Source organism: Homo sapiens, chromosome 8, assembly GCF_000001405.40.
Source record: "Homo sapiens chromosome 8, GRCh38.p14 Primary Assembly".
Classification (NCBI taxonomy): Eukaryota; Metazoa; Chordata; class Mammalia; order Primates; family Hominidae; genus Homo; species Homo sapiens.
This window is the reverse complement of record NC_000008.11, coordinates 9426386-10003101: the sequence shown is the minus strand read 5'-3', so window position 1 is coordinate 10003101 and position 576716 is coordinate 9426386. Positions and strand designations below refer to the sequence as shown.

The 576716-nt window shown below is 41.0% G+C and overlaps 1 protein-coding gene, 4 long non-coding RNA genes, 4 other non-coding genes and 1 pseudogene across 15 annotated transcripts, besides 12 other annotated features; 7 read left to right on the top strand and 3 right to left on the bottom strand.

The window, feature by feature from the left end:
* The first annotated feature begins 12404 nt into the window (after positions 1–12404).
* Positions 12405–16814, top strand: LOC105379235 (uncharacterized). The gene is made up of 2 exons (XR_007060814.1): positions 12405–12476; positions 16341–16814. It is a non-coding gene; the product is annotated as an uncharacterized LOC105379235 (long non-coding RNA).
* Positions 16815–71278: 54464 nt separating this feature from the next.
* On the top strand, positions 71279–71382 carry LOC124902082 (small nucleolar RNA U13). The gene has a single exon (XR_007061213.1). It is a non-coding gene; the product is annotated as a small nucleolar RNA U13 (small nucleolar RNA).
* A 12592-nt stretch (positions 71383–83974) lies between these two features.
* On the top strand, positions 83975–99032 carry LOC124902057 (uncharacterized). 5 transcript variants are annotated; one of them, XR_007061167.1, is made up of 5 exons: positions 83975–84047; positions 97068–97167; positions 97737–97943; positions 98474–98570; positions 98915–99032. It is a non-coding gene; the product is annotated as an uncharacterized LOC124902057 (long non-coding RNA). The 5 variants fall into 5 exon arrangements; XR_007061168.1 differs by lacking the exon at positions 83975–84047 and adding an exon at positions 96557–96659; XR_007061170.1 differs by lacking the exon at positions 97068–97167 and having other exon boundaries at positions 97740–97943.
* Positions 99033–99629: 597 nt separating this feature from the next.
* Positions 99630–99714, top strand: MIR124-1 (microRNA 124-1). Its single transcript, NR_029668.1, has one exon. It is a non-coding gene; the product is annotated as a microRNA 124-1 (primary transcript).
* A 58-nt stretch (positions 99715–99772) lies between these two features.
* Positions 99773–103038, top strand: MIR124-1HG (MIR124-1 host gene). The gene is given in 3 exon segments (NR_024281.1): positions 99773–102413; positions 102490–102547; positions 102816–103038. It is a non-coding gene; the product is annotated as an MIR124-1 host gene (long non-coding RNA).
* Positions 104923–105804: an enhancer, noted in NCBI's record as "H3K27ac-H3K4me1 hESC enhancer chr8:9754808-9755689 (GRCh37/hg19 assembly coordinates)". NCBI's record gives its function as "activates a minimal SCP1, AML or CMV promoter by ChIP-STARR-seq in naive H9 embryonic stem cells {active_cell/tissue: H9 hESC(naive)}" and the evidence as "EXISTENCE:reporter gene assay evidence [ECO:0000049][PMID:30033119]".
* Positions 105805–106687: an enhancer, noted in NCBI's record as "H3K27ac-H3K4me1 hESC enhancer chr8:9753925-9754807 (GRCh37/hg19 assembly coordinates)". NCBI's record gives its function as "activates a minimal SCP1, AML or CMV promoter by ChIP-STARR-seq in naive H9 embryonic stem cells {active_cell/tissue: H9 hESC(naive)}" and the evidence as "EXISTENCE:reporter gene assay evidence [ECO:0000049][PMID:30033119]".
* LOC124902056 (uncharacterized) lies at positions 110895–117075 on the top strand. Its single transcript, XR_007061165.1, has 2 exons — positions 110895–113978; positions 114247–117075. It is a non-coding gene; the product is annotated as an uncharacterized LOC124902056 (long non-coding RNA).
* Positions 117076–136091: 19016 nt separating this feature from the next.
* Positions 136092–136195, top strand: LOC124902085 (small nucleolar RNA U13). The gene has a single exon (XR_007061216.1). It is a non-coding gene; the product is annotated as a small nucleolar RNA U13 (small nucleolar RNA).
* Positions 136196–220755: 84560 nt separating this feature from the next.
* Positions 220756–447190, bottom strand: TNKS (tankyrase). Of its 3 annotated transcripts, XM_011543845.4 has the most exons (28): positions 446490–447190; positions 422719–422943; positions 387425–387520; positions 323115–323151; positions 322302–322377; positions 298345–298439; positions 296849–296915; positions 296105–296291; positions 294610–294731; positions 293056–293147; positions 292882–292960; positions 282557–282728; positions 276382–276461; positions 272067–272212; positions 269658–269823; positions 268018–268237; positions 267616–267725; positions 254890–255078; positions 251256–251493; positions 250476–250558; positions 241466–241586; positions 239858–239955; positions 238312–238386; positions 237305–237410; positions 236677–236863; positions 232840–232996; positions 230679–230733; positions 230040–230573 (listed from the first exon to the last, which is right to left on the bottom strand). In XM_011543845.4, the coding sequence occupies exons 1-27, from the start codon at positions 447160–447162 to the stop codon at positions 230680–230682; spliced, it is 3951 nt and encodes a 1316-aa protein (XP_011542147.1). In that variant the 5' UTR covers positions 447163–447190; the 3' UTR covers positions 230040–230573; position 230679. The 3 variants fall into 3 exon arrangements, with proteins under 3 accessions (NP_003738.2, XP_011542147.1, XP_011542148.1); NM_003747.3 differs by lacking the exons at positions 230040–230573; positions 230679–230733 and adding an exon at positions 220756–226452; XM_011543846.4 differs by lacking the exon at positions 230679–230733.
* Positions 221066–221145: an enhancer, noted in NCBI's record as "active region_26988". NCBI's record gives its function as "activates an Ori minimal core promoter by ATAC-STARR-seq in GM12878 lymphoblastoid cells {active_cell/tissue: GM12878}" and the evidence as "EXISTENCE:reporter gene assay evidence [ECO:0000049][PMID:35858748]".
* Positions 261334–261430, bottom strand: MIR597 (microRNA 597). Its single transcript, NR_030327.1, has one exon. It is a non-coding gene; the product is annotated as a microRNA 597 (primary transcript).
* Positions 274143–274202: an enhancer, noted in NCBI's record as "active region_26987". NCBI's record gives its function as "activates an Ori minimal core promoter by ATAC-STARR-seq in GM12878 lymphoblastoid cells {active_cell/tissue: GM12878}" and the evidence as "EXISTENCE:reporter gene assay evidence [ECO:0000049][PMID:35858748]".
* Positions 283408–283457: a silencer, noted in NCBI's record as "silent region_18908". NCBI's record gives its function as "represses an Ori minimal core promoter by ATAC-STARR-seq in GM12878 lymphoblastoid cells {active_cell/tissue: GM12878}" and the evidence as "EXISTENCE:reporter gene assay evidence [ECO:0000049][PMID:35858748]".
* Positions 394182–394231: an enhancer, noted in NCBI's record as "active region_26986". NCBI's record gives its function as "activates an Ori minimal core promoter by ATAC-STARR-seq in GM12878 lymphoblastoid cells {active_cell/tissue: GM12878}" and the evidence as "EXISTENCE:reporter gene assay evidence [ECO:0000049][PMID:35858748]".
* Positions 410471–410690: an enhancer, noted in NCBI's record as "active region_26985". NCBI's record gives its function as "activates an Ori minimal core promoter by ATAC-STARR-seq in GM12878 lymphoblastoid cells {active_cell/tissue: GM12878}" and the evidence as "EXISTENCE:reporter gene assay evidence [ECO:0000049][PMID:35858748]".
* Positions 425509–425628: an enhancer, noted in NCBI's record as "active region_26984". NCBI's record gives its function as "activates an Ori minimal core promoter by ATAC-STARR-seq in GM12878 lymphoblastoid cells {active_cell/tissue: GM12878}" and the evidence as "EXISTENCE:reporter gene assay evidence [ECO:0000049][PMID:35858748]".
* Positions 446186–446845: an enhancer, noted in NCBI's record as "NANOG-H3K27ac-H3K4me1 hESC enhancer chr8:9413767-9414426 (GRCh37/hg19 assembly coordinates)". NCBI's record gives its function as "activates a minimal SCP1, AML or CMV promoter by ChIP-STARR-seq in naive H9 embryonic stem cells {active_cell/tissue: H9 hESC(naive)}" and the evidence as "EXISTENCE:reporter gene assay evidence [ECO:0000049][PMID:30033119]".
* Positions 446846–447507: an enhancer, noted in NCBI's record as "OCT4-NANOG-H3K27ac-H3K4me1 hESC enhancer chr8:9413105-9413766 (GRCh37/hg19 assembly coordinates)". NCBI's record gives its function as "activates a minimal SCP1, AML or CMV promoter by ChIP-STARR-seq in naive H9 embryonic stem cells {active_cell/tissue: H9 hESC(naive)}" and the evidence as "EXISTENCE:reporter gene assay evidence [ECO:0000049][PMID:30033119]".
* Positions 446928–447087: a silencer, noted in NCBI's record as "silent region_18907". NCBI's record gives its function as "represses an Ori minimal core promoter by ATAC-STARR-seq in GM12878 lymphoblastoid cells {active_cell/tissue: GM12878}" and the evidence as "EXISTENCE:reporter gene assay evidence [ECO:0000049][PMID:35858748]".
* Positions 450563–450722: an enhancer, noted in NCBI's record as "active region_26983". NCBI's record gives its function as "activates an Ori minimal core promoter by ATAC-STARR-seq in GM12878 lymphoblastoid cells {active_cell/tissue: GM12878}" and the evidence as "EXISTENCE:reporter gene assay evidence [ECO:0000049][PMID:35858748]".
* On the bottom strand, positions 546276–548808 carry LOC100420404 (DENN domain containing 4A pseudogene; annotated as a pseudogene).

The window sequence follows — 576716 nt, the reverse complement described above, 5'->3', positions numbered from 1 at the left end:
AACAAGGTTGAGCTGGGGCCTCCATGAGCAAAGTTGAGAAGTGGGAATGAATGTGCCATTCCCTAGCGTATTAGTCTGTTTTCGTGCTGCTGATAAAGACATACTTGAGACTGGGTAATTTACAAAGAAAAAGAGGTTTAATAGACTCACAGTTCTACGTGGCTAGGGAGGCCTCACAATCATGGCAGAGGGCAGAAATCACATCTTCCATGGCGGCAGGCAAGAGAGAATGAGAGCAAAGTGAAAGGGGAAACCCCTTATAAAACCGTCAGATCTCATGAGACTTATTCATTACCACGAGAACAGTATGGGGGAAACCACCCCCATGATTCAATGATCTCCCACTGCGTCTCTCCCACAACATTTGGGAATTATGGGAGTTACAATTTAAGGTGAGATTTGGGTGGGCACAGCCAAACCCCATCACATGGTTTAAGGAGGTGGACGATCTTACTCTAGCAAGAAGCTGTATGACAGATGCACATGACAGCAATAACTGAAGCACACCCTAAGAATGACCCTATGCTCTAACAAGAGTGTGTGTTCAGAGTTCCCAGCTAAGGAATCTGGGAGTGGCCAACCTGGAGATTCACTGTCTCTACGAAAGGCAACCGAACCCCTGTTCCATTCCTTGGAAGGCAGGCCATGTAGGGGATGGAGGCCTTTTTTGGGGGTGGGTTAAATGTAGGTTGCTAGGTAAAACGTGCTGAGTTAAAATTGCTACATATATGCTTTCTTTCTTTCTTTTTTTTTTTTTTTGAGACGGAGTCTCGCTCTGTCGCCCAGGCTGGAGTGCAGTGGCACCATCTCCGCTCACTGCAAGCTCCGCCTCCCGGGTTCACGCCATTCTCCTGCCTCAGCCTCCAGAGTAGCTGGGACTACAGGCGCCCACCACCACGCCCGGGTGATTTTTTTTTCGTATTTTTAGTAGAGACGGGGTTTCACCATGTTAGCCAGGATTGTCATGATCTCCTGACCTCATGATCTTCCTATCTCGGCCTCCCAAAATGCTAGGATTTCAGGCATGAGCCACCGCGCCCGGCCTGTATATATGCTTTCTACAAGAAGTAGCACTTCTCCTATCCAGCCTGCCACACTGGACAGCCCGTTTGTGAGTCCTCAATAAACCTCATGTCTCATGCTGGCTCCAGGTCTCTTCTTCGGCCTATTGGAGTCAATAGGGGTTGACAGAAGCAAGGCAAAGGAATAATCATTTTTGAGAACGTGCTGTGTGCCAAGCACCTTTGCAGGCTCATTTAGGTAAATTATTGCACACAGTCCTCCCAACAAGTCTATGAAGTGGATATATGTATCCATTCCACAATTATTTATTGAGCGGCTATAACTTTATTTGCAAGAAATTAGAAGTTAAACTTGCTAGAGGCCATGCAGTCGACAAGTAGTAGAACTAGAATCCACACCCAGAGCTGCCTGCACCAAGCTTATGCTTCCTCCATCTACAAGTTGCCAACTCCATATGAGGAATAGTGTATAGATAATTAGAGTGTATATTAGGGTTCTCCAGAGAGACAGAACCAACAGAACCAACAGGAGATACATATATCTAGAGAGAGAGAGAGAAAGAGAGATGATAAGATATTGGCTCACATGATTATAGAGGCCAAGAAGTCCCATGATCTGCCATCTGCAGCTGGAGACCCAGCAAAGTCAGTGGTGCAGTTTGAAGCCCTCCTGAGAGCCAAAGACCTAATTCTGTAGACTCCAGTCCAAGTCTGAGGGCCTGAGAACTAGGAGTGCCAAAGGCAAGAAGAAATGAACGTTCCAGCTCACGCAGTCAGAGAATGAATTTTACCTTCCTTATTCTTTTTGTTCCAAGCCTTCAACAAACTGGATGATGTTCAGGCACTGGGAAGGGCTAAGTGCTTTCCTCAGTCTACCAATTTAAATGCTGACCTCTTTTGGAAACACCCCAACAGACACACCCAGAAAGAATTTTAACCAGATGTTTGGGCATCCCATGGGACAGTAAAGGTGACACAGAAAATTAACCATCACAGGGTATATTACAGTGGACTAGAAACCCAGATAGATGAGTCTATAATTTTTGCTGCAGACAGAAGCCACTGAATGTCCAGGTAAATAGTAGGTGGTTATTCCAGTCCCCTCTTAATTGAATTATAAGCGCAGTAGCTAGCCATGTACATGTACCTCATAGACCGATGATTATAAAAATGGTAAGATATAGTTGCCATTCATCCAGATTATAGGTGACATGGCAGTGGAATGCCCAATCCTATACTGCATCCCGTATTGGCAGAAAGAGAAATGTTTTATAAAGCACATTATTGGGCTGATTGATGAAACTGGAATAAGGATAGAAATTTGATGAAAAGTATTCTATCAATGTGAAATTTGCTGAACTTGATTACTACGTTATGGTAAAATAATAGAATAGCCCTATTCTTAGGAAATAAACACTGAAATATTAATGGATAAGGGCTGAATTGAATGCCACTCATTCTCAAATGGTTCAGAAAAATTTTATGAATATATGTATACATACATAGAGAGAGAGAGACTATTCCTATACTTGCAACTTCTCTACAAATTTTCAGTTATTTCCAAATAAAAAATTTCAAAAAGAATGATATGATATTTATGGCCACTTTTATTTTTAAGATTTAGGAATTAGTGCCTTGGTCAAATATCTAAGGCCTAAGGATGAATTACTTTTTGAAATAAAAATCTAGTATAATACTTTTTTCTTCTTTAAAAAAAATCAAATGTGTTCAGGATGCAGAAAGAAAGAGGAATTTAATTAGCACCTAGTGTGTTCTAGGCCCTTTACCAAATGTTCTCAATCTTCCAAACACGCCTTCAAAGTGGATTTAATCCCCATTTTGGAAATCATGAAACTAGGTTCAAAGGACTCAAAGTTTCTAAGGTAAGTGGTGAAACTGCATTTGAATCCAGGTTTATTGAACATTCATAATGTCAAGTTGAATGCTCATCACTAAATATAAGGTATGAGAATATCACAATCATCTGATTATTCATAGGTAAAGTGAAAGTGCATTTGTATAAAACATATTACCTTTGATATTGAACAAATGCTGGACAATATCCACCCTTTTCCTGGGGTCATAGTTAGGATTATTTGCCATTGTTTTACAAGGTGTCCCTTCTGAAGCTTTGATGAATGAGGTAAATCACCAACTAAAGCAGCTGAGTCACAAAGCCAAGGGAGTTCTAGCTCCAGCAGAAACTCCCAGCAGGAACCTCACCTGCTAACGGGTGGCTCACCCACCCATTAGATCCCAACCATCACTCTGCATCACACACACGTGCACATGCACACGTATGCACGTGCACGCATACACAACACCCTCCATGTGTACTGCACTTAGTCCCTTACTCCCTGTATTCATCAGGGCTTTCCAGAAAACTGAACCAATAGAATATCTATAGATGTATAGAAAGACTTATTATGAGGGCTTGGCTCACACAATCACCGAAGCCAAAAAGTGTCATAATTTGCCATGTGCAAGCTGGAGGCCCAAGAAAGCCAGTGGTGTCCTTCCAGTCCAAGCCCAAAGGCTGAGAACCAGGAAACTGACAGTGTAAGTCCCAGTCTGAGGTGAAAACCCCCAAACCAGGAGTGCTGATGGCCAGGGGCAGGAGGAGATGGACGTCCCAGGTCCAGAAGAGAAAGTGATTTCCTCCTTCCTCTGCCTTTTTGTTCTATTTGAGCCCACAACAGACTGGATGCTGCCCACCCATATTGGTGAGGGTGGGTCTTCTTTACTCCATCTACTGAGTAAAATGGTAATGTCTTCCAGAAGCACCCTCAACAGACATGCCTAGAAACAATGTGTTACCAGCTATCTAGGCATCCCTTGGCCCAGTCGACTTGACACATAGAAGTCAACCAACACACACCCTACCCACCCAAACCTATACACTCCCAGCTGGAGACACTGTCCTTCCCACCCCATCAGCACCTGTTATCGAGGGCCACAGGAGCTCAGTCCATAGTGACTCAGGACCACCCAGTGTCCCATCTCCACAGGTAATTTCACCCAACAATGCACTTCACCGATTCCATTTCCTTTGTCGCTTTCTCCACTGTGATTCCAAACAGACTTAAATGATGTTAAACCAGGCTAAGAGTGTGTTTGGAGGGAAGATAGAATAGAATTGAATGTAAGAAGTGTCAGTTATCACAGACTTGAGTTCATCTTTTCCCTGCCACGGTGGCATTTGAAATTTTTCTATTACTCATTTAGATTCCAATCTCTGAGCTTCCCTCTTCTTTCTTCCAGCTTCTAAGTCAAAGAGATTTTTCTCAGCAAAATAACCCTTCAGTTACTACCAGGGACAGACTGGTATGTGGGCTAGAACAGATGTACAAGACAAGCTTTACAGGCATTTTAAAGGGTTCAGTGTCAAGATAAAATTTATCTAATACGGCATTTCCTCTGAAGTGCAATTTATTATCCCTTAGATGTTGAACCCCTTATAAATATTAGATTTCCTTTTTTCACAAACCCTGTGTGTTATTTTACCCTTGGTTCAGGACGGGCTTTGAAATTAGATTGACTTGTTTCATTTCTGTCTGTCAATTCCCTTTCTTTACTTCCAATTCTATTTTTTTTCCCTTTGCCTTGAAATGCAATGTATCTTCTAACACTTTGAAAAACAATGTTGATTAGAATTTGCCACTTTTGTGGAAGCTGTTTGTTCCAAAGTGCCTTTCAGCCCATCCACATTCATGAAGTGCCTCCTGGTGAACCCACATCCTAGGAAAACTGATGGTGACCGCAGAGTCACCGTGTGTGTGCCCGCGTGTGACAGTATCTCTGATATCATGAGGCCTTTGCTGTGGCTAAGGGAAGAAACCCAGTTCCTTCTAAAGTTATGAAGACCAACGATCATAGAATATTAGAGCTCAAAGCTGTCATCCTTGTCAGCTGATTCTACGGTAGCAACACCAAGGAAAAGAGTCGTGGTCACAGAGCGTGATCCCAGAAAAGGATGATGGGGTCTTGACCCCCAGAGGACGCCAGGTCATATCACAGTAGCATGTCCAAACAGGTTGACCCAGCCAGGACCTCCTGTGGTAGGAATTAGAAACCCCAGCTCATTACCCACGGATGTCAGAGATCAGGGGGAGATGCATGAAGGCGCAGTGGCTGAGAAAAGCACACCAGAGGGTAGTTGAAGCAAATGCTGGAAATGTGCGCATGGCCTCCGCGGCTTGTGTTCTCTTTACAATGCCTTGGAAGGGGCAGAATTCAGAGACCTTCAGCCTGATTCGCGTGCTCCTCGTGAGGCATTCTGTGGCTTCCCCAAATGAAATTAATCACTGGCTCCAGATACTCCGGCAGCACTTTGTTGCCTTATTTACAGCCCTTGAAATAATGGATGTGGAAGTGCTTTGTAAGCTGAAAAGCACTGTACAAATGTCAGATGTTGGGAGTTTGGCAGGGGAGCAATAGATAATGCATCTCTTCCATTCCTGAGTCAGGGAGCGATTGAGAGCGAGGCACCGGAGCTAGCCAGACGGAGGGCGACAGTCAGGCTGATGACGGATAGCAGCTGGCTCAGATCACAGCCCCCCTGAACTCGCCCACACTTCGCCCAGAATTCAACGGATCCACCCAGCCAAGGCCAATTGCACGCACACTGGAGACAGGCTGAGGAAGGAGTCCAAGCCCCTGGGGGTCCTGGGCGGGGAAGCAGAGCGAAGCCAGAAAGACAGAGGGAAACAGGAAGGATGAGCACAGAGGGCTTCCTGTGCTTCATGCTGTACACATAGTGGGCCTGGGCTGATGCCGAGGACATAGAGATAAATGAGGCCTCAGGGAGCTTATCATCTAGTAGACATTGTTAACAGTCTAAATGGGATAGCCATAGAAGCATGAGGAAGGGTGAAATTCATCCAGCCTGGGTGAGCTGGGGAAGGTTTCACAGAGCGGCTGATAATTGAATTGGCTTTTGGAGTATGAGTAAAAGCTCACCCGATGTAGAAGAGAAGGGAAAGGAAGCAGCAGGACAAACAGGAAAGCTCACACCCTTGCTGGAGTGAAATAGACATGAATAAATGAACACACAAAGGCATGTGAATATACAAAAATATATACCATCCTATCTGAGTTTTCTATACACCAAGATTGAAGTTCAAATTCAGAGTAATATCCATGCTTTTGGGGCCTGACGTGGTGGCTCATGCCTGTAATTCTAGCGCTTTGGGAGGCTGAGGCAGGAGGATTGTTTGAGGCCAGGAGTTGGAGGCTGTGGTAAGCTGTGATCGAGCCACTACACACTCCAGCCTGGGTGATAAAGCAAGACTCTGTCTCAAAAAAAAAAAAAAAAAAAGAAAGAGAAGAAAAAGAAAAAAAGCCGTGCTTTTTATCTTAAGAAAAAGCCAAACAGTTTTGTTTTCTAATCCTACTTTACCATATTTCATGAGACTTTTGGAATTTGCTTTACTGCACAACTCAATCGGAAATAGAAAATAAGAAGAGATACTGTTCCTACTCCTGTTTCTTGGAACATTAGACATTGACATAATAAACAGTAACACTTATTAAAATCTCCTTTCATCTCCTTTCTGTCCTGTTTACTTCTCTCACAGTCTAAATCTGATCAGAACCTCCCTCCTTAACAAGCCCCCTCCGAAACAAATAAAACCTTCTTCAGGTAGGGGAGGGTAATGCCTCCACCTTAATCACTGTGTCCTAACTTAGATGGTTGCAACACATCTGAGATATGTGATATAGATGAGCTATGTAGATGAGAATATGAATTCCCATTCAATACATAGAAAATTTGTGGTTATTCGAGAATAAAATCCACATCCAAACATATTTCCCCCAGGTCTCGGATATTGAAAAGCAAAACATGTGGGCTGCTTTCCTCCAAGTTTAAGTTTTTAGAATCCTCTTACATGCATTTGTCAGAGTTATATTTTTGAGCATCTTCCTTGGTCCTAGGGAATGGAATTGCATCCATCTGTTATCTCAACTTGAGCTTTCCCAAAGCCTAAGGACGGTCCTTGCCTGTAAACTCCAAGATGTCATTTTCTCTGTTTCCATCACACCCACTTCATCAGTCGCTTTCCCTAATTCTCAGGGAGCCCCAGAGCATGTGCCCTTCCCCACCTTGCCTTACTCAGCCGCTCCTGGACTGTCTGTCCAACCTCATGACTCAGCCGGGCTTCACACCAGCGCCCTCAGCAAACAAACACCAATTGGAACTCTTGACCAGAATATTTCTAAATGTCAGCTTGTCCTCACCCTCCACGCAGCTGTTGCTTCTGTTCCCAGGAGCCCATTATTCCACATGGTTATGACTCAGGGCACTGAATCGCTTAAGAAAAAGAAAGTATCTGTAACAAAATGACAAGGAATTGATATATTTAACATAGTGAAAGATAACACACAAAAAAACCATGAAGACCCTCCATCAATAAGTGGATAAACGATTCCCCAAAATTAACTATAAATGATTAACAAACTCCGGTGAAATGTTCACCCTTCCAAGTAATCAAAGCAATATAAATGGAAACAATGATAAGATAAAATTTGATAACAGAGGTATTTAAAAGATAATAAACAATGCTGTCAAGGCTTAGGAAGACAGATATTCTCACACACTTCTGCTAAAGTGGAATAATCTTTGATGAAAGCAATTTCAGTGTATACACTTCCAATTTTAAGAGTCTAACATAAGGATAAAATAAGAATAAAAATATATACACAAGGATACTCATCGTTATTTGTATTAGCAAAAAAAAAAAGTGATAGCCTTAACATCTATTTTTAGACAAATGGTTGAATAAGTTCTTACTGATTATGCTGATAAAGATTTTAATGCATAAGAAAATACATATTTATGCATGTGTCATATAATTATGGAAATACAGGTAGATAAGCAGAGAAAAAAATGAAAGGGAATACACTAACATATTAACAATTATTTGAGTTTAAATGACGAAACTATGGGTGATCTTTTACCTTAAGTTTCTTATGTTGTTCAAATTTTCTCTAATAAGAATGTGTTATGTCTATAGTAAAGTGCAGACATTTTTTTAAAATTATACTTTAAGTTTTAGGGTACATGTGCACAACGTGCAGGTTAGTTACATATGTATACATGTGCCATGTTGGTGTGCTGAACCCAGTAACTCGTCATTTAACATTAGGTATATCTCCGAATGCTATCCCTGCCCCCTCCCCCCACCCCACAACAGGCCCAGGTGTGTGATGTTCCCCTTCCTGTGTCCATGTGTTCTCATTGTTCAATTCCCACCTATGAGTGAGAACATGCGGTGCTTGGTTTTTTGTCCTTGCGATAGTTTGCTGAGAATGATGGTTTCCAGCTTCATCCATGTCCCTACAAAGGACATGAACTCATCCTTTTTTATGGCTGCATAGTATTCCATGGTGTATATGTGCCACATTTTCTTAATCCAGTCTATCATTGTTGGACATTTGGGTTGGTTCCAAGTCTTTGCTATCGTGAATAGTGCCGCAATAAACATACGTGTGCATGTGTCTTTATAGCAGCATGATTTATAATCCTCTGGGTATATACCCAGTAATGGGATGGCTGGGTCAAATGGTATTTCTAGTTCTAGATCCCTGAGGAATCGCCACACTGACTTCCACAATGGTTGAACTAGTTTACAGTCCCACCAACAGTGTAAAAGTGTTCCTATTTCTCCACATGCTCTCCAACACCTGTTGTTGCCTGACTTTTTAATGATCGCCATTCTAACTGGTGTGAGATGGTATCTCATTGTGGTTTTGATTTGCATTTCTCTGATGGCCAGTGATGATGAGCATTTTTTCGTGTGTCTTTTGGCTGCATAAATGTCTTCTTATGAGAAGTGTCTGTTCATATCCTTTGCCCACTTTTTGATGGGGTTGTTTGTTTTTTTCTTGTAAATTTGTTGGAGTTCATTGTAGATTCTGGATATTAGCCCTTTGTCACATGAGTACATTGCAAAAATTTTCTCCCATTCTGTAGGTTGCCTGTTCACTCTGATGGTAGTTTCTTTTGCTGTGCAGAAGCTCTTGAGTTTAATTAGATCCCATTTGTCAATTTTGGCTTTTGTTGCTGTTGCTTTTGGTGTTTTAGACATGAAGTCCTTGCCCATGTCTATGTCCTGAATGGTATTGCCTAGGTTTTCTTCTATAGTTTTTATGGTTTTTCTTCTGTGGTTTTTATGGTTTTAGGTCTAACATTTCAGTCTTTAATCCATCTTGAATTAATTTTTGTCTAAGGTGTAAGGAAGGGATCCAGTTTCAGCTTGCTACATATGACTAGCCAGTTTTCCCAGCACCATTTATTAAATAGGGAATCCTTTCCCCATTTCTTGTTTTTGTCAGGTTTGTCAAAGATCAGATGGTTGTAGATATGCGGCATTATTTCTGAGGGCTCTGTTCTGTTCCATTGGTCTCTATCTGTGTTTTGGTACCAATACCATACTGTTTTGGTTACTGTAGCCTTGTAGTATAGTTTGAATTCAGGTAGTGTGATGCCTCCAGCTTTGTTCTTTTGGCTTAGGATTGACTTGGCAATGCAGGCTCTTTTTTGGTTCCATATGAACTTTAAAGTAGTTGTTTCCAATTCTGTGAAAAAAGTCATTGGTAGCTTGTTGGGGATGGCATTGAATCTATCAATTACCTTAGGTAGTATGGCCATTTTCATGACATTGAGTCTTCCTACCCATGCGCGTGGAATGTTCTTCCATTTGTTTGTATCCTCTTTTATTTCATTGAGCAGTGTTTTGTAGTTCTCCTTGAAGAGGACCTTCACGTCCCTTATAAGTTGGATTCCTAGGTATTTTATTCTCTTTGAAGCAATTGTGAATGGGAATTCACTCATGATTTGGCTCTCTGTTTGTCTGTTATTGGTGTATAAGAATGCTTGTGATTTTTGCACATTGGTTTTGTATCCTGAGACTTTGCTGAAGTTGCCTATCAGCTTAAGGAGATTTTGGGCTGAGACAATGGGGTTTTCTAGATATACAATCATGCCATCTGAAAACAGGGACAATTTGACTTCCTCTTTTCCTAATTGAATACCTTTATTTCCTTCTCCTGCCTGATTGCCCTGGCCAGAACTTCCAACACTATGTTGAATAGGAGTGGTGAGAGAGGGCATCCCTGTCTTGTGCCAGTTTTCAAAGGGAATGCTTCCAGTTTTTGTCCATTCAGTATGATATTGGCTGTGGGTTTGTCACAGATAGCTCTGATTATTTTGAGATACGTCCCATCAATACCTAATTTATTGAGAGTTTTTAGCATGAAGTGTTGTTGAATTTTGTCAAAGGCCTTTTCTGCATCTATTGAGATAATCATATGGTTTTTGTAGTTAGTTCTGTTTATATGCTGGATTACGTTTATTGATTTTCATATGTTGAATCAGCCTTGCATCCGGGGATGAAGCCCACTTGATCATGGTGGATAAGCTTTTTGATGTGCTGCTGGATTCGGTTTGCAAGTATTTTATTGAGGATTTTTGCATCGATGTTCATCAGGGATATTGGTCGAAAATTCTCTTTTTTTGTTGTGTCTCTGCCAGGCTTTGGTATCAGGATAATGCTGGCCTCATAAAATGAGTTAGGGAGGATTCCCTCTTTTTCTATTGATTGGAATAGTTTCAGAAGGAATGGTACCAGCTCCTCCTTGTACCTCTGGTAGAATTCGGCTGTGAATCCATCTGGTTCTCTACTTGCTTTGGTTGGTAAGCTGTTAATTATTGCCTCAATTTCAGAGCCTGTTATTGGTCTATTCAGAGATTCAACTTCTTCCTGTTTTAGACTTGGGAGGGTGTATGTGTCGAGGAATTTATCCATTTCTTGTAGATTTTCTAGTTTATTTGCATAGAGGTGTTTATAGTATTCTCTGATGGTAGTTCTTATTTCCGTGGGATCGGTGGTGATATCCCCTTTATCATTTTTTATTGCGTCTATTTGATTCTTCTCTCTTTTCTTCTTTATTAGTCTTGCTAGCAGTCTATCAATTTTGTTGATCTTTTCAAAAAACCAGCTCCTGGATTCATTGATTTTTTGAAGGGTTTTTTGTGTCTCTATTTCCTTCAGTTCTGCTCTGATCTTAGTTATTTCTTGCCTTCTGCTAGTTTTTGAATGTGTTTGCTCTTGCTTCTCTAGTTCTTTTAATTGTGATGTTAGGGTGTCAATTTTAGATCTTTCCTGCTTTCTCTTGTGGGCATTTAGTGCTATAAATTTCCCTCTACACGTTGCTTTGAATGTGTCCCAGAGATTCTGGTATGTTGTGTCTTTGTTCTTGTTGGTTTCAGAGAACATCTTTGTTTCTGCCTTCATTTTGTTACGTACCCAGTAGTCATTCAGGAGCAGGTTGTTCAGTTTCCACGTAGTTGAGTGGTTTTGAGTGAGTTTCTTAATCCTGAGTTCTAGTTTGACTGCACTGTGGTCTGAGAGACAGTTTGTTATAATTTCTGTTCTTTTACATTTGCTGAGGAGTGCTTTACTTCCAACTATGTGGTCAATTTTGGAATAACTGTAGTGTGGAGCTGAGAAGAATGTATATTCTGTTGATTTGGGGTGGAGAGTTCTGTAGATGTCTATTAGGTCAGCTTGGTGCAGAGCTGAGTTCAATTCCTGGGTATCCTTGTTAACTTTCTGTCTCGTTGATCTGTCTAATGTTGACAGTGGGGTGTTAAAGTATCGCATTATTTTGTGGGAGTCTAAGTCTCTTTCTAGGTCTCTAACAACTTGCTTTATGAATCTGGGTGCTCCTGTATTGGGTGCATATATATTTAGGATAGTTAGCTCTTCTCATTGAATTGATCCCCGACATTTTTTAAAGGTATTTGTATTGGAAATCAAAAGTCCTGCTTACTAGTCCAAGTTTTAAAAGAGTTATCAAGCTTTGTGTAATTCATGTAATCTTTCTGAGCCTAATTTTTCTATTCCAAAAGTGTGGTGGCTTTGTAATGTGTCAACTTGAGAAGAGGGAACTGGTTCCTAAAATTCATTTGCTTGTGAATTCCCAGCTGGGGCAGGTCTCGGAGATTGGGAGGGTAGAGGTAAGGCTGCAGCCATGTGGTTCTCACTCTCAGCAGGCAGGTGCAGGGGATTAGGCAGCTCCCACATGTTGTCACTCACCTGCTGGCTCAGTTGGATCCGGTGAGACAGCAATCAGTCCTCAAGCTGCTTCCCCTTCTCTCACATCCCCATTCGTCTTCTCCAAGTCCTGAACCAAGCGTATATTTACTTCTGTGATCAAGAGTGCCAGCTCCTCCTGCAGGACACCCACACCATCAAGGCCAAGGGCAACAAGAACTGACACAGGTTCAATCCATCCTTAAGGACTCCAACTTGTGCCTCTGGTTCCGTCTCATCCTGACTCTCCCCCAATTTACATATATCTTCCTTGTCCACCCTGCAGGACTCAAACCCCAGGATCAAGTACTAAGAAAACAGCCAGAGAGAGACTTTTCCAATCACCTCCCACAACTGGGTAAGGTCAAATCCTTATAATACATAATAAATAAGCGCATACCTAGCGGCCATGCTTCTCCAATTGAACCATGACTGATATAAGAAAGACGTGGGACTTATTTATTCAAGTCCATGTTTCCATCCAGCCCTGAATTAAGACATGGGGATTTATTTATTAAAGTGTAAGTTTCGTTCCAACCCTAAACTAGAGCATTTTAAAGTAAACTCAAAGTCTCTCTACATCCGTAATCAATAGAAAATCCAGAGACACATCCACTCTACACAAAATTAACAACTGCTGGTTGGACAGTTCAGGGGGAGGTGCCAAGCACACATGGGTATCACCCCTCCTCCCGAAATCCCATGAAAAAGATGACAAGAAGAATTTGAAAGGTATAAACACATAAGAGTCAAGAGAATGGCAGGAGAGCTAACAGTAGGTAAAGAGTTTTAATGGACTGCTAGAAGACATAAAGCAGATGGAAGAATGATGACAAATAAAGGGAAAAGAAGGAAAGTCAGCCTGGAATATAAACGAAGGGGCTGCACGACCTGAAAAAACTCTACTCTGTACTCTGAGATAGCAGGTTACATGAGGCAGTGGTGTGAGAAGTGGTGCTGAGGAGTAATTGAAGGCCTGCAGATGGAGCATGTAGACAGCCCAACCTCCAACTCTTCCCTACCACAGCGCACAAATCTGCCGTAACCGGGAACTTCTCCTACCAAAAATTGAGGACAGTTGATTTTCTCTTTCACTTCTTTTTATTGTGATAAAATACACATAACATAAAATTCATATTCTTAACTATTTTTAAATGTGCAGTTCAGTCGTGCAGGTCAGTGTTTTTGGGTTTGTTGTTGTTGTTGTTTTTGAGACAGGGCCTTGCTCTGTCTCCCAGTGCATTGGCACAATCATAGCTCACTGTAGCTTCCACCTCCCAGCTAAAGCAATCCTCCCATCTCAGCCTCCCAAGTAGCTGGGACTCCAGGTGTGCATCACCACGCCTGACTAATTTTTTTTTTCTTTTTTTTTGGAGATGGGATCTCACTATGTTGTCCAAGCTGGTCTCAAACTCCTGGCCTCAAGCAATCTCCCCTCCTCAGCCTCCCAAAGTGCTGGGATTGCATGAGTCACTGTACCTGACCCCAGTTCAGTGTTTTAAAATATACTCATAATGGTTTTTTGCAGGTTTTTTTTCTTTTTCTTTTATTTATTTTTTATTTTTTTTTTTGAGATGGGGTCTCTCTGTCACCCAGGCTGAAGTGCAGTGGCAGGATTACAGCTCACTATAGCCTCAAGTGATCCTCCCATCTCAGCGTCCCAAGTAGCTAGGACTACAAATGCATGCCACCACACCCAGACAATACATTCGTAATGTTGTGGCAACCGTCACCACCATCCATTTCCTTAACTCATTTAGTCTTGTAAGACCAAAACTCTATATCCTTTAAACAATAACTTCCCATTCCGCCCTCTCTCCAGCCCCTAGCAACCACCATGCTACTTTCTGTCTCTGTGATTTTGACCACTCTAAGTAATCTCATCTAAGTGGAATCATACAGTATTTGTCTTTTTGTGACTGGCTTCTTTCACTGAGCATCAGGTTCTTAAGGTTCATCCATGTTATAGCATATTGCAGAAGTTTCTTCCTTTTTAAGGCTGAATAATATTTCATTGTATGTATAGCTCACACTTTGCTTATTCATTCATCCATCGATGGACAGTTGGGTTGCTCCCACATTTTAGCTATTATAAATAATGCTGTTATTAACATGTGTATGCAAATATCTCTTCAAGATCCTGCTTTCAATTCTTTTGAGTATATACCCAGTGGTGGAATTGCAGGATCATATGGTAATTCTATGTTTAGCCTTTTGAGGAACCACAATGCTGATTTTCATCATGGCTGCACCATTTTATATTCCCACCAACAGCACACAAGCATTCCAATTTCTTCACATCCTTGCTGACATTTATTATTTTTTATAGTAACCATCATAATGGATAGAGATGTTCTTAATTTTTTAAAAAATAAAGATATTTAAGAATTTTTTTAAAAAGTTATTCTCAACTTTAAAAACCATCTGGGGAAAATTAGAGGACCTAATAAGGAGTGTAACCAGAGTCAAGCCCTGCATCCAATTCCATGTAGAGGTGCCCCAGCATAACAGCCTGTTCCCCACCTGTCCCATTAAAAAGGCTGACAGTCAGCAACCCAGGTTCTAGACACAGAGCTCTCAATTCAGTCTCTTTATTGCTTTGGTTTTACACATAGACAATGCACCTAATATTTGCAATGTAAAATTAAAAATCAAGCAGTAACCCCCTCCCCCAAAAAACAGAGCACAGATAATTCAGGATACAGAAGATTACTGAAAACACAAGCAAAACAAAATCTGTAAAACCCAGAATTATATTCTATGAATAAATGAGCCATGAGGGAATAAGAAAGAGCTCTTTGAATTAAAAAATGTGGCTACACAATTGCAGAAATTTAAAGAATGCAATGGAAGGATTGAAAGATAAATTTGGGAGTATCTCTTAGTGTATAAGAAAAAAAGATTTTAAAATATGAAAGAAACTTTAAGAGCAAGGGATCAATACGTGTAGTCCAACATCAGATTAACAAGGATTTTGGAAAGAAATGCAGAGAGGAAGAAACTAGCTAGGAAATAATAAGAGAGAATATACCAGAGTTGAAGAAGGACACAAGTTATTAGATTAAACAGAGATTCCTCTAAGTAAAGGCTCGAAGGATGAAAAAAGACTTCTACCTAGATATGGCATTATGAAATTTCAGAATACTAGGGATAAAGAGATAGTAAACATATGCAGAAAAAAAGAAAAGAAAAAAAAAAGGTTTCTTCCTAAAAGAGAACAGAAGTTAGCTTGGCATCAGACTTATCAGCATCGGTGAATCAGGAACTCAAGGGAGCAAGCTCTAAAGGAAAATTATTTCCAACTTAGAATTCCATATCCAGGATGAAGGTAAAATGGACACTTCAAAGTAGGCAAGGAGTCCAAAGTTTACCTCTCATAATCCCTTTCTTAGGGAGCTACTTGAAATTAGAGCCCAGATAAAATAAGAGTATAAAACAAGAAATAAGTCATGTATTCAGGAGACCAACCAAATTCAACCCCAGAGAGCAGCGAGTAGAGATCTAGATTGGAATAGAAAGACAGAGGGTTCTGGGAATTAACAGCAACAAGAAAAGTATGATTTAAAGTTAGAAAAAGTTGAGGCTTTGATAAAGGCAAGTACTGGAGTATTAAAAATATGTATTTGAACTAAATGTTAGTCACAGTCTCCACTGAAAGGCAGAGTAGTGATAACATTAGACCTACAGAGAATAAACCCTAGTATAGTAATGTGCATATCAGTAAACAACATTTACATGCTTAGAGTAATATAAATAACACTTCCTTTTTTTTTTTTTTTTTTGAGGCGGAGTCTGACTCTGTTGCCCAGGCTGGAGTGCAGTGGCACGATCTCGGCTCACTGCAACCTCCATCACCCGGGTTCAAGTAATTCTGCTGCCTCAGCCTCCCAAGTAGCTGGGACTACAAGCACGCACCACCACGCCCGGCTAATGTTAGTATTTTTAGTAGAGATGAGGTTTCACCATATTGGTCAGGCTGTTCTCGAACTCCTGACCTGAGGTGATCCACCTGCTTCAATCTCCCAAAGTGCTGGGATTACAGGTGTGAGCCACCTCACCTGGCCTAACACTTGCTTATTGCTTATAAAATCCACATACAGAGAAATCCTAGGCAAATCTATGATGGTTACAGAATACAATGAAGCAAGTACCAACCCTGAAGTGGCAGGAAGTGGGGCGAGTCAGAAGGAAGGATGTGAGCAGAAATTGCCTTGCCTTACAGAGTGAAGAATCAGGATACAGTGGACAAAATAAGACATGAAGTGTAAGGATGTTGTTTCAGGCTGCACACGTGTCCCAGAGAAGAAGAAACCAAGCATCGTGATAGAACTCTGTTGAGCCAGGCAAAGTATGAATGGTCTGATCTTCCTCCATCATGGAAAGAAACTTATACTGATTCATCAAGAAGCAGGGATAGAAGCCTGTTTATATTGTTATTTATTTTAGAGACTATAAAAGTGACTAACCAAAAGAACCAAAACAGGGATGGTTGGGAAAAACGTGGTTATCTTTGGGCAGTGAGGCCACCTTGACTGGAAGACTGCCCAAGAGTGAAGGTGACAAAGGAACCAAGATCAGGAGACCAAGAAAAGAGGACAATCCAGATCCAACAATATCGCTAGAGTCCCTTGGTCAAGCTGAATATGGAAATGAGCTTTTCCCTATGTAAGCCAATAAAGTCTGCTTTTGAGTTGGGTTTCTGGAACTTGCCATTAAAAATGCCCAATACATGCCAACTACTCCTCCCCTTTCCCTCCCACCTCCCCTCCAGTTAAGGTCTTTGCCTTCTCATCTTTATAAACTTGCATTGCCAGATGCCTTGTGTATATATTTACATAAGAAGTTCAAAGTTCCTAGGTATGCGAGTTAATAGTGGAATTATTTAATTGATAAGTCCAAGTTTATCTAGCAGTGCTGTAAGGAAGTCCAGGTGCAGTCGCTTATGCCTGTAACCCCAACACCTTGGGAGGCCGAGGCAGGAGGATCGCTTGAGTCCAGAAGCTCAAGACCAGCCTGAGCAATATAGTGGAGACCCCGTCTTTAAAATTTTTTGTTTAATTAGCTGGGCATGATGGCAGATGCCTGCAGTTCCAACTACTCTGAAGGCTGAGACAGGAGGATCACTTGAGGCCAGGAATTGGAGGCTGTAGTAAGCTACGATTTCACCACTGCATTCTAGCCTGGATGATGGAGCAAGACCCTGTTTCTAAACAAGAATAAAAATAAACAGTAATTTTTTTTTTTTTTTTGAGACTGAGTCTCTCTTTGCTGCCTATGCTGGATTGCAGTGCTGCGATCTCAGCTCACTGCAACCTCCACCTCCCAGAGTCAAGCAATTCTCCTGCCTTAGCCTCCTGGGTAGCTGGGATTAGAGACACCCACCACCACTCCTGGCTATTTTTTATTTTTTTATTTTTTATTGTTAGTAGAGATGGGGTTTCACCATGTTGGGCCAGGCTGGTCTCGAACTCCTGACATCAAGTGATCTGCCCGCCTCGGCCTCCCAAACTGCTGGGATTACAGGTGTAAAAGATTTTTAAAAGTAAGGAGGAGGCCGAGGTGGGAGGATGGCTTGAGCCCAGGAGTTCAAGTTAGGCAACATGACAAAATCCTGTCTCTGCAAAAAATATAAAAATTAGTTGGGCATGGTGGCATGTGCCTGTAATCCCAGCTACTTGGAGGTTGAGGTGAGAGAATCACCTGAGCCCAGAAGGCCAAGGCTGCATTGAGCCATGATGAAGCCACTGTACTCCAGCCTGAGCGTCGGAGTGAGACCATGTCTCAAAAAAAAAAAAAAAAAAAAGGAGGCAATGATGATTTGAAGCGACCAGATTGTCTGCCTCAGTTGAGTTTCTGGGTTTGGAGCCTCTCTGGTAGCCACAACAAGAATATTCTTGGATTGAGCCCCAAAGTTCTGCTGGTTGAACAAAATGCATGGCTGTCTTCTTCCATTTTTAGAATCATAGAGTCCTGGAATACCAGAAATGAAAGGGTTTTAGAGATCACCTAGTGTAACACCCCCATTTTTACACATGAGAAACTGGGACCCTGGGAGCTTCCATGGTTTGCTCAGAGGACACTCTGAGGGTGAGTGGCAGAACCAAGACTGGAAGCTGGGTTTCTCCAGGCTCACAGTCCCTGGCTCCTTGTGTTGAGTCTTTGGGGAGGAGGAAGAAAAATGAGAGCAAAATGATAGGGTCAGGACTGCAGAATCAAATGAGAAGCACCAACCGAGATAGGAAGGTTTCTTGAATGACAATGACTGACACCTGGGTCTATGCAGGGGGCCTCCCTGCTCAGGACTTTCTCTGAGTGTGGCCCAGGCTAAGGAATTCTGAGGCCCTTCTGATGCTAAGACCTTGGATCTGGGAGACTAAGACATGTGGACTGGTAAATCCTTCCTGTGTCTTCTAGGTGTGCAGAAGCGCACAAGGACACCTCCCAGCTGGCGTCATTGAGGCCGGCAGCATTTTGACATGTGGGTCAGGGTTCTCTGGGTCATACTGTCATGTTTTGAACTCTTTTCTGTTGGAGAAAATTTTACTATTTTTTCAAACCCAATCAATAGTATGGTATAGTCTTGTTTAAATGTCACATAATCGCACTGAAGAAACATCTAAAGGAGAAAAAAAGAACTACCTTTAGCCTCACAACCTTCACCCTATAACTGACTTCCCTTTTGCTTTTTCTCTTCTGGCCCTTGTCCATGTGCACACATAATTTTGCTTGGTTGTAATGAGAAGACACATACAATTTTGTATTAAAGCAATAAAGTTTTAATGATGTATAGATATACAAAGAAAATAGCTATAAAGCAATATTTATGCAGGTTTGTAGGGGAAAAATCCATTTTAAAGGAGACAGTATGGAATAATAGAACATCTTAGAGTAGTCCATTTGGGATAGTGCTTATAAGACTTTAATAACATTTCTTCTCTTTCCTTTTTATATTGTTCCTTAACCAAGTCATGATGAAATAAATGTTATATATGTTCAGCTTATATTTGTGCCATTTGATTTTTAAAACAATCATGGTGCTTCACAAGAAAAAAAAATATCATAGATCTTGGTGACTTCCACCCCAGTGAGAGGCCAGTTTTCCATAGCATTTGGTTTTATGTAAGCAAAGCCTAATTTTTGTATCCTCTGTCTTGCCATGCAAAATCAGCCAACCTCAAGTAATAAGCAAACAAGCATCGACCTATTATTTACTGTGCATCTAGTGCTGGTCATTATAAGGTTCACAAAATGGTAGACCTTTGCCCACAAGGTCCTTTCAAACTCCTTGAAAAATGGAGGCAAAAGTACATTATTGAACTCTCAGTGAATTGACCTGATGTATTATATATTTAATTGTCTGTTTGTTTTCTGTCTATATTCTCCTTATACTGTAAGAAACATTTGCTATTCCTAATTCTGGAGGCTGGGAAGTCCAAGATCAAGGTGCCCGCAGATCCAGTGTCTGGTGAGGGTTGCTTCCTGGCTTGTAGACAGTTGTCTTCTCTCTGTATCCTCACAGAGCAGAGGCAGTGAGTGAGCTCTGGTTAGATCATCTCTTTATAAGGACACCGGTTCCACCATGGGGGCTCAACCCTGTGACCTCTTCCACACCCAATTACCTCCTAGAGGCCCCATCTTCAAACACCACCGCACTGGGAACTAGGGCCTCAACATGTGAATTTGGGAGGGAACATTCAGTCCAAACCACCCTCCTGCATGCCTGCCCACTGTGGCTCCCACTGTGTGGCTGACTGCCATTTTCTGTTGCACTCATGCTGGGGCTGCATCCTAGCTGCTAGCTTTCTTGCTGTCTCTCCAATTCCAGACTTTAAACGAACTGGTCTTTCTCATTGATGTACCTCCAATAGCATAAGACAGATTGTATTATGTGAGAAGAGGGGTGGTCTTTGTACCTCTTATAACACTTCCACATGGACACACTAATGAGAAGGCTAATGGATACATGAACACTCTGGCTTCCCTAAAATGCAGGCACTGATGGCACCTGTCCCTGTGATTGTGTATTCATCAGGATAATTCATAAAAAGCACAATCTACTTTCCCCAGTTTTAACAGGAAGGGATTTACAACAAGGAATCATATGCCTGGCTCACTGTATCAAAGATAGACTCTACACTGAGTGTATTAGTCCGTTCTCACACTGCTAATAAAACTTACCTGAGACTGGGTAATTTATAAAGGCAAGAGGTTTAATTGACTCAACAGTTCAGCACGGTTGGGGAGGCCTCAAGAAACTTACAATCATGGTGGAAGGTGAAGCAAACACATCCTTCTTCACATGATGTCAGGAAGGAGAAGTGCAGAGTGAAGTGTGTTGGGGGAAGCCCCTTATAAAACCATCAGATCTCATGAGATGTCACTCACTATCATAGGAACAACATGGAGGTAACTGCCCCCATGCTTAAATTACCTCCCACCAGGTCCCTCTCATGACACATGGGGATTATGCGAACAACAATTCAAGACAAGACTTGGGTGGGGACACAGCCAAACCACATCACTAAGCTACCAGAAGCAACTCCCCAAGTCACAGCACAGAACTGTACCACCAAGTTTCCTGCCACAATCAAGAAATTCCTGGTCAAATCAGGAAGCTACCACTACAACCAATGAATCCAAAGCAACACCACATTGCTGCAGTCCAGTCCCCTGCCCTTCTCGGCTCCAAATTCAAGTCTCCCCCTGGTGTAGCTGGTTGATATCATCTACATCACAACCAGAGATGTAGCTGCAAGGGAGTTCGGAAGTGTCATTCTTAGCTTCCCAGACTCTAGAATAATAGGGACTCTAGAGGACCAGAGGTTGAAATAAAGGCTAAGGGATCCCAGCCATGCTATCTTCCACACTGAGAGAGAGGGAGATACGGTTTGGAAATTTCTCCCTTTCAAATCTCATGTCATAATTTGATTTCTGCTATTGGAGGTGGGGCCTAGTGGGAAGTGTTTGGGTCATGGGGGCAGATGCTACATGTACATCTTAGTGTCATCCTCAGAGAAATGAATGAGTTCTCACTCTATTAGATCACATGAGAGCTGGTTGTTTAACAGAGCATGACACCTCCCCCCGCCTCCTGTGCCCTCTCTCGCCATGTGACATGCTGGCTCCCTTTGCCTTCTGCCAAGAGTAAAAGCTTCCCAAGGTCCTCACCAGAGGCCAAGCAGATGCCTGCAGCCTGCAGAACCATGAGTCAAATAAACCATTTTTCTTTATATATACCTCAGTTATTCCTTTATAGTAGTGCGAAACAGACTAACACAGACGGAAATGCACCAAAATTAAGGAGTGGCCTTGTGTGCTCCCTATCTACTCATTTTAGTTACAGCAATTAATCCTCTATAGGTCAACAAACATTTACTGAACCTCTACTATCAGGAACTGCGCTCTGGGCTGAGAACATCAAGATGACTCCCACACTGAGGTTGCCTCTAAGGAGCTTGCAGTCTAGTGGGAAAATCAATTTGATGAACCAGTGGTTACAACACAGAGAAGGGTTTCTAGCAGAGATTTGCACAAAGCGCCAAGGGACCCCAGATGAAGCCATGCACTCTGGATTCCTCTCCTCTGAGAGGATCAACCAGGTGTCTACTGCTTCTTTTGATGTCCCCTGCTTTTCCCCAAGTGTTTTCTCTGAATGAGCTCTGGGGTCAGAGTCAAGGCAATCAGAGTTATAAATCACATGAAAGCTGGCCGAGCTGCCTCAAGTCCTGTTTTGTTGTCATTGTTTTAACAAAGCACTGAAATGACTTTCCTCAAGCCAAAACTCTTTCAGCACGTATTGATACAGCTTTTTTCATACATGCATTTACATGTGTGTTTATGTAGTTCTGCTCGTATCTATGTGCAAGCATCATTTGCGTACATATCCAGCCCATCCTTTGTGTACATCTGTACCCTTGAATGTTTGTGGGGTCACATGTATTTGCATGGAGCTGTGATTCCACATGGGAGTGTCTGTGTGCATGGTATTTCAGCTTGCTTGTTGTTTGTAAAAACACATGAATGTAGATGAAAGTTTGAGGAAGGTCAAATAAAAATAAATAAATTCAGGGAGGCATCAAGGAAGAGAGGCGCAGGCACCACACGTAAGTGGGTCTCACAGTGAATGGTGAAAGTGGCCTTAAGGGCATCTTGTTTTCTTTCTAGAGCTATCTTAGAAATTCTCTTGTATTATTTCCATGTAAAAGGACCCTTGAGTACAAGACTAGTCCCTGAACAGCACCCAACCCCCTGCTCATCTCCTACCTTCTATACTGTGTGTTCCTGGAGAACAGAAACGGATCTTTTTCATCTCTGGAGCCACAGTGCACAATGTCCACCACAAAAGTGGTGTTCAAGAAAGAAACCAGGAGGGAGGCAGAGAGGGAGGGAGAAAACAAGGGAGGGAGGAGGGATTGAGGGAGGAGGGAAGGGGCAGGCTGAGGGGAGGAGGAAATCAGCCCTATTCATCATGGGTGGACAATTAGCCCATGGTAATAGAACTGAGCTAATAAATTGCTGGATAAGATAGATGAGCACTAACCCACTGGAGCAAAGGGTGACCCCCTCTCCGACCCACCCTCATGTCTTCTTGGTCCGAGTAAGCTGCTCCCCTGACCCATCCGTGGACTCTTGGCCCTCGGGATGGGGGAGGCCCTTGAGTTGACCTCCATGAAGTGCATTTATCTACACAGATGCCTGGGCTGCAGTAGTGTGGGCAAAGCTCCAGCTGTGGGCTGAGCCTGGGTCTTTTCTTGAGGTCCTGCTTCTCTGAATGACTTTGGGTAAATCACTTAATCTCTCCGGGCCTCACCTGCAAGCATCCTTATCCCTTAAATGATGTATTGTGTGAGCTCTAAGGTTCTTTCCTGCCCCAGAATCCTGCGATGCCCTGCAGTGCCAGCCAATTCCTGCCTCCCCTGCCATCATGGAGGCTCTGGGTTCTGTTTGTGACAAAGGCCTTGGGAATGTGGCCCTTCCCCTCCAGCCACTGCCTCCTCCCTGGACAGTCACCAGTTCTTGGTAGCCACACAGGCCTAATATTTGAGGAAAACAGTACCACCTCCTGACAAGCAGACAGGATCAAAAACCAAGGTATCCGTACTTAAGCACAGGCAAGCACCAAATCTCAGGCCAGATACAGAGGTCGGCATTGGAGGTTGCTCCAGCAAGTCTATGCCCAATATAATTAAATCCACCCAATCCCAGGCCCAGTCCTTTCTTAGTCAAGCGTGCTCCCGGGGCTGCACAGACACCAGCAAATCCTTCCTAGGTTCCCTTGGCTACTCTGGAAGTCCTCTCCTCAATGCAGCCCCCTTTCTCTTCTCTGTCCTACTTCTCCCAATGGGTTCCCTGTTTCTCCACGTCCTTTTTACTAAGAGAGCATGAGCATGAAGGCCTCTCTTCAGGGAAGGGAAGACACTTCTCGCATTTATCCATTGCACGGACACATTAGCTGCTAGTGATTAAAGAGATCACAGGATCCACTCTCATTTTCAACTTCCCAGGGCACAGGAGAATAGAACAGAGGAGGCTGGCTGCTTCATCTGAGACTGGAAGGGGAGAAGGTGAGTGCAGATGAAGATATTTGCCTTGGGGAGGGAAGAGGGCAGGAAGTCAACTAATATTAATGTTCAAAGCACTTAAGAGCGTTCTGAGAAGGGTCCCCAGGATTAATGCATCCCATCCCTCTCCTAAAGGACTTTCCTGTCTAGTGAGGGAGACTGGCACATGAGATATAAATGGTAATTTGCATAAAGCATCCTGGAAAAAACTGCCTAATGCAGCCTACTGAGGGAGTTCCAATAACGGAGTCATTGATTCTGTCTGGAGAAGAATCAAGATAGGCATCCAAGAGGAAGTAGAACTTGAAGACTTTCAGAGGTTTCTGTCTTGTTGACTAGCAATAATAATAATATGCTACACCTTTGCTGCACCTTGTGGTTTACAAAGCAGCCTTGTGGCCTTTGTTCCATTTGATTCCATTTGTTTACGGGTATCCATGCACTTCCACAGCCATTGAGCCTGCTACGCAGCAGGCACAGCTATGGCTCCTAAGATGAAAAAGCGTAGTGTTGGCTCTCCAAGGTTTCAGAAGGGAAGCAAACAAACAATAAGAACGAGGCTAAGTATGAGTTCTGAAGGGATGCATCAAGTTATTGTGGTGACAAAAGGGAGTGTGGAGCTTAACCCAGGGTTGAGCGTGGAGAGAAAGTTTGGAGATGGAATTAAGATTAGAACGCTTTAGTGGATGCTAGGAATGAGCAGGATGTATAGGGTAACCAGAGGGTCAAGATGGAAGAGAACATTCTGAAACAGCACAAGCAAAGGCAGTGACTGAGCATAGTTAGATGAGTATAGGGAGGAGATGGGGACAGAAGAGCTAAAGATACAAGCAGGGGGGGCACAGTGGCTCACACCTGTAATGCCAACACTTTGGGAGACTGAGGCAGCCAAATTGCTGAGCCCAGGAGTTTGAGACCGGCCTGGGCGACATATCAAAACTCCGTCTCTACAAAAAATACAAAAAATTAGCCAGGCATGGTAGCTCACACCTATAGTCCCAGCTATTTGGGAGGCTGAAGTAGGAGAATCACCTAAGACCAGTTGAGGCTACTGTGAGCCAAGATCATGCCATTGCACTCCAGCATGAGTGACAGAGTGAGACCCTGTCTCAAAAAAATAAATGAAAATAAAAATAAAAAAGATACAAGCAGATGCAAGATCACCCCCCAGGGCAATCCTGGAGCACAAAGGGCAGTAGAGACAACATCAGAATTACTTGAAGAGCTTTTTTAAAATATACACATCCTGGCCAGGCATGGTGGCACACACCTGTAATCCCAGCACTTCGGGGGCTGAGGTGGGAGGATCCCTTCAGGCCCAGAGTTCGAGAACATCCTGGGCAACATAGCAAGATGCTGTCTCTACAAAAAATTTAAAAATTTCCCAGACATTGGCAGGGCATGGTGGCTCATGCCTATAATCCCAGCACTTCGGGAGGCTGAGGTGGGTGGATCATGAGGTCAAAAGATTGAGACCTTCCTGGCTAACACGGTGAAACCCAGTCTCTACTAAAAATACAAAAAATTAGCTGGGTGTGGTGGCAGGCACCTGTAGTCCCAGCTACTCGGGAGGCTGAGGCAGGAGAATCACTTGAACCCGGGAGGCAGAGGTTGTAGTGAGCCAAGATCGTTCCACTGCACTCCAGCCTGGGTGACACAGTGAGACTCTGTCTCAAAACCAAACCAAACAAAAAAATTTCCCAGTCATGGTGGTGTGTGCCTGCAGTCCCAGCTACTTGGGGCGCTGAGATGGGAGGACTGCTTGAGCCTAGGAGTTCGAGGTTGCAGTGAGCTATGATTATACCATTGCACTCTAGTCCAGACCACAGAACCAGAACCCAAGAACCTGTCTCTGAAAAAAGAAAAAAACAAAACAAAACCACACATCCCACATCCCCATCTCCCCTTCCCCAGATCCTAGGATTCCTTGGAAGGAGGTACCTGCAGTGGTCTCACAAACTCCTTTTGAAAATAAGAAATAAAACTGAGCAGTATTCTCCATGCAATTCTGATTTCTAAGCCATCCCCTTCATCCCCTGGGTTAAGATGACTGCTGAAATGCATTTCAGCGTCTCCCTATCACTCCCTAAATCAAGAAGAGGATTCTCTTCCTGTCTCCTGGCCTTCTGGTTAGAATTAACTATGCTGGGCCCAGTGCTACCCACCTGTAGCCTGAAATTTTGGGATTCATGCTCTGTTTTACATCTCCTCTACAGCAGCACCATTAACCAGGCCTCTGTTGAATGACTTCTGTTGACTCTGTGTATTAGTCTGTTTTTACATTGCTGATAAAGACATACCCATACAAGAAAATTTACAAAAGACACAGGTTTAATGGACTCACCGTTCCATGTGGCTGGGGAGGCCTCACAATCATGGTGGAAGGTGAAATGCACTACTTACATGGTGGCAGACAAGAGAACAGAACTTGTGCAGGGAAACTCCCCTTTACAAAACCATCAGATCTCGTAAGACTTATTCACTATCATGAGACTAGCATGGGAAAGACCCGCCCCCATGATTCAATTACCTCCCACTGGGTCCGTCCCACAACACATGGGAATTGTGGGAGCTACAGTTCAAGATGACATTTGGATGGGAACACAGCCAAACCGTGTCACTCTGCTAGACCCTCTGGCTCTGACCCCTGGCCTGTCTAGATTTCTGATAGCTCCCAAGCCCTGTCTACACCTGTCTATCAGTCTGTGCATTGACTCAACAGCTTGGGTTAGGGTCAGCTTAGTCTCATCCCTGGTCCTAGTCAGCCCTATCAATTGCATCACCTGTCCCAAGATGGCAGATTGAAGCTTCCCAGGTTTCACAGGGACTGCAGGATGACTGGCAAGTCTTTTCAGTGGAAGAGGGAGGGACTTCTTTCCAAACACGAGAATGAGAATATACAAAGGAATAAAAAACATAACATAACAAGTCTTAAAAGAATTTGGGACTTGAGAAACTGCAAAAAAACACAGTGTGGCTGCAGCATGTGGCACGAAGCAAGGGGCAGGGAGGATGACGCTGGGAAGCCAGCACAGAATGAGCCCTGGAAGGGCCTTATTTACAGAAGATCTGCCCGTGGGATATAAAACACTTCCATATGTGATCATTTGGGGGTTGTCAGTCAGCTTTCTAATCTCTGAATTATTGGGCTTCTGTTTTCTTAGAAAGTTTCTCAATGGTAAAGTTGTCATTTAAAATTAAGTTGGGTCCCAATAAATAATATAGTGAGTATCTAGTGACACTAAGGATAGTAGAGAGAGGTTGAACTTGAGATTTATGAAAGAAGCAAAATCAGGAGGCTGTTGTGAATCATTGAGGGGATATATTAGCCAAGGATACTTTTGATTACCAGAACATTCAACACAAACTGGCATAAGCGAAAAGGAAACTGGTTTGCTCATGTAATGGGAAAAGTGCAGCAGTAAAGTGGGCTTCAGATGTGCTTCACTGAGAGGGACCCTGGGCCCCGACTCTTTCTCTGTGATCCACTGGGCTCTGCCTCCCTCGGTGATGGGCTGTGTCCTCCTGCTGGGTTTCTTCATGGTAGTCAAAAGGCTGAACTTGTTTCAACCTCATAGTTGTGCACCACCTTCTTCAAAGCAAAAAAGAGGTTTTCCTTTCTTCAGCTATCACACAAAAGCCATTCATTTACTCTATTTGGACCAGTCAGAACCAATCTCAGGGCCAGGGGAGGGCCACACAATGAATGATGTGGACCAACCTCTAAGCCAATTTCTATGGCAAGAGAGATGAAAACATTAAAGGATTTGTTCAAGGGCCTTGGACTAATCAGGGCCCACCATGTGGGCTAGGGGTAGAGTAAACTCTGCTGCAACTGCATAGCAAATACCCAGGGAGGCAGGTGGGAGAGGAGTAATTCCACAAATTAAAATCTGGGCACTGTGAGCAAGAGGAGAGAGAAGGAATGGATATTGGGTAAGAAGCCAACCCTTGTCCATGCTAGAGGGTGAGGAAGGAAAGACTAGGGACTCTCTGGCTCTGAGACTGTGGATGTTAAACAACCTTAACAAAGCCTGGAGATACAGAAGAATTAAGTTTGGGGGCAGGCAGAGAGTTGAGGGAGAATAATAAATTTGTTATTGAATTTTAAGTGACTAAAGGACACAGGTATAAGTGGAGATGTTTGATGATCAATTCTGGATGTTTCCAGGAACCTCACACCAGGGAAACCACCACTAAATGATCCCACTGTTTATCCCAACACTGTGCCGAGTCTCTTTAGAGTTTTGAAAAACTCCACAGTTATTGATTAGCCGTTAGTGATTCCCTCCGTCCCGGCATAATTATTTCCTCTTCTTTCGTGCAACAACCTCCAAATAACTGGAAATGGGGCTGAGCAGGTGCAGATTGGAAGACAAAACACCCCTCTTAATGTGAAAAATTAATTTGTGGCTCTAATTGCTTCAAACTCCAAAGGAAAAAAGAAAATCTCCATTCTCCCAGCATTCAAAATAGAACACAGGCTTTATTTGAATAAAGAAAATAATCTGTCAAGGGAAAAATAAGGACTTATGCTGCTCAGATGTCAATCTTAACAACATTGTAAAGGAAAAGCAGGTTTAATTACAGTCAAATCTACATAGAATCACTTTTGAATGGTGTGCACAGGAGCCTAAAGGTCTAAGATTTAGACGTGACAAGATACTTCAACAAAGGCTGGTGGAAACAGCCAAGTGTCGCGGGGTGGGGTGGGGGAGGCTTGACTCTGGACTGGAGTTGTGCCATACGGAATAGAGGGGGCCAAAGAAAAATATTCTCAAGTTGCCTTTTGAATCTATTAAATCATCACAGAAAATTAAATCTAGACTCTCTTCCCCAAAGTATTTTATTTTCTAGAACACAGCCTTAATGGTTGTCCTGTATCCTTGTGAAGAACACACAAAGAAATGGCCTGGAATTTTCCAGTTTACCAATGTTAAAACAGAGGCTAAGAGAAAGGGCCCATCCGAAGCGATCCAGAAAGCCAGTGGTGACTCTGAACGTGAGGAGCTAGAGCGATACCGCATCTCAGAAGCCAGGCCTCAGAGCCATCAACCAAAAACAGAAGGCAGTTAGTGTCGCTCCACAGAACATAAGCCTACCCTTACCCATCTTTCCTAAGCCTTCCCCTCCCATTCCCCCAAAAAAAGAATTTGCAGAGAAAAGTAACCCATGTCCTCCTAGCGAAGCAATTTCTCTGCACCAGGGTCTGTAAACATTGGAGGGAGGATCTAGACAATTCAAAAGAATATATGCTTTACTAAGCTTGAAGGGACGTACCTCACAGGGCACCTGCGGGTCTGCAGCCAGATGGGTGCCCTCTGGCCCTGTGCCCAGGCCACTCTGCCCAGGCAGTGCAAATGGCCTCTCTTCAGTTCCCATCACTAGTCTAATCATGACTATCCTAGCTCCCTAAGGGGAAAAAAAAGTTTCTTTTTTTCCTTTCTCTCTCTCTCTCTCTCTTTTTTTTTTTTTTTAAGACAGAATCTCGCTCTGTTGCCCAGGCTGGAGTGCAGTGGTGCAATCTCGGCTCACTACTGCAACCTCTGCCTCCCAGGTTCAAGCGATTCTCCTGCCTCTGCCTCCTGAATAGCTGAGATTACAGGTGCCCACCACCACACCTGGCTAATTTTTGTATTTTTAGTAGAGATGGGGTTTCACCATCTTGGCCGGGCTGCTCTCGAACTCCTGACCTCACGATCCACCCGCCTCGGCCTCCTAAAGTGCTGGGATTACAGGTGTGAGCTACTGCACCTGGCCAAAAAAACACGTTTCTATGCCTTCTCTGTTCTTGTTTTCTTTCCCTTCTCTTTCTATTCATAGAAAAGCCACTGGAGGAACTCAGTTCTTGGTACTGTGTATGTCTCCCCACTCCTGTGTTACATCTCCTGAGATCTTTAGGAGCATCAAGAAAACACTGGAAAATCCAAAAAGGATAATAGAACCTATAAATATATCAAGGCAGTAAACTGGGTCTATTATCAACTCCGAAAACAAGGGCTGAGTCACACGTAGCATACGCAGACAGGAGTACTTCATGCTAGGAATGTCTTCCCTTAGGACAATGTTCAGGGACCAGAATGGGGCCTGCAGAAGTCAGAACATTCCAGCTGCTTCACAGATCATTCTCCAGGAACCCCTGAAGAGGTTCCCTAACTGAGGCTAGTATGAAGACAACAGAAACACTGGTTGCCAATCAATGACTGTGCACCATAGAATGACAGTTACACACGCTTCGTTATGCAATTAACATGAATATAATCCTACAAACAACAATAAGAAGTATGTACAGGCTTCTGATATTAACTTCCAGTCTCCCAGCATTAAGTCAGACATGACAAGGAGTTGCTTTTGTCTCATCCCGTAGGGACTCGTTTTCTTCCCACATTATCCAGTCTCTGTGATCTCTGTGTCCCAGGCTGCTCTTGTTCCCTGCCAGTCTGTGCCAGAATGGTTACTTCCTGATATCAGTGTCATTATTATTAATTGCAGAAAATACCTGCCTCTTGGCCTTGGATTTTAGAAACAGGCTGCATCTGCTGTGGTTACAGAAGAGTGCGTACTTTCCTTTCAGTGCTCTCCGCTGAATGCCCAGTTGTCAATAATTTACCATTTCAGGGCTGGCTTTTTCTTCTACATGATTGTGGCTTTGTGTCTCTCTCTGAGTACCTCTGCCTGTGAGCTCTGTGTTCCCCAAACTTCCTAAAAGAAGACTGGGGACGTTATCAGCTTGCTCCTTTTGACAGGAATAGCAATTTGCAAATCCAAATGGAAATTGTTTCTCTTCCCCAACACAGCGAAAACTCCCTCTGTTGTGTTAGAACACATTTGGTAAATGTGCCCCTGACCACAGTCAGTTCTTCTTGCAGCCTGACTCTGGTATAGCAGTGTAATTGTATGAAAGACTCAATTAAAACCATGCAAGTTTCAAGGATACATGATCCTAGATAATCAATCCTATTTTTGCCATAACATACCTTTTACTTTCTAGGAATTGGCAGAGGGTTGGTTACTGTAGGCAGAATCTGTAATTAGTAATCAAATATATTTAAATGACAGAATCTATTCCAGTAGAATGTTTTACCCCAACTTGCTTTAGATCTAGATATAATATCTAGATATGAGGAACCTGATTACAATCCTGTATGGGGTGTTTGGACCCTGGATCTATAAAACAGCACTTCTATCAAACTATATGTGACAGTCCCATATGTAAACTTAAAACAGTTGTTTCTATGAATCAGTAATTAGTATTTGTTCTCAGCTAAAACATTTTGAGGCCAGGTGTGGTGGCTCACGCCTGTAATCCCAGCACTTTGGGAGGCCAAGGCAGGCAGATCACGAGGTCAGGAGTTCGAGACCAGCCTGACCAACATGGTGAAACCCCCGTCTCTACTAAAAATACAAAAATTAGCTGGGCTTGGTGGCGTATGCCTGTAATCCCAGCTACTTAGGAGGCTGAGGCAGGAGAATCACTTGAACCTGGGAGGTGGAGGTTGCAGTGAGCCGAGATCCTGCCACTGCACTCCAGCCTGGGTGACAGAGCAAGACTCTGTCTCAAAAAAAAAAAAAAAAAAAAAAAAAAAATTGAAATGTATTTCCAGGTGGAAACAACCTAAATGTTCATATCATTGGACAATTTTTGCATGAATGGATAAACAGAATGTGGTAGGTACATACTGTGGAACATTATTCAACCTTAAAAAGGAAGGAAATTCTGAGCCATGCTATAACATGGGGAAACCTTAAGGACATTAAGTGAAATAAGCCAGTCACAAAATGACAAATACCATATGAGATACTTAGAGTAGTCAAATTTATACATAGAAAAAGTAGGCCAGGCACAGTGGCTGAATGCCTGTAATCCCAGCACTTTGGGAGGCTGAGGTGGACAGATTGCTTGAGGTCAGGAGTTCAAGGCCAGCCTGGGCAACATGGTAAAACCCCATCTTCACAAAAACACACAAAAATTAGCCAGGCATGGTGGCACATCCCTGTGGTCCCAGTTACTGAGGCTGAGGTGGGAGGATTGCTTGAGCCTGAGAGGCAGAGGTTGCAATGAGCTGACATTCTGCCACTACACTCCAGCCTGGGGGCCAGAGCGAGACCCCGTCTCAAAAAAAAATTAAAAAAGAAAGAAAGTAGAATGGTGGTTGCCAAGGGCCGGGCACGGTGGCTCACACCTGTAATTCCAGCACTTCGGGAGGCCAAAGGAGGGGGGGGGGGGTGGATCGCCTGAGGTCAGGAGTTCAAGACCAGCCTGGCCAACATAGTGAAACCCGGTCTCTACTAAGAAATTACAAAAATTAGCCAGGTGTGGTGGCGAGCACCTGTAATCCCCACTATTCAGGAGGCTGAGGCAGGAGAATCTCTTGAGTCTGGGAGGCAGAGATTGCAGTGAAGCAAGACCATGCCACTAAACTTCAGCCTGGGTGACAGAGCAAGACTCCATCTCAAAAAAAAAAAAAAAAAAAAAGAATGGTGGTTGCCAGGGGTTGAAAGGAAGGAAAGAAAATGAGTTATTGTTAAGAAATACCAAGTTTCAGTCTGGGTAGATGCAAAAAGTTCTAGAGACACTGGGGGGTGATGATTGCACAACCACATGAATGTACCTAGTGCCACTGAACTGTACACTTAGAAATGGTTAAAATGGTGGATTTTATGTTATATGTATTTACCACAAGTTTTTAAATGTGATATAAAAAAGTTCATTTCCAAGTGAGGATTTTTAATATTTCCTAAAATATCTGACTCTGTGGTTAAAATGGCTTCCAAATGACACAGATTAGTTCTCCTGTGATCTTAACAATATATACAGAATACCCATAATCTCACACACATGAGAATATGGTGACATCCAGCTGCAAAGATTTCAAAGTTCAGAGCAACAAACCACTAGGGCTTTTTCTTGGTTTTCTGGACAATGCACCTAAAAGGCTTTTCTGTTCTTCAAAATCCTAAAATGTATGTCTTGTAGTTCTACTCACAGGGGAAGTAGATAGGCTAAGAAGGCAAATGCACGGCAAATCATTCTCCATGACAAATCACAATGAACACTCTGCTTTGCTTTGCTGCTGCAGCCAATGACCCCGGAAGCAGTGTTGTTCACCATTGCACCTCCCAGGGCTCCTCCACCTGGTTCCTCCCTCACCCTGTCTGTGGCTCTCCTGCCTAGACATGTCCTGTCCACTGAACTGAATTGGAGGAAGGAAATGTTTGTCATTAGGAACCAATTACTCAAAGATACAAAGTATATATGTACATACATTTTCCTTTTTTTTTTTCATTTTTCTAACTTTTATTTTAAGTTCAGGGGTACATGTGCAGGTTTGTTACATAGGTAATAAATTTGTATCATGGGGGTTCATTGTGCAGATGATTTTGTCACCCAGGTATTAAGGCCAGTACCCATTAGTTATTTTTCCTGATCTTCTCCCTCCTCCCACCCTCCTCCCTCCTATAGGCTCCAGTGTGTGTCATTTCTATTTTCATTTTCAAAGAGAGATCTCTCTGAAGGCCTCACATTACCTGTTCCAGATAACTTTTGACAACAACAGCTTCAAATAAGGTAAATATTCATCACCACATACAAGCTGAAACGAAAATAAGTCATCAATGGAATCCTAATGAAAATAAGTCCTTAAAACAATCCTTCTTTTCTTTTTTCGGGAACTCTGTGGATGGCTATGCATTTGATTCCTTTTCTCATGTCTGACTCTGTTTCTGGGGGTGTCATGTGGCAAAAAATAAAATAAAACTAAAAATAAAAAAAATTTTAAAAAGGAGGAGGATGGGCTTTTAAGCCAGAGAGAGAGAAATCCCATTCCTGGCCCTCCTGTGTGCCAACTGAGCAGCTCTGGCTCTCTGGAGGCCCCAAGCTGTCTATCTGAAGATGGTAACACAGGCATCCATGCTGCAAGATTGTAGCAAGGATTAGAAATTATGTATGAACAGCATTTGAAGCAGTGTGCAATAATTTATGTCAATGATCGTGATGTCTGCATCTCAAAGACAGTGGCGTATGTCACACACCAATACCTTTACACTGCTCAGTGCAACCACACCTCCCTCACCATTCCCCAGGAAAAGGTGCTCTGCTCAGAGTCTCGGGAGACAGCACACCCAAGGTGGCTCAGATTCTTTCTCCTTAAACTATTGCCTGTTTTATCAGTGTGGAAAACTGGGCAAATAGTACAATCACAGTAAGAGTCTCCCCATCCGTAAATGTTGCATCAGGCCAGGTACAGTGGCTCATACCTGTAATCCCAACACTTTGGGAGGCTGAGGCAAGTGGATTGCTTGAGCTCAGGAGTTCAAGACCAGCCTGGGCAATGTGGCAAAACTCTGCCTCTACTAAAACTACAAAAAATTAGCCGGGTGTGGTGGTGCATACCTGTAGCCCCTGCTATTCAGGAGGCTGAGGTGGGAGAATAGCTTGAGCCCGGAAGGCTGAGATTGCAGTGAACTGAGGTTGCAGCAGTGCACTCCAGTCTTGCGACAGAGACCCTGTCTCTAAATAAATAAATAAATGCTGCATCAGGCCTCAATGCTTGAGACCTAAATCTGACTTATATCTGTTTTGGCCAAATTCCATGCTGATCCTCTAGAGACAGCACCCAAGCCACAGGACTGCTTAGTATTTTCTCCGCACCGCCATGGTTCCTCACTGCTGTGGTTCTCTTTCTTCTTCCCATTTCCCACTATTGTTCTGTTTCCTTTCATATAGACTATATTCCAGAAATATGAACATTAAAGCTTAAGAACAGAGTTCAGCCTGTAATATCAGCACTTTGGGAGGCCCAGTTGGGTGGATCACTTGAGGCTAGGAGTTTTAGGCGAGCCTGGACAACATGGAGAAACCTCGTCTCTACTAAAAATACAAAAATTACCTGGGCATGGTGGTGCAAGCCTGTAATCCCAGCTATTCAGGAGGCTGAGGCAGGAGAATTGCTTAAACTCAGGAGGCAGAGATTACGGTGAGCTGAGATCGCACCATTGCACTCCAGCCTGGGCAACAGAATGAGACTCCATCTAAAAAAAAAAAAAAAAGAACAGAGTTCAGTTCTTACTTAATACAAGTCATTCTTCATCAAAGGAAATGCTTTGCTTATGCATATTCAGAGAAGAATAACAAATATGGTCTGTCGTGTCTTCCAGAACTTGGTATCTTCTTCCTTTACCATTGGTGCTACCACCAAGGGACAGGAATGCATGCTAATCACAGATACTTAGTCAACTCATCTTTCTGCCTCGCCTTGCCCTATCTCAGGGAGCCTTCTCCCAGTGTCCCTGCAAGTGACCTTATCCCCTCAACCACAGCTGGTTGGATCAGGGATGACTACCTGATCCAAGCTGGGCCAATCAGATTCTTTTTTAAGAAGTGATTATTGAAATACAGGAGTTCTAGCTGGCCTCCTGGGAGTACTTAAGCTGGAAACTTATCAAGACTGGGAAGACTATATCGGGTCCACATGGAAGTAGAACTGAGAAATGGGGTCTGCAGAAAGCAAAAATGAAGCAGATAGCCAGAGAGAAGCAGATGAGAATATGCACAGGTCAGAGAGAGAGGGAGAGAGAGAATGGAGAGAAAGTCTTCCTGTCTGAGGGCTTTCTAATTGCTGGTTCCAGCCATTCATAAGACCCAGAAATGTATCCTTGGGTTCTTTGACAGACACACGTATCCTTCTGATGGCTTTCTCTTTTTGCTTAAATTAACTTGAATGGAGTTGAATGTTCCTTGAAAGCAAAGAGTCCCTGTAACAATGCTTCTTATCTTAGCTACTCACCCAATTGGGTGATGCCATCACCATTGCCACCAGCAATCACAATGGAACCCATTCCTCTTGAGGGCAGGGAGTTGGGAGCCAGCACCCCTTAGACAGCTGAGCCAAATGCCAAAAGCGCATCATACTAGCTTGTAGTAGCATTTGTTAGCCAAATGGTGTGCTGGCAAATGTCTAACAACCAACTCACCTGGAGAAAAAAAAAAAACCCAGTTTGAAAGATTTGCCAATTTCCGTGGTGTAAATAGCCCCACCATTGCCACTTCTCATGTTATATTGCTGAACACAGACTTTGGAAAAGATACTCACAGTGGACTCTTGGGGGTCAGGACAAGTGGCTATCTAGCCTACATTTTCTGATTTAGAAATACTTCCTGGCTCCCTTTTATGACTTGGTTCTTGTCATCTCACTCTTGGGTTAATGGTTTAGAGTGTTATTAGCTCTATGTCTTTTATTCTGAACCAATTTAAATCTCTTTTGGAGAAGGCATAGGAAAATCATTTTTAAAATACAGCCTCATTCTTCTCTGAGAACCATAGTTTTATGCCCTCTCAAACACTAAGAGAATAATAATAATACCTAACACTCATATAGCAATTCACAGTGTCTAAATTATCTCAATGGCATGCTATGGTGGCTAGAACATAACTTTGCCATCACACTGACCTACTTTGAATCCCTGCATAAAGGATGCATTTGGTAAATGTTAGATTTCCTTTCACACATAATAACTCATTTGCTCCAAGTATTCATCCAGCCTCAGTGTTGATCTTGTGCATGACAGCCAAAATCAGAAAAGACTCCTAAACAAAGGCTACAACTTTCTCAAGGGATCAGTTGTCCCTTTTAGAAAGGCAGAGCTGGCTCTTTAGCTGAGGCTGGAGGCAGAACACACCTGAGTCCAATTTTAAGAAACCTCACACACTCCCTTTCAGAGACCAGAAGGAAAGCTGGACCCCAATGCTGCACTTCTTCTGTTCTACTTTGAGCTGAGTTTTTGTCCTCTGGTTCTGCTTGCAAGAGACAAATGAGACAAGACTTCATGGGAATCATCTCCCTCTGTAGACTGCCAAAGATGCACATCACCCTAGCAACCGCAGAGGGAGAAATGCCCTTTGCTGGTGTGCAGTGGGGGTGTCTCAGTGGTTCTCCTGTTAGGTTTCAGCTTCAGCTCAAACCATTTCCAGTTTTACCTTTCCAGTGATTTGATAACAAACACTGGAGCATGAACCAACTTGACCCATCATTCCTTCAACTCCCCTCACTCTTGACTATCCGCTACCCCTGGTTTGGAAGAAACCTAAATGTCCCAGGCCCCATTAGTCTCTGGGTCTTTGAGAACCAAGGAGGTAACTTTCCCATGAGCAAATGGCTCCCCAAACCCTGCCTGGAGAGCTTTCAAGTCAAGACAAAGACTTTATCTCATAGCTTCTTCAGTAGGGTCTTGTGTTTTGGACAACAGTTTTGAAAATCCTTAGCAACACATTTCTTTAAGTGGAATCTCATATCAAAGTCCTAAAAGAGATTAAAAAAAAAAGTAGATCTGTTTCTTTATGGCCTTTTAAGTCTTTTTTTCAGATCTCAAAAAAATTAGAAGTTGAATTAGAAATTGAAACTGGTTGAATTGCAGTGAGGGCCCCAAGAGACTCCTGCAGGCCTGAGCCCTGGACCCTCGCTTATTGAAAAGGCCTTAACACATGGCAGGGAAACCCTAGGGCTCCTAGGGCTCAGTTTGAAAACCACTGCACTAGGAAGCTCTTTCTCTGCCTGTGTGCGGGATCAGGAGCATCCAAAGTGAGTTGACAGCTGGGGGCAAGGAAACCGGTTAGTAGTTTGCTACAGTTGATCAAATGAATGTTAAAAAGACCTGAACTACCTACAGGTCTTTTTAGGGGGAGACATTCCAGGGACAGAGTAATTAGGACTGGGCAACTAACTGGATGTGAGAGTCACAAGAGAGGACAAAGATGCCTCTGATTTTTCAAGCTTGTGTGACTGAGAAAATTATGGTAGAAATTCAGTAGAAATGGCACTCAGGAAGAGAAGGAAATAATCCATTTGGTTTGGGGCATGCCATGTATTTTGTCTGGACTAGTTTAGCTTCTCTCTTTGAAACATCCTGGGAGCACTTCTATCCTAGATTGAGAAGGTGACCTGTCCACAAGTTCCCGTAGGAAACCAGGAGGGAGCAATGGCCCCATCATGCCTCCTGGGCAAACATGCATAAGACACAAAGCACAAAAATATGTGCCAGTTGCAAGGGAATAGGACTCCAGGCTGTGAAGTCTATTTACCCCAAAGTCATGGACAAATGGTCAAGATCAAGCTTCTAAACAAAAATGTGTTCTCTCTCCAGGCTCAGCCCTTCTGAGGACATGAGCTGGCAGCATTGCTCTCAGCCAGAATGCTGTCAGATCAGATAGTTGACAAATGTTTGCTCAGAGCCTGCTATGTTGGGGTTAGCCTAGAGAGGTGAGATTACTGGCTGTCCTCAGGATTCAAGCAGCCTAAGCACACAGATGGGGTCACCCAGACCACTGTTTATTCTCCAGAGTGAGTTCATTTGTTTATCTCAGAGTGATCCACAAATAGTGACTTCATGCAGTTATGACCAGGGCTTCTCTGTGCTCCATGACCCAGGCTGGATGCACTTGGCTGTCACAGTTAGAAAGCTGTCACAGGAAGATCTTCTAGTGCCAATCTCCTTTCTCCCTCTGTTTGCCACTGGATCACCAGAGAAGGCAGATGGTGCCCTGCAAACACATCCAGAAACCAGGCAAATGTGACTCACGTTGATAATGGAAATCCAGCAGTGGGCACACCATTGCATGGGACTAACCGCTGCAATGAGATCCCGCAGGGAGGTGGGAGAGGCAAACTTCAGGTCAACTCAAAGAAGAACGACCTTGATGGTTGAGAGCACAGCCTGCAGAGTCAGTCTGCCTGGGCTTGAGTCCTTCCTCCCTCCACCAGTTACCGGCTGTGAAACCTCTCTGTGCCTTAGTTTCTACGTCTTTTAGAAGGGAATAATGATTAATACCTCCTAAGCTGGATATAAGCATAAAGAGAGATAAGCCACATAGAGATTTCAGCACAGCAGTGTCCACATACCCAATACGTGGTGATCATTCTTAAGTCCCATTCCACAAAGGAGTGGGATGCACCAGGGGTAGGAGGTGCCCTACCATGTGGTTTTCCACCCAGCATTTGGACACCTTTGTCAATAAATAATGCAGAGAGATTTCAGTGTGGGTGGGGAGCTGACTCTCTTTTGCTTACTCTGAAGTCACTTTCACAGCTGAGACTGAAATATGGAGTCCAGACATAGCCTTTCTTCGTGAGCGCCTGCATCACCCCATGTTCATGCTGCCAGCATTCACAGGACACCTACTCCGCCCAAAGCATCATGCACTGTGTCAACAGTCGAGGAATTTTAACCCCAAAGACAAGGCAAGCTTGTGTACAGCCAGTCACCGTAGCCATGGCTCTAAAGACCCCAGGAGAAGGACGCAGACCGGGCTACGTGCACTAATCAAACGAGGACTTGTTTTCTATTTCTGCCTTTGGGATTATCTAAGGGATTGGCAGGTCTGTAAATCGCTCCAAGCTGCTTGACCACGCAGACACCAGACCTGCTACCGAAAACACCCTGCCAAGCATGACGCTGTTTATCAAAACAAGGTCTTCAAAAATCTTTTCTCTCAATTTCCACTCTATTTCCTAATCAAGAAATAGATAATCCCAGGAGAAAATCAGCTTGCATTTCTCTTCTTCTCTCTGTCTGTCTCTCAGCCTCTCTGTCTCACTCTGCCTCCTTCTCTCCCTCCTTTCTTTCCCTCTCTCCCCACCCCCTCTAGCTTTTATCATTTTAAGCTGTATGCATGCCATTCTTCAGGGGATTAAAGTCAAATTTAGTCTTCTGCGATTGTTATTACCTACCCCTCGGCTTATGAGATGCATTTGCCTGCATTTGTAATGCATCAATAACTTCCACTCTCCTCCACTTGTAAACAATGCATTATATTAAATAGCCTGTGTGTAGCCTTGTATTGAAACAGACGATAAATTAGGACTTCCAGTTCTTGGTTTTTACTGATTCCTAAACCTGCCAGTTACGTGCCTGTCCGCCCCACTGAACATTCTCTCTAAAGCTGAGAATGCACAAAGCCCTTGTTCACCGTTCCTCCTGTCTCCATCACTGCTGCCGGCTGTCAGTTTCACACCACCAAGCAGATTGTAATTGGCAGGATGAGGTGCCGAAATAGGGAATGGTTTGAATACGTGGTTCTCACCATACACACATGCACACACTCACAAAATCCAAAATTTCTCTCTCTCTCTCTCTCTCACACACACACACACACACACACACAGACGCACATCTTTCTGACTTACAATGTTCTGCAAATTTAGCAACTTGATTTGTGAAGCTTCTAATCAGAATCCACAAGGGCTGCCCTCGTTTTCTAGCCCATGGATTGGAAGCAAGCAGAGAAAGGAAACACAATGCAATCAACACCCAGTCCCATTCTAACACAGCCAGGCCTTCCCGGTCCTGGATGGATGTTGCTTTGGGAATGTGCCCTGCTGGGAGCCAGCCCTTATGTTTTGTCAGGAAGCTTCTCTGGGATCTGAAATCTGCAAACTTCTCAAGAACCGTAATCACCCTGTCCAGCCTTGAGTGAGGTCCCAGAGCAAAGAGCAAAAACTCTGGAAAGAGGAATCTAGCTCAAAGAATCTTGCGTCATTTATATAGATCTTTCCCCTCAGAGCAATGAAAACTCAGCATCAATCTTTCCAGTCGGTGTATTCCAACATCTACCAATCTTTTGCAAACTCAAATCTAGATGAATTGGATCATTTAAAGCAGCGTTTCTCAACCTGGGCACTATTGATGTTTTAATCCAGATCATTTAATTCTTCATCACAGGGAGGCTGCCCTGTGCATGGTAGGATGTTTAGCAGCATCTCTGGCCTCTATTTACTTAGATACCAGTAGTACCTCCTCCCAAGCGTGACAATCAAAAATGTCTCCAGATATTGCCAAATGGTCCTCGCAGGGCAAAATCGCCTTGGTCGAGAACCACAGTGACAGTTATATTTGGTCTTGATGTCTGCCCATCGTTACAGGATTTCACATCTAATAAAGCCCAGAGGGTTCCTCTAGTCGTGTGGTTCTCAGAATGTAGTCCCCAGACCAGCAGCATCAGCATCACCTAGGAACTTTTTGGAAATGCATTGAGCCCCACCCCAGATACATGTAGTCAGAAATTCCAGGGAGGGGGCCTGACAATCAGTGTTTTAATGAGCATCCTGGGTAATTCCAATGCAAGCTACAGTTCAAGAACCGCTTCGCTCCTCCAACCTCTCATTATTACAAATAGAAAAATCAAGACCCAGAGAGGTAAAGTGACTTACCCAAAGTCACAGAGCTTTTTTTTCTTTTTCTTTTCTTTTTTTTTTTTTATACAGAGAGTCTTGCTCTGTAACCCAGTGGCATGATCTCAGCTCACTGCAACCTCCACCTCCAAGGTTCAGGCTATTCTCCTGCCTCAGCCTCCTGGGTAACTGGGATTACAGGTGCATGCCACCACACCCAGCTAATTTTTTGTATTTTTTTAGTAGAGACAGGGTTTTACCTTGTTGGTCAGGCTGGTCTTGAACTCCTGACCTCAAGCGATCCACCTGTCTCAGCCTCCGAAAGTGCTGCGCTTACTGGCATGAGCCACCATGCCCAGCCTCCCAAAGTCACAGAGCTACTTTGAGAGGCAGACTGTCTACCACCTGAACCAAAGCACTTACCACTCAATCACTCTCCCGTGCACCACCCTGGACCACTTCCCCATCTCACGCTTCAGCCCTCTTGCCCCTTTTCTGAATTGCACTATTCTTTGTGCTTGTTTTCCTGATCTTTTACCCTTTGTGAGATATTCTGCACTAACTAGGCTGAGATTGAGTTTAGCAATCTCTGTTTATACTTCCTGCTAGCAGTGGAGCGCATGGCAGTGTGTACGGCAGTGAGCACAGGTCTGCGTGGCTGTTTTGTGGGTGATCTCTGTTTGTGTGTCTATGTGTGCGCCTTTATGGCTGTGGCCATATGCATGCATCCAAGCATGTGTGTGCATGTGTTAGTTTTCTTGGGCTGCCATAACAAAGTGCCACAGACTTACACAACAGAAAGGTATTGTGGCTTACACAACAGAAAGGTATTGTCTCACAGTTCTGGAGGTTGGAGGTCTGAGATTAAAGTATTGGGAGGTTTGGTTTCATCTGAGGCCCTCTTCTTGATGCCTCATCACGCAGTCTGCCCTCTGTGCTGTGCCCCTGCCATCTCCTCTTCCCATAAGGTCACAGTCACATTGGAAGGGTCCATCCTAATGGTCTCATTTTGACTTTATCACCTCTTTAAAGTCCTTATTGCCAAATACAGTCACAGTACTGGGTGTTGGGAATTCAACATACAAATTCTAGGAGGACACAACCGAGCTCATAACAGTGCACAGAAAGGGGACATGAAAGTCAGAGGCTGTCTTTGAGCGGCCACGCTCCCCTCTCTGGCCCACATCTCCAAATGCAGGATCAGTAACCTGTGACCACCACTGGCAGCTTGTCCCTTAATTTGAGGGCCAGTGGCAGGCATGAATCTTGTCAGGCAGATTTCAGGCAGGCAGAAACTGACATGTTCCTTCTTTCAGATCAAAAGACTATAAAACTCATCTCTTGGGGCTTTCTGGAAAACATAACATGTTAATCCAGGGTCACCACATTGACTATTTTTGATGAAAATTCAAGCAGACTTTGTGATTATTTTCCCCCTACAGTTGTCAGAATTAAAAATAGTAATTTTCACATCAGGTGAGCAGAGCCTCTGACCCCCTAGTCTTGTATGAATATTACTAATTTAAAAACACATAGTAAAATAAATAGACTTTCTAATTCAGAAGCAGCTCTGAACTACCGGCTGATTTCAATCCTGATTTGAGTCCAATGTGGATGCATCTGAGTCACTGTAGAAATTGTGTATTTAGGAGGCAGAATGACCCAGGCTGCAAATGAATAACAGAGCTTAAGTAAGAACCGGGAGTCCTGACTTCAACCCACAGGGTTATGTTCAGCCAGGTTTTGTCCATTTCAAATGGCACAACAGGATCTTCCTTGACAGATACCTTGGGGTCAGGGCAAGCCACTCCTCGGCCTTGGGTTCTAGTAGCAACTGAAAGCTAGGACACAGGCAGGAGGAGATCACCAGGCCATCCTTCCCCATCCAGCACTTGAGGTTCCGTGAGCTCCTAGAAATGGGAGGACTTCAGTCCCTGATGAGGATTAGTCCACAGATCTGTGGGGAGAGTGCAATATACAGCCCCAGGTCAAACAGGTCAGACCTGGAAACCTAAATAGCAGATTGGAACATAGGAAATTGCCTTTTTTAAAGTCAAAATGGCCGGGTACAGCGGTTCACGCCTGTAATCCCAGCACTTTGGGAGGCTGAGGTGGGAGGATCATCTGAGGAAAGGAGTTAGAGACCAGCCTGGCCAAGATGGCGAAATCCCATCTCTACTGAAAATACAAAAATTGGCTGTGGTGGCGTGTGCCTATAATCTCAGCTACTCAGAAGGTTGAGGCAGGAGAATTGCTTGAACCCAGGAGGCGGAGGTTGCAGTGAGCCAAGATCACACCATTGCACTCCAGCCTGGGCAACAGAGCAAGTCTCCATCTCAAATACTACTACTACTGCTAATAATAATAATAATAAATAAAATAAAATAAATCAAAATGAGTAGAATGTTGGCAAGTTCATGTAGTTCAACTTATAACATTCATGGGTCTCCCTACAGCTGTCTTATGAACCCTCCATAGCCCCCGACACTTAGAGGACTCAAGGCACTGCTGAAGAGAGGAGAGGATGCAGGAGATAGCTTCAGAGAGCTCACAATCTAATTCAAGACTCAGAAAATCAGACCAGGCACCGTGGTTCACACCTGTAATCCCAACACTTTAGGAGGCCCAGGCAAGAGGATCACTTGAAGCCAAGAGTTCAAGACCAGCCTGGGCAAAATAGTAAGACCCCGTCTCTATAAAAAAATAAAAAACTCATCAGGCATGGTGGTGCACACCTGTAGTCCCAGCTAGTTGGGAGGTTGAGGCAAGAGGATCAAACGCTTGAGCCCAGGAGTTTGAGGCTGCAGTGAGCTATGATTGCACCACTGCACTCCAGCCTGGGTGAAAGAGGAAGACCCTGTCTCTAAAAAAGGAAAAAAAGACTCAGAAAATTAAGTTGGTTCTTGTGTTATTCCTGACTCAGAAAAATCAGAACTCAGTTCTGCAGTTCTCTAGTCTTTACACGGAAGATTCCTTAACACCAGAAACTACTGTATCTGTGAGCTGGTGGATGTCCACAAGCTGTTTGCTACCAGTTCATGAAAAGTAAGTCTAGAAATTGAAAATAATCATTGAAAAACACTTATAACAATTTGACATCGTAATTTTATTTCTGTTGGCTCTAACAGTAAAAAAACGGAGTTTGAATTCTGTATATCTGAGTTTTTATTGCGCTTTTCTTTCTTTTCTTTTCTTTTTTTTTTTTTTTGGATGGAGTTTCACTCTTGTTACCCAGGCTGGAGTGCAGTGGTGTGATCTCTGCTCACTGCAACCTCTGCCTCCCGGGTTCAAGTGATTCTCGTGCTTCAGCCTCCCGAGTAGCTGATATTACAAGCACACGCCACCACACCTGGCTAATTTTTTGTATCTTTAGTAGAGACGGGGTTTCACCATGTTGGCCAGGCTGGTCCTGAACTCCCGACCTCATGTGCGCCACCCGTCTCAGCCTCCCAAAGTGCTGGGATTACAGGCGTGAGCCACTGCGCCTGGCCTATTTCACTTTTCTAATTATTCAATGTTATTGTACTTTAAAAATTATCAGTCCACAATGGATTAGAAATATTTTTTAAAGGTCTTTCACCACAGATACCTGAGAAGTAATGATCTGCAGGAAGGTAGATATCAGCTTAATATAAATAACAATAACTATTGTCATGATGTTTATTATGTACAGGTCCCATTATAAAGTCTTGCAACATAAACTCATTTACTTCTCACAGCAACTTTCAGGTAAGAACTATTATTACTCCAATCTCACAGATCAGGAAACTGAGTCACAGAGAGGAGAAATTACTTTGCTAGTATCGCACAACCAGTCAATCATAGGGCTGAGATGGGAATCCAGGCAGTTTGGCTCTTGAGTCCATGATGGTAACCTCTGCAATGAAACATATGCGATAACTTGATTCATATGTCAGTGGCAAAATATAAAGAAAATCAAGGAGTGATTAACACCAGAACTTGGGAAGGGAGACATCTGTGGGAGGAAGGAAGGTAGGGGACGTAACAGGAGGTGTGCGTGCCAGGCGTCAAAGGCCTGCTTGCATTCTATGCCTTAACATGGTGAGGAATATATACAGATGTTCGTTCTATAATGCTATCATCCTCCAACTGTACACACACATTTTACTCACTCTTTGATGTATATGATACGCCTCACAGTTTTAAAATTTTTTGGAAGGAGTAACTGGAGCTGTCAAACAATGGCAGCCACGGCCTCTGGAGAGGATGAGCGCCCCCTCATGGAGAGGACAAGAACAGCCATTCTCCTCCATCAGGCACAGGGCAGGTGCGAGGTAGAAGGACCTCAAAGTTTACTTCTATTCAGACTCTAAGCTTCTTCCTAAAGTCACATTCTAGAATTCACAGGAAGGAAGAAGTCCACATTACCTGAGACTTCGTAGCCACGCCTTTATAGAGTGATGCAGAATTAACATTTAAGGTTGACAGAAGTGCCCCACTTGAGAAAATATACCAGAGCACAGTTTACAGTGACAGAGGGTACTGAGGGAGTCCTTGGTATATTTCGAGAACTTTCATTGTATGTAACTGGTACATTAATACTGATGCAGAAAAAAATGGGGGCCACTCCAGGAAACAGGTGATGCCACTTGCCTCGGAGGAGACTGCAGTAAAATGCATATTTGTGCCGCACAATAACTTTTTTTTTTTTTTTTTGAGACTGGGTCTCACTCTGTCACCCAGGCTGGAGTGCAGTGGTGCGATCACAGCTCACTGCAGCTGCGACCTCCCTGGCTAATGCAATCCTCCCACCTCAGCCTCCCAAGTAGCTGGGACCCCAGGCCACCACACCAGGCTAATTTTTTAATTTTTTGTAGAGACAGGGTCTCACTATGTTGCCCAGGCTGGTCTTGAACTCCTTGGCTCAAGCAATCCTCCTGCCTCAGCCTCCCAAAGTGCTGGAATTATCGGCATGAGCCCCCATGCCTGGCCTAAGAGCTCCTCTTGATGTGTAGACAGCTAGTGTTGCTAAGGCAAGTCTGGGTGTGAAAGGTTCAAACCATTTTGGGGTATCTTGACAACAGCTATGTGAGATGAAGACTTAGACCCCTAATCACCAAGAAAGCCAGGTTGATGCGCAAGGCAATTCAACAAGCATGTTCCTGAGAGGCTGTAGATCATTGGGTCCCACACCAAACCAGCTGAATCAGAATCTCTTCTGAGTCGAGCCTAGAAATCTGCATTTCTACAAATCGCATCGCCCACTCTGTGCTTCTGATTGAGGTATTCTGGGACCATGGTAAGACAACCAGGTAAATTAGGAACAAAGATTTGTAATCACACAAACCTGGATCAAATATGGTTTCTGCACTTACTTGTTGCATGGTCTTGAACAAGTTATTTGACTTCACTGAGCCCTAGTAGTCCCATCTGTAAAACTGGGTGATGATATTACTTACCTCTCAGAATTACTCGGAAGATTTAATTAGAGATTGTATATAAAATACAAGCACTTGGCTATAATAAGCACTCAAAATCTTTCACGACATTTATTCACTGTCATTTGTGAGTATCCATAATCTGGAAGACAACGTGGGGAAGAGGCAGAGGGAAGAATACCAAAAAAGAACAGCCCCCTCCCTTCAAGGAAATTCTCTCTAGTGGGGCTGCTTTTAAAGCTTTCCTAGGTCAGGAATGGTGGCTCACACCTGTAATCCCAAATTTTTGGGAGGCCACGGTGGGAGCATCACGTGGGCCCCGGAATTCAAAACCAGCCTGGACAACATAGCAAGACCTGTCTCTCCAAAAAATAAAAAATGAACCAAGCGTAGTGGTGTGTGCTTGTAGTCCCAGCTACTTGGGAGGCTGAGGTGGGAGGATTGCTTGAGCCCAGGAGTTCAAGGCTGCAATGAGCTATGCTCGTGCCACTGCAGCCTGGGTGACAGAGTAAGATCTTGTTGAAAAAATAAAAATAAAAATAATAATAATAATAAAACTTTCTTATAAACTTATCAGGAAAATAAATTCTCACCTTTTTTCTAGGGTTATCAAGGCATTACCAGCCTGTGTTAAAGACATTTTAAACCTTTGATCTTATTTGGGAGACACCTTTATAGGTTGGAGGTGGGTGGGAAATCTACTGAGACCGTGTATAAGCCAGAAAACACCTCCTTTGAACCAGACTGGGGACTATGAGTGACATTAAACTATCGATTGACCATAAGTTTACCAGCCTATGCCCTGTTTATCCTACCGACCCCTTTGTGCCAATTGATTTAATGCCAGAAAGCACTACAGCCTTAGGGAATGTGCAACAGTGCTATTGGCCTCTGTTTGTCAAACTCCCTTTTATGGGGACAGTGGCTCCCAGGACCCTATTCCCATCTATCTGCTCAGTAAGAGGAGAGCAGGGAAATCATGTCAGTCTCCTCTGACGCACTTGGACCATGCTCTTGCAAAGCCCATCCCCTCTAAAGGGAAAATGAGCCCCCAGTGAAAACACATCTGATTCTTCAAGTTTCTGTGAGCTAAGCATTTGTAACTACTATTGCTAATTCTCTGTGCCAATGAAGGAATATCAGTAGCAGCTTTATTTCAAAATGATAATTAATCCAGAAATTGCTACCTGGGGATAGCAAGTTCTAAGACTGCACAATTCTTCAAATAAATTACTCTATTCAAACTGACCCAGAGAAAGCTAAAAAGTTGTACACCTGCCCTAATCTGAACTCTTCCCACATCTGTGTCCATTCTAGAGCTAAGCAGCTGTGTCCATTCTAGAGATAAGCAGCAATCCAGGATTGATGGAAAGCCATCCAAAGCTGATTCTCCTTCTCTCTGATTTGAACCTGGTTGGGGCAATACACAAGGGTTTTAGTTCAGAAGACCTCTTAGTAAAACTAAAGACTGCATAGAAGCATACCTGTACATGAGAGCTAGTGAATTCATTGATGTAAGAATTTTATGACCTTGCTAATTATGTGGAGAAGAAATTTAAATCAAGATTTTTTAAGGAGGAACAATAGTTGGATAATCCATCATCAGATAAGTGGCAACTGATTAGTAGGAAAGAGTCATGATTGATAGTTATGATGCTTACCTTGGTAAGGTGGATCTCACTGGATCCTCTGGGTAGATATTTAAAATATTGATGCCAGATCCTATCCCCAGACCAATTACATCAGAATTCCTGGGGATAGGACCCAAGCACCAGTATTTTTAAAGATTCCCAAGTGGTTCTAATTGGCAGCTTGGTCTGAGAATGTTGCCTTTGCTAGCAGAGTTTACTTACCTGAAGCAGTAAATGCTGCTTTTAAAGTAATTTGACTTTTTCCCTTTAGCACCAGGGGAATCAAGTTGATTAATTAACATTTTCCAAACAACAGCAATGAATTAACTGCTGCTAATGTTCAGGCCATGGAATTAGACGTGACTCCCATACATCAGACTCATCTCCCCAGATAGAAGCTTGAACATAGGTTTCCGAGAACGAGGGCTTAGCAAACAACAATCAGAGATAGATTGACCTTAGCTGAGCAAGCACTATGTAGGGAGCAAAAAGACAAAATTACAAGCTCATTTCCACACTCACTCAAATATGTATTCAGTGTGTCAGGAACAGGACTAGGAGCTGGAGGTCCTCAGATTATGAGAATATGACCAAGGCAGAAATTGAAAGTCTAATGGGGAGAACAAAAGGTAGACAAAACTTTCCAGCCATGCAACAGGTGATCAAGGTACACAGCAAGTACTTCCCTCCAAGGGGGGAGCACAGAGGCCTTGAGGTGACAGATGAGGCTTCCTGGAGGAGGAGATGTATGAGTCGATTCTAGCAGGGTGAGTGGAAATCTGCCAGGTCAATGGGGACTAACACACAGGCAAAGGCAGAGAAGAGCTTGAGCAGTTCTGGGAACAGCATGTGTCACAAATGACACTGGAAAGGCAGGCAGAGACTGATTATAAAGACCCTTGTATGTCACCGAAGGATTTTTACCTTAACCTTAAAGGCAGATCATTTGAGTCCTGGAGTTCAAGACTAGCCTGAGCAACAAGGCAAATCCTCATCTCTAAAAAAATACGAAATCATTAGCCAGGTATGGTGGCACACACCTATAGTCCTAGCTACTCAGGAGGCTGAGGTGGGAGGATCACCAAGCCCAGGAGGTCGAGGCTGCAGTGAGCTGTGATTGTGCCACTGAATTCCAGCCTGGGTGATAGAGTGAGACCCTGTCTCATAAAATGTAAAATATAAATAAAGCAGGGAAGTGACATGATCAGATTCACATTTGGGATGACCACTCTGGCAGTTTCGAGAGCCTTGCTACTCAAGGTGTGGTGCACCGACCAACATCATTGGTATCGCCCAGGAGCTTGTTGGAAATTCTAAAAACCTCAAGCCCTATTTCAAACATACTAAATCAGAATCTACATTTTAACAAGCTCCCCAGATGATTCACGTGCACATTAAAGTTTGAGACACACAGTTAAGAAAGGATAAATTTTCATGAGAAAGAGGTGAAACTTAAGGAAGACCATTAAGGAGACCATGGCAGTAATTTGTTAAACCTTTTCTTTAAACAGTTCTTTAACAGTTACATATGGATGAGGACTCCATGTCCTCCAAAATACCCCATTGATAAGTGAAACATTTAAACAATAATTATACAGATAAGCTGAATTTTCTTCTTAAATTACCTTCATTTTCCACCAGATTAGCAAGAATCCCAGAGACACAGCCATAGCGCGAGAACCACATGTCATGTGGACTGAACTATGCAATATGTATTGCCGAATTTCAGAGAGAGATTCAACAGAAGGGAGGGGAGGTCTCTTTGTCTAGTTTTAATGATAGGTAAAGGCATGAGGCCATAGTCTTTCCTTCTGTTATCCCAAAGCCCGTGAGTGGTGTGGACACAGCCTTGATAATAGGGACCCAGAGACTGAGACTAAAGTCAAGTGTGAACTTTACAATTGCTGATTGTGTGTTCTGAGAGACAGAGAAAGAGACAGAGATCTGAAAAGAGAAATGGAAGAGGCTGTGTGTCTTGGGGTAGTCTTTAGTGAAGAAAATCCCCTCTCTCTGATCATGGACAATAGTATTGATGGGACCAAGTTGATTCTCTTTTTCATTAGAAAATAGGCTTCTCCTAGAAGTGAATCTTGAAGAATTTGAAAGAGGGAGTGTGGTCTACTAGGCAAGAAGTAGGAGGTTTAAAAAAACAAACAAGCAGTCTATAAATACATAGACTATAAATACATAGCACACATACACCTCATCTCTAACAATCAGCACGTTATTGAACAGGGTGTACAAATTGGACTTGGGTTAAATTAAATCTATTTTAAGCCCATTCTGGGAGTTTGCTATTTAAAGAAATCCTTTGTAAAGTGGATAATCACCCACTAATTAAGCTTTTGTTAAATCTGGAGTTCTACGAAGCTAAAGTTCCCAAACTGACTGTGCTGGAAAGATCATCCCACAGATATCTGGTAGAGTACAACTTGTCTGTGTGCCAGAGAACCAACCTCTGTTAGGAAACCCACCTTCAAAAAGAAATGGAATCCTGTCCTTGCGGAAAATGAGTGATGGACAGGGAAAAGAACCCATAACGTGGTGACTAGAAGAGAACCTGGGACCCAGGGGTCAAGTGGAGCAGTGGGAGCTGGTAAAGAAACAGCAGATGAGTTTGTTGGCAGCAAATGGGACATAGACAGCAGAGAGAGTGAATGACCACAGAGGACAGGGAGATTATACTTGGATTATTACTAAAACCTTCTCTTTTTTTCTTGTGACAGCATCTCTTACCAATACTAAATCTTTCTTGTCTCTAACCTCCGGATTTCTAAAGCCGATATCCAGAATGTTTCAAAATACATTAATCCAGTTACCTTTGTGGCATCTGTGAGTTCTTAACTAACTAGAGAAACATTCTGGTTGGGTGCAATGTAATATACGAGTAATTTAGTGTTAATCGAGTGATCTTGCATATCTTGACTCTAAGCACCGAAAGGGGACAGCCTTCTCGCTGGCCTCCTTAGATCGCCCTCACAGAAAAGAGGGAGTTTAAATGAAAAACTGAAAGATGGGGGAAGTTTGGTAATTGGGAAAGGGAGATAGGAAAAGGCAATCAGAGTTAAAGCCAGAGGCATAGCTACATAAGACCCTCTCTTTTAATTACCAAGCACAAGTCGTGGGCTCTCCAATGGAAAGACCTACCCAGACATAAGCCTGGAATGGGACCCCAAGAAAGGACCCAGGGTGAGGAGCTGAGGACTGAGCAGTTCCACTTCCCAATAGTGATCTAGGATCACCATATCCTCCTTAGCCACTCACACAGTCCATACACTGGACTCCCTCTGCCTACATCCCAAGACTGAATGAGAAGGAAATTGTTCCTTCGTTCAATAAATATGTATTGAGCCCCAAATAATATTGGGGCAGGAGGTTTGAGAATTACTCCTTTGCCTTCACAAAGAGTTTGCATGGAATGAGAAGGAAATTGTTCATTCGTTCAATAAATATGTATTGAGCCCCAAATAATATTGGGGCAGGAGGTTTGAGAATTACTCCTTTGCCTTCATAAAGAGTTTGCATGGAGTGGGAAGATTATGAGAAAGGCTAAGAAATAGTTCTGTAGGTCAAAGAAAAGCAGGTCTCAATTTAAGTAAATTGGATGTTAGAAAAAAGTTTAGTTGGGCCGGGCGCGGTGGCTCATGTCTGTAATCCCAACACTTTGGGAGGCCGAGGCGGGCAGATCACTTGAGGTCGGGAGTTCAAGACCAGCCTGGCCAACATGGTGAAACCCTGTCTCTACTAAAAATACAAAAATTAGCTGGGTGTGGGGTACACGCCTGTAATGTGAGCTACTCAGGAGGCTGAGGCAGGAGAATTGCTTGAACCCGGAGGCGGAGGTTGCAGTGAGACGAAATTATGCCACTGCACTCCACCCTGGGCAACAGAGCTCACTCAATAAACAAAAACAAAAAAAAAAAATTTTGATCCCAGGGCTGTTAAACATTGCAGCGGGCTCCTTCTAAGGTCATAGAGATAGAGGGATTTCCAAAGAAGCCTTCCTGAGTGATGTGTGATTTGGAGGACAGGATAAATACTTGGTAGCTTCCTCACAGGTGGAGGTGAACCGGATCAGAGCCCTTTTTCTGAGACTGTCATCTGCACAGCCCTCCTGCTGCATCTGCCCCTCTTCACCTCACCAGGTCCTGCAGAAGAGAGAGGCTGGGAGGTCTCAGAAAGGTGGGAGATAGAGAAGCACTGGCCCAGGAAATCAAAAGAGAAATCAAGGGATCAAAAACTCCAGTAGATGGACCAGTGAAAGGGTCAGAAAGGGGTTAAGTAGAGTCGAAAGAAGCTCCATTTAGATTTCAACCAAGATCAGTACCAGCTATTTCTCAAAAGCTTTTAAGACAGCACGTAACTTAGCAACTGACCTATGTTTGTTTTTTGTTTTTGTTTTTGCCCATGTCAGTTTCTCAGTAGTTACTATCAGCAACAACAACAACAACAAAAATGCTTGGAATTGTGCATTTACTGAGAGATGGGAAGCAAGGAAGAAAAATTATGGGCTATGTCCTGTTTGGCAAGGTTGTGTCAAGACAGGACACCAAAAGAGATGAGCCAAACATCCAACCCTTGGGATTCTCAGAAGAAAAATTAAGGCCTGAAGGCTGTCCCTGAGCCCAGAAATGCTCTTAGGAGAGTACATCCCAGAAGAAGGCCCTGGTGGCACATTTCCTTGAGATGCTTCAGGAAAGAAGCACTTGCAGGTTTTACTTCTCACTTACCTAAAAATCAGCACCAAACTAGGCAAGTTGTCTACACAGACTCCTTTGTTGTATTCCACATTTCCCAGACAAGTCATCGCCCTGGACCAAAGAGACTAGGAGAGAGTTCAGACTCTTTTATAGCTGACTTGAACCGCAGCCCTCCATCCTCACCAGACTCAGCTCTCCCCTTAGTGAAGAATGTTTTGAAAGGCCATAGCCTATGAGCTCTCCCAATCGTCAGGGATGACTTTTCACTGGAATGATAGAAATAGCCACATTACTTGCAAATTACACACATGTACACACACACACACACACACACCTTGACCTCTTTGCTGTGCGGCAGAGTCAAGCAGCAGGAGTTCGCTGTGGCTGTTGCAGGGACAGCTCCCCGGCTCCTCAATAGCTAGGTGGCATAATGTGCATATCAGCACCACACTGGCGGACAGCTCATAGCAGACCCATCCTTGCGCTTTTCCCAGAAATTTGTTCAAAACTCTCAGTCGGTCATGGGAGGGAAGCAAACTTCCTAATTGTCCGCTCAGCCACTCCTTTCACTATGCCTTGAGGCAGAGCAAAGAAGTTCTGTGACTCTAATCTTAAGGAGGGCTCTCACGCTTCCTTCCCCAAGGACAGCCACGTACCTTTGAGAGAGTTAGGCGCCTCAAGGCGGGTGGTTACTGCACTGGTTTAGACCTCAGTGATGCCATGAGGAATTCAAGGCCTTTCTATCTTTCCACTGTGCCTTCATTTGCTAATGATTTTTGTCATCTAACAGTCTCAGGATAGCTGACCCTGCTCCAGATGCCACGTCCATATTTAGGAAAGACAGACAGACGGGAGAAGGGAAGTCATTCCAGCCACATCTGTTCCATTTTATTAGTTCTTGAAACACCCAGAGAGTTCCAATTGGGCCTCAGTGGTTAGTACTGTCAGAAGACCACTTCTAGCTGCAAAGGAAGCTGGGAGAGGGAATATTTAGGTTTCCCAGCTTTTGTAGTTAAAAGACATGGCGGGGGCGTGGGGGTTTCATGTAATCATCTAATGCATCTGCCACAAACAAAAAACATCACTGCTGTGAGGCTACTTCCTCATCTGTAAAATGCAGTCATTCTAGCATTTATTTAGTAGGGATGGTGTGTTCTCTACACATGTGATTCTCATAGGATGCAGGACACACAGGCCCATAGATCCCAGGACAAGGGCTGAGAAGTCCCTAGGCACCTCAGGAGATGAGCAAACAAAACTCTGGGCCACAATGTGGTGCTAATGTCTATAAAGAACCTTTGAGGCTACAGCAAGGCACGTCAATATAAATGTCATCAAAAGTGTGAGTCCTTTCTATGGGCAGGAAGGAAGGAAGCAGGCAGGAAGCAGATCTGGGAAGGGCACCTTAGTGAAAAGGAATCAGGATCTTGCTTACTCACTAGGTATTATGAAGTATCCAAGTGAAATGCAGAGCCAATATTTTGGGGAGCAGACCATTAGAGGAGGAGGTTGGTGGGGGCAGATGCAATGCAGGGGGCTGTGATCTCACTGAGAAATCCAGGCATGGCCCATCCACCTGCATTTCACGGTGTGGAGAAAATGGCAGTCTGTCTTTGCAGACATCCAGCCCCAGTGCCCCTTTACATGGTGACGTGCATAGCCACCGTGCCCTTTCCTGGCCAAAAAGTACTCTTCACTGAGAACCGTTTCTGAACAGCCTGCTTGTTGGTATAGCCAACAAAATGAAGCTTCTTTATTCAGCCAAGAGACTGAACTCACATCAACTTTCTACCAGGCACCGTGGGAGACACAGAGAAACCTGGAAGAACAGATACTGACAGAAATGACAACTTTTGTTAAGTACCAACTTCCTGTCAAGCCCAGTGCTAGGAGCTTTGGGTCCGTCACCCTATTTGGATTTCAGAGATCACTGTCACAAAGTGAAAAGCAATAAATTGCCCTGAGAAATGCAGATGATAATGAGGATAGTAATGATCACAACAGCTAACAGATGTTGAGTGTTTACTGTGCACCAGCTACTGTCCTAAGCATTTTGCACGTATCGCCTCCTTGAGCTAATGTACTATACAGAGGTCTCTTAATGTTTCCCCCTCCCTTTCTCAGTTTCCCCCTAATCATCCCAGCTTCCCCTTCCTAAGTTTCCCTCCAGGGCCTCTGAGCCTGTCTTTGGTCTCAGTCCATAAAGTGATTCTGGGAAAGAGAAGAGGTTGGTGGAACTCCCAAAAAGCTGAGTACCCCCCAGGGTGGTGTGGGTTGGTGCCTTGGCCCAAACGGAATTGTCCAAGGAGAAGAGCAGGGAAGAGCAGTTCCCCTGGAGAACAGAAAATGGATGCATTAAGGAAGAGGCAACCTCAGGAAGTGATCCATCACCCGTGTCATCTAAAATGGAGGTGGGAAGAATCAGAGGACAGCGACAGACAGAAAGCAGCCCCCTGATGAGTGCCCAGAAAAATGAAACGATGAGCTCTTCACAGTTCTCCCCACCTCTGACTCGCCGGGTTCCACCCACAGACTCAGAGCCCCTCCCAGGAGCCGGGTGGTGAGGTCAGCCTGGCTCAAGGCGAGGACTCCAAGTTTTAAGCCCAATTAGACTCTCTCTTTGCTACTTGACCCTTGCTCTCTTAAGTAGTGTCTACACAACCCCAAATCATCTTATCAGTCGAATCCGAAAATTCAGCCAGTCATTTACCTAGAGGTCTGGGCTCCAAATCTTTGGACCAGTTTGAAAGGATGCTTTTATTGGATTGATTAAATTGACCAGATGGTTTTTTCCTTCATTTTGGCATGCCCTCAGGTCCATATCTGGTTACAGCATTTGAGCCTGAGGGTAGGGATGAATGAGGAGTGAATATGCATCTTTTAAACACAGGGTTCTGCTTACTGCACTTTGCTTTAATAAATTAGAGTAAGCCCACTAGGTTGCTGTGAACCACATCTATGGAAACAGACTCCTCCCTGTTGATGAGCCTTCTTTAGTAACAACTGCAATTTTTTTTTTTTTTTTGAGAGGTAGTCTCACTCTATCACCCAGGCTGGAGTGCAATAGCCTGATCTCGGCTCACTGCAACCTCCGCCTCCCAGGTTCAAGTGATTCTCCTGCCTCAGCCTCTCAAGTAGCTAGGATTACAGGCACGCACCACCACGCCTGGCTAATTTTTGTATTTTTAGTAGAGACGGGGTTTCACCACATTGGCCAGGCTGGTCTTGAACTCCTGATCTCAGGTGATCCACCCGCCTCAGCCTCCCAAAATGCTGCGATTACAGGCATGAGCCACTGTGCCTGGCCAGTAACAACTACAATTTATAAAGTATTTTACAGTTTATAAGGCCCTTCCACTTATCTATTTCTGCTAAAGCAGAACAATTTCTGAAATATATGCAAGAGGATTGTGGGATGAAACAAGGGGATTTTTCCAAGACTAATAAGGGACTGTTGGTATAAGTTAGAATTGGAACAATATGCCAACTGTAGCAAGCAGCCTCTAAAACAGCCCCCAAATGTCCCCGCCTCCTGGTATTCACACCCTTGTGTAATTATCTCACTTTGAGTGTGGGCTGGGTTTAATGACTCACTTCTGAAGAACAGAATATGGCAGAAGTGATGGTATGTCACTTCCAAGAGTCAGTTATAAAAAGTCCATGGCCAGGTAGAGTGGCTCACTCCTATAATCCCAACATTTTGGGAGGCAGAAGTGGGAGGATTACTTGAGTCCAGGAGTTCAAAACCAGGCCAGGGCAATATAATGAGAACCTTATCTCTCCAAAAAAATTAAAAATTAGCTGGGCACGTTGGTACATGACTGTAGTCCCAGCTACTTGGGAGGCTAGGGCGAGAAGATCCCTAGAGCCCAAGAAATCAAGGCTGCAGTGATCACACCCCTGCACTCCAGCCTGGTTGACAGAGTGCGATCTTGTCTCTAAAAATAAGTGTTTTAAAAATTTAGAAGTTAAAAAAAGCACTATTGGCTGGGCAGTGACTCACACCTATAATTTCAGCACTTTGGGAGACTGAAGTGGGAGGACTGTTTGAGGCCAGGAGTTTGAGACCAGCCTGGTAACATAGCAAGACCCTGGCCCAAAAAACAGGACTGTTGTTTCCTTCTGGGGTTCATGCTTGCTCTCTCTAGAGCAAGGCAAGCACCACGTCACGAGGCAGCCCTATGGAGAGGCTCACGTGGCAACACCTTGAGGCTTGCCAACAGCCAGGAGAGTGAGCAGAAAAGCAGACCTACCCACTTTGGGCTGTGAGCCCTTGGCCAACACCGTGACCCCCTGACTGCAGCCCCATGGGGGACCTTGAGCCAGAATCACCAACTCAGCTGCCCCTGGCAACCTGACCCACTTATAAACTGTGAGATAATAAATGTTTGTTGTTTTCAGCTGCTATATTTTGGGTAATTTTTGATGCAGCAATAGATAGCTAATATCCTGATTTTCACATGTATCAACCCCCCAGCTATTAGATCTCTATTAGATCTCCCCACATTCACTTAGATGTTAGCACACACATTCATTCAGTTCAACAGACACACACATGTAGGTATTTCATACACATTAGGATGCTAAACATATCACTCAACGATAAAATGTTATTTAAATGTACACAAAGGTTCTCAGATGGCATCTTACCCCCGGCTCCCGAAAAAGCAGAGCTTGATGTCAACCTCTTTTGGTAGAGAGAGAGTCCCACTGTGTTGCCCAGGCTGGTCTTGAACTCTTGGCTTCAAGCTATCCTCCCTCCTCAGCCTCCCAAAGCACTGGGATTACAGGCATGAGCCACCATGCCTGGCCTGAAGCAAATCGTATACCAACTCATTGCTATGATTCATTCCCAGAACCACAGCAGTGAGGTGGGGGAAGGGAAGTGAGGCAGGGAAGACAGAAACAAATACAAAGTTGTGTGTTACCGAGGTGGCTACAGGGTCACAAAAAAACACAGCCAGTTGTTTAGTCACACAGGAAGTCTCCAGAAAGACCATACTATGGTCTAAATGCTTGTGTCCCCCCAAAACATATGTGTTGACATCTTAAGCCCCAAGGTGATGGTGTGGAGAGGCCTTCTGGGAGGTGATTAGGTCATGAGGGAGGGGCCCTCATGAATGGGATTCGTGTCCTTATAAGATACCCCAGAGAGCTCATTGGCCCCTTCTGCCATGTGAGAACACAGTGACAGGACAACCATCTGTGAACCAGGAAGCAGGCTGTCACAAACGCTGGATGTGCCAGAACCTCAATCCTGGATTCTGGCCTCCAGAACTGAGAAATACATTTCCATTGTTTATGAGCCACCCAGACTATGGTATTTTGTTATAGCAGCCAAACCAACTCAGACAGTCCACATGCAGCCATGGCACCTTACACAGCCCAGGAGAGCCAGACAAAGTGAGTCATGTATTTCCTGGCTCTTTCCTGTCTCTTGTCCCTTCTTGGTCAAAGTTCACCCCATAGGATGTTAAAATTCCCTACACTTCCCAGTGGCGTTCCCCACCTCCTCCGGGCAGCCACTGGGGAAACCATGTCCTATGGCAAGTGGTCAGGTCGCCCAGCTCGGAGCTGTCGTGGCTATCCCCACAGCAGACATCACGGAGGCTTCACCAAGGTCTGGCCCTCGCTGGGGAGGCTGAGACAGATGGCAGTGTTAGGAGGCAAGGTGACAGAGAAAGCAGCTGGGGTTCTCTGCTGATCAGACAGCCAAGAACCAGAGGGAAGGTGAGACTAAGCAGATCGGGGCAGAATAGAAACTGGATCTGGGGAAGATGTACACACAGATGAAAACCTACTCATTGGGGTGCATGGTTATATTTGAATTGTGCATGGGTATGTATACATTTGATGTTACACGCATTGGCTCAGACTTTCTTATTTGTCCCTGAGCACAGAGCTGAGCCGCCCTGCATGGAGGCTTAGGAGAGGGGTTCTGAAGCTCTCAGCAGCCTTGTCTCGTGGAGCCACCCTTCTCCCTCGGGGGAATGCTACCTTCCTGGAAACTTAATATTGCTAATTCCATTGTCTGATTTCATATCATGATGTCACCAAGAAAACAGGAAAACGGGAGCTGACTCAGGATGCTGATACAACCTGGACCTGAACCACACCTACCATGCTCTGGTGCTGAGATAGCCCTCAGAGTTGCCCCAGATGGAGGCAAGGGGCCAGGCCTCTGTATTCCTGTATCAGCCGGTCACTGTCAAACCAACCCCTGAGAGGGATGTGAGGGAACAGCCTTGGAAGAAACAGTTCCCCATTGCCAAGAGCAAATCCCAGCTCTGAGCCACTTGCAACCAATATTCCCAGGAGCCTGGGGATGGGTGCATCAAGCCCACAAACAGAATCTGGTGGAATGCCACAGTAGCCACTGCAGTTGGCCACCATCTTGGCTAAACTTCCTATGTTAAGAATGACAACTTTGGGCCAGGTGCGGTGGCTCGTGCCTGTAACCCCAGCACTTTTGGAGGCCAAGGTGGGCGGATCACGAGGTCAGGAATTCAAGACCACCCTGGCCAACACAGTGAAACCCCATCTCTACTAAAAACACACAAAAAAATTAGCTGGGTGTGGTGGCGGGCACCTGTAATCCCAGCTACTTGGGAGGCTGAGGCAGGAGAATCTCTTGAACCTGGGAGGCGGAGGTTGCAGTGAGCCAAGATCGTGCCACTGCACTCCAGCCTGGGCGACAGTGCAAGACTCTGTCTCAAAAAACAACAACAAAAAAGTGACAAATTCATCTAACTCTGGTTTACCTCCAAACTTGAACACGCTGGTTCAGCCTAGACTTTTACCTCAGGGTCAAAAAGTCTTCCAATTAGGCATCACAGAAGATTCCCTAGAAGTGGCTTGATTGATCACATGAGGTTTCCCTCTGAGCTCAGTTGACTTCCTGATTCGCTAGAGCTACAGGGACAGGAGCACAGATAACCCCAATTTCCAAAAACATTTTCTGTTACAAATAATCCAAAATACAGGTTGTACTTCCGTAGCCACTATTCCTGGATTTGGTTGTACCTCCCGGAGCAAAGGGACAAGCCCAGCAATTTGCCCCAGGCCAAGAACACTCCGTTCCTCTCGTTTCCCTAAATCTGAAGGCACTAGTAAAATAAAATAAAATAAAACAACCATACTCCTAGGTCAGAAAATCTCACAAAATCCCCCAAATGTGGTCAATCTCCTCTCATCACTCTCCTTCACCTACCTTTTTTTGTTGTTGTTTTTTTTTAAATAGACAGGGTCTCACTCTGTTGCCCAGGCTGGAATGCAGTGGTACAATCACAGCTCACTGCATCCTCAACCTACAGAGCTCAAGCGATCATCCCACCTCAGCCTCCAGAGTAGCTGGAACTACAGGCATGTACCATTGCACCCAGCGATTTTTTTAATTTTTTGTAGAGACAGGGTCTCACTATATTGCCCAGGCTGGTCTCAAATTCCTGGCCTTAAGTAATTCTCCTGCCTCTGCCTCCCAAAGCACTGGGATTACAGGCATGATCCACCATGCCAGGCCCCCACACCTACCCTTTATCCTTGCTCCTACAGTCCATGCTGGAACAAAGGCTGCAGGGCCCTGTCACTGTGCTCATGAAACCCCAAACCTGCACGCTCACCAGGCCTCCAGGAGTCTCCTGCTGCCCTAAATCAGAGCTTCTCGCAGTGCAATCTGAGGGCTTTGGGGTCTGACATGGGAGGAAATACATTCCCTATCCTGGATTTTTGCAGAGCAGCTGTTTTGGTGTTTGTCTTGCTGTTGGTTGTTAATCTGTTTCACATACTGGTCTGTATGTGAAACATAAAATGTTTACTGAAGAAAGGTCAAGAAAATACATTTGAGAACTGTTCCTCTTATTCAATATTCAAGTGATCACCATCCACATCGCATCGACCTCTGTTTCAGTAACTGGGCTTCCTTTCTATGGGCACAAGCTCATCTCTCTGATACTTGCTAATCACCCATTTTAACGCATTTAGACACTGCAAAGCCTCAGCAGTGTCTAGCCGGATTGCGTGGCTGTCTTTTTCATTGCATTCCTTTTACAGTTGCTTTCTAGCATGGCAAGCAGTATTTGCTCCCCATCAACATTTATGCCATAGTCTTCATTTCAAATAAATATATTTCAGATGTTTAAGTGAAGGAATTTAAAGAAAGCTATTAAGTAAATAATAGAGCAGGCTCACAGTTATAGCAAAAACCATGCAGGTGGTAGAGATGAATGCCATCCTCAGTGGAGGAGTTACTTCCTGCTGGGTGTTCCATCTGCGGTCCATCATCCAAGGACGCACTGTGACAGTTCTCCACCTGTTGTGCATAAGAACCAGAGACTTTAGTTCAACACGTTGGAAGTGAGGACCAGGAATCTGCATTCTTAACAGGTGCCTCTGGTTATTCTGATACTTGATTATCCTCTTCCCAGAATATCAATTCCCCAAGTCCACCAGACCAAGAGCTCCTTAAAAGCAAAGACCATGCCTTCCTCATACTTAGCTGCAGAATTTACACATGGCAGCTGTGTTAGCCTGTTTTCACGCTGCTGATAAAGACATGCCCAAGACTGGGTAATTTCTTTTTTTTATTATTATTATACTTTAAGTTCTAGGGTACATGTCCACAAGGTGCAGGTTTGTTACATAGGTACACATGTGCCATGTTAGTGTGCTGCACCCATTAACTCATCATTTACATTAGGTATGTCTCCTAATGCTATCCCTCCCCGCTCCCGCCACCCCACGACAGGCCCCGATGTGTGATGTTCCCCTTCCTGTGTCCAAGTGTTCTCATTGTTCAATTCCCACCTATGAGTGAGAACACGCAGTGTTTGGTTTTTTGTCCCTGCGATAGTTTGCTGAGAATGATGGTTTCCACCTTCATCCATGTCCCTACAAAGGACATGATCTCATCCTTTTTTATGGCTGCATAGTATTCCATGGTGTATATATTGCAGCACTATTCACAATAGCAAAGACTTGGAACCAACCCAAATGTCCATCCATGATAGACTGGATTAAGACTGGGTAATTTCTAAAGAAAAAGAGGTTTAATGGACTCACAGTTCCATGTGGCTGAGGAGGCCTCACAATCATAGCAGAAGGCAAAAGGCACATCTTACATGGCAGCAGGCGAGAGAGAGTGACAACCAAGCAAAGGGGTTTCCCCTTATAAAGCCATCAGATCTCGTGAGACTTATTCACTACCATGAGAACAATATGGGGGAACTGCCCCCATGATTCAATTATCTCCCACCGGGTCCCTCCCACAACACTTGGGGATTATGGGAGCCATAATTCATGATGAGATTTGGGTAGGGACACAGCCAAACCATATCAGCAGTCCTCAAATAAATATTTATGAAATACAGTCAGGCAGGTAAGACAGAATTTACACGAATTGCAAATGTGAAGCTGGGAAAGGTCTTTCCAGTTTGCAAACAGAAAGTGAAACTCAAAGAGGTTAAATTCCTTGGGTATGGCCCTTGGCTGGTAAAAGGCAGAGCTGGAACTGAGGCTAAATATCTGAGCTGCAGGCCAGCATTCTTTCCCTTACGGTCCTAGAGCACTGCTTCTTGAGTCAGTGATCCTCCTAGGTTGGAGATGGAGTTGACAGGACCTTAGAAGATCATGGGGACATATTCAGTTAGCTTGGTCCACTCTATTCTACAGCATAATTTTAGCACTGAATTTTGCATAAGTATAAGGGAGATAAAGTGAGGCCCCCTAGAGAGGTCTGCATGACTGGAGGATAAAGAACAAGCAAATCTACTCTAATGGGTCAGTAGCAAATTCAAAAAAGCATGTACCAGGCACTGAACGCACCCTGGAACCAAATGAATGCAATACCTTAGTAACGTAAAGAAGCTGCATCCCTCCCCAGCTTAGAAAACGTGAGAACCTGTGTAGCCATCTTTATCCCCACCGATGTCCTGAGTTATTGCTGTAATTGCAGGGCCTCATAAAACACATCCCCAGGAGACAGCACAGTGCAGTAGTGAACATGTAGGCTCTAGAGCCAGATGCCTGGGTTCAAATCCTGACTCTGATTCTCACTATCTCAATAATCTTAGTCATTTTTTTTTTTTTTTTGAGACAGGGTCTTGCTCTGTCACCCAGGCTGAAGTGCAGTGGCGCAATCTCGGCTCACTGCAACCTACGCCTCCCAGGTTCAAGAGATTCTCATGTCTCAGCCTCCTGAGGAGCTAGGATTATAGGCATGCGCCACCATACCCAGCTAATTTTTGTATTTTTAGTAGAGATGGGGTTTTGCTATGTTGGCCAGGCTGGTCTCGAGCTCCCAACCTCAGGTGATCCACCTGCCTTGGCCTCGCAAAGGTTTAGATTACAGGAGTGAGCCACCGCACCAGGCCAATCTTAATCAGTTTACTTAGCATTCTCTTTACCTCCATTCTCTCAAGTGTAAAAGTGGGTAAATAGGAGTTCCTACTTCATAAAGTTGTTCCTACATCAAGGGTCAGAACAGTGCCACCTAACATGCAGTAGGCATTTGGTCAGTGTTAGCAACTATAATCACCAATCAATCAATAATCAGCAATCAAGCACCTATGTTAGGCACCATGAGAGATACAGAGCTGCCCTATAGGTACATGCAGTCTGAAGGAGGAGGTGCAAAGTCTACAAAAAATTACTGTAATTCAAGGGGAGACAGTAAGCATCCTAAGGTTGTGCATATAAACAGTTACCATGTAGGAGCATCTACTTTGAGGTAGATAGTCTAGGCATTCCCATTTGATAAGCCAAAGAACTAAGGCATAGTATGGTTACTTTACTTACCCACAATCACACAGATACTGAGTAGCACAGCCAGGCTTTGAAGATGGGCTTCTCTTACTGCAAAGCCTGTCCTCTTAACCGCAGTACAGGATACACATTGCCTGATAACATGCTATATGGTCAGTGCAGCTGTGACAGGTTCTAAATAAACTCCATCAATAGACCAACACTCCTCAGTGGTGACCTCACCAAACCCAATAAATCTCCAATGATGTGCTAAAAAATTAGTAATTCAATTAACTACTTAATTAGCTAGCAGATACGCTAATGCATTAAGAAGCCCATAATACCTAATTATACCTATTAGTACCAGCCTAATACTAATACCATTAGGCTGAGATTGGCCCAATGCATTCCTTGGTACCTAGAACAATGCCTGGTACATAGTATAGTATGCATTCAATAAATATCTGTTGACTAAACTTACTCCTGGTTTATGCTCATTTTTATGTTCAAATGTCTTTAACATTTTTATTATTAGAGTTAGTATTTTGTGTGTAATTAGGTGCCAGACCTTATAAGGACTACAAGCTTCCTAATATTAACACAACATCTGCCCTTTCCTAATTCTTCCATCAATTGATGAAAAACCAAGGATCAAAAGAAAAGTTTATATCTCGTGCAACTCTACCAGAAGCCTAAGAAAACACCTAGTCCAGGCAAGAACAAGGCAGAGACCCTTGGACGGGGCAGGGGCAGGGGCAGGGCCAGAGAGAAGGCTGATGGACTCTGAAAAGAACAAAACTTCCACAGCAAATAACATTTCAGCAGCCTAATTAAGAAAAGTGGACCGGGAATTAGAGATGGAGCCATCTGCCAAAAGATAAATTAGAACAGGTATGAAACCACTGACCCACTTTTCGTGTGCTATGATCTTTAGTAAGCACAGCCACAGTGCAACTTATGTTCCTATCAGCTGGTACGCAGGGAGAAGAAACCATAATAACAAACCATGCTCTAAAATGTGTTCTGGTCTCTTCTACCTTGCAAGGATGTATCTAGTCTCTGCACAACATGAACAGTCAGAATCCTGGCAGGAAATGGATGACAGTGCAAGCCAGGTAAAAGAGGGGAGATAGCAAGAGATTATTCACAGAGGCGGCAGCAAGACTAGAAGAAACTAACAAGGGATGGTGCAGTACCCCGGGGCTAGTAACATGGAGGGTGCCTTACCACTCCAGGATCCAAAGGCACAAGGGATGGTCTTGGTGTCCAGAACCTGGAGAGAGTAGCTGTGTGGGGAGGGGCTCCTTAATAGGAGCTGTGACCTTTGGTTCTTGGGCATGGGGTGCAGCAATACAGCGAGGATAAGCCAGAGGAATAAACACCCTGCTACATTCCTCCTGGTGGTGCCTCCTGTGGGCCAGACCTAACCAGAAGCCAGAGGCCAGGGTGACCCAGAAGCACAAAGCAAGGTCAAAGATGGAGCATGGTTTAGGGTGGGGGCAGGTGTAGATGTGACATGGGTCTTGGTGTTCACGCACCTCCCAGGTATGTTCTCACCTTCTCCGTCCTACTTTCTCCTTATATAAATCACAACAAGGAGAGACCCCATGATCTCTGGCTTCTAGTTGGGTTTAGCCAATGGCAAAAATGAGAATGTGATCACGGTGTTGATTTTTCTGTTGTCTCTGGCTGCCGGTGCCCCTCCATGGAGAGAGGCTGACTACATAACTGTTTATTGAGGTCCCAGGAACCTCTCCCTACCCTAGTCCCTTCCAAGTATCACATGATGTCTTTTACACGGTATATTAGTCTGTTTTCACACTGCTATAAAGAACTTCCTGCCTGGTCAACATGGTGAAACCCCATTTCCACTAAAAATACAAAAAATTAGCAGGGAGTAGTGGTGGGCGCCAGTAATCCCAGCTACTTGGGAGGTTGAGGCAGGAGAATCGCTTGAATCCGGGAGGCAGAGGTTGCAGTGAGTTGAGCTGAGATCATGCCACTGCACTCCAGCCCAGGCGACAGAGTGAGACGCCATCGCACACACACACACACAAAAACAAAAAAAAAAAAAGGAACTTCCCTGAGTGATATGGTTTGGCTGGGTCCCCACTCAAATCTCATCTTGAATTCCCACATGTTGTGGGAGGGACTTAGTGGGAAGTAATTGAATCATGGGAATGGGTCTTTCTTATGCTGTTCTCATGATAGTGAATAAGCGTCATGAGATCTGATGGTTTTATAAACAGGAGTTCCCCTGCATAAGCTCTCTCTCTCTCTCTCCCTTTGCCTGCAGCCATCCACGTAAGATATGACTTGCTCCTCCTTGCCTTCTGCCATAATTGTGAGGCCTCCTCAGCCATGTGGAATTGTTAAGTTTATGTAACCTCTTTCCTTTGTAAACTGCCCAGTCTTGGGTATGTCTTTATAAGCAGTGTGAAAATGGACTAATACACTGAGACTGGGTAATTTATAAACAAAAGGGGTTGAATTCACTTACTCACAGTTCCACATGGCTGAGGAGGCCTCAGGAAACTTACAAGCATAACGGAGGGGGAAGCAGGCACCTTCTCCATAAGGTGGCAGGAGGAGAAAGTGAGCAGGGCAAACTGCCCCTTATAAAATCATCAGATCTTGTGAGAACTCACTCACTATCATGAGAACAGCATATGAGAAACTGCCCCCCATGATCCAATCACTTCCCACCAGATTCCTCCCAGAATACGTGAGGATTGCATTTTGGATTACAATTCAAGATAAGATTTGAGTGGGGAAACAGCTAAAGCATATCACAAGGCGATATTTTTCTGCAATAATACATTCTGATTTTCATATATCTTCCATTTTCAATGGAAGTTAGTGAGAAGCTAGAATTTATTTACCAGAACTCCATTTTTACATTTTACAAACCCTGTTGGAATACATACTTTCCAATACCTAAATGATACCTGGGAAGGAGGAGAGTTCACAGTAATACATGTTTATGATATTATACAAATGGGGAAAGATGTGAGCCAGAGAGAGAGCTTCCTTTCTCCAAGAAAGGAACTCTGCCATGGGCTGGCTCCTGACTTAAAGCGTAAGTAAATGTTACCCAGTACAAACGGTAAAAGCAAACTGGTCATCAAGCTTAACTATTCAGTAAATACGGATAGAGGGAAAGTCAATCCAAACAGGATTGAAATCTTATTGTTCTTTCTCACCTTAAACAAGAAAATTTGCATGGCTCCCAATTGCACATTGGATGAAACAAAGTCTTAAGCATAAACTCCAAAGTCCTCTGAGATCTGAGTCCAACCTGCTCTTTCTTCTTCCCTTGCTCTCCAAATGAATATCCTAAACCCCAGCTACCTGGACCACTACAGCACTGTTCCCTGTCGGTATCCTGGGCTTTACCTCTCTGTGGTCATGTAGTCCCCCTCCCTTAAATTATGCTTTCATCTTTGGCTGTCCAATTCCTACTTGACATCCAAAGACTTGTACAAAAATTTTCACAGCAGCTCAGTTTTTAATAGTCACAACCTGGAAACAACCCAAATGTTTATCAGTGGATGCATGGATAAACCATGGCACATCCACACGATGGAATTCTGCTCAGCAACAAGAATACACTTTTGATACGTGCAATAACATGGATGAAATCCAAAATCATGATGGGTGGAAGAAGTCGGATAAAAAAGAGTATAGACTGTATAATTCTGTGACCATACAACTCTAAAAAAATGTCAACTAATTTATGATGGCAGAAAGGAGCTCAGTTGTTGCCTGGAGATATCAGTAGAGAAAAGGATGGACTTCCAAGGGACTCAAAGACTCTTCTGGGGGGAGATGAAAATATATGTTATTCTGATTGTGATCATGATTTCAATGGTGTACACAAATTCCAAAACTGATAAAATCAAACACTTTAAATATGTGTGGTTTATCGTTTACCAATTATACCCCAATAAAGGTGTAAAAAAAATTATAAACAAAGTTAAACCACAAACTGCAAAAACCACTGCAGCGAACCAATAAAGGGGTATTATCTACAAGGTAATGAGGGCCCCAACAAATCAATTAAAAATACAGATGAAGCAATGGAAAATGGGTATAGAGCACATGCTCGAAAAAAACTGTTCTGTCTCAACAAAATGTAAAAATTCACCTTATTTACCGATGGCTTTGAAGGAACAGCAATATCTGTAAGGATCACCGGTGAGAATGTGGTCCTTCAGGTGGGAAGAGCACCCCTCACAGAGCATCCTAACCACACCTCCATCATCCTAATCACACCTCCATCATCCTAACCAGACCCCCAGCATCCTAACCAGACCCCCATCATCCTAACCACACCCCACATCCTAACCACACCTCCATCATCCTAATCACACCTCCATCATCCTAATCATACACCCAGCATCCTAACCACACCCTCAGCATCCTAATCACACCCCCAGCATCCTAACCACACCCCCAGCATCCTAATCACATGCCCAGCATCCTGGCCACACCCCCAACCCTTCTAACTCATCCCTCCAAGCTCACCATCCTAGGTGCTACCTGGCCTGTCAGATCATCAAATTCCATATGTGAAACAGAAGTCCCACCCCACATGTACATATGTCCTTGAACTGTATTTTTTCAGTCCAGTCGTTTACCAACTTTCCATTTTGTTGAGTTGTTTTTTTTGTTTCTTGGTTTTTTGAGTTTTTTCTTTTTCTTTTTTTCTTTTTTTTTTTTGACAGGGTCTTGCTCTGTCATCCAGGCTGGAGTGCAGTGGTGCAATCATGGCTCACTGCAGCTTCCAACTCCTGTGCTCAAGTGATCCTCCAGCCTCAGCCTCCCAAGTAGCTGGAACTACAGGAGTGCACACCAGGCCCAGCTAATTTTTAAATTTTTTGTAGAGGCAGGGTCTTGCTCTGTTGCCCAGTCTCATCTGGAACTCCTAGGCTCAAATGATCCACCTGCCTCAGCCTCCCAAAGTTCTGGGATTACAAGCATCGGCCACTGTACCCGGCTTCATTTACAGTTCCATTACTCAAACCCAATGCAGAGAAGGGATTATTATAACCCTCAGGCCAGGATAGAGCTCCACCGAGGTTTGGACCACAGTGTGCATTGCTATGGTGAAGGCATACCTATCCTCCCCGCTGTGGAAACACAAACTCCTTGAGGCCACAAGGGCATCTGTTCCTGCCTAGCCCCTCCAAACGGAGCACATGACTTCCTGCCCTGCATCCAGAATCATATCTCGAGTTTTATTACGGCACTTTGCAAAACACTTCCAAATACTTTTTTTTTTCCTTTTTTTTACTTTGTTGTTGCTGCTTTCTTTTCTTTTTGAGACAGGGTCTCCCTCTGTCACCCAGGCTGGAGTGCAGTGGTGCGATCATAACTCACCGCAGCCTAGAACGCCTAGGCTCAAGCGATTCTCCTGCCTCAGCCTCCCAAGTAGCTGGGACCACATGTGAGCACCACTACACCCAGCTAATTTGTTTTATTAGTATTATTATTGCTGTTGTTGTTGTAGAAATAGGGTCTTGCTAGGTTGCCCAGGCTGGCCTCGAACTCCTGGCCTCAAGTAATCCTTCCGCCTCCGCCTTCCAAAGTAGAGGGATTACAAGTTTGAGCCAACCCTCTGGCTCGAACATTTTTCTTATTCAAGTTTCACAAGAACCCGGATCTGGTATCACAGTTAATGTTATTATCACCCGTATTTCGAATTTGATGACTGCAAAGACTTGCAGTTGAGTGACTGTCCCCGAGGTTGTCCGGTTCATCGGGAAGGGGACCTGAGCCTCCCGCCTCCTGCCTCCATGTGCATCGTTTTCGCCAGAGCCCCGACCACTTTTGGAAACCAGAGCTGCAGGCGAGTGCCGCTTTGTGGAGGGAGCTGAGGCGAGGCGAGGAGAGGCGTGCCGGGGTGGGCGCGGCCGGATGCAGGGCTGCAGGGTTCCTTCTCCCTCTTCCGTCCCCCTCTGCCTGACGGTTCCACTCCGCCCGCCCGCAGCGGACTGAAACTGACAGGCCCTCGGGCGAACTGGAGCAGAGGCGGGAGGGGGCGGGGACAGGAGGCGGAGCCCGCCTGGAAAAATCCCAGGTGGCCGTGGAAGGAATAAGGGGGAAACAGGAACATCTATAGGAAAAGAGACATTATGTGCACATTTTGTGTCTCCTCGGCTCTCCACCTTTTCTCCCTTTAAGCCTTTATTAAAGGGAAAAAAATGAACAGATAAATAGTTCGTTTATTAATTATTAACAAACAAGTGGCACTAATGAATAGCATCATTAAAGGGCATTTTGTGAATATTAATGTGTAGATATATTCTAAATAAGGTCAGCCAAGGTCTTTCCCATTCTTGTTCAAAAGTCATCTATCTTAATTACACCCCGTCCCCTAGCCCCACAATCACAACCCCGATTCGGCATTTCCTGTAGTCCTTAATCACATAGGACAGTATTAACACATGATTTTGACATTTATTTTCATTGTCTGTCTCTGTGCACTAGAGCACACGTTTTATAAAGACACAAATTTCTGTGTTTTGCACACTGATGTGAACGAGTACCTGATGATGCCGTAGGTGGGCAATAATTATTTGTGGAAAAAATAAAATAGACCGGGTGCGGTGGCTCATGCCTGTAATCCCAGCACTTTGGGAGGCCGAAGCAGGTGGATCACTTGAGGTCAGGAGTTCAAGACCAGCCTGGACAACGAGGTGAAACCCTGTCTCTACTAAAAATACAAAAAATTAGCCGGGTGTGGTGGTGAGCTACTCAGGAGGCTGAGGCAGGAGAATTACGTGAACCTGGAAGGTGGAGGTGGCAGTGAGCCGAGATCGCGCCACTGCATTACAGCCTGGGCGACAGAGCGAGACTCTGTCTCAAAAAAAAGAAAGAAAGAAAGAAAGAAAAGAAAAGAAAAAGAAAAAATAAAATAACACTATAAGTGACAGTGAGAGGGGTTCCCTCCATATGCCACCACCCACGTCCGGTATTCTTCCTTTCTATCATCAAGGGCTTGCGAGAGAGGCGAAGGGAACCTCGCCTCAGCCATGAGCTATGTCCTTCCCTCTGAGCAGGCTCTGGAATTCTCCACTGCAGAGCTCCTGGCTGCTACCCCCTGGCTCTCTGATGCCTTGGGCAGCATCCTCCCATGCAGACACATAGTCAGTTTCACAGTGGAAACAGCCCAGTGCTCTTATTTTACAGGACCTGGTGAGACAGAGTGGCCTTCCCAAGGGTACACAGTGAGCTCCTGAGTTCCTCTCTCCCTCTCTACCAGTGCACAGACACTTTGTCGGTCGGTGGACAATGGCCTGGCCCTTGGCAAATGCTGGAAGGTGGAAGCTGTATTGAGGTCTGGCAGCCTCCGCTGTCTGTGTTCTCTTCTCCTCTCACCCCAGTGCTGGTCTTTCCTCTTTCAGCCTTCCCAGAGCCATGATGTACTCAGTGATTCATCAGTGATTGCATTTGTCCAAGCAGACAAAACCCTTATTTGACTCCAGACTCCAGGGGAGGAGGCGCTGGCATAGAATTGCAGTCATCAGGGAGCTAAGTAGAAAGATATTTTGCAGAGGAGGATCATCTCATCCAAACTCTAATACGTGCTTTTTCTAAAGAGCTTTCAACTTTTTAAACCCACAGGACAGAGCAGAGTCCAAAGCCAGCGAGAGGAAACGACTGGCCCAGGATCTCTCTGGGAGTCAGGGCTGTAGGAATCCAGGTATTCTGATTCCCAGTTCTCCATCTACAGATTTTCTCTTCCCTCCATTATCAATATATCTTGAGCAGAGAAGAGCCGCATAAACAAGGAAAATTTCCGTCAGGTTTTGCCTGGATCTTTCTAGCTCGAAGTAAGCCTGACATATGGATGCTTATTCTCACTCCTACCTCGAACCTCATCATCAGAGGCTGCCAGAGTGAACTTACAGCAAGAGATAAAAAAAAAAAAAAAAAAAAAAAAACAGTCTTTAAAACAGGCCAGGTCCTTTTGTGGTTCATAAGCATGATGATTGGGTTTTCAGGCGATTGTGTGAGATGTGCCTCATTGAAACCTTGTTACGATGTCTGCCCATTACCCATCTGATGGGAAGAAAAAGAAAAAAGGCCAGGGACAGCAGCTCACGCCTGTAATCCCAGCATCTTGGGAGGGTGTGGCAGGAGGATCAGTTGAACCCAGGAGTTTGAGACCAGCCTGGGCAATATAGCGAGACCCCATCTTTAAAAAAAAAAAAAAATTAGCCTGGTGTGGTGCACACACCTGTAGGTGGGAGGATCACTTGAGCCTGGGAGGTTGAGAGTATAGTGAGTTATATTTGTGCCACTGAACTGCAGCCTGGGCAACAAAGCTCGACCCTGTCTCAGAAAAAACAAACAAACAAACAAACAAACAAACAAAACAGGCCACAATGATTTCTATGTGTTGAGCATCTAATATGTGCCAAGCACTTCCAAGTATCCATCCTCTGGCATAATCTACACAACAATCCTGCAACATCGGCTCAGAGACCACAAAGCCAGGAAGGATCAAAGCTGGCATTTACACTGAGCACTGCATGACACCAGAGCCCACGTTTTTTGCTCCTTAAAATCTTAGCTGCAGTGGGCAATGTCAAAATGGAGAAAAAGGCCTTCAGGGAGATGACCCTCTTGTTCCTCAGAGGCTGCCAACTCCAAAGGAGTCCCTTCCATCCCACATTTCTGGGTTAGGTTTTCCACAGCTTCTGTTGCCATGGTATTAGGGGCTCTTATCACCATTTGAAAGCCCAGAAGAGGAAAATAAGAGGTTCAGCTCTTTGATTCAAGAGGTGACCAGTTCAGTGGCTGAGCATGGTGGCTCACACCTATAATCCCAGCGCTTTGGGAGGCCAAGGCAGGCGGATCACCTGGGGTCAGGAGTTCAAGACCAGCCTGGACAACGTGGTGAAACCTTGTCTCTACTAAAAATACAAAAATTAGCCAGGCGAGGTGGTGGCCACCTATAATCCCAGCTATTGGGGAGGATGAGGCAGGAGAATAGCTTGAACCTGGGAGGCGGAGGTTGCAGTGAGCCGAGAGCCGAGATCATGCCACTGAATTCCAGCCTGGGTAACAGAGGGAAACTCTGTCTCAAAAAAAAAAAAAAAAGAGCTGACCCCGACCAGTTCTTTTAAAAGATCAACTCGATCTGGTCTTTGAATGAGGATTAGAAATTAGAGACAGATGATGGCATTTGCAGGCCTCGAAGTTATTCAGCTTCTTGCTCTAAGAAGTTCTGTTTACTTTTCAGACATGATCTCATTCTCCTCCCCAGGATCATAGTGGGAGAGCAGAGAGGGGACAGGGACAGTTCTCTGTAGGGTCAGACAAGGAGTGAGGCTGATGCCTCCACCCCTGTGGCAGAACCTGCTCCCTCTCTTCTCTTCTCCTGCCTGGCGTGAAAGCTAAGGCTATCACACCACTGGCACTGTTACAGGTAAGTTGGAATTTACATGAGAGCCATGGTTTGCCCCATCAAGTTTAAAAGATCAAGAAAAAGGGTCAGGTGTGGTAGCTCATGCCTGTAATCCCAACACTTTGGGAGGCAGAGGTAGGTAGATCACTTGAGGTTAGGAGATCAAAACTAGCCTGGCCAACATGATGAAACCCCGTCTCTACTAAAAATACAAAAAATTAGCCAAGTGTAGTGGCAGGCACCTGTAGTCCCAGCTACTTGGGAGATTGAGGTAAGAGAATCGCTTGAACCCAGGAGGCAGAGGTTGCAGTGAACTGGAATCTTTCCACTGCATTCTAGGTGAGGCAACAGAGTAAGACCTTGTCTAAAAAAATAAAGAAAGAAACAAATAAGCCCCCAGGTCTCTAGACTATTAGAGCTGAGAAGGACATCCCTGTTCTAAGTTTATCCTCCTACCCAACACCCACCTGGCATCTTCCACAGGGGCAAACAGTAGCCCACAGAGATGAAGCGAATGGAAGGGAAGGAGTTTCTGTTCAAAACAGCCTCTAGGTATCATGTCCCCCTTTCCTGCTCCAGTGAGGAACATTTTCCATGCCCCTTATAAGATGCTCAGCGTATGCTTTGTTTCATCATTCTCTCATTTGATTTTCTCCATACTGTGGTCTGTGTCCCTCCAAAACTTCTGTTGAAATCGTAACCCCCACGGTGATGGCATTAGTAGGTGGGGTCTTTGGGAGGTGATTAGGTCACGAGGGTGGAGTCTTCAGAGTGGGATTAGTGTCCTTATAAAGGAAACTACAGAGAGCTCATTCACCCCTTTTGCCAGTAGGGATACAGCAAGAAGAATTTGCCATCCATGAGCCAGAAAATGGGCCCTCACCAGACACCAAATCTATCTTGAGCTTGGACTTCACAGCCTCCAGAACTGTGAGAAATAAATTTCTGCTGTTCTTCAGCTAAGCTGCTTATGGTCTGTTCGTCAATTTCCCCATCTGTCACATCTCCATTGGTTACAGCCGCCCAAATGGACTAAGACCCTGTGTGACGCTGCTTGCTCTTAGCACAATGATACAGTGAAAAGAAAACGCCCTTTGGAATCAGACAGACTTGGGTTTAAAGCTCAGCTCTCCTTGCATTGAATAGCTGTGTGATTTTAGCAAGTTATTTAATATTTCCTCAAACTCAGGGCTGAGAACAGTCTGGACAGGCCCATTTTAAATCCAACACTCTCTGGTTCTCTGTCCTAGATTACTTAAAATAAGGTACTGGAGGACTCCGACTCTTTGCTTTGTGTGTTGATATTCTAGTACTTGTATTTCAAATGTTTTTAACATTCAGCTTTGAATTCCATGTCTCAAATTTACCACGTTTTTATACTTAGAAACTGTGGTTTACATCACATTGACCAGTTCTCAATACAGAGGGATCTGTTGGGAGTTCTGAAACAGAGACACGTACCAATTTCCAACTTGGCCAGACCACTCAAAGATGAAAGGAGAAGAGACAGAGCTCTTGCTTATGGAGCATGCTTTTTAGTAATCAGCTTCCCATTTTGTAGGTAAGGCCAAGGATGTCAAACGGTGTTTGTTTAGGCATCTGTGAATTAGCACTCCCAGCTCTTAGCCCAAACTGCAGAGGAAAATTCATTTGGAATTTCCAGTAGTCCCAGCCTTTGGCAGCATATAAATTAAAAAGAAAGAAATGGCCTGGGGGTGCAATTCTAGAACATCCTAGCACAATCAGTACACTCAAAAATTGAGCACAGTAGACACTATTTATTTATTTATTTATTTACTTATTATTTTTTGAGACAGAGTCTTGCTCTGTCGCCCAGGCTGGAGGGAGGGGCACGATCTCAGCTCACTGCAACCTCTGCCTCCCAGGTTCAAGTGATTCTCCTGCCTTAGCCTCCTGAGTAGCTGGGATTACAGGCATGCGCCACAACGCCCAGCTAATTTTTGTATTTTAAGTAGAGATGGGGCTCCACCATGTTGGCCAGGCTGGTTTCAAACTCCTGACATCAGGTGATCCATCCACCTCGGCCTCCCAAAGTGCTGGGATTACAGGCATAAGCCACCGCACCCAGCCTAGACACTATTTAATAAGAATTCATCCAATACTTTATTCATATGTTTAGACTAAACGCTCTACTTACCTGTTGTCAGAATCACTCTCAAACTGGTAGGGTTTGGAGAGCTAAGTAACATTCTAATAATTCAGCAGCTGTAAGTTTTCACACTTAAAACCTTTGGTGCCCAACAGGCCTGAGTTAAAATCCCTGAGCAGGCCGGGCGTGGTAGTTTCATCGTTAAAAGTAACTTTATTCTTGTTTATATCATGGACTTCCCCAACCCTGAAGGAGAAGGAAAATATCTATCCCACAAAATCTTGCACGTGGGAAGTGCTTCGCATTATTTCTGGGCTGTATGTTATTATTGGATCTATTTGAAATATGGAATTAATCTCCTTGTAGCCTCTTTTGTTCCTCAGTTTCCCCATCTGTCATTTATTTTCTAGTTTCTATCTAGTGGTGTATCAGTCACCTATCTACAGGTGTGAGGAATCAAGCAGTCTCTAAACATGGCTTCCTCCATTGTCTGTCACTCCTGTGAAGCAGGCAATACCCCAGAGTCAAGAGGAGGAAATTATTGTTCCAGCTGAGAGGTCATAAGTTAAAGAGCCTTGCATAGAACGGTAAACATGATATCCTCTCAAAATGCTCCTTGCAGGAAGACTAATAAATGTCACCCCAAGGAACCCTTTATACACAGGATCTTGGGCTTCAAAACTGGATTCCAAGGAGTTTTGAGTCCTTCTATTAAGTTGGCGCAAAAAATAATTGCTTTTAATGGCAAAAACCACAATTACTTTTTGCACCAACCTAATACTTGCCAAAGATCTCCTTCCCCGGTAGGACCTTTGTTCAATGTCACTACAGGACATCCTTCCTACCAAAGCAAAGAAAACAACACAAATCAAGCAATTAAGTTATAAAATAAGGCTTGGCACCTAGAGGAAATAGGACAATGATTAAGAAGGAATCCGAACACCTAATAGAATCCACAAACTGGCAGACTATGTCCTCAACCTACTGCCACCGAATGTCATCTGACACAAGTGGCTAAGAATGGCAGGAGTGAGTTTTCAAAATGCTGTTGGTTGAAGAAGCACCATAGATTATTTTGGGGTACTACTTGTGGGGTTCAATAGCAGGTCAAATTTGCTTTGTATCTCTGACAAATGACCTAGACCCATCTCCTGACAAGCAACTGAGTCTATCAGAATGCGTTTAGCTGCAAGTAACAGAAACCCCTGTTCAATCAATAAAGAACTTTATTAGCTCACATAACAGGAAGGCCAGTAGAAATGCAGGTTTTCAGAATTGATTGATTTGGTGGCTTGGCAGTGTCATCAAGGACTCGGGTTCTTTTCATCTCTCTTCCCTGTCATCCTCAGAGTTGGCTTTAATAATAGAATGGCAGGAATAATTCTTAGCATCTCATCCAGACCCTTCATCATCCTTTAGAGGCAAGAAAGCCTTTTCCTGAGACCTTGCAGTACTAACCACCAGCCAAGGGGAAATATACCCTTTCCCCAGTCAAAACCACTCTGGAGCTGAGGGTGAGGTCAGCTCTCCACAGGCACATGGTTACATAGGGAATGGAGGATACATGAACAAGATTGGGGTAGTGTTAAAAAAAAAAGAGGGGGGAAATAGAGTGATCATTGCACAAACCATGCTAGGACACAACGGAATGACTACTGAGCGATTAAAAGCCTGTAGGAGCATATAGGCAAGAATTGCATTGTCCTCAGACTGAGTAATGATATGGCTTACCCTCCTTTCGAGGCAACACAAGGCAGTCTGTCTTAAGAATGCTAAAGGAAAGTCAAATCATCCCAAAGATGTGACAGCAATGAGTGGAAGTGACATGAAGGGAGCTGGGGGATGGGTGGAAGCACATGACAATTACTCATACAGACCCACAGGCTTTCTGCAAGGTCCTGAGCTGTCTCCCTGCCCATGGGGAATGGCGAGGAGGGGATGTGTCACTGGCTGTTTCCAGCAACACTGTGACTGCCTGATAAACCAATGGTGTCAGTGTGAGTGTCTCTGGCTTATTAAGTTAATGGAGGAAGTAAACTTTTTTTCTGAATATGGAATGGACCAAAGCCAATCACAGGCAATAGCCAACTCAAAGTAGGATGACAAGTTTCCCTTGGAAGTGTCCTGACATCACTATCTGCAGACTCCGTGATGGGCATGATTTGACATTTTTCTAGCCCACAGTGATTAAAAGACAGAAATGCGTATTCCTTCCCATCAAAGACTTTGTAGGAACGATTATTATTAATTATTATGGCTCACTTTACAGTTAACAAAACAACTTCCCATACATGATCCTATTAATTTCATATAACTTAGGTATTTGTTGTTATCCTCCTTTGTAGTTGAGGAAACTGACACTCAAGGAAGTTAAATAACACACTCAAGATTACACAGTTGGTGAATAACTCAACCTATACCCAGAATGGCCTTTCATAGAGGTAGAACATCTACTTGTCTTTCTTGCACAATGTGTGGCATCTCTGAGGTCCTGAAGGGTTGTAGAGGCTATCTTCCACCTTGATCTGAAATTGAGCTTGACTTTCCTACTAGGAGGAACATCCCATTGAGCTAAGGCACCACGTCTCCAAATGAGTCCTACCGAAAGGTCCACATACTGCCTGGAAAATGGAAAAGAAACTGGAATCCTATTCTCTGCCAATTATACTTTAGTGGGCTGCCATGCCTTCCCTTCAATCCAGAGCTATGTAGCCAGCTCTCACATGGAAATCAGAGGGCCAGGGGTCCATGGAAAGAAACAGTTACTTAGATGTAAGGGAATGAGATCAGTTATGAGGAGAAGAAAGAGATGCTACAGGATTTTATCCTCCTTCTCGTAGGAGTGACGCAGGCTGCTGGAAAAGGAAAAGGGAGCCTTAAAACCCAAAGGATACACAAAAGGGAAATGATTCCAAGCCTGGAGGAAAACCCACAGGAATCTGAATTACACCTCTGGGTGCTGAGCCTTCCTTAAGGCCCCGAGTTTCAATCATCAGCACAGCTTGCCGAGGACATTGAATCAAACATTCAGAACTTCCCAGTCTAAACAGCGGCAGGCAGAGGTCCCAGCTTTGTCTCCAAGGGGACCCTCTGGGCGCTGTCTTCGGTACTGAAGCAGCACAGCCTGATGCCTGGAACACGCAGAGGCATCAAGGACCTTTCCAGGCTGCTCCATGCTCTGCCTCTGATTTAGCTTCAAGGTTGTAGCAATCCCTAAGCCTGGAATTCAGCTGCTTAAAAGGCAGAATTGGGACAACGTGCCTAAATCTCTACCTCTAGCTTTACTCCCATCACTGACACCAGCTTCTTGAAGGCGTAGAAAAATTTTTGAAGCTTCAAGAACTGTACCAGCCAAACTGCCAGGTCAGATAATTTGCCAATAACATTCCAAAAATCCACTTTTCTAGTCCCATTTTCCCTCTCAGTGGATCTTCCTTTCCCCATCTCAAATGCTGCTCTCTTACACTGGGCCTCTTCCACATCGCGCTTCCAACCTCCTCTTGGAAGAGGATCGGGGAGATATCTTTTATAAACCAGAGAGAATTTAAGTCAGTGTGGGCCTCCGTTTAAAACCTTACATTCAGCCAGGTGCAAGGGGTCACGCCTGTAATTCCAGCACTTTGGGAGATCGAGGCGGGAGGATCACTTGAACTCAGGAGTTCAAGACCAGCCCAGGCAACATGGCAAAACCCCATCTCTACAAAAAAAAAAAAAAATACAAAAATTAGCCAGGCTTGGTGGTACATGCCTGTGGTCCTAGCTACTTGGGAGGATCAGATGGGAGAATCACATGAGCCCAGGAGTTTGAGGCTGCAGTGAGCTATGATTACACCTCACCACTCTAGCCTGGGTGACAGAGCAAGACCCTGTCTCTAGAAAAAAGAAAAGTAAAAAATGAAAACCCTTGCGTGCCATGGAATGAAAAGTTATGCTGCCACTTGGGAAATGTATTTTGAAGGCAATAAAAAGGTATTTCTCAAGGCTTATAATGCCACACCCATGGGCAGCTTCCTATTGTCCATACACATGACCAATGTTCATTACTCTCATCATTGCACAATGTAAAGGGTTTTGGTATTATAGGGAGAAAACACATTTAATTTACTGTCAACCAAGAATATTTAGTTATTCAAGTGAAACACAAGAATGACCAAGACACAATCTCTGTTCTCAAGGCATTCCCAACTTAGTTGGGGGAATGAATGGTGGATTGCAAACTAATAACTTACCCACCAAGACATAAGCCAAGTTTCATAGGAGTCCAGTGACCTGCCTAGAGGACCTAGGCACAAATCTTGAGAAGGAATTTACTAGGTTAGCAAAAGGGGAAAGAAAAAAAGTACAAGTTTTGAGGTTAGAAGACCTAGGTTCCAATCCTAATTCTGCCAACTAGGATGTGATCTTAGGACAGTCATTTTAACTTATTTTTCTTTATCTGTAAAATGAGAATAATAATAATATCGAGTTTCCATAGAGATGAATTGAGGTAATAAAAAAACATACTTTATAAACTGCAAAGCACTATTAAATAAAAAGTTAACCATTTCTGACTGTTCAAGTGACAATGCCTAAGCTTGTATGTAAGTGCAGTGAAGGTAGGGCCAGGTCCCCCTAGCTAGTTACAGTGCCTGGCATAGCATCATGTTCTCAGGGACATGTATCAAGAGCCTTTTGATTGCAAAAGAGCTCTGACTTGGGGAAGAAAAACTACAATGTTTGTCCTCAGTGGCCAGTTCTGCCCAAGCCACCCCTGGGGTGTGGGGCAGAGAGGTGCAATGGAAAAAGGGCAGCTTTCACAGGAGGAGTTGGCCTACAACAGTAGCTCCAGATGGAATTTCAGCTGGAAGCATACAGAAGCAGCTGAGCTCAAAGAAACGACTGAGGTTTTCTGGACCTCCTCTCTGGCTAGTGGACGAGATGCATCAGAGAGAAACAGAGGACAGGTGGTGCAGGCAGAAGGTAAGGAGAAGGGATGAGTAGAAGCAAAAGAGAGGTCACGATGGAGGGTCACATTCCAAATCTTTTGCTTGGGTGGAAATTTTTAAGGAATACAACTGTCACTGTGTATCTCCCCATCCTCATGAAGAAATACTTTTTAAAAAGAAGATAACCACAGATTATTAAAGTTGGATGAGACCTTTAAAATTATCTAATCCAACATCTTCATTTCACAAATAAGATTAGGGCCAAGAGAGGTGAAGTTCAAAGTGAAAAAAAAAAATGAGTTCCTGATGAAACAGAACAAGGAGTCAAATCTGATCCACAGGTCACTTTGTTTCTCACTACTCAATAATTGAAAGAAGGTAAAGTTTGAGGTGCTGTAACAAATAAACACAACACTGTGGAGACCTAATAAATAAATAAATAAGGGTTTTTTCCCCACATTAATGTAACAGTCACAATATGAGTAGCATATTGGTTTGGATTGTCCAGGAAATAAACTAATTAGGAGACTTGCATGCTAGAGGTTTACTGGGGAGTACTCCCTGGAGCAGCAACTGGGCAGAGAGATTGTTGCAGTTGCAACAGAAGCTTCAGCCAATGCCCCATGGGGCTCTGATGTCCCTTTAGAGTTGTCTAAAACTGAGGCATGTCCAATTTAACTTAGCACTGTCCAATCATTGGATGTGGGATGCTCCTGGGGGAGGGAGTGCAAATTCTGGTGACGCAGCTCTCTTTGGCCAAGAGCAATTCCTAAAGATGAATTCAAATGTGACCCATCAGGTGCTAATGCTCCCAGAATCTGGGAGGATGAGTGCTTCAGGACTAAAGGGGAAGACCTGGGAAGCCCTACCACAGTATCAACTACAGTAGTCCAGGTTTGGGGTTGGAGATAGGACAGCAGCTTTGCTCCACATAGTGATTCAATGATCTAATCACTGTTCAACCATCCCTTAAGAATCATCATTATCCACATGTCCAAAGCTGGTCATCATCATGTCTAGGTTTATGCCATGGGAAGGAGAAATACAGCACGATAAAAACACACTACTCTATTAATAAACAGACCTGGAAATGGTTTGGATTCCATTGACAAGAACTCAGTCACATGACTACACTTAATAGCAAGGTAAGCTGGGAACTGTAGTCTTGCTAGGCAGCATGCGCCCAGCAACAGTTCTGCTGTTATCAGAGAACATACTAAGAAAGAAGGCCCTAAAGTGCCGTTTATTTTTCGGGGACTATATGGTTAAAATGATCTCTTCCTGTTTTAATTCCTCTTTTTGGAGGTGGAGAACACATACTCCTTGAGCTTCTTCTACCCTGTTATTCTTCCTGGAGCCAAATTTACTCCAGAGATAATCACTACCTCCAGTGGCCAAGCCAGACTGTTCTCTGGATGGGGGTCTTTCTTGATTGCCCTTAGAGTGACCCAGAAAACTATCAAAGAGTCCTTTAGAGACTATCACTCTATTCCAGAGAAAGCTGGGGTTCTAGATTTCTCCAGGAAAATCTGCAGGGCACAATGACTTCAAGTCTGTGTCCCCACCACCCCCGTGAATGTCATCCCAGGGTGAGCTACAGAGACTCGCCCTAGGAAGCCTGGCCTAAGTCATAATTTATGAATATTCTGTCTCTCTCTCTCCCTAAGTCTGTCTGATCATAAGCAGCATCTCTTCTGCCTCAATACCCAATATGACTTGATCCCATTTATTTCATATCAGAACACTGTAACTTAAGTGCTGTTGAAGAAAGAACTGATGTTTTCAAGATCCAGAGAGGGACTTCTGAGTCTTCCATCTAAACTCCTAGAACTGTTTTGATAGTTCTGGTTCTCTGCAACTCAGCAAAGCCCACTGAGAATACAATGTGGAAGCATTTTTCATTCTTCCGGTTTATAATCCTATGGTCATACTAAACCCCAGAAGGCATCCTTCTCCTGGGTCTCCAATCTGGAGAATGAGGAATGGGAATCTGCATTTGAGATGTTTGTAGCAGTCATGCAGGGGGCATCGCTGGAGTCAGAAATGTCTATATATGACCATGTGACCAGCCTACCCTGCCCAGGACTCCAATCACAAAATAGGAATAATCAGGCCTATTCTTTTGTGTTTTTTGGTTTTGTTTTGTAATGTTTTGTTTTGTTTTTGAGATGGAGTTTCGCTCTTTTTGCCCAGGCTGGAGTGCAATGGCACAGTCTCGACTCACTGCAACCTCCGTCTCCCGGGTTCAAGCGATTCTCCTTCCTCTGCCTCCTGGGTTCAAGTGATTCTCCTGCCTCGGCCTCTAGAGTAGCTGGGATTAGAGGCGCGTGCCACCACGCCCGGTTAATTTTGTATTTTTAGTAGAGATGGGATTTCACCATATAGGCTGGGCTGGTCTCGAACTCCTGACCTCAGGTGATCTGCCCGCCTCAGCCTCCCAAAGTGCTGGGATTACAGGCATGAGCCACCGCACCTGGCCTATTGGGCCAATTCTTATTGTGAGCACCAATGAGATCTATCCTTCCTGAAAGTGTCCTTAGAGCTGTAGGTGAGTACAGCTCTACACATGAAGAAATTCTTCCAGATATCAGCATCCTCACTTTGGTTTAGTCCATTTTGGCAACTTACAAAGCATGTTTATATCCATTAACTCAGTGGTTTTGAAAAAAAACAACAAAAAAGGTGCAGCTACCCCAGGAGATATGCAGAACCATCCATGGAAATGCAGGAAGGAAAATATCAGAGCCTACCTATAATCTAAAATATCAGAAAGGGAGTTTTATTAATATTCAATATGTGGGTTGACACTGATGACTTTTTTTGTCTGTGTGTCAGTAGCCCAAGTGTCACTTCCAGGAAACACATTATCCTGAGGGAAGAGCAAGAGTTCCACAATGTGAGAGGGGTAAACGAAGTTCCAGATTATACATACTGGTTTTAATTAAACTCACCCCCAACAAAGAGGATGCTTGGCTTAGAAAGATTCCTGCAAAGAAATCCCTAATGAAAGTGAATACTAATAACACGAGCAACCTGACAAGGTAGAACTGACAGGTCTACTCCTGGTTAGAGCTCTTTGCAACCACATTACAAGATTACAATGACGGCTTATTCAGATCCAATATGAAGTTGGCCAAAAATTTTTTAAATTATCACATGGTTAAAAATGTGATTTAATATCTACTATTATTAATAATGAACCTTACCCTAAATGTATATTAAGACTTGAGATAGTTGGCTAATGGTATAAGTGCATTATATAATTTACAAATATATAAATATACATACATTGGGGGGCAGAGTAAAATTTTTACCAATGGGGATCATAAAAAGATTTAGAGAGCATTGTCATAAGTCATCTAAACAATTCTTTTTCTAATTTATATTTTTACTTTAAGTTCTGGGGTACATATGCAGGATGTCCGGGTTATAATCACACCGTGAGTCATATTATTTTGCAGATGAGAAAACTGAACCTAAGGGTGGCAAAAATGCCCGGAGACCATCGGCTACAGGATTTATGTGGAAGCGAAGACTAGCCAATAGAACTGGTACCCCAAAAGCTGAGTGAGCAATTCAGGGAGACATCTGTGGAAATTAAAACACAAACTCCTCCCCCAAAGCTAATGAGTCCTAGGCTCTGTCCTGTTCTACTCCAAATGGATTACGCCAGGAAAGCCAGCACCACAAAGAATAGCTCATTCTATCACCCCTGAATGATGTTGCTCTGAACCCTAGAAGCCTGCAGAAATGTCACCCTTTAAGAGAAAAGCAGGCATTTGCCCTAGGATGCTTTAAAGACCCTGTCATCATCACCATCAACAAACACTTAGAAATGTTGCCTTACTATGCAGGTCTGGAGCAGGAAGAGAGATCAGAATCCCAAGCGATTCAATCTGACTGCAAAAAGGGCTCTGATCTGGGCAAAAGCCAAGGTTTCTCACATTCATCCCTTTGGGGCTTGCAATGTTTAAAAGTAAATTTCCCCCCACCACTAGTACCCACTGTGTGGAACTAGTCATGAGAAGAATGGATACCCATTTCCCTCTGCAGCAATCCGGTCTGCCTCCCGAAGCTCAGAAATGTGCTGTGCTCAGCATTTCTGTGCTGATGCAGCATCCATGGTAGAAAAGGCAGGGGCGGCCGCAGCGCCGCAGCAGCAGTTGCTCTAGGGGGTGGAAATCAGATTGCACCATTCCTACCTCATTTGGCAGCAGAAGCATCGAGTCACAAGGAGGATGAGGTTCTAGCCCAGAAGCAGCTGGGCTATGTCATTCTAAAGGTGGTGAGTAAAATGGCTATTCACTGGGGCATCAGGTTTTCTTTCATGCTATTTCCCTGAGTGGAGAATCTGGGTCTAGAAGGGGGTGTGTGTGTGTGTGTGTGTGTGTGTGTGTGTGTGTGTGTGTGATGGTACACATGTATGGCACTTACATTTTCACTGAGCAGCAATACTTGCAAAGCTGTGAGTGCAATAACTAAACAGATCATGGTGTTTTCAAGCGGGAAGGGGTCAGAAATCACGTATTCAACCCCCTTGTTTCACAGAAGAGGATTCTGAGGTTCAGAGAGGTAAAGCCGTGAGATTACAAAGCTTGTAAGTGGCCACCTCTAGAACCCAGTGCTCCGATTCCTGGTACAGGATTCTTCCTATTGCTCTACATGGGTGAGCAGTGACTGCCTGTGTGCCAAGTGACCTGTGTCCCCGGGTATGAGACTGAAACCTGCATTTGCAGCATTAGTGTCACTGAGACACGTCTCGATGTTTCCAGTAAACATGGGAAGCCATTTCTGACTAACTGCAACCTGGGGTGCCGCAGCAAAACAGCAGCACGTGTTTGCTATAAAGTGCTCCATCCTAATGGCTACCTCCTCCCCCGAGGTTATTCTCCAGGTCACGTTGCAAACAAAGTGTATACGGCACCAGCAATTCTTCCCAGCAGAGTCAAGTGGGCTGTTGATAGGGCTGGAGAGTGTGTTTCATCAATGATATCCTCCTTTTCTTGCAACAAGTATTTGCTGAACACCACCCATATGCCAGGTTGTGTGCAAGCCACTGTCACGTTCTTTATGTTATTTAAAGCTCACCATGCTTTGCGAGGTATTACTATGCATACCTGACCAGGAAGCAGACTGAGCCTAGGTAAGGTTAAACAGTGCAAGCTATTTGAGGTCTCTTAAAAATTTCTAGTTTCCCTAAGAATTATGGTTTTAAAACAGTTATTTTCCATGATCTTCCTTACTAGAATCGCCATTGCTCCTAAACTGGAAGGGGATGTTCTTTCCTTAACAAAAAGCAATTATCTGCAACACTTTGGATCAGATGTGCAGTCAGAGAAGGGAAAATGACATTGAACACTGGAGACCTTGACTCTCAGTTAGCAACTGCGTGAGCTTTTGAGGTTTTCTCCAGTTTTTCTCCCATTTCTCTGGGTTCTCTTTCAAGTTAAGATTGCACAATATGTTCAGGAATCTTGGCTTTTTAAACCGGCTCTACCCCTAATTATGTGATCTTGAATAAGTCACTCTACTTATTTGGGTCTCAGCCTTCTCACTGACAAACTGACGACTAAAAGAAAATGATCTCCATCCTCCCTTCAAGCACTGAAATGTATACGTAGGCATTCACTCATTCACTCACTCAAGCATTATCTTGCGTTTCCATGACATGCTAGATGTGACACTGGTGGTGGAAGGATTTTAGAAATAACCTCCCCCAGCCCCACACCCTTCAGCTCTGGAGAGGTTATTTGCCAACAGTTATAGTTCCAGTCAAGCCCCATCAAAACTGCCCAGCATGCGTTCCAGGAACTAATCATTAGTTCAAATCATTCAGAGTTGGGAAAAAATTTACTGTGTCCCTCTGCTGGCTCTAAATGATTTAAATTCTCGTTCCTCTTGCCATTTCCTATATTAACATTTATTCAGTGCGTAGTCAATAAAACACAGTGCCAGGCACTATGTTAAGCAGTTTTCATGCATTACGTCATTTAATCCTGACAATAATCCTATTCAGTACATAATATGATTAGCCCTGATTTACAGATGAAGAAACTGGCAACTTGACCAAAGTTGCATAGTCAAAAAAAAAAAAAAAAAAAAAAAAAAAAAAAAGCAGTGGGGATAGGGTTTCTGTTTGGGATGATAAAAAAATGTTCTGGAAATGGATGGTGGTGGTGGTTGCACCACATGTGAGTATATTTAAGGCCACTGAATTATACAATTTAAAAAGGTTAGGATGGCAAATGTCATGTATATTTTACCACAAAAAAAGAAAAATGTAGTGGGGGAACTTCAGCCCAGATTAGCACCCAACTCCAAAATCACCTACCCTACCCTTAACCACTCCTCAGCCAGTGCTACCAGACAGGACTCAGAACTCAGAAATAGAGTAGGTGCCTCTACAAAACCAACAGCTGAAGGGATGTGTTTCCTCTCCAAAGAAGGGCTTAAGAAATTTTTCTTTCAATTATTCTTTCTTTTTTCTTTAGTTTCTTAGCCACAAAATCATGGCCCACACATCAGGAAAGCCCTCCTTGCCGCTGAAGGTAGCTTATTCCAAACGATCACCAGATTCCCAAGTCTGGGAGAGTCCGAAATCACTTCCACTCTCCTTCTCCCATGTCCTCCTCTCCCTATAAGCCGAAGCTCTGTCTACAAACTCAATTCCACTTCAAACACATCTAGATGCCAGGTCGCTATTTTGCATGAGGTCCTGGCTTACATGTTGTGGGGGAGCAGAGATGAGAAAGATACCGTTTCTACCTCAAAGACTTTACAATCTAGCATAAAGGGCAAAATACGCAAATAGCTACGGAAGGAGAAAAGTCATTCAGTAAAATTGCAGAGCACCTGGGCTAGATGTGAAGGCTGCAGAGAGGAAGAACACACCAAGCTAGTCCCCTGCAAAGAGAACACAGAGTCAGTGAGAAGGGCCCTCAGAGGAAAGGCGACAATCAGCTGAGAGGGAAAGATACTTGCAGTGGAGGATGTTTCTCCTCATCAATAAAGCAGCTATGGTCTTTTTCAGGTGGTATTAGGATCGAAATCTCACCATCTTTTCCCCTTTTTTTCTTCCTACCTTTCTATTTCTCCTTCTCTTTTTTTTTTTTAGGCTTAACCTGTTCTTTTTTTAACTTCTTTTGTTGAACACTTAAATCTTCAATCTTTAGTCTTTCTTCTTTACTAATATAAGTATTTTAAGACTGTCAGTTCTCCTCTGAGTGTTACTATAACTCCATGACACAAAGTTTTAAAATGTAGTCATTAAATTAATTAATCAAGAATTTACAATATAATTTCTTTTTGGAATTATGAGTTATTTAGAAATGTCTTTCCCTCCACCCCCAGATTTATGGGGAGAAGTATGTGATTTGGGGGGAGGGTTAATTATTTCTAACAAAATTATATTGTAGTCAAATGACACGGTTTGTATGATGTGACATCACAGATTTGTTGAGACTACTTTAGTGGGCTAGAACACAATCAAGTTTTATAAATGTCCCACATATGCTCAAAAAAATGTGATTGTTTTAATTATTGAGAAGAAAAATTCCAAATGTGTCTGTTAGAGTACGTTTGATAGTTGTGTTGTTCCAATCTTTTATATCTTTTCCAATTTGTCATTTTCTCTCCAATGTTGCTTCTATTTTTTGCTTTTCTATTTTGAAGCTATGTTTCTAGGGGCATACAAGTTTAGAGTTGTTCTCCTAAGTAGTTTTTCTTTTTCATTGTTTATTATATACAGCCCATCTTTGTCACCAATAATGTTTATTGTCTTCCAGTCTATTTTATCTAACATTAGCAAACTGTATCAGCTTTCTTTTGATTAGTGTTTACTTATCATTACTTTTCCATCATTTTTGTTTCATGTTTTTGATGAATCTCTTGTAAACAGCATATAGCTAGATTTTCTTTCTGACCTAGCTATATTTATTTCCTTTAAGCTCTATGAGGCAATTAAAATGATACTCTAATATCTTGTCTAAAATTTTTAGCTACTAATTTCCAGGAGGTTGTCAGGCTTCTTATTGCCAGAAATGAAGGGTTTTGGACCCTATTTTTCAGAAGCTTCATAAGTATTTTTTTGACATTCTGTCCCTTAGGATGTTAAAAACTGGAACTTTCCCTCATTCAGCCTGTGTTGTTCCATCACATCAAAAAAGCTCTTAATTTCATCTTGTCTCTCCCAGACATCTCCAAAGAATTTCACATTTATATCTAAATTCTTCTCTTTTTCTTCTTGTAATGGTTCATGCTAATACATTGTACCAGCAATGGAATGATGATAAAGTGGCTACTGTGGGGTGTACTTCCTTGAAAACAGACATTAACTTTAAGTATCAGGTCCCCCAAAGGAAAGAGAGTTTCTTAGACCTTTGGAAAACATGATGACAATCAGCCTCTTCTGCTAAACTATCACCCACAAAACATCAGGGAACTTCTCTGGCTTTTATCAAGAATAAAGCCAATGATACTAACAGCCTTTATTTGCCAATGGCTGCCTTTTTCTTTTCTTTCTTTCTTTCTTTCTTTCTTTTTTTTTTTTTAAGGTAAAAAATATCTTCAGCTAATATTTGTTGAGCACGTCCCAGGACATGGCACTGTGTTAAGTATTTCTTTATGCACTGTGTCATTGTATTCTGACAATGACTCTAACATAGGTGTAACTATTACCTCTCTTCAAGGGAAGCTCTAAACGTTTGGGGTTCTAGCAGGGCCGGGCTAAGGCTGGGTGAAAAAGAAAGGCAACAGACTCTCCAAGTTACCTCAGCATAAAACTCTACCTCTTCTCACCGGTCCCTTCCTCTGGCTTCCTGCGAGGTCGTGCAGTGCTTTTGTTTTTGATTTCTAGCTACCTAATCAATAACTCTGCGGCCTTGGGCTAGGAAGATACTTCACTTCTCTGGACCTCAATTTCCTCACCTGCCAGCTCTAAGATTCTCTCTGGTCTCCCACCACCCCACACACAGTGGGGTCAAGACCGCCAATCAGCTGAGAAAGTCAATGTCCCCCGCTCCTGTTCAAGCTCCATTTCTGTAGGAGTTTCTAAAACCCTGCCTCAGGATTTTAAAAGCTCCTCCTGGAATTCTGAAAGGAGCGGTAGCAGTGCCTCCCCATTTCCTTATGTGCTGTTCTGACAGTGCTTGTCCAGTCATATGGTGGGTCAAAGATGGGATCGATATGAAATAATCTTTCCCCGGGCTTCCGTCTGGCTCAGGCTGGGGCCAGCCATGGACCACACAGGCTGGAGAACGGCATGGAGCATGGCAGTTCACTGCTGGCCCCTGCCGGCTCTTCTTCTGGGGCTGGGAACCACTGACAGGAGCTGCAGTCCTCAGGCTCACCTTGGTCCACCAATTTTTTTTTTCTTTTTTTTTTGTTTGAGATGGAGTCTTGCTCTGTCGCCCAGGCTGGAGTGCAGTGGCGTGATTTCACCTCATTGCAACCTCCGCCTCCCGGATTCAAGCAATTCTCCCTGCCTCAGCCTCTCGAGTAGCTCACTTTGGTCCATCCTTTAGAGAAGAGGCAGAAAGATGGAGAAACACAAAATTGGGATTCACTGGGTGTTCTCTCAGTAAACGACAGCCCTATGGTGTCGAGACTATCATTGTCCCCATACTGCACATGGAAAACTGGCCCAAATCACCGAGGAGGTAGGGCCTGGAGCTGGGATGTGGATTCTCATCTGTCTCGGCTCTGAGACCCATGCTTGTTCTCTCACAGGGTGTCGCGTCTACAGCAGAAGGGGCCAAGGAGCCACACAAAACCAGCACCGTTTCAGCATTGCCCAGAAGGCATCCGCTGTCTCCCCCAAACATCCATGGCTCATCTGCTTAGGGGTTCTCAAAATGTTAACTGATGGTCCGGCCTTTTAAAAATTCCCTTAAGAGAGTAAACATAGTCAGGTGCCAGTTGCTGAGTCGAGATCTTGCCCTACAAGCAGATTGGCTGAGGAGTCCGGAGGGATCCTCATGAAGGGGGAGCAGGAAACAGAACAAAGAGGAAGGTGGAGCAACAGGGTAGGCAGAAAGAGCCCCTCCACTCTTCATTTACCTGGGAGGGAATAATTTAGCCCAAAGTTTCTGTCTGTGGCAAACCTAGAACTAGAATCCAGGTCTCCTGCCTCCCAGGCCAGCAGTCCCACACCACATAGCGTTTTGCCAGCGTGCTGGCTCCTTTATTGGACAGGGAACTCTCTTGCTAATCTTCTAGTTGTAGACAAATGACTAGTAAGGAATTTGTAATGAACGCCATCTTTTCCTGTCCCCCGGCAGCTCCATCATTTCGAAGAAAAAATATATATATTAAACAGAGAAGCAAATCCCACAAAAATGAAGTTCCCATCATTTAGAAAAAAATTTCTTCCTGCTTTTTCTATCCCTTGTGTTCTGTTGTTTACTATCAACTCAGGGTATCTGCCCAGGCACCAAAAACCAGGGAACATCTTTGCCAAGCAGGGCGTCTTGCCTTACCAGCCCGGCTTTAGGGGAGACTGGAAACAGGATTATCATCCAGAAATACATTCATCCTGATTTACAGCCTGCCACCCCAAGAATTTCTCCGGGCAATGTGCCCCCAAACGGGCTGCTAAGTCCTCAATTTCCCAACCTCCCTTTTCCGCCCCAACCCAGGTGGCCAAACGCTGTGACTGTTAGGATGCTGTTTAAATGCAGAATGCTATTATCACTATATATCATTCCGATCGGCTTTCTAGGTCGTACTGAGGATATCAGAATGATGCAAGGCAACATTTTTATTATTTAGGATACAGTATACTAAGTTTATGTTGATTACTCTGAGTATCATCTTTGAAAGATAACTAGCATTAAAGTGTTGATAATGTTCCACTTTTGCAATCATATTTGCATAGTGTACAACAGAGTTTAGCAGGAAAAAAACGATCTTAAGTGATGTTTTTCATCTGCTCTGTCAGCCTCACCCTACTTATTTCAACTTGGTACATGAGGCAGGACAAATACTTAGCATCCTTTATATCAGCTTTACATTATATAATGTTATTCTTGTTCCTTCTGGGAAGACTTCAGCATGCAGTTGTAATGGAAAAAGGAGAGTCTTTGGGGCCAGTTATATCTGGATCCCAATGCCAGCTTCTGCACTTGAGAAAGTCACCTCTTTGTAACATGGGGTTAGTGTGGATCTGAGATTGTAGATAATATAAGAAAAACATCTAACTAGCCCTGTGGCTGGCATGGAGCTGCCATACAGTGGCCCTTTGTCTTACGTACAATGTTTTTAAATGCCTAGTTACCGCACTTTGAAATTAAAGATTGAAAGTAAGCCAATGTTCCCCACACTGTACTTCCAGCTGACGACACTCTCGCCTCCCAGCAGAGTTATATATGCAGATAATCTGTTTGATGCTGCTGAACACAGAAGGGACACTGATTTTATTTTATGAACAATAGTTAAATGTCTCCTGAGTGTCGGCTACTGGGAAATAAATATTCTAGATTTCATCTCTTCATTCATTCATTACAAACAAGCTATCCTGCAAACGACCCCCTCATTCTTCCTTTTTCCTTTTTCCATCTCCTTTTTTTTTTCTGTTACAATCCCCCAGGCCTACCACAGTCTTTTTGCCCAATTAGATGCTATTTTTCTTTTTTGTCTTGTCACCACCTAATGTCCAAATTTATTTAAATCATCCTCAGACACAAACCTACAAGATCTGAGTCACATTTGAGGGGTTTTTTCCCCCTTCTAACTTGTCAGCTGCCTCATTTATGATTGACAAGATTTCCATTTCAGTCATCGCTACTAATTCTGCTTCAAATCTGTATATTTAATGAACACACCAATCGGCACTTCATTATTAGTCAAGGCCATTTTGTCAAGTGTAATCCTCTGATTTTATAATGTATAGTACATGGTAGCTGCTTCTAAATGAAATTCAAAGAAAGCCTTGTCCAGTTTGCATTATAACAATATCTGGCATCTGAATACGAGCACTCCATCCTCTGCATGGTCTCATGCTTTATGCATATAGAACATCGTTTTCATGCTCCCATCAGACTCAAACACAAGCAAGTCTTTTCTCCTTGTAAAGGTATGTTGAATTGTATATCTCTGCACAAAGAGGAAAAGAAAAGCAGTTTGCCTGCACCAAAACACAGTCCAAGTTCTCTAAGGCAAACACAATCTGACACATGCTAAAAATTGCCTGAAGCACTGGTGAGTTATAGTTCGCCTCCCTGGGGCAGATAATTCATTAAGAAATAGCCTCATGCCCTATGTAGCAACTGAACAAAAATATTTACTTGTGGTAATATCAGATGATAAGGGTAACAGGGTTCCTTTCGGAACAAGGAGGGGAGAGGGAACCCCTGCAGTAGATGCCCATCATGAGCATTGCAAATGAATCATTAGCCTTCATCCTGCAATCTAGGTCAGGATGGGCGCTAAAGAGGAGGGCTTTTAAATCTGCTGCAGGACTCAGGTTGAATCTGCTTAGGTGAAAACACAGAAAGCATTCAGTTATGCTGTGCCGGGCGCACTGAGGGGAATAGAAAAATGCTTTCACCTGATAGAAAGACCTTTTCCTGACCCAGAGGGTAATCAGAAATAAAGATGGCGATACTTTCAGATGAATGCCACTTAAATGCATGCGCCCACACACACACACTCTCTCTCTCTCTCTCTCTTTCTCTCTCTGTCTCTACTTTTCTCAAAGCTTTCCATGTTCAACTTTTCAGACCCTGAACACAATGTCTGCCAGATAGATTTTAAAAGGGAGGCAATATCTTCCAGACTCAGAAACGTGGATTCTGTTGAAAAACAATAGAATCACACACTGTTCGTGTTGAAAGGGACTTTAGAAATCATTTACTCATGTTGAGGAAGAGGATAGAAAACAAGGAAAGTGACTTACTTGCACAAGATCACACACGTGTCCGAGACCACAGCTTATTTTTCTTTTGGGTCTTTTAAAAAATATATTCCTTTTTTGTGCAATATGAATAATTTATTAAGTAATCCAGAAACAAAACAAATTGACGTGGTGACTGTCACCTGATAGACTGAATTTGTGTCGCAGACTCTTGCCCCCAAAATGACTGTGAAAGAACACTATGTTTTCCATAGCTGTGTCTTGGGCTGGGGGAGTCCTTCCTCAGAACCCCAGTCCTAGCTTTAACGTGATTATTTTCTAGACACGTTGTGGCTCTTAAGTCACTGGGTCAAAGGCTCTGACACTTCTGTGTGGCTCTTGCCCTATCCATCCAGGGTCACAAGAGGTTGGCTGGGTGTGTTTTCCTAAATACCTCCTGAAATATTGCTAAAACTAGAGACATTTAAATAGAAAAAAACTCAAATTTCAAAATTCAACCCAAGCTAAACACTACATGAACACACTAGGGTCCACTATTTGTTTTATTTGCCAAAATCTTTAGGAAGCTTTTCATGTTCAAATACATGAGGAAAAAATACATACTGGCAAGAAATGAAGAGACTCAGGTTTTGCTCTTAACTTCACCACTGAAATTGCTACAAACCACCCACATGATCTCTAGAAGCTCTTTTTCCGTCTCTCTGGGCCCTGCTCTACTCTTTTATAGTAGTAAGGGGGGCACCAAATGATCTCCAGGGTTCCATCATTAGTTATGCTATGCAAATAATACCTCCAAAATTGTTTTTTTAAAGACACAGTAACTGCAGAACTCTCTGTAGCTATTTCCAAAAACGTGAACTGACATTCAAGGAACACAAAAACACTTCAGTACCTGCTACTGTACATAAAGGTTTCAAATGAGGGAGTTTCAATATTGAAAGAATTTTCCAAAACAATGTTGACTGACTTGGACTAAAAGCTTATGTATCTAACCATCTAACCACTATTTTCCCCTCATTTCACTTTCCAGATTGATTTGTGAGAGTTTTTTTCTCTCTCTTTTTCTCTGTCTCCCTTATTTTTAAAACATTTGTTAAGGCCTGGAGAGACTGCAAGGGGTTATGCACAAACAGATAAGTAAGAACAAGCCCGGTCTTATCTAGACTGAGCATTGCACTAGGAACAGAGTTTTGTATCCCGCTTCTCCAGCCACCACCACTGAAAGGTTATAGAATATTCTATTTCAGGACACCTTTAAAAACGAGAAGCGCATTTAAAAGTACTGCAGAATGTTATTTTGATTTCTGCCACAGAATGAATCACTCCTCCTGAATGCAAACACCAGCAAAGAATGCGTTAGAGGATCCGCCATCATATTAAAAATTAAATCCGGCCGCATTTCATAATGGGCTTTCCTTTTTAAAGCACGGTTTCATCTTCTCACCATGGAAATTACACTCTGATGGCTGTTCTTTATGGTTAACACAGGCATCGGCTGAGGTCAGAACCCTGCTTCTCTGAACAGGGAACCACAAATGTCACTGACACATGGTACGCTTGGCAAATAATATATTTCTTTCCTGTGTCTTCAGTTTGTCTAACGTCATGCTTGTGGTAAGCTAAAGAGAGTTTATTTCTCGGGTTGTCCTTCCTTCCTTTGGTGGGACCAGCGGGAGGCACGCAATATACAATGAATTCAAAAGTGCATCTCTTTTGATTTTTGTTGTTGTCTTTATTTTAACCTCCAAGAAGTGAGAGATTTAACTCAGTCTTCACCCCAGGCTAAGCTAATACTTAGGTCATGTCTGAGCTCTCTGGGGAACCCTCGCTTTATACCATCGGAAGGGCAATGATGTCTTTTCACGTGGAGCAGCACAGCTGTCCGGCCATATGGGCCCCAAACAGCCCAGTCAATCGGATTTGGGGAGGTTTTACAATATAATTTCTTAACATGTTAGTATTTGGGGTGAGTTTGATCAGGAGCATAGACTACTCTTAAGCCCAAAGGTTTAGGTTTTAAGAAGCCATCACAAATGTCCCAGCATCCGATCAGGCTGGTTAAAAAGAGATATGAAATCCGTGACTGGGGGAGGGGAAAGGACTTCTGACCCCCTGGTTGGAGCAAGCCCCAGGGGTATGCTCTAACTATTAATTCAGCATCAGCTGCTTTTTTTTTTTTTTTTTTTTTTTTGTCTTTTTCTTTTCTTTTTTAACCCGGGGCTCATCATTTAAGGCGTTCCCACTCAGGCCTGCAGAGCCTGTTACAAAACCATTCTCTCCTCCCCTCCCCCCATGCCGCAAGATGAGCGGCAAATACCCTGCATTGCAGCAACGGCGAGGAGGGACTGCCAGAAACCGTCCTCAATCTAAACAAAACCAGGCCTTTAAGAAACACTACGGAAAAGGGAGCAGCAGCGTGTCCTACTGTCCTTCAGTCCAGGCCAACTCGGGTCACGGCCCCATCCCTCCATATACAAGGAGTTCCGAAACTATCTGCGAAAGGAATTCTTAGTGAATAGGAAACAAATTGTCCTGAAGCTAAAAACCCTTATCAAAATGGTGGGAGTCTTGAACCAAGCCACTGCCAGTGTAGTTTTTCCACCACAAAAGTATTTTAGTTTGAGGGAAACGTTATCAGAATGGTAAGTTTTTCCCTGAAAGACAGCCCAAATGATGGCTTTTTCCAATCAGGCATGGTCTTCAGAAATTAAACATCAGTTGCAGGCAATGGTTTATTTCTTATTTTTCTTCTTCTTTTTTCTTCTTCTCCTCCTCTTCCCCCTCCTCCTCCTCTTCCTCTTTTTTCCTTCTCTCTCTGATTAAACCAAAGCTTTCTGCTTCTTGAAATTCACAAAAACTGCTTCTTTTCTAAGCTTCTAGTGGTGCATTGTTGGAAGCAAAGGCTAGTGCTGAAAGGGTTTGAGATCGCCATTCTACTTATATTGGGACAAACACCCAATAATTGACAAGAGCCGAAATGGCCTCGAAGCGAGAAGGGCCTCGCCCGGGTCACCCTTCGTGCAGCCACTCCTGCTGGGTGGGCGCCTCTGCTGCGACCCTCGCGGGCTGTGTGGTTTCAGCAGGGCTGCTTTTAGCTGGCGGGGCTTGTTCTCCCCATCTCTAGTTGCCCTGAATCCAGCAGTGCCCAAGAAACACTTAGACCTCTCTCTCTCTCTCCCTCTCTCCCTCACTCACTCTCTTTTAAGTCATCAGAGAAGAAAAGCCGGAGTAGGGGAAGCAGATGGGCCCTGCGTGTGCGTGAACCGCGCGGGTCAGGGCTGCCCCTCGTGGCTGAGGCACTGACCCCTTGGAAAGTCCGAAGGTTTCTCATGGCAGGCGTTGGGTTATGGTTGGGGGGCTGGGGCGGGGGGTCGTCTTTAGTTTGGCTCTTATAGGCGGATTCATTCTGAGTCATTCCTGAAGGCCAAGCTCACCCTGTGCTCCCGGAAAGACACAAACACCGCCACGGCCACCACAACAAAAGGCGCCTCCCCGAAGTAGGTCTGATGTCCGCGGGACGGGTGGGCCCGTCGTGGAGCGCACTTCTGCGCCTCTAATCTCGGGCGTCCATCTGGCCCGGGCGCGCTGGAGGGCTCCGGGAGGGGCGGGGCCGCGCGCCTCCCAGGCGCGGGCACGCGCGCCGGCTCTCCTTCATGTTCACCTTGACTGCGGGGGGGCGGGGGATGGGGCGATCGTCCCCCTCTCCCCGACTCCTCTCCCAACCCCCCGCAGCTGTCCTGCCCAGACGCCCGCCCAGGCGGGGTGGGGGAGGCTGCACCGGCGCTCAGGTCGCCGCAGCGGCCCGGCAGCCGCCGCAGTGATGTCAACCGCATCCGCCGCAGTCCCCGGCAGCCCTAAAACGCGCCGCGGCCCGCGGAAACCCCAGCCCGGCTCCTCCCGCCAGGGCCGAGGAGGAGAGGACGCGCGGGTCCCCGGAGTCCCCCACTCCGTCTGCCTAAGCCGTGGAGACCGGGAGTGGACGCACGGCGGTGCCTGGACCCCCGGGGAGGTGGAAGAAGAGGAGAGGGAAGGGAGCTGTGGAGTCAGGTGTCGATTTGACGCCCGCGGCCGCCGAGGGGACTCTGCCCGGCACTGGTGCCGCCTGGGGGGCGTTCAGGGAGCGTGGGGCGCCGACCGCTGCAGATGCGGCGGCGCGCGTGGGCTCGGGCAGGCGCCCCCTTTTCCCGGGATAGAAACGGATAAACGGAAGCGCGTGTGAGTGTGGGGGTGCGAATCGCCACCTCCGGCCTTGGCTTTCCCGCTCTTCCGAGCTCTCCCACTTCTCACTTTCCCCAAATCCGCATTTTCCTTGGCACAGCTCTCCCCGAGCACGAAGGAGAGGGAGGTACCCGGGGGCAGTGAGAATGACGTGTGCTGGTGCAGAGGGGGTGGGGGTCTGCGGGCCTGGATCTGTGGACGGGCTCCTAATCCTCTTGTTTTCGGAACCGTCAGCAGATGCGGCTTCCTTTACCTGAATAATCCTTTAAAGGAGTAATAATTTTTAAAAAGGAGCTCGACCTCAGCCAAAGAGGACGGCGCACGAGATTAGGGCTTGGTAAGGAAAAATTAAAAGGCTCCCAATTCTCTCTGTCCCTCTCTGCCTTCCCCTCTACCCCTCCCCCTCCCTCCTCCACCCTCCCCTCCCCTCCCCCTTCTTCCTCATCCCCTGCAATCCGCGCTCGACGCGAGTTCACGCGAAGGGCTGGATTTCCAGGCGGCTCCGCAACTTGCGCGGCGCGGTGTTATTATTCATCCGAGGGTGCTGCCTCCTCAACCTTTGCCTCCTGCGCCGCTCTCCTTCCCCCGGCCGCCGCCGCCAGCAGTGCAGTCCCTCCGGCACGCATGCTCTGGTTCACCAAGAGGGAGACTGATTTTTTTTAAATCATGCTCATCATCATCATCATCATCATCATCATCATCATCACGTTCCTTATCATGGTTATCATTTCCTCCTGCCAGGTGGAGCGACCACCAGCGCCGGCTCGCCTCCTGCGCCTTCCCCAGCGAAGGCAGCAAGCAGTTCGGGCTTGGCCGTGGCGGCCGCTCCCAGGATGCTTCCTGCACCTCCAGCATCCCCCCCCTTATTCATCTGCCTGTGTATTATCTCGATCCTTTTCATTTCAGTAGATCCACTGCCTTTGGTTGGGCCGGCTGAATCGCTGGGGACTGCGGCCAGTCTCTTAAAAAAGGAGAACAAAAAGCCGAAGACCTTGTGTGGCCGCCGGGACAAAGCACCTTGGGTTCGGCGAGAAGGGACGCGCAGGAGCGCTGAACCCAGAACACGCGTGGCCGCTGCGGAAGGGCGTCCGCCCGGCGTGCGGAACGCTGAGGGTATTCGGATTGTCTTTTATTTGTCCCTGTGGCTTGCTTTCACAGTGTCTACGTAGGAGAGGGGTCGGGGTTGTTGGGGTCTCTTTTTTTTTCTGGGAGGGGTAGCTGAATTGTGGGAGACCTAGGTGGACTTGACTTGGCTTTCCTGCTACTCTGCGTCTCCTTCTCAAGATGCGGGGGTTGGAAAGGGGACAGGGGACTCAAGGCTTAGAAAAGAGAAGGAGCCCTCTGCTGCCTGGAGGGCTAAGGGAGTAGAGAGTGGAGATGGAGGTGAGTAGGGATGGGCCAGCCCGAAGAGCACTGAGGAGGAGAAGGGGTCTTCTCCTCCCTCGGGTCCAGTGGATGAGTTTTGCTGGGAATGAGAATTCGGGTGTCTGTCGATAGGAGCGCTGAGAAATTGATGAGAAATTGACATGTCCGTGCACATGCATGAGGCGGCGACAGGATTTGTGTGTAAACAGTGTGGAGAGGTGGAGGAGGGCATGGGGGTGGGGGCTTAAAATGATGTCTTATTGTCCTTTTGGCTTTAGGGACTCTCATCCTCTGTCTCGCCCCCTTTTTTTGACCCGGGGATCCAGCCGCATTATACACGAGTGACCTTTTAAATCTACGTCCACCCTTTACCTGGTAAAGCCCGCTGACAGTTGGGGGTGGGGTGGGGAGAGTGTAGGGGTGCTCTCTCCCTCTCTCCCTCCCTCCGCCTCTCCTCCCTCCCTCCCCCCTGCACTCCTCTCTCTTCCTCCCTCCCACCTCCCTCGCTCCCGCCCTCCCTGCTGCATTTTGCATGAGCTATCTAGGTCATTAGCATTTTAGCGTATGCAAGACTTGACAAAGCTGATGAGGGGCCAGATGGGCCTCGCTCTTATGGTTTTTTTTTCTTCTTCTTCTTCTTCTTCCTCTCTCTCTCTCTCTCTCTGTCTCTCTCTCTCTCGTCTCTCTTCCTTTCCCCCCTCCACCACTTGGGACCTGAGCGAGAGGACTGCAGCAGGCGAGTTCCGGAAGGCTGAATCCCCAGGTCCCAGCCCCGGACCGCGGCAACTCGCCCCTGCGGCACGCCCGGCCCGGCTGCGCCCCCACTCAGCGATGGAGGTAAAGAGGCGGCGGCCGCGCGCCCTGCCCCGGCTGCCGCTGCCGAGTCCCCGCTGCTCTCCTTGTCCTTCGCTCTCTTCTTCCTCCTCCTAGTCCCCTTCAGTTTCCTGGGCGAAGCAGAGGGCGACATGGGTGGGTGGGTTGCTGCGCTGGGGCGAGGTGGGGTCGATGTTGTTTTTTCATTGTCTGGAGCTGCAGGGGAGGCGAGGCGCGGGGAAAGGGGCGAGGGGAGCCGGGGTAATTAACACGGGGGAGGCACCCCTCCGTCTCCCACTTCCACCCACACCCCCATCCCTCCACCCCCTCCGCTTTGCAGGAAAAAGCCTGGATGCGAAAGGATGGGGGAGAACAAAGAGCCTTTGGAAGACGTCGCTGTTATCTCATTGTCTGTGTGATTGGGGGAGCTGCGGCGGGGAGGATGCTGTGGTCCCTTCCTCCGGCGTTCCCCACCCCCATCCCTCTCCCCGCTGTCAGTGCGCACGCACACGCGCCGCTTTTTATTTCTTTTTCCTGGTTTTCTTATTCCATCTTCTACCCACCCCTCTTCCTTTCTTTCACCTTTCCTTCCTTCCTTCCTCCTTTCCTTCCTCAGGAGAAAGGCCTCTCTCTCCGTGTTCACAGCGGACCTTGATTTAAATGTCCATACAATTAAGGCACGCGGTGAATGCCAAGAATGGGGCTGGCTGAGCACCGTGGGTCGGCGAGGGCCCGCCAAGGAAGGAGCGACCGACCGAGCCAGGCGCCCTCCGCAGACCTCCGCGCAGCGGCCGCGGGCGCGAGGGGAGGGGTCTGGAGCTCCCTCCGGCTGCCTGTCCCGCACCGGAGCCCGTGGGGTGGGGAGGTGTGCAGCCTGTGACAGACAGGGGCTTAGAGATGCAAACAGACTCAGGGAGAGAAACAGAAGCTGATTCTGTGACAGAAGCAGATCTGTGCAGCACAGATGCGGTGTGCGTGGGGAGGGGGTCGCCTGGGAGCGCATTGCGGAGTGCTTGTGTGTGCAGATTTTTCTCTGGGCTCAGGACTCATTGTATGTGGGTCAACACCTTCCTCCGTGACTGTGTTTTTGTTCTGAGCTGAGTTTTTTGGTTTGCCCTTAAAAAAATAATAATTTGGCATCCAGAGACTGGCAGACTGCCTCAGGGCCTGGACTGCGGATATATTGTGTTCTGCTTGAGGTTTGGGGAGGAGGGCAGGCGGTAGGAAGGGAGAGGGGGAGCTGTTTGTCACACTTTGCTGTAGAGCTGAGAGCACCTGACAAGCTTAAGGAAGTCGTTGGGCTATGTGGACAAGAAGGAGCCAGCTCCCAGCGGGTTCACAAGCTCTATCGGAGTTGAAAGCGTGGTCATGGCTCTAAGGAGCACCTCACGCCCTCCCTGTAGCTGTTATTGCAGTTTCAGGCAGAGATCCAGGAGCTGCAGAGGAAGGGAGAGGCACAATAACCTACATGGACCCAAGGGAGACATGTGTTCCTTTAAAAATGTGAACAGAAGGAAAAACAGAATGTGTGCAACTGGGGGTCTGAGGAAAGACTGTTTTGAAAGAGGCTGTCAGGGAATGGAAAGGGTTAAGCTTTTCATCCTGAAGAACCTGCTTCCCAAATCAGGCCTTCCTCCCATCACTAGACCCTGAGCAGCAGCTGGTCCTAGAGACCCCCCTCGTACTGCGCTGCCACAGTCTCATCCCATTTCCAGCTCTGTATTAACCACCAAGCTGCAGCGGATGGGGCAAGACCTAAGCTCATTAATTTCCAGGTGGAGGAAATGGAGGAGGGGCAGGTCCCTGCAGTAGAGGGAGGAGCAGAGAAAGGAGGCCAAGAGCTGGATCCTTCTGCCCAGGAAGCCTGCTGCATCCCTTCCCCCGAGCATGGCAGAGGCCTGGCTTTGCAAGGCCAAGGCCATAAGGGATGCTTAGGAGATTAATTTGATTCCTGACACAATAATCAAGCCCTAAGAGTCTCCACTGAAGCTTACTGAGGACTTCTTTCCTCTCCAAAGCCTCAGTCTAGCCTGCTAAATAAATTAGTATTCAGTGATGCCTTGGATCAGGGCCCCTCCCCGGCCTCAGTTTCCCCAAATATTTATTAAGTACCTACTGTGTGCAATCCTTGTGTAATTATTAACTCTTAGGCTCTTCATTTGCCCTCCTAAAGCAGTGTTTAGAGTCAGGCAGAGGTTAAGTGTGTTGCACCTCACCTAGATACTTCCAGAACCTTCTCTGGGTCTGCAGAATGTGGCACAACCTGCTTGCCCCCGCAGAGAGAAAGCTGCAGTGCACATCCTGCAGACTGCAGGTGCTGGGCTGCCTCTGGAGTCCCAGAAGGCAAGCTTGGCTGCAGGACAGAAAGGGAGAACAGCTTCTCTCACCCCTGAGCCTTCACAAGCCCTTGTCTATTTGCCGTTGCCTTCAAAATATACCTCCCCCGAAACCAGTAGCTTTCTGAGTCCTGGTGTCCCCTCCGCCCTTTCTGGACAGGTTTGGGAAGAAGAAAGCAGTCAGTGCTGGGCCTTATTGGGGTGTGAAGCGCCTTGCTCTGCCCCTTCTGCTCACTGTGAAGGCCGCTGGATGCTTCTCTTAGGCATGGTTTAAGCCTCCGATTACTAAACCCCTTGCCCCACAAACGTCCACATTGACGAGCCTCTTTTTAGTAACTGCTTCCCCGTAATTCCTTCAGAGGTTGCTGTACCCTTCGCTGATGTGCTGCCCTCCTGTAAAACCTCCAGATGCCTTCCCACGTAATGCCCCTTTCAGATGCTTTAAGCTGAGAGCTTAAACCACAGGTACCATGGCTGACGCCTGCCAGGTTTCTGCTGCAGATAATCTATGATGGGAGGGGCATATTTTTTACTTCATTACTTATGTAAACTCTTGTTCCAGAAAGCTTTAATGTGTGTGGGAGTGTTCTGGGTCTATTAGGTCTGTGCGCATGGGTGTGGGCATTTGCCTGTGTCCACCGGGTGGGTCTCATTATGAAATGTATGTTTATGTAGGGCTTTAATGGCTGAAAATGGCAAAGAGATGAATAGACCACTTGGCCCCATGTGTAATTGCCAGGCCCCTTCTGTGCTCAAATGAGGTGTCCGAGTGAAGGTCAGCCCTTCCCTTCTGTATTTGGGGCCTATTTATGCCACCAGTAATTTTATAAGAAATCTGAATAGTTCTCCCCTTTGAGTGCATTTAACTCTTTAGTATCTTCTCTCTTACCTATTTGAGCCCCTCTAGCTACAGTCTGGCTTAAATGAAAGGGGAATTATATGCTTAAGAAAAAGTAGGACACGGTTGAGGCAGTTTGCTGACTGAATACGCGAAGAAGGACCTGATGGGCTCATATGCACCACTGCCATCACAGTCCCCATCGTGATGCAAGCTTATATGATTCTTGAGGTAACTCTACCAGATACTTCCAGATTTAGAAATGTGTCAAAGGAAAAATTGGTGATACTCTTCTTTCCCCTGCCAGAAACAGCCCAGATCTCCTCTTAAGCGGAAAAGAGATTGACCTTCTAGCAGAGGCAAAGGTAAACTCCTGTAAGTTACTTCTGTTACCAAAGGGAGGGGGGCGGCTTTTGTGAATGTATGAGGAGCTTTTGCCAGAGAGATATTCGGAGGAGGGGTGTGCCCATATGCACACATATATTTTCCCGCATAACCGTATCCAATGCTAGCATTTAGAGGAAGGCATTTAGCCACCAAAAGTCCATCCATCTATGCTGCTTCCACAGAGAAAACATTTTCTCTTTCCTCCTCTTGAACTTACATAATATCCTCCTCCCATTCCAACCTTAGAATGGAGTCTTCTGGGGGCAGCTGCAAAGCGTTCTCCCTAGGACAGATGGAGCCTCCCTTTCCTCATCTACTCTGTGGGTGGTTTCAGGGCCCACGAGTCAACATGAGGAGTTGTGCTGGTGGTATGTGTGTTGGAGGCTGGGCTGGCTGATTCACAGTGACGAGGATGTCAATAATAACAAGAATGAGAATGATGGTACCTAATAAAGACTTTTTTTCCCAAGTCCCATCTACAATTCTTTCATTGGGTGTTTTGCCAAGTCTTTCTCAATCTCATCTCAGCTTTTTTTTTTTTTTTAAAGAAAATGTATTCAATACTTAATTGCATCACAAATGTAGACATAGAAGAAAGGACTTCAAACGGAATTTATGGGAGGCAATGTGTGCGGCTTTTTGCCTTATAGAGCTGTGTAGAAGGTCTGGAATGATCTTCCAGCACCAAATTTAGATGGCCTCAAAAAAAAAAAAAAAAAAAAAAAAATCAGGCCTTATTGAGGGCAAGGAATGTTCCAGGTCAGAAATAAAAGTGTCAGCAACTCTCAATAGGTTCATCTTTTTATTTCCTGTCCTTCTCCCTTTTGTCTTAAAATAGAAACGCTACCAAGACCTGAGGGCCTGGGTCAGGGGCCGGGAAGCCCAGAAAACAAACTTCCAGAATCACTAAGGGCTTTCTCTCTCAAAATTACAGTGGGAGGGTTCTTTTGAAATTCAAATCCAACCTATTTGTTGCTTAAGCACACACAAAATACTGAGACCTGGGGTCCAAGAGGCAATACTTCCGCTGCAAGTGCATGTTGCAACTTCGCGTGATGTTCCCAGGGCGGTTCTGCGGCAACTTGCGGCTCCGCGACTGTGGGCGCGGGCCCCATTTCGGGCCCCGTCGGCCGGGACCGCGCCCAGGGCTTCTCAAGTGACTCGCTTCCCAGCACGCAAGAGGCATTCTCGTCTCTTTCTCTTCGAATGCACCCGAGACTTCTCCATGAAGCAAGGAGAAGATGAGCAGGCGCTGGTTTCCCTTTTCTTTTTTGCTCCCATTTCCCAGTCTTGATTTTTTTTTTCCCTTTCTCTCTCTCTCCCGAATCATGCAGACCTGGAACTCCTAAGATTCGGGTCCTCCTGCAGTTCCCAAAGCTTTGGATCCATCCGAGGTGTGGGTAGATGCGGGTTAGTCTCAGGGTCTTTCTAGGATGAGCCCCAAGCCCAAGTTCTAAGGCGAGGGGGAGGCGAAGAGGTCAGGGCTACAAACGCCAGGGACTGTCCCCGGAGAGGTCATTTTTCCATTTTCCATGCACATCGATTTCACTCTAGCGCCAGATGGACACTCGACGGTCAACGTTAGAGATTTTTCCGGAGTCGGGGGCAGGAAGCGGGACGAATTGAGACGAGGGTACATCCTTTGCTTCCAAGGGTGGCCGAGCCAGACCGAAGGCCTGGGCGGGAGGTCACGTCCTCCCCTGGCCACCCACAGCGCTCCCCAGCCGCAGGCCTGGGCCTAGAAGCCGCGCCCTCCCGGCCGTGCAGCCGGTCAGCCTGTGCGCCCGGCGCCCGCAGTGCGGCTCCGGGCCTCTCTCTGATCCACTTCAGTACCTGCGGCCTCGAGGACCCCACCGTGCATCCCGGAAAGCCTCAGAACTTGCAAGAAAGAGGGGCTGGCAGGTGCAGCCTGGGAAGAGGACCCCGCCGCGAAAGCGCTTGGGGGTTGGGTTTTATTTGCTGGAGTGGGGGGTCCGTCTCAGTGCATCCTCCTGGATTCCCCATTAGGACGCCCCGCCCATACATCCAGCCTCCTCTCCCGGATACCCCCAGTGACCCGGCCAGGGAGCGGGCATCTTCCCCCAGGACCCAGAGACGTGTCCTCGCCATCCCCAAACACCGTCCTTCCCCACCCCCGCAACCCTCTCCACAGAAGCCAAAACCACAACAAAAATCTTCAACCCACAAAGAAAAAGACACATTCCTCCTTCGGCCTTAGTCAGCGTTAGTTCCAGATCCGAAGCCGGAGGGGACGGAGCCGCTCGAAGTCGGTTGGAAGGAAGGCGCAGAAGGCTCTTTCTGTCTCCATGAATCTCCTTGCAAATGCAACCGCTGCTGCCATTAGGACGCGGTCTCTGTTTGCAAAAAAAACTCAATTCCTTCCATTTCCTCATCTGTTGGGTCCATCAGCGTGCAGTGAGTGATGCAAGGTCCCTTTGGGTCAACAGGCCGTCCCCTGAAATAACTTTCAGAGCCCTGGCCTCAAGGTCATGGGCCGGGTGGCCTCTACAGGCCACAGGTCAGGACCAGGATGTGCCTGACTGAGGCTGTGCCACCGAGAGCTTCGGACGTGCAGAAAGGTGCCCTGAGCTGCACGGGGGGCTTCTGTCAGCCCCCTCCCACTCTACACAGATTGATGTGGCAATATTTATTCCCATTTAATTGAGACACTGGTTTAATTTCAGATTGCTTCGGCTTAAGGCCCAATGGGGTTTTCTGCAGCTCTTTTCCCCAGTGCCTCTACAGAAATTAATTGCTGTTAATATCCAATTTTGGCTTTATTATTCGTTAGCCAATTATGTATCCCATAGCCCAGGCCCCTTGCTGCTCTCAGCCTTTGCTGGAATCAGCTCACACTATGCCGGGCTTCTGCTTTTCTGCCTTCCCCTCTATTCAAACTCTGTCCTCCCAAGATGATTTACCGGCCCGTCAGGCATTTTGCTTGTGTCCCAGCGCTAGCTGAGCTGGCGGAGGTGTCTTTAAGACGTTTTCCCCCTTTTGAGGGAAATGTCTTCTTTGCAGTGGACATAATTTCCATTTAAAAAGGAATCTAAGCTTCTCCACTCTCGCTTCACTATCCTAAGATTTGCTTTCTCTGGAGCCATTTTTGGAGAGCAGTTTTCCATCAAAAGCAAGCAAGGTGCCCCGGCATCAGGGCTCCCCTCCCCACCTCCCTAGGAGCCCCTCCGAGACTGTCTTAAAGCCACCACATATACATAACACCATAGATTCAAACAGGGTGCTTGGAGGATGTCATTCCACATTTCAAGGAGGGAAACTTGAAAAAGCACTATTTTCAGAGATGAGGAGGGCAGCTCTCCCCTCGTCCCCCACAGAGGCCCTGGAAACCATTCCAGCCTTGCACTGCGCAACCCTGCTTGATGGAGCTGATGCAACTGGGGGCGAGAGCCTTTAAAAAGTGTTCTTTTGCCTTGGTTTTTTGTGCCTTGAGTTCACAGAAGCAAACACTTCCCATCACTGGTGCTCTGGAAACAGAAACATACAAGTGAGAATCCTAACGACAGCAGAGGCCCTTCTTTGTCTGCTTCCTCTCCTTCCCCCCTTGGAAAGAATGCCTCCCATGCCTTAATGTGCCCTCACACTTATCTCTAGCAGTTCCGTAACAACCTGCGCAGTGTCGGCATCAGAACCGAATGCAGAGAAAACAAAACGTCAGAGCCGCTGGCTTGGACTGCGGCCCCTACAGATGAAGCCCGAGGTGGGAGGTTTTCTTCTCCGCCTGGAAATCCTATGGTCAGATTTGTCGTAGGGGGGAGGTGGGTGGTGACTGTGGTGGAGGGCTGGGACATTGTTAAGAAGGTGCCTTACGCAGAAGGCTCAATAAATACCACCCAAATTGGATGTAATTAAATTAGCAGCAGCTGTCCTGCTTTTCCTGTTGAAAGCTACAATTAGGCATGAAGGCCTCCTGGGCAAAGGCTAGTTAGAGTGGCGTCCTAGGAAAGGAGGGGGCTAACAGTGTTTCTGGTTCATCTTCTATCCTCAGCCCCTGCCTAGCTTGTCCAGAGGCATGGAGTTTCTTTTCTTTTCTTTTCTTTTCTTTTTTTGTTTGCTCGTTTGTTTGTTTTTGAGATGGAGTCTGGCTCTGTTGCCCAGGCTGGAATGCAGTGGCATGATCTCGGCTCACTGCAACCTCGGTCTCCCAGTTTCAAGAGATTCTTCTGCCTCAGCCTCCCGAGGAGCTGGGATTACAGGCATGCATCACCATGCCTGTCTCATTTTTTGTATTTTCAATAGAGACAGGGTTTCACCATGTCGGCCACGTGAATTGGTAATATTCCAAAAATATTACCAAAGGACTGCCTATGGTCTTGAAATCCCGACCTCAGGTGACCCACTCGCCTTGGCCTCCCACAGTGCTGGAATTACGGGCAGGAGCCACCGCACCCAGCTGAGTTTTATTTTTAAAATAGTCCAAGCATAAAGACCCCACATACCGTGCCCAGTCCCAGACAGAATTTCTGGGAAAACAAGAGGGAAAAAAAAAAACAAAACTCTTTTTTAGAACCCTTCTATCGTCCTTCGAGAGCACTTTAACTTTCAAAGATCCTCATATTCAAATCTCTCTTGTCACCACTCCAATTCACATCTCAACCGAGGCCTTTCCCAGTGGGGTATGCCCTCTAAACAAGACTAACAACAACAACAACAACAACAACTATAATCAACTTCTATTTCCTTCTACTCTCCTTCCCCCAGCCCCTTGAAAATATCTATACTCTCAATGCTCAAGAGGTATTAGGATAAAGACAGTGAGGTTAAAGCATTTCATACTAACACGTGAGCCACTTGAACAAGTCTTCTAACTTCCCCAGAGATATTTAACATTTTAGAAGAGGTGGGCATGGTGGTTCATGACTGTAATCCCAGCATTTTGGGAGGCCAAGAAGGGAAGATCACTTGAGCCCAGGAGTTTGAGGCCAGCCTGTGCAATATGGCAAGACTCCATCGCTACAAAAAAAACAAAACAATTAACCGGGCGTGATGGGGCACAATCCCAGCTACAGTCCCAGCTACTCAGGAGGCTAAGTGTGGGAGGATCGCTGGAGCCCCAGAGGATGAGGCTGCAGTGAGCTGTGTTCGGGCCACTGTGCTCCAGCCAGGGAGACAATAGTGAGAAACTCTCAAAAAAAAAAAAAAAAAGAAAGAAAGAAGGAAAGAAGAAAGAAAGAAAGAAAGAAAGAAAGAAAGAAAGAAAGAAAGAAAGAAAGAAAAGAAAAGAAAGAAAGAAAGAAAGAAAGAAAGAAAGAAAGAAAGAAAAGAGGCACTTACCTACCAAGTCTAATTGTAGGAGTTTCTTATAAAGGCTCCCAAAAGCAGTAAGGAAGAATCACATCAGAGCCTCCACTTTCTGCTTGAGGATAACATCATTGTTCCTTTGTTCCAGACACATGGGTGCTCAACCTTTTAAACATAACACAACAGGAAAACACATGTAAAGAAGCCTAATGAATCCTCATGGCTTGCTCTGTCCTCTGCCTCCTCTATTAGTACCAACTGGTAGGAGCACCCCAAGCTTTTGGCAGGGACATCTGTGATGTCGATACCTGTGATGACAGGTAGATATCAGTCTAGGTCAAGGCTACTGCATCTTTGCAAATTTGAAGCCAGCCCTTTGCATAATCGTGAATTCTGATTTTGCTATTTCCAAGAGTTGTTTTTTTTTTTTTTTTTTTTTTTTTTTAGACAGAGTCTCACTCTGTCACCCAGGCTGGAATGATGTAGTGGTGCAATCTCGGCTCACTGCAAGCTCCGCCTCCCATGTTCAAGTAATTCTCCTGCCTCAGCCTCCAGAGTAGCTGGGATTACAGGCGTGCACCACCATGCCCAGCTAATTTTTGTATTTTCTAGTAGAGATGGGGTTTTGCCACATTGGCCAGGCTGGTCTCGAACTCCTGACCTCAAGTGATCCACCTGCCTCGGCCTCCCAAAGTGCTGCGATTACAGACATAAGCCACCGTGCTCGGCTTCCATGAATTATATTTAAGGAATTATTTGATTAAATACCAGACTATGTGACACAGTAAGCCCACTTCAACCTGCTAACCCAAGGTAGATGCAAAGTGGCTCCAGGCAAAGCTGGAACTTGGGACTGGACACTTCCCTGGGTTGGTTTTGGTCACTCTCCCATCCTCAGCCAGCTCCTTCCCTTGCTTAACCGGAACTCTCTCATGTCCTTGCAGCCCCGGCTCTCCAAGCACCCTGTCCCATGTCCCATTCTCAGTGCATCTGAGCTTCCCGCAAATGGCAAAGCCAGCACCCAGGAGCAAGTTCTCGTGGGGCAAGAAGCAGATGTGTTAGGACTTTCAGGGAGAGTGAGAGCCTTCCCAGCCTCCAGCCAGCCTCTTAGAAAACTTTGCCTTTGGAAATGTCAATTATCTCTCCCTTCTTTCCAGCCTTCTACTCCTACCTCAGCATCTTGCCGCCTTCATGTGGACAATTAATCAACAGCAACAGCATAGTGTGAAGGTTGGTAGCCTCGCTTATTTTTTTTTTTTTTTAGATGGAGTCTCGCTCTGTCACCCAGGCTAGAGTGCAGCAGCATGATCTTGGCTCACTGCGACTTCTGCCTCCCAGGTTCAAGGAATTCTCCTGCCTCAGCCTCCTGAGTAGCTGCGATTATAGGCGTGCGCCACCATGCTTGGCTAATTTTTGTATTTTTAGTACAGATGGTGTTTCACCCTGTTGGCCAGGCTGGTCTCAAACCGCTGACCTCAGGTGATCTGCCCCACTCAGCCTTCCAAAGTGCTGGGATTACAGGCATGAGCCACTGTGCCTGGACTGGACTGCTTTTCTATTGTACTAAACCTGTCCTATCTGATTCCCGAATCACTCATCACACTATTGACCAAAACCTATCCAAGACAGCATGTGGGAGCAGCTAGGAAAATTATTTAATGTGATCCCAGGGCCTCTCAGAAGCCCAGACAGACTTGGTACCTTCCTTTTTTTTTCTTTTTGAGGCTTCCAGTACATTCAGAAATGCCAAATCAGAGCTATAAAAATTACTGTATGTATAGCATCTTCCAAAAATATTACCAAAAGGAATGCCTATGAGAGCCTTTGAGACTGTAACACTCTGTGTGATTCCGTGAAAAGCCCCTGGATGTTAAGGCCTCAGCCCCCAGAGAAAGCGAAGCCCGCTATGACCGCCAGCCTGGTTATCACATTACGTCTGCTTGGTCCCCGGCGCTACCACCAGGCTGTGTAACTGTGCGTAGGTTGTTAAACCTCTCTGAGCATCCTCTGTAAGAAGGTGATATAATGATGCTATCTACTTCAAAGGGTTATTGTCAGGAGGAAATGAGATAATGCATGTGAAAATATTCAGCATATCACGGAGCGCTGTTCAATAGAAATAAAACACAAGCCATATGTGGTGTTTAAAATTTTCTAGTAGCCACACATTTAAAAATAAAAAAGAAACATATGACATTAATTTTAATCATATATTTTATTTAACCCAATACATATAATCAAAAATGGCATGATGGTGCACATCTGTGGTCCCAGCAGCTCAGGAGGCTGAGGGGGAAGGATCACTTGAGCCCAGGAGTTTGAGGCTGCAGTGAGCCATGATCACACCATTGCACTCCAGCCTGGGTGACAGAGCAAGACCCCATCTCAAAAAATAATACATATTAATGAGAAGTTTAACATTCTTTTATTCATACTAAATCTTCAAAATCTGATGTGTGTTTTATACTCCCAATGCATCTCAATTCAGATGCTAAATTTTCATCAGAAATACTTGTTTCTTATTTAGATTTCATAAGATTTATATAATAGTTGAAAAAGTACATTCACATACCCATGTTAGTTCCAACCATTCTTAAATATTTTCTAATAACTGAATAGAGTATCTGTTTTCAAATTTAAATTTAAATTTAAATTTAACAATTAAATTAAATTTTAATTAATTTAAATTAAAATTTAATTTAAATTAAAAATTCAGCTCTTCAGTTGCACTGAGCATATATATGCTATGTATATATTATATATATATTTTATATATATTTATATATAATATATTATAAAATATATTATATATTATATATATTTTATATATATATATATTTTTTTTTTTGAGCCAGAGCCTCACTCTGTCATCCAGGCTAAAGTGCAGTGGCGTGATCTTGGCTCACTGCAACCTCCATCTCCTGGGTTCAAGCGATTGTCCTGCCTCAGCCTCCCAAGTAGCTGGAATTACAGGCATGTGCCACCACGGTCAGCTAATTTTTGTATTTTTAGTAGAAATGGGGTTTCGCCATATTGGTCAGGCTGGTCTCGAACTCCTGACCTCAGGTGATTCACCCACCTCGGCCTCCCAGAATGCTGGGATTACAGGCGTGAGCCACCACCGCCAGCCCTGAGCATATTTCAAGTACTTAATAGCCACATGGTTAGTATCTACCACACAGTGCAGGTGGAGCATACTATTTGGCACATGGTAAGTGCTCAGTAAATACTCACTGCCATTACCCTTAGGCCCAAGGAGCAGCTCCTTCTCTTTTTTCAGATGCCAAATCTGAAGCCAGGCCTGTCATTTGTTCTGTGCATGGCCTGTGTAATGGATGAGTCCAGGCTCCGCATGTTCAGGGCCTCTTTGGAATATGTCTTAGTCCTTTCTGGGTGCTGTAACAAAAGACCACAAACTGGGTGGCTTATAAACAACAGAGGGCTAGGCATGGTGCCTCATACTTGTAATCCCAGGACTTTGGGAGGCTGATGTGGGAGGATCACTTTATCCCAGGAGTCTGAGACAAGCCTGGGCAACATGGAGAGACCCCATCTCTACAAAAAAATAAAAATTAAAAAATAAGCCCGGTGCGGTGGTGCATGCCTGTGATCCTGGTTACTCAGGAGGCTGAGGCAGAAGGACTGCTTAAGCCCAGGAGGTCGAGGCTGCAGTGAGCCGTGATTATGCCACTGCACTTTAGCCTGGGCAACAGAGTGAAACCTTGTCTCAAAAATAAAATAAAATAACAGAAATAAATTTCTCACAATTCTGGAAGCTGGGAAGTCCAAGATGAAGGCACTGGCAGATTTGGGGTCTGATAGGGTCCACTCCCTTGTTCATAGATGGCGCCTTCTCACTGACCTCACATGGCAGAAGGGGCAAAAGAGCTCTCTTGGGCCTATTATAAGGGGACTAGTTCTATTCATGAGGGTTCCACTTTCACAACTTCATTGCCCCTCAAAAGCCTCCACCTCCTAACACCATCACCGCAAGGGGTCAGGATTTCAACATATGAATGGCGGGGGGACACAAACATTCAGACCATAGCAGGGAACAATTTTATTTATGTTTTGAGATAGGGTCTCATTCTGTTGCTCAGGCTGGAGTACAGTGGCACAATCACAGTTCACGGCAGCCTCATACTCCTGGGCTCAAGGGATCCTCCCGCCTCAGCCTCCTGAGTAGCTGGGACTACAGACATGCACCATCACCCCTGGCTAATTTTGTAAATTTTTTTTGTAGACAGGGGATATTACCATCTTGCCCAGGCTGGTCGCAAACCCCTGCACTCACATGATCCTCCTACCTTGGCCCCTCAAAGTGCTGGGATTACAGACATGAGCCACCGCACCCATCCAGGGTAAAATTTCACAGTCCCTGAAGGGGCCATTTTCCAGGAACATCTTCCTGACCTTTCCCACTGGGATTCTAGGAAGGCTTTCGGGCTCTCCAGGATTGTCTTGCCATGCATGTGTGTGTAAGGAGCAGGGATAACAAGCCTTTGTGGAGGGTTATTCTTTGAAACAATAACCCAGTACATCTGTGCAGCAGAAATAACAAGACTAGCATGGTCACACTAGTGACTGATAGCTGTTCCTATTCACAAGCCAAATGAGGAGAAAATAGACATGGGTGTGGTACATGTTCCTAAATTTAATTCTGTGCTAATTTCTCATTCCATTAATAACCAGGGTTCTCATCCTCCCCTATAGTCATGTTTTTCAACTACTCTTTATTGAAATTGTGCTGCCTGTCAATCACCAATGTTAGCTAGGTGGAATTTGTGGATGAATAAGGCTCACGCCCTTCCTGCCCTCAGCAAGCACACAGTCCAGTAGATAAGACAAATACATTAGCAATTATGACAAAGCAAATATGAGCAGTCCCATACAAGACAGACAGTCAAAATGCCAGGAGAGTTCAAATGAAAGAGCCATGTTTTCCAATGAGAGGGCTGGGGAAACCTCAAGAGGCAGGTGGGATCTGGGGTGGAGGGAACACCCTAAGTGGCAAGATTAGCATCCACTCCATCCCAGATGTGAGGAAGTTTTGCAGAATTAAGCATAGGTACAATGACAATATAGGAGAAGGAAAGTTTGGGGCTAGATTGCAGGTGGAAATTGCTGGGTCATATGGCAATTCTGTTTTGCTTTGTTTTATTTTGTTTTGTTTTTGAGACAGAGTCTCACTCTGTCACCCAGGCTGGAGTGCAGTGGCGCAATCTTGACTCACTGCAACCTCTGCCTCCCGGGTTCAAGTGATTCTCCCGCTTCAGCCTCCTGAGTGGCTGAGATTACAGACGCCCACCACAACGCTCAGCTAATTTTTGTATTTTTAGTAGAAATGGGGTTTCACCATGTCAGCCAGGCTGGTCTCGAACTTCTGACCTCAAGTGATCCACTAGCCTCCGCCTCCCAAAGTGCTGGGATTACAGGTGTGAGCCACCGTGCCTGGTAATTCTATTTTTAATTTTTTGAAGACCCACCATACTACATCATTCCATATACCCACCAACACTGTACAAGGGTTCCAGTTTCTCCACATCCTTGCCAATCTTTGTTATGGTGTGTGTGGGGTGTGTGTGTGTGTGTGTGTGTGTTTATAGTAGCCATCCTTAAAGGGTGTGTGGTGGTATGTCATTGTGGTTTTGATTTTCACTTCCCTAGTGATTAGTGATGTTGAGCATCTATTCATGTGCTTCTTGACCATTTGTTTACCTTCTTTGAAAAAATGTCCAAGTCCTTTCTTTGCCCTGTCTTAATTGGGGTGTTGGTTTGGGTTTTTTGTTGTTGTTGATGCTATTGTCATGACAATCATTACTTTGGCAAATTCCAAGGCAGTTTTCTTGTTTGTTTTTGTTTTTTTGTTTTGTTTTGTTTTGAGACAAGGTCTCTCTCTGTCACCCAGGCTGGAGTGCAGTGGCAAAATAATGGCTCACTGCAGCCTTGACCTCCGGGGCTCAAATGATCCTCTCACCTCACCCTCTGAGGTAGCTGGGACTACAGGGGCATGCCACCATGCCTGACTAATTTTATTTTACTTTTCATTTTTAGTAGAGATAGAGTCTTGATATGTTCCCCAGGCTGCTCTGGAATTCTTGGACTCAAGCAATCCTCCTGACTTGGCCTCCCAAAGTGCTGGGATTACAGGTAAGAGCCACCATGCCCAGACTCCAGTGCAGTTTTGACAAATGAGGTGGAGTCAGCAGCCCATTACCCACTGAATAAAGCCTAACTCTCCTAAGTCCTGCATTGGGTGGTGCCCTGCTCACCTGCATGCCCAGTGATTGTCCTGTGCCTCCCCACCACCTGGTTTATTTGCTTAAATCCTCAAAACTCCCTCCTTGGTTGGGTTGCTGAAACCCTTCCTACACCTTTCCTGCCTCCGATTCCTGAGAGCTACATTTAACCTCCACAGGCTCCTATTCCAAATCGGATGAAGCACTGAAAACAAAGCACTTTCACATCCTTCACCCTGATCTGTAGCATATTCTTCAGAACTCTTATGATTTCAAGTGACAGAAACCCAATCTGAACCAGCTGAAACACTCAGAGGCATTTAGTATCTCATGGAACCCAGTGCCCCAGGGACAGGCGGAAACGCTGACTTGAACATCTCTTTCTGAGTTTCTCATCTCAGCGCCTCTCTGCAGATGTTGAAATCTTCTTTTTTTCTGCTAACTGGCCTCTGCTTCCCAGGTTCACAGCAAGAAACATGGCCATTGGGATGTCCCAAGCTTTGCATTTTATAGCCCAGCTTAGGTCAGGTGGCCACCCCTGTGCCAGTCAACTTGACCGAATGGATGGAAAACCTCAACTGATCAAGCTGGAGTTAAGTGCATGCAGGGAGCACCTATGGTAACTGCGGATGGCAGGGAGGGCAGCCACCTAGAAAAAGGTACTGCTGGCCAGGTAAGACCACAGGTATCCACAACTACCACCAATCTGCTGTGAACAGTTCCTCTGAAGTTGTGCAATAAGCAAGCCGTGTGATGCTGGTCTTGGTAGAATATCTTATTTCTAAACTCCAAACCATCAGATTGGCCTCTACCTCCCCATTTGCCCTCCTCAGAAGATCTTGACACCCAAGTTCACCCCATCCTCTGGAGTCCTGTGGTTTGAAATACTGACCATTTGTCCCAATCCTGGAGCCAAGGTCCCAGCATGCTCTGTGTCCAAGTTCAGATTACCACAAAAGCTGGTTGTGAAGACCACAAGTTGTTACCTATTTGTTTTTTAACCAGTTGTATATACAACATTTGGTGCTTTTCACAACACCACACTACCTCTGTCTTACTGTACTGTTTCTCTCCCTAGCAAGCTACCAACATTTCCTCTCTCCTCCCTAAAACATGAAAAAAGGAGAGAGAGAGAGAGAGAGAGACGCAGGTAATGCCTATACTCTCATCTCCTAAGGGGTCCTTGAGACAATGGATTCCAAAGAGCAGTTTGGAACATGAAGAAAACCCCAATGGGGAGGCCCTGCTCCCAAGTCTCACTAATTCTGGATTTAATTCTCCCCTGTGGGCCAGGTGGTGAATTAGTGGCCCTCCCACCCTACCTTCTGTTTTCTATGATCTCGTCTCATCTAATAAAGGCTCCAGATCTGAAAGTCTCTGAGACCAGAACCTTAGTCCAATTAAACCCTGCTAAAGCAAACAAACTTGGGAAAGACAAAGAGGTGAAGAGGTTAACAGCAGACAAAACCTCCACTGACAAGCTAAATTAGCCTTGCCCACCTCAGGAGAAGGTGTAAGGTGGACAGCGGAGACTGCTGGTAGTGATTAACATTTGCTCGAAATTCTAAGGAGCTAATTTTTTTTCCAAGTTAAATGTTAACCTGTGAAAAGAGGAACAGTAACTATGCGAAGAGGAATGTGAAGAAGAAAACAGAAAGACCAGCCTGCTGGGTGGATGTCTTCCTCCCAAAGTAGTCGAGACCAGGGATTCTGAGGAATAGTTTTCCATTTATCCTTCATCATCTCCATTCAACAGGGCCGCTGAGCTCCAGATGAGCATGGAAAGATGGAGGAGCTGCCAAACCTGACTTTGGAGGCCCTGGTCAGGAGCCCGTTGGAGGCCTTCCAGTTTTACACCCTTTGTGAATTTGTCCGTGGGGTGGGTTTGTTCTGATGCCATGAGTAGCTTCCACTGGAAAAGGCACCATCTCCACCCAACATTTTAGGTATGCTGGTGCATTGGGAGGACATTCTTGGTGCCAATAATCGTCTGAAGATTCTTTGCTATCCTTTGGTAGAGGCTCTATTTACCACAATGAAGAGTAGAAAGATTATGATGTGAGTGTGTTTTGGTGTGTGTGTGTGTGTGTGTGTATGTGTGTGACTATTAGTGAAAACTGCTAGTAGTATGTCAGTGTGGAGAGAAATTCAGTCCTCCCGCAAGTGGTGAGGCTCAATATTAAGGGACAGAACATCAGTGAGCACCACATTAAGGCACTATTCTCGACATCTGGGAAGAAGCAAAGAAAAATGTGTCATGCCTCTTACCTTTTAGGGACTTATAATACAGGAAAGAGAAGACTTGTATAAATGGCTAAAAATATACTGAGGAGTATAACTAATAACTAATGCAGAGTGTGCTGGTAAAAGGTTGTGTGGGTTCAGGAATGTCAAAAGTTGCAGCTGCTGTGAAAGCCAATATGGCGGGTCCTCAAAAAATTAAATGTAGAATTACCATATGACTCGGCAACTCCACTTCCGGGTATGTTCTTAAAACGATTGAAAGCAGAGACTCAGACAGATAATTGCACACCCATGTTCACAGCAGCATTATTCACAATCGCCAAAATGTGGAAGCAACCCAAGTGTCCACTGGCCAATGAATGAATGAGTAAAACATGCTATGTATCAACAGTAGAATATTATTCAACCTTAAAAGGAAACAAATTCTGGTACGTGTTACAACATAGATGAACCTTGAGTGGAAGAAGAAAACAGAAAGAGCAGTCCGCTGGGTGGATGTCTTCTTCCCAAAGTAGTTGGGATCAGGAATGCTGAGAAACAATTCCCCATTCATCCTTCAACATCTCCATTCAACAGGGCCACTGAGCTCCAGGATGAGCATGGAAGGATGGAGGAGCTGCCAAGCTTGACCTTGGGGACCCAGGTCAGGAGCCTTCTGGAGACCTTCCAGTTTTATGCCCTTCGTGAATTTGTTTGTGGGATGAACTCTATGAAGTGAACTAAACCAATCACACACAAAAAATAAAACTGTATGATTCCACTTATATGAGGCACCTAGTCAAATTCAGAGACAGAAATAAAAATGGGGGTTGATAGGAGAGGGGAGGATGGAAGAGTGGGAAGTTACTGTCAATGGGAACAGAGTTTCAGTTTTGCAAAAGAGTTCTGGAAATGAATGGGGTAATGACTGCACAACACTGTGAAGGTACTTAATGCCCCTGAACCACATACTTAAAAAATGATTAAGATGGTAAATTTTATGTAAGTGTATTTTACCACATTTTTTTTTTCAAATTCATGTAGTTTCAGATGAGACTTTATAGAAAAGGTGGCACCGAGCTGCCTGAAAGAATAGATGAATTTCAGTATATAAAGAAGAGGAAGAAGGACATTAGAGACCAGGGGAAGGACATGAAAGGATCAAAGGCAGTGAAGTATCCATGGGTACGCACAGTGAGTGGTTTAAGTTTCCTGGAACAAAGGGTTCCAGAAGGAAAACAAGGTCAGCCAGCCATTGAAATCCAGACAATGGCGAGCCTTGAAGGCTAGACTAGGGAGTTTGGATTTTATTCTCTAAGTCAGCGCATCCACCGTTTCCATAGTGTTCCACAGGACACTAATTCTATGAGATGCTCTGAAAAAAGCAGAGGAAGGGAGCCATGGACAAACAGGTTTGAGAAAGGCTGCATAGCCCTATGGCCAATTTGCCGTGCACGCTAGCTTACATTGGTAAATCCTGGCGTAAAGATATCTGCCTCATTTTGCTACAGTCAGTGTTGCCCAAACTTGTTGGATTATGCTGCCCTGGGATTCTCGTGACACCTATTAACATCCTTCAAAAGCATTCCACATGTTTAGAGAAACGTCTCCCTAGGAAAGGCAGCTATTGGAGCTTTTTAGCAGAGGCATTTACATGGTCAGAGTGCTGCTTTAGGAAGGCTAATCAGATGGCAGATTGCTGCTTGGATTGAGGGGGACAGAGACAAATGACTAGAACTGTGGATATGTCATTAAGGACTGGCGCATGTCAGATTTCTAGTGTCCGAAACACCGAAGAGATATTTCAAGCACCGAGAAGACACCCTGTTACTGAGATCAAATGCTGGCAATCAGCCGACTCCTCCGCCTTCCCCAGATTTTGACTCATCCTACCCTGAAGCACATAGGATCCACCATGGGTTCACGCCCCTCCGTGTCTCTCAGCCCCCAGAGGCACATGAAGTGGTGCGTTGGAGTGACTGGTGCCAGCTCATGGAAGCCGCTACCTGGGAGTTTCCCAAGAACCATTAGTAGAAGCCTGCCATGGTGGGGCCACCTATACCGTGGAAATCAGCCAATGCTACAAATGAGAGCTTTTGTTTGGGGGGGATCCATTTACCAGCACACAACTGACCAGGTGCCAAGTCGGGATTAAATGTGTAAAGGTTATATTAGAGAAAGCACTTGTGTGAGGAAAAAAAAAATGGGAAGGGAGGTAAGATAGGCTGCGATGGCGTGTCCGACAGCAAACCAGGGAAGGGAAGAGAGAGGAGAGAGGGAAAGGAGGTGGCGTGGACGTGTCCCAGACTGCATGCCCTCTAAGGAAGGGTCAGCGAGTCCTCCAGCCAAAGTCAGCTATCCGTGGATGTCTTCCAGGAACCGGCGTTAGATCCTTGCAGCAGTCAGCCACTCACAGGGAGCTGCCCGCGGGGAGGGCAGCCCAGGGCACACAGCCATGGATGTCTGCGCGCAGCCGCCTGGGCCCTTGATTTGTTGACGCTTCTCGTTGATGATGGTCCGTGAGACGCATGCTCATTACCACCACCGCCCACCCCCTTGCCCCACACAGATCTATTTCTCCAACCAGGAAAGTTCAGAAAGCAGCTCCTCCAGGGTTCCCAGGGGCCTTTCTTCCTGAGCGACAAACCACAGCCCCCGTGACGGCCGAGGGTCTTGGAGCATCCTAACCCCTCCTCCGCCCTGCATTTAAATTCCCCTCACCCTCAGCTATCAGGTCAGTAGGTGTCGGTAGCTTACCTGATGGGATGACCCTCATTCCTGAAGGGTCTAAATTAGAATCATACCCTGCTCAGTCTGGAGTGACTGCACCTGCGTATTCACAGATACAAGTGGGTGAGGGAGCCGCAGGAGGCACCTGAGCCCAGCCCCTGGGTTCTGCCCCTGTTCCTCCCCGCCCCCACTAGGTAAAAAAGCCCCTGCCTCCTGCTGCTGATTAGGTCAATAACGCATGCCAATAAGATGATTTCTCTTTTAACCTGCTGATCCTTGCGAACGAGGCATCCTGAGTGTCCCGGCAGCAGCTTCCACTTGCCGTTCAACAAGACCCTTGCTGTGTCTCCTGGCCAGAGTGTGTCCTCTTTTGGATCCGGACCTCCAACCCTGCAGAACCCAGAGTCGCAGAGCAGGAAGCCCCAAATCCCCCAGTGGGTCTTAGAGACTGGTGGTAAGTCACCTCTGCTTCTACTCCTTGGTTTCCAGACTCATGGGTCTTTCCTTTTGGGGACACACTGACATATACAAGTCTTTGCACACTGAAGGATGGTACCTCGTCCTTGTGGGGGTTTCCTCTGAGCCAGCACTTCAGTTGCTCCTTGAAAAGGCCATGCCAGCATTCTATGAGGCCAGCTGCCCTAGGGGGTTGCAGTGTGTGATGCAGTGAGCGAACCCCATGGTCCTGGGCTATGAGGTGTGTCTCTTAGTTGGCTGTTGTGCTGTGTGGGACTCATGGCTATGGCTCAGGCATTCTATAAGCCCCCAGATGGTAGTGCTGGCTGAGATGCTCTGGGCAGGAAAGGCAGATCCATTCCCAAAGTATCTACACCTGTGAAGACAAACCACTGGCCCTTTTAGGTTGGTGTCCTAGGGTAATAGCGCCGTAGCAGGCGCAACTGTGCTGCTGACATTCAGAGGCACAGTGGCTAGACTGGTAAGCCGGAGCCATGCCATTGACCTCTTATAGCCTCCATCTCCACACCTCAGCCATCTATCTGTTCGTGTTCCTGTCATGCCAGTTCTGGGGTGGACACTGACAGCCAGCATCACTGGGCCAAGTCATCTTGTCTAATTGATTGTTCAGAGGCTCTTCCATGATGGATGTGTCCTAGTGGACATGAATATGTGCAACAGAATCCTTCACACTGTATGCCCACTCTCAAGTGTACGTTCACACACCTCAGCCCCAGACCTCCTTAGTCACTATCCAGGATTTGCACAAATTCTCATCTTGGGCCACTTTTATTTCCCTATGCAAAAGGTTGATGACACGGTGCACTGTTCACAACCCTGTCTCCCAGGAAGAGCTTATCTCTCCACTGAGTTTCAGGGACACCCCTAAATCTGACTGTCATCTGTTATTTTTCATTTTTATTTATTTTTATTATTATACTTTAAGTTCTGGGGTACATGTGCAGAAAATGCAGGTTTGTTTCATAGGTATATACGTGCCATGGTGGTTTGCTGCACCCATTAACCTGTCATCCACATTAGGTATTTCTCTTAATACTATACCTCCCCTAGCCCCCCACTTGCTGATAGGCCCCAGTGAGTGATGTTCGCTTCCTTGTGTCCATGTGTTCTCATTGTTCAACTCCCACTTATGACTGAGAAGATGCAGTGTTTGGTTTTCTATTCTTGTGTTAGTTTGCTGAGAATGATGGTTTCCAGCTTCATCCATGTCCCTGCAAAGGACATAAACTCATTTTTTATGGCTGCGTAGCATTCCATAGTGTATATGTGCCACATTTTCTTTATCCATTCTATCATTGATGGGCATTTGGGTTGCTTCCAAGTCTTTCCTATTGTGAATAGTGCCTCAGTAAACATATGTGTGCATGTGTCTTTTATAGCAGAATGACTTATAAATTTTGGGTATGTACCCAGTAATGGGATTGCTGAGTCAAATGGTATTTCTGGTTCTAAATCCTTGAGAAATCGCCACACTGTCTTCCACAATGGTTGAACTAATTTACGCTCCCACCAAGAGTGTAAAAGCATTCCTATTTCTCCACATCCTGTCCAGCATCTGTTGTTTCCTGACTTTTTAATGATTGCCATTCTAACTGGCGTGAGATGGTATCTCATTGTGGTTTTGATTTGCATTTCTCTAACAATGAGTGATGATAACTTTTTTTCATGTTTGTTGGCAGCATCAGTGTCTTCTTTTGAGAAGTGTCTGTTCATATCTTTCACCCACTTTTTGATGGGGTTGTTTATTTTCTTGTAAATTTGTTTAAGTTCTTTGTAAATTCTGGATATTAGCCCTTTGTCAGATGTACAGATTGCAAAAATTTTCTCCCATTCTGTAGATTGCCTGTTCACTCTGATAACAGTTTCTTTTGCTGTGCAGAAGCTCTTTAGTTTAATTAGATCCCATTTGTCAATTTTGGCTTTTGTTGCCCTTGCTTTTGATGTTTTAGTCATGAAGTCTTTGCCCAGGCCTAGATCCTGAATGGTATTGCCTAGGTTTTTCTTCTAGGGTTTTTATGGTTTTAGGTCTTACGTTTAAGTCTTTAATCCACTTTGGGTTAATTTTTGTAAGGTGTAAGGAAGGGGTCCAGTTTCAGTTTTCTGCATGTGGCTAGCCAGTTTTCTCAACACCATTTATTAAATAGGGAATCCTTTCCCCATTGCTTGTTTTTGTCAGGTTTGCCAAAGATCAGATGGTTATAGATGTGTGGTGCTATTTCTGAGGCCTCTGTTCTGTTCCTTTGGTCTATATATCTGTTTTGGTAACAGTACCATGTTCTTTTGGTTACTGTAGCCTTGTAGTATAGTTTGAAGTCAAGTAGCATGATGTCTCCAGCATTCTTCTTTTTGCTTAGGATTGTCTTGGCTATGTGGGCTCTTTTTTGGTTCCATATGAAATTTAAAGTAGTTTTTTTCTAATTCTGTGAAGAAAGTCATTGGTAGCTTGATGGGGATAGCATTGAATCTATCCTATCCATGAGCATGGAATGTTGTTCCATTTATTTGTATCCTCTCTTATTTCCTTGAGCAGTGGTTTGTAGTTTTCCTTGAAGACGTCCTTCACATCCATTGTAAGTTGTATTCCTAGGTATTTTATTCTCTTAGTAGCAATCGTGAATGGGAGTTCATTCACGGTTTGGCTCTCTATTTGTCTGTTATCGGTGTATAGGAATGCTTGTGATTTTTACATGTTGATTTTGTATCCTGAGACTTCGCTGAAGTTGCTTATCAGCTTAAGGAGATTTAGGGCTGAGACAATGGGGTTTTCTCAATATACAATCATGTCATCTGCAAACAGAGACAGTTTAACTTCTTCTCTTCCTATTTGAATACCTTTTATTTCTTTCTCTTGCCTTATTGCCCTGGCCAGAATTTCCAATAGTATGTTGAATAGGAGTGGAGAGAGGGCATCCTTGTCTTGTGTCAGTTTTCAAAGGTAATGCCTCCAGTTTTTGCCCATTCAGTATGTTACTGGCTGTGGGTTTGTCATAAATTGCTGTTGTTATTTTGAGATACATTGCATCAATACCTAGTTTATTGAGAGGTTTTAGCATGAAGAGCTGTTGAATTTTGTTTAATGCCTTTTCTGCGTCTATTGAGGTAATCATGTGGTTTTTATCACTGGTTCTGTTTATGTGATGTATTACGTTTATTGATTTGCATATGTTGAACTAGCCTTGCATCCCAGGGATGAAGCCCACTTCATCATAGTGGATAAGCTTTTGGATGTGCTGCTGGATACTGTTTGCCAGTATTTTACTGAGGATTTTCACACTGATGTTCATCAGGGATATTGGCCTGAAATTTTCTTTTTTGTGTTTCTGCCAGGTTTTAATATCAGAATGATGCTGGCCTCATAAAATGAGTTAGGGAGGATTCCTTGTTTTTCTATTGTTTGGAATAGTTTCAGAAGGAATGGTACCAGCTCCTCTTTGTACCTCTGGTAGAATTCGGCTGTGAATCCATCTGGTCCTGGACTTTTTTTGGTTGGTAGGCTATTAATTACTGCCTTAGTTTCAGAACTTGTTATTGATCTATTCAGGGATTCAACTCCTTCCTGGTTTAGACTTGGGAGGATGTATGTCTCCAGGAGTTTATGCATTTCTTCTGTATTTTCTAGTATATTTGCCTAGAGGTGTTGATAGTATTCTCTGATTGTAGTTTGTTTTTCTGTGGGATCACTGGCGATATCACCTTCATTGTTTTTTTATTGCATCTATTTGATTCTTTTCTCTTTTCTTCTGTATTAGTCTGGCTAGCAGTCTATCTATTTTGTTGATCTTTTCAAAAAACCAGCTCCTGGATTCATTGATTTTTTGAAGGGTTTTTCATGTCTCTATCTCCTTCAGTTGTGCTCTGATCTTACTTATTTCTTGTCTTTCGCTAGCTTTTGAATTTATTTGCTCTTGTTTCTCTAGTTCTTTTAATTGTGATGTTAGGGTGTCAATTTTAGATCTTTCCTGCTTTCTCTTGTGGGCATTTAGTGCTGTAAATTACCCTTTACACACTGGGTAGAGGGAAATTTATTTAAATGTGTCCCAGAGATTCTGGTATGTTGTCTTGGTTCTCATTGGTTTCAAAGGCATCTTTATTTCTGCCTTCATTTCGTCATTTACCCAGTAGTTATACAGGAGCAGGCTGTTCAGTTTCCATGTAGTTGTATGGTTTTGCGTGAGTTGCTTAATTCTGAGTTTTAATTTGATTCCACTGTGGTCTGAGAGACTGTTATGATTTTCATTCTTTTGCATTTGGTGAAGAGTGTTTTACTATCAATTATGTGGTCAATTTTAGAATAAAAGTGATATGGTGCCGAGAAGAATGTATATTTTGTTGATTTGGGGTGGAGAGTTCTGTAGAGGTCTATTAGGTCCACTTGGTCCAGAGCTGAATTGATGTCCTGAATATCCTTGTAAATTTTCTGTCTCATTGATCTGTCTAATATTGACAGTGGGGTGTTAAAGTCTCCCATTATTATTGTGTGGGAGTCTAAGTCTCTTTGTAGGTCTTTAAGAACTTGTTTTATGAATTTGGGTGCTCCTGTATTGGGTGCATATATATTTAGGATAGTTAGCTCTTCTTGTTGCATTGATTTCTGTACCTTTATGTAACGCCCTTTTTTGTCTGTTTTGAACTTTGTTGGTTTCAAGTCTGTTTTATCAGAGATTAGGATTACAACCCCTGCTTTTTTTTGCTTTCCATTTTCTTGATAAATATTCCCCCATTCCTTTATTTTGAGCCTGTGTGTGTCTTTGAACACGGGGTGGGTCTCCTGAATACAGCACACCGATGGGTCTTGACTCTTTATCCAGTTTGCCAGTCTGTGTCTTTTAATTGGGGCATTTACCCCATTTACATTTAAGGTTAATATTTTTATGTGTGAATTCGATCCTGTCATTATGATACTAGCTGATTATTTTGCCCATTAGTTGATGCAGTTTCTTCATAGTGTTGATGGTCTTTAGAATTTGGTATGTTTTTACAGTGGCTGGTACCAGTTGTTCCTTTCCATGTTTAGTGCTTCCTTCAGGAGCTCTTGTAAGGCAGGCCTGGTGGTGACAAAATCTCTCAGAATTTGCTTGTCTGTAAAGGATTTTATTTCTCCTTCATTTATGAAGCTTAGTTTGGCTGGATATGAAATTCTGGGTTGAAAATTCTTTTCTTTAAGAATGTTGAGTATTGTCCCTCACTCTCTTCTGGCTTGTAGTGTTTATGCAGAGAGATCCACTGTTCATCTGATGGACTTCGGCCTTTGTGGGTACCCCAACCTTTCTGGTTGCCCTTAACATTTTTTCCTTCATTTCAATCTTGATGAATCTAACAATTATGCATCTTGGGGTTGTTCTTCTCGAGGAGTATCTTTTTGGTGTTCTCTGTATTTCCTGAATTTGAATGTTGACTTGCCTTGCTAGGTTGGGGAAGTACTCCTGGATAATATCCTGAAGAGTGTTTTCCATCTTGGTTCTATTCTCCTTTTTACTTTCAGGTACACCAATCAAATGTAGGTTTGGTCTTTTCACATAGTCCCATATTTTTGGAAGCTTTGTTCATTCCTTTTCATTCTTTTTTCTCTAATCTTCTCTTCTCACTTTATTTCGTTAAGTTGATCTTCAGTGTCTGATATCCTTTCTTCGACCTGATCGGTTTGGCTATTGATACTTGTGTATGCTTCACGAAGTTCTCGTGCTGTGTTTTTCAGCTCCATCAGCTCATTTATGTTCTCTCTAAACTGGTTATTCTAGTTAGAAATTTGTCTAATCTTTTTTCAAGGTTCTTAGCTTCCTTGCATTGGGTTAGAACATGCTCCTTTAGCTCAGAGGAATTTGTTATTACCCACCTTCTGAAGCCTACTTCTGTCAATTCGTCAAACTCATTCTCCGTCCAGTTTTGTTCTCTTGCTGGCGAGGAGTTGTGATCCTTTGTAGAAGAAGAGGCATTGTGGTATTTGGAATTTTCAGGCTTTTTGTGCTCGTTTCTCCCCATCTTCATGGATTTATTACCTTTGGTCTTTGACATTGGTGACCTTCGGATGGGGTCTCTGAGTGGACGTCCTTTTTGTTGATGTTGATGCTCTTCCTTTCTGTTTGTTAGTTTTCTGTCTAACAATCAGGAACCTCTGCTGCAGGTCTGCTGGAGTTTGCTGGGAATCCACTCTAGACTCTCTTTGCCTGGGTATCACCAGCGGAGGCTGTGGAATGCAAAGATTGCTGCCTGATCCTTCCTCTGGAAGCTTCGTTCCAGAGGTGCACCCACCAGATGCTAGCCAGAGCTCTCCTGCGTGAGGTGTCTCTCGGCCCCTACTAGGAGGTGTCTCCCAGTCGGGATACAAAGGGGTCAGGGACCTACTTGAGAAGGCAGTCTGAACCTCAGCAGAGCTTGAATGCTGTGCTGGGAGGTCCACTGCTCTATTCAGAGCCGTCAGGCAGGGACATTTAAGTCTGCTGAAGCTGTGCCCACAGTTGCCCCTTCCCCCAGGTGGTCTGTCCCAGGGAGATGGGAGTTTTCTGTGTAAGTCCCTGACTGGGGCTGCTGCCTTTTTATCAGAAATGTCCTGCCCAGAGAGGAGGAATCTAGAGAGGCAATCTGACCACAGTGGCCTTGCTGAACTGCAGTGGGCTCTGCCCAGTTTGAACTTCCTGGCAGCTTTGTTTACACTGTGAGGGTAAAACCACCTACACAAGCCTCAGCAGTGGTGGATGTCCCTCCCCACACCAAGCTTGAGCATCTCAGGTTGACCTTAGACTATTGTGCTGGCAGTGAGAACTTCAAGCCCGTGCGTTTCAGCTTGCTGGGCTCCATGGAGTTGGGACCCGTTGAGCCAGACCACTTGGCTCCCTGGCTTCAGCCCCCTTTCTCTTCTGATCTCAGAAGCTAAGCAGGTCAGGCCTGGTTAGTACTTGGATGGAAGACTGTCATCTGTTTCTAGTTTGCTCCCCATATTCAGCCAACCCATTTGCAAAACAAGCTTGGGATTTTCCTCCTCTTTCAGCTGGTCATGCAGGATCTCACATACAGTCAGAGATGATGTGATGAATGACAAGGGAGTCTGCACTACTTGCTTATATAGCTTACTCATGCCCTCTGGGCCAGGTGAGCCCCAGCCTGGGATGGACCACTTACATGGTATGATGGGACTGCAGCTGTCAGACTTATGGTTTTGCAGGTCAGACAGGACCCAACTCACCATGGGCAGTTCCCAATGCATGATCACCAAGTACCCCGTGGGCAAAATGGTCGTGTTCCATCTCCACTATAGCCCGGTAATATGCTGAAAGCTGATTCTCAAAGGCTGTATCAGTTTCAGAGGATGATGGCACAGCCTCACTCCAAAGTTCCAGCGGCCTCCATTGCAATTCTTCCAATGTACCTGCCGTAAGCTTTGTATTGTGCTTTTTCTCACTACTGACACCTCCACCACCATAGGATCTGCCAGAATTCATGGCCTAAGCAGCAGGGCAATTGCACCACAGTCTGGACTTGCTGAAGCACCCCTTTCTACTCTGAGCCTCCACTCGAAGATGGTCACCTTTAGTGTCCCTCAGTATATGGGCCAAAACTGTATTCCTAGTTGCAGAATATGTTGCCTCTGGAACCCAGAAAGGCCTGTAAGGTGCTGGGCTTACTTCAGTGGGATAGAGGATGCAAGATACACAAAGGTTTTTTTTTTTTACTTTGGAGGCCCCTGACTACTGGATTCCTAAAATCTTCACTGAAGTGGCCAATCCCTAGCTCTTCACAGGGCTTACTCACCCCCAACTGGAGTGCATGTGTCTTACCCAAGCCTCCAGCATACCAGCCACCTCTTCCTCATTTTGACCAATCAGCAGGTTGGCACCCATGTAATGATATAATCTAGATGTCTTCAGACTACACGATGACCAAGAACAGAAGAGTTCCTGTAGATGTAAGACAAAACTGTGAATGCTTATTATTGTCCATCTCAGTAGAATACAGTGTTTCTGATCCTCTTTTCTGATTAGAATGGAAAAGAATGCATTCACCAAATCAATGACCACCTATGAAGCTTTGCTAATCCATCCTAACAGTGATGCCATGTTCAATACAGTCACTGAAATCGAGGCTACTACTTGGCAAAAGTCCATAGTAGTCTATGGTCATTCTCCAATATCCAACCAGCTTTTGCAGAGTCCTGACTGGCAAATAACCTGGGCCACCACTGTTATATCCTTAAGTTTTAATGACGGTATTAATCTTCCCCTCCCAACCCCTGCTATGATATTGTTTTTTATTACTTTGGCTGGGTGTGGGGTGTGAGGAGGTCAGTTCAGAGATTCCATTTGGACTTCTCGACTATGGTACCTTCATAATCCACAGACCAGGGCCTGATGTGGAGGTTACTCCAACTGCCAGGTACACCCATTTCAGTTGTGCACTTCAGGCCTGGAGAAATGACCACTGGTGGATCTGCAGACCCAGTGGGTCCACTGTGAGCTGGAGTTTACTGGAACTCCATTTATCACCTGGACCTCATAGACCTCCACTCTTAGAAGGGGATATGATGACACCTTGGATCTCTGGCTATCAATGTCATTGCAAATCCTGGGTCCAATTGTCCTCAAAATATCTGGCTATTCCCTTTTTCCCAGTGTACAATCTCATCCAAATAAATTAAGTCCCTTTGGGGAAGGATTTGGGGGAATCCTCACAAATGCATACTTGTCTAGTATTATAGATTCCTTCTTTTCAGGGACTGTCTCTTCAGTCTGTGGGTTTCTGATATTAAAATTGGCTCAGGCTTAGGAATTGAACAAGGGACCTTGAATTTTTATTCAAGCCCACTGGACCTCCATTCTTGCCTTATTTGTCTTGTCCTTTTCTTTTCTTTTCTTTCTTTTTCTCTCTCTCTCTCTTTCTCTTTCTCCCTCCCTCTTTTCTCTCTCCTTTATTTCTTCCTTTCTCTTTCTTTTTTTTTCTTTCTTTCCTCTTTCTCTTTCTTTCTCTTTCTCTTTCTTTCTGTCTCTCTTCCTTCCTTCCTTCCTTCTCACTTTTTTTTTTTAAGAGAGAGGGTCTTGCTTGGTTGCCCAGGCTGGAGTGCTGTGGCATAATCATAACTCACTGAAGCCTTGAACTCCTGGGCTCAGGCAATCCTCCCACCTCAGCCCAGTAGCTAGGATAACAGGTGTGCACCATCAAGCCCAGCTAATTGCCTTATTTTTCATTAAAGATGTCATGCAGCACACTTTCTGGCTGCTTGTCTATCTTTTAGAGATGCCATGTTTCACAAACCACTTCCATAACTCTCTGAGGGTCAAGCCCCATGACTGTCACTCCAGCTTTGCCAGGTTTTACAGTTATTATGGCTTCGTGGTTTTTGGGGCTTGCATGCTGCCCTGGACTCTGTTCCTCAGGGCCCCTTCATCCCCATGGAGGGTAGTGAGGCCCTCTCTGTGACCATCTCTCCTTCAGTTACTTCTGACCTGATGAGCCACTGCTGAATGTCATTCATTCCTGGTGCCCTTGGTGGATGTGTCTTCTGGGCCCTCCATGGAACGTTCTCCTCTGGTGGGTCTCCCTCTAACACTGTGTTGCTTCTCCACCCCAGCACACCTGCTCCGTCAGCCTCATACACCTTCTGCCACCATCCTCCAGGGCAGCTCAAGCATTTGCCACTCTGCTCTGTGTTAACAATTCCGTTGCTTTTCTCCAGGCATCTAAGTACCACCCTGGCCTAGCAGCTGAGTTTTCCTGTCCCTCAGGGTCCTCAATTGGGTGTTAACATCTCATGTTCTAAGAAAGAGTCTCCAAGTTAATCCATTCTTATTTATCCAACCTCCCACTCCAACCCACCTGATCAAACACCCTAAAATCCTATCCCAGAAGCCCTTCCCTCGCTCTGGCTGTCTGTTTCCTACAATTCCTTAGGTGTGGATTCTCTTTTTCTCCCTCATCTGGCCCGGTTCATTTCCAGCCAGGGTGTGCTGGAACTTAACCCAGTTATCAGCCTGGCAGCGGAGATGAGGGTGTTCCTTAGGGGATCACCTAATGCCTCAACAAGGAGAAGTGTTGACAGCACCTTCAAGGCACAACAGACGAGCTGGCAGGGCAGACAACCTCTGCAAGGCCAGGGGGTCCACCGACATCTGTGGAATCAACGTCTTCAACATCCATCTAGATGTTGCCATCCATGCTTCAGAGTCACAGGCTGTCCTAGTCTACACCAGCTGCTGTAACAAAATACCATAGGTGGCAGCTTCAACAGTAGACATTTATTTTCTCACAGTTATGGAGGCTGCAAAGTCTAAGATTAAGGTGTCAGCCAATTCCGTTTCTGGTGAGGGCCCTTGTCCTGGCTTGCAGATGGCTACCTCCTCACCACGTCCTCACATGGCAGAGAGAGAGAAAGAGTCTCATGAGGCCACTCACTCTGCAGTGTTTCCAGTCTTCTCTGACTTGTTATCAGAGAGATAAAAATGTGACATTCAAAAAGAATTAGCCTATAACATTTTTAAATTCTTGGGTGTTAATCTAAATGTCCACTTCTGCCAATAAATGACAGAGATCAACTTCCTTATGCCCGTAGTTCCCACCGTACTGGTAGGTATTCATTATTTGCTCCTAGAGGTTAAAGATAGAACTACCTGCATGCCAAGCGCCATAGCTCACGCCTGTAATTCCAGCACTCTGGGAGGCCAAGGTGGGGTGGATCACTTGAGCCCAGGAGTTCAAGACCAGCCTGGCCAACATAGTGAAACCCTATCTCTACTAAAACTACACAGATTAGCTGGGCATGGTGGCGGGAGCCTGTAATCCCAGCTACTTGGGAGGCTGAGGCAGGAGAATCATTTGAACCCAGGAGGCAGAGGCTGCGGTGAGCCAAGATCATGCTACTGCACTGCAGCCTGGGTGACAGAGCAATACTCCATCTCAAAACAACAACAACAACAACCTGCCATTGATGGCAGGAAATGAGGCTGGGTATGCTAAATGCTGTCTTCGTGTTTTATACCACATCTCTTCCATAATTTTCTTCTGGGAAGCTTACCACCGAAAAGCAGTTGTAATGATTTGCCACTGTCGTTTTTATAACGTTCATGATGCTAAATGCATCTCTGTGAATGTTCAATGGCCAATAAAGGTGCATCCCCACACTACTTCTGAAAGGAAAGGGGTGAGTGGGTGGGATTTCATTCCTTTACCCAGGGGAGAAGCTCAAGTCCACGGTAGCAGAGCAGCCACTGTCTGGGAATGAGCTGCTGCAGGCCAGAGAACCCCTGATCGCCAAAGGTGTTCCCAGGACAGCTCCAGGTCCATCCTGTGGCAACAGATCTTTACCTCTGTCCTCTGCTTTTTCTCTTTTATTTCATATCCTATCCCAGTACCTCCTGATCCTAGTCAAAATCGGTTTCCAGTTATCAGTGGTAGAGTCCCATAAGCTCCTTCTGGCCTAAACTTACATAAAATAAGAATAAAAGGATCGTGATTGTCAAGTCAGCATTTACTTATTGAGCTCCTGCTGCATACCAAGCACGCACTGTTAAGTCCTGGGCTGCGGAGATAATAAGATGCCAGCCCCACTTTCCCAAAGCTCCCAATCAGCTTGTTCGCAGTCCTCATGCTCTCGCTGCCTTCGGAGCGATGGTGTCTAAATTATTCACAGAGGATAACATAGTCTATTTTGGGGTAATTCCTATCACACTTCGTGGTGACTGCTTCCATTTTTAAAATAGCCTCAAGTATGACTATTAATCAGGATATCATTAAAAATAATATGTCAGGGTGACATTCGTTTCCCTTCCACAAGTAATGTCACCAGCACTGAATTCCTGAACAATGGGACACTTAACAGGAGGGACAGGGTTGTGTCTTTTATGTTTTCCTTTCTTTTCTTTTCTTTCTTTCTTTCCTTTCTTTTTTCTTTTCTTTCTTTTCTTTTCTTTTCTTTTCCTTCCTTCCTTCCTTCCTTCCTTCCTTCCTTCCTTCCTTCCTTCCTTCTCTCTCTCTCTCTCTCTCTCTCTCTCTCTCTTTCTCTCTTTCCTCTTTTTTTGAGACAGGGTCTTGTTCTGTCACCCATGCTGGAGGGTAGTGATGTGCTCATAGCTCACTGCAGCCTGGAACTCCTGGGTTCACGCGATCGTCGCACCTCAGACTCCTGAGCAGCTGGGACCACAGGCATACACCAACGCATCTGGCTAATTTTTTGACTTTTTGTGGATATGGGGTCTCACCATATTGCCCAGGCTGCTCTTGAACTCCTGGGCTCAAGTTTTCCTCCAGCCTTGGTCTCCCAAAGTGCTGGGATTACAGGCGCGAGCCACTGCACCCAGCGTTTCTAACACTGAGCAACCAAGACATGCCTGACACTTCATAGGAACTCAGCAAATGTTCACTGAGCTCATTTTAAATTGACTTGGGACCTGATTGTAGATGCATGAGGCTCTTATTTGTGATGTCAAACTCCAAGGTCAGAAATGCTCCCAAAATTTCATGTGTCTTAGAAACCCAATGTTGCATATACATATATGGGCCAGGTACATTTGGGCCAGGTACAGTGGCTCAACATGCATGTAATCCAAACACTTTGGGAGGCCAAGGCAGGAGAATCACTTGAGCCCAGCAGTGTGCTATGATTCCGCCACTGCCCTCTAGCAGCCTAGGTGGCAGAGCTGAGATGCTGTCTTTAATTAATACATATATATATACACACACACACACACACACACACACACACACACACATTGTATAAATCTTCATCCTCTCATTTGTTAGGCTAATACATTTCATAAGTTTATTATTCAGTGTGTGAAAAGGTGCATAGTTTTCATTTGTTTAAAATCTGCCTCTATTAAAGGTCAAGAGCTGACCCCTTTTGAGTTGGGTAAAAGTCAGTGTGGTCGATTTCCACTTTTCTCTAGCACTAACAGTCTAGGCTTATTTGATTTCTTAAATTAGATGTTTGAGATAATTGCAGATCTCAAATCTATCCATTGTGCCCTTCACCCAGTCTCTCACTAATGGTAGCATTTTGTGTAACTATAGTACCCAATGTCACAACTGGGAAATTGACGTTGGTGCAATCCACTGAGCTTTTTCAAATTTCACTTGTTTTACATCAGATTTTCACTAGTTGTGTGTGCGTGTGTGTATTTAGTTCTACATAGTTTTATTGCATGGGTGGGTAAAACTAACACCACAGGCAAGCAATGTAAGAGTGTCATGACCACCATGGTCCCTGGTGCTTCACTTTTAATTTTTTTGGGGGATGGCGTCTCACTTTGTTGCCCAGGGTAGAGTGCAGTGGTGCGATCTCTGCTCACCACAACCTCCGCCTCCCAGGTTCACGCCATTCTCCTGCCTCAGCCTCCCAAGTTGCTGGGACTACAGGCACCAGCCACCATGCCTAGCTAATTTTTTGTATTTTTAGTAGGGACGGGGTTTCACCATGTTAGCCAGGATGGTCTCGATCTCCTGACCCCGTGATCCAGCCGCCTCGGCCTCCCAAAGTGCTGGGATTACAGGCATGAGCCACTGCGCCCGGCCCCCTGGTGCTTCACTTTTGCAGTCATAGCCATCTCCCTTCCTCCCCACCTCCCTAACCCTGGCAATCACTTGTCTATTCTATTCTCCATCTCTGTAATTTGGGTATTTTGTTTTGTTTGGAGATAGGGTCTTGCTCTGTCGCCCAGGCTCTGGAGTGCAGTGGTGCAGTCACGCTCACTGCAGCCTCAATCTCAAGTGAGGTTGCAGATTATCCTCTCACCTCAGAATCCCAGGTAGCTGGGACTACAAGCACACACCACCATACCCAGCTAATTTTTCTATTTTTTATAGACACAAGATTTCTTTCTTTCTTTCTTTCTCTTTTCTTTCTTTTCTTTCTTTCTTTCTTTCTTTCTTTCTTTCTTTCTTTCTTTCTTTCTCTTTCTTTCTTTCCTTCCTTCCTTCCTTCCTCTATCTCTCTTTCTTTCTCTGTCTTTCTTTCTCTCTCTCTCTCTCTCTTTCTTTCTTTCTTTTTTTTGTCAGAGTCTCAGTCTGTCACCCAGGCTGGAGTGCAATGGCACAATATCGGCTCACTGCAACCTCCGCCGCCTGGGTTTAAGCTATTCTCGTGTCTCAGCCTCCTGAGTAGCTGGGATTACAGGTGCACGCCACCATGCCTGGCTAATTTTTGTATTTTTAGAAGCGATGGGGTTTCACCACATTGGCCAGTCTGGTCTTGAACTCCCAACCTCAGGTGATCCACCCACTTCAGCCTCCCGAAGTGTTGGGATTATAGGCGTGAGCTACCACACCCGACCTAAAAATGGGGTTTCACCATGTTGGCCAGGCTGGTCTCAAACTCCTGGATTTAAGCGATCCACATGCCTCGACCTCCCAAAGTGCTGGGATTACAGACATGAGCCACTGCACCTTGCAGTTTCGCTTATAGAATGTTATCTAAGTGGAATCATACAGCATGTAAGCTTTTGAAATTTGCTTTTTTCACCCTACATAATTCCCTTGAGATTCATCCCAAGTACATGCATGCATCTATAGCCATTTGTTTTTCTTGCTGAAGAGTACTCCACAGCATGGCTGTAGCACAGTTTGTATAACCATTCACCTACTGAAGGACATTTTGGTTGTTTCCAGTTTGAGGTTAGGTCTATTTAATTTAATTTAATTTAATTTATTATTATTACTATTATTATTTTATTATTTGAGATGGAGTCTTGTTGTGTCACCCAGGCTGGAGTGCAGTGACGTGATCTTGGCTCACTGTAACTTCCACCTCCCGGGTTCAAGCAGTTCTCCTGCCTCAGCCTCCCAAGTAGCTGGGATTACAGGCACCCGCCACCATGTCCAGCTAATTGTTTTGTATTTTTAGTAGAGATGGGGTTTCACCGTGTTGGCCAGGCTGGTTTGAAACTCCTGATGTCAAGTGATCCACCCTTCTCAGCCTCCCAAACTGCTGATTACAGGCATAAGGCACCACACCTGGCCAGGTCTATTTAATTTTATAAAATAAAATCATTAGGCATATCATCTGTCAATTTTACCGTATTAAAAAGTCCAAATGCTTCCAGTTTCCTTCCAAATCCCTGTCCTTACCTTTTCCTTTAACTTTTAAACTGCCCTGCTCACGTCCTAAGCATATTTTTCTGAGGTTTATTGACCAAAATTCCATAAAATTCAGACTCAAAAATGCAATAATTTTGCCAGATGCAGTGGCTCACACCTGTAATCCCAGCCATAATCCCAGCCCTTAGGGAGGCTGAGGCGGTAAAATAGGGGTTAAAGAAGAGACTGCGCAACATTTCAAGACCCTGTCTCTACAAAAAATTTAAAAAGTAGCCAGGCGTGGTGGTGTGCACCTGTAGTCCCAGTTACTTAGGAGGCTGAAGTGGGAGGATTGCTTGAGCTAAGGAGTTCCAGGCTGTAGTGAGCTATGATCACACCACTGCCCTTCAGCCTGGGTGACAGAACAAGACCCTGTTTCTTTCTTAAAATGCAATACTTTTATATGATAGTATAATAATGTATTATCTTATGTTTCTATTACTTCTCTTGATTGGGCCCAATATATAGCCAACTTTTTTGGCTGCCTAAAGTTGATGAGCTCAGAAAACAGTCTAATATTCCGCACAGACGTATGTTTAGCCCTAGGAGCTATAAGTATAGTCTGGACTATTTTTGTCAACATTCCATGTTGGCCAGGCACCTATACTTCCCAGCTACTCGAGAGGCTGAGGCAGGAGGATCACTTGAGCCCAAGAGTTCATTTAAGGCTCAGTGAGCTATGATCATGCCATCGCACTCCAGCCTGGGTGACATAGTGAGACCCTGTCTCTAAAAAAATAAAAATAAAAATTCCATCTTTCATTGACCTGGGCTGAAACCCACCTACCACTTCTCTGTAGCTCGGAGAATCTGGCAAGAGTTTCATGTATCTTATGACTTTTTGTTTGTATCTCCACTACCTGTCAAGTCCTGTGCTATCTGCAAACCTGGGGACTGTGCCATGCAATCTCCTTCCCTACTCTTACATAAAGGACCAGGGCTTTGGGCCAGCTTTTCTCAATTTCTTGGTCCTGTGTCCATTGCAAATGAGAGTCTTATCTATGACTGCTCTCTGTTCATCAGAAAGAAGGAATTCATTTCACTTTCCAAAACCCTGAACCAGCTCTCTAAGTGCTAGGAAACCAGGACTGTTCCTACTGTAGGCTGAGAAAGAAAGAGACCAGTGAGCCATGCCAGTGGTTCCCACACCTGCCTGCACCTCACACCCAGGCACATTAGAGCTGAGGAAGCCCCAGGGCATGAGTATCTTTAGAAAAACCCAGGGACTCAAATAAATGCTGGTAAACATAGACACTGGAATACTAGGCTACCATCAAAAAGACTGGGGCAGCTGTTATGAATGAAGCTGGTGTAAATCAGTATGCTTCCATTTGTATAGGGGATAATAATGTGTATTTGCCTTTGGTTATAGAAGCATAAAATCTCTGGAAGGATTCACAAGATCCTTGGGATGAGGGTTGCCTCTGAGGGAGTTACAGGAGGCTGGGAGACAGAGGGCAGAGAGCAACTTTTCCTACGGACCTTTTAAAATTAGTTGAATGTTAAATCACGTAAATAGTTTACCTGTGTCAAGGATTAGATCCTTTTGTAGGTCATAAGTGCGATGATTGGGATGTTGTGCTCAAGTGTGAGATGTGCCTGCCTCAAACCTTGTTACAACGTTGGCACATTACCTGTCTGACATGAAAAAAAAAAAAAAAAGGAGACAGGCGTGGTGGCTTTCACCTGTAATCCCAGTACTTTGGCAAGGTCAAGGCAGGAGATCACATGAGGTAAGGAGTTTGATACCAACCTGGCCAACATGATGAAAGCCTGTCTCTACTAAAAATACAAAAATTAGCTGGGCATGGTGGTTTGCTCTTGTAATCCCAGCTACTTGGGAGGCTGAGGCAGGAGAATCACTTGAACCCAGGAGGCAGAGGTTGCAGTGAGCCGATATCTTGCCATTTCACTCCAGCCTGGGTGACAGAGTGTGACTGTGTCTCAAAAAAACAAAAAGAAAGAAAAGAAAATAAATTAAATAACAAAATTAAAACAAAAGTGATTCTAATGCATAGCCACAATTGAGAGCTACTGTGCAACACAGTTGTGAGCCAACAGTGAAAACTACAAGGCCAATTACAAGCTTCAGGGACAATCTACATATCTATCTCTCTTTATTTATTTTGGAACAAGGTGCCTGTGGTCCCAGATACTCAGGAGGCTCAGGTGGGAGGATCGTTTGAGCCTGGGAGTTTGAGGCTGCAGTGAGCTGTGATTGCACCACTGCACTCCAGCCTGGGCAACAGAGTGAGACCCTGTCTCAAAAAAAAAAAAAAAAAGTTGAAAATTCCCTTTTAGGTCCACATCCACTTACCTTTAAAAAATTGAGGGATAATGGGCCAGGTACGGTGTCTCACACCTGTAATCTTAGCACTTTGGGAGACCACAGCAGGCAGGTCACTTGAGGCCAGAAGTTTGAGACCAGCCTGGCCACATGGTGAAACCCCATCTCTACTTAAAAAAAAGTAGCTGGATGTGGTGATGCACGCCTGTAATCCCAGCTATTCGGGAGTCTGAGACAAGAGAATTGCTTGAATCTGGGAGGCAGAGGCTGCAGTGAGCTGAGGTTGCTCTATTGCACTCCAGCCTGGGCAACAGAGCAAGACTCAGAAAAAAAAGGAAAGAAAAGAAAAACTGAGGGATAATGTAAATAGAGAAAAGTGTACAAGTGCACACCTTGACAAATTTGCGTATGTGTACAACTGCAAAATCACCATTCAGATCAAGATATAAACCATTTCCAGCCTGGGCAAATGGTGAAACCTTGTCTCTACTGAAAATACAAAAATTAGCTGGGCATGGTGGTGCGAGCCTGTAATCCCAACTACTCCGGAAGCTGAGGAAGGAGAATCACTTGTACCTGGGAGGCGGAGGTTGCATTACCTGAGATTGCACCACTGCCCTCTAGCCTGGGTGACAGAGCAAGACCCTGACTCAAAAAATACTAATATTAAGCCCCCTTCGGAGGTAAACGCTCTTGTGTCTTCTCTGGCCTCTTCTTAGACTTCATATAAACAGAATGCAGCATGTGCTCTTTTGTGTCTGCTTTCTCGCATGCAGCCCTACGCCTGTGAGAGTGATTCATGCTGTTGCATTCAGCAGCGGGTTGTTGCTGTTTTTGCTGAGTAGTCTTCCATTGTATGAAATTTATTTATTCATTCTTCTGTTGTTGAGCGTTTGGGTTATTTGCCGTTTGGGGCTATTATGCATGAAGCTATATGAACATTCTTAGAGCTGCCTTTCGTAGGCACTCATTTCTCTTGGGTACTCTTAGGTCTTCTTAACGGCGTTCTTCAGTTGTGCAATTAACTGCTCCATGTTTATCTTCCCTGAGGATTTAGAAGTTCCATGATGGTAAGGCAGGATCTGCCCCTGTGCACTGGAGGCAAAAAGACAGATTCTCCATTGCCCTTCACCTTTATCCTGTATTCTAGCCTGGGAGGAGAGGCAGGTGCCTGCAAAAATGGCAGCCATCTTCTGATAACAAGAGCAAAAGCAAAAGAAAGGCAGAGCGGGAAGCTGTGAGGACTCTAGGTCTTTAATGATGACCTAGAGTCATGGACACCAGCTCTGGACTGCCCACCTTCAGATTGGTCTGCAGGAAAAGGGAGAAAAAAAAAATAGAAATAGGTGCATGGAGTAGAGCAGAGAGGAAGGATGGAGAAGGTCCCGATGGGAATGGGTCTGAGTCCCAGCTCATTCCTGAGACCCGGCTGCACCCTACTCCTTCTCTCTTTGCTTAAGCATTACTTGATTTCCATCACTTCACCCGAGGATCCTGCCTGAGTCAGTCCTTTGGCACTGCATTATCACTGATGTTCATAATTTTGTCGATAACTCATGAAGAAAAGGTTAAAAATATGCTTGATCACCTCTAATTTGAAAGAAATAAGTGAGGCATCACAGCGTGGTGGCCATCCCATGGGCTGCAGGGTTGGACAAAATTGAATTCAAATCCCCACTCGGGCACTCGCTCACCCAGCGTATAATTTTGGCCATGTTACATAAGTTCTCTGGGCTTCTATTTTTCTCACTGGCTAAATGGTGAGAATAATACCGGCTTTTTGGGGTTTTTAAGGGCTAAATGCAACAATGTATGTAAAAGCCTGGCAGATCATTAGTATTCAGTAATGATATGAATTATTTTAAAAGGTGAAGTATATATTCATCTATATATATGAAAGATTTACCTGGGAAGTGATTTTTCTATTTAATGGGCTTATCTTTATTTAGAGAGAGAGGGAAAGAATTCCCTTATTTCCTAGTGATGCCATATGGTAGACTATCAATGTACACTAGTCCCAACTTGGAGTATGGCAAACATTATTTTTAAGTATCAATAAACTGCCAGAAAAAAGTTATGTGTTAGCTAAATGATATCCTCAAAGTAAGATTTCTGAAATTTATAGGCACTGTGAAAAGGGATTGGCAGGCCAGGGCTGCTCTGAGCTTCACTTGCCAGAGCTTGGGGACAAATAGGATGTTTCAGAATACCCGATGACTCTACAGACTGCACGCCTCCTGCAGTCGTTGAAGCCCCAGAGGCTTCGTGCAATCTCTGGGCTAGAAAACCACATGCCCAGGTCTGCTCTTCATCATGGATGGCCATAACTTTAAATACACGACGGTAATTTACAATCAAACACATCCAGATGGACGGCTCCCCCAAAGCCAAATCTATACCCAGGACGCAGATTTCTACAGGAAAATGCAGCCAAGCCAGAAAAAAAAACAACTCAGGGAACAAACAGTCCCTACCACTGTAAAGCCATGGTTCCCTCTGCTGCTCCGAATGGAGCACCACATGAAGGAGGTGAGGAGGACAGCTGCCAGGCGTCTGGGAGGACCTACAATCAGATACCAAGGCCCAGGAAATGGGCAAGGGGCATGCATGCGGAAGACAGAAGTGACAGTGGGGAGGGCAGACATACCCCTTTCTAGTCGTCGTTAAAGTATGAGGGCCCAGCCTTGTACACCCCTGAGGCCCCACTGCGTGGAGAGTCCTGCAGCATGGGCCACCGTTCCCTGGGTTAGGCCCAGCACCTCGAGAAGATGGACCACGGAGGATGCCTACTCTCCTGGAAGCCACTGCGGCTCCAGCTTCTCCCAGCATGGCAGACCAAGATCACAACTGGTTAGGTTGCTCCAAAGTGGCCAGCCTGACGGGAACTGCCTTGTGCTAACTAGATTTGTAGGAGGCTTCTTGTTGGCTGAGATGCCTGTGGACTGGTCTTTTTTTTTTGTTTTTATTTGAGACAGTCTCACTCTGTCGCCCAGGCTGGAGTGCAGTGGTGCCATCATAGCTCACTGCAGCCATGACCTCCTGGGTCCAAGCCATCCTACTGGCTCAGCCTCCCGAGTTGCTGGGACTACAGGTATGTGCCATCGTACCCAGCTAATTTTTCTTTTTTTCTTTTTTGTAGAGACAAGGTCTCGCTAAGTTGCCCAGGCTGGTCTCAGAGTCCTGGGCTTAAGCAGCCTTCCCACCTCAGCCTCCCAAATTGCTGGGCTATTAGGTGTGAGCCACTGCAGCTGGCCCGGACTGATCTTGTATTAGAAGAATGCACCCTTTTGCAGGCTGCCCTTGTTTGGTAACATCCCTTCCTCCAAACCTTCACTTCTGTCTTCCACCAGCCTTTATTCACCCCGTGTCCACATTGTCTGGAGCCTTCTCTTAGGGGCTAAACTACTGGTTAAACTGATAATGAATTATGATGGGGAGAGTCAAAAATAGGTTGTTTCTTTCCTAATAGCAATACCAATAGTTACCATTTATTAAGCAATTATGCACAAAGTTGGTAAGTGTTTTACATATATGACCTCATATAATTCTCAATCCTATGCAATGGACAGCAAATTATTATCATCCTGATTTTTATAGATGAAGAAATGGAAGGTGGGCACAGTAGCATGTGCCTGTAATCCCAGCTACTTGGGAGGCTGAGGCACAAGTTTCACTTGAGCCCAGGAGTTCGAGCTGTAATGAGCCATGACTGCACCTGTGAATAACCACTGCACTCCAGCCTGGGCAACACAGCAAGACCCCATCTCTAAAACAAGAAAAGAAATGGAGGCTCGGAGTGATTAAGTAACTTAACTGTCCCAGGTTGGGCTCCTCAGCAAGGAGACTCCAGGGTTAGTATGCAGTGTGTTCCTCAGGGGGTGCCCTTGAGTTGATACCCTTGGAAGGGAGGGGAGCAGGAGTGGGCAGATAAAGAAGTGGAGCTCTGGTGCAACCACTGCCAGCCTCAGCCAGCATGCAGGAAGCTCTGGAGCCTGAATGGCACTTCATGGTTTTCTCGAAGTGGGCCAGGGTGGCCAGGCCTTTATATGCCCTCTCCATCAGTCACTGGACGTGGGACAGCCCTGAAGGGTGTGGCCTTGGGCAAGGTGGCTCTGCGGCTGAGGCAAACCCTGGGGGTGCTGGCAGCTGGAGGTAGTCTGTGACCACACTCCCAGCAGTTGGGGTAACAAGTCCGTCATTGGCATGAGAATTGAATGTGTCTGCAATGGTAAGAAGGTCCCACTTTGAGTGGTAGGGTGGGATGGGGAGAGAAGCCTCTCTGATCCCAGATCCTCCTAATTACCCACCTTTTCATACTGCCTCCCACAACCCTCTAAATTGAATGCTGAATGTTCGCCTCTCAAAAGGTGCTTTTCTTCTATTTGCTTGGCCTACACAGAGGTCCCCTCCTCCCAGGTAGCTGAGACTCTTGGCTACATTCATGATTCTTGCCTAAAGGAGATGGCCTGTGCCCCTCCGTGGAAGAACAGTGGCCTCAGCAGTGAGAACATTCTGAGTCCTTGGCCTGGGGTAAAATCAAATCTGTGTGTCCCTCATAACATGCTCAGTGGTGACGACCACCCCAAGACCAAGCACACATGCCTCAGAACAAAGCCAAGCATTCCAGTAGCCCCACTTCATCCTGCTAACCATGCACACCCTCCATCTACTGTTTCTCTAAAAATTAATTTTTGAGAATTTTTTTTTCAAGATGGGATCTCACTGTGTCGCCCAGGCTGGAGTGCAGTGGCATGATCATAGCTCACTGTGGCCTCAAACTCCTGAGCTCCAGTGATCCTCCTGCCTCAGCCTCCCAAGTCACTGGGACTACAGGCATGCATCACGACACCCAGCTAGTTTTTAAATATTTTATAGAGATGGAGTCCCGCTATGTTGCCCAGGCTGGTCTCAAACTCCTGGTCTCAAGAGATCCTCCCACCTTAGCCTCCCAAAGTGCTGGGATTTCTGGCATAAGTCACGACACTCGGCATTTTGATGTCTTATTTATTTATTTATTTATTTATTTATTTTTTTATTTTTTGAGATGGAGTCTCGCTTTGTTGCCTATGCTGGGTGGAGTGCAGTGGCATGATCTCGGCTCACTGCTACCTCTACCTCCTGGGTCCAAGCAAGTCTCCTGTCTCAATCTCTCGAGTTGCTGGGACTACAGTTGCATGGTACCACGCCCCGTTAATTTTTTTTTTTTTTTTGTATTTTTAGTAGAGATGGGGTTTCACCATATTGGTCAGGCTGGTCTCAAACTCCTGACCTCAGGTGATTACCCGCCTTGGCCTCCCAAAGTGCTGGGATTACAGCTGTGAACCACTGCGCCCGGCCTGAGATCATATTTCATTTGCTCTTTCCTATCAGAGCTCTTAAACAGAGAATGAGTCAAACAATCCAAGAGTCACAGATCAATTTTATAAAAATGACATTTTACCCCTGTAAAAATTTCAAACCATGTATTTTTAAAGTTGCTCACAATGATACCACCCAGAGGTAACCACGGTGAACGTTTTGAGCATTTCCTTCCTGAAAGTTCTGTGCATGTATACAGATTAAACTATGGGTTCTCAGAATAGTCACTGTGTTCCAGCCTGGGCAGCAAAGTAAGACCCCATCTCTAAAAAAAATTAATATTATATAAAATAGGTGTCTTCAATTTTACATAAATGAGGATATGCCAGACATGCTTTGTATGTCATCTGCTTTTTCCCTACCCAATGTGATAGGGGCACATGTCTGTGCCTTCAGACAGTCACGCAGGGGCATCAGAGTAGCTGGAGATCACGCTGGAGATATGGATACAGTTGAGGAGAAGGGGCAGGCTAAGGTGAAGTCTTGGAATCTTATCTTTATAAGTCTTCATAAGAGACAACATTGAAGGACTGCAAAATACAATTTAGTTTTTTAAAGGCTTATTCTGGGCCAGGCACAGTGGCTCATGCCTGTAATCCCAGCACTTTCAGAAGCTGAGGCAAAAAGATCACTTGAGCTCAGGAGCTCAAGACCAGCCTGGATAATATATTGAGACTCCGTCTCTACAAAAAAAATAAAAAGCTAGCTGGGCATGGTGTTGCACACCAGCTACTCAGGAGGCTGAGGCAGGAGGATGGCTTGAGCCCAGGAGGCAGAGGCTGCAGTGAGCCATGATCACACCATTGCACTCCAGCCTAGGAGACAGAGCAAGACCCTGTCTCAAAAGAAAATAGAAAAGAAGCCGGGTGCCATGGCTCACACGTGTAATCCCAGCACTTTGACAGGCTGAGGTGGAAGGATCGCTTGAGCTCAGCAGTTCGAAACCAGTCTGGGCAACATAGCAAAGCTCCATGGAATTGAACAATGAGAACACATGGACACAGGAAGGGGAACATCACACACCGGGGACTGTTGTGGGGAGGGGGGAGGGGGGAGGGATAGCATTAGGAGATATACCTAATGCTAAATGACAAGTTAATGGGTGCAGCACACCAACATGGCACATGTATACACAAGTAACAAACCTGAACGTTGTGCACATGTACCCTAAAACTTGAAGTATAATAAAAAAAAATTTTTTTAAAGAGAAAAGAAAAGGCTTATTTTGACTACTGGTGGTGACATGAGTGTTGTTATTATGTAGTCAAAATCTCTGTCTAAATAACATTTCTTTAAAAAAAAATTTCTATAGGTTTTGGGGGAACAGGTGGTATTCGTTACACGAGTGAGTTCTTTAGTGGTGATTTGTGAGATTTTGGTGCACCCATCACCTGAGCAATATATACTACATCCAGTTTGTAGTCTTTTATCCCTTAACCCCCTCTCACCCTTTCCCCTGGGTCCCCAAAGTCCACTGTACCATTTTCATGCCTTTGCATCCTCATAGCTTAGCTTCCACTTATGAGTGAGAACATACTGTGTTTGGTTTTCCATTTCTGAGTTACTTTACTTAGAATAATGGTCTCCAGTTCCATCCTGGTTGCTGCAAATGCCATTAATTCATTCCTTGTTATAGCTGAGTAGTTTTCCATCATATATATATATGAATGATGTGGTATATATATATTGATGTGGTATATATATATGATGTGGTATATATATATATGATGTGGTATACACTACAATTTCTCTGTCCACTCATGGATTAGCATTTGGGCTGGTTCTATATTTTTGTAACCGTGAATTGTACTGCTATAAGCACGTGTGTCTGAGTATTTTTTCCTATCACGACTTCTTTTCCTCTGGGTAGATCCAGGGATTGACTGGATCAAATGGTAGTTCTATTTTTATAACATTTCAATGTGTTCAACCTCAAACTTGAGAAAGGCAGATATCTGCTGACTCCACTCAGTCCAACCCTACATATAGCCTTCTTTGACTCGAACGTATTGATTATCAGGAAAAAAGTCATCCATTATAAAGTGTTTCCTATCTGTATAAAACATATCCCTCTGCTTCCAGAAATAGTAAATACTCCTGATAGAAGACACAGAGAATTATAAAAGAAAATAAAATGTAACTCACTTGTTATTCTACCACCCAGAGATAACCACTCATCGGGACCACACTGATGTACCTCTTGCCAGTCTTTTTCTCTAGAAATAGTTTTTCCTTGTATAAACAAGGGCAATCATATTGCACAAACTGTTTTACATTTTAATACATCTCGAAGGTCTTTCTAGATCAAATTAAATAATTTCCTACGACGACCTCATTTTCAGCAATCACCTCATATCTATTGTGTGGTACCATAATTTGTTAAAATATTCTCTTATTGGTGTCAATGTAGGTGATTTCAAATTATTTGCTATTTTTTTCAAGTTGTCACTGACTTGAAGTTATTTGCTATTGTAAACCAAACTGTGATGAACATCCTTGTGGGCAGATATATGTGTGCATTGCCATTTTAAGATTCCACAGTCCCTCCGTGTTCTCACTTTGAGAAATTTCATCCTACCTAATATCAAGCATTGCCAAATGCACATGTGGCTCACGTTAAGTACAATTGTTTTTTTGCAAAAAATTAAAATAATTTTTATAATTTGGCTTCTGAAATTCTTTAACTCTGAGGAACACATTTAATTCCGCTACGACTTCTCTGCAATCAGATAGGCATATACCAGAATTCTTGTGAAGTGAGAAAAGCAAACCTATAGATAGCTTTCAACTATACATGTAATGACATTATATGAACACTAAATTTAATCAATCATAAAATTGATAGAAATTTACACTTTATATATATTTGTTCACTTAGTTCACATGTTCATGTAGTTCAAACATATGTTTATTTCAATTTTTTCCATCTTAGAGTCATACGTTCTTTTTTCTAGACCTCAGATATTTTTTGTAGGCTCCTTAAAAGCTCATAGGCCTCAAGGCAATGCAACTATAGATCCTAACAAAGTGACACTGCTAGTATTCCTAAAAGGGACCAAGGATATAGAAAGATTTTAAAATAGAGCAACGAGTGAAACAATCAACAAAGTGAAGGGACAACCCACAGAATGGGAGAAAATATTTGCAAACTACACATCTGACAAAGGATTAATGACAGCACATATAAGGAGCTCAAACAACTCTATAGAAAAAGAAATGTAACAATCTGATTTTAAAATGGGCAAAAGACGTGAATAGACATTTTTCAAAAGAAGACATAGTAAACAGGTATATAAAATATGCTCGACATCATTGAGCATCAGAGAAATGCAAATCAAAACCACAATGGGATATCATCTCATTCCAGTTAAAATTGCTTTTATCCGAAAGTCAGGCAATAACAGGCTGGGCACTGTGGCTCACGCCTGTGATCCCAGCACTTTGGGAGGCCGAGGCAGGTGGAACATCTGAGGTCCAGAGTTCAAGACCAGCCTGGCCAACATGGTGAAACCCCAGCTCTACTAAAAATACAAAAAAATTAGCCGGGTGTGGTGGCATACACATGTAATCCCAACTGCTCTGGAGGCTGAGGCAGGAGAATCGATTGAACCCGGGAGGCGGAGGTTGCAGTGAGCCGAGATCGCGCCACTGCACTCCAGCCTGGGTGACGGCGGTGGCTCACGCCCCCAATCCCAGCACTTTGGGAGGCCGAGGCGGGCGGATCACAAGGTTAGGAGATCGAGACCATCCTGACTAACACGGTGAAACCCCGTCTGTACTAAAAATACAAAAAAATTAGCCGGGCGTAGTGGCGGGCACCTGTAGTCCCAGCTACTTGGGAGGCTGAGGCAGGAGAATGGCATGAACCTGGGAGGTGGAGCTTGCAGTGAGCCAAGATCACGCCACTGCACTACAGCCTGGGCGACAGAGTGAGACTCCGTCTCAAAAAAATAAATAATAAAATAAAAAAATGTCAGGCAATAACAAATGCTGGCAGGGATGTGGAGAAAACAGAGCCCTTGTACACCGTTGGTGGGAATGTAAATTAGTACAACTGCTATGAAGAACAGTTGGAGGCTCCTCAAAAAACTAAAAATAGAATTACCATATGATCCAGCAATACAACTGCTGGATATAAACCGCGAAGAAAGGAAATCAGTACATCAAAGAGATATCTGCAGTCCCAGGTTTACTGAGGCACTGTTCACAATAGCCAAGATTTGGAAGCAACCCAACTGTTCATCAACAGAAAAATGGATAAAGAAAATATGGTGCTTACACACAATGGAGTACTACTCAGCCATAAAAAAGAACATGATCCTGTCGTTTGCCACAACATGGATGGAACTGGAGGTTATTATGCTGAGTAAAATAAGTAAGGCACAGAAAGACAAGTGTTGTATTTTCTCACTTATTTGTGGGAACTAAAAATTAAAATGATTGAACTCATGGAGATAGTGGAATGATGGCTACTGGAGGCTGTGAAGGTTAGTGGGGGGTGGGGGGAAGTGGGGATAGTTAATCGGTACAAAAGTAGCTAGAAAGAATTCTAAGACCTAGTATTTTGTAGTACAACAGGCTGACTGTAGTCAATAATTTAATTGTACATTTAAAAATAACAAAGTATAATTGGATAGTTTGGAACACAAATGATAAATGCTTGAGGTGATGGATACCCCATTTACCCTAATGTGATTATGCAGCTTTGCATCCTTGTATCAAAACATCTCATGTAACCTGTAAATATAGATGCACCTCCTATGTACCCACAGAAATGAAAAATTAAATAAATACAGCATGAGCCCTTCCACTCTTGATAAACTCGAAACTGCTTCTCCCTCCCTGCCTCTCGTCCTGCCACCCTCTTCCCTAAGTGTAACGTTGACTACCTGAAGTCAGCGGGTGTCCCAGCAGAAACGAGAAAGAAAGACACCTTGCTTCTCAGGAGTTGATGTCACACAACAGCCTGCTTTCTGGTTTTGGTTCAGAGGGCATGTGGGCCAACCCATACATTGGCATATGAACTCATTCTTGCCGAATGGGTCTGTTGAGATGGACATACTAATCGATTTGCCTGGACACATGCAGCAGGGATCTGATGGTGATGGTAGTGGAGGCACAGGCCACCTGAGAAGACTTGCCTCTGGGCCCCAGACCCCTCTCTCCTCCCAGCCTTGCCTTTCTACATCCAAGGAAGCTCATTTTCCTCTCCTGTTCCTACAAGGCCAAGGCATCTTCATGCAGAAGGCATCTCTGGCACAGGAGACCGAAGGAAGGAACCCATCTTCTTCCCGCCATCTGGGATTAGGCAGGCATTAGCAGCAGCTCCGGCTACTCTACGGCAGGATTTCTCAAACCGTCTCCAGATGTCAAGTGAAGGAATGAATTGCAGCTCATCAATAAATGCTTTCTCTTTGAAGAGGCGTTCTAGGAAGAGGAAACGGTCACTGCCAGCCCTAGTTCTTCCCTTCTCACTCATTTCTTTTCCAATCCCCTTTATTCCTTCTTTTGGATTTTTCTTTGAAAGCCTCAGACGCCCTTCTCTTCCCGGAATGCGTCTCTGCATCTCACACACAACGTAGCTTTGGCTTTAGCCCCGTAACTCTGCAATCAAACATGTTCGGCTTCTTCTTAGGCCTTCACTCCAGCTTTGTTTTCTCTACAAAACATTTCCCTCATTATTCTCTGACTTTATCAACAATGCATTTACTTCTTGTTTATTTCAGAGACAAGGTCTTGCTCTGTCACCCAGGCTGGAGAGCAGTGGAGAAATCTTAGCTCACTAGCCTCAAACTTCTGAGCTTAAGCAATCCTCAGTCTCCTGAGTAACTAGAACTACAGGCACACGCTCCCATGCCCAGCTGAATTTTTTTTTTTTTTTTTTTTTTTTTTTTGGTAGAGATGGGATCTTGGTTTGTTTCCCAGGCTGGTCTTGAACTCCTGGCTTCTAGTGATGCTCGCACCTCAGCCTTCCCAAGTAATGGGATTACAGGTGTGAACCACCACACTTGGCCCGTTTTCTTCTTATTGCAATTTTTTTTTTTTTTTGAGGCGGAGTCTCACTTTGTTGCCCAGGCTGTAGGGCAATTGCACGATCTTAGCTCATTGCAACCTCTGCCTCCTGGGTTCAAGCGATTCTCCTGCCTCAGCCTCCCGAGTAGCTGGGATTACAGGTGCCTGCCACCATGCCCAGCTAATTTTTGTATTTTTAGTAGAGAGGGGGTTTCACCCTGTTGGCCAGGTTGGTCTCATTAAAAAAGTAAATATTTTTATTTATGTGAATGGCTTGCTATTTATATCTAATGACCATGTAGCACAGTAACAAACACATGTGTCACTATTGCAGATGTTATTACCAAACTCTGCATGTACATAGACAGTCCTCACAGCTCAAGCAGCAGGGCTGCCTCCTCACAACTTAAAATGGCCTGGAGGAGCTTTGCTGATCAACACCTGAACTCCTTTCCCCATGATTTTTTTTTTTTTTTTTTTGAGACAGGGTCTTACTCTGTCACCCTGGCTGGAGTGCAGTGGCATGATCATAGCTCACTGCAGCCTTGAACTCTTGAGCTCAAAGGATCTGCCCGCCTCAGCTTCTCAAGTAGCTGATACCGCACGCGTGTACCACCACTCTCAGCTAATGTTTTTAGTTTTAATTTTTGTAAAGACAGAGGTATCCCTATGTTGCTCCGGCTGGAGTTCAAAACTCAAAGCGATCCTTCCACCTAGGCTCCCTAAAGCACTGGGATTATGGGCATGAGCCACCGTGCCCGGTCCCTCCCCCATGATTTTTATAAAATAATACTAACAGTCACAGATCACATTTGGTGAGCACTGCTACATGCCAAACGCTGTGCTAAGTCTCTACATTCCTTACATCATTTACGTGTCATAAAGCCTGTGCTATCCTCATCCCCATTTTACAGATGAAGAAAGAGTGGTGGAAGCAGTGAGGTCACCTGCTCATGATCACGCAGCCATTGAGTGGCAGAGCCAGGCAGTGCAACCGTCGATCAGGGAAGGCGCTGGGTGCTGCTCTTCAACACATTGCAGCGGAGAGGTTGAGTGGTTGTTGGCAAAAGGGCAGGTTTTAGTGAATTGAAGTGTCAGCTTAGACTAATGACAGGTAAAAGCCAATATCATTTTTCTCACCAACCAGATTTAAGCCTCTCTGGGGGTGGGGACCTTCATATGCCTGTTGCATCTGAACACTGCATAACAGTTTCTGCTGTTCTGAAAATAATACCAAATTCAGTTGATGTTCCTAACTCAATCACATAGAAATAGCTCTCTCCTTCACCTGCCCACAGCCCACTAATCACCTATCTTGAGTCGATTCTACTATAGAAAAGGTTTTTCAGTCCATCCCATTGCCAATGACCTGGGTCAGCTCCTGGTCATCTCTGCCTGGTTTAGGACAGCACCCCTCTTTCTGCCTAGGAACTTTGAGAAATTTTTCCAAAACCCAAGTCTTCTGTGACCCCGCCACACAGCATTAGTCTCTCTCTCTCAGTGGGGCTTTTTCCACTGTGCTATAATTATCTATAAATGGTCTTCAGTGAGACTGAGTTCTTCCAGCAAAGGTGCATGTCTCTTTTATACTTTTTCTTCCCTTGTGTCTGCCACAGAATGTGGAACACAACAAATTTCAGTAGGCGTTTGCTAAATTAATCATCTCCAAAAATCTTTATTAAAATGTTTTAAAGTAAAAATTACGTATTTAAAAAGGAAAATGTAATATATTCAAACAATATAGACATTTCAAAATAAAGATAAATCTTCCTCCCTCCCCACTCCCAGTTCCCCCCTCAAAGATTATCTGCATGTATGTTTTTTAATTTACCAAAAAAAAAAACACAACTCCTTAGAATTCCTCTGTGGAGACATCTATAGCTTGCTTTTGTTGTATGTATCTAGCAGATATTCCCCCATGGAGTTTGTCCCACTCATTTCTGTCACCCAGGCTGAAGTGCAGTGACACGAGCATAGCTCACTGCAGCTTCCGTCTCCTGGTCTCAAGTGATCCTCCCACCTCATTCTCCTGAGTGGCTGGAAATACAGGCAGGGACCACCACTTCTGGCTTTTTTTTTTTTTTTTTTCTTGTTTTTTTTTTAGAGATAGGGTCTCTCTATGTAGCCCAAGCTGGTCTTGAACTCCTAGCCTCAAGCGATCCTCCTTACTCAGCTTCCCAAAGTGCTGGGATGACAGGCATGAGCCACCATGCCTGGCCTCATCTCACTCTTTTAAGCAGCTACATAGATTCCACTGTCTGTACATTTACTCAAGCAGTCACCTGTTGATGACCATCTGGGTATTTTTCAGTGATTTGCAATAGTAATGTTACAATGAACATATCTTGAAGTCCTTTTTTAAATTATGTTTTTTAATTGACAAATAACAATTACATATTTATGGGGTGCATAGTGATATTTTGATACATATAATGTATAGTGATCAAATGAGGGTAATTAGCATATCCATTATTTCAAACATTTATCATTCTCTTTTGTTGGGAACATCAATATCCCCCTTCTAGCTATTTGAAACCATATAATAATTATTGAGTTTTGTAAACTTTTAGGTTCAGGGATATATGTGCAGGTTTTTGTTTTCAGTAAACTTGGGTCACAGGGATTTGTTTTACAGATTATTTTGTCACCCAGCTACTAGGAATAATATTATTATATACACTCATCTTACAGTGGTGAGGTCCTCTTTTTAAGTTTTTTTTAAATCATTTTTAATGTAAAACAAATTTGTTAATGATTTTATATACTCATTTACAAAATTCAAAATTCAAATATCTAAGAGATTATAAAGCAAAAAGTCTCCCCTTCTTCCTCTGTAATCCCCATTGCATCCCTCCTAGACAGCCCCCAGCCACCATTTTCCCCTCCATGGGGGAAATTTATGTTACTTGTTTCTTATCTATGGCTACATTGGTACTTTTAGGTGAATATCCAAGGGCTGAATTCCTGGTACTCAAATTGCTGAGTCAAAGAGTATGTGTGTGTTTTTTTAAAGTTGATATTGGATACTTGTTCTTCCAAAAGGTCGTACGGATGTAATTAGTGATTACTAAATATTAATTAAGTAATTAGGAATTAATAAATAGCTATTTATGTTTCTACTAGTAGCAAACAATATTTATTTGCCCACACACTCACCGACACTGGCTCTTTTCAAACTCGTAAATATTTGCCAATATAATAGGTGATGAATGGTTTGGCTCTGCATCCCCACCCAAATCTCATGTTGAATTGTAATCCCCAATGTTGGGGGAAGGATGTGTTGGGAAGTGATTGGATCATGGGGACAGATTTCTCCCCTGCTATTCTCATGACAATGAGTGAATTCTCACAAGATCTGGTTTTTTAAAAGCGTGGAGCATGTCCCCCTTCACTCTCTCCTCTGGCCATATGATGATGTGCCTGCTTCCCGTTTGCCTTCCACCATGTTGTAAGTTTCCTGAGGCCTCTCCAGCCATGCTTCCTGAACAACCTGCAGAACCATGAGCCACTTCACCTTCTTTTCTTTTTAAATTACCCAGTCTCAGGTAGTTATTTTTAGCTATGTGAGAATGGACAATACAGGTGATAAAGAACATCTTATTGCTTTGATCTACAGTTCTGCATTTTGAGTATGAAGGTAACCAACTTTTCATATGCTTGTTGGTGTCTGGATTTCTTTTTCTGTGATCTGCCTATCCAGTCCCTTTGCTCATTTTTCTTTGGGGTTGTTTATATTTTTCTTATTGATTTGTAAATTTTCCTAAGTTAATATCTGCAAATATTTTTCCTGAGAATATACTTATTGTTAAAGCCACATAATTCAAAATTTGAAGCTTCTGGTCACGATTGTCACTTTGTCTTCCCAGTCAGAGTATCAATTCTTTGAAAACAGGGACCCAGAAACTACTCTAGTCTTAAGTTGCATGGTAAATACTGGTTGATGAGCCTTGTCCTTCATCCTGGGCACCTGCCGTGGAATGCGATCCTCTGGGGAAGAGTTGTATCTTCCCTAGTTACAGAAGAAGATGAGATTTGCCTTCCTGGGTCAGACCCTCCATCGATCCAGTCTTGCTTTCTATCTGACAGCAGCAACAGGAAACATGTTGAAGAGAATCCAATTACCCTCTTCGACATCCACTTCAAAAGGTTAGGAATTTATCGTACGTATCACTGTTTGAGATCTATCTTCCATCAATTCCTCCAAACCCTTCTTGAACCTACTTACATTTCAGCATACAGTCCCACTGAGGGCACTAGAGGTAATGAGTTCTTTTGTTTATAATGCAACATGTCAATTTCTGGGTCAGTAGGACAATATTATATATGAACATATAGAATTCTTTCCAATTCGATTCAAACATCTACGAATAATATATTTAAAATAATTTTAAAATATTAATACGTTTTCTTTATTAATTCCAAACATTTTTCAGACTTTTCTTTGAGCTTTTTTATTGTGTATTACTACATATTTTAAAAAGACCAAAAAATATAAATATACAGTTTAATGAGTAATTTTAAAGGGAACAGCTGTGTACTCATACTGGGTCAAGGAAAGTCCTTGCCAAGGTCCCAAAACCCCTTAAGTGTCCCCTCCCCACAGAGGGTGAGTAAACACTATTCTGACTTTTTAGATAATTACTTTCTTTGTATTTCTTTATCTTTTACCATCTATGGATAGCCCCCCTAAATTCTGTGTTTTAGTTTCTGCTTTTTAGTTTCAGGTTTTTGAACTTTATGTAAATGAATTAATACTGTCTATATTTCTGGTGTCATGTTTCTTTCCTTCAACATTAAGTTTTTAGGCTTCATCCACATTTGGTGAGAATAGTTTTAGTTCATTCATTTTCTTCTCTCAAAAGTCTTCCATGATATTGCCATACTACAATTTAATTGCACACTCTGATGATGGACATTTGGGTTGTTTCCATTTTGGAGTCATTGCAATTAATGCTGCTATTCTCCTAAATGTATCCTGCTACACATGTGTACAAGTTTCCCAAGGGGATATATTCAGGAATAAAATTGCTGAGTCATAGAGATACTATGTAGTCTTCAACTACTAGATATTGGCAAACATCTTTCCAAAGTGGTTATGCTAATTTTCATTCCCATCAACATCACTTGAGAGTTTCCACTGCTCCATACCCTTCTTTTTTTCAGTACAGAGAGTCCTGTACCATACCCATCTTATTGAGATATGATTCACATATCATACAATTCACACTTTCAACTTATGCAAACCTGTGGTTTTTAGTATTTTCACAAAGTGCACTTCTAGGACCACAATTAATTGTAGAACATTTTAATTACCACAAAAACAAAACACAAAACCTATGCCCCTTAGACACCACTGCTGAAACACCTCATCCCACTGACCCTAGTCCTAGGCAGCAACTACTTTCTGTCTCTACAGATGTGCCTGTTCTGGGCATTTTATATAAATAAAATCATACAATATGCAGTCTTTTGTAACTGTTTTCTTTTTCACTTAGCACAGTGTTTTCAAGATTCATGCGTGTTGTAGTATGTATCAATATAGACATTCCCCAACTTAAAATGGCTCAACTAACAATTTTTTTGACTTCATGATGGTGCAAAAACAACACGCATTCAGTAGGAACTGTGCTTCAAGAACCCATCCAACCATTCCGGTTTTCCCTTTCATTATAGTATTCAATAAATTATATGATATATTCAACACTTTATTATAAAATAGGCTTTGTGTTAGCTGATTTTGCCCAACTGTAGGCTAATTTAAGTGTTCTGAACACGTTTAATGTAGGCTAGGCTGAGCTATGTTGTTTGGTAGATTAGGTGTATTCAATGCATTTTTCGACTTTCGACGTTTTCAACTTACAATGGTTTATTGGGATGTAACCTCAGTGTGAGTTGAGGAGCACAATACTTCATCTTATTGGCAAATATCTCATTCTATGGACATATCACATTTTATTTGTCCCTTCATCAGTTGATGGATAGACATTGGAGTTTTCCCTCTTTTTGACTTTTATGAACATGCTGCTAGGAATGATCATGTACAAGTTTTTGTGTGGACATGTTCTTACTTCTCTTGAGGATCTACCTAGGAGTGGAGTTGTTGGATAATATGGAAACTCTATGTTTAACACTTTGAAGAACTGCCAGACTATTTTCCAAAGCAGCTGCATCATTGTACATTCTCACCAGAAGAGTATCATGGTTTTGATTTCTCCAAATCCTCACCAACACTTGTTTTTTGGGTTTTTTATTTATTTTTTATTTTTGGGGGTTTTTTGTTTGTTTTTGTTTTTTTTGGTTTTTGTTTTGTTTTGTTTTTTTGAGACAGAGTTTTGCTCTGTTGCCCAGGCTGGAGTGCAGTGGCATGATCTCAGCTCAGTTCAACCTCTGCCTCCCAGGTTCAAGTGATTCTCCTGCCTCAGCCTCCCGAGTAGCTGCTACTAGAGGTGTGTGCTACCACGCCTGGCTAATTTTTTTTTTTTTTAGTAGAGACGGGATTTTGCCATGTTGGCCAGGCTGATCTCTAACTCCTGAGCTCAGGCAATCCACTCGCTTCACACTCCCAAAGTGCTAGTGAGAGGTGACAGCGTGCTGGCAGTCGTCACAGCCCTCGCTTGCTCTCGGCGCCTCCTCTGCCTGGGCTTCCACTTTGGCAGCACTTGAGGAGCACTTCAGCCCACCGCTGCACTGTGGGAGCCCCTTTCTGGGCTGGCCAAGGCCGGAGCCGCCTCCCTCAGCTTGCGGGGAGGTGTGGAGGGAGAGGCGCGGGCGGGAACCTGGGCTGCGCAAGGTGTTTGCGGGCCAGTGCGAGTTCCGGGTGGGCGTGGGCTGGGCAGTCCCCGCACTTGGAGCCACCGGCCGGCCGCGCTGGCCCCGGGCAGTGAGGGGCTTAGCACCTGGGCCAGCAGCTGCTGTGCTCAATTTTTCGCAGGGCCTTAGCTGCCTTCCTGCAGGGCAGGGCTCGGGACGTGCAGCCTGCCATGCCTGAGCCTCCCCCACCCTCGTGGGCTCCTGCTTGGCCCAAGCCTCCCCGACGAGCGCCGCTCCCTGCTCCGTGGCACCCAGTCCCATCGACCACCCAAGCGCTGAGGAGTGCAGGCGCAGGGCGCGGGACTGGCAGGCAGCTCCATCTGCGGCCCTGGTGCGGGATCCACTGGGTGAAGCCAGCTGGGCTCCTGAGTCTGGTGGGGACGTGGAGAACCTTTAGGTCTAGCTCAGGGATTGTAAATACACCAATCAGCACCCTGTGTCTAGCTCAGGGTTTGTGAATGCACCAATCTACACTCTGTATCTAGTTACTCTGGTGGGGACTTGGAGAACCTTTGTGTGGACACTCTGTATCTAGCTAATCTAGTGGGGAGGTGGAGAACCTTTGTGTCTAGCTCAGGGATTATAAACGCACCAATCAGCGCCCTGTCAAAACAGATCACTCCGCTCTCTGTAAAATGGACCAATCAGCAGGATGTGGGTAGGGCCAGATAAGAGAATAAAAGCAGGCTGCCCGAGCCAGCAGTGGCAACCCGCTTGGGTCCCCTTCCACAATGTGGAAGCTTTGTTCTTTGGCTCTTTGCAATAAATCTTGCTGCTGCTCACTCTTTGGGTCCACACTGCCTTTATGAGCTGTAACACTCACCGAGAAGGTCTGCAGCTTCACTCCTGAAGCCAGCGAGACCATGAACCCACCGGGAGGAAAGAACAACTCCAGATGCACTGCCTTAAGAGCTATAACACTCATCACGAGGGTCCGCGGCTTCATTCTTGAAGTCAGTGAGACCAAGAACCCACCAATTCCGGGCACACTAGGATTACAAATGTGAGCCACTGTACCCAGTCAACACTTGTTACTATCTGTTTTTTTTAATTAGTTTTTTGTTGTTTTTATAATAGCCATTCTAGTGGTGTGAATTGGTATATCCCACTAGATACCAATAGTTTCGACTTTCTTTTCTCTGATGGCCAATAATGTTGACCATCTTTACATGTGCTTATTCATCGTTTGTGTTTCTTCTTTGGAGAAATGTCAGATCCTTTGGCCACTTTTTAATTGGGTTATTACCTTTTTATTATTGAGTTGTAAAAGTTCTTTATACTAGATACAAATTTCTTATCAGACATGATTTGCAAAAATTTTCTCCCATGCTGTAGAGTGTCTTTTCACTCTCTTGGTCGTGTCCTTTGAGGCACAAAAATTTAAACTTCTGGTGATGTCCAGTTTATCTATATTTTTCTTTTATTGCTTATGCTTTTGGTGTCATGTCTAAGAAACCATTGCCTAATCTAAGGACATGCAAGTTTATACCTGTGTTTTCTTCTGAGAGTTTTATAGTTTTAGCTCTTTAATTTAGGTTTTTAATCAATCTTTTAGTTAATTTTTGCATATGGTGTGAGATATGCATCCAGCTTTATTCCATGTAAATTTCTATTTGCATGTGGATATTCATTTGCATGTGGATAATCCATGTGACCCAATACCACTGGTTGAAATGATAGTTCTTTCTCCCACTGAATTGTCTTGGCACTCTAGTAAAAAAATCAATTAACTGTATACATGCCAGGACCTATTTCTGGAATTTCAGTTCTATTCCGTTGATCTATGTGTCTATTCTTACACCCGTTCCACACTGTCTTGATTTTCATATTTTTGTAGTTCTTTGAAATTAAGAAATGTGAACCTGGTCTTTTTTCTCAAAATTGTTTTGTCTATTCTGAGTCCCTTGCATTTCCATATGAATTTTTGGATCAGCTTGTCAATTTCTGTAAAGAAGGCAGCTGGGATTTTGATAGTGATTGCATTAAACATCCATATCAATTTGGGGAGTATTGCCACTTTAACAATATTACATCTTTCCATTCATGAATATAGGATGTCTTTCCATTTATTTAGCTCTTCTTTCACATTTTTCAATAATGTTTTGTAATTTTCATTTTATAAGTTTTGCGCTTCTTTTGTTAATTTATTCCTGAGCATTTGATATGGTTTGGATCTGTATGCCTACCCAAATCTCATGTTGAATTGTAATTCCCAGTGTTGGAGGTGGGGTCTGGTTAGGAGGTGATTGTATTAAAGGGGTAGTTTTCTCATAAATGGTTTAGCACCATCACCTTAGTGCTGTTCTCGTGATAGTGAGTCCTTGGGAGATCTAGTCGTTTAAAAGTGTGTAGCACCTCCCACCTCACTCGTTCTTGTTTCTACTCTGACCATGAGATGCCTCACTCCCCCTTTGCCTTCCGCCATGATTGAAAGTTTCCTGAGGCCTCTCTAGAAGCTGATGCTGCCATGCTTCCTGTACATCCAGTAGAACTATGAGCCAATTAAACCTCTTCGTTTTGAATTACCCAGTCTCAGGTATTTCTTCATAGCAGTTGGGAATGGACAAATATAGTATTTTATTCTTTTTGGTGCTGTTCTAAATAAAACTACTCTCTTAATTTCATTTTTAGTTTGCTCATTGCTACTGTACAAAAATACAATTGATTCCATCAGGACTTGGTGAAATGAAAAAGATAGGAAACCATAGAAATACAATGAAATATTGTTTATATTCATCTTGTATTCTGAAACTTGCAAGACTCACTTGTTAGTTCTAAGAGATTTTTAGTGGATTTTCTTGTATTTTCTGTATACCAGCTCATGTCATCTGCAAACAGAGATAGTTTTACTTCTTCTTTTCCAATCTGTATCCATTTTTATTTCATTTTCTTACCTAATTGCCCTCACTAGAACCTCTAAAACAATGTTCAATAGAAGTGGCAAGAGCAGATGTCAGTATCTTGTTCTTAATCTTTAAATTCAGACTTTTACCTTTAAGTATGATGTTACTTGTTGGTTTCCCTAGATGTTCTTTATCAGGGTGAGGAATTTCCCTTCTATTCCTGGATTGTTGGGTGGTTTTTTTTCATGACAGGGTGTTGGATTTTGTGAAATGCTTTTTCTGCAACTATTGAGATGATCATCTGGTTTTTTTGTCCTTCATTCTATTTATGAGTATATTATGTTAATCGATTTAGGTATGTTAAACACACTTGCATTCCTGGGATCGTCATAGTGTATATTCTTTCTATATATTGCCAGATTCTGTTTGCTAGTATTTTGCTGAGGATTTTTTTAATTGTACATTAAGTTCTGGGGTATATGTGCAGAATGTGCAGTTTTGTTACATAGGTATACACGTGCCATGGTGGTTTGCTGCACCCATCAACCTGTCGTCTACATTAGGTGTTTCTCCTAATGCTATCCCTCCCCTAGCCCCTCAACCCTGAACAGGCCACTGATGTGTGATGTTCCCCTCCCTGTGTCCATGTCTTCTCATTGTTCAACTCCCACTTATGACTGATAACATGTGGTGTTCGGTTTTCCGTTCTTGTGTTAGTTTGCTGAGAATGGTGGTTTCCAGCTTCATCCATGTCACTGCAAGGGACATGAACTCATCTTTTTTTATGGCTGCATAGTTTTCCATGGTGTATATGTGCCACGTTTTCTTTGTCCAGTCTATTATTGATGGGCATTTGGGTTGGTTCCAAGTCTTTGCTATTTTTAACAGTGCCACAATAAACATACATTTGCATGTGCCCCTCTAATAGAATGATTTATAATCCTTTGGGTATATACCCAGTAATGGGATTACTGGGTCAAATGTTATTTCTTGTTCTAGATCCTTGAGGAATCGCCACACTGTGTTCCACAACAGTTGAACCAATTTACACTCCCACCAACAGTGTAAAAGCGTTCTTATTTCTCCACATCCTCTCCAGCAGCTGTTGTTTCCTGACTTTTTAATCATCACCATTCTAACTGGTGTGAGATGGTATTTCATTGTGGTTTTGATTTGCATTTCTCTAATGACCAGTGATGATGAGCTTTTTTTTATGTTTGTTGGCTGCATCAATGTCTTCTTTTGAGAAGTGTCTGTTCATATCCTTTGCCCACTTTTTGATGGGGTTCTTTTTTTTTTCATGTGAATTTGTTTTAGTTCTTTGTAGATTCTGGATATTAGCCCTTTGTCAGATGTACAGATTGCAAAAAATTTTCCCCCATTCTGTAGGTTGCCTGTTCACTCTGATGATAGTTTCTTTTGCTGTGCAGAAGTTCTTTAGTTTAACTGGATCCCAGTTGTCAATTTTGGCTTTTGTTGCCTTTGCTTTTGGTGTTTTAGTCATGAAGTCTTTGCCCAGGCCTAGATCCTGAATGGTATCGCCTAGGTTTTCTTCTAGGGTTTTTATGGTTTTAGGTCTTAGGTTTAAGTGTTTAATCCATCTTGAGTTAATTTTTGTGTAACGTTTAAGGAACAAATCCAGTTTCAGATTTCTGCATATGGCTAGCCAGTTTTCCCAACACTATTTATCAAATAGGGGATTCTTTCCCCATGGCTTCTTTTTGTCAGGTTTGTCAAAGATCAGATGGTTTTAGATGTGTGGTGTTATTTAAGAGGTCTCTGTTCTGTTTCATTGGTCTATATATCTGTTTTGGTACCAGTACCATGTTGTTTTGGTTACTGTAGCCTTGTAGTATAGTTTGAAGTCAGGTAGTGTGATGCTTCCAGCTTCGTTCTTTTTGCTTAGGATTGTCTTGGCTATGTGGGCTCTTTTGTGGTTCCATATGAAGTTTAAAGTAGTTTTTCCAATTTTGTGAAGAAAGGCAGGGGTAGCTTGATGGGGATAGCATTGAATCTATAAATTACTTTGGGCAGTATGGCCATTTTCACGGTATTGATTCTTCCTCTCCATGAGCATGGAATGTTTTTCAATTTATTTGTGTCCTCTCTTATTTCCTTGAACAGTGGTTTGCACTTCTCCTTGAAGAGGTGCTTCTCGTCCCTTGTAAGTTGGATTCCTAGGTATTTTATTCTCTTAGTAGCACTTGTGAATGGGAGTTCACTCATGATTTGGCTTTCTGTTTGTCTGTTTCTGGTGTATAGGTATGTGATTTTTGCACATTGATTTTGTATCCTGAGACTTTGCTGAAGTTGCTTATCAGCTTAAGGAGATTTGGGGCAGAGACAATGGGATTTTCTCAATATACAGTGATGTCATCTGCAAATAGGGACAATTTGACTTCCTTTTTTCCTATTTGAATACCCTTTATTTTTTCTCTTGCCTTATTGTCCTGGCCAGAACTTCCAATACTATGTTGAATAGGAGTGGTGAGAGAGGGTATCCTTGTCTTATGCTGGTTTTCAAAGGAAATGCTTCCAGCTTTTGCCCAGTCAGTAGGATATTGGCTGTGGGTTTGTCATAAATAGCTATTATTATTTCAACACACGTTCCATCGATACCTAGTTTATTGAGAGTTTTTAGGTTAAAATGGTGTGGAGTTTTGTCGAAGGCCTTTTCTGTATCTACTGAGATAATCATGTGGTTTTTGTCATTGGTTCTGTTTATGTGATGAATTATGTTTATTGATTTGCATATGTTGAACCAGCCTTGCATCCCAGGGATGAAGCCAAGTTGATCTTGGTGGATAAGCTTTTTGATGTGCTGCTGGATTCGGTTTGCCAGTATTTTATTGAGGATTTTTGTATTGATGTTCATCAAGGATATTGGCCTGAAATTTTGTCTTTTGGTTGTGTCTCTGCCAGGTTTTGGTATCAGGATGATGCTGGCCTCATAAAATGAGTTACAGAGGATTCCCTCTTTTTCTATTGTTTGGAATAGTTTCAGAAGAAATGGTACCAGCTCTTCTTTGTACCTCTTTTAGAATTCTGCTGTGAATCATTCTGGTCTTGGACTTTTCTTGGTTGGTAAGCTATTAATTATTGCCTCAATTTCAGAACCTGTTATTGGTCTATTCAGGGAATCAACTTCTTCCTGGTTTAGGCTTGGACGGGTGTATGTCTCCAGAAATTTATCCATTTTCTTCTATATTTTCTACTTTATTTGTGTAGAGGTGTTGATGGTATTCTCTGATGGTAGTTTGTATTTCTGTGGTATCAATGGTGATATCCCTTTTATCATTTTTTATTGCCTCTATTTGATTCTTCTCTCTTTTCTTCTATATTAGTTTGGCTAGTGGTCTATTTTGTTGATCTTTTCAAAAAACCAGCTCCTGGATTCATTGATTTTTTTGAAGGGTTTTTTGTGTCTCTATCTCCTTCAGTTCTGCTCTCTTCTTAGTTTTTTTCTTGTCTTTTGCCAGCTTTTGAATGTGTTTGTTCTTGGTTCTCTAGTACTTCTAATTGTGATGTTAGGGTGTTGATTTTAGATCTTTCCTGCTTTCTCTTGTGGGCATTTAGTGCTATAAATTTCCCACTACATACTGCTTTGAATGTGTCCCAGAGATACTGGTACGTTGTGTCTTTGTGCTCATTGGTTTCAAAGAACATCTTTATTTCTGCATCAATTTCGTTATTTACCCAGTAGTCATTCAGGAGCAGGTTATTCAGTTCCCATGTAGTTGTGCGGTTTTCAGTGAGTTTCTTAATCCTGATTTCTAATTTGATTGCCCTGTGGTATGAAAGACTGTTTGTTATGATTTCCATTCTTTTGCATTTGCTGAGGAGTGTTTTACTTCCAATTATGTGGTCAATTTTAGAATAAGTACGATGTGGTGCTGAGCGGAATATTCTGTTGATTTTGGATGGAGAGTTCTGTAGATGTTTATGAGGTCCGCTTGGTCCAGAGCTGAGTTCAAGTCCTGAATATCCTTGTTAATTTTCTGTCTCATTGATCTGTCTAATATTAACAGTGGGGTGTTAAAGTCTCCCAATAATATTGTGTGGGAGTGTAAGTTTCTTTGTAGGTCTCTAAGAACTTGCTTTATGAATCTGGGTGCTTCTGTATTGGCTGCACATATATTTAGGATAGTTAGCTCTTCTTGTTGCATTGATCTCTTTACCATTATGTAATGCCCTCTTTGTCTCTTTTAATCTTTGTTGGTTTAAAGTCTCTTTTATCCAAGATTAAAACTGCAACTCCTGCTCTTTTTTGCTTTGCATTTGCCTGGTAAATATTCCTCCATCCCTTTATTTTGAGCCTATGTGTGTCTGCACATGAAATGGGTCTCCTGAATACAGCACACTGATGGGTCTTGACTCGTTGTCCAGTTTGCCAATCTGTGTCTTTTAATTGGGGCAATCAGCCCATTTACATTTAAGTTTAACATTGTTATGTATGAATTCGATCTTGTCATTATGATGCTAGCTGGTTATTTTGCTCATTTGTTTATGTAGTTTCTTCATAGTATCTATGTTCTTTACAATTTGGCATGTTTTTGCAGTGGCTGGTACCAGTTGTTCCTTTCCATGCTTAGTGCTTCCTTCAGGAGCTCTTGTAAGGCAGGCCTGGTGCTGACAAACTCTCTCAGCAGTTGCTTGCCTATAAAGGATTTTATTTCTCCTTCACTTATGAAGCTTAGTTTGGCTGGATATGAAATTCTGAGTTGAAAATTCTTTTCTTTAAGAATGTTGAATATTGACCCCCACTCGCTTCTGGCTTGTAGGGTTTTGCTGAGAGATCCACTGTTAGTCTGACGGGCTTCCCATTGCGGGTAACCCAACCTTTCTCTCTGGCTACGCTTAACATTTTTTCCTTCATTTCAACCTTGGTGAATCTAACAATTATGTGTCTTGGGGTTGCTCTTCTCAAGGAGTATCTTTTTGGTGTTCTCTGTATTTCCTGAATTTGAATGTTGGCCTGTCTTGCTAGGTTGGTGAAATTCTCCTGGATTGTATCCTGAAGAGTGTTTTCCAACTTGGTTTCATTCTCCGTGTCACTTTCATGTACACTAATCAAATGTAAGTTTGGTCTTTTCACGTAGTGTCATATTTCTTGGATGCTTTGTTCGTTCCTTTTCATTCTTTTTTCTCTAATCTTGTCTTCATGCTTTATTTCATTAAGTTGATCTTCGATGTCTGATATCCTTTCTTCCACTTGATAGATTCAGCTATTGATACTTGCATATGCTTCACGGAGTTCTTGTCCTGTGTTTCCAGCTCCATCATGTCACTTACGTTCTTCTCTAAACTGATTATTCTAGTTAGCAATTTGTCTAACCTGTTTTCAAGGTTCTTAGCTTCCTTGCATTGGGTTAGAACATGCTCTCTTAGCTTGGAGGAGTTTGTTGTCACCCACCTTCTGAAGCCTACTTCTGTGAATTCGTCAAACTCATTCTCCGTCCAGTTTTGTTCCCTTGCTGGCGAGGAGTTGTGATCCTTTGTGGGAGAAGTGGCGTTGTGGTTTTTGGAATTTTCAGGCTTTTTGTGCTGGTTTCTCCACATCTTTGTGGATTTATCTACCTTTGGTCTTTGAAGTTGGTGACCTTTGGATGTGGTCTCTGAGTGGACGTGCTATTCATTTCTGTTTTTTAGTTTTCCTTCTAACAGTCAGGTCCCTCTGCTGCACATCTGCTGGAGGTCCACTCCAGACCTTTTGCCTGGCTATTACCACGGAGGCTGCAGAACAGCAAATATTACTGCCTATTATTTCCTCTGGAATCTTCATCCCAGAGGGGCACCTGCCAGATGCCAGCCAGAGTTCTGCTGTATGAGGTGTCTTTTGGCCTCTACTGAGAGGTGTCTCCCAGTCAGTGTATACGGCTGTCAGGGACCTACTTGAGGAAGCAGTCTGACCCTTAGCAGAGCTCGAATGCTGTGCTTGGTGATTTGCTGCTCTCTTCAGAGCTGCTAGGCAGGGACGTTTAAATCTGCTGAAGCTGCGCCCACAGCCGCCCCTTCCCCCAGGTGCTCTGTCCAGGGAGATGGGGGTTTTATCTGTGAGTCTCTGACTAGGGCTGCTGCCTTTTTTTTTCCAGAGATGCCCTGCCCAGCGAGGAGAAATCTAGAAAGGCAGTCTGGCCACAGTGGCCTTGCTGAGCTACGGTGGGCTCCATCCCATTTGAACATTCTGGTGGCTTTGTTTACACTGTGAGGGTAAAACCACCTACTCAAGCCTCAGCAATGGCAGATGCCCCTCCCCCCCCACCAAGCTCCAGCATCCCAGGTCGATCTCAGACTGCTGCTGTGCTGGCAGTGAGAATTTCAAGCCAGTGGATCTTTGTTTGCTGGGTTCTGTCGGGGTGGGACCCGTCGAGCCAGACCACTTGGCTCCCTGGCTTCAGCCCTCTTTTCAGGGGAGTAAACGGTTCTGTCTCGCTGGCATTCCAGGTGCCAGTCGGGTATGGAAAAAGAACTCCAGCAGCTAACTCAATGTCTGCCCAAACGGCCGCCCAGTTTTGTGCTTGAAACCCAGGGCCCTGGTGGCTTAGGCACTGGAGGGAATCTCCTGGTTTGCATGTTGCAAAGACCATGAGAAGAGCGCAGTATCTGGGCTGGAGGGCACGGTTCCTCAGGCTCAGTCCCTCCCGGCTTCCCTTGGGTAGGGGAGAAAATTCCCCAACCCCTTGCATTTTCTGGGTGAAGCAACGCCCCACTCTGCTTCGGCTCGCCCTCTGTGGGGTGCATCCACTGTCCAACCAGTCCCAGTGAGGTGAACCGGGTACTTCAGTTGGAAATGCAGAAATCACCAACCTTCTGCGTCGATTTTGCTGGGAGCTGCAGACCAGAGCTGTACCTATTTGGCCATCTTGCCAGCAATCCCCTCTGCTTTTTAATATAAATTTTATGTTTAACTTTTCTGTCTACAAAAACTCCTGCTGAGATTTTGGTTGGGATTGTATCAAATTCACAGATTAAATTGGTGAAATTTGGTGTTTTAATGAAATTAAGACTTCCAGTTGATGAATAGGGCATATGTATTTAGGTCTTTTTTGACTTTTTAAATTTTGTTGTGTCTAATATAAATATAGCTACACTGAAGCTGAGTGTGGTGGCACATGCCCACAGTCCCAGCTACTGGGGAGGCTAAGGCAAGAGGATTCCTTGAGCCCAGGAGTTTGAGGTGAGCCTCGGCAATATAGCAAGACATCTATCTCTAAAACATAAACTATAGCTACCCTGGCTTTCTTTTTTATTAATACTTTCATGGTATATCTTTCCCTATCTATGGCCCTCATTGATGTCCACATTCTAATTCCTCAGAACCTGTCAAATATGTTATGTAGCCAAGGGTAATTAAGGTTGCAGATATGTGCTGATCACCTAACCTTAAAATAGGGAAAGTGTCCTGAATTAGCCAATTGGGCCCAATATAATCATCATTGTCCTTAAAAGTGAAAGAAAGAGGCAGAAGTAGTGACTGGGTCAGAATGATGCAATGTGAGAAAGACTTGGCTCAATATTGCTGGTTTTGAAGATGGAGGAGGAAGGCCATGAGCCAGGGAATGTAGGCAACTTCTAGAAGATTCCAGAAGCAGGAAAAGACCCCAAAATAGATTTCTTTTTATTTTTTTAAGACAGGGTCTCACTCTGTTGCCCAGGCTAGAGTACAGTGTCACAATCTCAGCTCACTGCAGCCTCTACCTCTCAGGCTCAAGCAGTCCTCCCACCTCAGCTTCCTGAGTAGCTGGGACTACAGGTACATGCCACTGAACCCATCTAATTTTGTTTATTTTATGTAGAGATAGGGCTTCCCTATGTTGCCCAGGCTGGTCTTGAACTCTTGGGCTACAGTAATCCTCCTGCCTTGGCCTCTCAAAATGTTGGCATTACAGGCATGAGCCACCACACCTGGCCAAAAATGTTTTTGTATCTAAAACCTGCAAGAAGAATACAGCCCTGAAAACATATTGATTTTAGCTCAATAAAACCTTGTTTGTATCACATAAGCCACTAAGTTTGTGATAAATTGTTACAGCAGAAATAGAAAGCTAATACACTATCCTCTTACTCATACTTTGATTATTTTATGCTCAAAACATCTCTTATTAAATAGCACATGATTTCGTTTTCCTTCTTTTTTAATAATCTGAGGATCTTTGTTAACTGGAGCATGTGATTCACTTATATCTAATGCAGTTGCTAATAGATTTAGTTTAAATCTAGCATCTTGTTTTGTGCTTTCTTTTTTGTTTTGTTTTGGGTTTTGTTATTAGTAGAGATAGGGTTTCATCATGTTGGCCAGGCTGGTCTCAAGCTACTGGCCTCAAGTTATCCGCCTGCCTCAGTCTCCCAAAGTGCTGGGATTACGGGCATGAACCATCATGCTCAGCCTTATTTTGTGCTTTCTAATTGTCCTGTGTGTTCTGTTTTCCCCCTTCTTGCTACTTAATTATGTTTTATTATTCTGTTTTTCCTACTCCTGATTTATAAGTTACATATTCTATTTCCACTATGTTACTGGATACCTAGAAATTAAAACATGCATAATTAACATATCAGATTCTAAAGTTAGTCAATATTTTACTCTTTTCTTGGACAATTAAAAATCTTTAGAACACTTACATTTCATTTCTCCCTCTCCAACATATTTGCTGGCATTGTCATGTATTTTAATTTTATTTTAAACCTCGCAAGGTATTATTATTGTTTTATCTAACCAATGTTAATATAGATTTTATCTAGATATTTACCACTTTTTTTTTTTAAGATGGAGTTTTGCTCTTGTCACCCAGGCTGGAGTGCAGCGGTGCAATCTCGGCTTACTGCAACATTTGTCTCCTGGGCTCAAGCAATTCTCCTGCCTGAGCCTCCCGAGTAGCTGTGATTACAGGTGCCCACCACCACATGCAGCTAATTTTTGTATTTTTAGTAGAGATGAGGTTTCATCACGTTGGCCAGGCTGGTCTCGAACTCCTGACCTCAGGTGATCCACCTACAACTGTCTCCCAAAGTGCTGGGATTACAGGCTTGAGCCACCATGCCCAGCCAATGTTTACCACTTTTTGTTCTATATTCATTTCTTCCATTTAGTATCATATGATTTCTGTTTGAAATATATCCTTTAGAATTTGCCTCATTGAGAATTTGATAATGAAAAACCCTTCATTTTGTCTGTATGAAAAATATGTCTATTTCAAAATCATTCCTGAAATAGCTCTTTCTGGTATATAAAGTAGTAGTTATTTTCTTTTAATGCATTGACAATGCCATTCCATTGTCTTTGGTTTCCCATTGTTGCCATTGAGAAGTCAGCAGTTGGTCTCACTGCTGCTCCTTTGAAGATGTCTTTTTCCTCTGGTTGTTTTGTTTTGTTGTTTTGTTTTTGACACAGGGTCTCGCTCTGTCACCGAGGCCAGAGTGCAGTGGTACAATCACAGCTCACTGTAGCCTCAAACTCCTGGACCCAACAATCCTCCCACCTCAGCCTCCCAAGTAGCTAGGGCTGCAGGTGTGCACCATGATGCCCAGCTAATTATTATCCTTTTTTTTTTTTTTCAGAGATGGAGTATCAGTACGTTGCCCAGGCTCCTCTGAAACTCCTGGCGTCAGGCAATCCTCTTGCCTCAGCTTCTCAAAGTGCTGGGATTACAAACATGAGCCACCATGCCCAGCCTTTTCTGGGCATGGTTGTTTCTAAGATCTCCATTGTTTTGATCTTTTAAGCTTTACTGTAATCTCAGTGTAAATTTTTTTGTATTGAACCAGTTTGCGATTCACAGCAAATCTGTGGTTTGCTCTCTCAGCACTTCTAAAAAATTATTCACCTTTCTCTGTTCATACGTTGCTGCTGCCCCATTCCCCCCTACTTATAGAACATCAATAAAATATATGTTAGACTTTTTCTCTCTGCCTATTAATCATTTTTCTATGTATTTGATCTTTTGTTTCTCTGCGCTACTTTCTGGAAAATTTTTTGTGCCTATTTTCAAGGTGATTAATTATCTCCTCAGCTATGTCTAACATGATTGTGAACCAATCTGGTGAACTTTTAATTTCAGGATTGTGTGTTCTATTTCTAGAAGCTATATTTGTTTTTTCTATTATATTTGCTTTTTGTTGTTGTTTACTTCTATTTCCCCGTAGATGCATCCAAGCTTATGTTTTGTTCATTTAAATATAGTAAGAATGACAGTTGTTTAATTGTGTTCAACTGTTTCAATTCTTATTGGAATTTTAATATTCCAATGACATCTTTGTGGACTTTGTTCTGTTGTTTTTCTGGTTCTTAGTTATGTTTTGTTCTCCTTTTGCATTTATTATTTTTGTGTACTGCTATTATACTAACAATAATTATTGTCAGGCATGATACTTACACCTGTAATCCCAGCACTTTGGGAGGCTGAAGTGGGTGAATCACTTGTGCTCAGGAGTTCAAGACCAGCCTGACCAACATGGTGAAACTCCATCTCTACTAAAAATACAAAAAATTAGCCAAGCATGGTAGCAGGCCCCTGTAATCCCAGCTACTTGGGAGGATGAGGCAGGAGAATCACTTGAACCCAGGAGACAAATGTTGCAGTGAGCCGAGATTGTGCCACTGCACTCCAGCCTGGGAAACAAAGTGAGACTCTATCTCAAAAAAAAAAATTATTTATAGGAAGCACTTAGACATTGGGTGAAGCTTCTTTTCCCCAGAGAGGATTTGCACATGCTCCTGCCTGCAGTAGAAGCACTACCCATCTAGGAACTGCTTGAGGTTTCCTGAACAAACCAGATATGAAAACCTGAGGGCTAGTTCACCCTTATGCTGAAGATACAGGCCTTTGGATTTCTGATAATATTCATCATTCAAACTATGCTTTCTTGGGAGCTTCTTTTCTTAAAGTACCATAAATCATACAATATTCCACGTGGAAAAATTCATGACTTTAACAAAGGATAAGACAATGATGTCTGGGTTCTTTCTTTTCAATAATATTCCCTATGAGATTAAGAAGATTGCAGCCTCTTTAAGCCAAAACAATATGCTATTTCAGTTTCCTTGAGAAATAGTTTATAAAACAAAAACAGTGTACAATTCAGGAGATATTTATTAAGTGTCTGCCACAGACCAGGTGCTATGGTGCTAGGAATACCATGGTGAGAATTACAGAAACCAGCCTTCCAATGACTACTGAACTTCTTTCCTGCATATAATTGGTGGCTTAAAGATTATCTTATTATTTTGATTTGGAACTGTAAGGGTAAAATAAATAAATCATCACATTTTCATTATTTTCCATTTGCTACTATTCCTCAGGGAGCTCAAAGCCTATTTGGGGAGAAAACATAAAACAGCATGGATAATTCAATTATCCACTCTTGTATATGGAAGGCCTCCTACACGGAGGATACGGGAAGTAATGATCACATGGCTGTGAGGTAAAATGTACCCAGTAATCTACATGTATTTCCTACCTCAAGTCTATGAGGTAGGCATTATTATCCCCATTTTACAATGAAAGAAACAAGTACATGGACATTCACTTTCCTGAAGTCACACAGCATGATAGGCAGCTTCTTAATAGCTCCCAAAGACCCCTTGCCTCCTAGTATTCCTACCACACACTTCCTTGTATTATCACCTCTCCTTTAGTGGCTGAAATTAGTAACTCACTTCTAATCAATACAACATGGCACAAGTGATGGGCCGTCACTTATTAGCTCCCAAGAGTGTGTAACTTCCATCTCCTCTTCTCTCTTTCTCCCCAGCTCTTCTTACTTGCTTATTCTGATGAAGCACACTGCCTTGTTATGAACTGCCCTATGGAGAAGCCCATGTACAAGAAACTGAAACCAGCCTGGCACGATGGCTGCTTCCTGTACTCCCAGCAGTTTTGGAGGCTGAGGTGAGCAGACTGCTTGAGTCCAAGAGTTCAAGACCAGCCTGGGTGACATGGTGAAACCCCATCTCTACAAAAACTACAAAAATCAGCTGGGTGTGGTGGTTTGCACCTGTAGTCCCAACTACTCAGAAGGCTGAGGTGGGAAGATTGCTTGAGCCTGGGAGGCAGCGGTTGCAGTGAGCTGAGATTGTACCATTGTACTCCAGCCTGGGTGACAGAGTGAGACCCTGAAAAAAAAAAAAAAGAAGGAAAGAAAGAAAAGAGAAGAGAAGAGAAACTGAAACCCTCAACTGAACAGTCCATAAGGAAATGAAGCCTGCTAGTAGCCACAAGAGTAAGCATTAAAATGAATCCTGCTCCCAGTCAGGCCTTCAGGTGAGACCACAGCCCCAACTGACACCTCGATTGCACCCACGTAAGAGGCTCTGAGACAGGAGACCCAGGTAAGCCACAGCCAGATTCCTGACCCACAGATGGGGTGGGATAATAAATGTTGTTGTTTTAAGCCACTAAGCATTATGGCAATGTGTTACACAACAATTGATAACTAATACATGCCTAATATGGGCCAATCTGATATCTTACAGGCCTGAAACCACACTGTCTTCCCGGGCATTGCTATGCACTAACAACCAAATTTTCAGGGGTGGGGCCTTTGAATAGAAATTTCAGTAAGAGTCCAGACAACATAAATCATACAAAAGTAAAGCTAAATTTGTCTTTAAAGGTCACTTAATTAGACTCTCTCACTTTACATTTGAGAAAAATGAGGGCCAGGAGGGGTGGCTCATACCTGTAGCCTCAGCAGGTGGGAGGCTGAGGCAGGAGGCTTGCTTGATCCCAGGAGGTTGAGACGAGCCTGGGCAACACAACAAGACCTCATCTCTACTAAAAAGAAAAAAAAAGTTAGCCAGGCATGGTGGTGTGTGCCTGTAATCCCAACTACTGGTGAGGCTGAGGCAGGACAATCGCTTGAGCCCAGGAATTCAAGGTTGCAGTGAGCAGTGACCATGCCACTGCATTCCAGCCTGGTCAACAGAGTGAGAACCTGTCTTAAAAAAAAAAAAAAGGAACAAGAAAAAAGAAAACTGAGGAACTGATAGACTTTCCTAGTGCCCTATGGTCATTTGAGCAGGGCCAGGACTAGAACCTTGTTTGTTTTCCCATCCAAAATTCTTTACGCTGTTTCTTCCTGGCTTTCCTTGGTGCTTAAAGAGGAAAAATACCCTCACTAATGTGTTTTGCATAAATGGCATGCGTGTGTGTGTGTGTGTGTGTGTGTGTGTGTGTGTGTGTGTGTGTGTTTTCGCAATGAATACTTGCTGCTGGGTTAGAAGACCAAGGACAATTTGCCCTAGCTGGTCACAATGAAGAGAAATTTCTCAATGTTCCCTCATTCCCTTTGTTCTCCACCTCCTGCCCCAGCAGCAAGAAACAAACACTGAACAGAATTAGTAAGAGCTCTGGATAATGGGTTACCTGGGTGCTTCATGAAGAGAAAGCAGAGGTGCCAGGAGACAGGCCAGACATATGCAAAACGGAGGAAGCTAGTTAGGTTAGCTATATTTGATAATTTATCAGCCAAAGAATTGCAGATTTGTGCCTCCTTGTCTTAGTCCATTTTATGTTGCTATAAAGGAATACCTAAGACTGGGTAATTTATAAAGAAGAGATATTTAATTTGGTTCATGGTTCTGCAGGCTGTGCAAGGAGCGTGGTGCTAGCATCTGCTTTTGGTGAGGGCCTCTGGCTGCCTCCACTCAGGGCAGAGGTGAAAGGGAGCTGGTGTGTACAGAGACCACATGGAAAGAAAGGAAGCAAGGTGGGGGTGGAGGTGCCAGGCTCGTTCTGACAATCAGCCCTCCAGAACTAACAGAGTAAGAGCTCGTTTTAACCCCCTGCCCAGGGCATTAATCTATTCATAAGGTATCTGCCCCATGACCAAACATCTGCCACTAGGCCCACCTCCAATGGTGGGGGCCAAATTTCAACATGAGATCTGGAGGGTCAGATACCCAAACTGTAGCACTCCCAAAATGTGGAAGGTACAGGAGAGATTTTCAGGATCCTGAGGGATCCGCAAAAGCAGAAAACAGAGCAATCTTTCTAGAGTGCATTTTTCAATAGTATTCTCCCTAAGCAACTTCTCTGCAGTGCTGTAGTGCTATATATGTCCACTAGAGGTCAGCACCTACTTCCGTGTAGAGCTGTATTGCTACACATGTCCACTAGAGGTCAGCACCTACTTCTGTGTAGAGCTGTATTGCTACACATGTCCACTAGAGGTCAGCACCTACTTCTATCTAAAGCAGGGGTTCCACCTGTTTCATCTAAAGATGAAAGATAAAACAAAAAATAAAGCTCCTCCGCCTGGAGATATGTTGTCTGCCAAACAAACTGAATTTATTAAGAAACAGTCAACTTAGGTTTCCAATTTTTCTTTATAAAAGACACTCATAATAGTAGCCGTTAGAGTTTTCTGAGTACCCTGAGATAATCCGTGTTGTAAAATTCCAGCATGACCACCACCACCACTACCCCAATTTTTTTTCTAGTTAGACTTTTCACCAGAAATGTATCCACTGGAGATTTGAAATGCTGAAAGTTAAAAAGAAAGATGGGAAGAAGGGAGGGAGGGAGGGAACAAAGCAAAAAAGAGATAAAGGAAAAAAAGAAAAGACGAAGGGAACTCTCTCCTCAAGAAAAGATACTTCCATTTTCCTTCTCAGTGACAGACAGACATGCGCCATTGGCTGGAGCTTCCTAATCTGTCCTTGGGTGAGGGGAGGACTGAATGCATTGAAGGAATCTGCTAGCTCGAGTAAGCTCCTAATCGCATTTGCTTGGCCAGTGACGAATGCTTTAGAGTTAGTGTGGTCGTGTTTGAAATCCACTTAATTTCATTGTCTACCTGCATGTGCGTGCTACAGGGTGTGGGGAGACGGTATCAGGCCAATTCAAGGCAATTTGAGGGAACTTAATCATCTTGACCGGGTTGTCATCTGTCCGAAGTCAGGGACTCTGTGGTATGTATCATTTTTCTCTCTGATGTCACTACAGGGTTTGGGACACAGTATGAATGGGTTAATGACAATGCATTAAAACGCAAAACGTGTTCATAAGCCACCTAATGAATAAAGAGCACCCATTTTCCGGAGTCTAGAACTCTTGAGGTACATGCAGAAACAGGCAAGGCACTGTATATCCGTGATTTACATGTGTATGGTCCGTATTTAATGCTCAGGTTAAGACTTGAACAGCTGACAAGGCTGGACGCAGTGGCTCACGCCTGTAATCCCAACACTTTGGGAGGCTCTGTTGGGAGGACCGCTTGAGCCCAGGAAGTCAAGGCCGCAGTGAGCCATGACCGTAGCCACTGCATTCCAGCCTGGGTGACAAAGCAAGACCCGTCTCTTAGAAATAAATATAATGGATGATTGGATGCAGAAAAATAAATGAACAAGCATATATATATTTTAAAACAAATATGTATAAACATATATAAAAACAAATATATATAAAAACATATAAAAACATTAAAACATAAAATATATAAAAATATATTTATTAACACATATATAAACACATATATTAAAACATATATATATATATATATATATATAAAACAGCTGACAAAACCGAGAAGTTTCGGGAAGCAATCTTGTTCATATTTTACCCGCATCACCACCCTCTGAGGTCCGCGGCTGGAGCGCATTGACAGTAGTAAAAATATTGGTCACAAGGTGGCGCTGTTGCCTTAGCGTAAAGCCTTTCCCCTCCCTCAGTACCAGCTTTAGTTCCAATTCATGAGGCCAAAAGGTCCACAGATTGGTTTACATTAATAAATCTAAGAAGGGCGAAGAGGGGGTTGACAGAAAGATAAAACCACAGCCAGTCTCTTCACCTTTGGGTTAATTTGAGACTCAATTTGATTTTCTCAGAGGAGGAAGAGAGAGAGCTTCACAGAAACTCATTTCCTATTTTTGACAGGCGTGCCCGGCTGGAAAGTTAAGTGTGCTTTGTCGGGGCTGGATTCTTTCTCTGTCCGTCTCTATCCTATTGGATCATCAGTGAGACATGGCCATGGTCTTACTCCTGGTAGAAGGGAGAGGAGGGCTGAATGTGTATATAAAGTGGCTTGGAGAGAGTGCCGCTCGGAGGGCGGAGGCCAGAGGTGACTTAAAAAGCCCTTTTGAGTTTACAATGTTTTCAAATAAAACAAAGCAGGAAAGGTTATCAGATATTCTTGATCAAGATTCAGGCAAAACCTAAATAGGCAGCAGCAATTGGCTAGATCCGTAGACGAAGGTGTATCCGGATCCCATTAAATGAATGGCCCCAATTGGGCTGAATGGCCCGACCCACCACCCTGTGCACACCTGGCCTCTTTTGTATCTGCTCTGGGACATGCTTTATGTCACCCTCACAACAGCCCAGGGAAGAGGCTGTGAGCCCCATTGTTAAGGATGAGGAAAACAAATTAATGATCTTGTCTGAGGGTACATAGCTAGGAAGAGGCGGCTCTGGGATTTGAACTCCTCTTCTCTGAGAGGATGCGTCATCTGCCTTGCCCGTGCAGCCTCCCCTGCAGGCTTCAGCAGAGCGGGTGGGGCCGATGACTGCTGTACTGGAAGGGTGGCTCTTGCTGAGACCCTGTGAGGTGGCTTCACAATTGCATGGTTGTGGGTGGGGTTATTATTACTTACTGTGACTCTCAAGCAGTGTAACATAGTGGTTAAAAGCTCTGACTCTGGGCCAGGTGTGGTGACTCACTTCTGTAATCACAACACTTTGGGAGGCGGAGGCAGGAGGATCACTTGAGGCTAGGAGGTAAAAATCCACCAGGACAAGGTAGTGAGACCTCATCTGTACGAAAACTAGAAAACCTGGCCAGGCACGGTGGCTCACGCCTGTAATCCCTGCGCTTTGGGAGGCCCAGGTGGGTGGATCACCTGAGGTCATGACTTCAAGGCCAACCTGGCCAATATGGCAAAACCCCATCTCTATTAAAAAAAAAACAAAACAAAAATTAGCCAGGCATGGTGGCGGGTGCCTGTAATCCCAGCTACTCAGGAGGCTGAGGCAGGGAAAATTGCTTGAACCTGGGAGGTGGAGGTTGCAGTGAGCCGAGATGGTGCCACTGCACTCTAGCCGGGATGACAGAGCAAGACAGTCTCAAAAAAAAAAAAAACAAAAAAAACGTAGCCGGGCCATGGTGCTGCATGCCTGTAGTCCCAGCCATTCAGGAGGCTAAAGCAGGAGGGCCAGTTGAGCCTGGGAGGTGGAGGCTACAGTGAGCTGTGATTGCACCACTGCCGTCCAGCCTGGGCAAGACAGCGAGATCCTGCCACAAAAAGAGAGAAAAAAAAAAAAAAAGCTTGGACTCTGGCCCCAGGCTGCCTGATTTGAGTCTCAGCTCTGTCACTTACTAGCTGTATATAACCTGGGCAACTCGCTTACCCACTCTGTGCCTCAGTTTCCTCATCTGTACATCAGGAATAATAGCTCCCATCATAGGGTTGTTGTGAGAATTATGTGAATGATATACATGTAAAGCACTTTATATCATACTTGGCACATTATGAAAACTATTTTTGTTATTGTTTGCAAAAAAAAAAACCTGTATTGTTTGCTGTTATTGCGATTCGATGAATGACAGTCATCAAATTCTTAGCAAAAGTGAAGTCAGAGAAAGCTTTAAATCAGCCAAATATTTTTTTAATCTCTCTAGTTTTCTCTGCACAAACCAAGACTCCTCTACTCATCCTATGAACAGTCAGCCTAGGCTTTTTTTTTTTTCTTTCTTTCTTTTGTTGAGACAAGGTCTTGCTCTGTTGCCCAGGATAGAGTAGAGTGGAACAATCACGGGTCACTGCAGCCTCAACCCACCACCTCAACCCCAGGTCTCAAGCTGTCCTCCTACCTCAGCCACCCCAGTAGCTGGGACTATAGGCAAGCACCACCGCATGTAGTGCTTTTTTTTTTTCTTTTTCTTTTTCTTTTTTGTAGAGATGGGTTCTCACTAGGTTGCCCAGGCTGGTCTTGAACTCCTGGGCTCAGGTGATCTACCTGCCTCAGCCTCCCCAAGTGCTGGGATTACAGGCGTGAGCCACAGCTCCCGGGCCAGCATATGCTTTGATAAGGCTTTAGTGAAGATCATTCAACTAAACCACTGAGACAGCACATACCTTGAGCGCCTACTGTATGCCAGACCCTGGCTAGCTATGAGATTCATAGATGAAGCCCTGCTCCCTCCACCCTGCGGGCTCTCCCCATTCTGCAAGAGAGGCAGGCCAGTCACAAACAAGGAGAACAGTGAGTTAAGGGGACCCAGGCACTGTGAGGGCAAGAGGAGGTGCACCCCATTCTGCCCCAAACAACAGGGAGTGTCCCTAGAGCAGGTAACTGATCCAATACCCGTGAGGCAGGACCTGCAGCAGGAAGCGAACTCCAGAGACTTGCAGGACTTTTGGTCTTGGGCTGCAGCATGCAGGGGCTGGCAAACATGTTCTGAAAAGGACGAGCTCATCAGTATTTTAGGCTTTGCAGACCCCGCAGTCCCAAATGAATCAGCGTCGGCTAGGGGCGAATGACACTTTATTTACAAAAGCATGCGGAGGGCGGAACTCCGTCCGTGGGTCGGAGCTGATCCCTATTGCAGGGTTGGCCGACCCCTCCACAGATCAGTGGCATCCAGTCCTGGGGACGGCAGGAAGGCCGTGACGCCTGGAGGCAGGAGGCCTCGCTCATCACCCAGTGAAGGAACCGTGGCCTGAACCAGTGGTTCTCCGCTCAGGCTGTACCTGACAGTCACCCAGAGGGATCTGAAACTGCCTCATACCCCGGCCACCCCATCCAATTACATGTGAATTTCTGGACATGGGACTCTGGCATTGGTGCTTTTTACAGTACCCCAGGGGTTTCCAATTTCAGCCCACACTGAGAACCACTGGCAAAGTCTAAGGAAGTACAGGCAGGAATGTGGGAGGGAAACAAATTTAGACAGTACCATACTTGTGATGGCGCCGCTTAACAATTTATTATTATTATTGTTATTATTTTGAGACAGGGTCTTATTGTGTCACCTGAGCTGGAGTGCAGTGGCACAATCTTGTCTCACTGCAACCTCCGTTTCCCGGGTTCAAGTGATTCTCCTGCCTCCGTCTCGGGAGTAGCTAGGATTTCAGGCGCCCGCCACCACACCCAGCTAATTATTGTATTTTCAATAAAGAAGGGGTTTCACCATGTTGGCCAGGCTGGTCTTGAACTCCTGGCCTCAAGTGATCTGCCTGCCTCAGCCTCCCAAAGTGCTGGGACAGCAGGCATAAGCCACTATGCCTGGCCCACTTAACAATTTTTTGACTTTACGATGGGTTAGCAGGCAGTGTAACCCCATTGTAAGCTGGGAGCATCTATATTGGGAATTTTCGGAAGTACACAGCCCTATAAAACTGCTGGGATATGAGTAAGTAGATTTGAGGAAAGAATTAACCACATCATGCCCCCTTAATTGGGGGGGTTAAGTGTTCTCTCCCGCCTAGCTCTCAAAGGGCCTGGATCAGTGCCTACCACATGCTCATCCCCTGTTCTCCTTGTTCATAACTTGCCTCTCTCCTTCTCTCTCTCTCTTTCTCTTTCTAAAATTGTGGTAAAATATAATTATAAAATTGACCATTTTAGCCACTTTTTTTTTTTTTTGAGATGGAGTCTCACTCTGTTGTCCAGGCTGGAGTGCAGTGGCACAGTCTTGGCTCACTGCAGCCTCCACCTCCCGGGTTCAAGCAATTCTCCTGCCTCAGCCTCCCCAGTAGCTGGGATTACAGGTGCTCGCCATCACACCCAGGTAATTTTTGTAATTTTGGTAGAGACGTGGTTTCACCATGTTGGCCAGGCCGGTCTCAAACTCTCAACCTCAGGTGATCCACCTGCATCAGCGGACTTTTTCTCTTTTTAGGCAGGGTCTCACTCTATCACCCAGGCTGGAGTGCAGTGGTACAATCTCGGCTCACTGCAAAATTCCCCTCCCAGACTCAGGTGAGCCTCCCACCTCAGCCTCCTGAGTACCTGGGACTACAGGTGCACACCATGACACCTGGCTAATTTTCGTATTTTTTTTTGTTTTGTAGTGACAGGGTTTTCCCATGTTGCCCAGGCTGGTCTTGAACTCCTGACCTCAGGTGATCCACCAACTCAGCCTCCCAGAGTGCTGGGATTATAGGCGTGAGCCACCACGCCCAACATTTTAGCCACTTTAAAGTGTACAGTTCAGTGGCATTTAAGGATGTTCACATCGTGGTGCAACCGTCATCACCATCCATCTCCAGAACTATTTCATTTTCTCTGACTGAATCTCTGCACTTATTAAACACTAACTCCCCCATCTTCCTCCCTGCAGCCCCTGCAACTCCCATTCTACTTTCTGTCTCTATGAATTTGATTCTCTAGGGACCTCAGATAAGCAGAATCATACACAATTTGTCCTTTTGTGTTTGTCTTATTTCACTGAACCTAATGTCGTCAAGATGCATCCATGTTGTAGCATGGGCCAGAATTTCCTTCCTTTTTCAGGCTGAATACTATTCCACTATGTGGCTGGACCACATTTTGCCCATTCATCCATCTGTTGATGGACAGTTGGGTTGATTCCACCTTTTGGCTATCGTAAATCACGCTGCTGTGAACATGGGTGTGCAAATCTCTCTTCAAGATTCTGTGGTCAATTCCTTTGATTCTATACCCAGAAGTGGAATTGCTAGATTTCTATACTTTTTCTTTTCTTTTTTTTTTCTTGAGACAGGATATCACTCTGTCACCCAGGCTGGAATGCAGTGGGGCAGACAGGATTCACTGCAGCTTCCACCTCCTGGCTCAAGCGATCCTCCAGCTTCAGCCTTCCAAGTAACTGGGATCACAGGTGCACACCACCATGCCTGGCTAATATATTTTTTTTTAATTTTTGAAGAGACGGGGTCTCACCATGTTGCCCAGGCCAGTTTTGAACTCCTGGAGTTAGGAGATCCTCCCATCTTGGCCTCCCAAAGTTGCTGGGATTACAGGCATGAGCCACCAAGCCCGGCTTTTGTTTAATTTTTGAGAAACCAGCCAGGTGCAGTGGCTCACGCCTGTAATCCCAGGACTTTGGGAGACTGAGGCAGCCAGATCACTTAAGGCCAGGAGTTTGAGACCAGCCTGGCTAACATGCTGAAATCCCATCTCTACTAAAAATACAAAAATTAGCCAGGCATGGTGGCGGGCATCTGTAGTTTCAGCAACTCGGGAGACTGACTCGGGAGGATTGCTTGAACCCGGTAGGCGGAGGTTGCAGTGAGCCGAGGTGGCACGACTGTCTACAGCCTGAGCAACAGAGCGAGACTCTGTCTAACAACAAAATTTTTTTTGAGGAAACTTGCCTGTCTTTCTTGCAGGAATGTGGCTTTATCTATGAATCCCTCCACAGCTGGTCATTGTCATGGCTCTTTCTGGCCTGTTTGCACGTGGATTGGTGAGACCCTGTATGAAATTCAATGGCAACAAGAGGGTCATTCAGTGAACTCTTTTCTAGCACACTTTCACTTGGTGGCAGAGGAGAGCTCCAATTTGTATGGAGAACAGTCCCTCAAAACTGTAGCCAGTACAACTAAAGAAACTCCAGGGCAGGGGTTGCTGGGTGGAGGCGAGAAGTTAAAAAGGAAATACATCTCAGGAGCAGAGGCGCAGGTAGGCCTGGAGCTTGTGTAAGACAGGTGCTGCTGCGGCCTAGGTGAGGAGAAGTTATGCCTGTCCGTACATGACCTACCTGCCCATTAGCAGACCTTCTTTAAGAAAAGAAAAGTATCTGGTCACGCACAGTTGCTCATGCCTGTAATCACAGCACTTTGGGCGGCGAAGACGGGTGGATCACCTGAGGTCAGGAGTATGAGATCAGCCTGACCAACATGGTGAAACCCAGTCTCTACTAAATACAAAAAATTAGCTAGGCATGGTGGTGGGCACTTGTAATCCCAGCTACTTGGGAGGCTGAGGTAGAAGAATCACTTGAACCCGGGAGGCAGAGGTTGCAGTGAGTTGAGATTGTGCCATTGCACTCCAGCCTGGGCAACAAGAGCGAAACTCCATCTCAAAAAAAAAAAAAAAGAGGTTTTTTTATTTTTATGAAATCAGTTTTTGGGCTATATTATTTTAAAAAAAATTAAATAGGATGAGTGTCATTCCCACCAATAAACACAATCAAATGGCTATAGGAGAATAACTGGAATCTGTAGTAAAAATGAGGGACAGAGACAGGCACAGAGGGGCTTATGCCTGTAATCCTAGCACTTTGGGAGGCCGAGGCAGGAGGATTGCTTGAGGCCAGAATTTTGAAATCGGCCTGGTCAACATAGTGAGATGGCAACTATACAAAAGAAAAATTAAAAAATTAACTGGACATGGTGGCATGTGCCTGTAGTCCCAGCTACTGGAGAGGCTGAAGCAGGAGAATCACATGAGCCCAGGGGAAACCTGGGCAAGATGGTGAGATCCCATCTCTAAAAAGAAAAAAAAAAATGAGGGATGACAAAACTCTTGCTTTCAAATACATTTTGTGGTGAATGAAATTGGGTTCCTGAAAGTGTGTGTTGAGCATCTCTGGGCCTGAAATGTGTGGATTCAAAGACCTTTATGAGCCCATCAGGCAAGAGGAGGAACAAAATGAGTACCAAGTAAGTTAGGGCAGATGGACTTCCTGGAACTGGGGTAAGCCTGACACCGCAGAAATGTGTGTGAGTTAAAATTAACGTTGGTAGTAAATGCCAGATTCTGATAGCAAAAAAAAAAAAAAAAAGTTAACTTTGGAATACAAAAGCATTTCAAAAGATTCAGAAGCCCACCCCGAAATATGCTGACAAAAATTAAAATATATGCATATTTAGCAAGGTATGAAATAGTTAAAAGAATAAATCAATAAAATATACATATATAGTAAAAAAAGCTTACAAAAGAGTATAAAATAGCACTTGGTTCAGCAGCATGTATACTAAAATTGGAATGACACAGAGATTAGTATGACCTCTGTAAAAATATGTATTTTTTTCTTTTATAAATTTTTTTAAAATTATACTTTAAGTTCTGGGGTACATGTGCAGAACGTGCAGTTTTGTTTCATAGGTATACATGTGCCATGGTGGTTTCCTGCACCCTTCAACCCAACACCTACATTGGGTATTTTTCCTAATGTTATCACTCCCCTAGCCCCCTACCCCCAGACAAGCCCCGGTGTGTGATGTTCCTCTTTCTGTGTCCATGTGTTCTCATTGTTCAACTCCCACTTATGAGTGAGGACATGCGGTGTTTGGTTTTCTGTCGTTGTGATACTTTGCTGAGAATGATGGTTTCCAGCTTCATCCATGTCCCTGCTAAAGACATGAACTCATCCTTTTTATGGCTGCATAGTATTCCATGGTGTATATGTGCCACATTTTCTTTATCCTGTCTATCATTGATGGGCATTTGGATTGGTTCCAAGTCTTTGCTATTGTGAATAGTGCCTCAGTAAACATAGTGTTCATGTATCTTTATAGTAGAATGATTTATAATCCTTTCAGTATATACCCAGCAGTAGGATTGCTGGGTCAAATGGTATTTATCCTTCTAGATCCTTGAGGAATCACCACACTGTCTCTCACAATGGTTTAACTAATTTACACTCCCACCAACAGCGTAAAAGCATTCTTATTTGTCCACATCCTCTACAGCATCTGTTGTTTCCTGACTTTTTAATGATTGCCATTCTTACTGACATGAGATGGTATCTCATTGTGGGTTTGATTTGCATTTCTCTAATGACCAGTGATGATGAACATTTTTTCATTTGTCTGTTGGCTACATAAATATCTTCTTTTTAGAAGCATCTGTTCATAAACTTTGCCCACTTTTTGATGGGGTTGTTTTATTCTTGTAAATTTAAGTTTTTTGTAGATTCTGGGTATTAGCCCTTTGTCAGATGGATAGATTGCAAAAATTTTCTCCCACTCTGCAGGTTGCCTGTTCACTCTGGTGATAGTTCCTTTTGCTTGCAGAAGCTCTTTAGTTTAATTAGATCCCATTTGTCAAATTTGGCTTTTGTTGACAATGCTTTTGGTGTTTTAGACATGAAGTCTTTGCCCATGACTACGTCCTGAATGGTATTGCCTGGGTTTTCTTTTAGGATTTTTATGGTCCTAGGTCGTACATTTAAGTCAAGATCAATCTTGAGTTGATTTTTGTATAAGGTGTAAGGAAGGGGTCCAGTTTCAGTTTTCTGCATATGGCTACCCAGTTTTCCCAGCACTGTTTATTAAATAGGGAATATTTTCCCCATTGATTGTTTGTGTCTGGTTTGTCAAAGATCAGATGGTTGTAGTTGTGTGGTATTGTTTCTGAGGCCTCTGTTCTGTTCCATTGGTCTATATATCTGTGTTGGTACCAGTACCATGCTGTTTTGGTTACTGTAGCCTTGTAGTATAGTTTGAAGTCAGATAGCGTGATGCCTCCAGCTTTGTTCTTGCCCAGGATTGTCTTGGCTATGCAGGCTCTTTTTTGGTTCCATGTGAAGTTTAAAGTAGTCTTTTCCCAATTCTATGAAGAAAGGCAGTGGTAGCTTGATGGGGATAGCATTGAATCTATAAATTACTTAGGGAAATATGGCCATTTTCACAATATTGATTCTTCCTCTCCATGAGCATGGAATGTTTTTGATTCATTTGTGTCCTCTCTTATTTCCTTGAGCAGTGGTTTGCAGTTCTCCTTGAAGAGGTGCTTTACATCCCTTGTAAGTTGTATTCCTAGGTATTTTATTCTCTTTGTAGCAATTGTGAATGGGAGTTCACTCCTGATTTGGCTTTCTGTTTGTCTGTTGTTGATGTATAGGAATGCTTGTGATTTTTGCACATTGATTTTGTATCCTGAGACTTTGCTGAAGTTGCTTATCAGCTTAAGGAGATTTAGGGCTGAGACAATGGGGTTTTCTAAATATACAGTCATGTCATCTGCAAACAGAGACAATTTGACTTCATCTTTTCCTATTTGAGTACCCTTTATTTCTTTCTCTTGCCTGATTGCCCTGGCGAGAACTTCCAATACTATGTTGAATAGGAGTGGTGAGAGAGGGCATGTCTTGTGCTGGTTTTCAAAGGGAATGCTTCTAGTTTTTGCCCATTCAGTATGGTATTGGCTGTGTGTTTGTCATACATAGCTCTTATTATTTTGAGATACGTTTCATTGATATCTAGTTTATTGAGAGTTTTTAGCATGAAGAGGCGTTGAATTTTGTTGAAGGACTTTTCTGCATCTATTGAGATAATCATGTGGTTTTTGTCATTGCTTCTGTTTATGTGGTAGATTACTTTTATTAATTTGCATATGTTGAACCAGCCTTGCATCCAAGGTATGAAGCCAACTTGATCGTGGTGGATAAGCTTTTTGATGTGCAGCTGGATTCAGTTTCCCAGTATTTTATTGAGGATTTTCGCATCAATGTTCATCAGGGATATTGGCCTGAAATTTTCATTTTTTGTTGTGTCTCTGCCAGGTTTTGGTGTCAGGATGGTGCTGGCCTCATGAAATGAGTTAGGGAGGATTCCCTCTTTTTCTGTTATTTGGCATAGTTTCAGAAGGAATGGTACCAGCTCCTCTTTATACCTCTGGTAGAATTTGGCTGTGAATCCATCTGGTCCTGGACTTTTTTTTTGTTGATAGTTTATTAATTACTGCCTCAATTTCAGAATTTGTTATTGGTTTATTCAGGGATTCAACTTATTCCTAATTTAGACTTGGGAGGGTATGTGTGTCCATGAATTTATCAATTTCTTCTAGATTTTCTAGTTTATTAGTGTTTATAGTATTCTCTGATGGTAGTTTTTATTTCTGTGGGATCAGTGGTGATAACTCCTTTATCATTTTTTATTACATCTATTTGATTCTTCTCTCTTGTCTTCTTTATTATTCTGGCTAGCGGTCTAACTATTTTGTTGATCTTTTCTAAAAACCAGCTCCTGGATTCATTAATTTTTTGAAGGGTTTTTCTAGTCTCTATTTCCTTCAGTTCTGCTCTCTTCTTAGTTATTTCTTGTCTTCTGCTAGATTTTGAATTTATTTGCTGTTGCTTCTCTAGTTCTTGTAATTTTGATGTTAGGGTGTCAATTTTAGATCTTTCCTGCTTTCTCTTGTGGGCATTTAGTGCTATAAATTTCTCTCTACACACTGCTTTAAATGTGTCCCAGAGATTCTGGTATGTTGTGTCTTCATTCTCATTGGTTTCAAAGAACATTTTTATTTTAGCATTAATTTTGTTATTTACCCAGTAGTCATTCAGGAGCAGGTTATTCAGTTTCCATGTAGTTGTGCAATTTTGAGTGAGTTTCTTAATCCTGAGTTCTAATTTGATTACACTGTGGTCTGAGAGACTATTTGTTATGATTTCCATTATTTTGCATTTGCTTAGGAGTGTTTACTTCCAATTATGTGGTGAATTTTAGAATAAGTGCAATGTGGTGCTGAGAAGAATGTATATTCTGTTGATTTGGGGTGGAGAGTTCTGTAGGTGTCTGTTAGGTCTGCTTGGTCCAGAGGTGAGTTAAAGTCCTGAATATCCTTGTTAATTTTCTGTCTCATTGATCTGCCTAATATTAACAGTGGGGTGTTAAAGTCTCCCACTATTATTGTGTGGGAGTCTCAGTCTCTTTGTCGGTCTCTAAGAACTTACTTTATGAATCTGGGTGCTCCTGTATGGGGTACATATATATTTAGGATAGTTAGCACTTCTTGCTGCATTGATCCATTTACCATTATGTAATGGCCTTCTTTGTCTCTTTTGATCTTTGTTGGATTAAAGTCTGTTTGATCAGAGATTAGGATTGCAACTCCTGCTTTTGTTTGCTTTCCATTTGCTTGGTAAATATTCCTCCATCCCTTTATTTTGAGCCTTTGTGTGTCTTTGCACATGAGATGGGTCTCCTGAATACAGCACACTGATGGGTCTATACTCTTGATCCAATTTGCCAGTCTGTGTCTTTTAATTGAGGCATTTAGCCCATTTACATTTAAGGTTAATATTGTTATGTGTTAATTTCATCCTGTCAGAATGATCCTAGCTGGTTGTTTTGCCTGTTTGTTTTTTTTTTTATTGTTTTTTTTTTAAATTATTATTATACTTTAAGTTTTAGGGTACATGTGCACAATGTGCAAGTTAGTTACCTATGTATACATGTGCCATGCTGGTGCACTGCACCCACTGACTCGTCATCTAGCATTAGGTATATCTCCCAATGCTATCCCTCCCCGCTCACCCCACCCACAACAGTCCCCAGAGCCTTTTTGTTGATGGAGTTTCTTCATAGTGTCGATGGTCTTTACAATTTGGTATGTTTTTGCAGTGGCTGGTACCGGTTTTTCTTTCCACGTTTACTGCTTCTTTCAGGAGCTCTTGTAAGGCAGGCCTTGTGGTGACAAAATCTCTCAGCATTTGCTTGTCTGTAAAGGATTTTATTTCTCCTTCACTTATGAAGCTTAGTTTGGCTGGATATGAAATTCTGGGTTAAAAATTCTTTTCTTTAAGAATGTTGAGTATTGGCCCCCACTCTCTTCTGGCTTGTAGGGTTTCTGCAGAGAGATCCACTCTTAGTCTGATGGGCTTCCCTTTGTGGGTAACCCAACCTTTCTCTCTGGCTGCCCTTAATATTTTTTCCTTCATTTCAACCTTGGTAAATCTGATGATTATGTGTCTTGGGGTTGCTCTTCTTGAGGAGTATCTTTATGGTGTTCTCTGTATTTCCTGAATTTGAATGTTGGCCTGTCTTGCTAGGTTGGGGAAGTTCTCCTGGATAATATCCTGAGGAGTGTTTTCCAACTTGGTTCCATTCTCCTCATAACTTTTAGGTACACTAATCAAACATAGATTTGGTTTTTTCACATAGTCCTATGTTTCTTGGAGGCTTTGTTCATTTTTATTCCTTTTTCTCTAGTCTTGTCTTCTCTCTTTATTTCATTAAGTTGATCTTCAATCACTGATATCCTTTTTTCTGCTTGATCGATTTGGCTATTGAAACTTGTGTATGCTTCATGAAGTTCTCGTGTTGTGTTTTTCAGCTCCATCAGGTCATCTATGTTCTTCTCTACACTGGTTATTCTAGCTAGCAATTCATCTTACCGTTTTTCAAGGTTCTTAGCTTCCTTGCATTGGGTTAGCACATGGTCCTTTAGCTCGGAGGAGTTTGTTATTACCCACCTTCTGAAGCCTGCTTCTGTCAATTCATCTAATTCATTCTCCATCCAGTTTTGTTCCCTTGCTGCTGAGGAGCTGTGATCCTTTGGAGGAGAAAAGGCATTCTGGTTGTTGAATTTATCAGCTTTTTGCACTGGTTTCTCCCTATCTTTGTGGATTTATCTACCTTTGGTCTTTGATGTTGGTGACCTTCGGATGGGGTCTTTGAGTGGACCTGCTGTTCCTTTTTGTTTGTTAGTTTTCCTTCTAACAGTCAGACCCCTCTGCAGCCAGTCTGCTGTAGTTTGCTGGATGTCCACTCCCGACCCTATTTGCCTGGCTATCACCAGTGGAGGCTGCAGAACAGTAAAGATTGCTGCCTGATCTTTCCTCTGGAAGATTCGTCCCAGAGGATCACCTGCCAGATGCCAGCCAGAGCTCTTCTGTATGAGGTGTCTGTCAGCCCCTACTGGGAGGTGTCTCCCAGTCAGGATACACAGGGGTCAGGGACCCACTTGAGGAGGCAGTCTGACCCTTAGCAGCACTCAAACGCTGTGCTGGGAGGTCTGCTGCTCTCTTCAGAGCTGTCAGGCAGGGACCTTTAAGTCTGATGAAGCTGTGCTCACTGCCTCCCCTTTCCCCAGGTGCTTTGTCCCAGGGAAATGGGGGTTTATCTGTAAGTCCCGCCTGGGGCTGCTGCCTTTTTTTCAGAGATGCCCTGACCAGAGAAGAGAAATCTGGGTCTGGCCACAGCAGTCTTGGTAAGCTGCAGTGGGTTCCACCCAGTTCTAACTTCCCAGCAGCTTTGTTCACACTGTGAGCGTAAAACCACCTACTGAAGCCTCAGCGATGGCAGATGCCCTGCCCCCTGCCAAGCTCAGATGTCCTGGGTCAATCTCAGACTGCTGCTGTGCTGGCAGCAAGAATTTCAAGCCAGTAGATCTTAGTTTGCTGGGTTCCTCAGGGGGTGGGACCCGCCAACCCAGACCACTTGGCTCCCTGGCTTCAGTACCCCTTTCTAGGGAAGTGAAGGGTTCTGTCTCCCTGACGTTCCAGGGGCCACTGGGGTATGGGAAAAAAGAACTGCAGCTAGTGTCTGCCCAAATGGCCACCCAGTTTTGTGCTTGAAACCCAGGGCCTTGGTGGGGTAGGCAGTGGAGGGAATCTCCTGGTTTGCAGGTTGCAAAGACCATGGGACAAGCTCAGTATCTGTGCTGGAGGTCCTCAGGCTCAGTCCCTCACGGCTTCTCTTGGGTAGGGGAGAAAATTCCCCGACCCCTTGCGCTTCCCAGGTGAGTCGACGCCCCACCCTGCTTCAACTCGCCCTCCATGCACTGCACCCACTGTCCAACTGGTTCCAGTAAGATGAACCAGGTACCTCAGTTGGAAATGCCCACCTTCTGCGTCAATCTTGCTGGGAGCTGCAGACCAGAGCTATTCCTATTTGACCATGTTGCCAGCAATTCTCATCAAAAATATCTTTTTAAGTTTAAAATAAGAAGAGTTTTTTTCTTTGTCAAACTCTCCCTGGTATATCTTTCTAGAAAACACCATTTATGTATGCCAGTTTATTTACATGTACTATTTTTTGTATTTGCATAAAAATATTATACACACTATTCTGTACCACCTTAGAGCTTTTTGTTAATTTGTGGGGTTTTTTGCTTTGTTTTTAACTCAAGAGAGAAAAAAAAAGTAGCAAGAGAAGAACATGAACAATTAAGGCAGGAAAAGGGCAGAGTTCCATGAATTCAAATGCTGTTCATAGGATTCCACTAAACTTTTATTTTAACACAACTTTTTTATCAAAACATCCCTTGAGCAATTAAAAGTGTCAGCACCTACAGCTGGGGCAGAGGATGGCGAAGACAAAGGTCACCAGTAGCTTCAAATTTCTCACAAGCACGTTAGATATGAACACAATGTCAGCAGGCTCAAGCATCTCACCCATCACACGGGATGAGAAAAGAAAAACTACTCATGAACTGTGTTTAAATGGCCTCTTGGCAGCATTCCCACTCTTCTTGTGACTAAAGGAGAGAAGAAATACCATTGAAATACTATCTGACAGGGTGCCTCACACCTGTAATCCCAACACTTTGGGAGGCCAAGGCAGGAGGATTACTTGAGCCCAGGAATTGGAGACCAGCCTGGGCAACATGGCGAAACCCCATCTCTACAAAAAATGTAAGAATCAACCAGGCATGGTGGCTCACACCTGTGGTCCTAGCTACTCAGGAGGCTGAAGTGGGAGAATTGTTTGAGCCCAGGAGGCAGAGGTTGCAGTGAGCCAAGATCATGCCACTGCACTCCAGCCTGGGTGACACAGCCAGCCCCTGTCTTGAAAGAAGAAAGAGAAAAGGAAAAGAGGAAGGAGAGGAGAGGGGAGGGGAGAGGAGAGGGGAGAGGGGAGAGGAGAGGGGAGGGGAGAGGAGAGGAGAGAGGAGGGGAGAGGAGAGGGGAGGGGAGAGGAGAGGGGAGAGGAAGGAGAAGGAGAGGAGAGGGGAGGGGAGAGGAGAGGGGAGGGGAGAGGAGAGGAGAGAGGAGGGGAGAGGAGAGGGGAGGGGAGAGGAGAGGGGAGAGGAGAGGAGAAGGGAGAGGAGAGGGGAGGGGAGAGGAGGGGAAGGGCATCTGTATTGCTAGTGTTTCCAGAAGAACATTGTCGAGCGTGCTCTGACTTTCCGCCTCTTTGGACAGCCATGCGGGGAGAAGCACAGATTCAACATGGCCTTCGTGGGGTTGTTCATGTCTTCCTAGCTTTTCACAGCACCTTTGTGAACGTAAAAGTCCTCTTGCAGTGGGAATGGAAATAGTTATAAAAGAAAATCGTCCAGAAAATGTGCGGTTACAGTTGCCAGGCATTTGCCTAAAGTACGTCTCCAAGTTCTCTATATTGGGACGGCCGCTGCAGGTGAAGGTATTAAATATACTGTATTTGTTTTTCAAGATTCCCCACAACCTTGAATTTCAGGAGAAGAAATTCTGCTCAATCCTTGTCAAAAGTATATCATTCTGTTTTTCTTCCTAGTTTTTTTTTTTTTTTTTTTTTTTTTGAGATGGAGTCTTGCTCTGTTGCCCAGGCTGGAGTGCAGTGGTACGATCTTAGCTCACTGCAACCTTTGTCTCCCGGGTTCAAGCGATTCTCCTGCCTCAGCCTCCCAAGTAGCTGGGATTATAGGCATGTGCCACCACACCTGGCTAATTTTTGTATTTTTAGAAGAGGAGGGATTTTCACCATGTTGGACCAGGCTGGTCTCAAATTTCTGACCTCAGGTGATCTCCCTGCCTTGGCCTCCCAAAATGCTGGGATTACAGGTGTGAGCCACAGCTCCTGTAATCCCAGCCCAGCCTTAGTTTTTATTTTTATTTTTCCCTTGAGACAGGGTCTCACTCTGTTGTCCAGGCCAGAGTGCAGTGGTGAAATCTTGGCTCACTGTACCCTCAAACTTCTGGCCTCAAGCAGTGCTTCCACTCAGCCTCCCAAGTAGCTGGGACCACAGACACATGCCACCATGCCCAGTTAATTTTTTTTATTTTTTGTAGAGAGGGAGACTCACCGTGTTGCCCAGGCTGGTCTCAAACTCCTGGACTCATATGATTCTACCTCCTTGGCCTCCCAAAGTGCTGAAATTACAGGCTTGAGCCACTGCACACAGCCAGTTTTTTTTTTTTAATTATTATTTTCCTTTTGGTTTTTTAAAATAGAAATGGGGCAGGGCACAATGGCTCACGCCTGTAATACTACCACTTTGGGAGGCTGAGGTGGGTGGATTGCTTGAGACCAGGAGTTTGAAACCAGCCTGGCCAACATGGTGAAACCCCGTTTCCACTAAAATACAAAAATTAGCCAGGCATGTTGGTGGCACATGCCTGTAATCCCAGCTACTCAGGAGGCAGGAGAGTCGCTTGAGCCTGGGAGGTGGAAGTCACAGTGAGGCAAGATTGCCGCTGCACTCGAGCCTGGGCAATAGGGCAAGACTCTTTCTCAAAAATAAAATAAAATATAGACAAGGTCTCGCTATATTGCCCAGGCTGGTCTCGAACTCCTGACCTCAAGCATCCTCCTGTCTCAGCCTCCCAAAGTGCTAGGATTATAGGTGTGAGCCACCATGCCCAGCCCTTCCTTTCTTCCCAGTTTCTAGAACCATGCATTCAGGATCACCTTTGCCTACTTGGTTATAAAAGCTAAAATATAAGAAACTCGTACATTTTATTCAACAATCATTTTAGGAAGCACCTACTGGGAAAACAGATCTCTTGGAAATACAGGGATGTGATGTCTGCCTCCGCCCTCAAGGGAAGGCTCACTGCCAGCTGAGCCAAAAGACTTGTCCTGTCCTTGTCCTCAGCAAATGCCACCTCCAAGTTGTTCAAGCCCAAAACCCCGAGGCTACAACCTGGAGAAACCCTGAGGACATTATGTTACGTGGAACAAGCCAGTCACAAAAGGACAAATGGACAAATGACTCCACTTATGTGAGGTCCCAAGAGAAGTCAAATTCCTGGAGACAGGAGTGGTGGCTCCCAGGGACTGGGATGGGGATGAGGAAGACAGAGCTTCAGTTGGCGAAGATGGGAAAGTTCTGGAGAGGGATGTGACACTGGCTGCACAGCAGCATGGATGCACTTACCGCCTCTGCGTTGCACACTTGAACACAGTTGAGCTGGTGAATTTTGTCTTTTCATCCAGCAGTTGCCTCAGCATGAAGTTCCATCAGCTCTACCTTCAAAGCATGCCGAGTCTGTCCTGCAGACTCTGGCCAAGCAATGGATGAAAGGAGCATGCTGACACAGGTATTTTGTCTGACAGCGTGGCGAGGGGACTGCACAGCTCAGCACTGCTGACGAGAGTCCTGTAGCTACGGAGAGAATGCAGCCCCCATAAGCTGGCCTTGCTCGCATTTATTTAGTACAGATTTAATGACAAAGGCTTGGAGCAAACACAATTTGTGGATAATAAATATTGTTGACTCCCCAAGTAGAGAGCAGTCCTGCACACGAATGATCAAAGGTTGGTTTCTGGAGACAGGAGTAAACAAATTTATCTAGATATGTTCCTTTACATTCCCTTGTTATCTACCCTTTGCTCTCAGGCTCCAGATAAGAGAATTTGGCTGCCTTCAGCCAAATTTTCTTTCAAAGCTTTTGCAAAACCTCCCAGCCTTCCAAGAAGGTTTGTGTCTTTCCCTGCAACTTTTTCTTACAACTTTCCCCACCACCCTGACTAACTCCTACATCCCCCCCTTTTCTGTTTTTTGCATCAGGTTTTGTTGATTGGAGAGTACAGATGAGTGCAGCAAACCAGTTTGTCTGGCGTAGCAGTTACTGCTCATATTCTGGCTTTGCATCCTAGAATTAGTAAATAACATAAGACAAACATTAGTATAATCTGTAACATTCTTTTCCAATCAAGGAGTGACCCCCAGGAGTGGGAGTCTATCCAGGAGAGATGTTCTTGCACATCCTGCCATATGGCTGTTTGTTGGGCATGTAGATCTATGGCATTTAGGGATTGTAGAATTTTAGTTTTAAGTTGACTTATGTCTGCTCTGAAATTATCATGTAAGATTCCCCGAGGGGTTGTTTCACCTCATCCCAACTACACATCGATTGATTCCAAGGTGACACAGATGTGCTTATGCTCCCAGTCCCAGTTTCATTGCTGTCGGAATGCCAGTGCATCTTGCCACTCCCCTACGTATTCCGAGGCAGCATCAAGGGTTCGAAGGCATGCGAGAGTCTTTTCATCTATACCCTGCTGTAAGAGAAGTTGATTAGACACATTTTTGGCCAAGTTATCTACAAAGGTAGCTGTTTGTACTGATTCAGTAATAGAGGCCACAGCAACACTAGCAGTTGCCAAGATGACTATGGCTGAGACTATAAAGGCTATAAGTGTGCCTATGAGTCTTTTGGGTCTGACCTGGGACAGGGCACCTTCTAAGGCGGCAAAGGCAGAGAAGCCTTGCCAATTGCGTGTCAAATTCACAGGTAAGAATGCCTCAGATTTACTCCTTAATACCATGACACTAGTAATATTTAAATTAGATATATTGTAATTAGTATTACATGAGACGAACCAAGCCTGTCCCTGCACTCTAGTCAGAAACGTGGAGTTTAGGGGTGTAATGGAAATATTAGTTCCCATAAGGAAACCATATGGATGGGTAGTGCAAATCAGGCACTGATCTGTGTGATCATGAATAACAGTCATGGTATAGGAGCAACTATACTATGGGAGGTACTAAGATGTCCCAGGAGCCATAAAGTGTCTTGGGGTGGCATGGGCTTTACTTGGGGCCTGGGATATCCCATCCCCCAATCAGTGCAAATTATAGAGGAATGGGACGTGGCTATGAAACTGTGATTGATGCTGTGATAGATGTGGACATGAGTATGGTCGCCCCACAAATGGCAGTGGGGGCTCCAGTCTAAGATGTTATAATTGCCTAAATGGAGGCCACAGGCTTGTCCCCCATGACAGACCTCCCAGCCAAAGTGGAATCCATTACTTTGCCAGCTATGTTCTTTAGCACAGGAAGGAAGGTTGGGGAAAGTGGCATTGTTTGCATTGCCTGGTTTGAGGCTACCTGTAACCAAGAACCTTAAGGCATTTCCTTTGCCATGATGTAGCCACAATTGTGATTGTGTAGGTACACAGTAAGGGTTAGAAATTTTATAACTTACACACGGTGGGAGGATAGTGGAGTGATATATAGTGTTACTTGGCACCTTAGTCCAATGTGTGCCATTAATGAGGGATCCCACTGGGGGTAAGTCAGTCCCTCCTTGCCAAGCAGTTACATTATTAGAGGCTGGGAAGGGGTGTCTGCCCAAGTAACAGGGAAGAACTTTTTCAGGTGCTATGATTTGCGGGTGCTAAGGATCTAAGAGATGTGTCCAATAGAGAGTAACAGGTGCAGATTGCAGGCAGAACAATGGCATAAAAAGGATCAATACCCTATGTGAGTTGCAATGTACAACAGAGAGCATAGCAAGGAATAAATTATCTGGAGTGACTGGTGTCTGTGTCCGGAGCAGGATTCACTCAGCCTCCTGAGTTGTCTTCTTTAGCATCCCCCAGGTAATGTCTGGGGCTTGTGTCATCCCAGGAAGCCGCATCGTCCAGTGTTGCGGGTCCTGCAGGGTCATTCCCTTCATTTCTTGTGCCAGGTTGGGTCCTAGCCACGCCATGGTAAGGTTTGATGCCTCATGCTGGAATCCAAAGAGGACCTGAGGGGGTGTGAGCACAAGCATATCCTCTTCCCCACATTAACAAATCATTTGGACCACAGCATACATTACTGTTTACATCTTTCCATAAAACTGCGGGTCTTATGTCTTGAGAGGTTTTAGCAAAGTGCTTTTCTATAGCTGATTGAAATTTATCATTTAAATTTAAGAAATTAAGGGTAAATAAGGCTTGTGCTAGTAGTGTTGCAGGGTTCTGACTCATATTCCCCTTTTTTGTTTTCGAGCCTATTTTTAAGAGTGGAATGGACATGTTCTACTATGGCCTGTCTTTGGGGGTTATATGGGATGCCTGTGAAATGTTGGATGTTCCACATGTGACAAAATTGTTGAAATAGTGAGCTGGCATATGCCAGACCATTATCAGTTTTAATTTTTGTAGGCTGCCTCATAAATGCAGAAGTTAAGGGAAGATGTTTAATAACATATTGGGTGGACTCTCCAGGAAGAGCATGTGTGCTAATTAGGTGAGAATTGGTATCAATGGATACATGTACATATTTAAGTTTTTCAAATTCAGGGACGTGTGTAACATCTGTTTGCCATAACTGATTAGGTTCTAGTCTTCTAGGGTTAATGCCTGTTGAAGGAGGGTGTCACACACATCCATGTGAAGAGACCACCAAACAGGCTTTGTGTGAGCAGTAAAGCTTTTTAATCACCTGGGTGCAGGTGGGCTGAGTCCGAAAAGAGAGTCAGCAAAGGGAGTTAGGGGTGGGGCAGTTTTATAGGATTTGGGTAGGTAGTGGAAAATTACAGTCAAAGGGAGTTGTTCTTTTGCAGGCAGGGGCAGGGGTCACAAGGTGCTCAGTGGGAGAGATTCTGAGCTGGGAGAAGGAGTTTCACCAGGTAATGTCATCAGTTAAGTCAGGAACTGGCCATTTTTACTTCTTTTGTGATTCTTCAGTTGCTTTAGGCTATCTGGATGTATACATACAGGCTTGGGTTCAGAGGCCTGACATTCCTGTCTTCTTATATTAATAAAAAAAAATAATGTTGAAGTGTTGGGGCAGCAAAAATTTTTTGGGGGTGGTATGGAGAGATAATGGGTGATGTTTCTCAGGGCTGTTTCAAGTGGGATTAGGGGCAGCATGGGAACCTAGAGTGGGAGAGATTAAGCTGAAGGAAGATTTTGTGGTAAGAGGTGATATTGTGAGGTTGTTAGAAGGAATATTTGTCATATACAATGACAGGTGATGGCCTGGATATGGCTTTGTATGAATTGACAAACTAAACAGAAGACACAAGGTCCCAGTAAGAGGAGAAAAACAGGTATTGAAGGACTAAGAATTGAGAGGACCAAGGATATCCAATCAGAGTGCCTAAAGGGGTTTAGTGTGATTATTTGCTTGGTTGGCAAGTTTTTGGGCTCTATCCTTGAGTTTTTTTATGTTGTCATATGTCAGTCCAGATTGATAAAAACAACACTCTTCATTTAAAAATATACCGAGTCTCCTTTTTTTTTTTTTTTTTTTAGCAGTGAGTAAGTTGAGGCCTCGGCGATTTTGGAGGAAAGAGAAATGCAAAGACAAGAATTGTTTGTTAAAGAAGGATTAGAAATGGCTAGGAGAGAGTGAGTGAGATTGACAGTGTGGTGGAGATAGCTGGGGAGAGGTAGAGAGTGGTATAAGAACGGGAACGAGAGTAAGAGTGAGTATAAAAGTAAAGAATAGGAATTCATCAGGGTGAAAGTATTGGAGTACACTTTTTGGAGTATTGGTGAAGATTGCCAGTGAAGATCTTCTATCCACTTCAAGAGAGACCTAAGGGTGGTGGTTTGAGGTAAAACCAGGAGCCGCTAAATACCAAGAGCCTGAGAAACTGCTTGGGTGACTTGATTAATAAAGGCCAGTCTGTTATCGGACTGTATAGAGGTGGGAAGTCCAAACTGAGGAATTATGTCTGACAGAAGAGAAGAAATGACCACAGTGGCCTTCTCAGACTCTGTGGGAAAGACCTGTACCCATCCAGTGAAAGTGCCTACCCAGACCAAGAGGTATTTTAGTTTCCTGACTCAGGGCATGTGAGTAAAGTTAATTTGCCAGTCCTGGGCAGGGGCAAATCTCTGAGCTTGATGTGTAGGAAGGGAAGGGGCCTGAACAATCCCTGAGGAGTAGTAGAACAACATATGGAACACTGAGAAGTGATTTTTTGAGGATAGATTTCCATGATGGAAATGAGAGGTTTTAAGAGGTGGGCCAGAGGCTTGTAACCTACATGGAAGAGGTTATGAAATGACAACAGAATAGAATGGGCCTGTGAGGCTGGAAGGAGATATTTTCCTTGGTCCAAGAACCATTTGCCTTGTGTGGAAAGAGATTGATAGGTGGAAGTTTCAGTGGGGGAGTGGGTGGAAGTGACTGATGAGAAGGAGAAAAACTTGCCATGAGGGAAAGAAATTGAAATGCTAGCTGCTTCTTTAGCTACCTTATCAGCATAAGCGTTGCCCTGAGCGATGGGATCTGATGACTTTTGATGGCCCTTGCAGTGAATGACTCCAGCTTCCTTTTGGAAGTAAAGCGGCCTTGAGAAGAGTTTTTATTAAAGAGACATTAATGAGGGAGGACCCTTACGTAGTGAGGAAACCTCTCAGCCCATATAATAGCACGGTGGTGCAGGATATGGAAGGCATATTTAGAATCAGTATGAATATTGACACGTAGTCCTTTTGCAAGAGTGAGGGCCTGAGTTGAGGCAATGAGTTTGGCTTGCTGAGAGGTAGTGGGGTGGGGCAGAGCGGTAGATGTGGAAGATACTATAGCATAGCCTGCCTTTGCTGGTGAGTGGCAATTAGGCCTGGTGGAACTGCCATCAATAAACCAAGTGTGATCAGGGTGAGGAACAGGGAAGAAGGAAATATGGGGAAATGGAGTGAATGTCAGGTGGATCAGAGACATATAGTCACGGGGGTCAGGTGTGGTATCAGGAATAATGTGGGGGGCCAGACTGAAACAGTAAAGTTAAGTTGTTTGGACAGAAAGGCTACAGGCTGCAGTCCTGGTTCTTGTGTAAGAAATGCCACCACACAGTCCTGTACTTCAGCTGTGTTTAATGAAAAAGGGTTGGGATGAGTTAGGGAGAGCTAGTGTGGGAACAGCTTCTAGGGCTGTTTTTAAGGAACAGAAAGGCAAGTGGGGAAAGGATTTAGGATCTATGGGGTCAGCTAGGTTTCCTTTTGTGAGTTTATATAATGGTTTTGTTAGCATGGCAAAGCCAGGTATCCAAAGATGAAAGTATATCTGACCATGCCCAGGAAGGAAAGGAGTTGTTGCTTTGCAGAAGGGGTTGGGTTTGGGAAATTAGCCAGACATGATCAGCATGGAGAGTACGTGTGTTTTTATGAAGAATTATGCTGAGATAGGTAATGGATGTGGAAGAAATTTGCGCTTTGATGGGGGATACGTGATATCCTTTTGAGAACAGATGTTGGAGGAGCAGGAGGGTGTCCTGTTGGGAAGATTTGTAGGAGGGGTTCTAAAGTAGAAGGTTGTCAAAATATTCAATAAGGTGAGAAGCAGATGGACGGAAAGAAAGTAAATCACAAGGAAGTGCTTGACTGAAGTAATGGGGGCTGTCCCTGAAGGCTTGTGGCAGTACAGCCCAGGTAAGTTGCTGAGGCTGATGGGTGTCAGGGTCAGTCCAGGTAAAAGCAAAGAGAGGCTGGGATGAGGGGTGCAGGGGAATAGTGAAGAAAGCATCTTTAAGATCAAGAATGGAATAGTGAGTTGTGGAGGAAGGTAACGAGGACAGGAGAGTATATGGGTTTGGCACCGTGGGGTGGATAGGTAAAACAATTTGGTTGGTAAGGCACAAATCCTGAACTAACCTGTAAGACTTGTCCGGTATTTGGACGGGGAAAATGGGGGAATTGTAAGGAGAGTTTATAGGCTTTAGAAGCCCATGCTGTAGCAGGCGAGTGATAACAGGCTTCAATCCCCTTAGAGCATGTTGAGGGATGAGATACTGGTGTTGAGCAGGGTAAGGGTGATTAGGTTTTAATGGGATAGTAATGGGCATATCATCGGTTGCCACGGAGGGAGTAGAGGTGTCCCATACTTGTGGGTTACGGTGGGGGGATACAAGAGGAAGACGCAAAGGAGGCTTTGGGTTGGGGAGAATGGTGGCAATGAGATGTGGCTGTAGTCCAGGAATAGTCAGGGAAGCAAATAATTTGGTTAATATGTTTCATGCCTAACAAGGGAACTGGGCAGATGGGGATAACTAAAAAGGAGTACATAAAAGAATGTTGTCTAAGTTGGCACCAGAGTGAGGGAGTTTTAAGGGGTTTTGGAGCTTGGCCGTCAATACCCACAACAGTTGTGGGGGCAAAGGAAACAGGCCCTTGAAAGGAAGGTAATGAAAGGTGGGTAGCCCCTGTATCGATTAAACAGGGGATGGACTTACCCTCCCCTGTAAGAGTTACCCGAAGCTTGGCGTCCATGATGGTCCACGGGGCTTCCGAGGCGATCGGCCAGCATCAGTCTTCAGCTGCTAAGCTGAGGAGATCTGGGAAGGAGTCGGCCAAGGAATGTTGGGTTTCAGCCCCAGAAGTTTTAGGAGTGGCGGTGATGTGAGTTGGACAGTCCAACCTCCAGTAGGGGCTCACACAGACAGGGCACAGCTTAGGAGGAATCCTGGGCTGTGGCATCCTGAGGCCCAGTGGCCAGGCTTTTGGCATCTGAAGCAAGGTCCACGAGGAAGTTTTGAAGGAGCCCCGGGAGCTGTGGCTTGGATGTTCTGAAGTTCTTGTATGCTGGAGACGTGGTTGTGGGTTGTCTTACAGGGGTGGCAAGTAGCTGTAACTCAGAGATGCGTTGTCATTTGGCTGCCTCCTCTCTATTATTGAACATCTTGAAGGCGAGGTTGATTAATTCCTGTTGTGGGGTTTGAGGGCTGGATTCCAATTTTTGATGCTTTTTTCTAATGTTAGGAGCTGACTGGGTGATAAAATGCATATGTAGAATGAGACGACCTTCTTACCCTTCAGAGTCTAGGGCTGTAAAGCATCTAAAGGTTGTTGCCAAACAGGCCATGAACTGGCCTGGGTTTTCATATTTGATGAAAAAGAGTCTAAATGCTAACTGATATGGGAGAGGTCAGATAAAGAAAAAGGAACATTAACCTTGACTTATGCCTTTAGCTCCAGCAGGTGGGGGAGGGCTAGTTGTAGAAGAAAACTGTAAGCTGGACCAGGGGTGAGGAGGGGAGGTGATAAAAGGATTATAGGGTGGGGAGCAGAGGCTGAGGAAGAATTGGGACCTGGCTCAGCCTGGTGAGGAGCAGCCTGGGGAGGAGGGGAGAGGTCAGATGGGTCCATAGAAAAGGAGGATTCAAAGGACTCAGAGCTTGGGGTGGAGACTGAAGGAACAGACAGGAGAGAAAGAAGAAAGATTTGGGATGAGTCACATTGGGAGCACAGACTAGGGAGGAACCAATGTGTAAAAGAATGCCCAGACGTCAGGCACTTCAGACCCATTTGCCCATTTTTTTAGACAAAAACTATCCAGGTCTTGCAAAGTGGAGAAATCAAAAGTGCTCTTTTCTGGCTATTTAGAACCATTATTGAGTTTGTATTGGGGCCAAGCAGTGTTGCAGAAGAAAATAAGATGCTTAGGTTTTAGATCAGGTGAGAGTTGAAGAGGTTTTAAGTTTATGAGAACACAGGCTAAGGGAGAAGAACAGGGAATGGAGGGTGGAAGGTTGCCTATAGTGAAGGAGGCAAGCCCAGAGAAAAGAAAGGGTGGAGACACAGAGAAGGGGGATGGTGAGCAGCCCTGGGCTGCAATGTGGGTGAGCAGCCAAAGCAGGTGTCCCCACAATTGAGTTGCCACCAAGGGAATGTGGGTGAATGACCAAGACAGGCATCCCCACGATGATCAGACACCAATGGAATGTGGGTGAATAATCAGGCAGGCATCCCCGCATTGATTAAACACCAAGGGAAGACTGTCTTCCTGAATCCATGACTGGCACTGGAGTTTTTGATCCACAGATAAAATGTGTCTCCTTTGGGAGGCTGAGGTGGGTGGATCACGAGGTCAGGAGATCGAGACCATCCTGGCTAATATGGTGAAACCCCGTCTCTACTAAAAAATACAAAAAATTAGCCGGGCGCGGTGGCGGGCACCTATAGTCCCAGCTACTCAGGAGGCTGAGGCAGGAGAATGGTGTGAATCCAGGAGGCGGAGCTTGCAATGAGCCAAGATCGCGCCACTGCACTCCAGCCTGGGCGACAGAGGGACACTCTGTCTCAAAAAAAAAAAAAAAAAAAAAAAAGTGTCTCCCTTGTCTCTACTAGAGAGGAAAAAGAACTGGAATTGGAAGGACAAGGAGATTGAAGGGTAGTGAGAGAGGAAGAGTGAAGGGTAGTGAGAGACGCTGGAAAAGAGTGAAAAGACTGCTTACCCGATTTGAAGTTGGTGAGATATTCCTTGGGCTGGTTGGTCTGAGGACCCGAGGTCGTAGGTGGATCTCCTCATGGAGTGAGGGCGAGGACAGGTGACCAGTCTTCCAAAGGAGTCCTCTTGTCCCGGGTCTTCGGCACCAAATGTCATGCGTGTCCATATGAAGAGACCACCAAACAGGCTTTGTGTGAGCAATAAAGCTTTTTAATCACCTGGGTGCAGGCGAGCTGAGTCCGAAAACAGTCAGCAAGGAAGATAGGGGTGGGGCAGTTTTATAGGATTTGGGTAGGTAGTGGAAAATTACAGTCAAAGGGAGTTGTTCTCTTGCAGGCAGGGGCGGGGGTCAGAAGGTGCTCAGTGGGAGAGCTTCTGAGCCGGGAGAAGGAGTTTCACCAGGTAATGTCATCAGTTAAATCAGGAACGGGCCATTTTTACCTTTGTGATTCTTCAGTTGCTTCAGGCTATCTGGATGTATACCTGCAGGCTTGGGCTCAGAGGCCTGACAGAGGGGATGTGCCTGTGAGCTGGCAATCTGGGCATTGCAGGATAATTTGTTTAGCTCCTCTTTGGGTAAGATGAAATTGTTTAGACAAATTCCTCCAATTTTGGTGGAAAAATTGATGTGACGGGGTGATTTGGTCAATTAGTGACGTCATAACCGGCAGGTCTGCTTGATCATTGCCGTAAGCCAGGGGGCCAGGCAGTGAGCTGTGGGCTCGAATATGTGTGATAAAAATAGGATGTGTATGTTGATCTAGCAATTGCTGAAGTCAAAGAAAAAGTGCACACAGGGTGGGCCCGAGAGTGGACTTAATGAGGGCTGTCTCAAAGTTCTGCGATAAATAAACAGAGTGAGCAGAGTCACTAACAATATTGATGGGCTGAGTGGAAAAGGTCTCCACGGCCAATATTAAGGCTCCAACCTCAGCTCTCTGAGTGCTAGTAAGTCCAGAACGAGTGAGGGAATTATGCAGTCTCCACCATTTTCCATTTTTCCCAGAGCCGTCAGTAAAAAGCATTAAAGCGTTAGGTATGGGGGAGTGAACTACTTTTGTAGGCACAAGTTCAGGAGTATGAGATAAGAACTGAATTAGTTTGTCAGCAGGAAGGACATGCTCTGTATGGCCTGTATAATCAGAGTGCTATCTGAAGATCTAGAGATAGGGGCAGTAGTGCTTCAAGTTGCGTTTTACTCAAAGAAATTCTTGTGACATCAGGGTCATAACCTAGCAACTAATTGCATTGTCTACAGCCTGTATAGAGGACTTCACTAACCAGCTGGATATAGGGAGATAGTGTTTTAGTTCCTGTATGTGAGCAAAAAACCCATTCTAGAAAGTGCAGCCCTGGGGCCATCTGTCCTGGTAATCCTGTTGGGGAATGTTTAGTAGGAAAAACAAACAATTGAACTGAATATCGTGGATCTATGTGATCTAGTTGCCTCTGAGAAATAGTTAGCTCTATTTCCTCAATTTCCCTTTTTGCTGCAGGAGTTAAATACCTGGGAGAGTTTAGGAGTGTATTGCCCTTTAGGATAGAAAACGGGTTTTGTAACTTATTAGTAGTTATGCCCAAGGTGGGGCAAAGCCAATTAATATCACCCAGTAATTTTTGATAGTCTTTAAACATACGTAAGTTGCTTGTATTTAATACAACCTTTTGAGGTCTTATTGACTGGGAAGTTAATATGTATCCAAGATATTTCCAAGGAGAAGACAATTGTACTTTTTCAGGTGCTATGATGATTAAACCTCTTAACTGTGTATTCTTTATGACAGACGCATATAAACTTAAAAGCACTGGCTCCGTTGGGGCTGCTAGTAAAATATCATCGACAAAATGAATAATCTTGCAATTAGGAAATTCTTTTCTACTGGGAAACAAAGCCTGATTTACATGATACTGACGCATGGTAGGACTGTTCAGCATTCCTTGAGGAAGTACTTTCCAATGAAATAGGCAAGCTGGCCTTTCATTATTGATGGCTGGTATTGTAAATGCAAATTGTTCTCTGTCCTGTTCTACTAGGGGAATAGTATAAAAGCCGTCTTTTAAGTCAATAATGACTATAGGCCAATCTTGAGGAATCGTTGCGGGGGAAGGGAGGCCCTGTTGAAGGGACTCCATAGGTTGCAAACAAGCACTGATAGCCCATAAGTCATACAAAAGTCTCCACTTGCCAGACTTTTTGGGATTGACAAAAATGGGTGACTTCCAAGGGCTGTTTGATGGTTCTGTATGGCCGGCTTTTAATTGCTCCTGAACTAATTCATGGGCTCGTTGTAATTTCTCTCCCTTTAAAGGCTACTATTCTACCCAAATAGGATTTTGAGAAATCCACCTCAGGGGTAGGGGAGGAATAGCAGTGGCCATGATTAGAAAGCGGTCTGCAGAGTGACCTCAATTAACCCTTTTGTAAATGGGCTAGTGGCTCCGTTTTCTCTAATGCTTTTTCTTATCTCTTTATAAGTGTTGGAAATAATGGGGTCATATACCCGATGGCCTTCTCGATCTCGCATTACCGGGCAGGCTAAGAGCTCCCCTTCTAATGCCGCTTGCCTAAGACAGGGTCCCATAGCTGTAGCATATCCCTTGTCTTTTTTCCAATTTATTGGGGGAGGGGGCTTAGGCAAAACCTCTGTTTCCTTTGGTATTTTTGCCTGGTAATGGCTGGGCTGAGGGAGAAGGAGGAGGCGGTAAGGTAGGTGACAGTTCCTCCTCCCTTCCCTTTTTAGGCTCTTCTGTGTAGAGGGGGGCAAAAGCAGCCCTAACTAAGGCCCATAAATTAGAGATGCTACTGGGACCCATTGCCCTTGTGCATGATGTTGTTTAAGATTTCTCCCCACTTGTTCCCAGAGCTCTACGTCTAGTGTCCCTTCTTCCGGGAACCATGGGTTATGGGAAACAACAGTTTGCATTAGGTCCCTTAATTGAGCCTGCAAAACCACTAGCTTTAAATAGCTGTTTCAATACGTTTATATATTGTTTCTGTTGAGGTGATAACTGTTGTCCCACAATGAAACTCCAGCCTGAACAATTCCCTTGAACTTGGAAATCCCGAATGAGCACCAATGACTTACTGACTGTGCAGTCTCTTCACCTTTGTTTTTGAGGGTTCTGTCACGATCTGTTGCAGTGTGCATCACATGGGGCACCACCTGCTGAGTCTGTCCCACAGACTCCAGCCAAGTCACAAATGAAAGGAGTACACTGACACAGATATTTTGCCTGACAGCTCAGCTAGGGTACCGCGTGGCTCAGCACCACCAACGAGAGTACCGCAGTCGCCAAGAGAATGCGGCTCCCATAAGCCGGCCCCACTTGCATTTATTTAGTACCGATTTAATGACAAGGGCTTGGAGCAGACACAATTGGTGAGTAATAAACATTGTTGACCCCCCGAGTAGAGAGCAGTCCTGTGTGCAAATGATCATAGGTTGGTTTCTGGAGATAGAGTAACCAAATTTATCTAGATATGTTCCTTTACATTCCCTTGTTATCTACCCTTTGCTCTCAGGCTCCAGATAAGAGAATTTGGCTGCCTTCAGCCAAAATGTTTTTCGAAGCTTTTCAAAACTTCCCAGCCTTCCAAGAAGGTTTGTGTCTTTCCCTGTAACTTTTGCTTACAACTTTTCCCACCATCCTGACCGAACTCCCTACAAAAGCAGCTCCCAGGTATGACCTCTCCCCAACTTCTCCTTGTCGTCCTAGGCTGGCCACAGGGCCCTTGCCTGGCCCCTGCCCTGGCCTCCTTGTGGGGCTCACTGCTCAACACCCGTAAGAGCAGAATGACCTCCCTTTCCAGCACTCCAGCTGCGAGGGCCTCTCCCTTGTCCCCTGAGTGCCCTGAGCACATTCTTGCTCCAGCCCGTGCTGCTCCCCCATGCCTGGGACCCTCTCCCCAAATCTGCCCTGGCCCTCGCCTCACTTCGTCCACAGCTCACTCCAGCGCCTCTCCGAGTGCCTTTTCCCGGCTGCTTCCTCTGAAGTGAAGCATTACTCCCTCCTGCGCCACCTCCCCTTCCCTTCCCGACACTCTGCTGCACTTTTCTTCAAACCCGACATTCTGTTTTATGTTGATTTGTTCCAGCCATATGTTCTTAGCCTTCAGATGAGCTTCAGGAGAGAGCTCACAGCGGCATTGCTAGCATTTAAAGAGTGCCTGCCACCTAATAGGCACATCCAGTATAGAAGAGCTGTTTGAATAAATGAATGAATGAATGAATGAATGTGAATAAAACAGCCAGACAGACTTCGTAGATTTCCACACAATTGGCCTTTCCTATCTCCATAGGTTATTATGAATAATATCAAAGGGTGTACACCCACTGTGATATAAGGAGTAATATCTCCTTAGGATATTACAAATACTATCACAGGGTGTACACCCACTGTTATATTAGGAGTAACATATTTCTTTGATATTACAAATAATATCACAGGGGAACACCCACTGTGATATTAGGAGTAATATCTCCCTTAGATACTTTGAATTATATCACAGGGTATACAATCCTTGTGATATAATTAAATATTACGAATAAGCCGGGCGCGGTGGCTCATGCCTGTAATCCCAAAACTTTGGGAGGCCAAGGCCGGCAGATCATGAGGTCAGGAGATCAAGACCATCCTGGCTAACACGGTGAAACCCTGTCTCTACTAAAAATACAAAAAAAAAAAAAAAATTAGCCTGGCGTGGTGGCGGACACCTGTATTCCCAGCTACCGGGAGACTGAGGCAGGAGAATGGCATGAACCCGGGGGGCGGAGCTTGCAGTGAACCAAGATCGCGCCACTGCGCTCCAGCCTGGGCGACAGAGTGAGACTCCATCTCAAAAAAAAAAAAATTATGAATAATATCACAGGGTGTACACCCACTGTGATATTAGGAGTAATATCTCCTGTAAATATTTCGAATAATATCACAGTGTGTACAGCTACTGTGGTATTAGGGGTAATATCCTCCTTAGATATTATGAATAATATAATAGGGTGTATACCCACTGTGATATTAGGGGTAATATCTCCCTTAGATATCATCAGGAATAATATCACAGGGTGTACACCCACTTTGATATCAGGAGTAATATCTCCCTCAGATATTAGGAATTATATTACAAGGTGTACACACAGTGTGTACACCCTCTGTGATATTAGGAGCAGTGTCTTTTGGTAGATAGTATGAATAATATTACAGGGTATACACACAGGGTGTACACCCACTGTGTTATTAGGAGTAATGTCTTTCTTTAGATTTTATGAATAATATCACAGAGTGTTCACCCACTGTGATATTAGAAGTAATATCTTCCCATAGATACTACAATTAATATCACAGCCTGTAAACCCACTCTGATATAGAAGTAACATCTTCTTGTAGATATTAAAAATAGTATCACAGGGTGTACACCCACTATGATATTAGGAGTGATGTCTTCCCTTAGATATTACTAATAATATTACTGGGTTTACACCCACTGTGATATTAGTAATAATATCTTCCCTTAAATATTATGAATAATATCACAGGGTATACACCCACTGTGATATTAGGAGTAGCATCTTTCCTTAGATATTATGAATAATATCAAGGGTGTACACCCACTATGATATTAAGAGTCATTTTTTTCCTTAGATGTTACGAATAATATCACAGGGTGTACACCCACTGTGATATTAGGAGTAATATCTTCCCTTAGATATTGCAAATAATATCACAGTGTGTATCTAATATCAGAATATCTTACCAAAGATGTGTTATATCTTTGATATTACTGCTAATATCACAGTGGTTGTACACCCTGAGTGTACACCATGTGGTATTATTCATAATATCTTCGGTATTACTGCTAATATCACAGTGGGTGTACACCCTGTGATATTATTTATAATATTTTTGATATTACAGCTAATACCATAGTGTGTGTACACCCTGTGATGATATTCGTAAGATCTTCGGTATTGCTACTAATATCACAGTGGGTGTACACCCTGTTGTATTATTCATCATATCTTTGATATTACTTCTAATATTACAGTGGGTGTACACCCTGTTTTGTTACTCACAATATCTTCACTATTACTGCTAATATCATAGTGGGTGTACACCCCAACCCTGTTTTATTATTCATGATATCTTTGCTATTACTGCTAATATCACCTTGGGTGTACATCCTGGGTGTCCACCCTGTGATATCATTCATAATATCTTTGATGTTACTGCTAATATCACAGTGGGTATCCATTCTGGATGTACACCCTGTGATATCATTCATAATATCTTTGATATTACTGCTAATATCACAGTGAGTGTACACCCTGTGATATTTGTAAAATCTTGGATATTCCTGCTAATTTCACAGTGGTTGTACACTGGGTGTGCACCCTGTCATATTATTCATAATATCGTCTCTATTACTGCTAATATTACAGGGGTATATACCCTGGGCGTGCACCTTGTGATATTATTCATAATATTTTTTATATTACCGCTAATATCACAGTGGTTGTACACCCTGTGATGTGATTCATATCTTCGATATTACTGCTATTATCACATTGGTGATTACCGTTTAATATTATTCATAATATCTTTGGTATTACTGTTTATATGACAGTGCGTGTGCACCCTGTAATACACCCTGTACACCCACTGTCATAAATTGAAATAAAATAAAATTGAAGATTACTTCTAGTATCACAGTGTGTGTACATCCTATGATATTGTTCATAATATCTTCAAGATGACTGCTAATATCACAGTGGGTGTACACCCTGTGAAATTATTCATAATAACTTTGATATTACTTGTGATATCACAGTGGGTTTCACCCTGTGATGTTATTCATAATATCTTTGATATTACTGCTAATGTCAGAGTGAGTGTACACCCGGGATGTACACCCTGTGATATCATTCATAATATATTCGATATTACTGCTAATATCACTACTCAGGAGGCTGAGGCAGGTAACACTTATGGCTCAAACCCAGGAGGTGAAGGTTGTAGTGAGGTGAGATGGCGCCACTTTACTCCAACTTGGGCAACGGTATGACTCCGCCTCAGAAAAAAAATTGAAAAACAAAGTCCCAGGAAATCCTGTATCTCTGAAACAACTACCTTTAGCCTTCCATGACCATCTTTATATATGTGATTTTCTTATGTAAACTTGCTAGAAAAGGCAAATCTATAGAGACAAAAAACGGATTAATAGTTGCCTGGGACTAGAGACACGTATGCGTAACACTCTTATTTTTACACATACATACAGGTGTATGTATATATGCTTGATGTTCCGACAGAGAGTCAAGATTGCTGTCTTTTCTTGTGGCTTGTCAATGATTCTGTTTCATATTTTAGTTAGATGATAGGTAGATGTAAGTATATATGTATTAGCATACATACATATGGTATTTTGTAAATATGTCAGGCACATTGTTAGAGAATACTTTCTTTTGACTTTCCTTCCTCCTTTTATACCCTGTAAACAAACAATTGTTAACAATTATGTGACCTTCCCTCTTTCTCCATGCTCATAGACTCATAGTCAATATAATGTAGCATTGGGTGTAATAGTATAATCCACATACACCATTTCCTGTGTGTTTAGTTGTATGTGGGGTTTTACTCAGTATTGTTTGCTTCATAAAAACAGGACCATACAATACATAATTTTCTGTGTTTTGCTTCCCTCAATATATTGTGGAAATCCCTCCAAGTCAAGTGATAAATCACCTAATACAGTCTTAAGTTTTAGTTATTTAAATAATTTATTCACATAGCTCAAAATTCAAAAGGCACAGAATTGTGTATAATAAAACGTCTCTCAACCATGTTCCTTGGGGCAGCTAGTTTATCCACATGAAAACCTGCACATGGATGTTTACAGACGCTTTATTCGTAAAAGCCTTTTCAGATTGGCTTCTTTAACTTAGTAATAAGCATTTAAGTTTCCTCCATGTCTTTTCATGGCTTGGTAGCTCATTTCTTTTTAGCACTGAATAAAATTCCATTGTTTGGATGGACCAGAGTTTATTTATCTAGGAAATCTTAGAGCTTCCCAGTTTGGGCAATTATGAATAAAGCTTCTATAAATATCTGTGTGCAGGCTTTTGTGTGGACATAAATGTTACTAGTGTCACCAGATTTTCCCAGACTCCTCCAGAAGATATTCTTTGCATATACAAGTCAGTACGTGAAGGTATTTATGAATCTATATTTACGTAATCTCTTCCCCCATCCACTGGTTTTCACTTTTTTACATCAACATTTTTTACACCAACACATTTGTCATAAACATCCTGTATTTGCCAATCTAGTAGGTGTAGCTCGAATTATTACCTTGTTTTAAATTGCTTTTGTTTTCTTAGGAGACTGAGCATTTTATATATATTCAAGAACAATTTCTATTTTTTCTATGAACTGTGTGTTCATAAGTTTATAATTTTCACCTAACTTTTTTCTCATAGATTTGCAAGAACTCTTTGTATATTAAGGAGATTAGTCCCCTATCTATTGCAAAACATTTGTAACATTTTTGTCAGTTTGTCATTTGTCATTTGTCTTTTGGCTTCACTTGCAATCATTTTTTAAAAACAAACATCTGTTTGAGTCCCTCTGTCAATTCTTTTTCTTTTCTTTTTTGAGACGGAGTTTCATTCTTGTTGCCCAGGCTGGAGTGCATTGGCGCGGTCTCAGCTCACTGCAACCTCTGCCTCCCCGGTTCAAGTGATTCTCCTGTCTCAGTCTCCCAAATAGCTGGGATAGGCACTCATGACCATGCCAGGCTAATTTTTGTATTTTTAGTAGAGACGGTGTTACACCATGTTGGCCAGGTTGATCTCGAACTCCTGACCTCAGGTGATCCACCTGCCTCGGCCTCCCGAAATGCTGGGATTACAGGTGTGAGCTACTGCGCCCAGCCCCTGCTTTCAATTCTTTAGCGTATCTGCTATCCTGTCCTTTTTTCTTTTCTTTCTTTTTTTTTTTTTAGAGATGGGTTCTTGCTCTGTTGCCCAGGCTGTGCAGTGGTGTGATTATAGCTCACTACGCTCTTGAACTCCTGGGCTCAAGCAGTCCTCCTGAGTAGCTGGGACCACAGGTGTTCACCACCATGCCTGGCTATTTTTTAAAATTTTTTTGTAGAGATGGAGTCTTGCTCTGTTGCCTAGGCTGGAGTGCAGGGGCATGATCATGGCTCACTGCAGCCTCAAACACCTGACCTCAAGCAATCCTTCCACCTTGGCCTCCCAAAGTGCTAGGATTACAGGCATAAGCCATCACATTTGGCCTATCCTGCCCTATTTTAAAGAATATTTAGACAAAGAAAGCTGCCTCTATCGTAGCTTGAGCCCCTTTCTGCAGATATCTGACCCGCAGACCTAACCCAGCAATGGATGAGAGATGTACACTAACACAGATATTCTGCCTGTCAGTCCCGCTAAGGGGCTCTGCTCTGAGTCTGGAGCATCCCGCTGATAAGCCAGCGCAGTTCACATTTATTTAGTACAGATTAAATGATAAAGGCTTTGAGTCAACACATCTGTGGGTAATTGACCTGGTTGCCGACCCCTGAGTAGAGAGCAGTTATGCACCTGCGGTTGATCAAAGGTTGGTCTTAGGACCTCATGAGTAAACAAGCTATTTAGATAAACTTCCCCACATTTCCTTGTTATTTGCTTTTTTGCTATCAACTAAAGGTAAAGAGGATTAGACTGCCTTCAGCCAAATCTTTTACTGAAGCTATGCTAACCTTCTGGCTTTCCAAGAAGGTTTGTGTCTATATCCTATAACTTCATCTTACAATTTTTCTGGCCACACTGACTGATCCCCTATACCTTTCTTCTGAAAAGAAGTCTTCAGATTGGCTTCTTTAACTTAGTATTAAGCACTTAAGGTTTCTCTATGTCTTTTCATGGCTTCATAGCTCATTTCTTTTTAGCACTGAATAAAATTTCATTGTTTGGATGGACCAGAGTTTGTTTATCCATTCTCCTACCGTAGGATGTCTTGGTGGCTTCCTAGTTTTGACAATTATGTGTGCAGGTTCATGTGGACATAAGTTTTCAACTCATTTGGGTAAATACTAAGAAATGAATGAGAGTTCCTGTTGTTCCACATTCTTGTCAGCATTTGGTGTTGTCAATGTTTGGGATTTGGGCCATGTGAATAGGTGTGTAGTAGTATCTCATTGTTTCAATTTGCATTTCCCTGATGATTTATGAAGTTGGCCATCTTTTCACATTCTTATTTGCCATCTGTGTATCTCCTTGCCCATTTTTTACTGAGGTTGTTAATTTTCTAATTGTGGAATTTTACAACTTCTCTGTGTATTTTGGCTAACAGTGCTTCATCAGTTATATCTTTTGCAAACATTTTCTTCTACTCTATGAGTTGGCTTTTCATTCTCTTGACAGTGTCTTTCATAGAGCAGAAGCTTTTAATTTTAATGAAATTTAGCTTATCAATTATTTCTTTGATGGATCATGTCTTTGGTGTATCTAAAAAAGTGATTGACCAACTCAGGGCATCGAGATTTTCTCCTATGTTATCTTCTAAGGGTTTCAATTCTGAGTTTTACATTCAAGCCTATCATCCATGTTGAGTTAATTTTTGTGAAGTGTGTAAAGTCCGCATCTAGGTTCATTTTTTTTTATTTGCATGTTGGATGTCCACTTGCTGAAAAAACTCTTTTCTCCATTGTATTGCATTTGTTCTTTTGTGAAAGATCAGTTGATTATATTCATGTGGGTCTGTCTCTGGGCTCTCTATTCTGTCCCATTGATCTATTCCCTGCCTCCCCCCTTTCCTTTCCTTTACTTTCCCTTCCCTCCCTTTTCCTTTCCCTTTTCTTTTTCCTTTTCCCTTCCCTTCCTTTCCCTTTCTCTTTCCCCTTCCCTTTCCCCTTCCCTTCCCTTCCTTTCCTTTCCTTTTTTTTATTTTTTGTTGAGATGGAATCTCACTGTCACCCAGCCTGGAGTGCAGTGGTATGATCTTGGCTCACTGCAACCTCTGCCTCCCCAGCTCAGGGAAACCTCCTGCCTCAGCCTCCTTCAGCTGGAACCATAAGCACACACCACGATGCCTGGCTGACCTTTTGTATTTTTGGCAGAGATGGGGTTTCGCCATGTTGCCCAGGCTGGTCTTGAACTTCTGAGCTCAAGCAATCCTCCCACCTCGGCCTCCCAAAGTGTTGGGATTACAGGTGCGAGCTACTGTGCTCAGCCATCGATTCACTGTTCTTTCACCAGTACCACACTGTCTTGATTACTGTAACATTATAGTAAGTCTTGAAGTCAGATAGTGTCCGTCCTCCAGTCCTCCAACTGTGTTCTTCTCTGGGTCTTCTGCCTCTCCATATAAACTCTGGAATCCATTCATTGATATCTACAACGTAGCTTGCCAAAATACATCAACAGCAGAACCTTTTCCTTGAACAGCCCACCTAGCTCAAAGCTGTCATGCCCCATGTACACATTTAGAGCTTTCAATCAACTTTTTAGTTTGTGAAGTCAAAATAACTAAGACAGATCTCAACCTATTTATTTATTTATTTATTTAAGACAGAGTCTCATTCTGTCATCCAAGCTGGAGTGCAGTGGTGTGATCTTGGCTCACTGCAACCCTACCTCCTGGGTTCAAGTGATTCTCCTGCCTCAGGCTGCTGAGTAGCTGGGATTATAGGCACATGCCACCACACCTGGCTAATTTTTGTATTTTTAGTAGAGACAGGGTTCCAGTCATGTTGGCCAGGCTGGTCTCAAACTCCTGGCCTCAGGTGATCCTCCCTCCTCGGCCTCCCAAATTGCTGGGATTATAGGCATGAGCCTCCGCACCTGGCCAGGTCTCAACCAATTTAGAAAGTTTATTTTGCCAAGGTTAAGGACTCTCCCATGGCACAACCTCAGGAGGCGTGATGACGTGTGCCGAAGGTGGTCAAGGAACAGCTTGCTTTGATACATTTTAGGGAGACATGAGACAACAATCAATACGTGTGAGATGGACGTTGGTTACGTCCAGAAAGGTGGGACAACTACAGGTGGGGGAGGGGACTTCCAGGTCATAGGTAGATAAGAGACAATCTTTTGAGTTTCTAATTAGCCTTTCACTGAATACGTGATTTATACGTGAGACAAGGGTAGAGGAATAGTCACTTATGCCTTGGTCTGGCTCAGTGAAACAATAGGGCAGAGGAAGAAACCAGATATGCATGAGCCTCAGGGATGACTTTGAGTTCTCTCTGTCCTTTGTCCACAAGGAATTTCCTTATGAGTCAATTGTGAAGGAGGTATGTACCTTTTTTTTTTTTTAATTTTTGTAGTTATCTTTTATTTATTTATTTATTTTTTTAGAGATGGAGTCTTGCTCTGTTGTCCAGGCAAGAGTGCAGTGATATGATCTTGGCTTACTGCAAACTCGGCCTCCCAGGTTCAAGTAATTCTCCTGCTTCAGCCTCCCGAGTTGCCCGGACTACAGGCACCTGCCACTACGCCTGGCTAATTTTTGTGTTTTTAGTACGAGGATTCACCATGCTGGCCAGGCTGATCTTAAACTCCTAACTTCAGGTGATCCACCCTCCTTAGCCTCCCAAAGTGCTGGGATTACAGGCATGAGCCACCGTGTCTGCTGTAGCTATCTTATTTAGGGAAAAAATGGGAGGCAGGTTTGCCTGATGTAGTTCCCAGCTTGACTTTTCCCTTGGCTTAGTGATTTACGGGGTTGCAAGATTTGTTTTCCTTTCACAGGTTCCATACCCTTTCTTTAGTTTTTAAAAATTTGAGATACAACTTAAACGTACACAAATTATAAGTGTAGAGCTCGGCCAGGCGCAGTGGCTCATGCCTGTAATCCCAACACTTTGGGAGGCTGAGGCGGGCTGATCAACTGAGGCCAAGAGTTCCAGACCAGCCTGGCCAACATGGTGAAACCCCATCTCTACTAAAAATATAGCAATTAGCTGGGTGTGGTGGCACACACCTGTAATCCCAGGTACTTGGGAGGCCAAGGCAGGAGAATCACTTGAACCTGGGAGGTGGAGGTTGCAGTGAGTCGAGATTGCACCACTGCACTCCAGCCTGGGTGAGAGAGTGAGATTCAATCTCAAAAAATAAAAATAAAAAGTGTAGAGCTCGGTGAATTATATGTATTTATACACCTATGTTGTGTGTCTGTCACCCAGAACAAGATGTGGATTTTTTTTGCCTTTTCCTAGGCCACGTCGTCCCCATCTCTATGGATACTCCGCTCACTCGTCTTGTTCAGCTTCTTTTTCTTATGTTCTTGAATTTCAGTTGCAAATGTTCACATTGCACCTCTTCTAATTTCTGAAGTTTTAAATAGTGACTGTGGCAACTGTCAAAGCTGCATTATCAACAATGAGAGTGGATTGTGTTACCGTTCACAATACCCAGTAGCCCTCCATGTGGGAGAATCAGACTTCTTTCTCCTCCCCATTGAACTTAGACATGGCCATGTGACTTGTCTTGCCAATAAAATGTAAACAGAAGTGGTGTGTGTTGGTTCCAGGAAGAACCTTGAAGAGCATGTGTGTGCTTGGTCATACTTTTTCCCTCTCTGCCAGTTACCAGAATATTCCAAGTCGTGGCTGCTTTCCCTGCTTGGATCCTACATGTGAACTACATCATGTGAACAGAGTACCCAGACACCTGTGACAGACATGTTGTATGAGATAGACACCTTTATTTTTATTCTTTCTCAATTGAGTGAACTGCTGGGCTCCAGCAATCTTCCTGTCTCATACTCCTGAGTAGATGAGTGTGCACCACCATGCCTGGCTATTTTTTAAAATTTTTTGTAGAGATGGAGTCTTGCTCTGTTGCCCAGGCTGGAGTGCAGTGGCATGATCATAGCTCACTGCAGCCTCAAACTCCTGACCTCAGGCAATCCTCCTGCCTTGGCCTCCCAAAGCCTGGGATTATAGGCATGAGCCACTGCACCCAGCCAAGAAAATTTTTTTTTTTCTGAGACAGGGTCTCACTCTGTCACCCAGGCTGGAGTGCGGTGGTAAAAACATGCCTCACTACAGCCTTGACCTCTTGGTCTCAGGTGATCCTCCCACCTCAGCCTCCCGAGTAGCTGCGACCACAGGTGTGCACCATCACACCCAGCTAGTTTTTAAATTTTATGTAGAGATGGGATTTTCCCATGTTGCCCAGACTGCCTCAGCCTTTCATAGTGCTGGGATTATAGGTGTGAGCCACTGTGCCTGGCCCAAAAATTTTAATTGTCATAAAATTCACATAAAATTTACCATCTTGCCATATGAACCATTTTTTTAATCATACTGTTCAGTAGTTTTAAAAACATTTAAATTGTGCAACCAATCTCTAAAACTCTTTTCATCTTGCAAAACTAAAACCCTATATTCATTAAATAATAACTCCACGTTCCCCCTTCCCCAGCCCCTGGCAACCACCCACCTACTTTGAGTCTGAATTTGCCCTTTCTAGGTATCTCATACAACTGGAATCACACAGTATTTGTCTTGTGACTGGCTTTTTTTCACTTAGCATAATGTCCTCCAGGCTCATCTATGTCACATTATGTATCAGAATGTCATTCCTTTTTAAGGCTGAATAAACATTCCATTGTGTGTATATATAAGTATACATGGGCTGCGTCTACCTTTCGGCTATTGTGAATGACACTGCAAGGAACATTGTTGTACAAGTATCTGTTTAAGCTTCTGCTTTCAATTGTTTGGGGTATATATATACCCAGAAGCAGAACTGTTAGATCATATAGTAATTCTATGTTTAATTTTTTCAGAAACTTTCATTCTGTTTTCCATAGTGACTGCACTATTTAATTTTCCCACCAACAGTGCATAAGGGTTCTAATTTCTCCATACCCTTGCCTTAAAAAAAAAAAAAAAAAAGATGTCATCTTAATGGGTGTGAGGTGCTACCTCATGGTAGTTTTATTTGCATTTCCCTAGCAACTAGTGATACTGAGTGTATTTCATGTGCTTATTGATCATTTGTATATCTTCTTTTCTTTCTTTCTTTCTATTCTTTTTTTTTTTTTTTTTTTGAGACAGAGTCTTACTTTGTCACCCAGGCTGGAGTGCAGTGGCACAGTGCTGGCTCACTACAATCTCCACCTCCTGGGTTCAAGAGATTCTCCTGCCTCAGCCTCCTGAGTAGCTGGGATTATAGGAGCCTGCCACCATGCTCGGCTAATTTTTGTATTTTTAGGAGTGACGTGATTTCACCATGTTGGCCAGGCTGGTCCTGACCTCCTGACCTCAGGTAATCCATTTGCCTTGGCCTCCCAAAGTGTTGGGATTACAGATGTGAGCCACTGTGCCAGCCTACATGGTAGAGTTAAAAGCTCCGAGAAGAACATATGGAACCCTCTCTGCTTCTGGCCCTGCCCCCCTCTGTCGGCCTCTTCACCTCTCCACTGTCATCTCACCCAACGCTCAGCCACGGCCAACTCCTTCCAGCTTCTTGAACATGATTTGTTCTTTCTTACTGCCATTCCTTTGTATATGCCTTTCCTTCACCTGGAAGACTCTATCTTTGCGTGGCTAACTTCTTTTTATTCCCAAAGCTTCAGTGCAATTCTCTTCTTCCTTTGAGAAAATTTTCTTGATTCTATTCTTCTGCCAGCCAAGATCAGATGCCTCCATCATCTAAAGTACGAGACACATATTTCATATTTCTTTTATAGTTCAGTTCAATTTAAAGATGAGTACTTGGCTGGGAACTAGGAAGACCATGACAGTGACACATGGCTCAGGTCCAAGTGGCTCACTGTGGTGGTAGAGGAAACATACAATTACGTGGATGGTGATGTAGTTTAATGAGGTACGTATTGGGCACAGATTGGACTCAAAGGGCTGAGTGGTCACATGGCACCAGGTAGGCAAGGAATGGCTTTTCTTGAAAGATATTTGAGCTGGGACTTGAAGGATTCTCTGAGTGAGAAGACTTACCTCAATTATTTTGCATTAACTTTGCATCCATTGCCTCCTTCCCCATTACTTGGGAGGTGCTTACGTACCATGAAGTCACACACTCTGGTCCTTGAAACTGTACTATCTGCAAGAGGGCTGATGTGACAGAGGAGGAAGAGGAGTGATGGAGGGGGAGGAAACATGAACATTGTATAACTCAAGATTGAGGTAGTGTAGTCTCTTGTATCCTATTCTAAGTAGGCTAACTCTTTTCTTCTGGGTATGTGGTTTAATTCAATAAACTAAATGATTTATTAAAATAAGTAATAAAAAGTATTTGAGCTTTTTCATTTGGTTTGGACTTTTGTGCTCTAGGAACTCTGGGATAGTCTGCCTGGTAGTATCTGTGGAGGCTACCACTGAATCAAGGTAACTTCCCACGTGACATAGTTCTCTAATCAGAGTTGTGCTTTCAGAAGATTTTGGTAGTGGGGGTGAGCAACTGCTAGTCCAGGCATGATCTCAAGGGATGAATGAGAGATTTGATGGCTGAAATATTTCTACAAGACTTAATAGCTCTTTGTAGAAGGTTAGAAGAAAGAGGAAAGAGTGTGAAGAATTAAAGATGGTCATTTTAAGAATTAGTGTCATTGGGTGGGAATGCTATTTATAAGTCCAAATGAAAGCCAGAAGTTTGGATTCTGGTGTCTGCCCTGCCTCACTGTAGCTATGTGGCCTTCTACAAATTCTTCATTAAAAAAATAACAGAGCTGGACCAGGTGATCTCTAAAGATCCATTCCAGTTCTCAGAGTCTACGAAAAGCTATTTTGCACTCCTATCCTCATCCTTTAGCATGTGGTCAGCTTAGGGTATTTGAAGGTGTTTTAACAAGATCTAGCTACAGTCCGTTTACTAAAGGACAGGCTGCCAGTGTGACAGCCTGTTCAAATGCTGCTTGGAAACAGAATGAGTGCTCTATGTTCAGGGCACTGTGGCAGGTGGTGTTGGGGATCCCATGGTTCCTGCCATGAAAAAAAGAGCCATCTAATCAGAGACAAGTCCAAAGCACATAGATAGCCAAGCAACTATAATCAGGACTATAAAAGTGCAATTTATCAGAGTAAAAGATTTGGAAGAGATTTAAATTAATAAAAAGTGTTGGATAAACCTTTGCCTTTCTCTCACTCATGGCTGTGACCATAAGAAATGCTACTAGATGCTGATGATGAAATCAGGCTTAAGTCAACTTGAGTGGCAACCAGGATTTTTGCTCTCCTGCTATGAGAAAACCTCAAACCTCTCTTTGTTCCTTCTTTTCCTCTAAGCCTCCTGCTCAAGTTTTAGAAAATGTCCAACTGGCCAAGTCTTTCCATTATCAAAGATGTGGTTACTTTGATCACCCTTTGGATAGTTTCCTTCCTGAACTCCTAGATACACTTACTGAATGGGAGGCCCTCCCCTGAACTCCTCCCCTACCCGTCACCAACATTTGCCTTGAGTCTATGGCAGACTTCTAGAGTCTAACCCTGATACAGTAATAGTTTTAGGCTTTTCTTTCTGGGGATTTGGATGACTTCTGGGGAACTTTGCTATACTATGCTCATCAACATCAACACTGATGAAGATGGACATCTGGTTCCACTCTGCAGCACTCTGGGCTTCAGTTAGGCAGAAACTTTTTTTTTTTTTTTTTTTTTTTAAGACAGAGTCTCGCTCTGTCGTCCATGCTGGAGTGCAGTAGTGCGATCTTGGCTTACTGCAAGCTCTGCCTCCCAGGTTCACGCCATTCTCCTGCCTCAGCCTCCTGAGTAGTTGGGACTACAGGTGCACACCACCATACCCGGCTAATTTTTTGTATTTTTTTTAGTACAGACGGGGTTTCACCATGTTAGCCAGGATGGTCTCTATCTCCTGACCTTGTGATCTGCCTGCCTTGGCCTCCCAAAGTGCTGGGATTACAGGCGTGAGCCACCGCGCCTGGCCGGCAGATTCTTTAAGGGGTCTGAGTCAGTCATGGATATGCTTTCTTCTAATCTCCCATTCTAGCCAATCAAGTACTTTTTCTTAGGGGACAGAATGGAAAGACAGTTTTCAGATTAAAAAAAAAAAAAAAGAACATACTATGCAAGTTAACTCATTTAATTCTCAAAGCAACTCTATGAAATAGTAGTAGTAGTAGTAGTAGTAGTAGTAGTAGTAGTAGTAGTAGTAGTAGTATACTCATTTTTAATGATGAGGAAAGTGAGGCCCAAGAAGAATAAGGAACTTCTCAAGGTCACATGGCTAGTAAGTGGTAAAACCAAGCTATGAACTTGGGCCTTCTGATTGCAGGGCTGGAGGTTTTAATCCTACAGCCTTTCAGCTAACTAGTTATGAAATTGACCCAACAGCCCCATACACAGTTGTTTTTGGATAAACATAGAAATGGACCCTTCTTCTCTTAAAGCTTAAAACTTATATTTGTTTTATCTTAGTTCTTTCCTCAGGAAAGGAACCCTCAGGCCTCTCAAAACGTATCATAGAACTGAAACTCACCAGATCAGCACATCCAGACAGTGAGATGCCCAACACCTCAATCATCATGATTGCTTCCTTGCCTCTCCCTCGTTCCTGTTTTTTTACGCATTACTTCCCTGCTATATAAACCCCTAGTTTTAGTTAGGGAGATGGATTTGAGACTGAACTCCCATCTCCTTGACTACAGCACCCTATTAAAGCCTTCTTCCTTGGCAATACTCATCATCTCAGTCATTGGCTTTCTGTGCGGCAAGCAGCAGGGCCTAGATCAAAACCCAGGTGTTTTGGTAACAGTCACCCTAACAGACTAGACACCTAAAATTCTCATTGTTCTACTTCCATCTTCTCCTCAGACCCCAAAAGCGTTCGATTTGTATCACCTTGTACATCTTTTAAGTAGTCCTAAATTAAATAACTGTATGGCAGCCAGCATCGTCTGGATGTGCTGCTGGTGAGTATTCCTACTTGACAGATGAAAGGTAGAGACATGGCCTTCATAGAATTGCCTTGGAGTTATGAAGCAATTCTGTACTGTAGGGCAAGCACTGGTTTCCTGACTTCAGCCTCTACATACTCCCAATGACTCATAACCACGGTTACCTTATACTTTTACTTTGTGTTACATACCACTGATTTGCAGGCAGAGTTATGAAAGTACAGGTGAATAGACTTATTTTATAAATGGGTCCTTGGGCGGGAACAGTATGCCAAGAATCATATTAACAAAATTAACATCTTTCATATTGTCCGATGCAAAGTTGTTTTATTAGCACTGTATGGTAGATGGTAGTTGGTAGAAATGAAGACGTACACACCATCCCCTTTTCCACTGTTTTTTATATATCCAAGTGTTCAGAGCTAATGCAAACCAGAAGACCTGACACTTACGTTCCAACTTAATGGGAATGGATGACCCAACTTTCATTATTTCCAGTATAGTGTCAGGTGCTCTTTCAGCTTGGAGGTCTATTGTACAGTCTTATACGATAATGAAGAAAAGTGAACCTAGCCAAATGATAAAGGTTGACAGGTGCTATAAATAGGACACGCTACCTCTAATGTGAGAAACTAGGTCACAGCATCCAGACACTCAATGTAGACAACGTAATCCAAAAATACTTCTTCAAAACTGGCTACCAAGAAGCACCCATCCCTTTGATTAATAGGATCTAGTTTTCCAGCAAGTAATTTCCTTCAGAAAATAAACCCAATCCAGCAAGTGATTTACAGCTGCTCCATCCCACTTCCCCCAATCCCCAACCCACAGTGGTTGATGCTACAAAAACAGGCCCTTGGAATACATCCATGTCATAAACTAACCCAGGCTTTTGAAATTTTAAGTTACTGTTTTATATTCCACTTGCTTTTTGTGCACAATTCAGATTTCTATTTCTATAACCCTTTCTATAACCCCTTATTCACTAAGTTGTCCCCTCTATAATTTCCTTTTCTATAACCAAAAGGGAACACCTGAGTCTAATGGCATTTAGAATCTGATTGTTGTGTGAGATACTGACATAAAATCATGTGGTAGAGTCAAGTCTGTGTTTTTATTCCTGCTTAAACACTGAAACTCCATCTGTGATTGGTGATTGGTACATAGCAAATGGTACTTAATTTTTTTTTTTTTTGAGATGGAGTCTCACTCTCTTGCCCAGGCTGGAGTGCAGTGGTGCGATCTCGGCTCACTGCAAGCTCTGCCTCCCGGGTTCACACCATTCTCCTGCCTCAGCCTCCCGAGTAGCTGGGACTACAGGCGCCCACCACCACACCCGGCTAATTTTTTGTATTTTTTGTAGAGACGGGGTTTCACCGTGTTAGCCAGGATGGTCTCGATCTCCTGACCTCGTGATCCGCCTGCCTTGGCCTCCCAAAGTGCTGGGATTATAGGCGTGAGCCACTGCGCCTGGCCTTCTGGTACTTAGTCTTATAGTGGAAGGTATTCTGGGATATAACATAACTAATTTAACCACTTCCAGTTTCAGTTCCTCATCTGTGAAACAGAATTAAAAGGCCAGTTTTGCAAAGTTTTTGGGGTTACTAATGAAAATGTATGTATACAAAGTACTTGGTTCACGTAGGGGCTCAATGATGGCTATTGTTATTTGCAGGGTTACTAGAATACTTCCATTTAATTATGTCTGTTTGTTGCTCTGACAAGCCCTCTGGCAAAAAAGTTACTGTACAGATAAAATTCTAGGTTCAAATTTGCTATGTAACGGACCCCTAGGCATGGAGAAAGAAGAGGGGAAGAATGGAAGGATTTTCTTAGTCCTCTGCGCCAGGCACTGTGCTAAGTATTTAATACTGACTGTTGCATGAAGCAGGCGTTCTTCCCCTCCGTCTCCCCCGAGAGGTGGAGAAGGTGAGTCTGTGAGCAATCATGTTGTGCAAGGCCCCTGGGCTGCCTTTGGACCTGGTAGGAGGTCTGGCTCTAAAGTGTCAGCCTGTTTGTTTAAGAGATATTTCTGAAAGGAACCCATGTTGCCCGTGCTATTGCAGAAGTTATTCAGTAACTGCCATGTGGGCTGAGACGTGAGGATAAGTCACTTAAAACCCAGGTCTCACTGGAAGATGGAGAGGGAGGGTTGGTATTTGTATTCTGACAGTTTTTCAAGTCAGTTGTGTTAAGGTTGGTCAGGCAGAAATGAACAAGCAGGGCAAAATGAAAATACTTAAGAGCTAACTGCTATCCACACAAGTGTACTTTAAAAATGGTTTTATTGAATATTAATCATTTACAAGTACAGTGAGCTAGACATTAAGCCAAAGCACAATTGCAGGTTAAATATAATCACAAAGATGTCTTAAATAGAAACCCACCAGGCAGGCAGGTTAAGTTCCTTGATGCCCTCCTTTGGAAAGAAGTGGAGGGTGAGGGAAAAAGGACTTCCATTTCAGGTGACGAGATGATGACTAGAGGACTTTAACATGCTGTAGGTGATTTCCCATGACCACAGCTGTAGGATTGCCAGATTTAGAAAAACCAAACAATGAGAAAAACCAGCATGCTCAGTTAAATTTGAATTTCAGACAAATAATGAATGCTTTTACTGTAAATATATGCCAAATATTGCATGAAACATTCTTAACGTGAAATTGTTTCTCTGAAATTCAAACTTAACTGGGCATCTTGTACTTGATCTGACAATCCTACAAATAGATAAATACAAAAAAGAAAGGAGAGGGGGTTGTAACCCCTGCCACTGTTGGGTCACACAGAGACTAAAAATAAAAACAACACGAATAATGAACCAAAGAGTCACTACACTGGTTGCTCACACAGACCAACATCACAATGAGAAAACACAATTACTACTCCGAGTGCTGTTGCCAGGCAACATAACATTTTCTCAAAGCTGGTTTTGTAAATGTTTTGAGAAACCTTGATAAAAGTACCTTTTTAGTTTGTAGGTATCAAAGACAAACATTACTACTACAAAGATAAGATGAGCTTGAAACAATGGGAGCAGAAGCAGGTGTTATATGCACATGAAGAGTTTCAGTGTTTTGTGTCACGGAGACAATGTTTACATACTCAAGGTCATCTTCTAGGTCTAGGCTATCGGCCTCAAAGATCTGTGTTCTTTCCTAACTTTGAATGGGTTTTCTAGCCTTTCATCCTGAACTTTGGGAGGGGTGCGCGGGTGTGTGAGGGACACCCCACTACCAGGGTTCAACTGCATTTCTCTGCAAACACTCTGAATCAACACAAGGGCTTTCAGGGCTGCCTGCAGAAATGGGTAGACTGATGTAAAAGAAATCACAGAACAATCTGAATTCTGGAACGTGAAAGAAACCTCTTTGAAAGGATGGGAGGTAGGGCAGGTGCGAAGACGTGAAGTGTAAAGCAAAAAAGAATGTGAAAGGAGGAAAAGCCGAAATGCAATCTACAGTGCGAATGTTATTTCAGAGGAGGCAGAACTCTCTGGCAATGTATAAAACTCGTCATACTACGACCATATTTGGTCGTGCAAAGTATATAAAATCATTAGCTTCCTCTAGGTTTTCACTTTAGCATAACCATAATTTACATTTTAAAACAATTAAAAAACACAGCTTGCATATCACTCATATTCTACAAGGTATCACAGTTGCTGTCGTATCCCCACATACACAACTGAATAGGCTTTGAAATCTTTCCAGCACTTCTCCAAACCAGAAATCTGGTAGCTGAGGAAGTTCCAATATGGAGAAATTGAAATGGATTAATTTTAATCAGCTCCATTGCATGTAAGGGAATATTACTTATGAAATATACCATCATAAAATAAGATGAACAGGTCTGAAACACATGGAGACATGGCCGACTCACTGACACACCTTTCAAACACTAAGAAATGGGACTACAATGTTTTATTTATTAAAATATAAAAGGTTAAAAAGTTTCCGCCATAGTTAAGGCTTTCTAGAGGGGAAAAATTTAATTTATTAATGGCAGAGTGCACAAGTTGCTGAAGAAGCCTCATGTTCTAGAATAGTAGTTTTCGAGTGCATTTGCTTTCCATATGCTAGATGTGTACAATAGCTCAAACATCACTTTCACAATTACTTTCTTTTCACTTCTGTCACTGATCTGACATTAAACAAATTTGACTTTACTCTTTAAATACGTATCTGACATGAAATCCTATCTTAATGGCAGTTTTGAATACCTGCCAAATTAGTAAGGTCTATAGCTTTACGTGAGACAATTAGTCCAACAGAAAACACAAGAAGAAGGCTATTTGTCACAGATATCACACAAGAGGGATTCGGATACAATGGGGGAAAGGTGCTTGAAAATACACACCACTTCTGTTTGCAAGGCCATTTACAGGAATCCAGATAGTGCACATGTTAAAAAGGCGGGGGTGGGGACAATGCCCAATAACCCTTCGTGCCATTGGGAGAGACACTGAAACAGAAAAACCTAGACAACTTATTGCATTCTAATGCCGTTCTCCGGCATATATCAAAATTTTATTTTTTGTAAAACGGATACAATAATAGAATGTTAATCTACATTATTTGCTTGCCATATTCAGGCATTTCTCTGTATACTTCAATGCACTTTGTATTTTGAGAGCAAAGGGAAATCAGTCTAGCCACTAACATCAAGCTCAAAGAAGTATAAGGATGCTATTTCATGAAAACATCCTAATGTTGATTCTACTTATGCTGCTTGAAAAGCTAGAAATTCCAAACTCCAAGAAGGAAAAGGAAAACAAGAATCCTGGTTGCACTGCTGTTATTTTGCATCGAATCAAAACTCTGGGTTCCATGCTGTCATTTGTTAACAAAGCGGCAGTGTTCTGAGCAAAGCGCATGAGGCCTAATACCCATTCCTGGTTGTGATACAAAAGCTAGGAGGTATCTGGTCTCCTTTTTTAAGACCCAAGATGAGGAGAAAATGAATGGAGTCAAAGGTCATTGCTGGAGCTAATTTTAATTCCAGACTAGTAATTTAGGAAAGAGGGAAGGAGGTCAAATACAGGGAGAAAGTTCGGGACCAGGGCACTTAATTTATGCCTGAGTCAAGTATCCAGCAGGCCAACAGCAGGTAAACTGGAACCATCAGGTCTGGAGAAGCCCTTTAGTTTTGGAACTCGGGTAGAGCCGGTGGAGACGTTCAGATTCTTTCTTCCATGTGGTTAGGGAAACAGAGGGGCCATTTCGGGGTAGGCCATATTGGATGATCCTAACTTGCTAGTATTTCTATATAGTACATATACAAAAAATAAAAGACTTCAGCCTAATTTAATGCCATGCTTTTATATTGGAAAGGGTTCTTCATACGGCTACAGATGAAAATCCCAAATGTAATAAACTTGTCCTAACTTTTGAGTGCACTCATGATGACCTTTGGTTTTCAAGTTCTGAAAAAAATGTATTTGGCTCCTCTGATATATCCATTAACCCACTCTCTTAAGCAGATGAGTAATATATGCACACTCTTTCAAGAACTACTATATACTTGAATCATTATAGGACAAGAAGCACCGCAAATGTCTTCCTTACACAGTACCTTCACCTGGCACACAGAGCATGAGACGTATAACACTGGCAGTTTAAATACTGAACCACAGTTTAACTTCTCAAGTGTAAGGACCAAGATGAAAACTGGCGCATCCATTCATCTAGTTAGTATGATGGAAACAACATACAACCACAGTTAGGTAGTGGTTTATCTTTTTAATGAAGCCATAAAGCTTTCCATATCTATATCATATTAACTCTTTTACTTAACTAAAAATCACAGCTGTGTTTACCATTTTAAACTACGTCTGGGGGAAGGTAAGTAAGACACACTTGACAGCTACTGAAAACTACACAGATGGCAATTTCTTCAACCCTTTGTTACAGCAAAAGAGAAGGAAAGAAGGGGAAAAAAAGCCCTCTTAATGAATATCAACTCTCAAAGCTTCACCTGGAATTCTAGTGCTATTAAACAAGTAGCCAAGACACAAACACCCAGCTTGGGTCACTGAAACTTCAAAAGAAGCAACAACTGAGGCTAATTCTCGATTTAATTTTGAGGACCCATAAAAATTCAGCTACAAACATTCAAACTAGTCTGGATGCCTAGTTCCAGCACTGGGTTGAAGCCAAAATCAAAGCAAAATGTATATATTTTAAGAGTCTATTTCTAGAAGTTTTGCATGTAACCATTTTATTTTGCTTCAGGAGATTAAAGGAGGTCACAGCTTAATCACCTTGCATTAAACCCATCGTTTTCAGGGCTTTGAATTGCAATGGCAAGTTTGTGTCACACTGTCTTTCCTATTCCTCCTCGTGTTTATATTTCTTTCGCTTCAAAGCAGAGTAGATGCACAGTATATCAAGTAAATAAGTTAGTGCACTCAATTCATATTCAGTTAAGGTGAAAAGGGCAAGTGTAAGAACTATAAAGGATCATTTTTTTTTATAAATGTCAATGGCACTTGGTAAATGTTGATGAAAATAAACAGTAATTTCACAAAGAAAATTGTATGGTATTTCTTTCTCACCTTCATTGAAAAAATAACAGAAAGGGCTTTGGTTTCAATTTTTGTTCTCCTTGTCTAAACACACTAAGAAGTTTGAAGAAATGGTTCAGAAATTTAATGCAAGGATCTTTATGAACTATTTGAAGCATGCCACTCAAAATAAACCCCAAATCTGGAGTAAACAAAAAAGTCCTTGCATTTGTGTGTATCTATCCACTATTCGAGTCTGAATCCCAGCATTCTCAACTAAAGAAACAATCAAGTGGTATTTTTGTGACCCTCATCAAGTGCAGTAATTTCACTGACTTTTGAAATAAGGCAGCTAATTTGGAGGGGTAACAATCCCAACAGTACAGATTAAGGGAAGGGAAGCATGTATTTTTTGGAGGCATCCCCTGGATCCATTGGGGCTGCCATGATACAGAACCACACGCTCCTCACCCTCCTTAATGCAGCTCTTCCTTCACAGCCTCCCCAGTTTTTTCACCTTGGAACTCAAGCCCGTGTCAACCTGCATCTCCAGTACTGTCCCGAAGACCTCTGTGGCAGGCTTGTGTTGGAAAGAGCAAGTGGCCTTCACCGGCTTTGACTTCTCTGAATTTAGGCGTTCCTAAGTCAGGTTGGTGTTTGTGCCCTTCTCTTGTAAGATAGGCCAATTCATAAAAAGGTACTAAAACTTGATGTTTTTTCCTTTTCATCTCAATTTATGATAACGAGAAGTGCAGCTACAGAGCAAAATAAAAAAATTTTAAAAAGTGGAAACTGAATCTTGCTCAGCCAGAAGCTTGGGTTGCACTGCTAATGATTTTGTCAGCGTGACTTTGTGCAAAATATCCTCAAGAAGGCTCTGGCTCATTTTCAAAGTAACCCAAAAAACACAAAAAAACAAAAAACAAACAAACAATAGCCAATGATGCATGTCTGGCAAATCAAAAACAAGCTTGTTGCCTGTCGTATGTGTATATTTGTTATAGACACGTCATGCATAACAAAACAAATGTAGTGTGTGAATTGTGAACATTTGAAAAAGCATTGGTTTTCTTATTTTCCATTTCCAAGTCTAGATCGAAGCAATCTTGTTTTAGAAATGGATAATTGCAATGAAAATGAGCCTGAGATATGTTAAAAGGCCGCCCCTGTAAACATTTCCTCAAAGGGAACAGTAGCAGTTGAGTATGTATCAGTTACTCATACTATTCATCACTATAGCAATGCTTTATAGAAGACAAACAGCTTATTTCTAGGCTGTCAGGGACTTCTAGAATATTGATGTTGTTATTAGAAACAATCCTCTGTAATCCAGTCCCAGGTTGAAATCTGATCTGGCCTTCACCAGCAGGCATTCACTAGGTCTTCTGCTCTGCGGCTGTTGCGGTCTGGGAAGGGGCTTCTGGCTTCATGATCTGGTAAGTGATAAGATACTCTGGGTATGCCTGGGAAGGACAAGAAGAAAAACAAATCACCCTTCTAGTAGGCACAATATTAAAGCCTTGCCGAATGTGGAAGCCTCAAAGGCTGTTAATCGTGACCAATATTCTATATAGACTCAGTTTCTTAATAGGTGCCTGAACAATTTGAGGTTCACCTACTTAACTGTAAATAAATGTGTATAAACCCTACAATCTAGAAAACTGAATGTTATTTCTACTTCGAATACTGTCAATTAAGCTCCATTCATCCCTTATTAGAGAGCCATGTGTCATAAGCAGGGAAACTAAGGCCCGAGGTAGCACTAATATCTTTTTCACCTCACAGAGCATTGGTGCTGTCACACAGCGTGTGTTCAATAAAAGTTTGCTAAATGAAAGAAAAATTTTGCTGAATCCAGTCCAAATTAATCATAGAAGATGATGTAACCCACTGAGCTAGAAGGAGTAAGGGTGAGATGTACTGAGTCACCAATAACCCAGAAACAACAGTTTGGGAACAATATTTAAAAACTGACTACTCAAAGGCATCATTTACAGGAGAGATAAGGGCTCCGATTTAGACTGGCCTCCTTCATATTCTCTTTCTCTTTTTTCTTGCAGTCAGTAAAACACAAGGCTGTGTCTGGAATGGGAAGAGTTCTTCTTGGTGGGAGCAGGAAAAAGGAGGCTGATCAGAGGAAGCTGCTGAAAACCTAACCAGAAATTGCAGTGAAGGCAGCAATTTGGAAGGAGAGGTAGGACACCCCTTAGTGAGTAGACTACATAGGAATTCTTCAGCCCTAACTATAACATGACGATGAAACTAGATTCAGTAGTTCAGAGTGGTCTGTGACTAAAAGAAGACTCTTGGGTGAGCAAAGTGTTTTGGGGACCAAAAATAGTTTGTTCAATGCTGACCAACAAACTACTTGCATATAGATACAGGATAAGATAATAAAAGGAAAGAAAGATAAGTAAAAACTGAATAGTAATATTAGGATTTTTTGTGAGAACTAAATGCAAAAGTCTTAGAATAGGTCTGGCATAGTAAGGATCTATTATTGTTATTATTTTTATTAGTATTATTCATTAGAGAGTACTCCCTCCTAAAAGCTCTCAGCAAGGACTTTAAAAATAACAAAAAAACATAAATGTTAAGTTCTGTCTACATATATATATATATATATATATATATATATATATATATATATATAGAACCATTCATAATATTCTTTTCCGTAATTCCAGTCTGCTCTGATTTTAGTTAAAAACAACAACAGTTTCTATTTTAGTACATTTAGTGGGAAGAAACGAAGATTGAAAATCTCTCCTGACTTTCCAATCTGAAGTCTCAGTAACCAGTCTGTACTTTTATTTTTGTGAGAATATTACAGTTTCTCACAAAAGAAACTATCTGTAGTTTTATCTTAAGACATACACTTAATTTTTGAAATGGTTTACTAAAACAATCTAGGTCAGATACCTACTGCTAATTCTAGAGTTGGGTATAAAAAAATCTAGCAAAGCTCACATACTGGTAAAAACTGAAAATACTAATTAATCAACCAGGTGGCTTAATGGTCAAGAAAACTATTTATCACTAGCATCCGTGTATTGAGCATCTACCACATAAGAACACTCTGGTGTGAGATGTGGACCCTGCTGTGAAGGAGCTTACCATGCGGACAGACAAAAACAGGAGAAATGTAAAAAGAACGCAGGCTGGCATATGCTGAGTGTCAAAAATGAGTGGATGCCCACCCCTACTTCCTTTTATCCGAGTGAAGTTTAATATCTATAATACTTTCTATGACATTTTACTTGCGGAAAAGCTGTTGAAGCAAAGGAGTCAATAGTGCCGGTGTCTGCATTTAGGTAGCTCATGATTTAAGGGGATCCCTGACACACGTCCATCTTAGTCAGGTGGATTCTAAGATTCTAATGGCATGAGTTCCTTAAAGGTCCTTATCTAAATGCTCCCGGTTCCTAATGATTAGGCTACTGAATTGTTTCTGTGTGCCCTTTAAGTTACTAATTAATCAATTACAGTCCAGAGGGATTAAGGGTAAGGGAATTACTGAACTGCAGAACTAGAAGGGCCTAAGATGGACCAAAAACCGTCATTTTCCGTCAGGTCACTTTAAATCCATGCTGGTTATACCAGCGTAGGATGTATGTATGTATTTATTTACTTATTTTTTAAATACACAACCACTTCTGCTAACTCATTTTCTGAATTTTCTTCTTAATCCAAATCCCTAACACTAAAATTTGAATTCAAATGCTCTCAGTTTATGTCTCATAGAGGTGAGGAAGGGACCGTCATGCTCTCTTGAATGATTCTGTATGTTTGGAAACCATTTTAGAAATCATTCTATTCTATAGTCTTTTCTTTTCCAGGTTAAGTAATTCTGCATTGTTCACATCAGTTCAGTAAAGTAGCTGAAATCTCTGGAGAAACCAATGAGCAGAGAACACCTCTCCTTCATGTCTAATGTGAAGTTTAAAGTACAACATAAACAAATACCACTGACATCTTAAGTCCAATCATATGTAATAATCAGAGCCATTTTTCTTTCCAAGTACAGTTCAGTTAACCTTCAATATATCTTTTCAATCTTCAAGAAAGAAACATTCCCACCAATAACGAATACTACTACTCAAATCATCCTCAATCAAAAACACATAAAACGTGTGTGTTTTTGAAAGTTAAACATTAAGAGTGAAAGATGATTTAGAGTATGACTAAGGAGAATGAAATAAAAGTTAGCAAAGGAAAACTTCCCTATAAAATTAGCAAAAACTGCTCATGAGAAAGTACTCAATTAGCAGACGCTAGAGTTAACACGATCCATGTGTACAAGTATACCTGAATATGGAAGAGCAATTATCCTCCCCGGAAATAAAATAAATGCTGAGTGCATTTTTTTATTTAGGCATTTTTTTTTTCTTTCAAATAAGTTTTGTACTAATCACTCTCTAAAATTATTTCATGAGACACTCTGACTAAATTATCAAGTCAAATTTTACCTGGGAGATGGTTAATTAGTAAATTTCAGAAAAGTAAACTTAAACTTATCTTCTAAGTATTCCTTATTATTTCTTTGTACCCAATTATGAAATAAATATTTACCACTACAGATAACTTATATTTAAAACATATGGTAAAGAGAACTGAAACCACTCATTAATGCCCAGTGATAACCATCTTATGTTGTGGGTGAATCAGAGATAACTTACAGTATATTTAAAATACATGGTAAAGAGAACTGAAACCACTCATTATCACCCAGTGATAACCATATTCTTATGCTGTGGGTGAATCTATGTTTGGTATATATTATGTAAATGTTAAAAAATATCAGACATATGAATATGTTTATTTAACAATTCTGCTTTTGCTTAATATTTAGGTTGTTTAAATTTTTTATTGTGATAAGACAGTGATGACTATTCATATATTCATGTATATAGTGTGTGTTTGTGACTATCACTGATTATTCCAATACAAATTTCTAGAAGAAGTATAATTACTGAATAAAAGTTAAAAAAAAGCTTCTTTTCTAGAAGTTAAAGGTTTATGATTTAAACAGAAAAATATGACAAATTTATTCCTTCCTTTTTGTAAACTTTTTATTTGGAAACAGCTACCAACTTACAAGTAAGTTGCAAAAATTAAAATGGTACCAAAAACAGCTACATAACCTCACCCAGATCTACGTTTGGGAAGGTTTTATTTATCTCATTTGCTTTATCATTTGCCCCTTCCCTATCCCTGTATACTAGATACACCCACACCCACACATACGCACTACACACACACACACACACACACACACACAGACACACACACACACACACACAAACACACACACACACATTCTCCCCAAAACGTTTACAAGTTATATACATCATCATGGTCCTTTATCCCTAAATATGCCAGTATATATTTTCTAAGCATAGACATATTGCCTTACGTAAGTACAGAATCAACCTTATAATTTTACATTGATACAATCCTTTTATTTAATGTCCATATTCCAATTCTGTCAGTTGATCTAATAATGTACTTTCTCTTCCAATACTGGATGCAGTTGGGGGCAGAAGGTTAACTTCGTTTTCATGTCTCTTGGGCCTCATGTAATCTGGAAAGTTAGCACAGCCTTTCTTTTATAATATTAACATTTTTGAAGAATACAATCTTTCAACATTAAAAAAAGTAAAACATTCCTCATTTTGATTAGACTTACATCATGTATTTTTGGCTGGAATGCTGCAGAGATGTCGTGCCTTTAGAGTATCCACCTAGAGAGATAATATAAGCCTATCTGTCCCTCATTGGTGATGTTGATTTTGATTATCTGGTCAAGGCATTGTCCCCTTTCTCCAATATATAATTACTCCTCCCCCCAGCCCCCTTTGAAAGTAAGTCTGTAATAAGAAAACCACGCAAATATTCTTCTCCTTAGTGAAACAATCCCCATATTTAGCATCCATTAATAATTCTTGCCTGGTCTAATAATGGGTACATGATGAGTCCCATGTCATCCCTCCCTCCACCCGTCCTTCCCTGTTTCTCCCTCCCTCCTTCTCTCTCCCTCTCTCCCCCTCCATCCCTCCCTACCTCTGTCTCCTCTCACTCCCTCCCTTTCTCCCTCCCCCATCCCTCTGCCTATCCCTTCTTCCCTCCCACCTCTTTCTCCCTCTCACTCCCTCCCACTCCCTCCCTCTCCCCCTCCCTCCCTCTTCCTCCCTCTCTCCCCATCCCTTCCTTCTGCTCTCCCTCACTTTCTCCCTCCGTTCCGCTCTCTAGCTCTCTCTCCCTCCCTCCCCTCTCTCCCCGCTTCATTCCCCCTTCTCCCTTCCTCCCCCACTTCCCTTCTCCTCTCTCTCCTGCCTTCCTTTTTTTCTCTCTCCTTCCTCCAATCCTTCCTTTCTCACTCCCTGTTCCTTCCTCTCTCGCTTTCTCCCTTCCTCTCTCTCTCTCTCTCTCTCCCTCCCTTCCTGCCTCTCCCCTCCATTCATCCCTCTCTCTCTTTCCCTCCCTCTTTCCTTCCTCTCTTCCTCCCTTCTTTCTTTCCTCTCCCTTTCTCTCTTCCTTCCTCTCTCGCTTTCTCCCTTGCTTCCTCTCTCAGTCTTTCTCCCTCCCTTCCTCTCTCTCCCGTTCTTTCCTTCCCTTTATCTCTTTCCCCCTTCCTTCTTCTCTCCCTCCCTTCTTCTCTCTCTTTTCCTTTCCTCTGTCCCTCCCTTCCTTAGTATCTGTCTCCCTTTCTTTCCCTCCCTTTCTCTCTTTCCCTCCCTCCCTTCCTCTCTCTCTCCCTCCCTGCTTCCCTTCCTCTCTCTCCCTCCTTTCTTCTCTCTTCCTTCCTTCCTCTCTCCTCCCTCCCTTCCTCGCTCTCTCTTCCTCCCTCACTTCCTTCCTCCCTCCCTCCTTTCCTCGCTCTCTCCCTCCCTTCCTCTCTCTCTTCCTCCCTCACTTCCTTCCTTCCTCTCTTCTCTCCCTCCTTTCCTTCCTGTCTGTCTCTCTCTCTCTCCTTCCCTCCCTTCCTTGGTTTCTCTTTCTCTCATATACACACACATGCTTATATTACTACTTACCCATAAATTTACATGGGTGTACACACACGTTAGAAACCATGAGATCATAGTAATACTTCCAATTTCAGTCCACCCTTAGAGTCTTTCTTACCTTCTCCATTCCATATTTGTATGTCCCTTCTTCTACCATGAGAATTTTGGCTCCTCAAATCAATACATCAACACATCCGCTCATGTGCTCAATCCTATAATATGCTTAAGAGTTTCACTGTTTTGCCCACGGTATCTCCATCAACACATTTACTAAAAGGAGTTCAGGATTCCTTTGTCAGTCTTCCCCCAACAGCATTCCCTACCCTGCCCATGACTGAAGGCACAGTATAAAATACTGTTTTCATAGGTTATATATATTTAGTTATTTCCTTCTTTATTTTTCTCTTTTATTGTAGTTATGGTATTCATTTGAAGTTCACTTACATTCAGACAAATTGTTTTTGTTTTTGGACAAATCCTGTGGCATGTACATCCATGAAGACCCACTAACAGCAGCTGCCCTGGCATGCTGCCCACGAAGTGGCACAAGGCATTAGTTCAGAGCTGCAGGCCTCAAAACGGCATGAGGGCCCAAGCCTTTGTTTCTCAGCTGCCCTCTTGTTCACACTGTGTTATGTGGCTGACAGCTACTAATGGGTTTTAGGTAAAAAGTTGATGTCAAAGAATTATTTTGATACCTTTATTTTGTATCTGAAGTAATTAATACTAGCACACTGTGTGGTGGATATTTCACTGAAAAGTGTCTCAAGTCTTACACGGTCTCTGTGCTCTATTGACATGTTTGTGAACTTGGTTATGCTTGTTTGATGAGTAACATACCTGTTCTCCTCTGTAGATGACATATTCAGCATATGCCAGCCCATTGACGCTCGGTCTACCAATGACTGAGTGGTGCCCTGGAGGCGCGTGGGCCATTTTCATGGTGCTAAACTGCAGAAAGGATTTCCCAAGGGTCACTCTACAGAAGAGCATTTGTCTAAGGAAAAAGAAAAAAACAATGCTTTGAAGGAAGCTTTAAATCTTACAATAATATAACTGCTAGATCTATTAATTTTTTAAAAATTTAACATAAGGCAAGCTAATTTAAATGTCATTTTCAGATTTATGAGTAGGAATGGGATGGAATTTGATATAATGATTTGCTATAAACAGTTACCAGACTCAATAGTTACACTTAAAGTTTAAAGTAGTTTTGGTATGGCTTAGGAATCGGCCATAGAAAATGCCTGCTAGGGAGATCAAGACCATCCTGGCTAACACGGTAAAAACCTCGTCTCTACTAAAAATACAAAAAGTTAGCCGGGTGTGGTGGCGGGCGCCTGTAGTCTCAGCTACTTGGGAGGCTGAGGCAGGAGAATGGCACGAACACGGGAGGTGGAGCTTGCAGTGAGCCGAGATCGCGCCACTGCACTCCAGGCTGGGCGACAGAGCGAGACTCCGTCTCAAAAAAAAAAAAAAAAAAAAAAAAAGAAAATGCCTGCCAGTAAGTTTTGCCTGGTGGAAAAAGGGAAAAAACCAGAGAAAAAACTGAGCCCTTGCATGGATGGGTAGGTGGAAAGTGAAGAAAATAAGCTGATGGAAACAACACCTGAAATTAAGATTGGGTTTATTCATTACAGGGAAAAAAGTAGAAACTGGGATGAGGTAAACAGTAATAATAAAAGTGGATCATGAACGAAAGTACTTAGCTTAAATGTATGGCTGAAAATCATAATAGTCTGGGTGAAACCTGAATTAGAGCAGATGTTAAGTATCACAGAGTAAGAAAGACTGACTGGGAAGAAAGTCTATTATATACACCAGGGGTTAGCAAGCTATAGCCCATGGCTCAATCCAGCCTGCAATCTGGTTTTGTAAATACAATTTTATTGGCACACAGCCATGCATTCATTTACATATAGTCTGTGGTTGCTTTTGCGCTACAAGGGCAGAATTGAGTTACTGTGACAGGGATTGTATGACCTGCAAAACCTAAAATAATTATTATATATCCCTTAAAGAAAATGTCTGCTAATCTCTAATATAAGCAATAAACATTTTTACAAATTAGTACAAATGATCACACTGTTAAATGTAAACAGTTACAATTCAGTCAAATTGTTTTTAGTAATGGAGTATAAGCTTTGTGTTATAAGTAACCAGAGATTTTATCTTGAGTCAACTAAAATTTGTGCTGGATCCAGGACAACTGGGTCTTATCTGGACTGGCTTTTTGAGTTGGATGCTATTGATGATCCTCTGGGATGCTGGCTTGGTCTACTATATTCTCCTGCAGGTCCCAGAGAAAAGGGCTTTGCTCTCCATCAGAAGGAGGCTTTTTGAGCTCCATCTCTCTCTACATTTGTGGCAGTGCTATGTTGTCGTTAGATTCTGCTAGTCTCTTACGTCACACAAAGGTGAACTTGACAGGCCCTGGTCTTCTGCTTCCTGCCCCAGGGCTCGCCTGTTGCTGCCGAGGCAGGAGATGACGTGGGACCTGCTCAGCCAGCGGTGAGCTGCAGCTGCAGATGGGCAAGTAGAGAGCTGGCTCAAGTCTGCTCACTGGCTTGTCTGGTGCATTGTGGTGCATTCTGCAGACGCAGCAGCCTAAATGGTAGGGTTACCAATTAGCCCTGGTGGCAAATTTTGACAAATGCAAGACAGGAGCCAGCAGACAAATTCGTCTCTTTCTCTCACTGATATACTACTGTTGTGAGATGCCGTAGTTGATACAGCCTCTCCGGAGATGCCTCATGGACTGGGCAATCGACTGCACTCACTATGAGACTGTGGCCAGCTCATGAATGCACCTCACTGCGGTTGCTCTGCTGTCTTCTCCACCTCAGTTCCTTTTGGGCCCTCATTCCTGCTTCCCTGGGGCTGCACTGGCCAAATACTAGTCACATGCTTTTGCTTGAGGCTCTGTTTTCCAGAAATCCTGGCTAAGACTTAAACTTGTGTGTCTAATTTTAATGAGCGACTGTTAATTTTCATTGAGGTTCACTTTTATTGCTTATTTAGGTTCATTTTTGTCTCCAGAGGAATTAGGTTTGAAGCAAAAAAACAAACAAAAAAACCCAAAAATACTTTTACATGCTATACATTCTTGAAAATTTCTCTGTATTCTTTTTTTTTTTTTTTTTTGAGACGGAGTCTCTCTCTGTCGCCCAGGCTGGAGTGCAGTGGCGCGATCTCGGCTCACTGCAACCTCCGCCTCCTGGGTACTCACCATTCTCCTGCCTCAGCCTCCCGAGTAGCTTGGACTACAAGCGCCTGCCACCACGCCCGGCTAATTTTTTGTATTTTTAGTAGAGACGGGGTTGCACCGTGTTAGCCAGGATGGTCTCAATCTCCTGACGGCATGATCTGCCCGCCTCGGCCTCCCAAAGTGCTGGGATTACAGGTGTGAGCCACCATGCCCAGCCGAAAATTTCTCTGTATTCCTAACCACAGAGGTCTTAATGGAAGGAAGTTTCCTTCCGGGTATATGACATCCGACTCCAAATGGCTGATGGCAATAATTTTGTTCAAAACACAACTGAGAGATAAGTTTTAAGGTCAATAATCACAATTTCAAGGTTACTGGGGCTTTTCTCCCTCAGAGATCCTTGTTCTGAAATTATTTGGGTCTTTTTAAGGTCTTAACCAAATTACAAAGTATCTTATTAACCTGGCTTGTTAAAAAGAATGCATTTGGTAAGTAAGTTTACACAGAAATGTAATAAATCCCAATCTTTGTACAGTATAATTCTTTTGTATTTTTTCATTGCCAAGGAAAGGGAAAGTACTTTTTTCGCCACTGACATCACAGAGATTATACCATTATTCTCTCCAATTTTTGAGTTTTAAAAGTCTATTAACAAGGCCAATATTCATTTGTTTGCTATTAATTCCAAAGTTGATATTTTAAGTTGCCAAGGCTAATTATATATCCTGCCTTAAAACAACAACATCACCAGCAACATCAGAAGTAAATTAAAGAGTCTATGTTTTTTATAGAAGTGTGTCTTCATTCAAATGTGACTAGAGCTAGCAGTTCTTTGTTCCACAGAAATCATCCTTAGCCTTGCCATATTCTGATTACAGAGGAAGAAAAGTGAAGCCCAGGGAGAAAGCCAAGATGCAGGGAGTTTTATCATAACCCGTGACTGGAGGCCATGTACCTGGTTTTTACCCCTAGTTATCTGCTCTGTTGTTATTGCTCCTGTCAGAAGAGGCTGATCAGCTGTTCCCACCCATTCCCAGAACCAACGGGATTTACCGGGATGCAAGACTGAGGATAATCTGTGACTTCTGCAGAGCCTGATAAACCAATTTGGGGCTGGGCACGGTGGCTCATGCCTGTAATCCCAGCATTTTGGGAGGCCGAGGTGGGCAGATCATGAGATCAGGAGTTCGAGACCAGCTTGGCCAACATGGCAAAACCCCATCTCTACTAAAAATACAAAAATTTGCTGGGCGTGGTGGCAGGTGCCTGTAATCCCAGCTACTGAGGAGGCTGAGGCAGGAGAATTGCTTGAACCCAGGAGGTGGAGGTTGCGTGAGCCAGGATCGTGCCACCGCACTCCAGCCTGGGTGACAAGAGCAAGACTTCATCTCAAAAAAAAAAAAAAAAAAAAGACAATTTGGTTCGTGACCTAGGGGTGGGAAACGTTACACTAATGGCAAGATGCTTACCTGTGACATATATAGCATGACCTGTCCTTGTGTGTAGGGCAGCCTGTTCCTCCTCCAATTCCATAAACATATTGGTTGCTTTTTGAGGAGTTTTCAGCAAAATAAATCCCGGCCCCAAACATTCCTCCTATGTATGCATGTCGCTCATCAAACCCTTTATGAATAATGGCATTAATGAAAGGAGAACCTAGAAATACGAAGACAGAAAGATTCGTTTTTGAACACTTTTCTAGAAGCTCAATTACCTGCACACTATTTGCATCGGGCAGGTTAATATTAAGAAATGAATGGTGTATAAATGAAAAGTATTTTCTAAGAAGGTCTATTATACATAATAATGTACTAGTACAAAATTACAACAAAAGTAATTCACTAGGTGGCTCAATTTGCAATTTAAGTACTAAAATAATTTTAGATCAAGTATTTTCACTGTATATGCACTGGAAAGTCTGTACTGATGTGTGATACATTAGAAAGCTGGTACCAAGAAGTAATTATTTGAACAAAATAATCAAAACAAGCCGTTTTTAACACAACCGTATTATAGTCAATTTAACGTAGGTTTTTCCCTTTACTGACTCCTGCAAAGGCCCAGGGAGACGTCCACCGTCCCTGCCACGCTGCTTACCATGAAACAACATGCGCTCATTGTGATGGTTGTGATTCTCCTCAGACACTTCCTTCTGTCGGTGGCAGAACCGCTCCCTCAACTTCTTGTTGACAACTTTTTGAATCTTTAAGGATGAAGAAGAAAGAAACATTATCGGTGAAACGTGCATTTATGATTTAAAATGAAAAGTATGTTTTCCTTTTAGGAAGGTTCAATTTTTATTTTGCTTAAGACATAATTTAAAAGTGATAAAGCTACCATGTCAGTGTAATTCAGAAAATACTCTAGCTGTTAGTGACATAATTTTCAGTTACAGTTTTTGTTGTTCTATACCAGACCTGGCTGTTACCTCTAAATCACCTCAGGATTAAAAAAAAAAATAGGTAAAAAGGTTATGTTTAGGCATCTCCCCAGACTTAATACATTTTAGGAGATGGGGATCTGTAAATCTGTATTTTTTTTAAAAAAGTTCCCTGGGTTATTCTGATGTGTACCAGTATAACTTTTACAGGTCTGTTAACTCAAAGGGTTAAACCAGTTCTCTACAGGTTTTATTCATCTTTATGATACCCCTTTGTAAAAAGCTTGAGTCATCTGTTCCATATTATAAATTGAGATACCGAGATTAAGAAATATATGTATTCTGAGGTAATTACTGGTTCAATTAGATTGAAGATCCAGGACTTTGATGCAACTCTCAAATGATAAAAAACATTATTGTCAGCTATGGCCTGTATTTGTGCATGAGCAGGGAGACCAATATCCACGTAAGTATCACTAGTAGAAGCTGATTTAGCCTCCTGTTTGTAGCTTTGACGCTTTCAGAATGTCTCTATTTTTAGTGACGTATTGTCTTGGGGAGTTAGAGATATTGTAGTGAGAAGAGTGCTATCTGACTTCAGACAGGTGACGAATTATCTTTCACAGTTTGAAAATATGACTTAATAAACTTTTTTCATTGTCTAGATTTGGTTTTTAGGCAAGCCTTGCAATCCAGTTTTCACCATGAAACTTTAAAAACTTACTCGAATGACATTGTATCTGTTGAAGATGCCGCCAGCATTACCACCATCTCTGTGTTCTCGAATAGTACTTTGCATCTACAGAACAAAATAACTAATTTTATAAAAACATCCCAGTGTGTAATTCTAGACAATGATGAGTCTAAAATTCAGTATTAATAAATAAATAGGAGTTCACTATAAATTGATGAACAAGTTTAGTGGATAAGTATTTTTGGTGAGAAAATAATTTCAAACATAAATATTAAATTTATGCACTTTCTATTTACTTTTAAATAAAAGTTCTGAAAGAGTTTTCTGTAAACACAATGGGGAAACATATTAAAAAACACATTAAGTCATCTACAATTACTATCTTATCTTATTGAGAAGAAGAACTAACACTCTGATTAAGTCAAACAAAAACTCCTTAAATGCCCGTTGGACAAATGCTAAAAATAAACAATTTTTAAAAAATATTTGTTCTGTAGGTGAAATATTCCATATTATCTCAATAGTCTTCAGCTTGGGATCTCTAAGTATATTTACACAGACCAGGGGACATTGACTATAATGTACTACTAAAGGGAATAACTGTCTTCTGACTACTCTCTAAATTAAAAATAATTATGGAAAAGAAAAATGTTTTAAAGATCTAAGTTTCTCAGAGAATTAACTCAATAAAAAAAATGAATTCTCTTCCTTACTGCTCCACTTGTGAAGAGTCACTACATTTTTGACATTGTTATCAAAATGTACTAACTGCTAGGAGAATTAGGTAGTAAGACACCGGACCCCATGATGCCTTCCTGATGCGCTACGTATGAGCTGAAATACAGCCCTGGGGTCATGGTCCTGAGTTCCCTATGCAAGTTCCTAGCCTGGGAATGAAAATAAAATGAGCACTAATTAAACAAACAAACAAGAATTAGGCATACCTTTTTCTGCCTAGGTATGTGCATAACACAATTGGGTAGCTTACTTATAACAATGGCATTAGGCTGTTTGTTTATGCATAAGCCGTCAGTGGAGCAGGAGTCTCACTGGCATCTGACCACCAGGAGGGTTACACAAACAGCCTTCATAGGGGCTCAGAAGAACTGTGACTGGAAAAATGTTATGCAGAATAATGAGGCAGACCCAGAAGCATACGTGACGATTAGGCATATTATTTTATAGTCACATTTATAACTGCATAAAAACAAGGATGAGAACATATTTGCTCTCTATGAGGCAAGAGTTTTTCATTCTATGTCATTCTTAGGTGGCACTGTAACAATATAAGAAAATAGTTGTAATAGGCTCCTTATTTATTTTGCATGAGATTCAAGAAAATCTCCAGAATAAAAAGACAGATGGGCCCCATGCATTAGAAAACCTAGGCTTATGATGTGAAAACCATGGGGCGCCGTCATATTTTAATTTTGGCAATATTCTACCACAGTGGCTAAGACAGACTGATTAATAGGCATGTGACCGCAAGGCAATGTAAGACGAGGTTAATTCCAGAAAAAGAGGTTTATCCACAGATTTCAAGAAAAGCAAATGAAAGATTTCTGATGTATATTACCTCTTCTTCCACTGACTGATATTCTTTATCTTCTGGAGCAAGATCCAGCAAAATCGTTCCCTGATTAACACAGTGAAAAGTCAAATAAGGATTGGTGCCTGTCGGAGAGAAAAATTAACATATAAAACAAAAGTCTACACTACTCAGGCTCTATTTTATAAAAAAAAAAAAAAAAAAAAAATTCATAATAAGTAATTGAGGTTTTGGAACAAACCTAAACTATCTGCAATTTGAACCTGATAAATTCGGTTACTTTAAACAAATATACTCAAAGACAGACAGGAGAAAAAAATGAAGATGTTTGGGGACTGATTTTATCTGTTCTTTTTTTTTTTTTTTTGAGACGGAGCCTCGCTCTGTCGCCCAGGCTGGAGTGCAGTGACGTGATCTCGGCTTACTGCAAGCTCCGCCTCCCGGGTTCACACCATTCTCCTGCCTCAGCCTCCCTAGTAGCTGGGATTACAGGCGCCCACCACCACACCCAGCTAATTTTCTGTATTTTGTTTAGTAGAGACAGGGTTTCATCATGTTAGCCAGGATAGTCTCAATCTCCTGACCTCATGATCTGCCTGCCTCGGCCTCCCAAAGTGCTGGGATTACAGGCGTGAGCCACTGCGCCCAGCCCAATTTTATCTGTTGTTACAGAGCTTCTTGTACAGACTGCAGAGTTCAACAAATATTTGTTGAATTAAACTCTATCATGAACATACATGAAGCTATGTCTGACACAAAAAAAAAGAAAAACAGGCACTGACATCACAATATAGTCAGATCTAAAATATAAAAATTATCCTCTAAAAACTCTTGTAAGATGGCTTGAAATAGCCACTTACAATTGCTTTAAAACACATTATCTTTGTTAGTTTCATGGATGAACTAAAATACAGATAAATAAGCAAGACTCAAGCACAAAATCTTCCAGTTTGAATTTCACATCACTCTTTTATAATTTGATTAGCTCTGTAGATTCTCCTTCCTTGCTTTCCTATAGTGAAGGTGCTTCTAACAAATAGAGAAATGGGTAAAAACAGAGGGGAAAGAGGCTTGTAACGGCAAAGTACAATGGAAAAAGACAAAGCTGACAGTCATGTGGGAGGGAGGAAAGTTCAAGTTAAGAAAGGTTAGATTGTAAAAAACCATGTTAGCAATGTTTGATTCTATCCTAAAAGAAACAGGATTCTATTACAGGGGTTTAAGCAATGGAGTGATATGATCATATAATCATTTTGAAAAGATTGTGTTCACATTGTAGAGAAGGTACTGGAAGGAAGCAGGAAGCAAATGTAAAGGCTGGAGATAAACCAGGTGGCTGGGACAGTCCACGAGAGAGAATGGTGGCTTGGATCAAGTGACAGTCATGGGAAAGGACAGAAGTACAGAGATTCCAGAAAAATTGAGGATACAAAGTGTTGGGAGACAGGGAAGACTGACTCAGATTTTTCCAGCTAGAGGGAGCATGAGGCCAATAACTGAGATGGGGAAGGGACAGGAGGTACAATAGTTCAGTGTATGGTTCTGGGACTGGACTGCCTGAGTTCAATTATCAGCCCCAATACTTACCTTGTACCACTGATTTCTGAAATTTTTTTTTTTTTCTGAATAGCTTACCTTGTTGTCCACCTAAGAGTCTTTCTACTCCTTTGATTAATTTGTGGCGGTGCCCATATGCATTGATGCCTATTTCTTTCAACTCTTCATGACCCATATCAGCCAACACATCTAGTGTAATCTGAAAAATGAAACAAAATTAGCTAGGATATCTTTAACAGTTCTTAAGAGGACAAAAGCTTTTCCAATTGCCTTCAATGCTACGAGTACCATTCAAATTAAGAAAATTCTTTTGTTCCCTTTATAAACATGAGCTTACAATTTTTTTAAAGTTGTCTTGATAGTCTCATCAGCTTTTCTGCTTACTTGAAGTACTCTTTGATTTGCTTTTTGTCCATGAGAATTAAAAAGGGAGAAACAATACTATAGAAATACAAAATGATCATCACTATATTTCCTTTAGATTATTTTGTTCTATCATCTACTGCTTGCCTCAAGATAGAGGAGGAATCAGTAGCTTGAAAATGGGAAAACACCAGATCCTAGTATCCAGCAGGGAGTAGAAATGAACGGTGGGGGAAAGGGAGAGGCGTTCAGCACAAGTAAACAACGCAGGAAAAGGAGAAAGCAATTTTTAGATGAAGATAAGGAAGAACTTCTCAGTGCTAAGAAATACTCAAGCCCGGGACAGGCTTCCTTAAAAAGCAGTGAGATTGACATCTCAAGTATTTGGTTAGATTACAAACTGTTTTAAAGAGGCTACATTTTAAAATTCCAATTTGGATAAGAAAATTAGATTCTTTTTAAACTCTCTCATAAATTCTCAGACTTAATCCCTTCTCCTTAAAATACATTCTGTTTTTATACAACATAGTGCTTTTTAATTTTTGGTTAGTTTTTAACTTTTGGTTATTCATCCTTGTAAAATGGAGATGATTAGTTGGCTCAAAATAACCTAATTCCTTTATGGACTAAAGTAGCTGGGACTCTACTACCACCCAGTGGCTACATTCTGAACACACAGGATGAACGCGGGTAGCCACATTTCTTGAAGGCTGAACATGCAATTTTCCAGCCCTGATGAAGCTAGCTTTGTGACAATCCATATACTAGTCTACAAGATTAGTCTTTGATTTTCCCCTGCCTTGGAAAACCAAGAAATCCTTTTATAGACATGCAGTTTCCAACTCAAACAAGATCGCTTTTTTCCACTTTTTAACTTGCAAGTAACATTTAAAAAACTGACAAATTAGGCCTGGACCTCTGCTGATTTTTTTGTCAGAATAAAATATGAGTTTGATCTTTCCAGTGAAATGAGCATATATCACTCGTTCTTTGGAAATAATTTTCTATATTGCTTCTAAGTGGCCATTTAAGCAATAATTGCTTCATTGCACAAAGCGGGCAATTCACATCCAACCACCCAAAAGAAAGGTTTCAGCAGAGCTTTAAAAACAAAACAAAACAAAACAACAAACCCCAGTTCTGAAATACACATCTTTGAGATGGAATAGTTCACAAAATAATAGGAGCCTTTACATTCTTAGCTAGACATGATTTTAATATAATTTGGAAACTATGTTATTGATGTCCCATTTTTTTCTTCTAAATATTCTAAACTAACTTCAGTTTAAAACCAAGGGTCTCATATCTATGTGGTAACTTCAACTTAGAGAATTCTCAGACTTTACTTTTTTTTTTTTTGTTTTGTTTTCTTTTGAGACAGAGTCTCGCTCTGTCGCCCCGGCTGGAGTGCAGTGGCGCGATCTCAGCGGCTCACTGCAACCTCCGCCTCCTGGGTTCACGCCATTCTCTTGCCTCAGCCTCTCAAGTCGCTGGGACTACAGGCGCCCGCCACCACGCCCGGCTAATTTTTTTGTATTTTTAGTAGAGATGGGGTTTCACCGTGTTAGCCAGGATGGTCTCGATCTCCTGACCTCGTGATCTGCCCGTCTTGGCCTCCCAAAGTGCTGGGATTACAGGCGTGAGCCACCGCGCCTGGCCCTCGTCAGACTTTTCTGGATTGATACATACAGTGCACGTCTGGAGGAAGCAGACACCAGGCCAGCAAAACACAATATTCTCTACAATGTTCTAGAGGAGTAATGGAGAATATTTAATATATTTATTCATTTTATAGCTCTAATCATAAAATGAATACAAAAAACCCAAACCAAACCAACAAAACAACCTGAAAAGACTGATAGCAAGTCACTTAGTTTAGAAGGCAAGGCTGAGAGGAGCTCTCACACCTAACGTGGAAAGTGCTCTCCTACCTCCTGGCATTTGTGTCTTCACTGTAATCCCTTCCCCGTGTGAGACAGACTTATGAACTCACTTCTAACAAATATAATACAGCAGAAGTGATGGGAAATTACTTTTTACATTAGGTAATAAAGAGACTGTGGCCTCCATCTTGGGCGCTCACGCTTTGGACTGCTCACCCTAGAAGAACTGGCTGCCACGCTATGGCAGACAGACTCAATGATTCCCACCTCCTTACATCACATCCTGTGTGCTCCCCTCCCCTGGAGTGCAGGCTGGCCTAGTGACTTGCTTCTAACCAAGCAAATACAGCAATGGTGATGAGAAGTGACTAGCAGATCATCTTTCTCTTGCTGGCTTTGATAGAGCAAGAAACCATGTTATACAGGCTCACATGGCAAGGAACTGAGGGCTTCAGTCCAACAGACTGCAAGGGACTGAATCCTGCCAATAAGCACGTGAGGGTATGGAAGGGGATCCTTCTCCAGTAGAGTCTTTAGATGAGATACTGACCCTGGCTAATGCTCTGTAGCCTTGTGAGAGATCGTGAAGCAAAGGACACAACTAAGCTGTGCATAGACTCCTGACTCACAAAATGTGTGCTGTTTTGAGCTGCTGAGTTTGCGGTAATTTATCAAGCAGCAGCAGGTAAGTAATACTCCATAAGGTCACTGTGGAGAGGCCCACAGGTGAGGAATCAAGGCCAGTCAACCAACACTGTGAGAGAGCTTGAAAGCGGGTCCCAGCCCTTGCCAGGTGAGTCCCCAGGTGAGACTGCAGACCTGTTGGACAGTTTACTGCAGCTTCAGGACAGACCTTGAGCCAGAGGCACCCAACTAAGCCATGCTTAGATTGTTGACATACAGAAACTGTGGAATAATACATGTTTGTTATTTTAAGCCATTAAGTTTTGGGTAATTTGTTACACAGCAGTAGATAAGTGATCTACCTACGCTATCTTGGCATTTATCCAATTAGATACTTACAGTCACACAAAAGGAATGCATATGAAAATAAGTAACTAAAGAAACAAAAGAAAATGTTTATTAGGCTATCCTGAAGGATAGAAGAGATGAAAAGCTATCAACCTGTGGAATCTAAAAAAAACAAAAAGGGAATGGGACAACTTTCTATACTTGCAACTGAATATAAATATACATTATTCTTGCAATTCCATCCAACCATTCATCATCCAACCACCATCCACACAATATTTGTTGTGTACTCGCTACATAACAAGCACAGTTCCGAGCACTTTATTTACATTTCCTCATTTAATCCTTACAATGACAGATAATGAAGTACTATTAATGTATTTATGAGGTCACTGGTACTTAGAGAAGTCATAAAAATAGTACACAGAAGAGCTGAGATGTATAGCTGTATCTGTCTTTTCCCTGTTTATATTCTTTAAAAGGATGACTAGAAGGTGGACATGATTAAGCGTTAAATTTAGTCGCAGTGAGTTACATGGTGTCCAATTTGTCCACATATCTATCAGGCAGTGGCCACTGAAAAACCTTCAATGAAAAGCTAAGAAATTCAGATTTATGTTAGCTCATTCACATATAAAATGTTTAATGAGTACCTTCTTTATGCTATGTATTTCTTTAAAAAGTAACTAAATATTTCATTTAATTCTAAAACAACCCCTTATAGTTGGAAAGTTACATAGTTGGTCCAAATAACTGATAGTAAAAGAGTGGGGCCATGAAACAGAGTGCTAACCAAAGTTCATGCTATTTACTTGAGGTAACCAAGAAACAAAAAGTGGGTCAATGTCTTGGACAATCCCTAAGAGAACTCTCGTGAAGGTGACCTGCTTGGTCACGGTTGCAAGGGGGGCTGGGAAGGAAGGAGCAGGAAGGAGATGAGGAAAGGTTCTCAGAAGAAGGTCATAATTCAGCTAAGCAGCAGGAGCTCATCAGTCAGGGGAAGGAGGGAAGTGGGCTTAAGACAGAGGGAATACCATGTGCAAAGGGAAAATCAGTTAAAAGAATACAGAGTATTTGAGGGACCTTAAGTACTGTAGTTCAAAATGGTTACAGGAGAGTATGTATCAAGGATTAAAAGGAGCACAGCAGAGCAGCAGGCACAGAGAGGATCTTAAAGGGCCTTATCTATCAAACTAAGAGGCTTAGAAGTATACCAGAGGCTGGCCAGGTGTGGTGGCTCATGCCTGTAATCTCAGCACTTTGGGAGGCCAAGGCGGGCAGATCACGGGGTCAGGAGTTTGAGACCAGCCTGACCAACATGGTGAAACCCCATCTCTACTAAAAATACAAAAATTAGCCGGGTATGGTGGCCTATGCCTGTAATCCCAGCTACTCAGGAGGCTGAGGCAAGAGAATCGTGTGAACCTGGGAGGCGGAGGTTGCAGTGAGCTGAGATCACGCCACTGCACTCCAGCCTGGGCAACAGAGCTAGACTCCATCTCAAAAACAAACAAACAAAAAAAAACAAACAAAAACAAAAAAAGTATACCAAAGGCCCTGGGAAGTCTTTTCAGCAGAGTAATATGATCAAAGTTGTATTTTAGGAGGATGAGACTGTTGGCATTATGAAGGGCAGATTTGGAAGGGAAGGCAACTGGGAATAAGAAGAAGATAAAATGGCATGGAAGGGATGAATCTGAAAGCAACTGGAGAACTGTATTTACAGGGCCTGGTAAATAGAAATGGTTAAAATAAAAGGAATGAAAGTAAGATTATTCCAAAATTCTGTAGCTGGGTAACTATGAGACTTTTGCATCAACAAAAGAAATAGAAATATCTGGATGGAAAGCAGGTTAGTTGGATTTTAGACATGTTGCTTCAAGACTCAGGAATTTTATATATACCCCTATCAGCTGTTAGACATTTTTTTTTCTGAAAATCATATTTAAATTAACTTGCTCCTTTTTTAAAACCTTGACTTAGTTATTATACTGAGGAAATCACAAGCTTGTTGGGCTAGTTATTTCTATCTAGTATACATTAAAATAAAATTACTAAGAATAAAGATTATCCACGTGTCAGTTAAAGTCATCTTGCACATAAAGCAAAGGTCACTGCAAAAAGAGCTACCTCTAGCTTCTGAGAGTCATTTTACTTTGGGTGGGGAGAGAAAACTAGTTTTAATGAAAAAGACGTCCTCTTGCTTGGGCTTAAAAGGTTGTATGGTACAGCAGGAGTAATAAGAACTAACTTTATAATCAAGTTCACAATGAATTATGGGAGGCCATGCTTTTGTCTTCAAGAATTTGAAATCAAAATTTATCTGGTCACTTTCCATGAAAATACATAGGTTAACCATAAAAATGTCCACAAGCAGTCTTCCAAGTGATAGCATTTATGTTCTAGGAATTGCAGTGTAAATAAAATCTGTCTTTCCCATATAAAAAGTGTTCCTACCTATGTTCATAGGTACAAAGCTATGTTATAAAGGAAGGGCCAAAGTCACATGGGTACTATATTTCATTAACTAGAAAGGATACTATATTATTCAACATAGAACTTGGCAAAGTATCTATGGGAAACAGGACAATTTAGTTTAGAGACTTCCAAGAGAGTAACTGTGAAGATAGGAGGTGAGGCTATGATGTGCCGAAGGTTTTCTTCTGGGACCAGAAATAAAATAACTACATTCCACACCCCACTGGCATCCATGAGTAGGAACACAGGCAATGAGACATAGAAGCATGTCAAAGAGCATCAGAAAACAACGGCTCCCCTGGCTTAAGCCAAACAGATATGAATTAAATGCGTTCAATGCATGCACCCTCACTCCTCCCCGACTATACAAATACATTGACCATCATCACATATTACTGATATAGAATGTTAATGGGAGAAAATGCTAAGGGTTAAAGTTATGGAAAAGGTTATCAAATTTATTTATAATGGAAGGCTAGATAAATAACATTTGCAATTAAAATAAAAATAAATTTGATTGCTTGATGATTGGGCCAGACACAGTTCAATACAAAGAAAGGTAGTATCACCTGTCTGGAGGGAAAGAACTGTGCTTGGTAATATACATTAAATGCAATCGTCTATGTATTGATCAATAAAAGGCTATAGAAATTATTCTGGCTAAAAGAAAACCAATGGAACCATTTACTCAGAATGAAACTGCAGTAAAAAAAGAACAATGAAACTGATGAAACCAGGACAAGCTGTCAGAAGGAGTGACTAGGAGACTAAACTATTAAACTATTCAAATCAATAAAATGTGATAAATACGCCACAGGAAGTCAGTTACTGACAATGCGAATATACGATATAAATTTAAAAAGAACACATAAAATTATAATGCAAACTGACTAAAAGAAGAAAAATGAACATTCTTTAGAAAACTTTCATCAGTAAATTGGAATTATTTGTTTGAGTTAAGGTCTTTGGTTTATTTAGCAAAGATGTGTTTGAAATTTTACAATTATTGTGGAAATGATTTGGGAAGAACAGCTATAGCTGTAATATGGGAACAGCAGAGTATAATGGTTTTAAATCAGCTTTCACACCTTCAGTTAGGGAATAAGGATGAAGCAGTCTTACTATTTAGGATATTGTCCTAAGAAAGCTCCAAACCAGAGGATGAATAAATGGTTGGAAAAGAAAATGATTTTATAGACAGCAGTCTATAAAGTCCTAACCATTAGACGCAAAGGCACCTGTGATGCATCACTGTATTAAAAGCTGACACAGCAGCACAATATTACTGAGGATTTTAACTCTCTGAACATTTATAAGCATTAGGTTTTACAGGTAAAGGAAGTGATAGGATAAATGTCATTCAGCCCAATTTTACACAGCTAGTAAGAGGGTAAAAATAATTAGAATTAAGGTCTTCTTTTAGTCCAGTGCTATCCCTACTCGGCTGTTCTTATCATTAAGAGCATTAAAGATGAACTATAATGAAAAAATGTAGCTAAAAAAAAGAGAGAAAGCAGAAAAAAAATCTTAACAGTATAATTGATATAAATAAGAAAAAAGACCTGGTTTTTAAGTTAACTCCAAACTGACTATAAGCCTAGAAGGGAACCATAATGGGCCAAAGGTGCCAGTGAAATACTGGAAAATTATGTCATATAAAGAATAATTGAAAAAACAGATTTATTCTAAAATAGGGGAAGATGTGTAGAGGTGGGTGATTGAAAGGGTGACACCTCTGATAAGTTGACTAGGTCTTAAAAAGATATCTAGGGCCATATTATGTTGTAGTGGGCTGAATGGTGGCCCTCAAAATGATACGTCTATGTTCTAATCCCCAGAACCTGTGAATGTCACCTTCCTTGGAAGAAAAGTGTCTGCAGACGAAATTATGTTAAGGGTCTAGAGATGAGGAGATCACCCAGGATTATACTGGTGGCCTCAAATTCAATGCAAATGTCCTTAGAAGAGATAGAGAGGACAGGAAGGCAATGTGAAGATGGATGCAGAGACTGGAGTAGCATGGCCACAAGCCAAGGAAGCTGCCAACCATCAGAAGCAGGAAGAGGCATGGAATAGATTCTCCCCTACAGCCTCTGTAGGGAGTATAGTCCTCTGAAACTGAATACATATGTAGACTGGAGATTAGATCTCTGTGCAAAACAGGGTAAGCGTAAGCGTAAGCTGAAAACAAAGGAATTATACCTACGGGCAGATTTTGGCACACTTTAAGTTACAAGCATTCTATTACACCTGTCCCAAATTGTAACAAGATATCTTCCTTGGCTGGAGGACTAACATGGGTGTTATTATACAAGGGTGATCCCTACACCTGGGAGAATAATTTTTCTCTAAACACCTTTCCCATTCTTAAATTTCATGTATATCAATAGTCCATTTAAATTCAGGAGTTACCATCATTCAATATTTAAAGCTGATCATAATAATGAAAGCATACAATATTACAACTCCTTATCCTGTATGAAAACAGTAAAACAAACAGAAGAATCCTAATTCATAAATGCCCTAATGATGACTCCATCCTTAGACCTTCACAGACATTTAAGATGGATCCCAAAATAGGGTGGGTCTATTGGAATGTATGGCCAACTTTTGGTTTAATATTATTTAAGACTCCAAGTGGACAACAGAAACTTCATAAAGGGGCAATTTTTTAAAAGTGCAGTTGTCTAAGTACTACTGTGCTTTCCAAATTAATGGGCAACTGCTTCAGGAGCCTAGTCACATGAATAATGAAATGAGATGAATAAAGACTGACATTTTTCGGAAACAAACAACCAAGGACAATCATGAAAACATTCTTTTGAGGTAGTTGCATGGTCTAAGTTTTGACATGTAATAAAATGCATAGTGCTAGACTGCTTATAAAGATAAAATAAAGACTCATTTGTTAGACAATTTTGGGGAGAAGTATAAAATACTGGGCTCCTCTGGCTTCTTATAGAAATGTGTTGTGGGTTTAAGAATAGCTCGTAAGAAGCAAAAGAGGAAGAGGTGGGTGGCAATTAATAAGTCTTTCTTTTTTTTTTTTTTTTCGAGATAGGGTTTTGTTTTGTCGCCAAAGCTAGAATGCAGTGGCACAATCACAGCTCACTGCAGTTTCAAACTCCTGGGCTCACATGATCTTCCTGCTTCAGCTTCCCAGCAGCTAGCACTACAGGGGCCCAGTAAGTCACCATGCTCAGCTAACTTAAAAACTTTTTTTTTTGTAGAGATGGGGGTCTCGCTTTGTTGCCCAGGCTGGTCTCAAACTCCTGGGCTCAAGCAATCCTGCCGAAGCATTCCAAAGTGTTGGGAGTAAGGTGTGAACCACTGCATCCAGCCTAATCTTAGTATTTAATTTAAATGACTCAAATATATACAAGAGTATTTACCTGTTCTGTTTCAAAGATATCCCGAAGGTGTTCAAGGCCAAGGCTTTTTAGAAATTGGCTGATATTCATGTCAAGACCAGCAACTAAAACAGAAACATATTAAAGATTCTCAGAAAGAATTCTCTAAATATAAAGAAAATTTCAGTATCCATTTAGACATGACTCTGACAACCTTGGCTGTCAGATGATTTTCCATGGCATAAAATAATACAGAATACACAGATTTAATTTAGACACTTTATTTCTGAAGTTGATTGGGAAGTAAAAACAGAGTGTTTTATCTTTATCAAATTAGTATTTGTATTCTAATATTATGGTTAGAATATAGAATTATAACTTATTGTAATTTATAAAAATATAGAGAATATTATACTAATTTTAACATTATAGTATAATTCTTATACTACAGAATGCTACTTATATAGAAACATCTAAAGCTTTTAATGAATTAAAAAATCTAAATGTATCAGCTATCATTTTAGTTTTCATTCCTGAAATGACCTCTCAGTTGTGTTCTGACACAATTTCAGTATAAGTGGTTCAATAAGATGCTATGGTTGTAAACAGATGCTCTAGAATATACAGAAATAAGAACAACGACAATGCCAAGAAACGTGGCAGCCTTCTATGAAGAAATATTTCTTGTAAGATGTTGTGTGTATGAAAATTTACAGACAGGACGTCTCTAATTGAGGCATTCAATAGTTATCAATAGAAAAAAGTCATTCTGCTCCACTAACAAAAGGTATAAATAAATAAGCATTCATGGGGTCTACTCACCTTCTCCTTCCTTCCTTTCTGTTCCCGCGGCGCCATCCCCTGCATTGGAGGCTCCTCCTACGGCCAACTCTGCTAAAGGGCCAGTGAGGTTGTCTATGCTGCTGGCAGCCGAGAGGCAGGAGGGGGTGGATGCTGGTGAGATCAGAGAGGCACTCACTACAGTAGCCTGAGGTTTAAAACAGGTAGGTAAGGCCTCTGGGGGCATGGCATCTATCAGCAAAGCTCTGATATCGTCAGCCTAAAAAAATGATTAAAAACAAAAACCATGAAAATACTATATATTAAAATGGTAAGTTTTTCACTGATAACCAAATACTTTGTGGATTTTTTCCTTAATGAATGCCTCATTATCACCTACTGGTTTTTGATCATTCCTTCTCCTATCCACAGCTCCAAAGAGTTTCAATAGTTTCAGTAGACAGAATTGGAGAAACTATGTAATTTTTAAAGATATTTCTTCTTTCATTTAAAAAAAAGCACTTTCAGTGTTAACTGTCACCCTTCTTTAGAAAAAATTTCTGTGTTTACTATATTTTGTTTACGTTTAAACAGCTATAATCTGGTTATTTACTTCACACTTAATAATTTCATGTACAATTAACATCTGGTGAAATTTCAAAGGGATGACACTTTAATTTAGCTCATTTATTCATAAACTTTTCAGTTTTTAAGTATTAGATGCAACTGCTTTTCGAGTATGCGGGAGATAGTCTCCAAAGACAGCCACCCATCAATTCCTTCCTCCCGTCATGTATGCCTCCCCTTGAATTTCTGCCCCCTACCCGCCGAATGTGGTTTGCCCTGTGAGTTGTCTTGACCAATAGAATGGAGAAGAAGTGACATTCTGAGGCTTTTGAGCCAGGCTTTAAGTGGATTGGCAGTGTCTACTTTTACTCTCTTAGAAGCCATCTGCCATGTTGTACAGAAGTTTGGGCTAGACTACTGAGTGGTGAGATCCTATGCAGGGAGAGCCCTGCGGGATGAAAGGCCATCTTGGAAGCTCCAGCCTCTGCTGAGTTCCCAGGTGCAGGTAACTGCAAAACCAGAACCACCCAGCTGAGCCCAGTCAACTCCCAGACGTGTGAGAAATAATAAATTGTCACGTTAAACCCTCAGTGGGTTTGGGGGTGGCTTAGTGGGCAGCAATAGAGAAATGAAATGCACACCAGTACCTGGAAGTGGGGTGCTGGTGGACATGTGGCTTTGGTTGGAGGCGTGAAGGGTGGCCTGGTTATTGCTGAGGGAGGCTGTGAATGGAAGATAGATAGGCAAGTGCTACTGAAGGCGAGAGAAAGGGGACTAATGCTGTGTAGCAGAAAGTTTGGCAACGCTGCCACAGGAGGTCTTACGGAAGGTAGAACGTAAACCTAAATAAATTTGTAAATTTGGCTAAGGAAATTTCCAGAACAAATTCTGCCTTGTCAACTGGACTGGTGTGTTTATCTGCCCATGATAAGGTACAGGAAGAGAGAAAGGAACTGTCCAGTTCTCTTTAAGGAAATGTATTCACCTAACATTTGCTAGCTTAGAAAACAAAATTATTCACCATTCCCAGCCTCTCCATCAGCAAAAGTTTCTTCAAGTAAGGCACAGCCTCAGGCCAAAGGTCAAATCCAGCGTGCTGACAGGAAAACATGGCCTCAGAATAAAAATCAACTAGAGGTACAGATATATTACCTCAAAATCTTTAAAAAACCTCTAAGGTGGTACCTTGTGAATTCCCTTGGCTAGATGAAAGAGCTTCAAAGGATCTTATGGGCATTGTCCCACTGCACCTTTACTTGGATTCCATGTTAGAGAGGGACCTGTCTTGAAAAGATTTGTGGGTGGAGCTTTTGGCTGATGGAGTGGTGTGTAATTTGATGGGAAATCCAAAAGTTTACAAAGGAAGAGTTGTACTAGTTTGGACTAAAAGGGACAGGTAGATCAAAATGATAAAAGGCTCAGGGTCCCGAAAATTTCTAGGAGCAGGGAACAGGTTGAGAAAGCCACTTGGCTGTAAATATGATCCATTTCTTATGAAAAGAGAAGGATAATTCAGAGGGCATGGCCAAGAGCTACAGAGGCTATGTACAGTGGTTCACACCTGTAATCCCAGCACTTTGGGAGGCTGAGGAAGGAGGCTGAGGGAGGAGCCCAGAAGTTCAAGACTAACCTGGGCAACATAGCAAGACCCTGTCTCTACAAAAAGTAAAAACAAAAAAAATAGCCAGGCATAGTGGCATGTGCCTGTAGTCCCAGCTACTCAGGAGATTGAGATACGAGGATGGCTTGAATCTAAGAGGTTGGGGTTGTGGTGAGCCATGATCACGCCACTGCACTCTGGCTTGGGTGACATAGCCAGACTGTGTCTTAAGGGGGAAAAAAAAAAAAAAGAAAAGAAAAAAAAGGAAAAAAAAAGACAGCCACAGTGAACCACTCCCTGGGAGCAGAACTGGGCCCTAATCAGGGATCATTCCCTAACTCCAGAGTAGATGGCCCTGATAACATGTGTCTGGCTGAATTTTAGAATTGCTAAGGACCCAGTGATGACTATCTGCCCCCTGTTGGTGGGGGGAGCACGTGGCAGGTGAGTGTAATTTGAATGTGGGAAAAATAGATTTAATTTGTATTCACAGGGAAGACTGTGGCTGATTAAAGATGGCCACGAAATTTTTGCTTCTCCTTTCAAAGAAGGTGGAATCTGTTTTCCTATCCCTTGAACCTGAGCTGACTTCATGACTTGCTTTGCACAACAGAATGTGGCAGAAGTGACAGCATGTCAGTTCCAGGCTTAGCCTTAAAGAACAATGACAGCCTCTGCTTTCTCCCTCTTGAGATACAATTATTCTGTGAAGAAATTCTAACAAGACCACTTAATGATGAGATGCCACATGGGACTAGAGAGGCCCCTGCCTTCTAGTTGTATCTGTCAAGGCCCCAGGCATATGAATGAAGCCGTCTTTATGTTTCTGCCCCAGCCACCAGCTATATGCAGTTGCACAAGTGACCCCAGGTAAGACCAGAAGAATCTCCTAGCCAACATACAGAATCATAAGAAATAATAAGTCATTATTATTTTAAGCCACTGGGTGTTTTGAAACAGTTTGTTACGCAGCAATCAATAAATGAAACAGAACATAACTTGAAAAAACATTTCTGGCTTAAAAATTAGAAATTACTGTGACTATACAGTAACTCCCTGGTTTTCAGAAAGTTCACGGAAGATGATGCAGTGCTTAACTTTGCAGTTAAATAATACTGCCCAGAGTTAATTTTTCTTTGACTATCTCACAGACTTAGGTAAATTATCATGAACATTAGTTGCTCTACAATAACATGCCAAATATAGAAGGTACAAGATATTTTACTAAATATAATTCTTTGAGGGTACACTCTAAAAACATGTTTTCTTAAGATCCATGTTTTCCCAGCAGGCTAAGAATGGCAAAAAATTAAATTAACTTACTGTTTAGTTTGTCTTAAGAGTTTTAAATTATATTTTCATAGAAAAAGTGTGAACTTCAAAAATTTTCAGAAGATCTCTGTTCTAAGTGAAATAAACACGACTAAAAGTAAGCTGGTGAACCCGAGAATCTGATGTCATCTGTGAAAGTAGAAGGAACAATAATCAGTATCTGAAATGAGGACTTACTGTTGCCAGATCCAGAGGCGTCTGGCCTTCCTGGTTCTTCATGGTGGGGTCTGCACCATGCGCTAGGAGGAGGGCGCACAGCTGCGTCCTTCCTTTCTGGGCTGCTTCATGGAGGGGAGTAAACGCCCACTTATCTGTTGCATTTACACACGTGTTGTATTTTATCAATAAAGCCGCTATGTCAACATGCTGAAAAAAAAGAAAAGGATACAAAGAGTTAAGAATGAGATCATCTGGTAAAGCACCATTGTGTATACCTGTTTTTATTTAACAATTCACTCCTCTGTATCTCCATTTTCATCCTTAACAGAAGTTTCTTCTAAAAAAAAGAGTATTTCAGTCTTCTACTTACACTTTGGACTCCATCTTTTCTTGCCTCCTTCAAAATCTCAATTACACAATTATACTATTACCCTGTAACTGTTCATGGGCTTTTTTTCAAAAAATGCATCCCTCTAATATATTCAACTTTATTTTAAAAACAAATACTTTGTAAGGTGTTTCATTCTGTAAAGTGAAACTAGTACCTAATTCAAATCTTCTGTTAATGGTCTAATCTATCTGCCAAACTTTTCAAATATGCATTCTATTCACATTGATTCTCTTATCTTCCCATTTCTTTTCTACCTACTGCAATCAGATTTACTGAAATACTCATCTCAAAGATTCTCAATGTTTTCTCTTTAGCCTTTGAAAAAGCAACATAACATTTTATGAAAATTGGTCTGTTATGTCTAAATGATTGCCGGGTGGAGGAAATGTTAGCAGCAGACATGCTAATAACCTGGGCATGAGGTGATGAGACCCTGAACCATTGACAGTTACAGAAAAATGGAAAAGAAGGGCTAAATCTGAGAAATTTTGAAAGAAAAAAAATTGTGTTTAAAAGCCAAATTCACAACAGAAGAGAGAGAGAGAAAAGTCAAAGATGACTACATTTTTTTGAGGGGGGGAAGGAGGGGGGAATCTGGAAGATTAGAAAATAAGGTAGAACTATTAAAAGAAATTGAGTTGTAAAAGTTTAAGTAGGGGCTGGGTGCGGTGGCTCACGCCTGTAATCCCAGCACTTTGGGAGGCTGAGGTGGGCGGATCACCTGAGGTCAGGAGTTCGAGACCAGCCTGGCCAACATAGTGAAACCCCGTCCCTACCAAAAATACAAAAATTAGCTGGGCATGGTGGTGCATGCCTGTAATCCAAGCTACTCGGGAGGCTGAGGCAAGAGAATCACTTGAACCCAAAAGGCGGAGGTTGCAGTCAGCTGAGATTGCACCACCGCACCGCAGCCTGGTTACCAGAGCAAGGCTCCGTCTCAAAAAAAAAAAAAAAAAAAGTTTAAGTAGGTATGAAACTCTCAGATAAGGCTCACTGAGGTAGGCACCTTCTGAGGTAAAACATCAAAGTAAAGACATTGTGCAGATCGTTTGTCAGAAAAGGTTGGAGCACAGTCGAGGGGGCATCATTCACTTACTCACTCTCCCACCACTCACCTACCAACCAGCATTTGCTCAATACCTATGGAGGGCTGAGGACTGGGGCTGGGGGCTCCAGGGAGATTACGAAATGGAATAGGGGATTAATAGTTGTAGCTACTTGATAAATGAGCTCATTAAGGAAAGGAATACAGAAAGATAATTACAAGGTGGATAAAACCTTGAAAACAACAATATTTTGGAAAAGGAGAGTGGAAGAAAAATCCTCAGAGGAGACAAAAGGAAAAATGGAAGCTGGAGAAGAACTATAAAGGAGCAGGACTATAAAAGCCAATACAGAAGCAAGTTCCATGGAGACCAGGTTCACTCAAGCAAGAGCTCCACATAGCAAAAGGCTTCAGCTTCTTCCCAAAAATCCTTATAAAATAAGCTAAGACAATCGATCACACAATAGGCACTACTGATTCAACAAATAGGCTTTTTAAGAATATTAAAAATAACTTGTATATTTTTATAAATACATTTAGGATGTTAGGCTGGTTAGCACTTAAGTATTTCTGAGATCCATTTCAACTCCAGTATGCTATAATTTGGTGCAACTGGCACATTTGTGTCCCTTACAGACACATTTCTGGGCATAACTTGGTCAGTTTGGATAATTAACTCAAAAGCACATCATCTATTGAAAATAAATTTCTAACTCATGCTGCTGCTCGACTACCACACATTGAGGCTTTTAAGGAAGACATTTATGAGAATGGGAAAAGACAGGGAAGGCCAAGAAAGATCCCAAGATGCAACTTAATGCATGTCACTTTCTATCTTCCTTAAGATATCGTCTTCCCTGCACTCTTGAAGACACTCACTTCAAAAAGAACAGGCACTTTTTCTGAGGTAGTATTTAACTTTATGTAATATAAATATCTGTATTTCCTAATTTTAGAAATAGTAGTTTCTGAAAACAAAGTGAAGAACATTTATCTAAAAACAAAAGTACAGATCAGCCAACTACTAAGGAAAGCTTCCACATTTGCTCTAATAATACAAAGCAAAAAACGCCCCCAAAAACAAAAAATAGGCCAGGTGTGGTGGTTCAGGCCTGTAATCCCACCACTTTGGGAGGCCGAGGCCAGCAGATCATTTGAGGTCAGGAGTTTGAGACCATCCTGGCCAACATGGCGAAACCCCATCTCTGCTAAATACACAAAAATTAGCTGGGTGTGGCGCCACACACCTGTAATCCCAGCTACTTGGGAGGCTGAGGCAGGAGAATCGCTTGAATCTGGGAGACGGAGATTGCAGTGAGTCAAGATTGCACCACTGCTTTCCAGCCTGGGTGAAGAGTGAGATTCCATCTCAAAACAAAACAAAACAAAAAACCCCATAAACAAAAAATAAAATAAATAAGCAGCATAATCAGACTAAGTCTTCTCAGAACAGGATGTTTTGTGATTCTTCTGGGATTATAATATCACTATAAAATTAATTCTATAGCTTAATTATTTTTAAATTTTCTAACACAAAAGATGAAAACAGAGGTACCACTCGTGGTATTATCAAAATCACCTAAAACAAAACCAAACCTAGTAATTTATCTCCCTTATTCAAAGGCTATATGTTGAAAAAAGGCAGCAATTTTTGTTAAGTTAACCCAAAAGCACGGAATAATTTCAAGCTTCTCCCCAGTGAGGTTACAAGCTACTTAAACTGTGTTTCTGATGATTAATTTTATTGAACTCCCATGTTTACAGGCCGAATAATATAATCTGGTAGACTAATTTACACAGGCTTCCAAAATTACAAAAAGTCCAAGGAAAATTACCTGTTTCTGTATGTGTGTATAAAATGAATTGTATATCTGGTATGTATTATTAAGCTTTCTTTATATTGAAGTTATAGTTTATGCTTGGACAAACCAACTACATGCTTGTGAAATTTTCTGACAAATGTCTGAAAGAACAATGAACAGGAAGGAGTATATTACTACCCAAATAGACTAAAAATACAGTTCTTAAGCTGTTTAATTCTTTTAAATAGCTACACCATTGAGGCAAAAATAGTAACTGGAATTTAAGGCTGACAAATCCAATAAATAGCAGTTCAGTTCTATTCAACACAGTATATAAGAGCAAAGTATTGAACTAGAAGGTCCAGAAAAGAAACTGATCTCTGTTGGAATGTTTCCAGGAGAAACAGACAATTTAACCTAGTTTCAGAATCCAGCTGCAATACAAAATGCTTTAAATGACAAATACAACCTAAAAAGACTGGGAAGCTTTTAATTTTAAAAAGGTGGGAAGTAGGGGAAAGAGAAACATGCTTGGCTTCAGTTAAAGCCATTTAATTGTACAGAGGCTTTATTACAATTATGTCATGAAATTCCCCAAATGTTATCCATTTTAGAGAAAGCACTGGAAAATAAAAACAGTTGAGAGAAAATGAATCAGTCAATTGATTTACTCTTATAAGATATAAATTTACATGCTTTGTGGTAATAAGTATCAATGCCATTTACTGACTTAGCAGAAAAGTTAACTGTCTTGTATAAACATGTATTCAAATATAACACAAGGCATTATTATATAAAGAACACCGACACAGTAAGGCACACTACCACTAATATCAACTCTCATGCAACTTGTAATTTTTATTGATGCTTCTTAAATAAATATGTATTTTTTTCTCCATTTGGAAAAACTGAGGTTCTTTTTATACAAAAAAGGCTCAAAGACACACACAGAGCAGATTGAGCTCTCTAGGGGAAAAAAGTAAATAAGTATGAAGGAATAATGATCAATAAATAACTACATAAGTAAATAACTATGTAATTTCACAGCTACCTCAGATTATTATTTCATCCTCAGCCTAGTCAATTAATCTGTGTTTATTTAACACAGCACTGAGCCAGTCAAATATATAGATTATTCCTAAGGCTGTGAAATGTAGGAGTGACATGCAGCCCTTATTCTGACTGGCTTAGTACAGGAACTGTGGGAAGCAAGGAATTTACTAATTTTTAATATCTATACATCTATAGATATGGATATGTATTTTTTGGTAGAAATGGGGTCTCGCTATGTTGCCTAGGCCGGTCTTGAACTCTTGGGCTTGAAAGATCCTCCCGCCTCAGCCTCCCAAAGTGCTGGGATTATAGGCATGAGCCATTGCACCCGGCCATGAAGCAAGTTATTTTATAATAACAGTATTACCTTGCATTTTTATAATGCCTTACATTAGTTAATGCAATTTCCACATGCATGGTCTCATTTAATCATTACAACAAGCTGGAAAGGAGGTCTTGGAATCCAACTTTTACTACTGAGAAAACCAAAGATGAGAAAAAGTTAGACACTTGCTGAAGACTACTGGGTTATAAAACAGAAGAGGAAAGACTAGATCCCAGATATTCAGACCCTAAGTTCAGGTTTTTCCATTAAACCACAGGTGCCTGCAGAGTTTGCTAGACTAAAACACAAGAGCCATTTTCCTTCCAAGCTGAAAATGGGAAAGAGATAATATTAGGAAGAAGAAATGATTTAAGTAGAGATCACTGGGTAACACTATACCTACAGTTGCTCTATAAATTGCTTGATTTTCAGAATAGAAGCTGTATTCCAGATGATATGCCACAGAAAATCTACTCCACAAAATGATATGTGGCCAGGCTAGTTCAAGCATCATCAAATTCATGGGACGAATACAACATAATCAGTGTTTTTCTATCCTAATAGAAATGTAGACTGGAGTCCTATGATTTCATTAAAATATCCAGCCAAGGCAGGATAGAATGAATAAAAAGGAACTTTTGAAAGATACACAGATTTATCAATCTACAAATAATAGAACACAGTTGTATCTACTCTTAAGGGGAGACAAAGTAGCTTTTTAAACTTTTTATATTGTGTTAATATTAGTACTCCTTAAATATATAAATGTATGTATTTATTACTCCTTAAATATAAGGATATACATGTATATCCTTAAATATATAAGTATATATATTTAAGGAGTACTAATAAATACTTCTTAATTTAATTCATTATATTTTAAATAAATATTTATTAAATATTTATTTATAAATAATTATATAGAGATAGGGTCTCACTATGTCGCCCAGGCTGGTCTCAAACTCCTGGCCTTAAACCATGTTGCTGTCTCAGCCTCCCAACGTGCTGAGATTGCAGAAGTGAGCCACCATGCCTAGCCTTACTTTAAGTCTATTAATTGAGATTAAGAGAAATACTACTTAATATGGTTACTGATTGGTTACTAATAATAGATTATAGGTTTTACAAGTGGCATAAAATAAAATTATTTTGCGGAGCAGAGATCGTGAACAGGGAAAATACCAACTGAGAGTCACTGTATGTCATGCGAGATTGCTGAGGGAAGTGGGTTGCCCATGTTAAAAAACAAAAAAAAGGTATTATCACACTCATGTATCTGACCAAAAAAAAAAAAAGGTAATTAAAAAAAGGTCTAGAAATCACCAGAGTCAAAGTTTGCCAAAAAAAAGTAACAGTCATCAACTCACGGATGCCTGATTTTTAAATTTACAAGTTTAATACATGAAAAAAATTTTTGAGTGACTCAATCCACCCTCACAATGAGGTAAAAATACCTGCTATAAACACATTATGTAGCCCATTTGCATTCTTCCATACAAGGATGAGATGAACCAGGTTGATCAAAACCTCTATCAAATGCCCTTTACAAGGCCTGGAGAATTTTTTGATCATTCTCACCTCAGTAAGTTACCTTCATTTACAAAGAGCTAAGTAGTAGGGATTTAACAAACATAAAAAGAGGATACCATAAAAAGAGATAGTGAAAAAAAGTGTTCATTATTTTTTCTTACTTGGAGTTAGAAAAGGAGAAGGGGAGTTATGGGTGATGGTGAATAAAGTTTATGAAAATGAAAGAGTGGACTTCCGGTCAGGAGACCGATTGCATTACACCTCTCTTCAGGTGACAGCAAGTCAGCCTCAAGGGAACGTGAAGTTAGACAAGGTCGACCAGTACTCTACATTACGCTTGAGCCACAAGAGAACCACTGTACATTTTACTGTCTTCACAGTGGTCATCGAGTGACACACACGTAGAGTAAGTAACATCTTAACTGATGGGGATCAAAAGGTAAAATACTTAGTTTATAAATTAACTTTCCTTTATCCTCTGTGACAGCTATAAAGACTGTGCAAGGTGAAGACTAATGCAGTAGAACACATCTTAACGCTATCCCATGAGAAGAATGAGGATCAAAAGGTAAAATACTTTATAAATTAATTTTTCTTTTCCTTATCCTCCGTGACTGCTATAAAGACTGTGAAAGGTGAAGGCTAATGGAGTAGAACTTCCTTACATCCACAATGTATGGGATCTACTGTAGTCTACACAGTTGACAGTGTAACATAAGCCTTACTAGATCAGTTCATTATTATAATTCTATGGCCACCATCTGTCCCTACTCATAGTAAGTTTACAGAGACGATAAAAGATCTAATTTCAGTTCTACCGATCCCATTGGCTTTATAAACCCTTAACTGAAGCTTAGCAAAAGGATTAGTAGAAAACCATATGAAGAGAACAATTATGCTAAGAAGTGCTGAAAATTTGTCTCCAAATGATATACATGTGTAAGTTATAACTTAAGGGTCAAGAATTACATGTAGGCCGGGCGTGGTGGCTCACGCCTGTAATCCCAGCACTTCGGGAGGCCGAGGCAGGCGGATCACGAGGTCAGGAGATAGAGATCATCTCGGCTGACACGGTGAAACCCCGTCTCTACTAAAAATACAAAAAAAATTAGCTGGGCGTGGTGGCAGGCGCCTGTAGTTCCAGCTACTCGGGAGGCTGAGGCAGGAGAATGGCGTGAACCCGGGAGGCGGAGCTTGCAGTGAGCTGAGATAGCGCCACTGCAGTCCGACCTGTTCTCAAAAAAAAAAAAAAAAAAAACAACAAGAATTACATATAAATGTATATGTAGTATGTTAGCAGCAAATATTTAGCATGCTAAGTCTTTGGTAGAAGTATTTGTTGCTCAGAGAAATTGAGAACCTTATGTGAAGGAAGGTTAAAATTTCTACGAATTTTAATAAAAGACTACTCATCTTTAGAAAGGTAACTTTAAATACTGTAGTTTCAAGAGGATTTCAGTACTAACACTCATTAAATATGATACTTTCAATTAATTTATATCATACTTGGAAGCATAGTTTTCTTTCAAAAAACCGGATTGTTGCTTTCCTTAAAAGTATCCTCACTCAGATTTGTCCTCTCTCTGAAATACAGGTCTTTGTAAAATGGGTCTGAGAGACGACAGTCTCATTACAAAGGGCCAGGGAGAAGGCGGTAGGAGGAAGAATATGGTAATCAAGGTGGTTGGGTTGGTTTGGTTTTTATTTATAGTTTGTCAGGCTTTTGCAAATCTAGAAACCACCTTCTATCAAGAGTGATTCCAACTGTGAGAACACCTGGTACGTATGAACTGGCATCTGTGGGTTTTTACAGTCAAGAAGGGATTAAGTGGATGAACTGTCAAGCACATGAGCATTCATCCTATTTCTGCCGTGAGCCAGGCTTGAGTGGGCCTTAGTTACTTCCAGTCAGTCAGTTCTGACATACGGCATCAAGGCACTGCAATCCATCTCTCTTCCTCTTACAACTGATGACAGTGTTTGAAAGGATAACTCTGGACTTTCTTTTTTTTTTTTTTTTTTTTTTTTTATTATACTCTAAGTTTTAGGGTACATGTGCACATTGTGCAGGTTAGTTACATATGTATACATGTGCCATGCTGGTGCGCTGCACCCACTAATGTGTCATCTAGCATTAGGTATATCTCCCAATGCTATCCCTCCCCCCTCCCCCGACCTCACCACAGTCCCCAGAGTGTGATATTCCCCTTCCTGTGTCCATGTGATCTCATTGTTCAATTCCCACCTATGAGTGAGAATATGCGGTGTTTGGTTTTTTGTTCTTGTGATAGTTTACTGAGAATGATGGTTTCCAATTTCATCCATGTCCCTACAAAGGATATGAACTCATCATTTTTTATGGCTGCATAGTATTCCATGGTGTATATGTGCCACATTTTCTTAATCCAGTCTATCATTGTTGGACATTTGGGTTGGTTCCAAGTCTTTGCTATTGTGAATAGTGCCGCAATAAACATACGTGTGCATGTGTCTTTATAGCAGCATGATTTATACTCATTTGGGTATATACCCAGTAATGGGATGGCTGGGTCAAATGGTATTTCTAGTTCTAGATCCCTGAGGAATCGCCACACTGACTTCCACAATGGTTGAACTAGTTTACAGTCCCACCAACAGTGTAAAAGTGTTCCTATTTCTCCGCCTCCTCTCAAGCACCTGTTGTTTCCTGACTTTTTAATGATTGCCATTCTAACTGGTGTGAGATGATATCTCATAGTGGTTTTGATTTGCATTTCTCTGATGGCCAGTGATGATGAGCATTTCTTCATGTGTTTTTTGGCTGCATAAATGTCTTCTTTTGAGAAGTGTCTGTTCATGTCCTTCGCCCACTTTTTGATGGGGTTGTTTGTTTTTTTCTTGTAAATTTGTTTGAGTTCATTGTAGATTCTGGATATTAGCCCTTTGTCAGATGAGTAGGTTGCGAAAATTTTCTCCCATGTTGTAGGTTGCCTGTTCACTCTGATGGTAGTTTCTTTTGCTGTGCAGAAGCTCTTTAGTTTAATTAGATCCCATTTGTCAATTTTGTCTTTTGTTGCCATTGCTTTTGGTGTTTTGGACATGAAGTCCCCACTGTCAATATTAGACAGATCAACGAGACAGAAAGTCAACAAGGATACCCAGGAATTGAACTCAGCTCTGCACCAAGCAGACCTAATAGACATCTACAGAACTCTCCACCCCAAATCAACAGAATATACATTTTTTTCAGCACCACACCACACCTATTCCAAAATTGACCACATAGTTGGAAGTAAAGCTCTCCTCAGCAAATGTAAAAGAACAGAAATTATAACAAACTATCTCTCAGACCACAGTGCAATCAAACTAGAACTCAGGATTAAGAATCTCACTCAAAGCCGCTCAACTACATGGAAACTGAACAACCTGCTCCTGAATGACTACTGGGTACATAACGAAATGAAGGCAGAAATAAAGATGTTCTTTGAAACCAATGAGAACAAAGACTCCACATACCAGAATCTCTGGGACGCATTCAAAGCAGTGTGTAGAGGGAAATTTATAGCACTAAATGCCTACAAGAGAAAGCAGGAAAGATCCAAAATTGACACCCTAACATCACAATTAAAAGAACTAGAAAAGCAAGAGCAAACACATTCAAAAGCTAGCAGAAGGCAAGAAATAACTAAAATCAGAGCAGAACTGAAGGAAATAGAGACACAAAAAACCCTTCAAAAAATCAATGAATCCAGGAGCTGGTTTTTTGAAAGGATCAACAAAATTGATAGACCGCTAGCAAGACTAATAAAGAAAAAAAGAAGAATCAAATAGACACAATAAAAAATGATAAAGGGGATATCACCACCGATCCCACAGAAATACAAACTACCATCAGAGAATACTACAAACACCTCTACGCAAATAAACTAGAAAATCTAGAAGAAATGGATACATTCCTCGACACATACACTCTCCCAAGACTAAACCAGGAAGAAGTTGAATCTCTGAATAGACCAATAACAGGCTCTGAAATTGTGGCAATAATCAATAGTTTACCCACCAAAAAGAGTCCAGGACCAGATGGATTCACAGCCGAATTCTACCAGAGGTACAAGGAGGAACTGGTACCATTCCTTCTGAAACTATTCCAATCAATAGAAAAAGAGGGAATCCTCCCTAACTCATTTTATGAGGCCAGCATCATTCTGATACCAAAGCCGGGCAGAGACACAACCAAAAAAGAGAATTCTAGACCAATATCCTTGATGAACATTGATGCAAAAATCCTCAATAAAATACTGGCAAACCGAATCCAGCAGCACATCAAAAAGCTTATCCACCATGATCAAGTGGGCTTCATCCCTGGGATGCAAGGCTGGTTCAATATACGCAAATCAATAAATGTAATCCAGCATATAAACAGAGCCAAAGACAAAAACCACATGATTATCTCAATAGATGCAGAAAAAGCCTTTGACAAAATTCAACAACCCTTCATGCTAAAAACTCTCAATAAATTAGGTATTGATGGGACGTATTTCAAAATAATAAGAGCTATCTATGACAAACCCACAGCCAATATCATACTGAATGGGCAAAAACTGGAAGCATTCCCTTTGAAAACTGGCACAAGACAGGGATGCCCTCTCTCACCGCTCCTATTCAACATAGTGTTGGAAGTTCTGGCCAGGGCAATCAGGCAGGAGAAGGAAATAAAGGGTATTCAATTAGGAAAAGAGGAAGTCAAATTGTCCCTGTTTGCAGACGACATGATTGTTTATCTAGAAAACCCCATCGTCTCAGCCCAAAATCTCCTTAAGCTGATAAGCAACTTCAGCAAAGTCTCAGGATACAAAATCAATGTACAAAAATCACAAGCATTCTTATACACCAACAACAGACAAACAGAGAGCCAAATCATGGGTGAACTCCCATTCACAATTGCTTCAAAGAGAATAAAATACCTAGGAATCCAACTTACAAGGGATGTGAAGGACCTCTTCAAGGAGAACTACAAACCACTGCTCAAGGAAATAAAAGAGGACACAAACAAATGGAAGAACATTCCATGCTCATGGGTAGGAAGGATCAATATCGTGAAAATGGCCATACTGCCCAAGGTAATTTACAGATTCAATGCCATCCCCATCAAGCTACCAATGACTTTCTTCACAGAATTGGAAAAAACTACTTTAAAGTTCATATGGAACCAAAAAAGAGCCTGCATTGCCAAGTCAATCCTAAGCCAAAAGAACAAAGCTGGAGGCATCACACTACCTGACTTCAAACTATACTACAAGGCTACAGTAACCAAAACAGCATGGTACTGGTACCAAAACAGAGATATAGATCAATGGAACAGAACAGAGCCCTCAGAAATAATGCCGCATATCTACAACTATCTGATCTTTGACAAACCTGAGAAAAACAAGCAATGGGGAAAGGATTCCCTATTTAATAAATGGTGCTGGGAAAACTGGCTAGCCATATGTAGAAAGCTGAAACTGGATCCCTTCCTTACACCTTATACAAAAATCAATTCAAGATGGATTAAAGATTTAAACGTTAAACCTAAAACCATAAAAACCCTAGAAGAAAACCTAGGCATTACCATTCAGGACATAGGCGTGGGCAAGGACTTCATGTCCAAAACTCTGGACTTTCACCTGGAGGTTTTAGCTAGTAATTCCTACTCTCTGAAACCATATATATCAACTGCTCAACCATTTAATTTTTTTTTTTTTTTTTTTTTTTTAGATGAGGTCTCACTATGTTGATCAGGGTGGCCTTGAACTCCTGGGCTCAAGCGATCTTCCCACCTCAGCCTCCCGAATGGCTGGGATTACAGGCGCATGCCACTGTGCCTGCTACTCGAATATTTTTAAGGTGCTGATGATAAATGTAAGCCAACATACTTTCCATGCCTGTATAACAGCTGCACAGCTTTTCTAGTTTTTAAAATATACTTGAGGTAGAATTAAGAAATTGGTATTTATTATATTATTTTACATTATATATATTATATTACAATATTGATAAATATAAACTGAGCACCCATTACATGCCTATTATTGTGCTTGATAACGTGCTGAGACCAAAAAGCAATAAAAAGCATGACTGTTGGCCAAAAGGTAGTTAAGCTTAGCCGGGAAGATACACCAAAACTCTGAACAAAAGATTAAAATTATGCTAAATCATGCTATTAGTTAGATATCTACTTACTTAATGCATAGTATGCATTTAATAAAGTCGTAAATGCCAGGGAAGTTTTCTAGATTTTATTTTATTTATTTATTTATTTATTTTGAGTCAGAGTCTCGCTCTGTCACCCAGGCTGGAGTGCAGTGGCGCGATCTGGGCTCACTGCAAGCTCCGCCTCCCGGGTTCATGCCATTCTCCTGCCTCAGCCTCCCGAGTAGCTGGGACTACAGGTGCCCGCCACTATGCCCGTCTAATTTTTTGTATTTTTAGTAGAGACGGGGTTTCACCGTGTTAGCCAGGATTGTCTCGACCTCCTGACCTCGTGATCTACCTTCCTCGGCCTCCTAAAGTGCTGGGATTACAGGCGTGAGCCACCGCGTGCGGTCAGTTTTCTAGATTTTAATGTTAGTATGCTTACCCCATAAGATGCCGCATTATGAAGAGGAATTAAACCACCCTTGTCCTGGGCATTAACATCAGCTCCATGCTCTAGAAGATATTCAGCTACTTCCAGGTTATTATAGCCTGCTATTTAGAGTAAAAAAAATACAGGAAACGTGTCAGCTTAAAGGAAAAAAAATACATACATATGTAATAAGGACCAGAAAATGTTAAGGTTTTAATACTTTTTGCTTCAAAAGCTAATACTGTTATCACATAATGGAGGGACTTCACAATAAGAAATTATACAAAACTATGTCAATCAAGAGCATTTTACTAAGTAGTCCCATTTGTGTTCAGCATGGCTTTCGTCTTTTAGTAAACTGTATTAGGTGTCCGAGAAAGGAAAAGGAGGCTTGGAGGCACTGGGGGCGCTTACCTGCCAGGTGCAGAGGGGTTGAATTTCTGCCCTGGGTGTCTCTGCAGTTGATATTCTCTGGGGTACAGAGCTTCTGCACTCTTGCCAGGCAGCCCTTCTTGGCAGCATCCAACAAAGCAGCATCCCCTCTCAGTAAGTCCTGAATATCTGTGTCTCCTTCCTTTACCAAATCCAAAGGTGTATTTCCATCTCTGTTCTTTTTAGTTGGATCTGCTCCATGCTACAAAGAAGAAAAACCAAATGGGGTTTGTATTTTCTGTAGTAAGTAGGTAGGTAGGTAGGTAGGTAATTAATTTACTCTACCTTTGTTCCTCTGGGGAAGATATCTACTCTATATGCATTTTGAAAAACACTTTGCAAAATTCCTACTTAGTAATATAATGGATCAGCTTTCTAACTATTAATACTATACAGTCAAAGCTTCAGGATCAATGGTGATGATAAAGTAGGGAGAGTGTTAAGTATCTTTGAGACAACCTATATAATACACTTTTTCTCAGACTCCAAGTTGTCTTTGGAAACCTATTTTACTTTGAAGAATAGCATGGATGTTAATTTTGACCAGATTCAATTACATAAAGATACTCAGTAGGTATGAAAAAGAAGAGAGTAGAGTAAGACACACTGGTAAAAAAGGACTTAATTCTAAAGGCCATCAGTAAGAATAAAGTTTGGTAATATTTTTAAGATTTTTATCCTAAGTCTTAACATCTATCATGAAATTAGATATAAATGTATTAAAAATTATAGATTTTAAAAGTTTAATTACCAATAGCTATTAAATAAAGTAAATAGAAGTCAATAATTTTTATTATGGGTCGGCCACAGACTGTCATGGGCTCACTGCGGAAATTAGTTGTAAGTCAAGGTGGACAATGGATTCACAATGACTTGGAAGTTATTTCTTACCAACCAGTGATAATAAAAATGAGTATCAGATATTGTGTTTTTCTCAAGATTCATAAGAATGTATTTGATATCATAAAAGTGAAGGGAGAAGAATTTTATTTAAACACTTCAATTTTTTTTCCGTAGTTAAAAAAAAGCAAAAGAAAATCTCATAAATACACATCTGGTCGTTTTTTAAAAATATACTTTAAGTGAGCATAAATTATAGTTAGTTTCATATAACTACTAGTTTTCACTCTTTTACATGTATCTAAAATCTATATGAACAACTTTAGAGATCATCTTATGTTTTAATAAAAATCTGATACTACAATAAGTTCTTAAAGACACAATATTTGATGTTTACTAGTGAATGAGTTAGTTAACAATAATAAAATAGCCAACAAAGAAAAAAAACCCAACTTGATTGAAAAGCTTGTTTCTCCTGTACAGTTTTTTCTGATATTAATACTATAAGTACTAGACAAGCAATGCAAACTATTTCAGCTCTTTCTAAAACCTACTTTGATGAATTTTTATGACATGGACTTAAACCATTTCAGATATTCACTTTAGGCACTACGCAAAGCTATGTGTCATATCACATAAACGGTCTTCTGGGAAATAGAAAATGAGAGCAGTCTCTACAGCAGTATTGTTCTTAATAGAATAACATACCCCAACTTACTTTCAAGTAATAACCAAAATATAAATAAAATTAGTTATATTTCATAACTTTTTAAACTACATACTTTTAAAAGGAGCTTGCAGATTTCATACTTTCCTTTAGCTGCTGCTTCATGGAGAGGGGTAAATTTCCATAAGTCCGCCACATTGACAGAAGCCCCATGCCTTACTAAAAGCTCAGCCACCTCATAGTGTCCATATGAACAGGCATTATGAAGGGGCACCAAGCCACTAAACAAAAGAAAGTTATTTTAAAGTCATAAAACAAACCTTTGAGTTACAATGATTCTTATAATAAAAATCCTACCATTCTTCTATGGTACTGACTATACTGAACACTGCGCAAAAAGAAATACACCCACCTCTGTTCTTTAAGATATAGTTATCCATTTCTAAATAAGGAGTAATAATTTCAAAAATGTTCTTTCAATGTAAAGATTTTTTCCTAAGTTTCTTGGGGATGGATATATACTCACAGCAATCCTTATCTTTATGAGTTTCGCTAATGAAAATTGTATGCTTACTTATAAAAAATATAATACAATTAGCTTATTTAGGCAAGTTCTACCTTGGTAAAAAGTTGTGTAAATCATAGTGGTGATTAAATCATAGTGGTTTAATCATAGTGGTGATTCAGTGGTGATTTCCATGCACAGGTGTAAATATTGAGGTGCCAAATATTGAAAATTCATAATCCAGGTAATTCAGAGAAGTATTCAGTAAGAAAAATGACGATGTCAACTATAAGTTCTACTCAGATGAGAAATGGGCAAACTATTCTGAGAGGAGTCTAAGCTCTGATTTGTAAGCAGCTGACATTCTAAAAGGACAAAAAGATGCTCCCACAAAAGAGTACATCAAAAGAATAAAATGTTGAAGTTAACACATGGCAGAAGCAAAGTATCAAGTGCATTTTTTTTTTTTTTTTTTAGTTTTGGGATGAAATATGCTAACTGTTAAAATGAGCAATAGAAGCAAATGCTGATTGCTCTCCAATGCACTGAAACAGTTTGAAATATTCATGTCTGATGTGTCCCTTTTAAAAGATAAATAAATACATAATGGTTCGATGAGGCCTAAATCGTGCAGTTTAATTCTACTGTGCACTTGTATGTAATTACACAGAAAGCTACTGGCTTATTTTGAGATGATGTGAAATTAACTCAGAACACGGGAATTAATATCAGTTAAAATACCTTTCTCACATTTCTAAGTAGCTGCCTTAAGCTTTGCCTAGACAAAATAATTTAGCAAACTAATATAAAACATACAGTATCTGAATTAGTAAAAATAAAACTATGCTTCTAGGAATACTGATGTCTTTGGGATGGATGACTTCTTTTTAGAAGAGACTGTACATTTTTAATAGCAAAAAAGAAGAATAAACAATAACTTACAGACTATATAAAAACATTCATATAGGGCTGGGTGCAGTGGCTCACGCCTGTAATCCCAGCACTTTGGGAGGCCGAGGCGGGTGGATCCATGAGGTCAGGAGATTGAGACCATCCTGGCTAACACAGTGAAACCCCGTCTCTCCTAAAAATACAAAAAATTAGCCGGGCGTGGTGACGGGCGCCTGTAGTCCCAGCTATTCGGGAGGCTGAGGCAGGAGAATGGCGTGAACCTGGGAGGCAGAGCTTGCAGTGAGCCGAGATTGTGCCACTGCACTCCAGCCTGGGCGACAGAGCGAGACTCTGTCTCAAAAACAAAACAAAACAAAATTCATATAATGTAATAAAATACTATATACAAGCATTAAAAGAATGAGACTATTAAGTACTGATATGGGAAGACTATTCAAGATACACTACTGAGTGGAAAAAAGTAAACTGCAAAGCAGACCATATAGGAAGGCACCACCATTTGTGTTAAAAATCACCACCACCACCATCGCCACAGCACACACACAAGTCTATGCATTTACAATATCTGGAGGAATAAGGTCAACATTTGAATGCTGTATCTCTGAGCAGGAGGTGGGCTGACAGGAAATTTTCAATTTCTATACTGTACATTTCTATGTTTTTTTTTTTTTTTTTTTTTTTTGAGATGGAATTTCGCTCTTGTTGCCCAAGCTGGAGTGCAATGCTGAGATCTTAGCTCACTGCAACCTCCACCTCCCGGGTTCAAGTGATTCTCCTGCCTCAGCCTCCCAAGTAGCTGGGATTACAGGCATGTGCCACCACGCCTGGCTAATTTTGTATTTTTAATAGAGACAGAGTTTCACCCATGTTGGTCAGGCTGGTCTCAAACTCCTGATCTCAGGTGATCTGCCCGCCTTCGCCTCCCAAAGTGCTGGGATTACAGGCGTGAGCCACCATGCCTGGCACATTTCTATGTTTTAATTTATGTTTTAAACAAAAAATAACGATTACTTTTTTAATACAGAAAAAATCTAAGACTTCAAAAATATTTTAAATTTTTTAAGCATGAAGAGAATGACTCCCAAACAGCTAACTTCTAACACGTACCCCTTGTCTTTGGCATGGACATCGGCACCGTGGTGTAGCAGGTACTCTACAACAGACACGCGGTTGTAGCCTGCTGCGAAGTGTAAGGGCGTGGAATGCCGGCCCTCTAAGTCTCTACAATTCACATTTTGAGAGCTGCAAAGTTGCTTTCGTGGTGCACACACAAAGACAAACACAAAACGAACATTACTCTTTATTCACAGGTTTTGCCCCAAAATAGTTCAACATCTTGGATAAGTAAATTATAATTGTCTAATGAATATTTATTTCCAAAGATTAGACAATACAAATGTTTAGAAATCAGCACTATGCCTTTCAGTGACGACAAATATTTTTTATTATGTACAGAGCAAATTAATGTTTTTCAACATTTCCCAACCAAAATCGGAATCAAATAGAAAAACCCACAATAAAGCAAGCATTTCCAAAGCAAATAATGCCTTGCTGTTTTATCTTTGTAAGTCTTTCCTCCCTGAGATATGCTCTACTGTTTGTCATAGCGTATCTGCTTGTGCCAACACCAACCTCAGTTGACTGTGTAACTAGAGAGCTCTTGCCGTCTCTAATGTGAGTCAAGCAAGCAAAAAGGGTCTGGAGAATTATTTTTCTGCCTGGGCCACTCCCTGGGTCTTTTGATTGACTGTAGCAAAGCTATGTCGTCAACAGTGCTTTACTTGCCTTTTGGGGCAACGTTTGCTTACCTTTACAAGTTAAACTGGTTTTTAATCATACCCTAGTTTTTAGGCTTTACTTCCATCTCTTTCAGAGATGTCCTCCAAATCTCTTCTATGTCTCCTTATCTCTCCCTGAATGCTTCAATTTCAGCACAATCTAAATTGTAAGCTCCGTTTGTTTACAAAGCAGCAGGATGCCATGGAAGGAATGAAAGACTGTATCACTGGTGGTAATAAGTGAGTAATGATAATATCTGAATAATAATTTACAGTTTATAAAGAATATTGGCCAGGTGCGTTGGCTCACGCCTGCAATCCCAGCACTTTGGGAGGCCAAGGCAGGCAGATCACGAGGTCAAGAGATCGAGACCATCCTGGCCAACATAGTGAAACCTCATCTCTACTAAAAATACAAAAATTAGCTGGGCATGGTGGCGCGTGCCTGTAGTCCCAGCTACTCGCTGGGAGGCTGAGGCAGGAGAATTGCTTGAACCCAGGAGGCAGAGGTTGCAGTGAGCCGAAATCACGCTACTGCACTTTAGTCTGGTGACAGAGTGAGACCCCATCTCAAAAAAAAAAAAAAAAAAAAAGAATATCATATTCTTTCAGTGAGGAAATTATTATATGTCTAAGAAGTTGATAGATAACAAACCAGGGATGGAGATTAATTTATAAATTAACTTTACAGATAAATAAATCAGGGATGAAGGTTAAGTGAGTTATCCTTGTCAAACAGTTGGTAAGGGGTAGAATAAAGACTCAAACCCTGCTTTACTGATTTTTAACCTCTTAGTCTTTCTGCTACATCATGCATCATCGCTTACTTTCCTAATTATCCAACTTGAGGGAAGTGATCAGAAGAAAGGCAATGAAAAACAGAAAAAGCAAATGAAGCAGAGCAGACAATAGCATGCTCTAGGCTATAAAGGACGATTGCAGGGTCCCTGGGGATTTTCAGGTATTCACTAATTTTGCTGCCACTTCCGTCACAGTAATAAGCTATTATTACATAAAAATTAAGAACCTGAAAAATTTCTACTGATAGAGGAAGTAGGAGTGCTACGGGTTGAATGTTTGTGTCCTTCTGGAATTCATGTTGAAACTTAATCTCCAATGCAATAGTGTTAAGGAGGTGACTGGGTCATGCGGACTCTTCCCTCCTGAATGTGGGCTTAAGGCCTTTCTAAAAGAGGCTTCACACAGCATTTGGCCGTTTTGCCCTTCCGCCTTCTGCCAAGTGAGGATACAGCATTTGTCCCCTCCAGAAGAGGCAGCAACAAGACACCACCTTGAAGGCAGAGAGACGGGGTCCCCACCAGACACTAAGCCTACGAGTACCTGGATCTTGGACTTCCTAGCCTCCAGAACTGAGAGAAATAAATTTCTATTGCTTAGAAATTGCCCAGTCTATGGTATTTTTTTATAGCAGCACAAATAGACTAAGACAAGAAGCTTTCACACAGGTAGGATAAAAACAAGCGCTTTTTAAGTGGTGTAATTTTCACATGACAGGAAGGAGTCTGGGCAGTAAAGGCGAGTTCACAGTTTCATCAACTCTATACGGAAATGCACCAGCCTCTAAAATCTGAAGAGCCATTGTAATGTGACCAGGTCAAATATCTTTTCATGACAAATGAGTCTGTGGCTATATTAATATATAAACAGCATAATTGACAAATCAAATTAAATAAAAAATGAATAAATACATAAATCAAAAAGAAAAGATGCAAAAATTGATAATAAACACCCTCTAAGGAGTCTGACATGATTGAAGCTTCTTCCTAATGCTGCTTTCCCCCACTGGTTCTTACATTCTAAATTAACTCTATTATTATTCTATTTGTCAGAATACTGACAAAATAGGAATAGGTAGGGAATGAAACACAACTCATTTTGTGAGGCTACAGAAATAGAAGCCCATCCTGCTTATTAAATATTTGATTTTTAAGATTTAGAAATTCTTTATTCTGTTTCAGTTTTCTTTCGAATGGCAAAGCAATTTCACATCCTTCCTACTTACTTTTCACAATTTCAAATGCTTTATTCAGCAGGCAGCCTTTTCTTCTAAAACCTCAGTTCTACTACTTTCTAAAGTCTCTTGGGGAAGAAATTTACCAGGCCTAATTCTCACTCAATTTGTGCTGCTTTGTTTTCTTTTGCTACTTCCATTCCACAGATCAAAATAAATTAGGCCTTCACTGTGAATGGATTGTTTAAGAAACCTAAAAGCTGTAGTATACATCTGCTTATCATATACAAAACACATGGAATTTAAAACTGTATGCTTTAAAAATAAAGTATGTATTAATTATAATAAGCACATATAGCAATTCAAGCACTGAGATGATCATGCTCTGAAAGGAAGCCTAATCGTCTTATATTTAAGAATTTTCTTTTATTAGAATACATTTCAAGTGATGAAGCATTTTTAAGAAAAAATGTACAGTTTTAGATTTAAGACAACATAAAAATTTCTCCCTAGTGGCTATCACAACTAAAATTTACTATTATTCTTTAAATAACTTAGATGCTATCGTAAGTTGGATGTGATCCTGGAAGTGCCCACATATTAAAACAAAAATAAAATTTCTAGGCAACAGAGCTTAAAACGTGTTTACCGTCACTTTCAACCAGTATATGTTATCAAGAATGCTAAAATTAGTTTGCTAAAAATCGCAAAAAGTTTGCTTAAGAAGAGGTGACAAAGTTGACAGTATGTCGTAAAAAGTACTGAGTGTCAATAGCAAATTTGCTATTAACTTTTCGATAAAAATAATAAAGGCAAAGCTGGGTGCAGTGGTGCACACCTGTAGTCTCAGCTACTTGGATAGTAGGCAGGGTAAGGCAAGAGGATTGCTTGAGCCCCAGGAGTTTGAGGCCTGCCTGGGCAATACAGCAAGACCTTGTCTCGTAAAAAACAACAAAAAACAAACCCCAAAAGACCAATCTCCAAACAAAAAACTTTTGCTAACTTCATCCCTAAGTGAATGATTATAGATGGGAAATGTGTGTTTTAAAAAAGCATACTTAGTATTAGAATATGACTATATTTGAAAAAAAATAAAACTACAACCATTGTTTCTATACCACAAATACAGACTGATAAAATTTTTGAAGCAAGTAGAGCTACACAGGGAAAAAATCTATCTTCTGCATATGAATAATTCCACTGTTGAGGGATCACAGGAATGCTTTCCTAGAATAAATGTGTGAACCTCTGAGAAAAGATCAAGAAATATTCTTTCAAATGTCATCCTGCTAATGTCTGGGCTCGATCTAGTTTATACATTTTGTGAATGCAGCCAAAAATAGTAACACTGTAATTAATATAAGTGAAATTAAAAGAGCTTTCATGTAACCTGAAGAAAAATTACTAAAAACCATGTATATGTGTGTGTGTGTATGTATATATCCATCTGTCTATCTACCTATATACATACACACACATATATATACAAATGGTTTCATAAATACAAGGCACATACTGGGAATTCCTTAATAGTAGTACAGATTTTTCCTGCCCATGACTCTGTTCATCCTTTTTACTGTTTGTATTTGAGTAGATATACTTAGAAGCTTAAAAATGAATTGGTTAGCAAAGTTCAACAGTGCTATTCCAGATATTAAGGGCACTGACTTACCTTCACAGTTTCCAAGTCTCCAGCTTTAGATGCCTCTAAGAGTCGATAATCAACATCAGAAGTACGTATAGGTGTACTCTCTGCATAAAAGGAAGGAAAGAACTCATATATATATCCAAACTCATATATTCCAACTGCATTGATTTTGGAAACAAAAATGGTTCTTGAGGGATTGCAAAGTAGTTCAGGAGGAAAAATTATTTAGTTTGGTTTTACTAAATGTTGTAGCAAAACTTTGCCATAGATTTGTTATACAAACCTAGGGAAGCCACACAACTTTCAGTACTTAATGTTTACTTTTTTTATGTATGTACATATGTATGTATTTATTTTTTGAGACAGTTGCTCTGTCACCAAGGCTGCAGTGCAGTGGCGTGATCACAGTTCACTGTAGCCTCAACCTTCCAGGATCAAGCAATCCTCCCCACCTCAGCCCCAAGTAGCTGAGACCACACGTGTACACCACCACGCCCAGCTAGTTTTTGTATATTTTGTGGAGATGGGTTTTCACCATGTTGCCCAGGCTGGTCACAAACTCCTGGGCTCAAGTGATCCTCCTGCTTCAGCCTCCCAAAGTGCTGGGATTACAGATGTGAGCCACTGCGCCCAGCCTTGATTTTTCTTTTAGTCTCAATGTACTACTTTTAAAATCAGAATCATCTTGTGAAGTATAATCAGTGAACAGAAAAGGGCTACTAAATACAGACATTTGTTTAATTCACATTTATTGAATGGCTTTAGGAAAATGCAACTTTCAATGTTTGTATAATTGGAGGTATGATAGCAATGCGAAACAGAATATAATTAAATTGGGCTGTTAGGTCTAGAGGCTAACAAATGAGTTATTATTTTGATTAATCCAATGTAAATAAACTGAAAATTCATTTCACATTGACCCAAATAAAATAAGTTTTTAAAGAAAACAATTTATAATATGTCAACCAAAAGTATGTTTATGTACATGAAGTGTGGCTTTTAGAATGAGCACACATTATGTTAACACAAAAGGATGGATCTCCAGGAGGCCTACATTTTAGACTGGGCTCTATAATCTACAACTTTGGACAACTCATGTAACAGTTTAGTTTTTGCCCTTATAAAGTGAGTGCTGAAAATCTTTCAGATCTAAGATTGTATTATCTTATGATCAGAGACATCTTTTTTGAGCCCAATGTCCAAGTGGGAGGATCAAGTGATGCTATGAAGAGGTTGTAGATTTCAGGAGAGAGTGGCTTTTACAGAATAAGTTATGACAATTCTTCAGTAAAAGATAAACTACTTATTTGATCATAATAGCAGGTAAAATGCTGAGATTAAGGGAGGAAAAAAGAGAGTGTTTCATATAACAAAGTAAATCTTTGAATTATTATTCTTAAGAGTTATATTACATTTTAATTTGTGGAAATGTTGAGGAAAGGAACCAGATCTTGCTCATCTTTATATTCCTTTTCACACAGAGAGCATTCCAAAAGCATTTCCTGGATGGATTTCCACTATGTATTGGGGTCAATGAGTCTATCAAATCTTAGCTCTTTTTTTGGCTGCTCTTATTCTGTTCTTTCATTGTCTCATTAGTCTCCATTATAAGTGTGCACATACACTACCGCATTTATAGGTAAGATGCTGTGTGTATATTATGTCTCTATGACAGTGATTCTGGATTTGACAAAATTCACTGATATATCCTTTCAATATCTACAGGTAATATTTTTAGTTTTTCATTTCAACAAAATAAAGAGACAATTGTTTATGTATATAGAGTTATAACTGAGTATTTTTCGATGACAGCACTTTAAGGATACATTTAATATGGCAAAATTTTTGAAATCTAAGAACTATTTGAAATTGGAACACATATCTTGATGCGGACTGTCTACTAAAGAGTATAATTTTCCAATCAAGCAAAAAGTCTTAAGCAAATATAAGAATGCTTCTGGAACTATGAGAAAAGAATTATTAGTCCTGGTTAAAGAGGAGAAAGTAAAGATGTTTAAAATATTGGTTAATTACTATCCAGATTGTAGAGACCTGCACCTATTACATATCTTGAATAAGGCCTAGGATAGACTTGTTTTTAGAAATAATGCGAAAAATGTATTAGCTGAAATGACTTACATACAGCCCAGGAACTTTGTATAAAGTGATGCACAATTAAAAGAGATATAAAAAATGAAATTAAAAAAGGAACATGAGTGAAAGAGTAGCTTGTATGCAAAGTACTATATTAGTAAAATTCTTTGTAAGTATGCTAGGTTTGTATAACATGAAATTTATTTATTTGTTTAGTTCTTTCTTTTTAGAGATGGGGTCTCACTATGTTGCCCTGGCTGGTCTTGAAATCCTGGGCTCAAGTGATCCTCTTGTCTTAGCCTCCTGAGTAGTTGGGACCATAGGCATGCACCACCATACCCGGCTAATTTTTAAAAATTTTTAAGTAGAGACGGGGTTTCGCCATGTTGCCCAAGCTGGGCTTGAACTCCTGAGCTCAAGCAATCCTCCCACCGTTGCCTCCCAAAGTGCAGGGATTATAGGCGTGAGCAACCACACTCAGCCTGTAGAACATGAAATTATAGTCACCTAGAATCAAAGATTAAAGATGGGCTTCTTATTTTGTCTCCAATCTTTTTCTGGCTCATTAGAGTTTTTAAAAAGTTAGAAACGCTAGGAAGCAGCCTATTTTTAAAAACATCTTTTATAGACTTAGTAGTTTGATCAATATTAGACTACTGGACTGGCAACAGGTCTTAATGGCTTATTTCAATGTGCCACTGTAAATGGGGTTTCAATGTTTAATTTAGGTATCATAAGCCTAATCTTTACCTGTGTAGATGAAAGTAATGCTTATCCCACACTGGGTTATACAATCGCAAGAATTCAGGTCAAGATCGAACTTAAAAGAAATGGCCAAAAGAACTGTCTGTGGTGCTAGAAATAGTGTTATTTGTGCTATTATGCTAGCCATTAGCCACGTGTGACTACGGAATACCTGAAATGTGGCTAGTGTAACTAATGGAAAGATTTTCCATTTTATTTAATTTTAATTAGTTTAAATGTAGCCAGATGTAGCTAGTGGCTACCATATTGGAAAGAGCAAGTCTAGAGAAAGAAATCAAATCTTTGGAAATAATGTTTTAAAGTGCTAATTCATAAAAAGCTGCTTCTCTTGTTTTCTTTACATTGATGTTAGTTTTGACACAAATATTGCCAGCAGTTTATAATGAAAACTTTATTAATGTAAACTTCTGGCAACTACAGACTTGAGAGTTGAAAGTGCAGGTTTCTAAAGTAGATCTCAAACCCGTATTAACAAGTGTATTTAAATGAATCTTATAAAATGTTATCCAGAACAAAACAAATTACTATACATCTTATTTGACTGATATTAATATATTCTTTCAAAAGTCATTATAGATATAACCTGATATTGGGTTAATAAATAACTAAAAAGTTCAGCTAATGCATGGTCCATAGTCTACAGAGACATACAAATTCCTGGTAAAAATAGTAGTTTAAAAACTCATATCCTATTTCAAATAAGAAACAATTCCCATTACAAAAAAAAAAAACCTTTTGGAGGGCAAAATTTTCCTATATATATTTTTTATTTGTATTAGCTTTCCAGATCAATAAAGAATTAAACTAAAAAGTTCTGCATGTTCTAAATTAAGCATTTAATTACCTATATAATGTCTTATTTCAAAAATCAATTTTAAAGGAGATTTATCAAAATAATCGAAGAAAAATATTTCATTTGTATTCAGTATTTAGTTTTATCTTTTGCCAGAACTCATATATTCTAACTGCATTCAGTAAGAAGACATTTTAAAAGTATTATATGGATCTGATATGCTTGATTTATTCAATACTTTCTTCTCCATTTTGTTAATTATCTCTAAAAGCTATGCACATAATTTGAGGCAAAGCTATGTGTTTGCCTGACTTATGGTTAAAACATACAGAAACTAACTTAAAATTCGGTACTAAATGATTCTCAGTAAAATGAGAAAATTTAGAAATTTTAACAAAAATCACAACTTTTAGAAATCATTAGAATTTACTGAGAGGGAAGAAATATTTCCTAGGCAAGGAGTAATATCTCCTTTAAGCAAATGTTCTATCACTCCATAAAAACAGGAAGTCAAAGTCTTTTTTTTTTTTTTTTTTTTGAGTTCAAGCTTGAAATTTATATAGAAAATTTCATTTGTTCAGCTGGATCTTACTCATGTTGATAGTGAAGACATGCTAGATAGATTTCCTTCTAAATCTTCCCGTCTCAAGATCACCATTAAGGCTGAAGTAGAATGATCACTATCTACGAATGACCTAGCATGAGGAAAATAAATCCTCATCAATAGTTTTCACAATGTTGCACAATTAGTTTTATTATGCTATTTAGCTCTGATCTTCCTATAACAATATACACATATCATAATCTCTACAAGCCCTAGAAGGGTCCCTGTTGCATCATATAGCAGTGATTCTCAACTTGGCTGTATTTCTTGGGGTCCCTTTAGAAATCTGTGGGGTCATGTTTTGTCTTCTAATATAGTTGTGTCCAATCTATTTACATAAGAACTATAAATTATTTTATTGTAACTTACTGCTATTTTCCCTTTATATTATAGTTAGGGCATTTTTTTCTTTTCTTTTCTTTTTTTTTTGTTGAGATGGAGTCTCGCTCTGTCACCCAGGCTGGATGGAGTGCAGTGGCGCGATCTTGGCTCACTGCAACCTCCGTCTCCTAGGTTCCAGTGATTCTCCTGCCTCAGGCTCCCGAGTAGCTGGAATTACAGGCACGCACCACCACACCCGGCTAATTTTTTAACATTTAGTAGAGATGGGGGTTTCACCATGTTGGCCAAGGTGGTCTGGAACTCCTGACCTCGTGATCCGCCCACCTCGGCCTCCCAAAGTGCTGGGATTACAGGCGTCAGCCACCATGCCCGATCTAGTTAGGGCGTTTTATATAGATTTTTGGAAAGGTACCTATACAGTTAGGTCATATTATCTATGAATTTCACTTCTGAAATGTCATAAGGATATGTCATAAGACATTCTTTATAAAAAGCGGGCACTGTACCTGATAGAGTTAAGAACTACCAGACTGTAGGTAGAAAAAAGTAACCAGGACTTCTGACTCCTAGTCTATAGCCTTCTACATTTTACTCTTCTGGTTTGTCATTTCATTCCATAGCAGATATAATCCACAGACAAAATTAAAAGGTTAGGAAAGAGGTTAATTATACTAAACTTTTGATTCTAGTTCATTTTGTCAGTAGGTAGACTGCATTACTTCCTCTAGTTTTGGGACTTAGGAAGCCAGTATCTATTTTCTTATCAATTTATATTTAAAATATCTAACACTATACCAGGCAGACAATGAAACATTCAGCAAAATTTTATAATTTTATATATATATATAATTTATTTATTTATTTTTGAGACAGAGTTTCACTCTGTCTCCAGGCTGGAGTGCAGTGGCGTGATCTCGGCTCACTGCAACCTCCGCCTCCCGCGTTCAAGCAATTCTCCTTGCCTCAGCCTCCCAAGTAGCTGGGGCTACAAGGCATGCGCCACTCCGCCCAGCTAATTTTTGTATTTTTAATAGAGACAGGGTTTCACCATGTTGGCCAAGATGGTCTCGATCTCCTGTCCTCGTGATCTGCCTGCCTCGGCATCCCAAAGTATTGGGATTACAGGAGTGAGCCACTGTGCCCGGCCTATAATTATATTTAAGCCAGAAAAAGACAAGATAATTTTATAATAATGCAATGAAGTTAAGAATTTTAAAAGTATGTCAGAATTTTACACAGGTAGGAACAATTAATTAAATGTCATTACCATATGAATGATTTATAATTTTCTCTATTTGATAGATTTTATAGCTACCATAATTCCACACTGTTTATATGAGTTTTAAGTCACCTTTGATCAGAACACTCATGAGTCAGGTTTTCAATTTAAACCTAAAAAAACTAAAAGCTGTATCTGCTTCCTTCCCATGACACCTACCTTACCCTACCAAAAAAGGGAGATGGGGAAGTCCACAGGCTAAATTGCAAGAAAAGACATGAGAAAAACTTCAGGCAAAGTAAACACTGCAAAGTTTGTCTGTGTATTTCAGCAGGGATGGAAGAGAAAACATAAAATGCCCTGTTGGTCTATTTTAACTCACCACTCAGAATCTGCTGCACTGCTTCATTGCCCATCTGTGCTGCTGTGAAGCCTTGTAAGGAGATGATGGAGGGGTCAGAGCCGTAACTCAGCAGGAGGCGGCAGGTCTGCAGGTGACCTGCTAGGGCGGCTCTATGCAAAGCAGTCTGACCAAGGGTGTCCAGTGCATTCATCTGAAAAATCATTGCGTGGGCACATGGAATTGAGCATCTTGTTTAGTTTCCTTTTATACCTTAGAAAATACATTCTTATGAAAAAAAAATCAACTTTCAAAGCTTTTAAAAAGTCTCATAGATATTGATTATAAACTTTTGCTCACTGATTCTGAAGAACTATCTTCTTTTTAGTTACCCTTCTCTGATCACCTTACTGAAAATTACAACATACCCTTTCTTCCCGGAATGACCATTTTCCTGACCATTTCCCATTTCTGCTACTCCCTTCGACGACTAGACTGGTCTATGGAGGCAGCAACTCTGGTCTGGTATTTACTGCTTGCCACAATGAGGATGCTCACCAAATTCTTCTGAATGAATGGATTTTTACCAAACTTTTCCCCAGAATATAAAGACAACAGCATATGTAAGCAAAGACTGTCAAAGTAGTTGATTATATTTCTTTTCTAATTTAGGTAATATAGCTAATTATAATATCTTAATTGAATTACAAGCATATTTAAGCAAAAAAAAGATTTGAGGATTCAAACATTCCTTTTTAAAGCTTTGAAGAGTTATTATACACAGGAAGAAGAATCATTTAGCTAGTTGTGAGACTGCTTAAGACAATGTGAAACACTGGCATCATGTTCTTAATCTGGTCAAACCTGACTCATCTTATCTTCCAGCAGATCCCAATCAGCACCCTCTACTCCAGTCAGACCCAAGTCCACGTTCATTGTGCTTGCTGCTCTTTTCAGAGAAACCCTTCTTTCTGCCTTTATGGCTCCTGAGATCCAGTGTAGATAAGTCTCCTCATCTCCAAGAAGTCTTCCTTGATTTCTTGAAGACTTTGATTACTCCTTTTCTGAACATCTATGTCAATTTAGCACTTTACTGTCTTATAAAATATAATACTGGGGTAATTTTTGTTTATTGAGTTAAACTAAGGTTATTGAGAATATGAGTGCATGTTACACACAGACTTTCTGGGTCCTCTAGAAAGCTCCTGCTAAAGGTACACAGTAAATTCTCAATTATATGCTGGTTGATTATTGAAAATATTTGTGTACACCCACTAAATACAAGATTAAGAAAAGAAAGGATAAAAGACAACTAGTCTCCCTGTCGCCAGTCTTTTATCATTACCAGTAAGGCTGTTGTACTTACTCAGGAAAGGGTTCATACAAATTCTTGATGGTCTTTCACAAAACTCCCATGAAATAGTAACATATTTAACTCTATCACATTTGCCAGAAGAAAAATGACTGCTGATACATACCAACAAAAAAGCACAGCCATTAGCATGTATCAATGGATAACACAAGCTACCAAACTAACTTGAATTTTGATTTCTTTGTTACTTCTTCAGCACAAAAGAAAAATCTAAAATTGTGAACATTCTAATCATTAACATTTTTCTGGAAACTGGGTAAGAAACATACTAACTTATTCTATTATAGTAATGGGAACTCCCAATCCAACTTATTGAAGCATGGGAACATGATTTGATGTCACTAAAAAATACTTAACATTCAGCACTAAAGTGATTATTTTCACCAGGTTACAGAAACTGTCTCAAATAAAGAGACTCCTACATTTAATGTTACCCCTCAACTGTGGTAATTAAATGCTTAAGACTGGCTTGACCTATCCATTCAGGAGTCAGAATAATAGATGTCTGGCAGTTTTAGAGGTAAAACATATTCCCACTTTTCCTTGTATCTAGAGATTGCAACCTTAGTGTACGTATTTTCATTTCTAACTGAGCAGCAAAAATGACTTTACAGAAGATGAATAACTCAGTAAAACTATATAAAATCACAATGACACTTGGCCCGAAATATTTAGGACATGAAATTATGATTCAAAAAATGCCAAAACAGTTCTGGAAACCGGCAAGCAGACCACAAAGAAATGGCTGAGGGGAATCCTTCAATATTCTACTCAGTGTGAACAGCCTAGTCTCAGACAGCTAATCCTGAGGCCACTTCTCCTAAACTTAAAGCTATCATTGTCTACATCACTCATTTGGTAATTAATCACAAACTGTTCTGTGACATCCGTACTTAACACCTTTAACTGTGAACATGTGTTTGCCTCAACCTAAAAGCTGATTTCAAGTAAGCCGAGAGTTGAAAACAGTCTGTACTCTTTAGCTAGAGTGACACTGCATTTTTTTTCTCAAACCACAACAAATTGAAAGTCAACAATTAAAAAAATTAACAGGCATTAATATATCTATGATAGAAGAACAAATGATAGGTTCTCCAAGTATTATGAGAACAAAGTTTAAACTCTCCAATTGACAATACAAAGATCTTGCTTTTCATTGTTTCCATTTTCTGTACCTTTTGGACTAACTAATAACTTCTGACAGTTTAACAAACAAACCCCTTTACTTCCCTGATTTTCAGTCCTTACTGAAAATGTATTGTTTGTATTTTGCCTGTATATATCTATATATTTGATTCCTGAACATTCCTAGCTGAAATTCTATTTTCTTCATGAGATTTCTCCAATCTCTTCCCCAGGCTGCCACCACCAACAGAAATAACTGTTTATTCCTCTGAATATAAATCAATCTATACTTCTCTTATTATATATACTACTTTCCAGTTCATATAGTAGTCAAGTAGACTGTGTTAGACAATTAGATTTTAAGTTCCTTAAGAGAAGGATCTTGATCAAATTCAAACTTTATACATCCTCTCAGCAGTAAGTACCATGCCTTGTATAAACAGATATTTGAAAATGGTTGGTAAGTGAATGCCTCACAAGAGCAACAAACTAATAAATTCTGGTGATAAAAAATACTACTTTTGACATACTGTTCTGTATATTGAACAAACATTAGGAACTACTAAAATGTTCGCTATCTAACCAAAATGCATTCCTCTTTCCCTGGAAATTGAGGGAGAAGGGTAAATGCCAGTGTTTATAGAATTGCTTAATATTGAAAATGAATTTGCTTTATCTGTAATCAAAATATAATTTAAATTGATTCTAATGTTTTTACAGGTGTTTTACAAGTATTCATCATTATCCTTGGTGGTATGCATAGTTAAAGCACTTCCTATGAGGAATGAAAGAGACAAATGAACACAATTTTTCAATACAATACTGACATAGTAATCAATATTTTACTTGAAATGTTTTTTAATCCTTTAATGTGTTGTGAACTCACTACAGAGTACGGAACTGGATTTCTATTTGCTAGCTGAACTTGAGTGTGCTATCTGTAAAGATTCCTGTGGAAATTTAAAAGAAACAATCAAATTCCCTGAAAATATATATATATATATATATATATATATATTATAATACAACAGATTATCTTTGGTGGTTTCAAGGGGTACTAATCTTGCTCACGTGCCTTAAGAAATAACAAACTGAGCAAAAGTGATTATAGACTAGAGGGTGCCAATCCAATGAATGCTCGTACTCAACAAGCGACTCTTATTTATAATTCTCCCTTTTTCATCCCAGAGACGGGACAGACCCTATCAGCTGCAGGTGGTATACTTCTAAGCCAAGGACACATAAAGTATGGGTTGTAAAAGACCACATTTAGGCCATAGAGAAATAATACAGAAAAATCCAGTCTGCAGAAAGAAGAATGAACCAGATGAACAAACACTGGCAGAGAAAAGAAACCTCAGAGAAAGAGAAAGAGAGAGAAAGACAGGGAGCGACGGAGACACAGAAGAGGGGAAAGAGGGAAGCAGGGAGGCAGAGACATAGAGAACGGCAGCCAAAGTACCTGATAGTTTCTAAATTCCTTGTTCTGGTCTTTTGTGAATCTCAGCTACAATTCTTACACATATTTCTGGGAGATAACCATACGGGTTTCTCACAGAAGTAATAAACACATTTGCATTAATATACATTTATATTAGTATAAAATATATTTCCATTTGTGTTTAATCTAGATTGAGTTGGTTTGTTACTGAGAACTAAAATGTCTCTGGGACACTTGCCCCTTTGGACTTTATTTTGGTATGATCAAACCTCAGATATTATTTACACTGTAAAAGATACTTTAGAGCTATAGTATCTTTAAAAGTACTTTAACATCTTTGCGCTAACAATCTACTTATCAATCTACCTCTAGAAAAGCATTAATAAAACTCTTATAATGGGCTGACACATTTCCCCAAGTGAGCAAAGACTCGTGATCGCTTCTAAATGTGAGAAATAAGCCTATTAAATGTCAATTATTATGTCACAATATCTTCTTAAACACAATGTAAATAAATCTGTCAAATTAAGACATATGAATATGAACTGTCAAAAAAATTCCTTCATGTTTCACGTATTTAACAGATGCACATAATGACAAAATAGCTATGCTTTATATATGAAGAAATGCATTTATGAATTAAACTTCTTGAATACCATATGCAGTTGGGGCGTAAGTTTTCTTAATAATGAGAGCAGACAATTCATTACTGACAGAATGCAGAATGCCAGGGCAGACTAACCATAATAAAGAAAAAATTGCCACATGAAGGATAAAGTCTTCATGTCTTTCCTATTTAGACTTTATAGTACTCCCAAAAAGCAGGGGATAATAAATTATTGATTTTTTTTAAGGAACAAAAGTTTACTCCTAGTAAATGAGGATTTTTCAAATGAATTGGGTAATGCTCCAATGTTCTTGTAACTCTCCTTACTAGCAATTTGTTTTCTAATCTTTTGCTGAATATTGCCCTTATTCCCCTCTAGAGCCACAGCCATCCTCCACCTTGCTCTGGGTCCTGAGAAAATCACTTGTATGAACCACATCAACAGACTCTTTTGGTCTTCACTGTTTTGTTGAATTTGGTCACGGGCACTGGGAGGAGATGGGGGGTACTGGGAGGAGATAGAGGACAGCAGGACAATGAAGAGTAACATTAGATACATCCTTTGATCAAAGGCTACAGGTGGTACCAGGTGGCCTTTTCCATACAGCTACCATCTTCCAGCACCAAGAACCTCTCCTTTGCCTTGTCCCTTCAGACCAGAGATGATCATACCCGCCCCCCCTGCTGCTAGTACAACCTCTTTCCTTGCTACTTTCCTTGAACCTTGCCCACGTTTCTATACAGTTCCTTTATTAAACTTTCATCAAATTACCCACTTTAAGTGTGCCATTTATTGCGAAGACCCTAACTGAGATATATCTCTGCTTCTATCTCCTTAGAATCTCTCCTTCAAAAACTACCAAAGCCCTCATATAAAAACGGTCTAAGTAATGCCCCAGTCTGCCTTGATTTCTCTCAGTGGCACTGGTCACCTGCTCCTTCTTCATACTCCTCCTGTACTCTGTAGACACTGTGATAGAACTTCCAGCTTTCTCTTCCCACCACCGCTCTATAAACATGGGCAATCCTCAAAGGATCTTTCCTTAACTCCCTTCTTTCCATGCTTTCTCTACCAGGGACCGTACTTGCTCCTAAAATGTAGAATCACTATGTGAATTCTCAGTAGATCTTTCTAATCTTAAACTCTTTTATACTCTGATGCTGTCTTTCCAACTGCTGGTTTTATTAAATGTCTTTCTGTAATATCAACTTCAAGTAGAAAATCATTATCAAGGCGTAGGAAACCAGTGTTTCTCTGTAGCTTTCTTACTTCCATTAATTGCACCACCATTCTCTAAGTCCACTCTAACACCCAATTCATTTCCAGGTAATATAATTACTCCTTCATAAGTGGCTTTTATCTTCCTCTTCCTTCTTCATTACTAATGCTGCTAAATTGATTCAGGACTGAGGTCAAGTTTGGTAACTGCATTAACTTTCAAACTGGTATTTTCCACAGTATCTACTACAGTCTTGATTATTTTGCATGCCAATATTTATGGAGTTAGTGGATCAAACCCAATTATAAAGGGATTAGATATGTGTCTTATAAAATTTAGATAATTAAAGGGAAATACATAGTACATACACATTTGAAAAGACAAATGTGGGAAAAAAGGCTCATATTCACAAATAACCAAAACATTATCTGTGTGTTAAGCACTATACTACATATTTATATACATATGCTCATTTGATTAAAAAAAAAAAAAGCCTGTAGGGCGGTTGCTTCACATATCACTGATTAGTCAACTGAGACTCAGGGAAATTTAGCCCAAGGTCACAAAACTAGAAAGTGGAGGATTCTAAACTCAAAAGCATGCCTGTCTAGGTTATATATGGCGTACATTTAGTTTAACATTAACAGCAAACCTCAAGTTTGTATGTATTACCAGGTTTTGGGCAAAAGAATGTTTTGGCTTATAAAAATACCACTAAGTTCTGTCAAAGTAAGGCAAATTACTTAATGATAATTAGGTCTTCATCCCAAATTCTTCTGCCTTTGCCTGAGAAATTGATTCATCAAGAGTAGGGGAAGGCAGCAGGGTGCTAGAAGCAGTGGAAGAGGGCTGAATCCTAATTAAAAACTGGTGCTGCTTGTTCAGAAAGTGTGTTCAGAATCAAATGGAAACCATGAGTTGCCTGAAAATCATACAGAAACCATGAGTTCCTCAGAAAGAAATACTACGCAAGAAAAAATGGGAGCCCAACAATAGCTAAGTGAGTTTCTTACAGGGAGTTTTTTACAACACATTAATCACCAGATACACCAACCATGAGGAACAGCATCCTGCCTTGGGATGGGGTAAATAGGAGTTGCTACGGCATTTGATATCTACTGATAGCAATTGATATCTATGGGTTCATAACTCTGATTAAATATAACTCTCCTCTTTTTTAAGTGCCTACTAGCAAGCGTTATCAATGTAGATGAACTACAGTGGAAAGACTAGGATGAACACAAAAGTCTAGAAGTTCTTCTAAGTCATTGACAGGGCTAGTAATGAACTAAGATGTTACTGATGAAAATGTACTGTGCACATAAAGGGCAAATAAAGAGTGAGAACCACAGACCTAGAGAAAGGCTGACTAGAACAAGTCATAATGTTATTTTCCATTGAACCTTTATAAACTAAAATGCCTGATGGGAGACAATAAATAGATACTATTTTCCCAAAATGAAGGGCATTATTCCTAATTTTTCAAGAGCATTATAAATGTCATTAGATATTTGCAAAAACGGGTCAAAGATAAATGTACAAAGCTCCTAAGTGTAGCAGAAATGTCACTTAGCTTAGTGTTTTCTGCTTGAAAGAGCAACAAGATGCTACTTATATAATAATGCAGTAGTTGTACCTACAAAATAGGTAATACATCTGTAGAACTCTGTTCCCTTTTATTCCACTTTGTCTTCATTTCATAAATTAAAAACATAAAGTGCCATTTTAAGGCAGTGATATCCAAATTTTTAAATCACACACCCTCCAGGTAGAAAAGTTTTGAGAACACTTAATATATATATATGAATTTCTTTGTAAATTATAACCAAGAAGTGCTATACTATTATAAAACTTACACAAAGAGAATTTATGAAGGATGAGAAAGAGATGAAATAATTAAAAATTTAAAAAGATTTCATGATTATTATTTTCTGAGATAGAGTACTGCTCTGTCACCCAGGCTACAGTGTAGTGGCATGATTACAGCTCACTACAGCCTCGACCTCTTGGGCTCAAGTGATTTTCCCACCTCAGCCTCCCGAGTAGCTGGGACTACAGGAATGCACCACCACATCTGGCTATTTTTTTTTATTATTTGTAGAGACGGGGTTGGCCTGTGTTGCCCAGCTGATCTCAAAATCCTGGGCTCAAGCGATCCTCCCACCTCAGTCTCCCAAAGTGCTGGGATTAAGGCATAGGCTATGGTACCTGTCCAAAACATATTTTAATTACTTATGCTAGAAAATATCCATTGACTGTAGTTTAAACATTTAAAAAAACTTATAAAAATTGTGATATTAGGAATTTGAGGGTTTAATTTTAGGTTCATTTCATTTTTCTTTAGAGACAGAGTCTTGCTCTGTTGCCCAGGCTGCAGTACAGTGGTATGATCATACCTCACTGCAGCCTCAAACTCCTGGGATCAAGTGATCTTCCTGCCTCAGCCTCCCGAGTCGCTAGGACTATAGGTGCACACCACCACGACTGGCTAATTTTTAAATTTTTTGTAGAGATAGTGTCTTGCTGTGTTGCCCAGGCTGGTGTCGAACTCCTGGCCTCAAGCAATCCTTCTGCCTTTGCCTCCTAAAGCTCTGGGATTACAGGAGTGATTACGGGCCACTACACGTGGCTCTAAGTTCATTTTTGATAATTAGTTTGAATGGCTATATTAGTTGCAAAGATTTCATACAGATTCATGGAGCCAATGAAATAAATGCATTGTTAACTATGCCTACTCAATCAGAATGCCTAATTTTAATGTAATTTACTAATTATGCTAAGGCTTTCATTGAAATTCTGTAGTAAAATTCCATCTTTACTGATGTTCTTGCGAAGTTATTAGGAAGTGCTGCATTACAATGTTTTGAATAGATTCAAAATCTACCCTAAAACCAAATTAAGGAAGGCTTTTGAACAGGTGAGAAAATTCTGTTTTTATGTGTTTAAATTATGTAGATATGACGGCTGGGTGATTCATTTATATCATTTTTCAGCAAAATCACAGAAAAGTGAACATTTTCTAAAAATCTATGTTCAAAACGTTCTCTTCATTTTTTAAAGTTTCTTTTAAAAAAGCAGTTATTTTATCATTTACCTAAAGTGTGTAACTTTTACCTTTAAGGATCTGATTATGTTTCCTTTTTAAAGGGTATCTACATGCAAGTCATGGTCATTTGTCCTCAGAGAACTATTAACAAATTTTGAACCCTTTTATTTTCATTAAAAAGAACACAACTATGACAACACCTTAAAATACTACTTCACAAAATAACCAGACCACCTTTTTACACTATAAAAGCATGTCAGGGTCACTCCCTGTGTCCCTTGTCAGGGTCACTACTCTGATCAAGTATGATATTTATAAAAGTTCTACCATTTAGGATAATATCCATAAATTCAACTCATTTGGACACAAGTAAAGTACACTATGCCAAAATATGCTGAAAGGGAACAAACAAGTGAGTTTGCCACTGTCAATCCCTCGATACTAACAAGTCCCACTCTTACCTCAGGAAACCTTGACATCACGAGTCACAATGGCTGACACGTGGACCTAGTGAGAGTGCTGGCATCATCTTTGTATTCAATATTGGTAAATCTGAATTTCCTTATTCTTAAATAAAAGTATTATAAATTGAAATGCTAGGATTTTTCCAACAGGGCATCTTGTATGCTCCATAGGGAGTCTATACCCTACTTTGGAGACAACTGCTTTGAAATATACATTCTTGAGAATGAAAAAATCTATAATTTCAAGTCACCTCTAAAAAACAACCAGTTTGCTTCTTTCCTCTCTTAAGTGCTTGACAAAGTTTCAGACTACACCATTCAGAAAATGCCAGTAAAAATTATTAAATATGTCATATTTCTTTAGTGTAGAGGTTGAGAAAATTATTACAAATCTGAAGGCATACAATTTTTTTTTTTGAGACAGATTCTCACTCTGTCTCCCAGGCTGGAGTGTAGTGGCGCAATCTCAGCTCACTGCAAGCTTCGCCTCCCAGGTTCATGCCATTCTCCTGCCTCAGCCTCCTGGGTAGCTGGGACTACAGGCACCCGCCACCACGCCCGGCTAATTTTTTGTATTTTTAGTAGAGACGGGGTTTCACCGTCTTAGCCAGGATGGTCTCCATCTCCTGACCTCGTGATCCACCTGCCTCGGCCTCCCAAAGTGCTGGGATTACAGGCGTGAGCCACTGTGCCTGGCCACAAATGTTTTTTAGAATAAGTAGAGCTATTCTGATGCTATCATTTAACATAATTTATTTTCTGATAAACTGTTATTCAAGTGGACACTATCAAAATATATCCGTATAGTATTAACTGAAAGTAATGTAAAGATGAAATCTATTTCAAATGACTATAGCTATATTTTGTTGCTTTACAGAAGGGTGACATTAAAGGATCAAGAAACACGGGTAATTATTTTTATTAGAAACAAGATCTAAATCAGCTTTATAGGAGAATCCATGAATTTAAGTACGAACTAATAGTCCTTTATAAAATTAGTTTCTTCAGAAAAATCGGAGAGAGAGAAGCAGTGTTAAGAGCAGCTGGCTGCTCAGTGCTGAGTCTGGCACTCTGCTCAGGTGTGTGCCTCACCTTGGCGCCATGCTTATGCAGAACTTCCATGACATCATTATGGGCTCTTTCGGCTGCAACATGCAGGGGAGTCATGAAACTACAGAAAAGAGGAAAGAAAGAAAAGGTAATTGTCTCTCTTTTATTGCATTTCCTCTTTAGGAACTGAACAACTCCTTCTGCAATTATACTTACTCTTTATTTTTTTCATTAACATTTGCTCCTTTTCTAAGTAACAATTCTGTCACTTGTTTACGTTTGGGATGCAGAGAGGCCACAGCACAGTGCTATAAAGTAAACAAAACCAAGTTAATAAAATACACTTCCATATGTACAGTAGCTCTTGGAATTGAACAGTATCTGCTGACCATTTAAAACATTGTTATCTCAGAGTATCAGAACATATGTATATGTTTTATATCACAGAGATGATCCATATTCTTTCTACGTATAGTGGAAATACAAAACGTAAGCGTTTAAACCAAGGTGAAATTATGCTCTTAAACATTAAGAGAGATCTTATTTCTTTTGGCTTAGCCAATCAATAAATATTCACTATATATTCCATGGAGAGCATCATAATACGTATGCCTCTGCAACGCTACAGAAATCTATAACTAAGTTACTCAATCTTTCATTAGGCCATCAGCCACACAAGTCAGTATTTCTAAGCTCTTCTACAGAGGTACTCCCAGCACTACAGGAGACGTTTATATGCCCAAGGATAAGCAAGAAAATGATAGAACTGAAGCAGTTTAGAGAAAAATATTCTCAGAAATTTTAGGTTTTAACATAATATTTATACAACTTTTTTATTCTGCTTCATTTTAATATTCGTATTAAAATTTAAAAATAAAAAACTACTTTCAACTAAATAAAATGAAAACTCCAAAAAAGTGGGTCAGGTTTATTCTGTGGCTATGAATATCTCCTAGCATAACACCGTGTAGCTTGAATCTATCTCAACCCTAGTTTGAGAGACATGTATTTAAGTGTACATATAGTTAGCCTATTTCAGTTTGGTCAATCCTTTAATGTTGTTTTATGCAGATACTGACAAACGTTTGATCTTTTGTGTCAAATATACGTAAGAATATTAATTAGGTATATTTAAGGTCTGTGATGCAGGCATCACATATGCTTAAATTCTGAATTTAGGAGCGATCACTAACCACTCTCTAGCTGAGCCTTAATGTGTCAATGACAAAGAAAATAAATAAATCTTTCCGAAAGTGCATTTGAAGAAAAAAACGTGGATAGTTTTAAGAATAATTTGTATAGTATCAAACAAAAAATTCATGATCTTGCCATTTTTCTACCATGAATATAATCAGTTCTTTGAATACAATTGCTCAAAAAGATAATGCAAATATCTAAAAATATACTTTAATCTTCTACAGAAGGAAATCTAGTATTTATCTAGCAAACATAAGAAAAAAAAATTCTATTGAAAAATCATATCTTGTAGTTTATGAAAGCACTGGCCACAAAAGTGGATTTGTTATAATGAGGTGGGGAAGACAAAGGTAAAATAATTTCCAAATTGAGGTTGAGCAAATGTCAATTCTCTCACCCATGAAAAGAATCACCCCCCAAACTAAGTTTAAAAATCAATGCAACCAAAATTAACATGCAAATTCCTGGCATTTCAGATACTAAAGTTACTTTAAGGTTTCTGAAATGAAAATCATATTTTGTGCTTACGTTATTATTATAGACACAGGGAATAGATTAACAATAAAATCTTACCAGTGCTGTTTCATGAGACTGCGGTTGTTTGAAATTAATGATTTCCAGAGCGAGTGTTTTTTTAACTTTAGCTAAGTCTGCTTCTCTGGCTGCTTGTAGTAAAGAATGACCTTTAAATTCATCTGTCAATGAAACAATGGTTGACATAAAAAAAGATGTAAAAATGTATAAAAATCTTCAGCATGATTATAAATAAGTAGGAATATTATTATTTTATGAATTTCTCTATTTTAACAACAGCAGCAATGTGATAATATGATGATAAAAATGCAAAAGATGAGGATGTAGATTAATGTGAAGTATGTATGCTCTGAAATAAGACTGTTTCACACTCTCAGAGTCATAAAGATACACCTATAAAGATACTTATTGCAGCAAAATTTTGAAACAGGAAACCTAAATGTCCACCAAAAGGAAACCAGTTAAATAATTTGTGTGCACATATGCTGTAACACTTTCTAGCTCTTAAACAAGAGATAGGTCTACATACACTGACATGAAAGTATACAGTGGTACATGAAAATTCAAAAAAGAAAGGACAGGCTGATGCATTATTTTTGGTATTGTCACTACTCTTGCTACTACTATTGCCACCATAAGTACACCATAAGTAATGGTATAGAAAACATTTACAGAAATATTTACCAAAATATCAATGGTGATTAGGTCTTGACACAGAAAAGGAAAGGACTAAAATATGGGAGAAATGCAGAGCTTGAAAATTTTTCAAAGAACAATTAATAGCTTATTATTTTCATAACCAGGTGAGAGATTTTTTGAAAAGCTGTATCTAAATTAATTGCATGAATGAGAATCCAATATTTTTATATCTTTAACTATGCTGAAACAAAAAGTTTATTTAAAAAACATTTGCATGTATATATTGGTAATATATTCAGAAGATGACCTCAACCTAATTATTTTTAAAATCTCACTTAAATATGGGAAAGTGATTATACTTGGGTCATAACACACATGACAAATAAAAATATGATTGTGCAGCCTTGCAGGGCTCGGGAAATGGGGAGGGCTCAATAATGCTAGATACCTGTCACTGTCAATGGCACAAGAACGTAAGCCCATAAGAGGTTTCAATAATGCTAGATACCTATCACTGTCAATAGCACAAGAATGTAAGCCCCAGAAGCTCAGAGCTTTTTAATGGTTTGTACACTGCTATATTTCTAGTGCCTGCCACATTGCAAGTATCCAAGAAATGGATGCTGATTGACTCATCCTCATTAGCCTTCAAAAAACCAAAAAAGGAGCTTCAACATACGAATTAAAACTAGGCTCGAATAAATACAATATATACAAAAAGTGTCTGTATATAACATTCCCATGGAATTCATGAAGAAAAGTATACAATTAGAAATGAGGATTATGAATTAGTCTGCTTGTAAGAATGGAAGGTTATTATTTAAGGTAGATAAAACTCAACAGAAATTAAATATTCCAATTTATGCGATAATGATTTCGGGATATAAATACGTACAAGTCAATCTCTCCCTAAGCTCCGGAGTTGGAGCCATATCCACAGCACTTTTGCCATGGCAGTTGACTAATGTAGGATCAGCGCCATGGCTAAGTAACAAAGAGCAGACTTCTACACGGTTCTTGGAAGCAGCCTCGTGCAGTGGAGTAAACTGCCAGAGATCCATGGCATTAACACAAGCTCCATGCTGAATTGAGAAAAAAAACATTTTAGGTCAGTAATCATTTTGCTGGATCAAATAAAACTCAAAAGACATTTATTTCTTTGTAAATTTCAGTTATAACTTGTTCAAATAAGTGTTTTAATTTCTTCAATATCACCTTTCAAAAACAGCTGAAATTAAATTCAATGTTTTAAAAATTTTAAGGCAATGGTAATATGTTTAAAAACGTATTTTATTCTCTTAAAATCTAAAAAAACAAGACTGGGCAACATGGCAAAACCTCGTCTCTACAAAAAACATAAAAATTAGCTGTGCGTGGTGGCACACCCCTGTAATCCCAGCTACTGGGGAGGCTGAGGGGGAGGATCACTTGAACTTGGGAGGTTGAGGCTGCAGTGAGCTGTGAATGTGCCACTGCACTCCAGCCTGGGTGACAGGGCAAGACCCTGTCTCAAAACAAACAAACAAAAAACCCCAAAGAACTAAACAAACTTTCATGAGGCCGAAAGTATGGAAAGTCATGACAAGGTAAAGAAAAAAAAAAAAAGTAAATGATGCTCAATATTCTGAATTTCTCTTACCTTTAGTAGCAGTTCTGTGACTTCATAATGTCCATATGAACATGCATTATGAAGAGGCACAAGTCCACTAAATGAAAAGAGGCAAATTAAAATACTTAAATTTCAAACAACTTATTTATCCATGTCGTACTAAGAAATAAAATCCAATAAATCCCAATACAATTATTTTAAAATATTTAAAAGTATTTAATAAAATAATAAAAGAATTCAAAGCATAGCTTATGTTCACACCTTTTGTATTTATCTTGTTTTTTGTATATAATCCTTGAAGATAATGAAAAAAATACCAAATAGAAGAACATTTTGGCGAAAGGAAGATCATATGCTAATTGACAAATGCATGCATTATATATTAAGTATTTACAAGAAATAAATGTTAATTGGTAGTGAACTGAAATATTCCACCATTTTAATTCACTTTAATGGTAATTTCTAGCAAAATAATCAAATATCCAAACTATTATAACTTGCATATCAAAGTATTCTAAATAAACCAAAAAAACCCTTTTTTTGTGGTGTACATCTCTTGATGACTCACCTATTGTACACCCATCTGTTTTCAGACATGCACAAGGAAATAGAGATGTACAAGAGCATCAGGCATTTATGCCCCTATACTACTGGGACACCATTCACATATGGCACAAAACCTGGTGCAGGCAAGAGAACAGCACCAGAAAAAGCAGATTGGAAATGGAAGAATTCTTCTGGTAAGTGTCTCAAGCATTGAGTTCATTTTTATGTTTCTTGACTTGGGGAGGGACAAAGTGAAAGAAACTCTCCTCTAGGGCATCTCTTCTTTATGCTGTCAGTCACAAGACTGTAACATAATCTACCTTACCTGGGTAGTAGGGTTAATTATCTTTCAGATCTTAAAGTGGGGCAATGAGAAATGTTAGTCCACCACATAGGACAGCAAACCCAATGATCGTATATCTCTGGAGACTTTACAGGAAACTGATACAAAGTTTTCAAAAATGACCTACTGGTAAAATAAATGACATAACTGCTTTTTTAGTTACCACCCATATCCCCTCACATCAACCTTCTAGGTTTTCTCAGTTTAGATGTCCAAGATTTCACCAGAAAAAAAATTTGGTATTGTATACTTATGATTTTGGTTTATCAATAAAGGATGATCCTTTACTATCTGTTGAATCTGATAGCTATGCTACTGGATTTTCATAATTTTCAATTTGTTTTATTTTTCTAAAATGCAATTTAAGAGTTGAAAAACCCTAACTGCAACTGAGACACAATTTCAACTTCAAGTAACAGAACGGTGATAAAATTAAATTGATTTGGGAAATTATTATGAGAAGTATCCTTAATTAAGTAGGTACATGAAAATAAAGCCTCAAACCAGAGTTATGAACATTCTTAAAACGTTATGTAAGCCGTAACAAATGGGACATATGACTTTGTCTAGTGTTTTAAAAGTTTAGAGTATCAGACAAAAAACAAAGCACTGACAGGAAGTAAACTGATAGACCTACCCTTTGTCTTTTGCATGAACATCAGCACCATGCTGAAGAAGAAGCTGAACTATTCGAACTCTGTTGTAGCCCGCTGCTAGATGTAAAGGAGTCGACTAGAAAAGAAAAACATCCCCTTTTCAGGTAAAAACAAACAAACAAAGAAAATCCTTGCTTTGCCATTTCAGATTTAAACACAATGAAAGTTGACACAAAAATACTGCGCTGAAATGTCAAAAATTCACATTTCATAACTTAAGGAGAGATAATTTACTGCCCTCAGGAGTCAATACTAACTTTAGTGCCATCCACCTATTTCACTTACTTGTTTTTTTAAGGCCATCAGTAATCAAACCTTACCCTACCTATTCTACATGATTTCCTATTTCTTTCCAACATGAAACATTCTCACTGTTCTGAGAAGACACACCAGGGCTCATGTTTCCTATAATTGGAAACATTCTTCCTTATCCTACTTAAATCCTGTCCTCCTTTCAATTTCTAACCTTCAAATCCCAATTCTACCATAAAACTTTATCTAAAGATCTAGCTCTCAAAATTTCTTTAATAGGAAAGATTGAAAAACATCCCTAAAGAACAATTTGAACAAACTTTAATGGAAACAAAAAGGACAATGGGCCTTATTCATTCTGTACGGCGGCTAGTAATGGTCAAAACTAATTTGCTACACTGGGTGCAATGATGTATACCAAGGTAGCATTTAATTCTTCCATTTTATGTACCACATACACAGTGTAAAGACAAGAGAGGAATACAGTTTCTTCCCAGCTAATTTCTGCCACATTGTAATTTGAGTCAAGTTATTAGAAGGTTCTCTACTAAAATTTAGTATGGTAATTAAAATAATCAAACTTCTCACCTTTTAAGAATCAGAAATAACTTCACTTTAATTAAAAACTTCTCTGCAACCATAGCAATTTTCCACCTTTGCTAATTTAAAGTTTAAATACCATAACGGGTTTTTCATACAGGCTTTAATATACTTTAATGCATTCCCTTTCATTTTTCCTGTCTTCTATTTGGGGTCTTGAGATTTAATAAGATTTTTAATTTATTTGCTTCACCTATTCCAGATGTGAAGATACAAAAGAAGTACTAAACACTGTACTACTATTGCTTTTGAGATATTTCATACATTTTACATATTCTGTCAGTCTCTAAGTTTAGAAAATATTTTGAGCAATGCACAGCTATCAACGAGGAGACCATTCAGATTAGAAGAGTCCTGAACAGGAAGTCAGGAAACCTGACTACATTCCTGGAACTTATTATGCAACCCAGTGGAAGTCATGCTACTCGTGTGTCTCAGCTTCTTCATGTATAAAATGGAGATAAAATCACTCATCCTCGCTATCTGAAAAACCTGTGAAAATACAGTACAATTTCACTTACCTGTGGTTAATTTTAGTCTGAAAATATTACTTGTGGAATTCCAGAAACAAACAATTGATAAGTTTTAAGCTGAGCACTATTCTAAGTAGCCTGATGAAATCTGCCCACTTTGTGCCACCTTGGATGGGAATCATCCCTTCCTCCAGCATATCCACACTGAAGATGCTACAAATTAAGTAGCCATCTCAGTTATGAGATCAAAAAACCATATATAGGGTTTGGTACTATCCGAGGCTTCAGGCATCTACCGGGCTCCTGAAACGTTATCTCCCGAGGATAAGGGAAAACTACTGTAAAGTTTTCACCCATACAGAAACACATTTTTGTTTCTTTTTTGTTTGTTTGTTTTTTGGATGGAATCTCACTCTGTTGCCCAGGCTGGAGTGCAGTCGCTTGATCTCGGCTCACTGCCACCTCCGCCTCCCGGGTTCAAGTGATTCTCCTGTCTCAGCCTCCCGAGTATTTGGGATTACAGGCGCGCACCACCATACCCAGCTAATTTTTGTATTTTCACTTGAGCTGAGGTGTCACCATGTTGGCCAGACTTGTCTGGAACTCCTGACCTCAAGTGATCCACCCGCCTCCACCTCCCAAAATGCTGGGATTACAGGCGTGAGCCACTGTGCTTTTTTAAAATGTAAAATGCCATGTAAAAATAGGCAACTAAAATTTTTTATCATCAAACATGTCCAGCTAAGTTTCTGCTTTGAGATCCATGTCAAATGCTACTGCAAATGATACTGTCAGGGAGTATCAACTTACTTTCAGGACTCTTCACTCTCATTTTAGAAGAATACTTCTGCTGGATAATGAAGTTTAGTTAACTTTTTTCCTTCCTTTAATATTTTAAGAATGTTATACCACTGTCCTCTGTCTTGCTTTGTTTCAAGCCTAGAAATCTGTTACCCTTATCTTTGTTCCTTTGTACATGTGTTTTTTCCCCTGTGGATACGCTAATATTTCCTCTACATTAATATTTCACTGACTTAAAGCAATTTGATTATGATGTGCCTTGGTATAGTTTTCTTCGTGTGTGTATGTGTGTGTGTGTGTGTGCACGCACACGCATGCATGCCCACAATTGGAGCTTGCAGTGCTTCTTAGACCTATATAGTTTTCACTAAATTTGGAAAATTTTTAGCTATGATTTCATCAAATATTTTTTCTGCTCCCTCTCCTATTACTCTCACTAGGGAATTATTCCCACTAGGGACTTCAATTACACAAATATTAGGTTAATTTCAAAGCTTGCTTCTAGGCTTTGGTAGGCAGGGCCAGAGCAGCCTTTAGTGTAGGACAGATTTTCCCCTACTACTGAGGCATTGTCCTTTGATGACACCCAGTGAATTATGAGGGCTTTTTACTATGGCTGGTGGCAACAGAAACTATTACAGACTCTGTGTGAGTTCCTAGGCTTGTTACCTCTCATCTTTCCGTGTGGTTCTTTTACTAGCCTCAAGCAGTCTCCTCACCCATGTGTTACTCAGTACTTATCTGAACACTGTAAGGGGCCCCTGTGTGTATCTCCCTTTCCTGGCCCACTGCCTTGCTAACTCCTTCCACCTTAGTCTCCCCAAACTCCCAATTTCATCTCCTCAACTCAGGGAGACCATCAGGTTCCTCCTGGTTTTCCCCTCCTTGTGTTAAGGCCTGGAAATTCTTTGGAGGCGGTAAGTTGGAGTTGTTACCCTCTCTCAGGGATAATTACCATGTACTGCCTGATGCTCAATGTCTGAAAACCACTGTTTCATACATTTTGTCTATTTTTCTCAGAGTTTCAGGAAGCAAGGTAAATCTAGTCCCTCTTATTCTATCTTGGATTCTTTCATGACTGAATTGGACTTTTCATTGCAGTTTGAAAACTTCCTCCACAGACAAGGACTGCTTTGGAGGACTGGTCAGTAAGTCAGCAAGCTAGTATAGCACATAGCTAATATTTAATATTACATAAAAAGGGTCACATCTTTCTTGCTTATGAACAAAAAGATGCTCCATTTTCGTATTATCTTTTACACAACTTTCTTTGTATAAAGTTCATTCAGTAACTTTTATTTCTTATTCCTGAAAATGAACAAAAGTTCTCAAATGAATGAATGCATATGAAAACCTACAGTTTATTTAAAAGGGCAGGTCGGGCATGGTGGCTCACGCCTGTAATCCCAGCACTTTGGGAGGCTGAGGCGGGCGGATCACGAAGTCAGGAGATCGAGACCATCCTGGCTAACACGATGAAACCCTGTGTGTCTCTACTAAAAATACAAAAAATTAGCCAGGTGTGGTGGCGGGCACCTGTAGTCCCAGCGACTTGGGAGGCTGAGGCAGGAGAATGGTATGAACACAGGAGGCAGAGCTTGCAGTGAGCAGAGATGGGGCCACTGCACTGCAGCCTGGGCGACAAAGCAAGACTCCGTCTCAAAAAAAAAAAAAAAGGGGGCAAAACATAAGAAAAATTTAACTAGTTTTCAGATTTTAAAAAATCATTTAATTGTAAGATTTACAATGCTTTGAAAACAGTAATATATTTAGTTTTTAAACTACTGAAATTTATATAACTCAAATAAATTAGCAGGCTCTGTAATTAAGGTAGAAAGTGACAGGAAGTCGGTGAAAAAATGGAGTTGAAGGGTGAGTTTTCAAAAACTATTAGGAAGCAGAATTGATAGCCTCTGAGAAATGACTGATCTAGCTAGTGAGAGATAGAGTAGTTTCCAGGTTGGAAATGCCAATGACAGAAGAACAACAGAAAAAAAAAAAGAAGGGAGTGTAAGGGAAAGGAGAGCCCAGAGGGAAATAATGTGAGGTCTGGGTTTACTGAATTTAAAGTGCCTAGATGATACCCCAGTGGTAATGTCAGAGAGAGAGACTTACACGTATGGCACTAGAATTCAGAAGAGGTTAAGGCTAAAACAAAAATCTGGTCATCACTAGCATTCACCTAAAATATGTGAATTTCTACCACGTATCTGACACCACGTTAAGTGCTAGGGATAGCAATGAAAACAAGGAAAGCGAAATCAGTATTTTGAGCTTATGGATCTTCTTCTTTCTCAAAATCACACCAAGTTTGATTCTCTAAAGGAAATGCATATAAATGAATTCTTTATTCAGAAGGACAAAAGATGAGGAAACAGAAGTCTACATTTTAAGGAGTCAAGTCACTAGAGAAAGCAGGCAATACAATATAAATGCTGTGGATGTGGACAAATCCCATGGAAGGGGAGTTCAGGACACCCGGGAAGGCTGGAGGATGCTGGTCTAAACCACTCTAGAGGCAAGCAGAGGGAAACGGGGCCAGGGAAGATTCTCAGAAGAAACGCTTTCTGAGCTGAGACTTTGGATAAACAGAATCACTGAGGCAAAAGAATAAGAAACTATTCCAGGTTGTGTGAAGAATCCATGTTAATATTCAGTGGACAAGGTATATTTGAGAAACTTAAGAAAAATTCAGTGGCTAAGTGTAGTGTATGAGACTGGGGAGAGCCTAAGAATAATGAGAAATCACTGAAAGACTTGAAGCAGAAAATTACTTAAGATTAGAGTCTTGGAAAGATCACTTTAGTTACTAAGTGGAGAATAAAGCTGAAGAGAGAGAGCAAACTCTATGGCAGGAAGGCCTGAACAGAAGGGTACAGGACTAATCCAAGAGAGAAATGATGACGCTGTCAGCAAAGTGGCAGCAGCATCTAAGTAGGAGTAGCTGAGCTATGAGAGTGGTGAATTCACAAGAAGGGTGAGTGCAGAACAAGCTGGGTGAGACTTTCCAAGTCATCATTCCCATGTGAATGCTAATCCTGCAACTTATATAGCATCACTAGAAGGCACATAGAAATAAATAAAATGCATGCAATAAATTTGAGAAAATGGCAGACTGCAAAGAGAAAAAGAACAGACAAATTGAGAAAAAAAAGGATGATTTGCGCAAACTCATGCCACTAAAAGCCCTGAGGTTTTTCAAACTTTGGGAAAAAAGAAATTTACAACTGCTATTTACCAAATGCTGTCTCCTGATCCAAAGCAAAAAAATCACACACCCTAGGACTAAACCTAGTGAATGGTTACCACATAGTGCCAAATTTATATCTCAACTGCCAAATGGCAAAGCAATGGTAAAAGTAATTTTCTAATTGCTAGGATAATTAACAGAGTATCATTTGTTTTAGATAAATAAGGCAGCCCCATTTCTAAAATACACATGTTGCTACGTAATTTGATGATGGTTGTAAACTAGTAAACACAAGCATCAAACATTTAGGACATCCACATACACAGCACAGCAATCACTGCCAGTTTCTACACCTCTGATTTATTCTAAAAACAGACGTTTCTGTTAGGATCATTTTAAAAGACAAACATGTAAAGTAAATTATGGAACAGACACAAATACAAAAGCTATCTAAATATTATTCTGCTGTAAGATAAATCTTATCACTGATATCTTCATATCATAAAATGTTAACAGAAAAAAAGGTCTTAAGGAAGTCCTATAAATTAAAGATGTCTTCTTGGATTCAGGCTATAAGAAAAAACAAACTTGCATTTGTCTATCTTTGCCTTTTCTCATATAGATTTGCGGTGCAGTATAAAGCATTTAAGGTAGTTTTAATTTTTCCTATACAACCATGCATGTAAGGCATAGCTAAAATAGTGACAACTGATAAGCCTTTTGCAAAGCTGTGGCTTCAACGTAAGTCCAGGAAGCATGGCATGCAAAAATGAATAAAGGCTTTTAAATCCTGGTTTTGCATTCTGGCTTTGGAAATTTTACTAGGTATTTGTGTTAATTTATTAACGTCTCTGCGTCCGGGCTTCCAACATCTGTGAAGTGGGAAGTGTAATCCCTATCACACAGGAATGTTTTACAGATTAAAGATAACTGTACAAAGTACATAATACGGTATTTATCACATTGGAAAAACTCAACAAATGATAGTTATTATTTATCATCATCTTATTAAGTTGCTTATATACTTAAGCTTTTTTTTTTTTTTTTTCATTTTAAAATTTAACTTTTAGATACAGGGGGCCATGTGCAGGTTTGTTACATGGGTATACTGCAGTCAAGTAGTGAGCATGGTACCCAATAGGTAGTTTGTTCTTGAACCTGTGCTGCCCGCTCTAGTAGTCTGCAATGTCTACTGTTCCCATGTTTATGTCCACGTGTGCTCAATGTTTAGATCCCACTTATAAGTGAGAACATGTGATATGTAGTTTTCTGTTCCTACATTAATTCGTTTAGGTTAATGGCCTCTGGCTCCATTCATATTGCTGCAAAGGGCATGACTTCATTCTTTTTCAGGGCTGTGTGGTATTCCATGGTGTATATGTACCACATTTTCTTTATCCAATCCACCACTGATAGGCACCTAGGTTGATTCCATGTCTTCGCTATTGTGAATGGCATGGCAATGAACATACAACTTCATGTATCTTTTTGGTATGATAATCTATTTTCCTTTGTGTATAGATCTAGTAATGGGATTGCTGGGCCTAATGGTAGCTCTGTTTTAAGTTGAGAAATTTCCAAACTGCATTCCACAGTGTATAAGCATTGCTTTTTCTCTGCAAATTTGTCAGTATCTATTGTCTTTTGACTTTTTAATAACAGCCATTCTGAGTGGTGTGAGACAGTATCTCATTGTGGTTGTGATTTGCGTTTCTCTGATGATTAGTAATGATAAGCATTTTTTCATGTTTGTTGGCTGCTTGTATGTCTTATTTTGAAAAATGTCTGTTCATGTCCTTTGCCTACTTTTTGATGGGACTGGTTTTTGCTTTGAATTAAGTTCCTTATAGATCCTGGATATTAGACCTTTGTCAGATGCATAGTTTATGAGTATTTTCTCCCATTCTGTAGATTGTCTATTTACTCTGCTGGTAGTTTCTTTTGCTGTGCAGAAGCTCTTTAATTAGGTCCCACTTGTCAGTTTTTATTTTTATTACAACTGCTTTTGGAGACTTAGCCAAAAATTCTCTGCTAAGGCTGATGCTGAGGATGGTATTTCCTAGGTTTTTCTCTAGAATTTTTATAGTTTTAGGTTTTATAATTAAATTCTTAATCCATATTGAGTTAACTTTTGTATATGAGGAAAGGTAAGGGTCCCATTTCATTCTTCTGCATATGGCTAGCCAACTATCCCAGCACTATTTCTTGCATAGGGAATCCTTTCCCCATTAATTCTTTTCGTTGGACTTGTGGAAGATCAGATGATTATAGGTATGTGGCTTAATTTCTGAGCTTCCTATTCCATTCCATCAGTCTACGTGTCTGTTTTTTGTATCAGTGCCATGCTGTTTTCTTTATTGTAGCCTGACAGTATAGTTTGAATTTGGGTAGTGTGATGCCTCTGGCTTTGTTTTTTGCTTAGGATTGCTTTGGCTACTTGGGCTGTTCTTTGGTTCCATATGATTTTTAGAATAGTTTTTTCTAATTTTTTGAAGAATGATGTTGATTGTTGGATAGGAATAGCACTGAACCTGTAAACTGCTTTGGGCAGTATGGCCACTTTAATGATACTGATTCTTCCAATCCATGAGCATGGAATATTATTCCATTTGTTTGTATCATCTCTGATTTCTTTCAGCAGTGTTTTATAGTTTTCCTTGTAGAGATCTTTCATCTCTCTGGGATAGCTATATCCCCAGCTATTTCATTTTATTTGTGGCTACTGTAAATGGGATTGAGATCTTGATTTGACTCTCAGCCTGGATGCTCATGGTGTATAGAAATGCCACTGATTTTTGTACATGGATTTTGTATACTGAAACCTTGCTAAAATCGTTTATCAGTTCTAGCAGCCTTTTGGTGGTGTCTTTACGGTTTTTTATACTTAGAATAAAATCATAGTGTCAGTGAAGAGAGGTAGTTTGACTTGTTTTTTTTCCCTATCCAGATGCCTTTTATTTCTTTTTCTTGCCTGACTGCTCTAGCTAGAACTTCCTCATGTTATTTCTTAGTGGTCATTTATCAGTCCTTATCTTATCTGACCTTATTAGCATTATTTGGTATCGATGATCACTTCTTCCTCCTTAAAATGTTTTCTTCCTTGGCATCTAGTTCACCACACTCCTTATTTTCCTCCTCCCTAGCTGGTTACCCCTTCTCAGTCCTTGCTGGTTGGTTTTCATTCTCTTGACATTGGAGTACTCCAAAAGTCTGTCCTTAAACCTCTTTTCTACATTGTCTAACTCATTCCTTTGGTGAGCTCATGCAGTCTTGTAGCTTTAAATAGCACCCATGAACTGACAACTCCCCAGTTATATCTCCAACCTAGTCCTCTTTGCTAACTTCCATACTGTGGAGGTTACTGGTTACTATATGGAGTAAATGACATATAGTCATATGCTATAATCCAACTGCCTATGTGACATCACTACATGATATATGTAAGACTTCTCATGCTTTTCTCCTGTCTAAAATGGAGCTCCCCCTAGTGCTTCCCTTGAAACATATGCTGCAGAATTTCTTGTTAATGACAACGCCATCCTTTTAGTTACTCAGGCCAAAAACTTTGGGAGTCTTTCTTCATTCCCATCTTTTTCCCACACACTATGCTCAACCCATCAGACTATTTCTCTTGGAGACTATGCCTCCAAAATATATCCAGAATCCAATCACTTCTCACCACATCTACTGTCACCTACTTGAAGACAGTATCCTCTCTCAGCTGGCTAGTGGCAACAGCCTTCTACTAGGTCTCCTTGCTTCCAGTATAATCCCCTTAGAGTAACACAACATGACAGCAGAGTAATCCTGTTAAAACCTAAGTTAGGTATACAAATCTTGTGCTCAAAATCTTCCAGTGGGTCTTCATCTCACTCTAAGAAGAAACTGAAGTGTTTAAAATGTTCTAGAAGGCCATAAGCAATCTCCCTGACTACATCCCATCCCACAACTTTCCAACTTCACCTTTTCCTCTCCCCTTTCTTCACTCCACTCCACTTCATGCAACTCAAATGCCACAATTATCAGTTAGCTAGAACCACTGAGAATTAAAGTAACTTCTGAAAAAATTAAGTCAGTAACAAAATATGAATATTTAATTTCATACATATCTTCTTAATAAATCCAAACAATGATGGAAGGTAAAATCTTCCTAAGGATTAATATTAGAATTAAAAGTTCTTATGGATTCATAATGTAGCTATCTGCTTTGGAAGACCTATATACTGTTATGTGCCTGGAACACAAAAATTTAATGACTACATCTTTTGATTTCCCCACTGAGCAATAAAATCATGACAACTATCAGTATGTCTAGATGTATTATCACATACTTAATCCAAATGGAATTTTAGCATTTACATTTTAATATAAAATATATGTTGTTATCTCACAAATGACTGCTGGGTACATAAGAAAAGGTTTCCTTGCTCTGATAATGCTGGGGAAGTTTTTCAAGTTATAACTACCATCTAGACAGAATAGCCTAGCATCTAGCTCACCTTTCATCTAAAAGCATAAAATATAAATATTTTTAATTTCTTAGGACTATTATTATTATTGAACAAAATTTTTAAATGAGATTCCAAAATACCAATGTTCCATATAATTACCTGTTTTCTTCTTGTTCTGTCTTTGGACAATATCTTTTTTTTTTTTTTTTTGAGACAGAGTCTCGCTCTGTTGCCCAGGCTGGAGCGCAGTGGGGTGATCTCGGCTCACTGCAGCCTCCGCCTCCTAAGTTCAAGCAATTCTCCTGCCTCAGCCTCCCAAGCAGCTGGGACTACAGGCGCCCACCACCACACCCGGCTAATTTTTGTATTTTTAGTAGAGGCGGAGTTTCACCATGTTGGTCAGGCTGGTCGTGAACTCCTGACCTCAAGTGATCCACCTGCCTTGGCCTCCCAAAGTGCTGGGATTACAGGTGTGAGCCACCATGCCGGGCCTGGACAATACTTTTTGAAAGAAAAAAGACTGGTCCTGAAAACACTTGCCACGATCTTTTACTCTTACACATGTTCCAAAATAATAGTTATTTACTTGTGTATCTGTCTCCTAACTCACTGTGAGTTCACTGAGAAAAGAGAACATTCCTTAATTTTATGTTTTAAAGGCTTAACAAAGCACCTTACATATAATAGGGTATTTTTTAAAAAAAAGAATGAATGAGAGTTATTGTCAGCTTTTGATTTACATTTCTAAAGGTCAAGAGAGGACAAGGATAATCCGACATGGTGAATTTAAATTTGTGTGACAAATTTACACTGACACTTCAATACAAGCATGTGTGATGTTCGATGCATTTCCTAAGGAAGAATAAAATCACAACTGTGAAGCTGTAAGTCCTCAGAGAGCCCTCTAAACTGTGACATACAGTGTATTTTGTTTTTCTGTAAGATGAAGAACCAGTTTGGCCTAGACCAACTCCTTTGGGACTTTCTAGATTACCATGACTGACTTGTCCTGATTTGCCCAGTACTTTCCTGATCCTAGGAAACCCATTGATCTCAGCAAACTAAGACGGTTGGTCACCCTACCTTAGCCAGGCAATGTAAATCAGTTTCTTTGTTTCTGGATCTGTCCAGAATGAGAAAATTGTGTGTGCGTGTGCATATGCTATCAGGTGACATATTGTACTCTACTTTTAGTAGTAAGATTGTTCAATGTACCATCAGTTTTGTAATCAGTTTTCTTAAGTACTACCTCTCTGAACTCATGTGTTCTACATATCATCCTTGTAATTTTTTTTAACTTCCTGCATCTTTCTGTGTCCAGGTCTGGCTTCACAAATAAAGTATTGTATATGTATTTTCTCAGTTTAACCAGTCTCAATATCAGTTACTTTACATTTATTCACCATCCTCTCCCCAATAACTCCTTTTTAAATTATAAAATTACCACATTCCCTCTAAAAATTCAAACAGTAGAGAAAATACTATAATATAAACGTTTATTATTTTTTCCCTCCAGCCAAACAAGCCCTCTTCCCAAATGTAATCACTATTTACAGTTGCACAATGATCATTTCAGATATTTTTCCATGTATATGAACATGTATTTGTTTTCTCTCTGAGTTCTTTTTGTTGCTGTTTTTTCCCACACAAATAGGAATGTTATTATATTCTTCTATGATTAGCTTCTTTCCTCTTAATATTAGTACATATCTGTCTGTCTTATTCTTTGTAAGAGCTGTACAGTATTTCCATTGTGTGGCTGTACCATAATTATTTAGTAATGTTCTACTTTTGCTCTGTCTTATCAAAACATATTTCATTTGATCTATCATTTGGTTAAGATCAATAAGTTTCCCTTCTAAAAATAAAATATTACATTAGCCATTAAAATGGAATTCTTAGGAAAATACAATAAACACATAATTAGCTTTATTAAATTTCTATCAGGCACAGAGACATGATTAATCTGCTAAGAAACTAAGAAGCAACGAGCTTAGTAGCTCTTTGAGAGAGTGATATTTAGATGAGAACCCTAAACAAATTAACAGCTAGAGAATCGATATAGGCATGAGTCCATGGAAATAAATATATTTCATTGCTAATGCTGTCTTTCAAAGGGATTTTTAAGTAGTACCATAATGAAGATCAGGCACTCTCATTGAAGTTACTTAACTTTTGGAACACTAGAATGATAATTTAAAAGAGAAACCTTGTGGAAAATAAATATTGATTAACGAGGTGAGATGAAAGGAAAAAAGCTGTTTTATTCACTTCTTTATCAAAAAGTATGACTCCTCCAATTTGTCTCTTCTGCAGATGACATGACTAGATTCTCTAATAGCCGTATGTTTTCTCTCCCATTACGAGTCTTTCTCTCTGGTCCTGGACCTCTTGGTCAGCGGTTCTTTCAAGCACTGTTCTTAGAGCTAAACGCATCTAACGACAGATATAGTCTCATCACAGTGGATCATGGCATGATACTACTCCTAAAACCTAAGGCTGTTTAACATATTAATGTCTTTAATTCACGGTTTTTGTAATGGGGGAGATGGGTGACAACAGTGCTGACTTCCTCACAAAGTTGTCTTCTGGTTAAAATGACACAGAACCTTTACAGCGACATGGATGCAGCTGGAAGCCATTATCCTAAGTGAACTAATGCAGGAACAACAAACCAAACACAGGTTCTCACTTATAAGAGGGAGCTAAACAGTGAATACACCTGAACACAACGATGGGAAAACAGGCACCGGGGACTGCTTGAGAGGGGAGTTGGCCGGATGGCTACCCGTTGGGTATTATGCTCACTACCTTGGTGATGGGATCATTCGTAAGCCAAGCCTCAGTAACGCACAATTTACCCAAGCAACAAACCTGTAAATGTACCCACTCCTGAACCTAAAATAAAAGTAGGGGGGACAACAAGAATCAGAGGAAGGGACAGGAGGAACAAGATAGAAAAAAAAGACATGTAGGATGCAACCAAATTTTTTATATCTGAGATGCTGTAAAATGAACAACAATAATTCATTAGCTGGAGTGTGGCTCTCTATATATCAAATAAATTATTTTGACTTTGATAAAAGATCTTCAATCTGTACTGAGTCTAAGCCAGTGTCCAGTGCAAGATGTAGAAAATAGAAAACATAAGCAATGACTAAATAAAATAAAATGACATAGCATATACAAAAAATTTTAAATACCAATATTTTATTAAAAATAACAGCTAAAATTTGGGCATTTTCTATGTACTAAGCACTTTTCTAAGTGCATTATATGTATTAACTTGTTTATACAGCAACTACCTTAGCTAGAAACACTATTACTTCCACACAACAAATGAGGGAACTAAGGAACAGGGTGATTAACACGGCAAGTTAAAAGCAGAGTCAGGAGTCAAATCCAGGCAGTCTGACTTAGAAACTCTCATTCTGCATTTCTAATTTTCCTTTGTGTGGGGGCTCAGGTTCTAGATAGGATGTTCAGAAATGGACTAATATAGCTGAGGGGCAAGAATTACTCTTGGCAGGCAGGGATCTCCTTGGTTCTGACAACTTTAGCATTCTGATCCATAGGTCAGTAGACATTAAACTCTATCAATAATGACAGTGTGACTGTTCCATTGGATAAGCGCCCCAGAAATGTGGAACTCCTTCATAACAGAAGCTGCCTAAAAATAGTTTAATATAGCAGGACAAAAAAAGAATAACAATATTGAAATTGGAAAGAATAATTGATTCTGCCTCCTTCCCAGTGCAGGATTTTTCTAGATATCTCTAACAGACAGTCACTTGGTCTCTTCTTGAACTAAACTCCCCTGCAGTTACTTCAACTGCTTATTAGAGAAGAATTTTCTGACTACCTTCTTGGTTACACTCTGGTTGGTCAATATCCCTTCTTAAAATGTGACACCCTAAATTGAGCACTAAATCCAAATATGGTCTGATCTAAACAAGCGAGCTCTCTCTCTCTTAAGCAGAACCTGTCAGAGCTGTCATAGCGAAGGTTCTAACACTGCATTGGGAGGTTGAACTAGTTGCCATTAAGTCCCCATCCAAGTAAGATTCTATGAATCCTAGATAGATTACATGAACAGAGATAAAATAGCAATTGATATTTCATAGCCTCAGAAAGGATGTTCTTCCAAAGTAATGGAAGTACTCATCTTTAGGAAGGCATTTTAACAGCTAAAGAATTTATGAAATATAAAACAAGGTTTCTGTAATTCAAGTTGCCACAAATAGTAAACATTATTTATTTATTTATTTATTTACTTACTTACATTTATTCCCAGGTTCAAATGATTCTCCTGCCTCAGCCTCCCGTGTAGCTAGGATTATAGGTGCCTGCCACCCAGCTAATTTTTACATTTTTAGTAGAAGCAGGGTTTTACCATGTTGGCCAGGCTGGTCTCAAACTCCTGAACTCAAATGATCCACCCGCCTCGGTCTCCCAAAGTGCTGGGATTACAGGCGTGAGCCACCATGCTTGGCCAAAAATTTATTTTTAAAGTGAGAATATAAAGGACTATCTTTATTTTAAATGTATGTATTAAGAAGAGAAAGAGAAGGGAAGGGAGAAGAGCAGATAAGATTGAACAAGAAATCCATAGGGTAATCTCTGTGAGAATAAAGCTCTGAATGCCAACTTAATTCAATTTTAACGTCACATTATCATTGTGGAATCTTCAAGGGGATTTTTCAGCGGCCAGCAATTTGTGTTTCTCTTTTCCAGCCTCAGAATCAGCAGAAGAATTAAAACGTGTGGTGAAAATGAGTTTCTAGCATGCTCTCACAAGATTTGTGTGAACAAAAATGCTGAGTACTCTCAAGGTGCAACATTAGGTTTTCATCATCGAATGAGAAATAGCTGGTAGATTTTATGAAAAGAAAAAAATCAAAGGTTTCTTGGTCTGATGTAACTTGATGTTTCACACTTCATGAAAGGAGAAAAATTTTCACACTACCCAAACTGCACATAAATTCCTTTTTGTAACTAATATTTTCAATCTTAGGTTTTCATATCTAAGCATCAAAGATTCTACGTAATGGACAACAGATAGAGGTCTTCTGGAAAGAAGAAACCACTTGCACTGATCGGCATTTAATAATTACATAGGAGGGAATCGGTCCACCTTAGATCATTAGATAGTCATTTTAACTGCAAACTGGGAAAGTGACAAATTCCTTCAGCTGATTTTAATGTGGCTAAGAGCTCTAGGATTCTGCAGATATGCTGTCACCTCAAAGTTCCTTAAGTGATAAAGTCTTTGTTGTTTCTGCATTTCTATAATGAATGTGGCAGCCAAAAACAGCCAGGAGCAGAGACGTCTAGTTCTGTTCCCTGCCCACAGCCTTCTCTCCCAATTCTAATGGGTATTGAACACTGTCTGAAAGTAGATTATTTTATGGAGCATTTTTATAATATTCAAAAGTAGGGTATTATGTTACTATTAACAAATTAAAGCATTTTTTTTATAAAATCAAAATATAAAACATTTTATATTTAGAATTGGTCTGTTTCCAAATTTACCAGTTTAGTTATCCAAATATGCATTTCAAGTGATTATGCATAGTATTTACAGTGCTTTCTTGAAGCTTTACTCTTGATGGCATTCTTAGTAGAGAAAAACATTTCTTTAAATTAGTCACTGAAAACATTCTTTTAAAAGGCAGAATAATATGAAGATTTTTGATACTTCTAGAAATTTGTTTTCATAACACAATCCTAATTTAACTGAATGAGATGAGTGAATGGATTAATATGCATATGTGTGAGACAGAGAAGCAAGCTTGAGTGATAATCTCTTTAATAAAAGGAAAAAAAGGCAGTGATAAAGAAAAAATAACCAGGTTTATTGACTGAATGCTTAGTATTCCCCTAAAATTTATGTTGAAGCCCCAACCCCCAATATGATAGCATTTGGAGACAGGGTCTTTGTGAGGTAATATGGTTTGGATGAGGTCATAAGGGTGGGAACCTCATGATAAGATTAGTGCCCTTCTAAGTACAGACATGAAAAAACTTGCTGGGCCGGGAACAGTGGCTCACGCCTGTAATCCCAGTACTTTGGGAGGCCGAGGTGGGTGGATCACCTGAGGTCAGGACTTCCAGCCCAGCTTGACCAACATAGTGAAACGCCATCTCTACTAAAAATACAAAAAATTAGCTGGGTATGGTGGCGGGCACCTGTAATCTCAGCTACTCAGGAGGCTGAGGCAGGAGAATCGCTAGAACCCAGGAGGCGGAGCTTGCAGTGAGCTGAGATTGTGCCACTGCACTCCAGCCTGGGCGACAGTGCAAGACTCTGTCTCAAAAGAAAAAAAGAAAAGAAAAGAAAAAAAACTTGCTCACCAGAAACAGACCATCTGACCATGCTGGAACCTAAACCTTGGACTTCCCAGCCTTTAGAACTGTGAGAAATAAATTTCTGTTGTTGAAGCTACCCTGTCAATGGTATGGCAATCCTAGCTGACTAAGACACTAGAAATGGTATACAATGAATTAAGAAATAGTTTACATTGGTTTTATATTGTGGCCAAACAATTGTTTTAATAATGTCAATTCAAAGTTACAGATAATTTCAGAATTCTTAAATCCATAATTAACTCATCACTTTCTTTTTGCCATTTCTCATCAGGCTGGAAGAATTTCCTGAAATCAGACTTCTGTTTGCACCTAAACAAGCCTTTTTTTACACAATATAGTCTTTTACTTAAATAACTTTTTGTAGAATACTCTACTGTCAAATGATATTAACTGAACAGTCTGTTCAAACCAAAGGGTACTCAAATCATAATCATTACAGAGATATTTTAAAATATCTTTATCATGTAATATTTAATCCATAGAAACATGTAAGTTATAAAGCATATATTAAAACATCATCCAGCATCCATTCAGTTGGAGAAATGGGACATCGGCAATACCACAGAAGCTGTCTTGTGTGTTTCTTCCTGCTCTTTTTCCTTTGCCCCTCTGTGACATGGGTGTTTTTCCAGCTACTGCTGTAGTTGTAATCCACTCTACTAATGTAAAGTTCGGTTTACTTGTAAAGGCAGAAAGAACACTTTAAACTTCGATTCTAACAATTTTAAAAACAGATGCTGAAGTATCATATTTGTAATTTGGCTTCTAAATTTTTAATAATGACTCACACTCACGGCCAAAGGATTTAGTACCAACTCCCTTCCGGTCCCTTGAGCAGTCTAAAGTGGAAAACAGCAGGAAACTTGTGCTTCTGGATAGGAAGGCAGGACAATTCAAAGCTAGGAGAGTGGCTAAATAGAGGTAAATGGACAACTAAGTTTTATCATCTTGCTGCTTTTTAGCACTGTGGTCGGTCCCCTTCTACTAAAAATTCATTTCTCCAGCAGAGAAAACAGCGCACTTGGCATTGGTACTAATTACCCTTACCAGTAGAAATGTCATGCTTGACAAAATAGAGATTGTTTTCGTAGAAGCAATTCCCTAATGAAAAATAAAAAAGACATTTTCAAGTCCTCATTGGTACAAAATGAATATACATAAGCATAAAGATTTTATACAATATATCCCAACATAAGGAGGCAAGAAAACTTGCTCTAAGGGATTTTGGCACTACAGTAAGATATGCATTGCTCAGCAAGACGTACTCCGAAGAAGTGACTTGATTAGATATATAATTGAACCTGAAGTATTTGAAGAGTTCCCTAATGCAGACTTACTGCATTTTGACCTTCTTGTAATCCCAAGTAGCATCTGAGCTAGGATCCATAAAAGTTGGAAATTTAAAACTGGTATGACCTTTTATCTACCAAGATTTGGCAAGAATGGAGGGTGATAAAGGTCACTATAGGCCATAGAGAGCCAGATATGTACCCCCAGGTAATGCTAACACTTCCTTTCTTAAAGGGGAAAAGGGCTCTACATAAACTTCACTGCAGATGCCATCAGTGTTCTATCCAGTGTGAGGATACAGTCACTTAGGAAATTCAATTCTGCATTATGGGTAATTGCTACTAACTCTGCTGAAAAATAAGTAACAAAATATATTATAATCTTGAAATGTTAGAGTCGAAAGGTACTTTAGAGCTCACATGGCCCAAATTCTTCATTTTTTTTAGGCTAAAAAAATTGAGAACTCAGAGATATGATAAAATTTGCCATGAACACATGGCTAATAACAGCTGAAACTTAAAATCAGATCTTCTAGCTTCAAGTTCCTGCTTTTTCCCACAATACCATGACCCCAAAAGATGCACATAAAATTATGTTTTTGCATTTCAAGGGGGAAAATACTTAAATTGTAAGATATAAATTCAAAAGAACTGAACATATCTAAAGACGTAAATACATTTGGGAAGATATTTTAAAATCCTCACTTATTCTTCCAAGTAACTATCAACGAATCATTTTCAGTAATAAAGCTGAAAAAAAGATGGAATCTTTCTTGCCCAATAGATAATAAGCATTGAGTTATATTTTCTTTTAATCAGGTATTTCAGTTATCTATTACTACATAACAAACCACCCCAACAGCAGTGAATTACCTGGGCAGGTCTTCAGCTCTATGTGGTATGAGCTACGGTGCTAGGATGGCTGATGTCACCCTAAAGATGGATCGGGAACTCAGATGGGGTTAAATTGTCTGGGACGTGTGAATAGTTAGAATCATTAAGAAGCTTCCATACGAACTCAGGTGGGTCTGTTGGCTAGGGGCCTCAGTTCTTCATGTGGACCTCGTCACATGGCTGCTTGGGCTGCCTTATGACATGGCAGCTGGGTTCCAAGAAGAATTACAAAAAAAGAAACTAGCAGCTGCCAGGCCAACTCAGGGGCGTGTCCTGAATAGGACAGAGTATCACTTGCGCCTTATTTTATTCAAAGCAGTCCCAGGCTAAGCCCAGAGTCAGTGTGGCAGGGGGCTAGACAAGGGCATGAGTAATAAAAGGGACGGTTTATTGAGGCATCTCCAAATAACAACCTACCACATAAAGACTGTTAAAATCCTGGCCAAACACAGTATTTGGAAAAAAGTTATACTGAGAGACGGGGGTACTGATCAAGAATAATGAGAAACTCTACAACCCTAAAACTTAAATGTAGATACAAAGAATTACACTAATCCTCCATCTTTCTTGTTCTTCACTGGATGGGGTTTATGGAATTCCATATATGGCATTATTTTCAGCCAGATATTAATTTTTAATCAACACGTGTTTAAAAATGGGCATATATCTCAAGAATGTATTTCTGAATTTATAAGCTGCTAATTTAGACAAATTTATTTATTAAATGTGACACTGGGTGAAGAGAGGGGAAGGCCAAGCTCCAACTGAATTAATTAAATTATATGCTTTATAGATTACAAGACAATCTATAGGTTATTTTATCCAAAGGCAGCTGGGACAGAGCTTGGACAATAAGGACATTTAAGTGGAGAGAAGGGGAACACTGGAGTACTTAAAAGTATGTAAGTGTCCATTCTAGATACATTTGAAAGTTTCAGAAAAAATTATCAAAGGAGTAGGAATCTAATTTTCTAAAGGTTACTGTGTGCTACAAACTGTACTAGGTATACTGACCACATTATTTCACTTAATCCTCTCAAATGCCTTGTGGAAAGGGTATGGTTATTTCCATTTGAGAGTGAGTAAATTAAAAACTCTAGAGCCATAGACACACACTTGGAAAGCAGAATAGAACCCAATCCCTCTGACCTTACAGTCTATTTGCCCTATCACAGTTTTTCTATGGTGTCTTCAAGGTACAGCACTAAATTCACTAAATTCTACTTTATTTCTGATTGATTTCCTTTTGAAAGTAGTTTTCAAACACTTTACTTTTCTCTGTTTCCAGTCATCTTCATTATTAACTATTTGGAAGCAAATATTTACAGAAAGTTGACACTTAAAGAAATCCTTAAGTTTTCTGAATTAAAATCATGTTCCTCCAATTACCTGCTCATCTAAATTTGTGGTTTCTTACAGAAGGGTATACTAAATACTAAAGCGTTAAAACTAAAAGGGCCAGGAAAAAACACTGTCACCTTAAATCAGCACTTTATAACTGTATCACCGCAAAAGGAATACTGTATCATTTTAATGCATTAGCTTCAATGTCTTCCATAATGTCTTAATCATTCTACCAATGTTTGAGCTCCCCGTTAACCAGTACCATCAACCATATAGTTATCTCCCATGACACTAAGCACAGTGACCCACACATGGTAGGTATTAAGTGTTGGTGGAATGAATGAATGAAAGGAGCAGAGGGAAACCTGAAATACTCAAAATTACATTGGAGATGTTATTTTAAAAGCACCTATCAAATATTAGTTACTTTTAATTGGTGACATATACTAGTAGCAACAGTAGGCAGAGTAGATATATTCAAAGATACATATTATTTCTATTTGGAAATATGTGCAATAGTCCCTAACCCCTACCTATTGCCTATTAAGATGAGGAATGGATAATTTTGGACATTTATTTTGGAAGGGGATAAAGACACCTAGAAAAGGAGAATAACACAGAGAGGAACCACAAAGAACTCTCAAAAGAGTTGACTGTTGGACTAATTTTATTCAAATATTTATTTTCATTTATTATAAAAGGTATCCTTACGAAAATTAACACTGGAAAACAAGAGAATATTACCACCTTAAATTTAGATATCAAACAAGGCCAGAACATGTGGATAATAGCTAATAAAACATCTGATACTGATATAAAACACTGTAAAGGGAGATTAAAGATCAAAAAATCCAAGTTTGAAAATAAAGGAATAAAGAATTCTAGAAAGGCAACAACCTATTTTCAGGTTCTGGTTCACCTAATGGCAATAATGAATTGTGGACTGTTATGACTAATCATACTGGGCAGAAGGTAGAAGATGACTAAATAACATCTATGTCCCTATGTTTCTAAAAGTGGTCATCATTATAACACGTATATAATTGCATAAAAGTATCATTTTAGAGCAACAACAAAAGGTAGCATTTTAGAACAAAAAAAAATTCTGCTTTTAGGGAAAAAAAAAGCCAATAAAATTTCTAGTGTAGCCAGGAGCCAATTTTGATTTATGTGTAAAATAAAAGCATAGTAACAATATAAACTGTATAAAACCTTATTGATGTTTTATAATTTTCAGAATTCTAAAGGTTAGGAAAACAATTGTCTTTGGGAAACAAAATATTAACTTCTCACATATTACCTAATTAGATAATCATCAAGTCACAGTATAGAATTAAGAGTACTTAAAATTTACACTCTCATTGTATAATCCCACATATTACATTAAAAAAAAACCTAAAGTCTCAAACCCCCACATATCTCTAGGCAAATTCCCCACCTACTAACCACTGTATAAGAGACATTTCTTTTCCAAAAACATTTCAAAATTAACATTTTCATGGGCTTTTTAAATTTACAAACCAGGAACTGTAGTAAAAACTAAGAAAAGGGCTCAGTTAAGCAATAATACAGTAATTTAGGAAACTTCCAAAAAAGGATTCGCTTCTACGCTGTGTTCTAAAATGAAATTCAGGAAATAAACTTTATATGCCTGATTTACTACATATGAAAAAGTACCTTTATCATCTCATTAATACACAATCTGACTTTCTAATTCTAAATAAACACATAGAAATGTTCTAAAAAAGGACTACATATCTACTAGGACAGATACTTGTAATTTTAGCAGCTAGATTTGTTTTCTTGATAACAACAGGAAGAAAATAAAAACAAACTGACATAACCAAGGGATCTTGTCCCAATCTCCATTAGCACCCAGAACATTTAACACCCTGTGGCTTTACTGCAACTGGTACATTTAATAAGAATTACTCTGTGCCGTAAATGAGAATAATATCTAAATAGGAATTATTCAATTCAAACCACACAGATGAGCAATTGTTAATTATTTCTTATATGCATAGCACTAAAACCTAATAAATGCTTAAGTTTAATTTTTTCTATCTAATTTAATTTGAAAAAAACCCTGATAATCTAAAAAAGTATGAGTACATTTTGGAACATTATTGCATTATTTATATTTTAGGAATCTTTTGGTACAATAATAATGCTTGAGGTACGTTCTTAAAAATGTTCTATACATTATAAATTATACGGTTCTCCCTCATGTTAACAGTACCCCAAAATAAATTAATATAATAATATTAGTAATAATAACAAAAAACATAAAATATCGCATTCACATACTTCTGATTTAATTTTCTAAATGGCAAAGGGTAGATGTTTTTCTCACTCAGAGGATAAAATTATGTTTATCAAGGAACAACAAAGTTCTATTCTAAGCTTCTGCTATATGCAAAGTGCCAGCCTTGGTCCTGGTGCAAAATACAAGAAGAGCTAGTAGAGGAGTAAAAGAAAAAGATATTTATGAACTTTAAGGAACTCTAAGTGCCACAGAGTAATATAGAAAAGGAGCCACAAGAATTTGGATGAGGAATACATTGGTTCTAGTTAAAGGAAGTATATTCTCCTTTAAGGAAAAGGAAAAATAAATGAGTTCTATACATTTGTGTAGGAGATGAAGCAGGGAGAAGAGAGAATTTGTTAAATATCAGGGATCATGTTCCTTAATTATTATGATTTATTGCACTAGGAATGTGGCTGTCAAAGTAGAAGGGTAAGGAAGGGAAAACGAGGCTGTGACAGAAATCGACTCCGGCTGTAGAAATCTCACATAAGTTCTGTAGTATTAAAACAGTTATAGAAAAGTGACGTAGGCCGGGCGAAACAAGCTCTGTCTAAAAAACAGCTGCATTTAACCACAGATAAGAAGGCCCTTTTCTACACAGTGATAGAAATCACTTTATCTACTTGGAGAATCCAAATAAAATCTGGAGTTTCAAGTGCACACAAGAGTGTGAAATTCCCTAAAGCAACTTCAAAACTGAAGGAAAAATGAACAGTTACCATTTAAAAACACTTCCCAAGAGTAACTAATAGTGCTGAGTAAATCTTTGCTAGTTTATGGCTTGATATGTGTAATTTAACCTTCTATGAAAGTAGAAGTCTCTCCCCAAATTACCCAGAGAAACAAAATACTCACTGGGCCATGTAACGATATATAAGCTATCTACAAAAACAAATGAACGTAAATTATATTCCGAGGGACTCAATTCCTTGCCACTATTTTTGGATTTCATTAAAATAGAGAAAAAGTGGGGAAGCTTGCAAAAATCTGATCTGCAAAATTATCACTCACAGAAAAGTAATTTTTTAAAAGCAAAATAATTTATTATTTCTAAGGGGTACCATCCATCCTGATATTTGCCGTAACATTTTCACTGTAAATAATTTCAAAAGAATTCATTTCTAAATATCAGACATACAATTTTCCTCAATTTTTGTAATGTGTCTTTAAAAATGTTTTAGGTTTTTAGTTAACATTAAAAAATTAACTCTCATTTAAAAAAAAACCAACTTTATGGTACAGAGTGCATTGGTTTTCAATGTCTATTACGTAAATCACTACAAAACTCTGCAATTACCAAAGCCATAAAGGATTACATTTCAGTCTATCTTCAGCAAGAATACAAAGTAGATAATGAAGCTGCCAGCTGTATATTTTATATATTACCTTACATTTATGGCAACTGCATATTAATATAGAATATTCCTCTCTGTTTTAATCTATTTTCTTTCAATATTCCACAACTAAAACTTAGCCAGTACAAATAATAATAAAAGAGCAGAGCTGTTACATAGATGTAAAAAAATCATTAACAGCAATTTCTCAGCTTTAATGGAAAAAGTGTTGGTATCTAGCAAACAAATCTTCTTCTGCCAAATAAGAAATCAAAAACACAAATGTCTTAACAAAGATGGGTAAATAGGACACTCATATTTCCAGTTTCCATTATCATACCCAGAAAAGAGCATATGCTGTAATTTTAATCACCGACAAAACTGCAGTTTCATGTAACAAATAACTTGCTGTGTCTGACATTTAAGAGAAAAGGCTTACTTAAGATCCATGCTTCACCAGTTCTATGAATGTGTCACAACTGCCAATAACAGATATAGTAGCATTTCATTTACAGTGAAAAGATGCCAGTTAAAATAAAGCCATGTAGGTATACGTGCTTATATATATATATGCCACATTCACAAAATTTTGAAGCATTGCAATTAAAGAGGATTGTATTTAAAATAACTTACCTTTCGCCCATCACTTGCATGGCAATTCACATTTAGAGGAGTCAGTAAAGCCATTAGTTTTTCTTCATTACCACTCCTATAAAAAGGTAGTAAGTCAATTCCTCTAAAATTACAAAGCTTCTTATGAATATTTATGCATAATTTTTTCACACGAGAGTAAAATATGGGTTTGCTTTGATTTCTTTTACATGGATCACAATAAATCTCTTTTGCAATATTCAATTCAATTAATATATTTCTAATTAATTCCTGTTAATTACCCTATAGTGGTATATCTTAAATAACATAGCTTTCTACATTTTTGTTTTATTTATCTACATAAAGTCATCTTCTTAATTACAAACAAACTTTATTCTGATAAATAGACTAAAACGTTGGAGTTAAAAATACATACAAAATGCTGTAAAGAGCTAATCAATTAAATTATAAACGACCAAGAACACAAAAAAAATAGATGAGGATTTTAACATTTACTTTTTGCTCTTCATTCAAGCTTTGCTAGAAAAATCTTCAGATGAAAATGAAGATATAGGTATTTAAATACTCCAAGAATATCGCTGGAAAAGCTGGGCAACTAGGGTTTACAGGTACCTTAGGAAATGTTCCAAATAAAATTAACCTTATAATCATCACCACATGAAAAGATTTTATTATATACAATAATGATATAAAGTACATAAAGATTTAGTATCTGCATAATTGCATAAAATCCAAGCAAGACAATAACGTTATATTTTTTATAGTCCTCCACCTGCCCTCCTCCTTCTCTTCCTTAATGCATTATATACACTTAAAATGAATGGAATCACTTACCTAGCAGCTTCTAGGAGTTCGTCTTTCTTGTATTCACCTAGATGATTGCAAAATATCATGCTGTTAGCATTTGGCAGAAGACAGATTAAGAAATGCAGTAGGCAGCAAATAGAGAATTAAATAGAGAAGAACAGAAAAAGAGAGTCCACACCCCGCTGGGTGATGGAGCCGTGACGTTAGCCAGCTTGTGAAGGCAGCATCACCAGTGCCTTGGAGACGGGCAGCAAATTGACGCAGCTTCTTGTCCAATCCTCAGATGAAATAGCTTTCTTCAGACAACCAATGAATGCTAAATCTCGTGTCCAGAAACACATTCCCTCTGATAACAGCATGCCAGCTGAAGACAATGTCCCCTCCCCCCTTTTCTCTATTCAGGCTGTCACAGTATACTTGGGAAGCATAATACATTCTGAGACAAAAGCAAAATAATGTGGCTCTTTAAAGGTACAAATTACTAGTCTTCTAAAAACTGAAGTTTTATTGGTAATGACATGGAAAGTTAAAAAAAAAACATTAATTACTATTGTTGAGCTTTATAGCAGTAGAAAATGCAAATATCAGAACCACGAAGGCTTTGACTCGATAGGCAAGGTCTGTAGACTAGAAATACGTGAACTACGTACCAAATGCCATGAACCTCTTGGAGGCGGTGCTCCAAAAACCAAAACAGTGAATACATTCTTAAATGGCAATAATATTCTGACATGCTGTAATCTTAATACTTCATATAAATTCAATACCAATTTTAACATATAATAAATCTTAAAATATTTTTTAAAAGGAGGTTGGGGTCTTTGAGAATGAGCAGATATCTAACTACTGCGACATGGGTAATTTTCCCCCATTCTATTTTATCACAAGATTTTAAAAATATATCAAATGATGAAAATAGAAATATAATTAAAAACCATCCATAATACATTTCTTAGGGTATTCAAGATCTAACAAACAAATTTCTTTTGCAAGCTCAATTGAAGGACAAGGAATGTTAATAATACAGTGTTTGTTCCTTCAGTAAATAAAAAGAACAGCCAGGACTATGATTCAGCTGTAATACACTGACTTAGTTTGCTACATCACTAAAGAAATAATTATACAAAGTATCTCAACAAATAATTACATGAAAGCAAATACTAAGTGCTCATATAATAAAACATTAGACTAAATGAAAATGTTATTCTATTATGAAATAATATTAAGTAACTTTTAAAAAATCTTATGTGTAAATATGGACTTCGCATTTTGTTTTGCTAAAGAATGCAGAATATTGATGCAAATATTACAAAGACATCTCAAGGCTACCAAATACATACTTAAATGCTATAACCCATTATTAGCAAATATTCTTTAGCTTTAATTTTGTCTTGCCTCCTGGATTAAGATTAGGTTAAAATCTGAAAACTATAACCAGGTATTTTCAAAGTAAAAAGTTGTTAAATACCTATTTTCTCTTAAAAGAACTTTGTATACCAATAAAGTTATAAGTTTAAGAATATAAGCTAGAATATATGATTTCATGGTCATAGAGTTGGTCTTTCTAATTTCCCATAAATTGTATTTCAGATTTTTTAGCCAACTGACAGAGTAAAGGTCATTTCATTATATCCTCCATCTATTTAAGTTCCTGCCTTCCCAAAGCCCAAGACCTACCTTTGTTAAACATTTTAGGTAGCAATATGGAAGTTAGAGAGTCAACTTTAAAAGCTCCTTGTGAGGAAAATGGCATAACCCATGCCCCCAAATGTCTACAGAACCAGGATCAAAGTAAATCAAATTACGCAATGTATCTATAAAATGTATTAATTTCGTAGAGTCACATTTCTTCAATAGGCCTGTATGCCAGATTTTAACGCGAAAGACACTATCATCTCTGACCTCAAGGAATATTATTCTATTAAAGGAGACAGACAAATAAATAAATGATTACAGTAAAGAAATTGTATGAAATGTTAGAGAGCTTACCAGCCAGTGTAAATGGGATTAATGATTGGAAGGGTAGTTGGGGGTCAAGGAAGCCTTCCTGGAAGAGGGGAAACTTGAGCAGTTTTGAAGGAAGGACAAGTAATCCTCAGGTGAAGCAGGGTCAGGGAGAAGGAAGCTACCACAGTGAAAGAAAGGAGAAGGGGAATGGTTGTAAGTAGCTCTGTGTATCTGAAGCAAAGGACACTCACAGGGGAATGGGTATGGACGAGACAGAGAAGAAATGGAAACATCATGAATGTCTCTCTAAGCTAAGAAGTTTGAACTTTACTTTGAAAGTAATGAGAAAATACTGCAATATTTTAACAAGGGTAGTGCAAAGTATACTTAAAAAGCTGCAAGTTTTGTGATTACATAAAATACTTCCATACTGTACTTCAGCAAACTTTTGTTGGAGAGGAAGGTGGGCAAAAAAAAAAGTAAATTCTGACAGTCTACATTTTAAAGTATAAATTCCCTGATAGACAGTAAAAACACATTAAAACTGTGAACTTAAAAGTAGCTACTATTGAAATTTAAGTCGTAGTGAAACATGACTCCAATAAGAGTGGTAATAAAACCGCAAAGTATTTAGGAACCTCAAAGTTCAAATCAGTCTCTCCCTACCTGAACTTCTCATCAAGCATAGTTTATTGATGTTTTCACCAAAAGGCACATTTTTGCAAAAATGCTATTCCTTCCCGGATAAGCTGATAATAAACCAAAGCTTTCAAAAGGAAATATATTAAGTGCATCCAACAGAGTCAGACACAGGTATTACAAATGACTTTCTACTCTTCCTGCTAGAGATCCTAGTACTTTAATCAGCTTTTCTGCAATACATTCTAGCATCCACTATCTGGTGCCCAAGGACCACAATCCATAAACAGCTGAAGCGATTTTTCAAACGCTAGCTCCCAGGAACAGCTAACATAATGAATTTAGAGCCCCTCACACTCTGATAACAAATCTGAGCTACTTACTTAACAGCCAAAGCACCAGTTCTCTTTCATCTTAGCTGAGAATCTGAAAATATTCTGGCTGAGACTATGGTGCTCTATGGAGCATTTATATTCTTTAATAACATCCAGATAAAGACTAGTAATAGATCAGCCAGAAAGGAAACTAGGCAATTATAGTCAAGATAATAGCAACCAGGAATGAAGAAAATAGATGGCTTAAAACATTTTCTATTAAAATAAAAGTAAATGGAATTTTTGAAAGTAAGCCAAAAAGTTTACTTTCCAAAATCTAAATTGTTTTTACTGGTAAAATAGTAATGATATGAAAGAAGCAAAGATACATACACACACACAAACACACACACACACACACACACACAGAGAGAGAGAGAGGGAGAAATACGAGGCTTATGTGTTAAAGAGCTATGTTATTAAAACAAAGCTGAAAAATAAAGCTCTTTTTATTTTTCTGGAGTAGTCAGAAACAGCTTCTCTTTCACTTAGTGTAAAGGCAAAATTACTTTTTGAGTAAAAATGAAGAAAACTTAAATCACTAAGGAGAAGTCATGATTACTGACTTATCTCAATTTTAACATTGTAAGTGCTTTTGCCCCTTCAGAAACTGACAGGATGAAGGTAGACTTAGTTTTGTAAAAATAAGTCATTTGGTTTTGTTGAGATGGAATAGCATGGAAAGACTATGAACATAGAACCACAAATTCTTAAAGCAATGAGAGGCTAAAAAAGAATTCTGGGCCAGGCATGGTGGCTCACACCTGTAATCCCAACACACTGGGAGGCCAAAGCAGGTGGATCACCTGAGGTCAGGAGTTCGAGACTAGCCTGGCCAACATGGTGAAACCCCATCTCTACTAAAAACACAAAAAATTAGCCAGGCATGGTGGTGGATGCTGTAATTCCAGCTACTCAGGAGGCTGAGGCAGGAGAATCTCTTGAATCCGGGAGGCAGAGGTTGCAGTGAGCTGAGATTGTGCCATTGCACTCCAGCCTGGGCAACAAGAGAGAAACTCTATCTCAAAAAAAAAAAAAAAAAAAAAAATTCTGACTTTTCTCTTTCAACCATTATGCATGGTATCCAAACCTATCAGTAACACTTTGCATTATATAAAAGTAGAGGAATGTCATTTGAAAGTCACCCTTTCTCCGTGTCACCTCAACCCCAATTTCAGAACCACTCTCCTAAGGGATCATCTGAAATTGGTGTCAAGGCAGTTAAACAGATTGTCTTAGGTTTCACTAAGTATTATCCATTATCTGTCAGGCCCTGCACTAGGCTAAAATGTGAGCACAAACTAACAAATCTGAGTTCTGGAAAAAGACATGTAAGCAAAAGGAGAGAGTAACAAATAGTAATAACAATCAAACAACTTAAAAAATAATGACAATTATTAGCTTTAACTAGGTTAATCACATCAATATAACAAGCAAAAAATGTTCATCAAAACTACTTTAAAGCATTTAAATTTACAGATGAGCTTGCAAGCAAAGGCTATTGGGCCAAGGGAATTTCAGGAATAAAGAAAATTCACTGAGGTCTATTCCAATGATGAATCCATTTTGCATTTTCCATAGCATACCTTAATTTCTGAACTTATCAAGCATCTCAAGGGAAGAAGTATGTAAAGACTTCAGTCTAGAATCTCAATTCTCAGGTTAATGTGGGGACTCTTATATTCCAGAGTGCTAAGTAGTACCATGAATTGATAACACTGATATAGATGTTTTCTCATCAAGGTACCAGCAAATTAAGAGATGAATTGATTCTTGTAGCTAAACTGACAACCTATATGAAGAATAAAATATTAATTTAGGTTATATATTCCATCATGTTTTCACTAGTAGATTTGAAAATTAAAAACCAGCTATGTGGCTGTGGAAGGAATTCAGCTAAAGCACCAGGAAGTAATCTAATCTCAAGAATTAGAGTTAGGTCTTCCTCTCAAAGCAATATTCAGACAGACTGATACTCTGCTATACTTAAACATGGGCTCCAGACACACCTGTATTATTTTGCTCCAGGATCTTTCAAAAATATATTCAGAACAACTGGGGTAAATTACAAAGTTATCACAGCTCTCAATGCCTTCTTTGTACTTTTTAATCCCATCAGATATTTCTACTCATTATGATACTGGCTTCAAAGTCCATACCACCAATTAAGTCTAGAATCATGGCCAATCTAAACACTGAACATCCATTCTAAACACAGTTGTTTGTTGTCCTTAAATTCTAAGTTTGAACAGAGTATTTTCCTGGTAGAGACCCTTTCCTTGTCTCCTGGAACCTTGACCTTTTAAACTAGCTAACATCACTCTGCTTAGTACCAACATAATCTCTACATTGTCCAATATTTTAGCCACTCCCCTCAACACTTACAATTAAATTATATAAAAATAAAAATTCTGTTCATCAGTCACACCAGCCATATTTCAGGTATTCAGTAGGCACAGGTAACTAGCTAGTACCTCTATACTGAACATTGCAGAGAGACCATTCACCAGAAGAGCTGAAACTTCTATTGGACCACGAAACTTTGCAGTGTTTTTAATGAGCATATAAGAAGTTACCTTTTACCCTAATAACCATTTTCCATATTCTTTACTCTTAAAATTATCACTACCAAAACATAAGCTTTTTTTTTCCTTACTGAACACCAAACAACTACTTCATTACCATGAAACATGTGAAATAAAAAATGCTGGACTGAATAACAGATCTAGAATGAGTTCTAGCTCTGCCACTAGTTTACTTGTGTGACCTTGGGTAAACCACTTCATGCTTCACAGAACCTTCATTTTACTGTCATCTGGAAAATGAACAGGTTAAACGATTTCTAAAGTTTCAACTCTTAAACTTCCATCCTGTATTTGATTCTTAGTATTGGTAAGCAGTTTTTCTAAGATGGTTTTAATGTTGCTTTAAACAGACTTAAAACAAAACAAAGTTATTTGAGAAAAAACACTCTACTAAATTGTTATAAAAAGTAGTACCTGAAAATTGTAGAGTAAGCAGTTAAACAATTTTACCCAACCTGTACTATCTACTTGGTTAACAATTCTAAACTTTTGGTAATGTTTTAACTAGAAGGTAAATAAAAACCAGCTCTTTCAAAAGAAAGTTACTTTTTCAATAATTCTAATCTTTATAGACTTGTTACAACATTTTTTTAAAAGAAAAAAAGCTCACCAAAGTATGGAACTAGAGACAAACTACGAAGTTATTATTTGAGAAGCTTTCCAATTCTTTAGGAAAACGGAAATGAACCCCCCGACCCCTGCATAGCAGCTGTGAAAAAAAATTCCAGGCCGGGTGCGGTGGCTCACACCTGTAATCCCAGCGCCTTGGAGGCCCAGAAGGGTGGATCACGAGGTCAGGAGTTCAATACCAGCCTGGTCAAGATGGTGAAACCTCCTCTCTACTAAAAACACAAAAAAATTAGCTGGGCGTGGTGGCACGTGCCTGTAATCCCATCTATTCGGGAGGCTGAGACAGAGAATTTCTTAAACCTGGGAGGCAGAGGTTGCAGTGAGCTGAGATCGCACCACTGCACTCCAGCCTGGGCAACAGAGCAAGACTCCTGCTCAAAAAAAAAAAAAAAAAAAATCCAAAAGGTAAAAGGCCCCAAATACAACTCTATTATCCTATATTAAAATTTTTATGTCATAATTTTATGTCATAAAATTTATATATTATTTTCATGTCTTAAAAATTGTAATATATTAAATGTCAACACAAAAACCTCAATCAATGTCCTAAAACATTTCAAAAACACAATATAACACTCATATAATAAAAGCTTTGTAAAAGCTTTATGCAGGAGGCAGTAATATGACCTCTCTTAGTACGAGTAACATCTAAGATACACATCCCATTTCCTGACACTTAGCAGGGTTTCCAATCATTTGTACTTGTTTCTGATGTGGTGTCAATTGTAGCCATCAATAGGTGTCTCAATAAATACACATCGGCCAAAAAAAGAGGGTATTATCAAATACATACATTCTTTAAATTGGATATTAAAAGGTAAAAGAGGTGTTCCTCTAGAAGCTGTTAACCAGTGGGACTTTCTGCAAAGTGTGCCGGTACTTTAAAAGAAAACAGCCTTTGTGACCACAGTACACATGAAAGAACTTTTTGATATATTAAAAAGAAAACAAAAAAGGAGGAAAGGAAGACGGAAGGAGGGAGGGAACTCTCTAAGCATGGCAGGTTATGATGCTATGTGTTCAGTCTGGGAGCTCAGGACAACCACTATTATTTAAGCCATCAACTATCTGTGTTAATGGCAGCTAGGGGCTGGGGGAAGTGGGATATTAGTTTGTTTTTTTTTTTTTGTGTGTGTGTGTGTGTGTGTGTGTGTGTGTATGTGTTTTTTTTTTTTTTTTTTTTTTACCATCACAGTGTCTGCTGCATAAAAAGTGATTTAAATCAGGAAAAGTAAATTCCCTATTTGATCCAAAACAACTTGGCAATAGTTTTTACATTTTGTTCTATATCACAGGTCCTTTTTCTACAGCCATCAATTCACACTCCCTTGTTTGCAAATCTGAAACCCAAAAAGCTCTAAAAACTCAGATGGCAGCAAAACTTGACCCATTTAGTGTACACAGCTACACAGCACAGCTGTCATATATTTCACTACAAAAATATCACTGTTACATAGTACAGCCCCAGTCTCCACGGGGGGTGTTTTGTAATATATGGTAGATGTACAGTAGCCCCCATTATTCACAGGGGATACATTCCAAGGTCCCCCATTATGTAAGTGGATGCCTAAAACTGCGGACGGTACCTACCCTATATATGTTTTTTCCAATAATACATACCCCTTATAAATTTTAATTTATAAACTAGGCATAGTAAGAGATTAAGAATAATCTCTAATAAAACAGAACAATTGGAACAATATGCCAATATCACTACTCTTGTGCTTCTGGGTCACTATGAGGTAAAGTAAGGATTACTTGCACACAAGTGCTGCAATAGCAGGACGCTGATCTGATCACTGAGATGGCTACGAAGTGCCTAACGGGCAGAGAGTGTAGACAGCATGGATCTATGGACAAAGGGAAGGTTCACGCCCTGGGCAGAATACAGCAGGTCTGTGTGAGATTTCATCACCATACTCAGAGCATCATGCCATATAAAACTTATAAATTGTTTATTTCAGGAATTTTCCACTTAATATTTTGAGAGGCAGTTGACCACAGGTCACTGAAACCTTGAAAAGTGAAACTGTGGATAAGGGGTGACTACTATTAAACTGTGTCTTTTCTTATTCATTTTTCGAAGTATAATTTACATATAGTTAAATTCACCTTTTCAGATGGTTCTGTGGGTTTTGAAAAACTTATACAGCTGTGTGAACACTACACTTCAAGACAGGAAACATTTCTATCACACCAAAAAGTCAGGCCCCTCTGAAATCAATCGCCTACTCCAATCCCCCTCCCTCCATGGTAACCATGGATATGATTTCTGTCCCCAGTTTTATTTTACGGAATGCCATGTAAATGGAATCACAGAATATATAAACTTCTGATTCTAGTATCTTTTACTTAGTATAAATGCTTTTAAGTTTCGTCCATGTTGTTGGACATATCGGTACTTTGATCCTTCTTATTGTTAAGTTATATTCCATTATATGGATGTATCTCAATTTGTTTATCCAATCACCAGCTGCCAGACATTTGGGTTGTTACCAAATGTCTTTGGGTGATTATGAAGAAAGCTACTGGCAACATTTACAGAGAGTATTTTTGTATGGACAAATAACTTCATTTTTCTTGGGTAAATATCTAGCAGTGGGGTTGCTGGGTTATATCATAAGTATCTGTTTAACCTTGTTAAGAAATAGCCAAACCATGTCTTTTTTGAAATCTGAAAAATTCTCATGTCACCTATAGAAAAGAAAAGAAAAAAAAGAGAAAAAGTTAACTACTGAGAACTATGATGGCACTGCCACAATTTCACCACTGCAGATACCAACCTTGCCTCATATAGGGGCAATTCATCTGGCCTGAACTAATTTGCACATCTTTTAACTCTTTCCTTCTCACTTGTTATCTGCATTAAAAACAAAACAAAACAAAACAAAAAACCAGCATTTTCTATCTTAGGTTCAGGGTAATAGGCATTCCATATATATTTAGAAATGATGGTAAACATTTATTATGGACAAATTCTACAATAAAGTTCTGGATAACACATAAACTAAAAACTAACCCTGGAAAAACTATTACCATCAGTGTCTTACATCATAGCAAGGCTTTGTATGCATGAAGTCTGATGTTTATCACAAGTTAATCCAAGCAGCTTTCTAAAAAGCAAGAGGAACAAGTTAGTTCTGAGTTCTCACCTAACAAAAGCTAACACCACCAACTGAAAATTATATATATCTAAAATCTACCCTCTAAGAAGTGGTAACTAGGCAGACAAGTTTATACCAGCACACCCAAAAGAGGAGGAATGACTCCAATTTCATTAATATAACATTGTTTTAGGTAGAAATGTTGATACTCTATTTTACTAGGTATTTAAAATAAGAAGAAACTACACAATAAAGCTGACATTAGGGATGGGATTAAATATATTCAGATAAGAAAATTAATATAAACAGCTGATATGTGGCTTCATGCCCTCTACATACAGGCGAATGGTTTCCCAATAAGATAATTTTAAGATGACCTAAATTTGAACATCTCCACCTTCCATTTCTCCTGCTACTTCGAATAAAAATGTTCTCCTGACTTATATTTAGACAGACTTGAAACAACTTTCTAATGCAAAATACCACAAACTAACTTTTGAAAAAACCACTAACATGCCTTCTTCATTTCCTCAACTTACAAAGTGTCCTCCATATTTTTCTGAAATCATAATAAACATTTTCATACATCTCCTTTTCAACTGAACGAAATGTGGAAAGGAGATCAAGGTAAAATGAAGCAAGTTAAAACCAAAAGCAATCATGACATCACAATAGCCCATAGTATTAACTTTATAATAAGAGACGGTTAATTATGTTTAGTAAGTGAATGTTCAACTGCACTGAGTCACTTTTTTTGAAGCTAATATTACGCTTAGGAGAAAAAGCAAACTGGTTTTCTAGACATTATATCTCAATAGCCCTTTTTATAGCCTTTTAGATATAATATTTAGCAAAATTGCTTTCCTTGGATAATATTTTCTTTAAAACGTCTGAAACTCTTCCTGACCAAATTGCGAACCCTCTTGAAACTGGCTATATAAGAAGTAAAGACTGTTAAATTTTAGCCACTAGATTACTAAATGAACTACATTATTTAATTAGGTTATTCCAAATTAATGAGCATTTCTCTATATGTGAAGTCTGAATCCGTGGTAATATATCCATTAAGTCCAAGCTGAATCAATTGTGACTTCTGCTATAACTATGTTCAGAAAGATTATTGGACAAAGTATTAATCTAAATATAAATGTAAATATTTTTACTTTTACCACTCATTTACAGATATGTAACATGATATCCCTAGTTACACATTAACCTAACACATTAAAATACAGATTCTGCTACATTATAATCCATACAATGCCTTGTCCCTACTTTCTTTTTTCCATTCTTTTTTTTTTTTTTTTTTTTGAGGCGGAGTCTCGCTCTGTCGCGCAGGCCGGACTGCGGACTGCAGTGGCGCAATCTCGGCTCACTGCAAGCTCCGCTTCCCGGGTTCACGCCATTCTCCTGCCTCAGCCTCCCGAGTAGCTGGGACTACAGGCGCCCGCCACCGCGCCCGGCTAATTTTTTGTATTTTTAGTAGAGACGGGGTTTCACCTTGTTAGCCAGGATGGTCTCGATCTCCTGACCTCATGATCCACCCGCCTCGGCCTCCCAAAGTGCTGGGATTACAGGCGTGAGCCACCGCGCCCGGCCCTTTTTTCCATTCTTATTGCTACAATTTATTTATGTACTTTTTCTTTCACCCACCTCCTATAACAGTCCTGTAGCTAATCCCTAAATTACTCCTTAATCCCTTGTCTCTAGCCCTTAATTCAGTTACATTAATTTCTGCTTTAATTAGTTTATTCTCCTATTCAATAATAATAATAATAATCAAAATAGTATAAATGTATGAGTCCCCATACCTGTCTTACAAAATGGTGTTCAACCCTACAGCTGAATAGTCAAAATCCTTTAAAAATATAGACTAAATTTATTCAATTTATTATTCACTGTTCCCTATTCCACCTTACCTTCTCAACACACACTATCAACTCTACATCACTCACTTTTACCCAAATACACCTTGCATTTTCCTGAATGTCTTTGCTCATGTTGACAATGATCTAAGCTCCAATCATTTGCACTTGTTAAAATCTTGCCACAAACATATGGCCAAACTTACACATAACTTCCTTCATGAAATCACTCCACACCATTTCAGTTAAAAACACTGTCAAAGGGCACAGATTCCAGTCCTAGCTTTGACACTACAGTTTTAAAATTTTAGGCAAGTTATTTGCTTATTCTGAGTCTTAATCATAAGGATATCAAACTAGTTTATCTTGTCAAGCCTGTTCTAAGATTATATTTCTAACCATTATGTGTACATCAGAAGTTCTTAACCTCTGGTAATTTCATGGAATTCAAAAATTCTGTAAATACTTGACAACTAGAGGCAAAATTTGAGTGTATGTTCAAATGTGCAATGTATTTTCTCCCTAAGGAGTGGATCTAAAGGTGCTTTTATTAGCTCCTTAAAGTGGTCCATGACCCAAAAAAGGTTAGGAACCATCATTTCTCTGATCTAAATCTTTTATTTACACAGACATAAACTGATACAAACAGCCCTTACATACCAATGGTAAATCTCCGAAAGCTTTAAGAATATAGTGCTTGGCGCTGTTATTTCTTAGAAATGATTCCGAATGATTTTTCCTCAACACACCTGACAGATAATGTTCACACGGGTGATTACTTTCATCAGCAACAGCTGGGCCCTGCAGTCTACTAAATGAACAAGTTGCTGCAGGTTTGGTGCCACTGCTAGCATGCTAGCTCTAAACTCCATCACTTTCTCCAACAATTCAAGATTTCTGTTATCTGTATCAGTGCTGTATTGTGCTTGGCATATTGTAAACAGTGCCTGTATATTTGTTAAATGAAAAAATAAATGACGTGATTCAAAGAGAACTAGTAAATGAATGAGACTCAAAAAAAAAAAAAAAAACCCAGAAGGGCTTAAATGAGAAAGGATATTAATCAGACTTCACTAAAGTCAATGAAATCTAACACAGTAAGAGATTTAGTGATACTTTTGGGAAAATATAAGAAAAAAATAACTGAAGTGTGTGCAGCTGAAGAAGTAAATCACAATTGGTGCTTCTTGAGGAAACCATAATTGCACTCACTACATCTTTCTGAGACGTTTTGTAAATCAATGACAGACTATGAAGGATAAAATGCAATCATACACAATAATCACAACAAAGACAAGACAGTTCTGACATCATTCAAAAAGCAGTCACATGCCTCCACATCAGTCTGCAATTCCTCAGGATGATATGGTTATAAGATGCAGAGGTCAGGCAATCCCTGAATAGGCGACTCCCAAAACTTCAGCCCTCAGTAGGCTTACGCATCCAGGGGCCAAGCATCCCGATAAGAGCAAGGGCTGTAGGAAAGTAATTTTCTTTTCACAGACAATGGCCTGGTTCCTATAAATCACAATACGCTTTGTTCATATATCCTGAGAGTTCTGAGATTGCAGCTACTACATATACAGCAGTTTCTTAAATGAAGAGATCATATTGGCATACTGGTTTAAACAAAAATGAGTTCTTTCTGAAATAATTATTTCAATATAAATACTTCACATAAAAATAATACAAATATTAAGAAGAATCTCTGAAGAAAGTGTTTTTGAGTATTCTGTCGTTTCTATTTGTTGAATGACTTATGTTCCTCCCATAAATTTATCAACTACCCTCATATAAAAATTATCACTTTGTCTTATTAGAATACTGCTACCATAAAAATCGGAACACTCAAGAACTAAATCATTCCAGATAGCCAAGTTTTTAACATAACTGCTAATTTAGCATTTTAATTTCTCTTTTCTTGATAGAATTTCTTTATGAAATATATTACATACCTCTATACACTGAAAAACAGATCACTCCAAACATAATTTTACTCTTCTTGACAATTCAGGGCCAATTATTATGAACCTCCACCAGCCTTTGGAATAATATAGCAATGCTCTCTGGACTACTGAGATGTGCAGGGACATTTGTACTTACTCAAAACGGTTCAAGATTGCTATGTATTTTACTTTTTTTTTTTTTTTTAGATAGAGTCTCACTCTGTCGCCCAGGCTGGAGCGCAATGCAACCATCTTGGCTCACTGCAAACTCTGCCTCCTGGGTTTCAAGCAATTCTTGTGCCTCATCCTCTCGAGTAGCTGGGACTACAGGCGTGAGCCACCACAGCCAGCTAATTTTTGTATTTTTAGTAGAGACGGGGTTTCACCATGTTGGCCAGGCTGGTCTCGAACTCCTGGCCTCAAGTGATCTGCCAGCCTTGGCCTCCCAAAGTGCGGGGATTACAGGCGTGAGCTACCACACCCAGCCATATTTTACTTTTTAATACGTAATTTATTTCTCTCTTTTCCTTTGCATAAATTAATCTCTTTATATATTTCCTTTTAGTTTAGAATGTTTGAAAAGTGCTGTCCAGTAGAAATATAAGCTTCCTATGTAATTGTAAACTTCCAGTAGCAATGTTTAAAAAAGACATGAGTTTTAATAGCACGTTTTATTTACCCTACTATATCCACAATATTACCATTTCAACGTGTGGCAGCGTGTTCAGCAGCCAGCTGTGACGAGTGGCTTTGTGCTGGACAGTGCACATCTAAAACCATCATGAGCTGGAAGCTTACAACAGTAAAACGGTTGTAATCAGTCAGCAGCAAAAGCTGTTACTACAGTAGGAGCAAATTTGCGCTGAGTAAGATGAGGATTCTCCTAGGTACAAGGAACTTCAGTTTCAGAGCATGACTTTGCACATTTATTTGGAGGACAGAGAGAAAAAAAGAGGAGGGGAGGAAGAAGAGAGAAGAGTAGTAAAAAGAGAGGTAGGAATGAGGTTAGGGAGGGGAAAAGGATCCAATAAAAATATTCTTGAGGTGCGTAGACTCTGAGGAGGCTTAGAGACTCATAAGGCAACATGAGGCCTTTCTTAGTAGTTACTCTAGGGCTTGTAAAGGTGCATGCAATAATAATGGGAATTCACGAGAGTGAATTCATGAGAGTTGAAGAATCCTTGCACCATGCTCCAGTATCCAGAGAAAGAGACCAGTAGAGGTTAACAGTGACTCCTGAAAAGGCAGCACAAGGTTATTATGAGGCTACCTCATTCACATGTATATGCCAAGAGATGACTGAGAGTATGCTTAAGACAACAGGTCAAACACACTACTAATCCCTTTTATGGAATCTTGTAGAGATGCACAACTTTACCATAAGAAATACAGACCATTTCTAGTGACTCTGAAGTCCTGGACAAGGGACCAAAGGCATTGGTGAATTCAGCATTTCTTCCTGCTAACTTAAAAGAAGTGGAAATACGAATAAAAAACAGAAAAAGTAAATCTGGTTTTCAGAATGATGACTCCCTGGCAACTGCTGAAGAGCATCACATGATTGACAAGAACATTTAATCAGGATAAAGGCAATGTCCTGCTATTAGAGCCCTTCTCCCCTCAAAAACAGTCAACTGTTCAAATATGTAAGTGAAGAAAGACTAAAAACTGACTCCAGACTAGCCCCAGTAAAAATATTTTGAAGCTAGTTTGACAGGAAGCTCAAGGAAACCAATGTAACAAATTTCAAAACAGCAAATGGAAACTTACGTCAACAGAATTTTAAAAAGGAGGGGAGGAAAACTTAGTCTAGAGTACAAAAGCTTGAAGTGATAGTAGGTGGTGAGTATAGGAAAGGTCTTGATTAGCATTGTCAGTATTTCAGAGAGGGCTCTCAAAAGGAAAAACATCCTTATACGATGTAGTTCCAAAAAGAAGTTACTATATTTGGCTTAATGCATAGAAGTATTTCTAACCATTTAAGTTACCCAACAATGGACTAATGGCAGACAGCACATAGGGATATGGTATAGAAATGCCGTGTAGTAATATAGTACGGAATCCTTATGGGGTAAAAGGTTAGATTAGCTAACCTCTAAATTTAAGGTCTCTTCTAGAGTCATGAACGTGTGACTTTTATTAACAGTTGTATACTTGTTAATTATATAAAATTGAACTTAAATTACACATGCATGCGTTTTTTATTTTCTGATCTTCATTAGAACCATCTTCAGTTCTCTAAATGCAGTTCATAATTTTATGTACATTACCTGTATATGTACTGTGAGTGATTTATAATAAGAAATATGTATTTGGTCTTCCTTTCCTGGCACATAGCCCCTAAATCTCTTGGAATTTCAGATGAGTGTCTCAGATAAGTGATAAGTACATTTTTATATGTTAACGTGCTACAGTTTGAATGTTTGTGCCTTCCAAATGTATGTTGAAATTGGATGCCCAATGTTGGAGGTGGGACCTAGTAAGAGGTGTCTGAGTCATGGAGGTGGATCCCTCATGAATAATTTAATTTGCGTTGGAAGGTGCACGGGGAGGAAGTGTGAGTGAGTTCTCACTCTATTAGTTCCTTCAATAGTTGGTTGTGAAAAACAGCCTGGCACCTCCCTCTCCATCACTTTGCTTCCTCCCTTGCCATGTCGTCTTTGCACATGCTGACTCCCCCTCACCTTCTGCCAGGAGTGGAAGCAATCTGAAGCCCTCACCAGACATAGATGCTGGCACCATGCTTCTTGTACAGCCTGCAAAACTGTGAGCCAAATAAACCTCTTTTCTTTATAAATTACCCAGCCTCGAGGTATTCCTTACAGCAACACATTAAATGGACTAAGATATAATGAGACGACTGATGGCTGGGGGCTCCTGGATAGTCTCCAGATAGGGGCTGGTACCAGAGGAAACAATCATGTGACTGGATGGGTGGAACTTTCAGCCCCATGCCTGATCTCCAGGGAGGGAATGATATAATCAATTGGCCACAGTGAAGCCTCCAGAGAAACCCCAAGGGACAGGGTTGAAAGTGTTTCTGGGTTACTGAACGTGTGGAGGTGCTAGGAAGGTGGAGCACTGGGAGGGAGTATGGAAGCTCCTTGCCCCTGCCCACTGACCTTGCCCTATGTACCTCCTCATCTGGCCATTCATCTGCAGCCTTTGTAATTCCTTTATAATAAACTGGTAAACATATCTTCCTGAGTTCTGTGGGCACCACTAGCAAATAATTAAACTTGATGAAGAGGTCATGGGAACCCCCAATTGACAGCCAGCAGATAAGAAGTATAGATGACAACCTACTACTAGCGAGTAGCCTCTAAAGTGGGGTGTAGTCTTCTGGGACTGAGCCTTTAACTCACTGGATCTGACGTTAATTCCAAGCAGACAGTGTTAGAACAGAATCAAATTATAGGACACCTAACTGCTGTTGGAAGAGTGCTCATGGTAGGAAAAACTTGCAAATTTTGGTGACCAGAAGTGAAATAAGCAGTAAAACAAAAAAGAGGTTTCTTTTCCTTTACACATACATATACACACACGTGTTTGTATTTGACAAGCACTTTCCTTGAATAAACTCACTTAATCCTCAAATAATGCTCTGAGGTAACTGGGCAACAAAAGGTCAAACACTTCAGATATTAGTTTCCTATTGTTATTGTAACACAATACCAGAAACTAAGTGAATTAAAACACACATTTATTCCCACACAGTTCTGGAGGTCATAAGTCTAAAATGGATGAGCAGGGATGTGTTCCTTCGGAGCCTCTAGGGGAAAACACATTTCCTTGTCTTTTTCAGCTTCCAAAGCCTGCTCACATTCCTTGGCTTGTGGCCATGCATCACTATGACCTCTAATTCTGTCATCAGATCGTCTCTGATTCTGAGCCTCCTTTAAAGAATCCTTGTGATTATACTGGGCCTATCCAGATAACCCAAGATAATCTCTCCATCTCAAGATTAACTTAATCACATCCGCAGTCTTTTTATCCCATAAGGTAACATAGTTACAGGTTCTGGGGATTAGTATGTTGACATCTATGGGGGCTAGTATTCTGCCTACCACAACTAGTAAATGGCAGATTGAGGATTTTTAACAACAGTGAATGATGCCTCTCAAATACTGCTCTTTCATTGAATGAAAAGTACATACTTTTTTTAAAAATTTTATTATTATTATACTTTAGGTTTTAGGGTACATGTGCACAACGTGCAGGTTTGTTACATATGTATACATATGCCATGTTGGCATGCTGCACCCATTAACTCATCATTTAGCATTAGGTGTATCTCCTAATGCTATCCCTTCCCCCTATCCCCACCACACAACTGTCCCCGGTGTGTGATGTTCCCCTTCCTGTGTCCATGTGTTCTCATTGTTCAATACCCACCTATGAGTCAGAACATACGGTGTTTGGTTTTTTGTCCTTGCGATAGTTTGCTGAGAATGATGGTTTCCAGCTTCATCCATGTCCCTACAAAGGACATGAACTCATCCTTTTTTATGGCTGCATAGTATTCCATGGTGTATATGTGCCACATTTTCTTAATCCAGTCTATCGTTGATGGACATTTGGGTTGGTTCCAAGTCTTTGCTATTGTGAATAGTGCCGCAATAAACATACATGTGCATGTGTCTTTATAGCAGCATGATTTATAATCCTTTGGGTATATACCCAGTAATGGGATGGCTGCGTCAAATGGTATTTCTAGTTCTAGATCCCTGAGGAATCGCCACACTGACTTCCACAATGGTTGAACTAGTTTACAGTCCCACCAACAGTGTAAAAGTGTTCCTTCCTATTTCTCCACATCCTCTCCAGCACCTGTTGTTTCCTGACTTCTTAATGATCGCCATTCTAACAGGTGTGTGAGATGGTATCTCATTGTGGTTTTGATTTGCATTTCTCTGATGGCCAGTGATGATGAGCAGCATTTTTTCATGTGTTTTTTGGCTGCATAAATGTCTTCTTTTGAGAAGTGTCTGTTCATACCCTTTGCCCACTTTGTGATGGGGTTGTTTGTTTTTTTCTTGTACATTTGTTTGAGTTCTTTGTAAATTCTGGATATTAGCCCTTTGTCAGATGAGTAGGTTGCAAAAAATTTTCTCCCATTCTGTAGGTAGCCCGTTCACTCTGATGGTAGTTTCTTTTGCTGTGCAGAAGCTCTTGAGTTTAATTAGATCCCATTTGTCAATTTTGACTTTTGTTGCCATTGCTTTTGGTGTTTTAGACATGAAGTCCTTGCCCATGCCTATGTCCCGAATGGTATTGCCTAGGTTTTCTTCTAGGGTTTTTATGGTTTTAGGTCTAACATTTAAGTCTTTAATCCATCTTGAATTAATTTTTGTCTAAGGTGTAAGGAAGGGATCCAGTTTCAGCTTTCTCCATACGGCTAGCCAGTTTTCCCAGCACCATTTATTAAATAGGGAATCCTTTCCCCATTGCTTGTTTTTGTCAGGCTTGTCAAAAATCAGATAGTTGTAGATATGCGGCATTATTTCTGAGGGCTCTGTTCTGTTCCATTGGTCTCTATCTCTGTTTTGGTACCAGTACCATGCTGTTTTGGTTACTGTAGCCTTGTAGTATAGTTTGAAGTCAGGTAACATGATGCCTCCAGCTTTGTTCTTTCAGCTTAGGATTGACTTGGCAATGCAGGCTCTTTTTTGATTCCATATGAACTTTAAAGTAGTTGTTTCCAATTCTGTGAAGAAAGTCATTGGTAGCTTGATGGGGATCGCATTGAATCTAGAAATTACCTTGGGCAGTATGGCCATTTTCACGATATTGATTCTTCCTACCCATGAGCATGGAATGTTCTTCCATTTGTTTGTATCCTCTTTTATTTCATTGAGCAGAGGTTTGTAGTTCTCCTTGAAGAGGTCCTTCACGTCCCTTGTAAGTTGGATTCCTAGGTATTTTATTCTTTTTGAAGCAACTGTGAATGGGAGTTCACTCATGATTTGGCTCTCTGTCTGCTATTGGTGTATAAGAATGCCTGTGATTTTTGCACATTGATTTTGTATCCTGAGACTTTGCTGAAGTTGCTTATCAGCTTAAGGAGATTTTGGGCTGAAACGATGGGGTTTTCTAGATATACAATCATGTCATCTGCAAACAGGGACAATCTGACTTCCTCTTTTCCTAACTGAATGCCCTTTATTTCCTTCTCCTGCCTGATTGCCCTGGCCAGGACTTCCAACACTATGTTGAATAGGACTGGTGAGAGAGGGCAACCCTGTCTTGTGCCAGTGTTTAAAGGGAATGCTTCCAGTTTTTGTCCATTCAGTATGATATTGGCTGTGGGTTTGTCATAGATAGCTCTTATTATTTTGAGATACGTCCCATCAATACCTAATTTAATGAGAGTTTTTAGCATGAAGGTTGTTGAATTTTGTCAAAGGCCTTTTCTGCATCTATTGAGATAATCATGTGGTTTTTGTCTTTGGTTCTCTTTACATGCTGGATTACGTTTATTGATTTTCGTATGTTGAACGAGCCTTGGATCCCAGGGATGAAGCCCACTTGATCATGGTGGATAAGCTTTTTGATGTGTTGCTGGATTCGGTTTGCCAGTATTTTATTGAGGATTTTTGCATCGATGTTCATCAAGGATATTGGTCTAAAATTCTCTTTTTCTGCTGTGTCTCTGCCAGGCTTTGGTATCAGGATGATGCTGGCCTCATAAAATGAGTTAGGGAGGATTCCGTCTTTTTCTATTGATTGGAATAGTTTCAGAAGGAATGGTACCAGCTCCTCCTTGTACCTCTGGTAGAATTCGGCTGTGAATCCATCTGGTCCTGGACTTTTTTTGGTTGGTAAGCTATTAATTATTGCCTCAATTTCAGAGCCTGTTGTTGGTCTATTCAGAGATTCAACTTCTTCCTGGTTCAGTCTTGGGAGGGTGTATGTGTCGAGGAATTTATCCATTTCTTCTAGATTTTCTAGTTTATTTGCATAGAGGTGTTTATAGTATTCTCTGATAGTAATTTGTATTTCTGTGGGATCAGTGGTGGTATCCCCTTTATCATTTTTTATTGCGTCTATTTGATTCGTCTCTCTTTTCTTCTTTATTAGTCTCGCTAGCGGTTTATCAATTTTGTTGATCTTTCCAAAAAACCAGCTCCTGGATTCATTGATTTTTTTGAACGGTTTTTTGTGTCTCTATCTCCTTCAGTTCTGCTCTGATCTTACTTATTTCTTGCCTTCTGCTAGCTTTTGAATGTGTTTGCTGTTGCTTCTCTAGTTCTTTTAATTGTGATGTTAGGGTGTCAATTTTAGATCTTTCCTGCTTTCTCTTGTGGGCATTTAGTGCTATAAATTTCCCTCTACACACTGCTTTGAGTGTGTCCCAGAGATTCTGGTATGTTGTGTCTTTGTTCTCGTTGGTTTCAAAGAACATCTTTATTTCTGCCTTCATTTTGTTAGGTACCCAGTAGTCATTAGGGAGCAGGTTGTTCAGTTTCCATGTAGTTGAGTAGTTTTGAGTGACTTTCTTAATCCTGAGATCTAGTTTGATTGCACTGTGGTCTGAGAGACAGTTTGTTATAATTTCTGTTCTTTTACATTTGCTGAGGAGTGTTTTACTTCCAACTATGTGGTCAATTTTGGAATAGGTGTGGTGTGGTGCTGAAAAGAACGTATATTCTGTTGATTTGGGGTGGAGAGTTCTGTAGATGTCTATTAGGTCCACTTGGTGCAGAGCGGAGTTCAACTCCTGGATATCTTTGTTAACTTTCTGTCTTCTTGATCTGTCTAATGTTGACAGTGGGGTGTTAAAGTCTCCCATTATTATTGTGTGGGAGTCTATGTCTCTTTGTACTTCACTAAGGACTTGCTTTATGAATCTGGGTGCTCCTGTATTGAGTGCATATATATTTATGATAGTTAGTTCTTCTTGTGGAATTGATCCCTTTACCATTATGTAAGGGCCTTCTTTGTCTCTTTTGATCTTGGTTGGTTTAAAGTCTGTTTTATCCAAGACTACGATTGCAACCCCTGCCTTTTTTTATTTTCCATTTGCTTGGTAGATCTTCCTCCATCCCTTTATTTTGAGCCTATGTGTGCCTCTGCACATGAGATGGGTTTCCTGAATACAGCACACTGATGGGTCTTGACTCTTTATCCAATTTGCCAGTCTGTGTCTTTTAATTGGAGCATTTAGCCCATTTATATTTAAGGTTAATACTGTTATGTGTGAATTTGATCCTGTCATTATGATGTTAGCTAGTTATTTTGCTCATTAGTTGATGCAGTTTCTTCCTAGTCTTGAAGGTCTTTACAATTTGGCATGTTTTTGCAGTGGCTGTTACCGGTTGTTCCTTTCCATGTTTAGTGCTTCCTTCAGGAGCTCTTTTAGGGCAGGCCTGGTGGTGACAAAATCTCTCAGCATTTGCTTGTCTGTAAAGGATTTTATTTCTCCTTCACTTATGAAGCTTAGTTTGGCTGGATATGAAATTCTGGGTTGAAAATTCTTTTCTTGGCAGCCGCCGCCGCCCGACCGCCGGGAGGATGGAGTTCAGCGGGCAGCGGAGCTGTCTCAGTCTTTGCCGCCGCGCCGGCGAGCGCCGCCTGGGAGGCAGCGGCTGGAGGAGCGGACGGGCCCCGCGGGGCCCGAGGGCAAGGAGCAGCCGCCTGCCTTGGCCTCCCAAAGTGCCGAGATTGCAGCCTCTGCCCGGCTGCCACCCCGTCTGGGAAGTGAGGAGCGTCTCTGCCTGGCCGCCCATCGTCTGGGATGTGAGGAGCCCCTCTGCCTGGCTGCCCAGTCTGGAAAGTGAGGAGCGTCTCCGCCCGGCCGCCATCCCATCTAGGAAGTGAGGAGCGCCTCTTCCCAGCCGCCATCACATCTAGGAAGTGAGGAGCGTCTCTGCCCGGCCGCCCATCGTCTGAGATGTGGGGAGCGCCTCTGCCCCGCCGCCCCATCTGGGATGTGAGGAGCGCCTCTGCCCGGCCGAGACCCCGTCTGGGAGGTGAGGAGCGTCTCTGCCCGGCCGCCCCGTCTGAGAAGTGAGGAGACCCTCTGCCTGGCAACCACCCCGTCTGAGAAGTGAGGAGCCCCTCCGCCCGGCAGCTGCCCCGTCTGAGAAGTGAGGAGCCTCTCCGCCCGGCAGCCGCCCCATCCGGGAGGGAGGTGGGGGGGTCAGCCCCCTGCCCGGCCAGCCGCCCCGTCCGGGAGGTGAGGGGCGCCTCTGCCCGGCCGCCCCTACTGGGAAGTGAGGAGCCCCTCAGCCCGGCCAGCCACCCCGTCCGGGAGGGAGATGGGGGGGTCAGCCCCCCCACCCGGCCAGCCGCCCCGTCCAGGAGGGAGGTAGGGGGGTCAGCCCTCCGCCCGGCCAGCCGCCCCGTCTGGGAGGTGAGGGGCGCCTCTGCCCAGCCGCCCCTACTGGGAAGTGAGGAGCCCCTCTGCCCGGCCAGCCGCCCCGTCCGGGAGGGAGGTGGGGGGGTCAGCCCCCCGCCCGGCCAGCCGCCCTGTCCGGGAGGGAGGTGGGGGGGTCAGCCCTCCGCCCGGCCAGCCGCCCCGTCTGGGAGGTGAGGGGCGCCTCTGCCCGGCCGCCCCTACTGGGAAGTGAGGAGCCCCTCTGCCCGGCCAGCCGCCCCGTCTGGGAGGGAGGTGGGGGGGTCGGCCCCCCGCCCGGCCAGCCGCCCCGTCCGGGAGGGAGGTGGGGGGGTCGGCCCCCCGCCCGGCCAGCCGCCCCGTCCGGGAGGTGAGGGGCACCTCTGCCCGGCCGCCCCTACTGGGAAGTGAGGAGCCCCTCTGCCCGGCCACCACCCCGTCTGGGAGGTGTGCCCAACAGCTCATTGAGAACGGGCCAGGATGACAATGGCGGCTTTGTGGAATAGAAAGGCGGGAAAGGTGGGGAAAAGATTGAGAAATCGGATGGTTGCCGTGTCTGTGTAGAAAGAAGTAGACATGGGAGACTTTTCATTTTGTTCTGCACTAAGAAAAATTCCTCTGCCTTGGGATCCTGTTGATCTGTGACCTTACCCCCAACCCTGTGCTCTCTGAAACATGTGCTGTGTCCACTCAGGGTTAAATGGATTAAGGGCGGTGCAAGATGTGCTTTGTTAAACAGATGCTTGAAGGCAGCATGCTCGTTAAGAGTCGTCACCACTCCCTAATCTCAAGTACCCAGGGACACAAACACTGCGGAAGGCCGTGGGGTCCTCTGCCTAGGAAAACCAGAGACCTTTGTTCACTTGTTTATCTGCTGACCTTCCCTCCACTATTGTCCCATGACCCTGCCAAATCCCCCTCTGTGAGAAACACCCAAGAATTATCAATAAAAAAATAAATTAAAAAAAAAAAAAAAGAAAATTCTTTTCTTTAAGAATGTTGAATATTGGCCCCCACTCTCTTCTGGCTTGCAGAGTTTCTGCCGAGAGATCAGCTGTTAGTCTGATGGGCTTCCCTTTGTGGGTAACCCGACCTTTCTCTCTGGCTGCCCTTAACATTTTTTCCCTCATTTCAACTTCGGTGAATTTGACAATTAGGTGTCTTGGAGTTGCTCTTCTCGAGGAGTATCTTTGTGGAGTTCTCTGTATTTCCTGAATTTGAATGTTGGCCTGCCTTGCTAGGTTTGGGAAGTTCTCCTGGATAATATCCTGCAGAGTGTTCTCCCACTTGGTTCCATTCTCCCTGTCACTTTCAGGTACACCAATCAGGACGTAGATTTGGTCTTTTCACATAGTTCCATATTTCTTGGAGGCTTTGTTCGTTTCTTTTCTTTTTTCTCTAAACTTCTCTTCTCGCTTCATTTCATTCACTTTGGCTTCCATCGCTGATACTCTTTCTTCCAGTTGATCGCATTGGCTACTGAGGCTTGTGCATTCGTCACATAGTTCTCGTGCCGTGGTTTTCAGCTCCATCAGCTCTTTTAAGGACTTCTCTGCATTGGTTATTCTAGTTAGCCATTTGTCTAATTTTTTTTCAAGGTTTTTAACTTCTTTGCCATCGGTTCAAACCTCCTCCTTTAGCTCGGAATAGTTTGATCTTCTGAAGCCTTCTTCTCTCAACTCATCAAGGCCATTCTCCGTCCAGCTTTGTTCTGTTGCTGGTGAGGAGCTGCGTTCCTTTGGAGGACGAGAGGCGCTTTGATTTTTAGAGTTTCTGGTTTTTCTGCTTTGGTTTTTCCCCATCTTGGTGGTTTTATCTACCTTTGGTCTTTGATGATGGTGACGTACAGATGGGTTTTTGGTGTGGATGTCCTTTCTGTTTGTTAGTTTTCCTTCTAACAGTCAGGACCCTCAGCTGCAGGCCTGTTGGAGTTTGCTGGAGGTCCACTCCAGACCCTGTTTGTCTGGGTATCAGGCAGCAGTGGCTGCAGAACAGCGGATATTGGTGAACCGCAAATGCTGCTGTCTAATCGTTCTTCTGGAGGTTTTGTCTCAGAGGAGTACCCAGCCGTGTGAAGTGTCAGTGCGCCCCTACTGGGGGGTGCCTCCCAGTTAGGCTACTCGGGGGTCAGGGACCCACTTGAGGAGGCAGTCTGCCCGTTCTCGGATCTCAAGCTGCGTGCTGGGAGAACCACTACTCTCTTCAAAGCTGTCAGACAGGGACATTTAAGTCTGCAGGGGTTTCTGCTGCCTTTTGTTTGTCTGTGCCCTGCCCCCAGAGGTGGAGCCTACAGAGGCAGGCAGGCCTCCTTGAGCTGCGGTGGGCTCCACCCAGTTCGAGTTTCCGGGCTGCTTTGTTTACCTACTCAAGCCTGGGCAATGGTGGGCGCCCCTCCCCCAGCCTCGCTGCTGCCTTGCAGTTTGATCTCAGACTGCTGGGCTAGCAATGAGTGAGGCTCCATGGGCGTAGGATCCTCCAAGCCAGGTGCAGGATATAATCTCCTGGTGTGCCATTAAGCCCGTTGGAAAAGTGCAGTTTTAGGGTGGGAGTGACCCGATTTTCCAGGTGCCGTCTGTCACCCCTTTCTTTGACTAGGAAAGGGAATTCCCTGACCCCTTGCGCTTCCCAGGTGAGGCGATGCCTCACCCTGCTTCGGCTCACGCATGGTGCGTTGCACCCACTGTCCTGCACCCACTGTCCGGCACTCCCCAGTGAGATGAATCCGGTACCTCAGTTGGAAATGCAGAAATCGCCCGTCTTCTGTGTCGCTCACGCTGGGAGCTGTAGACTGGAGATGTTCCTATTCGGCCATCTTGGCTCCACCCCCAAGTAGATACTTTTTAAGGTATTCCCTACAAGTTGCTAGGAACACAGGAATCTAAGAACACAGAAATCTAATTCTAAGATACATGAAATCTATCATCTAGAGGTACAGCTTGCAAAGCAACAAATAGAATTTTACCTGACATAGACTTTCTTTTGAAAAAGAAGCTGTTTGAACAATATATGATGAACATCTAAAGTAAAACAACTACTCTTCTTTTTGGTTAAGTTTGCAATGAAGTGAAAAACATTCTTTAACCAATAAAAACATGTTTGTGTATTCTGAAACTTAAACATTAATGCTGAAATTCTGAATATCCTCATTTATATCTCCTTTCAGTTGCAAAGGTATTAAAATTTAATTTTTTTTTGTAAAAGCATGTTTTTTTTAACACAAGAAACACTCGATTTTTAGTTAGCAGTACTAGTAGGTTAAGAATAAACTATAGAAAATATAAATCTAAATAGAAAAGCACAGTAGGCATGTTATTTTTATCTGCCAAATGCCTGTTAGAATCTTCCAGTGATCTCTCAAGTATGATTTGGGGAATTGCTCTCCTCTATTGAGATCTTGTGATTCTGGTGCAGTTCCCAATCACAGCACCTTGCTCCACTTCTGGCTAATCATCACACTCTATCTGCAGAACAGTGACTAATGCAGGTATAGATATTTGGCTGAAACAGCTCAGAATTGTTCCTTGAAATTTTTTACTGCACAACTGGGAAAGACCTCTGCAGCTAAAGGGCTGTGGTCCCAGAGCTGCTAATGGCCATATTCCTCAAACCATGAAGAGCCTAAGGAAACAAAAACCATGCAGATGCAGACAGGAAATGGAGACACAGAGGCTGAAGTCATCTGGTAGCAGGGAAAGGACTAGAGGGAGCACAGAAGGGAAGGAGAAAGAATAGGAGAGAAAGATCAGAAAGGGAAAGGAACAAGAGTGAGGGGAGCCAGCAGAAAGAAAGGGCAGAGAATGAAGCAGAAAGAAGGTGGGTAGTTGTTATGGGCTGGATGTGGTTTGTCTCCACCAAAATTTATGCTGAAATTTAGTTGGCAATATAATGATGCTGAGAAGTGGGGCCTTTAAGAGGTGATGATGTTGTGAGAGTGATTAGTGCCTTTCTCATTGGAGTAGAAGTGAGTTCTCCCTCATGGGACTGAATTTGCTACCACGAGAGTGAGTTGTTATAAAGTGTGGTTGCCTCTCATGCTTGGCGTCTTTGCTTGTGCCCACTTCCCCTTCTTCTTCTCTGCTGGGTTAAGACCCAGTACGAGGCCCTCACCAGAAGCTGATCAAATGCAGCTGCCCAATCTTGGACCTCCTGGTCTCCAGAACTGTGGGCTAAATAAACCTCTCTCCCTTATAAATTACCCAGTCTTGATTATTCACTTATAGCAATAGAAGGCAGAATAAGACAATGTTTTACAGAAACAGAGACAGTCAGATGCATGATACAGTTTGAGTCCCCAGATCCAGCAGACCCTGAAGTCAAACCTATCTTTGCTTGATGTGGTTAGTTCATTAAGCAACAAACACTGTCAGCATAAACAACAGTAATTTGATTCATGCATGTTTAAAATGTGCTTTGTGTCCTTCCTTTTAATTTCTTTCTCCCTCATTACTTCACTATAGCAGTCTTTAATCTTTCTTCCCTTCCCCTAACTTTATGACTTTCATCCTAAACATGGGCAGGTGAACATGTCCATGGAAACTGCATGAAACCCTCTAGCAACGTCTTTGGAGGTGTGGCCTGTGCCTGGCTAGGGAATCACTGGTGAGTTCTAACAAGGAGGATAACCTCTAGGGCTAGACATTTTAAATGAATCCTGGCTCTGCCATTATCTAACCATGTAAGTTTGACCAAATCATGTAACCTTCCTCTGAGTTTCATGTTTCTCATTTTTAAAAAGAGAAGATAATATTTATCTTCTGTGGTCGCTCTGAGGGTCAGGGATAATGGAAATAAAACACTCAATGTTTGACTCACAGAAAAACTCTAACACAAGATGATAGTGATGATGATGATAATAATGTGATTCAAATCTTAAAGTATTTGATTTACTAACAATTGTTTCTTATTTCTCTCTGTGAATCACCAGGAAGACAGGACCTCCTTTTCATTAATGTCAGTGAAAAAAATTTTGATGAAAAGAATTAATATTTAAATAAGCTGAGAAAACAGATTTCTCCACACTCCACTAACTTTATAAGAAAACATATTTTATTTAAACAAAAAGGAGAGGTATTTTTTATCTTACTATCCTAAATATTTTCCTGCATCCCTAGAAAGTTATAATCCCAATGTGAGAAGCTACAGAAATTGATTTACCACATTAATAAAACAGTGGCTAAAAAAAGACAGGGCCTTAAATAATTTCCAAGAAAAAGTGAAATGTATTCAAACGAAGATAATTAGAAAAATCATGCAGATCAACTTTCCTTTCTCCTCTATACCAAAAAAGATAGAACCTTATTGAGATCGATAAAACCTTACCAGGAGTAAATATCCACTTCCTCATTACAGAGAAGAACCTCACTCCAAAAGAAAGAATATTGGTAATAAGTTCCTGTCATACAAATATCTATCTGATAGTTCTTAATATTCTAGCTGGTGACCTATTGACTTCTAACAGCTTCAAGTATATCCATATGTCAGTAATTATAAAAAGCTATGATGAAAGTAAAGATTTGTTTCTATATTTAATACATGTCATTTTTCATTAATTTTAAACTTCACATTTACTTTAAATTATGCATACAATGACTGCATGAAACGCATATTGATTGTGGCATATTTTTATGCCATAGAAATGTACCAACCCTGCAGTGTAATAATCCTTATGAAACTCGAGTGAAGGATAATATGTACATTAGTATTTTGAAGTATGAAGTTTGGGATAAATTAAAAAATTAACCTAGGATCAGCAGTATGTTAAATATTGAGGAACTACCAATTTGCCTGGCTGATAATGACTATTTCCAACAGGATATGGAACAAGCCCACATAAAAGAATGTTCTTATGCAAGCCCATACCACAGCTAGAAAAGTGGCCAACAATCTTTTCCTCCTAGTGACTTGCTTTCTGACTAATGACATCACCAGCCTGGCTTCATTCCTCCTGCCTCCCGAACAGATATTTCTGAACTACTGAATTGCACTATTTCTTGAGAGTATCCAATCTGGAACTGATCCCAGCTTCCCAAATCCCTTTTAGAAATATTTAGTACAAGTCTAGACCCTACAAGAAGCCCCTTCTAAGTCCTCCTCTAAATTCTCTCAAAGCTCTTCTGGGTGTGTCCTCCCTTGAGGCAACAAGCGAAATAAATTTAACTTTGTTAATCACAGATATGTTTCTGGTGGTCTTTGACCGATGGCATTCAACAAAAGACATATGCATATGTCAATCACTTTCCTATATTTTCTATCCTTATATTAAAGTAAAAGTTATTATGCTGGTTGAATACATAAACATAAACTTTAGCTGCTATTTTTATATATATTACACAATTAAAGATTAAAAAAACCAACAGAAGTGAGCCCCACTTCATTTATTTTTATTTAAAATTTTGTACTACTCCAAATAAAAGACAATTAGTTGGAACAGAAGAGAGGACCCAGAAAGAAACCCAAGTACTCACAGCCAACTGATCTTCAACAAAGCAAACAAAAACATACGGTGAAGAAAGGACACCGTAGTTAACAAATGGTGTTGGTATAATTGGCAAGGCACATGTAAAGAATGAAACTGGATCCTCATCTCTCACTTTATATAAAATTCAATTCCAGATGGATCAAAGACTTAAATCGAAGACCTGAAACAACAGAAATTCTAGAAAATAACATCAGAAAAACTCTTCTAGACATTAGCTTAGGCAAAGAATTCACAACCAACAACACAAAAGCAAATGCAACTAAAACAAAAATAAATAAATGAGACCTAATTAAACTAAAAATCTTCTGCACAGCAAAAGAAATCATCAGCAGAGTAAACAGACAAACCACAGAGCAGGAGAAGATCTTTGCAAACTATGCATCTGACAAAGATGACTAACTAACATCTAGAATCTACAAGGAACTCAAACAAAGCAAGAAAAAAAACCAACCCCATCAAAAAGTGGGCAAAGGACATGAATAGATAATTCTCAAAAGAAGATACACAAGTGGCCAACAAACATATGAAAAAATGCTCAACATTACTATCAGGGAAATGCAAATTAAAACCACAATGAGATACCATCTTACTTCTGCAAGTATGGCCATAATTAAGAAATAAAAAAATAACAGATGTTGGTGTGGATATGGTGAAAAGGGAACAATTTTACACTACTGGTGGGAATGCAAACTAGTAAAACCACTACGGAAGAAAGTGTGGAGACTAAAAGAAGTAAAAACACAACTACCATTTGATCCAGCAATCCCATTACTGGGTATCTACCCAGAGGAAAGTAAGTCATTATACGAAAAAGATACTTGCACCCATGTTTACAGCAGCACAATTTGCAACTGCAAAAAATATGGAACCAGCCCAAATGCCCATCAATCGACAAGCAGATAAAGAAACTGTGGTATAGGCTGGGCACAGTAGCTCACCCCTGTAATCCCAGCACTTTGGGAGGATGAGGTGGGTGGATCACCTGAGGTCAGGAATTTGAAACCAGCCTGGGCAACATGGTGAAACCCTGTCTCTACCAAAAATACAAAATTAGCCAGGCATGGTGGCACATGCCTGTAATCCCAGCTACTTGGGAGGCTGAGGAAGGAGAACTGCTTGAACCCAGGAGGTGGAGGCTGCAGCGGTGAGCCAAGATCATGCCACTGCACTCCAGCCTGGACAACAGAGTGAGGCTCCATCTCAAAAAAAAAAAAAAAAAAAAAAAAAAAAAGAAAAGAAAAGAAAGAAAGAACTGTGGTATATATATACACCATGGAATACTAGTACTCAGCCATAAAAAGGAATGAAATAATGGCATTTGTAGCAACTTGGATGGAACTGGAGACCATTATTCTAAGTGAAGTAACTCAGGAATGGAAAACCAAATATCGTGTATTCTCACTAATAAGTAGTAGCTAAGCTATATGGATGCAAAGGCATAAGAATGACATAATGGACTTTGGGGACTTGGGGGGAAGGGTGAGAGGGGGATGAGGGATAAAAGACTACACACTGGGTACACTGTACACTGCTCGGGTAACAGGTGCACGAAAATCTCAGAAATTACCACTAAAGAACTTTTCCGTGTAACCAACCACCACCTGTCCCCCAAAAACAATTGAAAAAAAAATTAAAAAATTAAAGACCATTAGTTATTATTCATTTCTTCTTCAGTGTAACTTACTTTATATTCTACTAGTGAAGTGTATTAAATAGCCTGGATATGATCTTTAAAAACGTGAAAACTCCTTGCCTCATCTTATTCGCCATGTATAATTTGTCCAGTATTCTCTGGAGAAACAAGAAAATAAGTTATTTGCTTAGCACAAACGGCTACATATTTGATTGGTTGACTGACTGCTGTCAAAACTTTTTCTTCTTCCTATGGTAGTTCAAGTAGCTCTGTGCTCAAAACTATCTGCCTTGCTTTCAGGGATAAGAAACATGTTTTTAAAATCTAACAAGTATAGCACACCAAACTTTGTAATGAAAAGTATGTTTATATGTATATGATTATAATAATTTCTTCACTGAATTAGTAGCATAACAATTTCATTCAGCAATTTCAAATAGCCACACCAAAACTGTGTTTACTAATCCTGTTTATGTATGACACTACTTTCTAAGTCTATACCCTAAACCTATCCCACTGTTTTTTTTTTTTTCTCCCAGGAATTTCCTATACAATCCTGTAATAACTTTCATTCTTAGTTCTAAGCCTAGATATAACAGACCCCTCTGTCATCGCAATGGTGTTTTCCCCAAGATGAGACATTCTTTTTAAGGTATGTGACTCTAAGAATGGGAAAGTGAGGGGAACAGGTACAGTCATGTGCCACATAATGACGTTTTGGTCAATAAGAGACCACATATACAACAGTAGTCCCATAACATTAATAACACAAAGCTGAAAAATTTCTATCACCTAGTAATGTCACAGTGGGAGCATTACTCACGTTTGTAGTGATGCTGGTGTAAACAAACCTGCACAGCCAGTTGTATAAAAGTATTGCACATACAATACATGAAATACATAATACTTGAAAATGATAACAAATGAATATGTTAGTGGTTTATTGTCCACGAAGACCTTTCAGTGGGACGGCATGGGGAGGGGAAAGCCAGTGATAATGACGATCCTAACCCTCCACAGGCCTAGACTAACATGTGTTTTTGTGTCTTAATGTTTAACAAAAAAAGTTTAAAAAGTTTTAAAATCAGAAAAAGTTTATAGAATAAGCATATGTAAAGAATATTTTTGTACAGCTGTACAATGTGTTTTATGCTAAGTGTTATCATAACAGTCAAAAAGTTAAAAAAAATGAAACTTTTACAAAGTGAAAAAAGTTACAGGAAGCTAAGGTTAATTCATCGTTGAAGAAAAAAAATTTTTTTAAATAAATCTAATGTAGCCTAAGCATACAGTGTTTATGAAGTCTATAGTAGTGTACAATAATGCTCTAGGCCTTCGCATTCTCTCACCACTCACTCACGGACTCACCCAGTGAGTCAACTTCCAGTCCCGCAAGCTCCATTTATGGTAAGTGCCCTACAGAAGACATACTGTCTCTCATATTTTATACCATATTTTTACTGTACCTTTTCTATGTTTAGATAAACAAATGCTTACCACTGTGTTATAACTGCCTACAGTATTCAGTGGAGTAACATGCTGTACAGGTTTGTACTCTAGGAGCAACAGGCTATACCATATAGCTTATGTGTGTAGTACGCTATACCATCTAGGTTTGTGTAAGTATATTCTATGATGTTCACACAATGACAACTACCTAATGACGCATTTCATAGAACTTATGTCGTTCATTAAGTGATGCATGACTATATTCTGCTGTATTCAATAAAACGCAGAGCATTCCCAGAAATATAATGAATATAAGATATGGCCCCTGACTTCAAGGGGCACAAGTCACACAAGAAGACAGACCCACAAATGATTTTCTTAATATAATGTCTGAAGTGTTATGGAGCACACAGGAAGAAGCAATTAGTTCTCTGCAGAAATTACTAAAGCTATGAACTCAGCAGTTACTGCCTCTGGGTTGTTCTCTAGCCTCTTAAAAGGCTTGGTATTTTCTAACATTTGTGTATTTTTCCATTTAGAGTATTTTACTTTTCCGTATTTTTGCTCAACAGTGGCAAAAGCATATGGCCTAGACTAAAACCAAATGATCTTATTCAATTTCACTCTCTAGTTACTGCTGGGTCATGTAAGAGCTTGGTGCAAAATAAATGCAATGAACAAACTAAACAAAAAGGGGCAAAATCCAACTGTTCTATCCCTTGTACTCAGCAACAATAGTATCATTTGACCAAACAGATACCAAATAGAGGCACTGAATGATCAGAATCATTACGCAAAAAGTGAACAAAGGTAAGTATTGTCTAGACTGAGGGTAGAAGTGTGCTTGCATGTGTGTGTCTGTTTCTATGCGTGTTTGCGGGTTGTTGCTTTTTAAAGTTATACCTTTAACAAAGCTGGAGGTTTTTTCTGGAGACAGTAATAGATAGCAAGTGCTCTTTTCTTTAATTTTCCTATGATATTGGCTAGAAAATGGAGTTTTGCAAATCTGATCCACGTTTTAGTTTAGCCATCTTTGCTCTGCTACCTCTCTGCCATCATCTACTAAGGGATATAAAATTTCCCAAATTTTTCTTTTTCTAAAGACAGTTATAAAAGAGTTTTAAAGTCGCATAATAGTGCTCTTCAAATACTTGATGAACTGCCAGAGTACAAAAGGATTAGGTTTACTCATAGGACCCCAAAGGATAAAATTAGGACTAACGGGGAAAGAGACCTAACAAAGCACCAAAACCTAGAAGCTGGACTAAACTGACTTGGAAAAGAAAAAACCTATGTAAGCATGAATGAGAGAATTACTTGATAATGGTACTGAAATATCCATGCACTGTATGATTATTTGGACTAAATGGCCTTCAAGGTCCCATTTAACCTTGAGATTCCATGAGTTTCTGATAATAAACCTTAATACATGTCATTTAATATTGATTCCACTTAAAAGGGAACATGTTATGAGATTAGGGAAGTCACCAATCACACAATGTGACTTCAAAAAAATTAGAAACTTCTCTGTATAAAAATGAGAAAATCTCAAATATTTAGAAACCAAAAAAATGAGAATGAAATCAGATGTGAAACAGATTTCTATTTGCAATAATACAAGCTAGAAAATGAAGAATAATAACTACAGATCACTGAAGGTCGAATTTAAAAAGGTGAATAAAAAAGTTATATTTAATATATTGCAGGTAAGGCATTATTCGTTTGGAGGCCAAAGAAAGACATGCAAGAACTAAGCGAAAAAAATAACATTCATATATTCTATCTGAAAAAAACAAGGAAATCTTTTTAAAATACTATAAAAAAAGAAATCTCAAGAGCAAGAGAAGACCAAGAATGCAAGCAATGTAAGTAAGCAAGCAAGCAATAAATGTTTGCAATATACAAGTAAGCCCAAATGGATAATGATAATGCAGAAGGAAATTATGTGTTAAGCAGGAATTTCTAAAATGAAGAGATATAATATACTACTAGTCTAGAACTAAAATCCTCAACTATGAGAAATTGAAGAACTGAGAAGGGTTGAGGGTAGGGCAATGGAGAAATAGTAAGTAAACGTCTTGGGAACACAGTTATTTTATTTTGTCAAATCAGAGAAACAATGTGAATTTAAATATGGCTGTTAAAGAAAAGATAACTATGAGTCAAAACTGTATTTTCAAAAACAGAACTTTCAGGAAGGGAAAACACAAGAAAGAAACTTGTTTAAATCATCAAAGTAAGTTTCAAAAAATACTAAAGAAAAAGTTAAAATGACAGGAATAAGATCAAACACAGAGGATCCTCAACTTATGATGGGGCTATGTCCTAATAATCTCATTGTAAACTGGAAATATTTTAAGTTGAAAATACATTTAGACCATGATGCCTGTTTCCCCTCTACCTAGATTAAGTATGTGCCTCATAGTCCCCCAGCACTAATATACCTGGAATCTGAGGTCCCTGCAAATCTTTTAAAATCCTCGCCTCACTCTCTCCACCCAGGTAAATTTAGACGTCAGAGTGAGAGTATGGGGCTCGTGTCTCTTTCTGTTAAAATTGTTCTGAGGTTCGTCCTGTTTGTGTGTCTTTATCCCTTCAGACTATGCAGACAACTCCTTTCCTGCCTTTTCCTTGCATAAAACTGTTTACTAACATCTCTGTGCAGCATGGTCTTTGAAAACTCTGACCACTGTGGTGAATTCACACCATTCCAGTATGAATGGGCTTCTCTTCATAGGTAGCCACAATCCTGGAGAGACCATGTCTTCTCCCTGATCTTGGGATTCTACAAACCCCACCCTGCTCCCAACCCATCCCCCACCCTTGTCCTCCTTAGACCAGATCCTTCTGCTTACCCGTCCTCCCCTTTGCATTCACCACTTCTCCTGATCTTAAGATGGGGTAGGTGACTTACGCCTGTCTTGTGACATCCAACTTTCTGCAACCACAGAACCAGTCCCATCTGGTTTAACTTTGTGTAATAAAATGGTGAAGAAAAAACATATATTTAATACACCAAACCCATGATACATCATAGCTTAGCCTAGTCTACCTTTACATGCTCAGAAGACTTACATTGGCCTATAGTGGGGCAAAATCATCTCACACAAAGCCTATTTTATAATAAACTGCTGAAGATCTTCTGTAATTTATTGAATACTGTACTAAAAATGAAAAACAGAATGGTTGTATGGGCATCTGAAGAATGGTCTCCACTGAATGTGTATCACTTTTGCACCATCATATAGTAAAAAAAACCAAGGTCAAACTAACATAAGTCGAGGACTGTCTGTATATAATTTCATATTTAATTGCTAAAGGAACAACGCACAAAGCAAATTAGCTCCTGAAGGTGCTGTTGTGGGTTGAATGGTGGTACGCCAAAAGAAATGCCACCCAATTTGTTTAAATTATGCCAGCCACTAGAAACTAAAACAGGTTCCAAACAACATGGGAGACAAGCCTTCAGTAAAAAGTCCAAGAAATGGAAGCACTTGATAAGAAAAAGTTCTAGTGGGAAACGTTAAAATTTCTCTTTCAGATATTTGACCAATGAAGTAGTGAAAATATAGGTTCAAGCAAGTAGCAGCATGCAAATATCAAATGAATATAACTAAACTATAATGATAACAGAGTCTTCTCAAATTGGAAAGAGCCAATTGCCACTTTACCCAATAGAATAAAAAATCTAACCAGAAGGATGAAAAAATGTTCATTTTATTTATTTATGGCATCACCTCAGCCACTACCAGAGCCTCACCCAAATTTATCACCTTAACCACTTTTAAGTACACAGTGGCATTAAGCATACTCACACTGTTGTGCTACCATCACCAAGATCCATTCACAGCACTCTTCAACTGACAAGGCTGAAAATGTACCTATTAAACACTAATTCCCCATTCCCCCCTCTCTTCAGGCCCTGGCAACCACTAGTTTACTTTCTGTCTCTGAGTTTGGCTATTCTAAGTAACTCCATAAGTGGAATCCACATTATCTGTCCTTTTGTGACTGTCTTATTCCATTTAGCAAAATGTGTTCAAGGTTCATCCATGCTATGCATGTGTCAGATTCCCTTCCTCTGTTTAAGGCTGATTAATACTCCATTGTATTCCATACCACATTTTATTTATCGGTTTATCTCTTGATGGACACCTGGGTTGCTTTTACCTACTGGTTACTGCAAATGCTGCTGCTATCAACATGAGTGTACAAATATCACTTCAAGCCCCTGCTTCCAGTTCTTTTGAGCATATACCCAGAAGCAGAATTGCCGGGTCATATGGGAATTCTATTTTTAATTTTTTGAGGAGTCTCCATACTGTTTTCCATAGTGCTTACACCATTTTACAATCCCACCAACAGTGCTCAAGGGGCCCAATTTCACCTCATCCTTGCCAATACTTATTTTCTATGGTGGTGGTGGTGGTTGTTGTTTTTAATAGTAGCTGCTATGGATTGAATGTGTCCCTCCAAGTTTGTATGTTGGAAACTTAATCCCCAATGCAATAGTTTTGAGAGGCGGGACCTTTAAGAGGTGATTAGGTCCTGAGGGCTCCACCCTCATGAATGGATTAATGCTATTATCGCAGAAGCCATTTAGTTATCACGATAGTGAGCTTCTTATAAAAAGCAAATTCAGTCCCTTCTTGCTCTCCTGCTCTTCTGCCTTCCACCATGGGATGACACAGCAAACAGGCCCTAACCAGACACGGGTCCCTCAACCTTGGACTTCTCAGCTTCTAGAACTGAAAAAAATAAACTTCTTTTCTTTATAAATCACCCAGTCTGTGTTATACTATTAATAGCAGCACAAAATGGACTAAGGCAATAGCCATCCTAATGGGTGCAAGGTGGCACTGCCGAAGTTCTTATGTATTTCTTTCCAAGATTATGTCTAATGAGTAAATTTTTAATAAAAATGGACTTCTCAAGCTTTTATAAATGAGTGAAAAACACGGGCAACCCCATCTCAGTAATTTCTCATATTCAATTATATTCAATAAAGTAGATTAGGGTTTTCCTTCCACTGACTTAAAAAAGTATATAAAAATTAGGTAAAATATTAATCTCTCCTTACTATTATGGGGGTAGAGTATAATCAGTTACTTTATAACAATAGTACATAAAGAAATACAGTACTTACATACTTTTAGTCAAGCTGTTATTATGATATTAGTTCTCCAACAGAGGTAAAATAATTTTCTACATTTTGAGTTTACATGAACTTTTATGAGATTCTGAAGTATGTACATTTATTAAAAGAGGTGTCATGTTTTTACTAAACGTCCAATTACTCACTTTAAGAGAATTAAAGTATCTACAGCAAAGATCTGATGAGAATTTAGGGCTAAAAAAAGAAAAATGATGTTCAATATTCTAAACTGCAGTATATTAAACTAAAATCTTATTTCAAGAACACTGAAAGATTTACTTTAAAACATTATGAAAAAGTCTAACAAATTATGTAACTAAATGGTTCATGACTGATCACGTTTATGAAGGATGACATCATTCTGCTTTATCTTGTACCATTTCAAATTATTTGTCCTCAGCCCACATAGTATTTAGACAGAAATAAAATTTAAATATGTGGAAATCCTAGTGTGACAAAAGTAGAAAACTGTTTCAAATAAATTGACATTTCTAATTTGTGACTATGTAAAAACAGTCATATATTTAAGAGAATACAATAATTAAGGAAAACTAGCACCGTTCAAATACTAAAAACTATTCTCTCTTTACATAATTTCTCATTCTGTGCTAGCAAAAGAAACGACACATTCATTTTGAGTAAATGTGGTTTAATTGATAGAATCAGCCATTTGTATAATGGCGTCTGCAAATAATTACCTAGGAATGGTAGCAAAGACTACCTAAGCGGTTTGCAGTTGGTACAAAATTTCACCAGGCTATTTTCAGATTCTTTAGACGCTAAAGTTTTCTCATCTTGATAAACTTAAAAGATTTAAGCCAAACACTTCTACATCAAGCTTGTAAAGAAGCAACTGTTGTAGTTCAGAAGTGCAAAAAATTGAAATTCGAGGTGTCCAATGATTTGCCTTGGAAGACAAGGCTTTGTGAGGTTACTTTCTAAAAAGCAAAACTAAGAAACACTTCATTCTCTCAGAAGTAATTCATTCTTTGCTTTGTGTGAGATCTACAGTTTCATATCTTACAGAAAACGACTTGTGCAGATAGATATATTGTAGGGCAGATGATGAAACTAACAGTAATTCCAGAAATTCTTTTACAAAACGCACATAATATATCATCATAACTGGCCATCAGGTGGTTCTATGTAAATCATTATTATTGAGTTGCAAAGTAAATGTCTCTGTGTGTCTCTATTCCTCTAACACACACACATAAAAAAAAAATACATTCTCAGAAAAATGTTTTTCTGAAAAATAATGTTAGAAATACTCAATGGCACTAGAGTTTTTGTGAATAAATTCCAAAAACACAAGTTCTGTCAATGTATTAGGCAATGGTAAGTAGAATTCCATATCCTATACAAAATTAAGAAATTCTCAAGTATTTTTATTGACTCTTATTAAAATATACTAAAATGAGTCCAGTGTATGAAGCAGAGATATTTATAAATAAATCAGACTCATTTTTATTATCACTTGGAAATATCTCAATTACCCAGTTTGAAATTTCCTAGCAGGCCTTTTTTATCCTTATATACTGAACAACTATCAAAGTGCCTGATAGTCAAGTGGTAAAAAAAAAAAAAAAATTCTGAATTGAGCATATGCATATATAAAAAGTTAACAACACATTCAACTCCTAAATGCTGGGGATGAAATTTGCACCTTAAGAAATATCTTTAAGGAAACTGTTAATGTTCTCCAGCCAAAGGCCATACTTGTAACTGAACAGGAACACACCTGTAACTGAATAAATTGGGTGCATTACTTAATGCAGTGAGGGAGAACACACACCATGGAGAACAGTGGGGCATCTTATTAAATGGGTGTTAGAAATAATCTATTAAAGCGTTTGGGCTTTGGTTGGGAGATTTAGGGAGACGGGCTAAGGAGGTAGATGTTTGTTCTGGATTGGATGCTATTAGAAAATGAGGGGCAATGTATGACTGGGCAAAAAAGTAGCTGTCATTCACATTAGCCAGGTGAGAAGGATGTTGGGTATGTTGTGAGTTACACAGTGACCTTGTTTAGGTCTGTGCTTAGATAAAATTGTGAAGTGATCTTGTTTCATATCACTTAATCATGGTCTCAGGTGACCTGATCTGATTATTTATATTCCATGAAATTGTTCAGATCCAACCAGAGAACAACATGACCTAGCTATGTCAGGCCAGCTCCTACATTAGGTGCTATTTTCTTTCTCAAAAGGAATTTAATTGATAAAAATGATGAACCTGTCTTCAGAGTACTCTTGCTATGTCAAATTTAATTCTTAATCATTACCGTGCATATAACTTAAGGCAGGTTCTTGAATATAATGGATCCAGTCAGATAGTTATTTACTTCCCTATTCAGTAGACACATTATAGTCTGACTAAAAATGCTCTGGGTAAACAATTACCCATTAAGTGACTCAAATAGTATAGCTTTATGATATGGTTTGAATGTATCCCCCAAAGTTCATATGTTAAAAATCCCCAGTGCAACAGTATTGAGAGGGAGGAACTTTAAGAGGTGATTAGGTCATGAGGGCTCCGCTCTCATGAATGGATTAATGCCATTTTTCTGTCTTGCCGTCTGCCGTGGAATAACACAGTAAGAAGGCCCTGGCCAGATGCTGGCTCCTTGATATTGGACTTCCCAGCCTCCAAATTTGTGAGAAATTGTGAGAAATAAAAATTCTTTTCTTTATAAATCACCCAGTCTATGGTATACTGTTACAGCAACACAAAATGGATTTCCTTATTTAAGGAAACCCTAACTTTGGTATAATCAAGATATGAGACTATCAAAATTGCCAGAAAGACCCCTTGATATATTCCCTGTATAGGCACTTTTTAGCTAAAGAGTTCACACATAGTGGAAAAGATTTATAGCAGCCCACGATGCTTTTCTACAATTATCCTTCGTTGAGTAAGTAAAAGCACAATTCCCACTGTTCTTGAACCGTCCCGATTAGTCTTTTGGAACATAAGCTTCACACAATTTACTGGAAGATATATGTAGAAATATATGTGTTTTAAAGGAAAGTGAATGAAAGAGTCTAATAGAGCTGCAAATACTCAAAGAAGCCCTTTTGCTTCCCCACACTTTTCAACTAACCCTTTCACCCTAATACACTTATAGCACAAACCAGAATCCCCTAAGATAACAAGAACTCATCACAGTTGCTGAGGAATAGCCTCAGTAGTTAAAATTAAGTTTATTTAATTAAGTCAGGGATAAATACAAAAGTTACTGAACTACAATAAATATCTAAAACATAGTAAATATATTTTACAGTCTCTTACATAATGAAAAGATACAAGATTGAAAGCTACTCAGGAAAAACCAGAAAGCCAAAAAAAAAAAAGGCTTAGATAAACAAGATTATATAGTGAAAACAAAATTATCTATGTATACATTTTAAAGTGACCATATTTATTTTTTCATTTCAATAAAAAATAAATGTTTCATTTTTTAGCCCACAGAGAAATGAGTGGTCAAAATCAAAAGAAAGCCACTCTTACATCCTGGCAATAAACTGTTCATAAGCTACTCTCCTTATGTTTAAACAACTGACAGTTTGTAAATGTGCATTCCTTCAAAGCTTAATTGGTTTTCATTCCAATTAAAGATAGGTCTACTTTAAAAAATAAACGAGTTTTCCTGAATTCTTAAGCTTCAAGAATTTACAAGGTAGTACTGTTATTTGCTCTGAATAACATAGAAAATATTCAGATTCAATTATATCACACTACTGGACAATAGCAAACCTATTGGCAGAGTATGATGATAAAAGTCTAAATACTTTTCAAGTCAAGGTTCACAGGAAGAAAGTTAATTTAATAACAGAAGTAGGTTAGACAATAATTTGTTTTGAGGGAAAACTCTGTTAATACAATTTTCAAGACACCCCCATCCTCACTTCCATCGCTTTTTAATTAAGGTATAGAAAGTTCTTGGAATCATTCACTCTTTTAGGTTCTTTTGCCCTGTCATTTGGGCACCAATTTGAAAAATAGATATACACTCAGTTCTCCTGTAGAGCTTTGTATTCATCCTCATCCTATTTTTTTTCCATTATAAATAAGATACCAGTCTCCTTTTGGATCTTATGGCTTTTCACACATTTAAAATAATTTTCTACCTCACATTTTTCAAAAATTTCTTAAGGGAAACTATCTTTACTTCCACTCTTTGGTTAAATTATGTTTTAAAATATCATTTCAACTTTTTCCTAATCATTTTTGTCTGAAAAGAATGACATAAATATTTAAAGCAAAATAAACTTAGAATAATTTCTCCTATTCTCTTTTCTTTCAGAAACAAAGTATATAAACTGTCATTCAAGATTATCTCCTTGGATCTAGAAAAAAAGTAGGTAAAATGTATGTATACACATGTAGGTATATATGGATGCAGCTGCATGGGCATAGCTGTTTTCTTCTCCAGAAAACAGAAGATTTTTAGTTCCAAAACCAGCCATAATTCAAAGTAGCATTCACAACATTTCACCATAACATTTGGCCCAAGGTATACTTTAACTAATGAGAAAGTAAGTAACATTGACATGGAAGCCATGATTAAGGCAAACACAGGGAAATATAAGAATTTAGGCTGGAGGCAGCACCTTGTATCTGTAATCCCAACGCTTTAGGAGGCTGCGGTGATAGGATCTCTTAAAGCCAGGAGTTTGAGACTAGCTTAAGCAACATAGCAAGACCCTAGCTCTACAAAGAATAAAAAAGTTAGCTAGTTATAGTGGCGTACGCCCATAGTCTTAGCTACTTGGGTTTGGGAGGCTGAGGTGGGAGGATACCTTGGGCCCAGAAGTTTGAGGCTGCAGTGAGCTATGATCATGCCGGTACACTCCAGCCTGGGCAACAAAGCGAGATCCCATCTCTAGAAAATGTATAAGTAAATAATAATAATAAAAAGAGTTCAAATATTCAGAAGGGCACACATTAAAGTATAACCTTAAGAAAAAGGAGTAAATAAAATCACAAACTTTTGGTGATAGTAGTACATATAAAGTGGTTTAAACATTGCTTGCATTCTTAATTGAGTTTCTTTCCCTTCTTTATTCCTGGCTAGATTTCTCTCCTATAAAGCATCATTAATATTTCTACTTCATGTGTTTTTGTTTTTCTTTTACAAAGAGTATAAGCAAATGAGCATTTTACTTTCCCTTATTAGGTTTTTAAAATAAGAAGACTTATTTTGTAAACAAATTCACAAAATTTGTTGCTCTCCTGGAGAAAAGGATACTGTCCCATTGCTGTCTGTCATTGCCACTGGCATTCTAATAACTTCTTCAAAACAAGAGTCATTTTTATGTCCCATCATAAGCAATTTATCATTCACTCTCAGTGCATTAAAAGGGTAATAGAATAATAAAAAACAACAACATATGGAAAGATTATAACACCAATAGAGAAAAAAGAGTATTTTTTATTCACCTGGGGCCCATTTTCAAATACTGGAGCCAAATATATATAACTAGAATTATAAAGAGCAATGTTTCCCCACAAAGAAAGAACCTGAAGGAAGGAACGGAAACCAAAACTGGTACACAGAACCAGTCTGTATCGTCAGAAAGAAAAACAACATGATACTCACAGGCAATAACAAAGTTCTGATAATCCACAAATCAATGGACAGTCTACACTTGAAAAGCATTCCTTATCTAGGACTGATTTCCTGTCTAATTAATTTCCCAAATATTACTTCTTTTAAGAGAAATTCCCATATCTAGAACGATAACTCATAGTCATTTGAGATAATTATGCAGTTTCCACTTTCATTCAAAAAAATTTGAGCATATTCTTCACTGTATTCTTCTGCATGTCCACTCAAGCTGTCAATTCAGATGATTTCCAACATCCACATCAATAAAGGTCTAGCAATTTTAAAACTGTCAAGAGGCTAATGATCAAACATACAATATTAAGGTACTCTAAATTACTGACATTCTAAGTAGGCCTGATGTTTTCCCAAAGAAGAGAAAGTAGTGATTACTTACATATTGCAGTCATATATACAAAGCTAAGAAGGCTAATTTGGCTAATAAGCTTTCTGGGAACTAGTTAGTACTCATCTGGTGTCCATCTAACGTAACGTATTCTCAAAGAGTGAAGTGAAAGCACTCTTGACCAATTAGGAACACTGAATCTATTGTCATCTTATGGAAAAGGCAAGACAAAATGACACAGATATCATTTGCTTCAAAACAACCTCACTGGATGTAATGCCCAAGAGTTTTCTTCAGAACAAGATAGAAAGCAAGGAGAGTTAACAATTATAACAATGCCCATAAAATGCTCTGATCTGAAATGAGGCCTGGGAACTTTTAACTTTATTCATAGAAAAAAAGACATTTAATTTTGAAACAATAATCAATAGAAAAGACCATCAATGCAGTTAGAAGTAAAATGTAAAGAAAAAGAAAAAAAAAGTCTTGAGCTCTTTATAAACACTAATAATTCAAAAAAGAGGCTGTCTAAGGTCAGAAAACCAGAAAAGCTAGTATAGATGGCATGACCACATAACTTATTAACATCAATCAGTTTTCCTTTTTCTTTCTTATGCCCAGCATGATCACTTTGAATAACATTTTACTTGAAATAACTTCAAACAGAAAATTTGCAAAATTAGTACAAGGGGCTCCTCCATATCCTCCATCTCACCTACTTATAATCATCTGCCCATGTGCTTTATATCCTCTCGCTTATGTTTATGCACATAGGTATATGTAACAACCAATTTTTTATCCATTTGAGAAGGCTGCAATACATCGATACATTATTTCTCCTTGCGTTTAGTACTTCAGTGCCTATTTTTTAAAAACAATACTTTTTTCATGTAACCACAGTACAGTAATTAAATTCAAGTAACACTGGTACAATACTTTTCATCTAATATACAGTATGTGCTCCAATTTTGTCAGTCATTCCTATTATAGCCTTTATAGCATTTTTCTCCTCTAGTCCAGGATCATATATTTTGCATTTAGTTGTCATGTCTCTTTAGTTTCCTTTGATTTGGAGTAATTCCTCAGCCTTTGTCTTTCAAGACACTGACATTTTTTAAAAATACAGGCTATTTCGTAGAATGAACCTAAATTGGAATTTGTTTAATGTTTTCTCATGAGATTTAGTCATGCCTCCCTAGCCAGAATACAACATAAGAAATGTTGTGACCTTCTCAGGTATTACATCTGCCAGCACACAGGCTTAATTCATTCTCATTAGTGATGTTAATTTTGATATCCAAAAAAAGTATTGTCAGATTTTGTCAATGTATAGTTTCTCCCAAGTAATTATCAATCTATGAGCAATCATGCTGAGAATCATATAATTATACAGCTGCTCATCAAACTTTGCCCCTGAGATTTGGCATCCACTAACGATTGTTGTCCTAACCAGTCTTTACTATCATGGTTGCAAATGGTGATTTTCCAATTCCAACAGTCCCTCCACATTGATTAGTAGGCATTCTACAGTAAGAAAGTGTCCCTCCCCATTCGTTCATGTATTACCACTGAAGAATTCCTATTTCATACAATGGGCTATACAATCCATCACTATTATGATACACTTTGATAGTCAAACTATCCCGGATATGTTCATTGGGAGCCCCTTCAGGATGGTTCCTATGTTCTTTTCATGTGTCTCCATTATTTCTTTGAGCAGTTCATTACTTTTTTTTTTTTTTTTTCCCCGAGACGGAGTCTCGCTCTGTCGTCCAGGCTGGAGTGCAGTGGCGCGGTCTCGGCTCACTGCAAGCTCCGCCTCCCGGGTTTACGCCAGTCTCCGGCCTCAGCCTCCCGAGTGGCCGCGCCTACAGGCGCCTGCCACCGCGCCCGGCTAATATTTTTTTTTGTATTTTTAGTAGAGACGGGGTTTCACCGTGGTCTCGATCTCCTGACCTCGTGATCCACCAGCCTCAGCCTCCCAAAGTGCCGGGATTACAGGAGTGAGCCACCGCGCCCGGCCGAGCAGTTCATTACTTTCTAGCACAGAAGATGTTCCAGGCTCCTTTTACACCTTCCCCGACCTAGCTTTGAAATCAGTCATTTTTTTTTCAAAGTTTTGGTGTCTTTTAATAAACGGCATGTAGAAACCAAGCTCTTGGAAGCAGGTGTGCTCCACTGCTATTGGGGTCTCACTGCTTCTAGGTCTTTTCTGTAGCAGAAATAGAGGTTTGTTTCCCGCAGTGATTCTGATGCCTACAACTTCAATCCAAATCCACAAGTTTCTCCTCTGTCTTCCCCCTTCCACATTTGTATCTTCTTCTTCTACAGTAAGAGCCCTTGCTCCCAACACATTTACTTATTTGCTTAATCCTACAACATACATAAAATAGTTGCAGAATTACTACACCACACACTGCAAAAAACAAAGAACAACAAACTTAATAAGAAGTCAAAGTTGGTTTGAAATTCCCTTTTCTTTCCTCCTACACCAAGAATATGAAGTCAAAGAATTACGTTCAAAAGTTACTTAGATTAGTTCTTTACTTTCTTCAGTGTGGTTGTTTGAAATATAGGTGGCTCATTTATTTCTGCTTACATTCAAATTTTAGGTGTTTTTCCCCCATCTTCAATTTAATTTTATTTTTTAATATGTAGCACATTAACATGCCTCCAGAAATTAAAATTATACCAAAATGGCATGGTCTACTTAATGTCTTATCTACCCTCTGTTCTCACGTTCTTATAGGTAATCAATTTCAATGTTTTCTGGTTTATCCTTCTTGTGCTTATTTTTGGAAAAAAAATATATATACATATATATATATATATATATATGCAGTTAAATGAGTTTTTTTTCCTTAATTCCTATAGTGTATTAGTAATCTATTTCTGCCTAGCAAATTACATCTGGAAATGACAACTTAAAAGAATGAATGTTATTTCACATAGTTTCTGAGGGTCAGGAATCTGGGAATGGTTAGCTGGATGATTCTGACTCAGCATTTCCAACAAGGTTGCTGCCAAGCTATACATGGGGACTATCATATCTCATCTCAAGGCTTAAATGCGGCTGGAAAATCTGCTTCCAAGAATCTTCATGTGGTTATTGACAAGCCTCAGTTTCTCACTGGCTACTGGCCAGAGACTTCAGTACCTCCCCAAATGGGCTTGTCTATAAGGCAGTTTACAATATGGCAGTTTGCTGCTTCCGGAGCAAGTGATCCAAGTGAATGAGAAAAACAGCCCAACATAAAAGCCATAGTTTTTATGACCATCTTGAAAATGGCTTATCATCAGCTCTGCCATATGCTAGTGGTCACACAGAAAAACTCTTCTACAATGTGGGAGGGGACTATACAAACGTGAATACTAGGAGACAGGTTGATTGGGCACCTTCTTGGAGGCTGGTTATCACTTATTGTTTCTGACAAAAAGGATGGCATATTGTAAACAATCTTTTGTACTTTGTTTCACTAAACAATGTATCTTAGAAAGTAATCCATCAGTAGTTCTAGAGAACTTCACTATTGTACAGATGTAAAATACTCTATTGTGTATTTGTACAGATTATTCAACCAGTCTCCTATATTTGGGCACTTAGGCAGGCTCCAATATTTTGCAATTACAAACAATGAATAACCTATTACTTATATATTTTTATTGTTGAAAATCGTAAACTTAGAAAATCCAGTTCCGGATCACCTATGAATTAAACTCCTCTGAGAAGGTTAGTAGTACATTTTTGGAAGGAAGAGTAAAAAATCTTAATTTAACTTTTAAAACACTTTCACCATGCATTTCTTCAGTGCCTAATGTAAGCAGTAATGTACCATTTTCCATAATGCCAAAACTTGTATTCAACTATCTCTGCAAAGAACAACATAGAGGGCCGGGTGCGGTGGCTCATGCCTGTAATTCCAGCACTTTGGGTGGCCGAGGCGGGCAGATCACGAGGTCAGGAGATTGAGACCATCCTGGCTAACATGGTGAAACCCCATCTCTACTAAAAATACAAAAAATTAGCCGGGCGTGGTGGCAGGCGCCTGTAGTCCCAGCTACTCGGGAGGCTGAGGCAGGAGAATGGTATGAACCCGGGAGGCGGAGCTTGCAGCGAGCTGAGATCACGCCACTGCACTCCAGCCTGGGCGACAGAGTGAGACTCCATCTCAAAAAAGGAAAGAACAATATAGAGTAGTAACATCATTAAACCAAAAGTAAAAGAAGTAAAAGAAAACAAGCAAATGTTTCAGTAGATATTGAAATGCACCTGTAGAAAAGAGGTGACAGCTAAGTAGAGGTGAAATGCTATACCAATTTCTAAGTGTCTCTGATAGGGTTCAAGCAGCTCAAAAGCAGCTGAAAGAAAGAGTTACCTAGTATTGATGGGAAAGGTCAAAAGCGAAGAAATTTTTCATGAAACGGTAAGAAGATGAATTGTCCAATAAATAGTAGTATTGTATTAATGCTTAATTGCTGAGAAGAAAAAATATATAGAGGGAAAAGAATAAGAAATACACCCTGAAATACGTTAATAATTGGTGAATCTATGCGAGAGTATACAGGTATTCATCTTAGTATTTTTTAAAACTTTCCTGTAAGTTGGAAATTTTTCAAAATACAAATAATAAAAATTTGGAGAAACAGTCGTAGGGAAGCTTGACATTAGCAATGACATATGACTCATAAAATTCAAATAGCTCAACTGACTTAGTGGTTTAAAGTACAACTTTGAGGCAAAAACTGCAGTTGAATTTGAATTAAACAGAAGTAAAAACTTCTTTGTATTTTAATACATGAAGTCTGGCATCTTTCTACTTATCAAAGGTCTAATTATAAGTTTCAGCTTTTAATATCATTAAGCTTTCAGGGAATACAAACAACAATAACAAATAAAACTGCCATTAATACTCTGCTGAAAGCTTTGTCAAAGGTTTTAATGAAGAATTTGATTTTAATGAAGAATCTGATTACTTTTGAAGATACCAGCCAATGTTAATCTCCTCTTTCCCCATACGGTTTGTAAATGAGTAAACCATTAAAGCATGTATCACTGCCATCTCAGCTGCCATTTCTTAGCTATATCTGCATTCTGTTGCTGGATTCATGTTGAAATTCTTAAAAACTTGACACTTTTTCTTGAAAAAAAAAAAAAATCAACCAACCATGTCAGATTTTGTTGCAGCGTTATTTTGGAAAAGACTTACGACTGAAGAAATAAGATGGAAAGTCAAAAAAAGAGTTGGAAAAATTAAACACAAATAGGCTCACAAATATAAAACTTAAAATTCTGTAGACTAGAATGAATGAGATGATCTCCCTATATTCTAAAGCAGAAGACAAATTTGATTGTGATAACTAAGTCTACCAAATAGAGACAAGAGTGTTTATCAAAATGATAGAATGCCAAATTAGTTTAGTTTTTAGTAAATTTTCTTCTACTACACTAGATAACTTATTTTATAGAATAATTACCAATGGCTTCTTTTTCATCAGTACATTTTATGACTTATAAGCATGATGTGAAAGTATACTCACAAAAATCATAACTCAATGGAGCAGGATTATTCTAAGACTTAGATAGTTCTTAATCTGTTGTCCAGCCTACACACCCTAAAATGGCTCATGATTGACATGGCTGGGTACGTGAGAAGATCACATCCCTTTTGATGTCCTTCAGAAGCACAGGAGGATTCTAGCTATGTAAAGATTTGGGGTATTATAATCATAATGTTATAAAAACTACTTTATGAACTAGTTAACGGTTAGATGAGATATTTGAAATCAGTACATTTGTAGATATGAGGCTTCTAATACTTAGCCAAGAATATCTAGTTTAAAAAAGCAGCCTTGTGAGAGAATTGAGACTTGTTTTGTTTAAAACTAAGCAAATTAATAAAGGTATTCTATAAATGAATGAAGATTTTAGAAAAGGTCATGAAAATGTATGTACTGCTTCGTCAAGGAGAAAATACAGTAAAAAGGAGGCTTTACATTAGATATAGTAAAGAATTTCTGGATAAAATTATTTAATTTTTTTAAAGATCTGAGAATGTTTCTAGAGCATAAGGCAATCAATAAATGTCAATTGAATAGAAAAGTTTTAGAATCTCTTTCTTGATATGTTATTTCATTCATTTACGATGATTCTGCCTAGACTACAGAAACCTAATGACAATTCTGAATGCAGTCTGCAAACAAGTGATTCTCTGTAATTTTTCTTCAATAACAAAGGCTATTATTGGAGTACTAGTATGGGCCAGACATTGCATACTCTATTATAGGAAATTTTATATAGCATGAATTTATAAATAAGAAGTGTTTTCCCCCCATTAATGTGATGGGGATTTGCTGGGGTTTTTTGTAACTATCTAATTATTTGAAGAGTAAGTCTGTTAGTTTATTTAAGAGCAGCTGAAAGTAGAACTTGCAGATTCTGAGACCCACAGACCAACACAGATTTAACAAACAAACCAACCACCAGACAAGACAACTTATCAAAGGTCCCTTTTCAAATCTTCTCATTGTCAATTCCAGCTTGCCTCCCTAATATTTCTTGTACATTTTATACTGCTGGTATGCTGTTTTGATTTTACCATGTTGTGCTGCTATAATATAACAGTGCTAGTCTATGAAGCACCCACTGGCGGAATGATCATTCATTTAACAAATATTTATTGAGTGCGGGAACCATAACAATGAACAAAGGAGAAAAAAATCGACTTGTTATGAAGCCAGTACTGAAAGTCAGGGGTGGGAATCAGGCCATGAATAAACAAAACAGTAAGTAAATGAAATCACTGCAGACAGTGGGAGACACGGGATATACAGGGTGACTGGTGGCTGGACTAGATACTAGCCCATTTGAGAGGTCAGGAAGAGCTTATTAGCAGTGGTGATTTTTAGGCTGAGACCTAAATATTAAGAGAAAGTAGTTGGCCGGACACGGTGGCTCATGTCTGTAATCCCAGCACTTTGGGAGGCCGAGGCGGGCGGATCACAAGGTCAGGAGATCGAGACCATCCTGGCTAACACGGTGAAACCCCGTCTCTACTAAAAATACAAAAAATTAGCCAGGCATGGTGGTGGGTGCCTGTAGTCCCAGCTACTCAGGAGGCTGAGGCAGGAGAATGGCATGAACCGGGGAGGCGGAGGTTGCAGTGAGCCGAGATGACACCACTGCACTCCAGCCTGGGCGACAGAGCGAGACTTCGTCTCAAAAAACAAACAAGCAAACAAACAAAACCAAAAAGAGAAAGTAGTTAAGCAAAAATTTGAGGAAAAGAACATTTCAAACAAAGCAACCAGCAAACTGGGAAGAGAAGAAAGGTAGAAAAAGAACCCAAGAGAGAAACCAACTTGAGTAACAGCAAGGAGGCAACTATGGCTGGAATACAGGAGCAACAGGAAAAGCACTAACCATTGCAGTCAGACAGGTAGATAGGGGCCAGATTAAAAGTCTGAATGTTTTTCCAAGTGAAAAGATTTTTAAGGGGGTGAATGAAATAAACTAGTTAACATTTTTAAAAAGTTTCTGTCTGCTATGTAGAGAACAGACTTAAGGAAGCCTGACGTACAGCAGTCAGAGGGCTATCAGCTATTAGTCTACAGCTGGGCTGCAATGTCACTCCTCGGCAAGATTAGGAGTCTGCATCAGAATGTACTGCTTTTTCAACAAGGAAGTCTTGCTATTAGAAAAAGAAGTCAAGTAAACTAAAGGTGTGCTTAGTGATACCATTGATTTATATTCTAGTGCCAGCCCCTTACCTCATTGCAGGCCAGAAACAAACAGGTCATTGAAACCAGCCTACAGACTACACGTTGGTGAGACCTAGTATAAATCAGAATGTTTGCTGGCAGTTACAACAACTAAGAAAAATGGATTTGGAATAGATTTTGGAGGTAAAACCAACAAAACTGGATGATGAACTGAACACAAGGTAAGACAACAAGAGAAGAATAAAGTCCGACTTGTAGGTTTTTGGCTGGAGCAACCGGGTAGCTTGTGGTAATATTTCCCGAGAGGGAAAGAATGGGGTTCAAGTTTGGTGGGCATGGCAATAGGGTTGGATAGGGAGATAAAGAATTCTGTGTTGGCCATGTTAAGGTTGAGACATCCAGACAACTCATTTGGAAATGTCAAGTAGGTAGTAGGATATGTACCTCTGAAGAGGGCAGAGCAACACTAGAGCTATAAACTGGAAGGTAGGAGGTCTGAACGAGAGGGGTCTTTAGCACATAGATGCCATTTAAAATGGACTCGATGAAATCACCCCAAAGTTAGATGGGGAGGAGTAAAAATCCTAGGACTTAACCTGGGCCTTTCTCATAGCTGGATGTGGAGCAGAAGAGAAAGAATCATCATGAGAAAGATCTATCGATGAAATGAGAGAAAAAAAAAAGCAGGAGGAATTTGTACCTTGCAAGTCATTAGAAGACCATTTAAAAAAGGAAGTTGTAATAAATTTTGTTGAATGCTGCTGAGAGGCTCCACGAGAAAGTGGCCAACGGATATGCAAGACAGAGTTTCTTAAAAAACTCAGGGAGAAAAAAACAAACAATAACAACAGCAAAAAGGCATTTTAGTACAGTCGTTAGGGATGAAAACAGTACCAGGTGAGTTTAGTTCAGACTAAAAAGTAAGAAAGTAGTGAGCAACCATGGGCAGTTCCGTATACTCTAAAGGGAAGCAGAAAAACAAGTGACTAAAGAGTGGTGTAAGAATTGACACAAAAGAATGTTTTTTTTTTTATTTTATTGTTGTAAAAGATGTGAGCTACCAGAATTCAATACATATGAGCAGATGGATATAAACCAGTAAGCAGAGCATAGCTGCAGGAAACAAATTCCTGAGAAGGTGAGATGGAATGAAATCCAGAGCAAAAAGTAGACGAGAGGTGGCCTTAGAAAGAAGCAGGATGTTTCTCCATTGAATGAAGAAGGAAAGCATTGTACACGAGTGCAGCTGCAGCTAAGTTGGTAGAATTGGTGATAGCAATAAGTTCTTTTTGATGGCATCTATTTTTTCAATGAAATATGAAAAAAGTAATAAGCTGAGAGGAAAAAATTAAATGTGTAAAAAGAAATGGCTGAGGCAAGGATAAAAACACACTTGAGATTTATGGTTATGATTATAAAGTGAAATCTGACAATTACACATGTATTTTTCTTTTTTCCGGCTACATTCATTTCTTGATTACGGCAACAAAATAGGCCAAACAGTGAGTGGAAAAACACAAACAAACAGTTTTGCCTCTGCTCTGGCACCACCACAATCAACACAGAAGATTTCTGTGACTGAATGTGTGGGGAGTTTTCCCCAAACACCAAGCAAGCAAGCAAGCAAGCAAGCAAGCAAGCAAGCAAGCAAGCAAGCAATTTTGCCACAGGCAACAGCAGGATGGCCTCCAAATCAGTCCTGACACTACCTGGAGACAGCATTAGATGCCACAAGTTGAGGGCTCAGTCCCACAAAGACTACCTGCCATTTCTGATGCCAATTACACATCCCAAGTTGTTTTACCTGTGCTTCTGACTGACCAGCTATAAATTGGGGTTCCCATGACCTCCTCTTTGGGTTTAATTTATTTGCTAGAGTGGCTCACAGAAATCAGAAAAACACTTACTTACTTACATTTACTGGTTTATTATAAAGCATTTATAAAGAATACAGATAAAGAGATGCATATGGCAAGGGATGGGAAGGGGGAGAGGCGCTTCCATGCCATCCCTGGAGCACCAGCTGCCAGGAACCTCCACATGTTCAGCTCTCTGGAAGCTCTCCAAACTCTGTGAGTCTTCATGGAGGCTTCATTACATAGGCACAACTGATTAAACTACTGGCCACTGGTGATCAACTTAACCTTCAGCCTCTCTCCCTTCCTCAGTGGTTGGGCTGAAAGTCCAACCCTCTAATTATGCTCTGGTCTATCCAATGACCAGCCTCCATCCTGAAGCTACCTGGAGACTGCCAGGCATCAGTAAACTCATTAGCATACAAAAAGACATGACTTCGAAGATTCTAAATATTTTTAGGAATTGTATGCCAGGAAACTGGTTGAAGACCAAAAACACATTTTATAGTATAGCCATTGCGATTAATAAATACTATAGCATTCCCAAGCAAGTACACTGACAGGAGAGGCAGCAATAATTAAAAACTCCCTCATGGGTGTCAAAAGTGACCAGATAGGGAACCTAGACTTCTACCCACAACTGACTGTAAGGTGGCAGTGTCCTTCCCCAACCCCCACAATTCTCCTGCATGAGTGCGTCAAATTAAGCCAGCTAAAACAAATTCACGTAAGATCCAGGGTCTTACAGCATAATACTCAACATGCCTAGGTTTCAACAGAAAATCACTTGTCATACCAAGAACTATGAAGATCTCAAACTGAATAAAAAAGACAACCAATAGATACTGTACTAGTTTCCTATTGCTACTGCAATAAATTATCATAAACTTAGTAGCTAAAACAACACACATTTATTACCTTACAGTTCTAGACGTGAGGAATTTGCCATAAATCTCACAGCGCCTAAGTATACCAATTCAAAAACAAATTGTCAGCATGGATGAGAAAAAATGACTCAACTAATATGCCATCTAAAAGGAATTCAGTTCAAATATAATGATATTGGCAGGTTGAAAGTAAAAGAATCGAAAAATCTGTGTCACACAAATCTCAATTTTAAAAAGGCAGGAGTGGCTATGTTAACATCATATAAAGTGGAATTTAGAGCAAAGAAAATTATGAAAGAGTTTTTATAAAATGAAGAAAGGGTCAATCACATTTATAACAATCCTAAATGTGTATGCAACAAAGCTACAAACAACAAAGCTACAAAATATATGAAACAAAAACTGATAGAAGTTAAAGGAGAAATAATTAAATCTACAATTATAGTTAGAAACTTCACTACTCAACAACTGATAGAACAACCAGACAGAAAATCAGCAAGGATATAGAACTCAATGATACCATCAACCAACAGAATCTATTAATAACAGGCATTTATAGAACACTCCATCCAAAAACATCAGAAAATACATTCTCTTCACATGCCCATGGAACATTTACAAAAATAGTCCATGTCCTGAGCCATGAACTTTGTCCTACCTTTGTCCAAATAAAGATTTAAAAATCAAAAAAATTGAAATCATACAGAGTATTGTTCAAGCACAATGGAATCAAACTAGAAAGTAACATGAGAAAGGTAGCAGAAAAATCTCCAAACAGAATCTAAACAACCATACTCTAAATAGTCTGTGGGTTAAAGACGAAATCTCAAGAGAAATTTAAAAACATACAAAATTTAACTGAATGAACATGAAAATGGAACAAATCAAAATGTGCGAATCACAGCAAAAGCAGTACTTAAAAGAAAAATTATAACATTAAATACATACATTAGGAAAAAGGGGAAAAAAGGTCAATTTTCTAAGCTCCTACCTCAAAAACCCAGAAAAAGAGCAAAATGAGCCCAAAATAAGCAGAAAAAAGGAAATAATAAAAAACAAAAATCAACAATATTGAAAACAGAAAAAGAATTTGAATAATGAAATAAAGAAATGGTTATTTGAAAAGATCAATAAAATTGACAAAGAAAAGGAGAAAACACAAATTACCAATATCAGGAATGAAACGGGATTATTACTACAGACCCTGCAGGCACCAAATATCTGATAAAAAGAAACTAAAAACAACTCTATGCACAAATTTGACAACTTAGATGAAATTGACCAATTCCTTGAAAGACATAAATAACTAAGACTCACACAAGAAGAAATAAATAACCCAATTAGTTTCAGACCTACTTAAAATTGAATCAAATAATAATAATAATGAAATGATTAGGCCCAAATGGTTTCACTAGTGAATTCTACCAAACATTTAAGGAGAAATACAGTTGGCCCTATGTATCTGTGGGTTCTGCATTTATGGATTCAAGCAACTACAGATTTAAATAGCAATAATAATAATACAAATAAAATATAGTATAACAAAACTACTTATACAGCACTGACTTGGTATTAGTTATTATAACTAAAGCTGATTTAAAGTATACGGGAGGATATGCCTCCATAGGTTATACTATGTAACTTTTTATAAGGGATTTGAACATCTGCATCTTCAGGGGATCCTGGAACCAGTACCCCTGAGGACACCTAGGGCCGAATGTATTACTAACACATTACAGTCTCTTCCAGAAAATAAAAGGAAAACTAACTCATTCTATAAGGCCAGGTTTACCCTAATTAAAAAAACTAGTTAAAGGTATTATAAGTAGAGAAAAGTACAAAACAGTATGTATGTATTTCTATGACAGAAATGTCCCATATCTTGACTGCATCAATGTCAATATCCTGGCTGTGATGTTACACTACAGTTCTGCAAGGTGTTACCACTAGGGGAAACTAGGAAAAGGGTACAAGGGACTTCTTTTTATTACTTCTAACAATTGCATGGGAACTTACAATTATGTCAAAATAAAAGTTTAATAAAAATCTTGAAGAACAGAGCTAGTAACCATTACAATAGCAAAGCATTAATGAATTCTAATGTTACATGTGCTACTTTAAGAAAGCAAATATTAACAGTAATTTATTATATTTTAAAGAACCATTTAAAATACCAATTTGGTTGTAGCTGAAGTTCTAATCCAAATTGCAATACAAATGTTACAGAGTTGCTATAATTTACTAGGGAAAATGACAGCTGCTCTCAGAGTATACACTAACAAGTTATCATGCTTCACAAATATGTCACTTTTTTTAATGATGTAAGCCTGGTGGCTTTAATTACACAAAAAGATTCATTGGAAGGACTTGAAGTACTAGAGTGGTGAGATTATCCAAACAGAAAGTTAGTTGTTTTTTGTTGTTGTTGTTGTTGTTGTTTTTCCTTTTTTCTTGAGACGATGTCTCTTGCTCTGTCACCCAGACTGGAGTACAGTGGCATGATCTCGGTTCACTGCAACTTCTGCCTCCCGGGTTCAAGCAATTCTCCAGCCTCACCCTCCGGAGTGGCTGGGATTACAGGCGCCCACCACCACGCCCAGCTAAATTTTGTATTTTTGGTAGAGACGGGGTTTCACCATGTTGGCCAGGCTGGTCTTGAACTCCTGGCCTCAAGTGATCTGCCTGCCTTGGCCTCCCAAAGTGCTGAGATTACAGGCATGAGCCACAGCACCCAGCCCAGAAAGTTAGTTTCTATTCCCTCCCACTCCATAAACAACATACCTCATTTTATTGCACTTTGCAGATATACATTTTTTACAAATTGAAGGTTTGTGGCAACCTTGCATCCAGCAAGTCTATTGGCACCATTTTTCTAACAGCATGTGCTCACTTCGTTAGCATTTCTTAGCAATAAAGTATTTTTAATTAAGGTAGTACTTTTTTTAGACATAATGCTACTGCACACTATATAGTACGAACACAACTTTCAAAAGCACTAGGAAACCAAAAAAAAAAAAAAAAAGTGTGTTTCACTTTATGGCAATATTTGCTTCTTCATAGTGGTCTGAAACCGAATCTGCACTAACTCTGAGGTATGCCTGTACACAGGTTAGTATCTATAACTAACTTAAGGTCTATTGACATTATTTGATCTACCTCTTACCTATCAATAGATCAAACACCTTAAATACTACATCTTTCCATACAGAGTCTAGTTGTTTTAGGTTTCAAATGAATGTTCATCAACCCTAGTGACTAGAGAGCAAAGACTGAAGAAGATCGTTTATGATATTCCCCATTATCTGCAGTTTCCCTTTCTGTGGTTTCAGTTACCCCCGGTCAACCACAGTCTGAAAATAGGTGAATACAGTACAATTAGATATTGTGAGACACAGAGAGAGACCACATTGACATAACTCTCATTACAGTTCATCATTATAACTGTTCTATTTTATTATTGGTATGGTTGTTAATCTCTTACTGTGCCTAATTTATGAATTAAACTTTATTACAGGTATGTACATATAGGAAAAACCATAGTCTGTACAGGGTTCAGTACTATCTGTGGTTTCAGGTATCCACTGGGGGTCTTGGAACGTATCCCCACAGATAAGGGAAGGTTACTATGCAAAGTTCAAAGAATCAATTTATTACCAAGTTAATCCATTTTATTATAATAATATGATGATGAGTCTTACTGGCAATATTAGGTAACTTGTCTTTCAAAAGGAATAATCTTTAATCTAAAAAAGAACATTATATTAACAGACTAGATTTAAGCCCTGGAGTTTATATTTAGGGGCCACTCTAATTTTATTTTTGTTTTAGGCCATGCCATGTCCTTCCAAATGAACAAACAGGTAAAAAGTCTGATTCTGCACATATAAGAGCACTCATTGATCCTGGAGCCAAACTGCTTGAATTCAAATTCCTGTAATTTCCCTTGATGGTTCTGTGAACTTAGAAGTAACTTAACCTCTCCATCTGTAAAAATGAGTACAATAACAATATCTACTTCACAGCTTCATTGTGAGGATTCAGCGCCCTTGAAATAGCACCTGGATCAAAGGAGGATTCAGGCGGTGTCAGCTATTATTATTGTCACTGTATTTTATGTAACGCTAAGTTGTTTGCTTGCTGCAAGAATCTAAACATTCAGTATGAACTATGAAACAAATACCTGCTGCTAATAAAAGAAAAAAGAAAGAAACTAGCTTAGCTGTTCCTTCACGGTGCAAACAACACTTGAAAATTGAAATTAATCTCTTACGTCAGATATAATCTTTTTTAAAAGGTGTGAGTTTTACATTCTTCTCCTAAATTGTCTTCATATTTTAAAAATTTCAAAAAAGTCTTTCAACCACGTTTAATATAAAACTTTAAATTTTCCTGCTCATGTCCAAAATTATACAAGATTAAACTATTCGTATAATTTTCTTAGTCAAGAAATTAACTTTTTAACATATATTTAAAATGAGTATTCACATTGCTTTGTTTCAGCAGTAACGCCTTTTAACTTCCTTTGCTGTAATACTAAAGGCAATCTTTTAAAATCAGAAATTCATCTTATTATAAAAATAACTTCCCCTAATAAAATTCATATAGATAAATATACAACTTTTCTTAATAAGTAAGGTAAGATTTATTTCTGCTTGTAGTTTATTTTCTAGGATGCAGTCTGTATAATTAGACTTTCTAATAACTGATAAGTAATTCTTTAAGTTCAGATTAACAGCATGAGAAAAATAATCATATAGTCTGACAGTAAAACATGTATTACACATGGTATGCAATATGCCAGGTTATAGTATAGCTAACGTGCAAAACAGCAAACTAACAGAACAATGGCCAAAAGAAAAAAACAAAAATAAGCCTGTAATTCCAGCACTTACGGAGGCTGAGGTGGGTGGATCACCTGAGGTCAGGAGTTCGAGACTAGCCTGACCAACATAGTGAAACCCCATCTCTACTAAAAATACAAAATTAGCTGAGCGTGGTGGCACATGCCTGTAATCCCAGCTACTTGGGAGACTGAGAGGCAGGAGAATCGCTTGAACCCAGGAGGTGGAGGTTGCAGTGAGCCGAGACTGCACCATTGTACTCCAGCCTGGGCAACAAGAGTGAAACTCCGTCTCAAAAAAAAAAAAAAGCAAAAATAAGGCCTCGGTTTGACATCTGGATGTCTGATGTGACAGCTGCAGGCAGCTTCATCTTTCCAGAATTGGAATGTTCTCAATCATAAGAGCCATCTGAGAAATCTGTTGATAAAAACTCAGTAAACCTCATCCATCTTACCAATTAAAACATTTTTAAAATGCACTTATGTTTTAAGAAATGTATAGGACTATATGCAATTCAAAACTATTTTTAGGAAGCTAAAAATTTATTAAAACTATTGGCATAAAATGTCAAATAATTAATGGTTAATGAGTATTTATATGACCTGGAAAATATGCTGCCCCCAATTATCAGTAATCGGACCTTAGACATATTTATTTGATTGATCATTTTATGTATTCTTTTGAGTCCTGGGGATAAAGAAGTAAACAAGACAGACAAAAGTCCAAACCCTTATGATGCTTTCATTCTACTGGGACAAATAACAACAACACAATGCAATGCCAGATACCAATAAATCCATGAAGGAAATCAAATAGGCTGATGGCACCAGGGACAAGAAGCCGTCTTTGAGGAGCAGACGTTTGAACTAGAGATTTAACTGATGAACTGGGGAAGTGTTCCAGTTTCAGTAAATAGCTTATGTTAGCCCAGACACAGAATAAGGTTTCATCTGCTTGAGGGGCAGCAAACAGCCAGCTGTAGCTGAAGCAAAGAGACCAAGAGAGAATACAGTAGAAGACAAGATCAGATAAATGCAAGGCAGGAGCCAGATCAGGACAGGCCACTGTTAAAGAATCTGAATTTTATTCAGAGGCTGTGGGAATATACTAAAGAATTTTCTGATTATAGAGCTGATTTATGCTTTAGTAAGACCATTCTAGCTGCAGTGAAGAGAACTGAGCGAAGTTTAAGTAGTGGCAGAGAGATCCATTATGAGGCTACTGCTGTCGTGAAACAGAGGATGAAGGTGTGGCCCAGGGCTAAAGCAGTGAGGATGGTAAGAAACGGTCAGATTGGGAATTTGAAAGTACGGTAGACCTGAATTACTGATAGGTTGGATACAAAGTGTGAGGCAAAGAAAGGAGTCCCGGCCGGGCACGGTGGCTCACACCTGTAATCCCGGCACTTTGGGAGGCCAAGGCAGCGGATCACGAGGTCAGGAGATCGAGACCATCCTGGCCAAAGTGGTGAAAGTCCATCTATACTAAAAATACAAAAATTAGCTGGGCGTGGTGGCGCCTGCCTATAGTCCCAGCTACTTGGCAGGCTGAGGCAGGAGAATCGCTTAAACCCGGGAGGCGGAGGTTGCAGTGAGCCAAGATAGCGCCACTGCACTCCAACCTGGCGACAGAGTGAGACTCCGTCGCAAAAAAAAAAAATAAATAAAAATAAGGAAAGAGTTCCAAATTTTGGTTTCAGCAAAATCTAGTAGTCAAAGCTAGGTGGTCAGGGTACAGAGCATTTAAGTCCTCACTGGTTATGCTAAAGATGTTGGTCTTATCTGAAGGGCAGCAGGAGGCAGTTAGCAGGAAAAAAAAAAAAAAAAAGCAAAGGATTTCGGATACATTTTGCTGACTTACTAAGCCAGTCTCAGCAAGAACACACCAGACACCTCAATATTGCCGGTGGCCTGAGCCACAGCTGATTCCTTATAGAGAGACTGGGGGCTACCCATCAAATCATAGATTTGGATTTCCACAGAAGTGCAATGAATCCAGGTTAAAGCTAATTTATTCTTGAGACACCTGAATGCAAACATATCCTCCTTCCACATCCCCTTAACCCTAAATACACTAGGAAAACACTAGGATCAACCATCTTAGCAATGCTGTGACCATCTAAACTCACTCACTTTACATCCCCATCATCCTTGGTCCTGACAACGACAAACATTCCTTTGGTTATCTATCCTTTTCCAAACTCTCAGGCTCAATCTGCTCTTACCTCTTTCTTTGATTCAATTTTCCACTGCTCCCTCTATCCTTTCCACTCTGCCCAGAGAATCTCCTTCACATAATTAACAAAGACCCTACTTTCTAGCCCTTTTCAACAAACATTCCCTTTGTCAACCACCTTTAACTTAAATGTGGCTCTCCCATAATACCACATGCAGCGCAGCCTTTTTAAAAAAGAAAGCTCCTCATTTTCCAAAGCTTCCTTACTTCAAAGTCAAGAACAGAGGTATCTACCATGTCCATGGATGCTAAGACTGAATGTGATGAAGCACACTTCCAACAGAATTGATTAAATGACTCTAAATTCACAGGGAAGAATAAAGACTGAAAACAACCTACCTAAATGTGAAACACTAGGGAATTCGCTCAAAAAACCAAAATATACTCATAGAAGGGTACTGTGAAGTTGTTATAAACTCAGGTTGTAGAAAAGTACTTAATGTCTTTGGGAACATTTATGTAACTAAATTACAAAAATATGTACTATTAAGCAGTTTATAACACATTAGGCTGATTTGATTAAAGAGAAATAAGACAGTGGGATGCTCACAGAAGAAAAGGTTATAAATAAAGTACACCAAAATGTTATCTCTAAGTAGCAAAATTACAAATGATTTTTCTTTTTCATCCTTTTCCTGTTTCTCTCAATTTCCAAATGAATGTATTTCTTTTACAATCAGAAAGAAAAGGCCAAAAGTATGTTACTTTAAAAAATTTATAATCAAAACACACAAAAACTGCTCTTCAATAACATTTACATAGGCTGTTTTTGACTTTTCATACCCCTATTTAAAACAAAAAATGAACAAACGAAAAATCTAAATACCTCCAAGTCCTTCAGTTTATTGACCAGAACTTCAGTCATTAGCAGAAAAACAAAAGAAAGCCCTCAAGATTTCTTCTAAGTCTACCATTCACTTACACAATAATTCAGCAAAGAGGATGATGAGTCTCTCTGAGTAAGTCTTCTCATTTAAATATCCAAGTGTGCTATCCAAAACCAATGGCCATGTGCTAGGGTCCCTTAATTGCAAAATTAAGGGTACACTGTTGCTTTGTATAGCTTTATTAAAAAACATGCATTCTTATGTATAAGATGGTATTAGTCACATATTTGTAAATGTTCTATAAAAAGAGACTGTCAGGCAGACAGGTCACCTGAGGTCAGGAGTTCGAGATCAGCCTGGCCAGCATGGTGAAACCCCGTCTCTACTAAAAATACAAAAATTAGCCAGGCGTGGCGGCACATGCCTGTAGTCCCAGCTACTCGGGAGGCTGAGGCAGAAGAATCGCTTGAACCCGGGAGACGGAGGTTGCAGTGAGCTGAGATCGTTCCACTGAACTCTAGCCTGGGCAACAGAGCAAAACTCCATCTCAAAAAAAAAAAAAAAAAAAACCAAAAAAGAGATTGTCACTTTATTAATTGCCTTTAAGGAAAACACATAAATACTTGTACACAGTTTAGACTAATGCACAAAAGTAATAACATAAAACGATGAGATACTGGAAAGACATTTGCAGCAAGTAAATTCCTAAAGAAAAAATATTTAAGAAGGAAAATTTCACTCTCAAGGTAAGTAAGGGTACTACAATTGCATCTGGCATAAAAATAAAGAATGACATATTACTCAGAATGATCTCTAATAACTCTAAGGCATTCCTTTCAAAAGAAACCCTTTTAAAAAAATTAATGTTTAATCTTTTAAATTTAGCTCTGGAAATAATTCTTTCACCATAATTCCACTGGAAAGAATTACTTATTAGAGAACCTGTATGGGCAGAAAAACATTTTGGAATACATTTCACCTAAGTGTTATTTCACTGCATTATATAGCATGAATGTAGAAACAGAACTGGTTTATATTCCAACAAAATTAACCATATTACTAGACTTTTCCTTTTAAATCACATCTGAAAAGCTGTAGATCATTTCCAAAAAAGTAGATATTCTTGAAAAGAACAATTAACTCTAAATGACTCTAGAGATATTCTTGAAAAGAACAAATGACTCTAAATCAGTATTATGACCAAGAATTTCGTATATTCCTATCTAAGCAAAGTACAGTGTTAGATGGCTTTAAAGTCAATTTTAGTAGATGTGATATCTGTCCTCCAGGAATCTTGTGTCTCCACAAGTGATTGTTCCAAAGCTCTTTCCCAAACTAACAACATCCAATATAATCTCCCCTGAAATTCATTACAAATTAGGATATAGTTTCTTGTTAATAACTTATATTAAATTTTGCCTTTTAAAAAAGTGAAAGTAGATCTAAAAGCGTTGTTGCATTAAATGTATCTAACAAATGGACAAAGCGGGTGTTGAGAGTTGGAGAGAAGGAAACGTCAGAGGGAGGACATTTAGATATACAAAGAGTCTTGCTCAGCATTTATAACCTACCCCTGTTACTATGCACTGTATTTCTCCTTTGGTCAGAGACCACTCTAAAGCTGCTATTGTTGCCCAGGGCTTTGTTAAGAGACTGAAAGGCTGTAGAATCTGAGCAGGCCCGAGGCTATGTATTTTAATTTCACTACTTAAAATTATATATTTATACTTAAATTTCTTATCTACACTAATTTAAGTAGGTTTATTACTCTAGTGTATGTTACTGTTATCCAGCAACTAAATACACTAATCTTTGATTGAGAAAAGTCATATTACTCTGAGCAATAATTATATTGATTTTAGCACAGTGCAAAGTTGTTTTTCTATGCAGAGTAATTAAGCAAAATTCCATAGATTTTCAAAGCTTTCTGTACATAAACGTTTTCCCTTCGCCTCAGTATTTTTGCTAAATTTTCACACCATGGACTCTAAACTTAAACAAGAACAAAATATTTATTTTCTTCGACCATGGGCAAATTTAAAAGGTAGTTAAAAGTCATTTACTTTCACATAACCTAAAACAATACTGTTAGCACTGCAGTGACAGAGGCTCATTACGAAGGTCAGTTAAGTAAAAGAGGGCAAAGGCAGCAGGACTCAGATGCTAAGAATAAAAACAAAAATAGATCCAATGCAGCATTTTGAGAATGCAGATCAATGAAAACACTTAGAGCACTATTTTCTATATTGTTATGAGAGACCTTTTCCATTCTAGCATTTCCTCTTTGCTGGTTCTTGGCATTTGCTTTAATAAAACTAATATTTAAGCCACAAATTTGCATTATCTGAAGTAAAAAGATAATAAACGCCTCAGTTAAAAATAACTTAGCTATCATGGTAAAAGTGAAAACATATGATTAAAGTATAAACGGGGTGGCAAGGGAGAGGCAGCGGCATATTTTATTTGACTATCGATCCAAGAAATAAGGCAGCAGGCAGCAGGTTGTCTTTCCAATCAAAACTACTTTTATAGTAATATAAATGCCCTTGCTTGCTCAACAGTAAAGGTCTTAAACAACTGAGAGGATGAGATACAGAAAAATTATGATATAAACCATAAAAATGACTAAAATACGAGTGAAAGATGTTATGATTTAATGCTATCATTCTAAGTAGACCAACAATCTTACTGCTTATGCTTACGACAGCATAGCAATTAATGAGACAGATATCAAATCAATAATAAAGTAGTAGATAATGGCAGATATATTTGCTTAGCTTCATCAGTGAAAAGAAAAATTCAGCATAACAAGATTTTATAAAATCAAGTAAGGAGTTACACAGATATAATCATTCGGTAGCTCTCTGTCTTCTTACCTGTAAGGACAGCTTTTGCTGAAGGATCTGCCAGGTCCAGGGCTGATTTCCCATCAGTGTTCCGAATGTTTGGGTCAGCTCCGTGCTGCAGCAGCACTGTGCAGGGAAAGCAGAAACAGTATCTTACCTCGGGGATACAGAGATTATTTACTGGTAAGTGTCGTCTCGGCATGGTGTAGGCATAAACATACATTGCACAAATTTTTTCTCTTTCAAGAAAAAAAAAGAAAAAAAGCAAAAAAGCACTGCAGCAAAGGAGCCTCTCTAGAGTGAAATGAAGTTGGCAACTTATGGTACAATATTATCACATGACTTAACATCATAAACATGAAACTAGAAAAATCTTGCAATGTAGAGTTTTGGTTTGCCTCCTTCAAGCAGCAGTATGGGAAGCTATGTGCTCGCTGGCTCACACTGTGAAATATGCTAACTGTGAACCTGCCCTCTCTTTACTACCACTGTGGCTGCTTGTTGCTGTCGCTGCTTTACTGCTGAATTTCCAAATGCCTCCTCTCCTCAGAATAGTTATAATACTGTGCAAGCCTTTTAGTGGCTCACCACTTGCACATGAAACTCACCATAACATACTGGATGGCTTCCAAGAAGTTTAACAGACATAGTAATGTGTGTAACCCTGGTCCCCTGGCGTGGAGCTGCAAAAAGGAACTGCCTCTTATACTCATTCTTTCCATCAAAAATGTTTAGAAACAGAAACTCAATCACTATAATATATCCTAAGGCACGAATGTAATGCCTGCCATATTGGGTAAAAAGTAGCTACTGGGAATTCTTAAATATGGAGGTTCCTACAAAAGAAAAAATCACTGTTTAAGTAAAATCCAGATATATTAATCCAAAGCATTTATCAGCCACATCTGGTATGTGGTGTGTATACGTAGGGAGGGTGGAGAGGGCAGGAGAGGAGGAGACTGTTGCTGTAATACTACCCAAACAATGATTAAATCAATGAATGTATTAAAAAGTTGTTCCAGTAAGTAAAATTCAATTGTAAGTTATGAGGCACTACCGTTGATGAGTCCCAAATTTTCATTCATTCATGACAGTTCCATGCTAAAGCACATACATTCTTTAGCAATATTTGGAAGGTAATACTCACACATTACCAAGCCGTAAGTCCTTCTGTTTACAAAGCTCTTCCTTTTCCTTTAATGTATTAGCCATAAAATCAATGGCTTTGTTATAATGGACAAACAACAGCCTTATCCAGAACTAGGACACAGCTGCCAGGAAGGTGAGCCTGTACATCTCATACATTACATTTTGGGGAGTTTCAGACTTGGGACAATAAAAACCAGCTATGGCTTGAGAAGATGCAGTGAGATCTTACAAAGCCTTTCTGTGTTATTTCCTATGTGAATGCAAACAATGAACATTATTGTTTTCCAGATGTTTATAAACTGATTCAAGAGTCAGTAGAATAAAATGGCGAGTGCCACAATATCAAAGTGTAGTTACTCTTTCATCATAATGGGTACAGCTATTGTAACAACATGTTTTTTTAATACCAGGAAGAAATTCTAACGTGAAGATTTGGCTTATAAAAGGTCTTTATCATAAAGCAGACTCAAGTATCAAATGCAAGCTGATAACTATCTCTAACTTTATTTAGTTGCTGAGTGATCACATGCAAAGGGGAAGAAAACAGAAGAAATAATAGCTACCATGAAAAGCAGAGTTTAACTGCATACTTCAGGAACTGCAGAACCTGCTTTAAACAAGAAGTAAATGAATATTTTTATCTGAGTTTGACAGTTAAATGATGGGAGCTTTCATTTTGTAGTTTTTAATGAGTGCTAGAAGTAAAATAGTGAAAGTCTGACTGTTTCTCCAAAGTCACCTAAAACCTCAATCCTTCTTGTTTTAACCCGTATTTTAACTACTATATGTTGCCCATTTTGCAATAGAAATGTGCCATTACAGTTTAGTTGTAGTTTTGTTGTACTTTAGGTGACATTAAAAGAAGTAAACATTTACTTGAAATAGATGTTTTCTAAATATGTTTGGGCCATGCCTACCTCTTTAATTAGACCTGAACACAGACACATCTACAGCAAAGTAATGTAGCAACAGGAAAGAAGCAGCTGAACTTTCTAAACCAGATGCTGATAACAAAATTCACATTAGAAAATATTTAACCATATTTCATTCATCACATATGAATTAAAAATTAAAAACTCAGTAAAGTTAAGACTTTTAGGAGAAGGTATCTAACCCCTCATTAGATCAGCAGGGGTCTAAACTTATCCAGCTTTCATACAAGATTACAAGATTGCCAGGAGGACTGAATTAGAACATAAAGTGACAAGCAAAGGTGCTGGTCAGGGAGCATGACAATCCCCATCAGCTCACCATAATATTTAAAGCACATGTTAAAATGTGTACTCTCAACTCTACCAGTGACGACTAATTCCATGCTTTGCTCTAGGGCAGGGGTCAGCTAACTCTTTCTGTAGTAGGCCTGATAGTAAATATTTTAGTCTTTACGGACTATTTGGTCTCTGTCTCAACTGTAGCTGACAATAACACAAGTTTGAACTGCATCAGTCCACATATATGCAGATTTTTTTCAGTAAAAGTTACACTGAGTGTGCCTGTCTCTGCCACCCCTGAGACAGCAAGAACAACCACTCCTCACCCTCCTTCTCAGCCCACTCAATGGGAAGACGATGAGGATGAAGATCTTTATGGAGATCCACTTCCACTTAATGAATAGTAAATACATTTTATCTTCCTTAAAAATGTTTTCTTTTCTCTAGCTTGCTTTACTATAAGAATACAATATATAATACATATAACATACAAAATAAGTGTTGACTGTTTATGTTATCGAAAAGGCTTCTGGTCAATAGTAGGCTATTAATTTTGTGGGAGAAAGTTACATTCGAATTTTAAACTGCACGTTGTTCAACGGTCCTAACCCCTGCATTGTTCAAGGGTCCTCATCCCTCCCTCGACTCTACCATTATAGTGTGAAAGCAGCCACAGATAATATTTAAATGAATGAGCATGGCTGCATTCCAATAAAATCTTACTTAAGGACTTTGAAACTTAAATTTTATAAAATTTATAAAATATTCTTCTTCTGATTTTTTAAAAAACCATTAAAAATATATAAACAATTCTTAGCTTGCAAGCCATACGAAAACAAGAGATAGGCTGGGTTTGGCCTACGGACCATTTTGCTGACCCCTGACCCTGGGCAGTGCTATATAAATGTGGTCTGTGCTATACAAAGCATATTATACAAAGTTCCATTCCCAGGTCTATGCTATACAAAGCATATTATATAAAATTCGATTCCCAGAACTGTTTACAATCCATCTACATTGAGATAAGAACTGAAACTGAAGGTATTTAGAACTATGTCTGTTGTTTCAAAATTACCTTCTCCAGTACTTCTTTTTATTTATATTTTACAAAATTATTGATCTGTCATGCATTGGGGAAAAAAGAAAACCCAGTTCTCTACCATAGACAATTTGAGAAGCACTGAGCCAGGGCACACAAGAAATTCTCTGGGCCTCAGTTCTCATGACTTTTAAAATAAAGGGGCTAAACTTGATAAGGTGATCTCTACATATTTTAGGAGCGGTCTCAAATCTCTGATAATGCTTTTAAAGTTATAGCCAAAGACCTGAAGCATTACGATCTAAAATATTCAAAAAATAAAAATAAAAAACAGCTGCTTCAAATAGAATCTCTTCTTCTCCCACCCTCTGAATCAAAATGAAAAAAATAATAACAGAAAGGTTTTCATTTATCTTAACTCTTTAAAAAGAACAAACAAAACTAAAAGTTGAGACCAGGAGCACTGAAGGTTATCAGACACATTCTTAAATGTCCCAAACTACAATATTCCCCAAGCAATTTCTCAAATAGAATTTCATCCTAAAGTGCCTTCAAATCTGATCCTTCACACTGTTCTCTATGGGGATTTATGTGGGACTATTTTCTAATACCAGAAGAATGGCACATACATGAGGCAAAGGTAACAATAGTTTTCAAGAATGCCACACTGTACTCAAAGTGGTGTCATCTAAGACTCAATTCTGGATGCTTCAAAATTTGTTTTCAACATTCTGAGCCATTAAAAAGAAAAATAAAATGTGACTATTAACACAAAATAAAATTAGAAATTTATCTTGTAAAATCAATACGCATTGATAGCACACTAATATAAAACAGATTTTTCTGAAAAAGTACCACATTGCTTGATGATACAGTGTCATATTATTTTTAAAAAGTAGCACAAATACCTGAAGCAAAGTTCCCAAAATACACCAACAATGTACAAAGTAAGGTTTGAAAGAAAAAGAAGGAAACTAAAATCTGAGTAACATTCAGTACATAAATTCAAGGGTACTATGGCCATTCACAAAGCCCCCTATACTATCTTTAACCACTGGGACATTATTAAACCTCAAATTCCAGAGAGTAAGTGATTTCTAATTGTTTTACTAATGCGTCTCAGCTCTATTCATCTCCTTTCGAGGTAAGACGGGCGGAGAAAATGTAGCAGCTGGCATAACAAGACAGTTAAAATTAAGGTAGGGTCACAAAATTCAAACACCATTTTCAAATGAGCTATGTCAAGAAGGACACACGATTTTCCCATTTCTGGTACAGGCATTCAGCCACAGGGAGCCAAATTCAGCAGGTATTACTTTAGCTATGTTGTTTCATTTCATCCTTTAAAACTATTCAAGTTAAGCATTTGCATAATTATTGCAAATAAAAACAAAATATTTCTACATTCATACAAAGACTCATTCTGTTAAATTCCTAGAAAATTACAAAGTGCTATTATAATAAATTGTGTTTAACTGCAGGCATTATTAACTAATTTTAAAAGACACAAGACATAGAAACAATGTGAATTTTCCAAGCTAAAAATGTAGCAAGCTTTTTAGAGTAAATTATCAGAAGATGTTTTAGGAAGTTTTTACTTTAAAATTATAAGCATCTAATGCTTTAAGAATAAAGAGATATACATTTATTAGACTGAGTTTCAAAAATAGGATTACATAAAGGACCAAGTTCGTTGAATTTTTTAAGCAAAGAAAATTTTTAATTTTATAGAAAAATATCAAAGGACTAAACTTTCACTACAGTACAGCCTTCAATGTATAAGATTCTTTACCAATACACATGAGCTTTAAGAGACAAACTATTTTTATAAACTGAAACACGATAGATCCTTGCGTTTATGCACTATTTCTTCTACACAAACATGTATATTAAAATGGTATAATATTATATAATGGCATAAACTATGCCATTATATTATACAGTATACATTATATCATATATAGTATGCTACAGTATATATTATACCGTAATAATACAGTATATATATATTATAGATTTTTTAAAAACTCTTTTATCTTTTCATCCAAAATACACATTACTTATTATAGCATAAAAGTAGTCAAGCTAATGTATTTTATTTTTCAAATTATCTGAAGTTGATTTACCACTAACAGTAACTATGAAAATTCAAGGCCGGGCGCAGTAGCTCATGTCTGTAATCTCAGCACTTTGGAAGGCTGAGGTGAGCATATCACGAAGTCAGGAGATCAAGACCACCCTGGCTAACAAGGTGAAACCCCATCTCTATTAAAAATACAAAAAATTAGCCAGGCGTGGTGGCGGGCGCCTGTAGTCCCAGCTACTCGGGAGGCTGAGGCAGGAGAATGGCGTGAACCCGGGAGGTGGAGCTTGCAGTGAGCTGAGATTGTGCCACTGCACTCCAGCCTGGCCGACAGAGCGAGACTCCACTTCAAAAAGAAAAAAAAGAAAAAAAGAAAATTCAAGTAACCAGTGCTATCCCTATATAGGATGGCTTACTGAATTTAAATTAGAATTCAAATGGCACAATTTTCTGTTTTCAGTAACGGCAGAGTAGCTTATTTAAATCTACCCTTAGGCTGTAAACAATGAACAGAACTAGATTTAAAACAAAAACAAAAACACAACTTCTAAAATCATCTATGAGCTAACAAGACAGTTAAAGAATTACCAGCTGAAAACTGAAGAGCAAAGGAAATCTAGAGGGTAAACGTGTATGGAAGCTGTCATTGTTCTGAAGGCAATTACTGATCAAGAAAAATAAAATCTGTCATTTCAATGTCTCATGGAATCAGGGGAAGAGCAATAAAAGCCCACAGGCCCCCAAAAGTAAGGACTATTACGAGACTGTTCCCCACACAACAAGGGTGATACCTCAGGATGAGGATAAAATAGATGTGAACTGGTCCTAGTACAGAATTACAGCTCTGGTTGGAAACTTTGGGTGTCTACGATATCTAAAGCCTAGAATTTGATTTAAGGTGGCCCCAGATTGGCAGTAACTCCTATAAATAAACAGTTGGTAAAATGTCCAGTGCACAGCCAAGATAATGAGGCACATAAATAATCTAAAATGCAAAACCTGCAACGAGCAGAAATAGACAACTCAAGAACAGACCCATAAAAACTTCAGATATCAGAGGTACAAGACATGTATTACAAAAAGAACCATGCTTATTGTGTTTAATAAAATAAAATACAAGCTGAAAGATCTAAAAAAGATGAAACTATAAAAAATAATAGGGCAAATGTATAAAAGAATTAAACAGAACTTTTAGAAATAAAAATATAACGAAAAAATTTTAAATAAAACTTTAGTTTCCAGCCATAATGGAGTAACTGGTATCAGACTAGCTTTCCCTCTCTGACATAACCGATTATGAAATTGGAGAAAATAGATGAAGCAACTAACTGCAGGCAGTAGCCAGCTGCAGTTGTAAACAGTGATCCCTGAAAGAAGAGAAACTCACAAGATGGGTACCATAATCACCCAACTCTCTGCCTAACACAATTTGCCAACCACATAAACACAACAAGAGTCAAAGCAGAACATGGTGGTTACACTGAACTGAGAAGACAGAAATCCAAACTCAAGGCAGAAGAATTGGCTGGAGTCTGCAGGATGGGAAACTAGAGAAGAAGGATCTGTGCAGAGAGCAGGCCCCAGATGTCTGTGAAGGAGTCCCCAGGGATCACATGGCTGGGCTGGGCTGTACCTGTGCAGGACAAAACCCCTGAGGCTTATTTGGCAATAGCTGCTAGGGACTGAGAGCACAACAAAGTGAGTAGAGGTCGCAAGGTGCTAGAGAAAGAGCAGTGCTGAAAGAAATTGCAATTCTAGCCTTGAGAAAGTAAAGAGAACCTAAAAAAAAAAATCGCCTTGTTAACACACCTGACGCACCTTAGCATCAACGTTAGTTATGAATAAGCAGCATGACCTAGAACAGAGAGCCAGGATCTACAAAGTCAAAACTATTTTTATGATAACATTAAGATATTATTCCTTTGTTTCATTATATTAACATTTGCACTGATGATGCAACAGAGGAAAAAACTACTGATAACACAAGCTGAGCATGGTGTCTCATGCCTATATTCCCAGCACTTTGGGAGGCTGAGGTGGAAGAATTGCTTAAGCCTAGGAGTTTAAGACCAGCCTGGGCAACATAGGGAGACCTGGACTTTTCAAAAAGTAAAAAAATGAGCCAGGCGTGATGGCACGCACCTGTGGTCCCAGCTATTCGTGGGGCTCAGGTGGGAGGATCGCTTGAGCCTCAGGAGGTGAAGGCTGCAGTGAGCCATGATCGCACCACTGCACTCCAACTTGAATGACAATGTGAAACCCTGTCTTAAAACTAAAATAACACAAATCAAGGCGGTGTCATCAACATCTATTAGTGATTATTACATTCTTCACTATAAAACATATATGCAGTCAAAAAAAAGGAGTGTTTCACATTAGAATGCCCCTGACAAAGCAGTAAAATTACTGCATTTTATTAAATATTGACCATTAGATTTCTTTAAAATATTCTCTGTGAAGAATTAGAAAGTACTTATAAAGGGCTCCCAAATTCATAGACTTTTCTGCTGACATGGATATAAAATAACAAATGTAATTATTTTATATAGTATAATACAACATGTTAACAAGTTAGGCCTCACTTAGGAAACGAGTATTTTTGATACGACAAATGGAAATCATTACAAAATCATACATAGGTACATAGGCAAAGATGCTTTGCAAGTGTAAGACGACCAGTGGATTGTGATGTTACAGAGTGCAAAAGGTTTTCTGACATGACATGGTTTCAGATTCCACATTGCAGCTAACCACTAAGAAACTACCATTTGTCCAGTTTGCATGTGGAATCAAAGAAGAATATCCACAATTATTGGAAAGGTTATTGATATACTCTTCCCTTTTCTAACTATAAATGTAGATCTTCTTCAGATATTTCAACCCCAAAAAGCCTATCAGAAAAGACTGCATACACAAGCAGAAAAGAGAATCCTGCTGTCTTCAATTAAGTCAAATATGAATAACATTTGCATAAATGTAAAATGATTCCACTCTTAGGATTATTTTTTGTTTTGGAAAACAATTTTTCAAAAAATGTTACTCATGCTAACATGCAGTAAGCTTGCTATTTGCTAAATGAAATAATTTTTTAAACTTCTTTTTTTAATATCTAATACAATATGCATGACCCCCATAAAAGCTCTGTGGAACGCTCAATAATTTTTAAGAATGCAAAAAGAGACTAAACATTTGAGAACTTGTCCCCTAGAATAAGCCCTAGTCTAGACACATAATACTAATAAAGCCCAAAACCGAGGCAAAACAAGGTCTGCAGAAGAGACAATCTTAAAGAAACATGGGAAACACCTTGGGCTTTCCACAGATCTGCACTAACAAAGCTTAAAACCAAACCTCCATAAGTTAAGGGTGATTTTAAACCAGCAATAAGGTGATCTGCTAAAACAAGAATAAAAATTCTTCAGAGGAAGATAATAAACATCACAGAGTGACTACCATGTCCACTACTGAATAAAAAATTATTAAACATATAGAGAGAAAGAAAAATGTGATCTGGTCAAGAAAAAACACTAAAAATCATACCCAGCATATCCCAGATGTGTTAGGGTTAGTTAGCAAAGACCTCAAAGCATCAATTATAAAAAATTTCAAAGACTTAAAGAAAATAAATTCCAAGAATTAAAGGAAAGTATGGTCTTAAGAAGTGAAACATAGACATACTCTGATAATCAAGTGGGAAACTGTGGAACTAAAAAGTTGAAGGACTCACACTACCTAATTTCAAGATTTATCATAAAGCTCTAGTAATCAAGACAGTGCAGTACTAGAATAAGAATACATATAGATATAATAGGACTTCTGCAATTATTGGAGTTGCAAGTTAAACTAGCTACTTTGTGTTATGAAGCATAACTTCCAATTGAAAAACTATGTTATTCAGACTTGGGTATGTAAACCAACAGAACAGAAGACAGCTCATAAATAAAGCAACATATAGGGAGTCAACTGACTTTTCAACAAAGGAAGCACAGTAATTCAACGGTGGAAAAATAGCCTATTCAACAAATCATGCTGAAACAACGGATTCTCTATATAGAAAAGAAAAAAAAAAAACACAAAATAACTCTTACCGCACACCACACAAACACATTAACTCAAACTGGACTACAGACTTGACATAAAAGACTTAACATAAAAAAGACTTAATAAAATCTGTTAAAGAAAACATGAAAGAAAAATCTTCATGACCTCGGGATGCAAAGATTTCTTAGGAGAAAAAGAAACTAAGCCTTAAAAGAAAATACCAATAAACTGTGTTTTATCAAAATTAAGAACTTCTGTTCTTCAAAAGTCACCATTAAGAACATGAAAAGGCAAAACACAATCTAGAAGAAAATATTTGCAACACATATGTAAGACAAAAAACTCTTCTAGATTAGAGAAAGAACTTCTACAAATCAATCATTAAAAGGCAAACAATACAACTTGAAAAATGAGCAAGAGACTAGGGCATTTCACAGAAGAAGATATATAAATTACTAGTAAGTCCATGAAAAGATGCTCAACATTATTAGTCAACAGAAAAATACAAACTAAAAAGACTGGCAATACCAAGTGTTAATGAGGAGATTCTAAACTGGAACTCTAACACATTACTTGTGGGCATTACAAATGAATGGTTTAACCATTTTGGAAATCAGTTTAGCAGTTCCTTATATAGCTAAATATACACTACTGTATGTCCTAGCATACATACTTAGTCTTAAGTATTTACTCAAAAGGAAACAAACCAAAAACCCATGTGTCCACACAAAAGACTTGCATGTGAATGATCATATGTTTATTTATAATAGTCAAACATTGAAAAAAAATCTGAAGCAAACTATAGCTCAGTCATACAACAGAATACTACTCAGCAATAAAAAGAAACAAACTTTCGTTTCATACAACAGGGATGAAATCTCCAAAACTTCAAAACATGATGAGCAAAAGAAGCCAGACACACAAGAACATATTTCTAGAAGGGAAAATTAATCTATAATGTCAGAAAATAGATCATTGTTGACTGGGGATGGCTGACAAGAAGAAAAATTGACTGCAGATGGGCACCAGACAACTTTTTGGAGTAAACAAAACTGTTGTATTATTTTGATTAGAGTGGTAGTTATATGGGTATACACATTTGTCAAACCTCATTAAAATGTATACTCAAAATATATTCATTTTATTTCATTACTTCAAACTTGATAAAGTTGATTTTTATGTTATACAAAACTAATATTTTAAAAGCTTTATAGAGGGTCTGACTGTGATTAGAAACAGCTAAAGAGAAAATTGCTGAACTGGAAAATATGACAACCAGTATTTCCAAGACTGAAGTACTGAAGTATACAGAGGAAAAAGAGAGTAGGATGGATAAAAGATGGAAACTAAAAGGCCTAACATGCTGCAATTAGTCTTAGAAGAAAAGAAAAAATAAAAATAAAAATAAAATATATATATACATACACACATACATATGTATGTATTTACAGAGCTAATGCCACAGATTTTCCTAGAACTAATAGAAGACCCCAATCTACAGGTTCAAGAAGCACCAACAGGATAAATTCATTAATCATTTAGAAAAAGTTTTTCACACATAAATTAGGAACAACAACTATAAGAAGGTAGCTAACTCAAGAGAAAGCATGCAAGTTAAGAAATTAATAGTACATAAACTACACTGAAGAAAGAAAATTTTAGTGAGCCTAGCTTAATATACGTTATATATGTTAGGCAGATACTTAATTACAATTCCATTTCCATTGAATTCTATTTAATTCTACTACCAACTTGCAAAAAGCAATTATTTTGCAGCTGTAAAAACCCCATATTCCTATTCTTGGAATAGATTGAAGTTTGGTGATATCAATTAAATTATGTTACACTGTTTAAAATATTTTAAATAAATGGCAAGAGTAAAGTAGATACACTCAAAGGTTTTGTACATACAGTAGTATATGTACAAAAGGTAATAAAACAGGGATGAAATCTCCAAAACTTCAAAACATGATGAGCTCAATGTACAGTGAACATAATATATCTACACTGAGGTAATGTGCCTATAATGCATATATAGTATCCTGCAACTAAGGCATAATCTATGTCTGATTAGCCAAATCAGAGAAACAAAAACAAATCAAAACTCTTTGATATAAATGTAGTACTTATTTTCATTTGCAAAATTTCGCATTTTTAAAGAATTTTACTTCCTCTTTTTATTTCTTTTTAGAATCCTCTTCAATTATTAACATCTTTGTTTTTTTAACAGAAGAGTTTCACCTCTGAATAAACTACTCATTGAAGTTCTTTGACTTCTACCATTCAAAGAAAATAATCACTGACTCTGTATACCAGATTAAATTTGAGACACAAAAAGAGTGATGAGTTCTGTTCTCTCTTAATATCCTCGTGCTATTATGTTTCTCTTGAGAACATAAGATAAACATTTCTTTGATGCACAATGGTATCTTCAGCACTGAATGAGCGGTGACATTCACTTAATAAACCAGGGTTCTTCTTTCAACTTAATTAATATCCTTTGGAGGAACCTATGAGAACCTCATCATATCATGTACAGCCTATTGTGCCTTACTCATAAAGCTCTTCTAAAATAGAGATTTAAGAACAGGTATTCTAGTACAATGAACAGGGAACTGAACTGGGTGTCAGGAGAAAAGTTTAGAAGTAATGGTTGTGTGGTCTTAGCCTGTTCTCTTTAGCAATAAAATGGTTAGTAACTTCCCAGTGTTCTAGAGTTATGCTGCCCAATATGGTAGCTACTAGCCACATGTGAGTATCGCATTCTTGAAACGTGACTAGAGAAACTGATAATCTGAATTTTTAGTTGCATTTTAAAAATCATAGTTAAGGTCAGGCGTGGTGGCTCATGCCTGTAATCCCAGCACTTTGGGAGGCCAAGGCGGGCGGATCACTTCAGGTCAGGAGTCCTCAAGCCCAGCCTGGTCAACATGGTGAAAACCTGTCTCTACCCAAAATAAAAAAAGTAGCTGGGTGTGGTGGCGTGCACCTGTAATCCCAGCTACTTGGGAGCCTGAGGCAGGAGAATGGCCTGAAACTGGGAGATGGAGGTTGCAGTGAGCCAAGATCGCGCCACTGTACTCCAGCCTGGGCGATAAAGCGAGACTCCATCTCAAAAAAAAAAAGTCATAGTTAAATTTAAAAATTGATAGTTGATTCAGTTATTGGTAAATGTTTAATATATTTAGGACACCTTGTGTATGTAAACCTAGTTTCTCAACTACAAATTTTATGAAACCCAAATATAGATCAAGTATTGATCATGAAAACGTTGTTTCAATTGAGATATGCTTTAAGTATAAAATATACAACAGATAGCAGAGATTTAGCTGGAAATAATGTTAAAAATCTCACTATTGTTTTAGACACATTACATGTTGAAATAATACTTGAGATACATTGAGTTAAATGAAACATTATTAAGTTGGTATCACATTTCTTTTCTATGTGGCTAATAGAAAATGTTAAATTACATATATGTGTGGCATTACATTGCTAATGAACAGTGCTACTCTAAAATATAGAGTCTCCATTTGAACTACTGACATTCTTGACCAGCTAATTCTTTGCTGGGCGTGTAGGTGTAGGCTACTGGCTCCACCAGGTGCTCTGGAGACTCCGCTAGTATCCTCACAGGCTACAATGATAAAGACATGAACCTCAGTTAATCTGAGTGGTGGCTCAATGCCTTGTGATACCCTGGGAACAAGAGAGGATGGGAAGCTGTCATGAGGCAGTATCTCATCACTTCCCATTTGTGAGGAGGCGTGGGCTTTCTGCCTCTCTCTCTTCTACTGGCTCTTCCAAAACAGGGTATTCCACAACTCTCAGTGCAGTCCTTTGGCCCTTTTCCTTTCAGTGTCATCCTGCGATACGTAGACCATGGGGAGCTGGTACTTTTAGCTTCCCCTTCTTTTTGCTGTCTACGTAAGTAATCAACTAGCTAAACCTACAAGTGGCTTGTTGCATCTTTAACAGCCTAAGTAGTCAGGCTCGGGCTTTTGCCACGGCTTGTCTGTTGAATGCACTTAACGGCGGGGAGCTGTCCTGTGTGTTATGTTTAACAGCACCCCTTACCTCTACCCACTGGATGCCATTAACACTCCCCAACTGTGATAACCAAACATGTCCCCAGATATAGCTAAATATGCCCTCTAAGGGGTAAAACTGTCCCTGCTTGAGAACGTCTACTCTTTAGGTTCCTATGGACCCGTCCCCACCTCCTCATACACATGCAAGGCTTCTCCCGGGCCTCTGAACGCTTTTATATATTGGGCTACTGCATTATATTTCATTTGAAGAAAGATTTATGTGGTTTCTAAACATAAGAAATAAGTAAAGCAATAAAGTAAAACTGTAAATAAGTAGAAAAGATAATAGTAGTAAATAGTAAAGATGATCTCTAAGTATCCTTCTAAATTTAAGGTGCTGTGGTCTATAAATATATCTTTGAGTACTGACTTTATCAAATAGAGCTTTTTTATCACAAAGGATAAAAAACTACTTCAGCTACCTTAATAACAGGAAAATTTATTAAAGAATAGAGGTATTCCATTGAACGCAAAGGCAAAAATGTGCCTCAAAATTCAGGTGTTGCTGTCTTTCTCTGTCTCCCAGACATTCCCCTGAGATACAAACACATACGCCTGTATTATCTCAATCTTAGTTCCAAATTATCATGAAAGAGAATTTGGTCCAGCTTGGCTCAGCATCTGGTTCTGGACTTAAAAAGTTTGGCCAAGGAACTAGAAGAGGCAATACAAACAATGATGATGGGGAAAGAGGCATTGGTTCTCAGCAAAGAGTACTTGTGCAGATATCTCAATGAGTAGCTACTGCAATAATACATGTTAAATTCAAAGTTTTAACACGTGTTAAATTTAAAGTTCATGTTTTAAAAATATGTAAATAGATTTATATGTGCAAATGGGTTCATAACAGAGATAAAAAAACTACTTCAGCTACCTTAACAACAGGAATATTTAGTGTTATATCTGAAAGTGAAATAAACGGGATTTCCACTTTCTATTTTATACATTTCTACACTGTTTTAGTATTTATTACATATATGTGTTATTTTTATAATGGGATATTGATCCTCAGACAAAAATGATCTTTATGCATGCTGTTTAATATGTGTGCAAAACAATGCTTTTTAAAAGCTCTTGCTTACAGAAATTACTTTGTAACGAATAAAGAAAAATTGGATCATTCTTCCTATCAAATGACTAACATTAAATATGGTAACAGCAATGGATAAGACAAATGTGAAATAAATCTATTAATTTAGATTCTGTAATAATGCTGACTGTAGAAACAAATTGAGTAAAATAGTGAAGGGATTATTTCAAAAATTCCAGGGTTTTAGTCATACTTTCATATATGAAAGTCTTTGTCTTTCATATAAAAGTGACCCAAAATTCAGAATTCTGTCAACATCTGGGACTAGCATACTTGGAACAAATTAATTTCACCCCAGTGAACTATGTGTCTCATTACATGTAACTTTTTTTTCCAAGTACGTCAGTGGGAAAAAATAAAAACTGCATTTCTTTTTTAAAAAAAAGTTCAGCCAGGCGCAGTGGCTCATGCCTCTGAAATCCTACCATTTTGGGAGGCCGAGACCAACAGATCGCTTGAGCCCAGGAGTTCAAGACCATCCCGGTCAACATGGCGAGACCTGTCTCTACAAAAAATACAAAAATTAGCTAAGCATGATGGTGTGCACCTGTACTCCCAGCTACTTGGGAAGCTGAAGTGGGAGGATCACCTGAGTCAAGGAGGTCGAGGCTGCAGTGAGCCATGATCACACCACTGGACTCTATCCTGACTGACAGAGTGAGACCCCATCTCAAAAAACCCCACAACTTTTAATTAAAATTCTTAAAAGTTCAAAAAAATAAAGTTCACTACAAAGTCTGCCATGGCAATATGCCATAGTTAGAGTTAAGAACACAGCTGTACTTCAGAGGCTGGCTTCTGGGGCCAAACTGCACAGGCTAGAATACCAGTTCTGCTGCCATTACTTGTGGGACCCTAGCAATTCCTTTACCTCTCTCAGCTTCCATTTCCTTGCCTGTAAATCAGGAGATAATATTAGAGTACCTATCTCATAGGGCTGTTAGGACAAAACAAGCCTATGCACATAATTTTTAGAGATATTAAAAAATATTTAATTACCCACTCAAAAATTCATCCATGTGAATAAAATTACTGAGTTTTACATGGGAGAGGTCTTCTATATATGACTTAATGAGTTAAATGCATCTCCTTCAATCTTTATGGACAAACTCTGGCATGAAATTTTACAATAATAAAAGAATCTTCCAATTCAATTTTGCGCCTGTTGTCAAGTTTACTTATAAATATAGAAAATCAAGACTTTTTTTTTTTAAAAAGGCACATCACATCTGCAGTAACTTAGGTATAGATTATTCTGTACATATACATAGCAGATTTTTATATCCCAGATCAATTTTATCCTTTTTGCAATGAACAAAGTTAATCCAGGACACAATACATTTGTAAAATCAGAATTATCTGCTCACATAACAATTTATTACAAGATAAGGCAGATACTGGAATAAATGTAAGATTGAGTGTAACAAAGTATCTCTCTTTCTACCTGGAAACTCAATAGAGAATAATGACTGAAAGTTCTGTCCCAGGAATCAGATAAACCTCAGTTTTAGAATACTGCTCAATCCTTAGTAACTGTCTGACCTTGGGCAAGTTACTTCACCACTGCCAATCTTAATTTCCTCTTTCATAAAACACTACCTAACACAGTGAATTGCTGTTACAATTAAATGTGACAATATATACAAACTCGGCTTGGCTCTTTGCACATAACAAGAACTCAATAAACACTCTCTCGTATCCCAATGAGAATCTTTTCATCTGTCTTTCAAAAATAGATATACAGTGCTAACAGAAGATCTGCTGGATTGAAATAAAGGTAAACTGATAATAGCCCTAGGAACAATGAATTCATTTGTGCCACACCTAACTGCTATATTATGCTTCTTTTTATTTAGGGGTAGATTACTTTTTCTAAACTTGACTAGATTCAACTAAATGAAATGTCCATAAGGAATAAAGCAAGTATCTCTACAATCTGACCAGGGAAATTTATAATAGGATCATAAAGCTTGCACAACTCTAAGGGACAATGACCACATGTAAAAGGTGCTTCCCAATCTGTTTATGAGACAGAAGAAGGGATAAACATGAGAAACACTTCATCAGTGTTTGTGAATCTTTCCCTAAACTGCTAACTCTACTTCCTCTCTCTCAAGGCCTCACGGACTTACTAGCATTCCAGATAAATTTCTTATGTGTGTAAAACATGAAGACCAATTCATTCATATATATATATATATATATATATATATATATATATATATATATATATATATACACACACACATATACATATATACACACACAGACACACACACACACACACACACACACACATATTTTAGACAAGGTCTTGCTCTGTGGCCCAGGCTAGACTGCAGTGGCATGGTGCAATCTCAGCTCACTGCAACCTCCGCATCACTGGCTCAGTTGATCCTCCCACCTCAGCCTCCCGAGTAGCTAGGACTACAGGCATGCACCACCATGCCCAGCTAATTTTTCTGTTTTTAGTAAAGATGGAGTTTCTCCATGTTGCCCAGCCTGGCAATTAATATTTTTATCACTAGTTACAAGGTTTAAACTTACATATTTAAAACATCCTCCCTCCCAAGGAAAACAGGATTAAACCTGTACCATAATAGTAATAATTTGATTCTGCTTTCAATTTTAGTCTCCTAAGAAAGTATATCATTACTGGCCGGGCGCGGTGGCTCACACCTGTAATCCCAGCACTTTGGGACGCCGAGGCAGGCGGATCACGAGGTCAGGAGATCAAGACCATCCTGGCTAACACGGTGAAACCCCGTCTCTACTAAAAAAATATAAAAAATTAGCCGGGCATGGTGGCAGGCACCTGTAGTCCCAGCTACTCAGGAGGCTGAGGCAGGAGAATGGCGTGAACCCTGGAGGAGAAAGTATATCATAAATATATCATTACTATTATTTTCCTATGCCTCTGACAACTGATTCAACAGACTGAAATGCCAACATTCTGCTGTACTTTCAATCTAAAGGACATAAAGAATATAACTTAAAGAATTCTCATTCCTTAGGAAAGTTATTTAGCTAAAAGCAAATAATTAAAAAAATAAACTGAGTTTTGTGTTTCCATGGGATTTGACACATTATCCTATTATCAATTGTTCTGAATGATAGTATTGAATCACATATTTCACTTCCCACCTCAACTTTTCCCCCACATTGAGGAAAAGACCACCTTTTTCTTTTAACATAATTCCTCATCTGTCCTTTTCCTTGTCTCATTCCTAGTGGGTTACAATTTTCAGAAACAGCAACTGTGATGTCTCTTGGCTTGAAAGAGAGCTGCTTACTCATGAGTAATCTGCTTTAAAAAATATTAACCAATTATTTCATACACTTAATATTTGGTTACAGCAAACCACGATACCCCTGCTATTGAAATATTTGTGGGGAAAATGTTTAAGTTACATTAACGATTCTCCATAATCCTATATGCAATATCTCCACTCACTAGGTTAAAAGAATCTAAATTACAATGAGGAAAAAAGAGCTTCATGTCTTATCAAATCACAACTCAAGTTTACAAAATTACAAAGGATACTAAACAAAGAATGTAACACAAATTCACGCTGATGGTAACAAAGAGCAGCTTATGGGAATGTCAGCCCTTCACTGAGCTTTGATTGAGTGTCCGCTTTGTGTCAGAATACAAAAATAGTCTTGTGTGGCAACCTTACTGTTGCATACAAGAAGAAAGCAAGTGGAAAGAAACAAGTATTTACTGAGACTCTACTTGCTTTCTCTATATTCTTTCATTTAACTTCCCATAAAAATTTTATGCAGTAGAGCCAACGTCCGTTTTATAATTAAGAAACTGAAGCTCAAAGCAAATGTGTAAAATCAGTCTGTATGTGATACATTGCAATTCATACTTAATTGTAAAGCCAAGCACTTATTTGCTATCTTAAATTCCATATAAATGCAAGCTAAGATTATCCCAGAACAATACTCAAGCTTTCTTCCCCAGAAGTAAATTCTAAAAGGCATATCTACATATTTGTCCTTAATACCTCGTATACCACTCCTATATTCAATGTCCTCTTCCTAATAAGCCCATCACAGTTCCCCTGTGGGAACGCTTGAAAAATACCTATGACAGTGAGAGTTCCATTTTAGGGGACCCACTAGAACATTTCCTGGCCTGGTTCCCTCAATCCTCAGAACTCAAGTTTATTCTTTCAAAAGACCAGCACTCAAACCTGTGTCATAAACAGGCAAAACAAAAGATGTGCCCTCTATCTCTAGCCATGATTATGTGTACCACAGTAAATTTAGAAATTTTCAGGCTTGACACAAAAGTCTGAAAGAGTTATTCAGATTTCAGATGTATTGATCCAAAATAAATGTATCTTTGGCTACACAGTGGGAATGCTTGGTAAGTCTTATTTATATGGTCATATCAGGGAGTAGAATATGAAATAACTCACAGTAAGGTTAACATTCTTAATCTTGGATTCTGCTTACATATGAAAAATCTAATACCCACCATATTTTTAAAAAGATAATTAGCAGATTTAAATAATACAAGACACTACGTTTTTTAAAAGTAAAGTACAAATGTAAAGCCTATAAATACAATTATTATACTTAATAGTTTTCTAGCTTGGTCAGTTGAGAATGAGAAGTAAGAAGGACTCCCTACATCTTTATCTCAAATATGGACCTACCTCCACATTTCAGTATTAAAACTGTACAAAGGGAAGCCATACTTCTAATAATATATGAGTTTCAGATAACATGATAAAGATGCAAAGCAAAATCTGCCTGGTTACACAACCCATTTGTCTCAAATACCATTTTCATACAACCCCAAACTTAAGCCATGTATCTCACTGAAAACTACAGTATGTATGTGTGTATGTACGTATGTATGTATGTATATATGTATTTTGAGACAGGGTCCCCTCTGTCACCCAGACTGGAGTCCCATGAAGTGATTATGGCTCACTGCAACCTGTACCTCCCCACTCAAGTGATCCTTCTGCCTCAGCCTTCCAAGTAGCTAGGACCACAGGTGTGTGCCACCACCCCCAGCTAATTTTTAAATTTTTTGTAGAGACAGGATCTCACTTTATTGCTCAGGCTGGTCTCAAACTCTGAACTCAAGCAATCCTCCCACTTTGGCCTCCCAAAGTGCCAAGATTAGAGGTATGAGTCACTGCACCTAACCTAACCCATAGATTGTTTTGAACAATTGAAGTGAGTCTAAAAGTAAATGCAAATGTGTAATGCTTTTATTAGACAGACAGACCTGGGCATTAAGTAAAGCCTTGCATCACTGTAAAAAAGTATATGAAAATTTTTTTTCTAGTTTTTTGCTTTTTCCACCTAATTTAAGCATCTTCAATGTATTTCTTAAGGCCTTGGAAGAGTGAAAGCTTCCATACGGGTGCTTTTCCTGGAATTCTAATAAAACACAATTAATAAGTACATAACATATATATATGTTATGTGTATATCTACCACTATTGTACAGAATAACTGTTAAAACAGTCCCAATTTTATCAGGTAAATGCACACTACTCTAACCTTCCTGAAAGCAGTTGGAACACAAGCAGACAAGTCATCAACGTTAAGAGTACTCAGTGTCAGCGGAGATTATTTCCAAAGGCACAATGACTCTCATTCTGGGCCTCTCTTCTCTGTTTTAAGGATACAAGTATGGAATTTTGTCATCTTTGTTTTTTATGAAAATGCTACACTGAGACTTGTTTAAAAGATCCCAATTCAAGGGTGCCTGTAATCCTAGCTACTCAGGAGGCTGAGCCAGGAGAATTGCTTGAACCTGGGAGGCAGAGGTTGCAGTGAGCCGAGATCACACATTGCACTCCAGCCTGGACAACACAGCAAGACTCCGTCTCAAAAAAAAAAAAATACCAATTCAGGTTTTATATGGACAACTAATGGTAAAAATGCAGAAGGGAAGTATTCTGGCAGGAAAAGGAAAGACATTAATGAAACAAAACCAAGTGAATCAGATTTTCAAGGCTTCACTGAATTTTCAACTAATTTTTGCAAACAGTAAAGAAGGTGTGAGAAATGACTTTTCTTAACCTAGCTCATTTATAAATGATATATAAATAGACAGTGTGACAAACTAAATCAAGAGGTCCAGTGAAGTTCTCCAGTAGCTAAAACTTCTTTGGTCCTTATTAAGAAGCTGTGGCTTTCCAGGAATTTATCCTAAAGCAATTAAGATTTATACATATATGTAATGAAAAGGATATTCTTTATACTACTGTTTATAAAATGGTACAAAAATAGCCTAAATGGCCTACAACAGGTGACTGATTTTAAAAAATGATGATTTCTATATAAATAATTCTTAGAAGCCTTTAAAATGAGATTATATAAAAATATTCACTGACAATAAAATATGTTACTACATAAAGTAGAAAAATAAATAAATAATATGGTGGAATGATCTCATTTTACGTAAAATGGATTGTATACACAGGTTCACTGGGTCTAACAGCACTGTCCAACAGAACTTTCTGTGATAACAAAAATTTCTATGTCTACACTCTCCATTACGATAACCGATAGCCAGATACGGTCATTAAGCATTTAAAACACGGCTAGTGCAACTGAGAAACTAAATTTTTAATTTTTAAAACTGTAATTGATTTTAATTTAATGGCTATCACACTGGACCATGCAAGTCTAAATAGACAAAAAACAAGGTGTGAGAGTTATCATCAGTATATTTTCTCATTTTTCTTTAATGGGCAACTATCACTTCTAATAATGCTGTTAAGAAAAAACCCAGAAAGTTGTTAACCTTCAAAATACTATACTTAAAATAACAGGAGATAGCCGGGCGCAGTGGCTCATGCCTGTAATCCTAGCACTTTGGGAGGCCGAGGCAGGTGGACCGCCTGAGGTCAGGAGTCTGAGACCAGCCCGGCCAAAATGGCGAAACCCCATCTCTACTAAAAATACAAAACATAGCCATGCGTGGTGGCGGGTTCCTACAGTCCCAGCTATTCGGGAGGCTGAGGCAGCAGAATTGCTTGAACCCAGGAGGCAAAGGTTCCAGTGAGCTGAGATCGTGCCATTGCACTCCAGCCTGGGTGACAGAGTGAGACTCCGTCTCAAAAAATAATAATAATAATAATAATAAATAAATAAATAAATATCAAGGGATAAGAATGTACCAAAGGCAGTTGAACACTCATTCCACATTTCTTTCCCCCATCCCCAATCCCGTGCCATTCCAAGTTCCAGGATGTTAACTTCATCAAAGGACAAGTAACCATGGAAGTGGTCAGATAATTTTTTAAACTAAAAGACTTTGTAAAAGGAAATGAAACATATCTTTCTAAATAGCAGACACACAAAAGGAAGTTATAAGGAAATTAACAGAGAGGTATTACTTTAGGAGTAAGTTACACTTGGTTTAAATTTTTGTAGACAGGTTAGTTTTTTGGTTTGGGGGGAAGGGGGTTTGGTGAAGATTATTTTCCACCTTAAGTTTGCTAAATATGATACGGTTTTAAAAGCTAAGCTAAAAATAATTTAAAAGAATTAATTTGGCAGACTTACAGAATGAAATTAACCTTTTATATGTATGATGTATTCTTAAATGAAGCCCACTGTGTGAACAGAACCTTCATTTCTCAATTAAGAAAACATTTCCATTATAACAACTTTCTATCAGCTCTACAGACTGTGGCAAAGTAACAACTTTCTCCTTCTTCACTGGTAAACTGGTAGGTAATCTGAATCATCTGCCTCACACACAGGACACAAATATTAGTGACACTGCTTGGCTAAGTCCTTTGAGAGGCCTCGAGGGAAAACCCTTTACAATATTACGTATCAACTATCCACAGCAACTTTTATAAATTTACCACCATCACCTTATTTTTTCTTATCCCTCCCTACCTCAACTCCTCAGCTCCCAAGAGGGGCAATTCATGGGTTTAATCTGTAAGTTAACAAGAAAAAATGTTTTACTATCCTTTGTGGAAAACCCATTATAACCAAAAGTTAATGCATGATCAGAATCAATATTCAACTGCCCATCCTAATGAAGAATAAGCAGTTACTTGACAAATGGAAGATAATCTAAACATAATTTGCATATGACTATAAAATGTGTTTTATATTTGTATATGAATATTGAAGTGTCTGACATACTGCAAGTTCACATTGCTTTAAAATAAAGGAATCTCAAGATATCACCTAATCAAGAAGTAGAAAATTACTCAGCTTCCTTATCCATGTAACACAGAGTAATATAAAAAAAAGTCAGACAGAATCAAGCCTTCTTCCAGTGAACTGCTTTGTCACTTCACACACGTTTCTTGAATATAATTAGACATCAGTGATAGACAATAAGAATACGTATGAAAGTGGACAAGATTATTGTTAGTTCCTACCACAGAGAACGTGGTACATGCTTAACTTCACACCTTACCTGATTCAGTTTAAGAATCTGGCACCTCATCCTGTGGCTGTGTTAGAAAGTAAACATACTCAGTGCACAGAGAACTACTCTACTTCTAGACGCCAAGAAGAACAGGAAGTTTACAATATACTAGAACTATAAAGACCAGTCTTTGAGTCTTTAATCTGTTTGTATTTCCTGTCTCCTAATACCGGGAATATGAAAAGTATGAGAATTCTACTAAAGCCAGTAAGATGAAGAAATAGCTAAAAGAACATCTGTGAGTCTTTTGATCCTTGAAAAGCAGATAATGTTCACAATGCTAACAGAACACATTAAAGGAAAACACAAACCAAAAAAAATTTAAGTATTGGGAATTAATAAGTCTTCGTTTGTGGAAAGATTTCAGGCAACAAGCTATTAAAAACAGCCTATTTCCCTAAATTTTGGAAATATACTTGCCAATAGTAGGCAAACAATGTCATCTCAGAAATAACTGTGCATATTTTAGATAATTATTTTCTAATTAGTTAAAGTCCACCTGGCTTTTACTGTTAAATCTTAAAAATGAGTCCTATAATATATTCAAGTTTTCACATGAAATAGCTGATTCTTTCATTTTAATCTTTAAAAATATATCCTAAGCAAGTTGTTAGAAAGCATTTGAAGCAGCAGCCCTCAGACCGGAAACTGCTTTCCTGAATTTCCACAGTGTAATTAAAACGATAATGTTATTTCTCTATATACTGCTTTTAACCTAAGAATAATTGTCAAGCAGAAATCTTATTATTCCAACGCTGATGAAACACCAAATACTTTGCTATTTTAACTGATAAATCAGACTTCACCAAACTTAAAAACCTTTGCCTGTATACAGATACCATTAAGAAAACGAAAAGCAAAGCAAAGATTGGGAAATAGCATTCACAATACACACATCCAACTAAGACCCATTGTTACAGCACAAAAAGAATTCTCAAAAATCAGTAACAGCAAAAAATAAAAATAAAACCAAAGATGGCCAAAAGATATGCACACTTCACAAAAAATATACATGAATGACCACTGTACATAAAAATATTCTCAACATGCTCAGCCATTAGGGCAACGCAGCTTCTTTTACAGTCCAATGTGCACTTAGCATTCCACCCAGCAATCCCACTCTCAGGGATCCATCCAAGAGAAGTGAAAAAACATGTCCACGCTGAGACATACATCCAGCGTTATAACAGCTACAAACTGCAAACAAGCTAAACAACCACCAACTGTGCTACATCCATACAATGAAACACCATACAACAACAAAAAAACTAACGATATGCACACACAATATAAACTCACAAACATTTAGCCAAATGGACCTAGGGAAAAAATAAAAGACAACTCTATTAACTAGAATCATACACGAAAGGGAGTAAATTATTACTAAGCTTACAGAAATAAAAGATTATAAAGGAATATTATGAACAACTAAATGAGAAAACTGGATAGCCACATGCAAAGGCATGACGTTGGACCCTTCACCTCACATCATCTCCAAACATCAATTCCAAATGCATCAGACCTAAATACATTTCAGTTACAACTCCTAGATGACAACAGAGTTAAATCATGATCTAGGGTTCGACAATGGATTCTCAGATAAGATACCAAAGCACAAGCAACGAAAGCAGAAACAGACTTTTTAATGTTAACCATTAATCAAATCACCAAAATGTAAAACTTCTGTGCTTCAAAGGACAATATCACGAAAATGAAAAGACAACACAAAGAATGGGAGAAAGTATTTGCAAATCATTTTTCTAGTAAGAAACTTTTATCTATCATAACTCAATAATGAAAAGACAGCCAATTTAATAACGGACAAAGATAGGAATAGACATTTCCCCAAAGAATACATACAAATGGCAAACACGCACATGAAAAGATGCTCAACATCATTACTTATCAGGCAAATGCAATTAAAACCACACTGAGGTTCTGGCACAGAGTAGGCATTTTACTCGGAGCAAGCACAGAGCTTTATTATGCCAGGGATGTGGTGCAAAGTAAGGCAGAGTAGGTTCCTGTGTTTATATTAAGGCACAAAGTTGGGAAGAGTACACAGATGGCAAACAAACAAGTAAATGTATGATTAAATAAGGATATAATTCCAGGTAATAAGTGCTATGGTGTAAAATAAAACATGATAAAAGAGTAATCAAACAAACAGGGCAGGGCAAGAAATTATGACAGCTTTGTCAGGGCACAACTCAGATGAATTAACATTATTAGTGAAAAATCTGGGGAAAGAGTACCGCAGGCAGAACAAGTTTGGTGCATTAGAGAGACAAAAAGGCCATTGTAGCTGGAAGGTGGAGAGAAAGGGAGGGAATTACAGGGACATGAGGATGAAGTCCATGATGTAGACGGGAGCCAGACCAAGGAGGGCCCTGAAGATGAGTCCGGGTGTTACTTAAGTACACCTGGAATTATGTGGAGCATTTTTAAACACGCACATACTGTGATCTAATCATGGGCAGCTTCGCGAACACACAAGCTGTGCAGTTGCACAGGGCCCCAATGCTCTGCTGTCACCACCTGAAATTCTTAGCAATCTTATCTCTTAGCTTGTATTTTGTACGTAACATTCAACGGGACAATGAATGGAGCATGCACATGAACAGAGGAGACGTGTTGGGTGGCAGTATATGCATATAGAATTAATTCAGAAGAGTTTGTGGACAGCTATAGAAACATATTATCAGAAGACTTCTTTCACAAAGAGTATTAAGATCTTCGTTGAAGGCATGAGATGGTTCAAAGAATATTAACAGTAATCAATTTTCGAAGGGATCCAAAATCAAAATCAAGCTCATTTTTACTTTCTTCTCTTCCTCACCCACGTGGCTCCCAGCCCCGCTATATCAATTTACTCTCAGTTGTAGATTCCTATGTATAGTGGTGAGGCCCGAGGGGCCAAGTCCACACTAGGAAACGTCTCTGAGACTAAAGCTAACTGATTAAGGGTCAACATCTAACTCAAAGTGGGGCATCAGATTCTTTGCATCTCAGGTTTAGCAACAAGAGTGGACTTGAAGCCAAGACCTCACAGCAACTTTAAGGGAGGATTCTAATGAGAAGGCTGACATACCTCTGCTGCTAAAGTTCTTGGAGCTGGCTTGGTTGTTTACTTCAAAATTCTTGGTTTTCCTGACTGGTGTGTTTCTGTCTCCAACTTTACATGCAGTTATTTACTATAACTTCAAATATTTATCTGATGCTTTACAAGAGACCTCTAGTTTATAAACAATACCTTTCATTAGCTAACTCCACTACTAGGTTCTAGAACCTCCTAGTCAAGCTGATCCTGCTGCTACCCTTGGCCCAGAATGTATGTCCTGCTTCTAGTATCCTACTTTCTGATTACATTTATTCAAGTGAAAGTAGATTATTGTTTCATTAATACAGGTTTCAAGGCTTCTCACTGAGCAAAATCTCTAGCTATAGATTTTTTCTCATGTCAATAGGTTCAGTGGGAGCAGGGAAATAATCCCGTTTTCAGTCACAAACACTAATGAGGACAAATTCCCATACCAATCGAGTTTGTCATATATTCAATTATCTATGACAATAATATCCATGATGTGCTGAATGCTGTCATCTTTCCCCACTCCGATTAACCCATTAACCTATCCCTCTCAACTTGGATAAGCTTCTTCTTCCTAGTCTAATTTGAAATAAGGCTATGGGGTTTCAATATCACTTTTCCTTTGTTTTCCTGGTCACTAAAAGAACCATAGGCCAAGCAGCTCATTAGAGATGGAACAGTCTGAAAGCACTTCACACAGTAAACCTTTATAAATGGCCACGTGTTTCAGAAACAGACTCACCAGAAGCACAGACCTTATAATCTGCCCAAAGTCACAGGAATTAAAAGGTAGAAAAGAAAGAAATATTGGGGCCCTAGTCTTCAGTTCAACCTAAAATGTTTAATCATGCCTCATATTGCAGACAATAAAATTCCCCTTTTTAGATAAAAGAAACAATTTGGGGCCGGGCGCGGCAGCTCACGCCTATAATCCCAGCACTTTGGAACGCCGAGGTGGGCGGATCACGAGGTCAGGAGATAGAGACCATCCTGGCTAACATGGTGAAATCCTGTATCTACTAAAAATACATAAAAAATTAGCTGGGCGTGGTGGCGGGTGCCTGTAGTCCCAGCTACTCGGGAGGCTGAGGCAAGAGCATGGCGTGAACCTGGGAGGCAGAGCTTGCAGTGAGCCTAGATCCCGCCATTGTACTCCAGCCTGGGCGACAGAGCAAGACTGTCTCAAAAAAAAAAAGAAGCAATTTGGTTGTCAAGTTACATGTCTTTCAAACATTTTTTATGTGGCACCTGATTACAAAGATTACAAAGAAAATGTTCAGTTTAAACAAGTGTATAAGGACAAGGACTCTCCACACCTAATTTGACACAAAATTTATTTTTTTTAAGTTTCTTAGTAAGATAATTTACCCCAAATCTCAAAATACTTCAGAAACAATCATTTAAGCACAAATATGAGTCCACTACATTATCTGCTTTTTTATAATTATTTTAAGAATTCTTACAAGTATCATTCTTGTATATTTGCCAACATAAAAAACTGCTACTTATCCTCAGTGACCAAATCTTTAAGCATTTCCAAGAAAGCAGTTTTAATTGTATTGAAAACATTCTACTACTCTTTTCAGGAGATGCTCAACCTAGATAAATTTTGCAAAACCGCTGTAAGATGTTTTTATAATATATGCTTGCTATTGCTGCCGTAACAAATTATCACAAATCCAGTGGTTTAAAACAATAACAACAACAAACTTACTCTCCTACAGTTCTGGAGATCCTAAATCTGACGTAAGTCTCATTGGGCTAAAATCAAAGTGTCGGCCAGGCGCAGTGGCTCACGCCTGTAATCCCAGCACTTTGGGAGGCCGAGGCGGGCGGATCACAAGGTCAGGAGATCGAGACCACCCTGGCTAACATGGTGAAACCCCGTTTCTACTAAAAATACAAAAACAAAATTACCCGGGCGTGGTGGCAGAGCCTGCAGTCCCAGCTACTCAGGAGGCTGAGGCAGGAGAATGGCGTGAACCCAGGAGGCCGAGCTTACAGTGAGCCGAGACTGTGCCACTGCACTCCAGCCTGGGCGACAGAGCGAGACTCCATTTGAAGAAAAAAAAAAAAAAAAATCAAGGTGTCGGCAAGGCTGAATTCCTTACTGGTGACTTTCATGAAAACCTACTTCCTTGCCTTTTCCATCTTCTTGGGGCTACCCCCATTCCTTAGTTTAGGGAACCCTTTCTCTCTTTTCAAAGCCACCAATGGTGGCTTGAATCCATCTGAAATTATATCATCTGACTTTCTCTCTGCCTCCCTCTTCTACTTCTAAGGAATCTGGTGATTACTTTGGGTCCACCAAGACAATCCATGATAATCTTCCCATCTCAAATTAACTGATTAGCAACCAAAATTCCATCTGTAACCTTAATTTCTGTTAGCAATGTAAAGTTAACATTCCCAGGTTCCAGGAATTAAGATATGAACATCTTTCAACCATTATTTGCCTACCACATATAGCATGTAACTTCTTATAAAAAGTTTTTAAAGCATAACATTATATGTATATGGTTCTTTCTAACGGGAGACCCAACAGTACTCTCCAGGTACGCCGACTCCTGTTTCATTGTTCTTCGCAGCAGACCACGGTGACCCTCAATTACTCTAAGAGGAGCAAAGTCTTCAGTCTTCCCTATTGCTGATAACTCTGCATATTATTAGCCCAAAACTTAACAAGTCAATTGGATTATTTACCACCTAACTTCATACACACACACACACACACACACACACACACACACACACACGTTTTAGATATAAATTATATAGACTATATTATAATTTAAATATAAATTCTATAATACTGGCTGTTTTAACATTTTTTTCTGAACCAAGATCTTATCTGGGTTGATATATTACATTTGACTGAATGAATCTGAGTTTTACCTAGTTGAATAATCACAAGCTAAGGTATGTCCCCTACTTTTCCAAGGCAAAGGAGGGGGAAGAAGAGATAAAGCATAATTTTATTTTTGCTCTCTCTCAGCAGAATCATAAAATATAATTTTATAACAAGGAGTCCCTGAAGTATAAATAATGGGAAAAAAAACAGCAGAAATCCTATTACATATTAAATAATCAATTGAAGTTCTGAACTGGGATGGGAAAAATGGGAATTACAACAAATTGCTTTCATTAGTTCATTTAGATAACCAACTTTAATTATGGTATTAAATAATACTATCTTTATATAGTCAGCTTAATTTCCCCTAAGAAGCCAATTTGCTTAGAGACTTTTTAGAAAAATACCATCAGATCTCTATTTTTTCTTGCATTTTCAGTAAATATAAAAGTATCTGGAACAATATAATGTAATACAAGAAGAAAACTATTTCTAATCATGTTATTTCACGATAATAAAAGCAGTTGCCAAATAATGAGCATGTACTTTCTAATTATTATATATAAAATATACAGCTATTGTACAAGGGTGTTTCACGTATATTATCTCATTTAATCCTCTTAACAACTGTATGACATACAGCTATTACCCTCATTCCCATTTTAATGCTGAAAGAAGTAAACAACTCACTCAAGGAACAGGTCTCTTTGACTCCAACCACTATTACGTAATGCCATTCAGCCAGAAAACAGTTATTTTTTTTAAGTCCTAATTGTTAGATTTTAAAGAGCAGCTTGAATTTTGCGCTCCCAAGAAAGATATTCAGTGAGGATCCCCTCAGTCTCTGCATATAAGACAAATTAAACCAAGAATTGTTTGAAAGTATAGAGAAAGAAAGTTGCAGGAGCTTTGTTTCTCTAATGTAATGTCACTTGCTTGATTCAGCCTTTCTTACTCCCAAAAGGCTGCAGAACTGTTCTTTATCAAGGAAATTACAACTTAATCCTTTTCTTCCAGCAGGCTTTAGAAGGTTATTCCATTGTCTTCAAGCTGTCAATATTGTAAATGAAAAGTCCTTTGCCTAATTTTTTTCCCTCTGTAGGCAACTTATTCCTTCTTTCTGGAAAAGTGCAATATACATCTTACTCAGTTTATCTTTTCTCATCAATCTCATATGGAGCTCCCTGAGCCTTTTCAATCTCAAGATAGGTTTCTCTTTCTTATCATTTGTTTAATTATTACTGATCTCTTCCATCAGACTTTTTTTTCTTTTTTCCCCTGCCTCTGAAACTCATATCACGTGTAAGGTTTAAAATGACGTTGATGTTCCCAGATTTATTTACCTTTTTCGTCATGATTTCCATGTTTCAACATTTGTCTCTGTACATCTCACACGTAAGCTTCCAGGCTACTAACATGGTCTTTAATTCATCTACTAAATTGTTTCCTCTGAAAAAAAAATTAGGTGGTGGATTTTTTTTTTATTTCGGTTTTGAGTTTTGGCCCCAGGAAATTTCTTCCCCACTTTATACTTTAATTTCTCTGGGAGATATTTTTTTTTTATTCAGGTATTTACCTGACTCCTTTAGCAGTCCTGGATATGTATTCTGATTGTTGTCTTAATCATCCCTTCTGGCTGAGATGGGCTGTTATTTTTCACTTGGTTTGCTGGGCTTCATGTCTAGATGTTGGGGTATTCCACAGTGACAATCCCACATGCGTTGGAACACCATACACCTCTGTTATCTTTAGAATGATTTGCTGTGGACGCCAGCAAGCTGTCTCTTCCCTAATGAGAGGCACCTGGAAGAGGCCTCCAAAGGGAACATACTCTGTCTCCTTCACTCTTGAGAATTGTAGAGAATAAGGAGAGATGGAGGTGTGGTATACATGTAAACTGTGTGAGGGCAGTGAGACTTAAATAAAGATTCAAGAGATTTATCAGTTTAGAAGCCCCATTCTGCAACTTCCATTTAGCAACCTTCTCAAGATCTCTGTTATCAATTATACTAATTTGCAAGTAACAGAAACCATTGTCTATCTTAGACTGAAATGACAGGAGAGTAGAGGACCAACCTTAGAAACACATAAGAAGCTGTAGAGCTAAGAGTAGGAAGCACAACTGTCTTTTAGTAGGAAACATTATGACCAGGCCACTGCCCACACTAAAGCAAAAATCTGCTGCTATATATGATTCCTTACTATAGCTAAGATTTTGTATTCAAAATTCTACATTTACAAAATGAAGTGCATGACTGGACAAACCAAGACAATCCCTGACTGCAAAGAAGTAGAAGGAAGGAAGATCTGACACTACCAGTTTCCGCATTCCTCTCAGCAAGGAGTGCCCACAGTTTAAAATCTCCAAAATCAGAAAAAGAATTGGATACTAATTAGTCAAAATGAAAAAAATCACAAATATCCATTGTGACTCCCAGATTTTTTTTTTTTTTTTTTTTTTTTAAAGACAGAGTCTTGCTCTGTCACCCAGACTGGAGTGCAGTGGTGTAATCTCGGCTCACTGCAAGCTCCCCATCCCGGGTTCACGCCATTCTCCTGCCTCAGCCTCCCCAGTAGCTGGGACTACAGGCGCCCACCACCACGCCCGGCTAATTTTTTGTATTTTTAGTAGAGACGGTGTTTCACTGTGTTAGCCAGGATGGTCTCAATCTCCTGACCTCGTGATCCACCCATCTCGGCCTCCCAAAGTACTGGGATTACAGGAGTGAGCCACCGCACCCTCCGACTCCCAGATCTTATATCAGACTCCATGAAAAGTATGCTTATAATTTGCTTTTAAAATGAAATTCTCAAGCACTAACAGTCTCAAAAAACCATACAGGCTGGGTGCGGTGGCTCACGCCTACAATCCCAGGACTTTGGGAGGCTGAGACAGGCGGATCACAAGGTCAAGAGATCGAGAGCATCCTGGCCAACATGGTCAAACCCTGTCTCTAATAAAAATACAAAACTTAGCTGGGAATGGTGGCATGCGCCTGCAGTCCCAGCTACTTGGGAGGCTGAGGCAGGAGAATCACTTGAACCCAGGAGGCAGAGTTCGCAGTGAGCAGAGATCGCGCCACCGCACTCCAGCCTGGTGACAGAGCAAGACTCTGTCTCAAAAAAGGAAAAAAAAAATCATATAGCATATATTCAGAAAAGCTATTTAGTGGTTTTGGAGACTATATTTGAGGGGTAGGGAGAAGCAAAGATAAATAAGTTCTAAAGGCAGAAAATGTATTGATTTCTGAAGTAAATTCAATTCAACATTACAGTATAAAAACTGTCATCAACATTCCCAAGACCACAGTCTTAAGTAGTTTGTTTAATTATACAAGCATTTCAAGTTGATTTTTAAAATAATCTCAGTTTGAATTTTCTTCTTTTTGATGGTAAATAGCATCTATGAAAGAAACACATGGGTTCAAGATTTCTAAATGGACTTTTTTTTTTTTTTTTTTTTGAGACAGAGTCTCGCTCTGTCGCCCAGGCTGGAGTGCAGTGGTGCAATCTCAGCTCATCAAGCTCCGCCTCCCGGGTTCATGCCATTCTCCTGCCTCAGCCTCCTAAGTAGCTGGGACAATAGGTGCCCGCCACCACACCCAGCTAATTTTTTTGTATTTTTAGTAGAGATGGGGTTTCACCGTGTTAGCCAGGATGGTCTCGATCTCCTGACCTCGTGCTCTGCCCATCTCAGCCTCCCAAAGTGCTGGGATAACAGACGTGAGCCACCGCGCCTGCCCCTAAATGGACATTTTTAAGAAATGTCAACAAAGGACAAACAGAGGAAATGGGAATTCTGTACCACACAGGAGCATAATTCAGGCTGAGATTTTAGCACCAACAATAATAATAGTAATTAATAATGGCAATTAATATTCACTGAATGTACACTGTACCTGGTACTCTTCTAAATATTTTATATGTACTAGCTTATCCTCTCAGGAACACTGTGAAGAACAGTATTCTCATTTTACATGTAAGGAAAGACAGAGGCCAAGAAAGTGGCCCATGGCCTCACACAGCTGGAAACTGGTGGGGTCAGGGTATAAGCCTGGAGCATGTGCTCTACAGCAACCTGCCCTGATGTCTCCTGTAAGCTGGTGGTAATGTGGCTTGGCTGGGCTCTAGCTTTTCAAAAATATCAAATGTATTTGCTATTCTACCCCACATATAGAGATATGATTAATCTTTATAAAAATCAGGCCAGTATTTCATCATCTAGGCAAAAACCTTTTAAAAATCAATTTTGTATACTAATCTCTCAAAAACTACTAGACTCCAGCAAAAGGAAAACAAACAAACAAAAAAAAAACAAGGCTTCCCACTTTTTTTATCCAGCTATCCCAAAGCAGAACTCTGCCTTACAGAGAAAAATCTCAGAATTCCTTAACCATATTCAACTCCAGAAAATAAGATATATAAGCTATTACAGGTTTCAGTGAACCTCAGAATAAACCTCCTAAGAGGTTTCTGCAAGCTAATTAAGTATACCGGGGTTTACAACCAATTTTGACTCCCATAATAACTATGATACATACTTTAATAGCAACTATATCCTCATTTATATTTTGAGTATAGTTTCAAAGGTGCCCTTCCCCTTCCCTCAACTTTTATAAGGCACAAGAACTTAAACAGAATGAAGACAATATGTGCCAAAGCCTACTGTGAACTGAGGAAGTAGAGTGCTGCAGGGATCCATTCATTAAAAATTCAAGCCCCATATCTAGTCTTTTATTTCAATAGAACCTAGATAAAAAGAGCATTTACATTATGGACTTTTGAAAGAGGGATTAAGAGGAGGAGGCGAGAAATACTAATTTCAATAAGATATTCAAAGGACTGATAAAATGAAAACTTCAGATGTAGAGGCAGGAAAACAGAAGACTGAAGCCTGGAAAGGATAATATTTTAAGAAAGTGAGAACAGTATAAAATTCTGACTAATGACTGAGAAAAATCCAGTGGCTGTGACAACAAGGTGAAGCAAGAAGCAGTTACAGCAGAGAAGATGAAAGCCTAGAAGACTACGTAGGAAACACATTCCAAGCTCAATAATAGTTATCATTTACAAAAGCAAGTAACATAAGAGGCTTTGTAGTCAGAGAGAGGATGTTATAAGTTGAAGCTTCTCAAGGTAGTTTTATGTAATGACTTGGTCCAGGATGTGGCTATGTTAGTGAGAGACTTAGGAGGAAATGGGAGAGTCAGTTGAAACTGGAAGATGTCAAAAAACTGAAAGGACAGGATATCCAAAGGTCATGTTAGTGGATGCTCAAGTAGCAAAGGATAATGACAGAAAATGTGATTTTTTTAAAAAATAGTTTTATATCAGGCATTGCAATAATTTGAGGAATATTGAAAAATATATTAGAAGCTGCAATAGATGGCTATAAGGAGGAATAATCTTAACCATTACTAAGCACCACCACTATATCTTTTAAAATGTCATGTATATTTTAGTTGCATCATTAAAAAACTGATTATGCTGAAGTGGATGACATCTGGGAAGACAATTACGTAAATCAACCTGCCATGGCTAAACAAACATCCATCATCTCAAGTATCAAAAAACAGATGATACACTCAAGAGAAATTATACTTGCCCTCTAGAAGCTTTTTAGATTTCAAAATAAAAAATTGTATACAGCAAAGCAAAATGTGAATATATATGAGAGAACAAAATGCTGATTGAATACAGCTTCGTTTCATCTAGATACCTAAAATGATTGAAAAGTCCAATTTGTTTGAAATTGCTTTTTCTCTAGACTATGGCACATATTGAAACGATTAAGTTCTGAACTACTGTATTCAAAACACTCAAAACCCCATATAAGCGGGGGGACTACTATACTAGATGAGTTTCCTTGAATCAACCTCAAGTGTTCAAATGTCATCCAACTCAGTAGAATTTGTACTTTATAATGGCTCTCATTGATGGTAGGATAGAAAATGTCCAGTCTTTAAAAGAGACTATAAATTAACTAAATTTGACAATAGTAATCCATTAAAATTGAGTTCCACATCAATAGGCATTTGACTGCATTTGGAAAGTTAATGTTGTGAGTCTTCCCCTAAGTAACTTTAGATTACCATCTCTCTGTTTACCTTTTGATGGAAAAGAACTGCTTCTACAAGAAGCAATAAACCCTTCCTTACCTATTCTCAGGAAACACTATTTGTACCACAAAAAAAGTAAGAATAAACCTTTATTTAAAATTTAGATATCATCAAATGATACTTACCAATGCACACATCGATCTTCCCTTTAATAGCAGCTTCATGCAGAGGTGTATAGTTCCAGTTATCCCTGGCATTTGGATCAGCTCCTTGGCACAATAACAGACTCACAACCTCAGCATGGCCAAAAGAACAGGCATTATGAAGCGGGATGAGACCTCCATCATCACGAGCGTGGACATTAGCACCCATCTGTAGTAAGTGTTCTACAACATCCTTCCTTCCAAAACCTAAAAAGAAACGAAAAAATGTCTTGTATATATATTTGATTTTGTAAAAAGAACCATTAGAATATCTGTAACAATATCAACAAGTATGAACAACTGAAGTACTGCACTCTATAGTAAATGGTGTAAAACAAAAGAAACATTAGCTTCATTCAAACTGACTCATTTCACAGAATTTAGAACTAAGGAAGCTCTTCCTTTAGTCTTTGGGCTGTTCATTCAAAAAACATTTTCTAAACACTTAATATGTGCTGTGCAACAGTGCTAGAAACACAAAATAAATATGACAAGACTTATCCAGGAACTCACTTTCCCCTCAGGCTTCACAACACAAAACTGTATATAGAAACTCATCACTACATTCATAGAAACAAGGGTTATTTAAATACTGCTGATAAGCCGGGCGCAGTGGCTCACACCCTCACAGCACTGTGTGAGGCCGAGGTGGGCGGGTCACCTGAGGTCAGGAGTTCAAGACCAGCCTGGCCAACATGGTGATACCCCGTCTCTAATAAAACCACAAAAATTAGCCAGGCGTGATGGCAGGCACCTGTAATCCCACCTACTTGGGAGGCTGAGGCACGAGAATCGCTTGAACCTGGGAGGCAGAGATGGCAGTGAGCCGAGACCACGCCACTGCATTCCAGCCTGGGCAATAGTGCGAGACTCCTCAATAAAATAAAATAAAATAAAAATAAATAAATAAATACTGCTGATAACCGAATCTAAGACAAATCACAACACACAGCATTGTATTAGGGAAATTGGGGATGAATGTATGGGTATGAGAAACACATGGTGAACGCTTGGTCAAAGGGAATTTTGAAAAGGAAGAACTAAAGATGATGCCAAAATATCTATTCTTGGGGCTAGTGGCCAAACTATATGAAATGGGTGGTGAACTGGAACAATTCAAGCTTGGATTCACTTAGTTTGAGGAAACGATATGGCAAATGAGTGGGAATACAAGCACTTGGGAATATAAAACCAGAATTTTATAAGAAGTATCACAGTTTTCAGACAAAAATGGGGGTTTAGGGGGAGTCAGAAAGAGTCTCAAGTAGTCTAAGGATGAGGCAAACACTTAGAAAGGTAAGAAATACTAAGAAAGCACAACATCAACATCGTGGAAGTCAAGGAACAACAACATTATGCAAAGTCCAGTACCATGAGGATTTAATGAGATCAACGGAGAAGAAAACAATGGCCATTGGTAATATTAAACTAATTTTAGTATAGTGGTAAAATTACAAACTAAATTGCAATGGGTTATAAAAGGAAACCGCAAATATTCGCATTTTTATATTCACAAGCTAGAATCTTAATTAATGATTCTTTCCCACTTTAAATTGTATTAGGTCTTATTAACTAGGTATCACTACCTCTACTATTATTGTGTAATACTGTTACAAAATGGCATCTTAAATAAAAATAAAAGACAGTAAAAGAGTCACATCTTCCTTTATTTTGGGCATATGTTAAACAAATAAAAACCATGTGGAAAAGAGTAAGGGGAAAAAAGAAATTTATCTCAAGATATGTCTTCCATGCTATCTATAGAAATTCATTCATTCCAGAAAAGCAGGCTCTAAGAAAAAGTCTCCAAAGTAAAGCATACATTTCCACAGATATGTATTACAAAGTCAGAATGAGGTTTCCGTAGAAAATATCCTTAAAAATTAAGCTGATAATTTTAGGTGAAAAGATCAATTTTGTATTAGTAACTGAATCAGTAAAAGCATAGGGTACATGCTCAAGTAAACTGTCAGCATCTTACCAGGGTTCCTGGTTTTGTTTTTTAAATACCTGCAGAACTTTACGGATGTTAGGTTTTCTTTAATTCTCTAACTTCGACTTCCTTCCCTCTACCATCAATGCCCTACTCTTCCACTGGGCCATAAGTGCTGTCCTGACCCAGGAAGGTTGAATTATTCTCCTTCTCTACGGATCTGAATAAAGCCTGAGTGCAAACTTCCATTTCCCTAATCAGCACCAGCCCTTGAGAGCAGCCATGGGAGCTGACTCCTGCAAAGCCACAGGGGTGGAGCCGCCCAAGGCCTTGGGAGCCCACCCCTTGTGTTGGTGTGGCCTGGATGTGAGCCGTGGAGTCAAGGGAGATTATTTTGGAACTTTAAGATTGAACAACTGCCCTGCTGGGTTTCGAAGTCCATGGAGCCTGCAGGCCCTTTGTTTTGGTTGATTTCTCCCTTTTGGAATGTGAGTATTTAGCCAATGCCTGTACGCCCACTGTATCTTGTAACTAACTAACTGGCTTTGATTTTACAGGCAGAAGGGACTTGCTTTGCTTTGAACTCTGGACTTTTGAGTTAATGCTGGAATGAGTTGAGACTATTGGGGACTATCGGGAAGGCATGATTGTATTTTGAAATATGAGAAGGATATGAGATTTGGGAGGAGCCAGGGACCAAAAAATTTGGTTTGGATTTGTGGCCCCACCCAAATCTCATGTCAAATTATGATCCCCAGTGTTAGAAGAGGGGCCTGGTGGTAGGTGAGTGGATCATGGAGGCAGATTTCCCTCTTGCTGTTCTCGTAATAGTGAGTTCTCACAAGATCTGGTTGTTTAAAAGTGTGTAGCACCTCCTCCTGCTCTCCTCTGCCTCCTTCCCTGACCATATAAGACATGCCTGCTTCCCCTTCACCTCCCGTCACGACTGTGAATTTCCTGGGGCCTCCCCAGCCATGCTTCCTGTACAGTCTACAAAACTGTGAGTCAGTTAAATCTCTTTTCTTTATAAATTACCCAGGCTCAGGTAGTTCTTTATAGCAATGCAAGAACGGACTAACACAGCCATTATAAAAACATTTTTACCATTACTAAAAAAAAAAGTCAAAATAAATTTCCTTGTACATTTGTCCTATTCATTTAAGATAAATGCCTCAAAGTAGTAGTACTAGATCAATAGGTATACATTTAAAATTTCACATGTTGCCAAGTTGCCCTCTACCAATTTTCATTTTCAACCAAAATCCTCGTGACCATTCCGTGCACATTTAAAAGCTTTACAAAGAGGCAAAAAAAAAAATGAATTGTTATTTACATTTTTCAGTTCAGATATTTGCTTTTTTACTGTTGAAAACTAAATATATGAATACAGTTGAACTCTTACCCTCAATCCTAGTCCCCTCTTTGCTTCCCCAGAGGTACTATTACATAAATTCAATGTTTGTTATATCATGCAAATTATATACTTTTCAATGTGTGTTTTTTAAACACTTGTGTTTCTATATTTATATTTTATACATTTCATGTTATTATTTGTATATTATGCATTTCATATTCTATGTGATTAGAATATATTTCATATATTCACATTATTTTTGTCAACTTCATATGGTTCAATCTATATTAGTGGAAGGTTGATAACCATAATCCATTCTTCTGGCTGATATGGTTTGGCTCTGTGTCCCCACCCAAATCTCATGTTGAATTGGAATCCCCATGTGTTGAAGGAGGGGCCTGGTGGGAAGTGATTGGGTCACAGGGGTGGTTTCTAATAGTTTAGCACCATCACCCTAGTGCTGTCACATGAGTGAATTCTCATGACATCTGGAGATTTAAAAGTAGGTGGCAACAGGGAGGTGGAGCTTGCAGTGAGCCGAGATCGCCCCACTGCACTCCAGCCTGGGCAACAGAGCCAGACTCCATCTCAAAAAAAAAAAAAAAAAAAAAAGAGGGGGGTGGTGGCACCTCCCGCTTTCTGCTGTCTCTCTCCTGCCCCACCATGATTGCTTCCCCTTTGCCTTCTGCCATGATTGTAAATATCCTGAGGCCTCCTCCCACCCATGTTTCCTGTACAGCCTGCAGAACTATGAGTCAATTAAAACTCTTTTATTCATAAATTACCGTCTTAGGTAGTTCTTTATAGCAGTGTGAGAATGGACTAATACACTGGCCAACAGAAAGACTCAATTTTGCTCAGACTCAATTTTGCTCGGGAATTGGGCAGGAAATAATATACTAAGAGAAAGCCATCCCTTCCTCAGTCCAGAGGAGGAATCCTAATTAAGCCAATCAGGTAATTTCATTCTGCTCTGTCAGTGACTGGCCATGAGGACAGATGGGAAAATCTAGAAGCTTCTGGAAATATGTTTCTCTCTTCTACACCTTCTACAGAAGGTGTGGGAGGAAGAGTGCCCTTTCTCCTCTCACCCTTCCTCCCAACCGTTAGAAAATTCAACAGAATTATTTTTTTAAATGCTGGCATAGAACCCTTACTACGTTCACAGAACTGAAACCAACTCTTGAATTTCCTACCACTACACTTCTTATCAAGCAGGAAAATAAATGTCCTTAGGCTTTAAGTCAGTTGAAGTTTTAAAATACTCATAGTTAAATCCATGCAAATTGATAAAAGCATCTGTTCCTATGTTTACTAAGCATTCACATTTCAACTCTTGTCAGTTCATTGTCTTGGCCATTTTCTTTTGGGCTATTTGTCTTTTTCTTATGATTCTGCAGGCGTTCTTTACATATTCTGAACATTAATCTTTTCCTACATGGATTGTGATTTATATATAAAATTTAAGGAAACCTTTCCTATTTCTGTACTGTTCCTACATTTTCTTCTAGATTATAATTCTTTCACATTTAGATATTTAAATAACTTGTAACTATGGTGTGAGTTGAAATTTTTATTTTTATTTTTCCTTATCTTTTCTTTTTGGTTGGTCAGTTTGTCTATTTGTTAGTATAACTTTAGAATAAGTCTAGATATCTAGTAGGGTAGAGTTGACCCACCTTGTTCCTCTTAAAAAATTATCCGCCGGGCGCGGTGGCTCACACCTGTAATTTAGGGAGGCCGAAGCAGGCGGATCACGAGGTCAGGAAATCGAGACCATCCTAGCTAACATGGTGAAACCCGTCTCTACTAAATATACAAAAAATTAGCCCTGCGTGGTGGCGGGCGCCTGTAGTCCCAGCTACTCCGGAGGCTGAGGCAGGAGAATGGCGTGAACCCGGGAGGCGGAGCTTGCAATGAGCCGAGATCGCGCCCCTATACTCCAGCCTGGGCAACAGAGCGAGACTCCGTGTCAAAAGAAAATAAAAAGATAATGGAGAGATTCACTTGTCTCACACAATTTGTCAAGACAAAGGCAATCCAGGCACACATAGCAGTTTATCAACGGTATTAGGAGCTCCTTAGAATCTTTCCACATTCTTAGCATCTCCACTTGCTTCTTACCTCACAGTCACAAGAGTGCTATATTTCTAAGCCTCATATCTAGGTTCTCAGACAAGAAGGGAGAGTGAGTAAAGGGGGGCGCGGGGGAGCTTTCTCTCTTGACTTTTTTATAATTAAGGAAGAAATGGCATCTCCAGATACTTTCATACATAGTTCATTGGCCAAAAATGTGTCATCTGTCCAGCTACCAAAAAAAACAAAAAAGGCTAAAAAATCAAGTCTTTCATAGCCAGACACACTACTGCCTTGAACGAAATCTAAGATCTGTTAGTGAAGAATTTGAAGAAAATAAATTTGGGGTACATAACCAACAGTATTTGTCACAACTTTGTAAGTCAAGGGTAAGAAGATTGGGTTTCATTGTAAGTATGTGGGAAACCATTTATTAGGGAAATTACTTGATTCTATTTAAATCTTAAAAGGATCATCTGTCAGCTATGTGAAAAACAGACAAGTGAAGAGCAAAATCAGAGGGACTAGTCAAGAAAATTCTGCAGTAGTCTGGGCAAGAACCGATAGTGGGTTGGAAAAAAACAGTGAAAGTACAGCTGGGTCAAAGAAGAGAAAAATGGATAGGTTATAAAGCAAAGATGACTGGCTCTCAGATTTCTAGCTTAAGCAACTCTATTTTTAGAGGCGCCAGTTGAGGAAGGGTCAGGCAAAGCAGGTAGCAACAAGAAGTGTACCCCGATGAACTGCTTTTCTGCAACAACTATATCAAGTAATATAATGTATAAATTTCAGCACATTCTTTCCCCAAACAGTTCATGAGAAAAAATAACATTATATTACATATTCAAAGCAATTTAAAAATATACTATGTGGTGTGCTGGCAGTGAAGAAACCCAAATTCCTAACACATAGCCTAACCCCAATATACTTAACAATTTTCCTTATTCTAATAGCAAAGAGTTGATTAAGGCCTTTCAAAAATATTTCAATATCAAATTTAAGGTCACTGGTATCTATTCTCCATTCACTTATGTTCAGCATTGTAATCCCGCCTAAAATTAAAGCTTCCATGGAACGATGGCCAATATTAAATCATATAACTGACAACTATGACTTCTGAAATTTAATAAAAGAGAAAAATCTGAGGTGTTTGGAATATTTTTAAACTGATGTTTTTATCTATGGCAGCAAAATCACATCTTAAAGTCATTTTCCCCCTAATTAGACTGTCAGCAAAACTACAACCACTGTACATCACTTGAACTATTAATCTTTTAACCTACACTTATATACCAAATGAGAACATTTATATTACATCTCTCATGCTTTTTAAGCGTAAAAAGATCCCATTACACCCAACAGATAAAGTAACTGTAAACTAAGTTTGGGGTTGTCTAGGAAAATAACTCATGGAACTCTCTCATATACATCTATGTGTTAAATTTAATTTAGCCTGAAGTTGCCTCCTTACATATTTAAGGTTAGGCCTAAAGGTTTCTTCATACATACATCTAACTGGATACGTAAACTGAATGTAACCTACTCTTGTACCAATCACAAAGACTCAGCTAAAGGCAGCCAAATGTTCAAACTGTGTTCAAGTAAGGCAAACAATAAGCTGTAACCAACCAAGCTCTTTCTATACCTTACTTTTGTCTTCTGTACATCACTTCCTTTTTCTATCCATAATTGTTATCTGACCATGTGGCAGCCCTGGAATTACTCTGAACCTATTCTGGCTCTGGAGGCTGCTTGATTCACCAATCATTCTTTGCTCAATTTAACTGTTAAATTTAATTTGACTAAGGTTTTTCTTTTAATATGTGACATAAAGGAAATCAGAGAAGCTGAGTTGGGAAAGATAAAAAGGCACTTGGTGACAAATGTGACTTGTTCATCATTATCTTTAGAAACATTAAGAAAAACTAGAATCTAAAATATGAGAATGGCTTGCTATATATATATATATACATATAACATAAATATTACTTTCCCTATCTTAAGTATTATCAGTCCACTTTCATCCAAAATAAAAAGCAAAACAAAAATTCTTAACAATGAAAATATTGCTTTCAATGAAACAAAATTCAGCTATGACACATTTATGCAATACCTATGAGTTTAAAAAAAAGGTTTTTCCCGGCCAACAGACTTGCCATTCACTAGTTTAACACTAGCGGTTCCAGACACTTTTGAGTATCTCTAAAGGTCCACTAAACACAGTAATTCACAATTTTGCTATTAAAAATCGAATGACACCTGTATCTTGGCTGATGTGCAGGAGGCAGCCTCAAAATTATAGAGGGGTATATAGCACAGCAGCCCCATCTCAACATGACTTTCTAATTCTACTCGCTTTCTCGTACAGGTCTATCTTCTAAAGTTCTTTAAAGTTTTCTGTTTTACTATATTTCATGGAGAAAACGTATCTGCTATAGTGATAGTCCCGAAACTAGGAATTAGGGAAAGACTAGTGACATGAAACAGAAGAGAATAAGAGAAAACGTAAGAGAGATAGAGGATGGGAAGAGAGGAAATATTGTAGAAATAATGACAATACTTTTAATAATTAAAGGAAGAAGTAAAAGTTCAGATTAATATATTCATGGAGTGCCAAACAGCATGGACACTTTGTAGCAAAGTCTAACAACAACAAAGGCCATAGTCTTTCAGAAAGAAAACAAATCAGCTAAAAACAAAAAACAAAGAATCAGTTGACTGAAGTCAACCTTAACTATGAGAAAAGACACTTTCATACTTAATTTCATATATAGCTAACTTTATTTCCATGTAAAAGTCAAATTAATCTCAGATATGCAAAATCTCTAAGGTGAACACAGAAAGATCCTGGTTGAAAACACTCATGACAAAAAATGAATTCAGTAGTACGTGTGTGAGCTTATGTCTATATATCATGAATTAACTCAGTACAAATCTATCCTGTCTCAAGACTTAACACTGACTAATAATCACCCTAACAAATAATTACAATATAGGGTTACAAAGAAAACTTAACCAAGTCTGGGATAGAGACCTTCCCTAATAAAGTGATATTATGAGCTAAGATCTAAGGAATAAGCAATTTACCAGACAAAAGGATAGGGATAAATGTTCCAAAGAGAGTAAGGCACAGTAAATCAAGAGGTGAGAAACTCTTTATATTCAAGTACCTAAAAAAGTTCAGAACGGTTCAAACAGAGAGAAAGAAATAGAGACTAAAAGTGGCAACAACATGGAATCCCCGGGCGCGGTGGCTCACGTCTGTGATCCCAGCACTTTGGTAGGCTGAGGCCCAGCACTTTTGGATCATGAGGTCAGGAGATCGAGAACATCCCAGCTAACACGGTGAAACCCCGTCTCTACTACAAATATAAAAAAATAGCCAGGCGTGGTGGTGGGCACCTGTAGTCCCAGCTACTTGGGAGGCTGAGGCAGGAGAATGGCGTGAACCCGGGAGGCGGAGCTTGCAGTGAGCCAAGATTGCACCACTGCACTCCAGCCTGGGCGACAGAGTGAGACTCCATCTCAAAAAAAGAAAAAAACGTGGAATCAACTAACTTTCTGCCCCAGAAATCATGAAGATAAGCAGATCATCCCTCAAAACAAACACAGTATATCCAAACTACAATTCCTTTACTTTATGTATGTCAGTGTGAAGACTAAGACGATTACCAAAGCGACAGAATTCAAATTTCTGCTATGTGAACTTAGATACAGGTTAAGAAACTGCTAAATATAGATAGGTACCTATATATACATCAATCTTGGCAGCCAAAAAGGAAAAAAGGCTACAAGGATTCTTGAAATTCTGCTGATAGTTTTTGGTGTAGCTTCCTTAAATTCAACATAGAATTTGTTGTAGAAATTACTCTTAAGGCCACAGTAGGGAGGAAAAGGTTAAACATAGTACAATGAATGAATCACAGTAACTGGACATCAAATGAAAATGCAGCAAAATGCCCCCGAATGTAATTTTTAAAAAACAAAATCTACCTCCATTTTTAATGGTTGATTTTTATTTATTTTTTTATTTAAGAGACAGGTCTTACTCTATTGCCCAGGCTGGAGTGCAGTGGCATGATCAGAGCTCACTGCAAACTTGACTTCCAGTGCTCAAGTGATTCTCCCACCTCAGCCTCTCTAGTAGCCGGGGCTACAGACATGCCACCACACTGGGTATACAGTAGACACATGACAGCAATGACTTAGCCTGAGCATACCCTGAGAATGACCCTGTATGGCAGATGCACCTCAATGTGTGGTCACAGTTCCGAGCTAGAGAATACAAGAGTGGCCAACCAGGAGATCCATTCATTATCTACAAGGGACATCTGAGTCCCAAGCCCATCATGTAGAATGGAACATGGGCCATATAGAGGATTGAGGCCCTTTGTTTTGGGTTAAAGGTTGCCAGGTAGAGGTTGCTGGGGGAGGCTGTCAAGTGAAAATGCTGTACTAACCGCATGCTTTTTGCAAGCAGTTGGTTATTCTACCCATCCTAATGCCACTGGGCCATGTGGTAATTCTGTCCACCACGCCAGCAAGGGACTGGTGGTTCTGCCCAGCCCACTGCCACTGGAATCTCTTCCCTGTATTTTAGCCCCCAGGACATTATGTTTCATTCATTGGCTCAGGGATCTTTTTTGGCCTCTTGAACCTGCTGCTATCCCCATTACAGTCAATACAGGTACAGCACAACATCTGGCTAGCTTTTTAAATTTTTTTGTAGAGACAGGGATCTCGCTTTATTGCCCAGGCTGGTCTCAAACTCCTGGGCTCAAGCAATCCTCCCACCTTGGACTCCCAAAGTGCTGGGATTACAAGTGAACCATCACACCTGGCCTATATTTATTATTCAATAAATGGTTCAAAAAACACCTGGCATCTGCTTAAAAAAGAACAATTTTTAAAATATTTACCTCTTAATATATAGCAAAATAAATTTAAAATAGATTAAGGTGTAAAATGTCAAAATGAAACCGTAACAAAATTAAGTGGACAGTTGCATGATCTCAGAATAGGAGAAGCAATAGAAGAAAACAAACAAAAAAAATTTAAGGCAATAGATTTGAAAAGTTTATAGATTAAAAAAACACTTTTTAAGGCAATAGATTTCAAAAGCTTACAGATAAAATTTTAAAACAAGCCAGGAAAATATTCACAATGACTTTAACAAAGCACAGATAACAAAGACACCAAAAGGCAAAAGAAAAAAAGAATACGAAGAGATATAATGCCAAACAGTGAATGCCAATTGTCTTTTAAAAGTAAAACAGTGACTAAGAAATGCAAATTAACTAAATATTGCTTTTATCAAACAACTAAAAAGTTTTCAATGTTGACGTTTACAGACGTGTACAAAAATGTTCATAGCAGCACTATTCATAATAGAACACACATAAAAACCACCCAAATACTCAACAGTAGAATGGGTAAGTAGTGGTATATTCCCACAATAGAATTATACAAACAATGAAAATGAACAAACTACAACTATATAAGATAGATGAATCTCCCACAAAATAGTACTGACTATATAGTATCATGTATCACAAGTTCAAAACAGACAAAATCTATGAGTGTTAGAGGGGTAACGACTCAAAAGACATAGGACAGGAGCTTATGGATTGCAGATAATGTTCTGATTCTTGAGCAGGGCACTAGTTACCCAGGTGTGTTCACTTTGTAAAAATTCACCTCCCGGTACACTTATGATGTGTGTGTGCTATGGAGCTATGTCCACACTAAGAAACTATGGTAATAGCTGATGTCGTCCAGGGAGTGATGACAGGAATTATTAGAATCTTTTAGGAAACCAAACGGTATTTGTTCCCAATGATAAAATCTGAGCTTTCAAGGAAATACTAGAATTCTGTAACACTTGCAACTATTGCTATAAGCTTAACAGTTTCCCAATTCTAAAATACTTTTCTGATGAGATTAGTGGCAATATTAACAATTATGCTTATTATTTTTATTACAAAGTAAAATGTGTCAACATTTGGAATATCTGCACAGCTTCAAGAACCAATATTTTCTAAATGCTCAAAACAAGTACAGGTATACCCGTTTCTGGATTCTAACAATGGATTCTAACACAGCAGAAGTATAAAAAAATTCACTGATTTGGCTTCAGATTCTACGTTGCAACTAACCCTTAGGAAACTATTACTTATCAACTGTGGGTACAGAATCAAAGAGAAAAAAGGCAAAATTATCTGACAATGCTATTAAAATATTTCTTCCTTTTCCAACAACATTTTCTGTTTGAAGAAGGATTTTCTTCATATACTTTAACCCAAACAATATACCAGAATTGGCAGGTAGAAGCAGATGAGAATTAGCTATCTCTTTTTAAGCCAGACATTAAAGTGACTTGCAAAGTGTAAAATAATGCTGCTTCTCATTATTTCCTTTAGAAAATAGCTTCTTTTCATTAAGAATGTTGTTTACACATATTTACATATAATGGAGTTTATCATTTTATTTTTAAAATTTCTAATATTATATTCATTTTAAATTTTTCATACGGTAAGTCTCCATAGACAGAACCCACATAAACAAAAATTATTTCAATTATTTTTAAGAGTGTGAAAAAGCAGTGAGACCAAAAAGTTTGAGAAACACTGCATTTTTACTATAAGCTTTCTTAAGGGCAGGAAACATTCCATTCCCATAATCTTGCTCATATTTCTCGAGCTGTTACTGAACTACTCAAAAACCTTACAGCTCAAGCCAGATCCCTGAGAAACAAACCAAGGGGGAAAAACACACCATGGAATTGCCCCAGTGAATGTTAATTAAACAAGTTGCATGCAGCTTGCTTGAATTTCCATAAACACTTCATTAATGCTGAGCTTCATACTGACAGAGAAGGTCTACAGGTCACTCTCAAAAAATGTGAATCAACAGATAAGATGAAAAGAGTATCCTCAACATAACTGCAGAGATTCAGTCTATTAAATATACTATTTTCCATATTTCGTGTTAGTAATATTAAGAAACGCTCCAGGACAATAGAGAGGCTAAAATGTCCACTATGATACCCCCCTTTTTTTTCACTTAAATGTGGTAAAATACACATAATATAAAATTTGCCATCATAACCATTTTTAAATGTAGAGTTCAGTGGCATTACATACTTTCAAACTGCTGTGACTCCAATATGTTTCAGTTACTGTTCAAAAAATTTTTAACTTCTTCTTCCATGAGTCAAAACATACAGCAAAATTTATCTACGAGATTTTCTAACAACTCTATATAGTCTTTTAAAGAAAGTCGTTGCTGGAAGGGTGCGGTGGCTCAGGCCTGTAATCCCACCACTTTGGGAGGCCAAGGCGGGCAGATCACAAGATCAGGAGAACGAGACCATCCTCGCTAACACGGTGAAACCCCGTCTCTACTAAAAATACAAAAAAAATTAGCCGGGCGTGGTGGCGGGCGCCTGTAGTCCCAGCTACTCGGGAGGCTGAGGCAGGAGAATGGCGTGAACCCGGGAGGCAGAGCTTGCAGTGAGCCAAGATCGCGCCACTGCGCTCCAGCCTGGGCGACAGAGCGAGACTCCGTCTCAAAAAAAAAATAAATAAATAAGAAAGCAGTTGCTAAAATATCCTTCCTTCTTCCATTTAGTTATGAGGTTCTTCAAAGATTACTTCCAATCACACTTTTTATGTTTATAAAAACAATCAACTGAACAAAAGACCAGATAGTCCCAACATTCTAGTAACTGCAAATGTTCCAATACCATACTTACAAAAAAGTTTTACTTTAAATGCCTAAGAGAAGGACTGGAGGGAATATGTCAAAATCACTAGTAGCTCCCTTGGGGTGGGAAGATGATGCCCTACTTTTTACTGTACTTTCCAAAATTTGTAAAGTTACGTTTATTACCAGAAAACCAACTTGAGAAAGCAGTAAGAATCGTCAGATTACAAAATGACACAAAATACAGATTTTATTTCTCATTGCTATCAACTTTCCATTTGAGTAGCACAGACCAAATGATTTTACGACAACCAGATTGGGTTTAAATCTGGCACCATTACTTAAAAGCTAGCTATGTGACCTTGGACTCTGATGACAAAAGACTGGGCTAGGCCGGGCGCGGTGGCTCACGCCTGTAATCCCAGCACTTTGGGAGGCCGAGGCGGGTGGATCATGAGGGCAGGAGATCGAGACCATCCTGGCTAACAAGGTGAAACCCCGTCTCTACTAAAAATACAAAAAATTAGCCGGGCGCGGTGGCGGGCGCCTGTAGTCCCAGCTACTCGGGAGGCTGAGGCAGGAGAATGGCGTGAACCCGGGAGGCGGAGCTTGCAGTGAGCCGAGATTGCGCCACTGCAGTCCGCAGTCCGGCCTGGGCGACAGAGCGAGACTCCGTCTCAAAAAAAAAAAAAAAAAAAAAAAAAAGACTGGGCTAATATACGAGGATTAATATTTATGTACTTAAGAATGTCAGAAGATCAGAAATCAGAAGTGTTAACTCAAAAAGTTTACTTGTTCAAATACTTACAGAGCACTAAAACAAGCAATTCATTGAATTAAATAATGAAATTATCTTATTATATACCCCATATTTATCTGCTTTCATAAATTAACATAGGATAACAGTTATATTTTTCTGTTGTTAAGTCTGTGTATTTTGGGGCTGGGGAGAAGGAGGAGGCAGACAACTTTTGATAGCTTGCTCAAAGTTTCAAAAATTTATCCAAAAAGTTTTCTTTTTCCAAATAAGAATATTTTCCTGCAAAGAAGAAAAACATAAGTTGGTACCTCAAGACATTAGAAAAAAATAGCTAAGATGTATTAACTAAGTGTAATTCTATGTCATTTCTTTTGAAAATACCAAATTTCCACAGTCAACATGAGAATAACCCAAGCATTTGGAAGAGGAGACCTGCACATCTTATTAACATGACTGATGAGAATGTCAAAATGGTTTCTACGGTTGATGAGTATTATCAGAATGAGGGCATCAGAACTTTTCAATGTCTACTTACTATGTATATAATATATATGTCAACATATAATTTGACATATATAATAAGTTATATACATGTAGACACAAAAAAGTGTGTATACACACACTTTAACAAGGCATCAGGGAGTTTAGTTTATTTTTATTTTTATTTATTTTTATTTTTTTTGAGACGGAGTCTTGCTCTGTCACCCAGGCTGGAGTGCAGTGGCGTGATCTCGGCTCACTGCAAGCTCTGCCTCCGGGGTTCACGCCATTCTCCTGCCTCAGCCTCCCGAGTAGCTGGGACAACAGGCGCCCGCCACCACGCCAGGCTAATTTTGTGTGTGTGTATTTTTAGTAGAGACGGGGTTTCACTGTGCTAGCCAGGATGGCCTCCATCTCCTGACCTTGTGATCCGCCCTCCCAAAGTGCTGGGATTACAGGCGTGAGCCACCACGCCTGGCTGGTTTAGTTTATTTTTGAACTAATGACACAGAGACTATAGCTTTAAGGTTTTTTGAGTCAATCAGTAAATTTAAAACAAATTTTGTTCAGTTTGGACTTGTAGTTCATGGAAATCATCTGCTAACTACCAAATGCTTCCTCACTTTAAAAGAAAATATACCAAAGAAGAAAAAATAAACAAGTCCAAACATCTGCCACCTACCAGCAGTTTAGTTTGTTCTACTGAAAAGGCAAAAGGGATAGAGAAAAAATTTTACATCACGTTATTTTCCCTCTTCCAAAACCAAAATAAATAAATAAATAAATAACTTGTCTAAATTGAATGGGGAGCTGACACACTCCAAAAAACAGCTTAAAAAAAAGTTTACCCTCACGCTGCTTTAATTCTATAAACAGATACCTGAACAAACTGGCAAAACAAGATTCGAGAAGAGAACTCAGTAACTCGCTCTGGTGAAAGCAAACTTAGACATCTGATGAAGCCTTAAAAGAAAAACAACGGGCACACAAAAACAAAACACCTAAAACTTTCCTCAATTACTTGAAATCAAAGTGATTTTTTTTTTTTAATGAGCCCCGGGGTTATCCTGAGCTCCTAGGCTTTAGTAGAAATCCCTAGGAAACCCACCCTACTCATTTTTTCTTGAAGATATAATGCTTTTTATTCACCAAGAAACTGAAAGTCCATTTCTGAATGTTTCTTTCTCGTGTATGTTTCATTGGTTTTATTAAGCCCCGTAAGGGGAGGCTGCACCTAGCCCTCAGACTCCAACCCATCTTATCTTAACTAATCCTATTCAATTCTTACTATAAGTATCTATTAATGATGCATGGTATTAGGTGCCTCAAGAGCAGGGCTACACCAAAACTTAGCTATCAGAAGAATAAACATAAGCCAAAGTAGCTTCAAGGACAATGACATGGGGAAAAATAAAAAGGTAAGAAGCAACTGCCTTCAATTTTATCTACTGCAATATTTTATAGTAAGCTACCCAAAGATTCTTTGTCTATGACACAAAAGGAGGCTGTTAAAAATATTAAAGACTAAACTACTATAGTGTTTTCTCCCTCATGTCATCACAGAGCTCATGTTTATTCCTTTCCAAAACCAAACCTAACATTACAATAAAATTTATTTTCTCAGAATTATTCACATTCCTTGATTACTTTTCTTCTGGATTCTAAGCTTGAGATTTTTTTTTTTAACATATTTATGCTCACAACTCGACCTTTGATGATATGCCTCCTATCCTCCCAATGTATTTCTCTGGCCTGTTAACTGTCAAAGAATCACTTCCCGTCAGGAAAGAACACCTGGCCTGTGACCTATTCAATTCATTGATGGGGTAGGGAATGCTTTACAGGTGACTGGACTACACTTACCAAAAAGACTAAATAGTAATCTATCAGGAAGAGACTTTATCTATAAAATGCCCTTAGCACAATGTCTCCGGTTAAGGTTCCTGAAAAAATGTCTCATAGGTTATATAAACAGAGGTATAAAATGATGATGTTTCATAATTTAAATGCTACTACTGTAAAAGATGATCCTGCAGACCTTACTGAGAGACTTGATCTATTCTAGGCCAGAGCTGCAGGTGTAGCACAACAAAAAGGGACAGGGGGGATTACCTTAACTATCTCAGACCTTTATTTTTATCCTTGAAATTATTTAGTAATTAATTTCTGTAAAAATGAGCAACGAAAGTAACTGAGGTCAAATACATACAAAATTCTTACAAGAAGAATTTGGAGAATAACATCCCCGCAGACAATTAATACCTAACAGAAAAAAATGCCCACAAAGCAGACAAAATTATAATCAATTATTTTAACACTAGCTAAAAGAGAATACGAGAATGATACAAGATATGAACGTATAGCATGTGCCTGAGTTAGAAATAAAAGGAGAGAGTTCAGAAAATAATTCAAAATAAAAGAAAAAATAATTTCAAGAAAGGACTACAAAAGAAAGAACACAAAATGGAAAAAATGCCACATATAATGCCTTATAACAGAGGTCAGCAAACTACAACCCATACACCAAATCTGGCCCATCACCTATTCTCATAAATAAAATTTTACTGGAACACAATCACACTCATTCATTTACATATAGTCTATGGAAACTTTCACAGTATAAAAGCAAAACTGAGTAGCTATGAGAGGGACCATATGGCTACAAAGCCTAAAATATTTACTATCTGGCCATTTACAGAAAGTTTCCAACTCCTGCCTTAAGAAAAATAGAAGATGAAAGGAGAAAAAAAGTTAATAAAAAAAGAAGATATATATTTTTTAATAGGATTCAAAAGAAAGTGACAGTTATCAGGGGTTTGGGGGCAGATAGACATAGTTTAATGGGTACAAGAGCTTATTTAAGATGACAAAAAATGTTCTGGAAATGGACAATGGTGATGGCTGCATAACATGGCGAATGAACTTAATGCCACAAAACTGTACACTTAAAATGGTTAAAATGGTAAATTTTACATATATCGTATTAAAGAAATGGAGCAAGTAACAAATTTAGAAGAGGCAAAGTTTCAATATACATAAAAAGAAAAGAACGAATAATAAAAAGTATAATTTGAGAAACTTTTCTGAAATAAAAGATCTGAAACTATGTAAAGAAAAGCCATACCACATACCTGAGAAAATCTATCTAGAGAAACGAACACCAAGACATACTGTAATAGAATATCTGGTCTTTAATGGAAGAGAAAAAAAAAATCCTTTGCCCATCTAGAAAGAAAAAAAAAAGGCTAAGGGAAGGAAATTCCCATTCTCATCAGACCTTCAACATTAACAGCTCTTAGCAGGTCCTTGAAAAATAAAAGTTTAGGTATGGAAGAAATGATGGCCAGATGCAACATAGAAGAGGTAAGTAAAAACCCTATAGTTCTGAGTTTGAATTGGAAGTATCAATATTAGTTAATGAGGTAGATTAAAAGACACAGATTGTCAGAATGTCTTAAAAAGCAACACTCACATATATACTGTCTATAATAGACACACTTTAAATATAAAGGCAGATTGATTGAAAGTGAATGAATAGAAAAATGCCACACACAGCATAAGAATACTGAAGTGGATATAGTCACATCTGATAAAATGTAGCTAAAATCATAAAGATTTTCATAGGATATGTATGAGAACTTCTATGACTTGGGGCCAGATAAAAGTTCTTATCCAGGTGATGAGTCAGAGAAAGCAATAACCATAAAATAAATATATAAATTAAATTTAAAATTTCTATTCAAATGACTCTCATTAAGAAAATTAATCAGTAATTCATAGCCTGGGAGAAAATATTAGCACATTTATCCCACAAAGCACTAGTATGCAGAATATATAAAGTACTCTTAAACTTAATAATAAAAGATAACCCAACAAAACTGAATAAAACTGAAGTGTGCCCAGTAGAAAAAAAAAGGACAAAACTTCATAAAAGATATATAAGGCCAGGCGTGGTGGGTCACTCCTGTAATCCCAGCACTTTGGGAGACTGAGGTGGATGGAACACCTGAGGTCAGGAGTTCGTGACCAGCCTGGTCAACATGGTGAAACCCCGTCTCTACTAAAAATACAAAAATTAGCTGGGCGTGGTGGTGGGCGCCTGTAATCCCAGCTACTCAGGAGGCTGAGGCAGGAGAATCGCTTGAACCGAGGAGGCAGAGGTTGCAGTGAGCCAAGATCGCACCATTATACGACAGCCTGGGCAACAAGAGCAAAATCAAACAGCAACCATCAAAAATCGTTGATGGGAATGTAAAATGGTACATATACTTTGGGGAAAGGTGTTGGCAGTTTCTTATAAAACCGGACATTTACCTACCCTAAGACCCAGAGATTCTAATACTAGGTATTTGCCCAAGAGAAAGAAAATCCGTGTCCACAAAAAGGATTTTATAAGAATGTTCATTGCGACTTTATTCATAATAGCCAAAACAGGAATCAGCTTAAGGGTCTATCAATTGAAGGGATACACAAACTGCAGCATATTCATATAATGAAATCTACTCAGCAGTAAAAAGAAACTACTGATACACGTTACAAAATCAAAAACATGCTGAGCAAAATAAGTCTTACAGAAAGACTAAATATTGTATGACTGCATTTATATGAAATTCTAAAACAGGCAACTCTTATTCTATAGTGGAAAAAACATCAGAATGGTGGTTGCCTGAGGGAAAAGGGGTAGTGACAAGATTGAGATAAGGGGTATGAGGGAACTTTCTGAAGTTTCTATAAGGAAAGTCATAAGTTCAGTTACACATGTATCTGCATTTGTCAAAACTCAGTGAATGTACACATAAGATTTGCACAGATTTCACACTAAAAGATAAATCTTTACACAAATACTGAACTTAGATAATGATATGCAAATTAGCATATTTGGAGAAGCTGCACAGATGCCTACTATTTACACTCACATGCTTTAATAAAAAGATGATTGACGGATAAAAGAACATATATGTAGGAATACACATGTAATAGAAATTGTACAGTATTATAATTTATGTAAGCATTTCTCTATTGTTGAACAGTTGGCTTGTTACAAATTTTTTGCTATTAGCAATAAATTTACATATCATCTTATAAATGGCTAATTTGTTCTTTAAATCATTTGCTTCCAAAGAGCAGTATCATTGAGGTAAAAGAAAGAGACACTTTGCACATCTTTCTAACTAAAAGTTCTCTGTAAACTTTTTTTTTTAAAGAGGTACCTTCAGAAAAGTGTTAAGGTTTTAAGAAAACACTAAGTAAAAGGTAATCCAGTTTATAATCAACAATTTTAAGTCTGGGAAGATATTTATGAAACTAGGTCCCTTTCTTCTATTACCAAATTAGACCCTTCTTACATCCTCAGACAGGGCATTTGCTTACAAGTAATATAAAGGATCTTGCCAGGCAACGAGAAGTGTAAGATAATTCCCACTCCAAGACTGCAGCATTCTGACTCATTTTATTACCCACTGATAGGCAACAATCTAGAGTATATGGTGACTTCTATTATTAACAGGAACGACATTTGTACAAAGGCGAGAAATGAAAAAAAAAAAAAAAAAAAAAAAAAAAAAAGACAAGTATGGCCATGCTGAAAAATCTAGAGAAGAGTCAGGAATGAGTTGAAAAATCTCTGTACTGTTAAATATGTATTGTAGTAGATACCATTAAAAACAAAACCCAACAAAGAAAACTAGTTTTTATTTTAAAATACCTCACATTACCTATCATAATCCAAGTCGTATATGTTAACTAACAGGAAGCCCATTTCAAGATTTCTTCAATTTCATGTAAATACTATAAAATCTCAGAATTTAATGTTTTACTAAGGCCTTAATAAAAAAAAGACCTCATTTAAACTTTTCTATAAAAAGAGACGTCTTCAGAATATATGGGTCCTTTAACAAAAATATGTCACTACTAGAAACCATCCTAAGGAGGTATCACTCTAAATTGGTACTATTTATAAAACTATTTTGACTGCTATACTTTAAATAATAGAAAACCAGGGTCAAGGACCACATCTGTAGAAGAAAAAGTCTCATATAAATTCTAGTCAACAATAAAAGAATGGCTCATCTTTACAAAGCCATCTTACAAAGGCATCAAAAATAGTATTTTGAGAACCTGTATCAACAATGGAAACAAGATTTTGTCTTAACTGCAGATAGGATGATTCCATTATTAACACAGTCTCTAAACCATATTCTAAACAAATTATCACAATCCAAGATAGGATACAAAGGATTCTTAATTTTACTGCTGGAAAGAATATGATTATTCTTAAGGTAATATAAATAAAGTGATAAGGATTTAAATATGGTTTCATACCACATCTGAGATCTTTAAAAATGATTTCCAAATACCACATGTTCTCACTTAAGTAAGTGGGAGCTAAACCTTGAGTACACATGGACACAGACAAGGGAAGAATACACACTGGGGCTTACTTAAGGGTGGAGGGTAGGGATGGGGGAGGCTGAAAATCAAAAAACTACCTATCTGCTACTATGCTCATTGCCTAGGTGATGAAATAATCTGTACACTAAAGCCCCCAAGATTCACAATTTACCCATGTAACAAACCTGCACATGTAATCCCTGAACCTAAAAGTTGGAAAGAAAAAAAAATTGTTTCATTTCATTCTATAGAACTGTAAACTCATTTTTAAAAATAAATAAAAGCATTAGTTAACATCGTCCCTTCCAACCTTTGCTTGGCTAGCTTGGGCTCACCCTTTTAATTCCTGCTTTAAAAAAATCTACCTACAAAGACTTCCTTAACTGCTCTAAAACAAGGATAAGAGCTCCTATTACATATTGGGACAGACAGTATAATATACGTTTCCTATCACTCTAGATTAGACACTAGATACTTTATAGGTTTTTGTTGTTGTTGTTGTTTATGCTTCCCCACTAGACTGTAAGCTCCATAAGGGTTAAGGGCTGCTTGCCATTACACAATTGTGTCAGTATTTAACACCCGATCATCTAAGCACACTAAAATATTTCTGGAACAAATAAACTGCAGTTTTTAAATTTTTCCATCCAAGGGATTGTACCAATTTCTCATCTTTAAAACAGCTATTCCGTGACAATTCAATTACTATCATAATAACCAGTCAACTGATAATTTTTTTCATTTCTCAGCCTATACATGATAAAGAAGACTAAAGTTTAATAAAACTTTAATGTTACGAATTCAATCACGGAAGCGTGGCAAACTGACTACAGGACATTATGTTTTCATATCGAGAATTTTATTACTGTGTTTTCCACAACTGAGCTAAAAACTTTCTTAAAAAGCCAATTCAAGGTTAGCTTGTCATAACTACAACATAATTACGGTACTGTTTGATTGTTTATCTTCTAGCTTATCTGGATATACATAAAACTCTGAAACAGAATAACAAGTAACTATTGTGGCAAATAGAAGACACGTGATTTGAGAAACAAGCACTATTTTGTGTGACTTATCCTAAATACATTAATACACATAAATATAACTATCATTTATTGGTGATTACGCATAAAGTGGGATGGTGAGAAATGACATGATTTGTGACGCAATTTGTTAAAATAGGCAAACTTGGAATAAAGTATGCAAAAGTAGACACCTCTGTTGATTAATAAAATCAGACTTAGGCCTTTCATTTAGCCTAAGGAAAAAGAAATGCTATTTCATCTAAAACAAGCAAGACCCTTGAGCAAACAAATAGGCAAAAGTCTGTTTCTGATTCAATTCACTGCATTCCTAATAAGTAGTGTCTGTATATCAATAATGAATCCAGTGACCTAACAATGATTTCCTTTAAGTGTTTCTCATACCACTGGTCACGACCCATTAATGGATCACAAGCAGCATTTGCTAAAAATGAAACAGAATAAAATATAAAATATCAGAGGACAACACATGTATTAAGGGAAAGTATTGTTTCCAGAAACTTTTGATTCAGTTGCGTATGTGACAATGTAAAATGTATTTCTAAGTATGGGCTACAATAAAAAACATGTGAAAGCTACTCTCTTGCATATAAGCCCCTCCGCATTACTACTTCTCCCAAAAATTGGGAACTCTACACTTCAATTACTCACAAAAATGAAAAGTGACCTTAATCCAGGGTTCTGACAGTTTAAGTTTGATTTCACAAGCTCTAAAATCAAACTGCCTGAATTCAAACTCAATTTCCACTATTTCCTGACTGAATTTGGACTTATTTAAGCGATCGATATATGCTTCACTTTTGTCATCTGTAAAATGGTTAATCATATCTCCCAAGTGTGGTAAAAATAAATACTACAGTGGGTCAACACATGTTTTACTGTTAACAGAACAAACTGAAGAAGTGATATATATATATATTAGAAATATAGGAGAAACTTAACAGAAGTTATCTCTGGTGTGTTATCTCTGATGTTTCTGTGTGATGCCTTTCATTTTGTATTTTTCTGTCCTATTTGAATTGTATAACGTACAATATATGTATTTCCAATATAATGTTTCTAATGTATAAAACATTATTACCTACATTTTTAAAATATCAACAATAGGTATCCAGGCAGTGAGATTATGGTCCTTTGTTTTTATTTTACAGTTCTCTTTATTTTATAAACATATTATTAGGTGTCTTTGAGAGAAAATCATCAACTACTTGCAAAAAAAAAAAAAAAGACAAGTGTGGGGTCCAGAGCTTAAGAAATTCACACTTTTTGAGGGAGAACTTTGTGCCAGATACTTCTCACCAAATGCTCGCACAACATCATTTTATGATTTTTGCCCATGAGAAAACTGAGGCAACTGACACGAGGTAAATGGTCTGCTAGACAACAAATAATAGTGGCCACAACATCAAAGCCTATATTTCTTCCATCATCATATAATGCATCCAAATATTCTTCTCCAGTTGTTTCACATTGGCATATTTTGGTCTCCCCGTCTAGACTGCAAACTTCTTTAGAAGAAGGGAAACTTTCAAACACTTCATTTATGTCTTTCATTGGGTTATTAAGGCTACAATAGATCCTCAAACATGTGTTGGGTTGTATTAAACCTCTTTTGGTCTGGACTGTCCTCAAAGGACATACCCTTGTAAAAACAAAATAAACTAGCACACAAACGACAAAACTACTCTAAAGCTGTCCAAATCTAACTGTATTCCTGCACACCAAAAACTAAAGTGTAAATATATCCATATGCAGAGACTACCAACTACAGTGAGTTTTGTAATGAGTACTGTGCAACCACTGAAGAATTCCTTGGATTCACTTATCCCCCCCAACCACGCCCCCATCACCCAGGCACCACCAAAAGAAAGGAACCTCCAGTCTTCTGGTGAGGTGATGAAGAACCATAACCACGCCCCCACTTTGTCCCATCACAATAACCTGTTTTCTTGTCCTAACCGGACCCTGCACCCAAACCCATAACCCTTAATAAACAATTCAAAAGTCTCTGACCTGCAGCGAAGTGCAGGGGAGAAGACTTCCGGCCGGCCATGTCCTTTGCATTTACGTTTGCCGCGTCCACCAGCCTCTTTACCCGGGACACGTCCCCATTGCGACAGGCCTCCAGCAGTTCCCGTAGGGCCCCGCTCACTGCTGGGACCCCTGTCCCAGGTCCTGCTGCCCCAGGCCCCAGTGGTGCTGTGCTGCTAACTCCGGCCGCCTCGGGGCTCTCCGCCAAGCTCGATCCAGGGGAGGATGGAGAGGAAGATGAGGAAGAAGTCGGGGAAGAAGAGGACGACGGTGAATTGTTACTGCCACTGCCGGCTGGGTTGGGAGCGACCCCAGCGGCAGATGAAGTAGAAACCGCTGGGACCACGGGAGCGGCGGCGACGGTACAGATTGTGCTGGTGGTACTGCAACAGCTGGTACCGTCAACCGGGTCCGGGGATCGGGGCCTGTCGGGCGGATCCCGACTGCCATCCCCCTCCGGCAGCGCTAGGCCGTGCCGCGGGGAGGCGAAGGGGGCCAGGCCGCTGGCCGTGGGAGAGGCTGGGGTGGTCCCCGGGGCCAGGCCAGGGCTGAGTGGGGGAGGAGGTGGCGGCGGCGGCGCTGAAGCCCCTGGGGCGGGCTGGAGCTGTTGTTGATGATGGTGGTGATGATGCTGAGAGCGACGCGACGCCGCCATCTTCGGACTCCCCTAGCACTGTCACTGCGGCAACGGCCCCCACCGCCCGCCCTCACTTCCGACTGTCGGACCAATCAGCATCCAGCGCACAGGAAATGATGCTAGGCGGGGTAGCAGGGGCCAAAGAGAAGGAGGGAAGTATTGGGAGCTCAGAGAACAGCCAAGGGAACGGGGCGGGGCTTTGTCACTGAGAGGCGGGCTTTGTGACGTGGTGGCGGGCCGGCTGGAGAGATTTGAATGCTGGAACCAGCTTCTGCCTAGATGGGAAACATTTCCTGCATTTCTCACTTTCAGTCGGCTTTCTTTGCCCTGCTCCGCTCTGTTTCCCTTAGTCTCCCTTTGCTTGCTCCAGAGCCAGCTGTTGAGATGCAGATCAGAGCAAGCAGGGAATGTGTCCGTTATCATCTATTAAGCGTCCTTGTCTGAAAAATGGAACTTATAGTACCAACCTCACAGAATTATTAGCGGGATTAAAAGAGCTAACAGACAAAGCGCTCTGCCAGTAAAACACAAGTATAATTAGCCCGTTGGTAATTTTTTAAATTATAGTATTTCTTTTCCAGGTGTCCCCTTGAGCTCTTGTCCCTTCCCTATAATTTTTCTCACCCTATGTGCTTTAATTCCTCGTTTTTAAATGCTGGTTCAGATTGCTAGGATTGGCGTTCCAGCTCTGCCATTTGTTGTTTATATATGTACTTGCTATTTCATCACTCTATGCCTGTTTTTCTCTGTAAAATTGAAATAACAATAGTGCAATAAGTGTGAATTATTAAAATTATGATTTTTTTTTCCTATTCTGCTCTCTCTGAAATTTTATTTTTCACCCTAAGTGTAACTAATTATGAATATATTCCTTTCTTTTGAATTCTGGCTTAGCTTAGCCTCTCCCACACCCGAAACAGATAAAAACCTGATTGCTAGGCTGGTCACGGTGGCTCATGCCTGTAATCCTAGCACTTTGGGAGGCCGAGGCCGGCGGGCCACTTGAGCCCGGGAGTTCAAGATCAGCCTGGCCATCACGGCGAAGCTCCATCTCTACAAAAAATACACAGATTAGCTGGGCAAAGTGGCACATGCGTGTAGTCCCAGCTACTCAGGAGTCTGTTGGGAGGATCACTTGAGCCCGGGAGGCAGAGGTTGCTGTGAGCCGAGGTCACACCACTGCACTCCAGCCTGGGTGACAGAGGGCGGAGACCCTGTCACAAAAACAACAAGAAAACATAACAAAAACCTGATTGCTGTCCATTACTCACCATCAGGTGCTATTTTTCAGCAACTGCTTTTTCTGTCTTTCCCCCAACCTATGTATACTTTTGTTTTTCTACTATCAAAAGATGTATCCATGAATGAGATAATCCCATTGAGGACTCCATTTCATACCTACTGTTCAATAGTAAAGCAGGCATTGTAGAAGTATACAGAAACAGCATTATTCCAATAGAGTGGACACAGATGGAAATTCTGTAAGAGAAACAAGATTTAGATGAGTCAAGCAGAATATTAAACTAGGTGATAAATTGTTTCATGTGTTCATTGTTAAATATGATTTATGTGATGTTAATATTCCCATTTAAGTAAATAGATGAGTTTATTTGGGGTTAGTAAGTAAATACAATAAGGTCAGGAACATAATTAGTATTACGAGTGGCATTTATTTTCATCTAATCTGGGGTTACAGATTATAATTCTTAACATTATCCAGCTGTGTGATGAAATGTGCCATTGTTCGCAGTAGACACCGGACAAAAAGTGTAGCTGGATAGGAAAACTCACATCAGTGCAACTAAAATCAGTCCACAACATTCTTCTTCATGCTTCTGTTTTTTAATCTTAACTTCTTGATGTACAGCAGAGAACCATTGAGAAGTGGGAGTGATCCAACATGATATGTTAGATATCCATAACACACCATGTGTCCCCTAAATAATGGCCTCCTGGAATGGGAGGCATAAGAAATATCTCATCTGGTCTCCCAGTGGTCAGTTACTCATAGAAAGTAGTGATGTTCAGACTTATTCAAAATGCATCTGTTGTGTCTATCAGTACAAAAAATAATAATAACAATAAAATAAGGAAGTCTCTGCTGGACAGAGATTTTTAAAAACTAAATTGCCGGCCAGGCCCAGTAGCTCACACCTGTAATCCCAGCACTTTGGGAGGCCAAGGTGGGCAGATCACGAGGTCAGGAGTTCCAGACCAGCCTGGCCAACATGAGGAAACCCCATCTCTACTAAAAATACAAAAATTAGTTGGGCGTGGTGGTGCGCGCCTGTAATCCCAGCTACTGCGGAGGCTGAGGCAGGAGGATGGCTTGAACCCAGGAGGCAGAGGTTGCAGTGAGCCGAAATCGTGCCACTGCACTCCAGCCTGGGTGGCAGAGCAACATTGTCTCAGCAAAACAAACAAACAAACAAAAAACAAAAAACTAAATTGCCTGAAACTGGACTGGAAAACCATGTCTGGAAATGCATTCAATCAACTGGAAATTGCTTTCTTCCCCTCGAGCAGAAAGTAGGAAAAGTACTTAACATTAAGTATTTATGAAGTTTGGGTTTATACCGACTAATGTTGAGCTCCAAACATGAAAGGACACATGCTATTACCTAATCTTCTGTGGCTAAACACAATTCCAGGAGGAATGCACTATATCATAGTGGAAAGAGCAAAGCTTGGGGTCAAACAAACCTGGGCTTGAAAGTCACATCTCTGATGATTACTAGTTGGCTAATCTTGATAGGTATGCTTCAGCTCTCTCAGCCTAAAATGTTGACCTTAGTTTAGCACTGTCATGAGGATTAAAAGCCTAGGTGTTTTTTAAGCACTCTTTGAATGTTAGATCCGTTCTCTTACATGGCATGCATAAAGTGTTAACATGAACTCACAGCCACTATTGATAGCTTTCCCCTCGCAACTTCCTTTGTGACAAAGATAGGGGCTGGGAATAAATATCCATCGTTTTACACAGAATGGGAATCTAAAGCAAAGAAACATTAGGTTTAATTCTTTCCTTATCTGATAATTCAGGATTCTTTATAAACTCTGTCTCTAAACTATTGTTGATCACAGGTGTGTAGTATCTTATTTTCATAAGCGTTTTCACAAAAACAATATCCTGGCCGAGTACAGTGGCTCACACTTATAATCCCAGCATTTTGGGAAGCTGAGGCAGGAGAATGCTTGATCCCAAAAAATCAAGATCAAAGATCAGCCTGGGCAACAAAGTGAGACCCTGTCTACACACACACACACACACACACACACACACAAAGTATACCCAAGTACTACAAAAATGGGAGCACATAGCACTCTCTTAGGCTATACTGTTGACACAAAAGAAAAGCCACCAACTCAAAGGACACCGATCTTTTGGGCTGTGTTCTGATGTTTGCTTTCTTACCCTATGGGGTTCGCATGGACACTCTGAAAATTACACAATCATGAACTTGCACAAGTTCCATATTTCAACTGGAATTGGTGTGTCATTCCATCCATATACTTCCCATTGATCTCCCACCGTATTTGGTATTCTGGTAGTATTTCTACTAAGTCTAGTTATTCTTCGATCCCCTCTGCAATGCCTCCTCCGCAAATCCACGAGCACAAGCCAGAGCTGTGGTTTGGCTGAGGCATGTCATTTCCTCATTTTTGGTCTTACCGAAACATAATAAGTTATTTTTATGTCAGAAATGTCTATGGTGCCAAGGGCCCAGATTTCTCTATAAAAGTGTTGCGTTCTCTTAGTTGAAGTTCCATCCAGAAACCCAGGTGAATATTTTTTTACAAAACCACAGATGGGCAATGATGCCAACAGCTGCAATCGTACTAACAACATTGTATCAGAAAAAGCTTTACCAAAAAAAAAACAGGTAAAACAACTTATTACAAGACAGCAAAATTACAGTAATTTAAAGATATCCTCTGTATCAGTTTCTTAGCAACTCTCCCATTAAAGTTTTAGTAGCTTTATAAGATAGCTCTTACATACCAGGGTCTTCTGGCTGCTGCTCCAAAGACATCTGTAGCCTGCACTGAGATAACTTGGATTTTTTCTGGCTATGGTCTGTACGCTCATGGGTAGTCGGTTTAATTTGAAGTGTTAGTTCCAGGCAGAGAGTTAGTTCCGGGCAGAGAGGTGGTTAAAGGTGTGGATTCCACATACAGACTGCTTGGATATGAATCCTAGCTTTGTCACTAACTAGCTTCGTATGATTAAAGGATATTACATCATACATTTTAACAGGAATAAATAAAAATCTATTTGCTGTGCTTTAAAAAAAGAAGATAAACAAGTTTTCCCACCAAAAATGTTCCTTTCCTTGTAAGCTTTTTTTCCAAAAGTAATTAAAATCATACATGTATACCCCATTACGGATTTGCATATGACTATATCACTCAAAAGAGATAAACACCTGCCCTCCCCCAAAGTCATAACCATGTTTAGAAAAGGCTCAGAAAGTCCTGAAATGCATGGATATGGAAGGGTATAACTAGCCAACAACGCATATATAATGATGTAATGGCTTATGCAGATGGATATAGCTAACCAGAATAGAGCTGATGCAACTGCAAACCAAGAGACTGCAAGGCACCCAGAGGACTCACCCTCCCCAATCAGAACATGGGGACAACCCACCAAGCCATGATGAATGTGGATTCCCGCCACTGCTTGAGGGGTCGTGACTACCACATACTGACCGTGAGGTGACTCCAACCAATGGCAAAGATTGGGGCAAAGACATCTGCCAGCAGAGACCATCAGAAATACCGGCTGAGAATGAGTGGCAGCCCAGGCAGTGAGAGGCATTAATCAATCCCCAAACATGTGGTATGTGCCTTCCACCCACTATCTCCTTTTACTTGCTTGCTGTTGTTACTTGGCTTGTTGAAAGAAGGAAATGAATGAAAGCTGTTTAAGTGGTGTATGTGTGTAACTTCTCTTGGTATTACCTATTCCTCCATATCCTGAACCTAGGTCTTTTGATGCTGAGTTGCTCAGAAAAAAATACTGTACAATCCAGGATAAGTCATTTAACCTCTGGTATGGTTTGGCTGTGTCCCCACTCAAATCTCATCTTGAATTATAGTTCCCCAGTCCCCACATGTCATGGGAGGGACCTCGTAGAAGGTAATTTAGTCATGGGGATGGTTACCCTCATGCTGTTCTCATGATAATGAGTGCGTTCTCATGAGATCTGATGGTTTTATAAGGGGCGTTTCCCCATTTTGCTCTGCATTTCTCCTTGCTGCCACCATGTGAAGAAGGACATGTTTGCTTCCCCTTCTGCCATCATTGTAGGTTTCCTGAGGCCTCCCCAGCCCTGTGGAACGGTGAGTCAATTAAACCTCTTTCCTTTATACATTACCCAGTCTCTGGTATGTCCGTGTAGCAGTGTGAGAACAAACTAACACAACCTCTTTGTAAACTCACCTGCAAAGTAGAGACACGAAGTAGAGACATTAATAGTTGTTCTGAGAAATTAGTAAGTTAATATATGCCAAGTGCAATAAACAGTTTCTGGCATGTGATAAATGGAATGTAAGTGTCAGCTTTTATTGTTATCAAGAACAGGGATGGGATATACTTTGTATAAAGGTCACCTAAGAGACACTAGTCTTGTCTGCCCAACAACAAGCAGGTCTCCTTTTACTCAATATTGTTGTTATTTGGCTTCCCATGCATGCTGCTGCTTTTGCTTTACAGTGTCTTAAAGGAAGGTCTAATAAGCTTGGAAATGAAAAGGGACTCTTATATTAAGGGAAATGCAAATAGTCCCTTCTGGCTGTGGTCAGGATTTAGGAGAGATAGAAACTCTACAAAGGAAGGCACCTCAGCCTGAGGTAGGCAGGTTTCTCTCAAACATATTCCTCCCTGCAGTGCTGAGAAACCATCTCTGTTGTGTGGAAAACCACCACAGCTGCCAAGACCACCTCAAGAGAAACCAACACAGCCATAATTCCTGAAGTCAGTGTGGTCCAGGATGTTTGCAGAAGGAACATCCCACAGAAGATGAATTTACAACCTTGAATCACCACACATGAGAGAGGGCCAACAACATGAGAGAAAAAACAGAAAACCTAAAAAAATCAAAGACTACAGATAATACAGCAATCTACAATGTATTTTTATATCCACATTTAAGGTGGGCAGAATAATGGCACCTCAAAGATACTCAAGTCCAAATCTCTGGAAGCTGCAGATATGTTACTTTATGTGGCAAAGTGGAATGAACATCGAAGATGGAATTTAAGCTTGCTAATCAACAGACTTTAGAACAGGGAGACTTTCCTGGATTATGTGAGTGGGCCTAATGTAATCATCAGCATCCTTATAGGTACAAAAGGGAGACACAGAAGGAGGTTGAAAGTAATACCATGTGAAGACTCAACCAGTCAGTGCTGGCTTTGAAGGTGATGGAAGAATCCACAAGCCAAGGAATGTGAGCAGTCTCTGGAAGTTGCAAAAGAAAAGGAAACAGATTCTTCCCTAGAGCCCCCAGAAAATAACTCAATCCTGCTAACACCTTGATTTTAGCCCAATGGTACCAATGCCAGATTTATGACTGCAGAACTGTAAAATATATTTGTGTTAAGCTACTATGTTTGTGATAATTTGTTACAGCAGCAAAAGAAAACTAATACATGCCCTCTTTGGAAAATCAGGTGATATGAAGCCATCAGCCTATTTTTATACAGGACAATAGACTGAAGTGGCATAGTTTCTGCCACTTGGTATTACCAGAGGGCAATTATTCTCCATCGTTCCTTTTGTTCATGTACATCTTTCTGGCTTTACTCAGTTAAGAGGCTGGGTATACTAGTCCCCTATAGCTGCTATAACAAATGACCACAGACTTAGTGCCTTGAAACGGTACAATACAAATGTATTCTCCTACGGTTCTGGGGCAGAAGTTTGGAATCAGTTTCACTGGGCTAAAGTCAAGGCATCGGCAATGTTGGCATCTTATGAGGACTTTGGGGAGAATTTTCTTCTGAGAGCTTTGAGGGGAGAATCTCTTTCCTTGACTTTTTCAGCTTCTAGTGGCTGCCTGTAGTCTTTGGCTTGTGACCTTTTCCTACGTCCTAAAAGCACATCACTCATCTCTGGTTCCATCCCATCATCTTCTGTTTGACTCTCCCTACTCCTACTGCACTCTTAAAAGGACCATTGTGGTCAGGCGTGGTGGGCCCACGCCTGTAATCCCAGCACTGTGAGAGGCCAAGGTGAGAGCATCACTTGAGCCCAGGAGTTTGAGACCAGCCTGGGCAACATGGCGAAATCCTGTGTCCTGAAAAATACAAAAATTAGCCAGGCATGGTGGTGCACCCCTGCAGTTCCAGCTACTTGGGAGGCTGACATGGGAGGATCACCTGAGCCTGGGGAAGTAGATGCTGCAGTGAGCCAAGATCACGCAGCTGGACTCCAGCCTGGGCGACAGAGTGAGACCCTGTCTCCAAAAATGACGGTGACATTGGACCCACCCAGATAATCCAGGATAATGTCCCATCTCAAAATCCTTAATCACATCTACAAAGTCCCTTTTGCCATATAAGGTAGCGTTTATGGGTTTCAGGGGTGAGGATGTGGACATATTCAAGGGCCCACTATTCAGACTACTACAATGAGATGCCATGGCATGCCTTATATGAAGAGGAGAGAGATGCCTGTTCTAGGGGGCAAATTTGGGTTGGTTTAGCACATGGAAAGACAAAGCAGATGATAAAGCACCATATCCAGTCAGAGAGCTGTAATAGGGTCAATGCTGTCCCTGTGGATAATTTAATCCACTAGGACTCTGACCACCTTTTTCTTCCACAAGACATCACACTGGTCCATTACATTGATGATGACATTATGCCGATTAGATCTAGTGAGCAAGAAGTAGCAACTATGCTAGAGTCATTGGTAAAACATTTACATAATAATAGAGGGTGAGAAGTGAGTCCAACAAAAATGTGGAGACTTCTACCCCAGTGAAGTTTCTAGGGGTCCAGGGTTGTGGAGCATGTCAAGATATCTCTTGTAACATGAAGGAAAAGTTGCATATGTCCCTTTCTTCAACTCAAAAAGAGTCGAACCCTTTTAGTGAAACTCTGAGGATTTTGGGGGCAACATATTCCTCAATAGAATGTGTGACTCCAGCCTATTTACTGAGTAACCCCCAAAAGCTGCTAGTTTTGGGTCCAGAGCAAGAGAAGGCTCTGCAACAGATGCAGGCTGTCATGCAAGGTGCTCTGCCACATGGGCTGTGTGATCCAGCAGATATAATGGCGCTTGAGGTGTCAGTGGCAGAGCGGGATGCTGTTTGCACCTTTGGCAGGCCCCTCTAGGTGAATCACAGTGCAGCTGCTTGGGATTTTGGAGCAAAGCCCTGCCATCCTCTGTGGATAACTACTCTCCTTTCGAGAAATTTGCTTGCTATTAGGCTTTCAGTACTAGAGACTGAACACCTACCCATGATCACCAAGTTACCATGAGACCTGCACTGCCCATCATGAGCTGAGTATTGTCTGACCCGCCAAGCCATGAAGTTGTGCATCCACAGCAATACTCCATCATCAAATGGAAGTGACAGTTATGAGATTAGGCTCAACAGGCCCTGAGGGCACAAGTAAGTTAAATGAGGAAATGGCCCAAGTGCCCATAGCTCTCACTTTTCCTACATTATTTTCTCTCTCCCAGCCCAAATTTTTGGCATCATGGGGTGCTCCCTAAAATCAGTTGAGGAGGAGAACATTTGAGTCCGGTTTATAGATGTTTCTTCAGGATATGCAGGCACTATCTGAAAATGGACAGTTGCAGCACTGCAGCCCCTCTCTGGGACAGCCCTGAAGGCCATTAGTGAAGGGATATCCTCCCAGAGAGTTGAATTTCCGACAGTAAATCTGGTTGTTCATTTTGCTTGGAAGGAGAAATGGCCAAATGTGTAGTTACATACCAATTCATGAGCTGTGGCCAATGGTTTGTCTGAATAGTTAGAGCCTTAGAAGGAACTAGTTGAAAAATTAATGACAATGAAGGCTGGTATATTCTTTTTGTTTTGCTTTGTTTTGTTTTGTTTTGTTTTGTTTTGTTCTGAGATGGAGTCTCCCTCTGTCGCCCAGGTTGGAATGCAGTTGTGCAATCTCGGCTCACTGCCACCTCCGCCTCCCAAGTTCAAGTGATTCTCCCACCTCAGCCTCTGGAGTAGCTGGGACTACAGGCATGCTCCACCACGCCTGGCTAAATTTTGTATTTGTAATACGGGGTGGTTTCACCATGTTGGTCAGGCTGGTCTCAAACCCCTGACCTCAAACAATCTGCCTGCCTCAGCCTCCCACAGTACTGTGATTACAGGTTGGAACCACCATGCCCTGCCAGAACTCTGGCATATAGACAGTGATATGGTAAGGCTTTGTGTCCCCACCCAAATCTCATCTTGAATTATAATCCCCATGTGTCAAGGGAGAGACTAAATGGAGGTAATTGAGTCATGGGGATGGTTTCCCCCATGCTGTTCTCATTATAGTGAGTTCTCATGAGAGCTGCTGGTTTTATAAGGAGCTCTTTCCCTCTTCACTTGGCACTCCTCCTTCCTGCCACCTTGTGAAGAAGGTGCCTTGCTTCCTCTTCACCTTCTGCCATGATGGTAAATTTCCTAAAGTCGCCCAGCCATGCTGAACTGTGAGTCAATTAAACCTCTTTCCTATGTAAATTACCCAGTCTCCAGCAGTTCTTTACAGCAGTGTGAAAACAAACTAATACAATAGGCTTCTCTGGATAGGCAAAAAAAACCTGAAGACATTCGTGCACCATGTGAATGCTCACCAAAAGATGGGCTCAGCAGAGGAGGATTTTAATAACCAAGTGGACAGGATGACTCATTCTGTGAATGCCAGCCAGCCTTTTCCCCCAGCTACTCCTGTTATTACCTAATGGACTCATGCACAAAATGGCCATAGTGGCAAGGACGAAGGTTATGTATGGACTTCCACTCACCAAACCGACTTGGCTATAATCACTGCTGAGTGCCCAATCTGCTAGCATCAGACATCAAAACTAAGTCCCCAGTATGGCACCACTTTCTGGGGTGATCAGCCAGTTACCTGGAAGCAGGCTGATTATACTGAACCATTTGCATCCTGTAATAGATGGTGTTTTATTCTTATTGCACTAGACACTTATTCTAGATATGTGTTTGCCTTTTCTGTATACAGTGCTTCTGCCAAAACTGCCATCTGTAGACTTATAGACTGCCTTAGCTACTGTCATGGTACAAGCATTGTAAGAAGTCTTGCTTCTGATTAAGTAACTCATTTTCACAGCAAATTAAGTATGGAAATGGGCCAATTGCCATGGAATTCACTGATCTTACCATGTCCCCATTATCCTGAAACAGGTGTCTTGATAGAACCGTGGAATGGCTTTTTGAAGAGATTCAGATCACTGAGTCTCTAACTGAGTCAGTGGTAACACTTTGCAGAGCAGAGGCAAGATTCTCCAAGAGGATGTATATGCTCTAATTCAGCATTTAGCATATGGTGTTTTTTCTCCCATAGCCAGGATTCACAGGTTCAGGAATCAAAGGGTGGAAGTGGGAGTGGCACCACTCACTATTAACCCTACTGATTCACTAACAAAATTTTTGCCTCCTGTCCCTGTGATCTTAGATTCTGCTGGTTTAAGAAGTTGTAGTTCCAAAGTAAGGAATGCTTCCACCAGGAGACACATTAATTATTCCACTGAGCTGGGAGTTAAGACTGCCACCCAGCCACTTTGAGCTCCTCATGCATCTGAATTAACAGGTAAAGAAGGGAGTTAGTATACTTTCCGGGATCATTGCTCCTAATTACCAAGGAGAATTTGGGCTACTACTACAAAATGGAGGTAAGGAAGAGAAAATCTGGAATACAGGAGACCCCTGTAGATCCCTTAGGTGATTCTTTTAGTGTTATTCTGCCCTTTGATTAAAGTCAATGAAAAAAATAAAATAAAACTACAACAGCCCAATTCAGGTCTTTCAGAAGTGAAAATCTGGTCACCATACCAAGCAAAGAACTATGATCAGCTGAGGTGTCTGCTGTGGCCAAAGGAAATAGGGAATGGGGAATGAAAAGAAGTAGTTGTAAATACCAGCTCCAACTCTTGACCAGTCGCAGAAATTAGGACTGTAAATGTTATGAGTACTTCTTCCTACTTTGTTGTAATATATGTATATACTTCTTTGCTTTCTTCCTTCTCTTATCACCTTATCAGCTAACATAAGATGTATTCATAATAATGAACCTTATGTCATAGTATTTAAGTTGCAGGATGTCAAGGAGAAGAATGAACTGAGTGATCCAGGGATGTTGCATTCTCTTCTGCAGAAAAGGTTGCACATTTTTGGTTGTACATAGTATAATTGCATCATGTTGGGCAGAAATATAACTTTCTTATTGTCTTTATCTGGAGATTAAATATGGTTTAAGGAGATGTGTATGGGTGCCACGCTGATGGGGGTGGACTGTGGTGCTTGGTTTTATGTGTCATCTTGGCTAGGCTATAGCACTCAATTATTCAATCAAACAATAATTTAGTGTTGCTGTAAAGATATTTTGTAGCTATTTTAAACATCTAGAGTCAGCTAACTTTAAGGCAATTTTTGCCAATAATGTGGGTGGACCTCATCCAATCAGTAGAAGAGGCTTAAGGGTAAAACTGAGGTGTCCCTCAAGAAAAAGAAATGTTGACTGAAAACTGCATTATCAGCTCCTGCCCAAGAGTTTTCCACTGGTTGGCTGCAGCCTACCCATAGATTTCAGACTTGCCATTCTCCATGATCACATAAGCCAGCTCCCTGAAATAAGCATATGTTCTAAAATTGATGGTGGTGGCTACACAAGTCTGTGAATATACTCAAAATCATTGACTCGAACGCTTTAAGTCAATATGGTATATCCCGAAAAAGCTATTACAAAAAGACAAAGACATTTTTAAATGTTTGTTAATTTTTTGTGGTAAAATGTAAAGGTTATTTGTATCAGTTTAGTTCACATTAGAAGAGCACCATATAGTTTTGTAAATAAATAGTACCTATATACTAAGTTATTGTAATGCTTACACATCTAGCAAGTTCCTCAGAATGCTTGACAAAGAAGGATGAGGAAAAAATTAACTTAGAGGCTCCTTAAAAGTAGGAGTTATCTCCTTTTGTTTTTCACAGCATAAGCTCTCACAAGGAAAAAGATTATTAAATCATATTCCTTTATGGCAGAAAACCACAGAGAATTTACCCTGAAGAAATAATTTATGAGAATAAAAACCAGGTATTTTTATAGTAGAATTATTTTTAAGAGTGAAAAACTGGAAGCAATATAAAACATGGACAGAATGTGGTGGCTCACACTTGGCATCCCAGCACTTTGGAAGGCTGAGGGGGGAGGATCGCTTGAATCCAGGAGTTCAAGACCAGCCTGGGCAACACAGTGAGATCCCACTGTACAAAGCAAAATTTAAAAATTGGCTGTACATGGTGATACACACCTGTAGTTGCAGCTACTCAGGAGGCTGGGGTGGGAGGATTGCTTGAGCCCAGGAGTTTGAGGCTGCAGTGAGCTATGATCACACCACCGCACTCCTGCCTGGGTAGCAGAGTGAGACCCTGCCTGTAAATAAACAAATAAAAAGAAATCAAACATAAGCAATTAGAGATTGATTATTCAAATTAAGACATTAATTTGATAGAATCATGCAGTTCTATTAAAACAACAAATATGGAGATTATGTCAACACATGGAAAAACACTTACAAAAGCGGGCCGGGCACGGTGGCTTATGCCTGTAATCCCAGCACTTTGGGAGGCCAAGGTGGGCACATCACTTGAGGTCAGAAGTTCGAGACCAGCCTGGCCAACATGGAGAAACTCTGTCTCTATTAAAAATACAAAAACTAGCTGGGCATGGTGACACACGCCTGTAGTCCCAGCTACTTGGGAGGCTGAGGCAGGAGAACCATTTGAACCCAGGAGGTGGAGTTTGCAGTGAGCTGAGATTGTGCCATTGCACTCCAGCCTGGGTGACTGAGTGAGACTCTGTCTCAAAAAAAATAAAAATAAAAATAAAAGAACGTAAATCTAACATATTGTCCTTCCTCTTTCACCATGTGGTGACAAGGGATAGTAGAAAGAACAGGCTTTGCTGTCGTGTTTTTGTTTGCATCATGATTCTTCTAATCATGTACTGTGTAACTTTGGCAAATTATCTGAGGCTCAGTTTCCCCAACTGCCAATGTGTACAATAATTGCTAGGTTTCTGTTAAAGAATCAATAAATTAACGGATATAAAATGCAAAGCACAGAGATTGGTACATAATAAGCCTTCAATTAATGTTAGCTTCCTTTTTTATGCCTCCACTAATAATAATAAAAAAAAATACACATTACGGCCGGGCGCGGTGGCTCATGCCTGTAACAATCCCAGCACTTTGGGAGGCCGAGGGGGGCAGATCATGAGGTCAGGAGATCGAGACCATCCAGGCTAATATGGTAAAACCCCTCTCTACTAAAAATACAAAAAATTAGCCAGGCATGGGGGCGGGCGCCTGTAGTCCCAGCTACTCGGGAGGCTGAGGCAGGAGAATGGCGTGCACTTGAGAGGCGGAGCTTGCAGTGAGCCGAGATTGCGCCACTGCACTCCAGCCTGGGCAACAGAGTGAGACTCTGTCTCACAAAAAAAGAAAAAAATTACACATTACAAAATGACAACTATACTGTTAGTACAACTATCTAGAAGATTGTAGTTGACTGCCTGTGTAGTGATCCCCTGTATTCATGCCCTTGGTCTTAAAAAGAAAAAAAGGAAGAAACAACGATTGTAAAAAGGAAATTCAGCCATGCAGAAAAACCATATTAAATCTAAAGGCCCAAACCTCAATAAAACCTAATAGGGAGAACTGATATAGCAGAAGAGACAATGAACTGTGCTGCTATAGACTGGATTGTGTCTCCTAAAATTCCTGTGTTGAAGCCCTACCCCTCAATGTGATGGTATTTGGAGATGGGGCCTTTGGAAGGTAATTAGGTATAGATCAGGTCACAAAGGTGGGGCCTTCATTACGGGATTAGGGCCTGTCTTAGTCCATTTGCATTGCTATAAAGGAATACCTGGAGCTGGGGTATTTATGAAGAAAAGAGGTTTATTTGGCTCATGATTCTGCAGGCTGTACAAGAACCATGGCACCAGCATTTGTTTCTGGTCAGGGCTTCAGGCTGCTTCCATTTATGGTGGAAGGTGAAGGGGAGCTCGCATGTCAGAGACGATGTGGCCAGACTGGAAGCAAGAGAGAGGGAGAAGGTGCTGGGTTTTTTTAACAACCAGCTTTTAGGCTGGGCGTGGTGGCTCACTCCTGTAATCCTAGCATTTTGGGAGGCCAAGGCGGGCGGATCACCTGAGATCAGGAGTTCGAGACCAGTCTGGCCAACATGTTGAAACCCCGTCTCTACTAAAAATACAGAAATTAGCTGGTCATGGTGGCAAGCGCCTGTAATCCCAGCTACTTGGGAGGCTGAGGCAGGAGAATCGCTTGCACCAGGGAGGCGGAGGTTGCAGTGAGCTGAGATCATGCCACTGCACTCCAGCCTGGGTAACAACAGCGAAACTCATTCTTAAAACAAAAACAAAAACCCAGTTTTTGCGGGGGGACTAAAAGAGTGAGAACTCACTCATTACCACTAGGACAGCACAAAACCATTCACGAGAAATCTGCCCCCATGATGCACACCCCTCCTATTGGGCCCCACCTCCAATACTGAGTCTCAAATTTTAACATGAGGTTAGGAGGAGACAAATATCTACACTATAGCAGTGCCCTTATAGGATGAGACACCAGAGAGTTTTCCTCTGTCTTTGCCATGTGAGCACCCAGCAGAAAGGCATCCTTTTGGAAGCCAGGAAGATCCCCTCATCAGAACCTAGCCATACTGGCATCCTTAGACTCCGAGTCTTCAGAATTGTGAAAAAATAAATTTGTTGTTTAAGCCTCCCAGTCTGGCATTTTGTGATGGCAGCTCAAGCAGACCAATCCATGTGCTAAGGGTAAATTGACACGGGATTTCCAGTCACATTTACGTTATTTATAGAGATGAGAATAGTGCAAGAGAAAATGATGTCCCTAACGGTCAGTAAGAGGAATTCCAACTGTAAACCATAAGATTGGTAATAGAAACAAAAGGTAAAAGATATATTGAAGTCATAATCTAGAAAATTAAAGAAATTGTCTTTGGTCCAAAAGATTATTTCAGCCAAGACTTATTCCTTAATCCATGGAATATGTCTCCAACTACGTACTCAACATCTCTACTTCAGTGTCCAGAAGCGTCTTACATTTAACTTACCTATAACCAAATTATTCTTTCTTTCTCTCAAAATCTGTTTTCATCTTAGTCTCCTCCATCTTAGTAAATGGAGCCATTCCTTCATCCATTTGGTAAGTCCAGGACCCTAAGTGTCTCCCTTAATGTCTCTGTTTTATTTATTAACATCTTCCATTCCACCACATCCACAGCTAAGCCACCAGAAAGTCCTAGAAACTCAATCCTGTAAATATAGTGTGAATCTTAGCCTGTTTTACCATTTCTTCCACCACCGATCTAGTTCAAGTTACCAACCTCATGTATGTGGACTAGTGAAATAATTTTCACCCTCATCTCTGTGCTTTCACTCTGCTATCCCCTCCTCCAGCCCAGTCCATTGCAATTTTTAGTAATAATGGAACGATTAATACATTTTAAATTATGAAATACAGCATACACAGAGAAATTGCACAAAACACCAGTGTACATTTTAACAGATTATTATTAAACAGCTAAGCATCATCTAAATAAAGCAAGCATTCTCAGCACCCCAGAATCCCTGCTGGGGCTTCTTTTTATTCTTCTTCTATGATAACCACTACCCTGACTTTTATATGATAATTATTTCCTTGTTTTTCTTTATATCTTTGTCACCTGAGTGTACCTGTGTAAGCATTTTAGTTTCTTTTGTGTTTCTGGATGAACTTCAAAACCTTATTTTTTTATAGTAATTCAAAAGATAAGCTTAATTTTTAAGTCTTTTTTTTTTTAGTATATTATATAAAAGAGTGGGTGCTATGGACCGAACGTCTCTCCTCAAAATTTATATGTGGAAATCCTAGGCCTGCTGGTAGATTTGCTTAAGCCCATGAGTTCAAGACCAACCTAGGCAGCATAGCGAAACCCCTTCCCTACAAAAAATAGAAAAATTAGCTGGGGCCTGGTGCGGTGGCTCACGCCTGTAATCCCAGCACTTTGGGAGGCCGAGGCGGGCGGATCACGAGGTCAGGAGATCGAGACCATTCTGGCTAACACAGTGAAACCCCGTCTCTACTAAAAACAGAAAAAAATTAGCCGGGCATGGTGGCAGGCGCCTGTAGTCCCAGCTACTTGGGAGGCTGAGGCAGAAGAATGGCATGAACCCGGGAGGCAGAGTTTGCAGTGAGCTGAGATCGCACCACTGCACTCCAGCCTGGGTGACAGAGCGAGATTCTATCTCAAAAAAAAAAGAAAAAGTGAAAGAAAAAAGAAAAATTAGCTCAGTGCAGAGATGCGTGCCTGTCGTCCCAGCTACTCAGGAGGCGCATGTGGGAGGATAGCTTGAGCCTGGGAGGCAGGGGTTAGAGTAGGCTGAGATCACACCACTGCACTCCAGTCTGGGTGACAGAGTGAGACACTATCTAAAAAAAAAAAAGAAAAGAAAAATTCTAATCCCAATGTGATGATATTTAAAGATGAGGTCTTTGGCGGAGGGTAATTAGGTCAAAAGAATAGAGCCCTTATGTTGAAATTAATGTCCTTAGAAGAAGAAAAATGAGAGCTCTCCCTCCTTTCTTCCTTCTCCCTCTCTATCCTCCACCTCACAGCCCTTGCCAGTGTGAGTATACAACAAGAAAGCCAGGAAGCAGATTCTTACCAGACACTGAATCTGCCAGTGCCTTGATCTTGGACCTCGCAGCTTCCAGACGGTGAAAAAATAAATGTTTGTTATTGCAGCCACCCAGTCTATATTTTTGTTGTAGCAGCCCAAACTGACTTAGACAGTGGGAGAGGGAGGGAGGGTGGCAAGTGATACAAATGAGCATTAAACTTGCAGTTGAAGAGTCTGTCTTCTTAGATTTTAATAGTCTGTTTCTGGTATCTTGTTTCTATTCAGGTAAATGCTAAGAGCAACAGGATGTTAACATGTGACTTTCAGTCTTGGTTTTGACTGAGTAAGCAAGACAATAGATAACAAGTGTGCCACACAAATCAAATTACTATACCATCCATCCACAACTTGCAAAGGAAGGGACTATAAAAAATTAGCCAGGCCTGGTGGCTCACGTCTGTAGTTCCAGCTACTTGGAAGGCTGAGGTTGGAGGATCACTTGAGCCCAGGAGGCCAAGGATGCAGTGAGCTATGATAGCACCACTGCACTCATGAGAGTGGGGAATAGTGGTCCCCACTTCTCTCTTCAAATAGGCCATTCAGAGGGCCCTACGTGTGAACCCTGGAGTTTGCTGCAAACGAGTGGACTGATTTCTGACATGCACCTGAGACATTTAGGGTGAGAGGGTTTGATTGTCCACTTGAGGTAGCAGAACAGAAAAATACACACTGGGCTGCACTGGGATGGGGAGCTGGATGTGGGTAAGGTTGTGCAAATAGTTTTCATGAGGCAGAAGCTGGCCTGAGGGATGAAGAGAGTTAATCTGGAGCTATTTTGCAATCTGCTCAAAAGCATTGCCTCAGACGGTGGACCAACAGATTACTAGAGACTGTGGGAGACCATGCAAGCAGGCAGTCGAAGAAAATGACAGGGAATGGAGTTCAGTATAGTAAGTTGGGTCTCTGAAGAGCCCACAAGGCACCCCCAAAATGAAGTCGATTTCGATCATCCATCCTACATAGAGTTTTAAAACATCTATTGTTCTCAGAGGGCACCAAAAAGTCATATTTTTCTCTCCTTCACAACTCCTCCCTTCCCTGCATTAATTTTGGGGACATCAGAATCTATGACTATGGTATTAGTCTAGGTTCTCTAGAGTTAACAGATCCGGTAGGAGATAGATAGATAGATACATACATACATACACACATACATGGACAGATGGATAGATACATGGTTGGATGAATAGATGCATGGATGAATAAATGGATGGGTAGATGGATAGATACATAGATGGATGAATGGATAGATGGATAGATATGTGGATGGATAGATAGATATAGATAGATAGATACACAGATACATTCATCCATCCATACATAGATGAGTAGATGAAGAGATACAGGGATGGATGGATGGATAGATAGATAGATAGATAGATAGATAGATAGATAGATAGATAGATAGATATAGATAGATAGATACATGGATGGATGGATAGATACATAGATAGATACATAGATACACACATAGATGAATGGATAGATGGATAGATAGATAGATAGATAGATAGATAGATAGATAGATAGATAGGGATTCATTGTAGGAATTGGCTTACTTGGTTATGGAGACCAGTAAGCTCCTAGATCTACCATCTGCATGCTGGAGTACAAGGAAAGCTGGTAGTGTAATTCAGTCCAAGTCCAAAGGCCTGAGAATTGGGGAGGGGTGGGGGGATGTGGAGAGGGTTGGCAATGGTGTTCCCAGTCTGAGACTGAAAGTCTGAGAACCAGGAGTGCCAATGGCTTCGGGCAGAAGATGGATGTCCCAACACAAGCAGAGAGAGTGAATTTGCCCTTCCTCCATCTTTTTGTTCTATTCCAGCCCTCAACTGATTGCATGATGCCTGCCTGCACTGGTGAGGGTGATCTTTACTGAGTCCATGGATTTAAATGCTAATCTCTTCTGCAAAAACTCTCACAGACACATCCAGAAATAATCTTGTATCAGCTATCTGGGGCTCCCTTAGTCCAGTCAAGCTGACATATAAAATTAATCCTCACACTCACCAGGCTAGGTGAGGAAGAGGAGGAATTCAGGGCAGGAATTAATGACCATGTGTTCCTTCTTCTACTACCAGTTTCTAAAGCAGGCTCAAGCTGGTGAGGGGGCAGTTTTAACTTTCCAACAAGTTCCATTTCTCTACGATTTTATTATCATGTTCATGTATACTATAAAACAAGACTATTCTTAAAAAATTGTACTCCAAAATATAACATTGTTTATTTTATTTTTTAGAGACATGGTATCACCATGGAGAGCAGTGGCATAATCATTGCTCACTGTGCAGCCTTGAACTCTTAGGCTCAAGTGATCCTCCTGCCTCAGTCTCCCAAGTCGCTCAGGTGCACGCCACCATTTTTTTTTCTTTTTCTTTTTTTCTTTTCTTTCTTTCTTTTCTTTTCTTTTCTTTTTTTTTTTTTTTTTTGAAGATATAAGGGCTTACTGTATTTCAAGGCTGGTCTCAAACTCCTGACCTCAAGTGATCCTTCTGCCTCGTCTTCCTAAAGTGCTGGGATTACAGGTGTGAGTTACTGCACCCGACCTGTTTATCTTTTTAATAAATAAGAAAAGGTCCTCAAATATTATTTCTATTATATATTTGAATCCCTACAATTGGGGAAGGGGTATTTAATCTTATCATCCTTTTATTCCTGAGATGGTAGGAGCTGGATCTTTTACACAATGGATTTCTCTTTTGCCACAACCTCCACCACCTTGCTTATACTCTAGGCTCTTTCACTTTTTCTAGGTAAGCGTGGTACTGAATAATGTTCCAGTATATGTCACTACTCATTATTTCCAGAGGCTGACTTCTCTAATCCCATGTTTCCCACTGTACCTCCCTAAAACTCAAACTTTACATGCTATATATGCAAAGATAACTTTGAGTAGGAATAATTACAGGTACCACAAAGGAGTGGTTGGCTATTGCGGCATACAGACAGGAAAGAATTGGTTCCATCTCCACTTTCCTGCTGTGCTCTCCATCCCTCAGAGTTCCTGCATCTGGCTCAGTGCTCAGGAAGAAAACATGTACACGTGCGCCCTGGCGCGGTGGCTCACACCTGTAATCCCAGCACTTTGGGAGGCCGAGGCAGGCGGGTCACAAGGTCAGGAGATCAAGACCATCCTGGCTAACACGGTGAAACCTCGTCTCTACTAAAAATACAAAAAATTAGCTGGGTGTGGGTGGCAGGCACCTGTAGTCCCAGCTACTTGGGAGGCTGAGGCAGGAGAATGGTGTGAACCCAGGAGACAGAGTTTGCATTAAGCTGAGATTACACCACTGCACTCCAGCCTGGGCAACAGAGCGAGCCTCCCCCTCAAAAAAAAAAAAAAAAAAAAAAAAAACAAGGAAAAGAAAAGAAAATAAGTACATGTGCAACCTAATTTCGTGTGAGACCAGCGTGGCTCTGTCTTCTGGTATACCGGAACTTATCAGACTGGCCTAAACTGCGGCATTATGAAAAATGGGTTCTCTTTCTTTTTTTGAGATGGAGTCGCGCTCTGTCACCCAGGCTGGAGTGTGGTGATGTGATCTCAGCTCACTGCAAGCTCTGCCTCCCGGGTTCACACCATTCTCCTGCCTCAGCCTCCCCATTAGGTGGGACTACAGGCGTCCACCACCATGCCTGGCTATTTTGTATTTTTAGTAGAGACGGAGTCTCACTGTGTTAGCCAGGATGGTCTTGATCTCCTGACCTCGTGATCCGCCCACCTCAGCCTTCCAAAGTGCTGGGACTACAGGTGTGAGCCACCGCGCCCGGCCAAAATGGGTTCTCTTTCTAGCGGCAGAATTTGATCCCTTTCTTCAAAGTGTTTTGCCAAAATATATGCTAAGTTAAAGTACATGTGATCACAATTGTAGAGAGTTGCTACAATGGAACTTTTTTCCTCTGGCAAGAGATGCTATCCTTTCAAAAATTCAGAGTTCAATAAGGGACCATAAAGATAGTTTTTTTTTTTGAGACGGAGTCATGCTCTGTTGCCCAGGCTGGAGTGCAGTGGCACGATCTCAGCTCACTGCAGTCTCTGCCTTCTGGGTTCAAGCAATTATCCTGCCTCAGCTTCCCAAGTAGCTGGGATTACAGGCACCAGCCACCATGCCCGGCTAATTTTTGTATTTTTAGTAGAGGTGGGGTTTCACCATGTTGGCCAGGCTGGTCTCGAACTCCTGACCTCATGATCCACCTGCCTCAGCCTCCCAAGGTGCTGGGATTATAGGCGTGAGCCACTGTGCCCAGCCAAAGATAATTTTTTACACTCCTTGCACCTGTAGGCACTATTCTATCTCTACCTCTGTATGTAAGACCTCAAGATGACTTAGCCTCCTCATTTGGGTGCTGGGGCTTGTAATCAGTCTTTGGTAGAGGTCATGTAACGCTGAACCCAACACAAGCAGAGCTTGATGTCCATCTGAAAAGTAGAAGAGGAGCTACCTGTCAGTTGGTGGCTGACTTCTTTACTGATTTGTGCCCAGGCCACACAGGTTATTACATATTTTGAATATAACCCCTTGCTATGGGTCCTATGTCGAGGTGTGCAAATACACACCAAGTCTACTATACTGAAGGCTTCATGGAATCACATCTTCAGCAACAGTAGTTCTGTTATTTTGTCCAACACTGAAAACATCAGAGACATCTTATAAAAACTAATCAGCCAGTAAGATGCAGTGTGTATTCATGAAGTACTGTCATTGATTACCCAGACCTCATTCTAAATGGTGAATGGTATTCATGGCATTGTAAGTACTGGTGGAGCTGCTGTCTGCTTGCCCAAGCCCGTGTGCTACTGGAAGCAGGCAGAATGCAGCACAGCTCATTGCATTCTGTAAGCAGAGTGCTCAAAATCATACCATAAACTCCCTTGAGAGAGCTCCAAACCAACCCAAGGACACTGAAGATGAAGGTCTAATGAATACTCCTGATTAGTATCTGTATATAGGGTCATCTCAGTTCCTAACTTGAACTGAATATTTGAACATCAGCTGGCAGCTAGAGAGTGCCATTTGGATTTGTATCTCAAGTGTACTTAGTTCATGAAGGGATCTGTTCCATTATCACAGAGTGTTGTATTGGATTCCCTTTCACTTTTTTTTTTTTTTTTCAGAAAAAAACGGAAAGAAAATGGATAAAAGGTGACTAATGTGGGTAATTATCTTTACAATTCTTGCCAATGCAGTACTCTCAAATCCTTTTTATCGTCTTTCTTTTGGCCCTCTGAGAAACAAATCTTGGGAAATTTTAACTCATTGAAAATCTATAGACTTCAGCCAACACTTTCTAAAGAGCAAGAGCATCATTATGGCTTTTTTCAAGCACAAAAAGAGGTGCTTAACTTTAATTACACTAAGATTTTATAGATTTGGCTGGCTTAATATTGTAAGCCTTGATTAACACTGGAGAGCTTATAATCATCACTATTCAGGCTTCAAGAGTTAGAGGAGACCTGAAGAAAACACCTACCAAGGGGGACCATTATTAGAGGAAGGGGGAGCTCTGGAGTGACAGAGACACAGATTAAGATAGGAGCCTAGTGGTTCTTGACAGATTTTGAGAATAGTCAGGTGCTTACTGTTCATGTGAATTCAAAGCAGATATAAATAATCAGAAAGTAAGAGTTTACTAAAAGAACACCTTTCAGAGGTACACTGCAATAATATAATAAGAACGATATTGGTTGGGCACGGTGGCTTATGCCTGTAATCCCAGCACTTTGGAAGCCCAAGGTGGGCGGATCACAAGGTCAGCAGATCGAGACCATCCTGGCTAAAACGGTGAAACCTTGTCTCTACTAAAAATACAAAAAAAAAAAAAAAAATAGCCGGGCGTGGTGGCAGGAGCCTGTAGTCCCAGCTACTCAGGAGGCTGAGGCGGGAGAATGGTGTGAACCCAGGAGGTGGAGCTTGCAGTGAGCAGAGATCACACCACTGCACTCCAGCCTGGTGACAGAGCGAGACTCTATCTAAAACAAAAAGAATGATATTAATAGCATCAATTTATCAAGAACACACTACAATGCTTCTCAAAGTGCCCCGCACAAAGGTAGCTTATGATTTCCCCATAAATCTCCTTTACAGCCCACCGTCTTCAGTTTGTCCAACTTGAAAGTCTGGATTCTTCCTACTTATTTCCTATTTTACTTTCCTAAGGACATTTGGCTTCTAGATTGCCAGGGCTATTCAGATATTACTGAATCAGCTTCAAAGACTCTATTCCTACTATGATTATTTATGCTTAAGTAACATGGGTGATATGGTTTGCTGTGTCCCTACCCAAATCTCACATTGTAATAATTGTAATAATCCCCACGTCAAGGGTTGGGGCCAGGTGGAGCTAATTGAATCCTGGGGGGCGGTCTCCCCCATACTGTTCTCATGGTAGTGAATAAGTCTCATGAGATCTGTTGGTTTTACAAATAAGAATTCCCCTACACATGCTGTCTTACTTGCCACCATGTAAGACGTGACTTTGCTCCTCACTTGCCTTCCACCATGATTGTGAGGCCTCCCCAGCTATCTGGAACTCTCAGTCACCTAAACCCCTTTCCTTGATAAATTCACCAGTCTCAAATATGTCTTTATCAGCAGCGTGAAAAGAGACTAATACAAAGGGAAACAGATAAATATGTGTTAGTGCCCTGGGAACACACATCTCACCAAAGCTGGACCTGGAAGGATGCTGATACTGAACTGAAGGTTTAGGAAACTCCTGTTTCCATGTCATCATAGAGCTTCAGAACTCCTGACCTGCAGTAGTCATTTTATACATGTGATTTTTAGAAAAGAATAATTATCTTAAATGACACTTGTGCTGGACATGGTGGCTCACGCCTGTAATCCCAGCACTTTCGGAGCGCCGAGGTGGGTGGATCACGAGGTCAGGAATTTAAGACCAGCCTGACCAATATGGTGAAACCCCGTCTCTACTAAAAATACAAAAATTAGCTGGGTGTGGTGGCACGTGCCTGTAATCCCAGCTACTCAGGAGGCTGAGGCAGGAGAATCACTTCAACCTGGGAGGTGGAGGTTGCAGCGAGCCAAGATCGTGCCATTGCACCCCAGCCTGGCCAACAGAGTGAGACTCTATCTCCAAAAAAAAAAAAAAAAAAAAAAGACACTTGCTTACTAGGCTGAGTTAGAAGAGTTATTATAGGCCATGTGAATATGTAATTACCATGATTTATTTGTCAAGTACTGAACAGAGGTGAATTTCCTACATTTCTATTGAAATTGAGAAGTTAATTGGTATGACTATTAAACAAAACCCAGAGAGCATTATATACGAAATATTTCCTTATAATTGTAATACTGATTTCAAAACCTATTAGGCTTGAAATTTTATTCAATAGTTCCCAAACATTTTTCCCTTCAGTTAATGGATCTCTGCACTTATCTTTATCACTAAAAATATTCTAGGGTATATTTAAAAGGTTTACAAAAGTTCTTGCTGGACATACAAAATTAAGTTCGTTTTTGTGAAAATCTGCTGAAAAGTCCCTTGAAATTAATTGAAAAGTATAATTTGCCTTATGATTATTAATTAGTCTTCAGGTGACCCTTCATGTTCCCAAAGTACTATATAATCAGTAGCTCCTCTGAGCTACTCTTATGTTATTCATTATAATATGCTTTTGATACAATGTGTGATTTACTCATGTTACACCTTTCAATATGTTTCAGTGGATGAAGGGAATAAGATTAGCCCTTGTAATATCGTGTGTTGGGGTCCCCAGGACTACCCCCAGGTTTGATGAATCACTAGTGGGGCTTGCAGGACTCCATATCTAGTCATACAACTGTGATTTACTACAGCAAAGGGATACAAACCAAATCAGCAAAGAGAAAAGACACATGGGATGAAGTCCAGCGGAAACCACGTACAAGCTTCCAAGATTCCAAGATCAGTTGACGGCCCAACTAGAACAAAAGACTGACCTTCCCTAGGCTGGGCGTGGTGGCTTTTGTCTATAATCCCAGCACTTTGGGAGGCCGAGGCGGGTGGATCACGAGGTCAGGAGATCGAGACCATCTTGGCTCACACGGTGAAACCCTGCGTCTACTAAAAATACAAAAAAATTAGCCAGACTTGGTGGCGGGCACCCGTAGTCCCAGCTACTCGGGAGGCTGAGGCAGGAGAATGGCGTGAACCCGCTTGCAGTGAGCCGAGATCGTGTCTAGCCAGGGCAACAGAGCGAAACTCTGTCTCAAAAGAAAAAAAAGACTGACCTTCCTTGAGCAAGAAGGAATTTGGCCAGCAGACAGCCTATGGACTTGAACTGCAGCATTGGCTCTGCCTGGGTCTCCAACCTGGTGGCCTACCTGTAGGTTTTGAACTTGCCAGCTCTATAATCACATGAGCTATTTCCTTAAAATACACCCCTCCCACCCCGTGATTCTGCTTCTCTGGAGGACCCTGAAACATAAACCATATTATTTGTACAAACAATCTAGACACAGTAAATCACTTTAACCAGTTAAGAGTGGGAATGTAATTGCCCAATGGGTTCATTTTGCCCACTGCCCAGACAGAGCTAATTTATCAAGACAGGGGAATTGCAGTAAAGAAAGAGGTTAATTCATGCAGAGCCAGCTGAGTGAGAGACTGGAGTTTTATTATTACTCAAATCAGCCTCCTGGAATATTCAGAGGATAGGTTTTCTCAAGGATTGTTTGGCAAGCAAGGGGATGGGTGCAGCTGCTTGGTGGGATACAATCACAGCCGTGTGGAAAAGGGTGCTTTGCACACTAAGTCTGCTTCTGGATGGGGCCCACAGGACTGATTGGTGGTCACAGTAGAGTCATCCGTTGTCAGAAATGCACAAATCTGAAAGCCCATATCAAAAGGCCAATCTCAGGTTCTACAATTGTGATATTATCTGCAGGAGTAATTGGGGAAGTTGCAAATCTTGTGACCCCTGGAATAAAGGGTGACCATTGCTGTATGTCTACACCTTAGCAGAATTCAGGCTCCTCTCATCCTCCTAACCTGGTGGTCTTTCATTAGCTTTACAAAGGTGGTTTCGTTTTGGGGAGGGGCTATGATCATTTAAACGGTAAACTAAATTTCTCCCAAAGTTAGTTTGGCCCAAGTCCAGAAATGGCTAAGGGCAGTTTGGAGGTTAAAGGCAAGATAGGGTTTGGTTAGATCAGATCTCTTTCACAGTCATAGTTTTCTTACTGTTATAATTTTTCAATGGCGGTTTCAGGAACACTCCTGAAATCTAAATTCCCAGATGTCTGTCAAGGGCCACGCTTGCAAGCAAGTTTTTCCCAGGACAACAGTATAGGTCTGCTGCATTAACTCCTTGCTCTGTATATTCCTGTCAATGAAGAGCCAAACTCTGGAAAATATTTTGAGAGATTTGTTCTGAGCCAAATATGAGTGCCCACGGCCCGTGACCCAGCCCTTAGGAGATCCTGAGAACATGTGCCCAAGGTGGTCGGGGCGCAGCTTGGTTTTATATGTTTTAAAGAGGTATGAGACATCCATCAAATACAGGTAAGAAATACATTGGTTTGTGGTTTGGTCCAGAAAGGCAGGACAACTCAAAGCAGGGGTGGGGGGTGGTGGGGCTTTCAGGCTATCGGTGAATTTAAACATTTTCTGGTGGACAATTGGTTGACTTTGTCTAAAGACCTGGGATTGATAGAAAGGGGATGCTCTGTTTAAGATAAAGATTGTGGAGACCAAAGTTCTTTTGAAGTCTTACAGTGGCTGCCCTCAGAGACAATATACGACAAATGTTTCCTATTCCGATCTTAGTTATCTCTTTAGGGTTGGGAGGGTCTGGAAGAAAAAGATCTAGCTATGTTAATGGATTCTTGGCCGGGTACCGTGGCTCACGCCTGTAATCCCAGCACTTTGGGAGGCCAAGGCGGGTGGATCATGAGGTCAAGAGATCGAGACCATCCTGGCCAACATGGTGAAACCCCGTCTCTACAAAAATTCAAAAATTAGCTGGGCATGGTGGTGCATGCCCGTCGTCCCAGCTACTTGGGAGGCTGAGGCAGGAGAATTGCTTGAACCCAGGAGGTGGAGGTTGCAGTGAGCCAAGATCCCGCCACTGCATTCCAGCTTGGCGACAGAGCGAGACTCTGTCTCAAAATAAAATAAAATAAAATAATAAATAAATAAATTCTTTATGGATGCAAATTCTGTCATCCACCACCCCCCTCCCCCAACCTCCTCGCAAAGAACAGCTTTGCAGGGACATTTCAAACTATGGCAATGAAACATGTTTTGGGGTAAATTTTAATTTTCTTCCTTGTCTCGTAACATTATGCCAGAGTCAGGTTGGAAAGTAAGTCATGATATATAGGGTTAAAGAAAACCCATCTGATGAGAATTTATGATTTGTAGGGCGTGACTCCCCAGACCCCTTAGATGGGAATTTGGGCAAGATAAAAAAATCAGAGTTTAGTCCTCACTCCCATCTCATATGCTTTATATAAACCATAGAAAGAGGGAAAGAAAAGGAGGGAGGAGATTTTCTTATCTCTTTGCTGGATTCTTGTGCATGCATGCCTTGTCTATAAACCAGAGTGAATTCCTTGTGTCCAGAGGGCTGGAGGAGCATTATTTTTACATATAAAACTATTGCCCATAAACTGAGTTCTTTTCCCATTTTGTATTGGTGGCAAAGGAAGAACTTCATAGCAGAAAAGGCAATCAGGTTTTATTTACTGTCAGGGAACAAAGGAGGGAGGCTCTGGCTCTCAATGCTCCTTTTTGCTGAACTATGGAAGACATGGGTTTTTTTTTAAGGACTAGGAGCAGGGTGAGAGAGGAATGTTTGCATGTGCCAGGCAGGACTGCAGACATATAGGCTGGATTCAAACATATGTCTTCATACAACACATATACACAAAAGAGTGGAGATTTTCTTTTGGGGGAGAGAATTTTAGCACTGAAGGCAACTTGGGGAACCTTTTCCTGTTGCTCTGGTTTGCGGGGTCTTATCTCCCTCTGGTATCTGATCGGGGTCAAGAAGTTCTGGTGCCATGCCGGGGCACCTAGTTTCTTTAAGTAATTATGCCTACAAATAAAGTGACTAAAGAAAAACAGTAAGAAAAATAACTTTTCCAGTTAATTCATCAGGGCTCCCCTGCTAACAAAATCACAAACAAGCTGAAGCTATTCCTTATACTGTTTTCCTTGTTACCACTAGTACTTCCAGTCTATCGTTTGCTTTTTTGTGTTTTTGGGTTTTTTTGAGACAGGGTCTGGTTCTGTCACCCAGACTGGAGTGCAGTAGCAGCATCATAACTCACTGTAGCCTCAAATTTTTGGACTCCAGCGATCCTCCCACCTCAGCCTCCCAAGTAGCTGGGATTACAGATGTGTGCCACCACGCCTGGCTATTTGTTTTAATTGTTTGTTGAGAGAAGGTCTTGCTGCATTGCCCAAGCTGGTCTTAAACTCATGGCCTCAAGTGTTCCTCCTGCCTCAGCCTCCCAAAGTGTTGGGATCACAGGCGTGAGCCACTGTGCCCAGCCTCTAGTCCACCTTAACATCAGACTACATTACTCAAGTAAAGAAGTTAGTGTCAAAAACTATTGATCCAACATTGGAGTCCTTAGATCTGTACTGCTATGCAGTTTCTGTCCTGTGATATTTTATTAGACAGCATAACTTTGAATTTCACCAGAAATTCCATGCATGAATGTGTCCTGAGATACGAAGCATGACAAGAACTGGCACCCAAGTACTTGTCAGGATGAAGATTCTTTGACAGCAGTCCCTCCAGGGCTTGTTCCTCTTCTGCAAGTCATCAGCAAGGAAGATGCTCCTGGGATGGAAAGACGGAGTTTCCAGGAATTGCCAGTGTTTGCAGAATCTGTACTTGTTTATTCCACAGGTCTAGATAAAGGGGCAGGCTTGGATGGGCTTGGGGAAAACACATGACCTTCATTTCTTTTCTCATTATTTTGACAGTGTCTAACCTAGCCTCCCTGCATCTTCCCTTCTGCCTTTTCAGTTTATTTCACATATCACTGTAAGAATTTTTCCATAAACCTGGGTCTAGTCATATTGCCTTACTTCATCCCCACCAGCTCTCTGTGGTCTCCTGAACTCATTCTCAAGGCCTTGGCGCTGTATTGAAAGAACTTCACAGTGTGGGCTCCATTTTTCCTCCCAGCCACATTTCTAGCCACCTCCCAATCAAGGGAAAGTCCGTCATTCCTTTTTTGTCCCAAATCTAAGAATCTATCAGATTCTAAAGTTATATGGGCTTTATAAATGCATATCCGGATGTAACACACTCTTTTCAAGTAAATTTTTATTGAAATACACACACAAAAAAGCACACAAACCATAGATATATAGCTGAATTTTCGAAATGAACATACCTGGGTAAATCATACCCTGATTAAGAATGAACAATTACCGCCTGTAATCCCAGCACTTTGGAAGGCCGAGTCGGGTGGATCACAAGGTTAGGAGATCGAGACCATCCTGGCTAACACGGTGAAACCGCATCTCTACTAAAAATACAAAAAAAATTAGCCAGGCGTGGTGGCGGGCCCCTGTAGTCCCAGCTACTTGGAAGGCTGAGGCAGGAGAATGGCGTGAATCCGGGAGGCGGAGCTTGCAGTGAGCCGAGATCGCGCCACCGCACTCCAGCCTGGGCGACAGAGCAAGACTCCATCTCAAAAAAAAAAAAAAAAAAAAAGAATGAACAATTTCCAACATCCCATAAATATCTTCATACTCCTTTCCACCTATTCCTTGCTCCCCTGACTTCCACCACTAATGATGTGTTTTCCTGTTTTTGAACTTTACATAAATTAAATCAGCTGAATGCAGTGGCCCCTGCCTATAGTCCCAGCTACTCCTGGAGGCTGAGGCAGGAGGATCACTTGAGCGGAGGAGTTCAAGATCAACCTGGGCCACATAGTGAGACCCTATCTCTAAATGAATAAATGAATAGATGGATGGATGGAATCCGTCAGACAGCACATACTCTTGCATCTGGCCTCTTTTGCTAAACATAATGTTTGTGATGTTTACCTGTGTTAGTGTGTGTAACAACAGCTGGTTTATTCTTATTGCTGTATTGTATTCCTTTTTTTATCTGTTTTATTTTGTTGGGCTTTGAATTGTTTCCGTGGTTTTGCATAATGCTGCTATAAATATTCTCCTATGTGTTTTGGTAAATGAATGTATGCATTACTGTTGGATATATACTGAGGAGTAAAACTGCTGGGTCACAGCCTGTGCATCTTTTTCACTTTGGCAGATGCTGCAGAACAGTTTCTAAGGGGTTATGCCCATTACATTCCCAGCAGCAAGTAATAACTATTCCACTTCCTTCACATCCTCACCAACACTTGGCCGGCTGCGGTGGCTCATGCCTGCAATCCCAGCACTTTGGGAGGCTGATGGGGGTGGATCACCTGACATTAGGGGTTCAAGACCAGCCTGACCAACATGGCAAAATCCCATCGCTACTGAAAAATACAAAAAAATTAGCTGGGCGTGGTGGAGCACTCCTGTAATCCCAGCTACTTCGAAGGCTGAGGCAGGAGAATCACTTGAACCCGGAGGGCAGAGGTTGCAGTGAGCCAAGATCGCGCCACTGCACTCCAGCCACCTGCGTGATGATGAGACTGTCTCAAAACAAAACAAAACAATCCTCACCAACACTTGGTACTGTAGGACTATTTCATATTAGCCATTTTGGTGGATGTGGAGTGACAGTTCAATATGGTTTTAATTTCTGTTCCTTGGTGACTATTGATTTAGAGCACCTTTTTAATGTATTTATTGTTCATTTTGATTTTTTTTCTTTTGTGAAGGGCTTATTCAAGTCCTTAGCCAATTTTACCCCCAGGAGTTATGTACATGTCCTATATGTAAGACATTTTATATATACACATACAGACACGCGCACGTGTATATTTCTTCCATCCTGTGTCTTGCCTTTTCTCTCTCAATGTTTTTTGATGGGCACAAGTTCTTAATTTTTTTTTTTTTTTTTTTTGAGACGGAGTCTCCCTCTGTCGCCCAGGCTGGAGTGCAGTGGTGCGATCTCGGCTCACTGCAAGCTCTGCCTCCAGGTTCACGCCATTCTCCTGCCTCAGCCTCCCGAGTAGCTGAGACCACAGGCGCCCGCCACCATGCCCGGCTAATTTTTTGTATTTTTAGTAGAGACGGGGTTTCACTGTGTTAGCCAGGATGGTCTCGATCTCCTGACCTTGTGATCCGCCTGGTTCAGCCTCCCAAAGTGCTGGGATTACAGGCGTGAGCCACCGCACCCGGCCTAATAGTAATGAAATTCAGTATGTCTAGTTTTTCTGAAGCCTTTTGTGTCCTGTTGAGAAAAGTCCTTGCCCCACGATTAGGAAAATATTCTCCCATCTTAGAAAAATTAGTTTTACCTTTTACATTTAGTCTGAAGTCATATAGAACTAACATTTTTACATGATGTGACGTAGAAATCATAATATGGTTCTCCCATATGAATATCCAATTGTCCCAATTAATTTTAAAAATCCATTATTTCCCCCATTCACTGCAGTTATACTGTTGTCATAAATCAAGTAACTCCATTTGTTGTGGGTCTATTTCTGGATTCTGTATTTTGTACCATCAATCTATTCATCCTTGTGCCAATGCCACAATATCTTAATTATTATAGTTTTATAGCAAGTCTTGATATTGAGTAGTGTAAGTCCTCCAGCTTTGTTCTTCAAGGTTAGCTTGACTATTCCATATTCTTTGCATTTAATATAAACTTTAGAATCTGTTTGTCAAATTTTCACAAAAATAAACTGTCTGAGATTTTGATTGGCATTTCATTTAAACTACACATCTATTTGTAGGAGAATTTACATTTTTATAATGTCAAATTTTTGGAATTGGTACACGTAGTTTATCTTTTTTTTTTTTTTTTTTAGACAGAGTCTTGCTCTGTCGCCCAGGCTGGAGGGCAGTGGTGCGTGGTCTCTGCTCACTGCAAGCTCCGCCTCCCAGGTTCACGCCATTCTCCTGCCTCAGCCTCCTGAGTAGCTGGGACCACAGGCGCCCACCACCATGCCCGGCTAATTTTTTGTATCTTTAGTAGAGATGGGGTTTCACCGTGTTAGCCAAGATGGTCTCGATCTCCTGATCTCGTGATCCATCCACCTCGGCCTCCCAAAGTGCTGGGATTACAGGTGTGAGCCACTGCACCCGGCCTATTCTTTTATTTAGACCTTTTTAATTTTTGTAAACATGCTTCATTGTTTTATTGGCCTTGGATAACATATTGTTTAGGATTTTAGCATCTGTGCTCCTGAGAGATATTGTACTAAAATTTGCCTTTATTGTAATATCATTTCTGGGTTTGGGTTGTAAGGCTATGCTGGCCTCATAAAACAAGCTGGGAAGCATTTCTGCTTTTATATCCTATGAAGAGTTTCTTAAGAGTGTAGTTTCAATGAATTCACTGGTGTGAAGCCATCTAGCTCTGATAGTTTCTTTCTGAGAGAATTTTAAATTACACATTCCATTTATTTAACATATATATGATTGAAAATTTTTAACTTGTTTTTCTGCCAGTTTATCAAATTGTAGTTTTCTTTCTTTCTTTTTTTTTTTTTTTTTTTTAGGTGGAGTCTTGCTCTGTTGCCTAGGCAGGAGTGCAGTGGCATGATCTTGGCTCGCTGCAACCTCTGTCTCCCGGGTTTAAGTGATTCTCCTGCCTCAGCATCCAGAGTAGCTGGGATTACAGATGCCCACTATCATGCCCGGCTAATTTTTGTATTTTTAGTAGAGACGGGGTTTCACCATGTTGATCAGGCTGGTCTTGAACTCCTGACCTCAGGTGATCCGCCCCTGCTCGGCCTCCCAAAGTGCTGAGATTACAGGCGTGAGCCACTGTGCCTGACTCTGAATTGTATTTTTCTGTGAATGTGTACATTTTGTCTAAGTTGTCAAATTTGTTGACCTAAAGTTATTCGTAACCTCTTCCTAACAGCTTTTTAATATCTATCTAATGTACAGTCATGTCTCTTTTCCAGTATTTGCAATTTCGGTCTTCTCTGTCTTTTTCTTACCTGTTGTGCTAAAATCACTCCGGAATGTCTTTTCAAATAATCTTTGACTTTGTCGATTTTCTTTATTGTATATTTTCTATTAACCTTTCCTGTTTATATTTTATTTTCTTCTGTTATTCGAATTTAATTTGTTGTGGTTTTAAAAACTGCTTGACATGGATACCAGTAAGACCTGCATTGAAAATACTCTCTTTATAGTGGTGATAGGTTGTATCATTCCATTCACCTTTTTTTTCCCATTGTTCTTTGTGTGACTAAAAGCAAGTATTTTCAAATGAGGTCCCCTTAATAAACTAGGGATATAGACTGTTAATACGAAAATCTCATTTTTTTAGGGGGCAGCCCCTATAGTGTAGAGCTGTGGCCATAATTGTAATTGAGCATGTAACAATTCAAAACATCGCCCAAGGGTCTGATTGCTGAGGACCAACTTTCACACACACGAGTTATTATATGGTAGGAAGTGACTTAGCACCAAGGACAACTTGAGCACCGTGGTATTGGCCTTGGACAATGCCACTTTTTGTGTCCTTTTGAGATTAATCTATTAGGAGTACTGTGTTAGTTTCCCAGGGCTGCTATAACAAAGTACCATAAACTAGGTGGCTTAGAAAAACAGAAATGTGGCTTGGTGTGGTGGCTCACACCTGTAATCCCAGCACTTTGGGAGGCTGAGGAGGGGGATCACTTGAGGTCAGGAGATTGTGACCAGCCTGGCCAACATGGCAAAACCCCATTTCTACTAAAAAAACAAAAATTAGCTGGGTGTGGTGGCACGCAACTGTAATCCCAGCTACTTGGGAGGCTGAGGCAGGAGAATTGCTTGAACCCACAAGGTGGAGGTTGCAGTGAGCTGAGATCGCGTCATTGCACTCCAGCCTTGGCCACAGAGTGATACTCTGTCCCCCTCCTCCAACCCCCCCCAAAAAAAAGGAAAAACAGAAATGTATTGCATCACAGTTCTGGAGGCTAGAAGTCCGAAGTTAAGGCAGCAGCAGAGCTATCCTCTCCCTGAATCCTATAAGGGAATGTTCCTTCCTTCCCTTTTCGTAGCTTCTGATAGTTGGCTGTCCATATGTGGAGACCCCTGGCTAGAACATGCATCACCTGAATCTTCTGTCTTCATACCTCCATGTTTCTTCTTTGCATGTCTGTCTCGGTGTTCAAATTTCCTCCTTTTTTTTTTTTTTTTTTTGGTTGAGACAGAGTCTTGCTTGGTCATCCAGGCTGGAGTGCAGTGGAGAGATCTTGGCGCACTACAGCCTCTGCCTCCTGAGTTCAAGTGATTCTCTCGCCTCAGCCTCCAGAATAGCTGGGATTACAGGTACATGACACCACACTCAGCTATTTTCTTTTTGTTTTTGTATTTTTAGTAGAGACAGGGCTGCACTATGTTGGCCAGGCTGGTCTCGAACTCCTGGCCTCCAGTTATTAACCTGCCTCGGCCTCCCAAAGTGCTGAAATGACAGGCGTGACCCACTGCGCCTGGCCAAATTTCCACTTTTTATAAGGACATTAGCATATTGGATTAGGGCCTACCCTAATGATCTCATTTTAACTTGATTACAACAGCAAATACCCTATTTCCAAATTAGGTCACATTCTGAGGTACTGGGGGTTAAGATTCCAACACATCTCTTTGGGGAGATACAATTCAACTTCTTCTTCTTTTTTTTTTTTTGAGGCCGAGTCTTGCTCTGTCACCCAGGCTGGAATGCAGTGGTGTGATCTTGGCTCACTGTAACCTCTGCCTCCCGGGTTCACTCCATTCCCCTGCCTCAGCCTCCTGAGTAGCTGGGACTACAGGTGCCCACCACCACACACGGCTATTTTTTTTTTGTATTTTTAGTAGAGACAGGGTTCCACCATGTTAGCCAGGGTGGTCTCGATCTCCTGACCTCGTGATTACCCGCCTCGACCTCCTAAAGTGCTGGGATTACAGGTGTGAGCCACCGCGCCCGGCCTGCAATTAAACTTATAACAAGGACAATTTCAACGCCTGTTAAGAAGGCTCCACCGGACCGGGCATGTCAATTCATGCCTGTAATCTCAGCACTTTGGGAGGCCAAGGCAGGCGGATCATTTGAAGTCAGGAGTTTGAGACCAGCCTGGCCAACATGGTGAAACCCCAACTCTACTAAAAATACAAAAATTAGCCGGCTGTGGTGGCACATGCCCGTAGTCCCAGATACTCAGGAGGCTGAGGCAGGAGAATCGCTTCAACCCGGGAGATGCAGTTTGCAGTGATCCTAGATTGCACCACTGCACTCCAGCGTGGGTGACAGAGCAAGACCCCATCTCAAAAAAAGGAAAGGAAGGGAAGGGAAGGGGAGAGGAGGGGAGGGGAGGGGAGGCACACGTTTTAGAAAATGGTCAGACGCTAATGCATGTGCTTCTAGAATACACTGAGGCTTCTCTCTGGTACCTCTTATGTTTTAGAGATTTAGTACCTACTCTGCCTCTGTAATGCTCTCGGTTGTCTGCAATGTTTCTTTCTGAATCGCACTTTAGCATTCTCACCCTCTAGGCAGCATCAGTAGATTTTTAAGACCAGAAAGCAGAGGGGCAAATGAACTACTAAGTATAGCTACATTCCTGGGTCAATTAAATCCAAATTGACATCCCTAGTGCATCTGTAATGTACTAACGATGATGGTCTACCTCACAGGGATGTTGTGAGGAATAACAAATTAATGATTGTAAAGCACTCTGAAAATAGAAAAGCCTGAATAAAACCTTGTAATTATTAACGGTCATCATTTGCAACTGACCTAGAAATTACTGTTAAGTTATACCACACATCTTGTAATCCATTATTTTCTTGTAATTTTGGACTTCCAGCTCCAAGCTCTGTAGAGAGAGATTTTATGCTGCTACACTGCAGCTCCCAAAAGCCTGCTCAAGAGAAATGTGAAAGCAACACTATCCTGTGTCTCTCACCTGTAAAATTTTCTTTTTCTTCCGTATAGTTGCGATTGGAGATAATTCTTTTATTTATTTATTTTTGACACAGGGTCTTGCTCTGTTGCCCAGGCTGGAGTGCAATGGCCGAATCATAGCTCACTGCAGCCTCGAATTCCTGAGCTCAAGCAATCCTCCCGCCTCAGCCTTCCAAGTGGCTGGGCCTTCACGCGCACACTACCTTGCCCAGCTAATTTTTTTATGTTTAATTTTTTTGTAGAGGTAGGGGTCTTGCCATGGTGCCCAGTTCCTGATATTCATTCATCCAACTGTTATTTAGTGAGCATGCCAGGCACAGGCCTGGGTTCTGGTGACACAAAGATGAAAAAGAAAAGTAGATGTAGTACCTATTCTCTTGGAGTTAATAGTCTGATCACAGTCGGGCACGGTGGCTCTTACCTGTAATACCAAGCACTTTGGGAGGCTAAGTCAGGTGGATCACCAGAGGTCGGGAGTTTGTGACCAGCCTGGCCAACATGGTGAAATCCTGTCTCTACTAAAAATACAAAAATTAGCCGGGTGTGGTGGTGGGCGCCTGTAATCCCAGCTACTCTGGAGGCTGAGGCAGGAGAACGGCTTGAACCCGGGAGGTGCAGGTTGCAGTGAGCCGAGATCATGCCACGGCACTCCAGCCCGGGCAACAGAGGGAGACTCTGTCTCAAAAAAAAAACCAAAAAGAAACTAATCAGACATAAAGATAAAATAATCAGGTGATTGTAAAAATAATGTACTAAATATGCTGAGATAGGAAATGCAGAAGAAACGAGGAAGGGACAAACAACCCCACCCTGGGATCAGGAGTGTGTGCCAGGGACTGGGTTGATTGGGAGCTGAGGTGAAACACCAGGCCTCACCCTTCAAGGGCATTCTGCTCCCGTCCATCACACTGTCCTAAAGAACTGTGCTCAGAGAAAAACTACTCCCCCATCTTATTTTGCCAGGCGATGGCTTGCCTAAGGTGTTTTTGCTTTCTCTCCTTAAAAAACTGAAAGGGGCCGGGCACAGTGGCTCATGCCTGTAATGCCAGCATGTTGGGAGGACGAGGTGGGAGGATCACTGAGGTCTGGAGTTCCAGACCAGCCTGACCAACGTGGAGAAACCCCATCTCTACTAAAAATACAAAATTAGCCAGGCGCGTTAGCCTGTAATCCCAGCTACTTGGGAAGGCTGAGGCAGGAGAATTGCTTGAACCTGGGAGGCAGAGGTTGCGGTGAGCCGAGATCACACCATTGCACTTCAGCCTGGGCAACAAGAGTGAAACTCCATCTCAAAAAACAAAAACAAAAACAAAAACCAACTGAAAGGGAGAGGTACGTCTTTTACCAGACCAAAAAGAACTTGCCATATCTGCTCGGCTATCCAGGGGTTAGGATTAATAAACTGGTAACCAGCCACTAGGAAGATGTGCAATAAGCTGTTGGGTTTCTGGTTTTGCCAGACCTTGGCATTCTCTATGAAGAGTATAGAAGCCCTCCTGCAGGTGCCACTTGATTTTATGATGAATAATGACCCTAATTAGGGGAATATCCTAGTCAGGATTTTGGATTATTCGTCCTGCTGACCTCAATGCCTCTGCATCCCAGGACCCCGGTCTCTCCATCTTCCCGTGTCTGGGTGGTTAAGGTCCCGATTACTTCTCCAGTTCCACGGAGGCAGGAGGTATTCCTTGTTTCTCCTGTGCTTCCAAGAACTGGATTTTTCATCGTGCATCTCAGCCTTTCTTTATGACGGAAGAGTCCGTCATCCAGATCTGCTGGTGAATGGGTCCCTAGTCATAAGCCCTTTTCTGACAACTTCCATTCCACAGCTGGGCGCTCGGCTGTGGCTTTTTCTGTCTCTTCCTGACACATAATTCTGGATTCTAGACATGTTTCAGATGTGTAAATCTGGCCCATTTTCTCCTTCCTTTCCTTCCTGTCTTCAACAAATATTTATGAAGCCCCTCTGATCTCAGCGCTGTGCTTGGCTGTGGCAACACAAAGGTTTAAACTAGCAGTCAGACTTCCCTACACAGCTTTCTCCAGAATCACCAAATATTGGTCGGATCCTTGGAAGGACCCATGCAGCTTCTCAGCGTCCTAGGGTGAAATGCATTTAAAATAAGGTCGAATAAGGCCAGAATTTAAAGTTATCGCTTCAAAAAGTGACTGCTTCCTGGCCACTGACCACAGCAGCTGCCCGCTGGCTCCAACCAGCTTGAGTCTGTCTGTTCTGAATTTTGACTAATTCAGCTTCCTCTCAGCTTCACTCAGCCCTTGTCTCTATGCTATGAGCACAGCCTGACTCAGTGAATGGCTATTCTTTCTGTTCAGCACATCCTGTAATTGTTTCTGGACTCCGTAATAGGCTTTGGTTGTAACCATGAATATTTTTCCAAGGTTTAGTTTGCACAAGGTCCCAGAGGGAAGTAATTTATTCTGTAATTTCTTGGATTTGACCTGTTGGGTCAAAGCTTGAAGAGCTTAATCACATATGTGGATCCCTGCACCCATACATAAATATAGTTCTTACTGCCTGGACCCCAAAGCAGCTTTACCACCTAGACCCATCCGTGTGCTCCCACCAGAGCAAGGTTTTAGCAGAGAGGAGAGGACACAGGGATCACTCCCCTAAGCGTTGCATGAAATCATGGAAAGGATGTGTTCTGAGCTATTGAGCTATCACTGTGAAACCTGGCTCCACTGGTTACCAGGTGAACTTCAAATTCTACTCTGTTAATTGAGTGAGATATAATCCATTTCAGTAGTTTGTTGTAAATATTAAAAAATATAGTAAGCAGGCCAGGTGCGGTGGCTCATGCCTGTAATCCCAGCACTTTGGGAGGCCAAGGCGGGCGGATCACCTGAGGTCAGGAGTTCGAGACCAGCCTGGCCAACGTGGTGAAACCCCGTCTCTACTAAAAATACAACAATTAGCCGGCTGTGGTGGCACATGCCTGTAGTCCCAGATACTCAGAATAATGGCACATCATAAGGCTCTGTAAATATCTGTTAATCCCAAGCAAAGAACAGAAGGCTCTGTCTCCTTACATGTGTAATTCAGAAATCAACTTCTAGTGCCCAGTTTCTTTTTTCTTTTCCTTTTTTTTTGGAGACGGAGTCTCACTCAGTAGCCAGGCTGGAGTGCAGTGGCATGATCTCGACTCACTGCAACCTCTACCTCCTGAGTTCAAGCAATTCTCCTGCCTCAGCCTCCCATGTAGCTGTGACTACAGGCACCCCGCCACCACACCAGGCTAATTTTTGTATTTTTAGTAGAGATGGCATTTCATCATGTTGGCCACGATGGTCTCGATCTCTTGACCTCGTGATCTACCCACCTCGACCTCCCAAAGTGCTGGGATTACAGACGTGAGCCACTGCGCCTGGCCTCACTGCCTAATTTCTAACAGGACTTGAAGAGAATCAGGGTTTTTACTTTTTATTTTTATTTTTTAAAAAGCGACTGCTAAGGGAAGCTTGTAAGGCCATACTTCAGTACAATTATGAGGCTAGATTCCAGAGCTGCTAACCTGGCAGTCCTGTGACCTCCCCAAGGACAGATTAATTTAAAGTAGGTGAAGAAGAACAACAATTATTATCTTTTGTAGGACCGAGGAGTGCTTGTTAGGAACAAAATGTACAATCAAATGCTAATAATGGTTCTGCAGTCTGAGCATTTCTGAATAATTTAGGTACACAAATTGCTTTTGGTTGATGTAACTCTGTTTCTTGTGATATTTGCTCCTCTGGGGAAGTGTAAAAGAAAAATGAAACTCTTTCTTAGGTCTGCTATTCAGGGAAAAATGGCATTGCTCTCATAGAATGAGAAATAAGGTAGGAAAAGGGGATGACCCTATCACAATTATTTATATCTATTTTTCCATTTGTATTAGAGATAGCGTTGCTATTAATCAAGGACATTACAATGGCTAGTTTCAAAATATAAATCTTCAGGTGATGTAGCAGAGATATGGTGAGTTCCTCATGAATTGTCACCAAAGGAAGATATAGCCCTAATTGCTCAATTGTTCTAAACAGAGCCAAGATTCTGTGCTTCTTTTATGTACCTAGAGGTTAAGTAGTATGATATTTCTTAGAAATGCAGGTAACAAAATATTGTAATCAAACAACAGTAATACTCTGAATTTGTGAAATATCTTTTTTTTTGAGACGGAATCTCACACTGTTGCCCGGGCTGGAGTGCAGTGGTGAGATCTTGGCTCACTGCAAGCTCCGCCGCCTGGATTCAAGTGATTCTCCTGCCTCAGCCTTCTGAGTAGCTGAGATTACAGGTGCCTGCCACCAGTCCCGGCTAATTTTTTGTATTTTTAGTAGAGACAGGGCTTCACTATGTTGGCGAGGCTGGTCTCAAACTTCTGACCTCGTGATCCACCCGCCTTGGCCTCCCAAAGTGCTGGGATTACAGGCATGAGCTACTGCACCCGGCCAACACCTTTCTTTTAAATAGTTTAAGAGGCTTTCATGTATTTTTTTCCCCTTAAGAAAAATGGAAGCTGGCCACGGTGGCTCACATCTGTAATCCCAACACTTTGGGAGGCCAAGGCAGGTGGATCACCTGAGGTCAGGAGTTCGAGACCAGCCTGGCCAACTTGGCAAAACCCGGTCTCTACTCAAAAACCAAAAATAAGCCAGGCATGGTGGCAGGCGCCAGTAGTCTCAGCTACTTGGGAGGCTGAGGCAGGAGAATCACTTGAACCCGGGAGGCAGATGTTGCAGTGAGCCGAGATCATGCTACTGTACTCCAGCCTGGGCAACAGAGTGAGACTCTGTTTAAAAAAAAAAGAAAGAAAGAGAAAGAAAGAAAACTGGAAACCGGGCACGGTGGCTCACTCCTGTAATCCCAGCACTTTGGGAGGCTGAGGCAGGAGGATCACTTGAGCCTAAGAGCTCGAGACTAGCCTGGGCAACATAGTGAGACCTTGTCTCTACAAAAAGTTAAAAAAAAAAAGATATTTAGCCAGGCATGGTGGCATACGACTGTAGCCCCAACTACTCATGGAGCTGAGGTGGGAAGACCATCTAAGCCTGAGGAGGCTGAGGCTGCAGTGAACCGTGACTGCACTCCTGCACTCTAGCCTGGGCAACAGAGTGAGACTTTGTGTCACACACACACACACACAAAAAGTTAACTAGAAATATTTTCCCTATATGCCTCTATGTTAGGATAAAAATTGAGTGGGCTTTATTGATCCCTGAATTATGGGATTATACACTCTAAGGTATACATGTCCTGCTCCCGTTAGCAATAGCCCTGTTGAATGATTAACTATGGAACTGGAATCTGAAATAGATGGGTTTTAGTAAATTCCTGGCCATTGTGTTGCTTCAGGTGGATCTAGGCAAGTTCTTTAATCTCTGTACGCTTTCATTTATCTCTCTAGGAAATGGGGATAAACATAGAAAAGCCATTTAATTGCTTGGCTAGCACTGTTATCTGTGCCATGTAGCATCCAGTGACCCAGGAGTACCACATGAGCCTCCTCTGTGGTTGGGAGGGGAGTTGATGATGAGAGAATGCAAAAGCTGCTGGTGGATACCCTCAGTGAGAATCTGCTATCCTTCCCTTCCCTACCTGTGCATAGGACGCCCAGCCTTCTCTACCTGCCTCTGGCCTGAGATAGGAGTAGAGATCTGGCCTTCTCAGTGGCTTTGGTGGAAACAGCCACCGCAGCAGCCTCCTTGTAAATGCACATGCCCGTTGATTCCTGTGTCCTATGCAGGTGCCCACATGATTCACTGGGATGGTCGCTTTGCTTTAACATCTTTCACACACCAAAATTTGTGGCCATTTCTGAGAGGATTGCAAATTCAGAGCCACGGCCAATCACTCATGAGACTGTGATGGATCTGTTTTTCCGCCAAGTACCTCTTTTCTTCATTCTCTTGTCTCATTCTTTATTCCTTTGAAAGTAAGGCTTCAAAAAAATGCTCGTCTCCAAAGGAAATCAACGAGCAGAACCAATAAGTTCACAATTTTACACCCAAAATGTTATTCAGCTGTGTACGTTTTTGAAAGCCAGGGCTTTATATTTGTTTATGGTGGGAAAAAAAAATCAGACACACCGAATAAAATGTCCACTATTTCGGCCAGGCACGGTGGCTCATGCCTGTAACCCCGGCATTTTGGGAGGCCGAGGCGGGCAGATCACGAGGTCAGGAGATCCAGACCATCCTAGCTAACATGGTGAAACCCTCTCTCTACTAAAAATACAAAAAAATTAGCTGGGAGTGGTGTCAGGTGCCTCTAGTCCCAGCTACTCAGGAGCCTGAGGCAGGAGAATGGCGTGAACTCGGAAGGCAGAGCTTGCAGTGAGCGGAGATCACGCCACTGCACTCCAGCCTGGGCAACAGCGTGAGACTCCATCTCAAAAAACAAACAACCAAAAAAAAAAAAAACTCCCCTATTTCAACTCCTTTTACCTTTTAGAATAACAAAACAGTTAAAAGATTTTAAGATAAAACAAAATTTCCAATGCTGCCAAGAATGAATACCACCAACTCACATCTGAAATACTGTGAGTTTTCTTCTCTAGGAATACCCGTTTTTCTGTTCACACTCACTTTTTAGGCTCTGACTTTTATGGTATTGCACCACGGCATGGCAGGTCTAATCATTATCACTAAACTGTATTCCTAAACAAATTCAGCAAATTGAACGCACTCAACCAAGGTGGATTTGCAGATGAACGGCCTACTTTTATCTCTCTAAGGATCTGAAGTTAGCGTACTTGCCTTTGGGTTTCTGCCAGCCTTTTATTTGAAAAATTCAAACAGAGATCTCCTCAGTTGACAGTGTATATATTAGGGAGGCTTCTAAACACATCTAAAAAGACAAAGCTGCCAAGAGATAGTAAACAGCATTCAATAAATAGAACCTGCTTGGGTGAATGCCTTCTGGTGTTGTATGTTTTGACGCAGTACTTGGAAGTTTTCCTAGTTGGTTAATAATTGATGAGCTATCTCAACATATTGAGTCACAAACACACAATTTTAAGTGGAAAATTTTCTATTGTCCTTATTCACCTGTCATTAGCCTTGAGTCATAGTATTCTAATGGTGTCCTTCAAAAGTAATCCCAGAGCCTAGGAAGGTATTAAAAGATGGTTTTAGGTGAAGCACCGTGGCTCACACCTGCAATCCCAGCACTTTGGGAGGCTGAGGTGGATGGATCACCTGAGGTAGGGACTTCGAGACCAGCCTGGCCAATACGGTGAAACCCTGTCTATACTAAATATACAAAAAATTAGCTGGGCGTGGTGACCTGTAATCCCTGCTACCTGGGAGACGGAGGCAGGAGAATCGCTTGAACCCGGACAGCAGAAGTTGCAGTGAGCCGAGATGGCGCCACTACACTCCAGCCTGGGCATGACAGAGCTAGATTCTGTCTCTAAAAAAAGAGATCGTTTTAGTATCCTGATGGATTCCACACACTCTTCAAGGAACTCCCTAGGGTTAACAATATCAGATATTTTGAAATTACTTAAAAAAGAGTGAATGGGAATATTTCTAGAAAAACAATTACTTATAAAGTCTCTTATGGGACAAACAAGCAAGAAGATGACTTGGCTTTTATTTTCTTACCATATGTGGGGCTTTTCCTAGTGTTATTCTGGACTGTTCAGCCCAGATTTCTCCCTGTTCTGGGATGGGGCTGGCCATGGCTGGGGAAACAACAGATCCTCCTTTTGTTCCCCGTGGCAGGGCTTTAGCTTCATCAACTGACAAACTTCAGGGGAACCCATTAAACATGCAAGGGGAAAGCCTCATGCAGAGCCACGAAGAGAAAATCAGGAGAGGCAGGTTTTAATTAATCAAAAAAGTAATTAGAGTAGGGTTCAAGTTGGCTTGTGAGGTACATAACATAAAGCAATGTAGAAAACATGTAAGAAGAAGAAGAATGGTGGGTAAAGTAGAAGAGAAGTGAAGGAAAGGGTTAAGATAAAACCAGACATAAAGTTGATGTGAAAACACAGCTACAAAACCCAGGACACCCAAAGAGGGCAGAGTGATCAGTTACACTGAAGACCAGAACAAGTGGGACATGTGGCTATCACCCATCTTCTGACCAGAAAGAAATTCCTCTTCCTTTTTTTTTTTTTTTTTTTTGAGCTGGAGTCTCGCTCTGTCACCCAGGCTAGAGTGCAGTGGTGCGATCTCGGCTCACTACAACCTCCGCCTCCTGGATTCAAGTGATTCTCCTGCCTCAGCCTCCTGAGTAACTGGGACTACAGGTGTGCACCACCACGCCCAGCTAATTTTTATATTTTTAGTAGAGACGGGGTTTCACCATGTTGGCCAGGATAGTCTTGATCTTGTGACCTTGTGATCCAGCCGCCTCAGCCTCCCAAAGAGCTGGGATTACAGGCGTGAGCCACCGCGCCCGGCCCCTCTTCCATTTTTTTATCTGGAACATCTGCAACAGCATATCTACATCTAAGACAGTGACCCGATTTTCTGTGGTTATTCCAGATGATTCTTTCAGCTTAGGCAGAAGAGAGATCACATCTCTAGAGTCAAATAGGTATGAAGAAGGCTTCTTTCTGAGACTCATGACAATCTAGCTTCTTATTCTTCTCTCCTGCTTATCTCTTTAACTCCCTACGTAGGAAGGAGGACCAGGAAAAGGAAATACATACTTATTTTTTTCTCACTGTAGATTAAGTGCTGGGCTGGGTTTTCATGTGTTATTTCACTTATTACTCATAAACCTATGAGGGAGGTGCTATTTTTCCCATTTCATAGATGAGGAATGAGTCCTCAAGAGGTTGATCTATTTCCCCAGTACTGGTATGTGTCAGAGGCTGGGTTTGGACTGGCAACTGACTTAGACAGTAAATCAAATATAGCTATAATTTATGTTTAAATGAATCAACCAGCAAGATCCTTCTAAGTGCCCAGCCCTGGAGATGTTCTGTAACTCCCCCAAGCTCCCCTATGTCCTAACTCTCAGCGTGGAGAAAAAGGGTATGGAAAAATATCTGTGGATAAAAGCAGAGTAAAAAAGACTGATTTTTGTTTTTTTACATTCCAGTGATGTTTCATTTTTCTATCTTATTTTTTTTCCCCTGATCATTGTCTCTTAAGCAATATATATTGGTTAGGATATTAAAAATAAGCAGAAAGCCATTTTATTCTCCCAGCTGCTCTTTATCTAAGCAAGGCATAGCTAGCTAGAGGCAATTTCAATCCATTTTGGGAAAAAAGACTGCCCGCCTTGGCATGTTTTTATCCGTAATACCATCAGGCTTTAGATGAATCCAGGACAAAGCATCTTCATTGCATTATATGCAAGGGAAACAGAGTCAAAGTCATCTTAACTTTGTAATGAATAGCATTTTGTCAGAGTGAATATTTGGCTCGTGGGAGGTTAAAGGAGAAACAGGACTAAAATGCTTTAATAGGCAGAGGCTAGCACAGTGAAATGAATGTATTGCTTTTAGGAGAGTCCCCAGTGGACTGCACATAATGAAACTTGCTATCTGATGAGGCTGCCTGGGTGAGGAGACAGGCTGGCAGCTGGGAGCAGCAAACTGAATACAGGGCTGTCAGGAAACCTAAGGTGACCCTCACACCTGCAGCAGAGGTGGCAGGTTTCTCCCCTGCCTGGGTGAATAGATACACAGAATAAATGTGCGAAAGTTCCTGGGGGGTGAAGAAGGGTCACAGGCCTATCAGCAGTGCTGCTTGAGACCATCTATTTTCAGATATGAAAACAGACCATGCAGATATGACACAGACAGGACATGAATGCGAAAGCAGCAGCCTGGCTGTACTTGGATGAACTAGAAAATGAATCACACCAGTTTGCTTCCTGAAGGGAGTGTTTTTTAACAGAGCTAGATGCCCAGGTGAGATATCTGGATGCTAAATAACAAAGTAAATTAATTTGGCACGTCTGACCTCCACCCACAAGGCTACTTATTGGGTGGAAGAAAATTTACAGAGAGAGAGGAGGACAAACAACTCTTTGGAAGACGTGTGGAAGAGACTACTGCTTTTTTTTTTTTTTTTTGCAGAAGAATATAATTGTTTTGGGAGGGGCTTTTAGTTTTGCCAATGAATTAAAGGGTAAAACATTCCCACAGCCACCAAGATGGAGAGGAACCCAAGAGAAGCACATATAGGAGAGAAATAGAAACATCTATGTAGACAGAACACCAATGAATATCAACTGAGGGGGAGACTGTCCTCTCATCCCTAAGAGGCATATCTTGAAGCTTCCATTTCATTATTCACCCTATTTATGTATCGGTAATATTAAATCATTTCATTAGCTTATCTTATGTTCCACTGGATTGGACGCTGCCCAACAATAGAGACAATTACTGGAGGAAGTAGAAATGGTGCAACCACTTTGGAAAAGAGTTTGGCATTTTCTCCTAATATTGAACGTTGATATAACCTAATACCTAGCGATTCCACTCCTAGATATAGATCAAAGGTAAATTCTTGCCCATATACTTAGAATATAGGTAAGAGAACATCCATAATACTAAAACCTGGATACAAATGCCTGTCACTGAGGATGATAAATAAATGGTGAATTGACCTAATTGAATATTATATAGTAGACAAATGAACCACAGCAATTTTGCAACGGTATGGATAAATTTCTTCAACATACTATTAAGTGAAAAAAATACACATCAAAATAAAATATCTTTTTTTTTTTTTTTTTTTTTTTTCTGAGACAGGGTCTTACTCTTTTACCCAGATTGGAGTGCAGAGGCACAATCTCAGCTTACTGCAGCCTTGACCTGTGGGGCTCAAGTAATCCTTCCACCTAAGCCCCTGAGTAGCTGGGACTATAGGCGTGCACCACTACGCCTGTCTAATCTTCGTATTTTTTTGTAGAGAGAGGGTTTCGCCATGTTGCCTAGGCTGGTCTAGAACTCCTGAGCTAAAGCAACCCGCCCACCTCAGCCTCCCAAAGTGTTGGTATTACAGACGTGAGCCACTGCACCAGGCTAAATATACATTTTTATAAAGTTAAAAACAACGAAGAATACACAATTTTAAAGGACTACATACATATGGAAAGAACATCTATATTCCTACACACACTTATATATAAAAGCATGGGAATAATGACCAGAGATGTCAGGATGAGGGAGGAAAATCCGAAGAGACCACGTGGTTGGATGTAGGCTGCCAAGGTGGTGGCTTTTGTTTTAGCTGTGGGTTTGCAGGTGATTAATATAAATGACCAAATAATAAATAAAAAGAAGTGATCCGTGCATGGGCCGTTGATGAAAGGGTATCGGAGGATTATTACGATAAGAGAGACACAAAATATAGGACATGAATCAGTACTCTCATAGGTCAGAATCTCTTAAAGTTGATGTATATCTAAGTGTTGTATTTTCGTTGATGATGCAAGCCAGCTTAATGTATTCCCTCCAGGCCACTTAAACCAGGATGACTGCAGTTCAAAGGAGCAATTTAGAAGCATATTTAATGTTGGCCTTGATTTAAAAGAATAACCTAACCAGAATTATTAAATATATGGTGCCACTACACATTAATTCTGGTAGTTACTCTTATCCTCAGGGCTTTGCAGGAGGTCATTGCAGACACAAGAGTGGATGATAAAATGGCAGTGAGGAAGAAAAATAGGACAAAAGATATCTCCTTTCTTTCCACTGGTGGAAACTTACGCTGCATTCTCAGGTTCATGTGAGATTCTCTCTAGCGAGTTCCCTAGCTATGCCAAAGAACTTTTCTCCAGGGGTCTTTGAAGCTCAGAGCTTCAGCTAACACAAGGGAGGGGAGGAGTGTGAAGTGGCTGGATTAGCAAGGTCCTGTGGAGGCAGATGGTGGCCTCTGATGCCTTCTCTAGTGAGAAGAATCTCTTACTTTACAAATAAGCAAGGAAAAACTGGAATCACTCAGGATCTCATGATAGAAGGAGGCTTTTTCTTTCCTTTTGAGAATGATGCCTTAAGTCAACTGACCATCCAGAGATTTCCTACCTCTGCTTACTGGGATCACAATTCCCAAATCCAGGACAGGAAAGACAAATGAGACTGTGAAATAGTTGTTAGGAGATTTAATTTGAAAGTCCATCCCTTGTGCTAAGGCTGAGGAACGAGCATGCAGGCCAAGTGAGGAGAGCAGGAGCACAGCCTGAATGTGCATTCTTCTCTGTCCTGCTAGGAACAACTTCTGAAAATAAAGTTCCACTCTTTTTCTTTCTCTCTCTGTTTTTTTCGAGACAGATTCTCATTCTGTCATCCAGGCTAGAGTGCAGTGGCACAACCATGGCTCACTACAGTCTCTGTCTCCCAGGCTCAAGTGATCCTCCTGCCTCAGCCTCCTGAGTACCTGGAACTACAGGCACACACCACCATACCTGGCTAATTTTGTTTATTTTTTTGTAGAGACAGGTTCTCACTGTGTTGCCCAGGCTGGTCTTGAACTCCTGGGCTCAATGATCCACCTGCCTTGGACTCCCAAAGTGCTGGGATTACAGACATGAGCCACCATGCCCGGCAGTTGTTCCTGTTTCTCAGAATGTCTTTTGCCCTCCTAAACCTGGGAAATATTGCCTATATTTCAAGACCACTTTTATTTTGTTTTTATTTTCTAGTTTTGTAGATGTACGAAGTACAAGTACAGTTTTGTTACACGGATGTATGGTGTAGTGGTGAAGTCTGGGCTTTTTGTGTAACCATGACGGAAATGTACACTGTACCCATTAGGTAATTTCTCATCCATCACCTCCCTCCCACATTCCCACCCTTCCATGTCTATAATGTCTATTAGTTCACTCTTTATGCCAAGACCACTTTAAAAGTCACCTCCATGGCTGGGCATGGTGGCTCACGCCTATAATCCCAGCACTTTGGGAGGCTGAGGCAGGTGGATCATGAGGTCAGGAGTTTGAGACCAGCCTGACCAACATGGTGAAACCCTATCTCTACTAAAAATACAAAAATTAGCCTGCCATAGTGGTGCATGCCTGTAATCCCAGCTACTCAGGAGGCTGAGGCAGGAGAATTGCTTGAACCTAGGAGGCGGAGATTGCAGTGAGCCAAGATCACGCCAGTGCACTCCAGCCTAGGTGACAGAGTGAGACTCTTGTCTCCAAAAAAAAGAAAAAAGAAAAAGAAAATCACCTCCAGTGTGGAGTCTTCCCAGGCTACCCCCAACTGAATTGTTTGCTCCCCTTGTGCTCTCATGGCAGTTGATTTCTTCCTCTACTTTAGCACTTAATGATCTGTCTTCAAGAGTGTTTCCCCACTAGGCTGTGAGCTCCCTGGACCATAGGCAGTGTCTCAGTCCTCAGTATATTTTAGCTGCCCAGCCCAGAGGACACACAATAGAGTATTGTTACTGAAACACTAGGGGTTCGGTCTAGGTCCTGCTGCTCACTACATACAAAGCCAATCACTGAGACAACGAGTATTGCCAATACAGAAACGTTTAATTAGGTGTTGCAGCCAACAAGAAGGGATAGCACTCTCAAATCCATCTCCCCGACTGACTAAAATTAGGGGTTCATATGGCAGGGAAGAAATGTAACTATGTGTGGAGAAACAGGAACTTGGGAGGGTTAAGGAAACAATCATGATGAATGAGGGGCCTGGTGTCTTATTTTCTGAATGCAATGATCTGGTGAGTTGCAGCTCTTTGAAACTTTTTGGGAGGCTTGGAGTCTCATGATCTGGATGTGATGATTTGGTAAGTTTCAAGACCAGAAGGTAAGACCAGAAGGGTCAATTTCTGTGTTTATCCAAAAAAACACAAAAACAAACAAACAAAAAAACTATCTGTAGAACTATTAGGTAGATTTCAGTCTCATGAAACAAATCTATCTTTTTTAATTTAACCGGTATCTTAAAACTATACTTAAATTTTCTCATATTAAAAAAACAAGTAAATTATGATTTAGAAGATACACACAACTATAAATGTTATTAAGAACCGACCATGCACCAGGTATTGTGGTCTGTTTGCAGGATACAAAGTAGAATGGAATATAGTCTCTGACTTCTGGAGTGTTACAATTTAGTGGGGAGACAAATAATTAGAGGAAAGTGAGCTGAGCTACTTTACAAGCATGAACAAGGCAGTGTGGAGGCAGAGAAGGATGTGTTTACCTCCTACTTTGTTTTAGGCAAACTAACAACAGTGAATCCTTGAGTGGGGGAGGTAGTTAAGGGGACTAATTTTGGAGCGTTTAGGTCTAGAATCATGGTGAGGAGAATACAGAAAGATACTGCCAGCTAATTAAGGGGAACCTACTCTCTTTTCTTGCACTATGGCAGTCCTGGAGATAGCCATTTCTAAAAGAAAAAAATGACCACTCCTTCAGCTCACTAGTTTGACCCAAAGTTGACAACCCCTATTTTGAGGGACCATAAGATAGAAAAAGCTTTTTTCCTGTAAAGTGAGTCTGATTCTACACAACCCAGTTGACAACAGCAAGGCTTCTACATCACTTTGTCAGGGAGAGGCCAGTAATTTTAGGGTGGCAACTGATCCATTTACACAATGAGAGAATTTCCCTCATGCACAAAGTGTTCCATAGCAATTTGCGGTCTTACAGAATGCCATTTATAGTTCCTACCATGACAGGAAAATTAGGGGGCAGACTGATGATTACTCTGACTGCAAACTGAAGGATGCATGTTGGTCAACTGGTCGACTTTCCCTTTCACACCAGCAAGGGACTGGCAGCTGGGTTTTCTATATTTGAAGAAGCAAAGCAAAAAGTCCAGTCAGTTCCCTGGTTAGATATCATCTTTCAGCTTGAAGGTGTCTTCATCAGCTGCTAACTATAGCCTAGGGTCTGAAGTCATTACCCAGAATACTACTTCATCTGCATTAAAAAATATCTTACATGCCACTTCAGGGAGATAACCTGGGCTTGGAAAGCTAGGTCTCAACGAAAACGAGGTCTTCGCCGGGTGCGGTGGCTCTCGCCTATAATCCTAGCACTTTGGGAGGCCGAGGTGGGCGGATCACGAGGTCAGGAGATCGAGACCACCCTGGCTAACATAGTGAAACCCCGTCTCTACTAAAAAATACAAAAAATACAAAAAATTAGCCGGGCATGGTGGCGGGCACCTGTAGTCCCAGCTACTCAGGAGGCTGAGGCAGGAGAATGGCGTGAACCCAGGAGGTGGAGCTTGCAGTGAGCCGAGATTGCGCCACTGCACCCCAGCCTGGGTGACAGAGCAAGACTCTGTCTCAAAAAAAAAAAAAAAAAAAAAGAAAACGAAGTCTCCAAAGAAGCCTGATGATATTGCATAGAGCTCCTCATTGTCATTTCCAAACAGTTGATTTAAATGTTTAATTTATTCTTGCTAAATACTTGGATGGCTCCCAATTTGCACTTTGCAAGGAAGACATAAACACGCTCTTCCTGTCTGGTTTGTGTGGAGAGGTATTCATAGCAGGACCTCTTTGTTGTGCTCGGCTAATTATATAGTGATGGATGTAAATTGCACTGTAGGCTTTCAGGCTCACAGGCTCACGATCCATTTCTTCAACCTAAAGGAGAAGGACTGAGAAAAATATTAAGAGACTCCAACCATATCTTTATCTATGAAAATGGAGTCTAAATGAGTGAAATAACCCTTCAGAAGAGCAGAAAAGGTTTCAGAGAAGAGGATACCAGTGGTGGCTCCTGCTCAGACCCTGCCCTGATTTTATATAATAGCAGAGGGTTATGAGAAAAATGTTCTGTGAGTCTCACTTAACATGCAAAGAAGAATGGATACTTTTGCTTGCCGGGGTAGCAATGTCCCTAGTCTCTGAATGTTTTGTTCAGAGATAACTAAACGACAGTAATAGTAATACCTTACCTTTGAAAGCCGTGTTGATGTTGTATGCCTTTCTTACATGCTACCTCCTCAAATTGTCCAGTAACAAGGTTATTGAATAGGTCATTTTATTGTTACTGAAACACCAGGGGTTTAGTCTAGGTGGTGCTGCTGGCTGCACAGAAAGCCAATCACTGAGATGACAATTATTGCCAAAGAAGAAGGCTTTAATTGGGTGCTGCCAAGGTGATGGGAGCTGTCTCAAATCCACCTTCCTGACCAACTAAAACTACGGGTTTATATAGCAGGGAAGAAATGTAACCATGATTGAGAAAACAAGAACTCAGGAGGGGAAAGGAAGCAATCATGATCAATGAGGCATCTGTCATCTCATTGTCTGGATGTGGTGATCTGGTGAGTTTCAGTTCTTTTTGATACTTTTTTTTTTTTGAGAGGCGTGAAAGTTGTTTTCTGAGGAAGGCACTCAGATAAATAGAAGTTTCAAGCTTTAAGATTAGAAGGATCAATTTTGATGTTTATAAAAAAAAAAAAAAACCACCAAAAACCTATCTATAGGACTATTGGGTCAGTTTCATTATTAACACCGACATGAAATTAAAAACCCAGGAAAGGCTAATGATTCAGCCAAGCCTCCCTACCAATTAGTTGTAAAGCAGACAGATCCCAATATCACTTTTGCCATTAGTCTCATGCTGATGTGGCCGTAGCTTAGCATTCTATTAATATGATTTGTAATTTGGTTTGCAGGTTCATTTTAAGTAGGAAGGTTTTTATTTACGACTTTCTCGCTTCCTTTCTCTCCGTTGCATCTTGGATGCTGAGAAAGTAAAAATTAGTTCAGACAAGAAAAGTAAAATACCTGCCTGGCTACTCATCACGCTGGGATAGCTGAAACAGATAAGGCCTGCTGCCATGTTAACAGCAACATACGTTCTTCCCAAGGACACTCTGCCACTGTAGTGTCATAACAACCCACTTTTTTGAAGGGGTCTTTCTTTTACTCATTCACTGAAAAACCTTGTTTTCTAAAATCATAGATTGTCTGAAATCTTGCAGTTGGAAATTATATCAGTAAGAATGAAGCATTTCATTTTTGCCTGGAAGATCTGAGTCACTTTGCAACAGAGAAGCAGCTTCGGTTACCAACCCAGATGGAGAGCTGTAGGTAAAGGTTTCTGAACGCAGGATTTCACATTCACTTAATTTCTCAGCTTCTAAAGAAATAAGACCCCGAGTCCACTTCACAGTCCTGACCTCATGTCTCAACACAGCCCTACTAGTGTTGAGGCTATTGAAACATTGCCTCCTTCCACGATGAGATACCATGTCACACCTATTAGGAAGGCTATAATGAAAACCACAGATAGCCAGGCATGGTGGCTTATGCCTATAATCCCAGCACTTTGGGAGGCAGAAGCAGGCAAATCACTTGAGGCCAGGAGTTCGAGACCAGCCTGGCCAATGTGGCAAAATGCCATCTCTACAAAAAATACAAAAATTAGCCGGGCATGTTGGTACATGCTTGTAATCCCAGCTACTTGGGAGGCTGAGACATGAGAATTGCTTGAACCCAGGAGGCAGAGGTTGCAGTGAGCCGAGATCAAGCCACTGCACTCTAGCCTGGGGGGCAGAGTGAGACTCTGTCTCAAAAGAAACAAACAAACAAAAAACACAGATAATAACAAATATTGAAAGGGATGTGGAGAAATTGCAACCCTTATACATTGCTGATAGAAATGAAAAATGGTGTAGCTATTGTGGAAAACAGTTTGCAGTTCCTCACAGAATTAAACATGGAATTACTACATAATCTAGAAATCTCACTAGGATGTATATACCTAAGAATTGAAAGCAGGAACTCAAATAGATATTTGCACACCAGTGTTCATAGCATCACTATTCCTGATAGCCAAAAAGGTGTAAACAACCCAATGTCCATCACGGATGAATGGCTAAAGAAAATGTGGCCTACATTTATACCAAAAATTTATTGAGACTTATGAGGGAAGGACATTCTGGAACACGCTATGACATGGATGAACTTTGAGGACATTATATGCTAAGTGAAACCAAGCAGTCACAGAACAGACACTGTATGATTCCACTCATGAGGTTCCTAGAGTAGTCCAATTCACAGAGACAGAAAATAGAATGGTGGATGCCAGAGGATGGGGCTGGGGATGGGGAATGCGGAGTTAATGTTTAATGTGTACACAGTTTCAGTTTTGTAAGATAAAGAGTTCTGGGGATGGATGGTGGTGATGGGAGCCCAACAATGAGAATTCACTTAATACCACTGAACTGAGACTTATAAATGGTTAAGATGGCAAGGAAAAAAAAAAACCCTCCAAATCTCTTCATTTGAATTCCACCTACACTCCACTCTTTCCCTAATCCTAAGCTAACTCTATTTTTTCCCTTTGTTGGTGAGACACCCACAGTTCCTCAGGGAGTGCTATCTCCATCATAGCAATGAGCCAATAAACCTAACTTTGTTGGACTACAGGTTTGTCCCAGGTGGTCCTAGGTTGGTTGGATTCAGAAAGTGTTCACTGTTCTCCATCTAGCACACCAGATTTTATTATCACGGAATTTGGGGAATACTGGCACATGGTGACCTTGGGGGATATTGTAGATCCATTTATGGAGCCAAGGGGAAAACTTAACTCAGTCTCCAGTTGAGGACTGGTTTTTTCTCTCCTCTCCCAGGGCCCTGAGTTTCTACAAAGCCATGGCTCCAGGCAGAGAGGGTGGCCAGTGACTGCATTTAGCATCCTCTCAAGAGCAGAGGAGCCCGCCCCAGTCCCTGGGCTCTCCATGCACCAGGCTCCCGGCCCGCCCAGGGGCAGCACTCTTCATCCTTGCCATTCTGAAGGAGCTGACTCCTCCACCACCACTGCTGGCTTCCTGCCCCTGATCCCAGCCGGCCTGCGGCTTCTATCTCTTGCAGTATTCTGGGTCCTGTTCTGTTTCTGGTCCACAGAGATATTTATGCTTTTGTTGTTGTTGTTGTTTTTACATTTCTATGCCTATATGGCTATCATTGCTATTGGTTTTGAACAGGGGATGACAGTGGGGAATAGGGAGTGCAGTGAAACATGAAGACACTGTGTTATCTGTGGGGTCCTAATTAGGGAAAAGGAGTCAGGCAGGTAGGACTGGGGAAAAACCAAAAGAGAAAGCAGATAAGCTATAAGTCTGCCTTTCTTTATGGTTCAGGATGTGTAGCCCTCCTGCACCCAACTTATCACCAGACACCTTAAAGTTAGCTGCCTGTTACCTTGCCATTATCAATCAGCCCAAGAACCATTCCATAAAATCTCCAACAAGCCTTTGTTTCCTGGCAGTCAGCTCCTGTTCGCTGATTCTGCCCATTGCAACCTTGCAACATATTTTCCAACTTTCTCTAATAAATCTGCCTTTCTTTACCAACAACTGTTTCAGTTAATTCTTTTTTTTTTTTTTTTTTTTTAGACAGAGTCTCCCTGGTCACCCAGGCTGGAGTGCACTGGCACAATCTCGGTTCACTGCAACCTCTGCCTCCTGGGTTCAACTGATTCTCCTGCCTCAGCCTCCCGAGTAGCTGGGATTACAGGTGCATGCCACCATGCCCAGCTAATTTTTTGTATTTTAAGTAGAGACGGGGTTTTACCATGCTGGCCAGGCTGGTCTCAAATTCTTGACCTCGTGATCCACCTGCCTCAGCTTCCCAAAGTGCTGGGATTACAGGCATGAGCCACCACATCTGGCCTTGGTTAATTCTTTTACTCCTGTGCCACTGGCCCAGATAGATGCTGCTCACCTGTAACATCATCTTGACCAGAGGTTCTGGATTAAAAATGTAAGTACACTAAGTTTTAAAAAGACTATCGAGCCCCTCAGCCATAGGCATTTAAAATAAAAATACCAGGCTGGGTCCGGTGGCTCATGCCTGTAATCCCAGCACTTCGGGGGGCCGAGGCAGGCAGATCACTTGAGGTCAGGAGCTGAAGACCAGACTGGCCAACATGGTGAAACCCTGTCTCTACTAAAAATACAAAAATTAGCCGGGTATGGTAGTGCATGCCTTTAATCCCAGCTACTGGGGAGGCTGAGACAGGAGAATTAGTTGAACCTGGGAGGCAGTGGTTGCAGTGAGCCGATATTGCGCCACTGCACTCCAGCCTGGTCAACAGAGCAAGATTCTGTCTCCAAAACATACATAAATAAATAAAATAAAATAAAAATACTACTAAGCTGTAAAATAAGTCACAAAACCATCTAACAGCATTTCAATTTAAATGAAGACTACTTCAATTTTTTTTTTAAAGAAATATCACCTCTCAAATTCTCCCATTTTCTTTTCTGCGTCTGCTTTGCTGGTTTCCCCACTGTGTACAGAGTGCGTCCACTCAGTAACCCAACACACAGCCACCATAAGCCAGCGACCACAGGTGGAGGAAAGCCACAGAAAACCTGCCTTTCTGGTCCTTCTGAAATGACTGACTTAGGTGTCAGCTTCATTGTCCTGCTCTGCCATAATGGTGACTGTTTCCTCTTTTAAAGCTGGGTGACTTTTAGTCAAAATCCTCTTTTGAGATTTGTTTGCTAAGGAAGATTCAGTAGGAAGAAATGGACCTTGCCTCTTGCCTCTTGGGTTTCCCAAATCTTACCAGAATCTCTACAGCTTTTTTTGTTTGTTTGTTTGTTCTTCAAGATAAGATCTCGCTCTGTCCCCCAAGGTGGAGTGCAATGGTGCGATCTTGGCTCACTGCAACCTCCACCTTCTGCTTTCAAGCAATTTTTGAGCCTCAGCTTCCAGAGTAGCTGGGATTACAGGTGCCCACCACCACGCCCGGCTGTTTGTATTTTTTAGTAGAGATGGGGTTTTGCCATGTTGGCCAGAATGGTCTCGAACTCCTACACTCATGTGATTTGCCCTCCTCAGGCTCCCAAAGTGCTGGGATTACAGGAGCAAGCCACAGGGCTCAGTCGAATCCTTTGATTTTTTAACAGTGAGCATTTCGGCTAGGTAGATGGAGAAATAATTTTCTGTGGAAATCTTTCAAGAGACCTTAAGTCACAAAGAAAATTGATTTACTTATTTGTGGCTGGGCGCGGTGGCTCATGCCTGTAATCCCAGTACTCTGGGAAGCTGAAGTTGGCGGATCACGAGGTCAGGAGATCGAGACCATCCTGGCTAACACGGTGAAGCCCCGTCCGTACTAAAAATACAAAAAAATTAGCCGGGCGTGGTGGCGGGCCCCTATAGTCCCAGCTACTCGGGAGGCTGAGGCAGGAGAATGGCGTGAACCCGGGAGGCGGAGCTTGCAGTGAGCCGAGATCCCTCCGCTGCACTCCAGCCTGGACGACAGAGCGAGACTCCTTCTCAAAAAACAAACAAAAAAAAAAGCAAAGGAAAATTGATTTACTTATTTGTAAATCTGGAGGAGGGAAAGAAAATGACAAGTGATTTTGATTCACTGGCTTAATTACTTTCACCAGTTTGTAATTCTGTGTTAACAAGCACTAATGTGATGGTCCTGTGATCCTTTTTCTCTTTTAACAAAGCACGTTCTGCGTAGCTCCCATTGTTCTTCTGTTTTTCTCTGGTGTTCATTTATGACTTTCATGATATACGTTGCTTGTGGTTAAATTTATGTCACTAAATAATACCACTGTAAATTAGGTGCCGCTATTCCCTGGTCTTGTTTAGATCTCATCAGTGGAGCTCTGTTAACTCAGAGATATTTTCAGTCGCAGATAAATTGCTCTGTTCAATTTGCATTTCAGTAATTTTCTGATTTAGACATGGGGTTGCTAATGGGCATAATAATTCAGGAAGGCGATTAAGGGGAGGGAATTTCCTGAAATGCTTGCATCTTTAGCAACACCCCAAAATAGTCTCTTTTTTTTCACTGTGCGGTATCTTCTTACATGTGCATAAGTAAAAGTTAATTATCTTTATAAAGTGGTGTTGGAAATGGTGTTGGCTATTTTCCTTTCTCTGTGCTATAGCTTGCTGTCTATTTGAACTGAAATTGGTTTGGTAAGAAGTTTTGCCCAAGGGGTTCATTTAATAGCAGCATTTCTGATTTGTCATAGTTTGCTGGAATACATGGACTATTAAAACCTCAATTCCAAAGGCAATTCTTAGAAGGAAAGCATTGGTCATTAATTTTGCAGCTTGATTTCTGCCTGTGGACTTTCAGGTCCCCCTTCTTCCGTGAAGTCTTTCCTTACAATTTCCTGTGTGTTTATATTGTTCTTCCCACCTTTTCAGAGTATGAGCTTCTTGAGAGAAGGGCTTTGTTTACTTATAGGACCTAATCGAGAACTAGACAAGCAGTAGGCACATGGCAAATTAAGTAGAATTATATACCTAAATCTTAAAACATAGTACTTGTCTAAAGAAGGAGGAGGAGGAAGGGGAGGAGGGGAGGGAAGAGAAGAAACACACACACACACACACACACACACACACACCCAGTCCTGAAGTGGTATATTGATTTGTTGCTTTGCTTTCAAAATGCCAAACAAAATGATCTGGGTGATTTATTTCCATTATTGAATTTATGTATTTGTATGTAAGGTGTGGGAAGCACTTAATCAACTGTCCTGACAGGTTGTTTTTGCCTTCTGAAAACAGAACTTTTAAACAACAACAAAAAATGGTTCCATTAACTGATATGAAATTGCTTTAACCCTATGCACTATATAAAATGTGATATATATATGTGTGTGTGTGTATGTGTGTGTTTCTGTATTCATACACACAGTATTCAAATTATAAAAGAGAAACAAGCTTGACTATTATCTTTTAAGATGCATTTCTCTCTTTTAGAAAAATAAGTCATACATGTTTATGAAAGAAAACACTTTCATGAATAAAACAGCAACAAAAAATCTCCCCAACCCACTGGAAATACTTCTCAGAAACAATCATTATTAATGGCTTCTTATATAGCATTCTGGAAGTGCTTAATGGACACACTCACATTCCATAGACTGTTTTGCTCATTACTTGAATGTTGTCTATAATGGACATTTTTTTCATATCAGCAAATGTGGTTCTCTCTCTTATAATGGCTGCAATGTATTTCCATGTAATAGGTGTATCAAATTTATTTCACAATTTCCTGTTGATTTAAATCTAATATTGACTATTATAATGAAAGTGGTGAGTGAACATCCTGTTGTAGATGTATCTTGGCACATGTATGTAGGATATGTTTGTTTTAAATGTTGGTAGATATTCTCAATAGAGAATGTGAAGCTACACTTCCACCAATAGTATCTAAAAGTGTCCGTTTTCTTGCATCCTCACCAACAGTAGGTTTCATCAAGATTTAAAATTTTTTCAGGTCAGTCATTCTACATTCCCTTAGTTGATTTACACTCCCACTCTCATACATAATCATGTCATGCATTCTCGTCCTGAACGTGATGTTCACTCACAACTTTTTTTTTTTTTTGAGACGGAGTCTCGCTCTGTCGCCCAGGCTGGAGTGCGGTGGCGCGATCTCGCCTCCCTGCAAGCTCTGCCTCCAGGGTTCACGCCATTCTCCTGCCTCAGCCTCCCGAGTAGCTGGGACTATGGTCGCCTGCCACCACGCCCGGCTATTTTTTTGTATTTTTAGTAGAGATGGGGTTTTACTGCATTATCCAGGATCGTCTCGATCTCCTGACCTGGTGATCCGCCCGCCTCGGCCTCCCAAAGTGCTGGGATTACAGGCGTGAGCCACCGTGCCCGGCCCACAACTTTCATTATAGTAGTAAATATTAGATTTAAATCCATATGAAATTGTTAAATAAATTTGATATGCCCATTAACATGGAAATACTTTGCAGCCATTAAAATGAAGGAGAGATGGGTGAAATTTGGTGTCGCTATGGTTTTGAGTTCTCTTTCTTTAATTATGAACAATGTTGAACATATTTTTTGGCTAGTATGTATTGTCATTTATATTTCTTTTGTATGTGAACTCTCCATATCGCCTTTGTCCATTTTAATCAATTGTTTTCTCTCATTGATTTGTAAGAGTTTTTGTGTATAATGAGCAAACTAGTCCTCTGTCATATTCATTTGTGTATTATTCAAAAAAATATTTATTGACCGGCTACTATGTTGCAGGTGCTGGAGACAGAGCAATGAACAAAACAGGTAAAATCGTCACTCTCATGTAACTTACATTTATTAGGAAAAGACAGAAAATAAGTAAGATAAATAATCAAAATAGGTAGTATGTAATATAGATGGGGAGATATGGTGAAAGCTTGAGAAAGGGGCCTTCTGATTGCTTCTACTCCCTCAGCAAGAGAGGAAGCAACATCATTTGCTGAAGGTGAAGGTCAGGGAGAAGATGGTGGAGGTTTCAGGAGAGAAGAGAACGCGTGATATGATTATGTATGAGAGTAGGAGAGTAAATCAACTAAGGAAATGCAGAGTGATTGTCCTGAAACACTGAGGACCCACTTGAGGTTATTAGTCACGAGTTAATGTATGTTAAGTCCCCAGGGTTGAGGGTACTTTGGTTGGTTGGTTTTGTTTTTTGCAGCCAAATTCAACTGCACAGCTACACACAGGGGGTTAACAGAAGGATTTAATTGAGCTTGGGATTTGCCAGGTGTATTCATTTGTTAGGGCTGCCATAAGAAAATAACACAGACTGGGCAGCTTAAACAACAGAAACGAATTTTCTCCTAGTTCCGAAGGCCAGAAATCCAAGATCAAGATGCCACCAGGGTTGGTTTTTCCTGAGTGCCATCTCCTTGGCTTGTACATGGCTGTTTACTCACTGTGTCGTCACACGGCTTTTCTCTGTGTGTCTCTTCCTGGTCTCATAAGCACACCAATCATATTGGATTAGGGTCCCATCCTCATTACCTCATCTAACCTTAATAATCTTCTTAAAGACCCTATCTCCAACAAAAGTCATGCTGGGAGTTAAAGCTTCACTGTATAAATGTTGGTGGTAGCTGGGGAGACTCGAGTCAGTCCATGACACCAGATGAGTTTGAAGAAGAAAGAGGGAGCAGGTAAGTGGAAGCTCAGTGCAAAGGAGTGATTGAAATTATGGAGCCTGGGATTTAAGGTAAGGAAATGAAATACCCAAGGTGAGTAAGAGACAGTAGGTTTAATGCTTCTCCTTATCTCTGTGGTAAGGGTCAAATAATTGTTCACGAGAGAGTATTAGCTGGAAACACAGGAGTGGGTGATTGGAGAACAGAGTGCTTACTGTTGACTTGTAGAGGGATGGCAGTTATTGGTAATAACAATATTTGACCATGGGAGAGTCAGTGGCTGAGACAAGGCCAGGGACAAGAACACTGGGAGGAAACAGGTCAAATAATCCAGATGCCAGGTTGTTACAAGGATCATCATTGAAACCATGAACAGTTATGAGAGGAGTAGTGTTGAAAAGAATGGAAATGGACCACGACCTCAAAAATCTTCAAGAAATGGAGGGAAGTGGCCTGGGACAGTGAGTGACTGTACTGAAGAGCGTTGTTCTTATGACGTGGCCGCTGAGCTGGGGTGCTGATGGCCCGGCCACGGTCATGAGAAGGGGGAGGACACCAACCTGATTTCCAGGACTACAGGTTAAGTGGGGGAAGGAGAGAAAATAGAGGGCCCTGGACAGGGATTTGAGGAAGCAGTGTCCTCAGAAATAGCCAGGTTGCAGTAAGAGCAGAAAGTAGATGGAAATGTCCAGAGAGGAAATCAGACGTGGTGGGGTTCTGCTGCGAACTCAGGGCACAGGAAAATTGTTTTAGAAATTAGGGACAGGTGGGCCAGGCGCGGTGGCTCATGCCTGTAATCCCAGCACTTTGGGAGGCCGAGATGGGTGGATCACGAGGTCAGGAGGTCAATACCAACCTGGCCAAGATGTTGAAACCCCGTCTCTACTAAAAATACAAAAAAAATTAGCTGGGTGTGGTGGCAGGTGCCTGTATTCCCAGCTACTCAGGAGGCTGAGGCAGAGAATTGCTTGAACCCAAGAAGCGGAGGTTGCAGTGAGATGAGATCGCACCACTACACTGCAGCCTGGGCGACAGAGTGACACTCGGTCTCAAAAAAAAAGAAATTAAGGATGGGTGAGGTGTTGGGTCAGAAATGGGATATAAGGACCGAATATGAGAGTAAGAGTTCAAGTAACAAGGGGAGTCTGGGTTTCTTGAGGTGATTGATCTGAACAGGGATAAAAGTCATGACGGAAATTAGCACTGATGATTCCAAGGAAGACACTGGAGGTGAAGCTGGGAGGGTGGGGAGGAGGGTGCTGGGAGACTGAAGCTAGTAGAAGAGGGAGCTGTGACATGAGCAATTAGAGTTTTGGGGTGGTTTTTAAACTCCTGCCGACGGAGGTGTAGAGGCCAGGTGAGAGAGGCAGTCATATGTGTTGCAAATTCTTTTTTTCTCAGATTGTCTTTTGACTTTATTAAAATATATTTATATTATAGGCTGGGCACAGTGGCTCACACCTGTAATCCCAGCACTTCGGGAGGCCGAGATGGGTGGATCACAAGGTCAGGGGCTCGAGACCATCCTGGCTAACATGGTGAAACCTCGTTTCTACTAAAAATACAAAAAATTAGCTGGGTGTGGTGGCGTGTGCCTGTATTACCAGCTACTCAGGCGGCTGAGGCAGGAGAAATCGCTTGAACTCGGGAGGCGGAGGTTGCAGTGAACCGAGACTGCGCCACCGCACTCCAGCCTGGGTGACAGAGCAAGACTCCGTCTCAAAAAAAAAAAAAAACCAGAAAACAAAAAACATAATTACATTATATATTAATACATATTTACGAGGTTTTACTTTTTTGTTTTTTTTAATTTGAGACAGGGTCTTGCTTTGTCATCCAGACTGGAGTGCAGTGGTGTGAACATGGCTCACTGCAGCTTCAAACTCCCGGGCTCTAGTGATCTTCCCAACTCTTAGCTTCCTGAGTCGCTGGGAATACAGGCATGCGCCACCACGCCTGGCTAATATTTTGGAGTTTTTATAAAGACAGGGTTTCACTATGCTTCCCAGGCTGGTCTCAAACTCCTGGACTCAAGTGATCTGGCCACCTTGGTCTCCTAAAGTGCTGGGATTAAAGGCATGAGCCAACATGCCTGGCCACCATTTTTACTTTTTATAATGTCAAACTTATCAATCTTTTTTTCTTTATGGCTTTTAGTATATTTTACGCTTAGGAATTCTTCCCTAATCCAAAATTATAATTACTTTTTTAAAAAAATAAAAACATTTTTAGATGATTTGTTTTAGTATTTTGATTTTCCATCTGGAGTCTACTTTGGATAAATGAGTACGCAGGAATCTAAATCTCTTATTTTTTTCTACATGGCCAGCTTAATGCTCCAACACCATGTTTTGAAATACCCCAAGTTGCCCTTTGAATTTTTATTTATCACAAATTCAAGTCTTTCCCTCTTTATTACTAACCAGTCTTGCACTAAGATTTTCAGTTCACAGGCTTATTTAACATTTCTGTGCTCTAGGCCTTCTGTCTCTCTGTTTATCATAAAAATCTGAAAGCAAATGTCTTTTGCCTTTAAAATCCAGATGTATCCTTGAACCTTAGGCATTTAGGAGGGTTTGGATGTATCTGGTCCTGGGGCATTCGTGGTAATCCTGCCATTTGTGCTTTGGGAGCAAAGATGGTAAGATAGCCCCTGAAGGAAAATCCTCTCGGTCAGTATTCTCTTTCCTAATGACTTGATTTTGATCAATATACTTTCTCCAGAAGAATGGTGGAATGCAGAGCCATGGGAAAATGGGAATATGATATTCATCAGTCCATTTATTGAACAGCAACTCCAATAGATGTTTATACTGCAAAATCCTATTGTAGGTATTTTTAGATTCAACCAGGAAGCCATCCAGATCAAGTAACATTGCACTGCTGCCAAGCCCACTAATGACCCTGAATTTTTTTTTTTTGAGACGGAGGAGTCTCGCTCTGTCACCCAGGCTGGGGTGCAATGGCGCAATCTTGACTCACTGCAACCTCTGCCTCCCAGATTCAAGCAATTCTCCCGCCTCAGCCACCTGAGTAGCTGGGATTGCAGGTGCCCACCACTACACCCAGCTAATTTTTGTATTTTTAGTAGAGACGGGGTTTCACCATGTTAGTCAGGCTGGTCTTGAACTCCTGAACTCAGGTGATCCACCCACCTCGGCCTCCCAAAGTGCTGGGATTACAGGCGTGAGCCACCGGGCCTGGCACCCTAATTTTTTTGTTTGTCTCTTATGTTCAGAGTTCCTCCACTTCTCAAGTGCTTAAGTACCTCCTTAAACTTACATGACTTTTGATTTTGAAAAAGAGGATGGAACACCAAGCAGCATTGCCCTAGAGAAAGGAGTAACAGGCCTGCCTCATTGACACTTGCCATCCACCCGGTCAGGCAGGAGCTGTGCTCTCAATTCCCTTCCCACACTCTTGTTCACCCCTCATGTTCTGCAGTCTCACTGTGGTCTCACTGAGTCCAGCAGGAAGACCCTTATGATGCGTGGTCTAGATGGCCTTTCCGATTCCCATTCCAACATGCAAATGAGAATATGCTTAGAAAGTTCTCGCGGCTCCCCACTGGGTGCAGAATGAAGCCCAAGCCCTGGAGCCTGGTAGGCTAGATTCTTCCCACTCTGACACTAACCTACGTTCTAGCTGGATCTGCTACTGTTCTCCTCCACGGACCCTCCCATTTATTTCTGCCTGACAGCTTGGCCACATGTTGTCATATCTCAAGCCTTGTTTACTGAGTTCCCCATTCCTGTAATACAATCCCTTGCAATCCCTGAATTGCAAAAGGTTGTAATGCTGGAATGCCCCCATCCACATCCCAAACCAGGGAAATATGACAGATCCTGTAAGGCTCATCTAAAGAGAGCCTTCTCTATGCCCTCAGGCAGAATCCGTCTCTTCCTCATGAGTACTTCGTTTATATCATGATTAAAACAGAGCTTGCCATTTCTTTGAGAGTTGATTAAGACCCTAGCTTTACTGCTATAATGGGGTTGCTTCAGTCGCAAAATCGTAGCTAAACCTTTTGTCTCCAGCATAGTTGCTCTGTGGTGAGCATTTTCCATGTACTATCCCACCTTATCTTTCAAACAGTCCTCGGAGCCAGGCATTTTTATAGTCTTCGTTTTCAAATGAGAACCTTCAGACTTGAAAAGATTAAGTGGGAGGCTGAGGTGTGCAGATCACCTGAGGTCAGGAGTTTGAGACCAGCCTGACCAACATGGAGAAATCCCATCTCTACTAAAAATACAAAATTAGCTGGGCGTGGTGGCGCATGCCTGTAATCCCAGCTAACTCGGGAGGCTGAGGCAGGAGAATCACTTGAACCTGGGAGGCTGAGGTTGTGGTGAGCCGAGATTGTGCCATTGCACTCCAGCCTGGGAAACAAGAGCAAAACTCCATCTCAGAAAAACATAAAATGAAAAAATTAAAATAAAAAAGTAAGTAACTAACTTGCACACAGATTTATAGTCAATCAGTATATCCAGTACCTGGGACTCAATCCCTTTGTCTGACTTCAAAGCCTGTGGATGAGTAAAAGAACCAGTCCATGTGCTGGATGCAACTTGGTGACTTCTCCCAAAAAGAAATGTCCTTGTGTAAATGTCCTTGTCCTGCTTACAGTCTGTGTGACCTTGGGCAAGTTACCGAATATCTCTGAGTCTTCGGGTGTACATCTGTGAAACTAAGATAATGAGCTGCTTAACTACCTCACAGGGCTTTGGAGAGGATTAAATGAAATAATGTATGCAAAATACATAAAGGCTGGCAGAAGTCAGTAACAGACACCTTCTCTTCCCTTTTCCCTCATTGCCTATTCCACAAAGACCACAAACTCTCCTACAAGGCGTGTCCGGTTGCCCTGACCAGAGACGAAACCGTGCAGAGGCTGTGGAGATAAATAACCAATGGAATGATGAGTTTGGGCAGAATTAACCGTAGCTCATGCTGCTTCCCACGCAGATCCCAAGTGAATAATGATCTGAAATATACCATACCATTGTTTTTAACTTCCATACTCATTTTGGGGGAAGAAATGGCCTCATAGAATCCTATAAAACAGGAGACATAACTACAAATGATCTCTTGCTTGTCCTAAAGGGACTATCTCTTCTTGCCACAACATCCCAGAGTTTGGTCACTGGCTTTCAAAATCAAAAGAACAACAACACCTTAGAGATTTTTTTTTTTTAATTCACATCACTCATACTCTTATCAAATAACTTTGATGGTCTCTGTTGCGGTGATACAATTGCAGATCCCATGACTGCTGAGAAGGTGGGTAAGGAAAACCGTCACAACACTTTTGAGGGTGTGGCTTTATGGAACTTTGGGGGTATCTTTATTTGACTCAACTTTCAGGTATCTAGTGTATGTTTGGCACCTCCTACATGTGAAGGGTTACAGGGTGAGGTTGAGAGTTGCTCTTTCCAAACTCTTCTAGTACAGTGGCAGAGGTGAAGAGGCAAACCACAGCAATGAATGCAGAGTGGCTGGTGATTTGAGATAGGTCAACACAGTGTCAGAGGAGTGCAAGAAGAAATGCCCAGCTCATCTGGAAGTCAGCCGGGAGGGTGGGGTGGCCAGGAGCTGCCCAGAGAAGGTATCCCACGGTCTATATCTCAGAAGAAGAGGAGGAGTTAGCCAGCATAAGAAGGAGGAAATAGTCTTCTTAACCCAAGAGTCAAACCTGCTATTAGAAATGGAAGCAAACGGCCAGGCCCAGTGGCTCATGCCTGTAATCCCAGCACTTTGGGAGGCCTGGCTAACACGGTGAAACCCCGTCTCTACTAAAAAATACAAAAAATTAGTGGGGCGTGGTGGTGGGCGCCTGTAGTCCCAGCTACTCGGAAGGCTGAGGCAGGAGAATGGCGTGAACCTGGGAGGTAGAGCTTGCAGTGAGCTGGGATCGCACCACTGTACTCCAACCTGGGCGACAGAGCAAGACTCCATCTCAGAAAAAAAAAAAAAAAAAGAGTTACAACGTGACTGAGCTGGGATTTGAAACTGGTTTTCCAAAGCTACGTATCGTTCTTCTGCATCTTTCTCCAAGCTGTGTACATTTTTCCCAGCTGTATTCCAAATTGAGCACAGCGCCTGTCACATTGTGGGCACTCAGTAATTTTGCGAAATGACTAAGTGATACATAGAACGTGTACATCAGTGACTAACAAGGCAGGGTGGCAGAAAGAAGAGTATTTGATACACTCTAAGTCTCATATCAAAGAAATGCTTATCACGTTGTCAAGGAAATTCTGTGGTGTTTTGTGTTGAAGAGATTTTCCCTTTCTGCTTTCCTATCTATTTAGTGAAGGACTATCGTTCCAACAACAGAGGTAGAAGTCCAGGCCGTGGGAGTGAAATCCTACCCAATAAAAGCCTATTTGGCAAAAGGAAGTAGGGGAAATGTTACGGAAAATCTTTCTGAGTCTTTTTCTCTGGGTCCATAAGCACAACATTGTACAATGTGCTTCTCTGGGCCCCCAGCTGCATTGTTTATGGAATCACTGCTTCCTATCCTTACTCTAAAGTCCTTCCCCAAAACACCTTTGCCCTTTGTCTGACCTTCAAAGCAATGCAGGGCCTCTCCAATGAATGTCTTAGGCTATAGCCCAAATGCAAAATGCCTTTCCTTTTTTATTTATTAAGGATGCCATTTGTCATAGATGACTGTCTGCTAATGCATACTATTGGCTTTAATTGGATTGGATTCTCCATTATGCCACAAATATTTATTAAACAGCTTTTATGAACAAGGGAGGACATTATTAATTTTCCTTTAGATGGCAGAGGAAACCTGTTGTCATATGAAGTTCCGCTAACTGAGTTCGAGTCCTGCCTCTACCATCCATGACTGGCTACCATCCATGATCTGGGCTGCTGAGCATCTTACTTTGAACATCTGTAAAGTTCAGATATTCACTGGATCTTGGCCTGTGGCCTAACTGTGCCTTAGGTGGCCTGTGGCCTAACTGTGCCTTAGGGGATATTTGGGGATCTGTGGGAGTGTATGGGACCATTACAAGGACTGCAGGTTGCTACTGGCATTTAGTGCCTGGGACCAGGGATGATAATGCCATGGATTATGGGGCCCAGTTCCCTACCACAAGAACATATTCTGACCAAGATTGTAACTGTGTCTCCACTGAGAAACACTGACTGAACTCATCCCCAGCTTCAGTGTTCCTTAATTTCAGAAGCGACTGAGAGGCAAATTATAGTTCTGCTAACTCTCACAAAGTCAACAAGCAGTGATGTTAAATATAGGCAAGCCACTGGCAAGATGCCTTCCAAGGAGCAAGAACAAAAGAAATGGGAGTATGAAATACTGGTGGACTTTGCAATGCATGCTGGCAAATAAGTTGCTAAAATACCATTCATTTTGTAGCACATTTTCTATTAATTATCTTAGACACTTTGTAAAGCAATAGCTTGAACGCCACATGGAATATTAATTCTGCTAATGAATTCAGTGACTGTGTTTTCCCCAGCTTGTCTCCCGAAGCTTATCTTCATACTGCTTCAGTTCACATGAAAGAGCCATAGACTTGGTAAGCTTGCCTTCACACCATTGAATTTCTTTTATTACAAAAGAGCTATATACTCCAGACTTACTGCTGCCTAATGATTTCATTTTGCCATTAAAGCTAATTGTCAATAAGGATAATGAAAATGACTCCCAGTCATTTTAGTAATTTGAAACATCATGAGCCTCATGGTAGCATGATGCTGGCTGGCAGTACCATCCCGGGCCAGCTCTGTCGCTACTCACAAGGCATCCCCTCTGGAACAGGTCCGTTCATAGCCCTCTGTGCCTGGTGAGATTATAGGGTTCCAAAGCTGTTCTCAGACAATACAATCTATTTTTAAAACATTGACATATGCAAAAAATGTGGTTATTGACCAAATCAACGTTTCAATATCTTTCTCCCATGTCGCTCAGTTCGAGCGTATTTGAACCAACCTGCTCTTCTCACGTTTGGGAGTGGGGCTAGGAGTGGAATTTCGGGGGTTTTGTTTTCCCTGGTTTTTAGGGCTACCTGGCCTCATTTCCTTATTTTCTCTGGACTCGGGTATCCATTAGCCTTACCACATTAGATGTGAGCCGTGTGGGGCAGGCTCCCTTACCACAACCAAACCTGGATTTTGTTTTGAGCAGCCATGAGTGCAGCTGCAGGTGATGATGGATGGTGATTGGTCATGATCAGTTATGACAAGCCTGTTCCCTCATTTTCTAGCCTCTCTTGCAGAGAAAATTTGCTGTGTTAACTAGCTCTGGCCAATGAGATCTTGAAATCTAAAGGGAATTCTTCTGGAGGGATTTCTGAGAAAGCTTCACTTTATCTGACAACAAACAAACAAACAAAAGGAGAGAACAGATGAGGCTTCGCCTTTCCCCTTGAGTGTGAACATAATGCCTGGAGATGCAGCAGCCATTTGTGACTAGTAGGTGGAGCAGAATAATATAAATAATCTCATTTCTTGATGGCGTCTTTCAGCACCTGTCTTGACTACCTGTCCAACTCAGGACTCCTTGGAATGTGAAAAAAATCAACCCCTATTTGTCTACATCATTATAGTGAAATATTATTTTATTCACAAATATAAACCTTATTGACCTTTTTTCCTCTACATACACCTTTTTTCCTATACCTATACCTATACCTATACCTTTTTTCCTATACATACACACCTATCCTAAAGTTTAATTTATAAATTGGGCACAGTGGGCCGGGCGCAGTGGCTCATGCCTGTAATCCCAGCACTTTGGGAGGCCGAGATGGGTGGATCACAAGGTCAGGAGATTGAGACCATCCTGGCTAACGCAGTGAAACCCTGTCTCTACAAAAAAAAAAAAAAATTAGCCAGGCATGGTGGTGGGTGCCTGTAGTCCCAGCTACTCGGGAGGCTGAGGCAGGAGAATGGCGTGAACCTGGGAGGCGGAGCTTGCAGTGAGCCGAGATCACACCACTGCACTCCAGCCTGGGAGACAGAGCGAGACTGCGTCTCGAAAAAAAACTGGGCACAGTAAGAGATTAACAATACTAATGAATAATATAAAAGAACAATTATAATAATATGCTGTAATAAAATTTTGTGACTGTCGTCTCCTCTCTCAAAATATCTTATTGTACTGTATTCATCATTCCTGTGATCTGTCAATCTGATCACCGAGATGGCGACTAATGGGTGGGCAGTGTCTACAGCATGAATCCACTGGACAAAGGGAAGACTCATGTTCTGAGTGGTACGAGCCATGCAGGGGTGAGATTTCATCACAATACTAAGAACGCTGTGCAGTTTAAAACTGATGAATTATTTATTTGGGGGATTTTCCATTTAATATTTCTGACAGCTCTTGTCCTGGGGTCATTGAAACCTTGGAAAGTGAAGTCTTGGATAAGGGAGGCCTACTGTATGGAAAAAGAAGACAAGCAAAAAAAAAAGAGAGAGAGAGAGAGAAAAAGAGAAAGAAGAAAGGTACAATCCCACCCACCCTTAGTAAACACTCCCAAACACTTAATATAAGTTCCTGGCCTCTGGAGCTTCTGTGCAAGAGTTTTTGTGCTTTGGGTCATGTGGTTCTGCAACCCTGGCCATTGCTGGGAATCAGGTGTCTGTGACGGTCCCAAAGGCAGAAATACACAGATTGGACACCAGGAAGCCAGAGGTCTCTGAAATGATTTGGTGTGAGAAATTTAACCAGAAAGGGTGCTCTATCCTGAGTGATTTGGTTCCTTCTTTTGGAGCTAGGACAGAAGAAAAACAAAGCTAGATGTGAATAGTAGAGAAGCACAGAGGTGAAGAAATACAGAGAGGAAGCAGTGAGCCAAGGCCATGGGGCAGTAGGAGTAGGGAGTAAGCAGAAACCATGGGTTAGAGAGCAGGCCGAGAGGCGTGTGTAGTCATTTGGCAGTGGCCAAAGTTAGGGAAAGACCAAAAGGAACTGCATCCTGTGGGTAATAGAATAAAGCCGGGAGCTCTAAGGCGATGACAAGGCAAGCTGTCACACGGCCATCTATTCCTGGTTTGCCAGATGGGAGCATAGAGCCACTGCTGTGTTCTGAACAGGATGAGGTCACTGCAGTTCCATAAAGCCTGAATGCACCTCATTCAAAGTTTCCTTTTCATTCTTCCTCTTGCATGTCGTCTGATGTAACCTAAACCTACCTCTGTTCCAGTCATCCCCTCCAAAACATGAATATAGTCGCCTTTATGTATACATGTATCCATGGATACATGCACCTATTTTGTTTGTTAGTATTTTATTTTATTTATTTATTTATTTATTTATTTATTTATTTATTTATTTTTGAGATGGGGTCTCGCTCTGTTGCCCAAGCTGGAGTGCAGTGGCACGATCTTTGTTCACTGCAAGCTCTGCCTCCCGGGTTCACGCCATTCTCCTGCTTCAGCCTCCCGAGTAGCTGGGACTACAGGCGCCTGCCACCACGCCCGGCTAATTTTTTGTATTTTTAGTAAAGACGGGGTTTCACCATTTTAGCCAGGATGGTGTCGATCTCCTGACCTCGTGATCCACCTGCCTCAGCCTCCCACAGTGCTGGGATTACAGGTGCGAGCCACGGTGCCCAGCCGTTTGTTAGTATTTTAAATGGGAGCAGCCATTTGTCCTGTTTGGTAATATTTCCTCCTTACATATGAGTGTATCATGAATATCTTACCATATTAATGAATATAACTCTATCATTTTTAATTGTGTATTGGATACTTGCAGAAAACTTCCCCTTCTCTCCTAGCATACAGAGAAATAGCAGATAAGATAATAACAGGATATTAAAATGAGCTGTGCTCCAAAATAGGAAAGGGAATCATCATGGACAAAAATAGAGGGATCCCAAAGTATTTTTTTTTTTTTAAATAGCAGTGAGGAGAGGCTGAAACTTTGTAGTTCAATGGGAACCAGAAATCCACACCATTCTCTCTCAAGCTGGGAACCAGATTCCTGTGACTTTAGGTCTGAGGCTGTGTTAGATACTCCTACCAGTCAGGAAACCACAAAGATCTTAGGAGCTCTGTGTCAGGAACTGGGATCAAAGACTGAATATCAGAACAAAGATTCTTCCAGTGCTCTCTACTAGGGTTCTAGGAACTTTATGTTAGGAACCAGGGGCAGAGATCAAATATATATTGTTGTGATTTTTCCTCTAATTTCAGTCTTGAGGTCTCTCTTTGGAAATTGACTATAAACTCTAGCCCTGCCCTGATTGGAATCCAAGGAGTTTGGTCATGGATGTTTACAGTGTGCCTTTGGTGGGATAATTCTTTATCCTGGTGGATGGCTTAATGTCTAAGTGTCCAACCTGTGACCAGATGTCCCTTTCACAGGAAACCTGTTTATATTGGCAGATGCCCTTGTGGTTCTCCTCTGACTTGTGTCCAGTTTATTCTTACTCTGGTAGCCACTCTCTAGGAGAGCTCTGACTGGGAAAGAAGTCAGGTTCAGGTGTGTTGGTCAGGTGAGACAGAGGAAGCAGCACAAAAAAAAACATAGGGAGTAACAGAAGCAGTGTGTTCCTTACAGATCCATGAAAGAAGAGGGATGCTGATGAAAGACAAGCAGAAGATTGCAGAGGGAGGGACAGGAGGAGACTGGAGGTGGGGGTGCTTGGGGGAGAGGCCAGGCATCATCATGCTCAACCAGCAGGTAGCAAGTGAGAGAGAAAGAGAGAGAGAGACAGACAGAGAGACAGAGAGAGAGACAGGGCAAATCTGTGTGCCAAAATCTTTACTGGGGTCCAGGGCTTTACCCAAGTGGTTTTCCTGTGAGGAGTTCTAATTGGTGGGTTTAGAGAAAGTGGACCTGAGTCTGTAGGGACCATACTGTGACTTTGTACTTAGGAGTGCTCACTGTAGCATATCTACACCGTCTATGAGGTTGTGGGATCATGGGATGAGTCTGGTATGTTGAATCTATATGTCCCTTAGGGAGATGGTTGTACAGGGCAGGTATCTGGATTGACCACATGATCTATCCTACAGCATGTTCCATGTGCGCTTGAGAAGAATGTGTATTCTGCTGCTTCTGGGTAGAATCTTCCTGTATGTCTGTTAGGTCCATTTGGTCTAAAGTGTCATTCATGTCCTCTATGACCTCATTCATCTTCTGTCTGAAAGTTTTATCCAATATTGAAAATGGAGCATTGAAATCTCCTATTATTATTGTGAGGCTCTCTATTTCTCCTTCAGTTCTGCCAATGTTTGCCTCATATATTTGGGTGCCCTGAGGCTGGGTCCATATTTACTTATAGTTATTATTGTCTTCCTAGTGAATTTATCCTTTTATCATTGAATAATATCCTAATTTTTCTGTGGTAATTTTTGATTATTTTGTCTGATGTAAGTGTGCTCTCTTTGGATTCCATTTGCATAGAACATCTTTTCCAGCCTTCCACTTTGGCCTATGTGTGTTCTTAAATCTACAGTGAATCCTTCATAGACAGTTCCAGTGCTCCAGGTACCTGTCATGCTTCTAGGCCTCTGGAGCTTTTGTGTAAGAGTTTTTGTGTTTTGGGTCATGTAGTTCTGCAACCCTGGCCATTGCTGGGAACCAGGTGTCTGTGACTGTCCCAAAGGCAGAAATAGATAGCGTATAGTTGGATCTTGTTTGTTTTATTAAAAATTCATTCAGCCATGATGTATGTCTTTTGATTGAGAAGTTTAATCCATTTACATTTAAATTTATTACTTGTATGTAGGGATTTCTATTGCCATTTCATTAATTATTTTCTGTCTTGTGGCTTTTTTGTTCATCTTTTCCTCTCCTACTGTATTCCTTTGTATGTTGATTTTTTTTTTGTAGTGACCTGCTTTGTTTCCTTTCTCATTTTCCTTTGTGTACCTTCTATAGGTATTTTATGTGGAGTTACCATGGAACTTACATAAAACATCTTATAATAACAATCAATTTTAAGCTGGTAACAATCTAACTGTAATTGTATACAAAAACACTACTCTTTTACTTCTCTCTAGTTCTATACTGTGTTATTAAAATCACAAATGACAGCTTTTAGGAGTGTGTGTCCTTTAACAAGTTTGTATAGTTATAGTTATTTTTTATACTTTTGTATTTCAACTTCTTCTTCTTTTTTTTTTTTTTTCAAGACGGAGTCTCGCTTTGTTGCCCAGGCTGGAGTGCAGTGCTGTGATCTTGGCTCACTGCAACCTCTGCCTCCCAGGTTCAAGTGATTCTCCTGCCTCAGCCTCCTGAGTAGCTGGGATTACAAGCGCCTGCCACCACGCCCAGCTAATTTTTGTATTTTTAGTAGAGATGGGGTTTCACCATGTCAGCCAGGATGGTCTCAGTCTCCTGACCTCGTAATCTGCCCGTCTCGGCCTCCCATAGTGCTGGGATTACAGCCATGAACCACCGCACCCGGGCTTTCTATTTCAGCTTCTACACTGGAATTAAAAGTGATTTATAACTACCATTACAATATGAAAGTATTCTGTATTTCATACATTTACTTTTACCAGTATGTGTTATACTTTCATATGACTTCATTTTGCTGTCTGACTTCCTTTCATTTCAAGTTGAACAACTTCCTCTAGCCTTTCTTGTAGGGCCGATCTAGTGGTAATGAACTCTTCCCTACATTCCAATGAATGTAGGGAAAGTCTTTATTTCTCCTTCAATTTTGAAGGATAGTTTTGTCATCCTCTTTAGAATTAGTAATACACAAATAGTATTGTTGGTTTGCAGTTTTTTTCTTTCAGTACTTTGAGTATATCATCCCACTGCCTTCTGGCCTGCAAGGTTTCTATCGAGAAATTTACCCATAGTCTTAAATATGTGCCCTCATACGTGATAAATCACTTTTCTCTTGCTGCTTTCAAAATTTTGTCTTTGTCTGGGTGCGGTGGCTCACACCTGTAATCCCAGCACTTTGGGAGGCCGAGGCAGGCAGATCACGAGGTCAGGAGATTGAGACCATCCTGGCTAATACAGTGAAACCCCATCTCTACTAAAAATACAGAAAATTAGCCGGGCATGGTGGTGGGCGCCTGTAGTCCCAGCTACTCGGGAAGCTGAGGCAGGAGAATGGTGTGAACCCGGGAGGCGGAGTTTGCAGTGACCCGAGATCACGCCACAGCACTCCAGCCTGGGCGACAGAGCAAGACTACGTCTCAAAAAAAATAAAATAAAATAAAAAATAAACAAAATTTTGTCTTTGATTTTTGACAATTTGACTATAATGTTTCTTCATGTTGACTTCTTTGGGATCATCCTAGTTGGAGTATTTTGGGCTTCTGAGATCTGAATGTCAATTTCCTTTCCCAGATTGGAAATTGTCATCTATTTTTCTTAGATGAGCTTTCTGCTTCTTTCTCTCTTTCTTCCTCTTCTGCTGCTTCCATTATGCATATATTGGTGCTTCTGATGCAGTCCCATAAATTCCTTAGGGAATTTTATTCTGATAAATTTACTCTTTTTATTGTTTTTTCTTTTTGCTCCTTTGATTAGATCATTTCAAGTGACTTGACTTTGGGTTCCCTGATTTTTTCTTCTGCTTGATCAGGTCTGCTGTTGAGCCTCTCTAGGGAATTTTTTGATTCAGTTATTCTATTTTCCAGCTCAAAAATCTGCTTGAATCTTTTAAATATTTTCTACCTCTGTGTTAATGTTCTCATTTTGTTTATGGACCATTTTCTGGAGCTAATTGAGCATCTTTATGGTGGTTCTTTTAAATTAATTGTAAGGTAATTCACATCTACATTCCTTTAGTGTCAATTTCTGGAGATTGGTTTTGTTTCTTTGATTGGGCCATGCTTTCCTGTTTTGTCACATGCCTTGTAACAGCCACCTCTCAGTCTTTATGAACTGGCTTCATACAGAGGAAGACCTTCACCAGTCAGCCTGGCTAGAGACTTTACCAGAATCTCACACCTTCTCTGTAGATATGTCTTCTCTGTCTCTGTGCATGTAAATTCCCAATTAGAAGGATTTTCTGGTTTCTTTTTTTGGGAGCTCATAATCTATTACTCCTTATGGTGTAAGCCTTCCATACTGAAGTTTCTCTGGAACTGGAATTTCAACAAGCCTCCCAACTCAGTTTTCTCATCAACAACTTCCAGGCTTCTAGAGTGTGACAGTTCCTGTCAGAGCTTTGAGTCAGATGAGACAGAAACCAGTCTCTTGGGAAACTCCTGGAAAAGCAGTAACATTGGATACACATTCCAACTCTTTCCCTCCTCAGGGAGAAGCCAGGAGTTGGGAGGTTTTTCCGCTCATTCCATCCTGACATCAATTGAGTATATGCTAGTCCAAACTTCACATTTGTTTTCTGTTTGTTTTTTGAGACAGGGTCTCACTCCGTCACCCAGGCTACAGTGTAGTCACCAATTGCTACCTCCGCCACGTAGGTTCAAGAAATTCTCCTGCCTCAGCCTCATGAGTAGCTGGGATTACAGGCGTGAAGCACCACGCCCAGCTAATTTTTGTATTTTTAGTAGAGACAGGGTTTCACCATGTTGGCCAGGCTGATGTCAAACTCCTGACCTCAAGTGATCCGCCCGCCTCGGCCTCCCAAAGTGCTAGGATTACAGGTGTGAGCCACCGCGCCTGGCCTACATTTGTTCTCATTGCCCTCCTGGCTCTCTCTCATGTTAATGCTTAGATTCAGGTAAGATAGAAACCAGGTTCTTGGGCAACCCTCGAAAAGTCTGTATGTTGGATATATGTTTCAATCTTCTCTTTGCCTCCCCAAGGGAGAAGCCCCTGAAGAGTTTCTTACAATTACACTGCATTGAGCCAGGGAAAGGCACTATATGGTGAGTAGTGCCACAAATTAACGTGGCTGATTTTGTGCATCTGGGGTGCAGGAACCTCATAACTTTTTTCAGGATTTCTCATGAAGGGAATTATTCTGTGTATTGTAGAATCGGTGTCTCTGTGAGGAGAAGGAGGGTCTGAGGCTTCTTATTTTGCTATCTGGCTTGCTAGATACATATTTTAAAATTATCTTGTAATGTCATTAAAAAGCAGTGTTAAAAACTTTTCTAGCAGCATCATGTAAAAAAGAAACAAGTGAAGTTCATTTCAATAATATCTTCTGTTTAACTGAGTATATCCTTACTACCATTTCAACATGTAATCATTTTAAAATTATTAATAAGATATTTTACATTCTTTATTTTGCAATGTTTTTAAATCTTGTAATGTTTTTTAAAACACAGTGTCAATTTTACACTTAGAACACACTTTAGTTTGATTTACCCACAGTTTATGTGCTCAACAATCACATGTGGCCGGTAGCTACTGTATTGGATAACATAAATCTGTAATATAGATATCTGTAATATAGATTTACTCTTATTAACAAATTAAAAAAGACAACCATAATACTAATTTAGGGCCATTCACAGAGGAGAAAATCTGAATGACCAAAAACATATGTAAAAGTATTTTTTTATAGAGAAATAAGGTCAAAGAATAAGATACCATTTTATATCTATTGGATTGTCAAGATGTTTAAGAGAAACAGAAGAAAATCATAAAACTTTTGGGTGGTTCTTTCTATGACTGCCTTTTTTCAAACAGAAAAGAATATTTTTTCCTTCCACTTGATATGAATCTAATTTGCATTTCTGTCCTCGTTGGAAATGATGACATGACGGAATGAGAAAATGAGTAATGATATGGTTACATTAGTTTGTTTCTTGTACTTATGGATGAGCCTCTATAAATCAATCAAACGTTATCAGACTTTAGCTTTAAAAACAAAATTACTCAAATTCAGTTCATCAAGTTTTATAGACTTTAGCTATAAAAACAAAAAATATGGTTTAGATTTTTATATATGAAATGTTATTTTAGCATAGGCTTTCATTATAGTCCGAAGGATTTACATCTCTGAGAGATTTTAATTTTTTGGTTGTTCTGACAGGTTGATTTCAAATTTCTCTCCAAATTAATTTTTATTATCCAGTGAATTTCCATCAATCTCTCAATTATAGCAAATGATCTGTATGTGACTACCTATAGAAATCAATCTTGGGAAGAATTCCTTTTTGGAAGGACTACCTTTAATTGCTGTCAGTATGTTTGAAAGTTCAGATTTCTGCAGATTGAGCATTTTTTAGACAGCGGCTCACCTACAGAGGGTAAAATGTTTCCCGGCCACCAGCTTTAAGATCTGTCTGTATATCTGCCTGTGGTTAGTCTTAGTCAAGCAGAACCATTGATGAGAACAAACATTTTTTTTTCTGTGATTGAATAAAAGGACTAGGGGAATTGCCCTTAAAATAAAGACAGAAAAAAGAAGCAAGCTGTTTTATTCCCTGGGTATTGTCATTAGAGAAGAGACCAAAGCACAATGGCCAAGCTGAAGAATGAGTGTCATTGAAACAAGAAATCTGGGCCAGACCAGCCCGGGGCACAAGGGATTGTGGGTAACCAAGTCTTCTGAATGTCACTTAAAAGGGTTCCACCAGGCGCACACACCTTAAAATGATGCTTCTAATTGTTCTTCCTTTCTTTTTTTCTTTCACAAATCACAAAGATAAAGTTGGGGAAAAGCCCAGCAGGAAGAGCCAGCTGCTGAGCCTGTTATGAGAAGAAAGACCTCGGTAGAATGCTAATTTTTCTTTATTATCTTACCCTCTACAAAAGGCCAGCGGGCAGGTGAACACTCTGCCGAGAGAATCTGTGGAGTTTTGATCAGGAGCAGCAGTCTGTCTGCTGTGGTGGAATTATCTAAAAATCTCCACGAACAGGGTAGGAGAAAGAAGCGGTAACCTATGTGATTTCCATCAATTCTCCAAGGCCATATATAGCTTGCTGGTGGACTGAGGAAAGATAACAGGCTCTGCTCTCCTTAGCTGGAGACACACAGCTTCCAGAACACAGGCACATTGAAGAGAAGCAGCAATGTGTATTGTAATTACTTCTGGGAAAGAAGACAGGTTTGGAATCAGGCTTCTATAGCAAAGGAGGTCTTTGCACAAGCTACTGTGCTCCTCTCTCCCTCTCTCTGTCTCTCTCTCTCTCACACACACACACACACACACACACACACACACAAACCCCAATGCACTCAGCACTGCAAACACCCAGAGGACCACGATCAATTGTTCAAAGCACAGTGATCCTGATCTGCCACTCAGGAAATGCAAATACTGATGTTTGAGAAGAGTCAGGGAATAAGAATTCCCTGTTTAAAGAAAAAGGCAGAGAGGCTGTTTTTCTGAACCTCAGATTAGGAAGACAGAAAGAATCGTCCATGTTTCTCTGCTCAGACCACATATCTAACCAGAAGGCTTTTACACTGATTCTGTGTTTGACTGAAAATCATGCCAGGCAGGCCAACGTCTCTTTTTCTTTGAGACAGAGTCTTGCTCTGTCACCCAGGCTAGAGTGCAGTGGTGCTATCTCCATTCACTGCAACCTCCACCTCCCAGGTTCAAGTGATTCTCCTGCTTCAGCCTCCCAAGTAGCTGGGATTACAGGTGCCCGCCACCACGCCTAGCTAATTTTTGTATTTTTAGTAGAGACAGGGTTTCACCATGTTGGTCACTCTGGCCTCAAACTCCTGACCTCGTGATCCACTCACCAAGGCCTCCCAAAGTGCTGGGATTACAGGCGTGAGCCACTGTGCTCGGTCACCAACATTTCTTTATTATGTTTCAAACAGTTCCCGTGGGCTACTACCACTTTTCAGCTCAGAGAACTACCTCATCTCCAAGAGTTAAAAGTCACAGTCCCAAGGGTGCTTCAGGACGTTTACTAGTTCGTGTTTGGCCACGCACCTTTAGCGCTCAGTTCTTGCAACGTCTTCTCTCCAAGTAAATTCACCGACAGGCCGAAGGGAGGAGGTGTTGCTAGTCCCTGCCTCTGCTAGTCCCAGTTAAGAATCATTCGCTCTCAGTCCTGCCCCACTTACAAATCAATCCTGATGGAGGTAGAAAAATCCACTGCCAGAGTGGGCAGACCAGACTGAGAGATCCAGAATTAGAACTTGCTGTAAACTCACTTACTATCCTGGATTTCCTACGCATGCCCGTTGGGTCAAAGACCTCCCCTGACCCCCAAGATATTGCTTACCCCTGCATAATCACTTTAGCTATTGTTAAAAATGCAGATCCCTGAATCTCACCCCAAACTTTTAAATATGGGTGGGCCTGGACATCTGTATTTTAACCGAGGAAGACCAATAGCCTATAAGAAGGAATATAATGCAGTGACTAAGAACACAAGCTCTGGAGAGATTCTCTGCTCTTTCCCTTAATCTTGGTGTAATCTTGGGGAAAATTACTTAACTTTCCTCTGGCTCATTGGTTGGATGGTGATAATCACCTTAATACCATCCCCACAGAAAGGATTAAATGAGTAAACCAGTTGAAAGTGCCTAGAATGGTGCCAGGCCCATAGTAAGGCTTGATAAATGCCAGTTATTCCTCATAATGTAATAAGCACCTCAGAGAATTCTTAGAATCAAGTTTGAGATCCACAGGTCCAGTGTGTTTATCTTGGATTATAAATCTACTTTTTGGCTGGACACAGTGGCTCATGCCTGGAATCTCAGCACTTTGGGAAGCTGAGGTGAATGGACTGCTTGAAGCCAGGAATTCAAGATTGCAGTGAGCTACAATTGCGCCACTGTACTTCAGCCTGGGTGACAGAGCAAGACCCTGTCTCAAAAACAACAACAACAACACCAACAAAACAAAACAAATCTGCTTTTTGCTTAGCCCTCCTGAGTCCTCCTGGGTTTGGAGCTCTGTGTTGTCCTCTCAACCTGTGTCTCTCAAACTTAGACCCACTTGACTCTCTAGTAAATCTTTCCTACCCTTCTCTGTGCATGCTGGGAATGGGTGTCTTACCCAGTTCCTGCCTGCCCTTTAGTCAGAATGGACTGGTCACTGAGAACAGGAATGCTGCTGTCGGCTTGAGGAGTATCTGCTCCCCAAATGGGGAAAAATACATTTTCTGTATTTTGGCCCCAACCATAGGAAGTCCCTGATCATTCCATATAATTTGTCATCAGAGATTGTTCCATCCTAGCCCAAGCTGCTATGCTTCTTTGGGCACAGTACATTAGGAAAGGACCCCTTCTGGCTGGGCACAGTGGCTCATACCTGTAATCCCAGCACTTTGGGAGGCCAAGGCAGGAGGATCACTTGAGATCAGGAGCTCGAGACCAGTCTGAGGAACATGGAGAAACCATGTCTCTGCTAAAAATACAGAAACTAGCTGGTCTTGGCAGTGCCCACCTGTAATCACAGCTACTCGGGAGGCTGAGGCAGAAGAATCACTTGAACCCAGGAGGCAGAGGTTGGAGTGAGCAGAGATCATCCTGCTGCACTCCAGCCTGGGTGACAGAGTAAGACTCTGTCTCAAAAAAAGACAGACTCCTCCCCTTAGGGATCCAACCTCAGAGTGACCACCTGTCTCATTTTTCCCAGGACTGTCTTGATTCTAGCACTGAAAGTCTCAAGTCCCTGGAAATCTCTCAATCCCAGGTAAACCAGGTTGGTTGGTCACCCTGTCCCCTGTAGTTACTGGGTTGGGTCACCGGTAGACCAAGCAGAAATGCCTAATCTGACTCCCAGTCACAAGGCAGTGACTGACCTGGGGCCTGGCCTTAGCCATAAAAAACCTACAGAGGCACGGGCTGGGCACGGTGGCTCATGCCTGTAATCTCAGCACTTTCGGAGGCAGAGGCGGGCAGATCACGAGATCAGGAGATCGAGACCATCCTGGCTAACTCGGTGAAACCCCGTCTCTACTAAAAATACAAAAAAAATTAGCCGGGCGTGGTGACAGGCGCCTGTAGTCCCAGCTACTCGGGAGGCTGAGGCAGGAGAATGGCGTGAACCCGGGAGGCAGAGTTTGCAGTGAGCCGAGATCGCGCTACTGCACTCCAGCCTGGGCGACAGAGCGAGACTCTGTCTCAAAAAAACAAAAAAACAAAAAAACGAAAAAACAAAAAAACAAAACAAAACCTACAGAGGCATGCATCTCAGAGCAAGAGAGACCTTGACTGTGTTGGTTTAGGCCACCCAGGCCTGGAAAACATAATAGCACTCGATTTGCAAAGCTGACAGAGCACAGTTGTACCAAACTCTTCATGTTTTCTGTAACTCAGTAGAGATCCAAGGACTCCCACACTGTGGTGCTTCACGGTAGACACTCAAAGTTTGTATCCTCCAGTCTGCCAAGTTTTCTAATGTGAATAACAGCAAGAGCTATAAATATCAATTCTTCCCTGGGTCTAGAGATTTATAGACTGATTACAGTTGAGTTGAAGAATGGCAGAAAGGCTTGCTTTCTTAATTTTTCAGAAGAGATTTGGGAGGGAGAAAACAAGGATCTAGATTTTATAGAGCTGTAGAAATTACCAATATTGCCAAGGTGGTTAATCAACACCCAAAGACAAAACAAAATCTCACCCTGTGCTTGCATATATAGTCCTCTAGCCCCAGTAGGTGTGAGTAATAATACTGAAATGAAGGAAATTACTTGAAGGAAATTGCCTGAATGGGACTGTTACAAGAGCAGGGTAGGGCTTACTTAATTAAAGCACAGTTTAATTACTGCTATAACTTAAGGCAATGCTGTACTGCGCAATAAGGTGAGAATATGAGAGGCTTGGGCCTTGGTGGATAACAATTAATTTCAAACAGTTTTTGGGGGGTGTTGGTAAAGCATGATTAAATACAGGAACAGGCTGATAAATGAATCATTAGGGAAGCGCATTTTTAACTAAATAGAAATGAGTCTAGGAAGAATAGAAAAAAGTCATTATAATTATCATTGTGTGGCCTTGTTAGGGAAGAGAGGGAGGATGGTCTCCAGGTCAGAATAATAGCCCAACCTACCTTGAGCTCAGGTTCTGCCTCTTTGATGGAATCTGGTTCTCCTGGGAAGTGCCCAGGAAGTAGTAAGCTCATCATCGCAGCAGGGCTGCTCAGAAAAATCCCTGAACCTCCGCTTTCCTTGGGTCATACCCTGCTCCAAACCATCACTATGTCTCTGCTGTCTCCGAGAGGCCAGAGTCCTAGTGCAAAATCCACATCGGGCCTCCCCTTCTCCTTGACTAATTTCTGGCAAGAACATTCTCTTTTCAGACTGTAGTCTTTTGTTTTTGTTTTTCATTTGTCAACCGGGAAGAGAAAAATCTTCTCTTACCAACCTCAAAATAAAATTGTAAGATGAAACAACATATAAAGGTATCGGTAAAGGAAGTTTTTTGTTTTTGTTTGTTTGTTTTGTTTTGTTTTGTTTTGTTTGATATGAAGTCTTGCTCTGTTGCCCAGGCTGGAGTGCAGTGGCACAGTCTTGGCTCATTGCAACCTCCGCCTCCTGGGTTCAAGCAATTCTATGCCTCAGCCTCCCAAGTAGCTGGGATTACAGGGCCTGTCACCACGCCTGGCTAATTTTTGTACTTTTAGTAGAGACAGCGTTTCGCCATGTTGGCCAGGCTGGTCTCGAACTCCTGACCTCAGGTAATCCATCTGCCTCGGCCTCCGAAAATGCTTGGATTACAAGTGTGAGCCACTGCACCCAGCCAGGAAAAGGTTCTTCTAGTCAAACATGAAGATGAGACAGGAACATAAAACATTGTCTTTCATTTAAGGGAATTGTCCAAGCTGAGTGAGAATGAGAAAAAAGGAAGTCCTCGACCTGTTCAGAAATTTATATACGTATCAGTGTATTCAAAGAATTTCCATATACTCTTTATTCAAATTCACCAATTGTTTTTAACATGTTGTTACCAAAACACCAGGGGTTCGCTCTAAGTCCTGCTACTTGGTGCACAGAAAGTCAATCACTGAGACAATGGGTATTGCCAAGGAAGGTTTTAATCAGGTGCTCCAGTGGAGGAGATGGGAGATCAATCTCAAGTTCATCTCTGTGACTGAGTAAAACTAGGGATTTATATAGCAGGGAAGAAATGTAACAATGTGTGGGAAAACAGGAACTAGGGAAGGGGTAAGGAAAAGGAGTTGGTCAACAGGAAGCAGGTGGTTGCTTAGAAAAACAAGAACTAGGGCCGTGCACGGTGGCTCACGCCTGTAATCGCAACACTTTGGGAGGCCGAGGCAGGCGGATCACAAGGTCAGGAGATCGAGACCATCCTGGCTAACACGGTGAAAGCCTGTGTCTACTAAAAATACAAAAAATTATCCGGGCGTGGTGGCAGGCGCCTGTAGTCCCAGCTACTCGGGAGGCTGAGGCAGGAGAATGGTGTGAACCCGGGAGGCAGAGCTTGCAGTGAGCCAAGATTGCACCACTGCACTCCAGCATGGGCAACAGCAAGACTCCATCTCAAAAAAAAAGAAAAAAGAAAAAGAAAAAGAAAAACAGGAATTAGAGAGAGGTAAGGAAGCAATTATGAAGGATGAGGGGTCTGGCATCTCATTGTCTGGATATGGCGATCTGGTGAGTTTCAATTCTTTGGTACTTTTTGAGAGGCCTGAAGAAGGAACTCAGATAAAACAAATTTAAGTTTTAAGCTTTAAGACCAGAAGGGTCAATTTCTATGTCTATCCAAAATAATGGTCTATGGGACTATTGGGTCAGTTTCAATGTTACCTCATTTGTTCTGTCTCTCTCTCCACACATGCACATACACACAAAACACACATTATTATATAGAGTATGTTGACTATCACTGTGTTTAGAACATGTAATCACAGTAGTTACAAAATTTGGAAGTTCAACATAGACATAATAAATGCTTTATCAAAGACATATTCCAATTTTGTCAGTGGTTCTGATGAGAGCTTTATACCATGGTTTTTTTTTTCCCCTTCACTTCAGGATACAGTCCAGGGTCAGGTATGATGTTAAATTGTCACATCTCTTTATTTTCCTTTAATCTGTAATTGTCCTGTCTTTCTTTATCTTTCAAAACGTTGGTACTTTTGAAGGCAACAGGCCAGTTATTTTACATAATGTTTTTCAGTTTGGATTTGTTTGATGTTTCTTCATGATTAGATTCAAGTTTTGCATTGATGGCCAGAAAACAAACAAACAAAAAAACCCTGATATTGTATCCTCTTGGAGCATTGTATCTGCAGGCACACAACGCCCATCTGCCTCTCATTACCGGTGTTAATTGTGATCACTTAGTTTAGATGCTGTCCAGTTTCTCCACTGCATTATCACTATTTGCCCTTACAACCACGAAATATTCTGTGGGGAGGCACAGTAAGACCAGATAAATAAACTGCTCCTCATCAAACTCCCTTTCTACCTCAGATTTAGCATCTATTGTTGATTCTTACCCAAAACAATCTTCACTGTGATCATTGCAAAATAATGGTTTTTAACTCCATTACTTCCTGCACATTTATCAGTTGGCAGGGAGTGATACAGTTAAAAATCACGAGTTTTATTTTTAATGAATGAGCTTTATGAATGAACTCTTCCTCCTCACTCTCCTCTCTTTCTCTTCTGTCTCTCTCTCTGCCTGGTTGTCTATCATCAGTATAGACTCAGGGCTCCTGTTCTGGTAAAGGATCATCATCCAATACAGTTCTTGTTTACTTTCATGCTCAAATTCTCCTAGATGAATGAACTCTTATCTATCTATCTATCTATCTATCTATCTATCTATCTATCTATCATCTATCTAATCTGTCTATCTACCTACCTACCTTTCAATCTACCATCTGTCTCTTTATTATTATTATTTAGTTACTTTTTTTTGAGACAAGGTCTTGCTCTGTTACCCAGGCTGGAGTGCAATGGTGTGATCACAGCTCACTACAGCCTTGATTTCCTAGGCTCAAACGATTCTCCTACCTCAGCTTCCCAAGTAACTGGGAGTACAGGCATGTGCCTCTGCACCCAAATTTTTAAAAATTTTTTGTAGAGATGGGAGTCTTGCTGTGTTGCCGAGGCTGATCTGCAACTCCTAGGGTGCAAGCAATCCTCCTACCTTGGCCCTGCAAAGTGTTGGGATTATAGGCATGAACCACCATGCCTGGGCTATCTAGTTCTTTATTATCAGTAAGGACTCATAGTTCATGAGTCATTTATTTACATGTCCATTCATAAATAAACATTCTGATGCCCCAATTTTTTTAAGTTTAGCCAGTGAGAACTCCTTCAATGTAGCCATGGTATTTACAAATGAATATCTGGCTACTAGATGTGTTAATTGCTTTTAGGTCCTTTTAGCAGATAGTACTAGAAAATATCCATAATTTTAATATACTTGAAATATGAGTCTATACAGATACTTCCAATTTCAACCCAATCCCTCCATAGTGTTCTTTCTTGCCTTTCTCAACTCTACATTTTTATATCTTCCTTCTTCCACAGCGAGTATCCTGGCTCCCAATAATATCATCATATATGCTTTTTTGCTCGATTCCACAATACATATAAAATGACTTCAGAATTTCTATTCTAAAACCACTATGAAAAACAAAAAAGAAAACAAAAAACCATAAAACCCTCTAAGAAGCTCAAGATTTGTTTGCAGTTTTCCCCTAGACTGAGGGTATATAACTAAAGGACTGTGTTCAAATGTTCCCTGTATGTATTAGTCTGTTCTATTGCTATAAATTACCCCCTGAGACAGGGTAATTTATAAAGAAAAGAGTTTTAATTGGCTTATGGTTCTGCAGGCTCTACAGGCTTCTGTTTCTGGGGAGGCCTCAGGAAACACAATCCTGGCTGAAGGTGAAGGAAAAGCAGGCACCTTTTCACATGGCCAGGAGGAGAGAGAGAAGGAGAGGAAGAAGGAGGAGAGAGGAGAGACATTGAGATTGAGTTAAGGGGGGAAGTGCTACACACTTTAAAACAACCAGTTCTCATGATAACTTTATTATGTGACAGCACTAGGGGAATGGTGTTAAACCATTAGAAACCACTCCCATGATCCAATCACCTGCCACCAGGCCCCACCTCCGACACTCAAGATAACAATTCAACGTGAGTTTTGGGTGGGGACACAGACCCAAACCATATCATTTTGCCCCTGGCCCCTCCCAAATCTCATGTCCTTCTCACATTGCAAAATACAATCGTCCCTTCTCAACAGTTCCCCAAAGTCTTAATTCATTCCAGCATCAACTCAAAAGTCTAAGTCCAAAATCTCATCAGAGACAAAGCAAGTCCCTTCAGCCTATGAACCTATAAAATAAAAAAAGAAGTTATTTACCTCCAAGATAAAATGGGGGTACAGGCAGCGGGTAAATACTTCCTTTCCAAAAGAGAGAAATTGGCCAAAACAAAGGGGCTATAGGCCCCATGCAAGTCTGAAACCCAGCAGGGCAGTCATTAAATCTTAAAGCTCCAAAATAATCTCCTTTGACTCCATGTCTCACATCCAGGCCACACTGATGCAAGGGATGGGCTCCCAAGGCCTTGGGCAGCTCTACCCCTGTGACTCTGCAGGGTACAGCCTCCATACCTGCTTTTATGGGCTGGTGTTTAGTGCCTGTGGCTTTTCCAGGCACACAATGCAAGTTGTCAATGGATCTACTATTCCGGGGTCTAGATCATGGTGGCCCTCTTTTCAAAGATCCACTAGGCAGTACCCCAGTGGGGACTCGATGTGGGGGCTCCAACCACACAGTTCCCCTCTGCACTGCCCTAGTAGACGTTCTCCTTGAGCATTGTATCTGCTGGTACACGATGCCCATCTGTCCCTCATTACTGGTGTTAATTGTGATCACTTAGTCTGTGATCACTGCAGCAGACTTCTGCCTGGACATCCAGGTGTTTCCATGTATCCTCTGGAATCTAGGTGGAGGGCTGCTTTGCCTATGGAGTAGCCATTCTTTTATTCCTTTACTTTCTTAATAAACTTGCTTTCACTTTAAGAACAAACAAGAAAAGAAATCTAGGTGGAGGCTCCCAAGCCTCATTCTTGCTCTCTGGGCACCGGCAGGCTTAACACTGTGTAGAAGCTACCAAGGCTTGGGCCTTGCACCCTGTGAAGCAATGGCCAGAACTATACCTTGGCCCCTTTTAGCCATGGCTGGAGCTGAGGTATCCATGATGCAGAGCATTATGTCCTGAGGATGCACAGAGCAGCAGATCCCTGGACCTGACCCATGAAATCATTTTTTCCCTCCTACACTTCCAGGTCTGTGATGGGAGGGGCCACCACAAAGGTCCCTGAAACGTCTCGGTGGCATTTTCCCTATTGTCTTGGCTATTAACTTTTTTTTTTTTTTTTTTTTTTTGAGACAGAGTCTTGCTCTGAAGCCAAGGCTGGAGTGCAGTGGTACGATCTCAGCTCACCACAGCCTCCGCCTCCTGGGTTCAAATGATTCTCCTGCCTCAGCCTCCTGAGTACCTGGCACTACAGGCACATGCCAGCACGCCCAGCTAATTTTTGCATTTTTAGTATAGATGGGGTTTCACCATGTTGGTTAGGATGGTCTTGATCTCCTGACCTCATGATCCTCCCACCTCAGCCTCCCAGAGTGCTAGGATTACAGGCATGAGCCACTGTGACTGGCTGGCTATTAACATTTTGCTCCTCTTATGCAAATTTCTACAGTAGGCTTGAGTTCCTCCCCAGAAAATGTTTTTTTCTTTTCTACCACATGGTCAGGCTGCAAATTTTCTAAACTTATGTGCTCTGCTTTCCTTTTAAATATAAGTTCCAATTTCAGATAATCACTTTGTGCACACATATTAGTGCATGCTGTTAGAAGCAGGCAAGTCACATATTGAACACTTTGCTGCTTACGAATTTCTTTCATCAGCTACCCTAAACCATCTCTCTCAAGTTCAACAATCAACAGATCCCTAGAGCAGGGGCATAATGCCGCCAGCCTCTTTGCTAAAGCATAGCAGGAGTGACCTTTACTCCAGTTCCCAATAAGTTTCTCTCCATCTGAAACCTCCTTAGCTTGGACTTCACTGTCCCTATCACTATCAGCATTTTGGTCTCAACCATTCAACAAGTCTCTAGGAAGCTCCAAAGCTTCCTTCATCTTCCTGTCCACTTCTGAGCCCTCCAAATGGTTTCAACCTCTGCCCAATAACCAGTTCCAAAGCTGCTTTCACATTTTCAGGTATCTTTATAGCAATGCCTCACTTGTCTGGTACCAATTTTCTGTATTAGTTCGTTCTCCCCATGTGTAAGTCTGTTCTCTCTGTGTTGCCCCATGCTCTAAAGAACTACCTGAGACTGGGTAATTTATAAAGAAAAGAGGTTTAATTGGCTATGGTTCTGTGGGCTCTACAGGCTTCTACTTCTGGAGAGGCCTCAGGATGGTGGAGGGGAACCAGGCCTATCTTCACGTGGCCAGCAAGAGAGAGAGTGAAGGGGACATGCTACACACTTTTAAACAACCCGATCTCATGATAACTCGATTACAAGACAGAACTGGCGGTGGGGGGGATAAACCATTAGAAACCACCACCATGATTCAATCACCTCCCATCAGGCCACACCTCCAACACTCGGGATCACAGTTCAACATGAGATTTGGGTGGGGACACAGGGTCAAACCAAATCAGTGTATTAGTACATACTTTCCTCCCTCAATGTGGTATGTTTTTTGTTTGTAATACTCTTTATATCATTTATTTCCAAATACATTATTTTTTAGGTTTTTTCCCCTCATTCTTGTTGATTTAACATATTAATTTGTTGACCTGCTTTCAAAAGTCATACCTGTATATGAAGATTTACTTATAAACATCTCATTCTTTTCTTTAGTTTTCCTATCCTATTTCCTTCATCCCTCATAGGTAAAAAATTTCATTGTTCTATGCTTAATTCATTGTACATACGTGTGTTTTGCAAAAGTAAGCAGATACATATATGTTTTCCTATTGCCCCATATTTCTTACACAAAACACAATGTATTACATAAACTCTTTTGCACTTTGATTTTTCTAACTTAACGAACTATCTTGAAAATAACTCCACATATGTTTATAAAGATCTTTCCTGTTCTTTTTTTCCCCACTGCATAGTACTCCATTGGGTGTATGTATCAATATCGAACCAGTTTCCAATATTGGGCATGTAGGTAATTGACAATAATTTGCAATGACAAATAATGAATAACCTATGCTTTTGTATTTTTATATTGTTGTAGATGTATGTTCAGGGTAGGTCTATAGAAGAGAGATTGCTGAATTCGCTGAAGGGTAAATGCGTGTGTAGTTTTGTTACATATTGCTAAATTCCACTCAACTTGGTTTACCATTTCATATGTCTCCCCGTGCTGTATGACTGAGGGAGAGTCTATTTCCCCCACAGTTTTGTCCGAAAGATATCATTAAACTTTGAATTTCTGCCTGATAGGTGAAAAATTGTATATCAGTGAGATTTTATTTTGTGTATATTATTATGAACAAAGTTGAATATATTTTCATAGGTTTAAAGGACATTTTTGTATGTTTTGTTGTGTTTTAATTGTTTATGTCTTCTCCTATTTTTCTGTAGAGTTTTGGTCTTCATTTTCCCCTCTCAATTTTCAACAGTTTCTTAGAGATATTACCTACATATTGCAAATATTTACAACATATTTGTCATTTGTCTTTTGACTTCATTTATGATGTATTTTTGTCATTCAAAACATTTTTAATGTAGTCAACTTTATCAGTCTTTGATGTCATTGCATTTGGATTTGGAGTCCTAGTTTGCCTTCTCCTACATCCATATGATAGAGGAAGTAACTCCTGCTTTCTTCTTCCTTTTTTTTTTTTTTCGTGACGGAGTCTTGCTCTGTCACCCAGGCTGGAGCGCAGTGGCACAATCTTGGCTCACTGCAACCTCCGCCTCCTGGGTTCAAGCAATTCTCCTGCCTCAGGCTCCAGAGTAGCTGGGATTACAGGTGCCCGCCACCATACCTGGCTAATTTTTGTATCTTTGTTAGAGACGGGGTTTCACCATGTTGGCCAGGCTAGTCTCAAACTCCTGACCCCATGATCTGGCCGCCTCAGCCTCCCAAAATGTTGGGATTACAGGCGTGAGCGACCATGCCCGGCCCCTGCTTTCTTCTAGTACTTTCATGGTTTTGTTTCTTATATTTAGAGCTCTGATCTTCATGTGTACGTGTGTGTGCCTCTGTGTGTGTGTGTGGATGTGTGTGTGAATGTGTGTGTGTTTGGTGTAAGGAATGGATCTAATTTCATCTTTCTCCAAATGGCTACCAGTTGTCTCAATACCATGTATTTGAAAAATCCACCTTTGCTCTAGTAATTTGAAATGTTCCGTTTATCACACTCTAAGTTTCCATATGCAGTTAAGATCTAGACTTTTATTCCACTCCCATTGGTCTGTTTATCTATTTATATGCCAATACCACACTACTTTAATTACAGAGGTTTTGTAGTATGTTTTACAACCTAAGAAGGCTAATCACTTTCACAGTTCCTCCTTTTCAGAGCTTCCTTAGCTATTCTTGCTTATTTATTTTTCTATAAGAATGTTGTTACCACTTGCCTACCTCCAGAAAAATAAAAGCTTATTTTAAAAACTATGATTGCATTATATTTATAACTAAACTCAGGGAGAACTCACATCATTATGATGTTGAAATGTCCTATTCAAGAACAAGGAAGGTCTTTTGCTTAGGAATTCATTAAAATTTGTATTAGAATTTTAAATTAATTAGAACTCTAAGTCCAGTTGAATTAACATGGTATGATTAAACCCAAGGGTATCATATTAGAGGAATTATGATCACCATGTGGACACATATGCACATCATATTCTCTCCCAAATGCAAGTTTACAGAATACACACAAACTCTAATGTATTTCCTTTGAACAGGATCTTGTAGAAGAACTTAAAATTGCCCATTGAGCTATAAACATTTAACTTTCCTTCCAAAATGAAATAAAAATAACACAGGAGGCATGACCTTTTGCAAAATATGTGATTTGAAAAGCTCATTAAAAATGCAGGATGTTATTCTGATCCTACAAACATTGACCTCAGATGAAGGAAAGGTTCTTCAAAACAGATAGAAAGATCAGAGCTGAATTGCTGATGACCTAATGCAGAATAGTTTCATTCCTGCATATGGAGGTTAGCAACTCTAAGTTATTATTATATATAAAAACTTGTCATTTGTGTGAGAGAAGTACCTCCTTGCTCACAAAATCTGTTTTTTACTCTTGTGGTATGACTCATGAAAAGAATTTTAGAAAGAGCTTATTTTTGAACTTACCTTTGAAATTATTGTCATTCAATACTGATTCACTATTGTGCTTGTGGCCATTTGATAAACTGCCACATAACCACAGGGATGCTGGGAAGACCAGGTGGGCCTCACTGTCGCCAGGAGACAGAGGTCACCGAGACAGTAAGTTCTTCTACCACGGATCATTAGGCACAAAAACAAGCCATGCATAAAGCTCATTGTTTCAAAGGGCTTGACCACAAAGGAGTGAGCTCTTAAAATGTTGAATGTCTAAACATTAAAATACGATACCAAAAGCCCTGTGACATCCAGAAGGCTGTGGACTTTTGGTTTTGAATTTATGAGCTGTATTCATTTCTCCCCTCAATGTGATTTCCTGGGCAATTGCCTTACCCACTCATTTCTCTCATGAAATGTTACTTGCTATTTGTATTTCTTTCACTTACTCTTTGCTCTTTAGCCCAGTGTTTGAAATGTTGGATTCTATAGTCAGACATATATGGATTGAAACGCTCTCTGCCATGGTCCTGGCTGTGTCCCTGGGTGAAGAACTTAACATTTCTTGTGGCTTCGGTTCCTCTATTGCAAAATTGGGACTATATTGGTAGTGACTTATGGAGTTAATGTGCAGATTAAATTAGATAACATATACAAAGAGTAGTCCAAAGTGTTTGCTATGTTGGCAGTGAAGTCCAATAGATACAGCTGTTATTGTTATTTAATCTTTTGTTTGTTATTTAAAAATTTTTCAGTTACACAAATAATTAGAGAAAATTTAGAAAATTTGAGGAAAACAATAAACAATAATCCTATTCACCAAAACAATCACTTCTGTCATTATTGTATTGCTATTCATTCTTTTTAAAACAATGTTTTTTGAATTCTGTTTTCATCACTTGGCATCTTTACATTGTCCTTTAAAAAAAATTGAGACAGGGTCTTCCTCTGTCATTCAGGCTGGAGTGTGATGGCGTGACCACAGCTCACTGTAACCTCTGACCTCCTGGGCCCAAGTGATCCTTTTGCCTCAGGCTTCCAAGTAGCTGGGACTACAGGTGTGCACTACCACGCCTGGCTAATTTTTCCTTTTTCTTTTTTGTACAGACAGAGTCTCACTATGTTGCCCAGGATAGTCTCAAACTCCTGGGCTCAAGCAATCCTCCCACCTCAGGCTCCCAAAGTGCTGGGATTACAGGTGTGAGCCACCACACCCAGCCTACATTCTACATTTTATGCTACAAAACAGTCTTTGTAATTATTTTTAATGACTACATGATAATTTTATTAAGAAGGTGGACACTAATTTACTTGTTGGCTGATATACTAATGAATATTTTGGTGATTTTAATTTTTTTCTGTTAGTAATATTTCTGTGCAATGATAAGTATATTACATAGATTTATTCCTCTATAATTGTATTTTTCTCTGGGATATACTTATAGAATTGAAATTATTGAGTCAAGGATAGACACTTTTCATGGCTCTTAACACATATTATAAATCATTTTACTAAAAGTATTATTTCAGTTTGCCATGTCAGCAGCAAAAGTTAATTTGGAATAGTTTTTTTTAATGATGAAAGGATTTTTTTGTTTCTTAAATGTTTGCAATAATTTAATACTGAAGGCATTGTGGCTTGAAATATTCTATTGCGCTTAGCCCTCTGATAACATTTCTTATTTTTCTCCTGGTTATTTGCTTAGTCTGCTGGAGCACAGATCCCTGGCTGGGGCCCAGTATCCATTCTTCTCTTCTCCTTGGCAGTAGAATTTTGGATGTTTAGCTTACATATAGCCAATGAATTAAGACTACACTTTCCAGCTTCCTTTGCAGCTATGTGTAGCGATGTGAATCAGTATTGGTGAATGAAGAGTGTATTCGTATCTAGTAATAATATTATCACAATAGCAGCTTAAACAAAACCTATTCATTATCTCCACTTCTGTGGGTCAAGATTCTGGACTTACATAACTATTCTCTGCTTCAGCCTCTGTCTTAAAGCTGCAATCAAGGTGGCAGTTAGGTCTGGGGTCTCATCTGAGGTTGGACTGGGGAAGAATCCACTTTCAAGCTCAGATGGTTGTTGGCAGGATTCAGTTCCTTGTGAACTGTCAGATTGAGGGTCTCTGACCTTTGCTAGATGCTGACTAGAAGCTATGCTTGGTTCCTTGTTACCTGGGCTTCTTCATATATGTCAGCTAAGGTCATCTAAGCCAGCAAGGGAGAGAATTGTCACATCTCATCACCTTTAGCAGATCCTTTGTTAGAAACCAATCACAGGTCCTGCCCACACTACAGGGGACAGGATTACAGAAAGGTATTTGGGATATTTGAGAACCATCTTTGAGTCTGTCTACCACAGGGTGGATGCAAAAGTGATATTCGTAACTTCTGGATATCATCTTTAGAAGAAGAATTTGTGCCTTTTTTCTTACTTGCTAAAATAAAAAGGTGATGGCTGAAGACTCCCCAGCCATTTTGTGTCATGAGGTGGGAACCTCTTGCTGAGGATGGCAGAGCAACAAAATAACAGAGTTTAGGAGTCCCACAGTAGCTGGACTAAACTTCACTGTTATTTTGGATTTTCTGTCATTTGAAGCCAAAATGAATCCTAATGGATAGAGAATTTATTGTGCCAGTTTTAATCATTTTATATGTTTAGAAAATTATTCTAGTGAGATTTTGTCAAGTATTATTATGTACTTTTAAATTACCAGCTTATATTTTAAAATCTTGGCATCTGATATAGTACTATATTAATTATCTTTTTTGTTCATTACATTTTGTCTGACGTTTATTAATTATACAATTATTTTCAATGACCCAGCATGTGGTTTATTCTTTTTTCTTTTTTTTTTTTTTTTTCTGAGATGGAGTCTTCCTCTGGAGTGCAGTGGTGCGATCTTGGCTCACTGCAAGCTCCACCTCCGGGGTTCACGCCATTATCCTGCCTCAGCCTCCCGAGTAGCTGGGACTACAGGCGCCCGACACCATGCCCAGCTAAATTTTTTTTTGTATTTTTAGTAGAGACGGGGTTCACCATGTAGCCAGGATGGTCTCGATCTCCTGACCTCGTGATCCACCCCTCCTTTGCCTCCCAAAGCACTGGGATTACAGGTGTGACCTACCGCGCCCGGCTGCATGTGGTTTATTTTCTAATGTGTGTTTGAATGAATGCAATATAGTACAAAGAGCAGACTGAAGTGGATAGTGGAATTAGAGGAATGTATGAAGTCATACTGACTTGAGCTCAAATTTCTTTCACAACTTACGAGCTATGAGGCCTCAGACAAGCTCCCCAACCTTGCTGAGACTAGTATTCTCATCTGCAAAATGGAATAGTAGTAATACCATATTTGAAATCTTGTAGGGATTAGAGAATGCATATAAGAGGACTATAAACATATTAGGCACTCATTATAAGAAAGTTATTATTATTTCTTCTTTTAATTATTTCCTTCCTTGGGACTCTTTTCTCCCCTGTAATTTTATCCTTATAGCTTAGCATGCTTTTTCTTTTTTTAATTAAACAATTAAAGTTTATGAATTTGTTTCTCAATCCTGCTTAGCCTCATTTCATGCTTTGATAAGTACTCATTATTTTCTAAATGACGTATTACAGCCATTTCTCAGTATCTGAATGATATTGGTTCCAGGAGCCCACTGCAGATGCCAAAATTTGTGGATGCTCAAGTCCCTGATATAAAATGGTATAGTATTATATACTACCTACATATATTCTCCCATATGCTTTTTTTTTTTTTTTTTTTGAGACAGTGTCTCACTCTGTCAACCAGGCTGCAATACAGTGGCACGATCTCAGTTCACTGCAACCTTCTCCTCCCAGGTTCAAGCAATTCTCCTGCCTCAGCCTCCTGAGTAGCTGGGATTCCAGGTGCGTGCCATCATGCTCTGCTAGGTTTTTTTGTATTTTTAATACAGAAAGAGTTTCACCATGTTGGCCAGGCTGGGCTCGAACTCCTGACCTCAGGTGATCTGCCCGCCTTGGCCTCCCAAAATGCTAGGATTACAGGCATGAGCTACCGCGCCTGGCCCCATATACTTCAAATCGTTTCTAGATTACTTATAATACCCAGCACAATGTAAATGGTTATTATATTGTTTAGGGAATAATGATAAGAAAAAAAGTCTATACATGTTAGTTATAGGCCTAACTACATAGTATAAATCAGCAACAACATAAACTTTCCTGGAATTTTTTCTGAATATTTTTGATTTACAGTTGGTCGAATCTGCAGATGTGGAACCCATGGATAGCGAGGGCTGACTGTTCTCTATTATTGATCTCCTCCTTTGTCTAGTTATTAGAATACTTCTTTATTTTTTTAGATGAAGTCTCATTCTTGTCAACTAGGCTGGAGTGCAATGGCGCAATCTTGGCTCACTGCAAACTCTGCCTCCCAGGTTCAAGCAATTCTCCTGCCTCAGCCTCCCGAGTAGCTGGGATTACAGTTGCGTGCCCCCAGGCTCAACTAATTTTTGTATTTTTAGTAGAGACGGGGTTGCACCATGTGGGCCAGGCTTGTCTCGAACTCCTGACCTCAGGTGATCCACCCGACTCGGCCTCCCAAAGTGCTGGGATTACAGGCTTGAGCCACTATGCCTGGCCTAGAATACTTCTAAAAAAATTCCAAATATTTAGGGGTAATTTGGGTTATAATTTAAATAAACTACTTTTAGTTTTATTGCATTGTGATTAGGGAATGTGGCCTACCCAATTTCTGTTTTTGTGAATTTATTAAGATTTTCTTTATTTCTGACTACATGATTCATAGTTGGTAAATGTTCTATGGAGCTCTCAGAAAGAGAAGATTTCCTTTTTTTTTTTTTTTTGAGACAGAGTCTCGCTCTGTCGCCCAGGCTGGAGTGTAGTGGCACGATCTCGGCTCACTGCAAACTCTGCCCCCTGGGTTCATGCTATTCTCTTGCCTCAGCCTCCCGAGTGGCTGGGACTACAGGCGCCCGCCACCATGCCCAGCTAATTTTTTGTATTTTTAGTAGAGATGGGGTTTCACCATGTTAGCCAGGATGGTCTTGATCTCCTGACCTCATGATCCGCCCACCTTGGCCTCCCAAAGCGCTGGGATTACAGGTGTGAGCCACTGCGCCCGGCCAAGAAGATTTATTTTCTGTAGAATATAGTAGTATCAGGGGCCTCAGCTAGATCGATATTCAGGTTCAATGATGCCGGAGTGCGAGTTGGACAACCTCCTGGGAAACCAGCCATAGGCCAGATGTGGCAAGAAGCCATGTAAGCGGCTGGGCGCTGTGCCTCACACCTGTAATCCCAGCACTTTGGGAGGCCAAGGCGGGCAGATCACCTGAGGTCAGGAGTTCGAGACCAGCCTGACCAGTATGATGAAACCCCATCTGTACTAAAAATACAAAAATTAGTCGGGCATGGTGGTGGGCACCTGTAATCCCAGCTACTTGGGAGGCTGAGACAGAAGAATCACTTGAACCTGGGAGGCAGAGGTTGCAGTAAGCCGAGACCGAGATCACGCCACTGCACTCCAGCCTGGGCAACAAGAGCGAAACTCTGTCTCATAAAAAAAAAAAAAAAAAAAGAAAAAAAAAAAAAAGAAACCATGTGGGCAACAACTCAAAATCTGTCCAAACTGCGATTGAAGCAGATACAGGCACAGTTAGTGAACTAGGATGCTGGGGAGTCCATTCGGATTCCTGGGTGGAATTAGACAGTTAAGCAATAAATTGGCTGGGGAACTGGTCTTTAGAGCAAGGCTGATGTGCCCTGGGAGCTTCCTCCTTAGCTCCGGGATCTAGGTAGCAGAAGTGATAAAATTGTCCCCATTGCCTAGGAGATGCTGCTGCTTTCTTTCCTCGTCTCTCCCCACCAGGAAGAGAAGCTCAGGGGTGGCCCCCTACTACAACAGGTGGATACGGTAGTTACAGAAATCAGTGACGTTATAGGAGAACACTGGCATGAATTGTATGCCAGGCAAGTCCTCTCTGCTGTCAGTGGAGAGGCCTGAGTAATGGCCCTTGGCAGAGGAAGGCAAGGGCAGATGACGGGAGTCTGCTGCTGCGGCAATCAGAGCTGATGTACATTGGGCATCCACACTGGAGCAGACACTGTTACAGGGCTTTCTATGCATTATCACAGACAGCTGTTCCATTACCCCATTTTACTCATGAGGAAAGTGAGGTTCAGAGAAACAAAATATTTCCTTTTATTAAGTGAACAGAAGAGTCAAGAAGTGAACCTGTTTGTGTGATTCCAGTGCTTTACCCTTTATGCTAGATGGCTTTTTTCCCCAAAGATCCAGTGACCAGCTATTAAAGGACCACATCCAAGATCCTAGCCTTGGCAAGGTTATAATAGATACATATAAATACAGATTACTTTTTAAAATTATATTGCTCAAATATATTATCAAGCTTGAGGGGCATCTGTTTGATCTGTCAGAGACTGAAATGGCTCATGAAAACTGTATTTCTGCAGTATCTTTTTCATTCTAATGGTTTTAGCTCTAGATCTTTTGTTGCTGCTGTCGTTGATATGTGGCAGTTTGCCATTGTTACGACTTCCATTTTTTTCTTGCATGTTTATAGAAGTACTGCTTTACATGCTGATTATACAACTCATATTGAAAGTACACATGCATTCACATACACTTCCAAAGGTTTTTCAGCACTCTACCACCCCTGTAGTTCCTGGGCGATCCATCACAGTTGCATAGATTCTTGCTTAACTGTGATATGATCATGGTACGGTGATCCTAAGCCATCTTATAATCTATATCAAAAGCATCTTATGTCGATATTTTCTCTTCCCAGATCCAAAAGTGAAAGGATTCATATTTCTCTACACTACCTCTGCTATGTCTTAAAATGCAGATACTTATTCAATGTCTCTAAATGCCTCATTGGTCCACAGATTAATTTTTAATGATTTAAACATACTCTTTTTTTTTTTTTTTTGAGACAGAGTCTCGCTCTGTCACCCAAGCTGGAATGCAGTGGCACGATCTTGGCTCACTGCAAGCTCCGCCTCCTGAGTTCACGCTATTAACCTGCCTCAGCCTCCTGAGTAGCTGGGACTACAGGCGCCCATCACCACGCTCAGCTAAATTTTTTTGTATTTTTAGTAGAGATGGGGTTTCACTGTGTTAGCCAGGATGGTCTCGATCGCCTGACCTCGTGATTTGCCCTCCTCGGCCTCCCAAAGTGTTGGGATTACAGGCGTGAACTACTGTGCCCGGCCCAAACAAACTTTTCAGTAGTTCCTGGTTAAGTAAATTATCACTTTTTTGCAATAAAGAGACCATTGGGTCATTTTGTGTGTGGACATTCCAGAGGATGTTCAAGGGTGTCCCAGATCCAGATGTAGTTTTATATTCCCTAAAACATGCATACTAAAATGTATTTATCACCTTCAGACATATAATGATGGAGAATCTTTGAATACCTGGTACAATGCTCAGAAAAAAAAAAAACAATCCTGCTAAGCGACTGCACAAGTTAAAATGTCTAAAGCACCACACCAGCTTCCAAAAGGCAATTGGATGATAATCCACAAAGTCTGTTATTGTTATTGCATGATCATCTTCATTTTCCAAGAAGCTTTCAAGTCCCTTCTACACTAAGACTAATATATGAAACAGTGATTGAATCTGGATTTGGACAGTGTCATTCTGATCTTAAAGAATCTGAAGCTCCTTGTAAAGTAGCTGGCTCTCTGTCTGCAGGAATGACCTTCTGTCCTCCAGTGCCTCCCTTATCCAAGATGCCATAAGTATAACACTTCTGGTCATTGTAACTATTGGACTTTGTGACATAAGTTGTTGATTTATTAGTCAGCAGGGATTTGCATACTTTGGGCACATGAATTTTCCTGTGGTTTAGATTTGTTATTTTTAGATAAATATCCCCTTGAACTGAGGTAAGATGTATGAAGGCAAGAGGCTGATGCTGAGATGCAAGATTGCCTTGTCTGACTTGAAAAGAGGATGCAAAATATGCATTTTCTGTAGACTGGCTTGACTTCAAAAATTGTGTTTCAGGTCATTTAAAATTTCTTATTTCAAAATTTAGAAAAGGTAAGAACAGATTGCCACAAAACATGGAGCACTGAGATATGAATTGCCTGCTGTCCAGCCCGTCATGACTTCCTCATCATGGATGAGACAATCACATGTTAACATTCTTTTCAACTATTTATTTATTTATTTATTTGAGACAGAGTCTCACTCTGTTGCCCAGACTGTAGTGCAATGGCATGATCTCAGCTCACTGCAACCTCCGCCTCTAGGGTTCAAGTGATTCTCCTGCCTCAGCCTCCTGAGTACCTGGGATTACAGGGGTCCACCACCTTAGCGCCCAGCTAATTTTTGTATTTTTAATAGAGACGAGGTTTCACCGTGTTGGTCAGGCTGGTCTCGAACTCCTGACCTCAGGTTTATTACACGGGTATATTGCATGATGCTGAGGTTTAGGGTATCAATGACCCCATTACCCAGGCAGTGAGCATATTACCCAGTAGTTTTTCAGCCCATGTCCCCCTCCTCCCTCTCCCCAGTAGTCCCCAATATCAGTTGTTCCCATCTTTATGTCCATGTGTGCCCAGAGCTTCACTTCCACTTATAAGTGAGAACATGTAGTATTTGTTTTTCTGTCCCTGCATTAATTTGCTTAGGAAAATAGCCTCCAGCTACATCTGCGTAGCTGCAAAGGGCATGATTTCATTATTTTTTAGGGCTGTGTGGCATTTCTTTCTTTCTTTTTTTTTTTGTTTGAGACAGAGTCTTGCTGTTGCCCAGGCTGGAGTGCATTGGTGCGATCTCGGCTCACTGCAAGCTCCACCTCCCGGGTTCACGCCATCCTCCTACCTCAGCCTCCTGAGTAGCTGGGACTACAGGCACATGCCACCATGCCTGGCTAATTTTTTGTATTTGTAGTAGAGACGGGGTTTCACCGTGTTAGCCAGGATGGTCTTGATCTCCTGACCTTGTGATCTGCTCACCTCGGCCTCCCAAAGGGCTGGGATTACAGGCGTGAGCCACCGCGCCCAGCCAGGGCTGCATAGCATTTCATGGAGTATGTGTACTACATTTCCTTTGTCCAAGCCACCATCAATGGGCACCTAGGTTGATTCTATGTCTTTGCTAGACAATTACACTTTTGATACCAAGAGTGAGCGACTTGAGATGAGAACCTCCATTGCAGAATTCTAGAAGTTATTTGTATTTATTCATGTTGCGGGAAGATGCTACTTCTCATTTCTCAGGTAAGGCAAACTTTGACAAGGATCCTTCTAAGGTAAGGCAGAACTTTCCAGGCTTGTTGAGCTGAGATCAAATTCTTTATTCCCCAAAGTGGGAGGATGCAGCTCCTTCCAACTCATGACAGATATCTTCATCTGTTTAACAGGTAGAGTCAGAACCCTGGGCTCCCACTTAGACAATGAGGTATATATGGTGGATCTTGAGCACCGTTTGCTTGCTTTCTTTGCTGCTCTATTTCCATCAGTGAATGGAATATTCCTTGCAACATCTAGGTTATGTACTAGTAGGGTATCTAAATTAAATGAAGGCAGTGAGTGATTCATGTACATTGAGAGTCTTGCCTAAATGGGCAAGTAGATGACAAGGCTGGAGAAGATCAGAGGCTCTTCCTTGGCCTATCTTCACTTTTTGTATAACTTTTAGATTTAGTAAGTCTCACTGGTCTAGAATAATTAGGACATAGTCTAGATCTTCCATATGCCTTCACCAACGTTGGACTTTTCTTTTTTCTTTTTTTTTTTGAGACAGTCTCACTCTGTTGTCCAGGCTGGAGTACAGTGGTGCGATCTCGGCTCACTGCAAGCTCTGCCTCCCAGATTCAAGCCATTCTCCTGCCTCAGCCTCCCAGCTAGCTGGGACTACAGGCGCCCACCACCACGCCTGGCTAATTTTTTTGTATTTTTAGTAGAAACAGGGTTTCCTCATGTTAGCCAGGATGGTCTTGCTCTCCTGACCTTGTGATCTGTCCTCCTCGGCCTCCCAAAGTGCTGGGATTACAGGCATGAGCCACCACGCCCGGCCAATGTTGGACTTTTCTTACTGGTTAACCTTATCATCCCATGTCTAGTGTAATCAGTGCTTGGTGTGCCACTTGTCAAAGGACTACTCATGTTATTCATCTTCATCACAATCTCTTCACCTAAATCGTTCTCAGCAGACAGTGTTGAAATGCTTGGTATCACCTTCTTCCTCCTCTTCTTATTATTTTATGTATTGTTCACCCTCAGCAACCAAAAGAAAGATGAATAAAATCCTTTTGCAACATCAGTTTTGTTTTTCAAAGGGTTTCACTGAAAAGCTGCTGTTCATATGTTGAAGCCTCTTAGAATTTTGCTCTACAAAATCTCATTTATAGAATTATCAAATTTATAGAATGAAATTACTTCTTTTAACACTTCATTCACCTTTTTCCCCTGCCTGGAATGCCTATTGACATCTGCCTGATAAACTTGTGCTTCAAGGACCATTTAACTATCTTCTCCCAGCAAGCCCTTTAAAGAAACTCCCTTTCCTCTACTCAGCTCTTTTTTTTTTTTTTTTTTCACTCTGTCACCTAGGCTGGAGTACAGTGGCGCCATCTCAGCTCACTGGCTCACTACAACCTCCGCCTCCTGGGTTCAAACCATTCTCCTGCCTCAGCCTCCCAAGTAGCTGGGATTACAAGTGCCTGCCACATGCCTGGCTAATGTTTCTACTTTTAGTAGAGACAGAGTTTCACTGTATTGGCCTGGCTGGTCTCAAACTTCTGACCTCAGGTGATTCGCCTGACTCAGCCTCCCAAAGTGCTGGAATTACAGGCATGAGCCACTGCACCCAGCCGTACTCAGCTCTTCTCTACTGCTATAGAACCTCTGCTTTTGGAAGCCTTTTTTTTCCTCTGTGTTTTAGCATATTTTGTACATATCATTTCTGTGGTACATATAATATTATATCACAGTTGATTATTCCACAGCCCAGATTCAGAACTTCTAGGGACCATGTCTTATTCTCTCTGTCATCATAACCTCGTTCAGAATCTGGTGTACTTAGCATCTGCTCACAGATGTGTGCTGAGTGAGCACATGCCTGTGCAGCATGGGGCTCTTTCACCCTGAGCATGAACTGTGATTTTTTTTACCCTGTGACTGTCTCCAGGTATCTATTTGCATGAGTGCATGATAAGCTTTAAGGAAAAAGACGAGACCAAAGTCAGGCATGGAAGATTGGGAAGACAGTAAGACGTCTGTTCTGTAAGACCTAGGCTTGATCCCTTTTAAGGAGAGGGGCTTTGGCCAATAATGAAAGAGCTGTTTCCTTGAAGATTTTGTAGGACTCTGGACACTGTCAGTGCTACCCTGGAACCCAGAAAGCACTGTGCAGTACAGGCCTGGGGAGAAGGGTGCCTTCCATTTCTCCACCATAACTGTCTGGTTCTGGGGGTGCAAAGATGCATTGAAAGAACTTCATGACAATTTGTTACCTTGAGGTACCAAAATACAGCTTTGCAAACTTGCAGAGACAGTGCTCTCAGAAGAAGAAATCTCATGGATTGCTGCAACACCAAAAATAATGGCAGTGACAAAGGCCGGGCTCTCTTGGAAGTGATCTGCAGGCAGCCAACATTTAAAACAAGGCCAGCCAGGAGGTTGAGGCTGTAGTGAGCTATGATCTTGCCATTGCACTCTAGCCTCAGTGACAAAGCAAGACCTTGCCTCTAAAAAAATAAAATAAAATAAAATAGGCCAGGCGCAGTGGCTAACACCTGTGATCCTAGCACTGTGGGAGGCTGAGGCAGGTGGATCACCTGAGGTCAGGAGTTCAAGACCAGCCTGGCCAACATGGTGAAACCCTGACTCTACTAAAAATACAAAAATTAGCTGGGCATGGTGGCGGGCACCTATAATCCCAGCTACTCAGGAGGCTGAGGCAGGAGAATCGCTGGAATACAGGAGAGGGAGGCTGCAGTGAGCCGAGATGGTACCACTGCACTCCAGCCTGGAAGACAGAGCAAGACTCCATCTCAAAAAACAAACAAACAAAAACAAAAACAAGAAAACCAACAACAACAAAAAAATTGTTTTTAACTTAAAAAGTCAAACATTTTTAAAAAAATTAAAAAGAGACCAGAGGAGAGGACCGTGAGCACACAGGGCCCCTCAGAAACCTCCCAAGACAGATGGGAAGACTTGGGGACAGAGGTTAATGACCAGCCTTCTGCAGGTGGGGTCACCCCACCAGCACCACTGGATTTAAAGGGAACATAACCTAATTTGTACTGTCTGGTGTGGCCTACGAAAGCTTGGGTTACAACTGAATAACAGTTTCATCATTTTGAATAGGGGATCTACATAAGATGCTAAAAACCACATGCTTATTAGAATTATGTTTTGATTAAGTGCCTTTATAGACATGTTAAAACATTGATTAGGTGGCTCAGGGGAGGAGAAAGTTTCCCATTTCCTGAGCTTACCACCATGGAATCAATCATTTGAGTGGGCATTGAACATGGAGTGTTCACCTTGAAAGATGAAAGTCCACAAGAGAAATGTGTTTGACAGGAGGTGGAGGAAAGGGCGGCTGTCTGTCTGCCAGAGACTTCAAAAGGGAATTTACCTTGGTGATTTCACCGCAGTCTAAGGGCTGGCCCTTAGTTTTTCAGGTTCAGAAACTGAGAAAATTGGTTTTGTCAGCACACGGAGGTAAGATCGGTTTATCGGGCTCTCAGTCACACTCACCAAGTTCACAAGAGACGGGTGTGTAAATCAAAATGCCATTTTATTAATTTACGATGACAAGTAAAATCAGCCAAGAGATCCGACACACATCCTGTTTCAAGCACGTTCTCTCCCTGTGGTGCAATCTAGGTGGGAAGTCAAGTGATCATCAGAAGACAGCCTGGAGAGGCTAGAATCAGAGTGAGAAGAGGGCGCCGGCTGCCTGATTGGAAAGTTAACTGAAGCCGATGCTTCACTCTCCACCAAAGGGATAGGAATCTCCAGACAGGTCACCCACTCCCACACAGACCTGGACGTACATGACTCCCTCTTCCTCCTGGACACGGTTTTGTCCTGTGCTGGGCACACCTCTTGTACTAGACATGTTCTTTGTTCTGCAGTGTCAATTCCATGGATTATGTTACAGCCCAGTTCTTGATCTTCTTTGACCTTGCCTCCACCCTGCCTACCAAGTGAAGCCAGGAAATAGACAGCTGTCCCAGAGCGACCCTAACTGAGCTTCAGGGTCCTCAGTGGCTATCATGTTCTGCTGAAGTTAGGAAATGTCATGTGATCACGTGTGATCTGTGTGTAAACCTAACAACCTCCCCACCCCCAACCCGGGCTTCGCCTGCCAATCTTCCAGGCAGGTTGAGTGGTGCAGAGGCTGATGAATTGATAATGATGGGTGATCAATACCTTTATCTCAGAACAGGGGCTGCCTCTTCTCTGTAAACCATTTGCTACCTTAATTCAACCCAGAGTAAGCTGTGGTTGGGAGCTGAATTGATGAGAGCACTGCTCAAGTCCTAGAATTACAGGCTCATTCCCTGCATTGGCACTCAGACATGATACCTGAAATGCTCAGGATGTTAGCTGACATCTTTGTGAAAAGGAAAAAAGTATCCTAAAGGTAACCTCTTTGGTTTGGTTTGTGGGGAAAGAAATCTTCCCTGCCTTCATAGCTTTCAGTGCTGCCCGTTTGTTCTAATGTGTTCTGACTTCCCCAGCTCAGCACTTCCTTAGACACCTCCCTCACCAACAGGATGGCCGTGTCAGCCTCCACTGGGCTTAAATTATATGAATAGACAGCAATGCAGAGAGCTTGTCATGTGCTAGACTCTCTTTGCAGCACTTTACATATTAATTCCTTGAACTTTCATAATAATCCTTTGATGTTTGGCACTATGATTTCCTTCATATTACAGATGAGGAGAGGAGACATGGAAATTAAGTAACTTGCCCAAGGTCACTAATTAATGAGTAGCAGGGCCAGAATCTAACACCGTCAGCCCACCTTCCTATCCACAGTGGTAAGCAGAGCTGAAAGATTTCTGTACATGTATTCAATTCTCCCCGTATTAAATTTTAGCTGATGATGCTAAAGTTGCCATCTGGGTTTCCAGGAATCTGCTTGAAAACTCGGGTATATTGGCCGGGCGTGGTGGTTCATGCCTGTAATCCCAGCACTTTGGGAGGCCAAGGCGGGTGGATCACGAGGTCAGGAGATCAAGACCATCCTGGCTAACATGGTGAAACCCCATCTCTACTGAAAATACAAAAAAAAATAGCTGGCTGTGGTGGCGGGTGCCTGTAGTCCCAGCTACTTGGGAGGCTGAGGCAGGAGAATGGCGTGAACATGGAAGGCGGAGCTTGCAGTGAGCCAAGATGGCGCCACTCTGCTCCAGCCTGGGCAACAGAGAGAGACTCCATCTCAAAAAAAAAAAAAAAAAGAAAGAAAGAAAGAAAGAAAGAAAATCAGGGCATATTAACAACATATATTTGCTTCTGCTGTTTGTCCATTCTTGGATAAAGCATTAATCTCCCTGGAAGTCAGTTTGTTTAAACTCAGGGGAGTAGACTACAGAATGTCTAAGCCCCCTTCTAGTTTTGACTTTCTGAGTTTACTACTGTGGTCACCATTGCCCCACTACTACTACTTTGTATTTGCATGGAGTTTAACATTGTGCATAAAAATGGAGTTTAACAATGTACATAATAATGTACATACCTACATTTTATTTTATCATTAAATGGCCACTGAGCTAAAAAGTAATTTTTATTTACTTATCTATTTCCAGAGATATCTGGTATAGTGCTGTGCATAGTAGGTACTTCTCATTTGCTTACTAACTAACTTGAACTGATTCTCACTATCATCCTGTAAGATGGGCATGGAACATTATTATCTTCACTGTACAGATGAACAAACTAATGATTAGGGGGTTTAATAAGTGACCTAAAATCATAGAGTTCCTTTTAAGCTCTCCTTTATTTCCTTTTATCCATCCCTCACTGGCATGGTAAATGCACCTGTCCTCCTACAGAAACAAATTCTCAAGCAATAAACAACAGTACAGATTTTATTTCCTAGGCAGCTGTCTGCCAGAGAAACAAGAAGATTATGCCTGGCATAATGTGTAACTTTTCTAGCTACTCATTTAACAGAACAAATTGTCCTAAGGTGGTTTTTGTGGAGCTATGAAGGGACTGAATGCTGTGAGTACGTGTCATTTTCAAATTGCATAATTGGCAGCTAAAGATGAACTTGTGATAGCATTTTGTTTACTGAATTAGAACTTCTCAGTGTTGAACAATGATTCATGCAAGATCGCCCAGGAGCTTTGTGCAATAAAAAGATAGCTCAAGTGACTCAGACTTCAACATCTTACAGTGTGTGTATGTGACTCCTTTTTTGTTATGGGGTAAAGTAGTCCAAACTTCTGCAAACCACAAATCTAATAGAGATCAAAACAGCAAGTTAAAAATTGGATCCATACTTTGGTTAAACAGGGTGTTATATAGATTCATTAATGACTTTTGCCACCAAAATTTTTCCAAAGAGATACTCTGCACATGGAGGATAAGAGCACTAAATATCTTAAGATCATCCTGAAGTTTAATTCCCTGCGGTTCTGGTCTCTGGGAACTGTTTAGCTCTTCCAAGCTTCACATTCTCCAAACTTTCAAAGGGATGTCAGCCTCAGATGGGATGATCCTCTGGGAAAACAGAGCTCCATAAATACATCAAGTCTAATTATCAGCATGAAAAATCCTTTCTGAGGATGCCTGGTGGTAGTCAGGATCAGAACACAGGAGGAAAGGAAAGGGCGGAAAGAGATGAGAGATGAAAGAATCATGTTAGCTGGAACGTGGCCCATGGCCCATCCAAACGAAAAGCGTAGACATTTATGTTTGGCTATTAGTTATCTGTGTGCTTCCTCTTCTTCCTTGTGAAATGGCTGGACTCCTCTGCAACTGCTGTGCTTTCTCTCCTTCTTTCTTTTCTCTTCTTTTTTTTTTTTTTTTTTTTTTGAGATGGAGTCTGGCTGTGTCACCCAGGCTGGAGTGCAGTGACGCAATCTCAGCTCACTGCAAGCTGTGACTCCCAGGTTCACGCCATTCTCCTGACTCAGCCTCCCGAGTAGCTGGGATTACAGGCGCCCGCCACCACCCCCGGCTAATTTTTTGTATTTTTAGTAGAGACGAGGTTTCACTGTGTTAGCCAGGATGGTCTCGATCTCCTGACCTCGTGACCGCCTGCCTTGGCCTCCCAAAGTGTTGGGATTACAGGCGTGAGCCACTGTGCCCGGCCAACTGCTGTGCTTTTTCAAAAATGCCTTTGAGGGGCAAGAAATAAATATCTAGACATAGTTTTAATGGGATATTCTTTATCCCATTCACTCACAGAAGTTCCTATGCTCAGCTAATAGATTGTGAGCCACTTGAGGGCAGGGACATTTTGTTTGACATCTCTAGCTCCTTTTTTCTCTGAATTCCTTCTTACTCTCCACGATCAGGTTCATGTTGCTTCTTGAAGGAATCTTCAGCCGAGTTCTAAATAATTTTTTAATTAGAAAATTAGGTGTGGGGAGATCATCTGGGGAGGTTCCAAGATGGCCGAATAGGAACAGCTCCAGTCTACAGCTCCCAGCGTGAGCAACGCAGAAGATGGGTGATTTCTGCATTTCCAACTGAGGTACCAAGTTCATCTCACTGGGGCTCATTGGACAGTGGGGGCAGGACAGTAGGTGCAGCCCACTGAGCGTAAGCCAAAGCAGGGCGAGGCATCGCCTCACGTGGGAAGCTCAAGGGGTCAGGGAATTCCCTTTCCTAGCCAAGGGAAGGGGTGACAGACGGTACCTGGAAAATTGGGTCACTCCCACCCTAATACTACGCTTTTCCAATGGTCTTCACAAACAGTACACCAGGAGATTATATCCCGCACCTGGCTCGGAGGGTCCCACGCCCATGGAACCTCCCTCATTGCTAGCACAGCAGTCTGAGATAGAAATGCCAGGTGGCAGCAAGGCTGGGGGAGGAGCACCCGCCATTGCTGAGGCTTGAGTAGGTAAACAAAGCCTCCAGGAAGCCCAAACTGGGTGGAGCCCACCGCAGCTCAAGGAGGCCTGCCTGCCTCTGTAGACTCCACCTCTGGGGGCAGGGCATAGCCAAACAAAAGGCAGCAGAAACCTCTGCAGACTTAAATGTCCCTGTCTGACAGCTTTGAAGAGAGTAGTGGTTCTCCCAGCATGGAGTTTGAGATCTGAGAACGCACAGACTGCTTTCTCAAGTGGGTCCCTGACCTCCGAGTAGCCCAACTGGGAGGCACTCCCCAGTAGGGGCAGACTGACACCTCACATGGCCAGGTACCCCACTGAGACAAAGCTTCCAGAGGAACCATCAGGCAGAAACATTTGCTATTCAGCAATATTCATTTTTCTGCAGCCTCTGCTGCTGATACCCAGGAAAACAGGGTCTGGAGTGGACCTCCAGCAAACTCCATCAGACCTGCAGCTGAGGATCCTGACTGTTAGAAGGAAAACCAACAAACAGAAAGGACATCCACACCAAAACCCCATCTGTATGTCACCATCATCAAAGACCAAAGGCAGATAAAACCACAATGATAGGGAAAAAACAGAACAGAAAAGCTGAAAATTCTAAAAATCAGAGCACTTCTCCCCCTCCAAAGGAACGCAGCTCCTTGACAGCAACGGAACAAAGCTTCATGGAGAATGACTTTGACGAGTTGAGAGAAGAAGGCTTCAGACGATCAAACTTCTCCAAGCTAAAGGAGGAAGTTCGAACCCAACGCAAAGAAGTTAAAAACCTTGAAAAAAGATTAGACGAATGGCTAACTAGAATAACCAGTGTAGAGAAGTCCTTAAATGACCTGACTGAGCTGAAAAACATGGCACGAGAACTACCTGATGAATACATAAGCTTCGGTAACCGATTTGATCAACTGGAAGAAAGGGTATCAGTGACTGAAGATCAAATGAATGAAATGAAGGGAGAAGAGAAGTTTAGAGAAAAAAGAGTAAAAAGAAATGAACAAAGCCTCCAAAAAATATGAGACTATGTGTAAAGACCAAATCTACGTCTGATTGGTGTACCTGAAAGTGACGGGGAGAATGGAACCAAGTTGGAAAACACTCTGCAGGATAGTATCCAGGAGAACTTCCCCAACCTAGCAAGACAGGCTAATATTCAAATTCAGGAAATACAGAGAACACCACAAAGATACTCCTCGAGAAGAGCAACTCCAAGACACATAATTGTCAAATTCACCAAAGTTGAAATGAGGGAAAAAATGTTAAGGGCAGCCAGAGAGAAAGGTCAGGTTACCCACAAAGGGAAACCCATCAGACTAACAGCTGATCTCTTGGCAGAAACTCTATAAGCCAGAAGACAGTGGGGGCCAATATTCAACATTCTTAAATAAAAGAATTTTCTACCCAGAATTTCATAACCAGCCAGACTAAGCTTCATAGGTCAAGGAGAAATAAAATCCTTTACAGACAAGCAAATGCTGAGAGATTTTGTCACCACCAGGCCTACCCTACAAGAGCTCCTGAAGGAAGCACTAAACATGGAAAGGAACAACCGGTACCAGCCACTGCAAAAACATGCCAAATTGTAAAGACCATCAAGGCTAGGAAGAAACTGCATCAACTAATGAGCAAAATAACCAGCTAACATCATAATGACAGGATCAAATTCACACATAACAATATTAACCTTAAATGTAAATGGGCTAAATGCTCCAATTAAAAGACACAGACTGGCAAATTGGATAAAGAGTCAAGACCCATCAGTGTGCTGTATTCAGGAGACCCATCTCACATGCAGAGACACACATAGGCTCAAAATAAAGGGATGGAGGAAGATCTACCAAGCAAATGGAAAATAAAAAAAGGCAGGGGTTGCAATCCTAGTCTTGGATAAAACAGACTTTAAACCAACCAAGATCAAAAGAGACAAGGCCATTACATAATGGTAAAGGGATCAATTCAACAAGAAGAGCTAACTATCTTAAATATATATGCACCTAATACAGGAGCACCCAGATTCATAAAGCAAGTCCTGAGTGACCTACAAAGAGACTTAGACTCCCACACAATAATAATGGGGGACTTTAACACCCCACTGTCAACATTAGACAGATCAACAAGACAGAAAGTTAACACAGATACCCAGGAATTGAACTCAGCTCTGCACCAAGTGGACCTAACAGACATCTACAGAACTCTCCACCCCATATTAACAGAGTATACATTCTTCTCAGCACCACATCGCACTTATTCCAAAAATGACCACATAGTTGGAAGTAAAGCACTCCTCAGCAAATGTAAAAGAACAGAAATTATAACAAACTGTCTCTCAGACCACAGTGCAATCAAACTAGTACACAGGATTAAGAAACTCACTCAAAACTACTCAACTACATGGAAACTGAACAACCTACTCCTGAATGACTACTAGGTACATAATGAAATGAAGGCAGAAATAAAGATGTTCTTTGAAACCAATGAGAACAAAGACACAACATACCAGAATCTCCGGGACACATTTAAACCAGTGTGTAGAGGGAAATTTATAGCACTAAATGCCCACAAGAGAAAGCAGGAAAGATCTAAAATTGACACCCTAACATCACAATTAAAAGAACTAGAGAAGCAAGAGCAAACACATTCAAAAGCTAGCAGAAGGTAAGAAATAACTAAGATCAGAGCAGAACTGAAGGAGATAGAGACACAAAAAACCCTTCGAAAAAATCAATGAATCCAGGAGCTGGTTTTTTGGAAAGATCAACAAAATTGATAGATTGCTAGCAAGACTAATAAAGAAGAAAAGAGAGAAGAATCAAATAGATGCAATAAAAAATGATAAAGGGCATACCACCACGGATCCCACGGAAATACAAACTACTATCAGAGAATACTATAAACACCTCTATGCAAATAAACTAGAAAATCTAGAAGAAATGGATAATTTCCTGGATACATACACCCTCCCAAGACTAAACCAGGAAGAACTTGAATCCCTGAATAGACCAATAACAGGCTCTGAAATTGAGGCAATAATTAATAGCTTACCAACCAAAACAAGTCCAGGACCAGATGGATTCACAGCTGAATTCTACCAGAGGTACAAGGAGGAGCTGGTACCATTCCTTCTGAAACTATTCCAATCAATAGAAAAAGAGGGAATCCTCCCTAACTCATTTTATGAGGCCAGCCTCATCCTGATACCAAAGCCTGGCAGAGACACAACAAAAAAAGAGAATTTTAGACCAATATCCCTGATGAACATCGATGCAAAAATCCTCAATAAAATACTGGCAAACCAAATCCAGCAGCACATCAAAAAGCTTATCCACCATGATAAAGTGGGCTTCATCCCTGGGATGCAAGCCTGCTTCAACATATGCAAATCAATAAACATAATCCAGCATATAAACAGAACCAAAGACAAAAACCACATGATTATCTCAATAGATACAGAAAAGGCCTTTGACAAAATTCAACAACCTTCATGCTACAAACTCTCAATAAATTCAGTATTGATGGGACGTATCTCAAAATAATAGGAGCTATTTATGACAAACCCACAGCCAATATCATACTGAATGGGCAAAAACTGGAAACATTCTCTTTGAAAACTGGCAGAAGACATTGATGCCCTCTCTCACCACTCCTATTCAACATAGTGTTGGAAGTTCTGGCCAGGGCAATCAGGCAGGAGAAAGAAATAAAGGCATTCAATTAGGAAAAGAGGAAGTCAAATTGTCCCTGTTTGCAGATGACATGACTGTATATTTAGATAACCCCATCGTCTCAGCCCAAAATCTCCTTAAGCTGATAAGCAACTTCAGCAGTCTCAGGATACAAAATCAATGTGCAAAAATCACAAGCATTCTTATACACCAATAACAGACAAATAGAGAGCCAAATCATGAGTGAACTCCCATTCACAATTGCTTCAAAGAGAATAAAATACCTAGGAATCCAACTTACAAGGAATGTGAAGGACCTCTTCAAGGAGAACTACAAACCACTGCTCAACCGAATAAAAGAGGATGCAAACAAATGGAAGAACATTCCATGCTCATGCGTAGGAAGAATCAATATCTTGAAAATGGCCATACTGCACAAGGTAATTTATAGATTCAATGCCATCCCCATCAAGCTACCAATGACTTTCTTCACAGAATTGGAAACAACTACTTTAAAGTTCATATGGAACCAAAACAGAGCCCACATTTCCAACAGAATCCTAAGCCAAAAGAACAAAGCTGGAGGCATCACGCTACCTGACTTCAAACTATATACAAGGCTATAGTAAGCAAAACAGCATGGTACTGGTACCAAAACAGAGATATAGACCAATGGAACAGAACAGAGCCCTCAGAAATAATACCACGTATCTACAACCATCTGATCTTTGACAAACCTGAGAAAAACAAGAAATGGGGAAATGATTCCCTATTTAATAAATGGTGCTGGGAAAACTGGCTAGCCATATGGAGAAAGCTGAAACTGGATCCCTTCCTTATACCTTAGACAAAAATTAATTCAAGATGGATTAAAGACTTACATATTAGACCTAAAACCATAAAAACCCTAGAAGAAAACCTAGGCAATACCATTCAGGACATAGGCATGGGCAAGGACTTCATGTCTAAAACACCAAAAGCAACGGCAACAAAAGCCAAAATTGACAAATGGGATCTAATTAAACTAAAGAGCTTCTGCACAGCAAAAGAAATTACCATCAGAATGAACAGGCAACATACAGAATGGGAGAAAATTTTTGCAATCTACTCATCTGAGAAAGGGCTAATATCAAGAATCTACAAAGAACTCAAACAAATTTACAAGAAAAAAACAAACAACCTCATCAAAAAGTGGGCAAAGGATATGAACAGACACTTCTCAAAAGCAGACATTTATGCAGCCAACAGACACATGAAAAAATGCTCATCATCACTGGCCATCAGAGAAAGGCAAATCAAAACCACAATGAGATACCATCTCACACCAGTTAGAATGGCGATCATTAAAAAGTCAGGAAACAACAGGTGTTGGAGAGGATGTGGAGAAATAGGAACACTTTTACACTGTTGGTGGGACTGTAAACTAGTTCAACCATTATGGAAGACAGTGTGGCGCTTCCTCAAGGATCTAGAACTAGAAATATCATTTGACCCAGCCATCTCATTACTGAATATATACCCAAAGGATTATAAACCATGCTGCTATAAAGGCACATGCACACGTATGTTTATTGCGGCACTATTCACTATAGCAAAGACTTGGAACCAACCCAAATGTCCATCAACGATAGACTGGATTAAGAAAATCTGGCACATATACACGATGGAATACTATACAGCCATAAAGAAGGATGAGTTCATGTCCTTTGTAGGGACATGGATGAAGCTGGAAACCATCATTCTCAGCAAACTATTGCAAGAACAAAAAACCAAACACCATATGTTCTCACTCCTAGGTGGGAATTTAACAATGAGAACACTTGGACACAGGAAGGGGAACATCACACACTGGGGCCTGTTGTGGGGTGGGAGAAGCGGGGAGGGAAAGCATTAGAAGATATACCTAATGTAAATGACGAGTTAATGGGTGCAGCACACCAACCAACATGGCACATATATACATATGTAACAAACCTGCACGTTGTGCACATGTACCCTAAAACTTAAAGTATAATAAAATAAAAATAAAAATAAGGTGTCAGTCAGGTGCAGTGGCCCATGCATACAATCCCAGTACTTTGAGAGGCTGAGGCAGGACGACTGCTTGAGCCCAGGAGTTCGAGACCAGGCTGGGCAACATAGGGAGACCCCGTCTCTACAAAATAGAAAATTAATGGGCAGGGTGGCCCTCACCTATAATCCCAGCTACTCAAGAGGCTGAGATGGGAGGAGATCACTTGAGCCTGGGAGGTTGAGGCTGCAGTGAGCCATGATTGCATTACTGCACTCCAGCTTGGGTGAAAGAGTGAAATCCCATCTCACAGAAAAAAAAGAAGAAGAAAGAAAATAATGTAATAATATGTCCTCCACAAATAACATTTCAGTTCACATGTTCAAGAGCTGCTGAAGGGTAATAAAACTAGGTATTTTATGGCTTTTGTTGCTATTGTGGGTTAGTTTTTCCCTTCACATTGTATCTGCTAATTAGTTATTTCTTATAGGAATGCTTATTATTTATTTATTTTTTTTTTATTTTTTTATTTATTTATTATTTTTGAGACAGGGTCTTGTTCTATCCCCCAGGCTACATTGCAGTGGCATGATCACTGCTCACTCCAGCCTCAGCCTCCTGGGCTCAGGTGATCCTCCCACTTCCGGCTCTCAAGTAGCTGGGACTAAAGGTGTGTGACGCCATGCCCAGCTAGTTTTTGTATTTTTAGTAGAGACAGGGTTTGCCATGTTGCCCAGGCTGGTCTTGAACTTCTGAGCTCAAGCAATCCATCCACCTTGGCCTCCCAAAGTGCTGGTACTACAAGTGTGAAACACCGCGCCCAGCCTCTTGTAGGAATACTTACTGCATTGATTAGGTATTGCTGCAAAAATGCCTCACAACAAACCACCCCAAAGCATAGTGGATTATAACAACAATCTTGTATTCTCATGGCCTGTGGGTCACATGGAGGCCTGCTTTAAGCTGCAGGCCCATCTGGCTGAGGAAGTTCCTGCTCCGTGGGTCTTCGTCCTTGGGCCTGGGCTGAAGATCAACAGTTCCCCCAGAGGAGCTCTTTTCCTGGTAATGGCACAAGTACAAGAGGCCAAGCAGAAAAATCAAATGCCTTTTAGAGCCTGTTGTGGGTTGAACTGTGTGCCCCAAAAAGATAGGTTGAAGTCCTAATCTCTGCCCACCTCCTACCTGTGACTGTCACCTAATTTGGAATAGGGTCTTTGCAGATGTAATTAAGTTAGGGTGAAGTCATACTAGGGGTGGATCCAAATCCAGTGACTGGTGTCCTTATAAAACGAGGGAAATGTGGGCACAGACACGCAGGGAGAATGTCATGGGACAGTGAAAGCAGATGTTACAGATACACTGACAACCAAGGAGCACCATTGCCTGCAGCCACCAGAAGCCAGGAGGCAAATGTGGAACAGTCTCTCTCTGAGCCTGCAAGAAGAAACCAACCCTAGCAAAGGCTTTATTTTGGATTTCTGGCCTCCAAAACCACCATGAGAGAATATGTTTCTGGTTTTTTTGTTTCTGTGTTTTATTTTTGAGATGGAGTTTCCCTCCTTTTGCCCAGGCTGGAGTGCAATGGCACGATCTTAGCTCACTGCAACCTCCACCTCGCCGGATCAAGCGATTCTCCTGCCTCAGCCCTCCTGAGCAGCTGGGATTACAGGTGCCCACCACCAACCGGGCTAATTTTTTTTTTTTTTTTTTTTTTGTATTTTTAGTAGAGGCGGGGCTTCACTGCGTTGGCCAGGCTGGTCTCGAACTCCTGACCTCAGATGATCCACTCACGTCAGCCTCCAGAATTGCTGGGACTACAGGCATGAGCCACTGCGCCGGCCCATTTATGTTGTTTTAAGCCACTAAATGTGTAGTGATTTGTGATGGCAGTCCCGGGAAACTAACACAGGATCTAAGCCATCACTTCTACCCACATTTCATTGGCCAAGCAAGACACATGGCTAAGCCCCAAATCAAGGCACAGAAAGAACATACTGAAGAAAATATTTTTTAAAAAATAAAAAATAATAATAAGAAAGAAAGAACATGCTGAACTATTATGAGGCACATGGATATAGAGAGGGGTGCAAAACTGGGGATAGTACTTTGATCCACCATACAAAAGATTCAGATTGGTGTTCTGAGGCATCTTTAGGCTGGACAGTAGAATCTAATGGCCAGTTACCTGGGTCTGATATTAAGAGAGAGTTGAGCTTGAATCCTTGTTCTAACACTTCCCAGCTGCATCATCTCAGGCAGATTATTTAACCTTCGAGCATCAGCTTATTTGTAAAATAAAAATAATACCTATCTTACAGGGCTCTTATTAATATTGATAGAGGAGTTAAAAAGGAATTATTTAGGCAGATAGTGAGGGTAAGGAAGTCCTCAGTAAGGTTTTCCTTTTAATGAAAAGCAGCCCCCCACATCATTTTCTTTTCTAACAAAGAGCAGCCTGTAAAATCAAGCTGCAGACATAGACAAGCAAGCTGGAAGCTTGCATGGGTGAAAGCTGACAGCTGTGCCACGAGGAAAAGGCTGCCTGGGACTACGGATGTTCAAAATGGCGGCTCCACCTTCCCTTCTCCTTTACAGCCACGTGTACCACGTGTACAGTAGGGAGCAGACAACATGGCCTCAGCCAGGCAAAGACTCCATTTGCACAATAAGATTAGGATGGGGTGGCCAGCTTCCTCTTGTGCTATGTCAACCTCACACTTCTTCCAACCAATCTGTGAGCCCTATGTAAATCAGATACCACCTCCTCAAGCCTGTCTATAAAATCCAGTGCACTGAGCCACAGGCCAGAGGTCCCACTCAGGCACCCCTGTCTCTCTCACAGAAGAGAGAGCTCTTCTCCTTTCTCTATCTTATGCCTATTAAACCTCTGCTCCTAAACCTACTTCTTGTGTCTGCATCCTTGATTCCCTTGGTGTGAGATGATGAACTCCAGGTATTTATCCCAGACAACGATGCCACTTCAATATTACATGAATTTATATTTGTGGAGTGTTTATTTCAGTTGTGAACATACAATAGGGGCCAAAAAATGCTACCTCTTACCATGATTATTGCTACAATAATACAGCAGCAAAGGACTTAGAAATATAGGTAGTATTTTTCTACTGGGACTTTAGAGGTGAGAGGAAAACTGGCTTTGCCAAAGGGAATATTTAAATGTTGATTTATGAAGCACAGTTTAAGATATGTGAATGATCCATTGGGTGGGCCTGGCTTGCATCTCATGAAGAAAAGGAAGAGCTTATTTGCCTGGAGAATACCTAGTGAGTTTCAGAGGTCTTAAAACTAAATATAAAGGAGGGTGAGATCAAGTTCCCAACTACAGAAGAATCAGGATGGGGGCTTTTCAGAAAATTCGCATGGGAAAACATTGAAGGAGGAAGGTGGCAAGGCACAAACAAGACTTGAAGCTTTGCCGTGTAAATGCCGACATATAGAGCCTTGAGGTTAAGTGGTTATAACATTAAAATATAGTCTCAGGAAGTGATTGCCTCAACCTATAAGATGGAAATCGGGATTTTATTTTATTTTATTTTGTTTTTTGAGACAGAGTCTTGCTCTGTCCCCCACGCTGGAGTACAATGGCGCAATCTTGGCTCACTGCAACCTCTGCCTCCCGGGCTCAAGCGTTTCTCTTGCCTCAGCCTCCCAAGTAGCTGGGATTACAGGCATGTGCCACCGCATCCAGCTCATTTTTGTATTTTTTAGAAGAGACGGCATTTCACCATGTTGCCCAGGCTGGTCTTGAACTCCTGACCTCAGGTGATCCACCTGCCTCGGCCTCCCAAAGTGCTGGGATTACAGGCATGAGCCACTGCACCCAGCCGGAACTCAGGATTTTAGTATGGGTGTGGGATGAATGTGCCCTTTTAGGAGGAGCCAGCTTGTAAGAGGGAGACATGGTGTGGCCCTAGGCACTGAGAAATGTTTACCTGCTAGGGAAGCTGCAAGTCTAAGGGAATTTGAGAGAACCTATGGGCAGAGGTCAAAGAAGAGCAACTCAGGACATGTTACTACTGGAGTTTTCTGTATGTTTCATAATTAGATGAAACACAGGGGCAATATCTGCTTTTAGCAGATGCCAGAAAAATAAAGATAACAGTGGAAATGTGTGGTGGAATGGGGAGAACCTCATACTTCATCACATTTAATCCTTGCAGCAACCTTATGGAGTTTGTACCTGGTAACCTTTTAATCTTCATCTTACAGGTGAGGAAACTGAGGCAATAAAAGGCTAAGTTAATTGTTGGAAGTCACACAGAAGTGGGAGAAGGGACTTCAGAGTGTGTGCTCTTCACCGAGTCTTGTTTCTGCCACGCTACCTTCCTCTCTCAGTGTTTTTCCATAGGAATTTCCTGAAAAGCCCCCATCCTTATTCCTCTGTAGTTGGGAACTTTACCTCACCCTCCTTTGTATTCTTTTTCTGTTTTAATTTGTTTTTTTTTTTTTTCAAGACAGTGTCTCCCTCTGTCACCCAGGCTGGAATGTAATGGTGGTGATCCCGGCTCACTGCAGCCTCCACCTCCCAGGTTCAGTCGATCCTCCTGCCTCAGCCTCCCTAGTAGCTGGGACCACAGGTGCACACCACCATGCCCAGCTACTTTTTGTATTTTAGTAGAGATGGGATTTCACCATGTTGGCCAGGCTGGTCTCCAACTCCTGGGCTCAAGTAATCTACCCACCTTGACCTCCCAAAGTGCTAGGATTACAGGCATGAGCCACCATTCCCGGCCTCACCTTTCTTTATATTCTGCTCCCACTGCCTAAAAGTGGATGGATTACTTCTATCTTTATGAGCATGGGACATTTTTGCAAGAAGGTGACCCTGAGACTGAAGTGGATGGTGATCGGAGCCAGCTGCTTGGTGCTGAAGGGCCAAGAAACCTGGGCTCAAGTGTCCTGTGATCAAGAATTAGGACATGAGCCAGAAGGCACATAAACAATCTATGCTTTTACCAGTTTGCAAGCAAAGTCACACCTTTGTTCAAGGAATGATAACTGCCTTCTTATTACATGTACTGACTTCATTTCCTGAACCGATTATGCAATTTTGCACCTTTGAGCCTTTGAAGAGGCTGTTTCACTGCTTGGAAATCCATTTCTTCTCTCTTCCACCTGATAGACTTCTACTCTTCCTTCAAGGGTCAGCCCGAGTGGCATCCTTTTGAAGTTTCTTCTGTCTCCCTGACCAGCTGTGAGCCCTCTAGGGCCAAGACAGTGGCTTCCTAACCTGGTCTGGGCACTTTAACACTAGCACAGGACTTGGCACAAGGTAAGTGTCAATACATGTTGAATTGCTGTACACACAAATATGAGTCCGTATGGAAGTCACCAGAAAATAATCAAAATGTAATAAGCAGAACACTGGGCTATTTGTCTAGTGTTTTGGAAGAATGCTATTGCTTATTCTAACTGAAAAGCAAAAGTTAAAGATGCATGCAACCTATTTTCTTTTGAAGGAAAATTTGTCTTGCTGCTTTTTTGCAACTAAGTAAAATATGCTTGTAAAACAATCTGTTCTGAGAATGGCAAATGTTTCAGGAAAATTTCAGGGGAATAAGTTCACTGTGATTTCATTACCTGACTTTCTTTAGATGACTGAAAAGACAAAATACGATAGAGATGAGGGGAATGGCTCCAAATATTATAGAGGAAAGCAGAATAAGCGAGCAGGAATTTGTCATTAACAAAGATTTATGCAAATCTCAAGAGCACCTTAAAAGTTAATCTTAAAAAATTCCCTTCAGTATGAGCAGATTATGATTAAGAAAATCATTCTGGCTAAATCCATGGAAAAATAAATTTTATTACATAATTTAAAGGAAAATAATATACACTTGTAATAGTGGTTTAGGATTTATTGTTTTAGGTAAAATCCTGCCAAAAATGTTTTTCATTGATATATCTTGCCTATGTGTTTTCTAGGTTATTTGTGAAAGTCCTTATTTCAGCTAAAATATGTTAGCTGTAATAAATCAATCAAAAATATTTTTCAAGCAAAATATTTTTTTTTTTTTTTTAGGAAAAACACCTGTTCTTTTTGGAAGATGAGCCAATTAAATGTTGGGTTGTCAGTCATAGACTAGGAAATGATGAGATCTAAATATACAGTTGCTTAGGTAGGTATAGAACAAAAGCAATTATCACATATAAATCTTATTACTTGATTGAGACCCTTGCTCTAATCAACTAAGAAGAAAATAAATCACCACATCTGGAGATGTGAATTTTACATATTGATCTATTTCATACTTCCTGCATAGGGTATGAAAAGAATGAACAGGCCAGGCGGCCGGTGGCTCACACCTGTAATCCCAGCACTTTGGGAGGCCGAGGTGGGCAGATCATGAGGTCAGGAGATAGAGACCGTCCTGGCTAACACAGTGAAACCCCGTCTGTACTAAAAATACAAAACATTAGCCTGGCGTGGTGGCGGGCGCCTGTAGTCCCAGCTACTCGGGAGGCTGAGACAGGAGAATGTCATGAACCTGGGAGGTGGAGCTGGTAGTGAGCCAAGATTGCACCACTGCACTCCAGCCAGGGTGACAGAGCAAGACTCTGTCTCAAAAAAAAAAAAAAAAAAAAAGAGAAGTAAATGCTCTAAAGTCTTACAACTGTGGTAGCATTCAGTTTTCTTACACCTGTTTGGCCAGTGGGAGGGAGTGATACCAGTCTTTTACTCCCACTGCCCGCAAGTTCTGGGTTCTTGTCCATGTCCATCAAAAAGGCACACAGACACCGGAGGATGAGTAAGGCAGAGTTGGATTTATTAAGGGACAGAAAAGCTCTAAGCAGAGAGAGGGAACCCGAAGGAGGGTTGCCAGCTATCAGGCTGAATCTAGGGTCTTTATGGACTGGAAAGGGGAGGAGTGTGCTGATTGGTTTGCAGGCCGTCTTGGAGAAAGCACCACTCAGAAAGAGGTATGACAGTGTAAAGAACCAACTGAAGACAGAGGTGAAGGCTTGGCCTGGGACTTTGGCCCAGAACCAACCAGGGGCTGAAGTGAAAGCTCGGCTGGAGACTTTGGACCCAGACCAATTAGGGGCTGAAGTGATGATTCACCCTATGTAAATGGAGACTCAGCCCATGGCCAATCACAGAAAGATAGGCATATGTAAAATAGGTGAAAAGTAAGAGCCAAAAAGGAGTGGAATTTGGTCATCTGGTATCACAGAGTTGGTGTTTTCATCCAAGGATGCGGGCTCTTTCTTATCTAAGGCCTGCAGTTTAATTTCCAGGCTATTCTCTGCTTGAAGGAGTTTTACCAAGGACCCATCCTAACTGCCTGCCTGACTGGTTTCTTCCTTCCCTCCCTCTCAGGAGAGCTGGAATTAGGACCTAGGTTGGACCCTGGAGTTCTTCTTGCATGTGAACACGACATTACTGTATGCTACTTCCCATTTAAATTGCTCCTGCAAAAATCCCACCAGTCAATCTAGGCCATGTTTGAATGCTTTCATGACATTAGTGACTCTATAAGATCAGAGATGGTGTGATTTTTTTCCTGATAACTATCTTCAAGATATTGCACATAGCCTTGCTAGCTGTTCATTACTTGTGGCTGCTTGTATTTTTTATGTTTGTTGTTTTGGGGGTTTTTTTGAGACTGGGTCTCACTCTGTTATCCAGGTTGGAGTGCAGTGATGTATCATAGCTCACTGCAGCCTTGACCTCCCAGGCTCAAACAATCCTCCTGCCTCAGCCTCCCAATAGCTAGGACTATGGGCATGCACCGCCATATCTGGATAATTCTTACATTTTTTGTAGAGATGGGGTCCCTCTATTTCCCCGGGCTGGTCTCGAACTCCTGGCCCCAAGTGATCCTCCCACCTGTGCCTCTGTAATCCTGTTGGGATTATAAGCAAGAGCAACCATGCCCAACCAAGCACAAGCACATTTGTTAAATGAACAAACTCTCCTAATAGGACTTGGGTATATCAAACGTTGATGTGTATGGAACTTGAGCAAATCCATATAACTATATTAGTCTTCTGCTCCATTAAGAAGCACAGCTTTTAACAGATGAGAAACACAGAAGCCTAAAAGGATTGAAGGAATTAACCAGATGTGTATAGCAGCCAGTGGCTTATACCAGGTCGCTTCTCTCTCAGGACTATGCTTGATGCCAAAAACACACTCTGTCTCCTTGGTCTCTGATTTTCTGTCTCTCCATCCCTATTTCCCTTTCCATCTCCTGCTTCATCTTTCTCCCTTGTAAGACAGAGGCAGAGACTATACCATTTTGCATACCTTAACTATCTTTAAATTCCCAGAACTTAGGCAGCTTTATTTTATTTTTTTGAGACAGAGTCTTGCTCTGTGGCCCAGGCTGGAGTGCAGTGGCGTGATGTCAGTTCACTGTAACCTCCGCCTCCAGGATTCAAGTGATTCCCCTGCCTCAGCCTCCTGAGTAGGTGGGATTACATGTGTGCACCACCATGCCTGGCTAATTTTTGTATTTTTAGTAGAGGCAGAGTTTCACCATGTTTACCAGGCTGGTCTCAAACTCCTGACCTCAAGTGATCCTCCCACCTTGGCCTCCCAGAGTGCTGGGAGTACAGGCGTGAGCCACCACACCCGGCCCCTAGGGGGCTTTTAAAAATACTTGTTAAGTAAATGAATGAGTCATTAACTAAAACATATATTTTGACCTCAAACACCATCATTCTTTCCTTTTGTGGACCTGAGACCACTTTCTGCGATATAAATGGTTTCTTTAAGCCATACTTTTGTGAAACAGCATGGAGAAGCTGCAGGAAAAAACCAACAAAAAAAAACTTACCTGACGTAATTTGATGACCTGCTCAAGTCTGTAGTTACTTATTTTTTAATCACTGAGAAATTGTACCTGTGTTAGCTGATTTGCTTCCTCGTCTCATTGATTAGTATAGCTGAGTGTAATGTTCAGTACTCTGATCTTACATTAGCCTTCCAGAGAACCTCTGAAGCAATCAGGACCAATGCACAGATGGAGTGGGACTACATCGAATTCCACCTTTTCTGAAAGCCACTGACAGTCCCCCACACGTGGCTCTTTGTGTTCTCGGACATAAAGAAACAGATTTTTTTCCCCCTACAAATCACAAAGCTTCCATTTTGTAAAAATGCAGGTCATGTACGATAGCAGGTGCAGAATTGCCAATGGAATTCCAGCTCTAAGGACCATATTGCAGCTCTTTCATGCTTATAAATGTGCTTCCTTGCTCTTTAGGGAGATTTCAAGAATAAATTTGGGAAATATTAAAAGGCCAGCACCTTGTGCTCATCTGTAATCGAGCTAATATGTGGGCTTTCTTTGGATGAGCTTCTTCTTGTTTTGGGAATGAGGTGGTTAAGGTACCTTTAATGATTCCTGCCAGGTTTTGTCTGAAAGAAAAGTATTTTTGCAGGCAGCATTAGACATCTGCTGTGAGCTAGCAATGCCAACATTAGCAGTAGGAATGAAGAAAGCCTCTCAATACTTCGAACAAACTCAAGTTTGTTGGGGAGAGACTTTTCAGAGACACTATCTTCCCACCCTACCTGCCTACAAAAGAAATCTGTGCCTGCAGGCTGCTCACACATGCACAAGTCAATGTCATCACAGGCCGTTTCCGTCTAACATGAAGAGCTTCCAAAGACAAGGAAGCTCAGCGTCTGCTCTTAGTGCCTGTTTTATGTTGCACCATAAGCAAGCAAGTAAATAAATGGAGGATAACCACCCCTCCCATTCTGAAAGTATAGCAGGAAGAGTATAGCAGGAAGAGCACAGGGCAGACAAACCTAAGAACCTGCGTCACCCAGTGCTATTTGGGAAAGTGACGAAGGTGAAAAAAGGTGAGGTGAGGCACTCACATGGTCACAGTAAGACAGCCTGGGCTGTAATGCGTTCATTTGTCAATTCTTGCAGCCCTCATTATGTTCGCCTCATTTGGCTGTAGGAGTTTCGGGGGACTTGCCCCGAAAATCACGTAGGTTCTTTTCTATTTTCCTAAGCGTCGGCTGGCTTGAGAAATAAAGGGACAGAGTACAAAAGACAGAAGTTTTAAAGCTGGGCATCTGGAGGAGACATCACATGTTGGTAGGATCTGTGATGCCTCACAAGCCATAAAAACCAGCAAGTTTTTATTAGGGAGTTTCAAAAGGGGAGGGAGTATATGAATAGGTGTGGGTGACAGACATCAAGTACTTCACAGGGTAATAGAATATCACAAGGCAAGTGGAGACAGGGCGAGATCACAGGGCCACAGGACCGAGGCAAAATTAAAATTGCTAATGAAGTTTTGGGCACCACTGTCATTGATAACATCTTATCAGGAGACAGGGCTTTGAGATCAACCGGTCTGACCAAAATTTATTAGGCGGGAATCTCCTCTTCCTAATAAGCCTGGGAGCGCTATGGGAGACTGGAGTTTATTTCACCCCTGCAGTCTCAACCATAAGAGACAGGTACGCCCTGGGGGGCCAGTTCAGCGACCTACCCCTAGGTGCGCATTCTCTTTCTCAGGGATATATCATGCTGAGAAAAAGAATTCAGCAATATTTCTCCCATTCGCTTTTGAAAGAAGAGAAATATGGCTCTGTTCTGCCCGGCTCACCGGCAATCAGAGTTTAAGGTTATCTCTCTTGTTCCCTGAACAATTGCTGTTATACTGTTCTTTTTTCAGGGTGCCCACATTTCATATTGCTCAAACACACATGTTGTACAATTTGTGTAGTTAACGCAATTATTACAGGGTCCTGAGACGATATACATCCTTCTCAACTGACAGGATTAAGAGATTAAATTAAAGACAGGCATAGGAAATCACAAGAGTATTGATTGCGGAAGTGATAAGTGTCCATGAAATTTTTACAATTTATGTTTAGAGATTGCAGTAAAGCCAGGCATAAGAAATTACAAAAGTATTACTTTGGGGAACTAATAAATGTCCATAAAATCTTCACAATCCACATTCTTCTGCCATGGCTTCAGCTGGTCCCTCCGTTTGGGGTCCCTGACTTCCCGCAACATAGGAGGGTTGGGGTCTCTGTTTTCTACAACTTTTCTAGGTAATTCTGACTCTTAAGAAGATTTTCTAGGTCATGGTGATAACGGTCCATTTTTCTTCATAGTCCAGAAGGCTGCACCTTCTTTCTCTTGTCCACATCCCAAGAGGAGGCAGAAGTGCCATTGCCCAAGCTGGGGAAGAGGAAGCCACACCTGCACAGAACTTAATGGTTTAAAAGTGCTTCCCAGCCAGGCGCGGTGGCTCACGCTCATAATCCTAACACTTTGGGAGGCCAAGGTGGATGGATCACTCGAGGCCAGGAGTTTGAGACCAGCCTGGTCAACATGGCAAAACCCTGTCTCTACTAAAAATACAAAAACTAGCCGGGTGTGATGGCACACCCCTGTAATTCTGTCTACTCAGGAGGCTGAGGCAGAAGAATTGCTTGAACCTGGGAGGCAGAGTTTGCAGTGAGCTGAGATTGCACTACTGCACTCCAGCTTGGGTGACAGAGTGAGACTCTGTCTCAAAAAAAAAAACAAAAAACAAAGTGCTTCCCCACTTTCTGATTTTGCTCTCTTCATAACCATGTGAGAGACTCACTATGGGAAGTATCCTTTTTTTATGGATGAAGACACAGAAGAGCAGACGGCTGGATGACTCTGCTGGGGCCTCAGGGCTCATAAGTGGCAGAGGCAGAGGTGGCTTGAATCCAGGTGTCCCCACTCAGCAATTCTAGTAAGCATGTTCTCTAAAAGCAGTGTCTACTCACCAGGTTTCCTTTGCTTCTTTTTAGGGTGACATGTTGGCGGTTAGGACAATGGACAGGCCAGAGATTGTGGTCAAAAGATGTCTCCTGTTCTGTGCGTGCACTCCATAGCTTCCCAAGAGCCACCCCCTTCACCCAGAAGGTTCCCAGGCCTGCTGTCTGGTTTTGGAAACTGGTTATACCTCAGCTTCCAAGCAAATACTCTTCTCTTTTTATCTTGCCTATAGCATTACTGCAGTGCCCACCTTCACTAATATCACTCCAAGTCTCTCAGATACAGGGTAGGTCTTTATTTCTTGACATAACATTTTACTTTCATTAAATTATTATGAGCTCATTGGCTTTTTAAATTTTTATTTTTATTTCAAGAGTTTTTGGGATACAGGTGCTTTTTGGTTACATGGATAAATTCTTCAGTGATGATTCTGAGATTTTAGTGAACCTGTCTCCGAGCAGTGTACACTCTACTCAATGAGTAGTTTTCTATCCCTCACCATCCCACCCCACCCTTCCCCTCTGAGTCACCAAAGTCCATTGTATCATTCTTATGCCTTTACATCATCATAGCTTAGCTCCCACTTATAAGTGAGAACATAACGGTATTTGGTTTTCCATTTCTGAATTACTTCACTTAGAAAAATGGTCTCCAGCCCCATCCAAGTTGCTGCAAAAGACATTATTTCATTCCATTTTAGAGCTCTTTTTTTTTTTTTTTGACAGATTCTCACTCTGTCCCCAGGCTGGAGTGCAGTGGTGCGATCTTGGCTCACTGCAACCTCTGCCTCCCAGGTTCAAGTGATTCTCCTGCCTCAGCCTCCCTAGTAGCTGGGACTACAGCTGTGCACCACCATGCCCAGCAAATTTTTGTATTTTTTAGTGGAGACAGGGTTTCACCATGTTGGCCAGGGTGGTATTGATCTCTTGACCTCGTGATCCACCCACCTCAGCCTCCCAAAGTGCTGGGATTACAGGCGTGAGCCACCTCATGCAGTTGAGCTCACTGGTTTTAAAGAAATCATACACAACTAAAACGTTCATCTTAGGGGTTGGCATCAGTTTCTTTTCCCACCCCTTTTCACCTCCAGTTTTCTTTCCTAGAAACAAGCCCTTTCAGATGTGAAGGACCTCTTCAAGGAGAACTACAAACCACTGCTCAACAAAATAAAAGAAGACACAGACAAATGGAAGAACATTCCATGCTCATGCATAGGAAGAATCAATATCATGAAAATGGCCATACTGCCCAAGGTAATTTATAGATTCAATGCCATCCCCATCAAGCTACCAATGGCTTTCTTCACAGAATTGGAAAAAACTACTTTAAAGTTCATATGGAACCAAAAAAGGGCCCGCATTGCCAAGACAATCCTAAGCCTAAAGAACAAAGCTGGAAGCATCACACTACCTGACTTCAAACTATATACAAGGCTATAGTAACCAAAACAGCATGGTACTCGTACCAAAACAGAGATATAGACCAATGGAACAGAACAGAGCCCTCAGAAATAATACCACGCATCTACAACCATCTGATCTTTGACAAACCTGACAAAAACAAGAAATGGGGAAAGGATTTCCTATTTAATAAATGGTGCTGGGAAAACTGGCTAGCCATATGGAGAAAGCTGAAACTGGATCCCTTCCTTATACCTTAGACAAAAATTAATTCAAGATGGATTAAAGACTTAAATATTAGACCTAAAACCATAAAAACCCTAGAAGAAAACCTAGGCAATACCATTCAGGGCATAGGCATGGGCAAGGACTTCATGTCTAAAACACCAAAAGCAATGGCAACAAAAGCCAAAATTGACAAATGGGATCTAATTAAACTAAAGACCTGCACAGTAAAAGAAACTACCATCAGAGTGAACAGGCAAACTACAGAATGGGAGAAAATTTTTGCAATCTACTCATCTGACAAAGGGCTAATATCCAGAATCTACAAAGAACTCAAACAAATTTACAAGAAAAAAACAAACAACCTTATCAAAAAGTGAGTGAAGGATATGAACAGACACTTCTCAAAAGCAGACATTTATGCAGCCAAAAGACACACAAAAAAATGCTCATCATCACTGGTCATCAGAGAAAGGCAAATCAAAACCACAATGAGATACCATCTCACACCAGTTAGAATGGCGATCATTAAAAAGTCAGGAAACAACAGGTGTTGGAGAGGATGTGGAGAAATAGGAACACTTTTACACTGTTGGTGGGACTGTAAACTAGTTCAACCATTATGGAAGACAGTGCGGTGCTTCCTCATGGATCTGGAACTAGAAATACCATTTGACCCAACAGTCCCATTACTGGATATATACCCAAAGGATTATAAATCATGCTGCTATAAAGACACATGCACACATATGTTTATTGTGGCACTATTCACAATAGCAAAGATTTGGAACCAACCCAAATGTCCATCAATGATAGACTGGATTAAGAAAATGTGACACATATACACCATGGAATACTATGCAGCCATAAAAAAGGATGAGTTCATGTCCTTTGTAGGGACATGGATGAAGCTGGAAGCCATCATTCTCAGCAAACTATTGCAAGGACAGAAAACCAAACACCACGTTTTCACTCATAGGTGGGAATTGAACAATGAGAACACATGAACACAGGAAGGGGAACATCACACATCGGGGAATGTTGTGGGGTGGGGGGAGGGGGGAGGGATAGCATTAGGAGATATACCTAATGTAAATGACGAGTTAATGGGTGCAGCACACCAACATGGGACATGTATACATATGTAACAAACCTGCACATTGTGCACATGTACCCTAGAACTTAAAGTACAATAATAAAGAAAAAAAAAGAAACAAGGCCTTTCAACAATTTTAGGTAATTCTTCTGATATTTGTCTCCGTATTTTCTACATAATATGCATGTTCTGCTATTTATGCATCAGTTTTAGATGGTGTTCACTGACTCTGTTAAGGGATGTAGGTTTTTAGCTCTTGTATCTCTACCTGTTTGCCTTTCCTTTGCTCCAATATGGCTATACCCCAATTTTTTTTTTTTTTTTTTTTTGAGATGGAGTCTCGCTCTGTCACCCAGGCTGGAGTACAGTTGCGCTATCTCGGCTTCCTGGGCGATCTCGGCTTCCTGCAAGCTCTGCCTCCCGGGTTCATGCTATTCTCTTGTCTCAGCCTCCTGAGTAGCT

Bases quoted from the DNA above. Each gene is read 5' to 3' on its own strand.
- TNKS (NM_003747.3), bottom strand. From the start codon at position 447,162: ATGGCGGCGTCGCGTCGCTCTCAGCATCATCACCACCATCATCAACAA. The intron at 322,378-323,114 runs GTAAGTGATTCC...ACCTTTTTATAG, and splicing joins GAACTCCTAGAAGCTGCTAG to GAGTGGTAATGAAGAAAAAC. The intron at 296,916-298,344 runs GTAGGTCTATCA...CTTTTCATTTAG, and splicing joins GTTCATGCAAAAGACAAAGG to TGGACTTGTGCCTCTTCATA.